A 576,716-nucleotide genomic window follows, 5' to 3' on the forward strand; every position below is an offset into this window, starting at 1 on the left:
CTGAATCCACTCAATTTTTTTTAAATGGCTGTCTTACAGATTTCCCTGGCCTCTGTTTTGTTCGTAAGAACACTTCTCTCAGGGGATTGCTTCTCTTTTAGACCTTCTGGTGACCCAAACTTGTAGAACATAATTCCTGAGACTGGGGTGAGATGAAAGATCTACTTTTCTGAGCACCTTTGCACTGTGGATGGCACTCCCTCCAGCTGCAGTGAAGGAAGAATGCCAAGGCTGACTAAAAATGTGATTCTATAGGAATTTCACTGATAAATATTTCATCCATGAAAATCTCCATGTACACCAAAACTTACTGAGTGTTAGCACATGGACATGTTATTCATACTGGTTTGCTGAATTGTATATTCAGTAGGTTCAACTTACTCACTAAACAAAATGGTAGCAAAAATCCTCTCTGCCTCCCTGAATTTTATTATAATTATTGAATCTCTAAGTGACATTTCCTTCCCCTCCCCAAGTCATTCTGGATGTCATTTGTTCAAGAAATTTTTCAATTGCTAAATTATAATATTAATATAATTTCCTTCCCTCCCACCACCATGAGTTTCAACAAGGATTGAGAAGCTTAAGGATAAAGGTATTTTTCAGAAATAAAAATAAAACCAGACAAACAGTTCTTTGTGGAATAAACTCTATTAGATATTACATATCTACGGCAGAACGTTTAAAAAAAATCACAATGAGGAGCAACGAGTTTGTGCAAAGAAAAAAAACCCTATTTCCAAATGAAAAAAAATGCAAAGGCATCATAAACTGTTAGCCAGATGGTTCAGTTGTCTTTTCAGACAGTCACCTAAAAGTTTGCTTATAAATTAATTTTATTATGAGGCTTTGCAATCTTGGCATCTGCCACATTGTGATGCAGCATCACACCATAGATATTGGGAGTCTTTCAATAGCCCTGTCAGTTACAGGACTGCCCATTGAAAACTGGGATAACACGGTTTCTGTAGTGGATGGACCAGATTCATCCACTGTGGTGCACATAGGTGTAAATTATTCCTCCCTGTGCCAGCTGATCCCTCTGTGTCCCAACAAGATTTTCCCAATGGAGGCCCGTAGTGGCACTGCCACCTGCCCTCCCTTAGGATTTGTACTGGGGGAAGGGACAGCAATAATTGTGGCAGGGGCTCCTTTTCCAGTGGCCACTCTGAAGGTGATGCACTGAGTCAGCATATGCCCTAGATGTCTAGGCCATGCTTTCTTCTAGGCAATCACCATCCATTTTCTGGAGTATGCTAGCAATTTACACAGAGGGATGATCTGGAGAAGGAGGGGAAGACAGAGGGACTTTCCCCCTCCCACACCCTTCCACGGTAGACTTTTTTGCAGCCAGGCCCTGTACTTTGTTTTTTCACAGTGGAAGCCAGTATAAATCCCAGTTGAATCCAGTCCTATATGAACATACATATGAAAGAATCATATAATGGTGAACAGTTGAATAATAAACAGATATCAACTTAATTTTACATCAACAGGAAGACTAGTCAACCTGAGAAGGGACTGCTGCTCACTGTGTATGAAGCCAATGTGCGATATATACTGCCATATTTACACGTGGAATGTCTTCCAAGGAAATACCTGACAGCCTCTCAGTTATACCCACACATTTCAGGAGTATGCCAGTTTTTCCCTTTTAAACAAAGATTCATACAGGGAGTTTTACTTCCTGACCCAGAAAAAGATCATGTTTGCCACTGACAAGCCACTCAAAAAGCAGGAATTTGTGTATGTGAATTTAGTAGCTCAGAGGTAAGCAAGTTTTCCCTGTACTCACTCCTAGCCAACTGGGGCACGCTTATTTGCATAGGAAATTTGATTTGTTAATATAGTACCAGATGTCAATATTGTTCATCTCCGAGAAAACAAATAAACAGTATAAACTGGCTAATTTACCACATAACTATTTTTAATAGGTGGGGACAAGATAGGGGAGGTAATATCTTTTATTGGACCAACTTCAACTGAAGACAAGCTCCGTGTATAAGCTCAACAGCTTGTCTCTCCCACCAACAGATGGTGGTCTAATGAAAGATATGACTTCACTCACTTTTTCCCGCCCCAAAAATGATCAGATCATTATATGGAAAACGAAGAACTTCCACAATCCCACTTCACGCTTCAAAGCATAAGGCAAATACTAACTGCCAGTGATTAGAAAGAAACTTTCCCTAGGGGCAAGAGATTACATAATTGTCCATTGTGGGATTTGTTGCACCTTTCCCTGAAGCAGCTGGTACTGGCTGCTATTGGAAAAAAGGATATCAGACCACATAAGAACATAAGAAAGGCCGTACCGGGTCAGACCAAAGGTCCATCTAGCCCAGTATCTGTCTACCGACAGTGGCCAATGCCAGGTGCCCCTGAGGGAGTGAATCTAACAAGCAATGATCAAGTGATCTCTCTCCTGCCATCCATCTCCATCCTCTGACGAACAGAGGCTAGGGACATTTTAAACATTCTTATAGTCCAGCCTTCACAACCTCCTCAGGTAAAGAGTTTCCCAAGTTTGACTGTGCGCGTGAAGAAAAACTTCCTTTTATTTGTTTAAACCCTGCCCCTATTAATTTCATTTGGTGACCCTAGTTCTTGTATTATGGGAATAAGTAAATAACTTTTCCTTATCCACTTTCTCAACATCACTCATGATTTCTAGTGCTAGAATATCTTTTGAGAGGAGGACACACCACATCACACACAGTATCGAGGGTGTGGGCGTACCATGGATTTATATAAGGGCAATAATATATTCTCAGTCTTATTCTCTATCCCTTTTTAATGATTCCTAACATCCTGTTTGCTTTTTGACCGCCTCTGCACACTGCGTGGACATCTTCAGAGAACTATCAAGATCTTTTTCCTGACTCGTTGTAGCTAAATTAGCCCCCATCATGTTGTATGTATAGTTGGTTATTTTTTCCAATGTGCATTACTTTACATTTATCCACATTAAATTTCATTTGCCATTTTCTTAACTATCTTGAGTAGTTTAGTATCATCTGCAAACTTTGCCATCTCACTGTTTACCCCTTTCTCCAGATCATTTATGAATAAATTGAATAGGATTGGTCCCAGGACTGACCCTTGGGGAACACCACTAGTTACCAGTTCTCAATCCATGAAAGGACCTTTCCTTTTATCCCATGACAGCTTTTCGTAAGAGCCCTTTGGTGAGACCTTTGTCAAGGCTTTCTGAAATCTAAGTACACTATATCCACGGATCCCCCTTGTCCACATGTTTGTTGACCCCTTCAAAGAACTCTAATAGATTAGTAAGACATGATTTCCCTTTACAGAAACCATGTTGACTATTGCTCAAGAGTTTATGTTTTTCTATGTGTCTGACAATTTTATTCGTTACTATTGTTTCAACTAATTTGCCCGGTACGTTTAGACTTACTTCTCTGTTGTTGCAGGATCACCCTAGAGCCCTTTTTAAATATTGGCGTTACATTACAGCACAGATGTACATAGATGTTACATGTTCCTGTGAAAAAGATGGTTCACCCAAACAGCTGATTTGGGTAGATGATATAAGGGATATTGGAGAAAGAGAAATTGAAAGACCACCTCCTGCCATGTCATAAGCAATACTTCTGAAAATTGTCCCACAGCAAAATAAAGTCAACAAAAACACTTGTGGCATTTTTAGGCGAGGCAATGGGATTAGAGCAAAAAAAAATTGGACAATATAGCAAGTGAACCTCTAATGCAATTTCAAGACTCCATAACTTTAACTCTTGTTTTCTGATTTTTTTAATCAAACTTCTCAAAAACCTCTACCCAGAAATAAAGATGTGCCATGTGAAATTTCAGGAAGAATACTGTTTTAGAGGAAAGTTGAGATAAGGGTTGAAAACTGATCTGATGATGGAAAGCTAGGTTCATCTATAACTATGGAGCAGCTACTGCCACTCCAGAATACATATCTTCCAGAGTTGCTGCATGGGATTTCCATTCCTTTAAGGAATATAAATTCTTTTAAATTTAAAATCCCATGTAAATTACATATTGTATTAATTGTTGCATGTATAAGGAAAACAATTGTATATTCTACACTCTGGAGCAGATTCTCAGCTCAGGTAGATTCTCTTAGCTCACCTGATTTCAGTGGAGTTATGATAATTTATATCAGCTGAGTGTCTGCCTCTCTGTTTAGATACCAGATGTCACCTAGAAACTATGACTGATGCTCTAAAATATAGCAGATTAGATAAAGATAAGGATAATGCCAGTGAGTGACAGAAAATGAACACAATTTTTTCGGATTTTGATAGATTCCTGAGATTTTGAGGACACAAAGTTCCAAATGCTAATCCAACTCTGGCATATGTCCTGTACCATATGAGGAAATGCTTATATTCAGTGAAGACTTTGCTGCCCCTTTAGAATGGTTCTTGCTGTTAATGGCAATGGAAAGAACATCCCACCTGTGCAAACACAGGCTATTTTCAGAGCCAGGAAAATGCATTTAACTTCAGTTGTGACATCACAGGTCTGTTCTGCTTGATCTCAGAGGGACATAGTGATACCTAGCACTTTTCATCTTCCATACGCTGAACTGTCATAACAATGTGAGGGAGAACAATTACTCCCATTTTACAGGTAGCAAAACTGTAGCGGAGAGGTTAAGTGACTAGCCCAAAGCCAGAGACATTGTTGCTGTCAGAGCAAGGGTCAGAGCTCAGAAGTTCCTGGCTTTCAGTCCCACATTCACACTAGACCATGCCTATTTCTCAAGTTATTTCTTTTTATCTTCCTTTGTGGCTTATATTGAAAACTGTTCGTTCACAGGTTGAAAATGTATTTGTTCCTCAACCCCTTAAGAGGTTGGGATAACAAAATGAAGCTGGAATCTCTTTTCAGCTTTGGTGAATCTAAATGAGCCATCACTACCCCCCTGCTTATGGCAAAACTGTATCAAAGGCCTGAGATTGAAGAAACACTCTTTCCATTAACTAACCAACCTCTGGAAAAAACAGAACAAATCTTGAAGTACACTATCATACTATTAATCCCAGGATCTCCACTTGCTATAGTCCGATAGCTCTGGCTCTTTATGACCTTCTGTTCACTCTATGAGAGTCCACAGGCTTTTCAACTAATAATGTGAAGGCTAGAGCCATAATAAAGTTCCAGAGTCCTTTCACAAAGCCAAATAAAGTGGGAATGAGAGAAGGAAGGAACCTACCACCCCCTAGATGTTTCCACACAGACTGTCAATGAGGGGCTCCATTCCCCTTTGGTATTTTCATTTGAGGATTTATTTCATGAAATCTCAAAAGTTCAGGATTCATGCAGACTTTTTGCTGCATTTGAAAGGAAAGAGAGGAGAAGATGAATTATTTCTTTTGGCTTAATTTAAACTTCTCTAGCATCAGACTTCTATACAGTAGTTGACTTCATTAAATCATACTTAAGGTGGCTTGTATACCACACATACATATACCTGCACAATCAGCTGTTTGTGCATAACCCCCCCCACACACACACACCCATACAATCAGCTGTTTGGGTGTATACCTACACACAGCTGTACAATCTGCTGTTTGCGTATTTCAGCCTCTTATCTAACATCAGTGGATTTAACACTAAAGTGTGAGGATATCATTTCCATGGTAACATGCACTGTGCTACAAAGCAGTTTCCAGTGGTTACAAGATATAGGAGTATTGTGTCAGGGAGTATTGTTATGTCAGCAGCTAATTAGTTTGGTACCTATAGTAAGCAGTAAATGATGTCTTTGTTTTTCAGTACGGTTTAATATCTTTGTGGTAAACAGCCATTTTGTTCCTCTCTTGGCAATCATCGTATAGACAGTCATAGAGCTATCGATATAAGAGAAATTTCTCAAGTGGCTCAGGAAGATTCAGCTTGTGGACTACATAAAGACATGAGCGACCCAGACACTTCCTGATACACAGCCGACACAGCTGGGCAAGGCTGGCAGGACCTGGAAAAGAAGGAAAAACCCGTAAACCCAAAACCTGTTAACATGAAGGCCAATGGGGGCTGCGGGAAGCAGCAGCCAGCACATCCCTCAGCCAGTGCGGCTTCCCACAGCCCCCATTGGCCTGGAACGGTGAACCACGGCCAGTGGGAGCCGCGATTGGCTGAACCTAACGCTGCAAGTAAACAAACTGTCCCAGCCCGCCAGCAGATTTCCCTGACGGGCCGCGTGGTAAAGGCTGCCGATCCCTGCACTATGTCAATATATACCAGCTGAGGATCTGACCCAAGGCTGGAATGCAATGCTCCTTATAAACTCTTTTGAAGTTGCTCATAACTTTCTTAAACAAATTCCCCATGGGAGGAAGTTTTCTAAGCTGTGTGATCATCTGGGGACTTCAATTTGAGTGACATATGCTGGAGGTCACATGCTGCCAGTACTAAAACATCCTTGGGATTTATAAATAGTATATATGACAATTTCCTAACTCAAAAAGTGTTGCATCCAACATAGGGAAATTCTATTTTAGACCTCATTTTGACAGATACAGAAGAACTGATCACAGAATTAAAAATTACTGGTAACTTAGTTACAGGAAATCATGACATGATCACATTCATAATTTGCAAACAATAAAGTCCACACCAGTGATATTTATAATTGGTGCTTTGAAAAGGCCAATTTCACAAAGCTGAAAACAATTAGAAGCCAAATCAACTGGGAGGAATAACTCAATAAAAAAAATGTGAATCATAATTGGGAATTGTTTAAGAATACTTTACTAGCTGCTCAAAAAGTCACAATTGAGGAAGAAGGCTGTATTGGTTAAAAAACTGTCCTAGTTTAGTGGGGAAGAAAAGGCAGTTAAAAAAATAAAACAATAATATATAACAAATGGAAGAAAAGGGAAGCTGACAGTCATTACTATAAATCAAAAGTTGGGAATTGTAGAAAATGCATAGGGGAAGCAAAGGGACACAAGGAGAAATCTATGACCACCAGAGTTAAGGACAATACGAAGGAGTTTTGTAAGTACAGGTATATTAGAAACAAAAAGAATCCTAACAATGGTAATGGTCCATTACTAGATGGTAGAATTATCACAATAAGAAGGCAGAAAAGGCATAAATGCTGGATAAATATCTGTTCTGTATTTGGGAAAAAACAGATAATATAGGCATAGCATGTGATATCATTCTTTCCATTCCACTAGTATCTCAGGAGGATGTTAAACAGCAGCTAATAAACTTGGACATTTTTAAATCCGCAGGTCCAGATAACTTGCGTCCAAGATTTTGCTGGACAATTAATACTGATTTTCAGTAAATCTTGGAACACCACGGAGTTCCAGAAGACTGGAAGAAAGCTAAAGTTGTGCCAATATTTAGAAACAGTAAACTGGATGACCCAGGTAGTTATGGGCCTGTCAGTCTGACATTACTTCTGGGCAAGATAATGGAGCAGCTGATATGACACCTGATTAATAAATTAAAGGAGGGTAATATAGTTAATGCCAATCAACACGGAATTATGGAAAATATATCCTGTCAAACTAACTTGATATCTTTTTTATGACATTACAAGTAATAGTGTTAATGTAAAAGATTTCTGTAAGGCATTTGACTTAGTATCACATGAAATTCTGATTGAAAAACTTGAAAGATACAAAATTAACATGGCACATGTTCAATGGATTAAAAAGCTGGCTAATAGAGAGGACTCAAAATGTAATTGTAAATGGAGAATCATCATCAAATGGGTGTATTTCTAGTGGTCCCATAGGGATCGGTTCTTGGCCATATGCAATTAACATTTTTATTAATGACTGGGAAAAAAACATAAAATCATCCCTGATAAAGTTTTCAGATGACACAAAAACTAGGGGCGTGGTTAATAATGAAGAGGATAAGCCACTGATACAGAGCAATCTGGATTTCTTGGTAGGCTGGGCACAAGCAACAATGTGTGTTTTAATAGATATACATTTATGAACAAAGAATGTAGCCATACTTTACATGCTGGGAGACTCTAACCTGGGAAGCAGTGACTGAAAAAGATTTGAGAACTGTGATGGATAATCAGCTGAACAAGAGTTCCCAGTCTGTCGCTGTGGCCAAAAGGGCTAATCTGATCTTTGGATGCAGAGGAATCTCTCATAGGAGAAGAGAGGTTATTTTACCTCTGTATTTGGCACTGGTGTGACCGCTGCTGGAATCCTGTGTCCAGTTCTGGGGTCCACAATTCAAGAAAGATGCTGATAAATTGGAGAAGGTGAAGAGAAAAGCCACAAGAATGATTAAAGGATTAGAAAACATGCTTTATAGCAGGGGCAGGCAAACCTTTTGGCTGAGGGCCGCATCGGATTTCATAAATTGTTTGGAGGGCCAGTTAGGGGATGGGATCGTGGCCCGGCCCCCACCTCCCATCTGCCCTCTCCCCAGGACTCCTGCCCCATCCAACCCCCTGTTCCCTGACAGCCCCTCTGGGACCCCAGCCCCATCCACACACACCCAGTCTGTGTCCACTGACCGCCCCGGGACCCCTGCTGCCCCATACAACCCCTCCTTTCATTCCTGACAGCCATCCCAGGACCCTGCCCCATCCAACCACCCCTTCTCCCTGTCCCCTGACTGCCCCCTGAACTCCTGCCCTTGACTGCCCCCTACCGCCCCATCCAACTCCCATCCTTCCTGACTGCCCCCCGGGACCCCTGCCCCCATTCAACCCCCTGTTCCCCCCCGACCGCCCCGACCCCTATCCACACCCCCACCCCCTGACCACCCCCTCAAACTCCCCTGCCCTCTATCCACCCCTCCCACCCGCTCCCTGCCCCCTTACCACGCTGTCTGGAGCATCGGTGGCTGGCAGTGCTACAGCCGCGCCACCAAGCTGGAGCCGGGCCTTGCCGCTGCCACCACCACCACCCAGCACAGAGACCGGGTCAGGCCAGGTTCTGCAGCTGCGCTGCCCCAGGAGCTCACAGCCCCGCCACCCAGAGCACTGTGCCGGCGACAGAGCGAACGAGCTGAGGCTGCGGGGTAGGGGAGACAGCAGGGGAGGGGCCAGGCGCTAGCCTCCTGGGCCAGGAGCTCGGGGGCTGGGCAGGATGGTCCCATGGGCTGGATGTGGCCCACGGGCCATAGTTTGCCCACCTCTGCTTTATAGTGATAGAATCAAGAAGTTCAATCTAGTAAGCCTAATGAAAGGAAGGTTAAGGGGTGATTTCATCACAGTCTATAAGTACCTACACGGGGAACAAATATTTAACAATGGGCTCTTCAATTTAGCAGAGAAAGGTAAAACACGATTCAGTGGATGGAAGTTGAAGCTAGACAAATACAGACTGGAAATAAGGTGTGCACTTTTAACCGTGAGAGTAATTAACCCTTGGAACAACTTACAAAGGGTCATGGTGGTTTCTCCATCAATGGCATTTTTTAAATCAAGATTAGATGTTTTTCTAAAAGATCTGCTGTAGGAATTATTTTAGGGAAGTTCTATGGCCCACGGGAGATCGGACTAACTGGTCACAATGGTCCCTGCTGGTCTAGGAATCTACTAAATGCTTGTGCAAACTCCCTTCAGATATTTTTAAGCTGTGGTCATAACAAAACAAACAACTTGCATTATCACATTAGAAATGTTGTCCATGGGTAATTCAGTAATGCTTGAATGGATTTGGTTCAAACTTGAGCTGTTTTATTGGTTTAGCAATTCTGAAGCTATGAGTGCTAAAAGCATTTTCATGTGTGCACAATAACACTTTTTTCTGATTCCTGGTTTGAGCTAAATCTTAAAACCATGAAGGTGTGCATGAGTATTAGATTTTTAGCTAATATAGTCATGTGCCTTGCTTAGCTAATAGCAGAAGGCACAGAAGTCTGGTGAGAATAAACATAATAAGGAGTGCTTGGTGCTCAGATGCCCTGGTAATGTGGGCTGGCTGTACTTAGTCAGGTGTTTGCATGTACAGCCAGGGGCAGCTCTACCTTTTTGGCCGCCCCAAGCAGTCATGCGCGGGAGGCGCCCCGGAGCCGCGGAAGCAGCGGACCTCCCGCGGGCATGACTGCAGAGGGACCGCTGGTCCCGCGTGGCTCGGCTGGACCTCCCGCGGCTGCGGACGGTTCGCGGGTCCGGCGGCTCCGCTTGAGCTGCCGCAGTCATGCCTGCGGGAGGTCCAGCCGAGCCGCGGGACGAGCGCCCCCTCCGCAGTCATGCCTGTGGCAGGTCCGGTCCTCCCGGGGCTCCGGTGGACCTCCCGCAGGCATGACTGCGGCAGGTCCGCCGGCCCAGCCTGCCGCCTCCCCCGGCTGCAGGGGACGGGCCGCTCCTCGGCTCGCAGCGGCAGGATGAGCTGGGGCCCCAGACCCAGCCTTTTGCCGCCCCCTAGATTTTGCCGCCCTAGGCACCAGCTTGTTTTGCTGGTGCCTAGAGCCGCCCCTGTGTACAGCACATGTACACAATAGCATGTTCAAATATATATTTGTGTGCCTGAACACCCATATGCACCCAATACCTGTTTTTATGGGTACGCAAATGTAACCCTCTAATGAGTGTGTGTTACAGGTCCCGCTTTCTGCCTGATCCCAGAGTATATGAGTGTTACCGCCCCAGCTAGATAGTGTTGGCACTTTAGGTCAAAGTGTAGTAGCTTACGCTGTTAGCTCCGGAGACCCCTGGAGTGTTAACCCAAGATGGTGGCTGTCACATGCAGGGCCGCCCAGAGGATTCAGAGGGCCTGAGGCAAAGCAATTTCAGGGGCCCCTTCCATAAAAAAAAAGTTGCAATATTATAGAATACTATATTCTCGTGGGGGCCCCTGCAGGGCCCGGGGCAAATTACCCCACTTGCCCCCACCCTCTCTGGGCAGCCCTGGTCATGTAAATTTTTTGCAAGCACAACTTAGACACCTATGTTTAATAATATGGCTCCAAATCTTCCAAAGGTGCTTCATGGAATGAAACTATTACAAAGATAAATTTGTGGTCCTAAACAAGCTGGCAGTGTCCCATTAAAAAAATTAACAGGCAGAAAAGCAGGGAAGAAACATGTAGGAAAAAAACAGCTCATATAAATGGCACTTGAGATGAAGAGGGAAGCAGCTCTGTAGGCAAACAAAGCAAGAAAGAAAATCTCTCACATTAAAAGTTGTCATTACATAATGGCGAAGAAGGAAAAAAGGGTAAAGGAAAATATCTAAATATATGCAGCAGAAAACAGGCAGTAGAAAGAAGATTGCTCAAAAGAAGTTTTTGTGGTGCTTCCATTTGAAAAGAGGATTCTAGGGGAAACGTTTGGGTGGTGAAGTAAAGGTGCAATGAAGTGTTTGAAAGCAAAAGAGAGATAGGACGTTTGGATTATTTCCAGGTCTGGAATTTATTCATCTTTCAAAAGTGGAGAGCCAAGACTAAATTAATTAAAATGTTCTACAGACCACCCGATTGCAAGGAAGAACAGGATGAATAGCTGACAGTGGAAATTAAAGGATTTGTGGGGAAATTAATAGCAATGAGAGACCTTTCTTCCCAGACATAAACTGTGATAGATTTAATGGAAAAGACAAATTGAGCAGTAGATTTATGAATATTGTACTTGTTCATGCAGCCTATAAATCAAGCCATATAGATAACTCTTAATTTAGCTCAGAGAAACGCAGATATTATGACAAAAGATATAAATGTTGCAAACCATATATGTAAAAGTGCTGTGACCAGGTTTATAATCAGGTTTAAACTGTGACAGGTTTGGATGACTAATAGAAGCTCTGGGTGGAAACCAATCCAATAATGGAATGGGAGGGAAGGATATTAAGTGGGAAATTACATTTTATGAGTGGGATAAAGTCACTTCTGTGCAGTGAGCCAGAACAAAGCCCAAGCACTTAAGTGGTCAAAATTGGACTTCAGTGGGACTTAAGCAATGGATAGGCCTTTTGCTGGCCCTCTGAGTACAGTGAATTTCATCCAGTCTAAGTAAGGTGGATGTATTTGTTTATTGATGATAAATGCATTAAGGGCCAGGATCACTTGTGGAGTTACACTGGCCTGAGCCAGAGTAAACCCTTACCTGGGTCTCAGTATTGGAAACCCTGACAAGGAAGAGACCAGAGCAGTGCAAAGGAGCCACAGTCTGATTTTCACTGTGCTGGAAGAGGTTGGAAGGGGCCAGCAGGGTCCCAAAAGTAGACAGTGCTAGCTAAGCAAAATGCATAAAAAGCTCTCGTAAACACCACTTCCCTTCCCTTGAGGTGACTCTCCCACGTGATGCACTGGGCCTAGCTAGTGAAGGAAGGTGTATTTTACACGTCCCTGCATGAAAACACTAGTGAGAGTAGAGAAAGAAACCAATGTGGATACAGCAAGGAATGCAAAGATCAATCTAAGAGAATAAAAAGGCCTTTGAGTGGCTTATAACATGAGCTACTAGGGACAATGGGAAAATGTGCTGGATGGACCTATAGAGGCATAAAAAATAAACAGGAAAGGTGAGTGAGGTAAAGACATGGCTTACAACAACACTGCATACAAATGACAAGAAAGGCAGAGCAGAGCATGAAGAGTGCACAAGAATTAAAGAAAACTGCTTTTCAATTGTATAAGGAATCCAAGACTGTTAAATCCTCTAAGGGTATGTCCATACTACCCTCCCGGGTCGGCGGGTGGCGATCAACTTCTCGGAGTTCGATATATCGCGTCTCATCTAGACGTGATATATCGAACTCCGAACGCGCTCCTATCGACTCCGGAACTCCACCACCGCGAATGGCGGTGGCGGAGTCGACGGGGGAGCCGCGGACTTCGATCCCGCGCTGTGAGGACGGGTAAGTACTTCGAACTAAGGTACTTCGAGTTCAGCTACGCTATTCACATAGCTGAACTTGCGTACCTTAGTTCGAACCACCCCGTAGTGTAGATCAGGCCTAAGATACTTCATATAGTGATAGGAGTGATACCTGTTGGGTTAAGCACATCTCTGAAGTTTCAGATTAGCTTCTAAATGATGTGATCTTTAGCCATTGAAATCAATAGAAATTAAGTTCCTCATTCATAGAAAAGTCACCTTGTTACAGGATGAAATGCTGTAGAGATACAGAAGCACGACGATGTTCTAATCTTATTGATTCTTAAAGGACCCAATTCTCATTGACACTAAGGCCTGGTCTACACTCGGGGGAGAGGGGGGTGCGAGCTAAGTCGTTCAAAGTTACGCAACTTCAGTTATGAAAATAGCATAGCTGAAGTCGATGTACTTAGAGCTACTTACTGCGGTGTCTTCACTGCAGTAGGTCGACTGCTGCCATTTCCCCATCGACTCCGCCTACACTTCTCATTCTGATGGAGTACCAGAGTCGACGAGAGAGCGGTCGGCAGTCAATTTATCGCGTCTTCACTAGACACGATAAATCGACCCCCGCTGAATCAATTGCTCCAGAGGTAAATGTAGACATGCCCTAAGCCTTTTATTCCAGTGGTTCTCAACCAAGCATATGCGTACCCCTGGGAGTACACAAAGGTCTTCCAGGGCAGTAGTTCTCAAAGCCGGTCTGCCGCTTGTTCAGGGAAAGCCCCTGGTGGGCCGGGCCAGTTTGTTTACCTGCCGTGTCCACAGGTTTGGCCGATCACGGCTCCCACTAGCCACAGTTTGCCGCTTGAGGCCAATCGGGGCGGCGGAAAGGGCAGCCAGCCAGGGGCGTAGCCAGGTGGAGGGAGCAGGAGGAGCGGAAAAAAAAAGGTGCCACCCGCTGCAGCGCTTTTACTGACGGGGTGGTGCTCCAGGTCTTCGGCGGTACTTTGATGGCGGGACTTTCACTTGCTCCATGGGTCTTCGGCGGCATTTCAGCAATGAAGCTTTAGTGCCGCCGAAGACACCCAGAGCTAGTGAAGGGCCCGCCACCAAAGTACTGCCGAATACCCAGAGCGCCGCCTCGTCAGTAAAAGCGCCGCAACAAGTGGCGCCTTTTTTTCGCTCCCAGGTGAGTAAAATTAAAAAGGTGCCACTTGTGCTCGGTGAGGGAGCAGCCGCTGCCCCACTCCCCCTCTAGCTACGCTACTGCGGCCAGCACGTCCCTCAGCCCGCGCCGCTTCCTGCAGCCCCCATTGGCCTGGAGCGGCGAACTGCGGCCAGTGGGAACCGCTATCGGCCGAACCTGTGGATGCAGCAAGTAAACAAACCATCCCAGCCCACCAAGGGCTTTCCCTGAACAAGCAGCAGACTGGCTTTGAGAACCACTGTTCCAGGGGGTACATCAACTCATCTAGATATTTTTCTAGTTTTACAGCAGGTTACACAAAAAGCAGTAGTGAAGTCAGTTCATAGACTCATATACTGCTCTATATACTATATATACAGTAACATAACTTGTGCATACGAACTGTATTAGACATGCATTTTATGTCATTTACTGATGCATGTAAGCATGTTAATGAGATTGAAGTTGTCATGGTGTGATTGCGATGTAAAAATTGATAGATTTTTAAAATGAGGAGCTGGAAGTAGCAGTAGTGGCAAAATTTTAAGAAACTGAAAATAACTGAAAAAAAATAATCAGTTCTGCGAGGAATATATTGCTTTTGGATTCACATCTTCAACAGAGATCCACCTCAAGCTTCATGTTTCCTTTGAGGGAAACTCTATCAAATAACAGTATGAAGTCGGCACATTTGCAACAACATGTGAAGACAAAACACGCTGTGCATACGGGAAGCCAGTAGAATGTTTTCAAAGAAAGCTCTGAGTTCCAGACTTGACAGCTTAAAATGAAAAAAGCTTCAACTATTTCTACAAGAGCACTCAGAGTTTCATATGCTGTCTCCCTTCTCGTAGCAAAATCAAAGAAGTGTACACAATTGCAGGAGATCTGATTCTGCCTGCCACTGTGGCACTTGCAGAAAACATACTTCATAATAAAAACCAGCTGATACGCTCAAGAAAGTACCCTTATCAAATGACACCATGTGTTGCAGAATTGAAGAAATGGCTGAGGATATTGTCTCTCAACTTGTAGAGAAATTTAAAATGGCAAAAACCTTCGCCCTTCAGCTTGATGAGTCCATGGATATTAGTGAAGAAGCTCAGCTGATTGTGTATGTTTGATACCCTGAAACAACTGATATCAACGAGCACATGCTGTTTTGCAGAAGTATAAAGGCAAACTCAACCGCAGAGGACATTTTTAAATGAATTGACTTTTTTTTTCTGAACATAATTTGAGTTGGAATGTATGCAAATTCGTCTGCACTGATGGGGCTGGTGCAATGACCGAGAGAGTGAACAGACCTGTAGCTAGTATCAGGAAAGAAAATCTTTCCTTGCAGTGGGTGCACTGTATCCAGGGCTGGCTCCAGCTTTTTTGCTGCCCCAAGGGGCGAAGCGAAAAAAAGAAAAAGAAAAAAAAAGATAAAGCCGTGATCGGCAGCACTTCAGCGGCAGCTCAGCTGCACCGCTTCATTCTTCGGTGGCAATTCGGCGACAGGTCCTTCACTCCGAGAGGGACTGAGGGACCTGCCGCTGAATTGCCACCGAAGACCCTGACTTGCCGTCCTTTTCAATTGGCCGCCCCAAGCACCTGCTTCCTTCACTGGTGCCTAGAGCCAGCCCTGAGTGTATCATACACAGAGAGGTACTTGCTTCAAAAAAGATTGAGTTCTGAACTTCAAGAAGTTTTAAATGAGTCTGTCAACTTAATCAAGTCCAGGCTGACCAATGCTCACCTGTTTTGCATTCTTTGTGAAGAGATGGGGTCAGAACATCAGCAACTGTTGCTTCACACAGGTTCACTGGCTTTCAAGAGGGGAAAGTACTTGACAGATTGTTTGAATTACACACAGAAGTTCACACATTTCTTTCTGATGTTTCATCCCTTCTTACCCCTGTGTTTGACAATACTGTGTGGCTAGCTCAACTTGCCTACCTCGCAGATATATTTAGCAAGCTGAATGATCTAACTTTGCCCATGCAAGGCCATGACAGTAATGTTCTCAATCTCTATGATAAAGTGAATGCTTTTATCAAGAAAACTGAATTTTGGAAGTCCAAATGTGGAAAAAAAGACTTCACCTGTTTTCCACTGCTTCATGTGTATGTCACTGATATTTGCACAGGGGAAATCGAGCAGAGCAAACTTAAAGAACTAATAGATCATTTAGCCCATGTGATGGGGCGCCTGCCCCACACTGGGCTCTAAGGAGTTAATAGAGCCCTAGGGAGGCTGCGCAGGAGGCAGCCAATCAGAGAAGGGCTGAAGGAAGCAGCCAATCAGGGCCAAGCAGGCACATATGAAAAGGGAGCTGCAGGGCAGAGGAAGGAAGTTCTTTGCTGGGAGACCAGGGAGGAAGGACTGTGTCTCTGGAGGGCTGAGAGAACTGCCAGCACCCTGGACAGAACAGTGCTGCTAGCAGGACTGGGGGAATGAGCAACAGATCCTGGCTGGCTGCTGGAGTTTGCAGGGGGAGGCCGTGAGGCAAGGGCAAAGGGGATGCTGGGGCCATGTGGAATTGACCAGACAATTCGCTGCAGTAGTCACTAAGATATACTATATACTAAGAGAAGTGGCTGAACAGTGGCCTGCAGGTCCCCTGGAAGGGGGGAGGAGGGGGCACAGTGTGTGGCATGGCCTGAGGGCTGTGTCACTGAAGAGGATGTTGCAGTCCTTGGAGAGACATGGGTCCTATAGCAGGAGTGATGGTGGCGAGGCACCACCCAAAGAAGGCGTATGACCATGCAGAGCTAATTCCCAAGACAACCAGCAGGAGGCGCCACAGTGGTGAGTAAATCCTGTTACAGCCCACTTGACATCTGAATTCAAGTCATATTTCCCCAACACTCAACACAACTCAGCTCAACTTGACTGGGTAAGAAACCCATTCATTTTGTCAGATGTTAGCAGCAGTAACCTCTCTGCCAGTCAGCAAGAAAATCTTCTTGAGCTGTTATCAGAGCGTGGCCTGCAAATGAAATGTAACGTCTCCACACAAACCCAGTTCTGGTGTTTAGTACAGAAATTACACTGACCTTGGGAACCAGGCTTTGGATGATCTGTGACCTTTTGGGTCAAAATATCTTTGTGAAGTCTCATTTTCTGCTCTGACTGCCATCAAGACAAAAAGTAAGAATAGACTCAATGTGGAGAAAAACCTAATTGTTGCTGTCACTTCACTGCCTCCCAGAATGACAAGGCTAACAAGTGAAAAATAGCCTTACGTACAATATTTATATTCCAATCAATTTATTTGATAATTTTATGGTACAAATGAGAAAGGAAGCAGTTTTTCAGTAATAGTGTGCTGTGACACTTGTATTTTTATGTCTGAGTTTGTAAGCAAGTAGTTTTAAGTGAGGTGAAACTTGGGAGTACACAAGACAAATCAGACTCCTGAAAAGGGTATAGTAGTCTGGAAAGGTGGAGAAGCTTATATGCTTCACGAATGGTGTGGAATGGAATGGAATGCTAACTGTATTATACTGTTCAGACACTAGGTGGTAGACTACCATTAGATACATCAAGAACTAAAGCAAAATCTTACTTGACAAAAACCATGTGGGGCAGAAATGTTGGGGATTTGGCTGTATTTGTCTCAGTCAACCCTCTTAAGAAAGGGACTCGTTCCTTTAGCTATTGATGTAGCTATTCACGAATGCATCTGTCCTCCTGCAAGTTTCAGGCATTTTGTATTCCAGTTATACTGATTCCTGTACCTTTTTTCATTTTTCCTTTTGTCAGGCAAGCTGGAGGTGCAAAAAATGTAGTTGGGCTTTTCTAACACTAAGCACCCCTCTGTTCATACCCTATACACTATTGTAATAATCTTTGTACAGAATATGCCTTGTAAGGTATCATTTGAAAAAGAATCATGAACTGACCATTAATATTCTTGCATGATGTATGTATGCAGAGGCTATTAAAAGTTATGGATATATGCTGGAATTATGACTAAAGTGTGTTTAAACTAGGGAAATCAGAGGATGTTGGTAAACAGGTTGCTTTAGACAATGGAATGTGTATTTGATTTGCTGACCTGTTGGCTCTTTCCACAAAGACAAAGAAGGTCCATTTTTACATATTAGGTAAGCACAGCTATTAAGCTAACAAGTCATTCATCATCATTCATGCAACCGGGGTATGGAACACAACACATCCATAGTCTCTTCTATCCTGGGCCATTTCGCCTAGCTGGTTCAGGTATAGCCCATTTTTTTGCTATCAACCTGAAGGTCCCACTGCAGTGCAAGTGGGGGAAGAAAAAGCAGAGAGCTTCCTTCACCAACAGACTCCACCTTGCCTTCCTCACTGCTTGAATACACTTTACTTTGAGAGGGAACCTTCAGAAGAACCAATTTCAAATGTTTACTGGTCTATAAAGACAGTGGAGCTGAACCCCAATTGATAAGCAATTGAATCAATTGTATATGATGTTACTGTACTATGAGAGCGAGGTCTTTTCTGAAAGCTAATGCACACTGGTGATTAATACCACTGTTCAGTGTATGTTTTAACACCACATGAGGAAATATGGATACTTAGTGATATTATCTCTTAAAGTCTCTGGCAAAACAGGTTCCACTCTGGACAGGAGAAAAGGCAGCTATTACCTGTCTGCTATGTAAATTAAGCATGGTGCAATCAAAACAATGGAAGCTTCCTTTACATACAGGGGGATAGCAGGACCACAGGAAGGGAAAAAGAGCGTGAAATCATCCTGTCTCTTGAAACAAGTTCACTGAACTTTGGAAGCTATAAGCAAGGACGGAAGCCATCTTTGGCATCCATCATTAGGCAGACATAAGGGGATAGAACAGGAGTACTTGTGGCACCTTAGAGACTAACAAATTTATTTGAGCATGAGCTTTCGTGGGCTACTTCATTGGGTGCATAGACTGGAACATACAGCAAGAAGATATGTATACATACAGAGAACATGAAAAGGTGGAAGTAGCCATACCAACTGTAAGAGGCCAATCAATTGAGATGAGCTATCATCAGCAGGAGAAAAAAAACCTTTGAAGTGATAATCGAGATGACCAATAGAAGATGTGAGGATACTTAACATGGGGAAATAGATTCAATTAGTGTAATGGCCCAACCATTCCCAGTCTCTGGTTGGGCCATTACACTAATTGGGAACTTCAAGACAGATATTTTACAATCTCACTGGAAGCGGGGAAAATACATGAGGATTAGTCAAAAGCTATTAGTGGACCAACATTTAGGAAGGGGTCTAATAAAGATTTTGAATTCTACAGGTTGCTAGGTCTCTATCCTATTAAATTGGTAGGGTCCAAATAGCTTTCCTCAGATGAAAACATGCTGTAAAACCGTAAGGCTAAAGGAAAGAATAATTCAGCTCAGCATGTGTTTCAGAGCTGTTCGTTATACAGAGCCTTAGCTGTGCATTTCCCTTTAGAAAACAAGTAGAGATGCAGTTTCTACCCTCCAGAGTTAGATGTACATATGAAGGTAAAAAACAGCATGGCAAGAATTCTACATGAGAGGAAGGTGCAAGATGAGATGGCTAAAATGTTGGCACACGTCTAGTACAAAGTTTCTTCCAAATAGATTTTTAAATGGTACTAGAAATACTCTCAGAGAGGCATTGATCTAACAGAATGCTTCCTGACGCCTCATGAAACAGCAGTAATATGAGAAGCTGAATAGCCAACTGGGTTTAAGTTCCACTTTCTCACTGTAACCAAGTTATACACATTCATGGAGCTGTTTATGCAGGGAGCTGCACAATGAGACTCAGTAACATCCAGGTTGATGTATACATTTCATTTGGGATTTCTGGTTTGTGGGCAAAATAGTTGTTAGCTTGCTCTCTCAAATATGGTTCATAATAACAGTAGTAAATAAAAATACTTGGCACTTAGATATATATAGCACTTCTTAGTCATAGCTTTCTAAGCACTTTACAAAGGCAGATAAGGACTATCCTTATTCAATAGATGGGAAACTGAGGCACATAAAAATGGAGTGACTTGCCTGCCATCACATAGGCAGTCAGTGGCAAAGCTAGGAACAGAACTGAGATCTCTGGTCTCTCATTCCTGTGCCCTGTCTTGAAACATCCTGGAGAATCTCAGAGAACTAACAGAGGGAGCAGCTGTATGTGGAAAAGCAAGATGAACATGAAAAAAATACTTATGAAAAGGAAATAAAAATTGTCCAGTTAAAAAAAGGAAGAGCCATTACCTTCCCAAAGCAAGAGGGCCTGTTCCACTTTACTGTTGGGGGCTGCCAGATCAAGGGCACATTTGAATTCAGCATTTCTGCGTATCAAGCTAGCACCATAGTCCATTAACAAGTTGACTGCTTCTGCGCCGGATTTCCTAACTGCAGCATGGAGTGGAGTGTCTAATCGTTTACCCAAGTCAACACTGGCTCCTTAAAAGAACACACAGAGAGATAAGAATAGACCAGGGTTAGGATTAGGAGGAAGCAGGGAAACACATGACTGGCTGAGTCTAAAATTTCTATCACACACTTTGGTTTCCATCATTAGCATCAATAAATGAAGTGCACCTGATGGCACACAGGACTCGCTATCTTCTCTTGATTACAGCAGTGCTCAATATCCAGAAGTCACATGGCTACTATATTAGCATCAAGAGTAGCAATAAGATGAGGAGGATGGAGAATTAACAGGAGTTGAGCCAATGCTGAACTTTTTGACTACCCAATGAGCAGGTGTTTAAAATCTAAAGTTGCTTCCATCTGATTAATTCAAATGGCCAGAAAAGCATGTTTTTAACATTTAATTAAAATAACTTTGGAAGGTCCAGGAGTAAAATGCTTATCCTGGGCTGACAGTAGCACCCAAATTGGGCCAGAGCCTTAGCTGGTGTCAATCAGCATAGCTGCATTGGCTAAAACAAGCCATACCACCTGAGGTGCTGCCCTGCTGCGTGTGGGATCTTCATGATCACTAAAGGGATTATTCTTTTGAGTGGTTGGTTAGCTGATCTGCTCCCCCTGCATGTGGTGAGCAGTGGATGAGTGAATGCTTAGTATGCTTGGCTATTTATTTTATAATAATCAAAAGGAGTTGATGCAGGTCACAGGGCAAACAATATACCAAGACAGTTCTTTGTAGCTCCTCTCATCATCTTCGAATGACAGAATCCCCATTTTTATCCCAATCTCAAAATTCTTGGTCCTCCAAGGAGTCATGAGGAATTAAATGCTAATAGCAGGAGCGGGGAGGGATTAAAGAGAAACAATAGGTGGGGGCTTCAAATATGTTCAGCTTCCCCTCCTCTGCCCCCAGAGCACCTAGTTCGAGAAGCTTCTTGACACAGTCTGTCCTCTGATACATGCAGGCCACATAAAGGGGTGTTCCGTGCTGCGAATCTTCTTGGTCAATGTCAACGTCATTGGCCACAAGAATTTCCATACACTCCCTGTGACCTGGATAACACAGAAGAGAGGTCATCTCAACTCAGTGCCTCTCTGCAGGATGACCGACAAACACACACTATATAGATAACAGAATAGAATACACAGAACTCTATATAGAATAGTATGGAATAAACCAAACACACATTTATCCCTATGGCCCAGATACTTCAGATGCAGATGAATTTCCCACAATTATTTAGGGAGGAAAACCAAAGCCAGATCTATTTATAGTTAGCTGTACTCAAACCCTTAAAATTACCTCTCTTTACTGCTTCATGAATAGGTGAAGCAAGGTGATTCTCTAGCTGTGGCGTGGCTCCAAATTCAAGCAGCATGTTCACACAAGCTGCACTGCCACTACAGCAGGCATTAAAGAGAGGAGTGATTCCATCAGTAGTGACTGCATTGACCTGAAACAGCAAAACAGACAGACAATAATCTGTTTTAAAAGGGACACACTTCCATTGGAAACCACCCGCATCTCAACGCTAAATACAGCGTAAGAAGAAGACTCTGATTGTATTTAATGTCAGAGCCCGTCTTAGTCACCAAATTCAGAGTGACACGCTGTAGGAGAGACTATTACCCATCAAGTGCCACCCTGCTTCTCAGGGTGGCAGCAACAACAGGACTCTGACACTGAAAATTGTACAAGCTCCTACGTAGAGCTGGCTGGAAACTAGGGATTTTTCCCATGGAAAATTTAGACTTTTCATTTAATCCCCCCAAATCTTTGAACACCCAACCCCAACACAGTTGCAGTTTTCTGATCAAATCAAAATCTTGGAAGGAAAGCAAATACTTTGTGAACATTTTTATTTAGTCAAACAGACCTTCTAGCCCCCCGTCTGTTTCCTGCTCTCTCTGGTTTAGAAGTCATGCAGATTATTAGATTTCACTGTCAGTACTGTTGCGTGATTCCCAGTTTGTCACAGAGATAAGTGCAGCTCTGCTGAATAAACTGCCTGCGAGAGATTTGTTGCAGAATGTGGATCTAGTCACTAGTACGCTGTATGATAGCACCAGGGGCGGCTCTAGGAATTTGGCGGCCCCAAGCACGGCGGCATGCCGCAGGGGGCGCGTTGCCGGTCGCTGGTCCCGCAGCTCGGGGGACCTCTTGCAGACGTGCCTGAGGAGGGTCCGCTGGTCCCACGGCTCCGGTGGAGCGTCCGCAGTCATGCCTGCGGGAGGTCCACAGGAGCCACGGGACCAGCGGACCCTCTGCAGGCATGACTGCGGAAGGTCCGCCGGAGCCGCCTGCCGCCCTCCCGGCAAAATGCCGCCCCAAGCGCGCGCTTGGTGCGCTGGGGTCTGGAGCCGGCCCTGGATAGCACATGGGGGCCTTCACTACAGTTTGCTACAGAATGAGAATTGGAGATCTCAGCTGTCCTTATGGAATATGATGAACAGTTTTATTGCCCTCCCCTTATAACAGAGCAGACAGTTTCGCAATGACCCCTGTTTCCAACTCAGTCTCCTTTCAAGCTCTAGTTCTACAGCGGAATTAGGGCTGCCTAAAAATTTTCTGTGGCAGGTTTTTTTTTTACTAATGGAAAAGTGTGGGGTTTTTTAAACTAAAAAATATATAACTTAATAGTCAGGTATGCAGCCCTCTAGGAAAAGCTGTGTCACATTCTATTGCCTTTCTGCGGTGCTGTGATCATTTAATTTCCTTCCCTACTGAACCATTAACTCTGGAACAACCTTCCCAAAATTCTTTTCTCTGTTACCAGATAAGTGGGTACCCAGTGGAGAGGAGAAGCAGAGGGGCTGCTTCTTTGCTAGTGTTTTTGCTGGAATTTCGATGTCTGATTGTCTGAGTTGGCAGTCCAGTATAAAATGCTACCAATCAATTCCCAGTTACTGGAGCAGCTTCAACAACGTCTATAAGAGGAGATTATGCAGCTGTGCGAATGGGTGCACAGTTTAGCTTTTTTCCAAGATGCTCAATATATCTGTTTGAACTGCATATATTTTAAAAAGAAAAAGGCAATTTTCCAGCTCTCCTCCAGACTGCCCACCTCCTATTTTGGAAACAGTACAGAATGGGGGCTTGTTTGGCTTCTGGGGAAAGGGAGGGCCTGGCGAAAGATGAGGGCTAGAAGGAACACAGGCACAGTCTTGAAGGGACCAGTACATCTGAAGGAAGAGACGTCCATCATGTTGGGTTCCTAAGTCCTACCAGACTGGTTCCCCATTTGTGGTGCAGGGGTATTTGCCCAATGTGGTAAAATGGAGTCTAATGTGTTTTGAATGGCACCTCACCCCGCTGCAGAGCTCTACACCCAGGGTATGGGCTCAATGGCAGAACCAGGTCTACAATGGGGAACAATCATTGTGCTAGAAAACTTGTTAACTACCATGATGTTAAACATGACTTAGCACTTAATGTAAATGAGGACAAGTCATGTTTAAACACCTGTTAAAACCATAGACCAGCTAATATGTTTTCATCATGACTGTCCTTGTCCACACTAAGGGCAAAGTCGTACTGCAAGTTAAAATGAGTTAGTGAATCCATTTCTAACATGATGCTTTCCCCCAGCGTAGACAAAGCCTTGCTGTGCAGCTCCTACATTTTGATGGGTAGCCAATTTGTCTTGCAAAAACACTAGCAAAGCCTCTCCACTGGGTACTGACTTATCTGGTAATAGAGGAAGGAATTCTGGGAAGGTTGTTCCAGAGTAAATGGCTCTCTAGTGAAGGAAATGAAAAAGATCACAGTGCTGAAGAAAGGCAACAGAATGGGACACAGCTTCTTGTGCCCGTGACTATTAATTTATGTAAAGAAAAAGCCACTGACTGAGACTGTATGTAGCAATGAAGAATGGGAAAAGTTGAATAAGGATAACTTATTGACAGTGACAATTGATAGTTCAGATTTATGACTTTCTAGGTGCTAAAAAGATATGTGATCAATATACTTCAATTTTTTTTTAAAACTGGGTAATTTCAAAAACAACCTGAAACTAAGTAATATGAAGATCAAGGTTTGTTTTTCCTGTCTGGGGGCTTAAAAATTAATGTACAGTATAGTTATTCTATAATCATATTCTTCTCTGCTAATGAATACATCCATTGTTGGACTGCACTTTTTTGATTTCTTGCCACTCCACACAGAAATTGTTCAGCATCGTAATCAGGGGAACCTGTAAGCAGACCCAATATAATAAATTCCCATATATTTCATTATATTCTCATATTTCATTTTTAAAGATATTTTTATATTAGGTCCAATGTGGAGAAAAGCTGCTCTTTTATTAGACAAAATGTTTCATTTCTTAAGCCTCTTTATGTATAAATCACAAACTATCTCAAAAAACTTGGAGCAATTCCAGTGACCATTCTGGTAAGCGAAGCATAACATCATCGTAACAGTTAGTTTGGTCTAATTTTCCTAATTTTTTCCCCACTGATCACAGTGAAGTTTCACAGAAGAAAAACAAAGAGGAATATGTTTGCGATCAAAACAGCCATCAAGCTGTAAAAAGGTGGGGTCCTTCAGGAAAAAAACTACCACTACAGAAATGTAAGTAATTTACTATTAGTGAAAGCAAAATATAGTCCCCTTTTGTGGCCAGAATTTCCCTGTCTCTCTGACACACACACACACGCGCGCACACACACACAGAGTGAGAAGAATCCAATAGATGTGTCTTTCTTGGGAGTCCCTCCTAATGCCAGTTGTGTCACCATGGTGCTGATCACTTCACAGGGAAGTGTTGGCCTCGTTTATATGCCCCTACTCACTTGAGCGCCGTTCTCCAGTAAGACTTTCGCACAAGCGACATGGCCACCCAGGCAGGCCTCATGGAGAGCAGAAACCCGATCTATGGTTACAATGTTCACATTGAATCCCTAGAAATCAGAGCAAAGATGTGAAAAACAAACAAACACCAAGCAATGCAAACATCATTCCTGGAGTTCATTCCAGGGGGGAGTTACATAGTGGTCATTTCAAATCTACAGTCCTTGCTCTGGCTAAATTCCTACCGAAGTCAATGAGAGTTGCCCTGGAATACGCATGGCTCAGACAATCACTCTGATACTGCAGCTCTTGCATCCATCCCCATTGGAAGGGATTTAAAGCAAAAGGTAAAGAAACTAAGTGACACTTATCTGTGTTGCTTCATAATTCATGGTAAATTGCAGGAGAGACACTGTACATCAGCCTTTAGTGACTGAGATTAATTTCCCTATTCCCAGATATGAAAAGATGCCTGTGATATGTCATAAGCTACATTTTTTTATCCGCAAAATGAGCACTCTGACCAGGAGTGTGATTTGTTTCCTGAGTCACGTGGCACTGGTTCTTCTCCCTGGTTGTTTATGAACCTGATTAAACAGGAGTAGAGAATACTGAATAGCAAATACGCTTGATAAGTGTTCCATTAACAGCTGTATGAACTGAAACCAGCCACACAAACATTCACAAGGGGAAAAGCAGCGCCAATATGGCTGGATCCAAACATGGCTGGGACTTGGTTGTACGTTTTCTAGACTATGGCTCCATCAAATGACAAGTAAGACTTCAAGCACAAGTACATTGGAAATCAGTTCTACTGGAAAATAATTCAAACTCTGACATTCCAAATGCAGTATCTGTAAGTATATCAGCCTAGGTTCCAGATGCTTCCCGCCCCGCCACCCTCAGGCAATTCACAAGATGGTGGTGGTGTTTTTTTTCTTTGTAGCAGCAAATATTACCCATGGGAATAAATATTTCTGGGCAATTCAGTGCTGTGAAGGTAGCCAGCCACAACCCACTGATACGATGAGCATTAAAAACAGTCGCAATACCCTCTAGCTCAACAATTTAAGCTAGAAGAAGTGAATATTTTTAAATAAACAATTCTCTTAAAATTAAAAGCTTTGCTGGCTCATGTCCATATGAGGGAAACATGTAAGAGAATTAACATGAAGCCCAATATTCCTTTTGCCCCTGACGTGACCTTCCTAAGATTACTCCATTTTATAGCTTTATAGTAGCAGTGCATTCACTGCACAATATTCCCCCGCCCCTTCCCGCTATAGAAGGAAAGGTGCTGTACAAATCCTTTATGTGAAGAAAAGAAACGGAGGCAGTGATACAGCAGTACAGCAATATACCGGAGTTAGATATATATGCCTAACACATGAAACACAGTAATCCAGTGAAAGAAAGAATAACTCATCTATTGAAAACTGGAGTAATCCATTTCATCAGTAAAAAAATGCTTAAACTAAGAACTAGTAGCCCTGACTTTAGATAATGGTGTCCAGCACTTCCCATTAGAAGAACCAGTTGCTCATAACTTTGCCAAACTTCTTTGAAAATCCAGCCACTTATTTAGGTGCCTCAACAAGAACTGGGTGGGAGCTGAACTCTTGAAAATCTGCCCCTTAGTTTCCCAGCCTGACGGGTAGGAGTTTTTAAAGCACCTAAGTGATTTAGTTGCACAAGTTCCATTGACTTTCCATGGCACTTGTGGTCCTAGATCAGTAAGATCATCTTTGAAACCACTTTTTAAAATAAAAAGTGTTTGGATTTCTTTTAAAGTAAAGATACCTGTTTAATTTGAGCATAAAGGCGAACAGTATAGGCAGCTTGACAACAGTGAGCAATGCCTATTCTATAGCATGTGCAGCTTTACCCCATAATTCATCTTGCTGCTGTGGATCAACTCCATCCTGCTCCCTGCAATGGTTATTCCCTTGACTTTAGCTTTACCAACTGGGAGTCCAGTCCTGCATTGCTGAAATCAGTGGCTTCAAAGCGTGCTGAATCAGACTGTAGAAGCAACCATAGATTTAAAAAAAAAGTAATGCTGTGATTTTAGTTATAACTCTTGTTCTCCTTTCCTTCCATCATCCCTATTCTGTTATAACTTGCAATACCTATGCTTAGGTTGTAAAGTTCTGCAAATCAGGTACTGTGACTTTTCTATATTCTGCAAAGTACCAAGAACACTTCAAGTACTACAAGTATTATGATGCACCAGGGACTAGGCAATGCGGATTCTGTTCTATTCAGGTTCTGGCACTTCACCTATCTCTGTAGTATTTGCATAGCTTCCAATGACGCATCAAGCCATGTGCTTAGCATCAGTCATGGGCTGTTCTTTCTTCATTCCTCCCCTCAGGGAGAAAATTGTGTTCATTTTAAACTACGTGCTATGTGAAATTGCTGCTTGTTTTAAAGAAGTGCCATTAAGTAAATCCGTATTTCGGCATTTCTAAGGGAACAAAAATCATGTTCACAGCTGCAGTTCAACAGCACTTCTTCAATATAGTACCATATGATCATCATGACAACCTGAAAACTAGAGCCAGAAAGAGAGATCTGAACAAGTGAGCCATATTCCTTATCACTTGCACCCTTCATTTCCTCCTCCACAATGTACTTTTCCCTCCCAACTATACATATAAAATGATATGGTCTAAATTAGCTGTTACCATTCAAGAAAGCAATCTTGGAGTCATTGTGGATAGTTCTCTGAAAACATCCACTCAATGTGCAGCGGCAGTCAAAAAAGCTAACAGAATAATGGGAATCATTAGGAAAGGGATAGATAATAAGACAGAAAATATCATACTGCCTCTATATAAATCCATGGTATGCCCACATCTTGAATACTGCATGCAGACGTGGTCACCCCATCTCAAAAAAGATATATTGGAATTGGAAAAGATGCAGAAAAGAGCAACAAAAATGATTAGGGGTATGGAACAGCTTCCACTGAAGGAGAGATTAATAAAACTGGGACTTTTCAGCTTAGAAAAGAGACGACTAAGGGGGGATATGATAGATGTCTATGAAATCATGCCTGGTGTGGAGAAAGCAAATAAGAGTGTTATTTACTCCTTCTTATAACACAAGAACTAGGGGTCACCAAATGAAATTGATCGGCAGCAGGTTTAAAACACACACAAGGAAGTATTTCTTCACACAACGCACAGTCAACCTGTGGAACTATTTGCCAGAGGATGTTGTGAAGGCCAAGACTATAACAGGGTTCAAAAAATAACTTGATAAGTTCCTGGAAGATAGGTCCATCAGTGGCTATTAGCCAGGATAGACAGTGATGGCGTCCTCAGCCTCTGTTTGCCAAAAGCTGGGAATGGGCGACAGGGGATGGATCACTTGATAATTACGTGTTCTGTTCATTCACCCTGGGGCACCTGGCACTGGCCACTGTCAGAAGACAGGATACTGGGCTAGATGGACCTTTAGTCTGACCCAGTATGGCAGCGCTTATGGGCTGTTCTATGGAGTAGTCTGTATTAAATTAAGGCCATCTTTTGTCCTTGACAGTTGGTAGCATCCCCTATTTTCTACTTGCCATAGAAATCACAGAGAGATGTCTTGTAACATATCAGAGGCCTGAAATACATTAGCTCACAGGCAGGATCTGGCTCCCTAAAAGTATTTATATGACTCATATGACAAATTCCAATTCCTCAGAATTGAACCGTTCATTGAAACAAAAGTTTTGAGACTTTATGGCAGTGAAAAAACCCTTCCAAATATGAATTGAGTGTAACTGATGCAGAGTTATCTTCCTAAATCTATAGACATCCCGAAAGAACAGCTCTAAGCCATGTGAACTCCTTCAGCAAAACCAAGAGCTAACTCTAAGCCTTATGGTGAGAATTTACAAAATAGTTTTTCAAATATCTTAAGCTTGCAATTTGCACAGTCACCACAAGAGAGTGCCTGTGCACATATGCATATAAATTGAATAAATGCATGTAAATGACCAAACAAAAAACAGAAAAAGCAATGACCCTGAAGGCATCTTGCATCATTTTTCTCAGTGTGGGATGCTGAATGAAATTACTTTAGTTAATGTATTAAGAGTTTAGTTACTGCATCATGGTCATGTTTTACCCTTCATCTTTGTAAATACCACTATTGTTTTATTGTGGATCAATGGTGGGATATGGCCCTAACTTTGTTGGCCTGGCCCATAAACCATAATTCAAAATGTCTTATGGCCCTCGCCACAGGAAGAGTTTGACAACCCCCTGATAAATAAAGACTGAAGAGAGGAATCTTGAGCACGAGTGGCTGACATCACACTTTGGTAATGCCTACACTTTGAGCAAGGGGTGATTCCTGGCTTGTGTAGACATTCTCACGCTAGCTTGATGCAAGATAGTGCAAGTATAAACAGTATAGCTGCAGTAGCACAGGCAGAGTACATATCCATGGGGTTCAAGCTGGTTTGTACTTGGCTCAGCTAAGCCAGGCCACTGCTACCACTTCCCATGCTACACTGCTATTTATACGAAGACTAGTTCTCTTCAAGCTACCATGAGTATATGGTAGTGAGCAGGGAATCACAGCACCTGGAATGCAGACACAGCCTTTGACTCTGATAGATCATAATACAAAGAATTTTTGAAACCTACTGCTATGCAGAAAAAGAGAATTTTCTCTTCTTCCACTACAACATCCACTAAGTCCCAAAGAACAGCACAATTAATCCAAGTCATGACCAAGACAGTGAACATTGGCTGCCTTTTCTAAAAGATTTTAAATGTTTCCCACTGCTTGGACTCCTACATCTGTGTTATGACAAAATAGACTGTGCTTGGACTCAATGGACCATCTCCTTGGTAGCAGATCATTTTCAGGAAGGAAGAACCAATGTGTTATCCTTCCAGGTTGCATTTTGGCTAATTGTTCTCCTAGAGTTTCTAACTATAATCTGCTCCTTTGACCTTACACACTATCCCCTTCCTCCTCTTGTTCTTCTTGATCCTTCTTTCCTCCCCACTTTCACTCCTCTAGATCTGTGGCTTCAGTGGGTGTGGAGGGCATATAGCACCTCACAGGACTGGGCCCCCACCTTGTAAGCTTCTCTGTGGCAGGGGAACACATCCGGCTCTGCTTGATAAGGCGACATGCACATTTGCAGCCTTACAGAAGTGTAATACCTGCTCATTAATACCTGAGAAATAATATTGGTATCTTTATGTTCAAGTCCTATGAAGTATTGTTTGCCTTTTAAAAGGAACCCAAAGATCATGTTTGCTTATTATAATTCAGTGTGATCTGTGGCCTTTGTTTTGAGTTTATCCCCAACATTTAATATGACAAAGTGTGTCCAGTATATCTTTGTATTTAGAACCCTAACTCTAGATCTTTGAGCGCCCACTGTAATCTATCACATCAGTCGCGGATAAGATCTAACCAAAAAAATCCTGAGGCCCAACCTTTTATTTATTTTTGGTTTCTTACCTGCGCGATCAATGTTTTCAAAGATAGCAGGCGCCCTTGGAATGCAGCGTCATGAAGAGGAGATCGATCTGCCCATGAACCTAAAACAGCCCAAGAGTTCATTCAAAGGCATTGCAAAGGCACAGAGACACCAAGATACAAACAGTTCCAAAAAAACCGCAAGAGAAATTATTACCCACATCCCCCCTTGTCTGCCTGTGAGGACTGATCAAGCTGTGTCGGTGTGTGAAATGTACCCTTGGCCTGAAACCAACAAAGTGAGATTGCCTACGAAAATTCCTTTCAGTGGGAACTGCTGCATACCCGGCTTTTCTGAAAATTAGGCCACGTATTTAGAAACGTAAGTAAAGCCTTATGGGAGGGATCTTTAAAAACACCTAAGTGAGTTAGGAGCACAATGTCATTGAGACGCTCTGGGACAATTTTAAAAATTCCGCACCTTTTTTTAGGTTTTTTTGTTTTTTGTTTGTTTGTTTTAGGTTATCCTGGCCACAGGCTTTACTGGGTAACTTACATTTTGTCACAAATTGCTCTGTGGGTTTGTTTTCACTTAGTTATGAGATGTATTGCATGCAAACACTGGTTTAGCTTTGGACATGTCCATCAAGCCAATTCTAATATGTCCCCAGCAATTTTTTTCTCTTAAACTAATACATCTAATCAGGGGCGGCTCTACCTTTTTGGCCGCCCCAAGCAGTCATGCGCGGGAGGCGCCCCGGAGCCGCGGGAGCAGCGGACCTCCCGCGGGCATGACTGCAGAGGGACCGCTGGTCCCGCATGGCTCGGCTGGACCTCCCGCGGCTGCGGACGGTTCGCGGGTCCGGCGGCTCCGCTTGAGCTGCCGCAGTCATGCCTGCGGGAGGTCCAGCCGAGCCGCGGGACGAGCGCCCCCTCCGCAGTCATGCCTGCGGCAGGTCCGGTCCTCCCGGGGCTCCAGTGGACCTCCCGCAGGCATGACTGCGGCAGGTCCGCCGGCCCAGCCTGCCGCCCCCCCCGGGCCACTCCTCTGCTCGCAGCGGCAGGATGAGCTGGGGCCCCAGCCTTTTCCCGCCCCCTAGATTTTGCCGCCCTAGGCACCAGCTTGTTTTGCTGGTGCCTAGAGCCGCCCCTGCATCTAATATGTACTATAAATGTGTCTCCCTTTCCCTCTTATGCACATTAGCAGATAATAGTATTTTTTTTCTCTTCCTCACTTGATGATTTCAGAGGAACATGAAAAAATACAGTCTGCCAGGTGCTTGATTCCTGCTTTTCGACATCATTTTGAACGATTACAACAAACTCCACAATGCTGGCTAGTTTGTCGTGTGTGTGTGTGTGTGTGTGTGTGTGTGTGTGTGTGTGTGTGTGTGTGTGTGTGTGTGTGTGTGTGTGTGATACATATTCAGCCAAACATATCATTAAGAAAGTTATTTAGCTAGAGTGATTCAGGCAGAGAGATTTTACTAGCCATAGTTTAGCATCTAAAACCAAACTGCCTCACAATTAGAGCTGGCAGAAATCTCAGATTTGTGGGAAATTTGGACATTTTGAAATTTGGTTTCAGTCCAATTCCCACCAAAAACAATTTTTTCCCATATTTCCCAATCTAGCCGCTGCCTGCCCACCCAGAGCTGTCTCTCTTCTCATCTGCTCTGCATTTCTATCAGGTAGCTTCCCCCTCCATACTGCCTGAGCCCGGCAGAAGGCCCCTAAGGGTATGTCTACACTGCAATTAGACACCTGTGGCTGGCCTGTGCCAGCTGACTCAGGCTTGCAGGGCTCGAGCTAAGGGGCTGTTATGTTGCAGTGTAGACGCTGGGCTTGGGCTGTAGCCTGAGCTCTGGGACCCTCCCACCTCACAGGTCCCTGAGCTCGGGCACCAACCTGAGCCCAAATATCTACACTGCATTAAATAGCCCCTAAGCTAAGCCTGAGCCCTGTGAGCCCAAGTCAGGTGGCACAAGCCAGCCATAGATTTTTAATTGCAGAGTAGACATACCCATTGAGCATAGAAGAGACAAGCTCCATACCAGTCCCAACCGAGTCTGCAGCAGCACAGGGCTATAACTGCAAGGAAAGTCCTGCTTAGCCCTGGCCTGGAGCACACCCAGGGCACACAGAATCTTTGCAGTTTTTTAACTAATAAGCTCTAGAAAGTCTTCTGAGCGTATAAGAACTGTGATTTTTCAAAGGCTACAACAGGCCAAATTTGGGCAGATATTCACAGGAATGGCAAAAGGATACAAAGGACCATCCTGCCAGATTACAAGTCCTTGCTCCAAAGTGTGGGTGCAGCCCAAATAAAAGGCCAGCTGAATTTTTGAATGCAGGCAGAACAATGGATTTTTCCCTAGCCTTGTTCTGAGAAAATTCTGAAACATTTTGGCTGAAAGTTATCTATGTATATATACACATATTCTATTCAGCCTGAGGCAGACACCTGACATGGAAAATTTCAGTCTGAACAGTTAAAACTTTGGCAAAGTTATATAATGGGAAGCATCCAGCAACCTTAATAATAGACTGTGCTTCCACCCCCACCTCTAACTAATCTCCTTCACACACACCATGCTGCATATACAAACATTTCACACACATATATACGGTGTCTATATTTACACACTTCATGTTGCACACTTCTCACCATGAGAATGCACACACACATGCCAGCTACAGCAACATACCTCCCTGAAACATGTGGCAAATGTAGTTCCCATAAGGGGCATCTCTTAACTCCCCGGTTACCAAAGGCATGTTTGAAATTGCATGTCCTTTCCAAATTTCTACAGATAATTTAAGCTGCCCTGCTGCTGCTTCTCTCCACATTGCTTTACTTTAGGCCGTGACACTGCATCTGTAATCCAACCTAGTGCGCAGGAAAAAACATCACATGACCTTGTGTTTTGAAAGATTATCCTTGATGGATAGTTGCAAATGGCAACTTGCAGATAAAAATATATTGTAGTCCTGGTAACCTTGTAAGCACTTAGATAAAGAATCTCTATATGGGGGGTGGAGAAGCCAATTATCAACTATTTCACTACATTTAAATTAAGGCATATGTAATAAGTACTTTGTCAATAAATTAACAGCACTCTTTTCTAATAAACCGTAAGATAATTCTAACACATTGCAGAGATGGGGATAAATATCTATTTATTCTGCTTTATACGAGCTTGGTAAGAAGTTGCAATTTGCTGTAGCTTCACTTTGGCCCAGATTCTGATACTCTTACAATGAGTTGGCATCTTACACTGCAAATAGTTCCACTCGCTTCCACAGGAGCACTCACAGAGTAAGGCACTATACATCGTGAATCAGAGACTAGCCCCTAATAAGAATGATGTCACTAAATACTGTCTCTTTAGATTTAATTAGAAAATCAATTACTGATTAGCAGCTATTTTTAAGGCCCTTACACGCTCTAATTAGAAGTGTTACTTTTGTGTTAATGCACTATTGTGGCAAATGTGTTTTAAGTCTGTAGAAGAACTACTTGGAAAGAAACAAATAGGAAAATGATTCTTTGGAGGCCCATTATGTATAGTAATTTCCATACTTTTGGTTGCACAGGAATCTTAGCTATGCTTTTTTTTTATGGTCTGGTTCAAAAGAACAGGGACGCTAGACTTAGATCCAGTCAGGCATTAATTACACCCTTCCTGGTATCTTCCTTCAGAAAACCCACAAGCTAAACCTCTTCCCTAAATGCTCTCTGGTTGTAAACTATGATACATAGTAAAACCCCTTGCCACTCACACAGTTGACTCTGACAAGTGCTTTGCTTTCTAAAGCAAACGTCTTTATTTACTTTACTATTATTCTACACTTACTATACTTAAACAAGTGTTGGTCACAGTCAAGCTGGCTAACTGTTAGAGAGTCTCATATTTTGCACGCCTAGAACATGCCAACCCACATTGTTTTTGCAAAGACTTCAGAAGTGGAAAGTATTTGTGGCCAGAACAAAACATCCATTTTACACATTTATCAATCACCTCCTCATCCTATAGCAACACAGTAATTAAAATCTAATTTCTCAAGGCATAAAACATTTTACCTGGTGCTATTCCATAGATCTCTTCTGCTATCCTGGCAGCCTCTTTTCTGTTGCCTTTAACAATATAGAAGTGGGTCAGCAAAGCCAAAGAAATCTTAATTAAAAGCTTGAAGCAAAATAAAGCAAAGATTGCAAAATAGATGTTGTTAAAAGCATGGAGTATAGAATTGCCCTCCATTTTGGCTTGATCTTTGTAGTTTCCCAGGTCTGCTAAGTTTCACCAGGCTATAATTGGTATCATATGACATCTATTTTCAACCCTCCAGCACTTGCTGTTTCTCACTTAGGAAAAATACATTCCATTTTTATTCTGGGGCAACCATTGATGTTGAATAACAATGCTGGGTATTAAATCATTTCATGGTTTTATTGGGCTGTAATTATATTTCAAGTACTGATATTTTTCCATTTCTGGATGACTGAAAACACTATGTGAATATTCACAATAATTATCATAACACACACTGAAGAAACTGAAACAATGTTTTTCATAATGTATAGGTGTAATATTTGAAAATTAGAGATGTTACCTCTCTGCGATTGGGTTGACTTTTCTTTTCCTGAGAGGCATGTGGCTCCGATACAGACCAAAGAACTTTGGCAGTATGGATTTAGTTGAACACACAATCCTCCCGTTATTTAAGTTCCTCTTAAAAACCACATCTCCCACAAGTCCAAGAAATGAGTTTATGATGCAAAAACCCCAAGCCATTAAGCCAACCAAACCTCCCCTTCACGATATCCCAGTGCTTCCCAATTTATGTGTCTGTGGTAGGGTCCAATCCTGCAAAGGGATCTGCATGGGCAGGCAGGACTTTATGCTGGCTCAGAGTCCCAATCAATCTCCTTGGGGGTAGGGGAATATGTGTGTGTGTACTCTACATCCCCACACACTTTGTCAGCACTAAACAAATAAATAACATCTGGGGGCAGGGAATAGTCTAGAAACGAGAAAGGAACCAACTCACTCCTTCCCGCAAGTTCATCTGCAGCCCAAATGCAGAGAAAGACTGTAGCCTTCGGTGAACTTTGACCTCAAGGGTCATACCAGCTGTGGAGAAAGACCTCGCTTCTTAAAGATACCTCATGGTTAGACATGTGGAACAAAATATTATAGTGAATTATTTCCCGGACAACTTCAAGTGCAGTTATTTGGTTTCCCCCTTGTCCTCCCAACCCTCCAGCATTCCATCTATTCCCATGTAACTCTTCAGCACCTCAGTCTCTCAGCTACCATTGGAATAAATACAGGTACTTGCCCGTTGGTGTTCAGATCCCAGTGACTAGCACCTCGTACAATGACTGCTTAGACAGACTGATAAAAGGGGAGGAGAAAAGAAAAACTGTTTGGTGAAAGAAAAAGCACAATTCACATGAATCAGTCTGTCACCTTTCAAGCTAACTGCGATACTGTAAAGAAGTTTAATATATGTGCCACATTTTAATAAGAAAGGAAGTGTTTATGCACACCACATCCTTTCCCACTCACAAGTGCATAACTACTGCAATTGTTCACCTGGATAAGTAAAATAATGGATTTTTAGCTGATTGAATGCAATTTAGCAAATGAAAATAAGGGGAAGAGCCAGTATCATGTGACCAGCTAGCTCTCCACAGACCAGTGTCTGAGAACTGCTGCAACAGAGAAAAGAAACAATTACTTACTGTAACTGTGGTTCTTCGAGATGTGATGCAGATGCGTATTCCACTTAGGTAGGTGCACACCCAGCGCACCGGAGCCAGAGAATATTCCTAGCAGTACATGTAGAGAGGCGGCACCCACACCTCCTGGCTATAGCCCCTCCCCAGGCTATATGAGATGGCTCTGCCTCAACGGCCCTCAGTTCCTTCACACCAAACACCCAGTCAGAGACCGAATTCTGATGTAGAAGGGACAGAAGGTGGGTCAGTGTGCCACTGCACCCCATATTCTTCATAATTGTATGATTGTGATATGATTATAACATAATTATGATGCATCTAGTATAAGATGTGTCATGTAAGGTGTCATGGAAAAGTTATGATTTGTTGAATATGATTATCCTATTTGTGTGCATGTATAATTTTTGTATCTGAAGTTATGAATATTAACTATGTATCTGTATTTCAAATGTGTTTACTCTGGGTGACACCCACAACTAGCCTTTTAGGTACAACAATGAAGAAGCCAGACAGTGCTGATGGCCCATCAGCAAAGACAATGGACTAGGGGAGAGCTTAGCCTTCTTGTGAACATTTCAGTCAGCTTGTAAGTACTGGCTGCTATGACTCTGCAAGGGCATGTGACCAGACCACATGATCCTGAGCTCCATTTGGGTACCTGTATTTTTCCACAAGCTGGTCTGAGAACTGTGTTTTGAAACAAAGGGTTCTCGCCCTATGGTAAAGCTATTCAAGGTTGGGTGTGACATCATCTAGGGGCCTCATTCCCAACACAAGAGAACTCCTGAAAACACCTGAGGAACAAAGACTGAACTGGGGAAGTGCTGGTCCCAGGCTAAAAGGATTTCTAGCCTGTGTATGGAAAGCTGGTGGACTGCTTGTATCATCAGCCAGGCTGAGAAATTGCTCATTCATATCCAATCTATTAGTTTGTGTTTTGTTTATTTTCCAGGTAATCTGCTTTGATCTGTTTGCTATCACTTATAATCAATTAAATCTATCTTTTGTAGTTAATAAACTTGTTTTTCCCTTCTCTGAACCAGTGTGCCTTTGACTGAAGTGTCTGGGGAAAATCTCATCTTAGTTAACACACACTTGTTGCATATTCTTCTCCACATTAAAGGAGGGGCAAACTATTTATGAATTTACATTGTATAAGTTCCTGTACAGTGCAAGATGGTATAATTTTGGATTTATACTCCAGAGGGGGGTCCATGCCTGGGGAGCTGTAGGTTACCTTGACTGTAGCCTCTCTATTTTTGCTTCATGCAGTGGCTGGCCAGAGCCTTCATGCAACTGCAGCTGGGTGTGTCCCTGCCTGTGTGAATGCTAGGGGGAGCGGTCTACAGCTTGTCACAGCAGCACAGTGTGAGAGGGAGCCCAGGCTGGTACATCACAGGGCTCAGTAGTACCCCAGTTCTAGGTGACATTCCGGGGGAAACCCGTCACAGTCAGGAATGCATGTCTGCATCATATCTCAAGAACCAGTTATAGTAAGTAACCATTTCTTCTTCCAGTAGATGCAGCTATGTATTCCACTAGGGTGACTCACAAGCAGTATCTAAAGGGGGTGGGGCTCAGAGTCTACTTAAACAAGGACTGCAGGTCTGCCTTCCCAAAGTTTGTATCTGCTCTGGATGCTGCAGTAATGGCATAATGGTTCAGAAACAAATGTAATCAACAGCCACATGCAGCCCTGCAAATGTCCAAGAATGAGACATCACTTAAGAATGCCATTGACATAGCTTGCGCTCTCATAGAATGAGCCTGCATCTGTTGAGGGGGCATAGTCAAAGCTATTTTGTATGCAGCCTTGATACAGGAAATTATCCATGTAGAGACCATCTGTGAAGGGATCACCTGTCCCTTCAGACGATCTGCATATGACACAAACAGATGAGGTGAAGCATGAAAGGGTTTAGTACTGTCCAGATAGAAGGCTCATCATCATCTGACATCTATTGTGTGAAGGCACTGCTCCTCCAGAAATGAATGTGGTTTAGGAAAGAACACAAGCAAATATACCACCTGGTTCAAATGAAACTGAGAAACCACTTTAGCCACAAAGTTTGGGTGTGGCCGCAACTTCACTGTGTTTTTGGAGAGTTGTATGTAAGGAGGCTCTGCCATCAAAGCCTGCAACTCACAGACTCTCCTTGCTGATGTTATCACCACCAGGAATGCAGTTTTTTGATAGAATAGAGGAAAGAGACAAGATGCCAAAGGCTTGAACGGAGGTCCCATCAGAGCCACTAAGACTGTATTAAGCTCCCACAACAGCACAGGGTCCCGCACCAGTGGATGGAGACAAAGAAGCCCTTTTAAGAATCTTACTACCATCGCATTGGAAAATCCTTCCATGAATAGGAGGATGAAACACTGATATTGCTGCCAGATGCACCTTCAAGGAGCTAAGCTAAGGCCTCACAACTGAAGGTGCAGCAAATACTACAAGATATCCTGGACAGAAGCCAGCATTGGCTGAACTTCATGGGCCAACAAGCACATTGAAAACCACTTCCATTTTGCTGAATGTGCCATTCTGGTAGAGGGCTTTTTTGTGTTGAGTAGAACTTGTCAAACAGCTGCCAAACACCACACATCCTCCTCATTCAACCACAGAACAGCCAAACAGTGAAGTGAAATGCAGGGACCTGAGCACAGGATGCAAAGCGTGACCATGATCCTGTGTCAGCAGGTCGGGCTGGAGAAAAAGAGGTACGGGAGGCTGAACTGACAACATGAGAAGTCAGAAAACCTGCACTGCCTAGACCATGCCAGGGCAATGAGGATGAGCTTGGCCTGATTTGCTTTCATCTCAAAGATGGCCTGTGGAATTGAAGTCTTTAAACCACTATTTGAGGACTTCAATAGCTCAGACATAGGTTAGGGGTTTGATAAAGGAGTGGGTGGGTGAGATTCTGTGGTCTGTGTTGTGCAGGAGGTCAGACTAGATGATTATAATGGTCCCTTCTGACCTTAAAGTCTATGAAATCTATGAAATCAATGAATAATTGGGCTTGTAGGAAAAGTGCATAGTTGCCAGCTGAGGTGGAAAGCGTTGGACAATGAGCCTGAACTGAGGCTCTCTCTATCACAGAACAGATGGCATTTCAGATTATACTTCGTAGCAAACAGGTGAATCGTCAGGATGACCCAAGCTGCGAAGATAACTCACAAAGCACTGGGTTTCAGAGACCACTCATGACTCAGGGAAAAATTCCTACTGAGATGCTCTATGAGAGTATTCTGGACCCCAGGCAAGTAATAGGCTATCAGAGTGATACTCTCCTTGATACAGAACTGCCACAGCTCGATTGCCTCTTGGCAGAGCATCCTGGAGTGGTCACATAATACATCGTGGTGGTATTGTCAGTAAATATGTGAACCACTAAGCCTCTGATAGACTAACAGACGTTTTGCAGCATGAGCTGCAAAACGTCTGTTAGTCTATAAGGTGCCACAGGACTCTTTGCTGCTTCTACAGAACCAGACTAACACGGCTACCCCTCTGATACTTAAGCCTCTGATGCGGTCTCAAAAAGTGAAGTGAAGCTTCCTGCTCCAACCAAAGACCCTGAACTTCCAGCAACCCCAGATGTGCTCCCCAACCCATCAGGGAGGCATCAGTGACAACCGTCCTAGTTGGTAAAGGCCAGATGAAGGGAACGCCCTGACATACCGTACATTCCTCTGAACCATCCACCGCTGCAAGGAGTCCAGGATCAATGCAGGGAGGCACAGAAAACTGTCCCGGGGTGAAGTATTGGAAGATAAACTGTCCTGAGACACATTTGAAGAGTGCAAAGACACAACCTTATGAACCAAACCACTTGCAAGCATGTGGACATGTGGCCCAAGAGCCTTAGGCACATTTGAACTGTCATGGAAGGCTGAGACTACAGATTGAGACAAAGCCGGTGAATCATCTGAAAACAGTCAGTTGGTAAAAACAGTCTTGAACTTGTAGAGTCTGTTAAGGCCCCAAAGAACTCAATTTTCTGAGCTGGGACAAGTGTTGATCTCCCAGTGTTTAGGACAGTGTTTCTCAAACAGGGGTCACCGCTTGTGCAGGGAAAGCCCCTGGCGGGCCAGACCAGTTTGTTTACCTGCCCCGTCTGCAGGTCCGGCCGATCATGGCTCCCACCGGCAGCAGATGGCTCCCACCGGCAGCAGATCGCTGCTCTAGGCCAATGGGAGCTGCTGGAAGTGGCAGCCAGTAAGTCCCTTAGCCCGTGCTGCTTCCAGCAGCTCCCATTGGCCCGGAGCAGCGATCCACGGCCAGTGGGAGCCGCGATCAGCCAGACCTACGGATGGGGCAGGTAAACAAACCGGCCCGGCCCACCAGGGGCTTTCCCTACACAAGCAGCGACCCCTGTTTGAGAAACCCTGGTTTAGGATGAGTTCCAGACAGTCAAGTAAGTGCAGTGTAATGTGTATTTGAAAGAGAATTTCTTTTCTGGACCTGTTCCTTAGTAACCAGTTGTCCAAATACAAGAAGTCATGGATTCCCTTCTTCCCAAGGTACACCATCACCAAGACCGTACATTTGGTAAAAATCCAGGGGACAGAAACCAAAAGGAAGGACACAATGTACTGTAAATGGTGATTCTGCGTGATGAACCCTCAGTGCCAAAACATGCCCCGTGGCCTGCTTGAGAAGGTGCTGCTTTAGGCAAAGGTGTATAGCCACCTGTTTCATGAATATTTACAGATCAAATGCCACTCTTTGACATGAGCCTCACCGAAGCAGAGCAAGCACCTTGTAAGAGGGTCATTGTTGGGGGTCACAATGTTTTAACCCTGGTGAGGGCAACACCAGGGAAAACAATTAAACTAACTAGCTAATACTGTTACTAAGGGTACTAACTATATACAACTAAGTCAAAGGGGAATTGTGAGGTTAAGAACCACACAGAGCTCCGACTCCAGCCAAGGGTAGTAAGAAGGAACTGAAGGAGGCTTGGGGCAGTGCCACCTCATAAAACCAGGGGAGGAGCTATGGCCATGAGACACGAGTGTTGCCTCCTACGGATATTGCTAGGGCATGCACACACCTAAGTGGAACACACAGCTGCATCTACTCCAAGAACAATTTCAGTGCTTTCTTCTCCCCTCCTCTGCCTGGACAAATAGGAAGTCCATTCCTGTGCAATGCTGGACAATGTGAATGTAAGAGGATGCAAACATTGCTAACTTCCAACAAAGGAAGGTTAATAGAGAATAGCATTGCTCATTGGAGAAAAATAGTATTTTCAGCTAAAAAAAAAAGTTTATTCTGCAAGGGGAAAAATTATCCCTATGCACAGAGTCTAGCCACCTGACTGAGGATTTAACCCCAAACTGAACAAGAAATGTTGTTAAAACTTGGCAGAAAACTCACCTAATTCAGGATTTCAGCTACAGGACTCATCAACTACTGCCTGCATAGTCACAGACAAGGAAGACAGCTAAATAGTTGTGTGTCATAAGCTACTGGTGCCGGCCCAAAGGGGCAACAGTGGGGTTTGTTGCCCGGTGTGCGTTGCACTAATTAACACACCAGGGTGGAGAAGCAAACCAAGTTTATTTGAGCTCAAATAATGTGCAAGGGAGAAAAAACCATCTCAAATCCTGCACACCCGCATGCAGGCGGGGTCCCAGTATTTATACCCCTTTTGTTTCTTTTTATCTGTACTTTTCCCACCGTGGGGGCTACTTTCTCATGCAACTTTCTCATGCATATAACCTTGATTACAGCATCTGCTTTCCGCCTATCTTATCTAGTATTGGCTGCATCTAGTACCAACCGGCCTTGCAGCTGCCAGTAGTCAGCACATAATACAAGAGGTTACAAAAGTTTAGTAAGGCTAACAGAAGCACTTCACATAGGGGTACTTTGGTTCACATAGGCCCAGAGCCATCCTCCCGAGTTACCTAGATTTATGCCTAGTGACACCAACACTACTAGTGCACATGTTGACAGGTGGTAAATGAAGAGCAGGGTTTTTTTTAAATCAAACCTCAAACACTAGTTTCTTAACTTCTCAAAGATGTGGGGAGTGGAGGCAGGGGAGAATGGCTAAGCTTCAACAGCAATTCATTTTCAATAGAGTAAGGGAGGGCAAACTTTTTGGCCTGAGGGCCGCATTGGGTTTCAGAAATTGTATGGAGGGCCGGTTAGTGGAGGGGGTCATGGCCTGACCCCCACCCCTTATCTGCCCCCCCCCCCGACCCCAGCCCTATCCACACACACCCCCGCTCCCTGTCCTCTGACCGTCCCCAGAACCCCTGCCTGCCCCCTGCAACCCCTCCTCTCATTCCTGACTGCCCCTTGGGGACCCCTGCCTCCATTCAATCCCCCTGTTCTTCGCCCTCTGACCAGCCTGACACCTATCCACACCCTTACCCCGACCACCTCCCCAGACTCCCCTGCCCGCTATCCAATCCCCCCCCCCCACTCCCTGCCCCCTTACCACGCTGCCTGGAGCACCGGTGGCTGGCCAGGCTCTGCAGTTGCGCTGCCCCAGAAGCTCGCAGCCCTACCACCCAGAGCATTGTGCCGGCGGCGGAGCAAAATGAGGCTGCGGGGGAGAGGGAACAGCAGGGGAGGGGCCAGGGTAGCATCCCGGGCCAGGAGCTCAGGGGCCAGGCAGGAGGGGCCCACGAGCCGTACTTTGCCCACCTCTGCAATAGAGGGTCTTTTAATCTTAGCTGACACTGGGGAGTAACCTAGTTGAGCTCTTGTATAAACAAAAATGGGTCAGAAGATAGGAAAGAGCCCCTAGAAGATTAGGAATGAACTGCTGTACCTTAGGTCTTGCCAACCCTCGAGCTGCAGATGTACATTTCTTACAAGCTGAATTTGTAGGTGCCTGAAGCTAAAATTATTTCAGATACATTTAAAAAGCTTAGCACACATGGCAGACACACCCAGAGAGGTGCTTATCCCATGCTAGTTCTCATGCAAATAGAAGACATACACAGCCAGTGCCCATTCCTGACCTGCAGATTTACACTGGTGTGAGAATAAAGTAGGAACCTGAAGGATCCAATATCCACATCTGTTAACTTACACATTTTGCTTGTAACTTGAAGAATATTTTAGCATGATGCTAGTTTCAGCTGTATAACAAAACAATTTCAGGTTTTTTTTTCTTACACACCTGTGTTTACATTGATGATGCACAGATTAGAAAACAGGAAAGCCATGCAAGTCAATTCACTATTGCTTTGAATCCTGCAGGGAGTTGCATGCAAGAAACAAATTCCCTGAGCAGCTCCCGTGTAAATACAATGTATGCTAAAATAACATTTCTACTTAAAAATCCACTAAAACTCACTGGGCCGAGACAGAGTCTTCTTGTAGCGCTGTCCTCCTTTCCCCTTTGTTATTTTTCTGGCATAGATTTTCTATGTTATGAGCCTTAAGGGCCCGATTTAACACACGTATACATGCTTAAATTTATACACAAGTGTAGTCCCACGGGACTTGGTCACAAATGTTTGCAAGGTCAGGGACTTGGCCTGTAACGTATTTGTGATAGGGCTCATGTCTTCTCTATGTTCTGGAAAGGACCTAGAACAACTTAGGGGAACAGAAAACCAATAAATAACTTTCCAGCTGAAACATACTTACGTTCTTTACTATAACACACACACACAGCATGCACACCTGGCATATCAAGTAGAAAGCATATATTGGGGGCTGGACAGTCGTTGGTGTTCTATGCTTATGTATATAGCATTCCCCCCCCCCTTTGAAATTCTACTGTTTTATTTAAGGGAAAGGGGACATTTAGTAAAGTTGGTAAGTCAGTATTTTTTTGGGACAAACTTAAATCCTTATAAGTCCAGGCATGGATAAAAGGTGAAACGGTAGCCAAACAGATCAATAAATACCAAAAGGAAAATAAATTTATATTATAAAATATTTATACAGAAAGCCTTGACCACAAAAATGATTAAACATTACAATTTGATATACCTTTATAGATCTATCTAGACTCTTAAAAAAGCATTTGAATATCATACAGTAAGGAGGCATTCATATTCACTTGATACTTGTTCTGATTTTAACAGGTTATTTTACATTATCAACATGCTGTTATGTATGTTCACAGTGTCTGTACAGAGTGTCTAGGCACAAGAGGCAAGGTCTCACATGCTATGGAATGCAAATCAGTTTAAGGTTTCCATCATCTTTGAAATAAAGAAGTAGGTCAAACCACTCAAGTTTTCAAGATGACCCACTCCATCAAGAAGAGGGAAATGTCTTCTGTAATCCTTTATTCAAAAGGTCTCTTTCAGACTTTGCTCCATTTAAGACACATTATTTCTTCAGTTGGTTTGATTCACTGTTTGGTAACACTTAATGGATATTATTTGTAAAAGTGGAAAATACATTTCACAATTGTATCTTCAGATTTTTTAAAAAGTATTATTTGTTTACTATTATACTAGCATTTACCCATGAACTCTGCAGGGCTTTCTGTACTTTGTTCCTCAAGTATTCCATGCCTCTGTCAGTCCCACAAATATTCTATTCTATGTTTCAGAGTAGCAGCCGTATTAGTCTGTATCAGCAAAAAGAACAGGAGTACTTGTGGCACCTTAGAGACTAACAAATTTATTTCAGCATAAGCTTTCGTGGGCTACAGCTCATGTATTCGGATGCACTCTTCCTCCTCTCCTTTTCCCATTGTTGCCCACTGCTGTCTTCTGAATCACTCACTGACTGTGAAAGGAGTGACTTCACCCTGCCCACTTTTACTCATCTAACTTGCATACTTGTCTAGTGCAGGTACTCCATAGGGAAGGTACCGTGACCAGATAAATAGCTTGATAAAGGACTTAAAAAAGGAGGTGTTGGTTAAAGGAGTGGAACTGGTGGGGGTGGGGGTGTGTGTGTCTGTCTCTCTCTCTCTCTCTCTGAGAGGGGCTCCTATGACTGGTACGGCAGGGAGCCAACCCCTTTCTTATAGCTAACCTTAACCCTCATTCAAGCGGGGGGAGAGATGGTAAAGTCCCATCAATGGGTTGGCTGGGGGCCCTGGATGGGGGGGGGGGGGAAGAGTGGAGCTAGAGGAAGTCCCCAGGTAGATACTGAATGAATATGGGGTTATCTGCACTGTAGACTTATCTGCTGGGTAGTCCTGGACATCTAATAATAAAGTTGCAGCCTAATTAAAACCATATCAAGTGTCTCTTGTCCTTCTTTTGGTATAGCCAGACAATGACTCCATCCTGCCCACTTTTAGTCATCTAACTTGCACACTGCAATTTTAGGCCCCAGATCTGCAAACATTTATGTATATGGAGTAACTTTATGTAGGAGAGTAATCCTACTGAGTTCAGTGGAACTATTCATGGATACACTGACGAGGTCAAAGACCTGGTATTTGAAAAGAGGAAATTGGTAGAGTGATCAGGCAAACTACAGATATTATAAACTACACTGTTTGAGATACAGTACATTTGTAGTTAAGTCAGTCAGATTAAACTTCATTTGCAACAAGCCAAAACCCTTTTCTTTTATACGTCATTTACCATAGAACATTCTAGTTACAATGCTAGAATAGTGAGCAGCAGCATCAGTGCAGTAAGTTTCCATATACGTTGCTAGTGTCTGGGTATGCATGTTATAACTAAAAATATCAGTGCTTTATTGCAAGGTACAGAAGACTTGGGTAACCTGTAAATTATACAAGACTATAAGAAGGACTTATTGTATTAGTCAGAAGCATGTAATACTCTGGCACAAGAAAGAATATCATATATAATTCTCCTTCTACTCCACATTTGAGTTTTGTATAATTTATGAGTTCTGTATGCTTTACATGAGTTCCTATATGCTTTTGGCAATCAAAACAGAAAAGTTCCAAAAGAAAACTGAAATCAACATAACATTTCAAAAATACTTATTGCAAAACTAAGTTGAAATGGTATCAGTGATTTTTTAGAAGTTGTTTTTTTACAAAAAATAAATAGTGCACCAGATTTTAAAAGTTATGAAATTCTCCTTAGTAAAGTGTTACCTACAACTTTACCCACTTTATCAATCTCTGTAGTAGTACTATATTTAATCTCTACTTTTTTCTTAACATTTAAAAAATGTTCAAATGTATGTTTACTGTATGTTAAATATCTAGAGCTGAGCATTTTTTCTAACAGAAGAAGCTAAATCTTAGACTTTGTAAACAGTGTGCCTCTCATAATCCCATCAGTGCTTCATTAAAATACTGTTAAACAGATTTAGTTTTAAAAAAAAGTTGTCAACTTTGCACCCCAACACAGCAAAATAAACTTAAATTTTAGAAGATGTTTGTACAAAACATTGACTGGTTGCATGTTCAAAATTATTCTGCAAAGTTCTGAAAACATAGCTTTGCATATTGCACATCCAGAATACAATTATATCACGGAGAGTTTCATTATGCACAGGTTCGTTAAACCTCTTCAGTTTAAAACAATGCTATAGCAAGAAATTAATCCAGTGCATACAACAGATAATGTCCTGAGAGAGTTACTTTACAGGAATGTGAAATATCATCTCTTCTCTTCTTATGTGTTCAAAGTTGTTTTCTGATTGATATAGGTGTAGACTACTTAGATTAGGGCTAGCGAACCAATGACTGCAAGGGACCACATTTCTCACCTCACAGGGAGTATGCAAATCTATTGGCCAGATCCACTAACTTTTTCCAGAAAGAGATTTAACTTGCTGGATTCATTTAAGAATATCTTTGGTGCAGTCTAGGTGTCATAACATTTAACATTTTCTCTTCTGAAGATGAATTCAAATGCAACTGATGTCAAAAATGAAAAAAAAAAAAGTAGTTTTTGTCTAGCCCTTGGTGGATGTTTATCTACATCTCTCATACAAACAGAAGTTACCATACACTTTGGCACGGTCTACTGGAGAAGTTGGCAAGCCTGAGCTATTCTTGGAAGCTTGTGTCTTTGCATTATGCTGGTTTCTAAAAAATAATATAATTCCCTCACTTTCATGAGTACTTTAAAAACAAACAAAATACAATGTGACTTTTACATGTCAGAGTGAAATAGGCAGTATTTAGCATTTTCTAAAATATCAAAAAAAATTCTATAATGGAGTTTTGATAGCTCAGAGAGATACTGATCACATTTAGGCAGAACATTGAAGAACCCTTTCAAAATTAGGTTTGTGCAGCCAGAAGTGTCTGACTAGGGGACACAGTTGGGTAGGACAAGAGCTGGCTAGCAATACATCAAATGTTGAAAGTCTACACGGTAATGTGCTTGTTTTTACAGAAGTGATTTCACATATCACTTTTCAGTTTTTGATTGATTTGCGTAGGTATTTTTATTTTGCCAATTCTTCACAGGTCTCCAATACATCAATACAAATATCAGGAGTTGGCAAAAACCATCTAAAGCTAGTTAATTTTGTGTTTTGCCACCCCAGGTGCCATGAAAAATTCATGCTCATTCTCTGTATAATACACTAATAGCAGATGAAATCTAGTATTCTTGTCTCTCTGAAGGTAGTTTTACACCTGAGCTGTGCATATTACCACTTTCCTCCCTACTTTAAGTGCAAAAGAATTATGTCCATAAACTGCATATGTTTAAATCTTTCCCCAAAACTAATTGGCACAATCCTAACTTGAGGTAGCACATTTTACCAAGTTTCTTTCCAACAATTTAGGAAAGCTTATAAGAGTTTAAAAACAGCAAATACTAAAACCTTTTAGACAGCAATGCCCTTCCTCCTCACTTAAAACATTTTTAACAGTTTGAAATCTCTTCTCTCTCACTTCCTTTTTTACTAGAAAAATACTGTTGAGTCCATGCTCCACTAGGACCTGTGGCATCTACTGCAACATCAATAAGGGAATCTGGAGTCATCCATCTCAGAAATACCAGGAAAAGGAAGCTTAATACAGCAAAAAGAGCAAAAATACACCCAGTCACTGAGCCACAGTGAGATATCAGTCTGTCAAGCCGCTTGTCCATTGGTAATACCACTTCATCTGCAACTCTGTCATACACCTGAAAAAGGGGAATGAGGAAAGAGTTAAAATTTTGCCGAGTCATCTTTATGATGTATTATCTCTGAAGATTAGGCAAAACTGTGTTTTACTATGTATTGCACATAATAATGATCCTGTTCCAAACTTAGATGGGAGTGTCCAACAAAAATAGTTTCTTACATATAAAAGACTGTCCTTTTAAAAAAAAAAAACCCAATGAGAATAGCTAAAGAGGTGGAAAAACTTCCACAGGAAGACAGATTTAAAAGATTGGAACATTATTGTGTGTAACTTGATAATGAATGGCACAGAGGAGTGAAAGATCACACATTACTAATCAGCCTCTCATGATAGAAGAACAAGGAGATAGTCAAACAGAAAGGCAGCAAATTTAAAACTGATGAAAAGGAAATACTTTCCCCAACTTAATTAAATTACCTTGCAGAACTCATCATCACAAGAGATCACTAAGGGCAAGAGCTCAGTGGGATTCAAAAAGGATCAGACACTTAGCTATTTAAGGAGGATTTCCAGTTAGAAAAAACTAACTTTCCATGAAAGTCAACCAATCCAGACTCAAACTCTATTCACTCACACTTCATCATGATGATAAATAATGAAAAGCATATTACTTTCCCTGCCCACAAAAATATGTGGGAATCCTGGAATGCTGAACACTGTGAGTCCATTTTATCAGAAATTCTATTTTTCTTTATGAGAGGAAGTCTGAAGCTCTTTTGCTATCCTTACATTAAAGGTAAAGGGGGTGTGCATGTGTGTGTATACATGTAAAATTAGAAGCCTATACACACACACACACACACAGGAACAAACCATAGTGATTTAACGACTTGATTTGCAGCACAAAGATTCTTTGTTCATCCATGCAAATCAGGTAGGGCTGTCTAAATTCTAATCTTTGTACCTGCAGCTAGCGAGTAAGTGGGACACACTCTAGAGCTTTCTTGATAAAAATAACTTTGTAAGAGTTACTAATACAATAATAGAATAGGCTTGAAAATATATAAGCGACAACTTTCTTTTTAGTGAGTACTATTATTCAAAACTGCTATTTAGAGAATGGTGCTATACTAAAAAGGCAGCACTATAAATATCTACAACATATAGATAATGGAAGTTTTCAAATAGCCCCAAAGCCATGCCTTTGAACCGCAACTATCATGCGGCAGTTATTTCAGAGAAAAAGTGAAGTTAGTTCTGCAAATAACCAGTATTGTTTCATGGTTGAAAAATGTGACTCTTCTACTCATCCCAACATTTTCCTAGTTTGTTTAGAATCCAGTTTCTTTGAGCTCTTCCCTAAAAAGTAAACCAAACTAACCTCTATAATCACACTTCAAAGAGTAGTTGTTTTTTAAAAGGTTACATACAACCCTTTTAATCTCCTATTCCACTACTGCAGTGGTCCCCAACCTTTTTGGCTGGCGGGCACCAGCTGAAGGACCACTTTGGCGGTGGAGCACCCGCCGAAATGCTGCCGAATTTCAGCGGCTACGCCTCTCGATGACGTCACTTGTCGATGGCAAGCGGTATCATCGAGAGGCGTCCCCGCCGAAATTCGAGAGCGACGCCTCTCAATGACATCACTTGTCGACGGCAAGCGGCGTCATCAAGAGGCGTCCCCGCCAAAATGCCGCTGAAATTCGACGGCATTTCGGCGGGTGCTCTCCCGGGGGGTCAGGACGCAGGCGCATTAAGATGCCCCAGCGAGCGCCATGGTGCCCGCAGGCACCGCGTTGAGGACCACTGAACTATTGATTAAAAGACTATATTCTTACAGTAGCTGCAACATTAATATTCCTTATGCAACAACGGTTAGCCAACATAGCTGACATCAACAGCAATACTGGAGTAATGTGCAATAAGAATGTTTCAGCATGACAAGGTATTCTTAAAGTGCAAGTTAAAACACTGAAAACAGTGAAGTTTAAAACGAAATGGATAGAGAAATACAATCTTATGGGTGTGTTTGTTTTTTAAAATATCATTATCCTACAGGACACTGATAAAACCAAGTTGACATTAAGTTGCATGTTATTTTATCTCTTACCAACCCCTTTGAGGCCAAAATCAGTTTTTCTAGAAGTGTCAGCTGGAGGTGCTTGCTGCAACAAGTTATAACTGCATTATCTATAACAGGTAAAGTTTGTCACTAATGTAAAAAAAGTACTAACATGTAAAGTACAGGTCTACTCTGATAAGTGGCTGTGAAAACATGGCAACTTCTTACTCAACGTATCCTTAACTTCTGTGTGTCCAATTGTATCTGAAGATGTTAAGATCTTATTTTAATCACTAAGTTTTACTTCTGTTAATCTGGCAGAGCCAGAGACAGACAGATTCTATTCCTTTTTGTGCATCAGACTTGTTCAGTACCTTTTTTAATTCCAAGGTCAAGCAGTTACATGTGTACAAACCAACTGAAAACAATGGGGTTACACAGACATAACTGACGGCATTATCTGCACTTCTGAATCTTTATTGTTGGTAACGGTGCATAACAAGGAAAGAATCCAGTTTGATTTTCTAGTGGTAGTGTGAATTTACAGGGCTAGTAGTTGGCGGAGAAAACATTCACTTTCTATTTGTTAAACCATGCACATTTGATATGGGTATCATTGAAATAATACACAGAATTTCACAACGCTACTTGTATAGAGTCACTTTTCGAGTAAAATCACACTTTAAGACAGTCAGAAGTAGAGGTCTACGTACTTTTTCAGTTCTCTCTGCAACATTCCTCCATGTATAGAATGTCTTTACTTTGTTATGGATAGTTTCTGGGGTTGGTAGTGTTCCTGACCTGATCTGGGCAACAGCTTTTTCCAGACCATCACACAAAGATTTCACTGAGGGCTCACATAAAATGATAAGATTTTCTGGTAGCACCTCAGGGATTCCACCAACTCTTGTACTCACAACCTTTGGAGGCAACAAAACAATTAAGTAGTTTGCATGCTGCATAACATAACTCACTAAAATACAACTAGACTGGTAATAAGACAAAATTGCTCAACAGGAGTACTTTAGATCAAAACAAAGGATCCAACCTTGCAGGTGCCTTCCAAGCACAACATCAAATGACTTCAAAAAGAGTTTAATCTGCATGATAACTACAGGTCTTGGCCCTAGAAGAGGTGTTAGTGCAGTAGCTTAGCTGTGGGATGTTCAGAATCAATATTTGGATAGAAAAAGGGACCTCACATGGAGAAGCAGAAAGTATTATGTACAACAGAAATTTTCAAAGAAGGGAATTATCTTTCCCTAAGGTGCTTGTCACAATATACAAACTATTATGTATAATCAGGCTTGGATTCCCTCCCCACTGCCTCTTTCGTGCCCCCCCCCTCACCTCCACCATCCCCAAGGGGAAAAGGCCAGTAGGCAAATTTGAGAGGGGCAGGGGGTTGTTTTATCTCCCACACACACTTTTGAGCTTCTGTGTCACTAACATTTACAAGAACATAACATATCTGAAAGTTTTGGAATACTAATTTTAATCTAAAAAAAAAAAAGCAAGGAAGTAGAACACAAACTCTTGGCAGTTCTATTATTATTAGGCAGTAATAAAAAAGTTTAGAACTCACCCCAAGCAGCAAGTGGAAAGGGAATGGATACTGGGACTTGTGACTGGAGAGGGGGGTGAGGCTAGCAGGCAGAATCTACTATCATGGATCTCTGGAGAGGATTCCAGTCCCCATCATTTAAATTTCTCTATGCCCAAGACAGCCTCTATATTTTAAAAGGTACGTGGGAATGGAATGTCTGACAGCATGACTCTGCTCAGTTGCTATTTTAACCCTTACAACACTAACATGGATTCATAACACTCACAAAAGTATACAAGCCAGCAAGGGATTCTACCAAGAATGTCCCAGTCTTTGATCTCTTTTCCTCTTTCCTCTTAATGTGAAATCTCTACATAGAATAAATACTTCCTCAGCTGACTTAAGAAATGGATGCCAGCTCTTGAGTCAGCCAAAGAACAGTGTTAAGAACAATGGCTCAATCAAGGCTACATGAATTAATCAAAAGATCGGTCATATTCACCAAACATTTTTCTTCAAATACCTATTGCTGATGGAAGGTAGAGGCAAAAGTCTAATAGATATATTGTCCATGGACAGAGAGTTAACTGGCCAAAAACACTTTCAAAAATACATACAGAACAGCATTTTGAAGAGGCAGCTTGGTTATTTCAGAGAACTGGGAGTTAGGAGACCTGTATGCTATTCCCAACTCTACATGAACGTCCTCTGGGAGCTAAGCAAATCAGTTAACCTCTCTTCGTCTCAGTTTCCAGCGGATGTGTAAATGTGGATTAATATTTGCCCACCTTGGTAGACTGCTTATAGATCCTCAGATGAAATACACCGTTATAAGTATATATTATGAAAATAAGCATTGTAAAAATATGTATGCATGCATTCTATACAGCAAAGATTCTTTTACCTGTAAACCACAACTGGCTGCTTCCACAATCGCCATACAGAAGGCTTCAGTGAGAGAAGTATTGAGAAAAATGTGTCCCTGGACCAACACGTTTCTAACATCCTGGTGTTCCAAAGCCCCTAAAAGACGCACTCTGCCCATAGTTAAAGAAAAAGATAAACACTGGTTTCACATACTGTAATAATGCTACAAAACATTACACAAATATTTTGGAACATACAGTTAACGGTGTGTACATAGTACTGTATTAAAGCAGAGTGGACACTATCTTATTCCAATTTCTTTAAAGCTTAATTTTTTAATCAAAGCTCTGTATTTAGCTTGAAAAGAAAAACCAACTGTTTGAAAAAACTGAGTTTTTATGGCAATTGCCTTTAAAATATTTCTACCATGTTTTCTAGTTTAAGAAGGGAAGTTTTGTGTTATTTGGTTAATATTCCAAATGTATCAGTCTCCCGTGTTCAAACAAGTGCAGCAAACAGGGAAGTTCTACAGGGAGAGTGAGAGGCTCTCTTTCTTGGTATGTTTCTATATTCAATACCATGACTACCAGCAATGGAAAAGTGGCTGTAACCTGCAACAGATGTGCCATGATTTCTTTCCTGCCTGAAGCAAAAGAGACTTTGTTTGGGGTGGAAGTTAGTGGTTGTGCTGAAGATAAGACCCTTGGTTTGAAAGAATAGATATTGACACTGCATATCTGAGAGGCTGAGTACCTGGACAACCAGACTCTGAACGTATCATCATCCCAGGTTCAAGAAGGATTTGATGACCAAGGAACCAGAAAGAGCGGAAACCAGACAGTACTGGCAGCTTGTAACCGCCAGAGGGCAAGAGAACAAAGCGGCATTCTACACTGCTGGAGGAAAAAGAAGATGGACAGACTGTGACCAATTGAGCAAGGACCACAGGAATTCCATACAGCTAGAAATAGCCAATCATTACCAGATTCTTAGTATGGACATGGTAAAAAGTGTGTCTGAAGATCCAGCAAGTCAGATGGAATGGAGAGCACACAGGACATACCTGAGCATGGCTGCTCACTCCAACCCATAAGAAAATCCCCCATGCTCACAAAGATCTCCAAACATGCAAAGAAGACAGATGATCTTTGTTGGGGATTCTATGCTACAGAATGGAAAGAACATTCTGCAAGGGACAGGCAGACAACAGGATGGCATGTGGTCTTCCCAGAGCCAAGACACAAGATGTGACTGCAAGATTAGACAGGCTTCTGCAGTTGACAGGCAAGACTCCACTAGTGATGGTGCATATCTACGCTACTGACACTGCTTCATGTGATAACTCAGATTATAAATGACTTTAGAGAACTTAGAAAGGTGCTGAAGGCGAGGAAGGAAGTCCTCTGAGTGAAGGAAGACAGCAAACAAAAGCTTCTAGAAGCAAACCGCTGGCTAGGTAAGTGTTATAAAGTACAGGGTTTTGGTTTTGTGGAAAACTGGATCACCTTCTATGGGGAGAGGGCGCCATGGAATTTGTATGGCCTCCATCGTCTAGGGGACTGGCTGACTAGACTAGTCAGGAAGGTGTTAAACTAATAACAAAAAGGTAGGGTGAAAAGGGAGAACAAATGAGAACTCATTTAGCACAAAATCAAGATATCAAGAATAAAATTAATCAAGGTAAATACAGAGTTCCATGAATGCTAGGAACTTAGCTCATAGGCAAGAGGAATTGGAAGTGATCATTTATGAGCATAAATTTGACCTGGTTGGTGTTATTGAAACCTGATGGGAAGATCTGCATGATTGAAATGTTAAAGTCCCCGGTTATAATGTATTCAGGATAGATCATGTGGGCAAGAGAGGAGGGAAGATTTTTCTTCCTAAAAAATATGCACTCAACAACTACTGGACCTGACACAGGAATTAATTCAGGGGAAGTTCAATGGCCTGTGTTAAGCAGAAGGCCAGAATATATGAGTCACGATAGACCTTTCTAGCTATTATAAAAAAAACAAACAAACAAAAAAAACCCCTATGAGACTATAAAAATTCTGTCCCACATGAAATGCAACCAGGAAATAGTCTGAAAATATTTTTCTGGACGTTATAAAATCACACTAAAGAAATCAAAATGGCTTCTTCTGGGTAATTATCAGACAGATATTTGAAGTCTGTAATACATAACAGGGATATACACATCTCTAGTAAAAGTATTTAGGAAAGCATGTCCTGCACATGTGCAGTAGATTTAAAAAGAGAAACGAAATACTGATCGCTTTTTCATATCTGTTGGCCAACCAGTAACTTTTCAGCACAACATCTAATCAATTCTAAAAATTCAGGGAGTGTTCTAGGCATCAGTGGGAGGAACCCTTTAGATTTGGGGGGAAATAGGAAAACCAGAAGAGAGACATGTTGACACCCTGAATTATTTCTCCCTCAGAGAGAAAAGAAATAATAAAGGGGGGAGGAGGGAGGGCACACACAGAACCTCTGGCATGGGAATGGTGGACCCAGGTAGGAAGGCACACAGAGCCCCAGCCATGAGGGAAGGTGTGCCAGGTTGTAGGGAGTTCCCTGCCTTGAGGGGGGAGGGGGGATTTGAAGGGAGGGTCTGAAAGAGGGGGATGGAACGGTGGCACACGGGGGGGGGAGGGGCGGAAGAAGAGCATTGGAGGAATGAAAGGAGCCTCTGGGTGTGCAGTGAGCTGAACCCACAGAAACAATGAACTGTGCAACCCTCTACTATAGTTTTCATATATTCAGGTAGGCTTTTTTTAAACCCACTAAATTTTTGGCTGGAAAATGAAAAGTTATTTTTAGTTTAAGTGTGTAAATTTGAATATACCAAAACATCAATAATAAGTGCAGTGTAAATAATTAAGTAGAAAACAGTATTTTAATCCAGTGAGGATTTCATTTCTGTTTGTTTCTATTGGTTGGTATTATATGCAGAAACAATGAACAGGCAACCCATATTGTTGTCCAATAGAAAAACAAGCTCTTCTCATCCCCCCGCCCCCACCAAAAAAAAGAGGAAACAACTCACACCAATATTTGCTATGGAAACAGATCCTACCTCTATTAATTTATCATTTTATTATGATAGCGCCTAGAAGTGCCAATCAGGGACCCACTGTGTTTATGTGTGTGTACAATGCCAAGCAGATAATCCCTGCTCCGTAGAGCCTACAGTCAAAGTATAAAATGAGACAACAGGTGGGTACACAGATGGGGGAAGCACAATAAAACAGTTCTGTTCAGCTTGATAAGCAGCAGTGGCAGCAAACCAGCTGCCTAACCACTGACACCTTATTTCACTGTATGATACTGCTTGCGATGGCTAGGACTCTAATGCTGATCCTGCAACTGGATTTGTGTGGACAGATCTTTATGCCTGTGCAGAGTCCACTGAACTCACTGGGGCTTGGCACAGATCTGCCTGCACAAACCAACTAGCAGAATCAGGGTGTAAATTTGCAAGAGTCTGCTTATTCTCATTTAATCTGTGTCCCTACCCACTTCCCTCCACCCCCTCATTGTTTCAGCATATTCTTTTTTATATTTACATTGTAACCACAGACACACAGAACAAACCTGTCATGTAGTTGGTATCTTTCCCGTACCTCTTCCAAAACTATTCGCTTTGGTCCTTCTCCTCCAACTAAGAAATGTAAATCTGGATATTTCTGACAAAGTTCAGGAATTATACCACTAAGCAAATCTATACCTAAAATACAAAATGTAGAGCAGTTATTATTGTATTTGAGAGTTTAGAGCTTATCTTTCTGATGCCATCCATTCCTGTAACACTATTCACATGTCAAAATCAGAGATCTCTGAAAGACGGTTGCATCACTGGCTATTAAAATATCAAAACTGATGAACTAGCAGAATGCAAGAGTGTAAGAAGTGTTTAAATTACATAACCTCTTTGCTTATTTTAAGCATAACATTTTCAACTTTACAGAAAATTACTGCACAAGGCATCAAAACCCCAAGTGCTACAACTGAGATATGAACACAGTTTGCTAAAAAGCTGAAGACTCAATCCTGCAACTCTAGTCACATGAGTAGACCCAATGAAGTAAATGGGTGAGATTCTCACCCCAGCTCCAACCTCTTTTACCAGTAAAGGGACCCTAAAAGCCTCAGTTCTGGTCAGATAACTCCCTTGGTGCAGGAACTGAGGAGGACAGCTGCAGGTTTTCCCTCTGAGGACCCCCTTGCAAGTCCTGGTACAAGGTGGATGGCTGGGAACAGGAAGGGCACATCAGGGGCCAGGGGCGGCTCTACAAAGTAGGCTGCCCCAAGCAGCGCGGAGCGCTGCGCCGCCCTTCCCCAGTCCCGCGGCGGGTCCCCTCTTCCCACGGCTCCGGCTTCCTGGGGAGGGCGTCATTTGGCTCCCCAGGAAGCCGCCCCAAGCGGGCGCTTGGCCCGCTGGTGCCTAGAGCCGCCCCTGTCAGGGGCAGGACCTAAGCATGCAATGTTGTGGAGATTCTGGGCCACTCAGGACCTCTTTATAAAGTAAGTACTGGACCCCAAATCAACTAGCAAAAGGAATCTAAAAGCAGAAATAAAGAATGAAACTAAAACTACAGTTTTATTATTCTAATGTTTTAATTAGCATTGGGTTAAAACTGGTCGTACGGATATGATATTTAAAAAAAAAGACTCAGTACTTAAATTTAGAGATAGGTGATTTACATTAAAAGAAGTATCTCAGTCCAAATTGTATGCCCTACATCTGTGATCTGACTGAGCCGCACTTCTATGAAGCCATTGTGAGGGGGAGGCCAAACTAGTACAGAGGCACAGGAAATCCACATGAATGTCCCTGGCTTCCCAAGGATCCCCCAGGTTTAGCTAAAGACCCTGCGCCATTTTCTGCAAGGGAGGGGAACAAATCCTGATAAGGTGACAATGAAGAAACGTCAGGCTGGAATCCTTATGGAGCAAATCTCCACAAGTCCCTCCCATCTATTTTTTAAGAAAGAAAGAAAGGAACTAGGCCATTAACATCACATTGAATTCTTGTGATGGCCATATTGTTTTAATGGCTCAAATAGTGCCTCATATTGTTCCTTCCCCCACCTTCCAACAAAAAAAACTCATGGTAACAGTAAAAATATTTATGAATTCCATTAAGAATATTTTTCATTAGCTTAACTATTTTAGTTATATGTATGTATATTAGCCTGAATTAGTATGTTGTATGTATATTACTCTGAATGATAAAGAGTGAGTGATCAGAATATTAACAGTTACTCAGCAACACTACGGTATTCCAATATGCTGTATTTGACACAGCATTTTTAAAACCTGAACTAAAAATTTAGAACCTTTAGGTTTACTGTATCAAGAAATTTCTTCCTTCTTTCTACAATTATAATAAACAAAAGCAATTGAAAACAAAAACCTATGATAAACATTAAAATTCTGTTAATTTCTCCTCTTCAAGGGCATACTGTCAATTAAAAATTATGTAGTAAACAGATTTCCTTACCTCTGTTACCAGCCCCACCTACGCTTACGGAAAGTGAAAAAAATTAAAATTTTCACAGTTCATGTCAGTGATGCTCAGACCTCAGTGGTTCAGGAACCAAATTAGCAATCAACATTACTCAAAAGAGCTAATGTGAATTCATTGTTTCTTTTATTATAGGAATATATATTCATATTTAAACAGTATGATAAATCATATATATATTATTCTCACAGCAAAATGACTGACCATTATTATTTTATCAACTACAATTGGTTAATAACATAGTGGAGCATCCCGATTGGTTAATAATGAAGTCACACAATGTTTTAATATCACGTGCTGCAAACAAGAGACACATTAAAGAGCCACTTTTAGCTCACGAGCCTCAGTCTGAGTATCACTGGTTTATATTCTTTGTTTACGCCTTCCATTTCTACCTACTGGGGCAATTAAAATCAAATGAGTCAATTTTCACTTATTAAACAGCTTCACTTTCAGGTTTTTAAGATTACGATGCTTATTTGCTTAAATATCAGCTCATTGCTACAATTAAAGAGGAAAAAGGGAAAACTTTTTTTTTTTAAACCGGTCAGGATTTGTTATAGGAGTGGGACCTAGCTAGTTTCATATAGTTATTTAATTTAAAAAGGGACATTGTCAGGACAAACATACATTTACTACGTGCAGGGACAGCACTGTGCCTGCCAAGAGTTCTACTGATTTCAATGGGGTTCTGTGTGAGCGCAGCAAGTGCTCATTTCCACTGACTGTAGAAATGGGACCTTACTGTAGAGTCTGTACAAGTCCAAAATTTAAATGAATCTGACTGAAGTGTACATATATTCAAAATCTAAGACCAAAGAATTTTAAAAAAAATATCAGCGGACGTAGGTTTAATTTTTCTTTCAACAAGAACATTCCCCTGTACCCCAGTACCAGCCTCCCATGGAAGTCTGGCTTGGCTGGATTTGCTGCAAGGAGGCATGGAAACAGACAGTGAACACAGATGTTGAAGGCCCAGTCTTGGGGTCTTAAAGGCCATGGGCCTCCCCCTGTGGAACTGTGTGGGTCTTTGGGGCACACTACATAGGTCACTTCCAGGGGACTGGAGACAGGCTGCAGGCATAGCGCAGACCCTGTGACTCCATGACAACTGCTGAGTACCCTCAGTCACTTGGTGACTCACAGGGCTGGCTGTCCAGGGCCAGCTTCTGTTCCAATGAAGTCAATAGGAGTTAAGCCCCTTAGGATCAGGCCCTTAGACTTAATACATGGAAGTGGAAAGAGGGAAATGAGTGAAACAACTGTTTCAGATTCAACGCATTTTCCTTTGGTCACAGATATGGCATCTGTATTCAGTTGCTTAAATACTGAACATTTCTTACCACCCATTTAAAAAAAATGAGAAAAAAAATTATTTGAAAAGCAACTTACAGTTTGGACCTCATTACCTTTTCTGTAAACAAGCCTGCTGACAACAACTACTGTTATCATACTATCATCCCTCCTACTTGGGTCTGGAGTGAAGTCGGTGGGATCAACAGCATTAGGGATGACAGATACGATCTCAGGATTCAGTGCGGCTCTTAGTACAGTGTTTTCCTTGCTAGTGTACGAGACACAAATGATGTGGTTTGTATCACACAGTGACACAGTTAGAAGTTTGTTTGTAAGCACCGAACTGACATCAGCAAATCCAAAGAGAGAATGGTCTGTAAAAACTGTCTGTAGACCCATTGTCTTGGCATGGAAGAGTGCATCATGAGCCATGGAAGAAAACGAACTATGGGAATGGACTATGGTGACTCTCTCCCGCACAAATATGTACCTGAGCAGAGGCAGACTGTGGAAGAGCGTTGTTGCTGTAGACTGATTGTACATGACCTTCAAAGGTAAATAATAAACTTTCAGACCATTGGCGAGGTAACGAATGCCTTTTCGGTTTCCATATGCATGGGTGACAATTATAACTTTGTGCCCTCTTTCAATCAGGCACTGTGACAGCTGGTAGATGTGACTTTCCACTCCTCCCATATTTGGATAAAAAAAATCAGATACCATGCATATACTATGTGTTCGAATTCCAGTTGCTAGGGCTTTTACGCAGTTAATGGAGGAAGCTGGAGAGAGAGAGTGTCCATGGCCTCCTATTCTTCTGCAAGCCATACTTAGAAAAAGTTCAGAAATCAGTCCTTCTGGTAGCCAGCCAGTTTGTAGATTTGGGCCTGCTCATTACCTAAGATGGTGAAAAAAAAATTATTGCCAAATACATAAAGAAGCAGGGCTTAAGACTGTCACTTCTACAAGGACCTTCATGCTACAGCAATATTAGCATTTTAGTTTCTGTAGGGCTGGCGCTAGCTTTTGGGAAGCTCTATGCCAGGGGTGGGCAAACTTTTTGGGCAGAGGGCCACATCTGGATAGGGAAATTGTATGCAGGGCCGGGGCAGGGGGTTGGGGTGCGGGAGGGAGTGTGGAGTGTGGGAGGGGGCTCAGGGAAGGGGGCTGGGGTGCAGGTGGGTGGGGGCACAGGGCAGGGGGTTGGGGTGCACAGGGGTGCAGGGTGCAGCAGGGAGCTCAGGGCAGGGAGTTGGGGTGCAGAAAGGGTGCGAGGTGCAGGCAGGGAGTTGGGGGATGGGTACAGGAGGGGTTCGGGCTCCAGGGTGGCAGCAATCCGCACCAGGGCCAGGGCAGGCTCCCTGCTTGCCTGCCCTGTCCCCGGCCCCATGCCGCTCCAGGAAGTGCTGCAACCCCTGGGACAGGGGGAACAGAGGGCTCTGCGTGCGCTGCCCTTGCCGCGCCTCCAGGTACCTCCCCCAATGCTCCCATTGGCCGTGGTTCCCCATTCCCGGCCAATGGGAGCTGCGGGGGCAGTGCCTGGAGGCAAGGGAAACGCAAGGAGCCCTCTGCCTCCCCTTCTCCCCTCCTCCCCCCGGGGACCACAGGGACGTGGTGCCACCAGCGACACAGGCCGGATCTGAAGCCCTGAGGGGCCAAATCCGGCCCGTGGGCTGTAGTTTGCCCACCTCTGCTCTATGCCATCCACCTATAATAGAAGCCACCCTCCTTCCCAGCCACATCCTGCCTTTGGTAACTACCTCCCTCATTAATCTGTAAGGCTCCATGGCCTCTTGTGACTCTGTCTGCTCGTCCCATGGACCATCAAGCAAGGAGATAGAGGTGTTCTTTGGCTCCAAGTGGCAGGAAAACAGAACCCCAGATCTTTTCTGCAGTTTTCTGTGACCAAACAGGACAGTGGATAGGAATTGGGGATGATACCAGACTGATGGGCCACTTATATAGTTACCACAAAACTCTGCTTAGCAATAAAAGCTGAAGAACTACATGCAATACTTTAGTACTGAATTACAATCTCATACCAACAGAGCACTTACCAATGTGCCTTAGACATTGTTAATAAAAAACCAATAAAAGTGCTTAATTTTATAAAAGCCACTATTACAGCAGCAGCATGTTCCACATTCTTTTAAGCAATACCACATTTTATAAACTGTATATTGGCCTTTCATTAACATAATGCTAGTGAGTACAGTATACTATATACCAGTATATATGTTACACACACACAGATTAACAGTCCTATTAAGAAAAGAGGATCATTATCACACCATCTTGAAGTAAAAACTCAGACTTGTCCTTTCATCTCATGTCTTGGCATTCACTCTTTACACTCTGTATTAAGAAGAGTCCCTCCCACCTCATAAGCATATGTTATCTTTTCTATATATTAGCAGTTTTTAAGCTCTTTAAGCCAGGCCTTAATTATTGTAAAATACCATACACTTGTTTTCACAATGCAGGGATAATTACTATATTGACCATAAAAATTCTGGTCGGTTTTCTGAGTTTCTGACCCACATATTAATATAATTGGCTCCTGTCATGTAAAGGAGTCCACACACATGTTACTCTTTAACTTCACAGGGACTCCATACAGGTGTCCACACTTGCAGGTTCCTTTGCAGGACTAGGGCTATATTTTGTTCTTCCATAACAATTTTTAAAGAAATCTAACCATCATCATATGATTTTACTACATGTCCATAAAACGAAGTGAGGCAACTCCTACCTAAAATAGTTTTTGAAGGCCACACGGGACCACCTGATCTTCTAGTCCCGTGGTTCTCAACCTGTGGTCCACAGACTATGTCTAAGGTTTCCAAAGGGATCTGCACCTGCATTTAACATATTTTAGGGGTCCACAAATGAAAAAAGGTTGAAAGCCACTGATCTAGTCTGGACTACTGTATCTCACAGACCACAAAACTTAACACAGCTATACCTGCATCATGCCCAATAAGTTGTTTTTTATGAAAGTACATCTTCCAGACACGGGGTCCAGGTCTTGGTTTACAAATGCTGCACTTTCAATAGGTTTATGCAGTGTAGTTGCAGCCATGTCAGTCCCAGGATATTAGAGGGACAAGGTAGATGAGATAATATATTTTATTGGACCAAATCCTGTTGGTGAGAGACACAAGCTTTTGAGCTATACCACAAAAACAATGATATACCTGAATACATCGATGATATTTTCATCTTCTGGAGAGATGACAAACTCCCTCAGACTGCCACCACAACTTCAACAACCACCACTCATCCATTAAACTCTCTCTGGAACACTCCCACACAGTATCAACTTCTTGGACACCAAAATCAGCTTCAGTAGAACCCTACAGACAACTACATACAAGAAACCTATGGATCCCCACATCTACTTTCACAGATCCAGTAAACACCCCAAACACAGCAAGAAACTTATCTACAGCCAGGCACTCAGATACTGCAGAATATGCTCTGAGAAGAAGGTCTGAGATACACACCTTAACACACTCAAAAACACCTTTACCAAACACAGACATTCAACTAGAGAACTAGATTGCAACATTAAACGGGCTACCCAAATACCCCAAAAGAACCTGCTTTAATACAAAAATAAACCCCTTTCCAACTGCACACCCCTAGTTGTTACCTACTACCCCACACTGGAACCTATATGGGGTATCAGCAAACAATTACAACCCATACTCAATGAGCATCCCACCCTGAAAAATATTTCCCAAACCCCCTCTTCTGGCCTTCAAACAATCCCAACATCTCCAAGCTTATCATCAGAAGAAGAAAGCTCCCCACAGACCAGATACACCAACTCAAAGTGGCACCAAACCCTGCCACTATAACAGATGCAAACCTGCAGACTTATTTCTATTGCTACAATGATCAATACCCCCATAACACACCTTTCAAATTCTATGAGTCCTACACATGCCTATCACAACGTGTGGTGTACCTCATCCAGTGCACTAAATGTCCCAATAGCAACTATATGGGTGAAACCAACCACTATGCTCTCAATTGAACTCACACAGGAAAATAAAAGACAAAAACACTGTATTACACTTTTCACAAAGTGCTCACTCTACATTTGACTCATCTTGAGCCCTCATCCTCAAAGGAAGCCGACACCACACCTTCAAAAGATGAGCCTAAGAACTTAACTTCATAACTTTGCTAGACGCTAAAAAACATGGATTGGATGAGGACAATGGATTTATGGATTATCACAACAATCTGTAACCCATTAACTCCTCCTTTTTGTCCTACAACTACAGGGGCATTAACAGGCTACTTCATTGGAAATGGTCTCTTAAAATATACGCTATCTATGCTAAACTACCTCTTCAGCCTTGTATTTAGCTATAACACTGAGTGCCTTTCCCAGACCTAAAGAAGAGCTCTGTGCAGCTGAAAAGCTTCTCTCTCTCACCAATAGAAAATGGTCCTACAAAAGATATTGCTTCAGCCTCCCTATACTTTCATTACAACAAAACAGCACATGTTTGTGTGAGCACTGTGCAGGAGCCAGGAAGGCACAAACACTTGACATCGAGTTCCCACCCTTATTGGCAACTTTGGAGCCCATGAACCACTAACGTTAATGACCTTGAGCCTCTACCGCATTGTAAGACAATCATCACATTAAGAGGCTCTGCGGGACGGAAACCTACCATGGCGCTGCAAACACCGTTGCACAAGCAGTAGCCTGCAGCCGCCACGCGTGTCTGGGTTACGGGGGGGCTGGAACCCCGCCGCGCACGGCGCTGTACTTACACTACACCGGGAGAGACGAGCCCTCCTGCCGAGCGCGGCCAGGGGACGGGGCTGCCACACAAGGGGACGGATCGTGGCCCGGGCTGCAGGGTCTGGTTGTCACCGGGGGGGGCAGTGACAGCAGCTCCTCCCCGGCCCAGCCGGGCGCTGCAGCCAGCGGGGCCCGGGGGCTGCGGGCCGGGGGGGGGGGGGGGGGTCGGAGCAGCCCCCGCGCAGCCGAGCACGTCACAGGGGGCGGGGCCGCCCCACAGGCCGGGCGGGGGCGGGGCAGACCAGGGGACCCGCGCCCCGGCCCTGCGCGGGGGGGCCCAAGGGAGGGAGCGGGGCAGAGTCACTCACCGACCTGCCGCCGGCCGGATCCACCCATTTCCGGGAAGGCGGGAGCGGCGGCCACTCGCTGGCCCCGCCCCGCCCCGCCCCCGTCGCCTAGACAACAGCCCCGCCCCCGCTCTGCCCCAGCGCCCGAGCAGCCAACCAATGGAGCGGGCAGCTTCAAGTCACGCGGGACAGAGCAGCCAATCGGATGCCCCAGCTCGGTTCAGCCCTGGAACGCTGAGAGGGGAAGGGGCGGAACGTGGCGTCCTTGACGTTCTGTGGCGCTCCGTGCCCGGACTTCCCTTTAACCCCTTCGTCGTGCGAACGCGGGAGCGCTCCCCGCCCGGGCCTGCGGCTGTGGCGTGGGGGGCCGGGGGCTGTGATCCCGCCCGCCCGCCATTCTGAGCCGGCAGCCAGGCGCCTCTTGAAGCTTTTCTGGGCAGCTAGAAGCTTGCTGAGCTGTGGGACTCTAACGCACTCACCTGACTCCGGGAGCCGGGGCTCTAAGAAACGCACCGTGAATCGCAAGACTCATAATATTTTATTTATTATCGGAAACTAATGTGTGTTTCTGATGTCCCATAGCACTCGCCCTGGAGTCTGCTGCTACCAACCAGGCCACACCACCACCACACATGGCAAGAATCTCTACTGCTCTTTGCCAAGAGTGCTGACTTGTGGAGTCCCTCAGGGCTCAGTCCTGTTTGTATTCAAATATCTATGTGCATATCTTTGATAGCATAGCAAGATGACACAGGCTGCAATGCCAATATGTCGCTGACCTGCAGATAGCTGTATCCTTCCAGCAGAAGACACCATTGGGTCACAGATAGCATAGTGGTTGGCTGAATGAAAACTAGCTGTCTTACATTCAGGAAAGACCAAAGTAATGCTAGTAGAAGGAGGTAATCGCTTAAAGGTTCTGTTCAGCACCTACACCTCATCGTACCTCTGGCATTGTTGGTATGCAGCCTTGGGATCATGCTGGTCCTGGAGAATCACCAGCTATCAAGAAAACTCCTAATATTTTAAAGATGTTGATTGGCCACAGTAGTTTATATGTTTGTCACCTGTTGTCTGGAGTACTGCAGTTCTTTATATCTCAGCCTGAGAAAATTCACAGTGAAATGACATCTGGCATACAATGCAGCACCCAAAGTGAAATGGGCTGAAGACTGTATATTACTGTATCAGAGGGGTAGCCGTGTTAGTCTGGATCTGTAAAAGCAACAAAGAATCCTGTGGCACCTTATAGACTAACAGACGTTTTGCAGCATGAGCTTTCGTGGGTGAATACCCACTTCTTCGGATGCATCCGAAGAGTTACAAAATCTTCAGGGGATAGGCCCATGTTCTTTCAGAGACCTCTTTTTATTCAGGAACCTGCCATAGCAGCTATGAGCTTTGGGCCCACTATATTTATCTGATAGGAGGTAGAGCCTTTGCCACAGCTGATCCAAAACACTGGACTGTCCTTTCAAAAGAAGTCAGGAAGAGTATTCTGGCTAAGTTTTCCTGCCTGTATCCCTCGATGTTTACTGATAATTTGGAACCTAGATTGCCCATTAGAAATGCTTAGCTATAGAACCAGTCACTCCTTCTGCCTCCAGATACCAGCAACCCCATTCCACTCCCAGCTACTACAAAATAGCCCAGAAATATGTACACATATTGAAGTTGGGGTCCCAAAAAGCCAATTATAAGGGTGTCAAAAAACTAAAACAGTAGTGCAACTCATATATTAAAAAATATAAAAAGCAAGTCTGAGGCCCTATAAAAAAAATTTCTCTAAAAAAAAAAAATCCCTTGCCATACCTGTTTCCTCACCCCCTATCCACTCCACAAGTATGGCGCACTTCCCACTTGTCCATAACCATATTGTTGGATTGTTCAGTTCTAAAAAAAGTGCCCTAACCTGAAAGCTGTGTTTTTCCTGTTATGTGTGCAATTAATAGGATGCATGCACAGGGCTGGGAAACATCAAGTTTAAAACAACAACAAAGGGATTATTTCTCCCTTGCCCTGGTTCTTGAAGGTAGCACAGTGGGTTTGTTGTTCTTTTTAGGAGTGCTCCCTAAGGCAGTCCAGAGGTTGTGTTAGGGAAGATGGAGAAGACTAAAGAACATAAGAACATAAGAACATAAGAAAGGCCGTACCGGGTCAGACCAAAGGTCCATCTAGCCCAGTATCTGTCTACCGACAGTGGCCAATGCCAGGTGCCCCTGAGGGAGTGAACCTAACAGGCAATGATCAAATGATCTCTCTCCTGCCATCCATCTCCATCCTCTGACGAACAGAGGCTAGGGACACCATTCTTACCCATCCTGGCTAATAGCCATTTATGGACTTAGCCACCATGAATTTATCCAGTCCCCTTTTAAACATTGTTATAGTCCTAGCCTTCACAACCTCCTCAGGTAAGGAGTTCCACAAGTTGACTGTGCGCTGCGTGAAGAAGAACTTCCTTTTATTTGTTTTAAACCTGCTGCCTATTAATTTCATTTGGTGACCCCTAGTTCTTGTATTATGTGAATAAGTAAATAACTTTTCCTTATCCACTTTCTCAACATCACTCATGATTTTATATACCTCTATCATGTCCCCCCTTAGTCTTCTCTTTTCCAAACTGAAGAGTCCTAGCCTCTTTAATCTTTCCTCATATGGGACCTTCTCTAAACCCCTAATCATTTTAGTTGCTCTTTTCTGAACCTTTTCTAGTGCTAGAATATCTTTTTTGAGGTGAGGAGACCACATCTGTACACAGTATTCGAGATGTGGGCGTACCATGGATTTATATAAGGGCAATAATATATTCTCAGTCTTATTCTCTATCCCCTTTTTAATGATTCCTAACATCCTGTTTGCTTTTTTGACCGCCTCTGCACACTGCGTGGACATCTTCAGAGAACTATCCACGATAACTCCAAGATCTTTTTCCTGACTCGTTGTAGCTAAATTAGCCCCCATCATGTTGTATGTATAGTTGGGGTTATTTTTTCCAATGTGCATTACTTTACATTTATCCACATTAAATTTCATTTGCCATTTTGTTGCCCAATCACTTAGTTTTGTGAGATCTTTTTGAAGTTCTTCACAATCTGCTTTGGTCTTAACTATCTTGAGTAGTTTAGTATCATCTGCAAACTTTGCCACCTCACTGTTTACCCCTTTCTCCAGATCATTTATGAATAAATTGAATAGGATTGGTCCTAGGACTGACCCTTGGGGAACACCACTAGTTACCCCTCTCCATTCTGAGAATTTACCATTAATTCCTACCCTTTGTTCCCTGTCCTTTAACCAGTTCTCAATCCATGAAAGGACCTTTCCTTTTATCCCATGACAGCTTAATTTACGTAAGAGCCTTTGGTGAGGGACCTTGTCAAAAAGCAACTCGTGATTCAGTTCTGGATGTCATGTTGCCTCAAAGGGATCACTTCAGGGCTCTTGAAAGTGAAGAATTACTAGTATTGGTTTATACCAAGTGTAGCTCAGGCTAGCAGCTTACACCCTTTCTTTCTCTCCCACAGCTTTGTCACTTCCTCCATCCTGATGTGTAACATCACCACTAGTACATGCTTGTCTTGAGCAAAAACTGACAGTTTTCTGGTGGATTTTTTATATTTCTAAACTGGAGCTCTACAGGCTTTGCGTAGTTCTTTTAACGACCAGAATACATTTTTAAAATTAAATATATAAAATCTATATATACTATTATATATAATTTGTTTAATTCTGTATGCACACACATATGCACATTTAACAAACAAAAGACAAATGTTTAAACCATACATATTATTTCATTTTAAAATAAGTGTAATTTACCAAGTGATGATGTTCCTGACATCTATATTACATCACTGTAGCAAACAAGCACCGATAAAGAATCATATGAAACCAAATGGAGTTGTGATGGGCTGTACGTACTGTGCTTAGTTTGGCATCAAAGAAAAATTTCTTCCTTGGACTGAAGAAAGCTGATGGGCTCTGCCCTATAGAGATTGGCTTAGGCCCCAATTCTGTAAACACTTAAATGCACATGCTTGACTTTACCACTGTGAATAGTCACACAATGGAGTATTGGGGCCTTAAATGCCAGGTATAGAGAAAGATTGTTAGGTGAAGCTGAGCAGGAAGTAGCAAAGAGCAACCACGAGCCATATGAGGAAAAAAGGTTTTTTTGGTCTGTGATAGCTTTGCCTCTGCTCTGAGGTGAAGAGATAATTGATATTTTGTGCCTCTACTCTGAAGTGAAGGGTAAACTGTTCTTGGTTTTTGTTTTGTGTCTCTGGCTGGAGGTATTCTTTAGTAATTGAGAGTGGAGATTTTTGGCATTTCTGCCTGAGATGACGTGGAGAGAGGAAACTCCACTTTAGCAATTTTTGAAAGTGTAAGAATAATAGGTTCCTGTAACACTCTAGACCAGGGATAGGCAATCTTTGGCATGCGGCCCGCCAGGGTAAGCACTCTGGCGGGCTGGGCCGGTTTGTTTACCTGCCGCGTCCGCAGGTTCGGCCGATCGCGGCTCCCACTGGCCGCTGTTCGCTGCTCCAGGCCAATGGGGGCTGCGGAAAGTGGCGGCCAGCACATCCCTGGGCCTGCGCCACTTCCTGCACCCCGGATTGGCCTGGAGCAGAGAACCGTGGCCAATGGGAGCCGCGGTCAGCTGAACCTGCGGACACGGCAGGTAAACAAACTGGCCCGGCCTGCCAGAGTGCTTACCCTGGCGGGCCGTGTGCCAAAGGTTGCCGATCCCTGCTCTAGACTGACTGGTACTGCATTATTTCTGTAGATCAGTGATACTTGGACTAAGGCTCGCAAGCCACAAGTGGCTCTTTAATATGTCTCCTGCGAATTTTTGCAGCACATGATATTAACGATCAAGATGCTTTTACTATGTTATTAACCAAGTGTAGTTCATAAAATAATAATACTTGGTCAGTCATTTTGCTGTGAGAATTTTAGAGAGAGAGAGAGAGAGTAAAGGAAACAATGAATTCACACTACTGTGGTTCTTTTGGGTAATGTTGATCACTAATTTCTTTCCTGAACCATTGTGGTCTGAGTATCAGTGCTATAGATGGAGAGCCAGCCAGATACTTGACACAGCCCAACAATTGGTTAAGAAGGATAATGATATTATATCCAAACCCTTGTTTTTCCTTAAAATCCCACCTATAAATCTTCTGACTTCGTAGATAATAAAATCTCATGGACACCGGCCGACAAGACTGTATGTTGGTGTAAGATTTTAAATAAACAACCAAAGGGTTAAGCAGCACAATCCATGTATAAAATGACACATATAAACAGTAAAAAAAATACTTATTTTCTCTTATTTGAAATTCCCTCTCAGAGTCCTGAAAATAAGTTATCTTTCCATGTTGCAAACTCAGATCCCAGCCCAGCTCCTTGCCATCCAGTGTTTCTAATGCAGCTGAATTTACTAATTTTTTTTATCCATGGAATTAGAGATGGAAACTACTTATTGGGTGACCTTGTCTAGCTTCCTGCCAGTGCAGGATTGGACCCCCACCGTGTGCTGTCAGTTGTTTTGTGCAGTCCTGTTTTAAGCGACTCAAGACAGGAGTCGTTCATCATTTCCATTAAGAGACCATTCCAAAATCTAAAGGCCCAGTCCTACAGTCCTCCCACATGAAGACTTCAGGATCAGACCCTGATAATTTGCCTTGTTATGTAATTTCACCCAGTATTCAGCCTACATTTTTCTTTGCTCAATTTTCTTCACTGGAGCTTTTAGAGCACCCTAATAATGGCTTTGTGTGAATTAACATGCAGAGAGGGTACAGATCTAAACCTCCATCTCCCTAGTCCTGGAGCTGAACCCAAACTGGACAGGTTGGACATGTGTTTTTCCCTATTTGTGCATCAACAATGTTAGCACAGATCCAGGAAGGCCAATCTTACAAAATAATTATGTTTGTGATAAATCAGATTTTGAATTTAAATAACCAAAATTAGGCATCATCTCTTTAGAAAAATAATCTTTATAATTAATGCCATAAAATCAGTACAAAATAAATTGCAAAAACTCTAAGATGGTTCTCACATTAAAATGTTAACAAAAGCGGTTTGTTAGTATAAATTAGGGAAAATGCTGTTAGAACAATAGATGGAGCTAGAGGAGCCTTAAAATTTACTGATCCAAGTGTGTTGTGAATCAAGGCACTGCCTGCCTAGGTCTGAATGCAGTTGTGTAAACCCAGCAGCCGTGTGAAAGGACTCTGTGACAATGTGATATGTTATAATTATTTCCTTCAACTATCTAACTGAAAGTGCAAAGATTATTAAATTCATTATTACTACTACTACATGCATTTGAGGTACCCATTACTGTAGCATCTTGGGTGCCTTCTACAGGGCTTGGACTAAGAGCAGACTGCATTTCCCATCTCAAAGGATGTATTTATACTGTACTGTATCATGAACTATGTAAACTTAAAGGGCAGACGTAAAAATTGTAGCCAGTTGGTTAAAAGCTAACCTACTTTATAAAGAATGATCAAGAATGAGTACTCAACTGTAACTTTAATTAAAAAATCAATATAAAGTGAAACAAGTATTTTTTAAAAAGGATACACAGGATAATCCCAGATTGGAGAGAGACTGTGTGGATTTAAAGATCTTTTGATAATAGTGCATTTATAATCTGATTAAAGAAACTGTTAGGGGGAGGGATAGCTCCGTGGTTTGAGCATTGGCCTGCTAAACCCAGGGTTGTGAGCTCAATCCTTAAGCAAGGCCACTTAGGGATCTGGGGCAAAAATTGATCCTGCTAGTGAAGGCAGGGGGCTGGACTCAATGATCTTTCAAGGTCCCTTCCAGTTCTAGGAGATTGGTATGTCTTCAATTATTTATTTGTTACAGTTCATTAAATGGGTAACATCTAGCAAACAAATCTTTCATAGTTCTTATTAATTTGGTGAGCTCCACTTTGTAATATAGTATTTATATAATTTCTTTTTTGCCTCAAGAATAGAGTTAGACAAATACTGCACAGTTATGTTTGAACATCCATTCCAATTCTGAATAGCTGCTCATGTCAACAGGGTCCATATCCCTTTTAATTAACTTCCTTGGGACTACTCTCAATAGTAATGCACTATGCTCGCCAGTAAGGTTCATTCATAACAAGCAAGTAATTCTTTATCAGGAAAGTAAGAAAAGTAAAGTCCTCCATGAAATCCACTAGGGATGTTGCCATGCAGATATATTTTTCCAGGGGAGTAAATTAATTTAGGTACAAAAGTGATGGGTAGAAACCTTAGATAGATACTTTACCCTGCAACAGTGTCCATGGATTCAGATAAATGGAATGTGATGGGTTAATCAGTTTAGTCTTCATCACATTCTCACCTGGGCTTGTGAAATAACTGCAAATAAACCAAACATTAGGATTAGTGTCTTCATAAAGAAAGAATCACCACTGTAACCAAACACTCCAGGACAGGAAACTACATGAAACACTTTCTGGTCTGTTGCTATCATGTCACCCAACCTTAGATTATTTCTCAACAACCGAATATCACATTTAAAAAAAATCTAACAATGTAGAATCAAGGAGTCATTGCCTATCCAATTATAAACATTTTAAAGTATGCTAGATTTTGCTCTTCAGAAACCTTGCAACACTTGCTGTTCTGCAGAGGCTCAATGCTCTCAGCCCCCCAAGGAGCAGGGGGCACCTTGCATTGCTTTCCAAGGAAAAATGCTGGCAGGGTCTTGAAAAAACAGATTCCAGGCTTCCACTACTAGAGGGAGGGGTCATCCCAATGAAGGGCCTTTAAGAATTAGGGGCATTGTAAAATATGGTAAGAATAAAACAAAAAAAAGGATATTGTCAGATGGGGTGCCAAGCCCTGCCACCATCCATCATAGTTCACTGACGGGGAACAGTTTCCTTTTAAACTTAATATAAACCAGATTATTTCCCCCTGAGTTAAAACCTCTTGTTGATGTTTTCTGTAACTATTGATCTGAGAGGCTGACCGAGTTAAAATGGATGACAGGACATCATTTGTACATCCTGGTTTGTTTATCATTCAGTGTAGAACAGATTATGTAAGTAACATAGATTCACTTGCCTTCTTACCCACTTGTAGTTACAGATGTGGTAATTCACAGCTAGGATCCAAAATCTATATGGATTACCAGTTGATAGCATCTATTATGTTTTGCAGTTGAAAGACAAGTCCCATTGCCTGGAGAAGATAAACCAAACCCACTCCTGAAGGTTTAATTCTCCTTTTGTTTACACTAATGTAGCCACCTCCGTGTAATTATTGATTTAAACAAAGTTCCTCTTGATTTACACCAGTGGAAGAGGGAAGAGAAGCAGATCTTCTGCACGGAAACACCATCATTTTAATTTTTTTGTTTGAAAGGGATGGACAAATAGGCTTCTAGTCTAATTCATGAGTCCTTACATTCAGATGATCTTCAGCTTTCTGAATCAGACTAATATCCACATACAATAGTAGCCTGGAACCACCATCTCTGCTGCCACAGTATCTTCCTGCCCATTCCTCTCTCTAGCCTTCAAGGTATATTGTACTGGACACCGGCCCTGGACACCTCCTTCAGAGGAAGTTGTGGAGTGTGAGTAGGCCTGTGTTGATGGTGGTGGTCAGCATTAAGTTAGGTGAGGAACCCTCACAAGCCTGAGGTGGAGGAGATGATGTACAGACCGTGCCCATCCTGCGCCTCATGTTCTTCTACTTGCAAATCCCAAGCTCTACATGGTCTGCGGAACGGGCCAGGGAACAAATACTACAGAGCTGGAGATCCACAAGTGGAGGGGGCATGAGAGTCAGGGATAGATACTGCAATATTGTTTAGAAAACAATAATCTTTTAATGATCTCTCAGCTTTCTATTGCATATTCCATGTGCTGCAGGCCCTTCTACAAGTATACAGAATATGGATTGGTTTGAAATAAGTAGGTTATTTATCCTTACCAGATTTGTTTGGCGTTCTTCATTGTCACCTCCTCAGGTAGGCAGAACACATGCCTCTGTCCCTCCAGAATTTAAATACATTTTTCTTTAGTGGACAATACTTTTCTGACTGTTTCAAAGGTGGGGGCTGCATCAGTGTTGAAGCTTTATTATGTTTCTCATTCAGTCCAAGAAAAACACATGGAAGATGTGAAAGGGTTAATCAGTAATAACTGGTGTTCTAATCAAACTTCATATTGGCTTTCTGAGGAATTAGCCATTATTATTTAAATGTATTGAATCTTAATGTACATATTAGTGTATAGAGGAGAACTTAAAAGGCCAGAATCCAGATGTAGACAGTTCTGATTATGTAAAAATTATGACATACTATAACAAGAAAGTTTAGAATTCTTACTCTGGTTATGAGATCTGTAGATCAGGTCCATATGTTTGAAAAGCAATGCAGGCTGAACACAGTAATAAAAGGCATGTCACATTTCAGACAGAGATGTTCCTCTGTTCAAGCATCCTTTTTGCAGTTGAGGTCTTTTAGTCATAGGTCAAGAGCTAATGACATCAATCAAAATACAGATCTGCCATCGGTTTTACATGCCTCACTTAAGTCTTCTGCATTGTTATTTTAAATCTCTATTATGAAATCTGTAAAACATTTTATGATATATTGGTATGAAAGTTGATACATAAAAAGCATTTATTTTTTATGTTACATTAAAGATTTCAAAATGGATCATTTCCGGTATCTGTCAAATAAAATATCCTCAAAGGGTTTGGGTAAATCCTCATCAAACTCTTGTCATTACATATCTGCTTGTGTTTCCATCTGCAACAAAGGATCCTGTCAGTGTTTTGCTTTTAGTCTCTGTTTTCCACATGGAGGATTTATGGTCTTTTCCATGGTGTTTGCAACACCCGGACTGTCTTGAGGCTGTAATAATCAAGAACATCCCACAGAACTGGCATTTGCAGTGTTATGCTTAAACTCTTCAGCTTTTCCACATGCTGCTCTTATGTGGCATGTTATGAATAGCCAGCACATGCTCCAGTTTTGTTTTTTCACTCTTCGTGTAGGATAGCATTATGGAAAAGGACAGCTTCCAGCAGCACAAACACTGACACAGGTCTTGGCGGCAGAAGATCTGCCAGGGCAGGAATTTATTGTAGAAGAAATAAGCTGCCATCTCCCTTGTGCTGGAAGGACAGGCTGTGGTGACAAGGGATGTAGGAGGATGGAGGTGCTGATTCGGTGCGTCTTCCATCAGCAGGGTTCCCATTAAATCTACCCTTCTGCACCATAGAAACCCAAGGGAGGCCAGTGCTGGCACATGGTGCCCTTTCAGGTGAATCTCCATCAAGCCATCAGGGGCCTAGCAGATTTAGGGATTTTTTGCATTCCTGCACCAGCTGTAGGGAATCTGGCCAATGGTATACATGAGAGACAGGAAAGAAGCTTTGGTAATGTTAACTTTGATACTATGTATTATGAAGGAATGGGGAGGGGGGACAAGAAGGCAGCCCTGATCCTGCAGAGACTCATGCAAGTGCTTAACTTTGCCCACTGGGAGTAGTCCCATGGAAGTCAATGGAATGACTCAGAATTGCTAAAATAAAGCACACGCATAAGTCTTTGCAGGATCATGGCCTTCATTTTTGTATTATTTTTAAGAGTATCATTCCTTGCGATTACATAATAGCAAACCTAATGTTAACAAGGCCTCTTCCTTGTCAGTTAGGCCTAGACTTGTATTGCCTGACTTTTAAACAACCGTTTAGCTGCGCAAACAATGCTATACTAACAAAGTTTTGTGCATTTAGATCCTGGCCCACAATGGGAGGCAGCGTTGTGTTCAGGAAGTGCAGTTTCTCTGACAGCTCCGTGACATATCGGGGAAATGTACAAGCTGCAATAACTATTGGATCGGTGCAGCATACTCTGCCAGCAAGTCCAACCCAGGGGCTGGATTTTGAGCAAACTGGAGGGGTGGCATTCTTCTATTGCCTCGAGGAACCTGCAGAAGGGGCCAGGACAACCTGTCCGATAACAAATATGTGTATGAACTTGAAGTCTATCAGGGAGAAGAGAGTACGCCAGGAGAATCCACAAGTGCACCAGCAATAGCCAGATGATAGGGCCTGGGAGTAACTGTTTAGAATATTTGTCTAGGGCCAAGTCCAATATCCCTTACTCAAATAAAAGTCCCACTAAAGCAGTGGCGCTAGAACATTTTTAATAGTGGGGGTGCTGAAAGCCAGCCCCCCTACCACCACTATCCACCCTCATCCCCCAGAGCTAAGGCCGGGACTCCAAGTGTGCAGGGCCATCTGCCGGGTTCCTTGGGGTGCTGCAGCACCCTCGCACCGCTAGTTCCCACACCTGTGCACTAAAGTTAAGGGGAAATTTTCCCAATTACTGAGTAAATACGGCAGGATTTGGTCCTTTGCTTTTTAAAGAAACCCAAATGTTAATCCTGTCTAAATCCAGAAACTAATGCTCAGCCCACACCTTGCAAAGATTTGTTTCTTTTCCTTATGTTATGTCCAGCAGTCCAGTTTTGTTTCCACTGTTCCTCCTGAGCGTCCATCTTCTGAAAATAACATACGGAAACATAGAATTTAGAACTGGAAAAGACCTGTTAGGTCATTTAATCTATCCCGCTGCCAATGTAGGATTGTTCCTTACAGTATTTTCTCCAGACTTGTCCAGTCCAGGTTTAAATGACTCATATGACTGGGCTTCCCAGCCTTTTCCCACACTTGACCTGCATAATGCTTCATTGCTCAGGTCGTATGTGGGTGAAGTGAATTCCCTCCTAAAGAAGATACCCTCTATTTCCATAGCATCACAGCCGAAAAGTAAAACAAGCCCTCAACAGAATTTGACTTCCCAAAAATCTCTGGGGGTATTTTGGTAGCTGTGTGAGTGTAACCTCTGTAGGGCACCAACACCCCACAGCAGGAGCCAAAAAAAACCAAAACTGAAACCCATCACCTGTGTGGGAAATGGAATCCTTTATTCAAACTACTGTGACAACCAGATTTACCATGGGCCCTTACTCCAAGCTAGGTGTGGACTGGGGTCAGTTCCAGTGGGGACAAACCCAATGAAGCCATAGCTTGACCCTTTTGTGGGGTGCGTTTGTTTGCTTTTGTTTTGTCTGCATTTGTTTGAGATGACATAGGATAATAAGCCGCTTGAATAACTGAAGTATTTATTTTCTTATATACATTTAAATATGGCACATCTGACAGTAGTTGTACGATAAACTCAAAATGATAATCAAAGCTGGACAGTAGATCAAATCATTCAGTGCTGAGCATATTAGAAGCCAAATCCTGTACACTGAAGCTTTGAAGAATATTTCACCAAAGAGATGCACTAGCTAAGGATTCAGAGACTATTTAGTTCAAATTCATGGACTACTGGATGGTGACGTTCACTCCACTACACATATACCAGTCTCATCCTCCATATAACAGTGTTGAGTTGGCTCTTTAAACTCTTCCTTTCCTACAGCTGGTAATCTTTCTACTGTAGTTATCCATTAGAAGACAGCTATCAATGACCCAGAGGGTCCACTAATAGTTAGTGATTAATCTAATAAATAAATGCAGACTGGATTCATTCTTCTGCGATTAATGTGGAAGATGTCCCATGTTTACTAATGATTTAAAAGTCAGTGACAGCTACTTTGCAAAGCAGTGTGTTTTTGGGAGAGAGGAGGAAAGCTAGATCAAGGATTTTCTTTGCTTTGAGACCCATGAGAGCTTCTCTTCTCCTTTGGACAACGGCAATGCTTTGTACACACTGGCTTTGCAGTTGAACACGTTCTGGGTTGGAATGGGCACTTGTCCTCACAGCTGTTTCATAAAGAGAGAGAGAGAGAGAGAAGCATGATAATGTGATAGCTCTCCACTTGTATATTCTTCAACATTTTCAGCATCTTAGCATATTTACCCAAAATGTAATGCCCTTGGCATGGGAGGAGATGGGGAAGGCGTGGAATGGATAGGTCCAGTAGGTCCACATGAAAGGGGAAACCTAGATAAAGAGAGGCATCTGCGTGGAGGATTTCCCTTTTCACACCATTCTGCTGACATCCCTTCTCTTTAACAACGTCTTGCCATTGCCTGAATTTCCCAGCAGTTGCACAGTAGCAGCCCTAGAGTGCCCCCAAGTTAATGTTGCTTTAAAGAGTAATTTCTAATCAGATTCCGAAGTGGAAACTCAAGGGCCCACCAGATGGCAACGCTGAAGAGAGTAGCTGTTTCCTTGCTTCATGCCCTCTTGAGCTCCAGATCCTGTAGAGTCCTCACGTCACAGAGCTCCAAAAGAGACTCCCAGGAGAGGGAGCAATACTGTGGAGCTAGCAGTTCCCCCGCCTCCTTCTGAGCCCCCTGCAGAGCAGTGAAGGGGTCACTCTAGTTCAGTGTCTTTTAAATTATGTGAATGCAGTGCTCCCAAACGGGAACGGTGCTGAAGTGATATCTCTGCAGATGAAGCACTCTACTTATCCACAGGACAGGACAGATACAACACAGACAATGCAGGCTTCCCCGCACAGCCTCAAGGTACCTCAGCCCTGACCTAGTGAGTCTATCTCTATGCATGAAAGGATAGTTAATTTCCCACCCCCATTAAGTCCTTGAGTACTCTGCTGAGGTGGTGAGAAAATATGCTCATTTAATGGTAGGCATTAGGTGATGATGTTTTTTGTCACATGGACACCTGTTCACTATGAACTATACTGAGACAATTAACTTATTTCCCAAAGGCCACTGTACAGCAGTCAGATGGTAATGACTGTCAGTCACAAGGGACATGGACTGAATCTGAACCATCTGGAAATGAAAGGCTCCAAATCCCACCACAAATCTTCTGGGACATACGCTGTCTTCAGATAAGATAGTTAAAGAAATAGTTCCCCAGATATTAGAAACAAATATGTCTCTGTGCATGAAGGGTGCTTAGAAACTACATAACAAATATTAGCAACTCCTCTTTTCACTTAAGTAGCACCTATTGTCCAGGGTCTCAAAGTGTTTTAGCTAAACAAACCTCACACCTTCTATGAGGTAAATATTGTAAGTATTATTTCCATTTTACTGATAGGTTAAGTGACTTGCCCTGGGTCACACAGTGAGTAACTGGGAGAGTCGAGAATACAACCCAGGGTCTTAACTCCCTGTCCTCGAGTTTCATCAATAAATGACATTATATCAATAGATTGGGACTGCAAAGAAAACTGGCAAACACGTTAAAAAACAACTACCCCCAAAACTACAAAAGTGGATTGTATTTTCCACGTTCATATGTATTGCTTAATTGAAAAAGAACATGGTTTTCAGGTGGCTCAGCTATGTTAAGAGGTATGAAATTGAAAGGAAAAGAACACTTACCTGCAGGTTTCTGCATGAAATATCTTGTGTTTCTGAGAGCAGCTCTCCTGGCTCTCTCTACACAAATAGCAGCTGCAGTTCTCTTTATTTTGGAAAAAATCAGTGGGACATTTCCATCTACAGATACACTCACAATTATCTTCATCAAATTCCATCTGTGGTCCACACTTAGCCAGCTCAGCAAGAGGAGGGAGTCCTGTAACAACAGACACATCTTTTGGCAATAAGGTCTGTATGCCAAGATTCTGCTTTAGATTATATGATTGTATGTGTGGAACTTCCATTGAAATCACCAGGATTTATGCATGTGTACATGAAGGAGGAATCTCATCTGGTCCTTAGAATTTCTGTTATGAGTTAATATGCTGGATGAGACCACCACCAAACTGAAGAGAAGATCGGGATGATTTCCCCGCCTCTGATGGAGCTATACTGCTAAATCACCCTTGTAAGAGACAACCTCCCCTGGGATGCGTACAAAAAATATTTGCAAGGAGCTTTTTATTTTTGGAATACAGCAGATTACACCAAATGGCAGGTATTTTAAAAAAAAAATCATGTATCCCATACTAGGTACAAACAACATACACACAACATTGTGCTTCTCAATCAATGTACTCGTATATTTTTTCAGAAACAAAGTATAAACAATTCTAGCAAGGTACAGCCTAGTCTATGTCTGTTTGCTAAGCAGCACACATTCCCTTCTTGGTTAATATGGTTAGGGCAGTGAGAAAACATTTTGTTTCAATGATAAAAGCAGAAAATAAATGACTGTGTTCCTCAATACCTCATCCCTTCTCTGCAAACATGCACATCCTGGCATACCATCAGATTTATCATGACAAAAGGTGAACATTTTTATGAGATCTCTTAGTAAAGTGTTGGCAGCACACCCCGGTTAAAGGTCATAGCATACAATGTGTCAATGGAATTTTATAAATAGGTCTTGGATTTAACCTATGGAATGTGAAATTTAACCTATGACTATGACCTCTGGAATCTGAGCTCTGACCTCAATGGCCAGAAAAGATATACCATACTCATTATTTGAGGGAAGCCTCCATCATTGTTAACGTAATACCAGAAATTAACAGCCAAACATAAAAAGCAAATACAATTTAAAGATACTAAAATCTGCATAGGTTCTAGTGAAATGCTCCCCACCACCCTCCTTGGGTGATGAGCCTTGGCAGATATTAATTGGTGTAGATTGTTCAATTCTCTCTTTGCTTTAGCCTCAAGGTCTTATTTAAAATTAATTTGTCTAAGCTACTGTCAAACTGCAGCAAATGATTGTTCATTATTGCAAATGTTTGTCTTACACCAGTAAAAGGCATAATACAGTTGTTATTATAAGTCACTCTATTTATCTTGTTGTTAGCCCATAGCACGAATGGCTTGATGTTAGGTGCAATTTGAGTTTGCCTGGTGCCCTCTAACCCCCACACTTTGGTCTTCCTATAAAGTATCAATTACTTAGCACTGATAAAGCCAGGATACCATAGTTGATGGACTAATGATCTGATCCAGGGTGACAAACCTGTGTCCCAATAAAATTGGTTTCTTGTCTATTAATGCTAAGAGAGCATACTAGACAGAAAGAGTTTATGGAGCTATTCAGTTTTAGTTTAGGTCACGGGCCTAGGAATGCAAATGCTTGCCAAATTGCCTTTATTACTGGTTTGTATTCTTTAATTTCTTGAATGTAAGATCATCTAGAAAGGCAAGATTTTCTTCTGTATCCATGTAGTCCAGGTATATTAGATTCCCATTATTGCCCATCTGAATATAAATATTGTATGGTATTTAGGGAGATTTTTAATACCTCTCAATATGTTCAAAATTCTTTAGATTTATAGCAGGTTGTTTCTTTCCCCCCAAGGAAAGTTTTCAGTTGATGGATTCAACTCTTCTCCACCAAGAAAAGAGGAAGGAGACAATAGCTGATAATGACCTTATGCTTTTATACAAGTTGGATGCTTTCTTGGAAGTCACTTCTATATATCATTTCTACTAAGGTTATTCTGTTAAGTTTGTATCCAGTAGCCTAACGGAGAGCCTTACTCTCACAAGTAGCCCCATTGGCATCATATAGTGTGTCCTGGCCTTGCCTGCATGCATAACTCTCTCCACGCAGTGGGTGAGGACCGAGGAGAGAGGGAGGGAGTCACAGCTCAACCCTGAGTGCCAACTTGCCAGCCAGGGAACTAGCTGGGCACAAGGGGAAAGAGAGCAAAGAGCCCTGTAAAAGGCTCGAGTGAAACATTCCCTCCTTCCCCCACATATGAGGGGAGCACAGGAAGCATTATGCCTCAGAGCGGTGTCTCTGAAGCACATTTCCTCTCAAGTGCAATTTATGACGAATCTAGCCTATAAGAATCAATCATGTGAGGAATGGTTTGCAGGATCAAACTCTAGAATCACTGCAGGCAGAAGCCCACACTTGGCACATTTTTATTCATACAACCCTACTGATTTCAGTCAGGTTTTCATGTGTGCACTATGTATGAGGGTAGAACGTAGCCCCGAATTTGAGTGGCAATATCTTTGCCAATTTATTTTAAATCCAGAAAAACAAGAACATTTCTTGAATACAGGCGAATAGATGTGGATACTGAGTTGAAAGCCCCCTAAACAAACAACTAAGTCATCTGTGTATAATGAAAATGTAGAGTGACTGGCAGCTACATTAATTCCTTCCAGTATATTGCTATTCCTTATTCCCATTGCTAATATGAAAAGGCAAAAATCCTCAGAAGAAAATGAGATGAGGGAACACCATTTGTGTGCGTGTTTACGTAACTAGAGTATTCTATAATAAGGCAATGCAGTCTATTGATTTAGAATCAAAGAGAAATCTCAGTGAGAAAAAGGAGAGAACCTTATCAACCCCCTTCTGATAGAGACGGTAGCTGCAAAATGTCAGCCAATGATACTACTTTTACCTTCCCTTCTGCCAGGATGTTCTTTATCTACCACGCATTCACATTTGTTGCTGTCCCATATCAAGCCACTGTGACAAAGTTTGTTGGTAAAAGGGCAACTAGAAGGAAAAACAACATGGTCAGTTATTTTAAAAAAGCTTCACAAGAATTAATGTAGCTACTGAAAAAGACTAGTCAGCTAGTTTGCTCAAGACAATTATTTACTGCCAGACCCGTCAACTGTATTATGTGAATTAATGGCAATAGCAGTGCTTAATTTATGCCAGGGCTTGCTAGGGCTGAACCTCGGCACCTCTAGGCCTGGCAGTTCTTAGCCCGGGTGCCTCTGGGCTTGCCATGTTATGAAAGAAAAAAAATTGCTGGAGCCCCGGCACCTCTTTCATTACAAATTAAGCACTGTGTCATATTATCCTAGATAAGAACACTGTGGCAGTCTGCACTGATGTCCCAATTCAATGATGCACAAGTTAGGAACGTGCCTAACTTTAAGAATACGAGTAGGTACATTATCTGCGATGGGATTACCCAAGTGCTTCTAGTTCGGTACTTGCTGAATTGTGGCCTCAATCTGGCTGCCAAATATGTGCGGACTAAACCTTTTTACAGCAGGTTTGGGTTTGGCTCTATAAGTTTGAAGAATACCCAGGATATTTGGAAACTAGTGGGAAAGCAAAAGATGGAAGAAAACCAGTAGCGAATGACTTAAAACAAAAGAGCTTCCTAGTTAATGCAGTATACTCTGTAATATTTTGTAAAGACAGAGAGCCTTACCCATCCTCCTCTGGGTACTGGACAGATCTTCGTATGATGGCATATTGGTGATGCTGAGCAGTTGATAAGCATCTGCAACCTGTGTGGTTGGCAATTTTGACTGGCACTGGCTCTGGCACACTTGTCAAAGGCACTGAAATCTCAAAGAGCTAGAAGAATGAAATATGCTGTTCAGTATCTATTATACACCTATCATTATTTCTTAAAATCTTTTTAATGCCAGCTTCCTACTCACTGCCATTTCCCCCCCTCACCCTCCCTCTTTTCTGCTGGTAGCCACCACAGGTCTGACGTAAGTTAACCAAAAGGGAAAATTAAGCAGTGCCCACGGAGCTAGGAACTGGTCAGCATAGTCGACCCAGGGCTAACAAAATGATATATTGTAAATATCATTTACTGAGCAATTAACAGTATGTTTCATGAATGAAGCTGAAAAACAAGTAGATGACTGGAATTTGTTTTCACATACATTAGCAATGTAACCTCAATCACTTATATAGAGACTCATTTATCTTGTCTGTCTCAACTTCCAGCGGATGTTTCACCATGAAGCCTACAGTTTTTCTGTAAAGAAATGAAGAGCTCAGGGGACAATTCTGTTCTCAGTAACACCGATGTAAGTCAAAACTTCATTGATGTTAGTAGAATGATTCTGGATTTCCATGGTTGTATCTGGGAACAGAATGTACCCAAAGCTTTTGAAAATAGCTATTTTGAAGGAAGTTAAAGGATTGCTACACTCTGCAGAATTGAATAAACTTTAGTTTTTTAACAAACTTACAAACTATTGCTCCAAGCATAACTACATGAATAAATAAATGATTTCTAGCCTAACCCAGACCTCTGAGATGGTCAGACATCTGTAGTATACATACCACAGCTCATAAGAGCGCTCTCCTCCTGATGTGAAATGGAACTGATTAACAAACATCTACATAGAAGGTACTGGGCCTGATTCACCATTGCGTTACTCCAGTTTTATTCCAGCACAACTCCACTGAAATCAGAGGAATTACACTGATACACAACTGGAATAACACAGAGGTGGGTCAAGACCACTGGTTTTAGAATGCTTGTTCCAGGAATATTTTAACTTTCTCTCTAAACAATTGTCCACGAATCTTGTACCAGTGCAAAAACTTTTCATAAATAGAATTTAATGTATCTCTATGAAGGCATGAAATTTTAACAACTGTAAATTAACAGTGCTGCCTGCAAAATTCAGGTTATTTGCTGCCTGTTGCTACTTAGCAGTATCTGCCTATTGATTTAAGCCTATATTTTCAGAAGCAATTTCTGATTTTGGGCACTGAAAACCTAAGGCATTTGTAACGAGGGCACCTCATGTTCAAAGAGCAACTGCACAGCACTTGGGAAAATCAAGCTCCTTTAAGGCATGTGAAGCAGGACACCCAAACGATGAGACACCTAAAATCACTAGTCAGTTTTCTTTTGTCACTGGCCACAATTTTCAAAATTTAGAACTTATCTCTGAGGCACTACACATCAGAATTTCCTACTGAATCCATTAGGTCAGTGGTGTTGGGAGTCTCCGTGAGCCACTAGCATCAGGAAATCCCAGGTCTCAGCTATAGAATAAAGAAGAATTAAACTAATTAACGCAACACGAGATCATAGTCCATTCACGTGACCTCATTCTCCACTGCTGTGCACCAGGTTTCGTCATGTATACTTGTGTAAAGTGATTATAAAATGGCACTAAATCATCATTCGCCAGGCCTTATTCATTCTGTATCAATACAAATGTATGCTTATCATTATGACTGTAGAGAATAGCTGTATCCTCAGGTATCTCCATAACTGGCTTTCAGAGGCCCAGCATCCTCTTCCCTCACTTTGTTTCAGAGCCAGTGACAGGCTAGAAGGAAGACAAATTGTTTCAATTACCGTTTTTGAAACATAAGTTGTGCTTGTGTTCATACAGCCCAGGCTCTCCTCATTGCAGCAACCTCCACACCGGAACACATTCACACAGGGAGGCTTAAAGAACTTGTTGGTGGTTGTACCTAGCTCTTTGGCAACTTCCACGCAGGTCTCCCTTGGCACACACTGAGTTTTTTGCCATTCCTCATCTATGACTGTAGAAAGCACAAGCATTATGAACAGTATTGAAAAAATAATAATAACTGCATTCAATTAAAAAGATACAAGAAGCAGGTCTGGGATGGAATCCTGGCCCTACTGAAGTTAATGGCAAAACTCCCATTGAATTCGATAGGGACAGGATCTCATCAATTGGCAAAGACATTAAAAAATTACCAGTGAATTTGAGTGCCTCCATTTTTGGATACCCAGCATGAGTCACTTTAAAGGAACCTGATTTTCCGAGGGAGGTGCTCAGCGCTTTCTTAAAATCAGGCTCCATCAAGATCTCTCAAATTGGACACCCAAAATCACCAGTCACTTTTGAACATCTTGGCCCTAGGATCCATTTATTTGCCATTGTTCAATAAGGACTTTGGGGCATGGATTCTGATTTTCATTATAGCAGTGTAAACCTGGAGTAACTGCACTAGAGTCGCTAGAATTACTCCATTTGATACCAGTGTATCGAGATCAGAATCTGACTTTGAGCTTCCTGTTAAGGTAGAAAATTAATTTAATTGTGTGCACATCATCATTCAATATGTCACTTGCATAACAGAAATACTCTTCAAGCACATATATTCTCCCACTATTAATCACTTTGAAAAACTGAGGTGTTGTTGTAGGGAGACTAGGTCAGAGAAGTGCATTTTACATTTTGTTCTGCAAGCACTGAGGTTTGCAGTCATTCTGATCTCTTCCATGCATATTCATGGAGCTCAGGGAAGATGAATATGAAGACCAAAACCTGGAATTTGCCCTGGTAGTTCACGGGGAACCAGTAAAGAGAGACAAGCAATGGGGTGATGAGCAATGGGGATCTATGTCTTTGGCCTAGTCTTCACACAATACCACAACATTAAAACAAAACACACCATAGACAGAGATCAGTCCCTGATGACTGGGAGAGGGGAAGAGAAATATAAGTTTATGTGAATGATTTTAGTAGGTGCTCAGTCAGATTCTGTGGTGATTCAGGGCATATTAGAACATTAATAGAGTGGGACTTGGAATAATTCTGCCTTAGAAGATGGGGAAGAAGACCTAACAGGATTTTTCTACCACAAATTTCAATTATTGGAATTTAAATGATTTTCTCACCTGGATCTGGTGAGGATATTTGGCAGTTCTGTATCTGGAGTTAGATGTTTAAAGGGAAAGGGAAAAGAAAGCTAACAACTCCTTCAGATGGCACAAGTAAAGGTCATCTGTAGACTATTGCTTCATCTATTTATACTTGCTACTCTTTTGAGACGGTGACTGTTTTTCTAACCTTATTAGCTGAGCAGTTATATTACTTTTAGGTGTTGATAAGTGGTCAGGAAATGATATTTTTTCACTAATGTATTCTGCTTTTTTTGGTCTCCTTCCTCTGAAACATCAGAGATTGCTACAAATGGAGATTGGACACAGGATTGGGTGGATTTGTGCTCAGAGTTCTCTCTCTCTGGTGTTTGGCTGATGAGTCTTGCTCACATGCTCAGAGTTGGACTCACTGTCATACTCAGGGTCAGGAAGGAATTTTCCACCAGGTCAGATTGGCTGAGATCATGTGTGGGGGTGGGTGGGTTCACCGCCTTCTGCAGCATACGGTGTTGGTTGCTTGCTTGGTTCGTGTAGGCATATCTCACTAAATCAATTCCCTGCCATTGCAGAGGCCTCAGGTTTTGGTGCAATTTGGTCCCTCCTGCCCTCTGCCTGTGGCACACAATAGTTAAGTTGATTGAGGGTTGTAGTATTTTGGTCTAATTCTAGTTGTTGGGTTTAGTATGTGGGTGCTGGGTGGCGGTTGGTGGCCTGCGATATACAGAAGGTCAGACTGGATGATTTGATGGCCTCTTCTGCCCTTAAATTCTGACTCTGTGACTCTAAATCCCATTCAATTACTTGCAAGCTAATTTAGTGTGGGCATTTTTGTCTGTATCTTTGGGCTCCAGCTCAGAGATGCAAATTAAGGTCTGGCTAACACAGCCAAGTCTTAGTTTAGCTAAAATGAATAAGCAAAAGATGTGGAAGTGTCAGCAAAGATGTGAAAGAGGGACTGCAAATATCCTAGAAGTCATATGGGAATAGGATCACTGTTTTCTGGCTTCCACACAAGGACGTTAATATTCTGGCTGTAGTCACATCATATCAAGTTCAAGACTGTACAATAAAAGGAACAGATCTTTTACACCTTGTTACTTCACAGCTTGTATAATAAAGGTCTGTCATACAATATCTATTCACGTCATCAAGGAACAATCACTATCTCTTTGTTTTAGTTTAATGAATTTAGATTAGATCTTGATTCTCTCATTTGAAGGGAGTCGTATTTTAATTCATTCTAAGTGAGGGTCTAGATTATGACTACCTACATCTCATTCGGGTATTAAGTCTATTGTTTTAGCACCTACTTCCTCTCTCCAGAGAGATTTTCTCAGACTCTTAAAGAAAATCAAGGCAGTACCTCCTTGCTAGGTAGCTCCCACCCATACAGAGTGGTGGCAACCTCTCTGCTGATGAGATGCCTTATATCAGAACACAGCTCATAAAAGTAGGAATTCCAGTGCTTTCTGTAAGGCTCATTTGTCTCTGCCTGCAGGCAAATTCCAGGATTTAGCATTTTGCTGTTGGCAGTCCCTTCAGCCAGCCTTTCCACGCCATTCCTGCATGTTTACTGCTCCTCTTGTTTTGTTGACTGGCAAATCCATATTTCATTTATCTTTTCTTTGGCTTGTGTACAGAGAGCACTAAACCAGCTCTGACCATAAACCAGGGAGACGTATGCAGGCTGTTGCCTAACACGTTCCTTCATATGATGTCTCTTTCCTCGTTCACCATTTCCCCTCTGAAGCTGGTCTATTCTAAGAATGCCTGTTTATTTAACTCCTAGTCACACACGCGCTTGGTGATCCTGAAAATCATAGATTCTTAGGGTTGGAAGGGACCTCAGGAGGCCACCTAGTCCAACCCCCTGCTCAAAGCAGGACCAATCCCCAACTAAATCCCCCAATCCCTAAATGGCCCCCTCAAGGATTGAACTCACAACCGTAGGTTTAGCAGGCCAATGCTCAAACCACTGATGAAGTTGATGACTCATGCACAACCGCACACTTACCTCTCAGTGTCTCAATGTCATAGAAAGCAGCAGCAAATCTGGTGGAGCGATGGGATGCAGATCGGGAATCTAAATGGGAGAGGCTTTTGAGTTTTAGTCTGCATTTCCACAGCTTCCAGTCCTCAGCGTGAGTGATTCGAAGCAGCTCTTCCAGACTGGCTGCGTTCCTTATCAGCTGTTCTGACCGTTCCAATGCTGACAGAGATGCCCTCTATGATGAAAGAGGAACATCGGAAGGGCAGTGCACTTGCAATATGTACAGAATGCAATATACAAGAACCACACTTTAAAAAAACAGCATTATACTTACAGTGAGACAGCTCCAGGAGACATTGTGCTTGCCTGCGTCACAACGCCCGCTGGAGCTCCTGCTGGAATGATATAACTCTTTTCCACCCCCAAGGCAGACCTGTACCTATAAGGCCCAATCCAGCTTGTTGCCTGATGCCAGTATTAATAAAATACACCCATTTGTGAGAGGGTGTCATGTTCCAGGACTCTACATAGAAATGCAGAGGTTTTCTGCTGACTCAGTCTGATGTAAAGATTAGTGCCCTGACTACAGCATTATTTCTGCTGACCCTGTAGAACAGATGACTCCAGGTAGCTCTAACCAATGTGAAGATAAAGGGTTTTGCATGTCTCTGAAGAACTGTGGAACCAGGGGTAAGGCCATAGACAGGGAGAAAGGGGAGGCAGGCTCTGCAGGAAGACATCCTAGGAACAAGCCAAACTCAGAAGAAAGCTTCGATTGAGGTTCATGGTTTGTTAAAGGCTAACCGCAGGAAGAGAGATGAATTTTGGACATTAACCCAGGGCGTGCACAGTGCTGAGAGCCAGGTGGAGAGTCTGCCTGTTCACAAGAATCTTACCTGTTTTCCGGTATTAATTATTGGCCAAATCCTGCAGACCTGACTCAAGCAAAACTATTGTAGTCACTGAGAGTATTGTTCACAAGTCAATTTACAGCTGTGGCTTCAGCATATTAATTGTGAGCATTCCTTACTGGAAGCGTACAGTATTTCTCTGAGTATGTATGCACATGTGTATTGTGCTGTGATGGGGCTCATGGTAATATTTTTTTGCACATGATGAAGTGCTGCCCTCCGTGGGATCTTATCTCATCAATTCTCATAAACAAAACTTCAATTCTTATAAGTAAAAGAACATCGAGGAAACCCCAATATATGAAATTGGTGATTGAGGAGGTAATAGTCCAAGATCTGTACCGATATTAAGCCAGTGCTCCATATACAGTCAGGGGGACACCATGCTGCATGAGGAGCAGTCTTCTGGACAAGATGTAAAACCAACAGCCTGACTACATATGTTGTTAATTATCAAAACATCCGAGGCATTTTTATTTTTATTTATTTATTTATTTTCAAGAGTATAGACGTTAGCTCGGATGTTCTGGCCAACTTTGTTTTTGGGTAATTACTTTCCACCTACCTAAAATTTCCTGCTTAGGTCACTTGAAATAAGTTATTCACTCCTATCCTAAACCTATATGTAGCGTTACTCTGTACTCTGGCCTGCGGTCATGTTTCACTTTACAGGCTGCTGTGTTTCACTGGTGAGTAAAGTGATTTCTGCTGTAGTTTACATTTAGTGAAGCGTGAAAAGTGCTTTAACCTTTCTGGAAATCCAGCCCAAAAGTGTTATATAAATGTGAATCATTACCACAAATACTGAACTGCAATGCCATTCTAGTTCTGCTGATCTAGGAAAGCTGAAAGAAAAGCTGAGAAAATAATTTGTAATAAATAATTAATTGTAAGAATTTTGCCTATTTTTTTCCATTTGCAAATTGTCTGCTCAATCCCACAGACACTAAGAGTGTAGGACCAATAATGAAGCAGTTAACGAGTAAGTAGCTCAAGTGCAGTAGAACGGAATAGAATGGCAAACACCCTCAAACAGTACCATGATGTCCTTTATTAGTGTAATAAGACATTCCAGCCCAATCAACAGTGTCTGGGACTTTTAAACCAGATTTAAATTAAAGGGAACTTGTAAAATGAGACTATGATATTATGCAAATTCAAAGAGATAGCTCTGTACTGTACATGAAGGCCAGTGGTTTGAGGAGGAATTTTTTGTTTGTTCTTTGGGGGAGGGGAGGGTGTTTAAGAGTTTACTAAGGGATTTCCTAAAAATTACTATTCAGGCAAAAAAGTCTGACAACACTAAGAACACAATAAAGAGAAAAGCATGAACACATCTGCATGATCACTGTGAATCTATGCCCCGTCTAGGCTAGAAAGCCATACCACTTTGATTATACCTGTATAACTCTCTTCACTATTCCAAGCCCCTCAGTTTTATAGTGCAGCTGAGCCAGCTGTGTACCTGCACAAGGAATAGTTCCACGTCTTTTCATATATTAGCTTCTTTTGGGGGTGGGAAAGATTTTATAGTTATTGTCTTCTCCCCAGTAATCCCAATCCTAATCTATGGCGCCCTGGAGCACTTTACTGCGAAGTCAACAGCTGCTGAGATAAACTATTGCTCCCTTAGGAGCACTGCTTAGCCTGCTCAGAGTTTGTATCTGATCAATGGTATGGAGAGGGAATTATGCGGGGGGCGGGGCAGGGTGATGTGAAGCCTTTGCCCTCTAGCATCTTGTATTCCATAACCATTTCCACTTTGCTTACTGACAGAGATCGCCCATCATCCTCAAAGGCCCCCACCTCATGCACAACTGTCCCTCCAGTTGAAAAGACTCTCTCCAGACTAGGGCCCTGATTCCGCAAAGCACTTAAGCACGTGCGTATCTTTCAGCACATGCTTAAATCCATCCCTATTCAGAAAAGCACTTACGCCTGTGTTTAGCTTTAAGGGAGTTAAGGATATGTTTCAACTTCACTGGGACTGCTCACACCTTAAGCTAGTGCTTAAGTACTTTGCCAGATCACTTTGCCGGATCACAAACAGAGTGTTCAGGACCTTGAAGGCCATCATCCCTCAAACCATAGGATAGATTGAACTTGCCTTCTTAAGGCTGTCACAAGAAGGGATAAGGCTGTGTAGCATTGAGAGGAAGACTTCAGGTAATGTTTAACTAGCCATTTCACAGTCCTACCAAAAATGCAGCAGCCTAGATTCTTTGGAGGTTGGGGAGGTTTTCTGAGTTGGGTCCCCCACTCTGAGTCAAGGGGAACAAGAGCCAGAAAAGTTCAGTTGAGAGAGTGTAATGTGGAAATCTTAGTTCTATTGGCAGGGATATTGTAATAGACTGTGTTTCTCCTATTTCCAGTCAGATCACATTGTGTATACATAGTTTTTCATAATTTAAGAGCATTCAAAAATAAAAACTTTTTAAAAGAGTGTGAAAATGCAGCAAACCTGTTAATTATCCATAGCCTGTGAACTCTGAGACTCAAGGGATTCTATAGGATTATGCACTGTTTCTTGTGGCAGAGCGGCAATGAATATTGTTTGATACCAAAATCATCCTAGAACACGTCTCATCAAAGAAATTGTTCTAAAAATGACCCTGTACTGTGAAAACATGAAAACGCTAAAGCACCATATGGTTGCCTGGTACTGTAAAACATGCAGAAAAGGACATGATCATGCCTGCTTATTGCTACAAATCTACAGCAGACAACACATATTACACACACACACACACACACACAGGCCGGAAAGCCTTATCTTAAAACAGTGCAGCTGTGCCGGTTTTAGACATGACAAATCATGGAAAGGCTTCCCAGAAGATGTGTGCATTAGCATTTCCCAAGCCCACCTCCTGCTTGTTGTTCAAATGTCTTTTCCTCCCTCCACCACAGCCTCCCTTTGGGGACAAAGGTTTAAAGTTGATTGAAACAGAAGGGCAGCGAGCATCGCACAGCCAAGGAAGAGGGGGAGCGGTTTGAGGAGTGCTGCTTATCTAGGGCCTGATCCTGCACCATTAAAGTCAATGGGAGCTTTACGATTGACTTCGGTGAGCATAGGATCAAGTCCCAAAAGCACGGAAAAGGAAGGGAGCTCCCCTCTGCTTCAGCAGATGACGGGAGCTGCCTTTTCTCGGCTATCTCTGACTTCAAGCAATGTGCAGAGGGCACCTCCCACTCACCTCTCACTGCCCTGATCCCATCCCTTCTGCACTCTTTCCACGTTCCAGACATGGCTTCTTCCGCTGGTCTGTGCCAGACAGCCCATCTCTACCTTCTTTCACTTCAATTCGGTCTGCAACCACCTCCTGTCTTCCCTCTCCATCTCACACTGTTCTGCTCCTCACTGTGCTTTCTAGTTCGGTGTCAGAGACTCCTTCTGCCAAGGCTCTACCTTTGGAAATAAGTCTGGTGAGGTCTGATCAGACGTACTTGTGGTCAGGTAGTTCAGTCTCAGGAGGGTTGGTCAGGCTGGAGGATTTTGGTGATGAAGGATCTCTCACTCACTGTCTTCCCCTTTCCTTAAGCTCATCCAGAAGGATGTGGAAATATCTGTCATTTCCACTGTTGTTATTATTTGTATTGTGACAGTACCTAGTCATGGACTGGGATGCCATTGTGCGAGGCACTGTACACACAGCTAATAAAACCACTATCCGTGCCTCAAAAAGCTTACCATCTACAATGCTTTGGGAGAGTCATGAGAAACTAGTCATGATAGACTCATACACATGACCCTAAAGTGAACAAAATCACGTTTCAAGCTATTTCATGGTGAATCTGACAAGCTTTACAATGTTCAAATACCGAAAAGCACACACTACAAATGACAAAACACAAATGCTATGGCCTGCAGTAAGAGGTTCTACAGGAAGACACAAATAACAAATATCAAACCAAAGTCTTATGTTTACATAACTGATCCCAGGCTCTTTGGTTTAAAACCATTTGTAATATTATTTTTGAACTGTAAGAATGGATTCCATAACAGAAGGTAATAATCATATTTGTGCTAGTGTCAAGTTGTATGTTTTTCCATAACACTGAACTCTCAGATTTTCCAAAGCTATCCTTCAACAATAAGAGGAAAATCTGTTTTTCTGCACTGAGCTATGAACAATCTCACGACATCAAGAAACAATTCCTCAGGTCAACTTTGGGATGTTTAGATACTTATAACTTTTGTATTTCCAGAAGAAGCCATAAAGAGCTAACATCTATCATCTCTCTAATAATTTGAGACGTGTGCAGAACCCTAAAACCCCCTAAAATAGGTAACACTGGAATGGAAAAGAAGATGGTGCGAGCAAAGGCCTTTCCAACTTGATTTACAAAGGCAAGGCCAGGTACTCAGCGAGTAAAAATTAGGCATAGCTCCACTGAATTCAATAAAGTGCTGATATACATCAGATGAGGATCTGGCCCACAGACCATACAGTATATCTATAAAGTGCAAACTCAGCCCTGTCCTGAGATTGGGCTTTACTAACAAAACAATCCACAGTCAGATGACACAAATATCAGTAACACCTTCTCCCTAGCTCCTAGGTTTCCTTCCCAAGGATTGCTCAGCCCACACTCTACATCTTAACTCTCTGTAGAGCCATCTGCACCAGTAAGTCAGCAGGACCCACCTAACACTTTCCCAGGAGGATCAACATCTGCTAAGAGGGTGGGGATGCTTAAGATTAATGAACTGCTGGCCTGTTATAGATGGATTTTGCACTTTTGATTTGTTTGGACTTTGGACCATTCAGCATCTCATGCAGGAATTTTGCACAACTGGAAAAAGATGAGTGCAAAGTAATAAGAAAAGAAAGACATACTCAGGTCTTAAATTCATGTGAGGAACTGTAAAAGAAACAAGCGTATCTGCAAATCAAAAGCCACTTTCTTCAAGGACTGCAACAATTAGCTTCTTCACTTAGGGAAATATATCCATTGTGAAGCCTAGCCAGTGCAGAATGAGAGACAGAAAGCTTGACTAAAAACCAAGGTTGCATTTTCATTAATTTGATGATGGTCCCACTTGTACCTTTCACTCTATATCAGTGTTTCTCAAACTGGGGTCGCCACTTGTGTAGGGAAAGCCCCTGGCGGGCCGGGCCGGTTTGTTTACCTGCCCCATCCGCAGGTCCGGCCGATAGCGGCTCCCACTGGCCGCGGATCACTGCTCCAGGCCAATGGGAGCTACTGGAAGCGGCGCGGGCTGAGGGACTTACTGGCTGCCATTACAACCCAAGAAAGGCCTCATGAAAACCTTATTTAACTGATAAAATCATCTCCCCCAAAGTCCTACCCACACCACCTTCACACCTAAGCAAACGTTCCAGTGCTTTCCAGACTCACAGACATGGATGCTGTTGTAATGAGCACTCCACAAATAGCAATGGAAAGCTTAGCTATGACTCCTATGTCTCAGGCCAGGGAAAGGGAGACCTCAATAATATTGCCTTGTTTAAGGGAGCACTGATACAGCTTCTCAGTGGCTAAGCTATATAGAGATGCCAACTGCTGTATCTTGACAAGGAGAGAGTCTGCATAACACAGAGTGGAGATCTTGTTAATACCATGTTACAAACATTTTAAAATAAGTTTGAAATAAATCTCTTTTTTTAACATTAATTCGTTTATCCTGGGAGAGTGCTACTCACAATGTACCATGAGCGTCTGGACAATTTCAGCTTACAGCTGTCATTTGAAAATGTAAAAGGGACAAAAAATCTGGATGTGAATTTCTTCGTCCTGGTAAGTAAGTAGGAGTACTGTTACATTCATGAGAGGTCATGAGGAAGGTGGTGAGATGAAATAATCATAATCTTTTTATCTAGAGTTATCTGTTGTATAGCTTCCAATGTTGCTTGGATGCTATCCAACTATGGTTGATCCAGCTTTTAAAATAATTTGTGTATTAATCACCACAGCACTGAAATGGCCAGTTACTTTGGTGTCGCATGTCTTTGTGTGGTGTATCTGAAAATAACCTAGTTTCTATTCATATTTATTCCTGCATGTATCTGCACAGAAAATGCATTAGTCAATAGCCATTATGGGCCCAGTTTGCAGAGACATGGAACACCCATAGCTCCCATCAACCTCCACTGGAATTATGGATACTTGGTACCCCTGGTTACTAGAGCCTATGAGATGATGTGGCCACACACCTCCTGTGCTACTTCTGTGTCGAGCTGTGCAAAGAATCAATTTTTCAGTTCAGTGGCTAACCTGAAACATTTTAAAAAAATTGAATTTGTTTCGGGTTGAGCCAGAGTGAAATTTGTTTGGTGAAACAAAATGTCCCCAAAGTGTTTGTTTTCCATTAACTGAAATATTTTCTTTTGATTTTGAGGTTTTTAAAATGTTTTTACATTTAAAAAATTAAATTGTGGGAGATTCCAAAATGAAACATTTTTCTGGAATTAAACATCAAAATGGTTCCTTCCAGAATGAAACAAACCATTTCAACATTTCTGATTTTTTTTTATACCCAGCTAAAACAATTTGCCAAAACTGACCCAAATCTGCAAATTGTTTAGGATGACGCAATCTGAAAATTTTCAGCAAAAAAATATTTTGCACAAAAAGTTTTGCCCAGTTCCACTTGTAGAATTACTTGGGTATTACTTGGCTAATAGCAAACCTCCTTCCCTCCCAGCCTACCCCATCACCAGCTTATGTCAAGCCACCAAAAAGACCCATATATTATGTGGAGACTCCTCTGATTTGCCATCCACTCTTGGGTTTAAGCCGTGGTGGCAGGCTTGTGTGGGCTCTGCAGCGGCATGAACGCCACTCGAGGAATTCCAATATCATCATCATTACTATTATTATTATTGCACAGTCTAGGAGCCCTAATCATGGATCAGGACCTCATTGTGCTAGGTGCTGTACAAACACAGAACAAGACAGCCTCTATCCCAAAGAGCTTACAATCTAAGTAAAAGACAAGAGACAATGGATAGATACAGACAGGCAGCTGGGGAAGTACAAGGAAATGAGACAATATTGTTCAGCATGATAGGCAGTAGTCTGGGAAACCAGCAGCTGAATCATCCGGTGTTTTGGTAGACTTATTGTGAAACAGTGACTTTCACATTTGCAGTGCTCTATACACCTTTACCTCGATATAACGCTGTCCTCGGGAGCCAAAAAATCTTACCGCATTATAAGTGAAACCGCGTTATATCGAACTTACTTTGATCCACTGGAGTGCGCAGCCCCGCCCACCCCGGAGCGCTGCTTTACCGTGTTATATCCAAATACATGTTATATCGGGTCGCCTTATATTGGGGTAGAGGTGTACTAAAATTATGAGAGAAAACCTTGAGCAGCTTGAAAACATCAGACTTGCAAGAGTAAATCAAAGCCTCAATAACAACCAACTGCGGTACCCAATAAAATCCTGTATCAAGAGTCCAGCTTTACCATATGTCTAATAAACTAGGATCTGGCTTGCAGTAATTATGACATCACCAGCAATGGTATGTCATTTCTGAGTAGCATTATGGAAATTCTCTATTTCTCGACATTCCATCTGAACAATATTTCTGAATTTATATCAGCTATGAAATCATGACACATGAATTCCCATCTGTAACACTATCCACTGTGAAGTACTTGCCTATAAGTATGTTATAAATTATAAATTAGCAAAGTACTTGATTTGCACATTGCACATGATAATCATTAGCTACAGTAATGTGCAAATCAAGCATTTTGCTAATTATCAACGTGATCCTAAACAAGTAATTACATTTTTGGCTTCCTAGTAATAGAGTTCCAATTTTAACATTGCTGTCTTGTATGAAATGGGCTGATCCTGAACTTGATGGCCTCTTGCTTTGTTATAGGAAGCCGGCTTAATACTCAGACAGTAAAGTTCCATGACCTCATTCTAGCTTTAAGTGGTCATTATTTGGCTGTTGAATATTGCGCACCTGTATGGCGGACAGCTCACTTACCAAATCTCTGGACGTGCAACTTCATGCCATGATGGATTAAAATGAACAGTCGTTCAATAGTTTCCCAGTGTGACACGTGTGCTCCTACCCAAAATCGGAAGAGGCACACACATAGCTCATGAGTACAGGCAAGCCACAGCCAACTTGAACTTACCAATTCAGGACTACCTCCTGAAAAGACACACCTGAAATCTTGCAAGGTTTTTGGGGATTGGGCTACAGTTCTTAAAGCATCCTCCTTCCATCCTGAGGCACACTGGAAAGAGTTCTGGGATAATGCTAATGGCCCAAACTAACATCTGATTGCCAACCCCACTAAAAAACTCTTAGGCTTCAACCTACCCTGGAAACAATGGTCCGCATTGAACCATTTCAGAACTTTGCACAGCAGACGCTGTCGTCTCTTACAGCTCTGCAAGATAAGAGACAATGCACAATGTGACAGTGCATGCCAGTCGCAAACTACGGATCACATTGTAAATCAGTGTCCGCTTTGATTGTTTGCTGGTGGCATGTCAGACTTATGCCAAACCACTTCTGAAGCTACTCACTGGTTCACTAATCTGGACTTAAGTAATTTGAACATTGCTACTCACCTCTCTTGCCTTGGGATAGGAAATTTGCCTCTAACACTTTAGAAAAAAAGTGTAAGCTATCCTATTGTATTGGGATTTCCCTATCATTCAGACCATATAGTTTGTTGTCATTATTACAGTAGGGCCCATAAAGTGATGAGCTGGAGGGGCTCACAAAAGCCGCTTGTTGACAGAGCCAGTTTGGGGGCCCTGTAAAGGAGAATTTTATCTTTACTTTGTTAAAAGGCAGTCTCTAGCTCTTTCCCTTGCAAAGATAACCTTGAAATGTAAATGTGTTGTGCACAAATGGAGAGCTAGGATTGATAAGAATATGCAGCTGGGCTCAATTTCTGCAGCAGGAAGTTGGAAAAGACTTAAAGATTCCCCCTCCGCCCTCCGTACACATTGGTTATGTAAATTGTGTCAGTTATGTTTGGGGTATATCCCAAAATCTTTAGCGTGGCCCTCTGCATAGTGATGTGATAATCATGGACAGACAGCAGCAATTGTTTCACAACACGCGCCAAAATGCTAAGGCTGTTAAAGTATTCAGCCCTCTCCGAATATGCTCTTTACCGCCATGACCTCTTGCATCTTCCCCCTGTAGCTATAGGGCCACATAGGCAATGCATTGTTAATCCCTGCAGCTCCAAGCCAGCTGCTCCAGCAATGCATGAGGAAGAGGAGAAGACATGGCCAAGTTGCTGCTACACCAAGTGGGAGTCCTGCAGCCCAACTCTCTCCCTACTAGTGCCTGCCTATCCAGCTGTCAACCAAAGTTTGAAGAGCTCATACTGGGAGGGAGCCTGGAGCTCTGTTCTCCCAAGCGCTAGCCTAGGCGAGATCCATCGGCTACTCACAACAGCTAGGGGAGATCTCCCGCGTTCATTGGACACCTGCCTGCATCAAGAAGTAAAAAGGGTCCATTTCTCCAACTGACCACACCCTACCCACAAAAGGGACCTCCTCTCCACCCATCCAGCCCTTCTACAGTCAGAGAGCAGGACAACCTGCCTGCCAACACTGCTGTAAAAGAAGCTGCAGGATAACATGTCTGCACCACCAGCATGTTGTGAGGAAGAGCACTGGAGCATGGTGGGTTGTGAGGTACTGGGGCCTAGGGTAGGGATGGAAGGATTGAGGTGGGGGAGTCTGTAATGGGTGGATTTCTGGGAGTAAAAAATATGTAAAATGAATCAAGTTTTGTCTGGAGTTTGTGTAAGGGAGGAGGGGATTGATGGATTTGTGTTAGGGGGAGTATTCTACCCAGGGAATGTCACATGTATTACCGACAGAGGGGGAATATTTCACGGAGCTCCTCATTAAAATCTTGGCAGCACATTCTTGGACCACTACCTAAAACTTCAGAGACAGGGAAACATGCTTATCATGTTCCAACTGTGTGATCCCATGCATGAGGAAAAGTTCCTTCCAATCTCCCATATCCTAGTAACTCACTCCGTGAAATAGGAGGTTTAATTAATCTTCTGCTTCTTAATCTTCACATTCATAGCCACAAAATGGTCATAAAATGGCTACTGGCTTAGCTGAATGTGATGTGTTTTCACAGCAAAACTATATTAGTTACACTGTGATTTCAAGGAAGCAGCTGTTCTATAGTTTGATTGATTTCGTTCACTGGAATTGCATCCTTTGTAAAGCTACAGCAAATGCAGATCGGACTTCTAGCACTTTAACAGCATGCTTATACTATCAAAGCCCTCAGAGACATATGCAAAGTAATGTGCTTTGGTTCCTACCTCAGGGTTTCACTCTGGGCCTTTGAACTGGATGAACTCAAAAACTCAAAGGAAGCAAAAAACAACAACAACAACAAAAAAAACCCTGCAGATTTTAAGGTAAAGCCATAAATAAACTCAGGTCAATTCAATTTTTTGTCACGCTTGCTGCAGTTAAGTGCTGCTAATATTTTATCAAAAGGCATCTCACAAATATATTCCCCGCCTCCCCCGTTAGCCAGTAGTAGCTTTTGTAGTAAAAGACGGGGAGGTGAGTGTATGCTTGCGGAAAGGAGTCGGGGAGGGTTTAGAGAGTCAGTTTGCTCTCCCATTTAAACAACATTACTTCTCAGAATCAGGTTGCAAGGTTTATGAATGATAGCAAGCTCTCAATGAGTTTGGAGTTTGTAACATAAACATTTCACACTGCTCTAATACAGATCTCTTGGTTTTCTTACTGAAGTGCAGAGTCAGCCAAGAGAACACAAACCACACACCCTTCTGGAGGCTAATCACAGAGACAGCAGTCCCACAGATAAATATGAAATTAACAAGAATGGGCCTGATGGAGCAGTGCAGCACTGTTCCTATACTCTAGCTAGACTGGTGCAAACGAGCCATAGGACAACCTCAATCTCTCCCCTTGGAAGGTCCACTGCTATGGGGAGCTTCACCACCACAGGCCTGGCTGCAGGGACCATTCCAAGGCAGAGGTAGCATGTGGCAGGCATGGAGCTATGCTCCAGCAATTCTTTGCCCTTTCAGTGGCCTTCAGGATGGCTCCAGGGACTGTACCTGAACAGGGAAGATGCCAACTGCATTCCATCCATCCTTGGCTGGTGGCTGATTTGGGGCCCATGTTTTCATCTCAATTATTATTGTTGTTTTTAACGTATGTATGCTGCCCACAGCCCCCTCCTCTTAGTGTTCAGTCCAGATCCTTGTGGGGCTAAGGAGCTGCACAGGCAGGAGGAGAGCTGCTGCAGCCAGACCACCTTCTGCTTATACTGGGGGAGCCAGAGAAAAAGACTGGAGGGAGACTCCTAAAGCTCCTGGATGGGAAACCACTGACAAGCTCAGTGAGAAGAAGACGGGGGAGGAGAAGCAAGAAGGGCAGCTACTGGGAGGCAGGGAAAGGAAAGAAGCAGGGCCGGAGGTAGTGAGGACCTGCCCTGTCTTAGCCCACAATAGTTGAGGTAGTGGATTCCATATCCCTTCTCACGCACACGCATGCTTCCCCATGCAAAATCCAATATCTTGGGATGTGAAGGGGCATCAGTGAATTCCATCTTAAATGCACTGGGATTGTCTAAGTCAGTCAGTACGAGCCAAATGGTACCATCTGCTTTGTAGCTCTTTATTAAAACATTCTTTGGACCATTGTTTGTATAAATACCATATTCACCCATACTTTCCCGTGATGCTGTAATATTTTCTTTCCAAATTGAAATTAGGCTTGGAACAGTACAGAATTCCACTCCAGACACTGATTAGTAATATTGTATCACAGAGAATATTAGGAGCTAGTTTAATACTGTGACAGGACACACATGTCAAGAAATGTTCTATTACAGGGGTATATGAATGTTTCCAGGGAGTTGCCATTTGAGTTTGGTAACTGTCCATTATTTGCAAGGCCCAGGGCTTTGGACAATGATTCTGGACTGTCCCAGACATGGAGAAGCGAGCTAGAGAATCTGACTATGCACTATTCATTGCAAATATTCTTTTAATGCTGTGGAGCTTTCTGTTGTTTTGTCCTTTCGTCAGTATCCGGTTCTGACCTGCGTTGCTTTAATCAATGACTTAGAACGGTGACTAGCCAATCAAAGAAGCAGGATTTCTAAATGTCACTGTATAATGCAGAGCAACTGCCATCATTGACTGAAATTATGTTACCTCTCCCTCATGCATACAATTTCCTGGAACTGTAATTTTTCTTAAGTAATATTTCCCTAGCTGGTCAGTCAAGTATCCAAAGGAAAAGGCTTCTGAATCATGTTCCTAATTCAAATTAAAGGGCTTGACCAATTGTGCGCATCACTCTCCACTGGCAGCACTACAAAGAGCACACCGGCAAGATGCAAACGTCTTGCGCTTGAACAGGAGCCAAACTTAACTCTTAAGTTCCATGCAAACAGCACTGTTGCAGTCAGTGGTGCTGCAGGCGTGTCATTAGGCGCAGCATGAAACCCACAGCTAGAAAAGTGCCTGTGGCTGAAATACAGCCACCTGCAAAACAAGCCCTGGAATCGTCCCTTTCCAAACCTCAGTGTGATGCCCATTCAGTCTTGCAAAATGTCATCCATTCCATAGCATGCCTCCAGCTGGCTACCTGATGCAGTTCTGTTTAGATCCCAAGGACCCTAGATGGCGTTGTATCACCAGCTGAGGAGACAGAAGTCATACACTAGAAATCATATTTTGTGGGGGGGAAGAGGGAGGGGGGAAGAATAGGCACGTAAATGCAGCTCAACAAGTAGAATAATCTGAACATGAGCAAACTAGTATGCTGTGTTTGTTTGCTCTGCTGACTATATACACAGAAAACCGTGACTACTTTGCATAGTTATCATGAAAGTCCAAATTCTGCCTGGCCCCTCACGCAGGTGCACAATGTTTGGTGGGGGGAATGTCGCAAGGACCTTTCTCCTCTGCCCTGCCCCTGCAGTCTGTGCAAGGGCTAGGCACAGTACCCCTAAGGGGATGGGGAGGAGACAGGGCAGATCCATAGTAGCCCCAGAGGGAGGGGCACAGTGCAAGGGGAGTAAGGATGTAGTACCACATGTGCAGGGCCATCCCTGTGGGGTGCGGGGCCCAGGACAAATCAGCCTTCCTGCTAGTCTCCTCGCCATCCACTCAGCGCACCTGACCACTGCTCGCCTCCTCACCCCCAACCCCACTGTTCACCTGCCACTTGCCTCCTCACCCGCCTGCCTGCCACTCACCTCCCCGCTAATCTCCTGGCCATCCATCCAGCGCGCCCACCCCATCCCTCCACCCGCTGGTCTCCCCCTCGCCATCCGCCTGCCTGTCACCTCCTCGTTCACCTCCTCACCCCGCTCGCCTGCCTGCCTCCTGCCTCACCTCCCCACCTGCCTCCTCACCTGAATATCAGGACAAATGGCGTCCCGACTGTACATCAGTTGGGACGCAGGACAAAGGGCTAAATATCGGGACGGTCCCGATTTTATTGAAGCGTGGGGCCCCCCAAAGTGCCCCGATTCTCCCTACCCAAGGGACGGCTTTGCATGTGTGCTTTCATTGTGTGCCAGCGAGCTCTGAGAGGTATCCTGCCTCCTTGGAGCAGAACGCCTCCTACTGCTCACCTGTGGCAGTCGGGCACCCCTCCACTCTGTACTATGGCTGTGCCTTCAGGGCAAGAGTTAGCCCTAAGGGACTGAAAACAATGTTTATTTTAAAGCCCCTTTTGATATAGCAGTGGTCAGCTTTTATAAGTGCACTCACTTGCTATATCAAGAGGTTTTAAAATAAACATAGTCCCCAGTCACTTCACTATAACAACACAACTGCTATGTGAGGTTTTTTATGATAATGATTTTTAAAAAGCCTCAATAAAACCAAATCTAGATTTAAAGCAGTGCATAAGAATACGCTGCTTCAAGTGGATGGTGAGTGGTCAATACTGTGCGTGTGGGTAAACACTACTCAGGCCTCATCCACTCTGGGGATTGCAGCTAGCCACTGGAGTACCTGCACCAGTACAAAACCACTACTGCAGACAGGCAAATCTGCTACAAGCCCCAATTTGCACCAGAGTAGCTTACCCCATTTTCAAGCAGGCTAGCCTTGTTTCTGATTTGTTTGTCAATGCTAGGAGTTTGCACCAGTGCAACAACACTGATGACTGGTTGCTGGTGGTACAGCTGAAGCAAATCTCTCATGTAGACAAGGCATGAGTAAGGGATGCAGAGGAAGACCATCAATAAGTAAATGTTTGCTATATCCAAGTTACTTGCTTATTTTTATTTCACTGTGATCACCAACCAGCAGAATGGTGACCCCCCACGATTGTCTGAAAATGTCTTCCACTCCCCGTCTACCATAGCTTCTCCCCACCAGTTTTATAGCCTTCCAGTTGTGGGCCAAGATTGATGTCCCTGTTTAGTTAGCTGTTGTCTTTAGTTCAAACAGCTAATGATTGATTGAAAGCATCTGCCAGCCTGTGTTTGATTACCCTAAACAGCTCATCGTATTAAGAGAGGTCTGCTGAATCTCCAGACATTACATTTCCTACTGAGACTGTGCAGTCAGGAGGATTTGTCCTGCTGTTTCTCATGAACAAGAGTTGTGCTATCTAAGGTAACAGCATTATTAGTTTCCTTTCTAAATGGATAAGAAAAGAGTCAAGGACTGATGCAGTGTGGGATGGCAATAAAACAGAATTCTGCTTTAATCTTCCTGTGTTGCTTTGAAAGTTGATGAGCGATAGAAGCCAGGAACAAACCAGCTTTCTCCATGATTTACTGGAGGGAAATCGTACTCTTCAGGGGGAGCATAGAAACATTGTGCAGGTTTTGTAAGACATTGCTCATAGTGACTATCAACTTCAGTCACCGTAAATCAACATCAGCAAAGGTACAGCAAAAGCAAGAACTGTTGTTGAAAGCCACTGTTTCATACTGGTAGTTTCAAACAGTTTGCCAACTGTTATAGAAAGTGAGGTGAAAGGAATACTGAAGAGATGCCTAGTTAAAAGCAGGGAATGTTTTCCAGCAGCCTTGAAACTCCCTTTCTATTGGTCACTGTGTGCTAGGCTCTGCTTCCAGGTGTTGTAGCCTCCACAAGGAAAGAGTCAGATGTGATAGGAAATTCACTGACTCATCTTTTTATGAAAGGTGGGCAAAATCTTCTGCAGAACACAGCCACTGACCACAGCTGGCACTTGAGAAGGAGCTAGGATGCTGTGTTTTAGATTTGCAAAATCTCAATTGGATTTTGGTTTTTCAGGGTGTTGCATCCTACAAGCTCATCTTTAAGCAGGTCAGCCTCAGAATTTAATGTCACACACACTTACTCCACAGCTTCCAATTTCCTGACCTCAACAGCAGGGTTATAGATGGCACTGCACTGATGCATAGTTTTTGTCTGAAAAACAATGCCAGTGTGGTCATTAAGGGACAGAGCATGACCGGCTTTTAGAAAGGAAAAGTAGAACCTCCCTCCTCCCTGGGCACCCTGAATGAAGATCATTTACATTCACACTCCCTGTGATCGCAGAGGCATAAGGCCTGCTCTAGCTATGTACCCCTGGAGATGAATATCATATTGAAGACAGACCCACGCCCCCTTTCTCCACATTGTGCAGCAGAGCAAGCTGGGTGGACTGGTGAGGGCCATGCCACAGGAATGGATGTACCAGTTGTGGTCTGGAGGCAGTTTCTACCTCTGGTAAGCCTCCTGTGGGAATCCCAGTCTGATGGGCCTCCGGAAGACTGTTGGACTGCAAACAGCCTCTACAGATTTAACTGCATGAGTATGGGTTGCCTAGAAAAGGGGTGGTTTTAACTGTGTGTGGATGCATGAGTAATTAGAGAAGGTACAGTGGTTTTCATGGGGCTGGGGAATATCTAGGATCCCTTATCTTGAAGTCAAGTTTAGCAAAGGAGTTCCAGTCCAATGGTCTTCCTCAGGTCTGTAAGCCCAGAGCTCCTCCCTAATAACTACAGGAGGTCTGCCAGAGGGAGCAGACTTCGGCAGGAGAGGTGGGCTGTGGATCGGACAACTTAGGCTGCATCTCTCCGTTTCAAAGAAGGGTTAGCAGAGGGTGAAAAGGGGCAGGGAAAGTTGAAGGCCAAGTTTCAGAGATGAGGAACTTGCAGCTCCATTACAAAGACAGCTGTAGTGTTGGAGAACAGAAGTAGCTGACAGTTCGGAGCAGTTCCATTGGCTTTTCTGGTGGAGATCAGTTGGGTTATGATGAATAAAAGGAATCGCTCTTTTAGTATTTAATTTTAAAGTTCTGGAAAAAGTGGCCTATGCCTGTGATACTTAAAAATAGAGAATTTCTGGGAGAGAGATAGGAAAAGATGGTTGGGGTTGTTTAGCCAGCAGATTCCTAAAAATAAGAGACTGTCAGGATAAAATTTCAACAAGGGAACATTTCTTAATGTTTTCTCTGCAAAAATTAATAAACAGTCTTCAAAAAGTGACATGGAAAATGCAATTGCTGTCTGAAGAGCCAGTGTGCCAAATTTTGCAGCCTGGGTCCAATCATTAAAGTGTGAATTAGAAGGATTTCCAATTTTGTGCCAATCGCAACACGACCTTTGCTGTAGAGTCACTACTGATGCCTGCCATTATTTTAGATGGGGCTGGCAGCATTATCTATTATGAAGGATGCCCCACACTTCCCATTAGAAGACTTTGTTTTCAGTTGCTCATAACTTTACCAAACTTTAACTGTTCAGGATGAATTTTTTTCCTGGCAAATGTCTGCCTCTGGCTGAATTTTGTTTTTGGAAAGTTTCAGCCAAAATGCTTCAGCCATTTCCATGAATGAGTTTACAGAAAAATACACCATTTAGTTCATGTTAAAAAACTGGTGGCCTTTAATTTAGAAGCTCCCGCTCCCCCCCAGGCTGTGGAGCAGTTACTTGAAGTTTGATAAGCAGATGGCCTTTGTGTCAGGAATGTGCCTTTTGCCATTCGCATGAAAATCCACCCAAATTATCAGCCTTTGAAAAAGCACAGCTCTCACATGTTCTGTAGAGATGATTTCGAGTTTAGCAGCTGAAATCTCTAAAGGTTCCATCTGCACTGAGCATGCTCCAGCCCAGGGTGAGCAGGACTTCCCCTGTAATTGCAGCTAAGGGTGGCTGGGCCAGGCACAGGCCCCAAAACCGAAAGGAGGGAGTCTGTCTCTTTGGTGCATGCAATGCCCCATCTTCTGGGCTCAGGCAGTGTGGAGAAGGACATTGCCTAATTTGAATGCACAAGGATCCAGAGCCAGACCTGAGGGTGGGTGGGGAGGAGATTGGGATAAGGGGCCGAAGGTGGAGGCAGGAAGACTGGCACTGGAGGCTGGCAGGAAGGGAGATGGTGGCTTGGACGGGGAGCCAGAGAGGGAAATGGGAGGGCGGGGGGAGATGTTGAAGCTGGGGCAGGGAACTGGGATCAGAGACAGAGCTGGGGGGTAAGGAGGGCTGGAACTGTCAAGACTGGGATTGAGAACTACTGGGCAGGGGAGACATATCTAGCAAGGAGCCAGGGTGTGAGGGGATAACTGAGACAGGCTGGGCAAAGAGAGCTGGACAAGGAGCCCGGTGAGGTGGGGACATTGAGACTGGAGGAGGAGCCCAGGATGAGATTGGGAGCCAGTGGGAATTGGGAAGATGGGCAGGGGAATCAGTGAGTAGATGATGGGGAGAGAAACAGCTTAGATGGAGATGCTGGGAGGGGAGGAACTGGGACCGGTGGGGCAAGGAGATTGGGACTGGGTGTGGGGAGGGGGCAGATGGTTGCTCAGAGGGGAAAACTGGGACTGGTTGGGCAAGGATACCTGGAGTGGGGTGAGGAGCTACAGAACTGAATACCAGTTAGATGAGGAGAATGGGTCTGGCATGAGGAGCCGGGAGTAGTGAAGAGACTGGGCAGGGCAGAAGGGCTCAAGCTTGGGGTGAGGCCTGTAGGATTCCCAACACTGTATTTAAAAAATAAGGGACTATTCTCTTAGCATCCCCACCCCACCCCTTCTCCTGATAGTATTATCTTCATCAATAATAATTAATAAGCAGCACTCATCTACATTCACCAGGCATATTTCTATCTGCTTTTTGCAGCACTCAGCAAGTCCCGGTCTTGTTGTACAGAGATGAAAAAATAATGGACGTCCCTTGTAATAAGGGAATATTGGCAATCCTAGGCGGGGAGAGGGAGGAATGGGCAGAAGGGTCTGTGCCCACTAGAGACTCTACCCTACGGAGTCTGGAATGCAACCCAAAATTCCTGGGGTTCTCAACATTCCTCTGCAGTCAGCAAATATCTGTGAAACCTACTGGCAAAGTGTGTATCTCATCCCCCCCTCTAGCACTGGGCCACACAGAGGAGACACCTACCATTGCTATTAGTTACTCTCTTACCTCAAATGGCAGAGGTCTGTGGTGGATCTAAAGATTCCAACCCTGCTGATGAACTATGTGGATGGCAATATGATGCCACATGATGTTATTTTTTGAGGGGGGGGGTTAATTTGGGAAATTCCACACATATTTTGTATGTAAAATATTATTTAGGGTTGCAGAGTCAAGCACGCAAAAATCAATCTTAATTCTGGCATTTTCTGACTTTTGCATGCTTGACTTTGCAACCCAACTAATGTTCCTTAACGGCACGTGAGTGTAATTTTTAATATACTACACACATCTCTATTCTGCAGTTGTTACTCAATCACAGCTCTCATTGACGTAAAAGAGCTTTAGAAGTTTATGGTATAAATTGCTATATATTTTCTGTGTTCTGCAACTAAAGTAATGTTCGTAGCATCCTTGGTTACATATTCAACCCTCTGGGGTGACAGAGCTGCTATTTGCAAGCAGGAGAAATACTTAACAGCTAAATAGCACCAGATAAGTCACAATATGATCCTACATAGCTATATTTCCTCGCCACATGGCCTCTTAGGTCCATTTACTCCCTTCTGTACGGCATAACAGAAGAGATGATCTTACCCAAGAGGAGCAACTGGGCAGTGGTTAAACTACCAGGGGAAGAGGCCAGACAATAGTAGAAGTGCTGTAGATCGGAGTCTTGCAAAATTCAGGCAGTTAGACTAGATTAATCAAATAGCATTTTCTCTCCCTAATGGCTAGGAATCTATGGATTACGTTAAACATCATTACATTAAAGAGTTGTATTTTTAGGAAATTCATCTGAAGTAAATGTCAAAATAATATCAAAATCTTGATATCAAGAAGTAAAATATCTAAAAACTTAAATGTGCTTAAAACTCAACCACTAATCTCTCTCTCCACAAAAAAGAGAAGAATATTTCAAGTATGAGAAAGCAGAGAAATTAACTTTGGTTTTTATCATGTGGTGAAGTCTGCTTGAAACACAGATCTTTTTTTAGAGTGACCTACACCACACCTTCATGTTAGTGCTGGAGCGTAACTGGTCTTATACTGCAGTAATATGTTATGGCCAAACTGTGACTAATTGACAGTGCAGCCAAATGTCAACCATTACAGCTGTACATATGTTGAAAAGACTGCATGACAGTGGCATCATAATACATACAGTGTGCAGAAAAGCTATTAAGAATATCATAGCTAAATAAACCATTGTATTTATTCTTGGGGGAGCGTATACTGTTACAAAATTCAGTGAAAGACTTTTTACTCACATAACTATTGGACTACCAATATACTGAATTAGCACTCTGTGCTGTATCTGCAGACAGAGTTCTCATCATATCTTTTACTTCTGTTGTGCACCCACTCACATATAGGTTTAGTCATCTCCATGGAAGAAACCAATGATTTGTCAATCAAGGTGCAAAGGAAATGAACAAACTGATTATACTAGTCTTCACTGTTTCAAATTACAGACTGTTCACGATGTAAATTAAAACTTCATACCAGGAGGATGCAGAGGGACTAGTCATTTGTCATTCTCAAACACATATCATGCACTAATGCTAATTGTCATTCTTGTAGTGGATCTCTGCGTTTGTGTGTGCAACCCAGCCTCTTGGAACAGAGGTCAAAATTCAGTGTGTTTTATGGACTAGTATGTGGTCATTGCTTAGCAAAGGAAGACGTTCTCTGAAGTAAGAACAAGAGTAACTGGTGGTGTTTTTTTAACTTAATGTCACAAGGACTTGCTAGTGTCTCAGGAGCACACTGGATTAACTGTGACTTGGAAATCCTACAAACTAGGAATCTTATTTGACTCATGGTTTCCTTTAGAAATTACTGTCTGGGGGGTATTTATATTTTCTCAAAAAGTCAGATCTGAAAAGTCCCACATTCATGAGGATGCTTCGTCTTAATTTTCAATGTACAAATCCCATTCAGAAGAAAACTGAATCTCTGGTCAATATGCTGTATTATTATCTGTCACTGCATAGGTTAAAAATCCGGATAAAGTCTTTTAACAACAGTGAAAAGAGACATTAATTGGTGGCAAATTACTGAACAAGTGCTTCAGAGGAAATCTTACTATACCTTGTAAGTAATTCCCTAGATAATATACTAATGCAAAATGATAAGGAGCATCTATTTTTAAAAAAAAATCTAAATTTTCTGACTTTCAAGTTAATTTTTTATTTTTAAAACCGATATTAAAGGATTTATTTAAGGCAGAAACTTTGTAAGGCAAATTTAAAAGGGCAAAACTATCAAACAATGATTATGGATTAACTATTTAGTACAGAATACTGGTTCCTCTCTGCTCACTTGATATCGGTGTAACTGAACAACAATAATTCACACCACCAAATAGGTAAACAAACAAAAATCATTTAGACACTACCACCACTTCATGCAAAGCAATTCATGTATTCTCAGACAAATTGAGATTTGCTGTATTAGTAAATTAAAGCCCACCTACCTTCACAGGTCCATACTCATAATCAGATCCCTGCAGGAAATGCAGAAAAGACACCATGAAAATATTCAAGGTTGCCCACGGTTTGTACATTCTGATGTTTAAGATCCACAGATTACTACGCAGTTGATATCATACAGCTGGAAGGCTCTGTTTTGAAATGCATTTCTTGCAACAATTAAAAAAAAAAAGCTTCCAAAATTTCAGTTGTAAATCCAAACAGAATATGCACGTGAGAAAGTAAATAACTGTTGTCTCATCCAACACAATTATAATTCACCTAGACAATGTCATTTCGTAGAATGTTCTTTAGATACATTTGAAAAAAGTTTTTAAGGGTTTGCTTGGTTTTATCGGATACTCTCACAAGTAACCAGGTACAGATTCACATTAACGTTATTAACTGATCTCCCATCTGGACTCACAAAGGGACTCAATTCATTTGTGGTCCAGAAAATATAAAAATATGCTATACTCCGTGCTCTGTGTTACAGCTGCCTTTTAAGATGGTAGTATAACGGCCAATGTTTTGAGCTACAGAGAGCTGTAATCCAACTCTGTATTAAAACTTTTTTCACAACCTTTGTGGAAGCTTGCAGAAGCATGTGTCTTAAATCTGATACAGACTTTGGCAGAAACAGAGTCAAACTTTGGCTCTAATCCCATTCTGTCCCTACCAATAGCATCGCAGTTTTTAAACTAACTGATGCAATCTAGACTGCCATTATTTTAAAAAGATTACCTGAAACATGAAACTTCAGCACACGTTCTTCCACAGCACACGCACTACAATAGCTACTTCCCCCCCTTTTTTTTTTTAAAAGGGGAGACGACCACATACTCTTTTATATCTTCTGGGCTGTAAGATCTGCTTAATGGAGTGCCACAAAGGAAAGTAAATAGTTTAAATAAATAATTTTATTTAAAGAGACCTTATGAAGCAATAGATTTAAAATGAAAGTCTTTATTGCAGCAAAAGAGAAATATATTTTTGTACACCAAAACAAAATCACTTAATGCATTTCCACACACATATACATATATATGCAAAAATGTAGCATTAACCCTCAAAAAACATTATTCACACATACACACCTTGGTAATTAGGTATACTAAATATACGCTACTGGCCTGATCCAGTAATTTTTATTCATATGAGTAGTTCCACTGAAGGCAACAGGACTACTCATGTGTAAGGGTTTGCAGGATTAGACCCTAATGATGTAAATATGAAACACCCAGCTACACTCTTAACATTGCAGATCATTGGTTTCCTATCTTTGACTTCCAGGTGGCAGCTCTCTCAAATCCATTTTTTGCATTTCTGTAATCATCAATTGCTTGTATAATTTCTTCCTGAGTATTCATCACAAATGGCCCTAGGATAGAAAATAATTTTAATCCAATATTTTCAGCTGTGATCTGTTACTTATTTTTGAAACACACATTGTTATATTATTTGTGGCTTTAGTCTTTTGCCACCTGTTTTCTGAATGCAACATTCTACCCCTGCCAACCAGTTTGTCCCCAGTGATTGTGGCTTGACCTTGCTGTATTGCTTCATTCAGGGGTGGCATGGAGTTCCCTTCCCCAGGCAGGATGTGCTGAGTCTTCTGCTCTCTGTGTCTTCCCCTTCCCCTCACCCCTCCCTCCATTTGCAAGGGGAATCATAGGGTTTCAACAGGTCCTTTGCCAAAGGGGGAATTTTACCCTGTACAAATAGTGCCTTTCCCCACTACATTATAATCAGTTAATTAACTATTCATTTTAATTCAAATACTATTTAATCTAAAAATATTTTAAACTTAAATGCCTCATTTAACATTTGGCTTCTCTGCTCTCCTTCCCACACTTCTATCCATCCCAAGTACAGCACATGACCCTGTTTGATTTACTGTAAACTTCCCTTCGGAGGCACTACTTCAGTGTGCTCTAGTGTGGGGAGGCAGTGTGTCCTAGTGGCCAGAGCACTGGACTGGGACTTGGAAAATATGGGATCTCTTCCCAGCTTGGCAACCTGGGCAAGTCACTTCACCTCTCTGTGCTTCAGTTTCCCCATCTGTAAAATGGGGATAAAGATAGTGATGTCCTTGGTAAAGCGTTTTGAGATCTACTGATGAAAAGTGCCATATTAACAGCTAGGTATTACTAGTAGTGCAGAAATTCTCAACAGTATCTCTGGAAGTTCTATGGCCTGTGTTACAGAGGAGGTCAGGGGAGACGATCACAGTGCTCCCTTTTGGCCACAGATACCATCATATTTACAAAATGAAGTCAAATGCTGCAGGTGCAGACAGTTATATTTAAACTCCTCTTTAAGAACTTGACCCAAAGCCCACGTAAGTCAAGAGAAGATCTCCTGTTGACTTTAATGGGATGTGAATCAAATTTTAAAGTTTTTAATGAAGGCAGAGACAAAGCAAAGAGAGTCAACAGACATGTGGAGAAACTCTAACTTAACTGACTTTCTAGGAAACAGCTTGCTCATACTATCTGCACCCATGGTTCCCAACTTTCCCCCTGCCCACCGCACCATGTCCTGACTCAGATGTCTTTCGTTTTCCAGTACACAACCGTCACCCATCATGTTAGTATCTGAGCACTTCCGTCCCCTCCCCCACAAAAAAAAATCAGTAGCAATAATGAAGTCCCTAATGGATTTCATGAGAGTTTTTTCAAGGTTCATGTTATTTTTAAAATGTTTCAAACAAACATGGATGGAAAACATGCTAAAAGTGAAAAGTATAGTACTTTAAAAATATAGTACATTATATTTTTAGAATACAGAAATACAAAGAATACACCTTGAGTCCAATAGCATTATCTCATATACAAACAAACTGGCTGGGGAACATGGGAGGCACTGACTTTCATTTTCAATCACTGTATTTGTGATGGAGAGGAACATAACAGGCTCCAAAAGGTGGCAGGTATGGGAGATGGTGCACATCCTTGGAATTCTTTCTTCTAGTTTACAAGACAAAACCATCAACCAGCCAACCAGTGGTTTGTTTACTAGAAATGCTTACCATGTTGTACCACGGATTCCTTAATCGGTTCCCCAGCGACTAAGACAAAATGGCTTATTACAGGACCCTAAATTGATAAACGGAATGCATTAAATAGCAACATATATTTAGGTTATGTTATTATAGATCAGGGGTAGGCAACCTATGGTACATGTGCCAAAGGCGGCACGTGCGCTGATTTTCAGTGGCACTCACACTGCCCGGGTCCTGGCCACTGGTCCGGGGGGCTCTGCATTTTAATTTAATTTTAAATGAAGCTTCTTAAACATTTTAAAACCTTATTTACTTTACATACAACAATAGTTTAGTTATATATTATAGACTTATAGAAAGAGACCTTCTAAAAACGTTAAAATGTATTACTGGCACACGAAACCTTAAATTAGAGTGAATAAATGAAGACTCGGCACATCACTTCTGAAAGGTTGCTGACCCCTGTTATAGATTATATTTAGACAGACATTTTATAGACTGTCACAGGCTGGCTGGCCCTTTATGGGGAGATAGGCTCAGCCTCGCCTGTCACAGATAAGCCTCTGCAATTGATCCTGACTGGCTGGGGAGCAGGTGGCTCAATTCATTTATCAGACTCAGCTGGGGAAGAGCTGGGTGATGGGGGAGTGGGGAAACTCAGCTGGAAGAGAGCTACAGTGGGGAGGAGTCTCCTGTGACTGGCCCTGGAAGGAGAGGGTGGCATGGCTGGAGGAGGCTGGGAAACGCCAACCTCCTGGCAGATGGCCTGGGAATAAATATCCAGTCTGGGGAGAACCAGACTAGGGGAAGGACTCCAGAGAAGAAATCCTGAGGGCCAGTGGCTCAAGTCGGGGCTGGGCCTTCAGGAGAAGCTCAGCACTGTAGGAATGGGCATGGTGAAAGGTAGCCCAGAAGCAGCAGAAGACCCTTGGGGGAGGGGAGGGATAGCTCAGTGATTTGAGCACTGGCCTGCTAAACCCAGGGTTGTGAACCCCATCCTTGGTGGGGGGGCATTTAGGGATCTGAGGCAAAAATCTGTCTGAGGATTGGTCTTGCTTTGAGCAGGGGGTTGGACTAGATGAGGTCCCTTCCAACCCTAATATTCTATGCTCTTTGGACTGGATACAACTACTTGACAGGGCCTCCCTGAGGGGAGGTAGGTCCACTGCAGAATGGTTCTTGAGAATAAGAGGGAAACAGAATATCAGGGTTGGAAGGGACCTCAGAAGGTCATCTAATCCAACCCCCCTCCTCAAAGGAGGACCAATCCCCAGACAGATTTTTACCCTAGTTCCCTAAATGGCACCCTCAAGGATTGAACTCACAACCCTGGGTTTAGCAGGCCAATGCTCAAACTACTGAGCTATCCCTCCTGCACTGTACCGCAGTAGGCCTCATGGGAGCACAAGGAGGGAAGTAGTGGCATACAGCCAAAACAAGGAACAGATAGTTTTCCTCTGGTATCAAATTCTTTCTGTGTAGTATCTGCTCACATGTATATTTTAGTGTGAAAATTCAGGTGAGAAAATAAATTCCTTTCAGGTATTTAACAACAGATTATACCCAAGGACGGTTCCAGACCAACATCTCCACATGCCAAACAAAACAAAAAGAGAAGCACTGGAAACAAAAATCATCTTAATCCAGAGACATGTAGCAAAACATTACAACATGATTCTGTGAAGCCTGCTCACTGTAGTCCATCAAAACGAATGGGACTACTCACATGAAAAGGGATTTGTGGGATCAGGCCCTAGATTATCACCAATTAAACTGGTAGTTTCAGGCTGCAACAGTAAAATATGAGCTCAATAGAAGCAGTTAATTAACCCTGACCTCAAAATAACATATGACTTCATCACATTTTTTGCATTTGAAACCATTAGTTATAGGATTTCTGCATCAATTCACGTTTCTGCACTATGCAAAGTTCAGGAAGCTAACATAATTCCCAGCTAAAATCATTAAGTAAGTATTTGTAAGTTGATCCTGTGAGGGGATCTACACATTCCCTATAACTAATCCACACACAGAAGACCTTTTGTTCTCCTTACAATTACAAGGAAAAAGAAAAATTGGGTCATTATCTCAAGTGTCTCAAATAAGGATCTAATTTAGCTTTAATAAGATATTTATGACACAGCAATTAAATACTGATTTTAGGTTTATCAATGAACAGACACACATTATTAAACTTCTAAAAGATGGTTTTAGTAAAAAACTGTTGTTAATATCATGACTGTTGCAACCAGAAACTTCACTCTCTAGACATACTAGCACAGTGTTTTGGAATGTAAAGCTAAGTGCTGAGTTTGATCTGAATATATATATTTTTATTATTAATGATCAAACAACTAATTTAGGCCCTGATCCTACAAGTTACTCTAGGCTGGTGGACCCCTGAATGCAGGCAGAGAAATGGGGCACTGTGCTAACACAGGATTCTATCTGTACCAAGTGCTTTTCAGGATCAGGGCCTTAGATATCTGCAGGATGATTGTTCAGCTTTAGCACATACGAATGACAATAATCATGAATTCACTGCTCAGTGCTATAGATAGTTGCATAATCTGGCCCTAAGGCCTAGCCCAGAACAGAGGGCAGTGCAAGGCCCATACAGCCCAACAGGAAGATCCAGGAGGAGAGCTGGTAGGGAAAAAAATGCAGAAATAAATCATCAAAATGTAGAATACTTTGAAATTTTTCAAACAGCTCTCTCTATGGGAGACACTGTGCCCAAATCTCCTGGAGACAACAACTGCTGTGCCACCCCTTATTTCATATTTATTACAGTAGCACCCAGAGAGATTTTCCTGAGGATCAGGGCCCTGTTGCGCTAGGCGCTGTACATACACATCCAAGGAGATTGTCCCTATGCTAAAGAGGGTGCAATATCCCATCTGTAGCAAGCGAGAGCTACTGGCTGCTGTGGAGGAGTGGTATTCCATAACCTTGCCTCCTCTCTGCCCTTTTGATGCAACTCACACCCTTAAAGGCAGTAGCCCACAGAGCCACTGATCAGGACAGAAATGGCTATAATTAGGGCCCTACCAAATTCACAGTCTACATGGTCAATTTCATGGTCAGAGGATTTTAAATCATAAATTTCATTATTTCAGTTATTTAAATCTGAAATTTCACAGTGTTGCAACTGTAGGGTACTGACCCAAAAGAGTATGGAGGGGCGGCGTCGCAAGGTTATTGTAGGGGGATTGTGGTATTGCCACCCTTACTTCCACGCTGCTGCTGGCTGCAGTGCTGCCTTCAGAGCTGGGTGGCTGGAGAGCGGCAGCTGCTGGCTGGGAGCCCAGCTCTGAAGGCAGCGTCACCACCAGCAGCAGCAGCACAGAAGTAAGGATGGCATGGTATGCTATTGCCACCCTTACTTCTGTGCTGCTGCCTGCAGAGCTGGGCCCTCGGCTAGCAGCCGCCACTCACTGGCCGCCCCTTGCCACCCTTACTTCTATGCTACTGCTGGCAGTGCTGCCTTCAGAGCTGGATGCCTGGCCAGTAGCTGCTGCTTTCCGGCCAGCCAGCTCTGAAGGCAGTGCAGAAGTGAGTATGGCAATACCATGACCCACCTACAATAACCTTGGAACCCCGCTGCTGCCCCCTTTTTGGTCGGGACCCCCAGTCTGAGAAACACTGGTCTCCCCTGTAAAATGTGTATAGCATAGAGTAAAAATACACAAAAGACCAGATTTCACGGTCCATGACAAGTTTTTTGTGGCCGTGAATTTGGTAGGGCCCTAGCTATAATTGTGGCTTCCTGCAACCCAGGAGATAAAAGAGAATGGAAGCTCTTTATACTCTCTTCCCTTTGCATGCCTGTGCATGGGCTGACTACCGTGTGGCCCTTAGCATGTGTTTATATGACATGTAGTCAGAACACAGCTGAAATGGTTACCAAACAATAACTACAAAATGGTGAAATGAATTCACAATTCTTTTGTTTTTCTTGTTATTTCAAAAATGCCCTCAAATGTTATAAAATAGAATAAAACCCCCTCGCTTTTCACTGTAAAAAAATCTAAGAGGAAATCTAACATAAAAAAGAGGGGAAGAGAAAAATATAAAATATGGGGATGAAAGAGTTAAGGTACTGGACAATAGGGAAAAAAAGGAGGAGAGGCAGGTTTCTGATGGAGTGAATTCCACATCCAATGCCCACTATAGCAAAGACCTGGTCACATGCTGGAATCTGATACTCTGCTGTGGTCCTTAGAGGGCAAGTGGTGTCAGAATGTAATTACCTGTCCAGATGAAGGTTATGGAGGAGGTAACAAATATAGCCACTAAAGGTGTAAAAACCAAGATGAACAATTCCAAGTCAACTTGATACTTCATAAGCAGTCAATGTACAATAAGCAAGGAAAGTGTAATATGATCCCAGTGCCCTGGAGCAGTGAACAAATGTGTTGCTGCATACTGAAGAGACTGCAAGCAAAAGAGATGAACTGTTGGATGCTTTGCAAGGAGGAAATTACAATAATAGAACCTCATTCTCTTAAAGGCACGTATTGCTGTTGCAAAATTGTCATGGGACACAAGGGTGTAGACTGCACCAATTGCACAACTGAATAAACACTTTTGGACCATTCCAAACATATGATTTGTCAAGGAAAGACAAGACTGCAAGTCACATCAACATCCTTAACCCTGCTCACTATCTACAAGTGATTCCCCTTAATCAGCAAGCAAGAGAATCCACATGGCTACTCCTACCCATGACTTCTGTATTGCTATTGCTACAGACAAGGTAGATTTATTTGGCATTTAACTTACTCCTCAGTCAGAACAATGTTAAATATTTCAGCAGGGAATAATATCAACAAAGTTGATATACTATCTTAGGGTGACCAGATGTCCCGATTTTATAGGGACAGTCCCGATTTTTGGGTCTTTTTCTTATATAGGCTCCTATTATCCCCAACCCCCATTCCGATTTTTCACACTTGCTGTCTGGTCACCCTATACGATCTGCGGGGTTTTTAATGCAGTCATTTGCTTACAGATTACACTAAAATTCTACAGTGAGTAGGGTGACCAGTTGTCCTGATTGTATAGGGACAGTCCCGATATTTGGGGCTTTGTCTTACATAGGCGCCTATTATTTCCCACCCACCATCCTGAATTTTCACACTTGCTGTCTGGTCACCCTAACAGTGAGGTAATCAAAGTGGCTACTGATTGAGAGCTCACAGGATATCAAAGAAATCTGACTGAACATTCCTCATCTATAGTAGCCTCATGCAACTGAACAGCTTTGGTAACAGATTGTACCATGGCTGCATGTTGGGATGGAGGTCAGATTATATCCAAGTGGCAATTACATTTCTTTGAAGATGATGTACTTTATAACAGAAACAGAAGATGTAAGACTGGTTTCCCCATGTGCATTTTAGACTCAGGCCAAACCCTAAGCAGTTAGTGGGACCACATGCATGAGTAAGGTAAAGAGAATTCAGCCCATCATGGTGGCATGCAGAATGCCCCCCCCCCCCACCCAATATCTGTGAACTTATCATAGTTACATAAAATGTAAGTGAAATGTTGGCATTTTTGGAGTTTTAATCAGATCTCTTGTGCTATAAAATTTCTGGTGATAAGTGACACAAAATACCTTGTTTCCATTTGACTGGCAAATAGGGTTGTCAGGTGTCCGGTTTTCAAGAGGAAAGTCTGGTTGTAAAGGGGACCTGACAGTGTCTGGTCAGATCTATTGACCGGACACCCAAAGTCCAGTTACTGTGGGCCGGGGAGGTGGGGAGGCACCGAGTCATCACCTGCGCCAACCCCTACTCAGACAGGGCCACCTCCTACCTGCATCAGGCAGCTGCAGTTCCCAACCCCAGCTCCACAGGTGAGTCCCTCCTGACCCACGCCGGGGGCAGGGGAGAGACGTGGGGCAAGGGTGAGGCCTAGGGGGAAGCGGCAGGGAAGGGGTGGGGCCTCAGCGGAAAGGGGTGGTGAAGGGTATCTGGTTTTTAAATATTACAAAGTTGGCAACCATACTGGCAAAGTCCTAGGGGCTGTCTCTCAGTTGTGCTAAAGGTTCTCTCACGTCGCTCTGTCAGAGAGTAAAGCGGCCTTAGAGTGAGCAGAAATGGCTCCCTGAGGCTCAGTTCCCAGCCTCTGATGGAGAGTGTGGCCTAGATGTACTATGATAATTTTCTACTTCCCAGCACCCAAAGGAGACCATGAGAAGTAGAGTGTAAACTGGAGCTGCCCTTGGCCTAACTTACACCAGGGTTCAGACAAGATTCCGCCTGGCCCTAGCATATAAGGAGTGCAAGGTGGCTTAAAGCTGCTTTTATTCTCCCTATATATCCCCCCTTCCATCCTTGCACAAAATGCAGAAACTGAGTAACTGATGCCTGGATCCACCAAGGGACTTAGGCACTTAGAAAAATCACAGAGCAAACTGTGATCCACAAAGCTGAGTTAGTTGTCTAGGCTTCCTACACAATGAATGGGGAGAGAGAGGTGCCTTAGAATGTGATCCACAAAGCCAGCACGCTAGGCAGGGAGCCGCTTCAGCTAGCCAGTGGGAAAGATGGATGAGAGGGGTGTGTGCTAAGCTCTGTCCCTCTCACAGAGTTAGGTGCCTATGTCTGGGCTGCAGGGAGGCGCTTATCTCTGCTTGTGAACCAAGAGCCAAGGGAAGACAGGCATTCCTCCACTAACAAACATGCAGGGCCTATCCAGTAGGTGTGCTCAGAGGCTGCCTAACTCCACCCCAAACAGCCAGGGAGTGGGGGAGGAGGAGGAGCTGGTTCAAGTCCCCCTGTCCCTGTCTGATGAGGAGAACAGGAGTCTGCCATCTCTCAAGGGAGTTCCCTAACCACTAGGCTACAGGGTATTCTGATGTGGGTTTCCCTGAATCTCTCCTATTGTAGTTATTCCACTTTAACTGAATAATTAAATATTAATGGTGCCAGAGAGTAAGAATGACTATCGCCTAGTGGTTAGAGCACTCACTTGAGAGGCAACAGATCCCTGTACAAATCCCTTCTCCATCTCAGGCAGAGGGGGAACCTGAACTTGTGGTCTCCCCCATCCCACATGAGTGCTCTCACCACAGGCTAAGTTTATAAATGAGCTCCCCCTCCGCCCAGGCCATTTTGTATGGAGTTAGTTGGCCTCTGAGCAGACCCAATAGATCTGGCCTCACAGGTTAGATAGGCAAAGGCGTGCCTATCTTCCTCCAGTTCATGGGCTGCTTTCTGGCTTAAGCAGGGGATAGGTGCCCAGGCACCTAGAGTAGAGACAGCAGTGCCTACACCCAGAATCAGACATAGGCCCCTAGGGAACTTTTACCACAAAAACTTAGGCATTGAGCAAGATTAGACACCTGCAGAGTTAGGCAGCAGCGGGGTGGGAGTTTTGTGGATCAGAGTGGTGCCTAAAAACAGGACTTAGGTTCCTAAGTACCTTTGAAGATATAGACCTGAGTAAGATCTCAACATGGAGGCTCCGGAATAAAGACAACCTCCCTCCATACTCCATAATGTAATCTTCTCAAAGAAAGATAGTAGGTATAATGGAGATAACAGGTAGGGGAACTCTGGGTGAACTGAGCTAAACCATGGGGTTTGAGTTGGATATATAGACAGCAGGCCGAAATTAGGACAGGATGACAACCTTATTTTTCTGAAACGTTTGGCCTATTGCTGCTCCTAAGATACCCTCTACTGACATATCCTTATTCCTCAGTGCAGTATAGGCATGTGCAATAATGGCTCCATAGTGACTAGAAGGACCATAATTCACTTGGGAATATAAACTATGAAAGTCTAGATGGAATGATATATGACAGCAAAGCCGTGAGAGTTATCATGGCCCCACCAGGCCTCATCTCCATTCCAGGGTCATCAATTACAGTAACACACTAACTTGAAAGGAAAACCCATCAGATACAAGTGGAAGTTTGGGGATGAAATATTGGTTATTTACACTAACATTTACTGCATTTTAACATTTACAAATCTCAGGTCAATAAAAGGGTAAATCAGTTCCCTGACATCAGCAAGGGAAAATTAATGGTCTGTCCCCTGTGGTTGTTTACACAGAAGTTAATGTGTATATACAGAGTGTATATTTAAATTTCATATCTGGCTCTAATAGGATGATTTTTTCCACTCTTAAGATTTCATTTGGCACACTCCTAACCTTTATTTGATCTTGTAACCATCAATAAAGTTTACTGAAGATTCCAGTTAAACCCTCACATTGCATTTCCTCTTTAAAAAGTCACTGCAAAAGGACTGGCTGATTCACAGGAATTGGTAATGTGCTTTTAACATCTGGGTTACCAGTTCAAATCCAGGGCTCTCTGTCTAGGCATTTATATTGTGCTAATGGCACTGAAGCCTAGTCAGTAATTGCTAGTCACCATCATCCGGAAGCTGGTCAGTGGCCTATATAAAAGAGCAGGTAACCTTAAATCCACGTCCTTATTGGACATGAGTCGTGGACACAAAAAACAGTGTCACCAGTTGGCAGCCCTGTCAGGAAGTCTCAGTGAAAGAACAAATACTGAGTGGGCATGGAGAATGAGTTCTCCATTCATTCTCCCTTGAGTCTGTTGCCCTTATACACAACACAAAGCTATTTTTTGTCTGGATAGGTACCCATGATTTCCGTCCTCTGACCCCTTGAGGTACTCCCTCTAGGACTGCCTTCAGACACTGGTGGCACAGGGAAGCTAGTGCTACTCATGCTGGATGTGTTTGGTGAATCTATCAAAAACCTCAGTCTCCAAGGCTGTCACTCTGCCCCTTTTCATGACCAACGCCATGTTGTTTTATTTACACCTTGCAATGCACTTAGAGCCTGGGACCGATGGAGTAAATACATGTGAATGCATAAATAAATCTCTCTATCTCCTTCAAAATTCCTGTCCTTGAGTTTTAGAAGAAGGTCCCCTCCAAGCAGAGAGAGAGCCTTCACTCACCCACCAGCCTGTGTCTGAGCACAAGCAACTCCGGATTCCATGTGTATCACTTCCCATTCTCAGTTTCTGCCACACACACCACCCACACCATGATTCTTCTCAGTGTGAGCGAGGAGTGGGACCGAACCCAAGGTGGAGTCAGAACATAGCAAGAAGGCAGGATGATATCAATAGGGTATAGATGGGGCTGATTAAGATTCACATTCGGCCAGGTTCTCAACTGGTCCTGCTTCCCAGCACCCACAACTCATTTCACCACCACCCCCTACTCACCAGAGGCTCTCCAAAAGCCAGAGAAATGCTCATTTGGGGATTATAACTTGCTGGCAGTATTCTTGCCAGCAAGTTAAAGAAGTATGGATTGGATACATGGACTCTAAGGTGGATAGAAAGCTGGCTAGATCATCGGGCTCAATGGGTAGTGATCAACGGCTCGATGTCTAGTTGGCAGCCGGTATCAAGCGGAGTGCTCCAGGGGTCGGTCCTGGGGCTGGTTTTGTTCAATATCTTCATTAATGATCTGGATGATGGGATGGATTGCACCCTCAGCAAGTTTGCAGATGATACTAAACTCGGGGGAGAGGTAGATACACTGGAGGGTAGGGATAGGGTCCAGAGTGACCTAGGCAAATTGGAGGATTGGGCCAAAAGACATCTGATTAGGTTCAGCAAGGACAAGTGCTGAGTCCTGCACATAGGATGGAAGAATCCCATGCACTGCTACAGACTAGAGACCGAGTGGCTAAGCAGCAGTTCTGCAGAAAAGGACCTGGGGATTACAGTGGACGAGAAGCTGGATATGAGTCAACAGTGTGCCCTTGTTGCCAAGAAGGCTAATGGCATATTGGGCTGCATTAGTAGAAACATTGCCAGCAGATCGAGGGAAGTGATTATTCCCCTCTACTCGTCACTGGTGAGGCTACATCTGGAGTATTGTGTCCAATTTTGGGACCTCCACTACAGAAAGGATGTGGACAAATTGGAGAGTCCAGCGGAGGGCAACAAAAATGATAAGGGGGCTGGGGCAAATGACTTACAAGGAGAGGATGAGGGAACTGGGCTTACTTAGTTTGCAGAAGAGAAGAAGGAGGGGGGATTTGATAGCAGCCTTCAACTATCTGAAGGGAAGTTCCAAAGAGAATGGAGCTAGGCTGTTCTCAGTGGTACCAGATGACAGAACAAGAAGCAATGGTCTCAAGTTGCAGTGGAGAAGGTCTAGGTTGGATATTAGGAAAAACTATTTCACTAGGAGGGTGGTGAAGCACTGGAATGGGTTACCTAGGGAGGTGGTGGAATCTCCTTCCTTAGAGGGTTTTTAAGGCCCTGCTTGACAAAGCCCTGGTTGGGATGATTTAGTTGGGGTTATAATAATAAAATAACAATACTAATAATAATTGGAGATATAGCTATCTCCTAGAACTGGAAGGGACCTTGAAAGGTCATCGAGTCCAGTCCCCTGCCTTCACTAGCAGGACCAAGTACTGCTTTGAGCAGGGGGTTGGATTAGATGACGTCCTGAGGTCTCTTCCTAATCTTCTATGATTCTATGATTAGCTGGGGTTTTTTTAGGGTTAATGAAATTGAGCTTTGCCTTCTTTGGGAAAGGGGATACTTCACTTTGACCCAGTTAGAATGTTCAGAATTATGAAAGAGATTATAAAGGAGCTGAAACAAACAACTGGCCTCACTGAAGTCAATGGCAAAGCTCCCCAGTTAGGATTTCATCTCTAGTCTAGATGTCTTTCCGGTGCAAGGGGGGAATTGATGTACGGTGAAAAAATAAGAAAACAGTTTTAAGACCAGTTATGAAAATGACATGCATTCTGGGATGCCTGGCCTCTTCTTGGTCCTAATATTTCTTATGGTATGTTTGCACATTCTGTGCATTAAAAGACTGGGGGAGGTGTGGTGGAAATACCAATCAAAGAAATAAAGTTAATAATTCTCATCCAAAATCTTTTCCCGAATTGAGTTATAAGCTCCAATCATGAGGACAGGATAAGGATTACCTTGTTTTCTAACTGAACACCGTCACCATCGTCCAACACCGCTGTATGATGGGGCTCGATTTTCTGTTGGGCATCATCAGATCCTTTGAATAGACCAGATATGTAAAAAGACAATGCATGACACAATCAAAGCTGCAAATTATGAATGATTAGTCATCCTTTCTGCTGAGAGCTATTTTACTTAAGAACACGCATGCTTTTCTTTAATTCATCTTCCTCTAACACTTCCACTCTGTCTTTCACACATACCCATTGTCCACCCCAGTTGTCTTTTACTTTTAATTTCCTTTCTGCAGCAGATGAACAAAGGCCTTTTCTCCCCCTCTGTCAAGTCCATTATGTGCATCCTCTGATACACCATGGCCATAGGGATCAGAGTACTATCCAGTTGAGAGAAGAAGTGTGATGGATGCATCAGATACACTAATATGTGAGTTCTCAACCTAGGGATTGCAAACAGGCTTGGGAGGTGATGGCCGCCCTCCTTTTCTTTATGTCTATATGTGAGGGGAGAGAGAAGAGTCCCTAACCTTTTTTCTGTTGTAATATGGTGTTGTTGGATAGAAAATATTGGGACCTATACCAGTGTTAACACACATGTTAATAAAAGGGATCAAAAAAGAGACATGAAGGAGGGGAGTGTCTGGAATTTTAATAGTCATATTCCTACGAAAGCTTTTTGGTACATATGCAAATAGGATTTTTATTGATTTTAAGAGTACATTTAACCCTCAGTGTAGCAGTCCCTCACAGGGCCCTATCTACCACTTAGGCAGGGATGAAAGTAAGCCAGTATGGGCCGGTACAGCATACTGGTAAAAAGTGGCCGCCAGTACCGGCCCGTACGCAGCTGACTTAGGACCCTGCTTAAAGCGCTGCCACGCTGACATGGCAGTTCAAAAGGAGCAGCTGCTCCAGGGCTGGCGATTTAAAAGGGTCCCAGGGCTCTGGCCACCGCTGCTGCTTCCGCGGCAGTGGCTGGAGCCCCGGGCCCTTTGAATCGCCACTGAAGCCCCAGGTGGCGTGGGCCAGGCAGTGTGGAAGAGCTGGCAGGGGGACGCTGACCCCCAGCCCTGCCCCTTCTTCCCAAGGCCCCACCCCTTCCAGGGGATAGAGCGGGTCCCCGTACCGGTAAGTCTTCGGCTTTACTTTCATCCCTGCACTTAGGCCTCAATTACACCTTTAATATTGGTCGTAAGAGGGATCTAAGTGGTGAATAGGACCTTACGTGGGGCCTCTTCACCTTGAAAGACTATTAGTCACAGATACACAGGATGTGATCTGGCTTTTCTGGTTGATATGAATACTTCCCCCACCCCCACCCTTATCTCAAACTCTTGTCCCTACCTGATTTGTGGAATTTGTAGTTAGTTGTAAGCTGCAGGGTGGGAACAATTTACAAAACTAACACCTTGAATTATGGTAGGAGTAAGAAATGACTTTATTTTCTTGAACTGACATTTCTAAGTATCAGAGGGGTAGCCGTGTTAGTCTGGTTCTGTAAAAGCAGCAAAGAATCCTGTGGCACCTTATAGACTAACAGACGTTTTGCAGCATGAGCTTTCGTGGGTGAATACCCACTTCTTCGGATGCAATCTTGCATCCGACGAAGTGGGTATTCACCCACGAAAGCTCATGCTGCAAAACGTCTGTTAGTCTATAAGGTGCCACAGGATTCTTTGCTGCTTTGACATTTCTAAGCACTTCAACATGGGGAGGGCTTTAAAAATGGACAAATGAAATTGTACTGAACCTTTTTCAGACAAACAACATTTGTATATTGGAATTAATGTAATTCTTGTAGGCTTGGTTAACTGGTACAAAATCATGAAGAAATTGGAAAAGGATGTGTCACCATGTGTCACATGGAAGGACAGAGATGAAATTCCTTAAAAGCTATCAAGCAACGCTGAGAGGGCAGCTGTACAAGAATAGTGAATATGCTCATCTGCGTTCCTTTGTGTGCACACTGTCGTCTGATATTCAAGGAGTGCTAGACTTCTGGAACCAATTTGTTCCTTATACACAGGAAGAACACTAAAGCATTCATTGTGAAAACTGAATTGGACTTTGCAATGCAATAAAATAAAGTCTAAAGTGGCCCATATTCTGAACATAGCATCAGCATCCTTTTAAGAATGACCTATTAGACTTCCTAGGTGATTTCTCTTCTACTGTTCTTCCAGGGAATCAGAATTTAGACTTAACTAGCACAAGTCTGCCAAGGAACTGCACGTCTGACTTTATATGGGATTATTGCTCCTTCTCACTCATTTTCATAGTGCACGGATGGGAGCCATAAAGTTGTGATTTGAAGGATCATTTAAAATGAAGTACAGACATAGATGTAATCCATATGTTTTGTTCCTGTTCTAACAATTTCTGGCTTTATAGTTGAATGGTAGAACCTTGACTAAATTTTATAACATCTTACTTTTATTTTCCAATATTGCAAAAAAAGACTAAGTGTAAAATGTTTGCAAAAGGGCTGCCAAGTAGCAGAAAAGAGGATAGTTCCTATGTTCACAGGTGATTTCCCCGGTATTTTATTAATATAATTATTATTCTTTAATAAAACAAAGTAAGTTTCAAAAGAAAAACATGTTTTTAAAATGGCTGTCAGTTATAAATACAGCCAAATCTGATAAATATTTTCCATCACTGACCTTGGCCAAGAATGCTAAATCTAACAGTGCTGTACACAAAAGGCCCACTGAAAAACTGCTGCAAGTGTTGTTAGATTTGGCTGTCTAAACATTTGTAAAAGGAAAGGAAAAGCAACCTTAAAAAACCAGGTTCTGCATTTACATTGTAGTATTTTCAGAGTGTGACTATCTCAGCTACTGTTTATGTATTCCCCAATGGGTTTATTTCTTTTTTTTCTGGAGCTAAGAATTAAAAGAGTCCACAATTTCTAGTATTATAAGGTATATTACCCAAACCAACTGAATGAAAATATTCAGCTAGAATCACCACATGACATGCAATCAAACTTTATACTGCTATCAAGTCTTATTCTTTTTCTTTTGGTTGCCAATGTAGAGCAAGGTTGTGACTTGCCCTAAGCACACCTGCAAAAGGGAGTGGAGAGGTGATGTAAGACACTCCTGCCCACCCCTGCATGAGCAACACATCTGGAAGGTTACAACACAGGGGATAGCTGTCTCCATGACGCTATTCCCCTTTTTGCACATGTGAGCAAGAGCATGGAATGGGGGGGGTCCTCGACTCCATACACATATTGCACCAGCCAACAATGTAGCTGAGCTGGCACACAGGGAGAAGTAATCTGTGCCTGAGGCCTGACATGGATACCTCCCCTTGTCCTCCGAGCAAGAGGGGCAGCCAGGAACCAGACTGGGACACTCATTCAGTCTGGCTCCTGGTCCGCTCCTGGCGCAGTGTAACTACATGCTGCCCTTTGCATAGGCCTGGGGAAAAGCCCAAAGTTAGCCTACTGTTAACAGTTACACCCATCATAAGCACATCGCAAAACCGTATCAGAGGGTGTATTTAAGAGGTCAGTGTTGTATGAGAAGGGGGATGTCCACCTCCACATGCCAGAAGCCTGGGCTGGAGACAGAAAAGACAGGAGAGTGTGCCCAGCCTGGAATGCTGACCAGCCCTCAGAAATGCTGAGAATAGTCTAGAACAGGCTGTGTCTCAGGACTGTTAGTTATGTTGCAAAGATCTGTAACTCTACAGTGCTTACCTAAAAGTGATTGTGGTTAAGAAATTCCTTTGCTAAGCCTGTATCCCTTGCTTGCCTGCTATGTTGTCTCTGAAAGAAGGCTAGCGTGCCCACAGCAAGGTGGAACTCTGAGGCACTGTGAATAAGCAACTGGGGGCTTGGAAGGTTTGAGACAGTGATTTGGTGGTTTATTGTGGCCGGGTTGTAGAGCCCCATGTCCCAGGGAAGGGTGTCAGGCAAAGGTTTTTCACCCAAGAGTGTGCCTTAGAGACCCAGAGCTGGGAACGGTGACCTGCTCTTCCCAGACCAAGTTGGCCTAGAAGCATATGGGATCCAGCAGCTGGAATCGCTCACAAAATATTGAAGGAGAGAGGGCCTACTTACGGGAGGCAGTGTGGCTTAGTGGACAGACCAGTAGGCTAGGACTCAGGAAACATGGGTGCTCTTGCAAAGTGATCTTGGGCAAGTCATAGCATCTCTCTGTACCTCAGTTTCCCCATTTGTAAAATGTGGTTAATAATATTGCTCTCCTTTGTAAAATGCTTCAAAAGCTACTAATGAAAACTACTATATAAGAGCTAGAGATCATCAACTGATTAGTCTTTGTTTAAAAAAAATTAAAGAGATGGAATGTTACACTAGTCATATTCCTTGATTTGCTTGAGACAATGTCTATGTCATTTTGCTATAAAGCCCATTTTAATGAGCACAGCATACAAGTTGCCTTTTATGGGTGGATGCCTGCACCTGTGTGGAGCCCCATGAGGACTCTGTGAAGGCATAGGAGTCAGCCTACATAGAACAGCTTGCCAGACAGGGGCCATAGTCAGTTTTATTATATTATCAAACAGATCTGAAAAAAATATTGAAAATTTATAATCTCTTAATGTAAATGTGTCCTTTGGGCTACTTTTCATTAAAACCTGATGGTATAAATGGCACATGTATTGATACCCAGTGGAAGTGCATAGTATAAATGATTGCACTAACACAGGGGTGGCCAACCTGAGCCTGAGAAGGAGCCAGAATTTACCAATGTACATTGCCAAAGAGCCACAGTAATATGTCAGCAGCCCACCATCAGCTCCCTGACCCTGCTCCCAGCACCTCCCATCCACCAGCAGCCCTGCCAATCAGCACCTCCCCCTCAGCAGTTTTGTGGCATGCAGGAGGTGCAAGGTCACTGCAGGTTCAGGGGAAAGACATAGGGCCTGTGGCAGAGCCAGTCACATTGGAAAGTTGGTGCCTATGGAAGGAGCTGCATATTATCTTCTGAAGAACTGCATGCAGCTCCTGAGCCAGAGGTTGGCCACCCTTGCTCTAACAGATCACTGTGCTAAACCACATACCTTTAAATATGGAGAGATACCTATCTCATAGAGCTAGAAGGGACCCTGCAAGGTCATTGAGTCCAGCTCTCTGCCTTCACTAGGCAGGACCTAGTACTGATTTTGCCCCAGATTCCGGGTGGCCCCTTCAAGGATTGAACTCACAGCCCTGGGTTTAGCAGGCCAATGTTCAAACCACTGAGCTATCCCCATCCCTTTGTTATTTTTGATTTTTTAAGTATGGGTTCTAAATTATTTGTAGGTCTGATCTTCCTTTTTTCCTGTAGAACAGTAATTTTTAATAAGTTAAATCCTCCCTATCAACAACTGAAATAAGAGTTTAATGGGAAACTTACCAACATACAGATTGCCAGACAGAGTGTAAATAAAAGATGTCCATCCTGAAATATAATCAAGCAATATTAAAGGTTAGCATACATAATGTTAATGTACTCATATTTAACACTGCATGGAATTATACTGATACTGTATGCTCCGTTCTCCATGATACGTTCCACAGTGGCTCTCGTAATTACATACGATAGCTTTATTCCTATTTAACAGGACACCAGCAATTTAAAAGCTCACATTTTCATCTGAAAATTTTGTATCTGGTATCATTATAAGTAATACCTAAGATTACTATAACTGGAAACAATTAGATATTTTTTCCTATTGTTTCATTTTGTGTGGTCACTTTTACTATTTCCCCTGTATAATTATGTAGTTTCTCTTGTTATTTGTGTGAAAATAACCAGGAAATAACCAGGAAAACCTGTTCAAAAACAAAAAATAGGTGGAAGTTCTCCAACATGATTCATTTTGGAAAAAATTCCCATGTGTCCCTTATGGGGCACATTTTTATCCCTCATGTTGATTTAGGCTTCTGTAAAATTGTTTCAGAGGGGTAGCCGTGTTAGTCTGTATTAGCAGAAACAACAAGGGTTTGTTAGTCTCTAAGGTGCCACAGGGACTCCTCATTCTTTTTGTAAAATTGTTGTTTGCAGTGGCATTGTAGTCATGTTGGTTCCAGGATATTAGAGAGACGAGGTGGGTGAGGGACAGTATCTTTTACTGGATCAAGTTCTGTTGGTGGGAGAGACAAGCTTTTGAGCCACACAGAACTCTTCTTCAGGCAGAATAAAAGATGTTACCTCACCCCACCTTGTCTGTATAAAACTGAGCAGTTCTAACACTTGTGGGCGGCACAAAGAATTCAGCACATCACAGTACTACTTTATATACACTCTGGATTTATTTTTCTCTTCCTCTTATATACAATCTGAGAGACTCCATCCTTGTAGAAATGTTTTAAATAGCTTTACTACATGACCAGACAGGCCACTGACTAATTACGGAATTCACAAAATACCCCCTCCGGATCTTTTACTTCATCTGATTGTAAACATTTTAACTCCCTGTCCCTTTCCGCCAAATTGAAATTAGGTCTTCTAAACTTTCCTGCCAGTGCCCTCAGATTTTAGGCATTTTTGCCTGTCTTAAATCATTTTCAGTACGTCTGTTCTCCACCTTTTGTTTTGGCTGCATAAAGTCTCTGAGAAAATACCACAAATTCCATGCAAATCTCCTTGGAGGGAAAAGCACTTAAGTCTGCCTTCTTTTTTCTTTCATAAGAGATATTTATTGATTTCCTTTCCTGGCTCTGAAATTTAAATTCCAGAATCGTATCCACTTTTATTCCTTTCCTCACAGTAATTCTGTATTAGCCTCAGAGCTTTCTCAGTTTTCTCTATCAGTAACACATTTTCCTTACCTACTGTAACAGTTTAGTATTGTATTGGACCCTTTTTCTTTGTGCAATTCTTTCTTTAAACACCTGGGGCCGGATCCTCGGCTGGTGTGGTGTCAGCAATTTATACCATCTGAGGATTTGACCCACTAATTTCTTCAAGGAGTTCCTTGCTAACTTTCCTCATTTCTCTTCTGTAAGATGAAATGCTGAATTTACCCCTAGTAAATATTTTCCCTATAATCCACACCAACCCTCTCCTGCATCAATTTCTGTCATTTGGTATAACATTTTTACCACATATTTTAGTTTAGAAGCCTCTTTCTATTATTAACTGCACTTGATTGATAATCACACCTTCACCATGCAAGCCACAGGGGAGAGTAATTAAATTTAAGGATGCCATTCTTGTTCTGTAATAATCTTTCTTTAATGTTACTGGAGGAAATAATTAAATTTAATAGAAGCTGTAGTTTCTCATTTGAGATATATAGTATTCTCACTGGTTGATTGTATTAGGTCCTACTTATTCACATACTTGGTAATGTCCAAAATTCAGTAATTTGCATAGGTTGCCTAGTGATTAGCGTGAGTTAAAAAGGTATATGATTTTCAATTAATGATCAGATTTGTAAGTATAGTGGTTAATGTCTGCTATGTGTTGTCCTATATTTGGCTTTGTGCAACGCAGCCAAGTTAATATTGCTACTGAAACATTAACCTTCATATTTTTAGATTTTTTTCCTATTTGGTTTTAGCTTTGCAATGGTAACGTTGCAATAACAAGGATTTTGCAAATAATTACCGGTATATTTAAATTCAATAATTACCAACAACCAAATGAACACGGTGCTACTTTTTCTGGTCTGCAATTACATATGGCACAGGTCAGAAGTAATGCTAGTGACGTTGATAAGAGTTACTTGTATCCTTGTACTGGGAGAATCAGGCAATCTGTTAAGTTTTCCAAAAGAAAATAACCCCCCACCCCGCCATCAATTTTTCTTTTAAAAATCCCAATCAGGGCCGGCTCCAGGCATCAGCACAGGAAGCAGGTGCTTGGGGCTGCCAATGGAAAGGGGCGGCACATCCGGGGTCTTTGGCGGCGGGTCCCTCAGTCCCTCTCAGAGGGAAAGACCGGCCGCCGAATTGCCGCCGAAGAATGAAGCAGCGCAGTAGAGCTACTGCCAAAGTGCTGCCGATCACGGGGTTTTTTTTCTTCTTCACTCGGGGCGGCAAAAAAGCTGGAGCCGCCCCGATCCCAATGAATGAATACACTTACATCACCGCTCTCTCAAATATGTACCGTGCAAAAAGCTGTTTGGTACAGTGGTTAAGGCATGTCACAGAGTCAAAAGACCAAGGTGATAGTCCTGGTTTTACCACTAACTTGCTGTATGACCTTGGGTAAGTTACTGCACTGCCTCATGCCTCAGTTTCCCTATTTTGTAAAGTACTTGGAAATCTAAAACTTGTATATACAAGCTATTAAAATGTAGTTCTCATCTATGCTGGAGATTTGTTATAGCTGTAGGAAAGGATAGTCTAAATACATGCCCCTCTGAAATACTTTCTGGATTTTCCTTCCAAGTCTTTATTTTTTTTTTCTAAATTTAAAGAATACATCTAATAGTACTTGTATGTCAACTACTGCAGAGAATAACTGTAACAATCTACATTCTCCCAACTCTCTGGGCATGAGGCCCAGAACATGCAGATAGTTGGGCCCTGTTTATCAGTCTGTCATTAGCCTGGAAAAACATGATATATAAACTTTTGCTGTAAGGTCACCAGCTTTCTCCATAAATAGAAACATATGGAAAGATGGGTTAAGCATAGAGTCTTGAGACCCTTAGAGAACAGGTAGCTGCAACACAGCACTTAGTTAGCATTATTATAATCCTGTTGTTTCAGGAAGGTGTTTAATTTTGTTTCAATCTGCCAATATACTCTCTCCCTGCACTTCCCAGGCTTAAAAGTTCTGCTAAAACTTCTACTGCCCCAGTCCTTTTCCCAGTAAACTCAATATGAGTTTTACTACTGATTTCACTGGAAACATGGGCAGGCCAAAAGACTCACATTATTAGAATAAAAATGAGAAAGATGACATAAGGCACCATAATGGAGTTTCTCCGATAGTGATTGTATTGATCTGGGAAACAGCAACATAGTGTATAACATTCTGGATATTTGGGGCTTTAAATTCTCCATTTCTACACTAAGCTTAGGGACAGCGTGTACTTTTAGATTTGCAATATGCTCCTCTTGTAGCTTAAAATAATTCAATGATGAATTTGTACACGTACGTCCATCTTCACAGCTGAAGACAGCATTTGACCCTGTGTGTAAGTTGCAAAACGTCATCATGTCATTGTGCTGGTGGTTCACTCACACTGCCAGTTTAGATCAGGCTGTCCTCAGGCACAACCTCCACCATCCTCTTTGCAACTTTGCAATCTTTGTAGGGGAAGGTGGCACCAGCTTGTCAAGTGAAGAGTCAGTCTGAGTTTGCAAGACAAGTTGTATCAATGAGAAGATCATTTCAAGACACTCCTCAGCAGACAACTCCCTACTGTGCATCTTCTGACTGAAATGGGTCAGGAAGTTCCGATACAGCCACCTTTTTTCAACCAACAAGAGACCTGGATCGCAGTCCATAAGTTGAAATGTGGGAAGCCACAAGGGGTTTGTAATGTCATCCCTGAGTTGCTGAAGACAGGTGAGAGTATTGTTGTACTACGGCTGCACAGGCTCTTCCAGACCATCTGGTGCACTGATATCATCCGAGATGACTGGAAAGGGACAATAAGGGTGAATTTAGCAACCCTAGAGGTATTAGGCTGTTGTTGTTACCATCCATGTTAATGTTTCAAATCAATGATACACTTCATGGCAGAGACCGGGACATTTAGTGTGGCTCTGGACTTGATCATTCCACTATCAACCAGATCTTTCCCTTGAGACAGCTTTTTAAGAAGTGGCTGAATTTAATAAGCTGTGCACAGTACTGTTTATAGACTTCCATCAGGCCTTGGATTCAGTGCAATGAGCAAGCTTGTGAAAGCCATGAGGTGACTTGGCATCTCTGGGAAGATAGTGTCATTGATTGAAGAGCTCTACAATGGAACAGAAAGCTGCGTTCGAGTTTGGGAAGGCTGCATTGAGTCACCTTCATTGTTCAATATCAGCACTGACTGGCTGACGGATAAGCTCGAGGAGGCAGTAGGCATTGAGAAAAACACCATTTTCCTTTGAGACCTCAAATATACCGATTGCCTTGTTGGCTCAGTTTGGTGAACCACTGCAGCTGATGGCTGATCTGCTTGGGAAAGAAGCTGAGTGCACTGATCTGGTTATCAATCCAGACCAAATTAAGTCCCTGGCCATTACCATCAAGCAGCCTCCAGCTCCAGATTACAACCAGCCAAGTATTAACCTGTGGGTTTATTACACTGAGGAGGCGGCAGCTGGCAAATACACGGGCAGTATCATAGACAGTTCCGGAGGAGGCTCAAAAAATGCAGACACTTCTCTAGCAGCAGCCACCACCATGTTCCGGGCCCTTCAGCGGCCTCTGTTTGGGCTGTCAATGACATCGAATTTGCTATGAGCTGCGGCTCTCTAGGACTACAGTTACACCGGCAGCACTGGACAGCCATAAAACGTGGGTGCTGAGGAAGGATGAAGAGTGGCGGATTGGTGGGTTTGATTCTCACTATCTTTGCCATACTTGTGGCAGGACAAGATCAGCAATGAAGATATCCACAGCCAAATCCATCAGCCACCTTTGTCAGCAGCTTTCTTGGCACGGTCTTATATTAGGATAGAGGCCTCCTGAATTAGGAAGTGTGTTTACCAACGAATGCTGCTACATGTCTGGCGATCATGTGTTCACCAGAAACTTCAGTGGCATGATAAGATTGCTCATGGCAGACATAGCTAGAGATCAATCTGGGTGGTGCTCGAACTGCAAGGAGGCTATGTCCTGTTGGGATCTGCTATGAGATTATGATGATGATGATCACAGACTGCAAAAACATTAGATTTAAAATTAAATAGTGAAATCACTGTATATAAAACGTGGCTTGTTTTCCAACCCTACACAAACCCTATCTCACAATTTCAAGATAGCCTTCTAAAATCCCTCTCACTCCATTCATTTCACTTCCCAACTTCCCATCTTTCCAGCAGAAGACTTGAAAAAACTCTGGATTTTCAGAAATTCTCACACTGTTATTCTAGCACTGGTGCAGCTTTACAGTGCTGGCAACAGTGAGAGCGCTAGGGTAGATTAGCCACTAGCTTTCCCACCACTGGAAGATTGGCAGTGAATCTACACAAAGCAGCTTTTCTGAGCTGGAAAGCACTTCATACTCATCCCAGTCCTCTCAAAAAAGTCACAAATGACCATACCCAGTGTTGTCACAGACATTTTTAACTAATTTCTTCCCCTCCACAATTTTTTACTCTGAAGAACAGACTGGACTAATATAGTTGAGACACTAATACAATGTACGTGACATCACAATCCATCTGTCAAAGACAGAGTGAATTCTGTGACATTGCTAGGGACTGGCACAGGAAAAAAGCCAGTTATGAAGGAGAATATACATGTAAGTCAGTATTCAGCAGTGTGAGGAAAGAAATGAAGATAAACTAAATCCTCTTGTATCGATGTTTGGGTATATAAGGGAAATGTGCTTCAGCATGACAAAGGCTCTCCAGGGTGCAATTGTGCAACCCTTTATTACATTTTATCTGTATTGTCTGTGGTGTTAGAAGCACTTTAACTAACTTTCTAATATTATGCCAGAAGATTAAATATGTTATGACTATAATGTCCATGAAACATCTGTAGTATAAACCAAAAGTCTATTTTTGATGCTCTGTGTCTTCTTAATTCTCAAGTATCTTTCATATCTTTTCTCTGTGCATTCCAAATCCCTAATTCCTTCCTTTTATCCATCCCCTTCTGTTCGTTCTGTATCACTTTTTTTTTTTTAATAAAATACACTGCTGGGAAAAGGGAGGGTGTATTTCAATATCCTTCTATCTCCTTCAAGTCTCACATTTTTAAATGATAGAAAATGCATGTTTTGGGAAACACTAAAGACCTTTCAGAGTAACATCTCCAGCCCAAGTTAGCTCCCACACCAAGATCTGACTCTTCACTAACATTGCCCAAGATTATGGCTTGCAACCGCTAAATCCATCAATCTACCTTCTCCTCCATTTGCCCCGAGTCTATTCCACTTCTTCCATGCTTACCTTGCTAATCAGTTTTGGCTCTTATACGATCTGTTCCCCTGTTGTTTTCGGCCTATCCCCCATATGTATTAAGCGCTCTAGATCAGTTTAGTACTCTGTGTATGGTATTACATCACTAAATTGCACTGCTTCCTCTCCAAAGTTTTACTCTTAGAGAGGCACTGTCAAGTTAAAAATATCCTACTTATGTGACAAACACCACTTTAGATTATGAAAAGTGGAAGAACTGGACGTAACTATTTTACCTGCTACTGCTTGGTAATTTTGCATTTTTCTCACACTGGACACTGAAAATAAACTAGTTACTTTCACTTGCATGCAATTTTTGTCATTTTCAATTTTAAGTTTTCATTATTTCATCTCATGTTGTGATGTCTGGGTTACAGACAGAAAAGAGGAATGTGTGGTTCAGAAAAAACTCTTCTCACTGGAATTAAAAATAGCCATGATAACATTTCCATGGGTTTTAGATTTTGTAAATAATAGTTTTTACAAAACCTTAAATTTGGGATAAAAATGTGACCTGACACTATCTATTTAATAATACTTAGCACATACATAGTCTACCATATCTTCAAAGCACTGTGCAAACCCTGACAAGTGTTCACATCATCCTTGTGAGGTAAGTGAATAATACTGGCTCTGATCCAGCACTCCCTGAAGTCAATGGAATGGCTCACATTGGCTTTGACTACAGAGCTGGGGGGGGGAAATGGTTTCTTCATCTTGTAAAGTTTGAGATTTTGAAATTTCTTCCCATCCCAGACCAGGACGAGAAGTTAAAATCTCAAAAATGTTTGTGAACTGATAATATGAAAAAACTTTGATTGGGTCAATTGAAACATTGTGTTTCAATAATTTCAAAACATTTCTGATCTTACTCTTTACATTTTAAAACCTTTTTGAAATATAAATAAGTAAGAATTTCAAAATGAAAAGTTCCAAAATAGGAATTTTTTTTTCATTTTTTTTCCACAGGGGAGATTCATCAATGAACAGTTTCAGTTTTGATGAAGGAGCGTTTTCCACCAAAAAAACATTTTGTCAGAATATACCCAATGAGCTCTACTCAACAGGAGACAGATCAGGCCCATTCTCCCCAATGTGTTGCATCTTCCCCCAAGTGAGGTGGAAGAGCAACCCCTCCACAGGAAGACAGTCCCATGGATCCCCAGCAAGTGATGCCAGGGGGCTCCTGCCCCCACCACAAGGACCCAGTGGGAGGGAAGGACCCTAATCTCCCAAGGAGAGGTAAGAATAAGCAGGGAGGCCCGGATCCTGCCTAAGCACCTTGCAGGAGAAAGAAGACGCTATCTCAACAGGGGAAGGACTGGGAAGGAACCACAGGAGGACAGGGAGCAGGTGAGGTCATATTGGCCCCTGCCACCATCCTCAGCAAGAGGATGGCCCTCAATGGGAGTTGTGCCTGCCTTTCTGTGGCAAGAACTGGCCTCAGTATTTCATAAAATGCCACGCTGCACCTGATATGCCGTTCTCCCACACAACTGATGCACAGCTCTGCACACAAGGGAAACCATGCTCCTGCACAAATGTATAGCAAAAACATTTACTGAAGTGCTTCTCTCTCTCTTAGTCCACACCGCCTACGGAGGTCCATCACCATCATAAAAGAGACACACATATGACAAGTGTTTCAACGTTTACAATGCAACATGAGCAACCCTCAGACAATAAGAAAAAAGGTACTGTGAAGCTGCAATATATAAAACAATTACAATGAGAATTCTTTTTGAAGAAATATCAAAGAAAAGAAATTAACCAGCCAAGACTTGCAAGTTGTTTTATTGGTAGATTGTCTTTTTTGGGGTGAGCCATGGTATGTTGCCATAAGCTGATTTCCTCCCTGCCCAGTGCACAGTATTAGATTTGACATTTTGTACTGGGAATTTGGTAACAGACAGAGAGAGAGAAAAGCTTGATGAGACGGCAATGCTCAATTTGATTATGCTTATCTACAGACGTGCTCTGAAACATCCATGTTGTAGCAGGCATGTAACTCAATTTACAAAGATGATGAAAAGAACTGGTTTTATAGCAAACAGAATACTGCTTAATTATGCACCACACCTTCACGCACACAGAGGGCTTCAGTTCAGCAGTGCACGTAAGCATGGGCTTAAGTCCCATTAAGCGAATGAGACAGAAGCAGGTATTTAAATACGTTACTAAATGGACCCAGAGTCCTAATTATAGGAGCCATTCCACAGCCAGGGACAGCCACGCCTCCTCCCACACCTGACATGCCTCCAAGAAGGGGGCAAACCAGAGCCAGTGGAAGCCACGATCGGCCGAACCTGCCGACGCGGCAGGTAAACAAACTGGCCCGGCCCACCAGGGTGCTTACCCTGGCAAGCCGCGTGCCAGAGGTTGCCGACCCCTGCTATATATATATATTTTGAGATGAGATGTCAGGCCAAACTAGTCACATTTACTATTTGTATGGTACATTATGTGACAGACCCAGGCCAGTGGGGTACAGGAGTCTGGTAGAGGGCAAATATACTGGTCACTGGATGAGTAGTTTTCTGTTCCCTGAGTGACCAGAGCAGGGGCTGCACTAGAGTAATCAGGAACCTGCTAGAACCAATTAAGACAGACAGGCTGATTAGAACACCTGCAGCCAATCAAGGCAGGCTAATCAGGGCACCTGGGTTTAAAAAGGAGCTCACTTCAGTTTGTGGTGGGGGTGTGAGGAGCTGGGAGCAAGAGGCACAAGGAGCTGAGAGTGAGAAGGTGTGCGGCTGGAGGACTAAGGAGAACAAGCGTTATCAGACACCACGAGGAAGGTCCTGTACGGAGGTACTGTGTTTGGAGGAGGCCGTGGGGAAGTAGCCCAGGGAGTTGTAGCTGTCATGCAGCTGTTACAGGAGGCACTCTAGACAGCTGCAATCCACAGGGCCCTGGGCTGGAACCCGGAGTAGAGGGTGGGCCTGGGTTCCCCCCAAACCTCCCAACTTCTGATCAGACACACAGGAGAACTTGACCCAGACTGTGGGTTCCACCAAGGGGAAGATCACTGAGGTGAGCAAATCTGCCAATAAGCGCAGGACCCACCAAGGTAGAGGAGGAACTTTGTCACAATGAGTAATGTATCTGATGAAATCTGTGACAAATGCACATACAGGTAATTTGTTTTTCTCTATGTGTAGCATGTTCCAAAATCCTGAGATCATGTCCTCCCTCTCCCTCGCCGATAAATGTAAGACAGGGAACAACTCTACATTGTTTTACTAAAAGTAAAATCAATTTGTTATGCAAATACTTTACAACAGTTACAGCGATGAACAACATTGAATTCTTTTTTCTCGAGCTAACAAGCAAAAATGTGTTGCAAATGTGAAGGAATTTGGTAATGATGGAGAGTTTGCAAATTATGAGCCCAATCCTGCCAACCTTTACACAGATGAGTAGCCCTACTGAAGTCACTGGGACTGTTCATGAGAGTAAGGGTTACCACATGAACAAGGGTTGCAGGATTGGGCCCTAGAGTCTTTGCAAGAATGTAATGGTCAAAATTTTACTGACTTGCTTCAGCTGCTATTGTAAAAATACTGTGCATAAATATCTGTTTTCTAAGCAAGCAAAGTAACTGACCTGCTGCTTAACTCTTAGATGCAGGGCCGGCATTTCTTTTCTTTAAGCTTTTCTTTTCTTTTCTTTTTGCTGCTTGGGGCAGCAAAAACCCTGGAGCCGGCCCTGCTTAGATGTGTCTAGTCTGAAGGGATCACTAAGATGACCAAAAAAAAAATTGGAAATAGGGTGCATTAATAGCCACTATAGAATGAAGTAGATGTACATGCAAATCCCATATTGTTACTGTTTCCATGCTTCTTTACAGTTGATTTGGAGGGAAATCCTCCAAATTGTATTGGTATTTGCTATACAACCAGGGGCGGCTCTAGCTTTTTTGCCGCCCCAAACACGGCAGGCAGGCTGCCTTTGGTGGCGCGCCTGCAGGAGGTCCCCGGTCCCGCGGATTCGGCGGCTTGCCTGCGGGAGGTCCGCCGGTCCCGCGGCTTCGGCGTACCCACCGTTGAATTGCCGCTGAATCCGCAGGACCGGCGGACCTCCCTCAGGCAAGCCGCTGAAGGCAGCCTGACTGCCGCCCTTGCAGGGACCGGCAGGGCGCCCCCGCAGCTTACCGCCCCAGGCACACACTTGGAGAGCTGGTGCTTGGAGCTGCCGCTGTATACAACAGAGTGTAATCTATTAATTATCAAATCTATAAAGACTATATTAAAACTGTACATACAAGGAAATAGTGAGAGAACAATGTTTGAAATACCACAGCTAAACTGTGTGGCTCAAATTGTCTGTGCTTTAAAAGTATTCCACCATTGGTCAAACTGGTTCTCTGCTATCAAATTAGTAAAATGGCTGATTCTTGAAGATATTTGAAGTGGCTTCTCATGGGCCAATACAGAGAGTTAACAAATTAACTTTAGGTTGTTTATTAGTTTGGTTTGGTTTTAATCTTCTTAATGTTTCCCAACTGAAGTGCATTTAGTGACGAGCCTATCCAATGACTGGGACTGGTGAGCACAGTCCACCAAAGTAATGGAAGGCCCACCCCCATAGTGAGGGAAGGACCACTGAACCCAGCTTTACAATCCCAGAGAGTGGAGGGACTATTTATTCACAGACAAGGCATAGTACAGGCAACTATGTGCAAATTCTCTCACCAATAGCTTCAACCTTAATGCAGTGAAACCACCGTCAAGGGTAAGAGAGCAGTTTAGTCCTCTTGCTGCTTTACTTTGAAATCTCCCCAGTGACAACAGCAATAAAGATACTACAGTGCCAACTGTGATGTGAACCCCTTACCCCAAATCTTAGAGCACCAATCCTTTTACTCAAACTCACTAAACAGGTGAGGATGTTAATAATTTTTAGTCACTGCCAACTTGTGGATCCAAACCAGGCGCATCCTTTTCTCCAAACCAGTCTCCCAAAATCACATTAATTGGACTAGTTTTATTATGGACTGAGTTATTAATGGCTTTCAGACCCTAGAATTTGGGCTAATAATCCAGTATTATACTTTAGATACAGGGGAGGCTCTTCAGCCCTTGGATACATGGATGACACATCAATGAGAATTATGCCCCTGTATTCAAGGGCAGCATTTGGCCACGGGTAACTAACTGCCATGTTGAAACTTTTATACTCAGAGGATACAGAATACTCCATAAGGAGAACATTTTACCCATAATGATACAAAGATACAGAGATTCATACTCAACCCATTACAGGAGAAGTGGCTTCAATTTCTTTGTTAAACCAGTCAATGAAATCTTTCCTACCTTTGGGAACTGGCTGAATGTGCTTGGCTCCTTTGTCCAGCTTGAAGTCCAGATATAATGTTGGTGTGCGGGTATATACCTTTGACTGGGGAAGAAGTAGAGAGAAAAAGGTCATTTCTATAAATGGAATATACCTTTATATCAGGGGTTCTCAGACTTTTATACTGGTGACAACTTTCACACAGCAACACTCTGAGTGCTACCCCCCTTATACATTAAAAACACTTTATTATATATTTAACACCATTATAAATGCTGGCAGCAAAGCAGGGTTTGGGGTGGAGGCTGTCAGCTCGCGACCCCCCATGTAATAACCTCACGACCCCCTGAGGGGTCCCGACCCCCAGTTTGAGAACCCCTGCTTTATAGAACATAATGATTTTCACATAATAAATAGCATGTCATTAAATGAATAACTGAGTTTGCTGTTATTTAACAAAACAAAAAAGTGAGTTACACACTCTATAAAATATTTGAGGATCATTTCAGCACTACAATTATTTAACTGTATTTTGTAGCATCTTTCATACGAAGCATGTTCCAAAATACTTTTCACAGTTAAATAGTTCTATGACAAAGTTAAATAATAAATACATTATGGAAAAATGAGAGAGATCAAGAGGTACAGACAAAGGGGAAAAGCTGTATTTCCAGCTGAGATATGAAATGTTTGAAAGTGTGAATGAGGTGGTGAGTTACAAATCGGCTCTTCCATATAGCAAGACCTGCAGAAAAGTGGCCCTTACACCCAAAAATGGTGAGATTGCATGGAGGTAATGAGACTGGGTGCTAACAGAATGGGGGAGTGAGTTTGCAAATTATTTCCAGTTCTACAGTCTCACGTTGGAGTCTGGTTTTGAAGTTTTTTTGTTGAAAAATTGCCACTTTTAGGTCTGTTATTGAGTGACCAGGGAGACTGAAGTGTTCTCCTACTGGTTTTTGAATGTTATGATTCCAGACAGCCCCGCAACCTGAAGCAAATACTCACCAGCAACTACACACCAAAAACACTAACCCAGGAACCAATCTCTGCAACAAACCCCGGTGCCAACTCTGTCCACATATCTATTCGAGGGACACCATCCTAGGACCTAACCACATCAGCCACACCATCAGGGGCTCGTTCACCTGCACATCTACTAATGTGATATATGCCATCATGTGCCAGCAATGCCCCTCTGCCGTGTACATTGGCCAAACCAGACAGTCTCTACACAAAAGAATAAATGGACACAAATCTGACATCAGGAATTATAACATTAAAAAAACAGTAGGAGAACACTTCAGTCTCTCTGGTCACTCAATTGGAATTAATTTGCAAACTGGACACCATCAAATTAAGCCTGAATAAAGACTGAGAGTGGTTGGGTCATTACAAAACCTAATTTCCCCCATACTAATTTTCCCCTACTGTTACTCACACCTTCTTGTCAACTGTTTGAAATGGGCCACTCGCATTACTACTACAAAAGTGATTTTTCCTCCCTTGGTATCCTGCTGTTAATTGAATTGTCTCGTTAGACTGACCTCACACTTGGTAAGGCAACTCCCATCTTTTCATGTGCTGTGTATTCATACCTGCTACTGTATTTTCCACTCCATGCATCTAATGAAGTGATTCTAGCCCAAGAAAGCTTATGCCAAAATAAAGTAGCTTTTTCCTCTATTTGGTATGATAGTCACAGTACATTTCTTCAGAAAAACAGGGTTTGGGCTAAGCAGAAGAGAAATGCATAGATGTCTAGAGACATGACTGACTTTCAGGTAACCAAAAGCTGGATAAATAGGTTTATATACATGCATTCTTATCGTTTACATAATATTGAAGAAAATCAAGATAATTTTTTTTAAATCTAGGTATTTTTTAAGCACTAGCATAACCCCCACATCAACAAAATACATTTGTACTTTGGAGACTGCAGGCGAACATGAGTGCACACCCATATTGGCTATCAATTGTCTAACAGTGAAAGATGCCAGTGTTCTAATGATTACGTTTCCTTGTTTTGTATAAAAAGGCTCCTCAGAGAAGTCGGCAACAACGATGAAATCTCACACGTGCAACAGATGTTAATAGAACAGAAGCAAATAAAACTAATAAATATATCCACCAGGACTATTACTGCAATAAAATACTTTTTCCAGTGGGGAGTTACTTGGCCTATCGTTATTTAGAAGTTTTTTTAATTAAGAGGCACTTCCAGACTTGCAAGAAAAAAGCCCTCAAAAGAAAAGAGCTCTCAACCGTGTGTATGCCAAATAATTAAGCCCTCCAATATGTACAGCCTTCCCTCCTAGGAGACAAGTGATAAAGCAATCTCAGAACCTTCTAAGTTATTATATAATCATTAAGATGTACTTATATCTTATATAAACAACTGGATGACAAATATACAGGAGCAACTGATAAGTCACTATAGCAAGGCACCATTGTTTATAAAGTTGTTTAGCTGGAATAATTTGGTTAAGATGTCAGAATGTATCTAGGAAAAGGCAGTCCATGCCAAAATGCTGACAGCCATTTTCTCCTGATTTTGCAGTCACCTTCCAATGGAGTGTTGCTAGATTTGATCGCCTTGCAGTCTTGGCAGAATGTTTCCCTCAAAATAGTTAACAATGCAGGGCCCATCCCTGGAAACATTTACTGCTAAGCTAGTGTCCTTTTAGAAAAGTTCTGTTGAATTTAATAGGAAAAAAAACCCTTGCTACAGGGTTTTGAATCATCCTATAGAATTTAATAGAGAAATCTATCACTGCTATAGAATTCTACAAGTTCAAAAAAAAACCTAGAAACACTATCATTCTCTATTAAATTCTATAGCCAGAGTAGTTTTTATTGGACTCCATTAGATTTCTATATAAATACATTGGTTTCATCGCTTCAAAATTCTATAGGACATTTTTAGAAGGATGCTCAGTGTCATTAGCCCTACAGATGTTGATGGACATTATAAAATTTTACCATGAAGTGTGAAGAGTTGAGTTTGCTGGCACAATGCTGACCACATCCGACTGGCCAATATAAACTAGAGCAAATTGTGTTCAGCATCATGTCAGCTAACAGATTAACTACAAGTTGACACAAGGTTTGAACACAATTTTCCCTCATCTACACTGACTGACAATCAGTACTGCAGCAGCCAATTTAAGATTTAATATTTTTGACCACAAAATTTTTTGAAATGTAGACATATCATATGGAACTACTGTGGAAATGAGCACTACACTTGACAGTAAATGTTTGCAGGAGATTATCACTGGAACGGGGACTATGTCTTCTGTTTTCACAGGGAAGAGCACACTCTAAGGAATCTGTGAACGAACAATAGTGAAATGTGAAGACAGGGTGCAATGGACAGTTTTTACACAGCTCTGCCACAATCCATCTAGGTCGCTGAGTAACAACAAGATAGCCATTTTCACAAAATATTTTTTCAAGCTACAGCAGTGTTCATTTGACTTAGAATGCAGAATACTAAAAATTCTGCATTTTATGAGGTGACTTTTTGTAGAGCTTGCCTTTTATGCACACTAACAAGGACTCAGGTTAGAACAAAACAAATGGAGTTTGTAATGAACAACAATGGCCTCTAAAGTTATTGATACCAGATTTAGTACCATCAGCATGCCACAAACGGTTCCAAAGAGGTGGGTGAGTTTTGTCTCATTGTTTACACACACACAAAGTAACATTTTCAAGATGATTTCAGTGCCCTTTGAGCTCTAGTTTGAAAAGGGTAGTTTTATTGTTATGTTGGAACAGGGAGAATGTTGACATTAAGCATTCTCTCTTCCTTTAATCCATCCTAGGGGGAGAGGGGAGGATTTGTAAACAGGAGGCCTTTTCTTTTGTTTACCTAAAGTTAGACCAAGCAGAGCCTGCCACTAGCAAGTGATCACTTTCACCTTCATTGTAATGAACAGAATGGGCCCAGTCTTTTGGCTTTGAAACTGCACCAGGAGATCTCAGTGCAGCCTCTTCCATCTTTTAATTTAAGCAGCTTCTGAGAACCCTTTAAAGAAATATTCCCATTTGTGCCGCTAGCTTGTGAGCACCTTAGAGCAGTGATGATGTTCCTTGTATGGCACACTTGTAAAGTACTGTGCACACTTTACAGTGCTACATAAATGGATAATAAATAAGATGTCTCATTGCAGGTGTAAAGCACAGTGAAGAAGATCAAAGCTGTACATGAATACATAAACTCAGTACTTAACACTTAAATAAGTCAACAATAGAGGAAAGGGTTAGGAACTATTAGACAAATCTGAGGTGGAGAAGTGTTAAAAGAGGAGGTTGGAATTTTACAGAGATTTTATATTGTTCATGACAAAATCATTTAATGTTTTCTGTGGGAGAACACTGACAACCGTTAAAGTAGTACAGCCTTATCCATCATCTCCAAAATATAACAGACATGCTCGTGGATATTATATCCTGCACATGTACACTAGACTGGTTTAAACTATCTGCATCTTTGTGGGTTAACTCATATTGTTAAAATACCCAATACCCAAAGGGCTTTGTTTTATGTATGGATTAGTGAACTGCAAAACCATCCTTTAAAAAATAAAATCTGCTTCTAAAGTTACAGCACAAAAAAGGCCACAGAATTAGTAAATTTGCCTCCTTTTGTTCTTCTGTAAAGGCACCAATATTATTGGCCATGTTGCATTACTCTTCTGTGTCTTCAAATTGCAGGTAGCCTTTAACCTTACCCGCCAACTTCATACAAGAGCGAGTTTCCATAGACATGGGCCAGACCATTTCCCACTGTGAAAAAGCCCACTAACAGGTAGATTCCTAAAGATGCCTCCAGATCATTTCCTCAGGGATGGGGAAAAGGTGTGGCGCTCTCACCTCTAAACAAAAGGCAGGGGGGTTGGCCTAAAGAGTGTCTGGCTCTCAGGGGATCTGCCTATGTAATCAAAGGACAGAGCTATCCATGCAGGGACTTCTGAAGTCACTCACCATGGTAGAGCTGTACTGACAGGCTTCCCCTGTTTGCAGCTGCCTTGGGAGCCCTCCCCTAAAGGAAGGTTCCACAGAGTGGAAGGCTCCATACAAAAAGCTAATTCAGCCTCAGAATTCGTTTGACAGTGGATTTCCTAGTGGTTCCCATGGGAAATAGGGAGAGGTGATGCAAATAGTAAACCCATTTCCATCTTCCCCTTCCAGTCTCTCCTTGCTCACGAACCACTAACCCCACAGAGAGCTCTTCGCAGGGCTTCGGGACAGAATATGTTGCCTTGGAGTTGATACTTTCCCCTTCCACACACCCAAGGGAACAGTCTAGCTGTAAGTTATGCACATCCTGAAGATGATTTATAAAGGACCCTTAACTATGCAGTGCTACCAGACATGTACAAATATCTCCACCACTTCCTAAGTGCCTAAGATATATGATCATAAAGCCAAATCCTGTCTTTGTTCATTTTCTTGTAATCCTTGCTCAGATAAACTCTTCTGGCTTCAATGGAAAATTCCATGACCAAGCAGTGAGTAAGAAGTTCAGAATTTGGCCTTTAGTTAGCAGTGGCCCATTCTAATCATATGCAGAGTCTCCATACTAAACCCAAAAAACAAAAAACACTGTATAATTAATCAATACTTACAAATTTCCTTTTAAAACCAAAGATTAGCCACACTGCATAGTCTTCAAAGACTTCCCAATCACAAGTCTGTAATTTTTATCACCCTGAACATTCTTTCCTTCCTTCCTCAGGTTTTATTTGTAAACGTTTTCTTAATTATGAGAAGAAATCATTGCCACATGTAAGCTGCATAGCCTAATGAAATCATGGTTGCACCAATGAGGCGACACTGCATTTTCTAATACAAGCGTGACAGACAAAAGTACACAAAGTCCTCCATCAATTCGCTTTCTACATATCAGAGCTGATTTACTGGACCTTTTTAACTCAGGCACTTTATTGCCATACTCAAACAAAACAAATAAAATACGACGAAATGAAGTGGAGTTTGCATACCAACAAAGTTATAAATTCTATCAACAGGTGGCTTCAAATGCTTCCGTAAGTATTTTATAGTATCATTTTAAAAGACATTTTTTATTTAATGTTTTTCAGGGGACACACTTTTTAAATTCACTATGGCGCATTTCCAATTGTGATTCAATTCCTGATCAGATTACAATTTGTAACTGAGGTATGAAAATCCCACATCTTCATCTCATAATTAGTGGTCCTATCTCCTCTTTTCTCCTAGAATAGTTGTTTCCTGTCAGATGAATGCAGAAATCACATGGATTCTGTTTGCATTTGTGATTAGGTGCACACTGATGACATACCATCAGGATACTGTATTAGAATCGGAGCTACTCCCAATTCATGGAACTTTATGAATTGTATGAGCAAATAGTGACTTTTGTGGAGGCTCTGCCCAGATTCCCTCAATTTTTCCTCCTCTTAAAGGCTCTGCATTGGATTAACGTGTCCTTCTGACCAGTGACAGACAGATCTCATCCAAAGCCAGTCAATACTGCTTCTAGGGGTGTTGCTGTTATATAAGTAACCTACATGCTAACATTCATCTACATTTATCTTTTAGGGATGCTGCACATTATTGTAACCATAATTTTCCATACCCATAAACCCCGTTGTCTGTTGTTAATCCTTGTAACTTTATATGTAATTGTAGACCTTGATACAGCAACTGAATCTGAGTGGACAGACCTTTGCATCTGTTGTAGAGCCCCTTTTAATTCAATGAGGGTCCACTGAACAGATCCAAATGCAGGACTAGGGCCCCAGGTTGTAAATTCTTTTGAGTAGCAAGCACATTTTTTATGTCTGTAAAGCTCCTAGTGCATCTTGGACAACTATATCTACATAATAAATTATTCAGTAAAGAAAAAATATTCATCAGGGAGAGCACATTAGGTATGTAATGTAATAGACATGGTGAGGGAAGAAAAAAATCTATTTGGTTTATAACAGCAATAACAACCTCAGAGTCAATCATTTCCTGGCAGTTAATTACCAGATGGGTTAAAGGCCTCCTCCAGATGGTCACTAGCCGCCAGGAAATACCCCACCCATCAGTCATTATTGCTTAAAAAAATTAGGATACTGATCTGCATTAGTCATATTCACATCATATTACTATGAACTGAGGGTACAAATGCAATGGAAAAACTTTGTCTGAAAAGGGAATACAAAAAAAATGTGAAAACATGAATGGTATGGAAATAGATCTGTGTTTCACTTGTTGCACAGAGCTGTACTATTGTCACAACCAGATGAATGTAATGCTTATGGAAAGTGTTGAACTGACAGCCAGCAATGTAAGGTTCCCCACACTAATCCACTTATGTGCCTCCACACTCTCCTGAGGGGACCACCTGAAGGGGTGAGAGGTTAGTCTCCATGCCAAATCAATTCCTGCCTTCCCTGCTGAGACTGCTAACAAAGAATGTGATTGTTGTGATTAGGTTACCTGACCGATATTAAAAGGACTAAGACTAAATTCCAAGACATCAAAGCACAACAGTTTAGTTTTCGTTCTCCATGGCTTGGAAAAAAAAATAGCCTCTAAATGAGTTTTTTTCCATCTCCAAGCAATAATGAATGAATGAATGAACATGAATACCTGAAAAAGCAGCAAAGAGTCTTGTGGCACCTTATAGACTAACAGATGTTTTGGAGCATGAGCTTTCGTGGGTGAATACCCACTTCGTCGGATGCATGCACCCACGAAAGCTCATGCTCCAAAACGTCTGTTAGTCTATAAGGTGCCACAAGACTCTTTGCTGCTTTTACAGATCCAGACTAACACGGCTACCCCTCTGATACATGAATACCTGAAGCAGTTTGGACCACAGATTCAGGTTGAACACCTATGTAATATTTCTGTATGAAACGTTAATAGTACCAAGAGAGAAATCAAAGGCATAAACAAAAGCTTTTATTTCAACTGTTTGCTTTGTAATCAAATGTTGTCAATAAAGACTAAATAAGTATTTCATAAATAATGAGAGTCCAAGTTATCAGAGAACCTCGGAGTTGTAGGTTAGATCGTTCAAATCCAATATCATACTAATCCTTTATCGTTTCAAAGTATATGAACAAAGGGATATTCAATTAAAGTGAAAGGTGAAAAGTTTAAAACTGATAAGAGAAAACAATTTAAGAAAATGACCATTAGCCACTTCTTCTTGCATCCGAAGAAGTGGGTATTCACCCACGAAAGCTCATGCTGCAAAACGTCTGTTAGTCTATAAGGTGCCACAGGATTCTTTGTTGCTTTTACAGATCCAGACTAACACGGCTACCCCTCTGATACTCGACATTAGCCTATTGAATCTACAGTTACAAGATCTCACTGAGGCCAAAGGACAACCAATTCAAAAAAAGGGGAGGGAGAGACCTAGAAATTAATATGAATAGTGAGCACATCCAGTTTCTAGACTGAATTTTTAAAATAAGGGATATAACTCTCCTGATTCTGGGTATAAACCAACCCATCCACTGACAGGGCTAGGAAGGAACTTCTCACCACCATAATCCCACATGTTGGTCACCATTAGATTGGGACTTCTGCAACACGTTCTGCAGGGGGAAAACCTTAAACCTAAGTTTCTGAAAGCTGAAGCTACTGATGCTAAATCTTGCCTGCTGCTAAGTGGAGTATCTTGCTCTGTGCATAGGATACTGGTGTTTCATGACCTGCATTGGCTGTCTGTTGAAGTTTAAGAGGTTGACACTGGCCTAGGACTTACCTACTTCGGAGATCACCTTTTTCCCACAGCGATCCCACAGTCCCAGGCTGCGCTCCAGGGGGATCCCGTCACAAATGGTACCATTATTTACATACACAGGGCAACATACGCAACTTAAAAATATAATTAAAAATTGCAAAATTATAAAAATGGCAACGAATGGCCTTGCATCAAGAATAAAGCTGAAAACACTAACTGTTCAAATTTCTTCTTCATGTCACAGAAGAGCATTTGAAAGCCTCCAGCAAAAGAGTGTTCTTACTGCTAGCCTCTATGGATATGTCTACACAGCAATTAAATACCCACAGCTGGACCACGTCAGCTGCTTAGGGCTTGCAGGGCTCGGGCTGCAGGGCCTGATTGTAGATGTTCAGACTTGCGCTGGAGCTCGAGCTCTGGGACCCTGCAAGGTGGGAGCAGAGCTGTCCCTAGGGTACGGCAAATCGGGGCAACCACCCTGGGTCCTGCACTTTAGGGGGCCCTTCACTTTGTGAGGAGGCAGGCAGGGAGGTGAAGTGTGAGTGGGCAGGGGCGAGAACCCCCTTATCAACCTCCCCCTCCCTCCAGCTCCTCCTGACCGCCAGCAGGCCCCACCAATCAGCGCCTCCTCCTCTCTCCCAGTGCCTATCACTGATCAGCTGTTTTGCTGTGTCTGGAGGCGCTGGGGGGGAGGGGAAAGGAGCGAGAGCTCAGCACACTTGGGGGAGGGGCGGAACTAGGTTGGGAAGAGGCGGGGCGGGAGCAGATGAGGCGGGGCTAGGAAAAGGCGGGGTGGGGTGGGGCCAGGGGTAGAGTGGGACGTGATAGAAACTCAGTGCCTATGTCCCAGGCCCCACACCCCTTAGGACTGACCCTGGGTGGCAGAGTCCCAGAGCCCATGCTCCAGCCCAAGCCCAAACAGCTAAACTGTAATTTTTAGCCCTGCAAACCTGAGTCAGCTGACCTGGGCCAGATGTGGCCATGCCATGGGTCTTTTATACCCGTGCCGACGTACCCTCTGACTCCCTCACACAAAGGACTTTAAGGGCCTATGATATTGGTCTCACATACTGTGAAAGTGACAGTTTCACTACAACCAGTGGGGCTAGGGGCAGTGAGACAGATGGATTGCTGTACAGCCTTTGTGAGACTGATAAGGCTGTTGCATGCAGATGTGTAGATACCTCCCTACCTATCCACAGACGTGGCATGCTTTTAAGATGATTGTGGGGCCAGACAGATGTGTGCCTTATGACATCCCTGGCCCTATTTGTGATGTCATTTAAACAAGAAAGAAAGAAAGAAAGATACTGACTGAGATGATCATTCATTTTATAAGAGAGAAAAAAATAAACACTACCATGTGGACCTGCTGAATTCTTGCCAGAGGGCATTAAATGTCAACAAGTCCAGTATATTTTCTAGTTAAAATAAACTTTAAATTCAAAATGATTAACCCTGATGACAGTGGTTACCCCTTTTCTGTATATTGTTGTGTTGGACACACCAGTCACTGAAATCAAATCATTCAACTCTGCTACATGCTAGAGAGTGTAAACTCAGAAACTGAAACTATGCCTGGCAGCCAGCCTTCTATATCAGAATCCACTTTGGACAGATCTGCTCTTCTCTCTCCAAGGATGAGGTAATCTAATAAAAATGCACATCCTGCCCAGAAGAATTTCAAAAGCAATATTTCCTATCATTTATTTCTGATTGTGCATAATCCTTAACACTAATAATGAGAACATTGAACAAACAAACTACCAGGAGTGAAATGTAAGTACCCATGTTACAATTACTGTTTGTCAAAGGGGTCCAAAGCCATACCAGATTTCACGCTTTATTTGCAGGCTGGGCAACAGCTGTTTATCTTGTATTGGTTCAAAGACTTCCATTGAGCACAGACCTGAGAGGACTGAGTGGGTCTTTCTTTACCCTGTGTGCTTTTTTTAAAAAATGAAGTCTTTTGTCCATTGTCCGTATCTAGATAGAAAAAACCTCAATGTGAATGTGGTGGTTCAACTGCAGGCCACTAACTCCTGTATAGAGCAATGTCAGGCCCCAGTCCTGCATCGGGATCTGCTAGTGTGGACCCCTGCTTCCATGGGACATCATACTAGTGGCAGGGGGTCTGCTGTTGAAAATCCTGATGTAAGGTTGAGGACCTTAATCTCTTACCCACATTGAGTGATACTGGTCTGAGAGGATGGTAGTTTAAATGGGACTGAAATATTTACGTAGGAGGATGGAGTGTTCTGTTCTTCTCTCAGAAAAACTCCAACATTCCCCGCCCAGTCCCCCTTCCAAGACACAGAAGGGAAAGAGATTATCAGCTATTTAACTAATGCAGTCACATCCACACAGGTTGATCCTTGTGTCCATGCAGGGACCCAGGGCCACACACAAGCACAAGGATTCTCCCGCAAAGATCTGACTGCAGGGTCAGGGCCTAAATGTGTCTTCCTGCTCCTGCTGTGAAACACAGATCATAACAGTAAAGCTACACAGTGTTTGCAATGCACCTACATCAAAGTTGTCATTGCAGCCTTACATTTTGAATTTCTCCATTTAGGATTATATTGTTCATCCTAAATGGGCCATTAACATAGGACCCAATTATTCTCCCACACTAACTCCCTCAAAGAGTACATTTAACCCAATTTTGTTTGCATTTAATAGCAATTAGATTTTTTTTAAATATACGAAAAACATAAAAGACAAAGATTGTAATTTCTTTGGGACAGGGACCATCTTTTCATTATATATGTGCACATAGTGATTAGCACAACAGGGCACCAAGACCTGTTGGGGCAGTGGTAGGCAACCTGTGGCCCGTCAGGGTAATCCGCTGGCGGGCCCTGAGACAGTTTGTTTACATTTGCACAGCTGCTCGCAGTTCCCTTAGGCCACAGTTCACTGTTCCCGGCCAATGGAAGCTGCAGGAAGTGGCTCGAACCGCAGGGATGTGCTGCCGCCACCTAAAATAGATCATTTTGGTAACTTCTGTTTAATGAATTTGGTAGGGTTAGTCTTGTTCTCAGTGAACAAAGTATCCACATCAAACAAGCCACAACCCCAGCTAGCATACACATTGACCATCTCAACAAAGAGGTCAAGAAACCTGAACTATTCTCTTACCCCCACGCTATGTTGTTTCTCCAGATAATGGTTGAGTCACACTGCCAGGGCAGTAGAGAGAGGATTACGTTCTATTTACTATATTTTTAAAGTCCATAGAACTATGATACCTAAGATGTCTTTATATAGAACTAGAAATTGACTGATTATAACATTATTAACAGGTAATGTAACACCTATTTCAAAGTGTGTTGGGGTCCGCTGGCTCTTCCTAAAGTTTACTCTGGATACACACAGATAAAACAACACAGGTGCCTCATACTCAACCTACAAAACAGGCAAAATGGGATAAACTATGGCAGCCACACATGACTGATGTCAGCAGTCTAACAAGTGTGCTTAGGGCGATGAGATTATGTATTGGCTATCAGGATCAGTGGAATGTGTCAGTGTCAGGGAGTTACCTGTCAGTTTGATGATCAATTAATAAATCTGAATTCAAAGCTTCCATTCAGTTCACACTCTAAATATGGGGCATGTTTGCAATGATCTCACTGACCTTGAATTCAATTTGGACAACAGAGAGCGCCACATGCAGCTTTATAAACCAAGTCAGAACAACAGCGACCCACAAACACTAACATTCTCCCACACTGAAAAATTACCTCAATTTTCTTGGAAACAAACAGTTCCAACATCACTGTCTGCATGTGCCAAGTTGTTACAAGCTCCAAGACACATTCTCCAGACCAGGAGAATCCAGCAATGCTGACACAGAGTAACAATGTCTAGCTTTGGTTGGAGATACCACAAAAAAATAGTGGCAAAACAAGAGGCATGCTATGCAGTAACGTACAGCTCTGGAGCATGCTTTGCTATTTCCTTTGTTGCCTCACTAATATACATAACCCCCACTTATTTCATTTATTTCCTTCCTCCCCCCTCCCCGCCCCTGATCTCCAGCATAGCAGCTCCTGAGTGACAAACAGCCACAGGCATACACCACAGTCAGTCCTCTGTGAGTGTGTGTGTGCATGGAGGAAGGTAAGGACTGGGTCAGGTGACAGGATGAATGCCATCCCAGGATACAGGACATACGGTAGTGACCATGCTGAAGGGATGGTGTAAACCCATATTAAGCTTGCAAGGATTAGATTTTTACCAGTAAATGTCAGTAAACGTTGATTTTGCTGTGCACACACACTGACAAAAAATATCTCCATTGATAATCCAAGTTTACAGATAGGCAAAGTAAGAAAAATGCTGCTTGAAGAGATCTTAGAGTCAAAGTCCAATTATTTAGATTTTTGAATTCGGTTTGTTACCTGAACTAGCAAATGAACAGTAAAAACAGCTATGAGCTGTTGATTTAAGGATATTTACTTTGTATCTTTTGACATGTGATGTTGACAATTTGTGTTTAAATGGTTCATAAGGCTTTAACCTTTTGAATCTCAACATCTACTGTCATTTAAAAATTGTCTGATGCCCTCATAATTTCCTGCAACTGTGAAAATTTAAATTGATAAAAATAAAATAAAAATTCTTAAAATACGTAATTTTAAACAACTGTGAACATTAAAATAGATAAAAATCTAAATAATGGTTAAAATAATCAACATCATCCATCAAAATTATAAAAGAATAAAAGTAGAATTCTGCCAAGCCTATCTATATTGCATGTTTGTAGCCCAAGCTGAAAAAAAGAACAACAGTTTAAGAACCCTCCACATGAATCTTAACAGGGATTCTGCATTTTAAAATATTGGGGCGCTTATGTGGTCCAATCTGTGGTATCCTGAGGCTGGTAGATCAAGCTAATGCCTTTTGCTAGACAGAGGGTGAGGATGAAAGTTTCTGTCTCTTTTTGGTATTGCATGAATAGATTTGGTCTGACTACCTAGTACAGAACCACAAGTATTAAAAAAAAAAAAATCAGTCAGACCTCCCAGAATTATGAGACTGGCCTAAAAATCATGAGATTGAAAAACTAGTAAGATTTTTATTTTAAATTTCCCTTCTGGTTTCTGAGCCACAATTTTCAAGATTTTTTCTACAACCATGGAGGTGAGAAATTTCCTTTAAAAATAAATAAAAGCTGATATTTTCATATAATAATCTGACTCCAGGAGCTAGGGCCTTGAGTGAATGACCAACTATCACAACACTCACAAATAAAATTAAAGGAGTTGACAAAACTGACTTCATGTGGGAGGGAGTTGGAGAAAGCAGTATTCTTCCCCTTAAGGGGCCTGCTTATTTTAAATGCATATAATCGGGACATGCTCATAGATTCTAAGTCAGAAGGGACCGTTATGATCATGACCTCCTCTATAACACAGGTCATAGAACGTCCCCAGAATAATTCTTAGAGCGTATCTTTTAGAAAACCATTCAATCTTGATTTAAAAAGTCTCAGTGGTAGAGAATCCACCACAACTCTTGGTAAATTGTTCCAAGGGTTAAATATACTCTCATCTTTAAAAATTCATGTCTTATTTCCAGACTGAATTTGTCTAGCTTCAACTTCCAGCCATTGGATCGTATTATACCTTTCTCTGCTAGACTGAAGAGCTCATTATTACATCTTGACACCTTATAGAAAATGACCTATGAAAGAAGAGGAGATCAGGACTATTAATTCGGAGCCTTCCTCTCTTGTCCAATTTACAGAGTACTGGGATAGGAACAAGAGCAATTGGGAAAAGGTGGAACTAAAAAGTGCCCTCTCATAATGTCATGTATGCTTGAAAGGGATATAGAAATTGTCATATTGGATCAGACCTGTAGTTCATCTAGTTTAGTATCCATGTCAGACTTCAGTTATACTACTTTTGCCCCCTTTTTGTAAACAGACATTTGCTTCATCTGGCAGTGAAAACCATCAAACCCCAAGGTATCTCATTATTTTGGCCATATTTGCACTACTTCACACAGATGAAACATATTTACACGAATGGCAGAAGGAAAATACTCACCTATGTGAAAAGTGGAGGCCTCCGCTGTGAATACGGTTTCTGTCATATTACTTAGAGTGAGGTCTTGATTATATATGCCATATGTACACCTACACCTTCCATCTTTATTTACTTATGCTCACTGTTTTTTCATGATTGCTTTTTGACTGAAATACACGACTAGTGGTTGAAGGAAATGCAATAAATATCATTCTTGGATTACAGCAAAGCATTTCATACTGTGGGCTTGCCTACATGGAGAGGTAATGTGCTCTATGGAAGAGTGATTTCTAAAGCACACATGTTGCACATTAATTGGTCTGTGTAGACCTTGCCAGTGCACACTAATGGTTCCTAGTGTGCTTTAATTTACTTTTAGTGAGCACCAGCAGGGTCTACATATACCAATTAATAAACAACACATTAGTGCATTTTAGAAATCACATCCCCATAGAGTGTGTTACCCCACTCTGTAGACAAGCCCTGTGTCTTACAAAATCTTACAAAATTAATGTGAATTGGCTAGGATAGGAACAGTCATGTGGTTTGAAAACCTGTCAACAGGAAAGAAAGGGTTATGATAAATGACAATGGTACAGAGTTATGGGGAGATAGCTAATAGGTGGTGCAGGGATCAGTGTTAAATCTGGTTTTATGTAATGTGTAAATTTATGATCTGGAAAAGTGAGGAAAGTGAGGAAATAGTAGGGTGACCAGATGTCCCGATATTTACTTGTTTGTCCCACGTCCCGACCGAGTCCCGATATTTTGCACTCTGGCGCACAGGCAGAGGGGGCTCATGCCCCCAACTCTGCCCTAGCCCCACCCTGACTCCGCCCCCTCCCTGCCCCATTGGATCCCTCCCCAAATCCCACCCTGGCCCCGCCTCTTCCCTAAGCACGCCACATTCCTCCTCCTCCCCCCTCCTTCCCAGGCTTGTGCGAATCAGCTGTATGGCGGCGCAAGTGCTGGGAGGGAGGGGGGAGAAGCAGGACGTGGCAGCCCTCTCAGGGGAGGCAGAGGTGAGCTGTTGTGGTGGGGGGCGGGGTGGGGAGCTGCTGGTGGGTGCTCAGCCCCCACCAATTTTTCCTATGCTCCAGCAGCTTTTTTTTTTTTTTTTGCTCCGCCGTCGACCCCCCCTGACCCCACCCCGTGTCCCGATATTTCATGTCTCTCATCTGGTCACCCTGGGAAATAGCACATTTATGAAGTTTGCCGATGCTACTCCTGTGAGAAGTTGCAAACAGCACTCAGGACAGAAAAATCATACAAAGGGACTTAGATCAGAAGGATGGGAAAACAACATCTTGGAAAAATACAGCCTAATATATATTGGGGAACCCTATATATAAATACAACCCTAATATATTGTGGGGAAAATAATCTGAAAAACTCACACACTATAAGAAGGAGAAATGTGGGACAAACGAGTACTAGTGAATGACAGATTAGACATTAGCAATGCCATATGGCACCAAAGGCGGACAATGCAATTCTGGGTACAGAGATCACCTATTGAAGGTGATTGTCTCTCTCTGAACCCCTTATGCCACATTTACACCTGGAATACCATGCTCAGTTCTGGATCCCACATTATCATACAGATATTGGCAAATATAAAGGTGTTCAGAGAACAAAAAATATCAACAGGGGAGGAGGGACAGAGCTTGAAGGAAAGATTAAGAGACCTAAGTATGTATAGCTTAGCTAGGCAATTGCTAAGGGGGGGAGAGATGATGATGATGATCTACAAAGATTTGATGGTGGGAGATTAATTATTTCATTGTTATCAACTTTTGTGATATTTGGTACTTTCCTTAAAGCCCCAGCTCCTGGACTCATGTGATTATGAGAATCTCAGCATTCCTTATAAATCAATCAACCAACCAACCAAAGCACCTAGCTCCCATATTTGTGGAGACAAACTTGAAAACGTAACCTAAATACATTCTAAAGGCTCAGGAGCCAGAAGGCAATTAAAATTTATTATTTAATTTAAATCTCATGATTTGTAAGGCCTACTCATGATTTCTGAATCTAAGGATTGGCAATATTTTTATTTAGTGTCTTAATGGGGTGCATGAACTAGAAGTAATGGGATGATATCATAAATAGGAAAAGTTAGCAAAATAATAGGAAATACTTCCTAACAGTGAGGTGTACTGAATAATCTTTTAAGGAAAATGTGATGGGGTGGCCTGCCCTTAAGGGCCATAGTGCCTAGTGGTCTCCGTACTCCACCTGGCATGGCCCTTTAAGGTTTTGGAGGGGTTCATTATATATAGCGAGAGATCAGAGGGTATGTCTACACTGCAATTAAAAACCCACGGCTGACCCATGCCAGCTGACTTGGGCTCTAGGACCCTGCGAGGTGGGAGAGTCCCAGAGCACAAGTTGTGGCCTGAGCCCAGACATCTACACTGCTATTAAACAGCCACGCAGCCCAAGCCCTGTGAGCCCAAGTCAGCTGGTACAGGCCAGCCACGGGTTTTTAATTGCAGCATAGACATACCCTAAGGGTCCTGGGAATGATGCTTGGGGAAGGGATCCTGGCACTGCCCCTTTAAGGGCCCGAAGCCTTGCAGAGGGGCAGGGCAAGGCTCCCCTCTCGCCCAGTCAAATGGGAAGGAGTTGAGAGAAAGGGACCACCAGCATAAAGACAGCCTCTTCCCTTCCAGCAGACTGACACTGACAGGAGAAGGCTGGCCCTGCTGAACCCTCCAGACTGGAAGGCTAATGGAGAGGGTGTTCAGCTGGCAAAAGCCTTGCCGCTGTTTATTCCAAGGCAAGAGCCCTGAGAGACAAACCGCAGCCCAGAGAGAGGGCTGAGGGGGAATTCTTCTTTGGAGGAAGGAAATAGTGACTGCTCTAAAGGTGAGAGACAGCAATACAGCTCAGCTGCTGCACAGAAGGGCTAGGAGCAGTCTTTGAGAAAGGACCTTCATAACTGGCTAGGGAGAAGCTGTGAGGAACCACAGATCTAAGCTGGGATAGAGTCCAGAGACCCTGGTGAAGACGTCAGCAAGCAGGGTGAAGGTAGGAGCAGCTCCAAGAAGTGATGGAAGGATTGAAGAAACACTCCTTATCTGCTCAAAACAGAGTCCCTGGGCTGGAACCCAGAGGAGAAAGCAGGCTTCTCTGCTGTGCCCCTCGACCAAAAAGGGGGTACATAAGAGTGAGAGTAAGAGAGGCCAAGAATGACAAGTTCCAGATAGATGTCAGAAAATGGGCTTGAAGGACATCAGCTTTTGAGTTTCCTATTTTTGCACTTTTCTGTTTACCCCAGTAGGAGAATGGACTCAGTAGTGACCTGGATGGAGGGCTAGGCCATGGAAAATGACAGATCGCTGTGGAACAAGAATGGCTAACGGGGGCAGTAGGCTGAAAAAACCTCTGCAACACTGTGCCTGAACACATGGAGGTGCTCTGGAGGCGAGAGGCTTGTCTACAGGAAGTAGTACGTAGCACTTTTTAAACTAGCCTGGTCAAGACACTAGAAAACAGAAGATAGAGAACAGTCCTTTACTGGCAAGGAGAACTTCTGGAGTACTTAATAGTCTTTCCCATCTCTGACATTCTGCAACAGGATGTGGCCATGCAAACACAGGCACAGCCAGTGTAGCCCTTTAAGGCAAGGAATTCTGAAGATTTAGTTCTGGGTCACAACTGTTCGTGAAAGCAAGGCAGGAAATAAAAGGCATGAATTGTTCTTTAGATATGGAGAGATCAGGGATGAGGAAAGAGCTGGTGTGAGACTCTTCAGAATGTCTGTCAGAGGAGCAATAGCCAAAGGTCCAGAGTGGGACATTACTGCAAGCCCGGCAGCTCATGCTAGATGCCCAAATCCAAGCCCGCCGGACTCCTTGGGTCTGAGGTCAGCCAGCCACCTGCCAGGCAGCAACATCCATACTGCTTTTTTATGTGCTAGCTTGAGCAGAACTAGCAGGAGTCTATCAACCCACCTTGGGAATCACCCCTCCCAGCTGCAGTGTAGGTATTCTCTCTTTGTACAGCACCGAGCACACTGGGGCTCCTAGGTGCGATGGTAATACAAATAAATAATAATAAGCAACAAGTTTTAAACATACACAGCTAAATAAAAGATTCTGCCTTGCACCTGAAACTTCTGCCACAAGTATTTAATCTATCAGATCAGATACTGAACAACGCAAGCCTCGCTATCACTTTGTGCAAAACACAGCATAGCAGAGGTTTTCAACATAATTGTTATGAGGTGGAAGTTTAGTTAAGAGTCCATCATCTTATGGGACATAAGCAATAAATTATCATAGAATCATAGGACTGGAAGAGACCTAGTCCAGTCCTCTGCACTCCTGGCAGGACTAAGTATTATCTAGACCATCCCTGACAGGTGTTTGTCTAACCTGCTCTTAAAAAATCTCCAATGATGGAGATTCCACAACCTCCCTAGGCAATTTATTCCAGTGCTTAATCACCCTGACAGGAAGTTTTCCCTAATGTCCAACCTAAACCACCCTTGCTGTAATTCAAGCCTGTTGCTTCTTGTCCTATCCTCAGAGGTTAAGAAGAACAATTATTTTTCCTCCTCCTTGTAACAGTGTTTTATGTACTTGAAAACTGTTATCATGTCCCCTCTCAGTCTTCTCTTTTCCAGACTAAACAAACCAAATTTTTTCAATCTTCCCTCATAGGTCATGTTTTCTAGACCTTTAATCATTTTTCTTGCTCTTCTCTGGACTTTCTCCAATTTGTCCACATCTTTTCTGAAATGTGGCACCCAGAACTGGACAAATACTCCAGTTGAGGCCTAATCAGAGTGGAGTACAGCAGAATTACTTCTCATATCTTGCTTACAACACTCCTACTAATACATCCCAGAATGATGTTTGCTTTTTTTGCAACAGTGTTACACCATTGATTCATATTTAGTTTGTTATCCACTATGACTCCCAGACCCCTTTCCGCAGTACTCCTTCCTAGACAGTCATTTCCCATTTTGTAATTGTGCAACTGATTGTTCCTTCCTAAGTGGAGTACTTTGCATTTGTTCTTATTGAATTTCATCCTATTTACTTCAGACATTTCTCCATCCACAAGGCTTGTTACTCTGTCAAAGAAAGCTATCAGGTTGGTTTGACACCGTTTGTTCTTGACAAATCCATGCTGACAGTTACTTATCAACTTATTATCTTCTAGAAGTTTGCAGACTGAGTGCTTAATTATTTGCTCCATAATCTTTCTGGGTGCAGAACTTAAGCTGCCTGGCCTGTAATTCCCCAGGTTGTCCTTATTTCCCTTTTTATAGATTGGCACTATATTTGCTCTTTTCCAGTCTTCTGGAATCTCTCCTGTCTTCCATGACTTTTCAAAGATAATCACTAATGGCTCAGATATCTCCTTAGTCAGCTCTTTGAGTATTCTAGGATTCATTTCATCAGGCCCTGGTGACTTGAAGACATCTGATTTGTCTAAGTAATTTTTAACTTGTTCTTTTCCTATTTTAGCCTCTGATCCTACCTCATTTTCACTGGCATTCACTATGTTAGCTCTCCAATCACCACCAACCTTCTTGGTGAAAACTGAAACAAAGAAGTAATTAAGCACCTCTGCCATTTCCACATTTTCTGTTATTAGCTCCCTCCCTCCTCATTGAGTAACTGGCTTGCCCTATACTTGGCCTTCCTCTTGTTTCTAATGTATTTTTAGAATGTTTTATTGTTACCCCTTATGTCTCTAGCTAGTGTGATCTCGTTTTGTGCCTTGGCCTTTCTAATTTTGTCCCTACATACTTGTGTTATTTGTGTATATTCATCCCCAGTAATTTGACCTAGTTTCCACTTTTTGTAGGACTCTTTTTTGATTTTTAGATCATTGAAGATCTCCTGGTTAAGCCAGGGTGGTCTCTTGCCACACTTCCTATCTTTCCTATGCAGTAGGATAGTTTGCTCTCATGCCCTTAATAATGTCTCTTTGAAAAACTCCCAACTGTCTTCAATTGTTTTTCCCCTTAGACTTGCTTCCCATGGCACCTTACCTACCAATTCCCTGAGTTTGCTAAAGTCTGCCTTGATATCCATTGGCTGTTCTCCCTCCTACCATTCGTTAGAATCCTGAACTCTACCATTTCATGATCACTTTCACTCGAGCTACTTTCCACTTTCAAATTCTTAACCAGTTACTCCCTATTTGTCAAAATCAAATCTAGAACAGCCACTCCTCTAGTAGCATCTCTACCTCCACCAAACACTAATTCTCAGTGCAGGTGACATGAACTCTTTTTGTTCTACAATTTTGCTCATCTGAACCTCTCCTTCAGAAAGAACGCCATACCCTAACATGAAGACATCACACAGTGTGCTATATGCTGTAGAGTTACGGCCGTCCAACTTCCTGACAGATGAAAGGAGATGTGACTAGGTCAGTCCATCAGGGTGCTTAGCAATGGTATGGGAAAAGAGCCTGCTGCGCAAGCGACAAACCTTCGCACAGTGGCTACAGGTCCACTCGCCGGATGAAAGTTGAAGCATACTCTGCTTCCTGGCTCACCTGCAAGATCAGCCTGGTCTGTTTGATGGCTCTCTGCAGTGACTGCACCAGTCTTAGCCCAGCTTCTCCAAACTGAACAATTTTGGGAAGGATTTTCCCCTCTTGTTAGTGAGAATGCTGAATTCCTTGAGACCTTGCTTCACCTTGTTGATGTATCGGAGCTTTGTCTTTCCTCTGCATCTCAGGCAGTTCTTAAGTTGACTGTACAGCACAGCCTTTGGCAGACAGTCTTGAGGCATGTGGTCCACATGCTCCAACCAGTGAAGCCTGTGAATGTCCAGCGTAGTTTGCATAGACTGTAGGCCGGCTGTCTCAAGGATCTCGTTATTGGTGATCCGTTTGTCCCAAGTAACTCCAAGCATTTTTCTAAGACCGCGGAGGTGGAAACTGTTGAATCTCTGCTCCTGCTTGTAGTACGTTACCCAGCTTTCGCAAACGTAAAGGAGGGTACTCAGGACACAAGCCTGATAAACAGCCACCTCTGTGTTCAGGTTTAGCAACTTGTTGCTCCAAATACATGAGGTAAGTTTGCCAAAGGTAATAGAAGCTTTGCCGATTCTAGCATCGAGTTCCCTATCAAGGTTCAGTGAGCTGGTAAGAATTGAGCAGAGATAGCAGAAGTGATCCAGGTTGTCCAGAGCTTCATTAGGTGACTGCCTACAACATGCATGTATTAATATATACATAAGCTCAGAAGAAAAACAACATACTCTGAGTTATCTATGGGCATTTTAGCTCATTTCAAATGGGGTATAGTGGGGACTGTCCCTTTGTTTCTATGTGCCGTGTACAAAGGAATTGTCATACTGGATCAGACCCAAAATCTACCTAGTCCAGTATCCTGTCTCCAGCAATAGCCAGCAGCACTAGGCACTTCATAGGATAGTGTAAGAACCCCACATCAGAAAGATGTTGGATAATTGGCCTCCCACGTTATGTCTTATCCTGATCTTTAATAGTTACTGACTGGCTTTAGCCCCGTACCATGAGCTCTGCAAGCAACAAAATATCCTTTCCAAAATTTTTGTTAGCAATAAACATAACTCTGGATATTCTTATTATCTCTATACAATTTCCAGTCCTGCTTTGAATCTTGTTATTTCTTGGCATCAACAACTTCCTGTGGCAATGAGTCCCACAACCTAATTACACATTGCATAAAAAGTATTTCCTTTTGTCAGTTTGGAATTTACCACCTTCCAGTTTCATTGAATTTCTCTTTGTTCTTGTGTTCTGACAGGGAGAACAGAAGCATCTGATCTTCCTTTTCTACATCATTCTATTTTGAAAAAAAGGAGTTTCCCCACTTTAACAGTTTCATATCTGCATAGCATGGAAGTCTTGCAGAACAGATTTCATTCTTATGGTCTACATGTAAAAAGAGAGAGTTAGGGAGGCATCCAAAATGAGTTGTGCATAGTTTCCGTTAGATTGTGCCCCCTACACAACAGATGCTACCTCTCCAGAGTGAGAAGAGAATATCTGTAGCTATACCTGAACAGATGCTGTTATTACAAGGTAAACACCAATGTAGGGTGTGTGTGTGTGTGTGTGTGTGTGTGTGTGTGTGTATTTTGCTTTTTAATGTGATAGATTTCAGGTTCTCAGACTGATTTCCTAAATGCAGATCATCCAGGGACACTCCCAGCTGCTGGACTTGCTCCTGCATCAAAATACAGAGTTTTTGGCAGGCAAAAGTTGACACTCTGTCCAACATTCTGAGTGTAGCAATAGACACAGTGCCTGCAATATATTGTCTTAGTCACCATTCTTCTATTCTCATGACTATTTGTGAGATGATTTTTAAGCATAGCACTGAATTTTGGCTAGAAGACAGTTGGCTATTTGGAAGTCTGAGACAGTCCAGTTGATTTTTCACTCTTAAGGGACTTGATGTTGTCGAAAGGTTTATTACTCCTTCAGATATTGTCAGTATAGATCCCTCACACTTAGCAGTACTAATGTGCTCAGCTCTGAAATTCAGAAACTTCTGCAAGGCAGTGGCTGCACACATACCCCCATGCAGGACTCACTGTTTGGTGTAAGGTAATACTATGCAAAGAGCAACAGCCCCAACCCCACCACAGTTTCTTTTGGCCATAGCAACTGAAGGAATCAAAATCATCAGGGCTTCTCTTCCTTCTCCTTTGTAGCTGACTCTTCTCCCATCTTAACCATGAATTTAGACTGAGAACTTTTAATTGGTGTGTTTACAAGCTGTAAAAACTATCCTGATGATGCCACAGCACAACTGGTTGCTGGTGTATTTGTTTAGTAAACATCCTATTGTGCAATCAGGTCAATCCAGTCCATTCTACACCCTTTGTTTTAGTTGACAGGCTATTATTCTATGAGGGCAGACCTCAAGTATGTGGGTTCTAAACACTATGGCTGGAAAAAGCAGATGTTTTATAGAGGAGTATATGTGCATGGCCTATATCATCTGCCCATGGGAGGAGACTCTAGAAAATTCCACCATGATTTGAAAGCCTGCCCCTCCATCAACCTCAGCCTGGACCTATCTACACGGGAGGTACTTCCTAGACACCACGGTGCAAATAAGTGGTGGTCTCTTTAACACCACCCTATAGATAAAAGAGGCTCCACGAACTACTTATGCCTCCAGCTTCCATCCGGGCACACCACAACATCCATTGTCTATGTGTCCTCTACCTGGCTGAGCATCTGCTCTAACCCCGCAGACACAATCTCCACAAGAAATCCAGTCAGAGCTCTTCATGTGCGCTATGTCAAAGCATGAGTCAGAAAATAAGTGGTCTTTCTTTATAGCATAAGATAAATTCTTCCATTTGGAAGAAAAGTCCCCAGCTTCATCAGGGATCTGTACTGCATCATCTGACACAATATTATCCACACTTTCCACACTTTCACAGGCCTTGGGTGGCAGGCCAGTCCTCGCCCACAGACAACCTGCCAACCTGAAGCATATTCTCACCAGCAACTGCACACCGCACCATAGCAACTCTAGTTCAGGAACCAACCCATGCAACAAACCTCGATGCCAACTCTGCCCACATATCTACACCAGCAACACCATCACAGGACCTAACCAGATCAGCCACACCATCACTGGTTCATTCACCTGCACGTCCACCAATGTAATATATGCCATCATATGCCAGCAATGCCCCTCTGCTATGTACATCGGCCAAACTGGACAGTCTCTAAGGAAAAGGATAAATGGACACAAATCAGACATTAGGAATGGCAATATACAAAAACCTGTAGGAGAACACTTCAACCTCCCTGGCCACACAATAGCAGATTTTAAGGTGGCCATCCTCCAGCAAAAAAACTTTAGGACCAGACTCCAGAGAGAAACTGCTGAGCTCCAATTCATTTGCAAATTTAACACCATCAGTTTAGGACTAAACAAAGACTGTGAATGGCTTGCCAATTACAGAACCAGTTTCTCCTCCCTTGGTTTTCACACCTCAGCTGCTGGAACAGGGCCCCATCCTCCCTGATTGATCTAACCTCGTTATCTCTAGCCTGCTTCTTGCTTGCTTATATATACACACCTGCCCCTGGAAATTTCCACTGCTTGCATCCGAAGAAGTGGGTATTCACCCACGAAAGCTCATGCTGCAAAACATCTGTTAGTCTATAAGGTGCCACAGGATTCTTTGCTGCTTCTACAGAACCAGACTAACACGGCTACCCCTCTGATACTTGACATCTTAACCATGAATTTAGACTGAGAACTTTTAATTGGTGTGTTTTGTAAAAACTAAATAATATAGCAGTTTTCTGGTGTATTTGTTTAGTAAACATCCTATTGTGCAATCAGGTCAATCCAGTCCATTCTACACCCTTTGTTTTAGTTGACAGGCTATTATTCTATGAGGGCAGACCTCAAGTATGTGGGTTCTAAACACTATGGCTGGAAAAAGCAGATGTTTTATAGAGGAGTATATGTGCATGGCCTATATTGCCTGGGGAGATGACCATGCTCTGAAAGCCTGCTCCATCTGAGCAGTGTAGTCTCTTTTAGCCTCTCTATAGAAAAAAGAGGCTCCACGAACTACTTAGCAGTGGCAAAAGCACACCTCAGACATCCAAGTGTCTATGTGTCCTCTACCTGGCTGAGCATCTTCTAAAGACACAATCTCCACAAGAAATCCAGTCAGAGCTCTTCACGTGCGCTATGTCAAAGCACGAGTCAGAAAATAAGTGGTCTTTCTTTATAGCATAAGATAAATTCTTCCATTTGGAAGAAAACCAGCTTCATTTCTGTACTGCATCTCTGACACAATATTATGCACAATGTTTGTAGACCAGTTCCATCTTCTGTTTCTCTGGTGGTGAGGTCCTACTGTAAATTCATATTTCTGTAGCACCAGATACAAATGTGGAGCACCAGATGTGTGTTTATTCTCATTATTATCCATTATATTGATAATGATGCTGTAGTGAGTCAAATATTTTTATTTTGGTGTAAGAGTATATTTGATCCCATCCTAGTAGGTGGGAATGTAATTCTTGGGTAACTATGGGCTGGCCTTCACTACGGGGAGATCAACACTGCCGCAATCAATGCAGCAGAGATCGATATAGCAGGTCTAGTGAAGACCCGATAAATCGATGGCAGAGTGCTCTCCGGTTGACCCCAGGACTCCTGCTCCCCGAGAAGACTAAGGGAAATCAACCAGAGAGTGTTTCCCATTGATGCAACGCAGTGAAGACACCGGGGTAGATCGACCTAAGTTACTCACATAGCTGGAGTAGCATAACTTAGGTCGACGTAGCCCCATAGTGAAGACAAGCCCTCTGTCAAGGACTTGCACCCTGAATAAGCAAGAGCACAGGCAAGATCAACGTTACTAAGATTTTGGACAACTGAGCTGTGTGCAATCTGCAGCACTGTTTGTATTGCAATTTTGAGTTACAAATGAAGTTGCATCACTTCATGTTTGTAGTTGTGTGATCCAAGCTCCTGGGGAACAGTTTGACTTGGAAGTATGGATATTTTAAGAGTATCTACTTCTTAAAATAAAGGGGCCTGTGAAATAAATAAAATACCAGTTTGTAGAAAATATAGTAGTAGATGTTCACAATGAATGCCTTTTGGGGACCCATAGTAGCAGGCTATCTTATGCAAATTCACTCCCCAAAAGCCTATTTCCTCGCTCATTGATGTTCACTGAGAGAAGGCAACAGAAATTCCATACTTTATGGTACCATGTATATTCTCTGTGTCTCAAGAGCAGCCTTAACAGAAACGGAGTACCTGCACCAAGTTATATTTGTGTAACAGAAAAGTTAACTCATTCCTGCTCAGTGTTCCACATAGGCATTGTGCCTATCATGAAAACAAACAAAATTGATGGCAAGAAAAAACGCAACAAGATGATTATGCCTTGCTGAGCATTCCTGAAGCTGTTTACTTTTTCCCCATTGTGACATTTTGTACCTTGGGGGAGTGTCCTGTAACCTTCATATTCCTCATTTTTATATAATCGTGATCTTACATATGAAGCATGCCTTGTAACGTATCAGGGGAAAGGTTATGATGTGCTGAAAGTCATTTATCTATCCATATATGTATATCGTTAATGCATATGAAGTTATGAGAATTGTGTTATACGGTTGTCACTAAAACATGCTGTAAGTTGGGGAATCAGCCAGATACTAGCTCTCCAGAGGCAACAGCAAAGAAAGTAACCAATACCTGGGCAGGGCATCAAACAAACCATCAATCACCATTGTCCAGCAAGGGAGTTACAATTCAATGACTCACTAGCATGAGGCCACACCAAGGGAATTACTCAACCTTGCCTGGAGACTCAACAATACCCCCCAGACATGCCTGGACTTGTGCTCCCCAAGCACATGGGACTAAGAGTAAAAAACAGAACACTGTGACCACATGCTGGGCCTTTCTCCTTCCCCACCTATGCGGCAAACAACAAAGACACTCAGAAGAAGACTGAAGACTCCAACAGAGGAGACTGGCCCAGGTTTAAGGGATGCACCTATATATTAAGGACTGCAGTATCCAGTGAGGTGAGAAAAACTGCTTAATCTAAATTGGGGTGGGCAAACTATGGCCTGGGCGCCACATCTGGCTCTCCAGACATTTTAATCTGGCCCTCAAGCTCCTGCTAGAGAGCGGGGTCTGAGGCTTGCTCCACTCCAGCTGGGGAGCAGGGTCGGGGGCTTGCCCCGTTCTGCTCGGCTCCCAGAAGCAGTGGCATGTCCCCCCTCCAGCTCCTGTGCATAGGGGCAGCATAGGGGAACCACGGCCAATGGGAGCTGCAGGGGCGGTGCCTGCAGACAGGGCAGCACACAGAGCCGCCTGGCTGTGCCTCCACGTAGGAGCCGGAGTGGGCACATGCCACTGCTTCTGAGAGCTGCTTGAGATAAGCGCTGCCCGAAGCCTTCACCCCCGACCCCATCCTGCACCCCAACCTCCTGCCCCAGCCCTGATCCCCCTCCTGCCCTCCAAACCCCTCAGTCCCAGCCTGGAGCACCCTTCTGCACCCCCAACCCCTCATCCCCAGCCCCACCTCAGAGCCTGCACCCCCAGCTGGAGCCTTCACCCCAACCCCCTGCCCCAGCCAGGAGACCCCTCACACATTCTGAATACCTCATATCTGACTCCACCCCAGAGCCTGCACCTCCAGCCTGAGCCCTCCCTCCCTGCCCCCGCACCCGAACACCCAATTTCGTGAGCATTCATGGCCCACCATACAATTTCCATACCAGATGTGGCCCTCGGGCCAAAAAGTTTGCCCACCCCTTATCTAGATGTTGCCCAGTCTAATAGGGTTGAAAGTTTAGACTGCATGCTTATATTTTACTTTATTTTGGTAACTAACTCTGACTTTTTGCCTATCACTTAATATCACTTAAAATCTATCTTCTGTAGTCAATACATTTGTTTTACTGCTTATCTTTACCAGTGGGTTTGTATGAAGTGTTTGGCAAATCTGCTCAAGTTTTGCAAAGGCTGGTGTATGTCCACTTTTCATTGATGAAGTGATGAACCAATTAATAAATCTGCACTGATTGTCTTGAGCAGTGCAAGATGGTATATTCCTGGAGTACAGTGCTGGGAGCTGGCAGAGGGGGAGGATTGGGATGGTGCCTTTCTCTGGGTGATTCATGAGTGGCTCTGGGAGCATTTATGCAATCTACTGGGTGTTGAGCTCCACATGCGGTTGTGCTAAGTGATAACAGCACCTGGAGGGGTTTGCTGCTGGTCACTAGCAAGGCATTGTGAGAGACAGCCCAGGCTGGAGAGAGTTCAGGGGGCACATCGGTCCCACACTGCACCTCGGGGATCCCATCATACCTATCTCTTCATTTAAATGTCTGCAGCTACAGATGGAACCAGTTACTTCACACTTCCTTAGTTAGGAAATGACCAGCCATACCCGCTGGTAACAGGGAACTAGGAATCATTCTTTTAAGAGATGCAAGTATGGACTTCCTCAAAGAGTTGTCCAAGACAAACTATTCCTGTTGTGCGTGTGGACTGTTCTCTCCCAATATAAAATGATGTAGTGCCAAAGCGTACTAGGTGATTTACAGTCAAGTAGGGTAAAACAACAAGTTTTCTGAACCCAAAAGGTTACAATCTAAGGGCCAAATTCCACCCTGCTTACACCACCCATGCAGCCTCATTGCATTAAGGGTTGGATAATTAGGCAGAGCATTCCTGTAGAGCCCTGACAGCAAAGACAACAAGATCAAACTTGATGCAGTAGAAAGGAGGGAGGTGATGCAAGGATTCAAACAGGACTGATGTGATCACTCCAGCTCGGTGATCACTTGGCCGTCCCATGTGAGACCCAGATTTCAATGGGCATCAAGCTTGAACTGCCCCTAGTTGCGGATAGAAAATATACAAGCACTTCTGAAAGAGACAACTGTCTGCTGCCCTGCTTCTACAAGGTAACGGTCAGTTTAATGAGAGCAGTGGAATGTAGAGACAAAATGGAGTGGTCAAGGTTCACCTTGGAAAGGGAGGGGATGGGCTCACAAGCATTATGTGTGAGCAGTTGGCCCCAGCCTAGCCAGCTGTGTGGTTTGTTTTTTCTTTGTAACCTTGTCTGATTAAAAGATCACGTTGATTCAGTGCAAAGACAAAAGCTCAGTCTTCCTTTACAAGGCACATTCCAGTAGATTACAAAGGCATGTCTCCTCTTAGTAACATTATATATATGAGGACACTGGCTCAATTTTTGTCATATGCTGCTAGATTTATGAGCAATTTAACTAGCTTATAAAATACCTAATAAAAAGACTGGTTCAAATACCAAGATTATGAACCTTCATTGTTTGCCATGAAAATAACCAAGATTTAATTATATTAATTTTCCTGGTTTTAGTAAATATGAGTTGAAAGCAGAACTTGAAATGTGAAACAATAATATTTCATTGGTTACTTGGCATCCATTCCATAAGACGTCTACTTGCAGCTGAAAGAAAAGCAGAGGGAATAGACACTTCATAATCACATAGACTTAACAAATAAGTTGAGTTTGATATTTCAAATTGCCCTAATAATATCTAGAAATTGCTCTGGTACCAGTTCTTATCTGGCCACTGTTTGCAAAAACTTGCTTTTTGCAGTACAAATTTAAGTGTTTTATAGGTTTCCTGCTGCTGCATGTAATTTCCATTACTAGGAATTACAAGTACACACAAAGATCTGTCAAAAGGAATTTACAGTTCTAAAGTCCCCAAATTCTACTTTAACTGAACATTAGCTTTACTTCATGCACAATAGAGATATTTATTGTGAAGTGTCAGCAGGGAAAATGTTATGAATAGTTTTAGGGCTTGATTCTCCACCGTTTGCCTCTTGTGCAGAATGGCTGTAAAATGTTAGCATGTTGATTCAGAAATGTGACATGACCATACAAAGGGCAAGGCAGTGGGTAATCAGGCCCTAGGCAATACATATTCAGCCAACATTCAGTTAGTTATAAAAAGAAGGTTGAAATACAGCTGGACCCCAGTGAGTACAGAGACTATGGGAACTGGTTTTGCCTTTTGCAAAGGTGAGAGTAGAGACGGCTTGAAGCTTTATGATTTCCAAAGAGACAATGTCTGTTTTGGCGCTGGAAATGTGGGGCAGTGTGCTCAGAAGAGCCATTTGCTACCTGCTCCTCACAGTGCAGCCACCCAGGCACTCTGGGTGGTTCGGGTCATGGACCCAAGCAGACATGCTCATCCTGGGCCTGATTCCCCAATGCCTTGCGTAATCATTTGCATCTGGACTAGTGGGTGTGAAATGCTGCTATTCTGATCTGATGCATTTCACACCCACTTTGCACAGATGTCAATGATTACACAAAGTGTAAGGCAGTATAGAACCAGGCCCTCAGGGTCCACTACTGTTGCTGGCACCACTAGCCAGCCTGCTCACTACACCACTTGTGCATCCCAACAGAAGGCATTTGCCCCCAACATGGTAGAACACACGATTAGAGAAGTGAGATCCCTGTGCCCTCCTCACACACTACTGCACCTGAACAGTTAAGTACCTGCCTTTCCCAACCTCCTTTGATTCCAACAAGAGCAAACCTTGCTAACAGGATATGTTGCTTCAGATGAACTGCCAACCTGTTGCAGAGACATTATTTAGATCTTCATATACTTTTTAAGGGCCTGAAGTTGCAACCCTTATATTGAATAGCCCTACTCATGCAAGTGGTCCCATTGAATTAAAAGGGACTATGCATGTGAGTAAGGGCTGCGACAACATCTCTTTTCTTAGGGCCTGTTAACTGACAGTTAACTGTATCCCTCCAAAAGGCCAAGGAACATTCTGTCTAGCACATGCACACAGACTTTGCTCTTTTTGAGAGGAGAACTGTTATATGCATGATTTATAGAACATTACATAAGGGAATAACTTGTAATGCAGCATTTTCTTACAAGAAACATATCTTACCAAACAAAAAAGACAAGATGGAACAATTACCATATAACTGCAACCTTCAAAGAATGTTTCTAAAACTTACAGGATCTCTCCTTTCGCAACAAACGTGAACTGACAAAACATTTGATGTTTAAACTTGTCAGCAAATATATGATGAATAGTTAACGCTTCAAATGTACATATTACTTGTACATAGGCACCAGTTGTACCAATGATCACAGTTTACCTTTACACCCAGTGCCTCTCCTGAAATGACGGACACAGTCACACCATTCTCGGAGGGTTTGGGGATGTCTTTGTTTTTCAGTTCTTGGTATTGGGGTTCCACCATTTTCTCTGAACTTCTCAAATTGACCCAGAGTTGCAGAGCATGTGCTGGTTCCTCTGAGCAGAGCATCTCTGCATGAAGAATACCCCGCCCTGCTGTCATCCACTAGAAAAATGGTATAGAAGGAACAGAACACACAACATGGACATTAAATTTTAGAAAATGGAGAAAAGAAAACACACTTGAATTTCATTACATGGGAGAAGTTAATATGACTAAGCTTTTGTCTGGTTAGAAGATGGATTAGATAAACAATAACCTTTCCTAACATTTGGTTTATCTATTGATTTCAAATGTTGAAGTGCAGCATTAAAACAATATAACGTATTTGTGAATCTATTTTAGCAGAGATTTTAAAAAGCTAAAATATGAAGTTTCCCACAGTAACATGGTGTGGTTGGAATTTATCTAAGCATATGACAACAGAGTGCAATATAGTGGCTGAGTTTAAAAGCATCCAGTTACAACTTCTCTTATAACAGAAAGAGGGGTAGTGTTCCTCAACTGCAGGCTCTTCACAAATTCAAATGAAAAGGCAGAAGTAGTCACTGTTTAGGATTAAGATGTCAATGATTCCTTTCTGCCCACTTTCCCATACCTGTAAATCTCCTGGGTTCAATTTACCAGCATGTCCGCAAAAATCTTCATGGGCTATAGAGCCACCATCTAACAGGTAAGTTACCTTGGAAGAATGAGAGACAGATTAAATTGTTATGCAAAAGCTCCCTTTTATTTGTTTTGTTTTTAACAGATAGAGAGCATTCATAAGAAAACAGGTGAGAGTACAACAGAATCAGTCTATTCCACTGTAGCAGAAACCAGAAAGTTCTAGTAGCCCAATATTGACTCACATGGCCACACAATTTGATGTCAAAATTACCCATGTTGAAAAGGATTACGGTTTTAGGATCAGCACTGCACCTTTTTGTTCTCAGCCTCTCACTCATTCCTCTTCTTCTTCCATTTCTCTTTATGGACCTCTCCCACCATCATGTTTTCCTTTTCTCCCTTTTGTTTTTCTTTCAGCATTCCTCTTTTTGGTCTCAATTCCAACAAAAAGGGAAACTGCAGAAGAAACTAATCAAGGCTCTATTTCTGCATAGTAGTGTTTTTGCTGTGATGGCAATAAGGAAAAAATAAAACCAACTAAGATTATCATCACTGCCAGGGCCGGCTCTGGTTTTTCTGCCGCCCCAAGAAAAAAAAAGGGGGGGGGCCGCCAGAGCGGCAAAGCAGGGGGAAAAAAACAAAACAAAAAACATGGGGCGGCCGGAGCGGCAAAGCAAAGGGAAAAACAAAACAAAAAAACCCCTCAGGGGGCTGGAGTCAGGGTGCAGGGGGACTCCCTGTGCTGCAGAGTGCGCGCCCGGTCTAATGGGGAGTGGGGGAGGGAGCTGGGGGGAGAAAGAGAAGGGGGGCGGCCAGGGCTTCAGCGGGGCACTCACCCCGCGGCTCCGACCACCACGCCGCCTGCCGGGAGGGCTCTGCTCCGCTCCGGTTGGCTGGGAGGGAAGGACGCGGGCTGCCCTGCCAAGTTTGCTGTAGGGCGCTCCCCTCCTCCACCCCCTACAGGGTGGCCGGATCGGGGAACCAAAAAAAACAAACCAAACAACAAAACCTGCCGTGCCGCCCTAGGATTGGGCAGAATGCTGACCCGTAGAATCTGCCTCCCCAAGCACGAGCTTGCTCGGCTGGTGCCTGGAGCCGGCCCTGATCACTGCAGACAGTGCAAAAGTGCAAGCCTTGGTCAGTTTCATCTGCAAAGACAGACATATCAAGGTGTAAGTGGAGGAATGGTCTCGCTATTGTGAGGAACTTTTCTGGCTTATACACTATCCCAGTGAAATAGACTAGCAAAGGATCTGAGTCCTCACTCCCACTTCCTTTACCCAGAGGCCTGCCTGACCTTGAGGGCTCCCCTTCCACTCTCCTGAGTGGCAGAGTCCTCGTAACCCTGATAAGGTTGAGCCCAGAATTCCTAAGGGGCTTGGTCCCCAACGTTGTCGTGGCCACTTAGGCCAGGGGCTAGGGCAGGGGTTGGCAACCTTTCAGAAGTGGTGTGCTGAGTCTTCATTTATTCACTCTGATTTAAGGTATTGCATGCCGGTAAAACATTTTAACGTTTTTAGAAGGTCTCTCTCTATAAGTCTATAATATATAACTAAACTATTGTTGTATGTAAAGTAAACAAGCTTTTTAAAATGTTTAAGAAGCTTCATTTAAAATTAAATTAAAATGCAGATTTTATCAATTTAGTGCAGTGGTTCTTAACCTGGGGTGCAAGATGCCCTTTCTGGGGGTGTGAGACATGCGAGATTTTTTTAGAAGGTAAATCATCAAAAACACAAATTAAGCACAGGCACATAAGTACAACTACATTGTTTAATCAAACCTACGTATTTATTAACATTATACATGCTTTAACGATTACTGTAATATACAAACAAAGTTTTTAAGTTTTCAAGTTTTTAAGCTAATTGTAGTGTAATTTTTTTATAATGGCTGCTGAGTGCTGGGACCAGACCAGGAGCAGAGCCCTGGGCTGGCTGCCAGTACCCCAGGCTGGCAGGAGGGCTGAGCAGGGCCGGAGGCCCAGACCCTGGTTGGCAAGGGGCTGGGTGGCTGGAACCCCAGACCAGCAGCGAGGTGAGCGGGGCCGGCGGCTGGTATCCCAGGCTGGCAGCAGGCTGAGCAGGGCTGATGGCCAGGACCCTGGCTGGCAAGGGGCCGGTGGCTGGAACTCCAGATCGGCGGTGGGCTGAGCCGCTCAACCCGCTGCTGGTCTGGGGTTCCGTGCACCGGCTCCTGCCAGCCGGGGTCCTGGCCGCCAGCCCTGCTCCATTCACCCAGGCCAGCAGTGGGCTGAGCAGGCCCAGGGGCCGGGACCCTGGCTGGCAGGGGGCCGGCAGCTAGAACCCCAGACCAGCAGCGGGATGAGTGGATCAGCCCGTTGCCGGTCAGGGGTTTCGTCCGCCAGCTCCTGCCAGCTGGGGTCCCGTCCACTGGCCCCGCTCAGCCACTGCCGGGGGTTCCGTTCACCCAGGCTGGCAGCGGGCTGAGCGGGGCCAGTGGCAGGGACCCTGGCTGGCAGCAGTGTGCCAGTAAAAAGCTACTCGCGTGCCGACCCCTGGGCTAGGGTGTCCCCACTCTGGGGTGCTCTCTGCGCTGGATGCTTCCCTGACCCACTGATCGTTACATACAGTTCAAAGCAAATACAATTTATTAAACAGCAATCAATTTTTAAAAAAATAAGGAAAAAATGGGAAAGATTAAAAGAAAACATGTCACCCCGCTCTGTGGCACGGGGACGTCACAACCAGCATCTCTGGAATGTAGGGAAAGTTCACAGTCTGCTCCTCACACATCCCAGGCCTCCTTTCAGGCCCTGGCTGTGCTGCAGGGATGCCGCGAGTCAGACACTTGCTCTGGCAGTGGCCACACGTCTTCAGGCTCTAGGTGGTAGGATCCTTCTTCCCAGTATCAGCTCCTCTGTTGGAGTTACAATCTGCCCCCCTCAGTCTGGCCTGCAAGGGGTATTGGCTGGGGGCATCTCCTTGTGCTGGGCCCACTGCCCAGGGTCCTCCCTTGCTCTCCCCAGCTGCTCATCACACCTAGCTCCAGACTGCTCCAGCCCCAGCTCCAGCTCCATTCTGCCTCAGCACTGCTGCTACTGCTCTGCCTCCAGCCCCCGAGCTGCTTTTTCGGGCCCCTCTGGCTCTGGTTGCTACAGCTCTCCTCCCAGCACAGATCTGCTCTCTGGGCTGCTTCTGTGGCTCTGCTCCCAGCATTGACCTGCTTCCTGGATGCTTTTCTGGTTCTCTCTGGCTGGCAGAGCTCTGCTCCCCAGCTCAGCTCAGGTCCCTTCTCTCTTCTTAGCTCATCCCCACTCTGTCTCTGGCAGCTCCAGCTCTCACAGAGGATGGGACACCCCTGGCCTCCTGACTCCCTCATTAGCCTGCCTGCCCTTTCAATCAGGCTGACCTGGAGCATTGGCCTCTCCCCATTCCCTCTGGGGACCATCAGTCTCAGGGTCCTGATTTCCCATCAACCCTTCCCCTTTCTTTTGGTACTGGAAGCTAGCCAACCAAAAAAACCCCACTGAGTGTTAGTAAGGGGCCAACAGTCCCCTTACAGGGGAAAGGAAGTCAGTTTAATGATATCCTTGAAGACGACCCAATTCTAGCCTCTGATCTTTACACTGGCTCTGCAGCTATAAAAGGACTGTAAAATAAAGCCAGCTGAAACGGCCACTGGGAAATTCCCAGTCAGCCACATCACATGTAGGGGCTGCTCAGGGGCATGGCCACAAAGAGGTTTCATGGTCTAAGCACCAATGTACTACAGCTCTTCTCCGCTGCCAGAACAACCACTTGGGGCCAAAGCAGCTGGGCATAAGTTATAACATATCACTTGTTCTTGCTCACCTCAGGAATCAACCCAATACCAGGCTGGCCCCAGAATCTGGGACCACAAATGTACCGTGCATCTATCTTTGTCTCACCCTCCCACACAAGCTGAGCCATAGCTCAAGTGGAGCAAAACAAAGCCAAAACAAATTATGGATCATCGGCAATAGAGCCAAGAGTGGAGGAAGGGAAGGAGTACAATTACATGTGGGGGGGAAATAAAAATAAGGCTAAATATAAAGCAAAGATATAAAATGTGCCACACATTTAGACTTCCAGACTAAATAGCTTGTTAAACCAAATTTGATCCTTCACATTGAGGACAGACAGACATCAACAGACAGCTATTATCAAAGAGCTTCTGCTCCTTACTCCAAGCCAAATTCTGGTATTGCCAATGTATTGTCAGACCTCCAAAAATCATGAGATTTAAAAAATAATTTAAAAACATACTTGTCATATGCTTTTGGATGTTTGCAGTGTTGTGGTAGTCGTGTGCATCCCACGACATCAGAGAGGACAAGGCATGTGTCTCTCATCAACAGAAGCTGATCCAATAAAAGGTATTACCTCACCCACCTTGTCTCTCTGGTATGCCTTTTGAGTCTCTCTAGAAAGCCCTCTTGTTCCCAGGGCATGTGTAATCATTTCAGGTTCACAATTAAATCTAAAATGCACATGGAAAATACACACCTCCCTGCTGACTGCTTGGAGGAGGACTCTGCTTACTCTTTCAAAATACTGGGGGTAGCGGAGTAGCTTTTCTATCCCTGTCCATCTCCTCCCCATGTAGTTATCCTCTGCACCCTCCTGAGCCTCTTCTTTAGTCTCCCTCTCATCCCATACATTTTCATGAGCCCCCTTAGGCTTCCTCCTCTCCCCTCTCCCCTCTCCCTCTACATTGTTCCCTCAGTCTCTCCATTCACCTCTTCAGTCTTGTGCTCCACACAATCCCTTGTATTCGCACACTGGGTTCTGTCAGGCCACATCTGTAGATTTCTCCTTGGGATATCATAGTTTCAACCCCCTTTAAAAACAATGAGAATGGGGCCCATCTCTATTAGACAGCCTCATGTCTACATGCCAGGACTGTATGAAAATGGCAGCCATCTTTCCTTGGTTTCAGCCCCATTGGAAAAGATGGACATTTTGAATCAGGAAAAATTCATAAGCTGGAAGGCAGAAATACAGAGATCAAGTGACATTCAAAATCTCTAAATATCACAAGACTGTGGGCAACAGTAGATTCAGAGGTGGATTAAGCAGGGCAAGTCATTGGAGTCGATACAGATGTGCGTCCTCATGTCAAGGCTGAACTTTGCTTGCAGAACATAACCAAAGAGCTGGGATTTATTTATGCGGGGATCAGAGGATGGAGGAAAGGGGTAGAGACTTTTTCCAAGTGAAGGTGGTCTTGTCTGCAGGCACAAAGCAGGTATTATTGTCACCTGGTCAAAAAGCACCCTGAGCTGTGCAGCTATGAATCTGTTTATATTTTAGAGAACGACGCTATACTATTTTTGTACAATGTGAGTTTGCTTCAAATTCCTGAAAAATCTCATTTTTAAAGAGAACAAATTAATCGTTAGACATTGTATCCACACTAATCTTCCTCCTCATCTCATGTACCGTCTCTGCCTTTCTTCAAACAACCTAAAGCCTAAAAGCTTCTGAAATTTATCCTGCATATATTACGAGTTTCTGAAGCGCCTATTTCAATTACAGAGACATTGCTAACATTTTTAAGTCTCTAGAGCTAAGTCCTTGTGGTTTATGATGTTTGTACTGTACTATGCATCCACTGAATTACAATCTTCTTGGGAGTTCTGTGCACTGCTTTATGTTCAATATGAGTAGTGTTCATCTTGTACTCAAGAATTGCATAGTAAGAACCAATTTTTTTTTTCAATTGACAGCTATTCTTCCAATTAAAAACTATTTTCCTGACTGTCAATGGTTTTTCCTCTCTATTTTAAAAAGACATTGTCAAATGCTGTAATAGTACATTTTTACTCTGGTTTAGTGCCATACTAGAAGGTTTAGTTCAACAGTTCTCTGCTCGTTTTTCACCTTTTTATTTACTAAAGGTTGATGGCTGTCCTTCCACTCCACTTAAGGAGGATTATTTCCTCAGGACTTTTTAGTTAATGTGAGCTTCCTCTAGTGCCTGGCTGGCTTACTCATACCTGCATCGTCATGCATTAGGTATTTCTTTCAAGACATAAGGAAAGCTAATTTTTAAATCAAAGGGCCGGTTCATCACTATGTTACTCTAATTTGATGTTGACGTAAACTCCATGGAAGTCAGTGCAGTTACAACAGCATGGCACTGGTATTGAATCAGGCTATTTAGACTCTGATGGACAACATCAGATGCCATATGCCAAGGAGTGGAGCTACAAGGGATGGTACAGAGGTACAGAGCCTCTGTGCCTCCAACTGATTCCTGGTGTCTGTAGCCTAAAAGAAAAAGGCCACTTGTTTAGTACCTGCATGAAATATTGGCAGCTATATAGAGACCCCAGCACAAACTTTTGGACTCCTTCTCTCTTTCAGCAGAAGGCTCAAGGTGACGGAGTTAAGAATCAATTCCTCTAAAGAGTTACCTCACCGATCCGCCCCAAAATCCTATTGTTGGCGTTCTGTATAGTGGCATGATGAGAGTGGACAAGAGCTAGTTACAGCTGAGAGAGTGGGCAAGATAGTGTGAAAAGCTATTTTGCAGTCCCCCAAAGAGTGGTAATTAACCCTTATGGGTTTTAGGCAACTTTGACTGTAAAACTTAAGATGCAGGGCCTAACTAGGATTAATTTAAACAAGGTCTTTGCACTTGTTTTGCCCTGGTTTATGGAGTTCATGGTCAATCCATGATTTAAAAATATCAGTCTAAACTGGGTTGAAAGTAGTTGCTTTAAACTGCATTTACTCTCTTCTTGAAAAGAGACTGGAAGCAGCACCAAGTCCTATCCTAAGGATTTTAAGTGTCCAATAAAGTTGGCTGCAATTTTTCTTCTTGCAACAGTATTTATTTTTGAATAGTAGCATTACCACAATGTATATAATCTTACAAGAGCGCTTACTAGCATGAAACAGTCAAATAATTTTTACATGCAAATTCTATCTGACAATAGTCAAATTTAACACAAATGGGATAAGAATGTCTGCAGTAACTCAGACATTCAGCACTCTGCCCACAATAGCATTTGTAATCTTCGTTTTCACTTTGAGACTCTGCCAGATGGAAGGGAAAAAAACATTTAATAGTAAGTAACCAAAGAATGAAGAGCCCTTTTTGCCAACAGCACATAAGAGCATGAGCCCGTCAACAAAAAATATTGAGGCTTTTAAGCTTGTTTGAAACAAAACACTTATCAGAGGAATAGAGAGGAAGGAAAAAAAGTCACATTCTTGAAGTCCAACACATATGCACATTTCAACACTCATGGCAAAGAGTTCCCCCTCTCCCTCTGAAAGGAGGGAGACATAACTGAGATGAGGTTACTTATTTGGTTTTTTTGATGTGTTAGACTCCAACGAAGTTGCATGGCACTAGTACCCCTCAGACATAATTACTATCCTTCAAAACAGTCATAGACTATCATGTGGAGGGAGGGATAGCTCCATGGTTTGAGCATTGGCCTGCTAAACCCAGGGTTGTGAGTTCAATTCCTGGGGCAAAATCAGTACTTGGTCCTGCTAGTGAAGACAGGGGGCTGGACTCAATGACCTTTCAGGATTCTTTCCAGCTCTATGAGATAGGTATATCTCCATATGTGGTTAAAGGTTTGGCATGGCTACATAAGCTTTTAACTAACAGAAAAACCTTTCCTATAAGATATTCATGAAAATAAAATGAATACCCATTAAGTATTAATAACCATTAATACCACCAAGAGTCAGCTCTTATATATCACAACAATCAGAATGGTTTCAAAATATGACTCAAGTCAAGTCAGGAAAAAAAACCCAGAATAAATTAGGAGCCATTCCCACATATCTCAATACCCAACTTTTAATTCCAAAAATACCACTGATGGAAATAAACAGCATAAAGATGTACTAGGATATTTTGGACCAAGTTCATCATTATTTCAATGTGCTTACACTTAGAAAGACTGTGGTACAATCTCTGTTACTATGTGTTATGAGATAAATTAACTTACGATATAGAAAATTACTTAGTCACATCAGATAATGATTCACCCCAATATCCTGCTGCGGACCACTTAGCAAAAGCCCCTTTCATGGAGCAACATCCTTCTCAAATCCCTGCCCAATCTCCCACTATTTGGTTCACAAAGCTTCTCCTTTTGCTGATCATCGGGAGTGACTTGGGTTAGCCACAAATTAAGGTTTCAGAACCACTGGTTAAATACATTAAGCATGCTCAGAGACTGTGGAACAGTGCATACTGTCATCTGCCAATCCCTTTCCCTGTTCCGTCTGAACTACGTGAGCAGAGCAGTGGACCACGAGGATGCAGGGAGTGAGTTTCTTCAGCTTGGATTGTGCCACACTGCTTCTTCTCTCTACTCCGAGAAAGAGAATGGATGAAGAGATTTCAGAGACCAGCCAGAATTGACCATGCCATGTGCTCTGAGGGTTTGACCCCTGGAATTCAAGGGCCCTCAAAGCCTGAGGCAGCTGAGCTGCTCACTGCATATTAACAACTCATGATTTTATTGCAAATATCACAATATTTGCTCTTTTTCTTGCGGCCCCCAGCTCCTGATGTCATGAGAATCGTAGTTTTCATTTAAAATAAAAGTACATTTTTAGCCCTTGTTCACTATCATCCATTATATTGATAATGATGCTGTAGTGAGTCAAATATTTTTATTTTGGTGTAAGAGTATATTTGATCCCATCCTAGTAGGTGGAAATGTAATTCTTGGGTAACTATGGGATGGCCTTCACTATAGGGAGATCAACACTGCTGCAATCGATGCAGCAGAGATCGATATAGTGGGTCTAGTGAAGACCCGAAGACTCAATGAAAAATGAAAAAAAATGAAAGGCAAATACAGAGTCAAAAATTTGTTGTCTTCTAAGATCTCATGAAGTTTAAAATAATCCCATTATTCTAGTGGGCTGACTAATGATTCCTGAATGTTTGAGGTTGACAAGACTGCACTCAGCATTTGACTAGGGCTGGCCCTTCCCTCAGTTTATGCATGGCTTTTGTCTAATAGATGTATCTCTAAGGGTATGTCTACACTACAAAATTAGGTTGATTTAATATAAGTTGATTTTCTTAGAAATCAATTTGATACAGTCAATTGTGTGCGTCCCCACTTAAGACCATTAAGTCAGCGGAGTCTGTCCACAGTACCGAGGCTAGCATTGACTTTCAGAGCATTGCACTGTGGGTAGCTATCCCACAGTCCTCGCAGTCTCCGCTGCCCACTAGAATTCTGAGTTGAGCTCGCAATGCATGATGGGGCAAAAACATTGTCGCAGGTGGTTCTGGGTACATGTCGTCAGGCCTCCCCCTCCCCATGAAAGCAATGGCAAAAAATCGTTTCTAGCCTTTTTTCCTGGGTTACCCGTGCAGACGACATACCACAGCAAGAATGGAGCCTGCTCAGCTCACTGTTACTGTACATCTCCTGGGTTCTGCTGGCAGATGCGGTACTGCAGTGCTACACAGCAGCAGCTCATTGCCTTTGCAAGTTAGCAAAGACGGGTAGCAGCCGTATTGTACTGTCTGCTGCTGTCTCCTGGTCCCTCCTGGCCGGCCTTGGTGAGGTCGATTGGGGGTTCCTGGGCAGACATGGGTGCTCCTGGCCAGCCTCGGTGCAGTTGGTTGGGGGCACCTGGGCAGACATGGGTGCTCCTGGCCGGCCTCAGTGAGGTCGGTTGGGGGCACCTGGACATAAATGGGAGTGACGCCAGGTCATTTCCTTCTTTAAGTTTCGTCTAATGGAGATTCAGTCCTGCCTGGAATATCAGGCAAGCCTACCAAAGAACCAGAGAGGCAAACGGTCGTTCCGGGTCAGAGCCCCAGACATCTCGCTTCTATGATGAGCTGCATGCCATTCTAGGGGGTGCCCCTACAACTACCCCACCCCTGTGCTTCCCTCCTCCCCCACCCCTCCCGGGCTACCTTGGCAGTTATCCCCCCATTTGTGTGATGAATTAATAAAGAATGCATGAATTTGAAACAATGACTTTATTGCCTCTGCAAGCAGAGATCAAAGAGGGGAGGGGAGTGCAGCTGGCTTACAGGGAAGCAGAGTGAACCAAGGGGCAGGTCTTCATCAAGGAGAAACAAACAGAACTTTCACACCGTAGCCTGGCCAGTCATGAAACTGGTTTTCAAAGCTTCTCTGATGCGCAGCACGCCCTGCTGTGCTCTTCTAACCGCCCTGGTGTCTGGCTGTGCATAATCATTTTGTCTTTTAGAATGGAGTTCTGATAGCACGGATTCATCTCCCCATACGGTGGTCAGATCCAGTACCTCTCGTTCGGTCCATGCTGGACTCCATGGTCACCAGTGCTGATGAGTTCTGCATGGTCACCTGTGCTGATCAGCTCGCTACGCTGGGCAAACAGGAAATGAAATTCAAAAGTTTGCAGGGCTTTTCCTGTCTACCTGGCCAGTGCATCTGAGTTAAGAGTGCTGTCCAGAGCTATCACAATGGAGTGCTCTGGGATAGCTGCTGGAGGCCAATACCGTCGAATTGAGTCCACACTACCCCAAATTCAACCCAGCAGGGTCGATTTTAGTGCTAATCCCCTCGTCGGGGAGGAGTACTGAAATCGATTTTAAGAGCCCTTTAAGTCGACAAAAATGGCTTCGTTGTGTGGAAGGGAAAATCGATCTAATGCTGCTAAATTCGACCTAAATTCGTAGTGTAGACCAGGGCTAGGTCTGTGTAAAGTGAGTGTAAATCCAAATGGTAGTGTTTTTACCCTGACACTGCACAGATATAGGCTGTGCAAAGTAGCCATTGTGATATGGCTGCAAGGTAATGGAGAATCAAACCCAATGATTTTTCCACTCTTGTATTGAGCAAAAATGGTCAGACTTTAGAACTCTTTACTTAAAAATATAAAAGGGGAGAAAGATCCAAATCATAAGTTGAAGGTTAGCTTCTTGGCAGGTCTATAATTACCTTAAACTTGTTTGTTAAAATGATAGTCTAACTAAGGGCTAGTCTACACGGCCACACTACATTGGTGCAGCTGCACCACTGTAGCGCATCTGGTGAAGACACGCTATGCCGATGCATAATTACTCCACCTCAATGAGAGGTGGAAGCTATGTCAGCAAGAGAGCGTCATAGTGAACTGTGGACACCGCTTTAAGTTGATGTAACTTCTGTCGCTCAGGGGAGTGGGTTTTTTCACACCCCTGAGCGATGTAAGTTACATCAACTTAAGCAATATTGTAGACAAGCCCTGAGTCTACTACAAACAGGATTTATATTTGGCTGATCTCCATTTATTTTGTATTTAATTAGTTTAATTAAAGAGATGGAAAGTTTTTCTTAATATCTAACCCAAATCTCCCTTGCTGCAGATAAAGCCCATTATTTCTTGTCCCACCTTCAATGGACATGAAGAAAAATCGTTCACCATCCTCTTTTAAACAGCTCATAACACAGTGAAGACTGTTATCAAGCCCTCCCTCAGTCTTCTTTTCTCAAGACGAAACATGCCCAGTGTTTTTAAGCTTTCCTGATAGGTCAGGTTGTCTAACCGTTTAATCATTTTGTTGCTATGCTCTGAATTCTCGCTGTTTTGTCCACACCTTTTTAAAGTGTGGTGCCCAGAAGTGGACAAAGTACTCCAGCTGAGGCCTTACATATGACACTTCTAATAACATTGTGGGGTGTATTCACAGTCTTTTTTCACAACTGCATCACATTGTTGATTCATATTCAATCTCTGAACCACTATAGCCCACAGACCCTTTCCAGCACTACTACCACCTAGCCAGTTATTTCCTATTTTGTAACCGTACATTTGATTTTTCATTCCTAAAGTTCAGTACTTATCTTTACTGAATTTCATCTTGTTGAGTTCAGACCAATTCTCCAATTTGGCAAGGTCATTCTCAATTCTAATCCTGTCCTCCAAAGTGCTTGCAACCTCTCCCAGCTTGGTGTCATCCACAGATTTTATAAGCATACTTTTCACTCCTTTATCCAAGTCATTAATGAACATATTGAATAGTACCAGATCCAGGGCTGACCCCTGTGGTACCACACTAAATACATCCTTCCTATTTGACAGCAAACCATTGCTAAGTACTCTTTGAGCAGAGTCTTTCAACTAGTTGCACACCTACCTTATAGCAATTTCACCTCAATCACCATTCCCTAGTTTGCTTATGAGAATGTTACGTGTGACCATGTCAAAAGCCTTACTAAAATCAAGATTTATCACACCTACTGCTTCTCTCCTATTGACTAAGCCAGTAACTGTGTCGTCTTCTAATGAAAGCAATATATGAGGCCTAGTTATTATTGTGTGCAATAGAGAAAATACCTCAGGAAACCTCTTAAAAAGATGTTCACATTAAAACATACCTAACTGCTTCGCTGAACCAAACGTAATGTAACTTAGTCTCAATTCACAAACAAAATCAGAGTCCAAATAATCCAGCCAGTAAGATGTCAGGGTTTGGGGGTTTCAAAAAAAAACTCAACCAGTGATGTGCAGAACTCAAAGGTTTCAGTTTGCAGAAGATTCAGCAAGCATTATTGTTTCTGTTTTGCATGTGTTTGCACCCAATGAGTCTCATTGTGAGTTGCATCCTAAACTGGCTGCACAGCCCATGGAAACGGAGGCCCATATATTACACAAACACAGTGAGACAGAATCATGGAACCATCAACACCAACATATGGCTGTAAATAAACAAAGAGGAATAAGTTCATCTACTTAAGACATTTACAATACTCCACTAAGTATCTGGCAGCCCTGCACAGAACGGACATTGAGATGTTCCAGCGGCAGTCAACAAGAATGATAATAAGGCTAGATTATTAACTTGAGCAGAGAGGCTGCAAAAACTCAGATATTGTATACTAAAGGTTAAGCTTTTAAAGTACTCAATGTGGAAGCTTCATAGACCAACACAGCAAAAACTAAGCACTAAGCTAACAAAACATTAAGCGTGAGCTGGACAGTTACTGCACTTTGCAGGAGAATAATACGAGTTCCTTAAATGATACCTTATTGGCTGTGACTCTTTGGGGCATGAATTGCGCCTGCCTCTATGTTTGCACAGCACTTCGCATAAAGGAGCCCATAGCCCATAAATAATAGTAATAATAATTTTCACCATTTATAAAGGGAATACCAAAGCCAAAGCTATACTTATTAAACAGAAAACACACTCAAGTGTTTATAATTAATTTTTGATTTCACAAATGTTACCATGTAATCTGCTGGGAGGCAGAAAGGTGGGACAAGGCTCTCTTTGTTCCTTCCTGATCTCCCCAGGAGCAGAAAATGCTGCTAAAGTGCACCCACAACGTGGCCCACATATTTTTCTAGAATATTGTTTCCTACGGTGTATGTGGCTATGTAAGTGAGCTTTGTTTTCTGTGAACTGCACTTTTAAGTATTTATTGGTCTGCTGCCATGTCTAGTGTCAAGATGTTAGAGGAAGCACACTGCTTTTCCCCAGAGACTTGTTTCTTTCCTTGTTCTCCTTTTATTTTTATATTATAGGGGAATTCAGACTGAAAATAACCATATGTGATTATGCAAGTCTCTCTGCTACAACTCTCAGAATTCCTCATTGACAGGTCAACCACAAACATGGCAGCCTCAAATACCAAAATACTCCAAGGGCAAAGAGTTTCTTAGCCCAAGATATAATTACTGAGGCAACAAGCTGTACCCTCCTGAGGATGAAGATATAGTGAAGTGTTCTCTCTCTTTGCTTGCACCGAATATACTTATTATTATTAATACTTATTATTATTGCGGAGAAACTAAATGGATTCTTTGCTTCAGTCTTCACGGCTGAGGATGTTAGGGAGATTCCCAAACCTGAGCTGGCTTTTGTAGGTGACAAATCTGAGGAACTGTCACAGATTGAAGTGTCACTAGAGGAGGTTTTGGAATTAATTGATAAACTCAACATTAACAAGTCACCGGGACCAGATGGCATTCACCCAAGAGTTCTGAAAGAACTCAAATGTGAAGTTGCGGAACTATTAACCAAGGTTTGTAACCTGTCATTTAAATCGGCTTCGGTACCCAATGACTGGAAGTTAGCTAATGTAACGCCAATATTTAAAAAGGGCTCTAGGGGTGATCCTGGCAATTACAGACCGGTAAGTCTAACGTCGGTACCGGGCAAATTAGTTGAAACAATAGTAAAGAATAAAATTGTCAGACACATAGAAAAACATAAACTCTTGAGCAATAGTCAACATGGTTTCTGTAAAGGGAAATCGTGTCTTACTAATCTATTAGAGTTCTTTGAAGGGGTCAACAAACATGTGGACAAGGGGATCCGTGGACATAGTGTACTTAGATTTCCAGAAAGCCTTTGACAAGGTCCTCACCAAAGGCTCTTACGTAAATTAAGCTATCATGGGATAAAAGGGAAGGTCCTTTCATGGATTGAGAACTGGTTAAAGGACAGGGAACAAAGGGTAGGAATTAATGATAAATTCTCAGAATGGAGAGGGGTAACTAGTGGTGTTCCCCAAGGGTCAGTCCTAGGACCAATCCTATTCAATTTATTCATAAATGATCTGGAGAAAGGGGTAAACAGTGAGGTGTCAAAGTTTGCAGATGATACTAAACTACTCAAGATAGTTAAGACCAAAGCAGATTGTGAAGAACTTCAAAAAGATCTCACAAAACTAAGTGATTGGGCAACAAAATGGCAAATGAAATTTAATGTGGATAAATGTAAAGTAATGCACATTGGAAAAAATAACCCCAACTATACATACAACATGATGGGGGCTAATTTAGCTACAACGAGTCAGGAAAAGATCTTGGAGTTATCATGGAGAGTTCTCTGAAGATGTCCACGCAGTGTGCAGAGGCTGTCAAAAAAGCAAACAGGATGTTAGGAATCATTAAAAAGGGGATAGAGAATAAGACTGAGAATATATTATTGCCCTTATATAAATCCATGGTATGCCCACATCTCGAATACTGTGTACAGATGTGGTCTCCTCACCTCAAAAAAGATATTCTAGCACTAGAAAAGGTTCAGAAAAGAGCAACTAAAATGATTAGGGGTTTAGAGGAAAGATTAAAGAGGCTAGGACTCTTCAGTTTGGAAAAGAGGAGACTAAGGGGGGACATGATAGAGGTATATAAAATCATGAGTGATGTTGAGAAAGTGGATAAGGAAAAGTTATTTACTTATTCCCATAATACAAGAACTAGGGGTCACCAAATGAAATTAATAGGCAGCAGGTTTAAAACAAATAAAAGGAAGTTCTTCTTCACGCAGCGCACAGTCAACTTGTGGAACTCCTTACCTGAGGAGGTTGTGAAGGCTAGGACTATAACAATGTTTAAAAGGGGACTGGATAAATTCATGGTGGCTAAGTCCATAAATGGCTATTAGCCAGTATGGGTAAGAATGGTGTCCCTAGCCTCTGTTCGTCAGAGGATGGAGATGGATGGCAAGAGAGAGATCACTTGATCATTGCCTGTTAGGTTCACTCCCTCAGGGGCACCTGGCATTGGCCACTGTCGGTAGACAGATACTGGGCTAGATGGACCTTTGGTCTGACCCGGTACGGCCTTTCTTATGTTCTTATGTTCTCTGTTCGTATAGGCTTCTACCATCCGAGCACCCATACGCCAACAAACTAACTTCTAACCCCCTCCTTATCCTGACAAGCTTGTTGTGGGCATTTGGTTGAGTTCTCTTGACAACAACAAATCAGAATGCAGGGGCAAAATAAAAACATTTCAATATATTCAGCATGACAGTACAGTAATAGGCATATCTTGGGGCGAGGGGGGGGGGGAGGGAGACTCTGGCCTAGGCATTTTTTAAACCAATGGCCCTAGTCTCCCATCACATGAGAAATTCATTCTTTCACCAGAGAATCAAACACTTGGATATAGTTCTCACCTCACAATATCAAGCACCCTCAAGCTATTAAGTGGTTGTACTGCCTCTCCTTACTGCAACTGGAACAGGAAATTGTCTTTCAGCAACAGTGAGAATATCTGGTAATGAGGTAGCTGAGTAGAGCTGGATGATAAATGATTTTCCCATCCCATGACTATTTTTGAGAATTCAAAAAATTTTCCCATCCCAAATTGGGACGGAAGTCACAAAGTTTTCCAATTTGCATCAATCCAAATGTTCCACTGTGATTCTGACTTTTTTTTTAAGCTTTGTCAATCATAATTAGCTTAAATTTCAAAATAAAAAGCTATTTCAAAAGTGAAAACCCAAATTCTTCCTTTCTAAAATATCAAAATTTGAAAAAAAATTCCCCAGAAGCTTTTCAAGTCAGGAGAATCATCAAAACTGACCCTGTTTTGTGAACAATTTCCGTTTTAATCAATCAGCATTTTTTTTATGAAAAACATTTTATTGAAAAATTCCCAACCAGCTCTATAGCAGAGCTGAATGCAAGTGGCTTCCAAACCACACTTTTCTCTGTAATGATTCTAAGCTGACAGTAGTTATAAGTGAGACCACAATTTGAAACACTTTCAGTGACATTATTTCATCAGCCAAAGTCTGTATTCGTTTCCTTGAGTTTCTCTCTGCAATTTTAAATGAACTTATACTTTCAGGATCTATTTACAAGCACAGTCGTTTGGGGGTGGGGAGGGGAAGGGGCGGGAATTACCAGTTCTGACAATCATTTGTATTATATTTAAGTGAACATTTTTATGTTATAAATACTATTTCTTCTTTACATTTCAAGTTACAGATTCATACCTTGTTCTACTAGAACAAAATAGTAGTTTGCATTAAAAAAAATTGTTTTATTGTTATATTGACCTTACAGTGATATATTTATGTTCATAAAATATGATGGTGTGATGATATCAGCACTATACTATAATGTTTCCTTTTAAGTTTAATCCCATGTTTTATGTATTATAATAAAATGGGCAATGAAATAAGCAGTACCTTACCATTATAATTAAACCTTAGAAGAATAGCTGCTGCATTAAGCCAATGGAATAAATAAATACTTTATCCCAAGTGTGTCACATACAAGGACACTGGAACTCAGATTTTTCTTGTTCTTTCATCTTTCTATTAGTGGAGTCAGAAGGCAGATACTTGTCTAATGGACACTGGCTCAGGTCCTTGGTGTTATAAAGTCAATGGAATGCCTATTGGTTTCAATAGCCATTGGATCATACCGTTAAAGCATAAATTAAGAATTTCTTAAACAGGAATTTTTATGAGTACTTTCCACCCACCAGTAAATACTCATGAAATAAATTCTTACTTCATTCAGCATACTGATTTTTTCTGCTGCCACACAATGCCATCTGCCGGTTCTCATGAGAAATAAAGTTTGATGGACTCAGCCCACTGACACTATGTTAGCTGTACATATTAAATCTTCCTGCTGTAAGTTCATGATTGTTATAAATAACCAATCAAATGACAGTTGGAGTTCCGCTTGAAGACTCGCCTCTAAGTCAACTCTCAATTCTCATTTAAAAAAAAATTCTAGCACTCAAGCTTAAGGAGAAAAGCTTGTAAGTAGGACCTGAGTACACCCTAAAGATGCAAAAACCAGAAGACAAAAAGAGACCACAAAAATTCCTCTTTAAAATATTATTCTTTCGGGCCTTACTCATGATTTTTTTAATATTTGGGATTGGCCATACTGTTTACTGTTAGTTCCTATCCTGTGCATAAATTATCATTGCTTATGGAATAGTCACTTCTCTACATTGGATTAAAGCCAATATATTTTTATGTCTTCCTTAAAAAAAAAGGCACCTCTGAATATTATAGTGATCAAAAGCAAAGTGAAGATGGCCACTCTTCACCCTCCAGTCTTGAACAGTAAAGGACAGTTTTACCCCGGTGGCTCAGGGCGTACCTTTATATACAGTCCATTAAGGGTTCAATTCACCTATATGTGGAAGGCCTTCACCATCCTATGCACCATTTTAAATCCCCTTTAAACCTTCTTGGGTGTCTGGTTGGTGGATCTTGCCCACATGCTCAGGGTCAAACTGATCGCCATATTTGGGGTTGGGAAGGAATTTCTCCAGGTCAGATTGGCAAGGAACCCAGCAGATTTTTGCCTTCTTCTGCAACATGGGGCTTGGGTCACTTGCAGGTTTAAATTAGTGAATTCTCTGTAACTTGAAGTCTTTAAACCATGATTTGAGGACTTCAGTAACTCAGCCAAAGGTTAGGGGTCTATTACAGGAGTGGGTGGGTGAGGTTCTGTGGCATGTTCAGATTCATGAGGTACAATTTCCCTTTTCAAAAGCTGTGTTGACTCTTCCCCAACATATCCTATTCTTCTAGGCGTCTGATAATTCTGTTCTTTACTACGGTTTCAACCAGTTTGCCTGGTACTGAAGTCAGCCTTACCAGCCTGTAATTGCCAGAATCCACTCTGGAGCCTTTTTTAAAAATTGGCGTTACATTAGCAATCCACCAGTCATCGGGTACAGAGACTGATTTAAGCAATAGGTTACATACCACAGATCTGCAATTTCATATTTGAGTTTCTTCAGAACTCTTGGGTGCATAGCACCTGGTAAATGACCAGTTCTAAATAAATTAAGTGTCATGCACACTTTAATATTACATACACTTTAATATTTGTATTTTATCATCTTGAAGCTTTGTCAAGAATCACTCTCTTTACTCGGTTCAGCAAGTTTATTATTGTGCAAAAACATGAAAAACTTATTGTCTAGGTTTCTGTCCAACAAAAGAAAGTTTACTTGTTTTTATATGCTGTGTGAAAAACCTTCTGGCACTCAGTAGCCTGAATGCTAGTTAATCTGAGGAGGGGAAAATAAGCACAGTTTTAAAAAAAAAGGAAAATTGTGTAGTGAGTTTAAACTGCCACATCTATTGTATGTTTTGTGCTTGCTCTTATGTGTAATGTAAATATTTCTAACAGTCAGCAATATAGAAAGAATACATAGCGAGTCCAACTAGTTCATTTTCACTGGAAGTGTATGCCAATGAGCTTAAAAAAGTCAAGTTCTAAGTGGAATCCACGGATTTCTCAATCACTTTTGCACAAGTATACCACACAGTTAACCAGCTTATTAATCATTAGAGAAGATACTGAATCTAGGATGAATTTTGGTATGGCAAATGGTGATATTCTTTAAATATTAATGTGAGTTGCACTGCTAACTCCCTGCATACCACAATGCAAAAATGTACCACTCTGCATTTGCTCGCATTTCCATGTTAATTGATCTTGTATTCCTGAGATACTGAGGTCCTCCCTCACTCTGAGTAGTGTTTTATTCCAAAAGTAGTCTAACTGACTTCAGTGGGATTGCTCTTGCTGTAAAACACGGTTCAATGCAACTAGGGTATTGCAAGCTGGCCCTGAGGTTTTCTGTAACCTCCATGGCTATTTTGTTTGATATTCTGTGCTAAATTTCTCCCCACAGACAATGGAGCCCCTTTTCTTTAAAATGCATAAAAAGTACTGTAATTCCAAAAACATTTTGTTAAAATGCTAGTATTTTGAATCACCACAACCTTACTTCTCAAATGCAAATATAATATTGCACATGCAGTTTGCATGGTTAAACTAGGCCTAAGGCTTACTAGCAAACACTACGAGGGCTTTAATGAAATGAAGAACTCTGTCCAGGAGGGATTCCATATGCCGGACCTACCTCACATGGAAAACTTTTCCCTTCAAAACTGAATTACTATTATCCACATCCATACGTACAAACTCATTGCAGCTCAGAAGTGCATTTGGGACATGATTGCTTTCCGTTCCGGGAAGAGGACTCTGAAGTCCCAGTTTTAGGAGTCTCTCAGTAGAAGACCTTCAGCTATGGAACTCACCTCCTCTTACTGGAGAGTACAGCTTGCTGCCCTTCAAGGATGAGGGTAAGATACATCTGTTTAATTAGCATTGGTTTTAGAGTGCTGTGATGAGATGGGCGCTAGCCAATTAATTTTGTCATTACACCATCATAAAAAAGTATGTTTTGGCCTGTGTAGCTCCTGCCCTGAGGGGTTTAAAAAGCAGCCCTGGAGAGGGTTGCAGCTCTAAAAGCTGGGCTGATTGGGGAAGCAGCCGCAGCTGGGCCATGCCCCTATCAGGCCACAGCTGGCCTGTATAAAAAGGTTGTGAGCCAGGAGCCCAAAAAGTCTCCTCCCTCTGCCTGTAGAGGGACAAGGACCTGGCTACAAGGAGCTAGAGACAGGGTACCTACGAGGAGCAGGGCCGGGGAAAGGCAGAGGAGCTGGGGAGCTCCAGCCTGGAAAGCCCCAGGCTGTGGCCTAGCATTGGGCTAATAGATACTGGGGGTTGCAGTGGGCAGCCCAGGGGTAGGCCAAGGCAGCAGGTCCAAACCCTCCTTGCCAGTGATGAGGAAGCTGATACTGCAGTCTGCCCCAGGGCACGGGGGCCAGGGGTGAGCTGGAGCCGGTTCGCACGAACCGGTTGTTAAATTTAGAAGCTGTTTTAGAACCTCTTGTTAACTGGCTTCCCTGCAAGGGAAGCTTTGATGGGCTCTGGCCGGGAAGCCTGTAATTCCTCCTCCCGGCCGCCGGGGGCGCTGCGCTGCGGGAGCCATGTGAGCTGCCTCCTGGCCCTGTTGCTGCTGCTTCTCCTTGGACCTCTGGCCCTGGGGCTCCTGCTGCTGCCTGGTGAGTCCCCGGCTGCCTCCTGCTGCTCCCAGCCCCCCCCCCCCGTGTGAGTACCTGCCCCCCTCCCCCGCTCCCCCTGCCCACAGCCACCCCCTGCCTGCAGCCGCCCCCTGCCACAGCCACCCCCTGCCCACAGCCGCCCGCAGCCAGCGCCTGCCACACCCCCTGCCTGCAGCCGCCCCCTGCCCACAGCCGCCCGCAGCCACCCCCTGCCCGCAGTCACCTGCCCACAGCCAGCCCCTGTTGCAGCCAGCCCGTGTCACACTCCCTGCCTCCAGCTAGCCCTGCCCCATGCCCCTGTCTGCAGCCAGCCCCATGTCCACTGGTGCCCTGCAGTTCTCAGGGCAGTAACCCTGCACACCTGTTTCAATGAGGGGGGACAGGGAGCAGCTGGGACCCACACGTGCACACCCTAGGGTGACAAGACAGCAAGTGTGAAAAACTGGGACAGGGGGTGAGAGGTAATAGGAGCCTATATAAGAAAAAGACCCCAAAATTGAGACTGTCCCTATAAAATTGGGACATCTGGTCACCCTAGCACACCCCAAGGGAGTGGCGGGGACCCACACATGTGAAAAGGAGCTCATTTCTAGTTCAGCCCCATCTTTTTAAAAAAGAACTTTAGGTACGGTTAACATACATCTGTATTTTCCTGGACATGTCAGGCTTTTCAGTTCTTAAATTGCTTTTCAGTTCTTAAAAAATTCCTCCCAGGAAAATACGGACGTATGTTAACCCTATTGGTACAAAAAATACATGCTGTGGCACATCCCTTAAATCAGAACTTTTTATAGGGAACCGGTTGTTAAGATTTTAGCAGCTCATCACTGGCGGGGGCTAGACAATGACTGGCAGTAGCCATATACTGAGGTGAGGTGGGGATAGTGGGTGGGGATTCCCCGGGGAGGGGAGACTCTGAGAGAAAGGGGTTACTGCCAGGGGGCAGCACCCTAGGCAAAAGGGGCACCGGGTCCAGGGAGGGACACAGAGGGCCAACAGCAAGCGGTAAAGTGGATCACCGGCCTGCAGAGGGCGCTCCGGGCTAGAAACTGAGCTAATTCCCTGAGAGACCAGCAGGAGGTGCCGCAGGGGTGAGTCCGCACCCTTACAGCCACCCAGTAGAGATTGTAGTGTTCTTATCATGCTATTCAAGATGTCCAGCTCCTATGGTGACAGATGACATGTAAATAACTGCAAAATAATAGTTTGCAAAGGGGTAGCAATGGGTGGGCTGAGTATTGTTTCAAGAATAGCCAACATCTCCAAGCAAGACCAACTGTTACTGTCTGCCTGCAAACTGCAAAGGAACAAACCAGAAGTAGTTTGAGGAAAGATGCATTCAGTTTCTGTGTGGTTTTAAGTACAGCATAAAAAGGAGATGATGTTAGGAAATAGAGAAGTAATGTTAGAGTTTAACTGGCAGTTAAAATCTCTGTCTCTCATACACTTTGGCATATATTAATCAACAGTATTTTATTGCAGCATCTAATTTTATCAGGAAGAAACCTGCATCATAAACCTCACCACCTTCCGCTGTAACTGCAAGGTGCCCTTCTTTGATCTGCCTTCTCTAACTTAGGCCTGGTCTACACTAGGCGTTTAAACCGGTTTTAGGAGCGTAAAACCGATTTAACGCCACACCCGTCCACACTGAGAGGCCCTTTATATCGGTATAAAGGGCTCTTTAAACGGGTTTCTGTACTCCTCCCTAACGAGAGGAGTAGCGCTAGTATCGGAATTACCATATCGGATTAGGGTTAGTGTGGCCGCAGATCGACGGTATTGGCCTCCGGGCGGTATCCCACAGTGCACCACTGACCGCTCTGGACAGCAATCTGAACTCGGATGCAGTGGCCAGGTAGACAGGAAAAGCCCCGCGAACTTTTGAATATCATCTCCTGTTTGCCCAGCGTGGAGCTCCGATCAGCACGGGTGGCGATGCAGTTAAAAATCAAAATAAAGAAAGAGCTCCCGCATGGACCATGCGGATGTGATCGCTGTAAGGGCAGGCAAATCTGTTCTATCAGCGCTCCGTTACAGAAGACGAAATTCAAAATAATTTTTAAAAAAATCTCCAGACAGACGCCATAGCTCAGCGCACTGCTGCGTGACAAACGTAACGGAAAGCCAAAGAATCAAATGAACGCTCATGGACTGGAGGACTCAAGCTATCCCACAGTTCCTGCAGTCTCCGAAAAGTATTTGCATTCTTGGCTGAGTTCCAAATGCTTCTAGGGTCAAACACAGTGTCCGCGGTGGGTCAGGGCATAGCTCGGCAATTTACGCACCCCCCCCCACCCACCCCCAGAAGTGAAAGGGAAAACAATCCTCTCTTGACTCTTTAACATGTCACCCTATCTTTACTGAATGCTGCAGATAGACCCGATGCTGCAGCACTCAACACCAACATCCTTGCTCCCCCCCACCATGGGTGGCTGATGGTGCAATACGACTGGTACCCGTCCTCATCATCAGCCTATTGGCACATGGGGCAGTGCAAAAGGACTGGTAACCATGCAGACTAGCATCGGTGAGGTCTATCAAGGGTGCCTGGCCCTAATTTTTCATGGTAGATGGTGCAGTATGGCTGATAACCATCGTCGTCATAGCAACAGGGGGCTGAGCTCTGTCAGCCCCCACACTTCATGTGTAAAAAAAAAGATTCAATTGCCCCTGGACTAGCAGAGGGATGCTGGGCTCCTCTGCTCCACACTCCTTACTGTCCTGTCTGGACTATCATAGCAGCTGGAGGCTGCCTTCCACTCATTTCTCACTAACAAGTCAGTGTGTCTTATTCCTGCATTCTTTATTACTTCATCACACAAGTGGGGGGACAATGCTACAGTAGCCCAGGAAGGCTGGGGGAAGAACAGAATCAACAGGTGGGGTTGTTGCAGGAGCACCCCCTGTGAATAGCATACAGCTCATAATTTCTGCAGGATCTGACACAGAGCAGCTGTGCTCTCTGATACAGTGGTTCTCTAGTACACTTGCCCATATTCTAGGCAGGACTGATTCTATTTTTAGATACCAAAAAGGAGGGATTGACTCTGGGAGTCATTCCCAATTTTGGCTTTTGCGCCCCTGGCTAAGAGCAGCCAGGGGCACTTATGACAGCAGCAAATGGTGCAAAACGACTGGTAGCCATGCTCATCTTTTTACCAATTTATGGATTGGTAGATGGTGCAGTATGGCTGGTAACCATCTCTGCTGTCATGCAAAAGCAAAAGCATGCTGCTGTGTAGCGCTGCTGAATCGCCTCTGTCAGTGGCATCTAGTATACATACGGTGACAGTCACAAAAGGCAAAACAGGCTCCATGATTGCCATGCTATGGCATCTGCCAGGGCAATCCAGGGAAAAAAGGCGCGAAATGCTTGTCTGCCGTTGCTTTCCCAGAGGAAGGAGTGACTGACGACATTTACCCAGAACCACCCGCGACAATGATTTTTGCCCCATCAGGCACTGGGATCTCAACCCGGAAATTCCAAGGGGCGGGGGAGGCTGCGGGAACTATGGGATAGCTACGGAATAGCTACCCACAGTGCAACGCTCCAGAAGTCGATGCTAGCCTCGGACCATGGACGCACACCACCGATTTAATGTGTTTAGTGTGGCCGCGCGCACTTGATTTTATACAATCTGTTTTACAAAACCGGTTTATGCAAATTCGGAATAGTCCCGTAGTGTAGACGTACCCTCAACACACACAGCAGCATGCACATTTAAAAAACAAACGCACATAAAAATAACCCTACCAAAACAAACAGGACATGTAATTCACCTCCCGGGGAGAGGAAGAGAAAACAAATCACACGTAACAGATATCAGTCATGTCACTTCATGTATTACTGGAAGGTACCCAGATACTAAGATGATGAGGGCAGTATAAGAACCTATAATGAACAGAAAGGTATGAATAGATTACTTCTGGGGGCATTCTGCGCCAAAAAAAAAAAATCTGCACACAATATTTTAAAATTCTGCAACTTTTATTTGTCAATAAGTAAATGCAGAGGCTCCAGCATGGCAGTGGGCAACACAGGCCACTGGCTGCACGAAGGTGGGAGATCACCCTGCAGCCCCCCACTCCCGGGACACAGACTCAGCAGTGAGGCTGCACCTGACCCTAATATAGCACATAGCCTGTCCCAGAAACACCCTGGAACTCTGCCCCTCTGAGCCAGGTGCACCAGAGGGGCTCAGTGTAGGCTCGTTGGGAGGGTTCCAGATACAGGAGCAATGGGACTCTACAGGGGCTTCAAGAGAATGCCTGGCAATGGACTGTAACTTCAGGCAAGGCTGGACCGGAGAGGCTCATGCTCGAAAACAGCCCTCTGGCAAACTGACGGTTCCCATGGAGATTAACAGGGTATGGGTCCCCACGCTCATAGACTTGGGATGTAGTCAAAGTCATCTGGCAAGACTTCATCACCACCCCAAATCCACAGAGAGGAGTCATCCAATTACAGTGTATTGACAGGGATGTGAAGCCCTACCCAGCACTTGGGTCATCGTGGACAGCGAGATCAGAATCATGATGGTAGGCCTAGCCTACCCAGTCATCAGCAGCTGTGATTGGAAGGGATTCACAAGGGTTCTACACACTACAAACTCTGAGCCAGGCAAACCAGATCCCATGTTTGAGGGGGGACCCCCTCGAGGAAATGGGGGAGACATCTAGTAATCCCGACACTGACTCTGAGGGAGCCCAGGACACCAAGCTCGACAGCCCTGATGAGAAGGCAGACCCTGTTCATCAACATGGGGAGGATCCACCAAACTTGGGAGCCAACTTTGGCCAGGACTAGCGAGAAGACTCTAAGCTCAGTTGAGCGTACAAGCAACTGGCCAGCATAAATGGAAGGGTCACAGAGCCCCGATCAGCAACAGAGTACCCCCAGTTTGAGCCAAAAGAGGACTGCTTATACTGGGTTTGACTGTGACCCGCAAAGTCAAGAGGCCCAGACCCAATTGCTTGTGCCCTGGTGCCACAAGCGAGCTGTCATGAGGTTCACTCATGATGTCCCTGCTGCTGGGCACTGGGCCTTGAAAAGATGTTGGTCCAAATTTTGGCCCATTATTTTTGGCCAGGAATTCACCGGGAAGTCAAAGACTTTTGCAGCTTCTCTCCAGACTCCCAGCTTATCACTCCACAGTGAGCACCGAAAGCCACACTACTCCCACTATGCATGGTGGGGGTACTCTTTGAGAGGATAACTGTGGAGCTGGTGGAACCCCTCAAGAGAAGTTTCAGATACATTTTGGTGATCCTGGACTCTGCTACGCACTTCCCTGAAGCAATCCCCCTGCATAATATCACAGCCCAGACCATTACTGTGGAGATATTCAAGGTCTTTGCTCAGGTGGACCTCCCACAAGAAATCTGGACAGACCAGGGCACAAACGTCACATCAAAGTTGCTTAAGTAAGTCCGCAACCTGTTGGGCATTGAGATGATTCAGACCTCCGTTTATCACTCTCAGATGGATGGCTTAGTCAAACGTTTAAACAGAACCCTCAAGGACATGCTTTGGAGATTTTCCCTGACAGAGCTTCTGCTACTCACAATCTGGGAAGTTCACCAATCATCAACCAAGTTTTCTCCATTTGAGCTGCTTTATTGGAGGCAGCCACGGGGAGTCCTGCACCTGGTGTGTGAGAGCTGGGAGCAAGCACCTTCCCCATTATAAGGTCTCCCGTGCAGTACATCCTCTGACTGCACCCAACTTGAAAAGGTGGGGATCTTAGCATGCAAGAATCTTCACAACACACAGAAGTCACAGGAGCAGGCATACAACCAGGGAGCCAAGAAATGGCCTTTGAACCAGGGGACAAGGTTCTCCTGTTACTCTCCTCTGAGGAGTCAAAACTGCTCACCCAAATGGCTGGGGCCTCATGAAGTGATCCGCCGGGTGAGGCTATTAACTATGAAATCCAGCAGCTGGACAAGAGGAAGAAATTACAAATATACCACGTGAACATCTGGCAGGATCAGAAGGGGTTGCTGACTGCCCCGTATAGCCCTGAGGCAGAGTTGAGCTCAGCTAACCCCATCCCTTCTCCCTTGCAGGAAGTAAGGGTATGTCTACACTACGGGATTATTCCGATTTTATAGAAACCGGTTTTTTTAAAACAGACTGTATAAAGTCGAGTGCACGCGGCCACACTAAGCACATTAATTCGGTGGTGTGCGTCCATGTACCAAGGCTAGCGTCGATTTCTGGAGCGTTGCACTGTGGGTAGCTATCCCGTAGCTATCCCATAGTTCCCGCAGTCTCCCCCGCCCATTGGAATTCTGGGTTGAGATCCGAATGCATGATGGGGCCAAAACAGTGTCGCGGGTGATTCTGGGTAAATGTCTTCACTCAATCCTTCCTCCGTGAAAGCAACGGCAGACAATCATTTCGCGCCCTTTTTCCCTGGATTGCCCTGGCAGACGCCATAGCACGGCAACCATGGAGCCTGTTTAGCCTTTTGTCACTGTCACCGTATGTGTACTGGATGCTGCTGACAGACGCGGTACTGCAGTGCTACACAGCAGCATTCATTTGCCTTTGCAAGGTAGCAGAGATGGTTACCAGCCCTATATCACCGTCTGCAATTGGAAATTGGCGATGACAGTTATCAATCCTTTTGTACCGTCTGCAATTGGAAATTGGCGATGATGGTTATCAATCCTTTTGTACCGTCTGCTGCTGTCATGGGTGCTCCTGGATGGCCTCGCTGAGGTCGGCCGGGGGTGCATGGACAAAAATGGGAATGACTCCCCAGGTCATTCCCTTCTTTATGTTTTGTCTAAAAATAGAGTCAGTCCTGCCTAGAATATGGGGCAAGTCTACTAGAGAACCAGAGAGCACAGCCGCTCCGGGTCAGAGCCCCAGATATCCCGCAGAAATGATGAGCTGCATGCCATTCTAGGGGGTGCCCCTGCAACAACCCCACCCGTTGCTTCCCTCTTCTCACACCCCTCCTGGGCTACTGTGGCAGTGTCCCCCCATTTGTGTGATGAAGTAATAAAGAATGCAGGAATAAGAAACACTGACTTTTTAGTGAGATAAAATGAAGGGGAGGCAGCCTCCAGCTGCTATGATAGTCCAGGAAGTACAGAGTCTTCATTAGACATGAAAGAGGGTGGAGGGGAAGGAGCTCAGCCCCCAGTTGCTATGATGAGGACGGTTTTCAATCCTTTTGCACCATCTGCCGGGAATGACCAGGAGTCATTCCCATTTTTGCCCAGGCGCCCCCGGCCGACCTCACTGAGGCCAGCCAGGAGCACTCACGGTATGATGATGACGGTTTCCAAGCCTTTTGTACTATCTGCCATCAGGAAAGGAAAGGGAGCGGATGCTGCTATTGAGCGCTGCAGCACCGCGTCTACCAGCAGCATGCAGTAGACATATGGTGACATTGAAAAAAGGTGAGAAACTATTTGTTTCCCTTTTCTTTCATGGGGGGGGGGGGGAGAGGTGAGGGGGGTAAATTGACGACATATACCCTGAACCACCCGGGACAATGTTTCTGACCCTTCAGGCACTGGGAGCTCAGCCAAGAATGCAAATGCTTTTCGGAGACTGCGGGGACTGTGGGATAGCTGGAGTCCTCAGTCCCCCCTCCCTCCCTCCATGAGCATCCATTTGATTCTTTGGCTTTCCGTTACGCTTGTCACGCAGCACTGTGTTGAGTCCCTGCTGTGGCCTCTGTCTGGAGATTTTTTCAAATGCTTTGGCATTTCGACTTCTTGAATGGAGCTCTGATAGAACAGATTTGTCTCCCCATAAAGCGATCAGGTCCAGTATCTCCCATATAGTCCATGCTGATCAGCACTCCATGCTGGGCAAACAGGAAATGAAATTCAAAAGTTCGTGGGGCTTTTCCCGTCTACCTGGCCAGCGCATCCGACTCCAGATTGCTGTCCAGAGCGGTCACAATGGTGCACTGTGGGATAGCTCCCGGAGGCCAATACCGTCGAATTGCGGCCACACTAACCCTATTCCGAAATGGCAATACCGATTTATGCGCTACTCCCCTCGTCGGGGAGGAGTACAGATATCAATATTACGAGCCCTTTATATCGAAATAAAGGGCTTCGTTGTGTGGACGGATGCAGGGTTAATTCGGTTTAACGCTGCTAAATTCGGTATAAACGCGTAGTGTAGACCAGGCCTATAAGAACAGGGCCCTGGAGCTCAGCTTGCGCCAGACCAGGGCAGGAGCCAGATGTCCTTCCCAGGGAGCCAAACTGTCCACGGAGCCCGTGACCAGCTGTGGTGGGCGACAACTCTCCTGAGCTGGCCTGGAGTCAAGGCAAGCCACTGACCCAGGAGACTCAGGAATCCAAAGAGGAAGCAGAGAGTGAGCCATTCGACAAGGAGACTGGGAACCAGGCCCCAGTGGCCGCAGAGCAACCCAACCAGATGCCAGTAAGAAGCAGCCCAGGGAAACGAGACTTTGGTCCTGCTGAGTTGCCAGAGGTGAGGCAGTAACCCCACATTTCCCTGCCAATGAAGCAACAGGATCACCCATTGCTTCAAGGATCCTAGGCTGGGTCCCGGTGGTGCAGGGTGGGCCCAGGTCCCCTTGCTCACACTCATGGCTGAAGGCCAGAGCCAGTGACTGTTTGTTTGCTCAGCCCACACCCAGGAGGCCTGAGCTAGTGACTGTTTGCTCAGCCCTCATCTAAGAGGCCTGAGCTACTGACTGTTTATTTACTCAGCCCACACCCATGAGACCTGAATTATTGACTGCCAGTTCATTCAGCCCACACCCATGAGGCCTGAGCTGTTGCTCATTTAGTTGCCCCACTGCAAGCCAGAACTCCCGAGCAACAGATCTGGCATAGGCACTTAGTCCCCGACGCTACCAGGGGAAGGGAGTGGGGCCCTGATCCCGAGAAGTGGGAACCTTACAACATTGCAGTGACCAGTGTGGACGCAGCTTTCATTTCACTGCACCTTGTTGCTACACATGGAGTACCTGTACTCTATACACCACTATCCATGTAGACACAGCCACAGATGCAATAACAGGTCCCTGAGTTATAATGACACTAGCAGGTTCAAATTTAAAAACACATACATCAGAAGATCACCTAAAATTACTCACTGTCTCAAAACCCCGATGGGGGTGATCAGGAAAGCCAGCTGGTTTACCTCCTTTGAATTCATCAAGCAACAAAAAAGGATCCACATTTTTTAACTGAAATAAATCAAATTTAGGCTGTTTAGACAAAGATTTTGCATCAACTTCTACTTTACATGCTGCACACAAAACATAACATTGTCAGAAATACTGAACCTCAAAATATCCTTTGATTCTTAAACAAATTCCCTTACAGCCCAGCATTCAAAATTTAAGTTACACAAATATAGGTGCAAATGAAATTATAGAAGCTATATCATTTTTCAGTGCTCGTTATCTTTATTTCCTGTGTTTGTTTTTGAAATGTACTAATCAAAACAGTTTCATAGCATGAATACCCAGTAGTTTAAAAATAACTATAGAACTATTTACAGATTGGTTCCAGTCCAATGAGAGCTCCTCCCCCAGAGTAAAGATTCTCACTAATGATCCACTTGAGTGAATAAACAGAACTTGAAGCATGCCTGGAAGGTCAGCAGACAGATTCTGATGGATGCAGTGAATTCCAGAGCCCTGAACTCTGGGTAACACCATACCACAAGCCCCCTTGTTATTTGTCAACTTGAGTGCATCAATTGATCTCAACTGCTGTAGCCAGTGATGAGCTGCTAAAATCTTAACAACTGGTTCCCTATAAAAAGTTCTGATTTAAGGGATGTGCCACAGCATGTATTTTTTGTACCAATAGGGTTACCATACGTCTGTATTTTCCTGGGACGAATTTTTTAAGAACTGAAAAGCGATTTAAGAACTGAAAAGCCTGACATGTCCAGGAAAATACAGATGTATGTTAACCGTACCTAAAGTTCTTTTTTAAAAAGATGGGGCTGAACTAGAAATGAGCTCCTTTTCACATGTGTGGGTCCCCGCCACTCCCTTGGGGTGTGCTAGGGTGACCAGATGTCCCAATTTTATAGGGACAGTCTCAATTTTGGGGTCTTTTTCTTATATAGGCTCCTATTACCCCTCACCCCCTGTCCCAGTTTTTCACACTTGCTGTCTTGTCACCCTAGGGTGTGCACGTGTGGGTCCCAGCTGCTCCCTGCCCCCCCTCATTGAAACAGGTGTGCAGGGTTACTGCCCTGAGAACTGCAGGGCACCAGTGGACATAGGGCTGGCTGCAGACAGGGACATGGGGCAGGGCTAGCTGGAGGCAGGGAGTGTGACACGGGCTGGCTGCAACAGGGGCTGGCTGTGGGCAGGTGACTGCGGGCAGGGGGTGGCTGCGGGCGGCTGTGGGCAGGGGGTGGCTGCGGGCGGCTGTGGGCAGGGGGTGTGGCAGAGGCTGGCTGCTGTGGGCAGAGGCTGGCTGCGGGCGGCTGTGGGCAGGGGGCAGCTGTGGCAGGGGGCAGCTGCGGGCGGCTGCGGGCAGGGACTGGGGCTGTGGGCAGGGGGAGCGGGGGAGGGGGGCAGGTACTCACACGGGGGGAGCAGGAGGCAGCCGGGGACTCACCAGGCAGCAGCAGGAGCCCCAGGGCCAGAGGTCCAAGGAGCAGCAGCAGCAACAGGGCCAGGAGGCAGCCCACCTGGCTCCCGCAGCGCAGCGCCCCCCGGCGGCCGGGAGGAGGAATTACAGGCTTCCCAGCCAGAGCCCATCAAAGCTTCCCTTGCAGGGAAGCCAATTAACAAGAGGTTCTAAAACAGCTTCTAAATTTAACAACCGGTTCGTGCGAACTGGCTCCAGCTCACCTGTGGCTGTAGCACCACAGAAGGATAAAGAGGCAGGCTCTAAGACAGTAAGCACTCAAACTACACAGAGCTTTATTGGGAACAACCAAAGTCAACACTATGAACTGTACCCAGAAGCAAACCTGAATCCAGTGCAAGCTATGGAGAGCACAAATATAATGTGCTCCCTACATGAAGCTTCAAGAAGCAAGCATTCTGCAACAGCAGTTTTCCCCATAGCTTTTAGGGGTAGCATCATCTAGTGTTCATTGTATTAATCCAGCCTCTGAGCCTAAGACACAGATAACTGGTAAGATCTATATGTGAAAGAGCAGCAAAGAGTCCTGTGGCACCTTATAGACTAACAGACCTATTGGAGCATGAGCTTTCATGGGTGAATACCCACTTTGTCTGATGCAAGATGTGAAAGAGAAGGCCACAGTTTGCAAGACAATGCCGTGGCACAACTGCCACTCTTATCTAATACCAGCCATGGTCCCCGCAACAGGACCCCCAGTTCTCCTACTATATTGACAAAAGTTTGAAAATCTCCAACTTAAAAAGTAAATGAGGCAGGTATCAACTCACCTGTTTCCCCTAGAGCAGGGATCGGCAACCTCTGGTATGCGGCTTGCCAGGGTAAGCTGAGGAATGTGCTGGCCGTGGCTTCCTGCCGCCCCCATTGGCCTGGAGTGGCAAACTGAGGCCAGTGGGAGCCGTGATCGGCCAAACCTGCGGACACAGCAGGTAAACAAACCATCCCGTCCCAAGCCACGTGCCAGAGGTTGCCAACCCCTGCCCTATAGGCTTTCACAACATCACCTCCATCATCTCTGGTTGAGCATCACCAGCTTCCTCTTATCCAAGCCCCAAAATCATATCACAACCAGAGCATCAGGAAAGCCCTGACACAGGACTGGGGACTTACTATTATATTAGTGGATGGTGCTATTTTTTCCTGCTGCTGTATGAAGCTAATGCATTATGGATGGGTTTTGCTTTTTGTATATCCACCATCAAACATTCCAACCAGGAAATGATCATCATTCAGCACCACATCAAATCTCTTTTGGAGGCGAGAAAGTATAGAGCATACCTCAGGCCTGCCAATGCTTCTCCGAACACGTGCCCCAACCCCTTCTGCCTGCTCAATGCTGAGTACAGTTTTGATAACTTTCCTCAGAGTTACCATCCTTCTGAAAGAAGATGCAGTTTTCAAGACTTCAAAAATCTGCATAGGGAATAGATAAGATTTTTAAAAGTTGTCAATGTTATCTCTTGGAAAGTAAAAAATCAAAAGTGCCCTAACACACAAACAGAGCAGCTAACAGCTCAAAACATTAACTGCAAATGAAGACAGAAAATTGGCAAAAGACTATGAGATTTTGGTTTTACGTTAAATCCGCAAACAACCAACATGTCGCCTGTAGCAAAAGCCAAAACAGCAGATGGGGGTTTTCATTTACTTAAGCTAAATAGTTCATTTTTCCACCAAAGGAAAGTTGCACCTCATGCCTCAGATACCCCCACAGCGGTACAGTACCTTACTGCTCCCTATCTGGTGCAGGACTGCAATGCCTTCAAACCACAGATTGCTTTTCATTTAACTCCCTCTGCTCTGCACTTCACAGTAACTAACTCAGCATGAGTCAGCACAATCATCCCATTGCCTAGCAAAGGAGATGGGTGAGTCACATGCTGTGTGGGGGGGGGCAGCCTGGGGCGGGGCAGGACAGTGCAAGGGAGGTCCTATATGCTACAGTCTGGCTGTAGGGCTTTTATGATGCTAATACTTCAGGAGTATTGATATCTCAGCCAGCACGCACAACCACACCGGCTCATGGCGCTCAGTGAGAGTCACAGACCAACAAAAAGAACAGGAGTACTTATGGCACCTTAGAGACTAACAAATGTATTTGAGCATAAGCTTTCATGGGCTAAAACCCACTTCATGGATGTGTAGAATGGCACATATAGTAAGGAGATATATATATACACATACAGAACATGAATATGTATACAGTATATTATCAGTATATATTATATATATCAGACTATGTATATATATCTCCTTACTATATGGTCCATTCTGTTGCATCTTAGTCACTTCCACCTTAATTGAATTGACTTGTTAGCATTGCCTCCCCCCCCCACACACTTGGTAAGGCAACTCCCATCTTTACATGTGGTATAATATATATTCTGCTTATTGTATTTTTCACTCCACGCATCCGATGAAGTGAGCTGTAGCCCACGAAAGCTTATGCCCAAATACATTCGTTAGTCTCTAAGGTGCCACAGGGTCTCCTGTTCTTTTTGCTGATACAGACTAACGCAGCTGCTACTCTGAACGCAGACACTCAACTAGTCACAGAGATCAACAAACACAGTGACAGGATCCCACCCACACACACTGAGATGACACAACACGAGATCACTCTCTCTCTCTCTCTCTCACACACCCACACCCACACCCCACACCATCCCAGGTGACGCATGCACCCCGAGGAGAGGCTCCCCCGCCCGCTCGCTGGAGTGATGGCTCCGCCCCCGGGGAACGAACGGAGCGAGCGCTCCGCCTCCTCTCCCAATTCGAGAGAGAGGCGGGGGAGTGAACGCAGCTGCCTATTGGCTGCGGCGCGGGGGAGGCAGGGGCGGGGCTTCAGGCCGTCCACGCGCCTAGCGGGGCCGGGTTCCAGAGTCCTGGCGAGGCGGGGAGCGCCCGGCGGGGCTCCTCGGGCTGCACGTGCCGCGCGGTGCCCTCCCCCCCCCACCTACGCGGCGTCACGGCCGGGTCCCGCGCAGCCCGCTCCCAGGCGCACCCCGCTGCGGCTCTGGCGCCGGGGCCTCATTTACCCGGGAAGCCACTCGCCCGGCGGCAGGGCCGAGGCGGGGTCTGCTCCGCTCCCCAAGCTGAGCTCCGTCTGCTTGTCCGAAAGAGCAGGCGGGAGAAAATTGCAAAACCAGCAATAAAGCCCCGCGCCAAACCAAACGACAGCGAAGAGAACCAGAACCTGGTAATCAAAGCCAACGAGCTGTGACATCGTGCACGCCTGCATGCTAGCGTAATAAAGCTGCTTCGTTCAAAGTGTGGCTCGTAAGGTGCCAGTTGAAAACTCATAATTTGCTGGTAACTATTGTGCTGGTAAAATATGTCTGGCAACATTGCATGTAATGGTGCAAGGTTCCCGTGTATGATGTTATTAACACACCTTACAAACCACATAGTTGGGACCAGGGGCGGCTCTAGAAATTAGGCTGCCCGCCCGTGCCGCGCCTTCCTCGGTCCTCGGTCCCGTCCTTCCGCCAGCGGTTCGGCTCGCGCCCCAGGAGCGGTCCACCCAGGACGGGGGCGCCTCCCGGCCCCGCGGGCGCGGCCGGTGCGGGGCCGCGGGTCGCGCGGCGCGAGCTGCCGCAGTCGTGCCTGCTGCGGAGGAGCAGCCGAGCCAGCGGACGCCCCCCCTCCGCAGTCATGCTGGCGCAGGTCGTCCGTCGCGGCGTCGTCCTCCCTCCGCAGGCATGACTGCGGCAGGTCCACCGGCCCAGCCTGCCGCCCCCTAGATTTGGCCGCCCTAGGCAACAGCTTGGTTTGCTGGTGCCTAGAGCCGCCCCTGGTTGGGACCCTACCAAATTCAAGGTCCATTTTGGTCAGTTTCATGGTCATAGGATTTTTTTAAATTGTAAATTTTATGTTTTCAGATATTTAAATCTGAAATGTCATTGTGTTGTAACCCTGGGGATCCTGACCCAAAAAGCATCATGGGGGTTGCAGGGCTATTGCCACCCTTACTTCTGCGCTGCTGATGGCAGCAGTGTTGCCTTCAAAGCTGGGCAGCCAGAGAGTGGGGCTGGTGGCCAGGCATCCGTCTCTAAAGGCAGCGCCACCACTGGCAGCAGCACAGAAGTGAGGGTCACATGAGTGGGGGAAGCAGGGCCAGCCTTATGAGCAGGCAAGTGGGTGACTGCCCATGGTCAGGGGGGTGCTTTGGTCCCCTGCACACGCAGACCCAACCTAAGGCCCCTTTAATCCCTGAGCGCAGGGCCTGGAGCCAGGGAGGGGCCAGGCTCAGGAGGGATGGGATATCCTCTTCTGCATTGGCTGCTCCCTGGGGGCTGGGCAAGACCTGTCTCCAGGAACCTCCCCTGGCTACAGGAAGGTCTACACACACACACACCCGATGGCTTCATGCACCTACGTCCCCCATGAAAGCTAGAGCCTGGCACACAGTAGGAGCCCCCAGCTGTGGTGCCCCCCCAGCCTTGCTCCTCCTCTACAATAGCTAGATTTCACAGCGGAGACCAAATTGCATGGTCTCTGATGCGTTTTTCATGGCCATGAATTTGGTAGGGCCCTTCCCAGAGCTCTGCCCAGGCAGAAATTGGCAAACAGGCCTGTTCTAGTCAAAGAAATGTGTGTGCACCTTAATTTGCATTTAAGTAGTTAACAGAGTCATCAAGCAGGAAAGGAAGGCAAAGGAAATTCAAACAGGTAAAAAAAAAAAAAACCCAGCAGAGACCATCCTTTCATGTAGACTCAGTGGAGGAGGGGGCCTGACCTGAGAGTTTGGTCAGTAATCTGCTGGAATATGTGGTGGAAATTTTGTTTGAATCTAATATAGTTTGTTATAGTAGGCATTAGTAAACATCTTTATTCTTGTAGTTATTTCTGATTTTTATGCCTCACTACTTGTACTCACTTAAAATCTATTTCTTTGTAGTTAGTAAACTTGTTTTACTGTTTTATCTAATCCAGAGTGTTTACATTGAAGTGTCTGAATAATTGTTTGAAATAATGAATTGGCATATTATTCCCTTAAAGAAATGATGTACTTAAAATATTTATACTGTCTAGGAGAGGGCTGGGCAGCACAAGACATGCTGTTCTGGGGGGAAATCTGGGGTTGGGGGTGTGTTGGGGTCACCATGCAATATAATCCAGGCTGGTGAGAGCCAGAGGGTAACCCAAGTGTGGCTGGTAGGCTGCAGTTCCACACAGACTCTCAGGGTGTGGCTTGTATGCTGGAAGGCTGTTTGTGATTGGCCCAGGTGGGAGCTAGTTCAGTAAGGCACCCAAGATTGCAGGGCAGGGGTGACACAGCCTCCCACTGATCTGTACTGTACCCTGATATGTCACACAAGCTGAAATCAAAATTGGAAATATCAGCCTAACTGTGTATTTCTGTTCCCTGCCCAGGTGCTGTTACTCCTAGAGGCAACACAACCAATCCCAAATTCTAAAGTAGAAGCTATTTTGTGCTCTTAATCTACTACTAGGACAGTGTTTCATAACCAGTGGGTTACACAAAGGTAGTCAGGGTATCTCAAGGCATTGGAAATTATATCACAATCTAAAACAAAGAGAGTATCACTCCCTTCCCTCTGCACACCCTCCCCTTTCAAGGTGAAGCAATCCCCTGCCATCTCTCCAAATATACACAGAGGCCTGATCTACAGTAGAAAATTAGGTTGGCATAACTGTGTTGCTCGGGGTTGTGAAACATCCGCACCCCTGAATGGAGTAGGTAAGCCGACCTACCCTGATATTCTATGATTCTATAATTCCCCCTGTAGACAGCACTAGGTTGACGGAAGAATTCTGTAGCCTTTGAACTGTAGACAAGCCCACATAAATCAATTATATAGGCTTATCCTTGTTATCATTGATGCGTTTTTTAACTCTTACTTTTACAGTAAATGTTATAGGAGTGGGAGGATTGCAAAAGATCTGACTTAGCAAAAGGGGCCACCATCATGGAAAGTTAACAATTACTGCACTGAGACAATGTGGTCTAGTAAACAGAGCAGAAGGTTGGCACTCAGAACATCTGCATGCTGTTCCTGGCTCTTCCACTGGCCTGCTGGGTGACCTGTGGCAAGTCACTTCACCTCTTTGCTTAGATAATGATACCTAAGGGAAGTGTTATGGAACAGCTAGATATTACTAATTTCCATTCAGAGCAATTGGAGCGACATCATTCAAATTGCAGGCAGTAAGGGGCTCATAGTGTTTTCCATATCCTTATTTATTTATTTTACATGAGAGCAAAAAAGAAGTAAAAGTAAATATAACATTTTATATAAAAAACATGTTTTAAGATGTTACGAACCAGTGATAATTAAAACAAGAAAATAACCATTTCAAATAAATACCATGTTGTGTTTATGTTCAAACTTTCCTGTTTGTCGTCTTCCTTTTTTCCTATGTCTACTCCATAATTTTTCAAGTGAAAGGTTACAGCGTGACAAAAAACAAAACAAGAACTCTGGTAAAACACCAAAAAATCCTATCATTTCACTCACGGACTAAAAAGAAATAAAGGGCAGGGAAGGGACAAATGAAATTTCAAAAACTCAATTTTTTAAAGGAATCTTTGTGGTATGGTGAGTGGTGTCATTCTTTGCCTATATTTGCCACTGAGAATAAATCTCTAATGGAGCCGGCAATGTGTCAGGCAAGTACAATGGAGCACTACCTGTTATTACCAGGAAGCAGCCCCTCGCATTATTTGGTAACTGTTTAATGTTGAACTAGCCTGTAATATCTATTTACTAGTTAGTAAATTTAAAAAACAAATGTTTTGCTTTAGGACATATGGCAACCACTGACTGATAGGAATTGGATGGGCAAGTTATTCCATATTTGTCCGCTACAGAGTTTCTCACACCTCTAACATGATACTGGTTTTCAACATGCAGGATACTGAACTGGATGAACCACTGGTCTGACCCAGTATGTCATTTCCTACGTAAAAATATACCCTAGCTAGAGTCCGTAACTTTATAAGTTTTACAACATGTTTATTTCCATATAATCACAGAAAAAAATGTTATAATTTGTATTGTATATAGAAGTAGTTAAATTAAAGGTACTCTGCACAGAATTGTGCAAAAGTAAATTTATGGAACATGAGATTCTAATGCTTAAAGGAGACTTTATATTGAGACAAATCTGGCAGTGCTTACTCATTTCTTACTCAGGGCCCAGACGTGGCATGTCCTATTAAATCAATGGTAGTTTTGCCAATTACTTCAATGAGAGCACAATCAGGCCGTGAATGAGCTCCTGGCCCTTCCTTTTTTGGATCAGATGTTATGTCCACAACCAGTTTTATTAGCAGTGGCCTCTGCTTACTGTTTCAGCTGATGTGGTTCTTAGTTATCATTATGTCATGTCCTGTGTGAATTAAAATCACAGTCTTACATAACTAATATGATCATTAAATTCTGGGAATTGGGCAGTTGTCCAGATATATTCAGCCCACAGATATTGCAAGAGTTCTACACAGATCTCCCTGGGTAATTCCAAGACAAAGGGCCTGTAAATAATGCAGCTATTTAAAAAACTATAACCTAAATCAGGACCTCCCCAGATGCCACATTTGAGGGCTAATTTTCTATTTGCAGAAAACTGAATGCCCTTGCCCCGTGCCTGCCCCACCCCTTCTTCAAGGCCCCACTCCCACTCACTCCAACCCCCTCCTTCCGTTGCTCACTCTCCCCCACCCTCGCTCACACATTTTCACTGGGCTGGGGAAGAGGGTTGGGGCACAGGAGAGGGTTTGGGGTGCGGGCTCTGGGGGGGCTGAGCTGGGGCTGGGGGTTGGAATATGGGGCAGGGCTCTGGGCTGGTAGAGTGGGGCCAGAAATGAGGGCTGCAGGAGGGGGCTCCAGGCTGGGCAGAGAGTTGGGGTGTGGGAGTGGGTGAGGGCTCTAGCTGGGGGGGTGGACTTTGAGGTGGGGCAGTAGATGAGGGGTTTGGGATGCAGGAGGGGGCTCTGGGCTGGGACCCAGGGGTTTGGAGTGCAGGAGGGGGCTCCAGGCTGGGGCAAGGGGTTGGAGTGCAGGAGGGGGTGAAGGCTTCGGCTGAGAAAATGCAGGCTCCAGGGTGAGGTCATAATTGAGGGGTTCAGGATGCTGGTGGGGGCTCTGGGCTGGGGCAGGGGATTAGGATGCAGTGGGGGTGAGGGCTCTGGGGGTGCAGGCTCTGGGATGGGGCTGGGGATGAGGGGCTTGGGGTGTAGAAGGGGGCTCAGAGCAGGGGTAGGGGGTTGGGGTGCAGGCTCCGGGAGGGAGTTTGGGTGCTGGGGCAGGGGGTTGGGCTCCAGGTGGCGCTCACCTCAGGCACCCCCCGGGAAATGGTGACATGTCCCTGTGGCTCCTAGGTGCACCCCACACCCCAAAACCCCTCCCATGCCCCGGTCTGCTTGGGGCCGGCCAGACTTTTAACAGCCTAATCAGTGGTGCTGACCAGAGCCGCCAGGGTCCCTTTTCAACTGGGCGTTCTGGTTGAAAACTGGATGCGTGGCAACTCTACCCCCAAACTGAGTGGTACTGTGACCTGGTACACACTCAGGTTTGGCCTGGCCATCCCTCAGTCATGACAGTGGGGCAACCAGAACAAATTTGTTGGAGTGGTGTTGCCACCTAGTGCATGGGTGTAGCAGGGTGCTGCTGCAAAGGCACCTAATTAGCCCCTGCTCAGCCAGCCCCAATCAGGGGAAATAGATTGGGGCTGGGGAGAAGTCTGGTGCCTGGCCTCAGGAACTGGCTGCACCTGTGGGCCTGCAGGTTGAAGAGCCATAAAGGCTGGCTGGCAGCCAGAGCAAGTAGGGAATGGCCAGAGAAAGGGCAGTCTTCAGGCTGGGGGAGACTCCCTGTAAAAGAGGAGACAGTAAGACCTGTAAGGCTCTGTAAATAGCACCACTGGTGGTGGGAACTTTGTGTGAATAAAAGCCATAGGTGCTGCATCAAGAAAAGGCTCACAGTGCTTTATTGGAACAGCAAAGAGCTCAGCAGGGGGGGCCGAGGAAAGGACCCGGTTACAATGGGGTTAGAGGTTTGTTACAGGAGTGGGTGGGTGAGATTCTGTGGCCTGCATTGTGCAGCAGGTCAGACTAGATGATCATAATGATCCCTTCTGACCTTAAAGTCTGAGTCTATGGGGTCACAGTGCCACTCAGGTTTGGTATGTGACTCTGTGCCTCAGATCACAATACCCAGAATGGGGGAGTGGGAGCCAGGCCCAGCACTGCAGGACAGGAGCTGCAGTTGCAGGTTGGGTGCATGGCAGGCTCTCTCCCCAGTCTCCTCCCTGCTCTTGCCCCATGGCTTCCCTTCAGTGTTTTTGTAACCTTGGGGATTTGGAAGGGGGGGCCCCTCAGTTTCAGATTTTGCCCCAGGCCTCAAAAGAACTCTGTGCAGGCCACACCCAAATACTATATCAGTATCCCCTATTAGGGATCACAGTGCATGTGAGAATCTCATTAAACTTTAATGGATCAGCTAAAAAATTGAATTGTGCAAAATGTATGCTAATATATAGACAAACAAACAGATATGTGTTCTGCTGGAGTGGATGGGATTTTGAAAATCTGCTAAGGAAATGCATACGATTTTTAAATGTTGTCAATACAATATTTTGGAAAGCAAAGAAACAAAAAATACATAAGCACCTATACACACAAGCTCACAAACAGCAGTTAACAGCACAACTGCAAATGAAGATAGAAAATTGGCAACAGATTACGAGGTTGTGGTTTGCTTTAAATCAGGAGACAACCAGCATGTCCCCTGTAGCAAAAACCAAAATAGCAGATGGGAGGCTGTTATTTTTTGAATTTTTTGAAGCTAACGAGTTTCTCTTTTCCACCAAAGGAAAGTTGCACCACATGCCTAGGCTAACCTAGCTCCCTGCTCCCACCTATAAAACACTCTATCTTGCAATTCCCTATCTGTGCAAGCCTGCAAATTAAGATTGCTTCTCATTTAACCCCCCTCTGCACGTCAGAGTTAACCAACTCAGTATGATTCAATACAATCATCCCCAGTCTAGGTAGTGTGTGACTCTTGTGTTTGGGGAGGCTGGGCATCGGTACCAGAAGCTCCCTAGAAGTGGTGTGGGGGGTGCCTAGCCCCCTTCTCTGTCCCAAGGCTTCACTCCCGCTCAGCCTTCTCCTCTGAAGGCCTTGCCTGCGTTCCACCCCTGCTCCATGAGCCCCCCACCTGCTGCTTGCTCCTCTCTGCCTCGTCACCACAGGCCTCACTCCTCTCCACCCCGAGCCCCCCCGCCTGCCACTCGCTCCTCTCTGCCTGCCCCTCACCCCAAGGCGGGCAAAGGGGTCTCGGGGGAAGAGGCGGATCAGAGGTGGGAAGAGGTGGAGTGAGGGTGAGGCCATGGTTTGGGCACCTGTGGCCCCCACTTCTTGGGAGCTTCTGGAGGCAGCACTCCAAAGGTGGAGGGTGGGCACCCTTCCAAAGGGAAGTGTGCCACATCTGCCATTTCTTGCCCCATTTAGCTTCTTATACCTGCTGCCCATGATCCCGTCTCCTAGCAAACAAGAAACAAAGGATGGGTGGGTTACATACACTAGGAGGGGAAGCTTCCAGTAGTGCAGGGCTGGGAAAATGCTATATACTACAGAGGTTTGGAGGCTTTTATCATATTAATAGTACTGAGTCTGTTAGCAGAATCAAACCAGGGATCTCTGAAGCTTAGTGCATGAGCCTCTACTGCATGAGCTAAAAGCCATGTGGTTCTTAGCTAAGGCTGTAGCAGACTCAGTAATCTCTAGATGGTCTAGGTGATGCTAGAGGGAGAAAGAGTGCCACATCAAACAGGCATGGCACACACAATCACACAGGCTTATTCCACTCATAGACAACAACTATACACAGGGATCAATAAACTGACACAATCACAGTCAGACATGCACACAGATGATACAATCGCAGAGATCTCAGTCACACACAGAGATGTACAATCACAATCACACACAGATGACACAATCACAGAGACCACAATTGTGCACACACAGACACAGATGATGTAATCCCAGATGACACACGCACTGTGCACTTTCTCACGCTACCTGCAGAGGGCAGAATCCCCTGCACTGTAAACCCCACCCCCAACACTCCTCCTGCCCGCTAAAGGATGGACGGTCTCATCTCCCAGCTGAGGGGGGGATCATACGCCACTTGAGTCTCAGGGATATAACACAGCCTCCACAGCAGCACTCTTGGTGCCAGCCTGGTGCCCACTCCCCAAGCTGAGACACATTCAGCCAAGCCAGCTCCCAGCCATGGAAGGCAGCATCACAGCTAGATCCTGGGCAACCCCCTGCCAAGTACACTCTTCTGCAGATTGTGCACAAGGGCTGGGGCCTCATTTACCCAGGGAAACCACTCACCAAACTCTGGGCTACCTCCAGGCCCGGCGTTGTCTCCTTTACAATGCAGGTAGCCCGGCATGGAACATGCTGGCACATGCCTTCCTCTATCACCTCCCATACAACTGGCAGCTCATTTATCTCCACCCAAGAGGTGTCCCCCAAGACCTCTCTGAGTGGTCAGTTTGCTGCCCAGACCTCCTCGGGACTTGCAAGCTAGTTTCCACGACCAGGTCCATGGCGGCTAGGGTGACCAGAAAGCAAGTGGGAAAAATTGGAACAGAGGGTGGGGGGACAATAAGCACCTATACAGTAACTCCTCACATAAAGTTGTCCCAGGTAATGTTGTGACGTTGTGACGTTGCCAGGGCCGGCTCCAGGCTCCAGCACGCCAAGCGCGTGCTTGGGGCGGCATGCCGCAGGGGGCGCTCCGTCGGTCGCTGGGAGGGCGGCAGGTGGCTCCGGTGGACCTCCCGCAGGTGTGCCTGCAGATGCTCCACCGGAGCCGCGGGACCAGCAGACCCTCCACAGGCACGTCTGCGGGAGGTCCACCAGAGCCGTGGGACCGGTGACCGCCAGAGCGCCCCCGCGGCATGCCGCCCTGCTTGGGGCGGCGAAATTGCTAGAGCCGCCCCTGGATGTTGCTGATTACTTAGAGAACATGCTCGTTTAAAGTTGTGCAATGCTCCCTTATAATGTTGTTTGGCAGCTGCCTGCTTTGGCCACTGCTTGCAGAAAGAGCAGCCCGTTGGAGCTAGCTGGTGGGGGCTTGGAACCAGGGTGGACCGGCAGCCCCCCTATCAGCTCCTGACTCCCCTAAGTTCCCTGTGCGGCAGCCGCCCAGCAGGCTAGCAATTGCCAGCAGTTCAGCTGTTCCCCACCACCACCACCACTGCCATGTGCTGATCCTGCCCTCTGCCTTGGAGCTGCTCCTGGGAGCCTCCTTTTTCTTGTGCAGGGAGGAGAGGGGAAAGAGGGGGGCTAATATCAGGGTGTCCCCCTCCCCCTCGCTCCTGCCCCCTGCTTACCCCATTTCCATAGAGCGGGGGTGGGGAGGACAGGACAGGGCGGCTCAGGATGCAGGGAGCTGCTGTCTCAACTTCCTGGTCTACTTAAAAAGGCAATGTACGTAGAGTGGTTCAGCATATTTAAAGGGGCAATGCGCATCTCTTTGTCTTTCTCTCTCTCTCTCACACACACACACACACACACACACACACACACACACACACACACACACACACACACACACACACACACACACACACACACACACACACACACACACACACACACACGGTGTGTGTCGCTGTCTCTGTCTGCCATGCTGTCTCCCCTCTCTCCATTCATGCTGCCTTGTAGAGTATAAGGCTACATTAACAACGAGTTAACCCTTGAGGGCTCAGCCAAGTTCTAGTTCATCATTTAGCAGTAAGGCATTCCCTGGGAAATATCCCACCCTCTGACTCTATCACCTCAACCAAGCTTCACAATCATCATTGCTGTGTACAGTATTAAACTGTTTGTTTAAAACTTATACTGTGTATACATATATATAATATAGTCTTTTGTCTGGTGAAAAGAAATTCCCTGGAACCTAACTCCCTCTCTCCATTTACATTAATTCTTATGGGAAAATTGGATTCGCTTAACATCGTTTTGCTTAAAGTCGCATTTTTCAGGAACATAACTACGTTAAGCGAGGAGTTACTGTGTAAGAAAAAGACCTAAATATTGGGACTGTCCCCATAAAATCGGGACCATCTGGTCACCATAGTGGTGGCCATCGAGGGGAAGGATCTCCTCACAGAACTCCTGTTACACAAACCTCATCTCCATGTGCAGGTGGCAGAGTCCCCCTTTATGTGAGACCTCCTGGATTACGATCAAAGGGACTGTCTGGACCCTGTGGTGCTCGGCCTGTGCATGGGGCAGCCCATCCAGTGTGCCCCCCGTCATGTGCTCCAAGAAATAAGTGCAGTCTTGCCTCCTGTTTCTCTCATTTTCCTTGAGTGGGTTCTGTAGGAGGCTGCTCTCCACCCACTCCTCACCCCTGACCCTCTTTAACTCATCATGAGGCCCTTGCCCTGTGAGCCTTCTTTGCCACCCCCGACACGCCACTTAAGCCAGCTGCATGACATCCAGCCTGTCCACCTCTGAACCATGCCCAGAGAATATCTGTAGGCACTCGTGCTTCTCTTCCATCCACTTGCTCACCCTCATGTCCCAAGTGGCAGGATCTGCTGCCACCTAAGCAGGGCAAGGCACTCCAGTGGGCCAGTCTGTACTCCACTCTCGTTCCATGGCTGGCTGGAGATATTAGCTGGTGGCTCATTCATTGAGCCATAAGCGTGAGTGTGTACCTCATGTGGTTCACAAACTCCCTGACACCTGTCCTTCTGTGGAGAGAGGGACACCCTGGTGGATATCTATATAGGGTACATCAAGTTGCAGCCCCTTTTCTGGCTACACTTTCCCTCACTCCTCTTGATCAATGCACTCCCCATCCATAGCCGCACAAAGTGGAGGAACCTCCTCGTCAACCTCTTCCTGGCGCTGGCCAAGGTTGCCATCCATCATATCAGGAGGAGAAAGGTGGAGACAGAGGTGTTCCACGACTGCGGGGCCCTATCCAATCCCTTGTACGATCATGCCTCCAGAAGAGTTCCTCTGGGAAGCATCCACTGACTCCCTAGACACCCTTGAGTAGCAGTGGGTGCTATCGAGGGTTTCTGCTCGGTGTCCCCTGCCAGATCCCTAATTTTCAATCTTTGACCCCACTCCCACTCCTATTTTTTCATTCACTGTCCCCAGTAAATCAATTGTTGCTTGGGCTCAATGGATCCTCCCCCTTAATTGAGGGGAGTGTCTTTAGTTTTGGGCAGGCCTAGACCCACCTGTCCTCAGTTTTTCAAATATTACCCAATACTGGGCAGGGCAAAGGCTATTTCTCATCTTCTAGAGTGAGCCTCTCATTTTGTTTTTCAGAAAGAGCAGAGGGGAAAAATATGAAGCCAATTACATGGTCCCCAACAAAACAAAACAAGGAGAAAGGAAAGAAAAACTGAAACTGGCAACAAAAACAAAACAAGCCTAATCAAAAACAGAAATGTCAGCCTCACTTTGTCTATTTCTGTTCCCTGTCCGGTGCTGCTACTCCTAGAGGGAACACAGTTGATCCCAAATTCTAAAGTAGAAGTATTTTGTGCTCTTGCTCTGCTAGGACAGCGTTTCACAGCCAGAGGGTCACACAAAAGGTAGTCAGGGCAGTGGAAGGCCTTGGAAGTTATACAGTTTGAAGTTGCAAAACCTAAAGCAAAGAAAGTACAGTAACTCCTTGCTTAACATTGTAGTTATGTTCCTGAAAAATGCAACTTTAAGCAAAACAATGTTAAGTGAATCCAGTTTCCTCATAAGAATTAATGTAAATGGAGGAGGGGAGGTTCCAGGGAAATTTTTTTCACCACACAAAAAACTATATATATATAAACACATAGTATAAGTTTTAAACAATCAGTTTAATACTGTACACAGCAATGATGATTGTGAAGCTTGGTTGAGGTGGTGAAGTAAGAGGTTGGAAGAGGGTGGGATACTTCCCAGGGAATATCTTCCTGCTAAATGATGAACTAGCATTTGGCTGAGCCCTCAAGGGTTAACACATTGTTTATGTAGCCTCACACTCTACAAGACAGCACGAATGGAGGGAGGGGAGAGAGCATGTCAGACAGAGACACACACCCTGTGTGTGGGCTAGAGATGCGCATTGCCCTTTAAGTACCCTGACACCACTCTAAGTACATTACCTTTTTAAGTACATTAGGAAGTTGAGACAGCAGCTGTGGCCAGCAAGCTCCCTCCATCCTGAGCCCTGTCGTGTCCCCATCCTGCTCTATATAGAGAAGGGGTAAGTGGGGTGCAGGCGCAGGAGGAGGGGGACACCCTAACATTAGCCCCCTTCTTCCCCCCCTCCCTGCACAGCAAGCAGGAGGCTCCTGGGAGCAGCTCCAAGGCAGAGGGCAGGAGCAGCACATGGCAGTGGGGGGAGGGACAGCTGCACTGCCTGGCAATCAATAGCCCGCTGGGCAGCTGCCACACAGGGAACTTAGGGGAGCGGGGAGCTGATAGGGGGGCTTCCGGTCCACCTTGGTTCCAAGCCCCCACTAGCTAGTTCCAACGGGTGCTCTTTCTGCAAGCAAAGCAGGTGGATGCCAAATGACGTTATAAGGGAGCATTGCGCAACTTTAAACAAGCATGTTCTCTAATTGATCAGCAACATAATAACGAAACAATGTTAACTGTCACGACTTTAAGTCAGGAGTTATTGTATCACTCTCCTACCCCCTGCACACCCTTCCCCTTCAAGGTAAAGCAATCTATAGCCACCTCCAGGGCTGGCTCCAGACCCCAGCGCGCCAAGCGCGCACTTGGGGCGGTGTCCCAGCGGGAGGGCGGCAGGCGGCTCCGGTGGACCTCCCGCAGACGTGCCTGCGGAGGGGCCGCTGGTCCTGCGGCTCCGGTGGAGCATCCACAGGCGTGCCTGCGGGAGGTCCACTGGAGCCACGGGACCGGCGACCGCCAGAGCGCCCCCTGTGGTGTGCCGCCCTGCTTGGGGCGGCAGAAATCCTAGAGCCGCCCCTGGCCACCTCTCCAAATATACACACAAAATACATTATATAGGCCTACCATTATGATCACTGATACATTTTTTTATTCTTACTTCTATAGTAAATGTAATTGGGGGGAGGAAGATGTTTGCAAAAGTTCTGACTTAGCAAAAGGGGTCACCATCATGGAAAAGTTAACAATTACTTCACTGAGACAATGTGGCCCAGTGAACAGAGCAGTGGGTTGACACTCAGAAGATCTGCATGCTATTCCTGGCTCTTCCACTGGCCTGCCAGGTGACCTGGGCAAGTCACATCACGTCAGCTCTAATGGGAAGTACTATGGTATGGAACAGCTAGGTATTACTAATGTCTATTGAGATCAGCTGGAGCTGGAGTTATAAGTGCAGTCTGAAGGCAGTAAGTGGCCCACAGTATGTCGTTTTCCATATCCTTATTTATTTTTTTCACATTAGAAAAAAAGAGGTAAGAGTTAATATAAAAATCTATACAAAAAGGATGCTCTTAGGATATTACAAACCAGTGAAAATTAAAGCAAGAAAATAACCGTTTCACATAAATACCTCATTCTGCTCATGTTCAAACTTTCCTGTGTTTTGACCTATAAGTAACTCAAACCATACACAGTAAATACAAACAATTATCTTCTCCACATCTGTTCATCAAACATTCCAAAACAACACAGGAATCCCACCATTAAGTATGGAAAGTGCTAGACCTATTGCAATATGTTTAAGTTTTCTTTTTTATCTTCAATCTTGTTTTTAAAAAAATCTTAAGTGGCATTTTTGGCATAACTGTAACCATTGTCATTTCTTTCCAATGTGAAAGAATTTAGCAGTATTCTGTGTAATCTCACTGAAGTCATTACAAACTGATACTAATTATTAGTGATTTCTTCAAATACTAATCTTACTTTCCATTTATTCTTTTAATTTCAAAATTGGTATCAATATTGTCTTCCTTTATTTACAGATTTTATAAAAGGGCTTATTATTAAAGATGGTCTGAGGGCATTACGGGCCTGATTTCAATTTTAACATTAAACTGAAGGTCCTATGCAGTAGTCTCGTGACTTCAGAGATTTTTTTTCTTCTTCTTCCCTTTTTCACTCTTTAATTTTTGTAAGTGAAAAGTTACAGGCTAGCAAAAAAAAAAGCCCTAAACTGTGGATGTTATTAATTTCACTTCACTCTTCACTCGTTGGCTAAAAGGGAATAGAAGGGGAGAGAAGGGAAAATTCAAAATTCCAAAACATTTTTAAAGCATATTTATGGTATGGTGTGTGGTTTACTTCTTAGCCTGAATTCCCAATGCAAAAGCTGAGAGGAAAAATCTCTGATGGAGCCAGCAACATGTCAGGCAAGTACAGTCGAGCACAATCCATTGTTTCCAGGAAGTAGCCTCTTGCGTTACATGATTACTGACCAAAGAGAAGGCCTCAAATTCAATGGAAGCTGTGTTATGTTTTTCCTGGACTCATGGGGGCCACTTAATTGCACCAGCCATCACACTGTTGGAGGCCAAGGTATGCACTTAATTTTGTATGGTGCTGAAATATAGGGATGGAATGATACCATGGGACTGGAAGTGATTCTAAACAAATTTCTTAGGAAGATCCTCAGTCTTCCAAATAATAGCCCAGCTGCTCTTCTGAGAGCCAAGACAGGCATGGACTCTATTCTGTCCAAATGGCAACATTCATTTTTGGCTTCATGGTCACAGTATACACTCACAGCGATTGCCAAGGCTATGCTTAGAGGCACAGCTCTGTTGGACTTTTTCATGTAAATTTCCTTGGTTAGAGTATATTCAAAAGTCTTTGCATTCACTAGGTTTCTCAAAATCAGAAATGATTAAAGTTTTAAAAATGTGAAATCCATAATGAAGTCAAGAAGAGAAGATATGAATAAGCACTTGTTTCTATTTAAAATGTCACCTTGGTTCCGCCTTGTTCACAAGACTCCTAGATATGCCAGATATTTAGAGTTTGTGTAACAACATGCTAAGATGGGCCCTTACAGCTCTTCCTTTTCAGTCCATGCAGACAGTTTAAATAGAAGGCCAATATACCAAGAAAAGTAACTGCCTCTATCCAGGAGGTTTGGGCAGGTGGAAGACCTACTCCATTATTTATTATATTGCAATTTGTATTGTCATTTGAAGTCAAAATGGCTTTTTTTGGTTTTTGTCCCAGTTGCCTTTTACTACGACCTTTCAGAAAATAGAATATTGGTTAGGAACTGACAACGTATCTCTGATCCCAGAGGTTGCTCTATTTGCATGGGCAGACACTAAAATAAGGAAAAGGCAAGCATCATGGTGGTCAGACATGGTTTAATGGTGCATGTTCTTTTTAATCATAGAATCGTAGGCCTGGAAGGGACCACGAGAGATTATCTAGTTTTCCCCTCCTCATTTAGTAATAGGCCTACCCTGTCCTTGGTCTTTCTCTTGCTTCTAATGTATCTGTAGAATGTTTTCTTGTTACTCTTTATGTCTCTAGCTAGTTTAATCTTGTTTTGTGCTTTAGCCTTTCTAATTTTGTCCCTACATACTTGTGTTATTTGTTTATGTTCATCATTTATAATTTGAACTAGTTTCCACTTCTTGTCAGGCTGTTTTTTGAGTTTCAGATCCTTGTTAAGCCAGGGTGGTCTCTTGCCATACCTCCTATCTTTCCTACACAGTGGGATAGTTTGCTCTTGTGCCCTTAATAATGTCTCTTTGAAAACTGCCAACTCTCTTGAACTGTTTTTTCCTTAGACTTGCGTCCCATGGGATCTTATATACCAACTCCCTGCATTTGCTAAAGTCTGCCTTCTTGAAATCCATTGTCTTTATTGTGCTGTTTTCCCTCCTACCATTCCTTAGAATCATAAACTCTACCATCTCATGATCACTATCACCTAAGCTGCCTTCCACTTTCAAATTCTCAACCAGTTCCTCCCTATTTGTCAAAATCAAATCTAGAACAGCCTCTCCTCTAGTAGCTTTCTCCACTTTCTGAAATAAAAAATTGTCTCCAGTACATTCCAAGAACTTGTTGGATAATCTGTGCCCTGTTGTGTTATTTTCCCAACAGATGTCTGGGTAGTTGAAGCCCCCCATCACCACCACGTCCTGTGCTTTGGATAATATTGTTAGATGTTTAAAAAAAAGCCTCATCCACCTCTTCTTCCTGGTTAGGTGGTCTGTAATAGACCCCCTACCATGATAACACCCTTGTTTTTTACTCTTTTATCCTACACAGAGCCTTTAAACAAGTATATCTCCTATTTCCATCTCAACCTCAGTCCAAGTGTGTACATTTTTAACATATAAGGCAACACTTCCTCCTTTTTTTCCTGGCCCATCCTTCCTATACTAGCTGTACCCTTTTATACCAATATTCCAGTCATGTGTATTATTCCAACAAGTCTCTGTGATGCCAGCTGTGTCATAGCTGTGTTAATAACTAGCATTTCAAGTTCTTCCTCTTATTCCCCATACTTCTCCCATTAGTATACAGACATAAAATATACTGATCTGATTTCCCCTCTATGTTCTTTCTTGTCTCCCCTTATCCCTGCTATAACAGCCCATGCTTCCCCCCCACACACCCCGCTCACAGCTTCCAACCCTTTTCATGAGACTAGACAGCAAAAACACGCTAGCTGCTCTTCCTTTTATAATACACTAGCATAATGTTGCAGTATCTTGATTACAGACACTACAGGGAATTGTTCAGAGGCCATAAACCCCCTTGACTTAAATGTATCAAGGCTAAAAATGGAATTGTGCAAAATATATGCTAACACAGAAAACACAGCTATATGTGTTCTGACAGAATGGGTGTGACGAGTGGCATGCAAATATCCTTTTTCTGATAAACACTCCAGGTTTAATAAGGACGTGATGGAGAGTAAGTCAGCAGGACACTTCCCTTTGGAGCACCAAGCAAACAAAAGACAAAGGACATAATTCCTCTTGTAAGTGCAACACCCATGTAAGTAACCTTAAACCCAAATAGTTTTAAAAACCAAAGGGTCTCACTCCTCTTTCACTTGCTATTGCATAATTCATAACAGGATTAATACATATTAATAATCATCTTATTATATTTTCACTTTTTTACATTTCTTTACCTGAATGGTTCTGTTTCATATCCATATGTTTCTTTCAGTACAAAGAAAGAAATTAGAAATTACCAGTCCAGGAAACACCGTGATCAATTATGCTTTTTCTCATCTGTGATATGAAGGATTGTGTGTTTGTTGCTATAATTACTTTCTTCCTGTGTCTCTGATATGATACATTTGTGCTTAATATAGCTTCAATTCCTTGCCAGACAGTGCAAGACTTTAAAGGGAGAAATTCCCAGGCAACAGAAGAACGGAAAATGTCTTAGTTGGAGCTACAGTTTTATCTTAAATTTTAATTTCCTATAACATGTTTATTTTTGTCTGAGTAGAAAAACTAATCACTCATAGCTGTTTATAAAATATAAAATACACTCTTCATAACAGCTTGTTAGAACATGCAATAAATATATCTTAAATTCATTTTATAACATGCTTAACAATCCATTAGTAAAGGACATAGCTGCCTTTGTTAATCTTTTAACAACTATTATTATTAAAATGACTATTTCCAATTTTTAGGGCAATAAAATGGAGCAGGAATCAATTCTAGAGGAGCTTCTTTTAAAGAAGTCGCAACAGAAGAAAAAAATTTCACCAATTAATTACAAAGAACGACTGTTTGTTCTCACAAAAACAAACCTCTCTTACTATGACTATGACAAAGAGGTGAGAAATCATTTTCTTAACTACAGAGGTACATATTTTTCTAAAGTAAGTTTATGCCTCTGAATTTTCTTCCTCACTGTGCTTTGATTATATATCATATAGTAGGGGTAATGATATATTTTGTTCCAAGTGGGATTTAAAAATGGTACGGGACCAAAATCTGGCCTTGATTCAGGATAGCACTTAAGAATGTGTTTAAGTCCACCCCTATTCAGGACAGAACTTAATCATGCTTAATCTTAGGCGTATGCTTAAATCTCATCAAAGTCAATGGGACTTAGGCACATGCCTAAAGTTAAGCACATGCCTTGAATAGGGATGTTTTCCTGAATCAGGGTCTCTGTGGTGAGTTATATATCTGGCATTGGTTTGGAAGTCATTTATACAGGAGATAGCTCAGTGCAGAATTTGGCCCATAACTAATATAAACTAAAAGGCTAAAGAATGATTGTATTTTAAAAAGTTATGTATCAAAAAATGATCAGTACTTTCAGCACAGTGGCCTCTTTTGTGCATTCAGATATAACTCTGAAGCGACTAAAATACATTATTACCATCTGCACTCCTGATAGCTCATTTGGATAACTCCTGTGAGTTACAACTCCTTGTCTGAATAAGGGTGGCAGGATCAGTGCCAGTATCTTAACAAAATAATGTAATACAAAATCAGACTCCCATTTCCCATTAGAGACTTTTGCATTTTATATCCTCCATCTCTGCTTTTGCATTGTAATACCGAAGTTCATGTATCAGATATAGGGGCCCATCCTGTTGTCTTTGAACCTTCACTTCAAAGGGAGTTTTGTCAATGTATGGTTTGCAGGATAAGATACAATGGAGGGTTCTCAATGTCTTTTCCAAACAGTTTAACAAAAGTGAAACTCTACCTTACCCAATCTGAAGTGTGCAATTACACACAGCTTAGATAGTGTGGTTTTATAAGACTTGTCGTGACCATAAAGTATTTTTGATTTGAGGACAATAGTCTTGTATTTAGAATGATGAGTAGTCCTGCTTTGGCATTTATTCGTAGAAAAAAGGAAGCAAAAAAGGATCAATTGACATTAAGAAAATTCGATGTGTTGAGACAGTGAATCAGGAGGAACAGGCACCTTTGGAGAGACAATATCCATTTCAGGTAAGATCACGAAATACAAAACTGATCTTTAGTATGGTAAACCATTATTTTTAGGACAAATAAGGGCTTGTGTCACTGCTGACTGTTAGAAAAACTTACAGCAGGTTAGAAATGAATCCTTGTTACTATAAACCTGACCCAAAGACCATCAAAATCAACAGGAGTCTTTTCAATGACTTCAGCGGAATTTGAATCAGGACCTGTCTGTTTGTGCATTCATGTGTGTATAATAGTTTATTTATTTTGGTGTGATCCTATACACACACAAGAATGGTGCATTTATTTGAATATTAAATATGTTTATTTTGTTGTGCATTACTGATCACAATTCATTTTCTCTTTTTAACCTTCCCCACCTGACCTTTCACTTTAGTAGCAAAAAGAAGTGAAGAATTTGGCCTTTTGATATTGAAACTATAGGATGACCATTTAAATGCACAAGTGTCCAGAAATTCATAGTTACAGTTCCCTCAGCAATTGTACCTCATCCAAATTGCACATCTCTATTAAACCTTATCTTTATCAACATATACAGTAATACCAATACTACATATGTGCATGGAAGCAAAGTCATATATGCTGCAAAAGCCATAGCTTTGACTTTGCTGTTTTTTTGTACTGTATGTGTTAATTCTCATTCCAAAGCCTATGCCAGAGCAGAGAGTCCTGGAGGCAGAGAGTCCATGAGAAGAATATACAATAGCGCAAAGCAGCTGCAACTTCCCTTTCTGCCGAGGGTAGGGTGCTATAGTCTAAAATGGGCAACAGTGCCTTGGAAAGGGTACATGACCTGGGCAGCAGAGGAGTTCATTAATTAACTGCCACCCAACAATTGCTACCCCTAGGGGCAGGACCGGCTCGACAGTTTTCGCCTCCCCAAGCAGCGCACCGAATTGCCGCCGCGGGCGGCGGGGGCAGTCCGTGCGCCCTTAGGGTGGCAGGCATGTTTCCGCCGCGGCGGTGGCAATTCGGCGGCAGCTTCTATGTTTAGCTGAAGCTGCCGCGGACAGCTAAATATAGAAGCTGCTGCCAAACTGCCGCCACTGCAGAAATGCACGTGCCGCCCTAAGGGCACACGGAATGCCCCCGCCGTCCGTGGCGGCAATTCGGCACACTGCTGGGGGCAAAACAACAGGGACTGCTGCCCCCTGCAGATTGCTGCCCCAAGCACCAGCTTGGAATGCTGGTGCCTGGAGCCGGCCCTGCCTAGGGGTAACCCCAAGAGAGGGCAGCAGTGTTATCACTGTCTGACTTACCTCAGATTGAATACCCCCAACCCTCATTAAATAGTATTTTTATATTAAATTAGTTTGTTACTCTCATGAGCACCTAATACACTCAAATATGGGGGAGAGAGGGTGAGGAAGGAATGAAAGGTACATACTGTACTTCCCAGTTCTAATGAGAATGTGCAAGTTACTGAATTTAGGGTTTTATTGTTCTCCTACTAATGCCAAAGGGAGTTTTGCCATTGGAAGCAGGATTGGTTCAGGCCCACAATGCAAGCTCACTTTCATGTGAAATGGGAGTATAACTATTTAACTCTGTTCTGGCTCATCACTGTCCTGGGCTTAGGGTGGCCAACCATCCAGGATTGGCCTGGAGTCTCCAGGAATTAAAGATTAAGCTTTAATTAAAAATTATGTCATGTGATCAAATCTCCAGGAATACATCGAACTAACATTGGCAACCGTGCCTGGGCTGCATGCATTTTGGTGTGAACAGGCCTGCAGAGCTTGATCCTTGGGTTCCTAAGTCCTTTACTTTGTTTCTTTGTTACTCTAGGTCTTTATTTAAAAAAAAAAAAGCTAATGAACTTTGAGAACAGGATAACTAGAATGAATTGTTTCCCGGCCTCTTTAGATTGTATACAAGGATGGCCTTCTCTACGTCTTTGCAGCAAATGAAGAGAGCCGAAACCAGTGGTTGAAAGCTTTACATAAAGGTAACATTTGTTTTTGCCATCTTGTGAAGCAACTTTTTTTTAACATGTGGGGGAAAGATTGGATTTTCAGAGAAATCATCTGAATAAGGGGAATAGATTAATCTAGTTTCTCATTTTAATGCAATGGTTTTGTCAGCCATTTTCAGCCTCAGTCTCACTCCTCCATGCAACAGGACTGGAGTGGATGAGAACATTTCAAAAATTTCAGTGAAAAATGGTGGGAGGAAAAAATTCACATTTCCCTGCTGGCATTTCCCCACCAGCTCTAGTCTTTACTTAGTTTGTTCTGATTCTTTCCATGGTCTTTAACTGAGCAAGGCTCCGTCCATGCAATAAGTAGTGTGTAGGCAGAGTGCTGGGCCCCGTAAACCACAATGAAGTCAATAGGACTCCTTAGGGGAGGGGGAGTCCATCCACATACTACACATTGCAGTAGCGCCCATTAAAGTCAATAGGAGTCTTCACATTTACTTTAATGGACTTTGGGTCAGGTCCTGTTTATCCCCCCAGTTGTCCCTTGTGGGCCCAAGGGTGGAGGTGACTTTGAGTGTGTGGCTCTTTCTTTGCCTACATGGAAGTGAAGATATATTAACTACCACTGCAACATTGTCCCTGGACGATCTGGGCGGAAGTGGGTGGCTCCAATAGGTTACGTACATTGTTTCTTCTAGAAACCAGGGACAGATTCTTTTGAATAATTCTTCTGAAGAAAAATTTGGTTTTGAAAGCCAGCAGGGATGCAGACTGGCAAGGGAATAAGGAAGAACCACAAGAAACCAGTAGGCAGTTTGGAGGCATAAAGACGTCCCCATTTATGGCCCTGACCTCTGGCAGATTGAGTTTTTGGCAGCTGAATCCTCTGCTCATTCCATTCACCCAAAAGAATTATGTGATGGAAACTCCAGGATTTGTCTCTACATGGGGCTTATTGTCCCCTAAATTGTCTTTTTCCTGATGGGAGAAAGATCTGACCTTAGGACCTCAGGATTTGGTCCAATATTCTCAGCTGAACATGTTAATAAGAGTGCTATTCAAACAAGATATGTTTTTTAAAGAGAGCAGCAAAGAATCCTGTGGCACCTTATAGACTAACAGACGTTTTAGAGCATGAGCTTTCATGGGTGAATACCCACTTCATTGGATGCAATTAGTGGAAATTTCGAGGGGCAGGTATATATATGCAAGCAAGAAGCAAGCTAGAGATAACGAGGTTAGTTCAGTCAGGGAGGATGAGGCCCTGTTCTAGCAGTTGAGGTGTGAAAACCAAGGGAGGAGAAACTGGTTTTGTACAGAAAACTGGTTTTGTGCAGAAACTACAAAACCAGTTTCTCCTCTCTGGGTTTTCACACCTCAACTGCTAGAACAGGGCCTTATCCTCCCTGATTGAACTAACCTCATTATCTCTAGCTTCCTTCTTGCTTGCATATATATACCTGCCCCTGGAAATTTCCATTACTTGCATCCGACGAAGTGGGTATTCACCCACGAAAGCTCATGCTCTAAAAAGTCTGTTAGTCTATAAGGTGCCACAGGATTCTTTGCTGCTTTTACAGATCCAGATTAACACGGCTACCCCTCCGATACTTTTTAAAGAGAGTATGTGAGGAATACCACTTGTTCAGTGAAATATTGCCTAAATCTTGTGACGTGCATTATAGCAAAGTGATTACAATTTTCTAAGGAACTTTTAAAATAAAGTTTAGCTGTAAAAACAAGGAACAAAATTCTGTGGCCAAGATTTTGAACAATCATGCATCAGCTCCCATGCTTCTGGGGGCGCAGCATTTTTGAAAACCAGGCTATAAATTCAGGTGCCAAACCAGGGATTTAGGAGCCTAACTTTAAGCAATCATTTATAAACTCTTGCCCTACACTTTTAAAATTATTTGTTTCATTATCTTTTAAAACAAATACTACAACTCTGATTAAAAAAACTACAGTGTCACTATTGCCAGTTATACTGTTTTGGGCCTTTTCTAAAAAATACTGGATTATTTTTTATATACAAGTAACAAATGTTTATTTAAGAGGTTTGATAAATAGAAAGTGTTGCATTTTAACTGGACATTCCTTTAACTGGTCAGTTTTGTACTGAAATTTGCCATTTGGTGTATTGAACACCTATAGTTTGTCTAGTTTATTTCTAAAATATGAATTAGAAATGAAATCACTCTTCATATTTTTGATATATAAAATATTTTATTAGATTTTTGAACACAGTTAAATGAGCTTTAGGATAGTCTAGCAAAGTCTTTAAGTCTTTATAAAATGCACATCTCCTCCATGATCTTGATTCACATTTACTGAATTCTTTTATTGTATCAGTTTGTATTACTTACTGAAAATATGCTACCAGCAAACCTTTTAAAGTTCTTTTCTTTTCTTCTTCCCCGCCTGTGCTCTCCAGAGATTAAAGACAATCCTGATTTACTAAAAAAGTATCACAAAGAATTCTTTACCAATGGGAAGTTTCTCTGCTGCAACCAGGCATGTAAAGCAGCCCCTGGATGTACCATCTGGGAGAAATGTAATGAGCCATTTTGTTTGTATTTGCTTTTTGATATGTTAGTCTTAATGGTGCTTTTCATGATATTGGTAAATCTACAAGGATAATTGTAGTCAATGGTGGTAAATATAAAAATCTGGTCAATTATTCCTCTTGATGTTTGTTCTTAACTTATTTTAACAGCATTGCAATTGTACTATGTAGTTTGATAATATGGCTAGGAGAAAATAGTATAGTATGTGAAATACCCATGCTGAAATCATGATAATTTTTTACTGTACCTCCGAAATGCACCAAATAGAAATCCGTTCTCCTTACTCCTTTGACTTAGTATGCTGAATTGTTGTTGCTGTTGTTATGGGAGTGGGAGAAAAAAATATCATTATGGCTGCGTCCAAACAGCCAAATAATCTACTAGCAACATTTGGGTGTCAGTTATAAAGAATTTAACTTCAAAATTAATCCAAAGTAAAACTGATTTTTTTTCATTATATTCATATTTATGGTGGCTACTTTTCTAAACAATGCTATATTCTCCCCCACAAGTCTATTTTTTGTACTCTGTGGAATGTAGGATGACCAGATGTCCCAATTTTATAGGGACAGTCCTGATATTTGGGGCTTTTTCTTATATGGGTATCTATTACTCCCCACACTCTGTCCCGATTTTTCATACTTGCTGTCTGGTCACAGTAGTGGAAGGTGTATTTATAAGAAATAGGATTACAATAAGAATAGGGGAATTAAAAGAATAGCTGAAAAATCATTTTAATTTTATAAAATGTACTGTGCTGAGGAGCAAGTTTAGTTAGGGAAAATTGCCAGTCAAATTACTCCACAAAATGGTTCTAGGGAGCAGTTGTTCCAAATAAAGCACATTCCAGAACCTCAGAGAGCATTTGTGCATTTCTTTCCTGTGCATCATTTAAAAACAAACGTTGTTTCTGAGTAACAGACTCCTGCAGTATGTTGGAACAATGTATTTACTGAATGAAGGAGTATTTTATATACTTAATTTTGTTTTGTTTAAATATACATTTTTAAAATACTGGACTGGAAATTAATCACAATTACTTAGCTCATTTATTAGTCACCATAAAGAACCTGAGGAGTTAATTTTCAAAATGGATGCATGCCAGGATCTACATATTGGTAAGCACCTTGCCCGTCCCCCGTCCCCCACCCTTCCCACACACACACATTATTACATGCACATTGGATAGTTGAGGCTTACATTTTTTTGAAAGTGGACACTTGTTTTGGGTGCCTTCGGTTTGGGAGCCTCGCTTGAGATATCGAAAGCCTGATTTTTCAGCGGTGCTGAACTCTTGCAGTTCCCATTGACATCGAGAGTGCTCAGAACCCTCTGATAATCAGGTCCCAGTTGTTTCAAGATGGGTAATGTTTCAAAATGACAGGCAACCCATAATTAAGGGACACATTTGAAAATGGAAGCCTAAACACCTAAGAATCCAATTTACATGTGTGAGATTCCAAGTAAAAATATAGAGGCCCCTTTTGAAAATGTAGCTGCACTATTTAGTAGTAACATCAGTGTCCTATGTATGGACACAGTGGAGGAACACTAAACAATGCCCTACTATTTTAAAGAGTTGCCAGTTGTTGTTTTTTTGTCATTTGAATGGCCTTATATAACTTCCAAACCAAATATTATATATGCAAATAATGCTATAAAACCCACACACTGCCACAAGTAACTGTTTGGTTGCCACTGGACTTCTACACACAGTAGTAGGTAGAAAAAGAAAACCTTCCAAAAAATAGGGTCACCATGTATCAAATACTTTGTTTCTGTCTGAAATACTACAGAATGCAAGAGGGTGTTGTGTCTACTCTAAATTTGCTTCAGAAAAACATCTATTGTTGATGATGCAGCTGCACTAGTGATAGCAACAGCATGAGAGGGCTAGAGGAGGGACAATCCCAGGCAGCCTCCAACATAGTAACTATCACATTACCTAAAGCATTTTAACCCAATGTGGAGGTAAAACATTGGTAATCACCAGGGCTGTGTGTCTCCTCTAGTAATCCCACCACTGCTGCCTCTAGTGGAGCTACGTAAGTGGAAAAACCTATTGCACGCATGGCCTTGGAGTCATGCAGTAAATTGCTTGTGATATTTTTTCTTTCCCCCAGTTACAGATATAAGTCTGCCTAGCAGAACCAGCTCTATGAAACCGCTGCCTCCTGTCCCTGGGAAACTGGTAGGTGACAAACTTTTAGTATCTGCCTACAATGAACTCTGCTTATGGGGGCAAATCTACTCCCTAGCATCCAGCCCAAATAAATGATGGAGAGATCCATTGGGGAAGGATTGGGGAACCTTCTCCCCCAGCCAGCTGTTCAACAGAAGCTACTCCAATCTAATCATTGAGTAACATCAATGTCCTTAGTGGCCACCAGCACAACCCGGGGAAGGACAGGACGGTACACCTAGCAGTCTTCCAGTTCCACCCTTTCTCCACTCATTCCTCACCCTGCCCACACTCACCTCTGGGCTGTCGCGCAGGAGTGCCTGCAAAGCTGGGAAAGTCTCAGATAGTTTCAATGCATTGCAGTGTGTAGATGTCAGTTTGGGCCATAGCAAACCTCTGCTTCTTGTAAAGTTGTTTGAACAGATTTGCTTTTGTGTGCCTGTTTCCATTAAAGTCAATGGCAATTTTACCCCACAGGCTTCAGTGAGAGCAGGCCTGGGCCCAGAATTGTTTATCTCGAGCCCAAATCCTTCCCATTCCAGCAAGTGCAGAGGGCCTCCTACAGAGTGGAAATGCTGCAATTCCCCTGTATTGGGGAGAGGGCAGGATTACATGTGTCTATACAGGAATTGTGCAGCCTCTGCCAGCCACAGATTCCACCTCCATGGAGGATCCTGTTATAGTCATGTACAGAGGCATGTTAGAGGGAAGGGGGGTGGTTGTCAGAGACAGGAGTCATGATGGGGATGGAGGATCTGCTACTACACTGATTTTCTGGTCCTTGCCTCCCTGTGGAGCACAAGATCCATGGAGGTCACTCCAGAACTTAGGGCCAGGCAGTGACTGCAGTGCCGCTTCACTGTTGTTCCATGGCCGGGGATTGGGGTTATCTCCACTGAATGCTTCTGTGTCCAGACAAGTCACTCAGGCTTGGAACTAGGGAGAGGGCTTGGGACTAAGAGCTCAATTATATGTCATACATCTAAGAGGTGGCTCAAAGTACTGCCAATGTCAGGGATTCAAAATTCTTCTTTCAGCTCCCCCTCCCCGCCAAATAAAAAAATCACAACATTGGCTTTAAAATAATGAGATTTTTCAAAAAATAAATTTGGGGTTCTTTTTATTTACCTTCTGGCTTTTTAATCTCTAGGATACACTCAGGTCACAGTTTCCAGCTTTTCTCTGCAACCACAAGTGCTAAAAACTTTTTTTTAAATGAAAGCTGAGATTCTCACATAATAACATGACTCCAGCAGCAGGGGATTTAAGAAACATACCAAATATCACAAGACTCATGATAAAATCATAAGAATTGGCAATGCTGGGTTAAGTATGTTTGTGTGAGTAGGGACTTGGAAAGCATTTATAACTGAGCAAACGGGCTTTTGACACTGGTTCTGATAATGAAGTTTGAGGAAAGTGAGACTGTGAATAAACAAGTTTCAAATGCTGTGGGCCATCGTCCCTGACTCCTGTCAAAGGATTCTGTTTATCTAAAGAGATTATCAGTCATGCAAATCAGCCACTGGACATGTTGACTCATATTAGGACTTCCCTGCTGATTATCAAGGAGCTGTTTTGAAAGGGAAATTTAAAAAGCAGGGAGGGCTTGTCAGAGACAAAGCAACTTTATTTCCTGGCCCCAGTCACAAGGCACAGGTCAGGACTACAAACGTTATCAAATGACAGGGAGCAGCATCTACTTAGTCCAGCAACTACTAGTGCAAGCCCCCAACACAACTTTGAATAACTTTCTCCTTTTTGCCTTTGCCCCTTTTACCACCTATTCAAATTGCTCAACATACCCAACATCATAATCTCCTAACCCTCCTTCCAAGTCTCTGTTGGATCATGCTCCTCCCCTCACCCTCCCTCCAAATCTCTGGGGACTCTGTCCCCCTCTTCCCTGTCCAGGTTATTCTGGGTGCTGTCCTTCTCCCCATGTCCTGGGTCTCTGGAGTCCCTTTTCCTCAGACCAACATCATATCTCTGCACTCTTATGCTGGGGCCTGACAGAAGAGGCTACTCCAGGAGCAAATATGGGAGCTGGGGACCATCAACTGGATTAATGGGCATGAATGTGCCTTCACAGGAGCCGCCAGACAGTTTCCTGACTCTTTGGGAGCAGCAGTTATTTCCTGCCATGAGAGGCAGCTTTTCGTGTCTGTTAGTCCCCTGCATCCTATTTGTAGCCTTTGCTTTTTCTCTCCTGCCCCTTCACGCCTCCTAGCCAGTGGGCAGGGACAGATCCACTGGCCAGTCCTAGCCCTCACTCCAGTCATTCCCTTACCCCCTTCCTGCATCCCTGAGGTTGCAGCCATAGCCATTGAGGAGTTTCACTATTAATTACTCTGTGACCTTAGTGTGAGGATTGTAGCCTGCCTCTCTCTCTCTCTCTCTCTCTCTCTCTCTCACACACACACACACATGCACGCACACATGCACGCACACACACACAATCCCTCTGGGGAAAATTGAACTTATCCACAGTGCTGCTCTCCACATCAAATCCAAGCTGGTAACCAAAAGTGGCAGGCACATAGGTGCCTAAGTCTCACTGAAAGTCAATGGGACTTGGCTCCTAAGTGACTTGGGCATTCTGAAAATGTTATCTTTAGGCCTCAATCCTACTGCTATTAAAGTCAACAGCAAAACTCCTACTGATGTCACTGAAAGGCGACTAGGGCTCAGGCTGGTATATTACTTGCAAATCTATATGTTTGTGATGGCCAGGCCTTCCAAGACTGGAACTGTGACTTACAGGAATTTTTTAAAACAAAAATTCAGGGCTTTTATAATCCCAGCCAGCCCACCACTAAGCCAGGACTCCTCTGGGAATTTTTACAAGCTTAGATCTATATATGCCCCCTGTATTTGACTGAGAGTTTTTAATTATTTTAAGCTGCTTGTTATTGCCTAGTTTTAAACAATTATTTGACTTTTTCATAATTCCATATGACAGACAAGTTAATATTAAGCAAAATAAGTGTGTGCCATGACTTTCCTCTTTTAAACTAACATTTGCATTTCCTGCTGTGGCAAAGCCCTGACTCTTCCCATTTTATTCCATGAAAAATAATCAGCCTTGATTATCTGAAATATCCATTTCTTCTATGCCGTGTTTAGAAAAGGAAGTAACAGACACCGCTGTGCAGTAACAGTTGGCTAATACTGATTTCATTTTTAATGGTGACTGTTATACTTGTTATTGATCTAGGGCACATTTTTAAAAAATGCAACGTGCTATTGTATAATATTGCCATGACTTCACTGCTATTTTAACCCAAGTCAGCTAACCTGAGTTAGGAACACACCTATTTTTGCAGTGTAGATGTACCCCATGTATAAATATCAGTTAATCCTATTACCATTCCCTTTTATGTAAATTCATCCTCTTGCTGAGCCACCTGCAACATATAACCTTTGCAGTTTGAGCAATGCCCTTACCTCTTCTGGTGTAATTTTAACCCACTGGGCTGAATCCTGTTCTCAGCTATAGTACAAAACCATGCTCCCTGGGTCTTGTAACATAAGGTTGGTGCTGTTGCTAATTTTACAAAACAAACAACTCCACATATATTAGAGCAGGACCAAGCCTTGAATATTATTGTAACAGAGTTTGGTTTGTATTTCATTATTTATATTGGACTACAGCTGTTGGAATGTATTACAAAACAAATGAAGGAAAAAATACTTCAGCACACCATGTATTTCTAGTTAGCTTGCATTAATTTCTTTGCAGTCACAGAGCTCATTGAAGATGCAACTGCAATATAAATGCTAAAAATGATTTTCTACTGCAATTCACTTCACTGTAGTTTTATTTCCTCTGCCTTCAAAAGCTGAAGCATGACAATCAGCCTCCAGTTCTAGCACCTGGTAAATCCTCGCTGAAGATCACTGTGGCAGAGTATGACTATGAAGCCAAAGGAAACGCTGATATCCAGCTTGTCAGGAACAGCAAGTATTATGTTCTGAAAGAAGAGGATCCTGACTGGTGGCAAGTAAGGGACATGGAAGGGTAAGTTTACTTTGCACACTCAATCGAGAATATTTGTTCAGTAATGACCCTCATTCCACATTACACCCATCCTTAAACAACCCTGCTGGCACTGGTGCGTTCCAGGATCCAATTAAGAACTACCCTGGTGGCTTTTTAAATTTGCTCGAGCTGATCTCATGAGCCTTAATTTTCTCTACATTCCTCCATATTTTTCTCCTCTTACCTTGCTCCTAGCTCCTCTCTGACTCTCGGCACAGTCTTATATAGTTGACATTTAGAGCATCTCTCTGATGCATGTGTATTTAACATGTTGGTATGGAATTAGAGAAACATAAAGCCACCTCGGGATTTATCATTTTCATTTCAAAGGCTCACAAAAAGTCCACTACTTGCAAACCGTATAACAATATGTACAAAGAAGGGGGGTTGCTTTCCTTAAGGTTGTTCAAAAATCTGTCCTGCCCCATCTTTCCTTCCATCTCACCTACTTCCACTCTTCTCTGTGAAATAACTAGAATTTTAGTTACCAGATCAGGCAAGAGTGACAATAATCACTGAGCAGCCTATTATCTGAACAGTCTCTAGTGGTTTTTATTTTGGTATGTACCTGCAATAGCAGTGGCAGCTTTAGAGTCAATGGAGACTATTAGGAAAGAAGCACTTTTTGCCTTTGGGGTGTCCACATGGTGGGGTGAGGGTTTGGAAGGGGTAACCCAAAGCTTTTTGTTGCACATCAGGTAACTTGCAGGATGTGAGTTGCACCAACAGTGTGCATGTGGAATGACTGTTCCATTTTCAGTTCACATCATGTGAACACGTGGCAGCAGTTTGCTGCGAAGTGAGGGCATAGCATTCTCCAGAGGTGTCCCATGGAATGTATTTCCAGGGGCTATGTCTGTGCTTCACTGCTGAGCAGCATGAATCCTGGGATTGTTTTTGCTGTGAATTGTGGAAAGCCAGGCAGGTTCAATTTTATTTAAAAGAATGACGTTTTCACTGTCTCCGCCCCACACTTCCTTTCTGGGTGGGCTCGCAACATTTCCCAAATACTGTTGTCCAGCACGGACCCCACAATGCTCCACACTGCCATGGTGATAAGCATGAGTATGCACAGGCTGCTTGGGCTACGTTACAGCACTCAGAGCCGGACAAACGCCCGTTGCACCACCCAAGCGAATGGCCACTAGAATGATCCGAGGAATGGAAGGCCTTTCGTATGAAAGGAGACTTGAGGAGCTCGGTTTGTTTTCCTTAACCAAAAGAAGGATGAGAGGAGATATGATTACACTCTTTAAATATATCAGAGGGATAAATACCAGGGAAGGAGAAGAATTATTTCAGCTCAGTGCTAATGTGGACACGAGGACGAACGGATATAAACTGTCAGTCAGGAAATTCAGGCTTGAAATTAGACGAAGGTTTCTAACCATCAGGGGAGTGCAATACTGGAACAGTCTACCGAGGGAAACAGTGGGGGCGAAGGACCTCCATGACTTTAAGATTAAGCTAGATAAGTTTATGGAGGGGATGGTATGATAGGATAACGGGCTTAGTCAATAGGTCAATTATGTGCCTGGTATGATGTAACCTTTTCCAGAGGGTTTGGCTGGAGAGTCTTGCCCGCATGCTCGGGGTTCAGCTGACCGCCATATTTGGGGTCGGGAAGGAATTTTCCTCCAGGGAAGATTGGCAATGGCCCTGGAGGTTTTTCGCCTTCCTCCGAAGCATGGGGCAGGGTTCACTTGCTAAGGAGTGGGTGGATCGGCTTATGTGGCCTGCATCTTGCAGGAGGTCAGACTAGATGATCATAATGGTCCCTTCTGATCTTGAATTCTATGATTCTATGATTCTATGACGTGGGAGCTGGAGAATATCCTATGGCATCAGCAACAGCTCCTCCAGCAATAAGGGGATACTCTACAGCTGTGGCAGCAGGACAAGGTAGAAGAACAGGAGGATGCCATTGGAACAAGAGGGCGAGTTCCTGGATCACCTACACAGCATTCAGTGCCACTACTGGGCTCAGGAAACCAGTGTGGATTGGTGGGAGAGGATCGTTCTGCAGAGCCAGGGTGTCCAGCAGTGGCCATAGAACTTCTGGATGGGGAACCTTTTTTGAGATCTGCGTGGAACTGACCCTAGAGCTGCAGCAACAGTGTGCCAACATGCTGTGCCACACTGGTGGAGAAGCAGGTCATCGTTGCCATCTGGAAATTGGCCAGCCCAGACTGTTACTGGTCTGTAGCCAGCCAATTCAGTGCAAGGAGGTCAACCATTGGGAACATTCTCTGCTAGGCCATTGATAAGATGCTGTCTAACCAGGTCATGAAGCTGGATAATGCTCAGGAGATTATTGATGGCTTTGCATGCATGCGGTTCCCAAACTGTATAGGGGCAAATGATGGGACCCATGTGCCTATCTTTTGCCCCCCTCCCCTGCCAGGCTGCAGAATTTATAAACAGAAGAGGGTATTTCTCCATGCTGCACCAAGGACAAGTTGACTCCCATGGCAGGATGACAGAAATAAACGTGGGGTGCTCTGGAAGCATCCACAATGCTAGCGTCTTCTGGAACTCAGTTCCATTTAGATTAATGGAGAAAAGCCTGTTCCCCCTCAGAAGCACTGTGGACATTAATAACATGGAAGTTGGGCTGGTTATTCTGGGAGACCTGACTTACCCCCTGATGCCCTGGCTAATGAAGCCATACACTGGTTGCTGCGACAGAAGGAGGTAATTATTGCCTCAATAATTGCAGAATGGGAGTCAAGTGTACATTCGGTCATTTGAAAGGCAGATGGTGCCATTTATGGAATAGGTTGGAAGCTGCAGAAACTTTTTTTCCAAGCATTCTAACTGCACATCACGCTTCTGTGCAATATTTGTGAGAGCAAGGGTGGGGGAACCTTGCTGATGGGTGGGAGGCTGATGTTAAGAGAGACTTGCTTGAAGGTTTGAGCAGCCAGTAGGGCATCCCCTAGAAAACACTAACAGCCAGGAGAATGCTGCCAGGGATGCCTGTTTTCATATTTTGAGTCTTGTGCCTGAACATGGCAGCCTGTGGGGGTTGTGCTGGGACACAGACATTGCGAGCACTGAGGGACTGTGTGTAGGTGGTTGAAGTGTAGCGTTCCCTGTATACTTATGTAAAACCCTATGAATTATTTCAGCTTTATTTAAAGGATTTTCTGTGTTAAATGCAATGATGGCTCATAACGGATGCATTGTGAACTGTTTTTATTACAAAACAACAACAAAAACAAATAATAAGGTTTTAATGAAACCAATGGAAAAATAATGTATTTGTATTTAACTAACCAATCTACTAGCTAACCAACTGTACACAAACCTTTAATTAATGCAACAGTGCGAGAATACACCTTGCCTCTGGGTTCTGGGGTTCAGTGCCATGGCTCAAAGTTGTCAGAGGTGTCACAGAGCTCCCAGGAGTCAGTGTTCTCAGTGCCTGAGGTTGGATCTGAGAAGTGAATGGGAGCTGCCATCAGCCCTGCTGTGGGGATCTGGAGGTTAGGCATTGCTGCTGGTCCCAGTATCCAGCCTTTTCCAGGGTCCCAAATTATGGGCCTGGCCTAGCAGGAGCATGTTTTGCAGATGGCATTCTGGCTCAGGATAGCATCCATGAGCTGCCTCTGCATCTCTCTGTGTTTGTCCATGTGCTCCTTGGCCATGGCAATGTTGACCTTAGCCACAGACATGCTTTCTCTGGTCTCTGTTCTTGGCCACTGTCACTACCTCCTGGGAGAGCTGCATTTCTTTCTCCCACTCAGTCCTCATGTACTGCCTCCACCTCTCAGCCAGTCTGGTATTCCTTTGTGACTCAGCCATGAGTTCTGCTAATGTCTCATTGCGAGTCTTCCTTTTTCTCTCCTTCAGGTTGACCAGCCTCTCAGCAATATATAGAGGCCTTGATGGTCTGGCTGTTGCAGGTGTCGTGGGAGTAGGGGGCAAAAAACAGCTGTGTACTGTTTATATCCCAGACAAGTCATGATAGCTTCTTTGTATATGTGACTTTTCCTCCTTGAGACGCTTCCCATTCTTGGGGGAACCTGAGAGATAGGCAGTGGTTTGCATGGAGAGAAGGTACGGGCTGCATTTGGATTTCAGTGTCCTGTATCTGCTTTCAGGCTGTTGATAGGGGAGGGGTGGTCGGAGCTATGTTCCAGGTTTGCTTTTGCAGATTTGTTTGTGTGCTGGAGGGGTTTCTATAGTGTCCGATGTGCAAAGGGAGGGCTATGGGAAGCATGAGGGGGCAAGCTAGATTGTAATCCTCTCTACATCCCTGTTAGGCTGCCCTGACTTTCAGTGACATTATGCTGAAGAGCGTGACTAGGAGGCACAGAAGGGCCGTATTCAAAAAGGCAAAAGGCAGACCAGCGAGATACACTGTGAAGTTATTCATCAGGATGGACCCCCCAGAAGTGCTGCAGGAGTGGAAGGGGCTTGCAAGCTATGCTGGCGGGAGGGGGCTGGGCATGTGACTATTCTGTATAACATGCTCAACAAAATTCAGCAATTTCTCAGTCTTAAATTCTGCTATACCTCCCCTGCAGACATGGAGACAGCGCAGACAAAACCAGAAGGGCCCTGCTATGGTTGTCCACTAAGCTGCTTGTTACAGGATATTTGTACCTCAGCCTGGTCCGCCCATGCAATTTGCACTCCTACCTAACATGAACTATGAAAACTAATCCCGGTTATTTTCCTGTAACCATTGTCTCAACAAATGGTGGGATTTTGCACAAATGAATGCTTTCGGTATTCAACTCTGCCATGGGAAGGAGCACAGGGGGTCGGAATATGCGCCATTTTGAAACAGCAAAAGGGGGTGGGGGGAGGGTCCTAACTCACATCTACCAACAATAATAATAAATTCTAAGGACAGGTACTAACATGCTGAAGTTCCTTTCAAGGGATCCATCTGATTCTTCGGTCCCAGCCTGGGTTTCTGGCTGGGACTCTGGCTCCGGCAATACAAGGCAGGAGTCAGAGTCCATTGTAGCACGTCAGGATTGGGGCTGGCTTTCCTGCTGGCCATCGTCAGCATCCTGAGTTCCCAAAAGATCCTGGCTTTCCAGGGCAGCTCCTCTCCGGCATCCTTCTGCTCATTCTCCAACTGATTGAGCCGGTCATCCTCGGTGGAATGCAGCAGGCTCCAAATAGTGCCTGGGAAAGGTCATATTATAATCGTGTAGAATCCTGCCCAGTTGATAAAAAAATGGACAAGTCACGTGTCCCCTGCCGGATTGTCTCTTTTTATCCCTTATTTCAATGTATTTTCTCCTGAGATGCTTGCTGTATCCAGCACTGGTTGGCAACCCACTCACGCCTCCTCACAGACATCTGCTTTGCAGTCTCCACAAAAAACTCCTTATTCCTCTATCTGGCCACAAAGAGCTTCCTGAACCAACACTTCTCCCCCAGATGGTGATGAAATCTAGGGTCTTGGCTGAGATCCAAGGGGCTGCACGAGGCATGGTGTGGGTTTCTGGAGCACTATCGCAGTGGTATCACCTGAATGGTACACTGGGATCCAGGAGCAAACAGCAAAATCTGGCTCTGTACCAGCTTTTAAAAGGAGGAAGGGACATCCTGTAAACTTGCAGGGAGTGCACACAAGTAAACAGACAGGTCAGTAATGGTCAACCTGCAAAGCACGATGGAATTGCCAATGGAAGCATGCAAAAAGTGGTGCGCAGCAATTGCATGCACACAAACAAAAGACCAAACTAATACAATTTGAAGTGAACCTAGTCCACTGGGCAGGATAACTCCAGAACTCCTGATAGATGAGGAATTAATACACAGTGATTGGTTGCACCATGCGTACACAAGTGTTTTCAAACCAGATTAACTTGATTTAATCTGGATTAAAACCTCCATGTAGACAAGCCCTTAGTGTTTTATCACAATGACTGGGCACCCTATCTATAGATTTTCTTGGTTATATCTCTTGTGGTCCACAAAGGGAGGAATCTCCTTCAGCAAATTAAAGGAAGGTATTTTCTCATTAATCTCTAGCTGGGACCAATACCTATGTTCATCTGAGAGAGGTCCCAGACAGACTGAAGAGAGTTTGGACTGAGTGGAGTTGGCTGGTCCACTAACTCATTGATTCAAGTACAATTTGTAAATAAAGAAAGAAACAAAGAAAGAACATTAGCTTCTAACACACAGTCCCCAGCTTGATATTCAGTCACACTGTACAAAGTCCCATGGAATCAAAGAAAGTAGAAGGCCAGCAACAAATTAGTATGTGTGAGGGACTACTTATCTTAATGGACAGAGCGCAGAGTGCCTGACTGCTTGGTTGATGACTAAGTGGTGTATGTATACACCTGATGCAATCAGCTCCAGTCTCTCACAGCTCAAACACAGCATCCTGAGCTGAAGGGAAGGAGCAGAGAGAGAGAAAGAGAATTATTCATAGTGTTTCCCTTTGACTTGTGTGGCTAATCGGAGTCAGGCCCTTGGAGGGCCGTTGCTATTAGAATGAGAAACTGAAAGTATGAGTCAGGTATGTTTTTGGTATAATCTCTTTTATTTACAGAAACAAACAAAGGACCCACATTGTCCTTTTTCTGTTAACACAGCAGAAACAGACAGCAGGCAGTTCCCTTACTTAGCAATCTTCCACTCCATTGAGTTCTCTGCCCAAGAAGCCCAGTCTCTCTGCTTTAGTCACGGTCACATTCACTGCTACTGTCCTATCTTTCTGTCCCTCCAACAGTCACAGCTTGCAACTGATACGGTTGCTCTGTGTTTCCAACCAGAAAAGCCCCTCAGTCAGTTCAGCTCTGCCCTGCCATGCTGTCTAGTGCCTCAGGTGGCCTCTTCACAGCCCTAGCTGCTTTACTCCATAAAGGTGCTTGACTGAGTTGACCCTGAAAGAGAGTGCTTGGTACAGCCATTGACTTTTTGAGGTCTGGAATTGGTTTTGGATCAGAGAACCCTATGCTGGCAGCCATTAGTACATCAAGACATTATTGAGCTGCCCTACCTACAAACTGCCTGCTCCACTCCTCCTACTGAGAAAGCTGATCTCTACAATGGAAGTTATTTCAATGGCTGTGACAGGTTTTAATGTATTAAAAAGTAATTTCCTACAACAACAAAATTCCCCATGCATTCCTCTATGTGGCATATAAACACTAGGACTATTTTAAAATATTTTAAACATGAAAATCTCTCTGACACTATAAAAAGTTAGTGAGTAAGTTTGTTTAATCCCATTTCCTATTTGAAAAGATCAAATTTAAGATGGACTTATGCAAGATAACTGAATTGTGAAATGTTTAATTTGCAGGCATGAAGGCTTCGCACCAAGTCCCTATCTGAAAGAGATCTCCCTAGATGATGATGAACCTGGGTAAATCAACATCCGGCCACTCAGTGCTTAAATTTTCACCCCACCATTTTAGAAAAGACCAGGCCACATTTCCAGAATGTTTCACTGGTTTATGATCTATTCTATGGCTTTCTGAGTACCTTGCATAAAGTGTCATGAAAGATATCGGATAGACTAGATCTTCATCTCCTTGTTGTATATACATTTAATGCAAAAAAATTATGCATGAAATACCAGCCCCACTGACATCAATGGAAGTTTTGCCATTGACTTCAATAGGGCCAGGATTTCACCTACGTATCCTTACTTCACTATTAAGGCCCCAACCTTGCAAACATTTACATATGTAAGTAACGTTGTGCATGTGAGTAGTCCCATAACATGATTTTAAGTGAAGCCTCCAGATCAGACCCTTTTTTTTTAAGTACCTTTGGCCCTGATCTTGCAAACACTTACGTTGTGCATAAAATTAAGCACTTGCCTGAGTATTTGCAGGAAGCATTTAAGTAATCCCATAGACTGTAAAGAGATTTGTCTGAGTAAGCGGTGCTGGATCAGGCCTACAAGGTTTTTTTTTAAAAATGTAATTGTATAATTTCCTATAATTTCCTGAATGCTGTAGAATGCAGTAAAAATCAGAATCCTAAATTGTTGGTTTGTTGTTGGGGTTAGGAAGTGGAGGGGGGCAGGTATTTGTTTTGTTGTAACTTGTTTTGGCATGTGCTGTTTTAATTCTGTCCCTGATGTTAAGAACATTTATTGGAGGATTTTGAGCTTTTGTGGTTTTGGAGGATTTCTGTGTAAGCTTCAATGAGGCAATTACAATCTCCTCATAATAACTGCAGCAGAGAGGTTCAGCCCCTCTGCTTAGCAGGACAGGCAGAGAGAGTGTTTAACTCTCCAAGCTCGCTAGGTATTATCACAAAGCGGGAGGAGCCATGTTAGGCTCTCCTCAGAAGTCATAGTGAATGGCCTCTGAGCAGGCTCCTGATTTTTCAATTGATAATTTTTAAAACTCAAGTTAAAATTTCCTTGCACAGCTAGCCAAGGCATCACTACTTATAAAGGACTTTCTACCCGCAACACGTTCATTTGCAACATTCAGCTGCAGCTCTAAAACTGAGGTTAGACTATTGTACCATGGGAAAGTGTGTATTTTTTTTCACCCTCACCAAACCAAAAAAGAAATGGAAAGAAAATGAAATATATCCTCAGATTTGCCTAAAGGGGGGAAAAATCCACTTTGGGCCAAGCCTAGCATTAGTTCAGTGTGAATATATTTAATATGGGTTTTTACTTGAGGAAGATCTGCATATTTACATGATTTCAATGGGGTGTTTCATCTTTGTAGGGGAAACTCCAGTGGAAGTGACCATTCATCAGAAGACGAGGAGAGCATCACTAAGCATGAGTGAGTATGTGGAGTGTTTTCATCTGTAAATCTTAAGCTCTTTGGGACAAGGACCATCTTACCATTAGCTGTCTGCACAGTGCCTAGCATGGTGGAGCCCTTATCCTCCTCTCAACCCTTCTGTGATACAAATCATCCTTATTATTAATAATCTTCCATAGGCTTCCAATGGAATGACTCTGGTTTCACCCAACAAAGTCGCAGATGGGGACGCTTGTAGAAAAGCCTGTCTGATACCCTGATAAAAGGGTGTGCTCACAAAAGACTGACACCTGTGATGAGGCTGAGGGGAGTTTCTCTTGAAAACATGTTTGAAGTAGCTGTCTCCTTCTTTTGGGAGCTTGCAGCTCGTTAGCATATTATGTAAGATAAAGCCTGACCAGCACAAAGAGGTTTGAATGTTGAAGGAGTTACACACAGTTGATGCTTTTCAATTGAAAGTCCCCCCAGGGTGGGGATGCATGCAGGGTTCTCCATGTCAGAGTTGTCAAAAAAGAAAGTATCCTCACTCTCTGAAGGCCGCATAGCAGGGTGCCCTGCTGGCCCCAAATAAGCCAGGGTGAAGAGGGCTAGAGGAGTGGGGTATTTACATGGATTCAGTGACCCAAAGCCCCTGCACAGGGAACGTGGAGAGGCAGCAGCCACCCCAGATGCTTAATTTTAATGATCCAAGATTTTATTAAAAACAGTGGTCAGGAACTTTGTCTTTGAAAATGGACAATTCTTAACATGCTAGTGGCATCTCAAGAGACAAATCTTCATGGCTAGAGGGAGGCCCCCTGGCAGGCACAGTTTGCTCACACTTTATCCACAATAATGCATCTAAATGGGTATTTAGACATCTAAACATATAAGGGTGGGCAGTTACTTCATTCTCTCGAAATGTGGCCCTCAGAGTCCTGTGATCTGTTGTTGATAATGTAATTTTATAGGGGAATAAACATCTGGGAATCTCAGTGTCTAGGAGGCTAATTCAGAAGATATTTATTTATTTTTAGGTTATCTTTGTCTACTTCCAGCTATCTCAAGATCACACTTATTACCTTAGATATCACATGTAACTTGCAAATGTATATCAGGGAGGAAGGATGGTCCAGTGGTTAGGGAACTAGCCTAGGACACTCATGTGTGACTTTGAGCAAGTCATTTAGTCTCTCTGTGCCTCCGTTTCCCATCTGAAGAATGGGGATAATAGCACTGCTCTGCCTCACTGGGGTGTTGCGAGGATAAACGCATTAAAGACTGTGAGGTGCTCAGTTACTACTACTACTAATGGGGGCTATGTAAGATAGATACTTTTCCTTTTTAAAAGCAGATTTGAAAATGATGCATCTTGTAAGGGTTTTTCATTGGTCTACTTTGCCAAACCGTTATTCAGAAATCATGCTGTAAACAATATTTCTTGCTGCAGTTGGTATGCTGGTGATATCTCCAGGGCCCAGGCAGAGCAACTGCTACGACAGAAGGTACTGGGAATATCTTTATTAACTACGTTTAAACCTCTCTCTAAATCTATTGTTATCGTTGCTGCTTCTCACCTCTAGAGGGTGCTGATGCTCTTTAAATAACTTTAGTATTACAGTGAGAGTGGTAGAAACTGAAATACTGGTAGGTATTAATTTAGTATGAAGATATAGGAGTAATTAGGTTGTGGGTGAATGTAAGGGCCCTAGAGGTGACTACATAATGGCACTAATCTAAACTAGGCAAAGCGCAGGCAGAGCCCTCCCCCCAAAACTTTGCCAATGGCTTTCACTCCTGACACAATACTCTACATTGCTATTTCAAATGTTGGTCTTCTTGGAGCACAGACAGCCAGTCAGAGAATACTGTGCGGGGATTCTATGACATGCACAAATGGAGACGACTGGACAATGGCATTGTCATATTCCTTTCCATCGGAGACATGACATGTCAGCATCTAGTACACTTACCTATTACATCTCCTAGCTCCTGTGACACTCACTCCTTGAGTACTGCCTGTCCCATTGGTGCTCAGCCAGTTGCAGTTCATACCATGCTCCACGGATCCATGGCCCAATTTTCCTTCCCAGCTGCCTGCACCAGAGGTTCAGAAAGGAAGTATAATCCTGGCAAATCACTGTGTATTTCTAGGAAGACGGGGAGGGAGGGGGGCAGTAGAAGGATTAGTCACCTATGGCCCTATCAGGGGCTGAATAGTCCCAAATCCCATTGATCTGAATGGGACATAAGGTTGCGCAGCATCTTGCAGCATTGAATCTTAGACCACAGTTGGACTTATATGTGTCTTGTTCCAGCCACACAGCAACCAAATTCCAGCACAAGACTAATGTCGCTCCTACATGTACTGCTAGGAAAGTCCTAATGGAAACCAGAATCTCAGCACCTACCTGGGAAACCACCCTCAAAAGCACAAACCTATAGTGCAAAGTTGGGGGATGGGGAAGAGGAGAAAAGTAGGATTTAGCTGCCACTCACACTCAGAAATAGCCTGAAAATGAATATGTACTGAAAATCTCTCTAGCTGTTTAGTCACCCAGATATACGGAGGCAGTGGAAAACGGATGTGAGTTTAAGGCATTCTGGAAATGCATCAAGGCAAAGTTACAAAATATTTCTCAAATAGTGGGAGTTTCTTGTGATGTTTTCCTTCCTTTTTTGTTTATTATTATTAGGAGAAAGAAGGTGCTTTTATGGTTCGAAATTCAAGCCGAATGGGCAAGTACACCGTGTCCGTATTCAGCAAGGCTCTTGAGTGAGTATTCAAAGGATTGCCTTTGTTTCCATTGTCCACTCCATGGGTTTGTTCCTGAGGGAGTCATTCAATACCAAGGTTACTTCACCAGATCTGGACTGAACTTTGGGCAAGTTTGGAAACAGGCTTCTAAACAGTATTATCCCTCTAAATCCATCCGTGCCTTAACCTTCTTTTTGGTTCCTTTTTCTGGTCCCTTTTGCTGAGTCCGGTGCTATCGTGACAGAAGGCACCACAAAGAGGTGTGCTCATTGCAGGGGAGAGAGAGAGTAGGGGAGAGCTGGTAGATATATTGTTTCATTGCCAGCTGAACAGGGAGCATCTCCAAGGACAGGCTGTCTGGGAGATTAATGTAATGTCTGGAAGGAGAGGGAAACTGAAGAGAGAGAGAAATGGGGAAGGGGAGAAGAAACCAAGCTTGGGAGAGGCAGGAAAAAGGAAGGAGTGGTTAGAAATGGAACTGCAAACATTCAGAAAAATTGCCTTAGTGGATCAAACCACTGGTCCTTCTAGTCAAATGTCCTTTAATCAGAGGTGTCCAATACCAGATGCATCAGAGGAAGATATAATACCCTGATTCCCCACCACCATTGTTTGCATTAAATAACATTTAGACACAATAAATCTTGCATCTTGGCAGGGGGGTAGACTAGATGACCCTAAGCCTATGGTTCTATGATTTTCATGGGGGAAGTTTTTTCATATCCCCAGGCAGTTAAGTGTCCTGCAGTGGGGCAGCCGATATCCCTTATAAATATGACCAGCATTTTGAATGCTACATATTGGAAGCTACGGAAATATTGAAAATTTGTAACAAGTAATTTTGTAAAGGGACTGCTCCGTGCAACAAAAGTAACACTTCACTCACAGGACTGCAAGCTGGGGAACTTGCTGCTTTATTCAACTGCACCACAATAGAGTGGGAACACACAGAACAGAAAGTAAAGGAGGGCTGGAGCATCACTCAAGCCCATAATATTCTGGGTGGCCCAATTAAGTTTATCATGACCACTTTACTACAGTAAGTATTTAGATACCATTTATTAAGCAAAGAGTCCCCTTAACTAAATGACAACTGATAGCAGCAAAGAAAAAAATATCATTAAAGTTGTAACTGGTGCATTATGAGTTTGGTGACTACCTGTCTAATTAACTAAATAAGGCTTGGACTTTATTGAGTCCATTTACCAAGGCTCTTACATAAAGAATACTTTGTGCTATTTTTCAGAGATAAAAAAGGAACGGTCAAACATTACCACGTGCACACAAACTACGAAAACAAATATTATCTGGCTGAAAATTACTGTTTTGATTCAGTTCCCCAGCTTATTCACTATCATCAGCATAACTCAGCAGGTAAACCACTTCTGTCTCTTCTTGCCCCTTCTGCTGATCCTGAATGTGTTTTTCTCCTGTCATAGATAGATTTAGAGAGACTCAGGTTGTTGGGTTTCTAGTATTTATGGTGAATCTCTTGCCATACTGAATGGTCTAAATACTAAGAATAGATTTATCCCCCTTTTAGGTGTCAATCTTGAGAATTTGTTCATGGTGGTGGGGTTAGTTGCCTAGGATTTTTATTATTATTTAAGAGAGCTGCATGTACTGTGATCGTTAACTGGCTTTCTTTGTAGGTATGATTACAAGGCTTCGGCATGCTGTGACTACGAAAGCAAATAAGGTCCCATCGACAGCATCCTTAGGAAATGGTATGGAGATGATTTTCCCTTTTAAAACTATTGTCACTGTTTGCCACCTGTCACAGTGCTGGTTGAGCTCCCCCTGCTGGACACTCACGAGACTGCTTTGAGGGGATCTCAATGCTGAATCCTCAAATCCTCTAAGCCTCTAAAGCAGTGGTCTCCAAACTTTTTTGATCATGCACCCCATCAGTAAAAATATTTGAGCATGCACCCCCTGCCGCGCTGACTCTACCATTGTTGCCAAAGTGGAAAAAAAAGCACCCCAAGGATCCTCTTGCGCACCCCACTTGGAGACCACTTCTCTAGAGTGGTGGTACTCAACCCGCAGGCTGCTTGCAGCCCAATCAGCATACAGCAGTGGCCCATGTGACATGCTCAGGGCCATATATATATATATATATATATATATATATATATATATATATATATATATATATATATATATATATATATAGTAGTAGTAGTAGTATATATACTGTGTGAATATGGCCCACCTGACACAGAGAGAGCTGCATATGTGGCCCACAATGGTAAATAGGTTGAGAACCACTGCTCTAGAGTCTAAATGGAGTCCAGGGACTGCCCCTGGCTTGGGGGGCCCTAGGAACACTCTTGGGATGAAGATCCTCTGTTTAGCACTCGCTTCTGAGAGCTGAGACCTTGTGGTCCAACTGCCTAGTCTCTGCAACCGGGAGTGACCCTCACAATTCCCCACCACAGCTTATGCACAGCACTTCTCAGAACTCCAGCCTTGTGAGCACCCTAGGTAAACAGGTTAACCCCTCAGGGACATGGGGTAGGTGCCGTACATAACTCTCACAGACAGATTTTCCACAAGATTCTAAACCACTACTTCTCTTTACTTCTGAGAGAACGGACAAGAGGGTATAGATCATTTAGAAAACACTGAACATTCTGAATGCAATGCCCCGCTAACTCACTTCTCCCTTGGGGTCCATCAGAATTCAGGTGGCCAGGGGTCCCCACTTCCCCATCAGGCTCCTGCGGCAGCGTCCCTCTGTGCGAGCTGGTGAAAATGGCTGAAGTCCCCCAGGAGAACTGCTCCTGCCCTTTTATAACCTTCCATTCCTTCTGTCCTGTGACTCCTGGATCAGGCTCCACAGATGATCTCAGACCCATACCAGATGACTTTGTGGCCAGGTTATCTCTCCCCTGACAGACTAGATTTTCTGGGTGGGACTCTGCCTATTGCCTAGGGCACTTGTATTTGAATAGAGGGCCACCTAGATTTCACAACCCTCTATTGCCAGTCCTGTGTCACCCCCCATGGAATTTCTGTCCAAGATGAGGTAAAAGGACAACAGAGAAGACAAAAGGCTGCACATTCCAAATAGAGTTTGATAAAGATGCATGGAGAGAGTTCATAATCTCACTCAGAATTCCTTATGTTGTACAGATGGGTCCCACACATCGTCACACTGACAGGGTATAATTTGTCAGTAAAAATAAATCATTAGGATTTTCCTTACTTCCAATCTTGACCTTATAGAAGGCTGCAGAAGCTTTACACTCGCTGGTTGGCAGCCACCTAGATTTATCGCTGTGTCAGAGGTAATGCAGAACCACCCTGCAACACACAGAGTTTAGAGAGAGATTGTTCTTTGGTGATCAGTCCCTCCCCTAGCTCCTTTGTATGGGGAGTGCACAGGTGCATTATTCTTAAAGCTAGTTTAGTCACCACCCACCAGTGCATGCAGCCTATTCCCAAGGCTGCTGTGTGTGTGGATGTTGGAAGGCCATGGGAACCACATTCCCCAATTCCCTCTGGGGTCAAGTGACTGGCTCCTTGTGCACTCCCTCCATCTGCACACCCATGCCACAGCCATCTCAGTCTGGCCCTTTCTTATTCTATTCTAGCACATTATGTGGTGGGATTGCATTTGTTTGCAAAGCCAACTGAAAAACAGCCTGGTGATATTTCGATTGTTTGACCCAAAAGTCCTTCATAAGTCACACAAACTTTGTCTGGTTTTGCGAACTAACATACCTCAGCTGTGGTGTCGAATGGCACTCTGGGGTTGTGCTACATTTCTGATGCCACTCACATACAAAACCCATAGACTTCATGTGGCACACTTTCATGCACTGCAAAAGAAAACAGATGGACACCTTTAGGACCCCGGGACTGAATATGTCAGGCTGGTAGCTAAAAGGGATTGCTTCTGTCTGTCTAGGGATCTGGGAGCTGAAACGAGAGGAAATCGTCCTGCTCAAGGAATTAGGAAGTGGCCAGTTTGGAGTGGTACAGCTGGGAAAATGGAAGGGAAAGTACGATGTTGCCATTAAGATGATTAAAGAAGGATCAATGTCAGAAGATGAATTCATAGAGGAAGCTCACACCATGATGTAAGCTGCACTTTGCTTAATGAAATAACATTGTAAATAAAGCTCTTCCACAAGTCATCTCACTAATATAGAATAGTCACTGAAAAAAGAAGTTCCTCTTCAAACTAAAACCATGAGTACCACAGGCAGCTTTAGGCATGGGCTGAGTATGTGGCCACCTAGGGCATCACATTTAAAGAGGCATCAAAAGAATAGTAGAGAGATTGCTGGGGTTACCAGTAACCAGTATTATACTGCTCTTCAGCGTCACTGACTGCTGAGCTTCTGCATGTGTGATTTAAACAAGTACTTTATTATTGAAACGCCTCCTTCAACAGGCATGGATGGAATTATCTATTTCTGTCATCAGAAGCAGGTAGGAATGACATACACACAAGTAGATGGGACGTATTAGACTGATTAATGCATCTGCAGTATATTTCCCCTTAGCAATGGGGAGGTAACCACCCCAGTCGCCACAGTGAGATACCAGTTTGCAAGTAGTTTTATTCAGGGCCATTTTAGGTATGTCACAACATAAGGAAATGTGCTGTGTTCCTGTCAGTTGGCTAGCTGAAATGGTTATAATAGCTGATTCTACTTTGCTACATTCTCTTAGTAGGAACGTAGCCACCTCTTGAATGCTTTCTCATGGTCTAGAGTGGCTCTGTCGTGCCCTGCCTCAGTTTCCCCACTTGGACTCCTCAAGAATTCAAAACAGGCTTCTCTTTGTTCAGTGGTACCCCTCTGTAGAGGTTTTACTGGTTTTACTAGCAAAAAGTTCAAAATGAGGCTTCCCCAGACTTAAACTGGGAACAACCCATCCTCCCTGAGGTACTGTCTCAGAACTCCCCTGGTGTCTCAGGTTCTTCCCTGCTTCAGCAGGCCACTCCCAGCCCTTCCAAGCTGGAGCAACTCCCCTAATTGCATGATCTTCCCTGCAGGAACCTTTCTCACTCTCTGCCACAGCTGTCCCTTCTTGTTTCCTGCCTTCCTCCAGCTCTTTACAGAGATCAGCTGCCCTTTATCTGGCCCATTTCGAGGGGCTATTAATAAGGCACAAGTGGGCTGGAATAGTTCCCTCTTAAAGGGCCCAGTCCATTCTGTGACATGAAATCCTAAAATCTCAGGTGCCAATACACTAACGCAGCTTTCTTCATGTGTGCCAGTGGGTCTCAGAAGTCTGCACTATTGGAACCTAAAAAAGTCAGTTTCACCATTAGTGATTATTTGTGCAATTGTTTCATGCTAGCATGGAGAAAGAAATTAAACCTCTGCTTGAAAGGGAAATTTTTAAGTCTGAGATTTCATTGATCAAACCCAAACTTGTGACAGGATTTACTAAGTAGGCTAGAACTCTTATTAATTATTATTTGTTTGTATGGCTCCAAAAGTTCCTTTACAAATGTCAAGGTAATGATAAGGAATAAAAGCTCACAAAATAGAGTAACATATTTATGTCTTAATATTTTGTTTCAGGAAACTTAATCATCCCAAACTTGTTAAGCTCTATGGAGTTTGCACAGAGACATATCCCATCTATATAGTGGCAGAATATATGGCTAATGGCTGCTTGCTTAACTACTTGAGGAGTCACGGAAAGGAACTGCAACCCTCTCAGCTGCTGGAAATATGTTATGACATTTGTGAAGCTATGAGTTTCTTAGAGAGTCAGCAGTTCATTCATCGAGATTTGGTAAGCTCTAGCCACGTAGGATAGGTAGGAAGAGGAGAGTTAGGACCTGATTCTACGTTCTGTTACTCCTGTTTTATACCAGTGTAACTCACACTGGCACAAAACAAGGGTAACAGTGTGAACATGTAGGCCACTGGAATAGAACGTTCTGTTTAGTGGTGTTTTGTTACCATTATAAGAAGAGCTGCTGTGTCAAGAACTTGAACCTTTCAGATTTTGTTGTAATCAGCCAGTATTTTACCCACTTAGGTCTTGTTCCTTCTATTACGCACCCTGGTTTCATAGTGATCTAGCTCTACTTTATGCTAGTATAACTGAGAGCAGAATCAGGACCTTGGTATCCAGGCCCACAGTTTGTGCAGGAACGTGTGTTCAAGAACACTGGCAGACAGGTTTGGGTTGGAGTAGATTGGTTATTGTGTGAGATCACTGAAAGAGAACTATCCCTCGCTCCTGGAGACTCATGTTCCAGACTCAGTCTTGACATTGTGTGTTCTAACTGTAGCCATTGGAAAATGCGTGAGACTCTACACTATGGAGAGAGCTACATTTTCAAAGGGGCCTCAGCCCAACATCTCCAGCTTCAACCATCATTTTTTAAATATTCGTTTTAGTGTTTGCAGTTATTTATTTGTGTACACGAATCGAGTAACTGGACATGTAACTAACCAGTTTGCACATTCAAATCAGAAATCCAGGATGCCAAGCAGTTTATCTGTACAAAATTCAAGTTATAAATATAAAGGCAATGTCTGAAAATTTGCTACTGACTGTTACAAACCATAGAGAGCCAAGAATAAAAATCGAACTTGGCTTTAGGAGGTGAACCATATCCCTGGGATTAACAGCCCTCCCGGCAGAGATGATAGCCTTAGGTAAATGCTCACATAAATAAGTCTGTGCAGATCGGGGCTCTTACTGGCCTATTCATTGCCCATACTGCTTAAATTATCTCTCAATAATCCATTCTCCTTATAATGTCAGCATTCTCCTATCATACATATGTTGTTCTTGTTTTTGATGTACTAGCAACTTTTGATGTGGTGTTATCTAGTAGCTAGAACACTGGTCTGGGGTTCAGGAGACTTGCATTCAATTCTTGGCTCTGCCATTGGTTTGCTGGGCGACTTCCCCTCCCCATGCCTCAGTTTCCCCATCAGTAGAATGGGGATAACGATACTGATTTCCTTTGTAAAGCACTTTGATATCTATGGATGACAAGTGCTATCGAAGAGCTCAGTATTATTATTGTTACAAATTAAAAATATAGTGCATCATTTTTTAATCAAAGAACTTCATGAATATAAGTGATCAGGGCATAGGCAGTGTGACCTAGTAGTCACATTTAGGCCGTGGTCTGCATGTGAGGAACAGTGGTCACCGAGCAGGAGTTTCATGAATCACAAGAGCCAGGTTCAGTAAGCAAGAGTTGGGGTCAGAGTCAAACCAGGGTCAGAGAGCGGAAGTCAGAGATAGCACCAGGCTGGAATCAGGAGGCAGAAATCAGAGTCAGAGTCAGGCTGGAATAAGGGATCAGGAGACAAGGCAAAGTCTGTGTGGTTGTCCAGACAACTTCCTGGGGCAACCTCTGAGGCTAAGTAGGGGCACTTGGCAAATCAGAGGGCAGCAGGTACTTGGGTGGTACTTCCTGCAGCACTCACTCTCCACAGTCCCCCCTGACTGTAGCTGTCCCAGGCTCTACAGACCCAGGTTCTGGCCCAAGGACCCTTACGAAGGAATTCTGAAGGACAGAAATACTATTTGAAAATAACCAAACTCTTATTTCACTTGGATTTTGGTCACTCAGTCTGTTTTCTTGTTTTCCCACTAAAGGCTGCTAGGAACTGCTTGGTTGATAGTGATCTCACTGTGAAGGTGTCTGACTTCGGGATGACTAGGTAAGCTACAGACTGACTCTTCAACCACTGTAGTGCAATAATATCAATCCTGAATGCTTTATTGGTGTTAGTCAGCCGGTGTGGCCATGAAACCAACAGTGAATGGACTGGTTATTAGCAAAGTTAACCACAGGGACTATCTAGTTCTCTTTAGTCCAACTGAGTTAATGATTGTAACCCATTCTGGGGCTTTCAATGAAATGAAAAATAGAAGGTGCAGACTCTTGGCATCGCTAAAGGTTAGAGGGCAAATGTATGCACATCATCGTTTCATGCTGGTGAAAGAAATCTCAACAATATTCTCTGTGTACAATATTCCCTTTGTGAGAGATTCACGATTTTGGATTTCTGATCCCTCTAGCAATGACATGAGAAAGAGTCCCTTGGTAACTTGATTGCAGCAACATACCTCATAGCTTGAGGTTAGAGTTTCTATCAGGTCACCTCTGGAGACCTGGGTTTCTGGCCAGGCTTTGCTCACGGGCTTGTTGGAGAGTTCTTGCGGGGCATTCCAGGCAGAAGCAGTAAGCAGTGTTTCACTAGCTATTTGTCATAGCCTGAAGACTGGCTCTTCCCTTGCAGGTATGTTCTGGATGACCTGTATATAAGTTCATTAGGAACTACGTTTCCAGTGAAGTGGTCGGCACCAGAAGTTTTTCATTATACCAAGTTTAGCAGCAAGTCGGATGTATGGGCCTTTGGTACGTATGGGATTTGACCTTTCATATTGGAGAGGCTTAATAAGATCAAAAAAGTGCAAACTTGACTGCATATTTGAAAAGCCAAAAAAAAATGACTGACAGACTTTAACAACTACTGTGCAAAAGTCTAGGATAGGTATTTACTACCTATAGCGTGTATATTCTGCTTAATATTGCCATGCAATAACAATAGACCAAGCTGCTGTAATCTTAATGGCTTCTTTGTGGGTGCACAGACTAGAATTTGGCCCACTACCCAGATGTTGTGCAATATGTGTGTAGTGCAATGCCCGGGGTGGGTCGCTGGAGCAGAGACCGAACCAGAGCCCTCTAGCTCTAAAATCCCCAGCCTCTGGTGCCTGAGCTAAAAGACCTGTTCAGTTAGTTCAAAGGTTGTAGCAGATTCATAAATCGCAAGCGCAACCTCTAGCATGGGTGAGCACACGACACTGTGTAATCATGGGATACATGTGCTGGCAAGAAGCTAGCATGGAACTTAGAACATGATGCAAACCTGTTTCCAGCCAGGAGAGCTCAAACAGCTGAACTTCTCATGGCAACCTGGCACTGAGCTGTGGTGAACAAGGCAGAAGAAAGGTTTTCCAAATTCTTCTTCCTCTCAGCTTTGTCTCCCGCTAGTCACCCTATCCCATTAAAAGAAAGACTGCAATGCTGAAAATGTTTTGCTTGTGCCCTATACTACTATGTTATACAGTATACAGAGGGCATCATAATTTCTTTTTATAAATGATAGCTTTTCCTGTTTGCTTTTACATTGTGGGCAAAATCCTGGCTCCACTGAAGTCTTGTGACAATTTTGATGTTGACTTCGGGGGGGGAGACAGTATTTCACCCTAGAAATACAAGGCCAGATTCTCTTCTCTTCCATAGCCGTTTTACAGTGATCCATTACCCAAGTGTAAGCAAGAGAAGAATCAGGCCCATCATTTCTTGATTGCCCTGTTTTTGCCTGATGACTGTTTGGAGGGCTAAAAAACAGGAGCAATAGTCATATTCCAATAGCTGACTGCTGAACAGAAGTTATGTTGATTTTTAGGTATTTTAGGAGAACTCCAGGGAAAGCTGGAATACAGATTTCATTCTGTTATGCTCTTTCTATCCCACTGCAATTTGCCAGTCTTCAAAAGAGTCCTCAAGCAGCTACAAAGTAGTCAAGGCCTGCTAATTCTGATGTAAAAACTAATCAGAAAAAAATACTTTTGAAAAAACTCTTTGTGTACAGTATTATACGTAATAAAGAAACAATGAAATACTTTTTTTTCCACTTTGGAATTGGCATGAGTTTCATGTAAGTTTAATTAGCCTGAAAGAAAGTTTACTGCAAAATTGACACAAAACGTCAGGTACTAATGACAGTTACATTAACTGATGTCTAGAGCTTGCAGGTTTTATTGACAGGTATGAAAGGTATACAATTAAGGCTAAGATTTAGTACAGGTATTTTTAGTAAAAGTCATGGCCAGGTCATGGGCAATAAACAAAAAATCACCGCCTGTGACCTGGCCATGACTTTTACTATAAATACTCCTGAGTGACTAAAACTTAGCAGCTCCTGGGGCCCAGGGTACCACTGCTCTGGGGGCCCCCAGGACACTGATGCTCTGGGAGGGTGGGGGGGGGTCAGTGGCTGGCCCCTGCTCTGGTGGCAGGGGCTGACTGTCTTGCACTGCTCCAAGGCCACTGGGGACTGCTGCTCTGACAGTCTCTGGGGCAGCCTCTGGGACAGCTGCTCCTCCGTGACCACTGCTGTTGCAAGGCCCCAGGGCTCCTCCAGCAGCAGCCGGTGCGGCTGCCCCAGGGCACGCCACAGCAGCTGGCTCCGGGGTCAGCTACTCGGGCAGCCCAGGGATCTGCCAGCCTGGCAGCTGCAGCTGCAGAAGTCACAGAAAGTCATGGAATCCATGACATCTGTGATCTCTGTGACAGACTCGCAGCCTTATATATAAGCATTGTAAGTCCTTTGGGAATCTTATTTAAGTCTTCTAACACTAAAGGACTAAATGTCCCAGTCCCTTAAAAACATCTGTAAAATCACATGAGAAAATCATCTACAAAATGCCCTTAGTACTTATTCTATATTTTGTAAAGTTGACATAGGACAAATCTTAAATTGCCATGTCTTGGGCATTATCACTGAATAACACCATCAAACATTAGTATCATTCAACATCACCTTCCATTGCAACAGTATGTTGTTTGCAATTGAGTACAGCATCACTAACACTAATACCGTTCATCATACCCTGGTTACAAGTCAGCCCCATACATTTGCTAGAAAAACATTTTTTGCTAGAAGTCTCATCTGTTATTACCGTTCTATTAGATGAGTATTGCTTAAGTGTCTTGATCTGGAATGGTTTTTTCATTAAATTTCTTGTCTTTCAACCCTGGAAATTTCTGCAGGGATCTTAATGTGGGAGGTGTTCACTTTGGGAAAGCAACCCTATGAACTGTATGATAACATACAAGTGATTGAGAAGGTTTCTGAGGGATATCGGCTTTACCGACCACAACTGGCCTCAGAGACCGTCTACCAGTTAATGTACAGCTGCTGGCATGAGGTATGTACCTAGGTCCATATGCACTGGAGATATCTAAAACAATTGATGAGCTTCATGATGGGCAGCTGAAAAAAAAAGCAATACAGGAAACTATTTCTGTTAAAGAACATCAGTTGTAGAGAAAAACTAGCTTCCATAAAGCCCTCTACTACAGTAATCCAGAGAAAGGGCCCATAATTAACAAGAGGACAAGTGTGGAAAATTAAGCAAGATTTTCCTTTTGAGGAAGGTGTACCATTCATTTATGAAGATAGCTTTAAAATATGCCTCAAAGTAGATGAAGATTTAGAGTTTGTGATTCATCATAATGTCTCTATGCCTGAAATTCTAAACATAAGAGCACTGTCAAGGTTTGTAGGTCAAACATTGATCATTCTGTATCCATATTTAAGTTTCTCTTAAAGATCAATGCTGCCATGCTGCCTACAGTGACTCTAGTACAAAAAAATTCCCAATTTATTGTTCTTCTTCCCGCCTCCGTTTACCTGTCTTTAAACTGTGATATGTCCCTTCTTGAGTGTCTAGAAACTGCCTGGCACATTATTGGTGCTACTATAAAATGGTGATTGTTTGTTTTTATATGACTCACACCAAACATGACAAAAATAAGTTCTACTTGAACAAAAATTTTAAAGAGAAAGAAAAAAGAAAGCAATAGCAATAGAAGAAAGATTTAAAGCATACAGTGCTTGGAATCATAAATTGCTTTGCCACATAAATGCCATTACCTCTCCATAATTCTACATGTTTGAGCTAAGAAAAATGAATGTGTTACAGTAACTGTTATATTTTCACTGTTAAGTAACCACATAAGTTGTTTTTTGTTTTCATATAGCTGCCAGAAAAGCGCCCCACATTTCAGCAACTCCTATCAATTATTGAGCCACTCAGAGAAGATGACAAGTCTTGAAGACAAGTCCTTATCATGTGGCTTTGAATATTGGTTGACATATCACCAGTCTACTTTGTGGGAGCTAATACTCTTGTATGAATTCTGAAATCTGGCTGACTCCAGCAGTATTACACTGGTTTTTCATTGTCTTTTAATTCGCAGTGCTTTGACAACATAGAGTAAAGAAGAAAACTCTTGTGATGTTGTGGTGACTTGGTATTGTCTGAAAGAAGAGTGTAGAAGTATATTACTGATGCTATTAGTATGACCCCCCAACCCCAGTACTTCACAAGCAGAGAAATATGCAGTACTAATGTAAACTCTTTCAAGGTTTGTTGTGGTGGGTTTATTTCACATCACAACTGGATTTTATTCATCTTTATTTGGAAAATGTAAACGTGGGTAATATAAGCTTAATAGGTTTTCTCATTATCATATCAGATCCCAGGGTATTTTCTGGTATATAAACCTGAGGTTGGTATTATGGGTCAAATTCATACCTGGTGCAAGTGGCTGCAACTCCAGTGGCATTAGTGTAAACTTCAATGACGTGGATGCTATTGCCAGTAAACAGCATATCAGTTTGGTCACTAGGGCCTGATCCAGCTTCCCTGAGGTGAAGGAGAGTCTTTCCATTGACTAGTGCACATTGGATTGGGCCCTAATGACACAGGTTTAATTCATTGTTCATTCTAAACTAGATCTGTGTGGCATTTGAAATACAATGATGGGCTCTGTTGGCAGGGATACGTTCTTATTCCCTGTTTAACCCCTGATAATGCACAACCATCCTTGTCTGGAATTCCATGAGCCTTAAACAGGCTGGTCTATTGAAACATCAGTATGGGAGCTGCAAGACCAGATACCTGAGGAAGACATCACCATTTGAAATGTTATTAATATAATGGCATGACCAAAAATTTCACACTTGAGTGCTTGAAATTTGACTCCTAAATCCATATTTGGACACTTAACTAGAAGGCCCCTAATTTTCAAAGGTGCTCATCAACTGTAGCTCCCTCTGACTGCAATGGCAGCTGGCACTGCTTAGCACCTCTGAACTTACTTCTATGTAAGCGCTTAAATATAGATTTAGGAGCCTAACCTTAGACACCCAGGTTTGCAAATTTTGGCTTATTTTCTTCTAAGTACATGTTGAAAAATTGTGAATAGTGTTTGATTCATAGTAATGGTAACAGTAATTGTTTTGGCTCTACAGGGAGAAGAGTACATTGAACTTTATGTATTCGACTGCTCCAGTGTTTGTCTTGCCATGTTTCTGGTATTTTTAAAGGAGTAGAAATAACATGTATAGCAGAACTGTTTATTTTTAAAAGTCAGGCTGAAATATTAATGCAGAGGATGCTTTGGCACCTGGAGTACAGTGGTAAACAGGTACATTAGAGGGAATTATGTTCATTTACAAAAATTCCTGTCTGACGTATGAGGAACTGGCCAGTTATGTCTGCATAGCATTTCTAACAGGTTTTTCCCCCTTTTCTCCATAATGCCCAATACAGAACGGGAAGTGTAAGGGAAATGTTGCTTAAGACGGATGAAAATAGTTGATTTTAACCGATCCTTCGTTATAGGCCTTTCCCTTGTTTTCAGTTACATTTTAGATTGCTTTATAAAATTGCTTGATTTGTTTTGAAGCCTAGTACATATAAGAGCCATTCGTGAACTGTTTTCCATATGTCCTTGGCCTATGTTTGATGTTGGTCTTTCTCTCGTTAGCGTCAAGTTTTATGGATATAAACATAGTTGCCGCTTCTCTCTGAACTTGATCGTGTTCAGACGAGGCTTTAGTTAGTGCTTTGGCTGAAGCTCCAAACCTGTGTGAGGCAGCATTGTTTGTTTGAGTCTGACAAACCAAAGTGGAGTGCTGCAAAGTTGATTTGGCTAATGTCTGTATCAGAATCCTGTGACTTTCTATCACTATGTTGTAAATTCACAGCTAAATGGAAACATCACACATCTCAATGCACAACGTTACCAGAATTTATGAGACTTCTTCCTACATCTAGATGAGACATTTGGAACTTTAACTCTAAAGTGAATACATTTGTCGTAGCTGCAACTTATGAACGGATGCTGAGACTGTGTTATTTTTAGCCCACATCTCTTATTTAGCATTGGTGATTGGATTATTTCACGGCATTTTGTGACATTACAGCATGAAGGGAACACAGCAAGCTTAGTTGTTTTCCTGTTTGCATAAAAGTTGTTTGTTGGTCCAAGTGAAAAATAAATCAAGTTACACAGAAGGGTGGGAAGATGCAAAACACATACAGTTGTCAAAAGGAGAATTGAGACCCTAGCAAAAGTAGATGACAGAGTCCACTATTAAATATTGTGAAAGATGCACAAGTTATATGAAATTAATTACTAGTGGGTGTATGCGAGCATATGCGTGCACAGTTTTGTTCTAGTAGCAAGACACTGTCAGCTGTATTAATGACATCTAACTTGAGGCAGCATTTTAACTGCGTCATGTACGCTGTTGCACTGAAACATTCATAAAATAGAAAAAAATACTTGGTGTTCTATGATTTCATTATTAGAACAAGTCAAAGTCTACTAGAGCAGCAGTTGTCAACCAGGTATCTGGGGAGCCCTGGGGGGGCCACAAGCAGGACCGGCATTAGACTCACTGGGGCCTACGGCAGAAAGCCAAAGCCCTCTCACGCAGGGCTGAAGCCCAGGGACCCTCTAATTTTTTACATCCAGAATGAATTTTGTTATGTGCACCAATATGAAAGTGATATGTGACACATCACCTCCATATTGGTGCACATAACAAAATTCATGTGGTGGAGGTGGGGCCAAGGGGTTTGAAGTGGAGAGGGGCTCAGGGCTGGGGAAGAGGATTTGGGGGGCTCTGGGGTGGGTCTGGGGAAGAGGCATTCAGGTTGCAGGAGGGGGCTCAAGGCTGGGCAGGTGGTTGGGTGCAGGGGGGAGGGCTCTGGCTAGGGGTGAAGGCTCTGGGGTGGGGATGAAGGGTTTGGGGTGCAGGAGGGGGCTCAGGGCTGGGGCAGAGGATTGGAGTGCTGGGGGCTGCGGGCTGGGGATGAGGGGTTTGGGGTGCAGGAGAGGACTCAGGGCTGGGGCAGAGTGTTGGGGTGCGGGCTCTGGGGTTGGGCCAGGGATGAGGGGTCTGGGGTGCAGGCTGCCCAGGGGCTACAGTGGGGAGAGAGGACTCCCCTCAACCCTCTCTCTGTCACCTTAGAAGCTCAGGGCTGGAGGAGAGGTGCATCTCCCTGGCTACAGCAGCTCCAGTTGGGCTGGGCCGAGGGAGGGGTTCCTCTTCCCCGGCCGCGGCAAGTCAGGAGCAAGCAACTCCGCACTGAGGCCAGTCTGAGGAGTGGGGCGCCTCTCTCCCAGCCACGGCAGCTCCACACTGGGGCAGGCGCCAGGGGAGGGTCATCTCTCCCCACGGCGGCAGGTCCACGCTGAGGTAAGCGGGGAGAGGTGTCTCTCCTCGCCACAGCCCTAAGCCCCAAGCCCCTGCATGGGGCTTAATAGGCAGCTATGCGGCCACACAACTTAGAGGGAACTTAGCCAGGGACCTGCACCCCGCCACCCCGGAGTGGAGCTGAAGCCTGAGCAACTTAGCTTTGCGGTGCTCCCTGTGGTGTGGGGCCGCAGGCAATTACCCGGCTTGCTACCCCCTAACGCCAGGCCTGGCTTTCATATGCAGAAAAACAGTTTTGTGGCACAGGTGAGCCATGACGTTTTTATAGCATGTTGGGAGGGTCGGGGGGATGTGCTCAGAAAGAAAAAGGTTACGAACCCCTGTACTAGATTACAGGCCAAATCCTGGTCCCACATCAATGGAAAATTCCCATTAATTGATATGGAAGTGAGGCAGGAAACAGCCACTTTGAGCACATCTCTGCTCTCTCCTAAATTTGGCTTGATTCCCTTACAGAGCTGCAAAACGATATATCACACCATCAGCCATTTAATATCATCCTGGTAGGACATAGGATTGCCAACTTTCTAACTGCACAAAACTGAACACTCTTGCCCTGCCCCTACCCTGCTCCTTCTCTGAGGCTCCAGCCCCCCTCCACCCTCACTCACTTTCCTTGGGCTCGGGGTTGGGGCACAGGCTCACCTCGGGCAGCTCCTGATCAGCATTGCAGCACGGGCGCTAAGGCAGGCTGGTTAAGAGTGACGAGTCCTGTGGCACCTTATAGACTAACAGAAGTATTGGAGCATGAGCTTTCGTGGGTGAATACCCACTTCGTTGGACGCATGCCTCTGATGAAGTGGGTGTTCACCCACAAAAGCTTATGCTCCAATACTTCTGTTAGTCTATAAGGTGCCACAGGACTCTTTGTCGCAAGTTATACAATAGGTTTTCTTTTCAGCTGGAAGCATAACCCAAAAAGCTATTTTAGGGGGGGACATTTGCTGTTTGGCCTCAACACCATACTTACTAGGCCAACCAACTCGGCAAATTACATATGCCACAACATTTTAACAAAGTTCAAGTTTCTGTTTATCTTCTTTCAGTTTCTGTTTTGGGTTTAGTATGGAGTCAGGTACTTTGAAGGTGCAAAAACTCATGTCATTTCAAACTGCATCCCCCAAAGCTGAGGTTCCTCAGCTGCTCAGTGTGTGTCCACTGACTAAGAGGTCTTTTTTTCAGCTCACTCTCCTGATAAGTTCTGATTTTTCTTCTTGTTGGACAGCTTCATCGTCATCCGGAGGAAGCACTTTCTTTTTCAGTTCTTCTTATATATCTGCTCATGGTCTAGAAACAGCTAAGTTAAAAACCTTTGGCAATAGCGTATAGAGCAAACACAGAGAAATTGCAAATAGTTGGTTGACGGATAGCAGCATGCGTGGCAGTGTGATATGATAAATATATTTCAAGAAAGGGCTACACACAATGTACCTCTTGTGTATTTGTACATCACCGATTGAACACAGAGATGGCAAACAAGTCATTTACTTGCCTTAGGCTGCACATGGGCAACTGCTTGAAAATATCAGAATCCATAATGTTTAATGACATCTGAATTATTTTGGTCTTTCCAATGCATTGTTGTTAAAGCTAAAATGAAAACAAAAACTTAAATAGAGAATTTGCATTATTTTCTAAAATGATGTTTGTTGATTTTCATGTTTTACGAAAGCTGGATTGACTTCTCCATCCTCAGGTTCAGGGTTGATGGGGTTGGTTTGTACTAATTCATCTGTGCCTGCTTTTCTTCTCCTATAAGCAAAAAGAATCTGTTAATATAGAGCTGAGCCTCTGTTTTGATCAAGTACTTTTGGATTCTAACAAGAGACTATTGTAAAAAAAATATTGTATTTCATGTGACTCATTTTGCAAAAACGAATTACACTGGGCCTATTGACTTTCATGGGAACACGAGGCAGTACATCATATGGCATCATATGGTAGAAGTACCATTGAACAAATAAGTTGTAAATCAATGAACCAATCTTTGTTGTATTGGTTTCAGATCAAAATTATGGTTCAAATAATTCTTATGAAAAAAAAAGACATGCAAAGCATATTGTAGGTCAGTTCCTCCAGTGCATTAGGGTGGCTTGGAACCCAAATAAACAATTTAGGCTTGCTGAAAACCCATCTTCAGGACTAGCTTCAATAATGTTGAGTTGCCAGGCCTTCCACTGCTGGCATATATTATTTAAAATATTACTTACTTTCTTCGGTCTCTCTGCCCAGTGGTGATCAAGATAATGACTCCAATCACAACCATGCCCATGACCACCCCAAACAGTATTAGCCAGACAGTAACAGGTGGTTCATAAGGTGGTGCCAGTGTTGGAAGAATACCCTCAAACTCCAGAGTATTGTCATCCAGTTTGAAAGCCTCATTGATTCGTCCCCGAGACATTCTGCCATCAAGAGCACAATCAAACAGAGGAATGAATTAAACACAAACAAATCAAATATTTTTGGATTCCTTATAATCATCTAGGTATTCTAAACTTCCGTTGAACTCTGCTTGAAGATGCTGCTTCAGTACTGGAGTGATAAACTATTTTTCTTTCTGGCATGATACTGCAGGCATACAGCAGCAAGACATGCTAGATTTGCTCCTGCTACAAAGACAGTAACTGAATGCCTGAATTTCTGTAGTAACCAGACCTGACATATTCAGATTTGTTACTGTACACAATAGTATCCCCAATCCTAATAGCCAAACCAAAACAAGACAAGAAACCCTTTGACCCCACTGTCTACTTGCATCTTCTCTCTCTCTCTCTCCTTCCCTTTACCTCTAAGTTCCTTGGATGCCCAGCATACAACCACAGCCTTGACTTCCCCTTCTCTGTTTCCCTCTTGGATCCCCTGCAATCTGCATTTTGCCTTCTTCGCTCCATCAAAAATGCTCTCGCCAAAGTCTCCAGGGGCCTTTTCCTGGCCATGTCTAAGGTACTTTTCTGCATCTTGATCTTCCTTGATCTTTCAGTTGCTTTTGACAAAGTTTGCAAGAAACCATAACTTCTTTGGCCATATTCTCTCCTAGTTTTCCAACCTCTCTGACCACCCATCAGCACCTCCCCTTTGGTTTTTAGTTCTCCCCAGCAAGTTCCTAGGGGATTTGTCCTTTGTCCACTCTTCTTTTCTCTCTCTGTATCATCCACAACCTTATTATTCACACAGCTTAATTTATTGTCTCTGTGGTAGTATCACAAATTTACTTCTCCATCCTTGATCTCTTCTGTACAGTCTCCCAGACCTGGCTTTCTTTCTAACATATCATCCTGAAGGTCCTGCTAAAAATAGCACCTGAACTTACACTAGTTAGGTTAAAATTACATGGGTCATCTATCTTCAAGTTCAGAGCATAAGCTAGTCACCAGCTTCGGTTGGAGAAATGTACCTTCTCCATGGCACAGTACAGTGCAACTCAATGTATTCTAGGAGTTTCACAACTTTTCTGTGTCGCCTTATATTGGCTGCTTTGAAAACAACATCATATTAGACCGGCTATTTATCTTTTTTCATATGACAATTTCTCTCATCCTAATTTTCCCTTATTTTAGTTTTGAGTCACACTTTCTTATAACACCTCCCTCAGTCATTTGAGTATTTATATGGCTCCAACCCTCTTTCATGTTATTTCCTCTAAGAGCAAAATTTCACCTGATGGCTGTTTCCACCTCAGATTTGGGAACGATGTCAGAGGTATTATCAGGCATAATGACAGTAAAATAGAAGGAGATTCTTTGTGTTTCAGCCTCTATGTGGATATCTGTGCTCCTGGTGGGAAATATATTTTAAAAAAAGTTTCAGGATTAAAGAGATACCCCCAAATAAAAATCACATGAATGAAAATCTTGCATCCACGATACCTACAAACAACACCTAGCAGCACAACTTAAGGGTCCATTGCTTGAAAGAGGTATTTTTGTCAACACTTGAGCTTTCAGTTTTGTGTTACTAGATACAGATGCATTGCCCCAGGATTGAGGCACCCAGTGGCATAATCCCTTAAAGCAGCAGTTCTCAACCAGGGGTCCGAGGCCCCCTGGGGGGCCACGAGCAGCTTTCAGGGGATCCACCAACAAGGCCGGCATTAGACTCACTGGGGCTCAGGGCAAAAAACCAAAGTCCAGCCCTGCTGCCCAAGCCCAAGCAGTGCAACCACTAGGCAAACTAGGCGGTCGCCTAGGGTGCCAAGTGGTTGGGGACGCCCAGGGCCGAGACAGGGCCTGCCAGACCTATTAGCACAACACTGAAACTGTTAAAGAGCCATTCAAAGGGTAATGAAGCCATTTAACAGGCATTTGCCAACCAGATCGTATAAATCTTTCGCCTTTTACTCAGAACATGTTACTCTACAGGACCTTAGTTTAAAATTTGCTTTAAAAATATTTCATTAGTGAGTTGGTGAAGATTATAAAAATCACATCTCTAAAAAATCCTTGCTTAGATTTTTAGATGCACAATCATCTTTAGCCTTAAATGCTTGGATATTCAGACATATGGGTTTTAAAATAAATTCTTCAAAAGACCACCCTTACCTAAAATACACATTTTAATTATCATAGTAAAAAAACATACTTCCAAAGTCTTCCTGTCCTTTCTGTCCATCCATTTCTCCCTTCATGCCCCCCGACCCTCCTTGAAGAGAGCCCTTAAAGGGACAACAGCCTTTTGCTACCAGATAGCTGGACAAAGACTTTCTCTTTCTTTACTTCTGACTATCTGATGAACTAGTTTTAAGAGAACGCTCCAGCAAAATCAGTACCTTAGTAAGATATACAATCATTTGTTATGCCTAAAATCTTTGGAAACATATTTTTTAAAGTTGGTGGAATTTCATAAACATGTGTATTGTTATGGAGATCACACACAATAAATTAGTGTTCCCTTTTTCTAAAAGCAATGAACATTGTTATGATCACACTAAACCACGGTGACTGATTCATTTAAAATAATGTCTGTTTCAGTGAGTTAAATATGTAGTTATCTGGATTAAGAAAATGTAAAACAGAGAAGAGCTGCATCATGTATTCCATAATATTTAATGTTGTATTCAGCAAGACAGCTGACTCGCCCTTACTACAAAGTTTTTGCAGATAAATGCCTGACAAACTTCAGGGCATATCAAAAACCTGTGGCCGACATTTTTTATTCTCAAGTTGTGAGCTTTTAATTAGGTACCTTCTGCACGCCCATTCTGCGTGAGGGAGAGGGTACAGGGGTCTCTGCGGGAAACTGTGATTCTCTGCCACTGTGAGGCGGGCTGGGCGCCTTGTTATTCTTTCTGCCTTGTCCTTCTGCCCCCAACCCCCCGGGGCTGCAAGCTCAGGCTGCTGTGGGGCATAGGGGAACCAGTTTAATAATACTGCATAGGGCCCCATAAATCCTAAAGAAGGCCCTGGAGGTGCCAAAAAGCGGTGTCCTGGCTCGGCAGGGAGAAGCCACCTTCCAGAGGAACCAAAGAGCTAGAGCGTTGGCCTGTGGGGGCGGCGAGCCCCAGCCATGGAGGAGCTGGCATGGCGCAGGAGGGCAGCAGCCCTGCAAAGGCAGCGGTGCCACTAGTGGGGAACAGCCACACCCCCCCGCCCCTCCTGCCCAGGCTATGGACTGGCACCCCCCTAACCCCCCCGGGGCTCCTGCAGGCTGCAGCAGATGCATGTGGGCGCCGGCCCCCAAGCGCCCCCCAGCTCCCCACTCGGGCTCTGCGGCTCCCGGGCATGTGAGCCGCTGCCGGGGCGCGGGGCCCGGAGCCTGCTCTGGGAGGGGCAGCGGTGGCGGTGGCTCACACTGCCGGGAGTCGCAGAGTCCAAGCATGGCGAGGGGGGAGCCGGCGGGGTGCACAGGGGCCTCTGCCCACATGCATCTGCTGCAGGAGCCCCCAGGAGGGGGGGCGCTAGGCCGCAGCCTGGGCAGGAGGGGCGGGGGCCTGGCTGCTCCCTGCTAGCGGCACTGTTGCCTTTGCCGGGCTGCTGCCCCCCTGCGCCACGCCAGCTCCTCCATGGCTGGGGCTCACCGCCACCGCAAGTGGCTCGCTCTGGCTTTCCAGTGCCTCCAGAAGGCGGCTCCTCCCTGCCGAGCTGCTGCAGCCCGCCAAGCCCGGCAAAGCCGGTGAGTGGACTCGGGGCAGGGGCTGCCAGGGTGGGGCAGGGAGGGCTCACAGGGGGGCTGTGCACCCTCCAGGGGAGTTCAGGGGGTGGGGAGGGGGGAACCTGGTCTAGGGAGCGGCCTGGGGTCTATAAAGGCTCATTGGGATTTGCCCCTCAATGAACTGATGTTACGGGGGGAGGAGGAGGGTTCAGTGCAAGGTGGAAGTTTTGCCTAGGGTGCAAAATATCCTTGCACCGGCCCTGCCTGAAGGTGAAGCCTGAGCAGCTTAGCTTTGCGGGACACCCTGTGGTTTGTGGCCCCAGGCAATTGCCTTGTTTGCTATCCCCTAATGTCGGCCCTGGCTTTTATATGCAGAAAAACAGCCTGTTGTGGCACAGGTGGGCCGTTGAGTGTTTATAGCATGTTGGGGGGGCCTCAGAAAGAAAAAGGTTGAGAACCCCTGCCTTAAAGCACCTGGCCAAGCACAGAACAGAAGGGTTGCCCAGCTCAGCTTCTTGCACTTTGAACTAGAGAATAAAAACTAGCATTTGGTTGCACCTAGGCCCTGCTGAGAATTTAGCTTAGACATAACGGTGATTGAGGTGCTATAAATGTGATCAAATATATTAGGCAGATAGCCTCAGAAAATCATCCAAAGAGGCCTATCTAAAAATCATTCAAAGAGACTTAGCAAGAATAATACTTTTTTTGTAAAAATATCTATTTCTGTTCATAGCCTATGTTAGTAAATGACTGTCTATTTTTAAATGAAATTAGATTAGGGTAGCATTTATTTATTGTGGGAGACGTTTCAACTCATTCAGATCAATTGACTCACATTTTGTGGGTCCAAAATCCCTTGGCTATTCAGCATCATGTATCTGATATGAATATTGTTGCCTAGTATTTTATATAATTTCAGTTTTTAGTTTTAATGGAATGTCTCTCCTCTAGGGAAGGTATCTCTATTGCTCTGTTCTTTGGCTATCATAGCCATATTCCCAGGTTAGCATTTGGGCAGCTGTTCTCATGATAAAATCTCACCATTAGTAAGTGGTAAACTACAGTGTTCTACCGCATCCAAAAATAAAATATCATCTAACTGTTGCACGGGTGATGTTTTACTTTCTGTCAAAAGTTCTGAAGATTAAACAGCATGAGGCAAAGCAAGTGGCTCCCCTGTTATGACCAGCCAATGCCCTCATGTCCTTTAGTATGAAACCACCAGACCTCCTCCAGCTACATTACACAGAAATCACAATCAATTCCACCAATACATATCCCTGCTGAACCAAAAGCAGTACTGTATGCTCACCGCATGCATAGTCAAACAAAATAACTCACTGGAATGGGACAGTCTGGTTCTTGACCTCTGAGAAATACTTCCTCATGGCATAGGCAATTGATGACTGGAACAAATATAATTCATTTTCATCCCATTTGTACTACAATATAAAAAACAGACCTTCAATAGAGATTATAATTATGCTGAAAATTACAGCGCATTAAGCAATTACTTTGAAAATACTGCTTCAGTTGTAGTAATTATAATTACAGCTAGACAAATTTTTTTTGCCAGAAAATGCAGCTTCAGATTGATCAAAACATTTTGTAACTTGGTGCTGAATCTGCCGAATTGTTTTAGTTGAAAACCAAACATACCCCTGCCAAAAAAAAACCACAAAAAAATTCTTTCATTTTAATATTTCAGAACAACTTTTCTTTTCAAAATGTGTTGACTTGGATCACGCCCCAGTCATGGCTCAGGGCTCCATTGAGCTAGGAGCGGTACAGAAGGTAACAAAGAAGACATTCCCTACCCCATAGAGCTCATAGACATTCTACTAGGCAGCACATGAGAGGTGGACAAACATTGCGGGAGAATGAGGTAACAAAACGAGCAGAACAATGGAAGTCTTGGCTCACCACTTACTTATGTACAAAGGTACTTTACATGCCCAAAGTGACTTACAAATATCTGATTAATCTTAATAACTCCCTTTGAGATAGATAAGTGATTGATTCCCCATTTTACAAATGGGGAAAATGATACCTATGGAGTGTCGTGAAGAAGCTCCCAGAGGGTACATCTACACTGCAACAAAAGCCCTGTGGTATGGCCGCAGCTGAGCTAGGTCAGCTGACTCGAGCTCGCAGGGCTCAAAGTGTGGGGCTATGAAACTGCAATGAAGATGTTCAGACTTGGGTTGGAGCCAGGGCCTTGAGACCTTGGGACAGGGGAGTGTATCAGACGCGAGACTCCAGCCCAACCCTGAATGTTTACATGGCAACTTTTAGCCCGGCAGCCTGAGCCCTGCAAGTCTGATTCAGCTGACCCAGGTCTGAAAGGGGGTGCCACAGGTTTTTTATCTCAATATAAACATACCCTGAGTGAGTCAATTGCTGAGCCAAGCCCAGAATGCAGGGGGTTCTGGATTCCAGTCCTATATCTAGTCCACAGCTGATGCTGTTCCTCTGAACCTGACCATCTTTTAATGTGTTGTCATCTATCTGAAGTTCTGTCATTTTAGGTTATTTATCACCTAAGGCTATTTTGTGTCCCGACTGAATCCCACAAATAGCACGAGGAACGTCTGTCCCATTTCAACACAAGGGTTCATAATAGCTGAAAAGATTATTTTTTTTGCTTAAAATAATGAGAGGCCAAATCCTAGCTCTTGTGGATTCTTTACCCAGGAGTAATGCCACTAGAGTTATTGGGACTTTTGTCTGGGAAAGGACTTTCTGATTTAGACACTGGTTTCTATTCTATAATTTTATACATAAACAAGTCATTTAGTAGGAGACTGAGGTTTTTTTGTCTTTGTATTTTTCTTGTTAAGAATTCTTTGTAGCGATGTTTCTGCATAAGGTATGTATTGATTTTTGTGCCCCAAACCAGACAAGTATTTCAAAAACGGCAGAGCGTATGTCATATTTCATAGCAAACTACACGATAAGTCAGATAATTAACTCCAGTGGAACACAGAAACAGAGAGTGGTGCATCAAGTTAAATATCTCACCTCTGGCAGGTGCCCCTCCCTGTGCAGGTGGAAAAACCCAGCAATAACTGAGAATGTATCCTACGCAGTTGTGCAATGGTGTACGTGGAAGGAAAGTTCATTTTTGACCTGTAGCAATCAGTTTATAACTTGAAGCCAGAGCTTTGATTACACTTATATCTTGGCATGCATGCCCATAAATGTTATTATTGGTAATATTATCCAGCCCTGATATGAGGCTCATGGCCATGGTATAAAACTCTAGATACCCCTTATATAATAGCAATTTAAAAAATACAGCTACATTTTTTAACTCTCTGATCTCCTGCTGCAGTGAATTTCATAAAAGGAGGACACATTGGGCCATATCTTCAGCTGGTATATGTCAGCCTAGCTCCATGGAAGTGAATGGTGGATTCAGCTAGAACAGAAGGAAATGCTGCTTCTAAACTCAGACACCGTCAGTAGACCAATTCCTCAGCAAGTATAGTGTAGCACGGCTCCACTGACTTGAATCTACATTACTTCCAGGAACAGGCTCAGTGCTCAGCAGCCAGAGGGACAATGTTCTGATCCAAAGTCCGTTGAAGCCAATGAAGTCTTTGCACTGACTTCAGTGAGCTACAGATCAGGCCCTACGGGACAATAAAGGTGGCTTAAAGCCACTATTGCCCACAAACACCTCCTTCTGAGGTGTGCTGAGCATGCAAAGATAGTACCCCAGGATTTGGCCCTTAGTATTAATGAAAGAGATAGCTCCTGTATGGGCTATCTCTGCTCTGGTATATTGTACATTCATTATTTAGCTGATACTACACACATTGGTGCCTTTACTTAAGCATTCATAGGAGTTAGCATTGTTTTCTCCTGTAGCTACCACCACAGTCCATCACAGCGGTGGCTCCAGGGACCAGCGCTCCAAGCGCATGCCTGAGGCAGCAAGCCGTGGGGGGCACCCTGCTGGTCCCATGGATTCAGCGGAAATTCAGTGGTGGGTACACCGAAGCCGCGGGACTGGCAGAGCTCCTGCAGGCAAGCCGCCGAATCTGCAGGACCAGGGACCTCCTGCAGGCGTGCCGCCGAAGGCAGCCTGCCCGCCACACTTGGGGCAGCAAAAAAGCTAGAGCTAGTCCATCATGCCACTGAGTTTGCTTTTTTCTAATTTTCCTTTCATCCTTTGCCCCTTTATACTCTACAATATCTATTTCCACCCCCTAAAAGAACCCAGTGTATTAACAGAGTTTGATTCCACAACCACCGCTTTTCATATCTGGCAATAGAGCTGGTTGGAAAATTTTTGTTGAAATGGTTTTCCATTGCAAAATGCTGTTTCAACTAAACTGATTTCTTTTCATGAAATTGTATCAATTTCAACATTTCATTTAGAAATTAAAAAAAAATTGAAAATGGCAAAATGTCCTGTTTTGACATTTTCAGAACAAAAAGGTTTAATTTGTAATTCAAAATGACCTTGTTTTGAAATTTACTTTATTTATATAAAAATTTAAAAAATAAAAAAGGGCCAGAATCAAAACCACCACATTTCAGATTTATCCAAACAAAACATTTTGATTGACTGAAAATAAATTATTTTTCAAATTTTGTTTTGCAAAAAATGTCAAAATTTTGGTTTTCAGGATGAATGTTTAGGAAATCTTAAAAATTTTCACAGTATGGAAAAATCTGTTTCCTGATGAGTTCTATTTAGCAGTTCCTTTAGCTTTTTAATTATCTATCTTGTTTCTATAAAATCTATTTTATGATGTTTTCATTCAGAAAAGTATTCAAACAAAGATCTCATGTGCTATGTAAGAGAAAATGTAAGTTTGGTCTCTAATTTTAGAAGAAATTTCCATTTTAAAATACATTTAGTTGTCTACAAGCTGCTGACCTACCAGTTTGTGTTTCAGCTTTTTATGGTGTGATCGCACAGAAGATGCTGACAGAGTGGTTCTGGTTAACATTTAAAAAGGAGTCAATTTTTAAAAAAGAGACAGATCCTCATATTAAATGGTTTATGAAATATTTTGTCTGCAGTTGGCAGAAATTAATTGAGTTCAAAAGGACTGGTCCTGGCAGTCTTTTAAATATATTTTTTTCTCTCTCAGACACTCTAGTAAAGTAACGTCACAGCTAGAGCAAAGCTGCAAGTGTCTCTACCTCATCAATGTCGCCTGAGACATCAGTACATTCTAAACAGATGCTTAGGTGCAATAGATTTAAGTTATATGTGCTGTTCCAAACAAGCTGCTTCTTTAACATAAGCTGTAGTAAACAGACAATGAAGTTCATTCTCAATTTATAAAAGCAGCAGAGTCCTGTGGCACCTTATAGACTAACAGACGTATTGGAGCAGGAGCTTTCGTGGGTGCATCCGACGAAGTGAGTATTCACTCACGAAAGCTCATGCTCCAATACGTCTGTTAGTCTATAAGGTGCCACAGGACTCTTTGCTGCTTTTACAGATCCAGACTAACATGGCTACCCCTCTGATACTTGATTCTCAATTTACTTTTTTCACAAAATCCACTGTGCCTCAGTTAACTTTGTAGTATTTCCGTAACTGAAAGGGAATGCCTCAATCTTTCCTGGACTTGTAACAGCACCAGTGTGTCAGGTGTAATACAATATAGCTGCTGCCATATTTAGAAAGGATTCAGAAGTCAGGCTTGTCAGGCGAGAAGAAGCAGAGCTTTTACACTGCACAACAGCTGGCTAAGGCTGTTCAGGCTCCTAGAACCCTATTGAACCAGACCCTCGGCTAGTGTAAGTCAGAGTAGCTCCACTGACTTCAGCTGAGCTACACTAAATTACCCTGGCTGTGGGATTGGACCATGGAGCACACAAGGGAGATGGCTAGAGGCTTAACCCAGGCGTTAGCATGGGGCCTGAAGCTGTGCTCAGTGACATAAAGCAGTGATGTCACTGACTTTGATGGGCACAGGATTAGGCCCATAGTCACTCTCAGGCTCACATTACACTATTTCCATTGCACAGTCAATCCCAGACTTGATACAGGACGCCTTCTCTGACAGCTGTGACCATGAGATGCTCTAATACAGGCAGTTTGCTGTGTACTTAGCCCCACTTCTAAGCACCTGTAAGATACTGTGAAGTTGTTCCTTCATTCAGAAAAAATATACATTACTTCATGTTTGAATCAGAGGGGCCCCTCCCCCAACAGGGGGAGGGGCATCTCAGTGGTTTGAGCATTGGCCTGCTAAACCCACGGCTGTGAGTTCAATCCTTAAGAGGGCCATTTAGGGATCTGGGCAAAAATCTGTCAGGGAAAGTACTTAGCCCTGCTGTGAAGGCAGGGGACTGGACTCAATGGCCTTTCAAGGTCCCTTCTAGCTCTATAAGATACATATACACCACTACCTCAATATAACACCACCTGATATAACACAGTAAAGCAGTGCTCTGGGGGGCTGCACACTCCAATGGATCAAAGCAAGTTCAATACAACACAGTAAGATTTTTTGGCTCCCAAGGACAGCATTATATCAAGGTAGAGGTGTATCTCCATATTAGCCTAATGTTCTTGATTGCTGCAAATTAGTACTTATTAGGCCAAATTCACTTGCACACTCTCTAGCTATTTTGTGCTGCTCTGGTGATGCAAAACAGTGGTAAACCCAGCATAGCCAACCAGTTAAACGGGAATTTGGGTTGCTTTGCAATGTCTGGGCAGTACAAAGCAGCTGAATTGTATTGCTGAATGTGTCCCATTGTGAGCTGCGGCAAGTCCTATGTAGGAATCTTCCCAACATGCCTACACACTAGTTAGCACATGTTACCAAGATCCCTTGCTGAACTACAAGGTTGCAGAATCATTTTACTTGTGTAGAAGGAGTGTCAGCACAGAAATGTATTTAGTGGACAATGTTTATGTGCTTGTTTTATAGCTTGGGACCATATCTTACAGTCATTCAAATTAAGTACTGTAAATGATTGTTTTACAGCCACTCAGTTGCACAACACAAGAACATGATGACAAAAACCAGGAATAAAATGGTGTTAAGTTAACCATTAACTATAATGGCTAATAAAAGTGTTGCAATATGGGAGCCTTTTTGTGATGTTTCTGAATGACATCTAATTCAACTCAGGGGGACAGGAAGCAAAAAAAAAGTTTCCTGGGGCCTGCATGCAAGAGAGTGACAGAACTGAAAGAGTGTGGGTTTGTGTGAGAAATAAAAACACATTTGTGTAACCTCCCTAGACCAATAGGTTCCTGAATTTCATCTGAATTTCAAATTTGAGTGTTTGGATACATAAGGAATAAGCACCTGCCTGATGACCCAATTTTACTTGGAAAAATGCTTATGCTTTGACAGCAATGACAACCTTTCACAGGAAGGAAGGGTTTGTGCACTGTTCCACTGAGAGTAACATGAAGAAGGAAATCTAGAATAAGGAGCAAATCTGCAGCCAAATGCCCAGCCTTGGCAGATTGGCTGAGTTAGCAGTGAGCCAGTCCTCCAGCACGATGTTAAGGGAAGTACCATCTTTTGCTTACTAGCTACTGCACTCCAGAAACATAACAGTCAGGACATTTGGGCATCTGAGCTGGAGCATAGACAGGGAGGAGGGTGTGAGGAGGTTTGCAAGGTTTATCGGGGCCTGAAAAAAAGACATAAAAAATGCAAACAAATTGCTAGAAAGAGCAGTCATATTGTTTGTAATAGAAAGCATCCAATCCTCCTGTATAGAATTCAGCTAGATAGTTCCATGTTGAGCTATGATTTGTTAAACAAAACATGAAATAGCAACAGAATGATTACACTGATCTGGATTTACTCACTGCATTGTTCCCAAGTGCTGATTTCAGACTGATCCTCACTTTGATTGCATTGCTAGAATCTGATTTAAAAAGAAAAGAAGCATTGCGTCAGAACTGCAAAGTCTTTTCCATAAAGCTACTATGTAGCAAGTGAGACGACCAGGGCCGGTGCAACCCATTAGGTGACTAGGCGGTCGCCTAGGGCACTAGCATTTGGGGGGCGATATTTCGGGTCCTTCGGCGGCAACTGCGGCGTCTGGATCTTCAGCTGCCCCGGTCGCCGCCGGCATTTAGGCAGAGGGACCTGGGGCAGGGGGGCGCGGGGAGGGCCGCCTGCAGCAAGTAAGGGGAGGCGCGGCACGCAGGGGAACCGCTCCCCGCCCCAGCTCACCTCTGCTCTGCCTCCTCCCCTGAGCACGCCGCCCCACTCTGCTTCTCTCCCTCCCAGGCTTGCAGCACCAAACAGCTGATTGGCGCTGCAAAGCTGGGAGGCGGGAGAAGTGGAGCGGCGACGGCGTGCTCAGGGAGGAGGTGGAGCAGAGGTGAGCTGGGGGGGAGCTGCCGCACGGCTCCCTGGGCTGGAGGGAGCTGCCGTGGGGTGGGGGTGCCTCAGGGCGGAGCGGGGGAGCTGCCACGAAGTGGGGGCACCTCAGGGCGGCAGGGGGTGCGGAGAGCTACCACAGGGCTCGGGGTGGGGGCACAAGGTGGAAGTTTCACCTAGGGTGCGAAACATCCTTGCACCCGCCCTGGAGATGATGAGGTGATTTTGTTTTACTGATAGTTTTTACCCTCCTTAGGCTAATAAGAGTATCAGACACAACACTGTTCTCAGCCACTAGGATATGCTGCATTCTCCCATCCTGACTGGCTACAGGTGTGTGTCTCACGTGTGCTTCAGCATTTGATGTAGTGATGCGGGGCTGAATAAAGCATTTTACTCCTCCTCCCACTTCTTGGGCACCCTTTTTGATATGGCCAGCAATGGAGAGCCAGAGAGAGATGACATTTAACATTTCAAACTGGTTTGCCCACCCTGAGCCTGATCTAGGGTGACCAGACAGCAAGTGTGAAAAATCGGGACATGGGGTGGGGGGTAATAGGTGCCTGTATAAGACAATGTCCCAAATATCGGGACTGTCCCTATAAAATCGGGACATCTGGTCACACTAGCCTGATTGCTGTTCCAGCTCTCATGACCGAAAGTCTAGATGAGTTCTCACCAGCCCGGCAGATGTGAAGAATGCTCAGTAGTCTCAAGCAAGGGTTATAACTGAAGAGCTGATACTGATCAGTACCTACAAACCCAAACCACTATTCTCCCTTCATTCTGTTTATCCATCCTGAGTTTTTGGCACTGCCGGTGTAAAAAAGCTTTTTAAAGTGCCCTTTGTCAATAATTCATTATCAGGGTCAAGTGCTCAGTTTCTGGGAATCAGGTAAAGCTGTGACAGGTGGTTGATGGCCACCGTGATCCCTGAGTATGCTGACTCTCCAGCTTTGGGAGTGATGAAGTCAATGCACTTTTGCATGAGCAACTCTTACTGCTGGGTCCCAGGGCAGTAGAATATGCCTGTTGCCTCTCCCAGCTGCCAGATTCAACAACTGCGGAAAGAGAAAGGGGGCATAGGTTGAGGAGCAGTTGTATTGTCAAGCACTCTGAATTGCATATAAAACCATTACGCACATGGAGTCCAGAATGTGTTCCAACCAACAGATCTGCCACTATTGTTCTTTATCAGCCACTGGTGCAAGGGTTCAAAGTAGTGGAGCAAGGGTGTCGCATTCATCTTCTTTTCTCCTGTTATACTTTCTAGTGCCTGGGTCCAGGGCTGTGATCTCCCTAAGACAAGCATGTCCCTGGGTATGGAAGGATCAAAAATTATTGCTAGGTTCCATCTGTGCACAGATTATATGTACACATGCATATTAATACAAATAAATTCCCTTCTCATTGATAGGAGACTAAACCCCTATGAGTCAGATCCTCAGATGGTATAAGTCTGCATAACTCCAGTGGAATTACATGAGGAAACAGACTTTAATGTAGAGCCAAGTTTATCCCTAGTGTAACCCCATTGGCTTCAGTAACTTAAGTGGCTTTACAGCCAGGATGAATTTGGCCCTGTTATGTTCAATCTCCTTTTATATAACAAATTGTGTGCTTTGTTACCGCAGTTTGTGACCAGCTGCCGTGGAATTGGTAATGTCACATGTGTAAAGAGGACCTGTATGGCTAGCAGCCTTGCAAAGTGCCTCCTGGAACTGGAACTGATAAATGGTCCTTGTGTAATATCTAAAAGAAAAGAAAAAAAGAACAAAAGCCATACTTTGTGTTACCCAGCTCACACTGGAGCAGCAAATAGCCTTGCCCTTTGGAATGGGCCGCAATTTAGATCACCCCTCCTGCTAGTGACACTGGGCACTTTGGAGAGAAAGACAAAACACTAATGACGGGCTGGGCCTAACATCCTGATAATGTTCAAATGCCAAAATCAAACACAGCATAAAAGCCGAGATGTGCTCTCTGTTACAATGGGCCCTAGCTGGAGTAAGTGGGGTTGCAGAGACTCTGATTCTCCACTCCAGCTGAGCACAGCTGGGATTGATTGGATGGAGGACCCCCAGGGAGCCAGCTGCAGCTCTCTGAGTCAGGGCTGTACATTAGGGGCATCCCTAATGTATGTCACTGGCTCTAGCTACTGATCCTTCAGGGGCCTGTTCCTCTGGTTCTTTAGGAACCTGACTCCAGTGAAGGACTTCCAAGGTGCTCCCTCCTTCCCCTTATGGGGAGGGTCGGAGAGGCAGCTGGCATAGGAAACAACAGAGCCATCTCCACCAACATTACACTGCTGTGCAGAAAGTTTCTCTGCACAGCAAGGAATTGCTACTGGGCATCTCCAGTCACATTGCAGCGTGTGAGAATCCGGCCCTACAAATGTAACTAGTCTGCGGGCCTGATCCAAAGCCCATTGAAGTCAGTGGAAAGATTCCCATTGACTTCAGGAGGCCTTAAGGCCAGGGCCTAACCAAAAGAAGAATTTGGCCTTAACATTCTAATGAAGTATTTAGCACACAGTTGCTTGTCATCTAGGAGTTAAGTGATGATGATAAGGATACCTTATGAAAGAGTAATCATTGGCCACATGGAACAGAGCAGCAGGGTCACAGTACGTTTCATCATGAGGCAGTGGTTCAACCACACCCACTATTGCTCGCCTGTGGATAGGGGGAGAGAAAAATAGAGGCATTTCCATTACTAGTTCTTGAGAAAAAAATATACTGACCTTTCCACATAACAGCTGCTGTTTGTAGCAGTCATCACTGTTGGCATCTCCCTTACCTTCCAAATACAGACATAACAAAGCTAAATAAACTAGGCTCCTAAACTGCTATTGATCGTGCATGGAACTACTGTGCATGGGACTATTGGACCTAAACATTTAACCTTGACTGGAAACTCAAATGTAAGAAGTGAGTGAAAATGTCACAATAATCTATGACTTTTTGCCAGTTTGAAAATTAACCATGGTAAACAGTTTTTTTATGATAAATGTTATGAAAAAAATGCAAGAAAACCAGGCAGAGCAACTAGACTAGTCCAAACAAAAAGAGGTGACTGATATCACTCAAGGACTATTGAAATGATGCTTTGTAAAAACAGAAGAGGTGTTGTCTGAAATTAATGAGCTAAAATTGATGTGGTGGATATTTGGCCTAATTGGTGGACAAAATAAAAGGGGATGAACTATGCTGCTCACTTTTCTCCTTGGGGGGTTTCTTAAAAAAAGACTTTGAAAAAAAATTCACCTCCTTTTCCACCTTGTATCCCAGTCTGCTCTCATCTTCTCTGACCCCATGATAGAAGGAGCTGACCAGACTTTCTTCCTGAGAGGAAGGCCACTAGGCTTTGCAAATGTTCAAAGAACTTTGTTTTTCACTTGTGAGTCCTGGAAATCATATCATGACATCCAGGCCTCAGCACATCAGTGTGGATACTTAATTGCCAGAATTGCAAAGGCACATAAGATCCTGTTCTGTTCCATTCCTCTTGTGTTGTTTTCCCCCTCTCCCCCTTCCTCCTATCCTATCTCTTAGTCTTTGTTTTTTCATCAGATCCTGAAATCAACTGCATTGCATCAGCACAGTGGGATGAGCTGACCACAATCCTGTCCTGTTTAAGGAGAAAAGACCCAACCAGATTATGTCCCTGACCGGAATGTGAACCACAGTCCAAGCAACAGGTACCCTGAATGGCCTGCCAGACAAAGCATCCATTCGTGACACACCAGCCTTCCAGTGTTCCAAAGACATCAACAAAAGCCATATTTCCCTCACCTTCTCTGTCCCATCTCTCCTCTACCTTGTGTCTGTGTGTTTGTTAGAAACAGGACGCATTCTACCCAACATGACTGAAAGTGAAATTAACCCTTTTCTTTTCATCAAAGAAAGTTTGTTCTACAAATAGAAGACTCTGATAGTTTGCCTCCAAATGGAGTGAAACTTTAAAGGTTTGAGTTAAATTTGCATATCACTCAATGTCATTTTCAGTATAACTACTTGTTTTAATTTATTCTTCTTCCATGTGTTTCAACTTTAGAATGAATGCTTTTGGGTGTTTGCTAAGGAACTAAGTAAAACCAAGGCTTCTGTAAAAAAAACTCCAAACTCCAAACCTAAGTATCTATGTTTTAATGTTGGACTGTGAAAGAGTTTATAACATGGCTAACTTTTTTTTACCTTTGAGATCAATACCACAGAACTCACAGTGATGTCAATGGTGGCACTGCTTCAAAATGAATAGCAGGATATGGCCCTTTGACATAAAAGGTTAAAAAACCAAAGGATTTATGTTAGGATGGGGTAGGAAAGGTAAAATCATTGTTGTAAAATATTCCACAATCAATTGGCTTCACACACCACTCATCTGTTGCATAGCCCATTGAACCAAAGACACCATGATGAGGTGTCTACCCCATGCAAGGCCTGAATAGAGAGAAAGACCAATTAGCCTTGTGACAAGATGCACCTGGGGGAGAGTCAGGGTTGAAAACCTCTAATTGATGATGAAGCCCAGGCTAAACTGCTATAAAACCTGGAAGGAGAAAGTAAGAGGTGGGCTGCAGTAGGGAAGGCTATTAGTCACCTTTTGCGCTTAGAGGGGAAAAGGAGGAAACTGGGGATGAATTGAAGCCCTGGGATTCAGGCCCTGAGGGAAGGGCATATCCAAGGGAGGGCTGAAAAGGAGCCTGACAGGGATGAAGTAGGAAGCAGCCCAGGGAAACAGCAGCAAGGTTTTGGATAGTGCAGAATTTGGCTGCTGGTTGTAGGGTCTCTGGGCTGGAACCCGGCACAATGGGCAGGCCTGGGTTCCCCTACCAGCTACTGGGGACGTGGCACAGGGTGGGCAGTGGAGAAGAGGACTGCCTAGGATAGTCATCCAATGAGACGTTGATCTCCCAGAAGAGGAGGATTATAGTGACCTGACCATAGGGCCAAGCCATGAAAAAGGAATACCCTGGGTGATAAAGAGAGAGTAATCTGATGAAAGAGAGAGAGAGAGAGAGAGAGATAAAGAGAGAGAGAGAGAGACACCATGCGGTGCAAAACGGAAGGAGATGGGCATACCCAAAAGAGGGTGGAAAAGGAGCCTGACAGAAACAAAGTGGGAAGCAGCCCAGGGAAAGAACAGCAAGGTTTTGGACAGTGCCAACCTTGGCCACTGGTTGTAGGATCCCTGCCTGGTACCCGGGCTAATGGGCAGGCCTGGGTTCCCTCCTAGCCACTGGAGAAGTGGCACAGACAGGGCAGTGGAGCAGAAGACGGCTTAGGACAGCCATCCAATGGGACTTTGATACCCCAGAAGAGGAGGACTATAGTGACCTGGCCAAAGGACCAAGCTATGAAGAGGGAGCACCTGGAATGGTGAAAAGGAAGTAACCTGACTCCAGAAAAAGAGTGTGAGTGATACCACAGGGTGAGACACCAAACGAGAGAGCATCAGACTGGTCATGAGCTACATGTTCCACAGCGGTGAGTTGTGAACCCTGTGACAGACACCCATTACATTGAATGGGCTTGGGAGCAGGTCCCAGAAAGTGCATTAGTGATATTGAGCAAGATCCTATTAGATAGGTGAATACCATTATTAGCTCCATTTTACACGTGGGGTAACTGTGAAACACTGAGAAGTTAAAAGGTCTGTGACAGATGGGATTAGAAAGCAGGTCTCTTGCCTGCTGTGCCTTTGGAGTGGAGATGAAATATAGCTTCTTTTTTTCCTCCTGAAGAGCTGATTTCCCAAACTGTACCATGGAGACAGACCTATTTCAGCATACCCAAATCTCTGAAACTGCAGACATTTAGTCCATACAGGTATATGAAGACCAAGAACATCATCTACCAGTGGATAGCATTTCAGTGCCACTCTGACAGATCTGTTTACTTTTGCTAAATAATTTGGCATTCCCCTCCACTTCCCTGATGTCTCTCGTACTCCTGAAAATGAAAACTGAATGATCCCTTAAACCCTCTTTCCCAAAAGTTCTTCTTCCTGTTTCCCCACACTTACTTCATCTCCCACCACTTCTTCATCCACTCATCTTTTGGAATGTCACCTCTAAATACCATCCATCGCCACTTCTCTAGCATGTAAGTAAAAGGCATTGTTCCAACAATAGTGAGGGCTTGTTTGAGTAGGAAGTTGATATCCGTTTCTGAAAAAAGAGCACAATGTAACTGTTAAGGTGATGATGAATACATGACCAGGCTACTAATGTTGCTTCCTTCACCATACATAGCTAATGAGTACATCTGCTTAGAAAATTTTAGTGAAACACAAAAAAAACAAAGAAACCCAGGAAGATATTGTTATGCAAATTTGTACATTTTTTTCTCTTTTTGCTCCAGTTCTACTTTCTAAACATTCATAATCCCTGTGGCTTTTGTTGCAACATTATTTTGTTGTATTTATTTAGTTGAGACGGGCCTGGGCTCAAGAGTTCGGATCCAAATCCTAATCTAAATTTTGGAGGATTTTGGATTGAGGGATTTGATTTAGGCTCATCTTCATCATCTAATATTCAACTGGACAAGTCAGACAAATCAACTGTGAAGAAGTTGGACAAAGCAGCCCTTTACATTTTGATATAGATTTGCATAGCTTTATGTAAACAAAGTACAAGGACCACCACTAACCTTACTGTGCTGTGAAGATTTCCTCAATAATTATTCAATTACGAAGGTAGTGAAGAACTACCAATTCTAAATTCTTGCAGTAGCATCAAATTATAAATAACTGCTTCCTGGTTCAGGAAGTCATTTTGGAAATGAACATACTGTGATATGTAACTGAGATGGAATTCTCAAAAGCATCTAAGTAACTCATTCGTTTTACAAACTTACTCATACTCTGCTACAAAATATGGCATGAATACATTTTTATTAGTTACCATTGTCTTCCTGAAAAGTAGATTCTAGAAGGTCAAGTGATTTCAAATGCTTTGGAGTAGCTGCCGACAGTGACATGATTTCTCCTACTGCTTCATGAAATCCTTCATTAGCTCCACTTCTTAGCAGATAAGAGAGGTTGGAATATGCCATATCATACTCTATATGCCCCATCTCATGATGTGCCGTCAAGAAGTCATCCATATTCACTTTAGTGCACATCTTGATCCTGCATTCCAATGCAAATCATTTAAATTAAATAAAGACACTGGCAGAGTTATACCATTTGCTTGGTACCAGATGCAAAACAGCTTAGATAACTCACTTACTAACCCCCTGGTGTATTTCATGTTCATCGTTTTCTAAAACATTCACTTTTGGGTCTGTTCTATGTTTGATCCCTTCCTAAAGGTGATTTTTGGGGAAAGTTTTAAGTAAAATTCTTTTGGCTATTATTAAATTCTGCAGAGGTAAAAAGAATATTGCCATGCGTTTTGTATGCAGAGAAGTAAAAAATGGCTGAACTCTGAAAGCTGGCACATTAACAGTGCTTATTAAGGAAAATATCTGTTGCCAAGTTTACACAGTTGGTTGGATAATACAGTAAGAAATTAACAAAAATTGGCTATGCATATAGAACTCTTTTTAGCCTGAGTGTTTAGACACGTAGAGACACACGTTGAACACATTCATTTTTTGTCAATATGTATTATTAACACTTCTGCTGCTACATGGAGATTTAAGGCTTTATTGCACCCTTTTGACTAGCTGGACTGTGCAAACTGAACACAGCCCTGAGTGAGGTGTGGCACAGAATTACATCAACACTGGGGGAGAAAGGTAGCTTATCTCTGAAGCTACAGAGGCCATGACATGAAGGACATGGCCAAGTCACAGAAAGTTGGTTTTGGAACCAAAATCTTTACACTCAGGTTTCCTTTCTCTGCTAAGCCTCTGTATAATCCACTTGAACACAGCTCCTTCCAAGCAAATTAATTACCCTTTCTGTGTCTCTATTTCCTGCTGTAGATGGTACTTTGTACCCACCTACGGCAGCAGTTTTCTATCTCTTGATCTCAGAACACTTTATAGGGATGGATAAGCACCATTTGCCACATTTTACAGTTGGGGTAGCTAAGACACGATTTGCCTGGGGACCATTATGATCTGTGAATAAGACATAAGGCATAGCAGGCAAGAGACCTGCTTTCTAATCTCCTCTCTGCCACAGACTCTGTCATTTAACTCCTGTTTGTTATCCCCTGTGCGAAATAGAGATGATGATGATGATGATTTCTGCTCACCTCATGTGGGTATTGAGGCCTCACTATTTAATGTTTATAAAGTGTCATTTAAGGACAAAGTACATACAGCATATAGTGACATCCGTGTGCTAAATGGGGGAAGCATGTGATGAGCTGAATGTATCATGCATCTTGGACCACCTCCCCTGGACTCTGCTCATTAATCCATCTCACCCAAAGCTACTCCTGATGTTTCACACCTCTAAGCACCTTCATACAACTGCTATTTCATAAAACCCCACCAGACAAATTATTCTCTTTACCCTCAAATGTGGCTTCCCTTCACTGCCACCAAATTACATTGGTAGATGGTCCAGGACTAGAAATTTTCACCCCTATATCAATGACTTCTAGTTAGAAAGTGTTTTCAACTTATCTAACCCAAATCTCTCTTGTTACAAACTAAGCCAATTACTGTTCGTCCTAACCTTATTAGACCTGGAGAACAAGAGATCACTGCCTTTTTCATAACAGCCTTTTACATCTTTGAAGAGAAATGTGAAGATTCTATGAGCACCCATAGGAAAGAGTTACAAACGTTACAGTACCTATAATCCTTTTTTCCCATATCCCAAGCTGTAGGATGGCAAACAACCTTTCTGCCATCGTTAGGCTCTGTAATCATAGAATTGTTCCAGAAGCCTTCAGTCATTCCATAGAGGCCAACAGAGATGAAAAAATCCTCAGCAGCCTTAAATATTTTTGTTGCATCCCAATTCTGAAACAGACAATGAGAATTCACTTATAATATTAGCCAATCATTCTATGGCTAGATATTTCTCACAGTCCAGTAGAACAGATTCTATTCTGAAAAGTGACTCTGAAAAACAGCATCACAGTCCCCATACTTATTATATCTCAATGACTTCAAATCAAAGTCTTACAGTTTGCAAGTAAGTGGGTAGCTTACTGCCAGTCCTGAAAATCACTACGGGAGCTGAGTCAAGCTGGCTTATGGATCACCATCAATAATCAGGTTTCTGCAGTCAAAACTAGTCTATTGATAATGCATGAGCCAGAACAGAAAAGCATTAACAGGAGTGAAAAGTAGTAAAAACGTAGTTTTGTCAGAAATGTACACAGATATAGGGTCCAATTCTCCCCTCTCAGTGGTGTAAGTCAGGAGTAACTTGTTGAAGGCAGTGGAGTGGCAGTGTTGTAAAACCAGGTGAAAGGGAAATTGGATCTGTAACTCAGAATACAGACAGACAACAGAGCTGAGTAAAAAAGGGTTTGATTTTAGAGTCCCTTATCTGATCGTAACTGTACTTGAAAATTAGTTTAAAAACCTTTATTTGAATTTCATTCTGCAATTTTACTTATTCTAAGTAGGGGGAGCTCTTTATTAGCCTGACTTTGAGTAAAGCCATAAAGTCACAGGCTTTAAAATTAAGGGGAGTAGGAAAGTCCAGTGAGGGTGTTAGCTTGAGACACAGATGATCTAGATTCAATTCCCTTCTCTGCTATAGACATCTGGGTGACATTGGGCAAGTCACTTAGGGCTTGTCTACATGGGAGAAGGGGGGGTGGAAAGCTCACAGGAGCTGGCGTGCACTAGCTCTTCTGCACTAATTCCCAGTGCGGATACTCTTACTGCGTACTAAAACTGCCTTTGTGCACATTAGCTTAATGCACTTTGCAAGTGTACTAAGCTAAGCCACCTGAGGGCACTCTCAGGCCATGTCTACACTACAAAGTTAAGTCGACATATTTATGTAAGTCGATATCGAGCCTCCAAATTAAGCAAATCGATCTTGCATGTCCACACCATGCTCATTGAAGAAGTGGGTATTCACCCACGAAAGCTCATGCTGCAGAACGTCTGTTAGTCTATAAGGTGCCACAGGATTCTTTGTTGCTTTTACATGCTCATTGTGTCAGTGGAGTGTGTCCTCACTAGCAGTGTGCAGTAAGAGTCCACCTGAGGAGTTAGTGAGGAGTTGCAAATCCACACCTAGCTTACTGCACACTAGGCTTCACTGTGTAGAGAAACCCCTAGTCTCCCTGTGCCTAAATTCCCCACCTGTAAAAAGGGGATAACAGAACTTCCCTGCCTCACCAGGAGTGTTGTGAGGATCAATCCATTAAAGATTGGGTTCAGGTACTCCGGCAATGGGGCCATATTAGTGGAGCTTCCTATCCAGGAAGTGGGTATATTTAGGATAAATAGTTAAATGTTAAAGATGAAGCTCTCCTGATTCTTTTTGTAAAATGAATGAAATTCAGGCAAATCTACAAACATTTGACTAAACATCACAGAACATTATTATTGGTGTTGCTATTACGCCTCGAGGCCCCAGTCAGGTTCAGGGCTCTATGGTGCTAGGCACTGTACAACACAGAAGAGACAGACACTGTCCTTCCAGCTTACAGTCAAAAGACACAAGGCTGGCAGAGTCGGGGAAAAGGATACAACATACAAGCAGATTGACCAGGGCAAACATCTTGTTAGTGCAATGATTTCTTAGGTGGGATTTTATTTTCTGGGATTTTTATACACAAACCATATCTTGTGGAACAGATGCAGAAGAGGGAAAGGGAGTTGGAGCTGAGACTAGACAGTGGAAGAGGATGGAAAGAGAGAGAGATAGGGAAGGGAATAGTGAGGGAGAGGGGAACAGATGGGAAGTGAATGGATAAACACAGGGGAAGAGTAAAGGAAACAATAAAGGGAGTGTTGTAAATAATTCTGTGCCTGAAGCATGACTATACCTGAGGCCAGCCCTGGTTTCCAGGGGGATGGCTGAAGTATTCCATTTAATATACTACCAAAACCCGTCATTTAAAGAACCATAAGTATCACAGCAAAACCATATTTGCAACGCAGCCAATTGCTGCTTGACATCTTGTTAGAAGTCTTACCTTTTTAACCATTTCAGAAGTTACATCAATGTTTGGTTTGTCTGGATAGGGGACTGTCAAGCCATACAAATTAGTCCAAAATCTACCCCACATGTCACCTTCAACAGAGAAGGGAAAGTTACAAATTAATTAAATAGCATCCCATCTGCCATGCTCAAAGTCATCACCAGAGTGTTGGGTTTGTATCATAACAGGCGTAAGGATTTTCACACATGTAAGCTAAGGCCTGATGCAAAGCCCATTGGAATTAATGGGAGTCCTTACATTAACGTTAATGGGCTTTGCATCAGGCACATCATCATCATTATTAATTATTATTATTATTATTATGTTAGCTCCTAGGTGCCCCAGTCATGAATGTAGAAAGACAGAACAAAATGGTTCCTGTTCCAATAGCTTAAAATCTAAGTATGAGACAACAGATGGATAGACATAGACAGGATATATTTAATATAATGATATCACAAGTAGAATATTTTAGAAAATATGTAAAAAAAATAGTTTTATTTGCCATACCAAAATTATTTCAACCTCAAAGGTGCTAATTTCTTCAATGAAAAGCAAACATCATCATTCCCTGAGATAAACTACCTCTTACCATACAGCTTTGGGACCATTCAAAACTGAAACAACTGACCATCCCCTGCATTTCTATGTGTAATGCTACGGTTGATTATTTTCCTTAACTGCTATTCATATATGGCTAAATGTATATATTACATTAATGCAACATAAAGGTGGCACAGTTAAAATAAGAATGTCACAGTTAAGGTCAAGATTTTCAAAAAATACACTCCTAAAATTAAGTTCCTAAGAGTTTAGTAGTTTAGCTTTTAAGAGACGCAATTCTGAGAATCTTGACCTAATTTCCTTTAATGATGTTAAGTTGGCTACATTATAGAGTGCCACTTTGGGGAGGCAATATGGTCTAATGGAAAGGGCACCAGACTGGAAAATAGGGAACCTAGGTTCTAGCCCTACCTCTGCCTCTCACTAGCTGTATGAGCTTTGGCAGATTGCTTCAATTCTCTATGCCTCTGTTTCCCCTCCCACCCTTTCTCTGTCTTGTCTATCTAGATTGCAATCTCTGCAGGGCAGGGACTGTCTCTCTCACTGTGTGTTTGTACACCACCTAGTGCAATGGGGCCCAAAATTATATCAAGAATCTGGAGTCACATGCAGTTTAATGTCTTAATATTCATGTCTTAAATGGCGCTGTCCTGCTCCCACAGCAGTAAGTGTCTATGAAATCAAGCTTGTATAATACAGTTGTTTTTTCATACCGAGTAAATGAGCAGGAAGACATCCTGTTGAACTGATGCGGTCTGATCCATAGACATTCTCCAGCCTGTACCTCACATAAGCATGTAGCTCCCGATATAAAGGTTTTATCTGGAAAAAAAATGGGGCTAGATCACAGAGCCATTAATTTGTCTAAGCCACCATCTGGAAATGCAGAGCCTTTAAGATTCAACCAACTGGATATTGCTTATTGTATTATCATGCACCTGCCCAATGTCCTAGGTGTATGCACACAATGTCATGTGAATACATTCTGAAATTTGCAATCCAGTTGTCATCTTGTCCCACAATATTGATATCAGGCAATGAAGTTCGAGAATGAGTTTGGTGACTTTTACGGGGTCCTTTGTAAAGACCATCCTGACCTCATTGTGGCACTGGGGTGTTCCCAGAGGAACTAGCTGGCTAACAGGACTCTGGCAACCATATTCCCATCATTAAGTTGCATATGAGAGCTTGGAGACAAAATGCTACTGTAATCCAGCTTTCCCTCAGTAAGGCCCTAATAGCACTGCACAGATACAAGGGAGGGAGGCATATCTATCCCTAAGCCATGGAGCCACTCACTGGATGTCACTACAGTTCCATGGCAGAATGCCCTCTGTGGAGATTCACATAACCCCCACACAGGAGCAGGATGGAAGAAGCTGCATAACATGTAGTCACACCCCTCATTCTCCTACCTCCTGCACACTGCTGTACCTTTTGCATCAGTTCCACTGCAAAGGGTACCTTCTGTGGTTGTGATGGAGGAAGCTAAATTTGCCCCTAAAAGACTAGATAAATATATAGGCTTTGTAACAAATTCAGGCCCTGTTGGAGCACGGGGAGAAGAGAATTCCAAAAAAGAGTCCAGGTTCATATGAAACCTGCAAGTTCCAGGTTTGCTTTGAAGTCTTTAAGTTTATGAGAATGAGAATCTCCAGGTGAAACTGAAAGGACTGTGAAAGCAATAAATGTTATGAACAAAACCTCCTGATTATGGTTTGTGGAGCCTACATTACCCAATGCCAGTGGGCTGGGCAGAGTTGTACTATTTCCCTATAGTACAGCAGTTTAAGTCACAAAACTTTCACAAATTACTAACCTGTGTAGAAATGACAAAATGAAACTACAGAACAGTGGTTAAGAAAACTCCCACAACTTGACACTGAATCACTACCTGCTCAAATGTTGTTTCCACATCTTCAATCAGCTGATTACGGCTGTAGGCATATTCTATGGAATCATCTACTTCATAATTTCCTCTCCAATAATCTCCATAGTCAGAATACTCTGTAAAACAAAGGCATGCTCATACTGAGACCAGAGTCCAGCCTGAAATTTAAATAGTCTCTCCCTATAAGGGAAGAGATGAAGTTCCTAGTATTGGAACTGAAGGCATGTGTCCTCTGAGATGGTGGGAGGGAGGAAGCCACCCCATGGAAAAGCTCTGGTCCACTGCAGTTTAGATAGTCCTGGTCTCCAGGGACAGCAGAAACAGAAATTGCAGCAACTGTTTGTAGGTCTATCTGTGATTCATACTAATCAGAGAGGCAGAATGAAGAGACAGATTAGGCTGGAGTTCCTCATTAGATTAGGGGTCAATGGAGAATGAAGACTTGGGTTCAGGTTCAGTGACAATGAAATCTCACAAATCTTTCTCATAAAACATATGCAGGGCAGGCTGCCTCCAAACTAGACGTAGTAAAAAAGCCCTTTCTAGTTTTGATTCTACCTCAAGAGTACAACTACAGGGGCAAACTCAGATTCTGGGATTCAAATTCAACCTCCCTTAGGGTGACCAGACAGCAAGTGTGAAAAATCGGGGTGGGGGTGGGGGGTAATAGGAGCCTATATAAGAAAAAGACCCAAAAATCAGGACTGTCCCTATAAAATCAGGACATCTGGTCACCCTAACCTCCCCTCCATGAAACTTGATGGGGAGGGGATGGTTTATGTTTAAAACCCACTGTCTGGGCCCTCTCTAATATTGGGGGAGCGGACAGAGAGGCCTCTAGTTAAAGTTGCCTTGGCACTTTTCATTACAACCTTCCCTTTTCATTTGCTTGTAACTTTGACAAACTTTTACCATTTGGATTTACATATTCCATGCTTTGGCACTGCCTCTGGTTAGATTTTTTTGAGGAAGTATAAAATACAGGAAAGTAGATAGGTAGAGGTATGGTTGCGTGTGGAGAGAGATGATTGGAATTGGAAAAGTTTCAGAAAAGGACAACAAAAATGATTAGAGGTATGGAACAGCTTCCATATGAAGAGAGATTAATAAAACTGGGAATTTTCAGCTTGGAAAAGAGACGACTAAGGTGGGATATGATAGAGGTCTTTAAAATTGTGACTGGTGTGGAGAAAGTAAATAAGAAAATGTTATTTACTCCTTCTCATAACACAAGAACTAGGGGGCACCAAATGAAATTAATAGGCAGCAGGTTTAAAACAAACAAAAGGAAGTATTTCTTCACAGAACACACAGTCAACCTTTGGAACTCTTTGCCAGAGGATGTTGTGAAGGCCAAGACTATAACAGGGTTCAAAAAAGAACTAGATAAATTCATGGAGGATAGGTCCATCAATGGCTATTAGCCAGAATTGGCAGAGATGGTGTCCCTTGCCTCTCTTTGCCAGAATGTGGGAATGAGCGACAGGGGATGGATCATTTGATGATTACCTGTTTTGTTCATTCCCTCTGGGACAGTTGGCATTGGCCACTGTCGGAAGACAGGATACTGGGCTAGATGGTCCTTTGGTCTGACCCACTATGGCCATTCTTATGTTCTTATGATGTAGCTACACCCTGCTAGGTGTTATTTATATGCTATGGTATGATCTATCATAGAAGCTCTCAGGATAAAAACAATAAATCCAGGCTGCTGTTTCTTGAGAGGATGATCCTCTCTGATTGGTGGGAAGAAGATCTCCTCTGAAAAGCATTACACTGCATAATCTTTTGTGCCTTAAATTAAAAATTCCTTCAAATGCTCAGATAATAGCTGCATCTGCACCTCAGCTAGGCGAATTATTGGCCTGCATCCTCCACCTATTGCCTTGTCTGCCAACATAATCCTAGAAAATCTGATCATTCATGGAACATAATATATAAAAATCTAACACCACGTATGTTCTCCCATCTGATACAACTCAATGGATACAAAAAGACATAACCACGTCCACAGTTATCCACTCAGCTGTGACTGAGAGGCCGTGAAATACAGTGCAGCCCAGTGATGGGCAATGTTTTAATTTTAGGTAGTGAAAGATAATGTGGTGTTATAGGAGTGAGATAAAATGCCGACAAAGACCTCGTCATTATGGTGTAAGAGTGGTGAAATGTATCTGGTCTGATCACTGGCTTGATTCTCCACTGCCTTGCACCTTGTACAGTTAGTCTCATAGGCTGGGCTGTCAGAGTGCAAAGGACCTCCTGGCTCATCGAGTCCAGTCCCTGCTACTGCAGGCAATGCCATCATGTAATCCCATTCATAACATTATCAAGATCCATCTTAAAATCTAGTCAGGTTGTTTGCCCCCACTACTCCTTTTGGGAGGCTGTTCCAGAACTTCACTCCTCCAATGGTTAGAAACCTTTTTCTAATTTCCAGCCTAAATTTATTCATAGCCAGTTTATACCTACTTGTTCTTGTGCCAACATTGTCCTTTAACTTAAACAGCTTTTCAACCCTCCCAGGTGTTTACTGCCCTGATGCATTTTCAGACAGAAATCCTCTCCTCTCCTCAGCCTTTGTTTTTCCAGCCTAAACAAACAAAGCTTTTTTTGTCGCCCCCCCATGAGATAGGCTCTCAGCCCCAAGACAGATCCTGAAATAACTTCACTAGTAACTGTCCTTCAGGCTGGTAGCTCTCCTTTCAGTACAACCTGTTGACTCCTGTTTAGCCAGTTCCTAGTTATTTTATCAGAAATACCAAATTAGTCTGACATGATCTACCTTTGGTAAACCCATGTTGCATTTTATCCCTTTTTCTGTTTACCTCCATTATCTAGTATCCCTGATTTGAGAGCATTAAGCTCTGGGTTTTGCTACCACTTCAGAGATGGTAATTTCCATTTTTGTATACTCAGTCCCATTGGCCATCCTACCATTGTTCTACTTTATCATCCTTATGGAAAACTGAGCTGTGAGTTGTTGGGCCACACATAGATTATCCTTAGCCTCAATCCCATCCTCAAAGCATAGTGGCCTCACTTCTTGTCCTGTTCTTTTATTTATACAGTTAAAGAACTTTTTACTAATTGTTTTAATTTCCTTTGCATGATCTAACTCAGCTTGACTTTTTGACAGTTCTCTCTTTATCCTTACACTTCCTGACCTCTGAGAAAGCTTTCTTTGCTGATCAGTCCCATCTTCCATTCTTTGTAGGCTCTCTAATTACCACGAATATCCTTTCTGAGGTGGCTATTCATCTTGTTAGGTCTGCAGCCCTTTGTTACTAGTTATTTCCCCTTGCTTGGGATGCAAATTCCACATAGTTTTTGCACCGTTGACTTAAAGAAATTCCAAGCTGCCTCTGCTTTTAAGTCCCTGAGCCAGAGGTGGGCAAACTATGGCCTGCGGGCCACATCCGGCCTGTCCCCTGAGCTCCCGGCCAGGGAGGCTAGCTCCCAACCTCTCCCCTGCAGCCACGTGGGGAGCGCTTTGGCCTGCTGCTCCTGCCGGGCCGGATGGCTTGTGCCCACTCATCTCCCAGGCTTTCCTGAGAGGCATGGTAAGGGGGTAGGGAGTGGGGGAGTTGGATAAGGGGAAGGGGGGATTGGGGGACAGTTAGGGATGGGGGGTCCTGGGGGCAGTCAGAGGACAGGGAGCAGGGGGCGGTTGGATGGGGTGGAGGTTTGGGGGGGTGCGGTCAGGGGATGGGGAACGGGGGGGTTGAATAAGCATGAAAGTCCCAGGGGGGCCTGTCAGGGGGCAGGGGTCGGAGCAGTCAGGGGATGGGGTGAGGTTGGATAGGAGGTGGCGTCCTGGGGGGGCAGTCCCAGGAGGGGGAAGTCAGGGGACAAGGAGCGGGGCGGGGGGTTTGGATGGGTTGGGGGTTCTGAGAGGGGCAGTCAGGGGGCGGGAAATTGGAGAGGGTGGATAGGGGGCAGGGGCCAGGCTGTTTGGGGAGGCACAGCCTTCCCTACCTGGCCCTCCATACAGTTTTGCAACCCTGATGTGGCCCTCGAGCCAAAAAGTTTGCCCACCCCTGCCCTGAGCTCTTCTGTCCAGTTGACTTCACTAACTAGCTCCCGTAATTTCTCAAAGTGCGCCTGTTTGAAATAAAAAACCTTAAGGTATGTCTATACTACAGAGACTATACCAGCATAGGTATATCACTGGAGCTATGCCAGCATGGCTCCCTGGTGTAGACACAGCCTACACTGACACAAGGGTTTTTTCTGTTGGTGGTAGGCAGAACCACCCTGAATGACAGGAACTATGTCAACCAAAGCGTTCTTCCATTGACACAGCTGTGTCTATACTGGGGGATTGGGTTGGCATAGCTACGTTGGTCAGGGGTGTGAATTTTTCACACCGTGACAGGACATATCTATGTTAATCAACTTTTAAGTTTAGACCAGGCCTTTGCAGATTACACATGTATAAAGTGAGTGCAAAGTGTGTGCACAAGGCTACCCACCAGTGCGCGGAAGATCCTGGCTTTGCTTGGACACAAATGACTGCACAAGGTATGAAAGGCTGTGGAGAATCAGGCCCTCTGTACTTCTGAAGGACAAAATAATTGCAATTGTAACTTACTATTAAGTCTTGCAGCTTCATTTTCCAACTCAACATAACGTTCATATAATGGTCTCATCTCCTTGCCAACTTCAGCTCTCCAGCCTTGCCACGCCCACAATCTCTCAGAGTAATCAGTGCTGCTAGCCATAATAGCATCTAGACCTGTCATCATTTTAAAAAAAGAACCAGAGCCATAAATAAAAGATGAATTCTTTAAGTATTTGTCATTCTACATTAAAAAACAAACAAACAGGAAAACAAGGAACAATGAAAATAGCTGAATGCACATTTTGGGTAAAACCAGTGATGCTGTAGCTGAAAGTTTTGGTTTATTGAAGTAAATATTTTATTTGTTTCCATTTCATCTTTTCTGCCCTGGCTTTTCTGCCCTGAGATATGTGGCCAGTTTGTGATTCAGTTAAAACAAGTGTGACTCCAGATTAATTTCACTGAAGTTAGTGCAGTTTTCTGGACTTACACCAATGTAATAGAAATCAGAATCTGGCTTGAAGTCTGCCAATAGAACTTCTATCTCTTTTGATAGAATTTGACAAAACTCCCCCAGTATGGCAGAACCCCCAAGTGATGTAACGCTAGCATAGACTACTCTGCAACTTTAGAAGCTGCAGCCAAGTTTTGGCCACACAAACCTACATCATTTGAAATGGGGCATGTAATTTTGAGCAAGCCAGATGGAGGACCATGAACTCTGCAGCTCATGCTATTTCACTAAATTATTTCGATGTGTGAAAAGTCACAGCAAAATTGTACTTGGAGATAAAAACCACACCACCACCACCAACAACTTTATAAAACAAAAGCATTTGGAGAACGCAGATCTATTAAAACTAAAATTTGATCTTTCACAATTAAAAACCTCCTCTCTGCTTTGTTCCACTCTTCTTGAAACCTGTTAACGTAAAAGGCACAGGACAGACATTGTTTATACTGTACCTGGCTCCAGCGGCAAGCAGTTAAATGGATAATCAGGTTTACACACGGTCCCAGTGCTGTAGATGGTGCTCATTTTACTTAAAATAGTTGTCAGCTGCAATTTAAATACAAAAAAGCCCATTAAAAAAGAAAACACAATAAATACAAAATAACTATTGCATAACTGTTAGTCCTTAAAATCTCAGTACAGCAGCCTATCCCTACCAGCAAGGCAGTTTAACATGTGCTTAAGCCCTGTACCTGAGTAAAAATTAATTTAAGCATGCGCTTAAATGCTTTGCTAAATTGGAGCCTACTTGGACAAGACAGATAATGTAACATCTTTTGAGTGGATATTAAGTGATTCCACAAAACCCTTCAAATACATCATCATCATCATAAAGATTAACAATACATTTTATGTATATGGCATCCATGCCAAGGGTTTCTAGGTAAGTATACAGTACATGCGTTTTAATGGAGGGGAAAAGGGCCTTTTTCCAGATCAGACAGGTTGATTGTTGGTTGTATTTTTTAATTATACATAAGGTAGATTGTGTTAATCTGTTTGCGGTGGATTTACACAAGTTAATTTTTATGTCTTGGTTCAGCTGAAGGCCAAATGCATCTCAAATTATATTGAGCTCTATCTCAGCCTCAACAGTGGTGCTACAGAGCATTCTCTTTTCACTTACCTATCATTAACTTATTTCTTTCTCTCTCAGCTATCCTCAACTTTTCCAGTGTCGAGTAAAGCATATTCTCTCATTGAGGACTATATATCTACTGTCACATGTCCTAGCAAATGCCCCTCACACTCACTCACGAGGATTCCACAGCTTCTTCTGCTCTCCATCCCCTAGGGCGTGTTAAGCTTCTGGAGCCTTAGCAGATTGCAGCACTGTTTCCTTCCTAGTCCTGGTTGTCACAATTCCTGGTCACCAACCCTCACTCTGTTACCCCTTCTCAGAACCCCAGCTCTTCATCCCACCTGCCCTTGTCCTCCAGAATCAGCACTGACCCTCAAGATACCCCAGTTACTCAAGCACACCCTCTCTCGCAACTCCACCCCAAAGTGTGAAGCTTCTGGTTACAGTTTAACTCTTTCAGGGGAACACAGCAGTTGTGAAGCAGTCAACACACACACACAAACTTTGCACACAGTCCAACACCTTAATGCTCTTTTATACTTAATCATGTAAAGCAGAGGAGAATACAGATCACACAAAACAGTTAAGCCTAAAGGCATACCCCTTCCTATAACACATTTCCCTTGGGAGTCCTTGGGGACCATCTGGTTCCAGGAAGGCAGGCAGGGTGATTTCTGTCTCCTGAAGGCTGTTACATGATTGGTAGTCTCTCTCTCCTGGAGCCCTTTACCTAGCTTCTGTGACCTTCCTCTTTCATGCCCCATGTTTCCTTTTCCTGTCTCTTGAACCATTGGTTGATTTCTTATTTAAACTTTTCCCTGTCACTTGATTGCCTTTGTTCTTCTCTTGGTAACTTTCCACTGCTTCTACTTTATCACAACCCTCATCAGAGGAGTCAGCTAAACTGGTTTCCTAAGGCTGCCACTCATCCATTGTCCCAGATGATTGCATCTGAACAGAATCACTGAGCCTTAGGCCTGGTCTACACTACAAAGTTAGGTGAACATAAGTCACCTTGTGTTAACCTATATGTGTATGTGTCTCAGATTTGTCTCCAGCCAACGTAAGTGCCCCACTACGGCAATACAGTAAAACCACCTCACCGAATGGCATGAAATCATGGTTCACCTGCTGAGGTCAACACAGGGTGAGTGTAGACACTGTCTGACCAGTGTCAACCCTAACAGTCCTCCACCAGCTGTTTCATAATGCCCAATTCCCTCTAACAGTGACGGCTCTGGACACAATTGTAAACTCCTCTGCCTAAAGGTCACAGAGACTGGAGGACTTCCCCCCTTTGAAATCTCCAACATATTTTTGAAATCTCTTTTCCTCATTGCCCCCCATAGTGAGCACATCTAGCAGCTCTCCCTTGGTAAGCACCTTCTATTATTTCTGTCTGCTACAGGCCCTGTCAGCAATAGTGGATCCACATACATATAGGCACAAATGGTATCACAGTTTTTCATAATACAACTTCATAATATCAACCAGAATTCATAAGCTGTACAGACATAGCCCCACTTCACAACCTGCTCGCTTTGATATTTTGTACCAGAGCTATTCTGAGCTATCCAAGAGGAAAAAAAATATGTTTGAGCAATTTCTGTAAACATGAAAAATGATTGTGGGGGGGGAGGCGGTGTCACAATCAGAAAATTTAAAAATACACAAATTGAGTTCTGTCAAACAGTACAGAAAGTTGCCTTTGAGCTGAGAACCAGCATGAACAATTTCAGCCCAGTAAGTCTTTCTTGTGGAAAGCTATAGGTGCCTAAAAATAGAGGATAAAGATGGAAATGCCTTATCACTCACAACCATAACGCCATTGCAACACTACAATTATACAAAATATATGCCTGAACCATTTCGAATTACTCACAGACAATCTGCCCTTCTCTGAACACAGGAATTGCCAGACTGGATCAGACCCAAGTTCCATCCTGTCTCTGACAAGGGCCTCAGAGGTTGCTTCAGAGGAAGATGTAAGAACCCCGCAGTAGACAGATGTAGGATAATCTGCCTCCACATTAGGTCTCATCTTGATCTCCAATAGTTAGAGACTGGCTTAAGCCCTGAAGCACAAGGTTCAATATCCCTTCTGATATGTGTATAGCCATTAGTCATAACTCTGGATACTCGATATCCATATAAATGCCCAGTACCATTTTGAATCTTGCTAGATTTTTGGCCTCAACCACTTTCTGTGGTAATTACACAGCTGAACAATTATTTCCTCATCTTAGTTGTAAATTTGCCACCTTTGAATTTCATTGAATGCCTTTTTGTTTGTGTTTCTACTTATTCCCCAAGATCCTGACCCTACAAAGCACATAAGCGTGTATATAATTTTTCTTATGTGAGCAGTCCCATCGACTATGCTATACAGACACATGCGTGTTGCTTAATTGTATGTAACATATGCTGAAGGATATGGGTATTCAATGAGTTCATGTAATGTTCTAAACGTGTAGATATTTAATGCACGATATAAACTAGCAATAAATTAAATGTGCGCATACGTAATATTAGCTAATAAAAGATATATGATTCACAACAAGACAATACTGTTGGGATTTAATATGTTGCTGGGATAAATAAAGACTAGGAATAATATTATAAGCACTGCCAGAGACATTTTGAAATGTATTTCAACTCTTGGGACAGTCTACATACATTTAGCAACTTACTTCACTGTATTTTTCCCCAGATAGGACTGATGTTCCTTTGTCCTGAAGAGACTGAAGTTGGAGTTTGACAATAGGATCCGTAATTTTATCTATTGCAAACTTGCTGGCATTGTTGGATGCTTCATCATAGAATGCAGACCATTTCGCTCCTGCTTCATTCTAAAACAGAGTCATTAAAGTCTGAATTACTCATTTATAAGAAATCCAGCAAGATAATAATTCTTCATTCCTTGCATGAAGAATTAGTTTTGTGGATTTTGCTAGTTCTGTCCTTAGCTTTGGAAATATTTCTACTATACAATGAAAACAACTAGGGAACATTTTGGATTCAGTCTGTTCACAGATTTAGAGCTTTTCAAATTATTTGTATTTGGAAAATTAGTAACCAAGTAGCCAAGAGTCTCCCCTCAAAACAAACAAACCAGTTTTTAATGGATTCAGAACCATCAAGCTGTGCACAGAGCTGGTCTATGTAACTATACATACTTATTACTGCTCCCCAGGGCCGCCCAGAGGATTCCGGGGGCCTGGGATCTTCGGCGGCGGGGGGCCCTTCCATTCCGGGACCCGCCGCTGAAGTGCCCCAAAGACCCGCGGCGGGGGCCACCCCGCCACCAAATTACCGCCGAAGCGGGACCCGCTGCCGAAGTGCAGCCCGGTCTTCGGCGGTAATTTGGCGGCGGGGGGCCCCCACCACGGGTCTTCGGGGCACTTCGGCAGCGGGTCCCGGAACGGAAGGGCCCCCCGCCGCCGAATTACCGCCGAAGACCGAGCTGCACTTCGGCGGCGGGTCCCGCTTCAGCGGTAATTCGCCAGTGGGGGGTCCTTCCGCCCTGGAGCAGAAGGACCCCCCACCAACAAAGACCGGGAGCGGAAGAAGCTCCTGGGCCCGGCCCCGCAAGAGTTTTCCGGGCCCCCCAGAGCGAGTAAAGGACCCCGCTCCAGGAGCCCCAAAAAACTCTCGTGGGGGCCCCTATGGGGCCCGGGGCAAATTGCCCCTCTTGCCCCCCCTTTGGGCGGCCCTGCTGCTCCCCTCATCCTCCTTCCCTCCTGTATTTGTTGCATGCAGGTGTTACATGCTGTCTTAACTTAGACCAGGGATGGGCAAACTTTTTGGCCTGAGGGCCACATCTCGGTATGAAAATTGTATGGAGGGCTGGCTGGGGCAGGGGATTGGGGCGCACGGGGAGGGGGGGATGAGGGCTCCGGCTGGGGGTGCAGACTCTGGGGTGAGGCTGAGGATGAGGGATTTAGGGTGCAGGAGGGGGCTTCAGGCTGGGATCAAAGAGTTTGGAGGGCAATCAGGGTTGGGGCAGGCGGTTGGGCTGCAGAGGGGGTGGGGACTCAGGGGTGCAGGATCCGGGCAGCCCTTACCTGAAGTGGCTCATGGAAACAGTGGCATAGCCTGCCTCCGGCTCCCATGCGGAGACGGGGCCACACTGCGTTGCCTCGTCCACAGGCACCTCCCCCGCAGCTCCCATTGGCCGTGGTTCCTGGAACCCCCTGGCTGCCCCTGCTTCCAGGAGCCGCGCGGAATGGAGCAAGGCAAGCCCTTGACCCCGCTCCCCGGCTGGAGCACCAGAGCGGGGAAAGCATTGCTCCCCACCCCATTCCCCGGTGAGAGCTCGAGGGCCGGATTAAAAGATCCAATGGGCAGATATGGCCTGTGGGCAGGGGCGGCTCTAGGAATTCCACTTCCCCAAGCAAGGCGGCGTGCTGTGGGGCGCACTCTGGCGGTCGCCGGTCCTGCAGCTCCGGGGGACCTCCTGCAGACGTGCCTGCGGAGGGTCCGCTGGTCCCGCGGCTCTGGTGGACCTCCCACAGGTGTGCCTGCGGATGCTCCACCAGAGCCGCGGGACCAGCGGACCCTCCGCAGGCATTTCTGCGAGAGGTCCACCGGAGCTGCAGGACCAGTGGACCCTCCACAGTCATGCCTGCGGGAGGTCCGCCGGAGCCACCTGCCGCCCTCCTGGCAAAATGCCAGCCCAAGCGCGCGCTTGGCACACTGGGGTCTGGAGCCAGCCCTGCCTGTGGGCCATAGTTTGCCCACTCCTGAGTTAGACTGTAAGCTCTTTGGGGTACGGGGCTTGCCTACCTATGCATTTGAACAGTCCATAGCTCAAGAATCATGATCCTGACTGAGTCCTTTGGGTGCTGCCACAATAGAAGTAATAAATCATAACTGCCATGTCACTGCTAGCAATTCATGTGATAATACAAATATTTAATCTTCCCAAGTTACAATAATTAGTGCTTACTGATTGGACACAGAAAACCACACTCTCCCAAATGCAGTTTAGGATCCTAAACTGTACATGCAGAATATGAACCCACAGCATGCAACTGCTTGCACCTACTCTGTGTGTCTATACTCTGCAAGACAAGCTGGCTCACAGATGCAGTGCAACCCTTAGCACTTAACATTATTTGGATTTCGGCAGTCACTAGAAGAGCCAGCTTTCATTTCCACCTTTTGTTATGGACAATGAGCACAATGAGACCCTGGCATGCAGGTTTGGTTTGGAATCTTAGGATATTTCTAATCTCCCTTCTGTATGTTCCAGGACATTTAAGGGACATTGCACCTATGGTTATCACAGTTCCTTGCTAATGACTCATCAGAAGATAAGAATTACCACCCAGCATGTATACATTCAGAGCTATGTATGACTATCTTGGAAATGTCTTTTTTTTCCCTTTATTCTTTGGGAATGAGCAAAAATGGGCATCATTTTCTTTCTAACACTTCAGTCATGATGTTTGATACCCAGCCAGAGTCAAATTTATTAGTAAGCAAATGTATTTTTTACATTGTTTGATCCCAGTGGGGATGACTAAGCAGGTTGGGGGTTAGGCGGAGAAGAGGCATTTTCTGTCCAATGAAAAGAGCCAGCTGGGGGGAGTTGGGGTGCCAGCCGGTACCTCTCCCGGAGACAGGCTGGTTGAGTGCCTGGGCTGTCCCGTCCATTTGGAGAACTGGGTGAGGAGTGGGCAAAATGGTTGTGTGATTACAGAGGGGTGACCACATTCTATGAAAAAAGTGGGTTTGAGGAAGCCACTGGGAGCACCTTTCATTAACTCTGTCCCTTTAAGCAGACAGGGGGAAGGGATAGCTCAGTGGTTTGTGCATTGGCCTGCTTAAACCCAGGATTGTGAGTTCAATTCTTGAGGGGGCCACCTCGGGATCTAGGGCAAAATCAGTACTTGGTCCTGCTAGTGAAAGCAGGGGGCTGGACTCAATGACCTTTCAAAGTCCCTTCCAGTTCTAGGAGATTGGTATATCTCCAATTATTACCTTTATTAGGTGCCATACCAGTGTCACTGCTGGCATCACAATAATGCATGCACAAGGGACAACCAGAGGCACCATCATACTTGCATTCATTACTGGTATCACACTGAGCAATATTATCCTATTGCTTAAAGCTGCTAAATGGAGCTTCAATTTTATGTGTTTTGGAATGTGTCAGAACTATGATTAGCCAGGAGGATTTCATCCTGCAATCAGAGACTATATTTTGATTAAGAAATGTTACACTTAAGCCATGTTTTCATTAACTAGTAAGACTCCACTGGATGTGGTGATTCTGGGTTATACCTTTGTTCAAAATTAGGTCTGTTGAGATTACACTGCATCATCACATGCTGAAACGTTTATTTAGAAATGAGTTTGCTTTAAAATATAGCTACAAAAGTCACCACAATATTTTCCATTGATTTTCAAGATTCCAAGGATAGTAGATGCTTTCTAATATGGCTGCAGCACGGAATCCTCAGTGACCAATCAGATTACGGTTGAATGCTGTCACAGTATATAATATCAGTCTAGAGGGGCAGGTGGTTGTACTGGATAGCTAGAGGCTGAGAAGAGGCTGGATAGTTAGAGACTGAGAGACAGTGAATCTTATTGTGAGGTAGGGCAAGCACAACTGTCACTGTCCTGCCTGTGGCTACGTACTAGCTTCTGCTAGTCCAAACATCAGGCCTTGGGAATCTGGAAATCTATGTCTTCATTAAATTTTCCTCACAGTACAATTCTACCTATTCCACTGGTGATTGCTAAGGATGCTAATCTATGAGAATAGCAACAGTGTTTTGAGGCAGACAATCATCCACCATCAAATAGATTTAGGTCACCAACTCATTTCACATAACCCACCAAATGACCATCAGAAATTTTTCAGTAACTACTGAACTAAAATCCAAAATTGAACCCATCCCGCGTTCCTTATCCATTAGCAATTCCTATATATCAATCTACAGCAACACAGTAAAATATCATGTCGTTATAATATAATTTCTAATATAATAGCAAACATTCCTAGACAGTGTTGAGTACCCACCATCTTTCTGGCATTCTCTTCTGTGATGTTGGTGTTATAGTCCCAGGAGGCAAGTGAACTTGCATAAGATAGATCTTCTGCTCGTACATTGAATTGAGACAAAAAGTTGCTGGCCTCTTGTGTTGTATCCTGTGATGTAGCAACAGCAGTGAGACTGCAAAGAAGCCATAGATGGACCAACATACTTCCTTCTGAGCCAAGATCCACTAATTGAGGTAGGTTCCCTCAAATAAGCTTCCTAATCAGCTGCTGTCTCATCAGCCTTTGCACATAGGTGTGTGCTAGGGGAAAGAGGGAGAATCCAATTTGCTGGATCTTTTATCGTTTTTATCCAGTGAAGGACAGAAATGAAAATAGCTTTAAAAAGGCAAATAAACAAAAGTTAATCATTAACTTTGGAGAAACATAATTACTAGTAGCATTTTATGGTCTTCTTATAAAAAGGCTTTTAGTTTTAGTTAATATTTCCCCACTCTGCTGTCAATGATACAGGTGGTTATTATCTATAATCTCACAGTGTCAGAGGAAGTCCAAGATCTGCAAATCCTTTAACAGATTGATGATAATCTACAAAAACAGTTAGCAAATTCAGTGAGACACTACCTGACCGTATGCCTTGGGAAGAAAGAAATTCAGTGTAGGACTGGTGTAATGTTGCTGCTTGGCCTCTTAGGGCAGAGGTGGGCAAACTACAGCCCGTGGGCCACATCCAGCCCGCAGGACCATCCTGCCCGGCCCCTGAGCTCCCTGCTGGGGAGGCTGGTCCCTGACCCCTTCCCCGCTATCCTCTCTCTGGCGCAGCCATGCCGCCGCGTGGGCAGCGCTCTGCAAGCTCCTGCCAGGGAGTGCGGTAGCATATCTGGTTCTGGCCAGGCAGCGCAGCTGCCAGACATGCTGCTCTGAGCGGCATGGTAAGGGGGCTGGGAGGTTGCATAAGGGGTGGGAGGTCCCCGGGGGCAGTCAGGGGACAGGGAGCAGGGGGGAGTTGGATGGGGCGGAGGTTCTGGAGGGGGGACCGGGGACGGAGGGGTCGGATAAGCGTGGGAGACCCGGGGGGGCCTGTCAGGGGTCAGGGGTGTGGATAGGGGTCAGGGGATGGGGAATGGGGATAGGCATGGGGTCCAGGGGCCTGTCAAGGGCGGGGTGTGGACAGGGGTCAGAGCAGTCAGGGGACTGGGAGTAGGAGGAGTTGGATGGGGGTGAGGTCCTGGGGGTGGTTAGGGGTGGGAGATCCCGGGGGTGGTGGTTAGGGGACAAGGAGCAGGGGGGGGGGGTTGGATGAGTCAGGAGTTCTGAGGGGGCAGTCAGGGGGCAGGAAGTGGGAGGTGGTGGATAGGGGTGGAGGCCAGTCTGTTTGGGGAGGCACAGCCTTCCCTACCTGGCCCTTCATACAGTTTTGCAATCCCAATGTGGCCCTCGGGCCAAAATGTTTGCCCACCCCTGTCTTAGGGTATGTCTACAGAGCAAAGAAACCCCCCCAGCTGGCCCATGTCAGCTGATGCAAGCTCACGGGGCTCAGGCTGTGGGACTGCTTCATTGCTGTGTAGACTTCCGGGCTTGGGCTGAAGACCCTACTGGGTGGGAAGGTCCCAGAGCTCAAGCTACAGCCCAAGCCTAGACATTTACACAGCAGTGAAACAGCCCTGTAGCCTGAGCCCTATGAGCCTGAGTCAGCTGGCACAGTCCAGCCATGGGTTTTAATTTGCTGTGTAGACATACCTGTAGGCCCAGATCCTCAATGGTATTTAGGTGCCTAACTCCTGCTGAAATTAATGGGAGTTAAGCACCTAACTTGCTCATGTGCTTTTGAAAATCCCACTAAGTACCTATCTGCATCTTTAGGCACCTAAATACCTTTGAAAACCTGGCCCTTAGGAGCTAAAAAGTCAATGGGACTTAGGCTTCTATGTGCCTGAGTCACTTTTGAAAATGATACTTAGGCTCCTAAGTCTCGTAGGCATTGCAGTGCCTTCTTGTCTATTTGGGAACAGCTTAGCACAGTGTGGGCGCTACCAGAAACAAAGAAGAAAAAGAATAAGATTTCATTGTTGTTATTTTATTATTTGTTAGGGCAGTGCCTAGAGAAAGGCCATTTGTGACGGAATTAGGAAGGATAATCCTGGGACGTTCTAAGTGATAATATCTTAGGGTTTCCAAGGTAGCTTACCAAGAGGCAGCTCAAGTCTCTTTTAGCTGAGGATCAATGTAATGTGCCACATGCAGAACATTATATATACATTTTGCACCTTGCTCCTTATCTATCAGGTAGAGTTGGTCTGAATTATATCACAAAATGACTTCATTATGAAATCTTTCAAACTTTCTGACCTTTTATAGGATACTAAAAAGTGCACCAGTAAGTGAAAATATTTCATAATGTAGACTATTATTTGCAATGTAGACAGGAATTCCACTTTGCACATTCTACAGTATTTTCACAGAGGGTAAACCTTTGTTGTGATATGAATTAGTAGAGGTTTAAAGTTAAGCTTTGCCTACATTAGAGAAATTTGGCCTGACCACCATATTGTGACCACCCAAGATGCCTGTCTCAGCATCAGCTTCTTCTGCGGCATTGTTATTTACCAGCAATTCTCAGGAGAAGGATTCCTATGGCTGTGCTGCCAGCTGTCCAGAGGCAGTTGTGGGGGAACTGGTGACCATCTGGGACAACAAGGAGATCCAGTCATAGTTGAAATCTGTAATTCAGAACACCCAATCTGTCACCTGGTTCCAAATCCCTTGCTGACCAAAGGCATCACTCAGTTGAGTGAATAATGCAGGAAAATGTATTTTCCTCAGTGTATTCTGGGAAGTTTTTTTCTCTCCTCCTCTGGAACACGAGGGATGGCCATGGCTGGAGATGGGACACTGGGCAGGGTGGGCCAGGGCTCTGAGGTGGCACCGAGCATTCTCTCTCTCAGGTGCTTGGCTGCGTGGTTCTTGCTGACATGCTCAGGATCTAACTCGGGTGGGCAAACTTTTTGGCCCGAGGACCACATCGAGGAACAGAAATTGTATGGAGGGCCATGAACGCTCACAAAATTGGGGTTGGGGTGTGGGCTCATGGTTGGGGATAAGGAGTTTGGGGTCTCGGAGGGTGCTTGGGGCTGGGACTGAGGGGTTCGGAGGGTGGGAGGGGGATCAGGGCTGGGGAAGGGGTGCAGGTTCTGGCTGGGGGTGTGGGCTCTGGGGTGGGGCTGGGGATGAGAGGTTTGGGGTGCAAGAGGGTGCTCCGGGTTGGGATCGAGGGGTTTGGAGAGCGGGAGGGGGATCAGGGCTGGGGCAAGGGGTTGGGGCATGGGAAGAGGCTCAGGGGGTGCAGGCTCTGAGCGGCACTTACCTCAAGCAGTTCCTGGAAGCAGTGGCATGTCTCTTCTCCAACTCCTACACAAAGGCATTTGCTCGCTGCCCCATCCACAGGCACCGCCCCTGCAGTTTCCATTGGAGCACATAGTAGCCAGAGTGGGGCCATGCCACGGCTTCCAGGAGCTGCATGGTGCAGCCATGCCGCGGCTTCCAGGAGCTGCATGGTGGGACTGAGCTGCGTGGTGCAGCCCCAAACCAGTGCCCCCCTGGCCAGAGCATCAGAGTGGGGTTGAGCTGCTGGTGCCACCCCTGCCCCGGCTGGAGCGCCAGAGCAGGGCCGAGCTGTCTGGTGCGGCTCACGGGCCGATTTAAAGCAGCTCACAGGCCGGGTCTGGCCCGCGGGCCATAGTTTACCCATCCATGGTCTAACTGATCACCATAGGTGGGGTCAGGAAGGAATTTTCCCTCAGGTCAGATTGTGGTGTTTATTGCCTTCCTCTGCAGCATGTGGGTGTGAGTGACTTGCCAGCATTATCTGGGTGTATCTCATGTAATCATTTCCCTGCTTGTGGAACATAATAGTCTATTCTACAGTGGGCTGTAATACTTCAGTCTAATTTCCATTGTTGGATTTAGTGTGCGGGTGTTGGGTGCGGTTGATGGCCTGCGATACACAGGAGGTCAGACTAGATGATCTGGTGGTCCCTTCTGGCCTTGAACTCTATGATTCTATAATATGGCCTGAGACACTAATAGCATGTCTATGGTGAATCGGACAGATTTCTTGGTGATTGCTCTTCAACTTAATTTGGGATGGTGCTCAAGAGTAAAAACGCAGCTTGACCTGCTCCAGTGAAGAACAGCAAGGGAAGAGAGAGAATACTAACTTGGAGGCCGCAACAGAGATAAGGACATAGAGTGTGTGATACCTGAGACCATGCTGAGATCCCACACCCTCTTTAGAGAGTTTCAAGCTCTGGAGATGGCAAAGGAGACAGCATCCAAGCAATTTGGGAGGAAGAGGAGAAGCCATTGGGTGAGAAGAGTTTCTCTACACAACGTGTATTGTTATATGGAGAAATCAGAGCTGATTTTGCTGGCCCTGGGTAAGGGGGGAACATAGTGAACATGTCATAATTGTTGTGAAATGTGCAGATGAAGCCTCATATAACAGCAGAAATCTCTTGCCCTTCCAGATCTGCCAGTTCCCCCCTCACCTTCCCTGCCTGGGCTGCTACAGCATCATGCAGGGCCGGCTCCAGACCCCAGCGCGCCAAGCGCGTGCTTGGGGCGGCATTTTGCCGGCAAGGTGGCAGGCGGCTCTGGCGGACCTTCCGCAGTCATGCCTGCGGGAGGTCCACTGGAACCGCGGGACCACTGGACCTCCCGCAGGCATGACTGCGGAGGGTTCACTGGTCCCGCGGCTCGGGTGGACCTCCCGCAGGCATGCCAGCGGATGCTCCACCCGAGCCGCGGGACCAGCAGAACCTCCGCAGCCACGACTGCAAGAGGTTCCCCGAAGCCGCGGGACCGGCGACCGCCAGAGCGCGCCCCGCGGCGTGCCGCCCTGCTTGGGGTGGCGGGATTCCTAGAGCCACCCCTGGACAGCATCAGTGGCAGTTCCTGGCTCCTCCCTTGCAAACCCTATTTAGTTCTCTGAGAGTCTGACTTGTCTCACAGCCCCCTCAGTAGCTGCGTGTTGTGGTCAGCTGCATGGCTGCTGTTGCCATTCTTAGGGAAGTGTCCGGCTTGGTGCTTACAGCACTGGCTGAGCTGTACCATGTAACTTGACTCGTGCTGGCCATCAGGCAGAGAATTTTACTTTGTATGTATCAAACAGCACCTAAATATAAACAAAATATGAGATTCTGATTTCAGTCAGCTACTTATTGGGCATGATGGCCCAGGTATTACATTGTAGCTGTCAGGCCATACTCCAAACCAGAGCATCAGTCCAGCTATCTGCTCGATATCTCTGCAATCACTCTTCATTCTGTCTTTCTGCTTAATGCATTAATACGCATTATTAGCTACTGAACTGCTCTACTGCTACCACAGGCTAGGGTAGGGAACATGGAATAATGAGGGAACGAGAGGTCTCAGTACAGTTTCTAATGGGCATGTGTCCACACATCATAGTTTGCAATATCATTTAGATACAATATCATAGAGAATGTTAATTCAAAGTTCAAAATTCCTGTTGGTCCATAACTTATAAGAGCTACATACTGCACTATGTGGCAATCAGAAACCAAACGGACAGACAGTACTAATACAAATTCATAAAATAATAGCACGAGGTAAACATTTTTCATCTTCACTTTCCAAAGGATTTTTTTTCTTTTTAATTATTATTAAATCAGAGTGAAGAAAATGAGACAGTAAACCGTCAGTGTCAGCCCCAAGGAGTCATGCACGAGGTAACAAAACCCACCTAACATGGCACATAAAACAGGAAAAGGCAATTGTGAGGGAGAGGAGAGAGAAAGAGCAGAAAAACTGAACTTTCCTCTCATGCATTCTTGAGACAAATCCAGTTCCTAGTGAAGTCAACAGGAAGTTTGCCATTGACTTTAATGGAAGGTTTTGCCCTCATTGAAAAGGGGGAATTTTCACTTGCCATAAAACCTTAGTCTAAAATGCATATATATTTATATGGCTACAGAACATTCAATTATGAAACTAAAAATATTATCATTTTTATATGTGCATCCACAAGGTGTGAAAGCATTTCATGTATTTATACAAGTGAACATATCTGCACCATGTATAGGCACGTGTGACACTAATAATCACTCAGTCACTGTACCTGTTCCATGTTATTTGAAAGCTACCAAGTTCAATCATTTAAAATAAACAGGTGTATGTAACTGCTTAATCATTAACTAATGATGTTCATTAGTAATTAGTTATTAGTTCATTAGCATAACTGTTAGTTTTGAAAGTTGGAACATAATTAAACTGCACAAGTCCCTTATCACCTGTTTCTTTTAAAGAAAACAAAAATACTAGAAACAAATTAGAGCAGTTCGTAGAATGCTGAGCAACAACTGTTCCCAGCTAATGGGCTGGGGACAGCTGGTTGATACATGCCCTAAGTAAACTTGGCTCATTTAAAACAGTTTACTTCATAAGCAACAGGTTTATTGCAGTGAAGAACTGACCAAAAAATCCTAGCTTTTTTGTTTTTATTCTTCATAGTGCTCCTGTCCCAAGGTTCTAAGTGTATATTCTTTCTGATACTATGGGTGGGAGTTTTTACCACTCAAGATATGAACGTGACACTAAGGTGGCTGGCAAATGGTTTTCCCATCCGAAGAAAAATGTCAAGATTTCAAAATATTATCCCATTCTGAATTGGGACAAAAAGTCAAATATCTGAAAAATTGTTGTGAATGAACTGAAATTTTTTTGGCACAGGCCAGTTGAAACATGTTGTTTGATTTTGACCTTTTTATACAACATTGTTTACTATAATTAACTTACATTTCTAAATGAAAAGTAGTTCTGAACAAAAAAAATCCAGACCTTTTCATTTTGAAAATGTCACAATGTCCGAAAATTTTTTCAAAACAAGACATTTGTTGAAACTGATCCATTCCCACGAACAGTTTCCTAGAGCCCCAAATGCAGATCTCTCCCTCTTCCTTTGCCTGTAACAATATAAGAGAGAGAAGACATAAATGCAAGATTTTTTCCCTCAAATTATAGAGCAAACAATGATGCTTAAAAAGAAATATCCATGAAAGTGCTTCTTCATGAAGTCCAACAAGTAACAAGGAAGTTTCTTTTCCCTACTCAGGGCCGCCCAGAGGGAGGGGGCAACTGGGGCAATTTGCCCCAGGCCCTGGGCTCCGCATGGGCCCCCACGAGAATGGCTGAGGCTCCCTCCCCGGTCCTGGCCCGACCCAACCCGACCCTGCCTCCGCCCCTCTCCCGGAACCTCAGCGCACTCAGGAAAGTCCCTGAACAGCGGTGCAGTGTGTCTCCGGCGGGGCCTGAGCTCCGCCCTGCTCAGAGCCGCATGGTAAGGGGGGCGGGGCTGCGAGCTCCAGGCTGAGCGGAGGGAGCTCAGGCCCCGCTGGAGCTCACAGCCCTGCCCCCTGACCACGTGGCTCTGAGTGGGTTGGAGCTCAGGCCCCGCCGGAGGCACGGGGGTGCTGCACTGTTCAGGGACGCTCCTGGATGTGCTGAGGCTCTGGGAGAGGGGCGGAGGTGGGGGTGAGGAGCCAGGGCCGGGAGCGGCGGTTGGATAAGGGGCAGGGAGTTGAGGGGGCAGAGGTTGGGGGGGCGGTCAGGGGACAGGGAATAGGGGGGGTTGGATTGTGGGCATTCTGGAGGTTTGTCAGGACTCAGTGGATGCGGTACGGGCAGTCAGAGGATAGGGAGCAGGGGTGGGGTCCCGGGGTGGTGGTTGAGGGGGTTCTCTGGGGGACGGTGAGGGGACAAGGAGCAGGACGGGTTGGGGATTCTGAGGGGGGCGGGCAGTCAGGGGGACAGGAAGTGGGTGGGGGTCGGCTAGGGGGCAGGACCAGGCTGTTTGGGAGGCACAGCCTTTGCTACCCTAAAGCTCATTCAGCAATTTGAGGCTTGCAGAAGAGCCAAGCTGTTAGCTTTCCATTAGGGCTACCATCCCTTTCACTTCTCAAATGCCAAATTATAGTCTATATTTAATTTTAGTGCCATATGGAGATTTATGTCAGGGGAGGGTAGCTTCATTTAAACTAGCCACTGGGGGAGGGATCACATGAGAAGAGCAATATCCTACACCACCTACCTCCTTCCCAACCCTACCAAGGGAGACCCCCCTCCCCTGCATTCCCTGAGGCTTCAGAAGGGTTAATTCAGTGGTTCTCAAACTTTTGTACTGGTGACCCCTTTCACATAGCAAACCTCTGAGTGCAAACACCCCCCCCTTATAAATTGAAAACACTTTTTTATATATTTAACACTATTATAAATGCTGGAGGCACAGCGGGGTTTGAGGTGGAGGCTGAGAGCTCATGACCTCCAGTAATAACCTCGTGATCCCCCTGAGGGCTCCCGAACCCCAGTTTGAGAACCTCTGGGTTAATTTAATTTTAGCACCTTGTGTCCATTCACATACATTTTGAGCATTTCAGTTTTCACAACATAGGCTCATCTCAGATTCTGGACAAGCTCAAATGTTCAGTTTGTGGAGTATGTACATAAGCTATACTAAAGACAAACCCACAGTAACCGTCTCCAGTTTGTGATGGACCCCATGGAGCCAGTGTCTGGGAAACAGATAAATGCATGGAGGTTACGTCCATTAATGGCTATTAGCCAGGATGGGTAAGGAATGGTGTCCCTAGCCTCTGTATGTCAGAGGGTGGAGATGGATGGCAGGAGAGAGATCACTTGATCATTACCTGTTAGGTTCACTCCCTCTGGGGCACTTAGCATTGGCCATTGTCGGTAGACAGGATACTGGGCTGGATGGACCTTTGGTTTGACCCAGTATGGCTGTTCTTATGTTCAAAGCTAAATGAACCCAAAGTTATGGAGGCAGATATGAGTCAAGGAAGCCAGCAGAGTATCAGAAACCTGGAAAAAATATCTGACTGGATGGGCTCAGGCATTTGGTCACAAGCTGAGGTGGTTCAAAAGTTTTGGATTTTTTTTTAAGCAGAATTTTTTTTATTGTTTCTTTAAGCAATCAAACACAGCAAGCAGCAAATATTTGGTCACACACTTCTGAAACCCCAAACTATATTCAGGTTTTGACAGACTAATTTCAGCTTTTCAATTAAAAAAACCACAACAAATTTTGAAGGAAAGCAGATATTGTCCATGATTTTTTTCTGCTTTTTAAAAACCCCTAGTTTTCGATCCAAAAAAAGTTTTGACAGAAAATATTTGTCCAACCCTTTTAATGAGCTTTAGTGCCTTTTAGCACTAGCTGATGCTGAGAACCAGTGATACCTTGTAAAGAAGTTTTCTCAAAACTGGGTTTGTGCCGAGATGCAGAAGGTTTATTTTTCCCAGGGCCGCCCATGTGGGGGAAGCAAGGAATCTTAAACCAAGAATAACTTTTAGTGGTTGTTACGAATGAGACGAGCCCATTTGCTTTATATCCCACAGGCGATTCACTCACAGCTCCTACAGGCAACCAAATGTACTCTCTGTCTTCACCTTACATAACTGCTAAGGAGACTCATGCCAAGCTACTGGTAATTAATCTCACTGCTGAAGATCCAATTCAGGAAAAGGTTTGTGTTTAACCATTTGCCACCAATAACAGGCTACCTCACATACGATATTCAGAAGAGAACCACTTTCAAAGTGCTGGCCTGTGCTGAAGGCTCAGACAAATCCCCATTAAAGTTGTGTGTGGTGTAGAAAGCCTTGCCAAGGCCCCTTTGCACTTTAAGTGAATTTCACCCACACTGTAGAACTTCCTTTTTTCATCTGCACTTCCCATTTGCCATTGTGCTATTAAGCCATTCCCCCAAAGGGCCACACTGCAGAAATCTTACCACAATTTCTGAAGAAATGTCACAGTTCCAGCCATTCAGCGCAGATCACACTGCAGTTCACCCCTAGCAATACAGAGTATGGCACCTATGAAGGTAGCCAGCCACCTACATAGGCAATAAAATAATACTGGTCTTCCTTAAATAAGTCAGTGCCTGAGTTAAGGACCTCAGGATGGGGGCCAGTAATAATATTCTGTACTTCTACTGCACCTTCCATCCAAAGATCTCAAAGTGATGTTCTAACAGTGATGGACTAAACCTTGCAATATCCTTGTGACGCAGGGGAATACAATTATCCCCATGTTACAAATGGAAAATCTGAGACACAGGGAGATTATTAAAAGCAGCAAAGAGGCCTGTGGCACCTTATAGACTAACAGAAGTTTTGGAGCATGAGCTTTCGTGGGTGAATACCCACTTCATCGGATGATTATTATTCATTTCCATTTTTTAATTTTATTAATCCATTGCCCAAACTTGTGCTAGGAATCTCACAGCACATAGAGAGGACACAATCGCTGCCCAGAAGAGCTTACAGTCTAAATTGATGGGACATACAACAGATGTGGGAAGCGGGCAGAGATGTAAGTAAAACTGAGACCATCCTAGGCATATGTCTTGTTAGCTCTATGATTTTATTTTTATCAATTGCCTCCTTCCTCCCTTCCCTCTTCTTGAGTCTCAATGCCCCATTTTCCTTGTTACACATGTTGTTCCCACTGTTCTCTACCCTGGTCCCTGCTCACCCCATACCTGAGATTCAAGGATGAGGGGGAGAAACCAAAAAGGAAAACACAGTCAATGAAGGTGGGGTTGGGCTCCTGGGGGCAGGGATCCACATAGCCAGTCCAGACTCTAGAGACTTTGCCAGCTCTTTTCACTTTACACATGCTCCTGTTGTAGGTAAAGAGTTTGAAAATATGCTGTGAAACAATAATGCTTAAATAATGGTTTAAATGTTGTCTTGAAGTGAGAAATGATAATTGTAGTGACACTGGCCAAACTGTATCCTCAAGTGCATTATTGTATTTTCCAAAGGAGTTGCGAGGACGGACAGGATGTAGAAGAAAGTAAGCAGATGTTTATGCAGTCGTGTAGATACAGTTCCTCACCTCAACACACTCATATCCTCTTTTAACAATATATATAATTCTTCTCTGCTTAGGGCCCAATTCTATTCCATTGAAGTCAATGGGACCTTTACTATGGATTTCAATGGGAGCAGGATAATGTCCTTCATACTAATTTCTACCATGGATTATGTGTGAATGGCGCTCCTTAAAGCTGTCTAAGGGCAGAATTTAGGGCTTGATCCTCTGAGGTGCCCTCAGCTCCCATTCTGGTCAATGGGAGATTCACGGGTATGAATAGGCCATCAGCAGGGACCATTATGACCATCCAGTCAGATCTCCTGCATAACACAGGCTATGGAATTTCACAGTGATGTCTGAATCAAGCCCAATAACTGGTGGTCAAAGTAGAGCATATCTTTTAGACAGAAATCCAGTCATGATTTAAAGAGTCCAAGTGAATCAGAATTTACCACATCCCTTGGAAATTGTTCTATTTTCACTGTTAAAATTTGGGGGGAAGCTTTCCAAAGGCTCCAAGAGCAGTTAAGTGCCTCGTTCCCATGGATTTTCAATGAGAGTTGGGCATCTAACTTCCTTTTGTGCCTTAGAAAATATCCTCAAGGCATCTCATTTTCCAGCTCAAACTTTGCTGACTTTCATTTCTAGCCTTTGGATCCTGTGCCCTTGATTACTAGGTAAAAGGGGCTTCTAGTACTAGATCTCTTCTCCCTGTTTAATACTTACAGGCTGTAATGAAGTCACCACTGAACCTTCTCTTCCATAAGCTATAAAGGCTGTCAGCACCTTGCTGTATCAGACACTTAACCTTTTGCTTTTTCACAGTAAATAAAAATACCACATATGAATTCCTATTCAAACCAAAGACACTGCATTTCTGCATGCAGAGTCTGTTTGCAAAGACATATTCATATCCAACTCAAGACTAGCGCCCATGAAAAGTGACAGTGACAAATGCTCTCTTATGGAACACACACAAATAATTTGGGTCACATTTATTACAGGGAAAGAAAAGAGAGGGTTATTCACCCTGTGCAGTAACTGAAGTTCTTGGAGATGTGTGTCCCCAGGGGTGCTCCATTGTAGGTGCAGCAGCACCCCTTGCGCCTGGGATCAGAGATCATCACCAGCAGTGCCCGTCAGACCCGCATATCCGCACCTCCCGCCTTTCGTGCTGTGAGAGGGATATATATATTGTGCTGTGCGGTCCAACTGCCCCAAGTTCCTTCTCTGGCACAGAGCTTATGTTTTTGGCTCTGAAGCAGAGGGGAGCATGTCGAGTAATGGAGCACCAATAGGGGGACACATCTCCAAGAACCTCAGTTACTGCACAGAGTGAGTAATTCTCTTTTTCTTTGAGTGATGTCCCTGTGGGTGCTCTACTGCAGGTGACTATAAAGCAGTGTCCCTAGTTGGCAGGCTAGGGCTTTGGAGCGACATGTATTGCTAAGGAGAGGACAGCCTGCCCTAGGAGAGTGTCTGTTGAGGCGTCGTGCGTAATAGCATAGTGCCGGGTGAAAGTGTCTGTCGGTGCCCATGTGACAGCCTTACCCATATCATCAATGGGGACATTATTAAGAAGGACAATTGAGGTAGATAACGAATATGTGGAATGTGTTCTGACTGAGGTAGGACGTTGTCTATCGTCGACGTCATAAGATAAACCTATACACTGTGAGATCCACTTAGAGAAGTGTTGTTTAGATATGGCAGTCCTTTGGATCTTTTGGTGGTGGAGAAGAATAATTGTGGAGATTTCTGGAAGGGTTTACTCCTGTCCAAGTAGAAGGCTAATGTGTGCCTTATGTCTAGGGCAGGGATCGGGAATCTTTGGCACGTGGCCCACCAGGGAAATCCGCTGGTGGGCTAGGACAGTTTGTTTACCTGCAGTATCTGCAGGTTCGGCTGATCACAGCTTCCACTGGCCACGGTTCGCCGTTCCAAGCCAATGGGGGCTGCGGGAAGTGATGCAGGCCAAGGGATGTGCTTGGCCACCGCTTTCTGCAGCCCCCATTGGCCTGCAACGGCAAACCATGGCCAGTGGGAGCCACGACTGGCTGAACCTGCGGACGCTACGGGTAAACAAACCTTTCCAGCCTGCCAATGGATTTCCCTTACAGGCCGCGTGCCAATGGTTGCTGATCCCTGATCTAGGGTGTAAAGAGCTGTCTCCTGTTTATTACTCTGAGGCTTCGGGAAGAAGCAAGGGAGGTGTATCGGTTGATTGAGATGAAAAGATGTTGGGACCTCAGGAAAGAATCTTGGGTGCGGGCATAGTGTAACTTTACCTTTATAAAACATTGTGTATGGTGGATGAGAGTCATGATTTCGTCCACCTGTCTAGCAGAGGTGATGGAGACCATTTTCATTTATAGGCATATGTAAGAACAGGTTGCCATTGGTTCAAATGAGGGCTTAGTCAGAGAATGTAGGACTAGCCTGGGGTCCCAGGCCAGAGTCGGGTCTCGGATATGGGGATAGAGACATTTAATACCCCTCAAGAAGCACTTTGTGAGCAGGTGTGCAAAGGAGTGGCCGTCAAAAGAGGAGTGAAAGGTAGTGATTGCTGCCAGTTGTATCCTAATAGAGCTATTGGCCCATCCTGACTGTGTAAGGTGTAGAATGTAGCCAAGAATAAGTGGCAGCAGCGTGTGTGCTGCGTCAACCTAATATGAGGCACACTAGCAGTGAAATCTAGTCCATTATTCAATGTAAGTATGTCTGATTATGTCACGCCTACTATTCAAATGTATCCGTTTGACAGTGTCTGCGCAGATTATTTCCGGACCCTGGAACCACAGAGGAGCCAGGCTTTGAGTGGTGCATCTATTGATTGGGATGGAAAATGTGTCCTATGAGAGGAGCCATGGTGTTAGGTGGAGAGAGATTGGTCGGCATACCATCATGCATAGAAGGTAAGTATACCAGACCTGTAGTGGCCATGCTGGAGCTATTAGTATGACATGAGCTCGGTCCTCCTCTATTTTTCAAAGTACTCAGAATAGGAAGGGAAAAGGAGGGAAGATATTAAGGAGTGGTGTGTCCCATGTTATGAGGAATATATTTCCCAGCAATCCATGCCCTAGTCCCGTTCTGGATTAGAATTGAGGGCAACAGGTGTTGTGTTGAGTGGCAAAAAGATCTATGGTGGGAAGGCCCCATCATCTGAATGTGGGTTGAAGTGCTCGCATATCCAGCGCCCACTCATGATCGTGTGACAATGTTCTGCTCAATGCATCCATGGTGGTGTTCTGGTGTTCCAGGAGGTATGTGGCTGAAATGGAGATGTTGTTTAGGATATACCAGTTCTACAATTTGATCGTCTCCGAGCATAAGGAGTGGGACCTCGCTCCACACTGCCTGTTGATGTAATACATGCAGGTGAGATTGTCTGTCATCACTCTTATGTTATTATGTTTGAGAAGGAAATATCGGCAGGCACTGAAGACCACTCATAGCTCTATGACATTGATGTGTAAGGTGGATTCAGTGGATGAACATCTACTCTGCACTGAGTGTTTGTGTAGATGCACCCTCCCACCCCCCAACTAATTAGGTGGGCATTGTTGGCTAGGATCATAGTTGGTGATGGTTGTAGGAAAGGAACTCCAACACAGACGTTGCTGGGCTGTGTCCACCACAGCAGTTAGTCTTTGACTTGCCTCATCACAGATAAGCTTGTGAATGCTGTGCTCGTGGGGGAGGTATACAGTACGGAGGCATGCTTGAAGACATAGCAAGTGCAGTCTTGCGAGCGTGACCTCAAACGTGGCTGCTGCCATGTGGCCTAGAAGCCGGAGGCATATTTGTGCAGAGATCTGGGGGCAGATACATGGTGCAGATACCAGATCCATTATAGCTGAGAATCTGAGAGATGATAGGAAGGCTCTGGCTTGTATGACATATAACTGCACATCAGTGAATTCCAGCTGTTGTACTTGCATTAGGGTGGACTTTTCTAGGTTCACGAGGAGACCTAGCTTCATGAACAGGTCTGTTGTTAAGTGGGTGGCTCTGAGAGCATAGATTTTGGATGAGGCCACAAAGAGACAGTCATCCAAGTATGGAAAAATGATAATTCCTCTTTTCCTTAGTAGGTTTCAACTACCGCGAGGACCTTGGAGAACACCTGAAGTGCTGTGGATAGTCTGAAGGACAGTACTTTGTACTGACAGTGGTCAGTGCTCATGACAAACCAGAGGAATCAGCTGTGGGCAAGATGTATAGAATATGAAAGTATGCATCTTGGATGTTGAGTGTAGTTTCATGCTGGGATAATAGTGGAGAGGGTAATCATCTTGAAACATTGCAGCTTGATGAATCTGTTTAGATTGCGAAGGTCTAGGATATGATGCCAGCCACTGGGCTTCTTCTGAATCAGAAAAGAGTGGGAGTAGAAACCCTTTCTCGTGTGTTGTGGAGGGACCTGTTCTATGGCTCCCAGTTGTAGAAAGTGATTTGTTTCTTCCCATAGAAAGGGCTTATGAGAGGGGTCCCTGAAGAGGGAAGGAGGGCAGGGTGGAATAAGAAGGGAAAGGAGTATCCTTCCTTGACTATCTCTAGAACCCACTTACCCGAGGGGATGAGATGCCAAGATGGGAAAAATTGAGCTAGTCGGTCACCAAACTATTGGAACGTCAGAGATGGTGGGGATGACTGGAACAAGGGAAGTCTTTTTGGGGCCTCGATCACACCTTCAAAATTTTTGCTTTGGTGACAGTACATGAGAGGTAGCCCCTTGAGAAGTGGGCTGTCTACGTTTAGACAGAGACCTTTGTCAATGCATTGGGTACTGTAGTGCCATTGAGAGGTATACTGTTGAGTTTGGGATTGCGGTGGAAGTTGGTACTTCCCCGAGTGTCTCTTTGGTGCTGGTGTGCATATCCTGAGAGAACAAAATGTAGCTCGGGTGTCTTTAAGGGAGTACAAAGAGTCATCTGTATGCTCAGAGAACAGTTCTAGCCTTTGAACGGTAAGTCCTCTACTGTGTACCTCCTTAGGAAAGCCCGAGAGATGGAGCCATGATGCATGCCTCATGACCATAGCAGTGCAATGGATCGAGCAGCAGTGTCTGCAGAGTCTAATGACGCTTGTAGGGCTCTACAGGCTAGGAGGTGTCACTCCGATATCAAGGACTGGAATTTCTCCTTTTTGGTCTCTGGTAGATCATAGCAAAGTTCCTCCCATTTGGAGTAATTCAGATAATTATACATGGCCATGAGAGCTTCATAATTTGAAATCCTAAACTGGAGTGTGGCTGAAGAGTATGTCTTGCATCCAAATAGGTCCAGGAATTTCCAATCTCTGTCTGGATGACTAGAGTGAGATTGGTACTGACGGCTTCTCTCCTGCACCTCATTGACCAATGAAAAATTTGGGGTGGGGTGCGAAAATAAAAATTCAATATTCTTTGCTGGAACATATTTTCTGTTGGCGTGTTTGCAGGTTGAAAGGATGGAAGCCAGGTTCTGCCACAGAACCTTTGCAGATTCAAGACAAGCCTCATTGATTGGTAGTGCAATCTTTGAGGAAGAGGATGCGTGGAGGATATCCAGCAGTTTATACTGCTGGTCTTTGACATCCTCCAAAGGGATATATAGGGAGTCCGCAATCCTATGGAATAGACCTTGAAAGTGCCTGAAGTTGTCGGCAGATATAGGGGATAGAGGCATAATTGCCTCGTCAGGTAAGGGGGAGGAAAAATATAAAGTTAGGGGAGTCTCCTCTTCCTACTCTTCCTCCTGAGTTGGTATCAGTGGTGGTTTGACTTCCTGAGGGTGAGAGACCAGTGGAGAAGGGAGAGTTGTATGTCTCTGGCTTTGCTCTCTGGGATGGTTCCCAAATTGTGCCCTGTACCTGGACCAAGGGTCCCAATATGGTCAGTTTGGTGGGAATGGCACATGTGGCTGCATCCATGGTGACCCTGCCAGGATTGGGGGCAAGAGGTAGTCACATATAGTGAGGATAAGCCAGAGCAATTTTTCCTGTAGTCAAGGGAACAATGGAGCCCTCGTCCTCCTTCTCCTCTTCCTCCTCCTCACTGGGGAAGGGAGGTGCTGTCCTCGGCAGAGAGAGGGAGGAACATCGTGAGTCCAGAGAGGAGGGTAGAAATGTGGGGGAAGTTCTGTCGAAGAAGCAGAGACTCGGGAGTGTCAGATACCAGAGGTCTTTAGGGTATCTGAAGTCTTGTGGAAGGGGAAGGAGCATCATCAGTGCGGTTGTAATGCATGGTGATGGAGAGAGAGTGCATGTCTCTGAAGTATTCAGAAGATGGCACCAGAGATTTGGCCAGTGCCAGTGACGTGGCCAGTACCGAAGACATGCCTGGTGCTGAAGATTTTGGTGTTGATGATTTGGTCGGTGCTGGTGACTTGGCTGGTGCCAACTATTTTGATGGTGCCAAGGACTTACTCGGTGCCAACAGCTTCGTCAGTGCCAGAAATGGCATTGGTGCCAGAGCTCCTGCAAGCGGGCTGTCTCGGTCCCCAGAGCTGGGAAATGGTGCCGAGGGCTGAAGGTGCACGTCAAGATCATTAAACCATTTCTTTGAGCCAGTACCAGAGGTATTTGGATGAGCCCTGGAGCGATGTCCCCTGTGGGATGAGGTTGAAGCCACTGACCTAGCCAGGGATGGTGTTCTGGAGAGCTGAGCCTCAGAGTGTGAGGAGAAGGAAGCCTATTTCTTGTCATCTGCATGATCACGGATGACTTTCTCTTCACAGGGCATGGAGAGTGGGGGTCGGCAGACAATCTGGGAGAGCATTAAGGCTTCTCTGGGGAAGAGTCCAGGCCCAGGTCCAATCCTGGATGTAGCGATTTCTCCATGAGGAGAAGTTTCAATTTAATATCCCTATTCTTTCTAGCTCTGGGTTTCAGGCCAAGGCAGTGAGAACACTTGAGGGACATGTCCCTCTCCCAGATAGTGGATACACCATGGGTGGATGTCCACTATCGAGAAGGCGGTCCCAGATGAATGCACCTCTTATACTTGGGAGAGCTGGGCATAAGGGTGAAGGAAAAAGGGCTTCCCGTCTGGAAGGTGGGAAGTGGGAAAAATGGAAACCTAAGCTATGAGAATAATTGTAAAGATAAAGTTAAAAAAAAAAAAAAATTTATAGATAGAAGTTGAAAGAAGAAGAGGAAAATACTAACTACTCTATCCGGTAAGGAACTATCTATGAGGAGCAGTGGGCTCTGCCAGCGGCTTCCATCCCAGACCAAAGGTAGTAGAGAAGGAACTGGGCTGTCTGTCTAGCCAAACAAACAGTCACACAGACAGCCCAGTTCCTTCTCTACTACCTTTGGTCTGGGATGGAAGCCACTAGCAGACATATATATATATATGTCCTGTGCACAGTATGAGAGAGACAAGATGTACACGTGCAGTCCTACAGGCACTTCTGGTGAAGATCTTGAATACCAGGCGCAGGAGACACTGCCACATCTACAACGGAGCACCAATAAGGACATCACTTTAAGAAGAACAATGAACTAGTCATAATGTTGTCTTTAAATAATCCTTAATAACTAAACATCTGATGTAAGACAGCTTTCAACCTCATTCCATCACACACTTCTTGAAAATGGTTAATGAACAATTGAGTGGATGTCCTCACATTTGTTTTAGCTTTGTAATACAGATGTGTGTGTTTGTGTTTTATCAAGGAAAGTTTCTCTGAAGGGAAAATAACTGACAAGTCATATTTTTCATGCCTTAATGTTTGACATTCATCAGTCATGACTAGATAAAGTTAGCACAATCTCTCTCAAAGAAGCCAGAAAGAAACTGTGACATTTCATAGTGGTGTGAACTGTTCATCATCTGCTGCATAGACTCCATTAATCTGGCCTGCTTTTAAATCCAGTATATCGCACGGAATCCCATTTTCTGTTGTCACTGGTGTGTCACATTTGTCTTCTAAATCTTCCGTCTCTGCAGACTCATGGTTATTTCTAAAAAGGAATAACAAAATTACATTACTGCAATCAAAGTGTACCAATCAACAAAGACTGGACATAAGAAAAATAGTTTAGCATGCACTTTTCTTAAGAAGTTTACAACACACTATATACAAAGAGGCATAGTCTGGTCATCTGAAGATAGGAATGGGAGTCAGAAATTCCTAAGTAAATTCTAATATCACTTTCACACTGGCTCCCTTCTGTTGCCTCACTTAACTTCTATACCTCAGTTTCCCCTTCTGTAAAATGGCTTGGAAGAGGTTGCAAAATAGAAAAGGAAAACAAAGAATAAAAAACACATTCATATACTTAATAGATTTCAAGGCTATAAGGGGCCACCATGATCATTTAGTCTGACCTACTGCATAATACAGGCCATAGATTTCACTCAATGATTCCTGCATCTAGCCCAACAACTTGTGGTTGAACTAGAACAGATCTTGGCATCCAGCTGTGACTTAAAGACACATATTAGATGTTAGAGAATATATGCACCACATTTCTTGGTAATCTATTTCCAGTGGTAAGTTTCTCTAGAACAAATGTTCTAAATTTGTATCTTATGTCCAGTTCAAACTTCACTGGCTTTAACTTCCAGCCATTGGATCTTTGGCTGCTAGATTAAATAGCAATATGTCTTGCATACTTTCACTTGTCCAGACTCAAACTCTGATACCAACCATACTAAAATAGCTGCTGAAGAAAATGATCTAAACTGACAAACTGTAAGCAAATTTAGTCAACAATGACTGTATAGTTCCTTTAATTTCCAGATTTATTTTGACCTTGAGACCTGCTGATTCATAGCTGAAGAACCTGCTGTACTTTACAGACTGCAGCACCAGCAACTTAGAATGATAAGAAACTCACAGGGTAGCTACAGTATTTCTTCCAATCCCATAACACAGTGTGACAACCTGACTCAGTACTTATACATCAGCAATATTAACAATAATAAAACTTTACTGGCCTGCGAGAGATACTTGGACTTTAGAGACCTGCTAAAAATAAATGAGAGTGGGTAATAAACTCCTCTCCTCCCACTTGTGACATGCTTCTGGGGTTGTCTCTCCTAGCTTGGAAATGAGACAAGTCTATTAGCAGAGAAGGAGATGAAGTGCTGCCATGGTGATAGAGCTAACACATTGGAAACCAGGCTTATGAAGGATTGGAGAGAGAGTCTGTTCCGTATGGGCCTGATCCAGCTCCCACTGAGATCAGTGCCAAAACTGCCACTGATTTCAACAGAGAGGAAAATTGAGCCCTATAATGAGAGGACCTGAAGCTAGAGCTAGATGGTTCTTGGAGTTGTATGTGGGGGCAGTAGATCTTGAATGTTACTCACCAAGGGCCTGATTGAGAAAAGCATCCTTATTCGGGACAGCACTGAAGCATGTGCTTAACTTCAATGAGACTTAATAAGTCCTACTGAAGTTAAACACATGCTTACATGCTGTCCTGAACAGGGATTGATTTAAACACATGCTTACATGCTTTACTGAATCAGGGTCTAAACTTTCTTACATTGCTCACTCTGTAAGGGCCTGATCCAAAGTCCATTGAAGTAAAAAGAGCCAGATTTTCAAATACTCAACACATATAAGGGGGGCTAGATTTTTGAAAGCACTCAAAAGGAAGCAACTCCCAGTGTGACACCCAACAAGCTGAGCTCCTTTGAAAATCTGGTCCCAAGTGCCTGTCTCTTCCCTTGGGAAGCAAAGTGGCCCAGACCTTCCCTGTAACCCTTAAATCCTCCCAGCAATGGACAGGAACGAACAAATTTGTTTTCCCTCATATTCAACTCCCTTCAACCACTGTTGGCTTGGAAGTATGATAGAATGCAAACATGAGCTGAGTTTCTGTTTTGCTGAGAAAAGATGGTAGTGAAAAGACGACAAGGTGACCAGAGAGAAAAAGAATCTAATGAAAATATAACGGCTAGAGATGGAGCAGAGAATGGGCAGGATGAAAAACAAATTTAGAGAGGCTGACAGGAGGAAGAGAGAAAGGAAAAGAAAAATATTCTAAACAAATCAAATTAAATAGTATATACCTTATATAGGGAGCCTTCCTGTGCCAGCCTACTTATTTTTGAGAAGGAGGAAGGAGATGGTGGTGTGTCTTTTGTCCCTAATATACAGCACAGGCTTCCCATTAACTAGAGAATCATGATTACTTCTTATTATCATTATTAATTTGTATTACAGTAGGGCCTTGAGGCCCAAACGGGGATCATGGCCCCACTGTGCTAGTCACTGCTCACATGCACAGTATGAGACAGTCCCTGCCTTGAAGAATTTACAGTCTAAGTAGACAAGGCAGTCAGAGGATGAGATACAGGAAGTATTATGATCCTAGATGTACAGAAAGGGTAATTTCTGTAAGGGTAATAGAGAGATTAAGGCTCAGATCCTCAAAAGGATTTAGGTGTTTAACTCCCATTGATTTCAGGGGAGTTGACTGATGCCTAAGATTATACAGGAAGTTTGTGGCAGAGCTAAGAACTGGACCCAGATCTTCTGAATCTCATGTCAGTGCCTTAACCACAAGAACAGCATTCATTCACTGGCTGGGTTTTGTTCTTGTTGTCTAAAACAGGGATTGGATTAGATGGGGAAGAGTTTCACAAATTCATACCAGTCTTCTGAATCCAAAAAAATAATTTGAAAGCCTCACCAAACCTCCAACTCCATAGGGTTCACTCAACACTACCAGTAAATGTTATTTTTACCCAGTTGTTTCAACCTCTTTGCCTAAAATGAGGCACTTTTATACTGGGGCAATTTCTGCCACATCTCAGTCTTCACACATAAATCCATTTACATTGGATTATTCATCAGGTTTTGTTGTTTGTTTGGTTTTTCCACTGGACATTTACTAATTTTTAAGCTATCCAGCTGTCAACAAGAGTTTGTACTATCCCAATCTATCCCCGATTCCTGTTTGAGCCTGCAGTGAAATCATAATGCTTGTGACAACATATCAATGTCCATGATGATCAAAGTCAAATAAAGGATGTTCTTTTCACTGTATGATCAAGCAGGAGAGTTTCAGATGAGCTTAGAGATGTCCTTATCTAAGTACAACTATCTGAAATAACAGCAAATAGGAACAGAATGGGAGCCAGGGGTCAAAACCAAGGCTCCACCCACTCCCTTCCCCTCTCTATCCCCATGAACTCTCTGGCTCACAGCAGTAAGTATCAAGTAAGTAACCCTTACTATGACTGCTATGGCTACTATGCACTCAACATTATGACTGGTGCGGCAATATAAACAGGGTAGTAAGGAGAGGGGAGACAACGACTTCTTACTCTACTTCATAGCCGTGATAATCTAGTCTCATGGCGAGTCCAATCTGGAATTGACCATGTGAGATGCTGAACTCCTAGAACTCCATGAAGTGAATGGGAGCTGAGGCTATACACTGACTTACAGGATCAAGCCCTTTTAAAATTTCAGACAAATAGCCCCTTCGGTCATTGGTCTGCCCTGCGCGTGGCTCCTGAATCTGCACAAATCAGGAGCAGTGTTTTAAATCTGCCAGTCTTAAAAATCAATAGCCACAATCATTGCCAGCCTTTTCCCCCTCACATGCCTTATCTCTGACAGGAGACCGACCTGCAGCGTGGGGCTGGCAGCAAATAAACTCCTTGTAAAGCAATCGTCTTTATTAACAAGGCCTCCAAGATCACATTCTTACCTTGAGTTAACAACTCCACAGTCCAAAATAACAACACCTGCCCTTTGAAAGGATAGATCTCCTCAGCTGGGGAGAAAAGACTGCTATTGTTTCGTTGTAAACAATGTGAACTGCAGAGTGATCCAACTCTAACTCTTCTAGTGCACATAATACACTAACAATTGGTTAAAACAAAAGCACAGCTTACTTTTTGCGTTGCCGGATTCCTGACACAACAAGGAGAAGAATTCCAACCACAACGAGGCAAAGAACAACACCGAACACGATAAGCCAGACAGGCACAGCGGGTTCAATGGGTGGTGATAAAGTGGAGGAAATTTTCAAGAACTGCAGTGTGTTGTCTGTCAGTAGGAAAGCACCGTTGATTCTGTTTCTGTTCATCCTTTAAAAAAATACAAAACAAAACACAAATGGTAAACACATTTATAAATGAAAAGACAATGAGGAAAATATAGCCCTGATGTAGGCAGTACAACTCTGGCAGGGCTGAATGTGGCCCAATATGAAGTTTTTTGGCTGCATACATTGCATAGCCACTGTCACTGATCTCTGTATATCCTGTGCAGGGTGTTAGCCATAATACTCCCATATGCAACTGTCTGAAAGCTTAGGGGATAAGGACAAGACTTTATATTATCACTGTTTATGTATTTATTATATTATGAATTGTTTCTACTTTGGGTCATGCATAGACTCTCATGAGATGGAATATGTACAAAACAAATGGAATTGTCACTAAAACAAATTTTATTATTATAACCATTAATTAGTATAATTATCATCAAAGGAGGAATCTTGCACTTGTGAGATGTTGATTTTGATTCATAACACTGAATAGATTTTGCATGTCCACTTTAGATTCAGAATACTGTAAGCAAAAGTAGTGAGTACTAAGCACAGGAGTTCTCATTCCGTAGAAAATTTTGTTTCTTATCTCTAACCTACTGATAGGAATTTAAACATTTTTAAAAGCATATACTATTCTTTAGTAGGTGAGAGACAACAGTTAAAAACCAAACATGCATCCAATTTCTGTGGCAAACAGTGCCTAAAAAAGACTTACTGTAAATCAGCTTATGCTACCGAATGTATCAAAGAACAACAGAAATGAATTTTAAAAGGTACATTCCAACACTCTTAGCAAGTTTCAGTGAATAAATAACCTCCTTCGCCCACTAATGCACTGAAGTTGTTGCTGGGTATCTCTGTAGGAAATAGTTTAATCTGCTCAGAAGCTTAAAGTTAATCTTTCCAAAAGAACGCATACTCATTCATCGGGAATTAGGTATTACGCCTTTGCAAAGATAACATGATTTTTAAAGACAAAGTGCAGTATATTTAAAAACAATGGATCTATTTTTCTTTTGATGCTTGGGAAACATATGTGGGTAACTCTATTTATGGGAGTTACCCTTGCAAAGCCCTTGTGAATACATCGTAAACTGTTGAGGTCTGATAACCTATTTTTCTTCTTTTCCTGTGCAGCTCCATATTATTGTTTTTCTAGTTTTAGAGCATGATTTTTAATGGAAAAGTGGGATAAGTTATGCTACACTGTATTGTGTGCAAATGGTGCTCATCTACTACAGTGACAGGCTTCTCACAAAGACCTAAGATAAAAAGAATGTGAGCACTGGATTATTTGCTTGGGCTGACAGTGCAATATGAAACTGGAACATTCAGCACTAAAAGCATGAGCCTCTGGTACTGGAACTAAAAGTACAAAATCTCCTGTCTGGGAGCTGTACCAGACTCTGTGGATCAGCCATTAGAGGGGCATGTGCAATGCACATTGAACAGTGGGCTACACTCAGAGTTGTCTAGACATCATGAGAACCCTAGGGTGACCAGGTGTCCCAATTTTAAAGGGACAGTCCCGATATTTGAGGCTTTTTTTTATATGGGCTCCTATTACCCCCACCCCCTTTCCCGATTTTTCACACTTGCTGTCTGGTCACCCTAGAGAAATCAACCTCCCAAAGGCTCACACATTACAAGAGTTCAAAAAGATCATTCTCCCTCAGCCATATATAACTCCATTTAATCTCACATGCATGTAGGAAGAAGAGTACAGACCGCATTGTGTTTAACTATAAATTAATTCATGTCATTAAAAGACACAGAGTGCTAGTTCATACGGCCTGAGACACAGGTCCACATTAAGAAAGCATCTTTGGTTACCAAGGAAGAGTCAGAGGGAGGGGCAGTTACTTTACCTTACGGCTGCCTCTACTTCACTTCCAGGAACAGTTGTCATATTTCTGGCGGAGTCTGTGACCACAAACCAAAACGACACCCTCTCTGTCATATTGCAAAGCAGCACATTGGAAATTCTGTGAACATTTAAAACAAAATGAAGTCATTGTAAAATAAGTAAGTACATATTGAAGTGATGCATGTTATCACTGCATTTCGCAGTGTTTTAGTCTAAGGAGAAAAATCTTTTAGAAAAGGAAATGATTAGCTTCTTCTAATCTGACTGAGAAAGAAATACTGGTCATATTTTCTATCCTCCAATACAGTAACAAAACAACAACAAAATCACTGTATTTATAGAGGCTTTATTTTATTTTTAAAAACATTTTCTAGCCATATCATCACTGTTATCTCACCACTAGGAAATGTGTTATCACTGTTTAAATATATAGTTGAAATTTAAAGAGTGAATTTGTAAGGCCAGCTTAGCGGGGCAGGGACCATATTTTTGTTCTGTGTTTGTACAACACCCACCACAATGGGGTCCTGATCCAAGACTGGGGCTCCTAGGGGCTAAGGTAATAATAATAATAATAATGTACAACTAGGACTATGACATCAGGAGCAGTTGCCATAAGGAGGTGCACATTGTACTTCCCTGCCCCAGTATGGTCCCTTGTATCTCAGGGAGGACTGTGGACAGAAGAAATTTTATTTCCACTTGGAACTCCATAGGCGCTCCTGGTGCAGGAGATGCCTTCGGGAGTGCTGTATCAATGCTGCCCTGGCCATACCCACTTTCCAACCAGTGTCACTCATCTTTCTGGGGCTGTGTTCATTCCCTGTGCCTCCAATGGAAGAAGGGAGGCTGTGGACTCTGTCTGACTGCAGCCTCCTCTACAGACTTTGAAGTTCTCTGAGAGGGTTTATGCCAGAAAAAGCCAGCCTAGCGCTGCAAATGAATCTAGCTCCCTAGTCACTTGCTGTAGTGGGAGCTGAGTGGATTGTGGAGGCAATGGGCTAGGTTTACTAGGGACTGTTAAACCTCAAATCATTCTAGCACTGACCCATAGCATTTAGGTTATGTTCAGCTACATTAACTTTCTAGAGACGTTCATGTGGATGTGAAGCAGTTATTGGAAGCTTTGTATGCAATCAGATTTTCATGAGTTGCTACATAAAATTGAGTCTGAAAATGTCTTTAAAATGTAGCTTTTTTATACTTATATACTTATCAGTAATTCATAATGAAAATACCACTAGAAATACATGAAGGATTAAAATCCGATAGTAATTTAAAGTATATCTGATAGTGGCTGACTTTGTATTCTGAAAATAAAGGTGGCCCTAGACTGCTGAGACTCAAGTATCTGAACAGATTTTAGGTGACATTTGTGTAAGCAGCTGTTCTGAGCAAATGGCACTTGCAGATCAAACTCAAGAGTAAGGGCCCAGATTTACTTCCAATGAATTTCCTGGGCTGGTTAACACCAGCATAGCGCTGGCAAGTCTCCACACACAAGTGCTCTGGCAGTTCCCCACTGGGAGGATGGCACTACCAGCCCTCACGTGGAGTGAATCCCTATGGCCATGTACGCAGTAATTATAATGCCCAGTATTTATTATTATTTTGCCATTGGTTCCTCCTCATTTTTATGGCTTAGCCCATCCTTCTTAAAAAACAAGTTTTAACATTGCTTCCCCTCTGATTTTCTAGTGGGATATATTTCCTTCTGCAAACAGCTACCCACAGCAGAGTACTGTAAATGTTCTATAGTGACATCTGCTGGCTAATCAGAAACATAATTAAATGATTTCCACCTCTATTTATATCATTAACAGGCAAATGCAATTATTAATATTTTTCATATTCGAGCAGCAAGACTCATGAAAACAGGTACATTTTACTTCCTTTGAGCTCCCTGTTATGTATAAAATCCTAATCATCCAGAACTTGGCTCCACTGCCACTCTTCATCAACAGAATCTGAGAGTAGCAAATCCTTCTAGGCTTTGAAAAGAATGAAGTTGTTGTTCGTGGGAGTTTCAAGTAGGCTGAGTAAATACCAAGATGGACTACAGTGCAACACATACCAGTTCACATATCTTTTCACACACGCAAAGTTCCTCTCATATAGATCATTTCCCATTCCCATGTGTGATAATTCATACTGTGCTGTAACATTATATCAATACGTAGCTAACAGTCAGAATCTGTTCAGACTGCAAAACTTGGCTTCGTTATGTAAATTACCATTATGTAAATTTGTAAACATATGTCATGATGTGAATTTTTTTTTTATTTATTGCAACTTTTTATTAAGGTAACGTTACAATAAAACTGCCTTCTGTGTTAGAAATAGTTAGCAAGTGTCAATATTCTGCCATGGAGATGATAGATGAATCTTAACGTTAGAATGACATACTGGACCAGATCTAAAGACCCACAGTATGTGCACTGGCAAATCTCACCAGTTTGCTTTTTTTTAAAATATACAATAAATTATTATTATGTGTATTCTTGTAGCACCTAAGAGCCTTAGTCACGGACCAGGACCCCATTGTGCTAGGAACAGACACAGAACAAAAGACATGCCCTGCCCTAAGAGCTTACAATCTAAGTAATAGTTTCCCTCCAGATCAGTGAGCAGACGGGACAAAAACTGAGTTGGTATCAGTGGTGGTTTGACTTCCTGAGGGTGAGAGACCAGCGGAGAAGGGAGAGTTCTTTGTCTCTGGCTTTGCTCTCTGGGACGGTTCCCAAATTGTGCCCTGTACCTGGCCCAAGGGTCCCAATATGTAAGTTTCTTAGTCAGGGGGGTGAAGTAACTTCTCTTCTGGGAGAGCTACCAGATTGTCAAGGAATACAAGAAAGGGGCAGGGAGCCAAAAGGCAGTGCAGAGGCACAGAGCTTCTGTGCAGACCCTGTCCTCTACTGGATCATAGGAGAACCACAGAATTTGGGTTCTTCTAATCCCCTTGCTCTGACATTTTCAAGGCAGCAGACCCTTCTCCTCCCTTTAGAACCTTCTGGATGGACACTATGAGGATTTTTCTGTGAAGAGTAACCAGCAGGGCCAAAATACTCATCTTGACATAATCAGTTCAAATCTGAGAACACACGAACACTTGTTATTCCATTTCTAAATGGTCAAAATATTTTAAATACGGATGTGATCCTTGTGTGGATGATAGAGAACAAAGTTTGGTTTTGTGTGGCAGGTCAATGAAAGATACTGCAGATTTTTAAATATAGGTGTGATAAAAGATACAGCAACAACTGATTCTCCTGTTTGATTGAAAGTAAATGTTCTCACATTCTTTATGTGCTAAAGATTAACTTGTCTCCAACACAAAAGAGATGAACATTATTTCAAACAAGTCACAGATTAGGGAAACCAGGGTTACCAACACAAATTACAGAGGATCAATTTTTAACACTGTGCGATCAAAGGTTGGTTTATGTAGTTCATGAATGTCTATATTTCAAAGTGAATTACAAGGCCCTATTAAGAAGGAAATCGAGGATTTGTGCCTCTGTTGGAAAAGTTAAACTTTTCGATAAACATTCATTTTCTGTCTATTATTATAGAGTACTCAAATGGATAGCGTGATTTTTCTGTCTCACACAACTTTGTCAATTTAATATGTGTTAAGCACAAATCAGTGATTTAGTTTCAAAATTCTAGTTTAATAACTTTTAGGTTGAAATTTGAATTTAATGGGAACCTGCTCTGACATCCTGACATAAAGTAAAGTCTAAACAGGGCTTAATAGTAACACAGGGGCAGAGATGGGCACCTACTGCTGGCTTATTGCCATTTACTATGCCAAAAGTTTATCCTTTTTTATCCTTCCTCCAAGGATCTAGCAAGGGGTCACTTTCAATCCTAGCAGGTAGGGTGTTCTGATTATGCTGGATCCACCCACTATTCATCTCTCATGTCCTTGAAGAGTATGAATCAGGTGTGAGGGTTAATGAAGCCCTGAAACTGCTGTAGGAGCTATGGAGCATCTCATGCTGCTCAGTGACCTTGTGGCAATTATACTTTCCCCTCCCAGATCATCCCCCTCTGTGCACAGCCAATATACTTGCAAGGAGAACAAGGATTTGGATGTCATGCAAAAACATAATCCTTCAACCATTCTCTGTTCCTCTGATTTCATAAATCTTTGATCAATTGTGTACAATGTCTCATATTTGTTTAAATCTAGACCATAACATGCCTCAGTGGTAATCAGCTAGTTTTTCTTTTATGATACTGAGTGACTCATGGTGAATCTTCTACAACCCCTAATGAAAATTCATTGATATTTTGCCAGTAAAATCACTGAAACTGTAAAATGGAATTTAAACAGGTTATGTAATCATATAATTTACTGGCACAAAAGTTACATTGCTATATTAAAAGAACCCTACCCGATAAAGAAAGTGGAAACATTCTCTGACTTCAACACAACATTTTAATTGGTCTAATATGACATATTACAGTACATTGATTCTCCTTTAACAATGTAGCACCAAAGAATTATTCCTTTACCAATGACACACAAAACCTCACCTCCAAGCAAGCAACACCACTGGCACAAAATGTCACACACCGGGGTGTCGGCAATACAACCTAGTGATCGGAACAAGAGCAGAACCAAAGGACAGAGTTGGCGGTATGGTCAGGAGACAGGCCAATGGCCAGAGCCAGAACAGAAGCAAAAGGTAGAACTGGGGAGGTGGTTAGGAGACAAGACAGTGGTCGGGGCCAGTTCTGAGGAATGGAGGGACCAGGACTGGAACAGAGCAGACAAGGTTTGGAGCAAGGGCTGGTGCAGGAAGCAGGTGCACAGCTGCGGGCGTGGAACACATTGTTCAGCCACTGTGCTGTTGTTGCTACAAGGCTTAAATGGTGATCTATTGGCCCTTCTGTCCAAAAAGGGAGCACAGACACGTAGTGAGGGTTTTATTGGGCCCAGCCAAGCTCATTGGATTGCTAGAGGCCACACCTGGAGCCAGCTGAGGACCTGACACGAAAGTATAGATTATAATACTTTCTGTGGGCCTTGATTCTTTTTTTCAGCTACACTGGTATAAATGAGCAATAATTCAATTGAAGTGAATATGGAATTTAATAGAGAATGACAACTGTTCTACCAAGTATATAAATTAATCCATAGGACTCCATAGCAGAAATTCAATTCTGTATTAAAATTGATAGGTAGGTTTAAAAATGTCTATGGAAAAGATGTTTTTTTCACAAGGGGAATTATTTTGGTGTCAAACTGGCCTAAGTGAAAGGAGAAACTGTCATAGTATTTCCCTATAGACAAGCTAGAGGGGCATATTGAGTGGGGTCCTGCAGGGATCAGTTCTGGGTCCAGTTCTGTTCAATATCTTCATCAATGGTTTAGATAATGGCATAGAGAGTACACTTATAATGTTTGTGGACGATACCAAGCTGGGAGGGGTTGCAAGTGCTTTGGAGGATCGGATTAAATCTCAAAATGATCTGAACAAACTGGAGAAATGGTCTGAAGTAAATAGGACACATGCAAAGTACTCCACTGGGAAGGAACAGTCAGTTGCACATATACAAAATGGGAAATGGCTGCCTAGGAAGGAGTACTGCAGAAAGAGATCTGAGGGATCACAAGCTAAATATGAGTCAACAGTGTAACACTGTTGCAAAAAAAAAAAAAAAAGAAAAAAGAAAAAAAGAAAACATCATTCTGAGATGTATTAGCAGGAACATTGTGTGCAAGATATAAGAAGTAATTCTTCCACTCTGGTGTGCGCTGATTAGGTCTCAACTGGAGTACTGTGCCCAGTTCTGGGTGCCACATTTCAGGAAAGATTTGGACAAATTGGAGAAAGTGCAGAGAAGAGCAACAAAAATTATTAAAAGTCTAGAAAACGTGACCTATGAGGAAAGATTGAAAAAATTGGGTTTGTTTAGTCTGGAAGAAGCCTGAGGGGAGACATGGTAACAGTTTTCAAGTACATAAAAGGTTGTTACAAGGAGGAGGGAGAAAAATTGTTCTTCTTAACCTCTGAAGGTAGGACAAGAAGCAATGGGCTTAAATTGAAGCAAGGGCAGTTTAGGTTGGACATTAGGAAAAATTTCCTAACTGTCAGAGTGGTTAAGCATTGGAATAAATTGCCTAGAGAGATTCTGGAATCTCCGTCATTGGAGATTTTAAAAAGCAGGTTAGACAAACATCTGTCTGGGATGGTCTAGATAATACTTAGCGCTGCCTTGAGTACAGAGGACTGGACTAGAAGACCTATTGAGGTCCTTTCCAGTCCTACACTTCTATGATACTATTTGAGCAGTAGGTTCTGTAAATTCCCAAGGCAGATAACCTAGTTAATATTAAAACATAAGACCATTTGGTATCAGCATCATAATTTTTCTGCTTCCAAGTCAACTTACTATTATTTCTATTGCTATTAGCATGGCATGCAAGTAGCAGTGATGTCAGCAGGGATAGAGCTTAAGTGCCTCTCCCTTGTTTTTTCCCCAGGTGGGTGAAATTGCCACAAATTTGAAGAAAAAAATTATGAAAACAGGGTTTGTATCAAAAAGAAGTAAGAAGTGAATCTTCATGGACCAAAAGTCTCATAAGCTGGAAAAACGAACAATCTTGAAAAAGCTTTACAGGTCACTTTTAATGATTTGTTTACTTCACCTCATTTTCTCTGAGTAGCATTCATGTTGTTTGTAATGATGTAAAATAACAGAAGCATGCTGTCACCAGACTTGTTCCTGTGGAACCTGAGAAAAGCAATGGTGGTACATACCAAATATGGCTCTCTAGCTTAAAGGACAGCTTCTTACAAACCAGAATGAAATGGTAATGAACCAACATCTCAATTATGGATGGGGTTGTTCTATTTAAAACCCGGTACTGTAGCTGCAATCAAATATCATATGACTCAGATTAGCTAATCTCTTTGCAAATATGGAAAACGCTTCATCAGACTCAGTGCCAGCCAGGGCCAGTTTTTCTTAAAAGTAAATCTAAAGCCTGGTCTCAGTAATGTACTAGAACTGCAGACATTTCTGTTTATATTCATAAACAAAAAATATAGGATACCAAAATATCTTTATATTGTTTTCGTCTCTAAGGAGGAGGTGAGCATATTAAAGACATAGGAACTACCATACTGACACTGACCAAAGACCTATCTTGTCTAGTAGCCTGTCTTATGATAGTAGCCAATACCAGAAATTTGAGAGGAAGTTATAATACTCAATAACATGAGGGAGATTTTCTCCTGACTCCAGCTGGTAATCAGCTTATGCCCTGAAGTGTGAAATCTGAAGCTTTTTCCTGATAGAGTGTAAGGTAATTAGGAAGTTGTACTCTTAGGGACAGATAACCCTCCAAATTCTGATAAGTGTGTCATTGTATATCACTCTTGTTTTCTTTTCTCACAAGCATCTCTGTATCTTCTTGCATGCTGGCCTTTTTGCCATCTTGTCTATGAGGTGCAAAGGGGAGCATAGGTAACCAATGACAAAAAAGGAAACTGAGCCTCTATCATCATGCCTACCTGAGAAATAACACTGCATTTCTCACTACTGTCACCCTTGTCCTTTCTTTCCCCTTCCTACAACTCTTGGCTGTTCAGAACCTTCACTTATGGTGTCATGTTACATTTAAGGCCAAATTCTCTGCTGGTTTAGTAGGTGCAGCTCCACTGAAGCTAACTAACTAATTTACAGCAACAGAGAATTTGGCCCATAGATTGTACACTGCTTGGGGCAGAGATCATAAGCTGCCTAGCACATATCAGGATGGCAAAAATAAATAATAAATAATAATAATAATAATAATAATAATAATGGCATTGCAGTATGCTGGTTCTACATAGTGTTAATTTCTATAACTTCTCTATGTCAAAATAGGTTCCATCATAAGCAATATTGTAAACATGTATATTGGAGGACTGAGTATGCACTTACTGAGTTGTTTCTTTGTTGGAATATCTTCTCATTGCAAAAGCCACCATTGCCTTGAACAGATATTCTTCACTTGCATCCCAGGCATACTGTAAGGAAAGATAGAAAATTAACAGTTCTAGCATTAGTACCGGCAGGGAGGGGGGTTGCATGGAGCACTGACCCTGAAACAGTCTATCATTCAAAAAGAAATAAACCTTCCTGATAAATATGAAAATAACTTCTTGAATACTGTTTGTTGTGCATAAAGTACAATACACAGAACTTTATAACTTTTCAAAAATCTGAATGGACTGAATGCTTACGAAAGTTGCCAGGCTGACAGCACTAGAGATCTAATTTTACTCTTTATCAAAGACTAGGAATACCAACAGACGCTTCCCCAAGCTCCACCAAAGTGCCTGGACCCCATCCTGGCCAGATCACCTCTATGAACAAAAGTGAAGTCTACACTCCATGCCCATTCAGTCCTTGGCCTGAACAGGCAGAGAGAGTAGACTTCAGTGTCATTCCTAGAGGTGGTCTGAACAGTACAGGGCACAGGCACCTTGGTTAAGTTTGGGGACGAAGTGCTAGTTGTGATGTTGGTTTCTGAGATATGGACATCTGTACATCATGAAAACAACTCATTTCACACAGGCTATTGAACAGTAATCAGACAGTACCAACTTTCAGTGAAAACAGACCAAGGCTAGATAGTGTCATAGAAATGAAGGACCATTGTCTATACCTCTTTTACACTGAATACATTACTATCTGTATATACAGTTTTCCAAATATCAGGATATATGTATATATATGCTCTTGTTATATTCTACCAAATTAATCTTTGGCACAGGTAGGTATAATTATAAATTAAGTTGAATGGAGTTGCACCTGCTTACATAAGGGCTAAGTTTAACCCATTGTCTTGACACCTGACAGAAAACTGCGCTTAACATCATTCATGTTTTAAGAGCTAAAAACTGAAAGCTTCTAAAAACATTCCTATCTCTGAGTGCATATTAAACATTATTACAATTATTGCTTATTGAAACTATAGAATGAAGAGGCTTAAAGTGCAGTTAAACTTCACAAAAAGGCTTTGTAAAAAAAAATTGTGTGGGTCCATGTTTATTATTCCTAAATAACTTCATATTGTATTTGTTCAGTTTGCTAGTACAATGATTTTTTCCTCTAACTGCCCACTTCTGCATATCTGTTCTAAGATCTGAATGTCAAGCTGTGTTATTTTTGTTCACAAATTATCAACAGGTTATAAAGATTCTGCAACTGGAACATAGGGACAGAGTCTCAGCTCGTGTAAAGCAGCATACCTCCACTGACTTCCATGGAACTATGCCCAACTTACACCGGCTGTGAATCTGAGCCTTCTTTATTAATTATTGATTGTGTGTCAGACAGAAAAGAATTCCGCTAACCCTTCCATGGATGTATTGGTAAAGGGTAAAAAGTAGTAAAAATTAACTTTGAGTAAGAAGATGTCATTTTACATAGTCAATTTGCTGATCATAACTGCACTTTGAAAGGATTGCAGAATTAAAGTTAAAGCAAAGAAAATGTTAGGACAGATTAGATATTCAGCTAAAGGAAAACATATTTTAACCACTGGGCATGTTATTTTACATTTCAATATAGCCACAAAGTAACCACACGTACATTTCTAGACAGTGGGTGAAATCCTAGCCCCATTACATTCAATGGCATACCTCCCAGCATTTCCAGAGGTGTTGGACAGGTCTTGCCCCAGGAGCGGGTGTCAGGCGCTGCCCTGGGTAGTGGGAGGCCCTGGCTGGAGGGAGTTGAGTGCTGCCCCCAGTAGGGGGGAGGCCTGGGGAGTTGCAGGACAAGCCTACCCTGCATTCACCCCACAGCAGCGGCTCCTGTCCCACAGGTGTGGACCTGGCTCCCTGGACTCTAATGGGGTAGTGGCTATGCCAAATTTGAGTGGCATTGCAACGGGTGCCATGCTGCCCTTCACCAAGGAGGCAGGCAGGCTGAACCTGAACAGCAGTGTGACTGGTTTATGCCAGGACTCAGGTGGCAATGCCCGGAGTGGGGAGCTGGGCCCAGGCAGCCCCTTGGGACAAGAGCCACTTTATCCATGACAGGAGGCTTCGGGGTCAAAGTGGGACAATCCCAGGAAACCTAGGACTGTTGGGAGATATGTAGTGGGAGGTTTGCTATTTACTTCAATGGGGCCAGGATTTCAGCAAGGTTTTCTATATGCAGACAGAGAAATATACTAGCATGACACAACACACATATATATTTTCATTCACAACTCCATACAGGATAACAGATCTTCGCAGGAGTAATAGCAGACCAATGTGGTGAACGTAACATCCCTGAAAAGCAGCTTTCAGAATCTGTTCTGGAAATACTGCTTTGCCTTCAGTGTATGATCGGTCAGTGGCTTCTATTATGATGATATTATAATGCTTTGCACTGGATGTTTTAGTGGTTGAGGCCAGAACACTGACAAACTTGCACAGACTGGTCACTGAAAAGGTGTTTTGGGTCCGATGGGCATTGATGGCATTTTCTAAAAGGGATATAAGCAGTAACTGAGGGCCAGCAATACCTAGTTGAGAGTGGTGAACAAAGAGGCAGGGTCGGAACATGGTTAAGGGCATGTCTGCTAGTATTTTCAAAAGGCCTCACTGGGATTCCATTCACTTACACAAGTCCTGCTGGTCTAGACATGCCTTGGGAATGACAATCTTAACACTCACCACACACATCCCTTGGAGTAGGCTGATGTCAGTGCAAAAGTCTCAAGTGCACTGCTATAGCCTGGTTACAAAAAGCATCAAATACACTGCAGATTATTGCTGTGCACAGAGAGGGAGAAAAGAGAGACGCACTCAGCCTGCTTCAGTAAGTACAAATGCCACCAAAATATAGGCTTCATCCATTTCTTTGGTCTAGTCTTCTCCTCTCCTGATGAGGAAATATGTTTTCACAATTTCAGGTTGTTCAGGAAGCTTCAACAATTCCAGTGGTCTTTTATTTTTTGTATTTAATTCTAATCAATCACAAGGATTGAATCTATTGCCATTTCTATGACAGGTTGATTTAACCTCCTTCCATCAGTTGGCTGGAAATTAATAATTTGTTGGAACGATAATATTGGAGGTCAGAGACTGCTTTCTACACCTAATGTGTAGCTTTCAGTATAAAATGAGCTTATCAAAAATCCATGTTATAATTGTCCCAGCAGAGTAGATACTTAGCTCTGCTGCACAACTGGCAACTGTATTTTTTTCTTTGAGTAGGCAATTTCAGTACAAACATAAATAATAATATAGATCCAAACATAATGGTGAAAATGACCAATTTTGATTTTTAAACCCTGACAGCCACATGAGCAGGAGGAGGAAGGATACCTCTGTGCAGGGATTTCACTCCTGCACATAAACGAGGATGTGAGCCACATGCATGATACTGTCCTCACTTCTCTTGGGGCCTCCCTTGGGAGTTGGGATCCACACAGGAGAAGAGGCAGGGACTAGGCAGGCTATATGGACTATGGTATAAACTATTCATCACCAGATGAGGAGATCTTACATAGACCATTTGAGATAAGACTGAACTTGGACATGAAATCTGTAACAACTCGGAACTTGGGTAATGTTCAGATACAGATCCACATCTGAATTTTAGCATTTGGGCCCATCTCTAATGTCTAGGACAGTGGTTCTCAACCAGGGGTACATGTTTTCACTACTGAACTCAGTACAAACTAAAATTTCATACAATGAGTTGTTTATACTGCTCTATATAGTATACACTGAAATGTAAGTACAATATTTATGACTGATTCATGGGTGCATGGCTAAGTCATATAAATGGCTTAGCCATGATATGATGATAAGTCCCTAGCCCCTGTTCGTCAGAGGGGAGAGAGATGGAGATGGAGAGAGAGAGATCATTTCATTGCCTGTTGGGTTAGGTTCTCTCAGGGCACCTGGCATTGGCCACTGTCGGTAGACAGATACTGGGCTAGATGGACCTTTGGTCTGACCCGGTACGGCCTTTCTTATGTTCTTATGTTCCAATTTGTATTATAATTATATGGTAAAAATGAGAAAGTCAGCATTTTTTCAGTAATCGTGTGCTGTGACACTTTTGTATTTTTATGTCTGATTTTGTAAGCAATAGTTTTTAAGTGAGGTGAAACTTGGGGCTACGCAAGACAAATCAGACTCCTGAAAGGGCTACAGTAGTCTGGAAAGGTTGAGAGCTGCTAGTCTAGGAAACAAGAATGGTGTTAACTTACTGTGGTGATGTGTGCCAATATAGGAACATAGAATGACAAAATGATAGTCTGAACAAAGGACTCTCTCCCAAGGCCTAAACTTTCTTCCTACAGAACTGATGAAGATGTGAGACAGCAACAATAAAAAGACTGAGACTTAAAAATAAAAGATATAGTATAAAAGAACATTGAATGTAGATGAGGACCATACACCTATTTTTCATCATTTTAAGGACATCCGTATTCAAACAACATAGCACTATTTACAGTGCTAAAAGAAAGGATCTTCCTCTCATTTGTTCATGGAATTACTGATTGACTCACCACACACACTATTGCATTTTTTCAGGACAGCTCCAAGAGGAAAAAATCCCTGTTATATTCATCATTATACCTGTTTTCCCTGCTCTCAAGACAGCCAAAATAGATGACTATGTAAGCTCTATTGCATGCTAACATAGGTAATAGACACAGTGCAGCATTACCGAATACATTTATTTTTAAATAGCTGAGTACAGATTTGGCTTGTTTACATACTATTTATGCACATATTGCATTGCTTTGTACAAAAGATATTCTGAACACTTCACTTGCAATTCAGAAAGCAATGGCACACTATCAGTGAAACAGAACTGCAATATTTAAAACTACAGGTTCTGTGCTGATCAGAGAGCTATTGCACATATCATCTTCTATATCTGTAAAGTAGCAGAGCTATACAGAGCATCCCACAGCCATTCAGAAGGCAGTGGGATGCTTTAGCAGTCTGACTCTATGGGTCAAACTGAGCCTAGCCATAAGAAGGCACAACAATCATTGACTTTAACACATATTATATTTATTTACACCACGGCCAATACGGTCCTATTAATTTAACTCTACCACTTTAAATATCTATGTGACTGACAGTCATCAAAAGGATTCGAGTAGTGCCAGAGTTCTCAGATTATTTCATCATGTTAAAACCATTTTAATGGATTATCTTGCAGATCACCTCCCCTTCACTGTGTGATGAAATAACATCTTGTGTGTCAGTTACAGCAATTGCTTACATGGAAAAGAAATATTAGTAAAGCATTTATTGTATTTTCAGCTCCCTTTTAGTGTGATTTAGTAGCTAGAAATACAGAGGATATACAGTACCATGTGATCAGAGGCGCTCTGGGATCACCAATGGTCTAGACTGATGGTTTTCAACCAGAGGTACATGTATCCCTGGGGGTACAGAGAGGTTTTCCAAGGGGGTACAGGAAGTTATCTAGATATTTGCCTAGTTTTACAACAGGCTACATAAAAAGCACTGGCGAAGTCAGTGCAAACTAAAATTTCATATGAGTTGTTTATACTGTTCTATATACACTATACACTGAAATGTAAATACAATATTTATATTCCAATTGATTTATTTTTAAATTATATGGCAAAAATGAGAAAGTAAGCAATTTTTCAGTAATATTGTGCTGAGACACTCGTATTTTTATGTCTAAGTTTGTAAGCAAGTAGTTTTTAAGCAACGTGAAACTTGGGAGTACACAAGACAAATCAGACTCCTGAAAGGGGTATAGTAGTCTGGAAAGGTTGAGAGCCACTGGTCCAGAAAAAACAGTTTAGGAAACCCAGTAGAAACCTATAATGATCTGAACTAAAGAAAGTAAAAGTATTAATATTATTATATGTATATTACAGTAGCACCAACAGGCCAGCCAGGTCTGGGCTCCATTGTGTGAGGTGCTGTATAAAAATAGTAAATGATGGTCCTTGCACCAAAGAATTAACAGTCTCATTCTTGAACATGATAAAGAATGGTGTCTGTCTTTACTACTATTACGAAATAGGTGAAAATCATTGATTACATTATTCTCTATTATTTGTTAGCTCTACTGACCTATATGTTAACCCACTGGATGTATACATCTTTATGGGTGATCTTGCCATCCAAGATTTAAAATGCCAGTACTGCTTATAGTCTTGTATCACTGTATATTGCACATTCATCTGAAAATGAATAAAAGAGATTTAAGTAGCAGAGCATCTATTCAATGATGCAATAGGAGACTAAATATTATCCATCTGAAACTTATGTGATTGTAGTCTCTCTCCTCCATGTTGAAACTGGAAAGATAGCGTTGTGCCCAAATAATTAAGACTGAATTAATTTTAGAGTATATTGATATCTATTTGAATTTAATTTATTTGCAGACGGCATTAGAAGTGCTGTAAAACGGTAACCATTCGTTGTGCATCTAGAGAAGCGATTATTGACCATCTGTTGATACTTTTGTGTGTCAACAAACTATTCTCAGCAGGTTGTTCATGTAAAAATTATCCTAAATTAGATTGTTGCAGGTCTTAGCTTTATTCAAACCTCTCATACTGTGTGAAATAAACTACAGTTTATTCTGTGTAAAACAACTAGAGGAATACTTTATTATAACAAAAGCCAGAATAAGGGGTACCTTTTTGGGCTACTGCTTCAGGTTTTAGGTGCTTTGTGATGCAGAACTTATTGAAATACTAAAGAGTAGAGTAACAGAAAAAAAATGTATTTGACTATAGTCAGAGAGATGATATTGTTAAAGGAGAAAACACTGTGAACTGTCACTTTCATTCTTGGCTCAGAATGGAAACAGTTGTAATCAAGGTGAGTGTCAGGTACAATTTCATCGTATTTTCTGCTGCAGGATTATGTTATTTTAAATATATTTTTAAAACAATCCAACTTAATCTGTTTTTATTAAAGTTTCTTAGCCAAGGAAAGCTGATTTAAATATTGATTTTCAAAGACAAATACTTTAACATATATCCTGAGGATCTATTCTCTATTTGTTCTGGCTGTTGTACTTTCTATCACAATCAAGTCCCTGCTCACACAGATTTAAATTATTTGACATTTCAGTTTTATTTGGAAATAGCTTCCTGTGTCATAAAAAGAGCTTGAGTATCTGCAACAAATACCTTTTACAACATGTTACTGTGGCAGTTTATTTCCCAGGCTTCTAGCATAACTGGGTTCTTGTCTTCCAATAAAGAAAAAGATCAAGACATTTCATATCTAATTCAATGCTGAACCCTGTAACATACAGGAGATATACCGTAAGTATTCAAAACTGGGAATGAATTGATGGGTTCTGTCCACTAATCTGAAAGTCTGAAATAAAATCAAAACTAAGGAAGATCTAAGTCTTTTCCTGCTTATCTGCCACAACTTGCTTGCCTTTACATTTAGCATTCTCAAGCAGAGCAGCTTTAGCCAAACTAGGAGAGACAGAATTTGTATTTACATAGCACTTTTCATATTGAAGGTACAATATCTCAAAGTCCTTTCCAAAATAATGTACATGGAACATTCTCGTTATGAAGAGGTATGCTTTACACTTACTGTTTTAAAGGACACTTGTTTTAGACTAATGCTATCCTAACCTCAAGAAACTAATACCTGAATTATGACTTGATGGGCAGTTTATTACAGTGAGGATGTCAGTGAAAATTGTCCCCTCAGAGATTTTACCATTTAAATTAGCTCTACTTAGTCAGTTATTCAGTCAGAAAGAATACATGAAGATACTTTACTTACTGCATTATCTCCCAAAGCTGTTTTGATACTAAGCCGTACTTTGAAAGCATTCTGTGCATCTGACACAAAGAAAAAGAAAAACATAAAAATAATCTTGGAAAATTTGTTTTTAAATCATTTACTTTTCCAACTGTATTACAGATCAGAGCATAGTCTTAAAAACTTCTAAATGTATCTTAGCTTATTACATGATTAGAAGACGTCAATGCTGTTAGTGTGAACAAGCCTGGACACAGTGGATTCTCAATGTGGTTTTAACCATGATCTCTTCAGAATAGAATAAGATTGGCTTTAGCAAGCTATTCACAAACTCACAAAAGAGGTGAAGGTTCCAAGTATACACCTTCAAACTCTATAAGAAGTGTTACAAAAATAAGTCTAAGCAGCCAGCTTTGAAAGTGTCCACCAAGTTGAGACATTTAACTGATAAAGGATGAGGCTCAACTGCAAAACTTACCTGGCCTGCAGAGCTCAGAATGAACAATGGTAACCAAGGAGAAAGCAAGCAGCAAAACTCCTAACATCCTTTCAGAGTGGAAAACTTGTGGCAAAAAGAAAAAAGTCACCACAGTAAAGCAGTCTTAAACTTTCAGTGACCCAGGATTAAAGCATCAGCAGAAAAAATGAGCAACTAAGTAAAAGGTTTAATAATTAACCCCATTATTTTAGCAAAAACTGTAATTGGAAAGAACCATTTTCTATTTACTTTTTTCTCTTTAGTAAAGAGAGAGATAAGACACATTTAATTATCTTCCTCCAAGCTATTTCCTAAAACAATCAGAAAATGTCATATGCTAGCCATAGCTATACTTTCTGGTCTTTTGGTCATGATCTCCAACATATACCAAAAATGTCTGAGATCATACAGTACTTAATTAAAAGCCAACCTGCAGGTCTAGTAGCTGTGTGATGTGCTGTCACTCATAGGATGTGAAGTTGCATTGTGCTGCCATTGTGCAATGTTGACAAGTATTGAGGGAAACTGCAACCAAGTTTAGCTATAAGGTTCAATTTGCATCACAAATGGCCTTACCATAAAAACATAAGAATGGCCATACTGGGTCAGACCAATGGTCCATCTATCCCAGTATCCTGTCTTCTGACAGTGGCCAGTGCCAAGTGCTTCAGAAGGAATGGACAGAACAGGCAATCATCTAGTGATCAACTCCCAGCTTCTAGCCGTCAGAGGCTACGGACACCCTGACCATCATGACTAATAGCCATTGAAGGACCTATCCTCCATGAACTTTAGTTCTTTTTTGAACCCCATTATATTTTTGACCTTCACAACATCCTCTGGCAATGAGTTCACCGGGTTGACTCTGTGTTGTGTGAAGAAGCACATCCTTTTGTTTGTTGTAAACTTGCTGCCTATTAATTTCATTGGGACACTCCTGGTTCTTCTGTTATGTGAAGAGGTGAATAACATTCAATCATTTTTGTTGCCCTTCTCCGTAACTTTTCCAATTCTAATGCATCTTTTTTGAGATGTGGCAACCAGAACTGCATGCAGTATTCAAGATGTGGGCATACCAGGGATTAATATAGTGACATATTTTCTGTATTATTATCTATTCTTTTCCTAATGGTTCCTCACATCCTGTTAGCTTTATTGAATTTCTTGAACACTGGTTCCAGTACAGATCCCTGGGAAACACCACTATTTACCTCTCACTGCTCTGAAAACTGACAATTTATTCCTACCCTTTTTTTCCTGTCCTTTAACCAGTTACTGATCAATGAAATGACCTTCCTCTCATCCCATGACTGCTTACTTTGCTTAAGAGCCTTTGGTGAGGCACCTTGTCAAAGGCTGTCTGAAAGTCCAAGTATACTATATTTCCTGGATCATCCTTGTCCACATGTTTGTTGACCCCCTCAAAGAATTCTAATAGATTGATGAGGCATGATTTCCCTTTACAAAAGCCGTGTTGAATCTTCCCCAACAAATCATGTTTATCTATGTGTCTGAATAATTATGTTATTTACTATAGTTTCAACCAATTTGCCTGGTACTGAAGTTAGGCTTACCAGTCTGTAATTTTCAGGATTGCCGCTGGTGCCTTTTTTAAGAATTGGTTTCATTTTAGCTGTCCGCCTGTCATCTGATGCAGAAACGGATTTAAATGATGGGTTACATACCACACTTAATAGTTCTGCAATTTCATATTTGAGTTCCTTCAGAATCTTCGGGTATCGTTTGGTTCTGGTGACTTATTACTGTTTAATTTATCAATTTGTTGAAGCATGAAGGGATATACAAATATTTAGCATATCTGGTACATAAATATCTTGCAATGCCGGCTACAACAGTGCCATGCAAACACCTGTTCTCACATTCAGGTGACATTGTAAATAAGAAGTGGGCAGCATTATCTCCTGTAAATATAAACAAACTTGTTTGTCTTAGTGATTGGCTGAACAAGTGGTAGGACTGTGTGGACTTGTAGGCTCTAAAATTTTACATTGTTTTGTTTTTTAAGTGCAGTTAGGTAAAAAAAAAAAGAAATCTATACCTAGAAGTTTCACTTTCAGGATTAAGAGATTGCACTACAGTGCTTGTATGAGGTTAGTTAATTTGTTTTGCATTAATTGCATGCATTGATTGTGATTAATTGACAGCCCTACTTAAAACATTTCATGCTGATAATTTTTGAGTCTTTGTCTAGTTGCGCCTCAAATTCTTTTTAGGCCTGCCTAATTATACTTTTACACTTGAACTGCTCCTTCCTATTTTCCTCAGTAGAATTTAACTTCCAATTTTTAAAGGATGCCTTTTTGCCTCTTACCACTTCTTTTTCTCTGTTGTTTAGCCATGGTGGCACTTTTTTGGTCTTCTTCCTGTGTTTTTTTAATTGGGTTATTCATGTAATTTGAGCCTCTATTATGGTGTTTTTTAAAAGTTTCCACTACTTTATTCCATGAGAAGGAATAATGTGGCCGAAAGGATGGCCTTGCCCAAAAGACCTCTTTCCACTCTCACAAAAGAAGCAAGACCACATACAATAAATTACAGATCATATTACTTTCACACAGACAAGTTATGAATTGTGAAGCTTCGGTCAGCACAACAGCTTAGCACTAGCGTAGAGCAATCACCATGCAGGAGATCTAGCTGATGAAGTCTTTAGGATTCTTGCTGCTGCCTAGTTCGGGCACCTTGCTGAACTGACATGCTCAGGTTCTGGAATTTGGAGGTGAAATGCAGGATTACATCTGATACCACCCTGAACTGAAAAAAGCTCAAGGATGAGAACTGCCTTCCTAACTATTAGAAGACCACTGCAATGGTAACTGAAGTAAGAGAAAAAGAGAAATTGCAGGATTTAAATAGGAGAGTATGTATTCATGTTGAATATGTAAATATTCATATTATATATGTATGAAAATATTATTGCTATATAACTTTCTACATTTTTCCAGGATGTCAAAGAAAGAAATAGGGGATAGATGTGGAATATTTTAATGTGTTACTTCAAACATTTATGTAATCTCTACAAACCAGGGAATAAGCCATCCCTTTGCATTCTCTCTGTGGCTGTTCCGATTAATGCTGGGAGCTGGTTCAGCACCCAGTAGACCCCAGAACTGGGAATGGCAAAATGATGGCTTAGCGCTGTTTTTGCATTGCTCCCTCAGCACTAAGGATTAAGCCCTGAAACTGTGAGTTCAATGTCTCTCTCAGGAGTTATTAGTAAGGAAAATGTTTACTTCATCACGGTACTGAAATATTGATTATTTTACTGATAGGATACTTGGATTTCCAGATAATTAAGAACTGTCTCATCTACTAATTTAATCTTCTTCTTGGAAATAGCTACCTGCTGCAAAAAAATTGCTTTCCCAATTTCTGAAGCTGTTTACTATTCCCAGACAGCTAATTTTGAGTACACACTTATTGATTCTGTTGTCTGCTCAGATGCATATTTGTGCATATGAAAACAAAGAAACTGGTGTATTCGTTTTTAATGATGGTTCAGACTAACAGGATTTATGCATGTGCATCAAAAGGAGAGCACACAAATATTTTCAAAGATTTTCAATGTCACAGTTCAGGGCAACTACACCTGTATTTCCCGCTCCGTGGTCTACCAAAGGCATCCACTCTAGGTTCCTGGCTCCTCAGCCGTCACCTCTCTTGGGCAGAGACCAGCATCTCTCTCCCTCTGTGACATTACCCAGGGTACAATCTGGACTGATGAACAGCTGTGTCCCCTCAATTCTCCAACCTGGGGTGCCTTTTACACCGCTTCTCTGTGAGAGCTACCACACCTGGTCTACTCAAACACAGCCTCCAGCACGTAAGTTACCCCCAGTTATATTGTATGAGTGTGATAGCCAGCCACTCATTAATTACGCTGCAGAGCAACACCAGCAAATTTGCAGTCCCACACTTTCCCCAGAAATGTCTCTTGTATTGCCCAGTACCCTCCTGGACAATACAAGCTCATATAAAGTTTGTTGTTTTATTAATAGAAAATAGAGGTGAAAGTAAGCCTGCGGGCAGCCCAGAGCCCTTTGAATCCCGGCCGCGGCTCCGGCGGCTGGGCTGGGGCGGGGATTTAAAGGGCTCAAAGCTCCCCGCGGCTGCGGGCAGCCCTGAGCCCTTTGAATCCCGCTGTGGTGCCGGCGGCAGGGCTGGGGCCGGGATTTAAAGGGCTCCGGGCTTCTCTCAGCGGCAGGAGCTCTGGGCCCTTTAAATCCCTGCCTCAGCCCCACAAAGCTTGGGGTTCCCCCTGGCGGCCAGAGCCCCGGGCCCTTTAATTTGCCCCTGAGCCCCGGGAGGGCTCCCAGCCACCTCTGCAGCTGGGAGCCCCTGGTTGATTTAAAGGCTCTGGGTCTCCCAGCCACAGCTGGTTCCCCAGGGCCTTTAAATCTTGAGAGGCCATGCCTCTTCCGGATGAGGCCATGCCTCTTCTGGATGAGGCAACGCCCCCCTCAGGACTCCGGCAGTACTGGTAAGTCCTGTGAGTTACTTTCACCCCGATAGAAAATGATATGCACAAATCCTGTTATCCCAAATGAAGTTTACTCAACACGTCAATCCAAACATACTGACTTAGATGAATCAGTAAAACAAGTTTATTAACTACAGAAAGATATTACTTGTAGTCACTTAAAATCTGAGGCATAAAAGTCAGAACGCTTACAAGAAAATAAAAGTAAAGCGAAACTAACACTTAATTTATTAAGCTAAGTGAATTCACAGCAAATGTCTCTTTCATTGCATGTTACAGCGGACTTACTGGCTGAATCTCTTTCAGTCAGGATCCTTCCCCCAGTTCGATGCTGTTTCCTTTGTTCTTCAAGTGTTAAGTGCCATAGAAAGACAAGGAGGAATCATATGGAGTGTCTCCTCTCTCCTCTTATAATTCTCTCTCTTCTTCAAGAATCATCTCTAGCTGATGTTCAGGAGACAGAAAGTCTGTGTGGACTGGAAACCCCATCTGTTTCTTTGTCAAGATGTAGATTTTCACCCACATCCTCTTTCCTGCCAAAGAATAACCACTTAACCCGGTGATGGTCCATTTGATTTTGTTGACACCTGGCTTAGGCGTTGGCTAGCCTTTTGTCTCTGATAAACTTGTTTATGGCTGCTCCCCTCAGACATGGAACATATCTTAGTAATACCATATGGAGGAATCTTATAGCTTTACATTCAGTGTTGCCAAACATATTTTACCAGGACAATAATGATCAGAAAATTATGAGTTTTCAAATGATACCTCACAAGGCAAAATGTGAACAAAATTTATCAGTCCTGTGAAAGGGGTGAATATGGGGTTACAGACTGTCACCCTCCTGACCAGATCTTTTTTCCAGGCTGCACATTTCCCTGCCTACATTGTGATATCTTCAGCAAATCAGACTGCCTAAATAGGCCAGTGTCTATGTGTTCCTTTCTTTCCCAAGGCACAAGAGCTGTAACTGACACACATTATAAGTTACTACACAGCCCTTTCTAAGCAAGCACATTTATTTAACACTGTTTCCCCTCACAGAGATGCCCAACATCATTTTCATGAAGTGGTGGCAGCTCCCAGGACCACAAATCAGACTGATTTTTTTGTTTTGCCTTATCTGCCTGTTTATACATTTGCAAGTTTCCAGTGACTCTGACATCAGGCATTCTTGTTTTCAGTCTTCCATTGAACAAAATGTCAGCAGATGACAGCCCATGCTTTATTGGTGCCCATTCTGTAATTAAACAGTGTTAAATCTGTGTCAGAATCTGTCTTTGCATCCCTTTTCAGTAGGTGCTTTATTATTTTGACATCATTTTCCATCAATCAGTTGGACTGGGAATAATGGGAACTATTAGTTACATATCCAAGCCTGTACTTCACTGCAAACTACTTAAACTCATGTCCACAAAACTGTGGCTCCCTGACAGACATTACTATGCCAGGTATACCTTGTCTAGCAAAAACAGATTTGATACATAGAATCACCTGTTTAGTTGCAATATTTTATAGGAAAGCTGTTTCAGGGAAGGGTGAATAAACAGTCCAGAACAACTGCTTTTTTGGGGGGCGGGGCTGGAAAAGTGTTAAATCTGGTCTTTCAGTAGTCTCTCTCTGAGATGTTTGTTCTAGATCCCAATCCCAATCTGACCTCTTAATAAGGACCCAGTCCCCTGTGGTGGGTTAGGTTCTCACTCTGGTCACGAAGGGATTAGAGAGCTCTCTGGGAACAATCAGCCTCAACCTGTTGCACCAATGGGGCCTGTTGCACCAGGATACGGGAGGCACCTTAAAAGGGAGGATCCCAGCCCAGTGCAGGTGGCACTTAGAAGCAGGGGCATGCACAGAAATTTAAATTTGACTGCTTTGGGAGGGGCACGTTAAGCGCCCACATATCATATACATTAAACCCTATTGACACATGCACATACATTATATGCATAGAAATACATAGCAGTACTCTCACCATTTCAATGAAAATCCACATACTGTGGAGCCATCTAAATAAATGTACCCACAAGTACTTGGCTGCGGCAGGGTCAGACAGCTCCTCTGGCCCCGAAGCCGCAGCACAGAGAGAGAGAGAGAGAGCGCTCCTCTGGCCATGGGGCCAGAGCTGTGCCCCCACAGAACCCCAGGGCTGGAGGAGCTGTAAGCTCCCATCACGGCCCCGGGGCTGGAGGAGCTCTCTGACCCTGCCACAGCTAGGGTTACCACCTGGCTGGTATTTGACCGGACAATGTTTTTTTATGGATTTGCCAGTTGCCAGAAAAATAATTTAATCTGCTGTTGTTTTTTTTTATTAACATGGATCTAAAGATTTGCATTACTATCACAATACACTGGGGTATCTAGTGTTAAAAGTTTCTGCATACAGCTAAAGATGCTGCAGTGTTCCTAGTTCTGCAGTTTAAGGGATAACAGATCAAAACTGTTGAAAATACAGCAGCTATCTACCCACCAACACACAAGTGCACTGCGCATGTGTGAGAGAGGGGTTTGAGTCACGTGTGAGTGAGGAGAATGGATGGTTGCGGAGTTGCCTTGTGATTGGGGGTTAGGGTTGCAGCAGGCTTGCCTTGTTGGGGGGAGGGATGCCAGGTTTTTTGCATTTCAGATGTGGTAACCCTAGCTGCAACCCTAAGGCCGGAAGAGTTCTGTGCCCCTGCAGATTATTAGGGGGCTGTGCCCCTGCTTGACCCCTTTGTGCACACCCCTGCTTGGAGGGAAGGAGAGCTAGAGTTCCCTAGCCCCACAGAGCACAGCTGCTTACCCAAAAAGCTGCTGAAGAGCCTCTGCCATCTGAGCGCTCTGGAGAGGTTGAGGGACCATCTTCACTTTACTTTTCATTTGAGCCCAGAATGCTCAAATTGGGGCTCTCAGACTGCAGGGGTTAGGAACCCAGCCACCTTCACAGCAAATGCAGAGAAAAGTGAGGTGAGCCCAACTCTTTTGTGGCTGCAGAATTACTTTGTTTGCCTTTTTATTTGTCTGGACTGTGGTCATGCTCGGAAGTGGGGCAGCCGGCTCCCTAAGACGTACAGCCAGGAAACTGTATCCTGCACACCAAACAGGCGCAACAGCAACCTCTTCAGCTGGAAAGAACGGGAGAGGTGCCCACCCTCATCCCATGAAGGTGCCCCAGAGACCATCAGGATGAAATACCTCAGGATCAGATATTGTCAAAAATAAGGCTCCCTTCTGATGATATTCCTTGTTTCTGGAACCCATCACATATGTACGTACGTACGCACGCACACACTGAAGCACTGTTTAAACCAGTTGTTTTCCAACCCAGAAAGACATACAACGCTTATAAAGTTGATACAATAGTCTCTATAAATGTTCTATTTTGATATTGTTGGAACAAAATGCTTTGATTTTTCATTTTTAAATTACTTTTTTCAAATTTATTATAATTGTTTTAGAAAACAGAAATCAAAATGAAACATTTTGATTTTGTTGAAACAAAAAACATTTTGATCAATCCAAGAAAAAAAAATCCTCCGATTTCAAATGAAGCCAAATTTTGAAATCCTTCTAAATGGAATGTCATCATCCAGCTAGCTCTAAGACATACCAGTAAAAATGCTAGAAAAGGAGATTTAGGGTATCACAAGTTCATGTCTTTTTATGCTACAAGCTGAGCATATCAGCATAACTGTAAAAGGCACCCACTGTTTTGTAATTCTCCTTCATATGTTCTCAATGAGAAATTAAAATGCATGTACAAGTCTTTTCCCTTCTGGTTTCATGTGTAAATCTGCTAGCACGTGTGTACTCATATGTTTACATATCGTTCATTTGTCAGAACATTCACATAACATTTTTAGATGCACATATGATGTGACTAAAAACATTCTGAAAATTCAACATAAGTTTTGAAACTGTTCGTCTTTTGTAATGACTTTACGAGAGAAAATCCTTTTTAGCCATCTTTCAATTACAAGAGATGAATTTCTTAGAAATATCATTGAACTAGTGCAAATAATTTAGTATGAATCATAGAACTGGAAGGGACCATCTAGCCCAGTCCCCTGCACTCATGGCAGGATTAAGTATTATCTAGACCTGACAGGTGTTTGTCTAACTTGCTCTCAAAAATCTCCAATGCTGGAGATTCCACAACCTCCCTAAAAATGAATATGACTGACCGGTTCAAAATACAAGATAACTGATATTTCTAAATAGTAGAATCCTCAAAAATATCTATACAATCTATAAAGTATATACATAAAAGTATACCTTCATTTTGATTTTTAAGCATGTCGAGGCAAGGCTGAGATATTCATTCAAGTACGTACATGACTCTGATTTGCAATTATCTCCTGTGACAATTAAAGTAGATTTAGCAAGGTACTATTCTGCTTCCTCCCCACATTTAAATATCTTTGAAATGGAAAGTCCCAAGAAACAAGTATTTATTGATATCTGTGTGTAGTGTTGTTGGAGCCATGTTGTTTTTCTAATATCCTGAGACCAAAGTGGGTGAGGTAATATCTTTGAGTGGACCAGCTTCTGTTGGTGAGAGAGAACATAAGAACATAAGAAAGGCCGTACCGGGTCAGACCAAAGGTCCATCTAGCCCAGTATCTGTCTACCGACAGTGGCCAATGCCAGGTGCCCCTGAGGGAGTGAACCTAACAGGCAATGATCAAGTGATCTCTCTCCTGCCATCCATCTCCATCCTCTGACGAACAGAGGCTAGGGACACCATTCTTACCCATCCTGGTTAATAGCCATTTATGGACTTAGCCACCATGAATTTATCCAGTCCCCTTTTAAACATTGTTATAGTCCTAGCCTTCACAACCTCCTCAGGTAAGGAGTTCCACAAGTTGACTGTGCGCTGCGTGAAGAAGAACTTCCTTTTATTTGTTTTAAACCTGCTGCCTATTAATTTCATTTGGTGACCCCTAGTTCTTGTATTATGGGAATAAGTAAATAACTTTTCCTTATCCACTTTCTCAACATCACTCATGATTTTATATACCTCTATCATGTCCCCCCTTAGTCTCCTCTTTTCCAAACTGAAGAGTCCTAGCCTCTTTAATCTTTCCTCATATGGGACCCTCTCTAAACCCCTAATCATTTTAGTTGCTCTTTTCTGAACCTTTTCTAGTGCTAGAATATCTTTTCGAGGTGAGGAGACCACATCGGGACACAGTATTCGAGATGTGGGCGTACCATGGATTTATAGAAGGGCAATAATATATTCTCAGTCTGATTCTCTATCCCCCTTTTAATTATTCCTAACATCCTGTTTGCTTTTTTGACCGCCTCTGCACACTGCGTGACATCTTCAGAGAACTATCCACGATAACTCCAAGATCTTTTCCTGACTCGTTGTAGCTAAATTAGCCCCCATCATGTTGTATGTATAGTTGGGGTTATTTTTTCCAATGTGCATTACTTTACATTTATCCACATTAAATTTCATTTGCCATTTTGTTGCCCAATCACTTAGTTTTGTGAGATCTTTTGAAGTTCTTCACAATCTCCTTTGGTCTTAACTATCTTGAGTAGTTTAGTGTCATCTGCAAACTTTGCCACCTCACTGTTTACCCCTTTCTCCAGATCATTTATGAATAAATTGAATAGGATTGGTCCTAGGACTGACCCTTGGGGAACACCACTAGTTACCCCTCTCCATTCTGAGAATTTACCATTAATTCCTACCCTTTGTTCCCTGTCCTTTAACCAGTTCTCAATCCATGAAAGGACCTTCCCTTTTATCCCATGACAGCTTAATTTACGTAAGAGCCTTTGGTGAGGGACCTTGTCAAAGGCTTTCTGGAAATCTAAGTACACTATGTCTACCGGATCCCCCTTGTCCACATGTTTGTTGACCTCTTCAAAGAACTCTAATAGATTAGTAAGACACGATTTCCCTTTACAGAAACCATGTTGACTATTGCTCAAGAGTTTATGTTTTTCTATGTGTCTGACAATTTTATTCTTTACTATTGTTTACTATTGACTAAAAGCTTGTCCCTCTCACCAACATAAGTCAGTCCAATAAAAGATATTACCTCACCCCGCCTTCTCTCTTTATTGATAGCTGTCATATAAGTTAATTAACAGCCATAGCTGTGCTTAATCCTGTTTTTTTCTGTTTGACCAACTAACTTGTTTCTGAGAAAGTTAATCACTACCACTCGGGACTAAAAATTAACTCTTACGTGCAAAGTATCAATGTGCTACTATCAGCATTTAATCACTCACGGAAATGTAACTACAGGCAGTATGGACCTAACCCTATAAGGTGCCTAGCAGTTCCCACGGAGTTCAGTGGGTTCATAGGGCACTCAGCACCTCTTGAAGTACTCAGTAACGTGCCGGATCCGATTCCAAGTGAACATGGGGTCCCCCAAGGGATAGGTCAATGTTGGATGATATAGGGCTCAATCCAACTCCTATTAAATTCAATGAAAAACTCCCATTATTCAGACAGAAGTTGGATTGGACCCATAGTGACTATCATATTAAAATAAAGGAAATGTAATTAAATATACCCTGTATCTTTTCTTTGTGCTCGTAGAAGTGTGCCGTTAGAGTGATATCTGTCATTCACATCTGCATCTATTTAAGCCGCTCTATATCCATTGTATCTGCAAATGAAGGAAGGAGTGGCCCATTTTCAATTAATTTATTATTTATTTTAATATATTTTTCAACAAATAAATTCTGTAGCGAGAAATTACCACGTTCCCTTGAAATCTGCACTCTGCTGTGAAAAAGAGCAGCATTAAGGACTGGCCTCAATGGGACTAGCACTAAGGATGAAAAAAAAGTGGGGTAGTGACTTCCTGTACATTTGCTGAAGCTGCTCTTCTTCTTTTCCCTGTCACATTTAGTTTTTATAACTTAGCTAAAATGGCTGATCTCTAATCTGAAATCCATGTTTCAGGAATATTCATATGAACTGCCAAAGCAAATCAAAATGGGTACAAACATGGCAAATAAAAATTTATTTTCTAAGTCAACAAAAGTCACACTATTTACCCAGATTTCATTTCTCATCTATCCTCCCCATCCTACTTCCCCCAACTAAAAAAAAAAAAATGACAAGTCTCATGGCTACAACAGGAGTGAGATCCTGGCTTTACTGAAGTTAATGGCAAAACTTCCATTGACTTTAGTAGAACCAGGATTTCATCCCAGATGTCCTCAAATATGCCTGAGGCCTATTTCAAAATGTATTTGTACAAATAAAATGTAGAGACACAGGGCTTTGGGCATGTGAACACAAAAGTGCAATTCTGTATATACCAGTTCACGTGGGCCAACCCATAAATGTGTGCCCCGACAGGTGATTTCTCTACTACGTTGTTCAGAGGTAGTATATGGCACTATCTGTATTGTTATTCATGCACAAATTCATAACAGAACATGTTGTGAAAATGAAATATGATTTTGACTAAAACATTTCCCTACTCTGTTATTTTGCACTGTACAGTATAATCAATGTGTGCTGAAATCTATGCTGTATGTTACTGTTTTGTATATACCATACATAGACACAACAAAACCTTATAGCATGTTAGCTTGAATTTTAATCAACATTTCTATAGTGCATAATCATTGGACGAACAGAACAATAATCTCTGAAGCGCCATTGTTTAGCATTACTATATAAAGCAGTATTTATATTAACATTATCTCATTTGTCATGGGAGAACACCTTAACCACATTCAAAATCAGTTCTGTGAAGTGACATATTAAAATGTTGCATCATAAATATCAGATACCACAGTGATTACTATGGAAAAAGAACCAAAACAGAATTTGAAGCAGACTAGAATGTTTGTTACAATACACTTATATTGCAGAGGAATATTTTGCTATATTTAACAAATACCTGAGTAAATATAGGCGTGCACATAGAAGGCAATATAATCTCTGAAATACAGTAACAACCTGTATCAACCAGCTACATCAAGTTGTTACTAACAAATAAGGATAAACCTTTAAATATTTGTCTCTATTAACCTTTTTTTTTTTTTTTTTTTTTTTGCGCGCCATGGATGCTAGCTACAAGGAACAATGTCATATGCTCAGGGCCAGCTCCAGACCCCAGCACACCAAGCGTGCGCTTGGGGCAGCGTCCCACGGGAGGGCGGCAGGTGGCTCCGGTGGACCTCCCGCAGGCATGCCCGCGGCTCCAGTGGAGTATCCGCAGGCGTGCCTGCGGGAGGTCCACCGGAGCCGCGGGACTAGCGGACCCTCCGCAGACACGTCTGCAGGAGGTCCACGGGAGCCGCGGGACCGGCGACTGCCATAGCGCCCCCCGCGGAGTGCCGCCGTGCTTGGGGCGGCGGAAATCCTAGAGCCACTCCTGCATATGCTTATGTATACTATGGATCTGGAATGCATTACAGCATGGCAAAAATATGTTCATGTGTATTTACTGTTGCAACTTTGGAGCTGTGGAGTGTTGGTAGAGGAAGAAAGGGTAGAGTTACTTTTTACGGAAGTCAATGTAAAAGAATTATCCCTAGAAATATACTTTTGAGTCTGAATCGTAAAGCAAGCTGGAGAGGTGACTTCTGCAGACTACTGGAAGCTTGCTGCTAAAACGAACTATGTATAGTGGAACCTATGCTCTGTAAAATATGGATGATGAATTCTTAGTGATTGGAAAGCTTGATTATTTTAGCTACATGAATGGAACATGCTGAACTAGAAGTTATATTTGTCCATTTTTGCACCAATAAATACTTCAATATCACCATATTATTTGGATTGTATGGAACGAGTTTTGGGGAGTATTTAACACAAAGGATGGACAATCTCTCTCTCTCTCTAAAATAAAACATATAAGGGGGTAAACTAAATGGTGAAATGAGACTAAATTATAAATGTAATTATTATACAGACATTGCAAGGATGGATGACTGCTTTTTCACTGGGCAGTTGTCCTTACTGCTAGCTACTTGAGACTAATCAATTACTTGTTTTTTGTGGGAAAAAATTACACTATTATATTTTCCCCAATAAAATAATATACATTCACAGAGAGCACTGTGCAGAATATCATCTTTTTAACCAGCTAAGTATGTTATGAAGTGTTAGGAGTGATTCTTCCCCAAGATTATAGTGGATGTTCATAATAAACTAATGGATGCTGAAATTCACCACTAAAAGGAATGGAGGAGGAAATCTGCAATATTGCCTTGTGAACAGTGCAAAGGAGGATGGTTCACAACTATGCCTGATAGTCTCTTGTTGAGGGATTTCAGTTAAGAGATTTATCATACTGACTACTATTGTAACTAGGGTGACCAGATGTCCCGATTTTATAGGGACAGTCCTGATTTTTGGGTCTTTTTCTTATATAGGCTCCTATTGCCCCCTACCCCCTGTGCCGATTTTTCATACTTGCTGTCTGATCACCCTAATTGTAACTCACTAACTAAACAGGAGATACCAGAATTGAGAAATACACTGCATTAGGTCTTTTACAACTTTTCTGAGAGTCTATGGAGTTGATTAGTTCTCAAAAGCACACTACTGCCATCTGCTGCATCTAATGAGCAACAAACTTATAATTTAGATTTAGCTGTGTTTAGATTCTGTTTGGGAGAACAGAATAACAAAGATGCTGGATGCTGTTGGGTGCTTGCTTTTTTGAAAGACACACTAAAATCTAAAATGTGGTTTGCTAACAAAAGGTACACAATGAGTATCCACTCACCAAATGTGTAGCAGAATACCTCATTGTTGTATATGGCAGGTGGCTACTTTGCATAACTTTAGAAATTTAGATTATAATTCAGTCCTGATGAGAGGATCATTGTCTGCAGATTACCTATTCGGGCCCAGGCTATACAAAGGAAAGGTTGAACTATTAATGATAGTTCTAGTTCTGAGACAGTTACGAACTTGTAACCATAGGGAAAACCCAGTTGTGGGGTTTGAGGACTGGAGCCTACCAGAGCCTGAGGTTGGAGTTGGGGTGATCTGTGGCAAGCTTTTAAGCATGTGTGTAGGTTCTTTTATTGTTTTCAATAGGTTTTCTCTGTAATTATTTCACTTCAAGAATAACTGTGGTTTAGAGATAGCGGTATGGTAACTTGTAACTGCTTTCAATTACAGCTATTGATAGCCTTCAAAAAGAAAGCAAAGCACAGATGCTAATCTGTTTAGGCAGGGTCTTGCTGGGAATATCACAGTGTAGGTAGGGAACTGTGCAGCCTGGAAAAACCCAGAATCAGGAGGGAGAGACACGGGTCTCTACTTAAGAAAGTTGACAGCTGAGGAGCCAGGAGCCTAAAGTGAGTGCTCTTGCTGGACCGGGGGTAGAGTGGGGGTGGGAAGAGGGAGAAATACAAGTGCAGTTGCCCTGAACTGTGACAAAGAAAATAGTGGATAGCATAGCCATTTAGTATGAATTTATATAACCTATCACTGGATGCTTCATTGCTAGCAGCTGAGGAAGGTAATTTTGTGCTATAGCTATGGGAATATCAGGAGCACGCATCCACATGTTGATGTATCACAATAGTTTATATCTGAATATTAATCTACACTGTGCAGTGTTAATGGATATTCCAAACACAGGCAAATGAAATTGATTCATTACTGCAGAAGGGGATTTGAATTCGGAGCTTTTCCAAATGCATCTGATCTCCAACATGTGCAACTACAGATCTGGCAACTTGCATATTTAGCTCTTGTATATCTGTGTAATGGGTTCTACATGGAACCTCTGATTTCTGCCATCGGGTGAGATGCTGCAGAGATACTGACCAGAATACACAGATTGCTTAGTTGTTGGATTTGGTGATGTATCAGTTTGTTTTTGTCTCAACTGAAATAGCTCTGGCTTTTTTTAAACATGTTCTTTGACTTTTGAGTGGCTACTTCCCAAGAGGACAGCTATATATTTTTATTGTGATCCTAGAGGCACCAAGATTTGCATTGTGTTGACCCTGTATACACACGTGAGTAACTATGACTACTAGTACTTGTATCAATTGCAAGGATGATAAATGTGCTTAACTTCTAAGATGGTTAGAGCAGGGGTGGCCAACCTGTAGCTCCAGAACCACATGTGGCTCTTCAGAAGTTAATATGCAGCTTCTTGTATAGGCACTGACTCTGGGGCTGGAGCTACCAGCGCCAACTATCCAATGTGCTGGGTGGGGGGTGCTCACTGCTCAACCCCTGGCTCTGCCACAGGCCCTGCCCCCACTCCATCCCTTCCCACCCCCTCCCCTGCCCTCACTCCCACCCCTATCCCCAGAGCCTCCTGCATGCCATGAAACAGCTGCTCTGGAGGTGTGGGGAAGGAACTGATCAGCAGGGCTGCTAACACATTACTGTGGCTCTTTGGCAATGCACATTGATAAATTCTGGCTCCTTCTCAGGCTCAGATTGGCCATCCCTGTGTTAGATTAACAAAGGGGATCTCAGAGAGAGTTTCAGCATCCTCATCCACGGGGATGAGGCAATCAGGCCAATGGTTAGAAGTCATTGAGACCAGATGGGCCTAACTGCTCAAAAATGGAACAGCTGTCATAGACAGGTCCTGCTGAATGTTCCTGCTGACTAGGAGAACAAAAAAAAGTTTAAACAATGCAGAAAGAGAACCAGAATGAGAGACCCTCAGACAAGCAGGGGTGAAGAACAGTAGGGTATGCTGACTGGGGACCAGGTGTGTCACCAGACGATCTGGACTTGTTAAGTTACAGGAACAGAATAGTATCAATTTACAAGATAGCTTATTTAACTTACCTTGTAGCAAAGCATATGGTTAGATTAAACTAAATACACAAGGAGACTTGTTTTAAAATACCTTTTTCCCTTCTAATGCCTTATTCCAACTACTACTATTTTTTTTAAAGAATGCTGCAGGTCTACATTACTAGTCAAAAGTTCCTGAAGGGAGGAAATGCAGGTGCCCCAGTCAGACCTGCAGAGCAATATGTGATTGGTGTACACAGAGTAGTCTGTATCTGGGTCCGGGTCCAACTGTTTAAGAAGATTCCACCCCAAAAGAGGTAAGGACAAGAGACTCAAGACTTGAGATGGGTGCCCTCAGCAATGCAAAAAGGGCCAAAGGTGTAGCTAGTGCCATAATTATAACAAAACACACACACAGGCAGAATCTCCTGCTTTGCCTCCTTTCTTTCAATGCTATTTAGCTAATATTTAGAAAACCACAAACTCAGTATAAACGTTCTGTTCCAAGAAGGAAAAATGTAGCAGCCTTAGAAGCTTCCAGGCATCCTGACCAGGCTCCAGTCCAAGCTTTGGATTTCCTGACCGTGCCCAGATCCTGCACCCAGACTTGTGTAGAAGCATGTAGTTCCAGACCGTCTTACCAATAAATATCACCTCTTTCCCCCACGACCTAGAGAGACACTTCAAATGCCGTGTCTGCCACCCTGCACAGAGCACACCTGTCCAGCACTACAGAATTGCTCTGGGATAGTCTGGACAGAGGCTGCCCTGCTGGAAATGTTCTGGGTGTGGAAACCCTCCTCTTGTGTGTGTGTGAGAGAGAATGTGGGGTGAGAGTTGTTAGCACCGGTATAGGCCAACCCCGGGATAGCCAGGCACTGAAGCGGGAAATGCACACGGAGCAGACAATGACCAGAGGTCAGTCACACACAAGGGTGTTGCCGGCTCAAAGGGCCCGAGGAGGAGCAACAGCAGGGGTTTGTTGCCCAGTGTGCGTCGCACTAATTAACACACCAGGGTGAAGAAGCAAACCAAGTTTATTTGAGCCCAAATAAGGTGCCAGGGAGAAAAAGCATTCTCAAATCCTGCACACCCGCGCGCAGGCGGGGTCCCAGTATTTATATCTTAAGCTGTTTGTGTAAGCCTTTTGTTTTGTTTTCCCCCTCACCCCTCCTTTCCCAACAGCAGTTACTTTAAACATTACATTATAGCGTGTTAGAAAAGTTCTTATCCGCCTGTTTATTTGTTGGCCTTGTTAGCTCAGGCACATGAAGACTTCTCCCCCTTATCACTACTTTTGCTAGTTTAAGCAGGACTGCAGCTGTCTGCTAGAAAATCTGACTCTCACATATTCTGCTTTTAGGCTGTTAGCATGTAGGTTGGTTAAAGTTTCCAAAATGGAGTTACTGTGGCTCACTTAGACCCAGAGCAGGGGCCTCATTGACACTTGTGGTCTTCCACTCCCCCCAAGTTAGCTAGATTTATGCCTCGTGACACCAACAGGGGCAAGGCCGTAACCCGGACCGAGGCCCCAGGGCCCCCATCACACGCACAGGTTTGAGCTCCATGGCCGCAGCGCACGGCCCTGAGCTCGGCCTGTTTCCCGCAGCTCGGCCCCGGCCCTGCCCGCGAGTCAGGGCGGCAGCAGCGACCCGGCTCCCGGCTCGCTCCAGCGCTGCCTGCGCGCACCGGGGGGGGGGGCAGGAGCGGGCGCGCGCGAGCGCAGGGAGCCAACGGTCTGGGCAAGCAAAGAGAAAGGGGGGGGGCGAGTGGCCGTGACGTGCCAGGGCCTCGCATCCCTCCGGACCAGCCTGTGCCCGCGCGGCCACCCGATCCCCAGGGGTATTTCTGGCCCTTTGTGACATGCCGAGCGCGCGGAGGGGCTCATAGGTCCCCGAGGGAAGAGGCGCGCGCATGAGCACACCACACCCCGTCCCTTAGCTCCGCCCCAGCCCGCGAGCCAGCGCGCGTATGTAACGGACGCTTCCCCTCCGCATGCGCACGTTTGTCCCTGCGCGTGCGTCGTTTTACTCACCAGTCCCTGCTTCCGCCCGACCCCGGGAAACGGAAGGAAGGCGCCGCTTTATCCTCTTCCGGTTTCGTATCATGTGACGTCCCTCGTCCCTCCACAACATGGCGGCCCCCATGTTGCTCCCCGCGGCGGCTCCGGAGAAGCTGGGGTGAGTCTGGGGGCGCTGCTGTGACGCCCCCTCGCCCTGCCTGACGCTGGCGTCAGACGGGGCCGCTCCCCGGTGCCGGCGGGAGATCCCACCCCCCGCGCTGCCGTTAGCAACAACCGTGAGCCCCCCCCTTCCCCCCCCCCAGGGTCGGCAGCGACATGAACACGACGCGCTGCGCCTGGCTCGTCTGTGTCGTGCCGTTAGTCAGCGCCCCTCCCCACCCCCCCCGTAGATGTGTTATGGGGGAGGAAGCAGCAACACTTCTGGATCCTGCCTGAATATTTGGGGCAAGAAAGACAGAAGTCAAAGATGATTCTTCTCTCTCCACAAGGCCCCATTACAGGCCTGAATGAGAGCAAGGCTGGAGATGGTGGTAACAGCGGCAGGAAATTGGAGAAGCGGGGAGGCTTTCAGAAGGAGATTATCATGAGTTCAGTTTTGGTTGCAGTAAATTTATCTTGATGGAGAGCCACATTGATGCAGAGCTGTCAGAGGCAGGCTGAGATGTACTATTGGCTAGAAATTAGAATTGGAAAGGTAGATCTGAGAATTATCTGTAGTATTTATACACCCAGACAATATTTAGAGGCGGAAGAGGGCAAGTAAAGAGTTTTAAGGGCTCCACAGACAACAGAAGAGAGGAGGAAGGGGACCTACCATAAGAGATGCCCGAAGAATAATTGGGGAGATGTGAAAATAAGTGGAGGAAGGTGGAGTCAAAAACTGTCAGTGCCAGCCTCATCTCCCCCATGTCATAAGCCAAAGAAGAATGTGATAGTGTGTGTGATCAGCATAATCATGTCAAAAGCAGCAGAGAGCTTGAGGATGAGGTGCTCATTCTTTTAGCCCAACTATGATTATTATTAAGGCTGTGAGTTTGTCACGGTTTCTGTGGCCTCTGTGATTTCTGCAGGGGCAGGCCGCTGCTGGGCAGTCTTAAGTCATTGACCCCTGCCCTTCTGCCCCCAGCAGCAGAAGTTTGGATTGGGAACTGGGATTTGGGGCACAGGAGGGGATGAGGGCTCTGGGCAGCGCTTACCTCTGGGGGGTTCCCCAGAAGCGGTGACATCCTTTGGTTCATAGGGGGAGGTGCAGCCAGAGGAATCTGTGCACTGCCTCCATCTGCAGGCACCACCCCCACAACTCCCATTGGCTATGGTTCCCAGCTAATAGGAGCTGCGGAGCCAGTGCTTGGGGAGGAGGCAGCATGCAGAACTGTGTGGCCACACTTCTGCCTAGCAGCTGAGGGATGTTGCCACTTCTGGTGCGGCGCAGAGCCGGGTAGGGAGCCTGCCAGCCCTGCCAACCCCACCTTTCCCCCAGTACCAGCACATGTCCAGTCACACCCCAAGCACCTGTGGTGCTCCTGTGTCCCCCCCCCTCCCCAAGATTTAGTCTTTCCTTGTATCCATAACATATGCAACAATTTATCCAAAATGACTAGATTGGAAAATTTAAATCAGTGTATTTAAGATTTAGTCAGGGATATATAGTACAAGTCACGGGCTGTGAATTTTTGTTTACTGCCTGTGACCTATCCATGACTTTTACTAAAAATATCGAGACTAAAATGTAGCCTTAATTATTACTACTGGCCAGACAGAGTTCTGAAGACAAGTTTGGGTGCTTTTTTTTTTTAAACTAGTGTCTGAAACTTGTATAGAAATACTGCTTCTGTGACTATTTGGTGTTATTTAGTATATTTGATTTTATGACTTTTGTGTTGATGAGACCCTTGAAATTTTTAACTATGCGACAAAAATGTGCTGATGACCTTTCATAATACAAGTGATGTACTTTACCATCTTTAGCCATAAAAAATACAAAGCTATTCTGAAGAAAGAAAAACGAAAGAAAAAGAGACAAGCACTTGCCAGATTAAGAGATTCAGGTAATAGATAAGTCTTTTTTGTTGCTACTTTGTTAGGATGTACCAGTTATTTTTTCTTGTCATAAAGAAAAAGAAAGGAACGTTAAAATGTGAGCCATATTATTTGAAGGACCAGAAGACACAATTTTAATGATGCTCCAGAAGAATGAGATTTATAAAATAAAAATTTCCTTTAGGCGATCTGAGCATGTGGTGCATTATTACCCACATACAGTGTCAGATGACGTAAAACAATATGTACTAAATATTTTTGAAGGTTCTTAAAGGTTTTTTAAATAAATCTTAAGTTTAAATCTACAAGAGTAAAGGAAAGCGTGTACACTAACACATGAATATCTCTGAAGAAATGGCATTTTTGATGTTTACTAATTTAAAAAAACCCAAAAACTAGTGTAGCCCTAATTTGAAGGTTTATATTATAGCATTTCTGTTTATATATAGTGGTGAAGGCCAGGAGAAAGGTTATATTTAGCTTTATGTACAGGGACATGTTACTTTTTCGTCAGAAATCACAGAAAAAAGTGAACCACTGCCTGAAGAGGAGGAACTGGAAGAAGAAAAACAACTTGAGGCTGAAAGGTAAATAATCTAGAGTTTAAAATAATATCTGCAGTTGAAAAATCGTCGTTTAGTCTTTTATTTAATTTCATGTTGAAATCTCTGACAATTATATTTCATAAATCAAAATCTATTTTTATCCAAATTATGTAGTGTACAGTCAAATTTCTCTGAAAAATTAACTGTGGATCCAACTGAGTTTCCCCTGCTCAGCAATTTCAGATAAACTGGACTTCCTTGTATCCATAACATATGCAACAATTTATCCAAAATCACTAAATTGGAAAATTTAAATAGGTGCATTTTGCCTAGTTTTAGCTCCAAGGATAAGCAGCAAACATATGGCTGACTATTATAGCCCGCAAACACGTGGCTGAACATAATATAATATGTTCTAGTCCTGTCCAGAATTAATGTTAATCTATTTGGAAGCATATCCCAAGAAACTCGTAATCTGGCAACAGAATAAAAACGTAAGTATAACTCTAAAATTCTGTTCAATTCTCCTACATTTTTCCAAAATCAAAATGGCACTTTGGTATCAAAAGAATGTAAATAAGCACCTTTTGGGGGAAATGTAATGTTAAGGAAAAAAAATTGTAATATTTTGCTATGTTAAATAGTTATAACTATGTTTAATAAGCCTGCAACCATGGCACCTGAAATATAAACAAAAGTATGTCTACAAACTACTGATGAACACTGGACTTCTCTTGCTAAGTAGCATCTCATTTTATTGGTAGGCAAAAACTACATGAGGAATGGTTGCTGAGAGAAGAAAAGGCTCAAGAAGACTTCAGGCTCAAGAAAGAAAAGGAAGAGGCCATGAGAAGACTTCAGGAGGAAGAGGAGGTGAAGTATAAATTGAGAACAGCATTTAACTGTAATATACTGCTCATCATTTGGGGGAAATATTAATGTCTTTCTGTTGCATAGCAGCTACACAATGCTTAGAAGTCTAGTATGTTTATTTTTTTCAGTTTTGATCTTAAAAAACATACAAATCATTCCTCACCAAAGGATATCTATCCAATGCTATGGCCACCCTTGACATAAATCTAAAAACTCAATTCTGGAAAGGTTACAATATATAGAGCATGGTTGATGGCAGGATGGATAAAATTCAATTAATTTTTTAAAATTTAAAAATCAGATTTACAAAATAAATAAATACAGGTTTAGTGTTACAAATTGTGCTGACTTAAAATTTAAATTTGAAATGACAATATGAAATATGTTAAGACCTATTTGTGATGGGTTGGACCTCCTGGGATGTCACCTGGTGTGCTGGGCCATCACTGAGTCAGACTATTCTGCCAGCCTGGGCCCCCTTTTACCTGGTCTTGCTGGGCTAGGCTCCCCAGCCTTTTCCAGCCCAGCACACCTGCCGGGCCACACCCAGCTGCACAGAGAGACAGAGATCTGCTCTGGGAAGGCTCAGCTTAAGGGACTTGCCACAGTATCCAGATGTTCACCCGTCTTTCCGTCGTGTGTGTCGTCCCCCCCGTCCCCTCCCCCCCCCGCTGGAGTTCAAACCCAAAATTATATGAAATTTGCTTCTTCCCTTAATGTGGAGGAGGGTCTGCTCAACTCCCCCCCCCCTTCAGAAATCACATAAACTGGATTATATTGTAAAACAGAAATAAATTTATTAACTATAACAGGTGTATTTTAAATAGTTAAGGAGGTAGCAGATAGAACAAGGCAGATTACTAAGAAAATAAAACAGAGCACACAAACTAAGCTTAATACACTAAAGAAACTGGTTACATGTAAGTTCTCACCCTAAATATGGTTCTAATAATCTTCACAGGTCAGACGCCCTTCCAGCCTAGGTACAGTTCTTTCCCTCAGTTCAGTCTTAGTTGTTTCCAGTAGTCATCTTGGGTGGGGTAGCAGGGGAGAACTGATGACCTGGCTTACCTCACTCCCCACCCTTAAATAGGATTTGCATAAGGCAGGAGTCCTTTGTTTCCTAGTTTGACCCCCCCTCCCTAGCTTCTCCTGAAAAAGTACAGAATTCAAGATGGGTTCCAGCATCAGGTGACATGGTCACATGCCTCTGTAGGGCCCCTGAAGCCGTTCTTCACAGGCTGACCCACATGTTCATAGGAAGACTAAGCTCTTTTACAGTCTGTTGTCTCTTGCTGATGGGCCATCAGCACTGTCTGGCTTTTTCATTGTTGTACCTGAAGTATTAGCTGGGGTATCACCCAAAATAGCATAGTTGAAATACAGATACATAGTCAATATTCCTAACTTCAGATACAGAACTGATACAGGCATACAAATTGGATAATCACATTCAGTAAATAACCTTTTCCAATAATATCTCACATGAGCCATCATGCATAAAGTATATTTCAATTATGTCATGTTCATATCATAAGCATATTTTCATAAAGAATATGGAATGACCCATCACACTAGTTTTATTATAATCTATTAAAATAATTTACATTAAATAAAAATATTTAAGCAATACATGCTTGCTGCCAAGTTTTGAAGAAAGTCAACCAGTGAACTGGTGGAAGTCACTGGCTGAGCACCTGGAATCAGAGTTTGCTGAAGCGCTGAGCCAGCTTTTGATAGCAGTAGCTCTTCTGCAGATGCATAGACAATACTGTTTTCATCTCAGTTTATTCAGCAAATTCAATTACATTATTGTAGTTCATTCAGAGTTAAGAAACCAATGGGGAGTTGAAAAAGCATATTTTCTTCTACCAGTCTCGATGTAAGAGGATAAGATCGACTAGTTCTAAAATCTTGAAGGACTTGGTGATCAGTTCAATTCACTCTTTTACTCCTTTGGTATTCACCGCTTCTTGTCAACTGTTGAGAATAGGCCAATTCCACCTTAATTGAGTTGGCCTCGTTAGCACTGACCCTCCACTTGGTAAGGCAGCTCCCATGTTTTCATGTGCTGTAATATTTATACTGCTCACTGTATTTTTCACTCCATGCATCTGATGAAGTGGGTTTTAGCCCAAAAAAGCTTATGCCCAAATAAATTTGTTAGTCTCTAAGGTGCCACAAGGACTCCTCATTGTTTTTGCTAATACAGACTAACACGGCTACCACTCTGAAATCTTTACAGATTGTTTCCTTTGTTTAATAAATCAGTTTAGATACAAAACATGTTTTAATTAACCTTTTTCTTATGTATCCCAGTGCATTGCAGGTAGTGTTATTTAATAACAAAAATTTTAAAATGCTGTCTTTGTGCATGTTTAATTGAATTCAAATATCCATCCAAATAAAGCCCGACACAGATTGCAGGTACAAAATTATCTAGTAAATAAGAAATGCATCACTTACGATTTTTTACCATATAAAAAATTTAAACATTAAGAATCTAAATAAATGTAAGTTAAGCTGTATAATTGCTTAAATGTATATAGATATATATTGTGTATCCTGGTTTGCAAAAAGTACCAAATTTAGTGGAAAGGCTACATTTAGTTGCAAATCAACAAGTTATAATGATTACCAAACAATGAGAATCAACACTTCTTTAGGAAAATAATTAAGATGTATAAATGCAAAACAGGATTAAAATTAAAGATTTAAATCAGGGTTTATTGCTTGGTGATTTAAAACCTAATTAAAATCGACAATTTAAGTTGCTTTGATATAAATCAGTCCACCCTGGGTGATGGTTTTGGATTTACCTATAGTTTTCTCATTCACATACATATGTGTATGTATTGTATTTTTGAAAGAATATTCTTTTAATCACTTACCAAGAAAAATGAACAGTTTATCTTTCTTCTCGTAAAGAGAAAGATAAAAGAAGAATGGGAAGAACAGCAAAGGAAGGAGAGAGAAGAGGAGGAGCAGAAGCAACAGGAGAAGAGAGAAAGAGAGGTGATGCCTGCACTAGGAGGATAAACACACTGCATATCCTCTTACAGTACCAGATGTAACAGTCTTGACTTTATGCATCTGTTTATTAGCGTTAGAAAATGGGGAATGGAAATAATTGATGGGTGTTTTTCTGAGACCTGGAAATAGACCCTCTGTATTTTATTTTAATGAAGCCTTATATTGGGGATAAAAACTAAACAAAAATAGCCTCAGTCCTTCAGTTTGTGTAGCAACATATGGCTTCTTGTATTACACTTCCCCTGTAATTATTTGCATTGGGAAAATATGAAGGTATATTGCTGGCACCCGTTCTCTCATGTGCACTTAACATGTGACATGTTAAAGATAACTCTTAACATAGTATTGTATGTTTTCCCTATCAGACAGCTGATCAACCTTAATGTAATCATTTTAAAAAATTTCCTTACATTGATCTGGAATTACATTGCTGCTGTTCCTTAACAGTGTTCTTACTCAAAAGATTTTACAGGTCCTCTTTACCTGACTCATTCATCAGGATGTATCTTTTTCATAACTTGTTGGGTGGGGAAGAACACAATATTGAAAAGTGTTAACAGCTGTATAATTAATTTAACCAAAAAAAGTTATTTGGTAGAGTATCTGCTTAGAATTTAGAGAGATTGTAGCTGTCCTCCTGGATTTCCTCCTACAAAGGTCCAAAGTCAGGTCATCAGGGGAAGGATGATCACAACTTTCTGGAGTTCATCCATCTCATTTCAACTTCTCCAGAGCAGCAAGAGATGAAAACTGATCTGATCCTACTCAGTTTCATTCAGAGCTGCTTCACCAGAAACAAAGATGTGATTCAGCCCACTGCCATCTTCAAGTAGCTGCAGCAGGAGAGGAGAGAGAACAAGTAGTTTTCCCTCCTGCTTTTAATAATGGAAGGTAGCACTGAGGCTACTGTACATAATACCTTAACTCCTCGCTTAACGTTGGAATTATGTTCCTGAAAAATGTTACTTTAAACTAATCCAATTTCCCCATAAGAATTATTATACATGCGGGGGGGGAGGGTGAGGTTAGGTTCCAGGGAAGTTTTTTTCGCCAGACAAAAGACATTATATAAATATACTGTATACGTTTTAAAATAATTTTAAACAAACAATTTAATACCGTACTCACCAATGATTGTGAAGCTTGGTTGAGGCAGGGGCGTAGCAGGGTCGGGGTGAGGAGGCATGCCCTGCTCTGCCCACCTGGCGCGCCTGTCGGGGGTCGGGACATGGGGGCTTGCCCACTCCCCGGGTGGAGCAGGGCAAGCCCCTGTGCCCCAACCCCGTTCCTCGCAGGAGCGCTGGGCGGGTAGGCAGAGCGGGGCAAGCCAAACAACCTTATAATGGAACATTGCACAACTTTAATGAGTATGTTCTCTAATAGATCAGCAACGTAATAACAAAACGTTAACCGGGATGACTTTAAGTGGGGAGTTACTGTACTTCTCCAGTAGAAGCAAAAGAGTAACACTGACAGGAATTGTCAATCTCTCTCAGGAACTACTGAAGAAGTGATATGGGTGGCGGCAGCCACCAAGACACAGATATGATCATCTAGATCAGGGGTTCTCAAAACGGGGGGTCAGGACCCCTCATGGGGTCGTGAGGTTATTACACAGGGGGTCGCAAGCTATCAGCCCCCACCCCAGACCCCGCTTTGCATCCAACATTTATAATGGTGTTAAATATATTTTAAAGTGTTCTTAATTTATAAGGGGGGGTCGCACTCAGAGGCTTGCTGTGTGAAAGGGGTCACCAGTACAAAAGTTTGAGAATCACTGATCTAGATAAAGTAAAATGGGGGTGAATGGTAGAAGTGGACAGTAGACTAGGAGAATAGAAGACTGATCCAAATGGAATGAAAGAGTGGAGACTGTAAAGGAAGGAAAGGGCGGTTGGACTTGGTTCAGCAGTCAGCACTTATCCAGCTGGGGCAGAATGATGTCCCTCATTACCTGGGTAAACAGGAGCTGGGAATATTGTGCTGTCTGGCTGCAAAAGCAGTTCCATCCACCACTCCCCCTCTCCCTCCACTTAACAGAAAGTTGCTATGATGCATGTCTTCTGTGTATGATTCTAGATGTTCAAACCAAGATGAAGGTATGGGGAGAACCTCAAACATGGTGGGGTGGACTGAAGTGGAGAGAAGAGAAAACAATAGAAAGATTAAAATGAGAACTAAAGGGGAAGAGAGTGGTAGAAATATGGTGTTAGTTGTGAATTCCTGGAATCCAGTAGACAGTGTAGAAGAGCACTACCGAGCTGACAGAATAAATGTCATGCTTAAACTAAAGGGAGTGCATATTTGTTGCTTCTGGCCATCGGAAATTTGTGAATTGTTAGCTAAAACTGGTTCCTGAATTCTTCGTGGTCACCTGATGGTGGTCCACAGACAATTACGTGGTCAAATGGTCCTGACTCTGCACTTTATTTCAGCTGCTAAATTGCATTAAAATCAATATAAATACATTACATACTCTCCTAAAATTGCTCTTCAGTGTAAACGATTGCTGTAATTGCCCAGGAACTATATATGATCAACACTCAGAAGGGAAGTGGTCCACATGATTGTGACTGGGAGGGGAGTTGAGTCCATGAGCCATTCATTATTAATACGTGGTTCAGTCCATAAAAAAGCTTGAGAACACCAGAGCTAAAATAAAATCCAAAACTTTTTTGCTATAAATGTTACTGAGTGGGCAGTGTGTATGCAAAGAGACCTATGACTAGGAAAATCCAAAGCTAACTTATTAAAAATGCATTTTAAACTTAAGTGGTCACTTCTCTTGGCTTGTCCTGAATTCCATTTTGTATTTATGCTCACTTATCAAGCAAACTGTTAGTGCCACAGATATGTTTAGGTGTGCAAAGTAACATATAGTTCAGTGGCAGCAAAAGTGGAGAAAGAAAACTACTAGTTTCAAAAGTAACTTTGTGAAATGCTCTAGCATTTAGATATTAGAAAACACGCATCTACATTGAAGTCTTCTCAGATGTATCCTTTAACATTATAGGTGGTCTGACTTATTGCAAAGCAAAAAATAAATTTTCAGTGTTTTTAAAAACAAACCACCACACTTCTTTACCGTGTATAGTCATTAAATATTGCAAATTAGGTTCTTAACTAAAGAAACCAGATGAGTTACCTCCCTTCAGGGTTTTCACTAGTCCTGTGTTTGCACCATTTATAGGAAGCTGTGCAGAAGATGCTGGATCAAGCTGAAAGTCAGGTATGTTCAGTCTCTTTTCAATAAAGAACTGAAAGATGACTATTGACTACCATCTGACGTTTGTCTTCTGGAATGATATTCATCTCTTCTGAAGAGAAGCTAATGGCCTTGTATAATTTAATATGTAATGATTTTCATTAGCCATAAACAATGTATTTACTATCTGGAACATATAATTAAGCACATTTGTGGCTCCTTGGTAGCAGTGCAGCTTTGCGTGCTTGTGTCTGTTCAGGAGAGCCAGGTCTAAAATGACTTTGGGATTCTGCTTTCTGGGCCACTGAAGACTTGATATGATGGTATGTTTTCTTTGAATAAAAGCACTGCAGCAGGAGAGAGTACTGATTCTGAAATAAAGAGGGAACAGTTAGGTACCTGGAAGAGTGCAGATCTCGAATTGGTAAAAAGTATTAAAATCTGCAGAATGTTCTTAAATTAGATCTCAGTGCCTGAATTCAGTCTCTCCATTTCTTTAAAAGAAAACAACTCATTTTATCTCACCCAGGCAGTAAAGGTTTCTAAAGATTCTTGCACTGAATGGACTCTTGCACCTATCTGAAAAGTAAACTTAATTATAGTTACCCATTTCAGAGTTGATTGATATTAGCCACGTTGGAATAGTGTTGGATTCTCCATTATATTTAGACTGAGCAAGGGAACTAAACTTCTAATTGACAAAATCTGGATGGAAAACTGCTTTGACTGTTTTTACTAGGGCTCTAAATCCACCTTTGGCACTTCTGGGAGAGAAACAAAGGGAACATGTAGTATACTGGAGTTTGAAATTGAAAGAGACAAGGTTTCAGTTGGTGAGTTCTACCACTGCTGAAGCCACAAATGTCATTCTGCTCCTGCCCTCTCCCAAATGGTGCTATCACCAGTAGAAGTGCCAACTGTACATAATCATAGCTTTCAGTTTGTTTAATGTGAGAAGCGCTACTTCAACACTTTTCCAAACTGCTTTGCTTAGTAAAGTGGGTGTAACATTCACCTTTTTAAGGGTGCTTCCAACTTTTCTTCTAGTCAACAAACATTTGCGATTTGGTAATCTCATACTGCATTTTAGGAGTCCCAGGCCAGTGGCTTGAGTACAGAACTAGAAATGAGGAATTCCTGCGTTTTAATCCCAGTCATAGCTCTGGTAGATTTTTTTTGTGGCCCTGAGCCAAGTTACTTTAAGTTTAGTACTTCATTTTTCTTATCTGCATAAAAATTGATACTTGTTTACCTACTTCCCTGGGCTGTTGTAAGGATAAATTAATGGACCCAACCCTCAGTTCCTGCCAGAAAGCATTCAGCCCAGTTCAGGAAAGGGGATGCATAAGTGTCTTTAGCCACTGTTACACTCTCCCAGTCCTGGAGTTGCTTTGCTGTCAGGTAGGTCTCTTCCCCGAGGATCCCCCTATGCTAGAATGGTGGGCTACCCTAATGCAAGAAAGAATATTTGTAATTCTCTTTGAGGGTGTAAGTCCAGTGTAAGGACTGAGTATTGTCATTGTTTGTAAAAACTTAATGTATCCTGGACTCTGGCAAATGGAAAATTTCCATTTGTGATCTTAAGTTCATTTTGTGTAGAGTTTCCAAGGAAGAGCTGTCCATCTTTGGATAGATTAGAGGCACTTGGATGACCATAGAGAGCAGTATTTAAAATACTTGGTTCAAAGTCACCTGGGTTTCAAAGGAGATAACATTGAGTTACATAAGTATTGAATTTGACTCCTTGCTGTCACATTTATTTATATATTTATTTTACTGTGTTCCGCTCATTAAGGTAATGATATGTTAATGGTATTTTTAAACAGCTGGAAAATGGCGCTACCTGGCATAACCCAGAACCCCCAGAGAACATAGGAACGGAGAAAGATAGAGCTAATTGCCCATTTTATATCAAAACAGGATCCTGCAGATTTGGAGACAGGTAACTGGTCAAATGTTGGGAATATAACATGGTTTAAAGGGGTTAGGTCCTTTGGGATTTCTTACAGGTTTGTGACCAGATTTATCTCCTCACTATTGCTTGATGGGTTTCCTGTAGACTTATTAGATAGGATTCTGTTCTCAGTTATACAGCTGTGAATTGAGAGTAAAAGCAGTGCACAGTCAGAATTGGGTTATCCATTTTTTATTAGAACATCAAACTGCTAATAGTCAGATCAAAACTGGGACCAGACTGACTGTTTCAGCAGAAGCATTTGCAGTGGTAGACCATTATGCCATCAGAGTATATCCAGTTTCCTGTTATTATTGGTGCAGCTCCAAAAGAATATATCCAGTCAGATGTCTTAATTAATTTGCATACACTGCGCCTAAAACAGCTACAAAAGCAAGGTAGTGTACATCTGCATGACTGGATGTGTCAAGTGACTTTCCAGTATCTCATTATTTGTACAGTACACATGATCATTGCACATCGTCCATTTAATTTAGTATGCTTTCTCAAAAAGTGCTCTAATCTTACTTATTGCCTCTGAAAACTTAATAAGCCCTAATGTGTTCCCATGACTTGAATCACGTGTGTTGCCTTTCTTTGGCATTTTTCTGTGATGAAATATATAAAATGAATGGTACAGAAGGTCAGTAGGGTACTCTTACCATCTTGCAATAACAGAAGGGGTCATACCATCAAATTGAAAGGAAACAAAATTAAACGTGAAATGAAGCCTTTTTGTATAATTCATAAATAAGCAGTGGAAGTGTACATGTTGAAGTTAGACTCGTGTCAAAAATGAAAACATTTATAGTAGATAGGATCTGAATATATGTCAATCAGTAATTGCTTGGAGATAGGAAGAAACTCTCTTTCTGTCGACAGCCTATTCCATAGTTGTCTGTTACAGGGCTTGCACCTTTCACTATAGTATTTGCTCTTTGCCGCTGTCAGACTTGATACTGAGCTAGATTGACCATTGGTCTGATCCAGTATAACAGAATCCCGTTTAACTGATCTAATTGGGACCGGGGCCAGATTGGATAATCAGAAAGTGGGATAATCTGGAGAATGAGAGAGTTCAATGCTGCAGCACTAGCTAGCAGCACTTCTGGCCCTGGAGTCTTGGTTGTTTGGTTAATGCGGTGAGCAGGAAAATGGAGGGTTAGATAAACGAGGTTCTACGTTACTATATCATGAACAAACCTACTAGCTTTATAGTAACATGGTTTCTATATTTTCCAATTTTAGTTTCCTATCATATAAGGTTTGTTTGTATAGAGTTTTAATAAATGTGGTAGTTTAACTGCATTATATTTAAGTTGTATCCTCCAAAGTGTGCTTCCAAGAAGGAACTAGCACATTTTGGACAGAGCTTTTTGACTCAGTTACCCTGGGTGAACAAGGGAGTATTTGAAGCAGAGATCCTAAAGCATAGTGAAACCCTTCTCATTCAGAAGCAAGTCAGGGAGATTACTCACTGAGCTTCAGGCTGTTATGGTGAACACTGTATTGCAGCATCTGAAGGCCACTTATGGCCACCAATATGATGTGATGTAGGTTAAAATAGAACTTCTGTGCAGAGCTGTCACTTGTAAAATGTGGTACTTCCATAGCTGCAGATGTTCACAACCTGAGGCCTAATTTTTCTTCCCCTTCCCAATTGGATGAGAGTAATTTCATTTACTTCAATAAGAGTTATTTAATTTTGTGGAGAAGAAAGGAGGGGCTCTTACAGAAGTAAGACTTTAAAATGTCTTGCAAGACTCTTCAAAAATTGAACAGATATTTCAAAATAGCAGCATTTGAATAAATGCCTTTCATCGTTTTTTAAATTTCTAACTGATGATTTTTTGTGTGTTTGTGAACACTGATGGCATTTGTATATGGCAGGATGCTTTAAAACTATCAGGAAACTTGTCTTGAATGAGCTGCTTTACACCTTGAAATATGCTGATTCCCATAATTACACTAATGAAGCTCCTTTTTAGAATATTTTCTTGCAATTCAGAGCTGTTAGTGGGTCTAGAAATAGCAAATGTTTGCAGCTTTAGCAGTGTAGCCTTTGCTTAAAGTGAGGTGTTTTTTTCTTTACCATAAATTATATAGGTGTTCCCGCAAACATAACTACCCAACATCTAGTCAGACGCTTCTGATCAGAGGTATGTTTGTTACATTTGGGATGGAGCAGTGTAGAAGAGATGACTATGATACAGATGCGAGTCTTGAATACAGTGAGGAGGAAACCTACCAGCAGTTCTTAGACTTCTATGAAGATGTACTGCCTGAGTTCAAGAATGTGGGAAAGGTTATTCAATTCAAGGTATGCATATGAGCCCAATGATAATCATCACCTCTCATTGTTCCTTTGCCAGTTTTGACTACTGTAAATCTCAATTGTAGAATATGCCATAGCTAAGTTTAATGTACAGTTTCTCAATTTAAACTGCATATTTCTGATGGTACCTGTAAACTAATCTGTGTCATCACAGAGGATTGTATTTCTTCAAGTTACAGGTGAAATCCCTCCCAAAACTTATTCTGGGACAAACTCACAACATATCTATAAAATTACCTTTTGAAACAATCTTCTTATTTCTCAGCCCCCATCTTAGTAAGCTTTCGAGCAGTCCAGCAGATTTTCAGATCATTTTCAAGGCTGGAAAATGTTACCAACCACCTACTAGCCCAAGGACTAAGCCTTTTAGGCCAAGTAAAGGTAGCTGTGCTGTCATGGCAGTGCGTCCCTCACCTTCCCCCCGTCCCCTTACAAGCTATGTCTATGGCAATTTAATGGAGTAAAATGGTTATATGCTTGATTTATTTAGAACACAGTTCACTTTCTGTTTAATTCACTTTTAAAAAATGTAACTTGCTACTACGGCTTGGTGAAGAGCAGAAAAATATTTGTTTGACAAATTGAACTAGTATGAAAGTAAAATATTTGAATAGTACATGACCAGTTAGAAATGGTACAATTTGTTGTAGAAACTGCAGCTTTGACCAAACACCAGCTTTTTATAGTTGCTGCAAGTTTGAGCAGGGTTGGACCTCCTGCACCAGGTTGCAGGGCAACTCAATCAAATTTGGCCCGGCTGCCCCTTCATCGTGAGCAGGTGGGGGCGGAGGCCAATGAGAAGGATGGGGACAGGGATCCATGTGGGTTGAGGCCAGGCTTCCCAGGAGGCTTGTCCTGCTCACCACCCAAGCTCTGTGGTGAGGGCTGCTGCCTCCACTCGGCCCTGCTTTTTGCCTCCACCAAGTGATGTGAGCTAGGTCTGCCAAGAAGGTGCTTCTGTGTGATCTTGAGGACTTCACTTTCTGTGGCTGCCCAGCTGCATCAGAGGATGGGCTTGGGGAGGCCTAAGTGAATGGGGCCGGGCTGGGACTTGTGCCTCCCACAGGCACAGGGCTTGGGACAGCGGAGCCCCAGAAGTTGCAGCCCCCCACAGGCCTTCAGAGGTCTCTGTGCCTGAGGCCAACTCTCCACACCAAAACCGCAACTTTAATCAATTCTGGCTACAACCTTTGAACCAAAAAAAACCACAATTTTCTTTTCTGACAGCCTTAATTCTGATCTATTCCAAGAAAAAGAAATATCTTCTCATGACCAGTCCTGATTGTTTTCCATTTTTATCCTTCCACCCTCTTTCCTTTTGTTGGACTCTCTACCTTTCCTTTCCCCAAAAATATTTTTCTCTTGTTGTACAATACACTTGTCCATTGTTGGGAATTGTATTACAAAACAAAATTCCCACCTGAATGCTGTGAATTGCATTGTTGATAATGAGACTTGGGGGATCAAAAAGCAAAGCAATACACTGATTTTTTTTTTTTATGGGATTTCATTACACAGTAGTATATACAGGAGTTGAGTTAGCTGGTGATCTGGCCAAAGTTGGAAGATCTGAAACACACGTTGGAATGACAATAGTTGAGGATATTGATGCCTTATCAAGGAAAATATTTGCTGAAATAAATGGTTGAAAGACAAGATCTTCTGATACCAAAGGATTTCAGAAAATAACATCCACTATTGTGAGAGTAAGGACACTGTAGGAATGAACATCAGCAGACACAGGACCAAGATATATGCACTCTGCAAGATGTTTCAGGAGCAGGCTTTCACAACCACCTATGTCTTTGAATGTAATATTGTACAGATTTGACACCTTGCATCAAGCCCTTACAAAGAACCATGTAGGAGTCACCTAATTCCTTCTCCAATTTCATGCCTGACATAATTATTGTGAGACAAGACAACAACAAATTCCCACCAGTCCAGGTATAGACAGTGCTCCTAATGCCAATCTCAGTTATACCGCCATGGCAATTAAACCTGCTTTTCATCAGGTTTAACTAACATGGTGATAAACACTTGAAGCTGAAGAGCCTTGTCAACACTAAAGCTACCATCGGCTAACTTGCACTGGTAGAAGCAGCAAAGAATCCTGTGGCACCTTATAGACTAACAGACGTTTTGCAGCATGAGCTTTCGTGGGTGAATACCCACTTCTTCGGATGCAAGAGTCTTGCATCCGAAGAAGTGGGTATTCACCCACGAAAGCTCATGCTGCAAAACGTCTGTTAGTCTATAAGGTGCCACAGGATTCTTTGCTGCTTTTACAGATCCAGACTAACACGGCTACCCCTCTGATACTTGCACTGGTAGGTATTTTTATAAAATTCCCTAGTGTGCACACGGCTTATTTCTTGCATGTCAATGGTGTGATCTGTGGCACACTATTGGTAAAAGCTTGCCTGCATTATGCTGCTGTGGGGCCTTTCTATATCTAATGCAGGGGTCGGCAACCTTTCAGAAGTGGTGTGCTGAGTCTTCATTTATTCACTCTAATTTAAGGTTTCATGTGCCAGTAAGTTTTAGAAGGTCTCTTTCTATAAGTCCATAATATATAACTAAACTATTGTCATATGTAAAGTAAATAAGGTTTTTAAAATGTTTTAAGAAGCTTCATTTAAAATTAAATTAAAATGCAGAGCGCCCTGGACTGGCGGCCAGGACCCGGGCAGTGTGAGTGCCACTGAAAATCAGCTTGCGTGTCACCTTCGGCACACGTGCCATAGGTTGCCTATGCCAGATCTAATGGCTTGAGTTATTTTACAGTGTCTGAGCCAGAAATGTTGGCTGTATCACTACTTACTAATAAGCTAATACCACATTCTCTATATTCAAGTATTTCACTTATATCTGTCTGAAAATTCCTATCCTAAGCATTTTCAACCTGGGTAACTTAAGTCTGATCAGTAAATTAAATCTGAAATAACGTGCCTTTATGTAAAATTTCACAAAGATTAGAAAAATCTATTTGTGCAACAAAACCATGCTAGCAAAAGAGCTTTTAAATCACTTTCAGTGGAATAAACCAACTTTTTGGAACAGTACAGGAAAGAAAACAGCAGCAGGGGCTAAATATTTAAGAGCTATTTGCGTAGTAGCCTTTTTTCTCCTGTCTTAAACTGAGCTCTTTATTCCTAGTCAGATTGAGATGGTTTTATGTGAAATTAGGAATTAGTGCTTAGTGCCCACTGCAGAGCTGGAGTATCTCATATTTAAAAGAGTGGCGACCCCCAACACTTTTTTACACTCCTGGCGATTTCATTCTTGCTGTTGCTCCCATGACCTCCCAAAATAGCAAACTTTTCCAGTGTCAGCATTGCTTGTCTGATGAAATACGTGTCGTGGCTATATTTTCATACCTGATTTTTCACCTCTGTTGTTTTTCTGTCTCCTTATTCAATCTCCCCTTTGTCTTGTCAGTTTTTCCTTTCCTATAAGTGCTGTTTGTGTCTAATGATGAGCATTAGGAGTTCCAGCAGCACTTCTACCATTTATTACTACTAACTATCTTTAGCTATTAAAAGTCCAGCTGGTGTTGACTGCTGTTGTAATATTGGTGATGCCTTCTTACAGTCCAGCTGGAGAGAACGCCATGTAATCAGGAGGATTAATCATGTGGTGACACATCAGTGTTGCCTATCCAGGGTGCCATTCTAGAGAATAAAACACAACCTGATTAACAGAGCATGAGGTGTAGTATGAGGAGGGGTGTGTGTGGGTGTGTTCAACTAAACGCTGTCAGCTATAGGGGAAAAGAAAACTCCTATGTTTAACATCAAAGCAAACCATTTTAAATGTTGTTCACACATACCACAAAAAAAAAAATAATTTAAACAAACTTCTATTTAATCAGAACTAAGTGTTCAGTTTTATTAAACCTGTATGTGAAAACCAGGCCAGAAGAATTGATAAATAAAATACTTTCACGTTCTTGTCACCCTAGATATGAGCCAAATTGGGGTGAGTATAATTCCATCAGGAATGAGCTACGTGGATCTCTCAGTATTTCAGAAGCCTTAATCTAACATTTCATCTCCTCTTAGGTCAGCTGCAACTTTGAGCCTCACCTGCGGGGAAATGTATATGTTCAGTACCAGTCGTAAGTGCTTTGCAGTTACCTCTTTATGACGCTTGACAGTTAAATACTCATAGATCATAAGCAGTACCCAAATAACAACATTTTACTTTTTCCTGTTGGGTTCTAAAAGGTTTAATTCCATATTTCCATTTTACTTAAATTTGAATGTCACTTAAACCCTATTTTATCTAAGTGATTCATCCCCACACTGCAGTAAGAGTCCAAATTTGGTAGAGAACAGAATTTAAAGGATTGTATGATATCCCCACTAATGCTACATGCTGCCTTATCTTTAAATTAAAGGGAGCGAGACTGTCAAGAAGCCCTTACTCTATTCAATGGACGATGGTATGCAGGACGACAGCTTCAGTGTGAATTTTGCCCAGTGACAAGGTGGAAAACTGCTATATGTGGTATGTCAGGGATAAACCTTTATAAAAGGGAAAGTCTCTCATTACTGAAAGGCTTATTAGAGAACTGAAAGATTAAGCAGTGATGTCTTACAGGCTTTCAAATCAGAGAGATCCACATAAAGTTACAGTACAGAAACCTTTTGAGGTGCAAGGCGACAAACTGAATACGTGCACTAACTCGACTACACAAGCTTTGGGCCGGAAGTGTATATGGTGTCCAACTGATATTGCTGGGGGGGATTTAGGAAACTGACTGTAGTTAGGATGCAGTAACACCCTCAACCTTTAGGAAGAGTGCTTTGGGATAACAGATGATTGTAAAATAGGCAGGATGTCTGGTTTTATATCTCATTCAAAACCAGCAACCTAACTGATTCTGAAACGTTAAAACATAGCTTCTTCATTATGATCAGTGATAACTATATTTAGCTGACTCTTACCCCAGTCTTGCTACAATCCAAAATGTATTTATCTTGAACAGAAATTTCTTACCTCCAGGATAGCACTTAGGCTATAAGGGGCCAGTCCATGCAGCTTAATGGCTGGTTTACTCATGCCTTTACCTAAAATCCTTGAGATTTAACTAACACCCATCCTGCCCAATTTACATAACTAGGAAAGTTAAGTTATAGAATTACTAGCTCACTTTAGCATAAGACATACTAGAATGTTTAAAAGCTAAAACTAATATCAGGATGGATGTGTCTCATGCGTAAGATTAAAGTATAATCTTTTGAAAAGAATTGAAGTGTGTTTTTCCTTTGTAGATGAGGCTGATGGGCGTGGTATAAATATCTATAGTGGAAAAAGCCAAAAGATTAAGTGCAACAAATCTTTTAAAATACATATTTAGTTAAAATGGCTGACATTACATTAAAAACAACAGAATTGTTGCCTTTATATAATATTGCCAATAACCTTTTTTAAAAAATAAAAATATCTGTTGCAGGTTTATTTGAAAGACAGAAATGCCCAAGAGGGAAACACTGCAACTTTCTGCACGTATTCAGAAATCCACACAATGAGTTTTGGGAGGCCAATAGAGACATACATATTTCTCCTGAACGGACCAATCAGTCAGCTAAAAACTCTGAAAGGAGAAACAGAACAGGCCATCACGAGGACTATTACAGCAAGTCAAGAAGACGGAGCAGCCCCAGCCCAGATCATTCTTACAAAAGAAATGGAGAATCAGAGAGGAAAAAAAGTAGCCACAAGAGCAAAAAAAGACGGCGGTCTAGCAGGTCAAGAAGTTGGGAACGAAGGCAGTCACATAGTAGAGGGAAGAAGAGGAGAGGTCGTAGTCGCAGCAGAAGCCGGAGTTGTACACGTGGTCGTAGCAGAAGCCGAAGTAGAAGCTCCTCTCGGTCCAGGAGTCGGGGCAAAAAGAGGTCAAATAGCAGAGGAAGAAGTAATGAACCCCTCCCAAAAAAGTGAGAATTCTTTGAGGAGTTGCCACTTGAGCAACTGTAGTGTTACCAAAGATACCATGTGTGCAGTAGATGGCTATGTACCAAGAATAATGTTGTACTGCATTAGGGTATATCTTGTATTAAAATGAGTATGACCCAAGCAGGACTTAAGAGTTTAAGAAAAATGGAACAGATTTAATTATTTAAATTTACCACAGGGTCATGGGAATTCAATATTTTGTGTAAATCCTTCCTGTTGGACTAGACAACTGAATGTATCCTATGATCAGCTGGAGATCAGGGATCAAATTCTCCCCACCGTGGAAGAAAGCTCCCTGTGTTGCTGCTTGCACACAGTGCTTGCGCAGCAAGAATATGGGGGTGAAATTAAGATTCTGAATGTCACTTTGCCTCGCCTGCTAGTGACACCAAGCCAATTCTGCATGTATGAACAGCACGGAGGTGGTCCTGCTGAGGGGAAAGAGAGGTACAAGCCCGGAGAATAAAAATACCAAGAGGGAGTGAGTGTACAGGTGATTGGTTAAGTAGTAGCCCACTTGATATTCAATACTGTGTTCCTTGAGCTAGTTGTAGAGATCATGTGTTTGGTTCAGCCAGTTAGCTGGGGCACAAATCAAGGCGGCAGTGTTAAGGCATGGTAATCTAAAGTGGGTTGTTGTTTTTTTTAAGTGAAGTAAGGGCTAAAGATTACTACAGGGATACTATAAACGAGGGGTCGGCAACCTTTCAAAAGCGGTGTACCGAGTCTTCATTTATTCACTCTAATTTAAGGTTTCGTGTGCCAGTAATACATTTTTAACATTTTTAGAAGGTCTCTTTCTATAAGTCTGTAATATATAACTAAACTATTGTCGTATGTAAAGTAAATAAGGTTTTTAAAATGTTTAAGAAGCTTCATTTAAAATTAAATTAAAATGCAGAGCCCCCCAGACTGGTGGCCAGGACCCAGCAGTGTGAGTGCCACTGAAAATCAGCTCACGTGCTGCCTTTGGCACGCGTGCCATAGGTTGCCTACCCCGCTATAAACCAAAACACAGGAGCTGTTAACTAAGGAACAGAGTGACTGAAGAAATGAATAAAGTATGTATAGGAGAGTAATTAATACTTATAGTGCTGTCAGGACTTACATAAGAATGGCCATACTGTGTCAGACCAACGGTCCATCCAGCCCAGTATCCTGTCTACCAACAGTGGCCTATGCCAGGTGTCCCAGAGGGAGTGAACCTAACAGGTAATGATCAAGTGATCTCTCTCCTGCCATCCAGCTCCACCCTCTGACAAACAGAGGCCAGGGACACTATTCCTCACCCATCCTGGCCAATAGCCATGAATGGACTTAACCTCCATGAATGTATCTAGTTCTCTTTTAAACCCTGTCATAGTCCTAGCCTTCACAACCTCCTCAGGCAAGGAGTTCCACAGGTTGACTGTGCGCTGTGTGAAGAATTTCCTTGTATTTGTTTTAAACCTGCCCATTAATTTCATTTGGTGGCCCCTAGTTCTTCTATTATGGGAACAAGTAAATAACTTGTCCTTATACACTTTCTCCACACCACTCATGATTTTGTATACCTCTATCATATCCTCCCTTAGTCTCCTCTTTTTTCCAAACTGAAGAGTCCTAGCCTCTTTTATCTCTCCTCATATGGGACCTGTTCCAAACCCCTAATCATTTTAGTTGCCCTTTTCTGAACTTTTTCTAATGCTAGTAATATCTTTTTTGAGATGAGACCACATCTGTACTCAGTATTCAAGATGTGGGCGTACCATGGATTTATATAAGGGCAATAAGATATTTCCCATCTTATTCTCTATCTCTTTTTGAATGATTTCTAACATCCTGTTTGCTTTTTTGACTGCCGCTGCACACTGCGTGGACATCTTCAGAGAACGATCCACGATGACTCCAAGATCTCTTTCCTGATTAGTTGTAGCTAAATTAGCCCCCATCATATTGTATGTATAGTTGGGGTTATTTTTTCCAATGTGCATTACTTTACATTTATCCACATTAAATTTCATTTGCCATTTTGTTGCCCAATCACTTAGTTTTGTGAGAGCTTTTTGAAGTTCTTCACAGTCTGCTTTGGTCTTAACTATCTTGAACAGTTTAGTATCATCTACAAACTTTGCCACCTCACTGTTTACCCCTTTCTCCAGATCATTTATGAATAAGTTGAATAGGATTGGTCCTAGGACTGACCTTTGGGGAACACCACTAGTTACCCCTCTCCATTCTGAAAATGTCCCATTTATTCCTACCCTTTGTTCCCTGTCTTTTAACCAGTTCTCAGTCCATTAAAGAATCTTCCCTCTTATCCCATGACAATTTACATAAGAGCCTTTTGGTGAAGGACCTTGTCAAAGGCTTTCTGGAAATCTAAGTACAGTATGTCCACTGGATCCCCCTTGTCCACATGTTTGTTGACCCCTTCAAAGGATCACCTCTAGAGCCCTTTTTAAATATTGACATTACATTAGCTATCTTCCAGTCATTGTGTACAGAAGCTGATTTAAAGGAGAGGTTACAAACTATACTTAATAGTTCTGCAATTTCACATCTGAGTTCTTTCAGAACTCTTGGGTGAATGCCATCTGGTCCCGGTGACTTGTTACTGTTAGGTTTTTCAGTTAATTCCAAAACTTTCTCTAGTGACACTTCAATCTGTGACAATTCCTCAGATTTGTCACCTACAAAGGATGGCTCAGGTTTGGGAATCTCCCTAACATCCTCAGCTGTGAAGACTGAAGCAAAGAATTAAATTAGTTTCTTCGCAATGACTTTATCGTCTTTAAGCGCTCCTTTTGTATCTCGATCGTCCAGGGCCCCCACTGGTTGTTTAGCAGGCTTCCTGCTTCTGATGTCCTTAAAAAACATTTTATTACCTTTTGAGATTTTTTGGCTAGCTATTCTTCAAACTCCTTTTTGGCACTTATTACACTCTTGCACTTAAGTTGGCAGTGTTTATGCTCCTTTCTATTTACCTCACTAGGATTTGACTTCCACTTTTTAAAAGATGCCTTTTTCATCTCTCGCTGCTTCTTTTACATGGTGGTTAAGCTACGGCGGCTCTTTTTTAGTTCTTTTTACTGTGTTTTTTAATTTGGGGTATACATTTAAGTTGGGCCTGTATTCTGATGTCTTTGAAAAGTGTCCATGCAGCTTTCAGGGAATTCACTCTAGTCACTGTACCTTTTAATTTCTGTTTAACTAACCTCATTTTTGCATAGTTCCCCTTTCTGAAATTAAATGCCACAGTGTTGGGCTGTTGAGGTGTTCTTCCCATCACAGGAATGTTAAATGTTGTTATGGTCACTGTTTCCAAGTGGTACTGTTATAGTTACCTCTTTGACCAGATCTTGCGTTCCACTTAGGACTAAATTGAGAATTGCCTCTCCCCTTGTGGGTTCCTGTACCGGCTGCTCCAAGAAGCAGTCATTTAATGTATTGAAAAACTTTGTCTTTGCATTTTGTCCTGAGGTGACATGTACCCAGTCAATATGGGGATAATTGAAATCCCCCACTATTATCAAGTTGTTTATTTTGATAGCCTCTCTAATCTCCCTTAGCATTTCATTGTCACTATCACTGTCCTGGTCAGGTGGTCGGTAATAGATCCCTACTATTATATTCTTATTAGAGTATGTAATTACTATCCAGAGAGATTCTATGGAACATGTGGATTCATTTAAGATTTTTACTTCATTTGATTCTACATTTTCTTTCACTAGGGTGACCAGACAGCAAGTGTGAAAAATCAGGATGGGGGGGGGGGGGAGAGATAATAGGATCCTATATAAGAAAAAGACCCAAAGATCAGGACTGTCCCTATAAAATTGGGACATCTGGTCACCCTATCTTTCACATAGTGCTACTCTCCCTGTTCCCCCCCAGGAATGACTTCCTCATTCCAATTCCTTATACACTTTCCTATGTGGAGCATGCAAAGCAGTAATAAAATAACTTCTAGAAATCAAGGTTCATCTTGATAGTTGGGGTGCTATTAGTGTTTAAAATCTGTGTTTGCATTCCAAATAGATCCTTGAAACCCTTACAATCGTGGGGTATAAATTAGATACAATACTTAAGGAGAGATTTTTCAAAGGGCAATTAGGTGCCTAACTCCCATTGATTTTTTCAAGAGGAGCTGGGAGCCTATCTGGTTCTTGATACTATCCCCCATAATGCAGATACTTCTTTATAGCCACACTATTAAATAGAAAAGGAAATATTTATTCCAGCCTTGACTTGAGGGTGCAGCTTCTTCTAAAGCTTTGATCATGCCAATGGTTAATATCAATAGTACATTCAGCTGCTGCTAACTCTTGTATTTTTCCTCCACATTTAAGCTGTCTGGGTATGCATTCAGCACCGAAACTAGACTGCCCACAAGTCTGCTGCTACAGCTTTGAGGTATTAGCAGTCATTTTCCAACTGCTTTCATACCTCATGCTTCAGTACTACTGTTTCCCATAACACTTAAGTGAGGTCTGAGTGTGAGAAGGCTTCAGAATCAAACAGTCATGTGCATGGCTTTTTGTAATTACACTACAGCTTAGTGAGTGATTATTTTTATTTGAAATCAAAACCAAAGGTTTTTTTTTTAAATGTAAGCTTAAAGTTTGCAAGGGAAATAGCAAAAGGGGCTCAATAAGGAACTAAATTCAGAGGATGGATTTTCTGTGATGTGTATTTCTACTGCCATTACAGCTCATGAAGACTTTACAAAATGCAGTAGTACTGGCATAGCTCCTATCATGTGGTATCCTGAAGGAATATGACAGTAGCACTGAAGGGCCCCAGTGTGCTAGCTACAGTGCAAATACAGAGACAGTCCTTGCTCGTTGGAGCTTACAATCTAAGACAGAGCCTCCCCTCCCCCGAATAAGGGCATTTGAAGCAGTCTATAGTGAGTTTGCTTGGGGACAAGATCCCACCCCAAAGTGAGACATAATTCTGGTAGAGTCTACTTTAAACAGGGCTCCTGTACTGTTGCTGCATTTCTTCAGAGCATGTCACTAATTTCATGGCTATACTTCAGAGAAAAGCTGAAACTTACTGAGCCAGATGCAGGGTAGTGGAAAATCAGGCCCTTCATCTCTTCTGGCCCTCTTGGTTCTCCAGTTCATAGCAGTAGGCAGGGCCGGCTCTGACTTTTTTGCCTCCCCAAGCAAACAAAAAAACAACTTGCAAGGCAGCTGCAGCACCAAAGCAAAAAAAACAAAAACAAAAAAAACCGTGCAGGGCTTCCGGAGCAGCAGAGCAAAAAAAACCCGTGCAGGGTGGCCAGAGCGCGAGTGCAGGGGGACTCCCAGTGTTGCAGACGTGCCCCAGGCAGGGGCAGAGAAGGGGGGCGGCCAGGGCTTCCGCCGTGCTGCCTGCTGGGAGGGCTCCGCTCCAGTCAGCGGGGAGGGAAGGACATGGGCTTCCCTGCCAGGCTTGCTACAGACCTGGCACCAGCTGGGGCAGATGGAGGGTGCAGCCCACTCCCAGCAGGGCGCTCCCCTCCTCCGCCCCCTACAGGGCAGCCAGAGCGGTGAACCAAAAAGAAAAAAACCTGTGGGGTGGCCAAAGCAGCAAAGCAAAAAAAAAAAAAAAGAGGGAATGCCGCCCCTTAGAATCTGCCGCCCCAAGCACAAGCTTGCTTGGCTGGTGCCAGCCCTGGCAGGAGCAGGACATGTTTAAAACATTTTTGGTAATCTTTCAGCTCTAACTTTTGCCTTTCATGCTTAAAGGGAAGAGTCATTTTCTCAGCACAGATGATGACCATCCTGTGCATTACCACAATTATTGTATTATAGGCTACACAGTTGTTCAACAGTAAGAGACACCTGTCTCAGTGCTATGTCATTCATTGTACTCTGCCTCAACGAATAAAAACTGGAACTATACTGCATGTCAGCAGCTCTCAGAAGCAAAGCTCTTAGTTCTATATCTTGTTCAGCCAATCACTCAGACAAACAAGTTTGTTTACATTTGCAGGAGATAATGCTGCTCACTTCTTGTTCACGTCATCTTAAAGTGAGAACAGGCGTTCGCATGGCACTGTTGTAGCCGGTGTTGCAAGATATTTACATGACAGATGCGCTAAGATTCATATGTCCCTTCATGTTTCAACCACCATTCCAGATGACATGTCTTTTAAATCTTCTGAAAGCAGGCTCCACACCTCATCCCTCTCAGATTTTGGAAGGCACTTCAGATTCTTAAACTTTGGGTCAAGTGCTGTAGCTATCTTTAGCAATTTAACATTGGTACCTTCCTTGTGTTCTGTCAAATCTGCTGTAAAAGTGTTCTTAAAATGAACATGTGCCGAGTCATCATCTGAGACTACTCCAACATGAAATATATGGCAGAATGCAGGTAAAACAGAAACGGAGACATACAATTCTCCCCCAAGAAGTAAAGTCACAAATTTAATTATTTTTTTAATGATCATCATCAGCATGGAAGCATGTTCTCTGGCATGGTGGCTGAAGCATGAAGGGGCATATGAATGTTTAGCATATCTGGCATGTAAATACCTTGTAATGCCAGCTACAAGAGTCCCATGCGAATGCCTGTTGTCACTTTCTGGTGACATTGTAAATAAGAAGTGGGCAGCATTATCTCCAATAAGTGTAAACAAACTTGTTTGTCTTAGAGATTGGCCAAACAAGAAGGCGGCCTGAGTAGACTTGTAGGCTCTAAAGTTTTGCATTGTTTTGTTTTGGAATGGAATGCAGTTATGTAACAAAACAAAAAAAATCTACATTTGTAAATTGCACTTTCACAATAAAGAGATTGCACTACAGTACTTGTATGAGATTAACTGAAAAATACTATCAGTTTTACAGTGCAAATATTTGTAATAAAAATAATAAAGTGAGCAGTGTACACTTTGTATTCTACGTTGTAACTGAAATCAATATATTTGAAAATGTAGAAAAACATCCAAAATATTTAATAGATTTCAATTGGTATTCTATTGTTTACCAGTGCAATTAAAACTGCCATTAATTTGAGTTAATTGCATGAGTTAACTATGATTAATCAACAGCCCTAGAAATAAAGATGCAGTTTTTAAACAAGGAGGGTAATTAACCATTGCATAAGTTAGCACAAGAACAACATAAGAACGGCCGTACTGGGTCAGACCAAAGGTCCATCTAGCCCAGTATCCTGTCTACCAACAGTGACCAATGCCAGGTGCCCTGGAGGGAGTGAACCTAACAGGCAATGATCAAGTGATCTCTCTCCTGCCATCCATCTCCACCCTCTGACAAACAGAGGCTAGTGTAGATCATCACTAGCATTTTTAATCAATACTGGATTCTTCTGACACATACTCTAGTTAAAGCAGGAATCAATGCAGGAAAGTGGCATGGCTTGTGTTGTACAGGTCAGGCTAGATGATAATGGTCTCTCAGGGCCTTATCTATGAACCTCTTCAGTGTCCCTTCTTATAAAGTATGGAGTCCGTATGCCCCTCACCCTTGTTCCAGCTTCACAGGATATGAATGGGAAGGAAAGCAAGTAGAGAACACATTGGTAGAGGAGGGGGACAAGTGGCTAAAGCAACTATTTTTGGGGGAGAGGGTAGCTTTGAGGGAAGAAGAGGAGGTAGGGTGCAAGGGTGGTATGTTCAAGTTCTCTAGTTAGCCACAGAAGTGGCAGCACTAGTTCATGATACCCTGGACAGAGAAGTCTGACACAACCTTGTACAGATGCTGGTTTATCACTTCACTGAAATATGAATACAAAACAGAACATCCTCCTGCTTTATAAGACAAGTAAAATCAAGCAGGTAGAACAAAAAACTTTTACAGTCCTGGTACCAAATGAGATCAAAAGATGGAGTCCAAACTGCCAGGAAAACTAGATTTCCATGGCAGCTGGCCCATAGAGGAAAATTTTGCAGCACGGCAGAATTAGCAGAACCCTGCTTATAAATCAGAGAAGTGATGTTAGCTTGAGGTTGATATATACCCCTAAATGCTGTTTCACAGTCTATCCTTCAACACTTGGAAAAATATTCTGCGAGGCATTCAGCTTGAAAATTCTGTTAGCGTCCAATGCTCAGTATTCCAAGCACAGCACAAACTGTATGGCAATAGCTGGAGTAGAAAAGGACGATTACGTAGAGAAACTTACTCTTGCACTTAAGCTTGTTTTCATCTTATCCTTGGCGGAAACCCTTTAAAGTGAAGGTACTAATGATTTTCCAAACTTCTTTCTTCCTTCAGGTAAAGCCAAGTGGAATTCAGACAAGAATCTTAGTGCTCACTTTTTGAAAAATGAGTGACAACTTCTCCCAGTTAGAGAAACACTTTCACTGAAATTAGGACTGTGTATGCTGTACTGAACTGCCCTTTATTATAGTCAAGAAACTGAATGCTAAGTTTGTATTATCCAAAACACCTTCAGTTAGTGTGTTTTTGGCTTTAATTCTCAAGTGAAATAGCACTATAGCTAAACTGAATATTCATTCAGATGAAGTTTCTTTACAGTAAAGTGTTTAATGTGATTAAGCTTTCAATTACCTGCTAACTTATTGTTTTCTGTAAAAGTGTTAATAGCTGTAAATAAATGGAATCGTGAGTATACATTACACTTTTTTAATAAAGTTTGTTGCAAATCAAGTGAGGTAATGTTTAATTGTGCATTATTTTTTCCTATCACTAAAATATTTACCTATCCTCTCCTTCCCCCTGCAAAAATATTAAACCTTTGATTATATATAAGCAAACAGCAATGGTGTAAAAATGAACATTTATTACAATTAAATTAATGTGATACTAAGACAGTGGTCACAGGTTTTGACACAATCACAACAAAGCTTAATCCAGCCTAGCACATACAAGTGACAGCGTAAACCTTAGAAACATGTTTGTTTAAACACACATAAAACTGCTTTCAGATTGACATTTTAAATGAAGGAAATTCATTCACTTCAACAGCACAAACAGACAACCATCCCATACCAGTTGTATCTCATCTTTTTTTGCATATTCTACATGAGTGAAATGCATAACAGGGCTCTTGTGTACCTTATACAAACATGATATTCTAGTGACTTGAGAGGCCTGTGTTCTGTACATGACATGAGTGGATATGAATACTGTAAATGTGTGGTACTGCTTACGTCAAGTGAGCGAACTGAAATGTTATGGAGCCTATGGTCAGTTCCCATTTAACAGCAAGCTTAGAAAAACACTCACCTTGTGATCACTGCAGATACACACAGTAGAACTTTGCTACTCCACACATAATTTGCAGGAAAAAATGGCACTAACTTCTCAGCAACAGAACAGAGTTCTGTACAGAGATCTCATAAGACTAAACACTTTAAGGTGTAGACTATATTGCAAAACACCTATAACTGTCAAAATAAATGAACAAAGTACATTTTGTGGTCTATTACCCTTGATTATTTGTTCATTTACATGCTGAAACTCACTCAGTAATTTTCAATAGGACTTCAGTGTAAATTAAGTTAGTGGTACTGAATACAAACACTTGTGTTTGCTTAAGCTTAGTAATTTCACAATGGATGTCACCTGCATGTACGGTGACAGGACATTAATGTACATCAATGAAGCAGGTTAAAAGATTTTTAAAATGCTTATGCCCCCATTGAGCATACCATAAAATACCAGTAAATGCAAAGCCTTGTTTCTAGGGTTCAAAATAAAAACTTTGAAATTGTTATATGCAGTGTTGTAGCCATATCTGTCTCAGAATATTAGAGACACAAGGTGGATGAGGTGATATCTTTTATTGGACAAACTGTGTTGATGAGAGAGAGAGAAGCTTTTGATCTTACAGGGAGCTCTTCTTCCAGTTTGAGAAATGTACTGAAAAGTCACAGCTAAACACAATGTGGAACAGACAGCATAAGCAGTTAACACACATTTCAATGGACCATTCAAGGTGAAATGGTCCTTAGAACTGGAAGGGTGTTTATAACAACACCCTTCCAGTTCTAAGGGAGGAAGAAATATGGGGAGACGCAGCTTGGGCAGGGGGGTTGTTAGTGGATATAGATTGTTGTTATAAACCATAAATTCAGAGTGTCTGTTCAGTCCATGATTTTTAGTGTCTAGCAGAGTTATGAATTTTAAGCTCCCAGGCTCACCTTTTGAAAGTGTTGTGCAGGTTTCCTTTGAGGATGAGGACTGACAGGTCAGCTATAGCGTGATCGCTTTGAGAAAAGTTTTCACCCATGTTGTCACTGGATTTATGGTTTATTACAACAATCTATAACCCACTAAACATCATCAGCGCTGGAACTGGAGGGGGAGGGGGGGCGCTATGGTCTTCCCACTTTTTGAAAGTGGATGGGCCTGTCCTGTCCACTTTTTGCCACAGTCCCTGCCCCTCCTCTTGGGCCCAAGACCCTGCCCCCTGAGCAAGGGCCAGCAGCTGGAGCCCAGCGGGGGAGCCTGGGCAGCAGGGGGTGCTGCACCACTGATTCTCCACCCTTCACCTGCCCAGGGCGGGCGGCCAAAGAGAAGCCCTGGGCCCCTCATCCAGGGCAGATGAAAGGTCCACAGCCCCTCACAGCTGACTGGCTGTGTGGCTCTTCCCACAGCTGGGCTGCAGCTCTGAGGCCCTATCCCTTGGCTGGTAAAAGCCACGCGGGCAGTGTGGGGGGCCATGCGCCCTCCACCTACCCTGGGCAGGGAGCCCGCAGGGCAGGGACACAGACCATGAGCTGCTCTAGGGGTCCCCCAAACCCCAGCAGGTGGAGAGTCCATGGCTCCCAACCTGCTCCAGCTTCCAGTCTGGCAGGGGGCAGGGCCTCAGGCAGAGCTACAGGGGGGCAGGAGCCCTGCCCCTCCCCCCCACACTTTTGGGAGGGTTCTGCCAGGACTGACTAACAACCCTCCCCCAGATACCTTCTCCCCCTTCTGTTTCCCCCTATGACTGGAGGGGTGTTAATGGGCCACTTTGCCTTGAATGGTCCCTTGAAATATGTGTTAACTACTTATGCTAAACAATCTGTTTCACCTGGTATTTAGCTGTGACCCTCAGAGTACATTTCTCAGACCTGACATGTAGTAAGCTCAAAAGCTTCTCTCTCTCTCACCAACAGAAGTTGGTCCAATAAAAGATATTACCACACCACCTTCTCTCCCTAAATTTTAAATTGCACATTTTTAACTTTCCCTTTAAGTTATCCCCTCCTCTCCATGATGTCAAGTGCTACCCCAGCATATTTTACATTATCTACTCATCTGAATAGGCAGAAGGGCAAAGTACATAATCTAGGTATAAGTCTACAGTGGTTAAGCAATAATACTGATGTTAAAAACAGGATGGTTCCAATATGCAGGCTGTAAAAAATAATTTGTATTCCCTTTATAATACATTAACTCATGTATTTTTGTGTAAAATCTTTGTATTGAATACTTCCATTTCTATCAAATGGTCTGGTTGCAGCTTTGTTGCTAAAAAATGAAGCCAGCTTAACAGCTCATACCAGTTTGATATCCAGATCATACTAGGGTTCTTTGGTGTAATGAAAAAAATTCCATAGTAAACAGTTAATTCCCAGTCTTTCTGTATTAACTGAAAAAAGCAGATTTTTCACAAATGTTGGCATAAAATGTAGATGAACAAATAAGTATTTGGTTGCATAAAACCAAGTTCCACATTGTTACATTTCACATTTAAAGTTGTCACATGTACTTTCCTTTCTGTTAAACATGACAATGTACTGAAGCTGATTCATTTGTTTCCTTAAGTCACGGTTGCTAATTAAACAGTGTAATTACTGAAGTCGTCACCTATGATTTTCTCAAATGCACCAAAGAGAGGTCTTGAATTGAAATCCCTTTCTTTTATCCTTTTTGGAGGTTTTACAATTTTGTTCCCTTTTTTTAAACTTTAAATGGGATATTTTCTTGTAGGCCTGAATGAAGCAATTTAGCAAAACAGTAATACTGACAAACAGCATCTTACACCATTAGCTAAACATTAAAATGATGGCAGTGGACATTTACAGTATGTGAAACACCAGGAGACTTCAGAGGAGATTTATGTGAGTCCAATTTCTTCAAGTACACTACGTGGGGTCTCTGCTTCCTGTGGAGGGAAAATTTGAGACAGTGGTAAACAGATCCTGTGCTCCTAGCAAACAAGCTCATATGTGGAAAGTTAATATGGAAAGTGCTTACTTTAAAAAAATCATAAGGGAAAATGTGAGGGTTTATATGTATGACATCAGATGCATTTCTAAAAGGACTATTAAGAAGTTTGCCATGGTTTATAGGGATGGCTTGTAAGCTTTATGACCCCTTAACGCTAAAAAGAAAATAAATCAGATGTTCCATGATGGAACAAGCCACAACTTAGTAAAACAGACATGAATTTTTTAAAAATCTGTAATGGATTTGACATCATTTCATTTTGTGATATTTTATGGAGAGCTCCAAAAATCCCTCACGTAAAAATGAAATGGCTGATGTACTGTACAGATACAATATCCTTTAAATCCTTTAAAATTCCTAAGTTTTGGAAGCAACAGGTCCTAGTCAGGCAAAATCAACAGTATTAATTCTCAAAATAGCCCTCCCAGCTAGAGACACTATTGTATACTGGACAAAAACTACTTGAGAAGGATGAAATGGCCAATCTTTAAGAGAAGGGAAGCCCAAGATTTGGGGCTCTAGTATTCTAGGCCAGGTATAAACTTCTGGAACCAGTTCTTTCCTAAAGGTACTGCACTAAATTTTCAATGAAGACCTTTTCCCTCTACCAAATAAAGCAAATAAGTGTTTAATATATTTTTTATATACAGTAATTCCTCACTTAACGTTGTAGTTATGTTTCTGAAAATGCAACTAAGTGAAACAATATTAAACTAATCCAATTTCCCCATAAGATTTAATGTAAGTGGTGGGGGGGTTAGGTTCCAAGGAATTTTTTGGAGGGGCAGACAAAAGACATTATATACTGTACAGTGCTGTACTATGGTTGGGAAGTGCCCCTGGCTTACCCCACACAGGCACAGCCTGCTGCAGGCAAGGACAATAGGAAGCACTTTCGCAGCAGCAGTGGCAGTTTCCCTGGAGAAGAACAGGTGCCGACTTTGCGAGGGGATGCTCCAGGCCCACCTCTTCCTGTCCCTACTCCACTCCAGGCCCACCTCTTCCAACCCCCACTCCACCTCCTCTCCGGAGCAGCTGCATCCCCGCTCCTGCCCCTCCCTCCCAGAAAGTCCTAAGCGCCGCCAAACAGCTGTTTAGCTGTGGGGGAAGGAAGAGGGAGGAGCTGGAGAAGAGGAACTTGTGCAATGCTCCTTTGTAAAGTCACTGCTCTTACAAACACTGGACAGAGCAGGCAAGCAAACGACATTATAAGGGAGCATTGCACAACTTTAAACAAGCATGTTCCCTAATTGAGCAGTGACAACGTTAAGAGGGCGGACATTAAGTGAGGAGTTACTGTACTAAAGTCTATATCCGACTTTCATTTAGGGAATTTGAAGAGTTATTTTTATGCAACTGGAAGAAGATCTAGCCAATTAGAAAGATTGTGCTGTCCATTTCCACAATTACTAGCAACATCATCATAGTCAATGAAAATAGACACTGTCTTTAAAATTACACTGGTTTTGGTTTCATAAAGCACCCAGAGAATGAAAAACAAAAACAAACTTACTTTAGCATCCTAAGACAAGGCATGTCATGAAGCAAGAAAAAGAAAGATTACAATTAAGCAGCAAATCCTCAGAGACTTTAGTTTTACAGAATATTTAGATCCATTTTAAAAGTGTCAGTTTACTAGTCTTGTACCTATTTGACTCAAGTGGTTTAGTATTGTAACACTAACACTTCAGAAATGAGTAATTTAATCTCTATATGCGTCACATGTAGAATGATCAAGTTTTTAATCTTCAGATTAACGCATGTGTATATACTGATTTAAATATTAAGACAGTTCCACTTCACTTGAAACAGGTATCTTTGTACTTTGAAAGGACACTGTTGAGTAGCTTAAGCCCAACATTTGGCCCAAGAGGTCCATTCTACCCTCAATGTATACACAATTCCATCAATAATGCTGGAAATTAAGTACGAAAAGGAGACGAAAAATCACTCAACGCTATTACAATCTGATTAGACAAAATTCTGTGGATTTTTTCAATCCACCCACTTTTCAATAAAATTAAAAATTCCCCCTTTCTAATAAAGCCAAGGACATAAAATCTCACTTCCACCCATGTGACACCCGCAGATGTGTTTTCCCACTGAAGCAGTATTTAAAATATTCCCAGACCCGTACTGACATGGAAGCTGGTGTGAAACAGCCTTGGCATACTATCAATTATAAAAATGTTAAAAATACTTATGCAAATTTCTACTCCATAATGGGGGGAGGGGGAGAAGAGATTCTAAAACGAAATATCAAAACTGGTGAGAAAATAAATAGCATTTTCATGCTCTGAGAATATTACAGAACAAAAACAATTTGAAAAGTATATTAAAATAATGAGCTGAGTGTCTTTTTAAGTATCTATTTCCCTGTGCACCAATTTTAAGCATTTATTATAATAAATGAGGGTTGAACTTTATTCCTATGGTTGGATTAAGAGAAACAGAACTGTTAAATTCTCATGCAAGCTTGTGGGAGCTTGATGACCAAATTTATCCTGTTTATTTTAATGCAATTTTTCAACATCTGTCAGGGATAGTCTAAGTTTATTTGGTCCTGCCTCAGGGCAGGGTGCTGGACTTGATATCTGCTAGGTCCCTTGCAGCCCTACATTTCTGTGATTCTAACTTTTAATTATAATGGATTTGAAAACTTATAACTACAGAGGTGAAATTGATTATTTCCTAAATGACCAAAAAATACTTCTTTCACAATAAACTACATGGTAACTATTGATTAATGTTGCCACTTCAATTTTTGTACACTAAGGAACTTTTCTGCCACTGTATATTCAAATTCCCAATAAAATGATCCTGTGTAGTTAAGCACATTGCTTCACTCATGACTCAAATAAAATTCAATGGCATTTGATTGGATATTGCGTTATTAAAAATCTAGAACTAGACCTCACGAGTAAATCATGATGTATGCTTATTGTACAATAGCGATAAGTTATAGTCTTGTGACAGATACATTTTATCCTGAATTCTTACCAACTGCCTTCATCATTCCAATTTAGGATGCCTTGATATTTTTAAACATTTTGTTATGAACTTTAGAAATCAATTTAAGACTTAAATACAACATGGACAAGATCTATGCCATATTTAGTTCTATTTGTGTTTTTCAGATTTAGAAATCATTTGTATACATTTTTATCTAGCTGTTATGGAATGTTTTTTACATTTTATAAGGCATCTGCAATACAGAATTTAACAGAGGTAACAAATACACATTTGAAATACCAGAACCAAGAGTTGAGAAAAAAGCCATTCACATGAGACAGAAATGCATGCAATACTTTATTTCAGACATGCCAGGAAAGCCAATTCATTATCTAGTCATTTAAAAGCAAGCAGCTGTATACAAATAACAAGAGAAACAGCATCTCGTTACAGCTCAGTGCATAGCATTATAAGCCAATAGTCATGAGAGAATGCAGATTAAAGTAGCATTAACCAACTGCACATGTTCACACAAACTGTTAATGTCTTACAAAAAAGAGTAACAAACTTGGGAGTGGAAAACCACCCGTATGATCTAGTTTTCTATAACATCCCAGAATGCTGCAAATTAAATCCAAAAATTCCCCTTTTATGTTCCCAATTTTTTTAAAGTCAGATAGACATTTAAAATGTAGTGCATTACCATATATGAAATACTTCTGAAATGTTAAAGTGTTTGTTGTCGATTTATTTAACCACTTCCTTTCTATTTAAATTATTATAATCTTTGCCTTAAAGATAAAACAGCTCTATATAATGTAACAACATTCACTTTTAGTGGACAATATAGGGTGAAGTATGTGTCTTCATCTTGGATCTGCATATACTCAGGATAGTTATTTTAATAGAAATCTTTAAAGTAGCAGCCTTCCTTTTGTGATTCAATACATCTTATTTCAAATTACAAATACTGATTAATGAACATTAAGATTTTAATATGGTATTAATGACTGAATATTAAAAGCAAAAAGTTGAAACTTTGTGAAGTATTAGGTTGCAAAGGAATGTACTTGGGTAACAATTTTAATCATTACTACTATAAAAGGAGGACAAGTGCTCAAGTGTATTCAACCTTTAAACACAGATCAGAATGTTAGAACTCTGAGATTTTGTGATATTACAAAAACATTATCTATCTTAAATGCCAACGATCAGGCATAAAAATTTCTCCCCGCTACCTCTATATATAAACAGTAAATCACCACTGTCCCAACAAATACTTACAAAAGAAATTAAAAGTAAAGGTAGAGGAAAATGCATTTTACTTTTGCATTTTTCATTAGAGATGTATACAGTATTACAACTATACATAAAGCTAATACATATGTATGTATATATTCTATACACACTTTAAAAAGATAAGCCTTACACTATTCCATGGGCTCACTAGTTTCTCTCTATACACTTTTGATGTATACTACAATTTTATATGTATTTTTAAGTAACACCACAGCTAAAATATTTAAAAGATTAAGTAATGTTACAGTATGTACTTATTCAAGCTGAATGACTTTCACACAAATGTTAAACATAAGACTTGGAACTGTTCACACAATAAGAGATCATATGCTGACAAGAACAAGTTATATCAAGATGAGACATGAGAATACACAAACAAAAGGAGAGAAGGAAAGTACAACAGCAAAGATAATGGTTGTGGTATAGTCTACTGTGTTCAAGATGACTGATTTCACCAAGCTGAGGATAATGTTCTGCCATGAATAAGTCAGGTCTATCTCCTCTCTGAAATGCTGCATGCATGATGAATGAAGTCATTTAGTACACTGGGACATTAAAGTATTCATGACGTGGCTACAAAAAGAAATGTATACATTCTTACACATAATACACAGCTGGACAGATACACAATAAATATTCTTGCCAAAAGGTTCTTACAATACTATCTCTAATACAGAACTACACACTAGCCTTGTCTCCACTAGCCCTTTGGGGGAAATATTTTACCATTGTACTACCATTAATGCTCCTTCACTGGTAATATAATGCTGGGAGCATTAAGACAGGGCACAGGCATTTACATTTCTATATCATCTAGACCTAATATAAGCAGATCCAGAAGACATGGGTTACAACATGTTGGAGAGCTATCTGCATTAGCTCTTCCACCACTGCTACCAGTAGCAGCACTGTCCCAGTGAAATTTCCAAAAATGCTTCATGTAGACACAGCACTGTCATCATTACTTCAAGTGGGGTTGTTGGGGTTTTTTTGAGAAGAGGTGGCCTTTTTTTTTTCCCCCCTTTATATAAGCACCACAAATTTCATTCATAGATTGATGACTGCCTTCCAAACTGTTAGGACAGCTCCTTTATGAATACTACATCCATGTAACAATATGCTACTAAAATGTTTGTGTTTGGATATTGAAAGCTTTATAAACTTATCTGATCTTCTACTGTGCATTACATGTGGAAAGGACCCATATAAACTACCTTAATCCAGATTATGGCTGGTGCTACCAAACAGTTTATCTGCACCAGTTCCAGCCAACAGACTTGCCCACACAAGGGCTCTGCATACTAATACCAGTGCATTTGAAACGATGATAGTGCAGATAAGAATTTTATCAGAAAATTCTGTAGTGTGCACCCTGTCTCTGAAGGTACAAATATTTTAATCAGCAGATACTCAAAAAGGAACTGTATTTCAACAAAATTTACCAAAATGATGGTGTGGTATGTTTTTCCTTACAGTTATCATCTACAGCAGAGTACAAATTGTTAATAGAAGTTAAAGGAATATTCTACAAGTATTAGAATTCCATTTGTACTTCCAAGAGGTTCAGCCGCAACAATTCATTTTTCTGTGGTTTTAAAGTATGTGTATGTCTCATGAAGAGGGGCTAGTACTATCGAGATTCCCTCCTCTCAAAAAGGCACTTTTGTTTAATGATTGCAAGGCTTCCCTAACTCAGTGTCGTGAACAAAAACTTTTCACAGATTAAATCTTACTATTTCACTGAAAATACTCTCGATTATTAACATTACAGTTTGCTCTTGGAGGCATTATGAATATGAAACATTAGAACATTAGAAAAACTGCTTCAGTTGCAGTATATTGTTAAAACCCACACAGCATTCACAACACATGTTCACTTTTTGCAATGCATTATGATGTTTTGAGGACACTTGGGTCAGAATTTCAAGTACTGAAGGGATTTAGGAACAGAAGTCCCACTGAAAGTTGACAGGACATTTACTTTTCAGGCCGTCAGGCATTTTTTGAAAATTGCCCTGTCAGTTACTACCCTTTACTGTATGCCAATTAAAGACATTATTTCACTTTCTGTTCCAGAAGTCACCAAGAAAATAAATCTCAATACAAGCAAAATTCTTAAAAAGGGACGGAAATACTGACAAGAAAAACTTCCACACTTGCTAATTTTATCTGTAACAGCCCCCCATATAGCTGGTCTTTAAATATCTTAAATTCATTTTAATGTCAAATGTTTCAACAAATAACAAAAAATAAAAATGTATAATTCCCAATTTCCATGGACACCATTCTTGAGGAAGTATCGTTACTCCGCAATGTTTGCGACCCAAACATTGCAGCATACCAATTATTTAGAAATTGAATATAAACAAGTGAATTTTACTAATTCAGCACTTCTAAAACTATGGTACATATACCATTGGTAGGAGAGCAACAACCAAGTGGTATGTGGGTTGGTTTAAACTTCTAATGGATTCTGATTCAGATATTAACTGCGCTGATAAAATCAGTAAAAATGGTGTGGCATGATAGTTTTCAAACTTCAAGACCTCTCTCATTGCCCAACCCAAAACAGATGTAAACTAATAAATAGTGAAGAGAAAGTTTCAGTCCTGGTCTACACTAGAAAATCACGCTGGTTTACCTATGTCAGAGAGGCACATGAAAAATCCACACCCTTAAGTGTTGTTAAACAAATCTAAGTCCTTGCGTAGACAGTGCTAGGTAGAAGGAAGAATTATTCTGTTGACCTAGTTACTGCCTCTCGAGGATGTGGATTATCTATGCTGATGGAAGGGGTTCTCCCATCAGCATAGGTACTGTCTGCACCAAAGTGCTACAGTGGTGCAGCTGAGTTCTTGAAGCATATTCTAGCACTGGCCCCTGGTGCTGCGGCCTTTGGGAAAGGAGGCATAGGCGCTAGCTCTACACCTGAGATCTCTTCCACGCAAGGGGTATTCCCTACAGAGTACTTACAGAAAGTTTCAGTTTCCCTTGTGCTGACTGAGTGGTGCAAGTTAATGGACTGGGGAAGCACTGCAAGATAGTAGACTGCCTATTTGAATATTTTGTTAACGAGTCTACAGAAATTGCTTTTTAACAATGGTATATTAATTTTAACTTTACTGTGTCTCTTTAGTAAGTACATTTAAATTATCTGCCCCTAGTTTAGATTTGGGAAAGGTATGTGGAACATCCATAAATAATGTATATCATTTTCTCCTCCAGGGTATAGCTGGAAGGGGTCTTGGGCTCCCCTCCCCTAGTCCAGCACCTGCCATTATTCCACCTGGCTGGGCTATCCCTCATCTCACAGGCACTTGACAGCTCCTTCTGGTCAGGGAGAAGGAAGATTTACTGGACCCAACAAGACCTCATTTCCTTAACTCTCCTCTGAAGAGCTCACCAATTAATTTAAGATCTTTCCAGAACAGTGCCAACTTCTCTCCAGCACAGGGGGTCACCGAATATAAGGGCTCATAATTCAATTTCTTGCAGGATTGGTACATGACAAATAAGAATGCCCTAATTCTTCACTTGATGGTTTATCCAGTTGCTACCTTGCTGTTTTTTGTACTTTCAAATTAGATTTATTTTTATTCTTGCCTCAGTGCCAATATGGAATAAGCCTTAGGTTAGCATAGAGGAAACAAAAGTTAAGGGCTTCCTAATGCTGTATTCCAGTTGACTACTTAAAAAAACAGTTACCTTTTCCGTAACTGGCGTTCAAGAGGTGTTGCTCATATCTATTCTGTAATAGGTGTGCATGCTCGCCATGTGCACCGGTGCTGGAAGTTTTTCCCCTAGCAGTACCCATAGGGGGGGAGCACCCCCTGCGACCTCTGGAGTAGCACCTGCCTGGCCCAGTATAAGGGGAGCTGCATGCTCCCCCCATCCTCAGTTCCTTCTTGCCAGACAATTCCAACAGAGGGGAAGGAGGGTGGGATGTGGAACAGACATCAGCAACACATCTCAAAGAACACCAGTTACAGAAAAGGTAACTGTTTTTTCTTCTTCGAGTGATTGCTCATGTGTATTCCACAAAAAGTGATTCCAAGTGATTGGAGGTGGGTAGGAGTTCACAAGTTCCCAGGACGAAGGACAGCCCTGCCGAACCGGCGTCATCCCTGGCTTGGGAGACGATTGCATAGTGCGAGGTGAACGTGTGAACAGACAACCATGAAGCGGCCCTACAAATATCCTGGATGGGGACGTGGGCCACGAAGGCAGCTGACGAGGCCTGTGCCCTGGTTGAGTGTGCTCTCACAATGGGTGGCGGGGGAATGCCCACCAGCTCATAACAGGAACAGATACACGAAGTAATCCAGTTGGAAAGCCACTGAGTGGAAATCGGCTGGCCCCTCGCACGCTCAGTCGAGGCGACAAACAGTTGTGAGGACTTTGTGAACGGCTTAGTCCGCTCGAGGTAGAAAGCCAGAGCCCGCCGCACATAGAGCGTGTGGAGGCGACGTTCCTCACTGGATGTGTGAGGCTTGGGAAAGAGGACCGGTAGAAAAATGTCCTGACCTATGTGGTAGGCGGAAACCACTTTTAGGAGAAACGCGGGGTGTGGGCAGACTGGACCTTGTCCTTATGAAAGGCCATGTACAGCGGTTTGGAGGTCAGGGCCCTGAGCTCTGAGACTCGCCTGGCTGACATGATAGCGACCAGGAAGGCCACCTTCCACGAGAGGTGAGATGAGGAGCACGTGGCCAGTGGTTCAAACGGGGGCCCCATGAGATGAGCCAACACCAAGTTTAGGTCCCACTGTGGAACCGGGGGTCTAGAATACAGGAAAACTGGCCAGTCATAACATGGGAAAACACTGTGTGTCCTTGCACCGGCAGATGGAAGACCGATATGGCTGCCAGGTGCACCTTGACGGACGAGGGCGCCAGGCCCTGGGCCCTCAGGTGGAGGAGGTAATCAAGGATAAGCTGGATCAGGGCAGTCACCAGGGAGACACCCTGGTCTGCCACCCACTTAGAAAACTAGGACCACTTCACCAAATAAGCATGGCAAGTGGAGGGCCGTCTACTTCGAAGGAGGATACGCTGAACTTGCTCTGAGCACATGCTTTCCTCTCCACCTAACCATTGAGCAGCCACACTGTAAGATGAAGAGCTGCTAGGTTGGGATGGAGGAGGCAGCCCTGGTCCTGTGAGAGCAAGTTCGGGCGGAGCGGCAATGGCCATGGTGGAGCTACCGCCAGGCCCATGAGGGTCCCATACCAATACTGCTTGGGCCACGCCAGGGCAATCAGGAGGACTCGGGCCTCGTCCGACTTTATCTTCTCCAGGACTCCGCTGATTAGAGGGAACAGGGGGGAAGGCATAGAGAAGCCAGCCTGACCAAGACAGGAGAAAGGCATTGGAGATAGTGCCCCCCTCCCCAGGGCCCCCCGGAGCAGAACCGGGGGCATCACCAGTTCTGCCGAGTTGCAAATAGGTCCACCTGGGGAGTTCCCCACCTTCGGAAGAGCTGGTGGGCCACTTCCAGGTGGAGGGACCACATCTGTTGCGAAGAGAAGTGCCTGCTCAAGCAATCCACCCTCTTGTTGCAGGCGCCTGGTAAGTGGAAGGCCTTCAGGTGGATGTTGTGGGCAATATAGAAGTCCCACAGCCTGCGGGCTTCAATGCAGAGGGCAGAGGAGTGGGCCCCGCCTTGCCTGTTGATATAGAACATTGAGTCCGTATGGTCCGTGAGGACCCTAACTACCTTGCCCTCCAGGTACGAGCGGAAGGCCATACACACCAGCTGCACCGCTCTGAGCTCCTTGACATTTGTGTGTAGGGTCAGGTCCTAAGCCGACCACAGGCCTTGGGTCTGAAAGCTCCCCACATGGGCCCCCCAACCCAGGTCCGATGTATCGGATACCAGCTCCAGCAACGGGGCCCTGTCTCTAAATGGGACCCCTTGGAGCATGTTGTTCGGGGTGGACCATCATTGCAGGGAGGTAATCACAGTGTCCGTAGCCTGGGAGAAATTCAAAGCCAACCAGAGTTGGAGAGGCTCATTCTGAGTCTGGCGTGACAGACCATGTACATGCACGCTGACATATGACCCAAGAGCTGCAGGCAAACCCTGACTGTTGTCACCAGGAACCTTGTGACCGAGTCAATGAGACCTTTCAGGGTCTCGAACCTGTCTGTTGGGAGGGAGGCCCTGGCCGACACTGCATCCAGGAGCGCCCTGATAAACTCTATGAGTTGGACTGGGACTAACATGGACTTGGTGTTATTTACCAGTAGGCCCAAGGTGGTGCACGTGGACAGGAAAAGCGCCATGTGATCCCTCACCTGGCGCCGGGAGGTGCCCTTGACAAACCAATCGTCCAGATAGGGAAATATCTGTACCCACCGCCATCTGAGGTAGGCTGCCACCACTGACATGCATTTTGTAAACACTCTGGGGGCAGTCGACAATCCAAATGGTAGGACTGTAAATTGGTAATGATTCTGACCCACCACAAAACGGAGGAAGCTCTTGTGACCCTCGAATATGTGGATGTGGAAGTACGCATCCTGTAGATCGAGGGCAGCGCATCAGTCCCCGGGATCCAGGGAGGAGATGATGGAAACCAGGGAGACCATGTGGAACTTGAGCGTCACCATGTGCTGGTTCAGACCCCATAGGTTCAGTATGGGCCTGAGACCCTCTTTGGACTTCGGATAAGGAAATAATGGGAGTAGTACCCCATGCCCATGAACTCCTCGGGTACTGCCTCTATTGCTCCTAGTCCTAGGAGCCTCCCCACCTCCTGCTTGAGCAGAGCTTCAAGTGAGGGGTCCCCCAGGAGGGACGGGGGTGGGGGGTGGTTGGGCGGGGAGGAGGTAATCTGGAGGGTGTAACCCCGGGAGATGGTGATGAGGACCCTTCGGTCTGAAGAGAGCAGAGACCATTCTGGAAGGAACGCACACAACCGGTTGGAGAAGGGAAACTTTATTGGGGTTAGATCCCTGATGAGGACTGGCAGGTTGCCCCCAAACATTCCATCAAAATCGCCTTTTCCCCGCCTGCTTGCCCTTGGAGGGGGGTCCAGGCTGGGGGGCAGGCCAAGACTGCCTGTGAGGGCGTCTCATAGTCCCGTTGCTTCTTATGGGCGGCCTCATACTTCAGGAGGGCGGCTAGGGTCGGAGTTTGATGCGGCTTCAACTTAGGTTCTGCCAGAGCTAGGACATAGAGACAGGTTCTGGAGGGTCATGTGGGAGTCCTTCATGCCATGCAGCCTTGCATCTGTTTCCTTTGCAAACAGAGCTTTCCCATCAAAGAGAAAGTTACTCACCTTGCAGTAACTGAGGTTCTTCGAGATGTGTGTCCCTGTGGGTGCTCCACTCTAAGTGACGGTGCGTCCCGGCACTGTCGATCGGAGATTTTTGGTAGCAGTGCCTGGTTGGGGCGCACGCACCCAGATGGTATCTCCCGTCTAGTTGGAATCTTCCTGAGTGCGTGCGCCCCACACCCTCCTCAGTTCCTTCTCTACCGTGGAGAGTCATCTTAGTACTCCAAAGTAGAGGGGAGGAGGGCGGGGAGTGGAGCACAGGGACACACATCTCGAAGAACCTCAGTTACTGCAAGGTGAGTAACTTTCTCTTCTTCTTCGAGTGCTGTCCTAGGGGTGCTCCACTCTAGGTGAATGTGTAGCAGTACCCACTACGGTTGGTGGGACTTTGGAGATACGGTAGGGAGTACTGAAGATAGTACTGTATGACCTACTATTGTGTCTGCCGTGGTGTCTTGCGTTAGAGCATAGTGTTTTGCAAACATGTGTTCAGATGACCATGTAGCCGCTTTGCAGATATCAGGAATGGGAACGTTGTGTAAGAAGGCAATGGATGCCGACATGGCTCTAGTGGAATGAGTTCTAATGTCATCGGGCGGGTGAAGATTCTTCGCACGGTAACAGGATCTGATGCAGTCAGAGATCCACTTGGACAGACGTTGTTTAGAGACAGCCATACCGTTTGATTTTTTCAGTAATGGAAAGAGTCATGGAGACTTGCGAAATGGTTTAGCCTGTCTAAATAAAAGGCAATTGCTCGCCTGACATCGAGAGTATGCAGGGTTGCCTCTTGTGGAGTCTTGTGAGGTTCAGAATAGAAAGTAGATAAGTATATAGGTTGGTTGAGGTGGAAGGTAGATACCACTTTAGGAAGAAATTTAGGATGTGGTCTCAAAGTGACTTTGTCTTTGGAGAAGATTGTGTAGGGAGAGTGGGCCATCAGGGCACTTATTTCACCTACTCTCCTTGCCGATGTTATGGCAACTAAGAAAGCCACCTTCATGGACATATGGAGATGAGAGGAGGTAGCCAAGGGCTCGAATGGAGGTTTCATGAGAGCGTGTAGAACGAGGTTAAGATTCCATGAAGCAGCTATTGGGTGAATTTCAGGGTAGAGGTTTTGCAGGCCTGTGAGAAATCGTTTTATGGTTGGGTGAGTAAAGAGTGAATAACCTGCTAAGAGGTCATGGAAGGTGGTAAGTGCCACCAGGTGCACTTTGGTAGAGCTGAGCGAATGTCCATCTTGTTTTAGTTCCAAGAGGTAGTCTAGAATGATAGGGAGGGTCACCATATTGGGCGCTAAATGATTACGTGAGCACCAGAGGGCGAAACGCTTCCACTTCTGCAGGTAGGTTTTATGAGTGGAGTCTTTCCTACTGTGCAGGAAGACATATCGGACTTGCTCAGAACAGGCTAGTTCATGGGTTTGGAACCATGAAGGAACCACGCTGTGAGGTGGAGCTTGAGGAGCTCAGGGTAAAGAGCCAGTCTATTGTCTGGAAAAGGAGATCTGGCCTGTTGGGGAGAGCCTGTGGGTGACGGGAGGACATGCAGAGTAGGTAGGGATACCACGTCTGTCTCAGCCAAGCCGGGGCAATAAGTATGACCCGGTCCTTGTGGTCCACAATCTTCCGAAGAACCCTGTGTAGCAGAGGGATTGGTGGAAGGCGTACAGGAGAGAGAGCTGTTCCATGGGATGAGGAATGCGTCTCCTGGGGATGCAGTTCTGAGTCCCACTCTGGAGCAAAACTGGGGACATTTTCGGTTCTGGGTTGTGGCAGAGAGGTCTACTGACGGGGTGCCCCAGAGGGAGAAGAACTGTTGAAGTATTGTGGGGTGCAGTTCCCATTCGTGTTCTGTCGAGAAGTGCCTGCCGAGTGCGTCGGCAGTAGTGTTGTGGCAGTCTGGCAGGTAGGAAGCGGTGATCTGTATTTGACGTTATATACACCAATTCCATAGGCGGATGGCTTCCATGCAAAGAGAATGTGAGCGTGCTCCCCCTTGTCTGTTGATGTAGTACATACATGCTATGTTGTCTGTTAAGACTCGCAGGTATTTGCTCTTTATGAGGGGAAGAAAATGAAGGCATGCTCATCTCACAGCTCTGAGCAATAAGAGATTTATGTGTAGGTGCGACTCATGCAGACCACTGGCCTTGTGCCTTGTGTCCCCCTAAATGCGCTCCGCAACCAATTAGGGAAGCGTCCATGGTGAGCACGAGTGCTGGGGATCAGTTCTGGAAGGAAACCTTAGTGCAGAGGTTCTCTGGTCTTGTCCACCACTGTAGGGAAGCTAGAACGTTGGGAGGCGGAGTTAACAGCATCCCTAAGGTGTGTCTGTTGGGTTTGAAATTGGAACTGAGCCAGCCCTGAAGACATCTCATGTGCAGCCTGGCGTACTGGACTATGAAAGTGGTGGCTGCCATATGACCAAGGAGCTGTAGGCAGAGTCTTGCCTGTGTCCTTGGATGAATAGAGAGCGTGCGTTTGAGCGGCGTGATATCTGTGATATGGGAGCAAGGCTCTGCTCTGGATTGAGTTGAGATGAGCTCCGAGGAACTCAATCTGTTGTGTAGGTGTCAGAGTGGATTTTGGGGCGTTTATTTGGAGGCCTAGGCTGTGAAAGAGAGCGATAGTGAAAGTGTAGCTTGGAGTGTCTCGCCATAGGAGTTGCCCTTGATGAGGCAATCGTCCAGGTAGGAGAACAGCGTGACCCCATGTTTGTGGAGGTGAGCCACGAGCACAGCTAGAGTTTAGGAAAAAACTCCTGGCGCTGTGGAGAGGCTGAAAGGAAGAACTCTGTATTGGAAATGGTCATGACCGATTGTGAAGCTTAGAAAGCATCTGTGAGCTGGATGAATTGATATATGAAAAGAGACGTCCTGTGGGTCGAGGGCTGTAAACCAGTCCCCTTGATCCAGTGCAGGAATTAAATGTGCCCAGTGTGACCCTTTTGAATTTTTGTATCCTCGCGAATTTGTTCAGTTGGCGTAAGTCTAGTATAGGCCTCCAGCCCCCAGTCTTTTTCTGGGTCAGGAAGAAATGGGAGTAGAAATCTTTCCCTGGATGTTGCATTGGCACAGGCTCCACTGTGCCTAGCTGTAGAAGGTAAGCCACTTCTGCACGAAGCAGGTGCTCATGAGAGGGGTCTCTGAAGAGGGACGGGGAAGGGGAGGAGGATAGGATATGAATGGGCTAGAGTAACCGGACTGAACTATCTCGAGGACTCAGCGGTCCTGTGTAATTTGCTGACAGGCATGTTGGAAACTCTGGAGGCGGTGGCGAAATGGGCAAATAGGCTGTGGAATCAAGGAGTGGTCGCACAGACCCTGGACCAACCTTTTAAAATTGTTGTTTATTCCCAGATGGATGGGAAGTGGTTGCTTGAGCTTGATTTTGTCTGCGCTTAGGGGGTCTAGCGCGATTCCTATTTATGTGGTAAGGTTTGGGTTGAGGCCGACAAGATTGTTGTGTATGTAGTCTTTGGTAGGGTTGCTATCTTTGACCCCTGGGAAGAGATGGGTGAATGCCCAGGGTGCGCAGTGTAGCTCTAGAAACTTTCATTGTATGAAGTAGTTCATCAGGTTTTTCTTTGTTTGTTTTTAAGAAAACAGTTTATATTTATCAAAGGGGAGGTCCTCCACTTTGTTCTGCAGGTCTTTAGGGATGCCAGATGCAGAAAGCCATGAAGATCTGCGCATAACCACAGCCGGTGCAGTTGTACGGGCTGCTGTGTCTGTCGTGTCTAAAGAGGCTTGTAGGGCTGTTCTGGAAATCAATTGGCACTCGCTCAGAATTGATTTAAGCCCGCTGTCCTGTCCTCTGGAATGTAAGAGGCGAATTCAAAAGTTTATTGTAGTTATCAAAGTCATGCCTGGCAAGGAGTGCAAGGTAGTTTGCGATCCAGAATTGTAGAGTGGAGGATGTGTAAACCTTGCGACACAAGACGTCAAGGCGTTTAAGGTCCTTGTCTTGCGGGGTGAACTGATATTGTGGCTGTTTCATTCTTTGTGCGACTGCACCAATGACGAAAGAGTTCAGTTGTGAGAAAATAGGAAGTCAGCGTCCTTAGCCGGAACATAGTATCTATGTTCGGCTTTTCTGCAGGTTGGTAATAAAGAAGCTGGAGTTTGCAGAGAGCGTCAGCTGGTTCCAAGAGTGCCTCATTTATAGGGAGCGAAGTAGGGAAACTGAGGCTGGTGGCTGCGGACTTAGGCTGAGGTGGAAAAGGCTCCAGTGGGGGAGGAGAGGGAGGTGCGGAGAACTCTGCTTGCCACTGTAGATCAGGTTCGCTCTCAGTGAAGGTAGCCAGTTCAGGTGGTGGGAGTGCGCTGTGTCATGTTAAGAAGCAAAAGTGAAAGTGTGAGCAGTGAAGTGGATCGGTTGGAGGTGCCCTGCAGGAGGTCTGCTGGTGGTGCAGGGGCGGAAGGCAGGCTTGGTGCCGACGTTCTTCCTGGCACCGGGGCAGAGCACGCGGTCGGAACCGCGGCTTTTTTTTTTTCTCCCTTCTTTCTTCTTCTTCCGCCCTGAGACTTGCGGTGCCGACGGCTTTGTCGGCACCAGGGCAGAGCGCATAGCTGGCTCCGCGGCTATTTTTAGCGCTGAGGCTTGCGGTGCCAACGTCCCTGTCGGCACCGGGGCAGAGTGCGCAGCCAGCTTCGCGGCTATTTTTAGCCCTGAGGCTTGCGGTGCCGACGTCCTTGTTGGCACCGGGGCAGAGTGCGCAGCTGGCTTCGCGGCTGTTTTTTAGCGCTGAGGCGCTTGGTGCTGCGGAATCCTTCTGTGTCCGGGAGGTTGAATTTCCGCCTCTACGGTCTGTGGGAGCCGTTGTTGAGGCATGATCCGGGGCTGAGGCGCCTACCTTTGGCACTGTCAGCACAGAGTGTAGGGATCTCGCAGGAGACCCCTTACCCTTGTTAGAGTCTCTCCTATGAGACTGCTCTGCTTCTTGCCTCCGCTCCAGGGAGGGTGAAGCAACGCTTCCCACCGGTTCCGATCTGGCTGGGGAGGATGTGGGAGTGGGTTTAACCTTCCCCATCTCCGAAAGTGGCTGCGGGGATTTTTCCATGAGAAGCATTTTAAGCCGCAGGTCTCTGTCGTGCCGAGCCCTCGACTCGAGGCTCATACAGTGGAGGCACTTGGCGGGGATGTAGGCTTCCGCGAGGCACTTCACACAATGTGAGTGCCCATCCAACCTTGGTATGGAGTCCTGCCAGAAAACACACCTCTTGAATCCTGAAGCCCCTGGCATTGTAAATTAGAAATGGCAGAGGAGAGTGTCTCAGTGAGAGACAAGTCTGAAGTGATTTTTTTTTTTAAACTAAGTAACTAACTATGTAACTATACTAAAGGAAGGGAAACAACTGGGAAGTAATTAATAATTATTTCTATGTTCTTTGTTACTGTTTCCTATAGATACCAGGGAAGAGAAGGCAGCACTGCTCCGAGTCCCGTCTTCAGCCGAGGACGGTTGAGAAGGAACTGAGGAGGGTGTGGGGCGCACGCACTCAGGAAGATTCCAACTAGACAGGAGATACCGTCTGGGTGCGTGCGCCCCAACCAGGCACTGCTACCGAAAATGTCCGATCGACAGCGTCGGGACGCACCGTCACCTGGAATGGAGCACCCACAGGGACAGCACTCGAAAAAGAACGGGAGATTCTGCATGGAAGATGGCTCCTGCTCTCCAGCGAGGTGCAATGACGCCCCTCTCATGGACACCACGGAGGCCATTGTGCATGCAACAGTGTCTGCAGCATCCAAGGCAGCCTGCAGGGAAGCCCAAGCTGCCGTTGCCCCTTCCTCCACCAGCGCCCTGAACTCCTCCTTACTGCGCTCCGGGAGGGAGACCCCAAATTTAGGCAGGGAGCCCCACAGATTAAATTCGTACTGACCGAAGAGGGCCTGATGGTTTGCCACTCATCACTGGAAGCTCAAAGACTAATAAATTTTTCTTCCGAAAGAGTCCAGCCTCTGAGAATCTTTGTTCTTTGGGGTCGGAACTGGCTGACCCTGTTGTTCCCTGTGGTTGACCGAATCAACCACCAGGGAGTTGGGCACCGGGTGGGTATATAGGTACTCATGTCCTTTAGTGGGTACAAAGGACTTACATTCTGCCTTTTTTGACATAGGGGCCAACAAGGCCGGTGTTTGTGTAGGGATATTAAAGAAGGTACTAACAGTGATTCCCCCCAAGTGACAGTGACCCCCCAGTTTCACCAAATACAAAAATCTTTTAGTTCTTCTGTTAAAACTTGTAAGCTAATGTCTGCAGAAACCATTGATCGTATCTGTCCTGTGAAAGATACTACATTACTATGTAAAACTTACAAACAAGTTAATTGATTTTGTTCTTGAAGTAAACACTATGCTAGCCTTAAGCTGTAATTGATACAATGTAAACAAACAGACCCCCACCCTCTGTGATTACAGGGCCGGGAGTCTCATAGGAATTAACACACACCCTGAAAGTGGTGGAGACAGTAAATTAAAATATGGTTAAGATATGGAATGTATGTTGATGAATGCTTGATGTCAAGTGGACCACCAGACAACCCCCGGAGGGTAAACTGGGATCCACCCCATCACCTGGAAGGATGAGAACCACAAATGGACAGTGTGAAGCCACCAGGAATGTGCCATCTGCTGATTGAGTCAGCCACAGCAGGATGAAACAGCTCCCATAGACTAACATAGGAATTAATTCCTATAAGAATGAACTCCGAAGACTGAGGACTTTTAGTCTCTGGTTCTGCTGCCAACCTCCAGGAGCATCAGGTGCATCTGACACAGACTCGGCTCCATCCTCATGACCAAGATACCTGGCCAGTAACTTGGCATGAGCAACTTCTAGGCTGGTAACTATAACACCTATACAGAACTTGAATGAATGACTGTGTGCAAATATGTGTGTGTGTGTAAGGAATAAGTAGTAATAGGAATTAGTCAAACAACGTTATTTACTTTTGTCTTTTGCTTTATTAATATATTTACAATAAATGTGGCATCTTTGCATTATCCTTCTGAATAAGATCCTGCTGGTTTTTATTATATTGGTAAAACATTTGCCACAGGGCATTTGAAATTTTAGCCACCCCTTCATTGAGCGGCAAGGCCACCCTACCCAGTGCTGATGGGTACAACACATTGAACAAGGAGTCCGAGGGCTCCTTCATCTCCTCTGCCTGGAGGTGGAGGATTTCTGCCACCCTCTTTAAGAGCTCTTGGTGGCTCCTGAAGTCCTCCTGCGGGACGGAGGGAGGCGGGGCTGCAATCGCCTCCTCCGGGTGCGGCGAAGAGATGCTTTGGGTGTCAGCTGGCACTGGGGGATCCACCACCTGGTAGGACTCCAGGCACAGTACCAAGGACAAGCATCCCACCGACTCCTTTGTCGAGGGTCTGGAGAGAGAGGCCAATAGTGCTTCCGAAGCTCTGGCCACCAAGCGAGCTCCCACTGGGGGCTACGCCGGAGGCCACAGTGCCCACTGGTACCACTGGGCCAGCCACGATGCTCGATGCCACTGCAACTGCTGTGGCACCGGCTGCCCGGGTTGGCCGGTCTGGCCCGAAGGACGGCTACAAATGGAGACCGGGCTGGTGTAGGATCCGCTGCTGTCTCTTGACTGGGAGAAATGGCAGTGCCAGGATCTGCGACAATCACGGGACCGCAATCTCGATGTGGAGGACTGGTACCAACGGTAATGGCTGGTCCGCGAACGGCCTCGACAGGCGGACCCTCGACAGCGAGGCGACGGCAATTGACCCCCGAGGCTGCAGTGCCTTGGCGGAGACTTGGAGGAGGAGCCCGAGCGGGAACGGCATCGATGACCGTGCCATGACTGACTGCGGTACCCTCCCCGGGACGAGAACCGACGACAACGTCCGCCGCAGCCCCATAGATATCCGCTCTGTGAGGAGGATCAGTGCCGCAAGTCTCGTCCGGACGGAACCCAGCCCAAGAGTCTGGTCGGTGTTAAGGGCAATCCACGTGGACTCTGTCCCGAGTGGACCCTGGGCGGTGATCAGCATCGGGAACATTCCCTCGACGGAGACCGGTACTAAGCCGGGGGTGATTGCAGAGATCCCAGCGGAGGCTTGCCTCTGGCGCATGGGGCCAACATCAGCGGCGCTCCGGGCACCGGCATAGACAAGACGTCCCGGGCCCCTGGAGGGCTTCGAGTGTGGACGGCATCCAGACATCTGGAGAGGCCTGTTCCGAAGGGGCTGGGCTACTCTTCTCTATGTGAGTTGGAGGCCTAGGGCCTGGTGAGGATCAAGAACTGCCCGACATGGGCCTAGCCTCTGTTCCAGACTTCCCTTGGTGCCGCTGCGAAGAGGGAGTCTTCTTGGCCTTCTTGGCATGCCCCGAGGACGGGGAGTGGCAGATCGCTGCGTACCAACACCGCGGTGCACGGTACCAGCTCAGAGCAGCATGCCAGGGTCAGGGTCAGCGCCGACTCCATCAGAATGGCTCGGAGACTAACATCACTTTCTCTTTTGGTCTGAGGCTTAAACGATTTTCAAATCTTGCACCTCGCTGATATGGGTTTCTCCTAAGCATGCCCTGGTCCAGGCTCACTGATTAACTAAACTAACTAACTACAGGTAACTAAACAAACGAACAGTTCTGGGGATGAGCTACAGCAACGCTGGAGCAGAGCAGTTCTAACGCACCTTCACTGGCGGCAAGAAGGAACTGAGGGTGGGGGGAGGGCGCAGCTCCACTTATACCGCACTGGGCAGTGCAGGCGCCACTCCAGAGGTTACAGAGGGCGCTCCCCGCTACAGGTACTGCTAGGGGAAAATCTGCCGGCACCAGTGCACGTGGCGAGCACGCAGACCTATTGTGGAATACACATGAGCAATCACTCGAAGAACCCTACTCTGTTCTGAAAAGCAAATATTTGCTGAAATGCATTGGTCCCTGAAGGGAATAAAAGTCTCTGAACAGGAATCTATTTCAGTGAGTCTTGCTGGACATAGCTCACAGTGAGAGAAACAGGAATGCTGGAGCCCAGAAGCACAGTTTTGGAGTCACTGAGGCTATGTGGCCTATCCTTGTGGCAGAGTGTGACCCTTTGGGGGTCTAGCACACTGAACATATCCTTCCTTGGGACTGTCTAAATGTTAGGGAATGGCACAGATCCTGTAAATTCATGACATATGGAATTATGAATTTTCTACACATGGGCACTAGCATGGCTGATGGATCTGCAGCTTCTCAGCTTGGCCCCATGGCAAAAGAAGAAACATTGAAAGAGCCATTTAAAAAGGGGTGCTGCTCTGAAGCAGGGGACTTGACCATCACCACGTGTAAGCCAGATGTGCAGGAAGGCCTCTGCTCAGCTTGAACACTGACAAGTTTCAGACTCTCAGAAGGAACTAGATCAGGCCCAGGAAGGATGTATCACAGGCCTGTTCTCAAAGACCTGTAACTCAAATACTTTACGAGTAGAGTAACTGTGGTTAAGAAATCCCTTGGCTAAACCGATGTTCCTTGCTTCCACGCCACATTGTCCCTGAAGGTGTTAAATCAGAATCTTGAGTAGCCACTGCCTAGGTAGAACTCTAAGCAACTGGGGGCTCAGAAAGTCTGAGACATTGGTTTCAGGGCCTAGGTGGCTGCACTGTGGAGTCCCATGTCCCAAGGTCTGAGTCTGGGAGTGCAACCTAGAGACCCAGAGCTAGAAATAATTAGTAGACTCTACCCAGACCCTGTGGGCTTAGAAGCACATGGAACCCAGCAGTTAGGTCTACTCACAATAGACTTGTATTCGTACAGTTGCAGCACAACTGTCCAGGTTGTGACATCAACCACCCACCTCTGAAAATCACTAGTCATTTAACTCAAACTTTGCCTGACATGAGCTTGGTTTCAGATTGCTCTTTCTCAAATATTTATTTGGAAATTAATGCATCATGAGTACTACTTCAAATGACACAGTCTTTCTTAAGGGAAGGATGTTCAAAGGAACCTAAGCGAATAAGGCTCCTCTGAAAATCCAAGTCTGTCACTAAGGATTTGTATACATTAGGAAAGTGGTTCACATGAGATTCATGTTAGCTAAAATATCTAGCTAACCCCAACCTAACTTTAATCTTTTCCCAAGCATAGATATACAGGTTAACAACTTTTGCCTCAATTTAGCTAGTTGATGTTCATACTACTAAACTGAGGCAATATTGTGTCTAGATCAGGGAAAAGTTGATATTAGCTCTCTAAGTATGTATGCAGTAAATGATGATGAATACACTATCACTGTAGTATCTGAACACCTTCTACATAAAATCAATAGCAATAGTGAAATCCCTAGTGGACTTCATAGAGAGTCTCTTACTGCTCCATTTTGGGGATCAACATTCTGTGTAGCGTAGAGAATGATTTTTAAGGTTGGGTTTTGTTTTGCTGGTCGGGGTTTAGAGGTAGGAGAGAGAAATGCATTAAACTGTGAGCGGAAATGTGTTGACTAATCTCAGGCTAAACTGGACCACTTTTCCTAGTCTAAACAAATACAAAACTGGAGCAACAAATCAGTAGTCAGTATAGAATTGGTAATAACTGTACTCCATTTTTCAGGAGTATTTTTGGTCCAAGAAGCAAACTATCTTGGGGAAAACAGTGAGAAATTTTAATTAACATTGAAATCTTCATTAACAACTGTCAATTGGAAGAGATATCAAGACAAAATGCATTCGAAGATAGACTAATGATTCCACTCACACACTATTTAGGAAATATTATCAGGTTTACAGATCCTAGCCATGTAAATATAAGAAACAAAACAATAATTACTACAACAGTAAGATTTTGTTTAAAGGGACATTTATACAGGAATCCATCAGATCTTAGATCAATTTAACAAACAGAGGTTGAGTCACCAGGAAATATTTCATAAGAGATTTCTCTATACAAAGCTGCTACTGTTCACTCTCTTTGCAGTTCCATCGTTAGGCAATTGAAGCATTATTTTGCAAGAATATAAAAATTTTACACAGGCACACAGTGAAGTAAAACTGTCATCTCCCTAGTCTTCACTTCACCAGCCAAGGAAAGCGTGAGACACAGCAATAGTGACCCCTCTCCTCCTCCTCCACTCTCAACTGGGGAAGCAAAACTACCAGCTGAATCTTCATTCACTTTAATCAGACTTCGATGGGTCTCTTTCTTCCCCCTCACCCACTCTCACCTCTTCCCTGATCTGGTTGGAACAAAGGTGATAGTCCCTTTAGAATGCAACACCTCACATCTGCCAGTTAATTGATAAATGGTGTATTCCAAAGGATTTACACAAGCTTTACAGTTAGGGAAGTAAACATCCACTATATCACACTAAAGCTTTCCAAAAATTTTATTCCTCATCATCATAGATACCCCCACTGTGACTGTTATGAGATACAACTTTTAGATAATGTTTTCACCTCTTAGCTCATAGAGGGTAAAAATCACACTCAGAGTGGAAATTGTCACAATCATAACTAAGTCATGACCATTACTCTAACATTTGCAAATGCTCCTCTCAGATATGCAAGCACAACTTCTATTGAATTTAATGGGAGCTATATGCATCTAATGGGATTTGTGTACATATTTACTGCATACATATAAACTCAAATTCATCTAGTGCACATCACCTGGATGGGTCACTACAAAAAGTAATTTTCCCTCTGCTGATACTCACCCCTTCTTGTCAACTGTTGGAAATGGGCCACCTCGATTGCATTGGCCTCGTTAGCACTACAAAAGTAATTTCCCCTCCCTTGGTATTCACCCCTTCTTGTCAATTGTTGAGAACAGGCCACTTCCACCTTAATTGAATTGGCTCGTTAGCATTGACCCCCCACTTGGTAAGGCAACTCCCATCTTTTCATGTGCTATAATATATATTCTGCTTACTGTATTTTTCACTCCATGCATCTGATGAAGTGGGTTTTAGCCCACGAAAGCTTATGGCCAAATAAATTTGTTAGTCTAAGGTGCCACAAGGACTCCTCGTTGTTTTTCCTATCACTATTTCCCTTATGTTTTTGACTATTCATTATAACTGTAGCCTCATCTTAGTCAAATTTAAGTTCTTCATGGCAGAGACTGTCTCTTAACATGTGACTGCACAGACCTAGCACAGTGGGGTCCTGATAGGGGCATATGCATACTACTGTAACACACTGAGTAAAAACAACAAAAGAGTAAAAACCCTGCATCTATACTACAGAATATGCTCTCTCACACACCCCTCAAGAACACGGATTACATTCCACTTACTGACACTCAGAATATGCAGTGTCCCAGTTACAACATGTATGAATATGCATCACACCCTAGAAACACTGCATGAAGTAGCCAAACAGGACAACAAATTATATAGGTTCCTCAAAAGCCCATAGTCTAACTGCCCAATATAGACTGGAACAGAACATTTTTGTAAGTATCCACTTTAGAAAAACATAACAAATCAGGGAACACTGAAGTTTTACAATCACAGAATTAACACTAGCCAAGCCATAAGGGTCACATCCTTATACAGGACTTCTGTTATAGTGGAGAGATGGGAAAGTACAAAAAGAAATAGAAACCTGATAGTGATGTTTGGCGGACCAAGTTCTCCTAGCAATACTTACAAAGGTTGTTGGTTGTGCTCAGTGAATGTATTACAAGACTCACTTCTTATAGTTTTATTTCAAACAAACAAGTGACTCTCTTGTCACATCAGTATTTTAGTAATACTCAGCACTTGCCACACTGTAGCCCCAAACTACCTCTAGGAATTCCCATCCATCCCAGATAACCAGGATCTAGCCAAGACCCATTTCCTATTGAGCAATATAATATGGGAAAAACAGTGTGGTCACACAACCCTTGAGTACCCGTGTCCTAGATGAATGTCCTTCAAATATAAATTTAATATGCATCTTCTATATCATTATAAATAACTACTCTCCTATGATGTGTAGGACTATATAAAGGCCACACTGGAGGTTGTTTTAATAAGATGTAGTAAGTGCCAATAATTCTAATAAAGGCTCCAATCCCATATGGCAATTAACTGCATGAAAAAAAGTGCTGTAAGGCTTTCAGATGGAGCTCTACCCAACTAAGTTTCAAAAATATTCCCAGCAAACAAATGCATTGTTATGAATGTTTATTCTCTATTTCCCTTAAACCAGCCTGTCAGGGTTCCCTCCCCACTCTGAACTCTAAGGTACAGCCGTGGGGACCCACATGAAAGACCCCCTAAGTTTATTTCTACCAGCTTAGGTTAAAAGCTCCCCAAAGCACAAATTCTCCCTTGTACCTTGGATTAGGTAATGCTGCCACCACCAAGTGATTAGACAAAACTCAGGGAAAGGACCACTTGGAGTTCCTACTACCCCCTAATATTCCCCCAAGCCCTAAAACCCCCTTTCCTGGGGAGGCCTGAGAATAAACAAGATGAGCACAAACCAACCTTGGGTTTTTTTAGACCACTAAAAAAAAAAAAAACCCACAGATTAAAAACAGAACTTTATTAGAAAGAAAATAGTTAAAAGAAGCACCTCTGTAAAATTAGAATGGAAGATAATCTCACAGGGCAGTCAGATTCAAAACACAGAGGATTTCCCTCTGGGCGAAACTTTGAAGTTACCAAAAGAAAACCAGGAATACACCTCCCTCTCAGCACAGAGAAAAATCACAAGCCAAAATAAAAGTAAGCTAATGCATTCCCTTGTTAGTATTACTAATCCTAATGAGTTGGATTGCTTGCTTTCTTGATCTGTCTCCTGCAAGCACACAGAACAAACAAACAGACAAAACAAAGCTTCCCCGCCCCAGATTTGAAAGTATCTTGTCTCCTTATTGGTCGTTTTGGTCAGGTGCCAGCTAGGTTACCTGAGCTTCTTAACCCTTTACGGGTAAAAGGATTTTGTGCCTCTGGCCAGGAGGGATTTTATAGTACTGTATACAGCAAGGTTGTTACCCTTCCCTTTATATTTATGACAGCCTATCAATTATTTTATTGAATTAATCCAAGTTTGTTTTTATGTGCCCTAAGTCTTCATCCTACACAATTTATCAAGTACCCTTCCCTCTTCCCACACACTATACAACACTGAACTCCCTCACACTTCCAAAAAAGTAAAAAGACTCCCTTCCTCCAAATAAATTCCAAGTGAAAGTAATTAATAATGTTAAATCTAGGTAAGTAATAATCTATGAGGTCCACAAGATTTTTACTGTTAAAACACAAATGCCAACAATTGTGTTTAACTGACATGATTTTGAATGCAATTTAGTGGTCACAGAACAAACTAATAGCATTGTAGTCAGCTGACATGAACCTGAACGTTTTGTCCTTGTCTACCTTGACTATTAACCTGCATTCAGCATCATGTAAACTATAATTGCTGGCAATCATGTTCATGTAAAATAACATTTTGTAGTGCAATCCAGCCCATTTGAGGTCAAAACTTTACCAGCATTCTTGGATGCCAACACAGGAGTCATCAAATGAACAGCAAGCAAAATTTTATTTAAAAGGCAAAAAAAAAAAAGACATCATATAAAGAAAGTTTAACTATTAAAATAATTATGTATCATATACATAAACCAGAATTATGACTCTAATCATAAAAGGCAAGCTAAGCATCTGAACTCATTCTTTGCAAAATGTATTTTCTTAAAGATGAAATTTCCTTTTATTACTTGCAAAATCTGTGTACATTTACATTCAACTGGTCTAATGAATTAAGTCTTACTCTTAATACATCTGAAACTACACTTGAAATAAAACATTCCCTGTTGCATTTGTACACAATAAAAGCTGATATATTTAACTACATTTATGTAATAACTGATTTACACAGTAAGACCTTGACTAATAGGTCTTCAAAGTGACTCTTTTTGTGTGCACGCTTTTTGAAGACAGTCTTACCTTTTCTTTGTAACACTGCCACAATGCATTCCTCTCTTAGGGGCCTGCACAAAAATATGTTGCAATGCACTATATATGCAAATAAGTTTGTTCTCTCATGCAGCATCACCCAGTATTAGATATAGTCAATTGCAGCAGCACTCATTCTATACAGGGCCCCATGTCATTTGCCTACTAGAGGTAAGAGAGCATTTTCCAGTAAACATATGTTTAAGTGGGTTGCTTACAAGTAAAGCCAAACATCTGTGTAGTAATTAGTTTTGGTATACCACTTCTCTAAACTCCATTAACCCACTTAATTACCAACACCAAAACAAAGCTCATAAAAAAAATCACTTCAAATTGATGCTGTTAGTATAAAAATGAAAATAAAACAGAACACCCAAAGCACTCTCCAAATACCATCATGCAAATGGTGCAGAAGGTTAAACCCATCACCCATAATTTCTGTGTATATCCTTTACTCATCAGGCAAGGACTTCATTACACGTGCAACAGTCTCTGCATAGCACCCATTTAATCCATGCCACCAAAATGGTAAATCTGGTAGTTACCAATTTAGAGGGGGGTCAAAAGGGCTAAAGCCTTAGACTGCTCTTAATCATAAGATATCCTCAGACAAACCTCCCCAGTCTTCATTCTGGCTCTACAAACACAAAATCAAGCAGCAGTGAAAATTTCATAGTTACTACTTTAATGAATTATTTGTAGATGGATTTGTCTAGATACACTAAGAAAAATATTCTGAACTCCACACAAAAAATAAAATCAGTTACCTATAACACTAGTGTACTTCAGCTGCTATTGATTTTCACGAAAATCAATTTCATTAGATTAACTAAAGTCCACTGCTAGAAAAAACGGAACTAGCAAAAAGGAAGAACATCTGTTTGAGGATCCCAGTAAGTTGCATTGCAAGAAAAAGCTCACTATGGTTTGATTTTGATAATTTTTTAAACAGAAGCATGAAGGATAGAGGAGTTTTAAACCTTAAAAAAAAAAAAAAGGAGTTTACTGAAAGTTGTTTAGAAACCCACATTTATAATTAACCACCACCCAGGAACCCAACTGAGCTTTTTCTTACAAGAACAGTAATATCAATTGTTCACTACTTATAACCATAAGATTTATAAAATATCAGTAGGAAGCCACAGCAATTTTGTGTATATATTTAATCCCTGTGGTTGTATTTCACACAGAAAACTGATTTTTTAACCATTAATACCGCTCTATAATTAGAGTAAAATTGGTGTTTTATGCCTGTATAAAGCAAAAGTTACATCACTTATAAGTTCACTTATTAGCTACCATACTCTCTCTGTTGCAGTTTAGAGCAAGTATTTTAATACAAAATTCACTCAACCACATTTTTACATCACTTCTCCTCTGGTTACCATTATCAACAATTGAGTTCTGTATGGTAATAATTCATAGCAATTATTTTCAGGTAGCATTACTATATGCAAAATGTTAAAAACAGATGGATTAAGTACAAATGTCAGTGGATTATCAAATTTATTTAGATTACTGATTTTAAAAAAATATTCTTTCTATAGTCAATCATACAGATTCTCTGGCATACATCTAAAAAAATCTCTACAATTATTTGTTACGAACCTTAAAATTCAGCACTAGAATTTATATCTTGGTCAAAATTTCTTCTTTTGTGTAGAGACAGACATGACATAGAAGCTATTGCTAAAAGGGCACCAACAATGTGCTTGGTACTGTACAAGACAGAAAGACAGACCCTAACACAAGGAATTTACAGTATAAGACACAGAACAGGACACAATCTGAGGGCAGATGCATTGTTAAGTTAATATATTTTTTCCTAGTGTTTTGAAGCCTCATAAAACACATCACGAACAAAGAGGGTGAGAACACTACATAGCAAGCTGTTCCATGCAACTGGAAAGCCTCTGAACATATGAAACATATGTATTTCTCTCTTCAGCACTGTGTTGATTCAAGGAAAGTATAAAATATACTGAAATGGAGATTATAAAAAAGTTTCTAAATAGGAAACACAGGATTTGAGAGACAAGATGTAGTAGCCAGGGCTGGCTCCAGCTTTTTTGCCATCCCAAGCGACGAAGAGGGGGTGGGGGGAAATTTAAAAAAAAAAAAAAAAAAAAAAAAAAAAAAAGATAGGCCCCGATCAGCGGCACTTCGGCAGCAGCTCAACCGCGCCACTTCATTTTTCTGCGGCAATTCAGCGGTGGGTCCTTCGCTCAGAGAGGGACTGTGGGACCCGCCGCCGAAGACCCAGACATGCCACCCCAAGCACCTGCTTCCTTCGCTGGTGCCTGGAGCCAGCCCTGGAAGTAGCAGCTTTATTGTAAAGCAGAGAGAGTTCTCCAATTGTTCCGTGAACTTACTGCGCATATTGACAAAAAACCCCAATAGCTAAAATCCTCTAAGTATGATACATGCAATGGCAATGCAAGCTTCTTCACATTGCCTTGTCACAGCATGCCTCAAGCCTGTTCTGGAATAGAGCATCTCTGGGGATAAACTGGTAGTTTAGATTGCAGAGATACTGATTCCTTGGCATGTCTGCAAAGATTGTTGATAATTTCAAGATAGTAGTTTTGTAATGTGGATGCTGTTCACTAGACCTCACATTCACAGAGGCTACTGAACAGCTATCAGACGGTAAGGACTCCCAATTAGTATTAATGAGTCTGAGAGCCTCTAAATAGGAAGCATCATCATTGGGATTTCTTGTAGTACTTTGAACACAGCTAGCTGATCTAGAAAACTAAATCTAGCACTAGTGAGGAAGAAATTTTCCAGCTGGCATATGTGACATTAAGAAATTATTTTGCTTTTATTTTTAAATATATGAAGCTTTTGAGGACACAGCTCCTTTTTATAACATCCTTCATAAAAAGACATTTAAATTTTGAAGTCCCCTATCCAATTCCATGTGAAGAAAACTGAAGAAAAAAAGAGGGGGAGAGGTATTGTTACACAGCTGAACAAATTTTTGGGGAGGCAGAATTGGTGAAATGAGGAGATTTTAGGAATCTACGGAACTGCCTGAAAACCTGCTGCAGGAGACATTAAGTGAAAATTCTCTGCAATCATGTTTCCTAACTAAAAAACTTATTTTCTATTTAGAGAAATTCACATTGCAGCTTTTAATCTACCGTGGTTCCGATTCCTTCAAAGACAAGAGAAAGAGTTTGTTGGTTGTTCATGAAGAAAGCATGGTTAGTGGCATTAAAAGCTGATTTTTATAATATAGATTCCACACTAAACTAGCAACACCAACTTAGCCTGCCACTATTCTAACAAATTCAGAACTTGATCTCTATTGTTTTAAGTAATACTAACCAACAGGGTGATGTTCCAATATTCCTACAGTTTGCAAATATGCACACTTTTGTAATTTATTTATCACAAAGTCAGCTCTACCTTTTTAAAAAAGCTTTTACGCAAATCCAACTACAAGCAGAACAGTCAAACATCCAGCCAATCATAAAACAAATACCATATATATATACTCGTTCATAAGCCAAATATTTTTGATAAAAGAAATGACGCATCAAAAAGCAGGGGTCGGCTTATAAATGGGTCTACACCAAAATTTGATGATTTTAAACTCTATGGAATCATTGAATAGAATATTAATATTTTCATTTTGTTTACCTGGAGCATCTGCAAGCATGGAGCCCCTCAGCTCCCTGTAGCCGTGGTTCGCCATTCCCAGCCAATGGGAGCTGTGGGAAGTGGCGCGTCATTTCCCGCAGCTCCCATTGGCTGGGAACGGCAAACCGCAGACACTGGGAGCTGAGGGGCTCTGTGCTTGCAGATGCTCCAGGTAAACAAAACATCCCAATCCACCAGCGGCTTACCCTGACGGGCCGGGAGCCAAAGTCTGCCAACCCCTGAAATACAGGGTCGGCTTATGAAAGGGTCATACAGTTTTTGCTATTTTTACGTAACCATCTTGGGGAAGTTGGCTTATAAACGAATGGGCTAATGAACGAGTATATATGGTAATATAAAAACAGAATATAAAGATTATAAATCACTGCATTATATCTGAGCATAAAGTATGAAGAGTTAAGTAATTATAAAACAGACACATATGAAGAATATATGATAATGTGGCATGGTTTAGAAGTTTTATTGGCATAATTTTGGGATGGCCATATTTCTGCAATTCATTGCAAATAAGTGCTGATCAAACCTCGATACCACACTACCATGTATCCCATACATGCCATGTTACCAAAGAAATTATCTTAGAAGTGTTTTATTTATAAATTTTGTAAAACCCAATGACAGCACACAGTATAACTGAACGACAATTAGTTCTACCCACATGACAAAATTTGACTAAACATGAATTGTTCATAAAAGTGATATCCATTGTTTTAGCAATCTCTTCTTGGCCCATGGGGGACAGATATTTAAAAATATGAACATTTACTTCCATCATAAGTAACTAATCGGGTAGGAAAGAATATAATAATTTATGTCTATTCAAGTTATAAGTTTGAAAACAAACATTTAAATAATTGACTTAATTTGGGTTAAAGCTGTTGCATTTTGCTTTTGAATTCAATTTTTTTTAACAAGTTACCCAAATCTCAGCTTTTGCACAGCTTGTTTCTTGTTTTATTTCACGGTTAGAGCCTACAGAGCCTTCTATCCCAGAGGATTCCCAAGTGCCTCACAAAAAAAAACACAGTTCTCCCCCCACCCTAGCACTGAGATGCAGCCACATGTTGCACTAAAAGATGCAAAAAAGCAAGTGAGACTTCAGGGGAAAGTTAAGTAGGATGAATGTAGTTTCCCAAATTGTACCCAAGTATTTTATTTATATGTAGGCTTTTCTACAGCATTTATCACCATAGTATCTGAGCACCTCACAAACATTAATGAATACATCTTCGCAAAACGTATAATCAGATAGGCACAAAGAGATTAAACGTCTTGCTCAAGATCACAGGAAATCTATGGCACAGCCACAATAGAACCCAAATCTCATGACCCAAACATGTCTCAAAACAATTCCATAGGCACGAGATATCTTTCTTGTATCTGGCCAGGACACCAGGGCTAACACCTCAATACTAGGATGATGTCTGCCATGGGGAAAAGTCATTAATGAGACTTAAGATGGCTGAGGAGTCCAAGTCGTGTTTCACAGGTTTTTCCCACATATGTGGCAAGTGGTTGCTTGGAAAGAACGCAACTGCTGGCCTGGATGCCGTACCCTTTCCTTCCTCCTCTGCTGTTTCTCAGCCTCTTGAGCAAGGCAATTCTCTTCAAAACAGGATGAGACTTGAGGTATGATACAACACCACTACAGCTCTTCCTAATTAGTGGGCTCAATGCCTCCCTTCTTAATATATACTTTCAGGCTGTCTTTGTAGGTTTCCTCTGTCCTCCACGTCTCCTCTTACTATGACTAAGTAAGAAAAGAGGAATTGCTTTGGAAGATGAGTATCAGCCATCCATACACAAGACCAGCCCAGAAAAGTTGATGTTTCATAATCTTTGCCTCAACACTGGTGATGTTAGCTGCAGAGAGAATGCTGGTATTGGTACAATGGTCTTCCTATACAATATAGAGAATCTACCTAAATCAGCGCTGTTGGTACCACTCCAGATGCTTAATATGGCTTTGGTATGTCATCCATGTCTCGATCCCTAAAGAAGAGTGGGGATGACTATTGCATTGTAGACCAGGATCTTAGATTCCATCCACAGATCTGTCAGGAAAGACAACAGAGCAACTTTCCAAAGGATATGCTGGCACAACGGATCCCATGTTCAATCTCCACATCAAGATTGGCTGTCTGGAAAAGGTGGCTACCAATGTAAGGGAAATGCTCAACATTTTCCAGGGGTTCACCACCAATGACAATTTGTGGGAGAACAGGGGCAACTTGTTCTGGGGCAAGATGGAGGAGTACCTTACTCTTCCTAATGTTGAGGGAAAGTCCCAAGCTATGATAGGCGTCTGAGAAGAAATCTAGGGTGGATTGCAAGTCAGCCTCAATGTGCGTGAGGATAGCACAGTCATCAGCATACTGAAGGTCAGTAGCAGTCCTGGTGACTTTAGTTTTAGAATGAAGACGTCACAGATTGAAGAGCTGACCATCCATGCGATACTCAATCCCAATTCCAGAAGAAAGGCAATTACAAAGAAGAATCAAGATTATGGCAAGATAGATGGAAAAAGGGTTGGGGCAATAATACAGCCCTGCTGTGGCTGGCTGGCTGGCTGGCTAACTCTACTGTTGCTTAATATGCCTTAGCATCTCCAACAAGTACAGCTGATCAGGACTTATTTCACATCTCATTCTGAAGACTACACCTCCAAAATGCAGAGCTGCATTCTTCACCTCCTCACATGTTGGGACAATGCTCCAGCATTACGTTTAGGGGAAGACTGCTGACTACTTAATCAACACCACCACTACCTACATCTCCCTGGGACTTTAAGTTCTCCCAACCAATATATAGATTTCCATTGCTGCCCAATCTTCAGACACTTCATTAACTGAATGCCTCCCATTGACACACACAATATTGCATTCCCACCAGTGTTCCTACAATATAGCTTACCGTATATACTCGTTCATAAGCCGAATTTTTTTAGTAAAAAAGGGAAGCACCAGAGAAGGGGGTTCGCTTATGAACGGGTATAGAGAGGGAGAGGTGGGACACAGCCCCTCCCCCCAACAGAGGGGGCAAGGAGAGGCACCACAGCCAGAAGGGAAGAGGCGGGGCCAGTATCTCTCTGCTTCTGGCCACACTGCTCTCCCCCAGCCTCCGAAGGAAATACAGCTCCGGGGCTGGCAGGCTGCAGCCATGCTGCTCGGCACCATCCCCCAAGAGCAGGCTGTGGCCACGCCGTCTGGCCCACCGGAGCACACTGCAGCCGTGCCACCCAGCCCAGCCCGCTGGAGCATGCTGTGGCCACGCCACCGGGTCTAGCCCGCCGGAGCAGGCTGTGGCCATGCTGCCCAGCCTGCCGGAGCAGCTCCAACCAGGCCAGAGACATCCTCCCCTGACCTTCCCCAGATAAGGTGGGAAGGGATGGGATGAGGAGAATGTGGGGGTCCCAGGCTAAGGATGAGGTCATGTGGGAGGTGGTCACAGGGGCTACACCCCTGGCCCCCAGCTTCTCCCCCCCAAAATAAATTTCCCCACCAGTTGCTGTTCCAGCCCATCAGGGTAAGCAACTGGTGCACTGACACACTTTGTTTACTTAGGTTTACCTCTGTGCCTGCCACCGCTTAAGGTACACAAACCATCTCAGCCCACCAATGGCTTATCCTGATGGCCTGGGAGCCAAAGTTTGCTGACCCCTGAATTATAGGGTTGGCTTATGAATAAGTCATAAAAATTTTCCATTTTTACTTATCCATCTTGGGGGGGGGTGGGGGGGGGGTCAGCTTATAAATGAACTGGCTTATGGTCGAGTATATACGGTAATTTATAATACACAAATAAAATGTTCAGTGAAAAAGAAATCCTCGCATGAAATTAAGCATATATATAAATTTTCTAAAGGATCGAGGCCTAGATGTATGATGGTGAGATGTGTCCCATACAGAACTCTCACTGATGTCAGTGGGAGTTATGTATGAAGAACACATTTCCCAATAATACTGTCATGATATGCAGGCTTGCATTAATTAGTCAAGACTCTGCTATTCTCATTAATTCTTTTGCTTTTGTGGAATATGAGCAATTGCAGAAACACCAAATCTGACAACAGTTAGGACTCTGGTATTTCATTGCTTTATACTTTAGGATTCTGTTCATAACTATAAGGGCTAGAAACATTTTTAAATGAAAGATCAGATTCTGCAGAAACTGAATGTGAAGTCACCACATTCACACTGAAAGTGCTCCACTCACCAGTGGCTGAGTTTTTCAGCCTCTGTTTACTTAGATACAGTAAAACTATCTTAAGCAATCACTCAAGGGGGACAAACAAAAGCAGCTGCTTACAGAGATGGTCTTCTAATAGAGATGGTGAGAAATTATGTTCTCACCCACTTCTGGAGATCCCTTATACAGGTTTAAATGTTTGGGGATTTTTATTTTTAAAAATTGCTATTGCTAGCATTATTTATATGCACAACTGTTATATACTACTAAAGGCATATTACAGCCTTTAGAACCATACCCAATCCTACAGTCTACATAACTGCTCTTTCAAACTGACAGTTTCCAGTTTCCTCTGATGGGAAATTCTCATGGCGGTTCCAAAATAGCCTCCACTTCTATACATAAGTTGCCTTTCTAAGCGGGAAAGCAGGTTTTTAATACAAAAAAAGGGGGGGGGGAATTTACCTTCAAAAAAGCAGACAGAGGAATAACAGATTGAAAATACACTTATTCTTCCTCATATACAAGGAGAAGAGGTCACTAACTGAAATTAGGATGCAAGATGAAAAATACAGCTAATTGTTGGTTTTAACGAAGCACATACTTTAGTAATATTTAGTAAAGGATTAGACAATTACATGAATACAAATATGGAAACAAAAAGTAACCAATTGTGATTTACCACCAGACCTTTTGGCCATACTGTTGGAATTTCCACTGAACACAAACATCAATATTTACAGTGAAATATCCAAAGTGTTCTGCTGAAGACCACTGGAGGAATAAATAACCTCCAATGATAATATGTAGGTAGAACAAGATTTGGGAAATTTTAGTGAAAGAAAAAACTCACCTACAAAAAAAAAAATATTTCAAAACTATTTTGAAATGTGGTTACTAGAAAAGAAGTCAGCAGAAAAAAAATCTCACCAGCTGGCAAGCCTTTAACAGTTATGTTCTTTGTTTAGTAAACACTGATAACTGTTTTGTTTAATGAGATTAATTCTTTATGTATTTTTAAATATATATAATAGTATCTGTAACTATACTTGTATTGGGACTATTATGTAGGTTTGCACAGTATTAGTCGGAGACAGTATCTCATACTAATGGCCATCATTGACTTACTGAATTCCTATATTCCTAAGTGAAAAACTGATACTTTATTATTGTTCTGTACTATACTCAGAAATGCAAGGTGGGTGAGGCAATATCTTTTATTGGACCAACTTTTGAGCTTCACGAGCTCATCTTCAGGTCTGGAAAAGGTAACCTGAGTATCACAGCTAAATACAAGGTGGGATAGATTGTTAAGAATAAGGGGTTAACACACATTGCAAAAGAAACTTCTTAAAATGAAATAGGCAATTAACCTTTTTCAAACCTGAAAGAGAGGTCTGTTGTCTCTTCCACCAACAGAAGTTGGTCCAATTAAAGACATAAGCTTACCAATCTTGTCTCTCAAATCCAGTGATCACCATGTTACAACAATACGAACTATATTGTTTGTGTTATTTATTTGTTACAATGTCAAGTATTATTAAAAACAATTAACAGTTTTAACTGGAATTAAACAATCATGAAATTGGCCACATGACCTTTACTCAGCCACAAAAATATGATGCATAAGGAAAAGTAAAATTACTTTTCAGCTGTTCAGTATGAGATACACAAATAAGCACAAATGCCATAGCATTTTATGCTTAGGGAAGAAAAAAGTCACCACAGTTGAGCTATGACCTCAAAAGCAAAATGTTGTCTTTTAACAAAAGTATGCCTCAGTAACTGTTTTGAGTTACTAAATAGACTGGTAACTGCAATAAAACAGCCAGTGGACTATCAAATAAGGCCCTGATTCAGCAAAGCATTTAAACACTTCCTTAACTTGAAGTGAACCACAATGCTTAAGTGTTCTGCTAAACCAGGGTTTACTTAAGATTGTGCTTAAATGCTTTGCTGAATTGATGCTTACATCAGAAAACAACAAAGAAAATATAAAATGAAAAAAGCAATATCCACACACAAGAAAACAGTGCATACATTGATTAGATATTGCTACAGATCTTCTGGAATACTGTACTAATTTCAATGCCAACCTGAGAAAAAAATAGAGGGAAGTGGCATGGAAAACTGGCTCTGTAAATATGATGACAGTGCAACGTGATTAATATCACATCAAGACCTGAACATTTTTATTTCGCAGTTCTATAATATGACAAAAAATGTATTCTTCTCAAATGGAAATGCATGTGCCCCCCCTGCACCTCCACACAGAGAACGTCAAACTACCGTCAGGGTTGCAGCTCTTCTAAAGATGAGGGTGAGCTGTGTATCACTGATAACTTTAGTGGCCAGCACCAGATACAAAAACACTCAATGCGTTATCAGTGTGAAGGGAGTTAAGAAGAACACTAAAGAAAAATGAGCATCAAGTACACATGAAACCACAGCATGTAAGTCTCCAAAATCAGTTCATTAGTGAGATGAGTGCTAACTGAACTGAGGATGGAAATTACATTAGTATAACTATGTCGCTCTTGGGTGTGAAAAATCCACACCTGAGCAATGCACTTAAACCGACCCATCCCCTGGTGTACACAGCAACAGTCGATGGGAGAAATCTCCCATCAACTTCACTACTGCCTCTCAGGGAGGTGGAGTACCTACGCTGATGAGAGAAGCCCTCCTGTCTTCACTGAAGGACTACAGAGGCACAACTGCAGCATTTTAAGTGTAGACAAGCCTTGAGTGTTTGTAAGCGACTATAACAGCACTGAAAGGTTAAGTACATGGTACTCTAAAAGGTGCTCTACAGTATAAAGCATATCCTGGAAAACTGCCAGGGAAATACAAACAGACAAGCCTATAAGAGGCCAATTCACTCTTCAAACAACTCTTGCCTTTGCATGTTTTCCTTTTAATATTACTCACAACAGCCATTGCTTCCTCCCACTTAAGATCTGTAAAATGATGTTCCTTTGTGTGATATACATTTCTGAAGACCTGGTCATCATCAAAATGCATTAGAAACACTAACTAGTTAATGATACATACATTAAATGTATTAACAGTACTTAATTTTTTTTTAAATGACTGTCAAGTAACAATCCATTTAGGGCTCAAAGAAAATCTTTAGCTTTGTGATAAATTGTGCATATGAGGAGTGGATCTGGGGAGAAAAAAGCATACTGACGTTTGAAAAAACGTGGGACTGGTAGAATTGAAGAATGTATTCTATTCTTGTGGACTTTTTCTGAACTATTCAGAGAAACAGAAATTTACTGAAATAAAAAGATCCTCCAATGGTGACACGAACTCAACATTTCAGTATTCTTCATCGTCAGACTCTGGACTCACTTTGCATCAACTATTATGGAAGGAAAGATTCTACACTAAAATATATAATTTTGTGCTAAACTTCTTTAAAATCCTCAAGTCCTTAAACTGAACTCCCACCAAAGTAAAAAAGGCAGCCACATAAAGAGTGCCATTTTATATTTAATTGACATAATTAATCTATCAAACTGACAAAAAACTCAAATTTCCACCACCACATGGTAAAATAAACTTAAAAAGCAAAAAGGATACAGATTGTTGTTACTTAACCCAGAGATCATAAAAGAAATCAGAAGACTGGGGGGGTGGGGGGTGGAGAGACTGTTTCAAAGAAGCAAAGTCCACATTTAAAAAGAAAATGGAGGGAAGGAGACAATTTCCCATTGTAAAAAAATTTTAAAGAGACAATTTTTTTTATTTTGCATTATTTATTTTTAGTGTCAAACTAATCTACGGGTAGTAGAATGAAATGAAAGGTAAATTTTAGGCAGAATATCAGGAATTATTTCTGACAGTAGGATACAATAAAACAGCCTCCTAAAGGAAGTCTCATTGCTTGTAATTTTTAAAACTAGACTGGACAAAATGCTGCAAAATGCTAACATTGTAGGGAACAAATCATCCATTTGCAGGGAGACCAATTATTTACTAGGTCACTTTCTCATTTGTAACTTCTGCAATTCTTTGATTCTAGGAAAGCAAAAGCTTTAGATGAAAAATCCCATGGAACATTTTCTGCATGCCATAACAATATATGGCATTCGTAGAGTACCAAACAGCTAAAATTTCAGTAGGCCTGTAATATCCACCTCATTAGGAAATTCCCCTCTTACCACAATAAAGAAGTGATGAGAGGAAGGTTTCAGAGCATTCTTTGAAAGCAGGAATAATTAAGCTTCCCAAACCAAAAAAGGATACATCACACAGTTTATTAGCATCTCTATCTACAAATATGAGTCTTAGCTGGTATGTCATCCTCGTACTTTCACCTCAAGTAATAGGATTACAAAATGCAACTAAACTATAATAGTGGAGAAAAAAGGATGGGATGATTTTTCAATCCTATAATTTAGCAATAAGATGTTCCTGGGCCAATAGCAAGGATGTCAGAAGGAGAACCTCAGAAATATGGAATGCTCACATGACAGATCAACAGAAACAGATCTCTCAAGACAAAATAATAACCCATTAAAATGTTCATAGGACAAAGCTCGAATACTATTTTGCATATATATAGCATCGTCTACCAGTGCCCTCTAAACATTTTAGAAGCCTTAAACTTTAACATGCACATGAGCTGGGCAAGTTGTACATCCCCGTCACAAACTGGTGCACAGAGAAGTTAAAGTGACTTTCCCAAGATCTCACTAGGTATCATTGGCAGGGTCTGAACTGCTAGTTCAATGTTATAACCTTGAGACCATAGTTAGTAAATAATGAAATACAAAGAGGCTGTTTAGCAGGGTGGTCACCCACTCCTGCCCTGAAGGGCTTGAAATCAGCCCTGGGAGAGGGCTGCCTCAGCAGATTGGGGAAACAGCCACAGCTGTGGCCACTCCCCAATCAGGCCACAGCTGGCCTGTATAAAAAGGCCAGTGGGCCAGAAGTACAGACAGATTCTCTCTGCCTTCAGATAGAGAGAGAGGCCTGGCTGCTGGGAAGCTGAGGGTGCCTAGACTAAGGCAAGGCTGGGGAAAGGCCAGAGGGGCTAGGGAACTCCAGGCTGGCAACTCCACAGCTGCAGGGCCTTGTCCAAGGCCCTGGAGAGGCACTGGGTTCCAAAGAGGAGCAGCAGGTCCAGACCCAACCTTGCTTAAGATGAGGGGCTTATACTGCAGTCTGCCTCAGGGAGCAGGGGCTAACTGGTGACTGGCAGTAGCCTATGACTGAGGTGAGGTGAGGATAGGGGTTCCCCGTGGAGGGGAGACCCTGAGACTGAGGGGTGTATGGCCAGAGGGCAGCACCCAGACAACGAGGCACCAGGTCCGGGAGGGACATGGGGGCCAAACTAAAGTGGGACACTGGCCTCCAGAGGGCACTCAACAGCTGGAGAAGAGCTAATTCCCAACGACCAACAGGAGGCACCGCAGGGGTGAAGCACACATCACTACAGGCTGGTAGAGACAATTAAATTTACTTTATTACTAGGGATTTTGCGGTATAATTAAAAAAAATTGCTTTCCAAACTCTGGGTTTAAGATCTGAGTTCGTACTTTAACAGTTCTCCGAAGTCAGAAATTAACAGTGGAAATATTTTTATTTCAATAACTGAATAATGGATGAAGTTTTGAATGCCTTTTCTACTTCATTCTATATATTTCTATGACTACTAACTATTATTCTATAATGCATTTCTATTTTAATATAAATTAACTACAACATTAAGACATAATGCCTTTAGAATAGTTATTAACTATACCTGAAAGAGGCTCAAAGAAGAGAGTCTAGCTTCTGGATTTGAGCAGTGAAACAGTAAAGAAGCACACATGCATCAGGTATGACAAAACTAGTGTTAATTATCAAGATGACTGAAGTGTAACAAAGATAAATCTAAGGAAGAGATATGGATAAATTAAAAAGAGCAACATCTATAAATATTAGGTATATGCATGAAAAGAGCAGCTTGCAATTCTAGCAAAACACATACAACATAGGGACAATCTCTAAATAAATCTAAAGCTTTAAAAATAAGCTTTAAATGTGTGTGTACTGAATACAAGGTGAAAAGAATAAACAAGGTGAAAGATAATACTATGGTAGTACATATGCTACACAAACAGAAAAACTAACAGGAGATTACATACTAAGCATGCTAAAAAGCGCTTTCTACCATATTAGAAAAGTGAGAGCCTTCATTAGCCAGAGCACAGCATGCTGGTGCTTAGGCAGGAGAAGTACCATTTGCTTACCTCCTGTAACAGATCTGCCTGCTCAATGGCTTTAAGAACGTTTTTCTTGGAGGTCTCCTGAACTTCCCCTCCCAACAGGAACTCATCCAGGATAAAATAAGCCTTTTCAAAATTGAAGATGATATCAAGTTCACACACCTGAAAAGCACAGTAAGTGTTGTGATGGGAGGGTAGCACTGCCTCATTAAGGTTGCCCGACACTTCCTATTAGATTCTTCTTTCACTTGCTCATAACTTTGTCAAACTAACTGTTTGGGCTGAAAATTTTAACTTCAGGCATTTTCCTAAGGCTGAATTTTTTTGTGGAGAAGTTCAGCCAAAATGGTTCCGCCACTTCTGAGAATGAGACTAGTGAGAAATACATCTTGCCCATATTAAAAAATTTTGGGGACCATTTCTCTGACAAGCTCTGGTACTCCCATGCTTTGGAGCAGGGACTTGAAATTTGTCAGGAGGGAGGCCTGTGTGTCAGGGATGTGCCTTTCACTGTCCCCATGAGAACCCACCCAAACTGGGTCAAAATCACAAGCATCTGAAAAAACACAGTTCACATCTGCTAGTAGAGATTTGCCTGAATTTCACAGGTAACTATGATTCTATCTGCACTGAGTATGCTCTAGCCTGGGGCTGCAGGGGGCTACACAGAATTTTTTGTGAAATTGTAGCTGAAGGAAAGTAGATTGGGGTAGAGCCTTGGGAGAGAGGGGAACAGGACATAACACCCTTGTCAGGTGGGGGGTGGTTGTGTGAAGATACGTTAGTTACCAGGCTGGTTTGGCAGAACAAGTGATGTAAGATTTGCCATATTATTTATTTTTATATATATAAAAATATAATCTATTCATGTACAGCAGCAAACATATCACTTTTAAAAAAATATCTTGTACACTAAGCAATAAGATGATGCACTTACTATATTAATAAAAATACATAATGGAATTTTGTAAAAAACTGAAACCAAAATCAGAGTCACTAACTTACACTGCCAAAATACTTGTCAAGTAGTTCCACATAACGATGAATTATTTCCAGGGTTATCAGTTCATTGTCCTGATCTTCAATAGCACAGCAGAAGTAAAGGCTTGCATATCTGGAACAAAATCATCATCATTATTATTAAAAACACCAGCCTCCATGTCAGTTAAATTAGTGCTCATGAAAGGTGACAGTTTCCAGGACTGAGAACAAAGATCTGTGTATCCTCAGAAGTAACAGATTAGAGGCAGCAGCACTGCAAGCTTGCCCACATAGTATGACTGCTGTTCCTTAAAAAGAACTGGGAGGGACCACCTCCATGGATCAAATAATATTTCAATTTCTATGGCCTTTTTAACCATTGGCTTCTCTCACATCAAACTGAGCTTGTTAGAAAATTTAAAAGGCTTTTTCAATTTTTTTTAGCTTTATTTCTATTGAATCAGGTTTGACAAAAAACAGTAACTCAGAGGATTTTTTAATGCATTACAAAACAAATTATGTCTTTTATACACAGTTGTTGGGTAAATCACTTTCTATTGACTTGGTTTTTAAAAAGAGTACAGAAAGCACCCAATAGATAAGATCTGAAAATCTAAATTATAAATAACACGTTAAATAAAACATTAAAATTAAAACATCAGTCTGGAAAGAGAAAAATACCTGTGTTTTTCTAGCACAACAGTTTGAAGCTTACTCTAATTACTAGCACTCATAGCAAATCTGTCTGAATACTTCTATTCTGTTACTCAAGGCACATGACTTTCTCCACATTCATTTTAATGTCAGCTGATTATTGCTATGTTAAGCTGAATTGTTTCCCTTCCAATGCTCAAGGATAATTTGCATCTCATGACAATAGCAGACCTTCATTTCAAGTTAAATGAGTAATAAGCTCTTAAAAGGACAGGCCTGAAATATGATTAAAACAAACAATTTGACCTGTTTCAGACAAAACAGCTTTTGTGTTACTAAACAAAATAAAAACAAATGAACTCCCACTCCATAACACTTGGTCATAATACAGTGTCCACAACTAAATACAGATTTTTAAAACTACACCCAACACTCTGAGTCTGTTTTAATACACCAAATTACTTTTCAACAATACAAGAGATTATATCACCTGGACCTTTTTCTTAGAAGATGGTTTTGTCCTTCATAACCATATTTAAAGGCAAATTTAAAGTTAGAAACCCTGCCTGTGTAGAATTTTCAACTAGGTTAATGCATTTTCAAGTTCTACAACATGCAGTTTGGAGGGGGGCATTTAAATATATTTAAGTACAAAAGCTTCTAACACCAATTGGAAGCAAAGGTACCTATGATGATATGCTGGCTGGGAAGAGAGCATTGTCCTTCAAAACATTCAGCAATAATCAAAACAGGAGCAAGCCTGACTTCTTGCAGAAACACACTCCCATATCCAGGCTATGAACAGCAAGCACCTACACCAGATTCAACCACAACTGTAAGGGCCACATCTGTCATCTTCTGAAGGAGTAAACAAAGGCACATGCCCTCGTCAGGCCCCAATCCTTGAAGGCAGTCATACTGGTTCTCCAGCTTGGACCTCAAAATATCCAAAACAAGCCGAGATGGGCAAGCTAAATCTCTTGTCAAGTCTAGAGTGGGTCTTCTGGAGATGAGAATGTGCAAGAGTTTATTTCTGTGTTTTTTCTCACTGACATATGTGAAAATATATTTTCCTCTTAGAACCCTTCATTCAGAGGATGTCTTGCCAATACAAACCATGATGAAGGGCTACAGCCTTGGTCAAAACATTTCAGCTTTCTTGATTTGTGTACATTGGGTATTTCGGGTGATGTATATATGGTACAAGCTATAAGCTTACCAAATTTTTATTTGAGTTTGTATTGATCTCACAACAAAAGGATGTCAATGAGGCCCTGGGACTTAAGCAGTATATGTTTACTGCCAAAGTTTTAAAGAAAGTCAAATGACTGAACTGGTAGACATAGTTGGCAACACACCTGCAACTCAAGTTTGTTGAATTAATAAATCAACTTATAAATCATAAATAATAAATCAGCAGTAGCCTCTTTTGCAGATGCAGAGTGAATAATTTATTTTCAGGTTAACTAGTTTAAGTTCAATGATTAGTTAATTCAAAGTTAAAAAGCACTCAAAAAGCTGAAAAGCAGTAAAGCTTGTTTTCTCTTCCAAACTATGAACAAAAACTAAATGCGAGAGGATGAGATCTGCTATTTCTAAAATCCTGAAGGACACAGTGACAGAAACAACTAGTTCAATTCACTAACTGCAGGTAACACTTTGTTTAATAAATCAGTTACTTTTAAGCAGTTTTGATTTTTTTTGTTTTTTAATGTATCCAGCATATTTAAGGTAGCTTTAGTTTACCTATTAAAATCTTTAAAATTTTGCTTGCATTTTAATTGCATTTGAGTTCCTATCCAAAGAGCTCAAAACAAACAAGTAAAAAATTAATCTTGCAAATAAGAAACGCATTATTCATTTACTAACATAATACAAAATGAAAAAATTAAGCATCTGCATAAATGTAAGCTATATAACTGCTTAAATAAATGTGTGTAGATATAGCGTTTCCTCCTCAGGCCTTGGCTACACTGGCGCTTTACAGCACTACAACTTTCTTGTTCAGGGGTGTGAAAAAACACCCCCTGGAGCGCAGCAAGTTACAGCGCTGTAAAGCGCCAGTGTAAACAGTGCACCAGCACTGAGAGCGCGGCTCCCAGCGCTGTAAGCTAATCCTCATGGGGAGGTGGAGTACCTGCAGCGCTGGGAGGGCTCTCTCCCAGCACTGGCGCCGCGACCACACTCGCACTTCAAAGCACTGTACAGCTGCAAATGTAGCCATACCCTAAGTTTGCAAAAAGCAGCACCAAATTTAGTGTAAAGGCTGTATTTAGTTGCAAATTAACATGTTTTAAGTATTGTCAATCAGTTAAACAACCTCTCTTTAGAAGTACAAAGGCAAAACAATTAAAACTGATTGCTTAAAATTCGCTTTGATTTAAATGAACCTACTACCTTGCTCTGTAGTATCTGAAATTCTAACAATTAGGTAGTTCTAGAAGAAATAAGTATAAAGCATGCATTTCAGCAATTTAGATTATGAAATAAGAAAAACATGAAGAACTAGCAACACGAAACTAAAAAATGTTAAATGTTTTGTGTTTTATTAACAAGTCATGGTTTCTACCCAATGTGAGTCAAACTGTCCACAAACTATGGGATAGAAGACGACAGACCTTGGTAGAGGATTGGCTCGGGATTCTCTGTAGCATCCTCAAACTTGCAACCAAGATGGAGCACCTCTTGCTAAGGAAGATTGTGACCCCTGCCAAGGTTTGTCAGTTTCTGTAGATTGTCTGGTTCTCTTTTGGTTTACCTGCTCAGGACAAAGACCACCAGAACTCCCTGACTATAAAGGATTGTTTCCAAGGCTGCTCTTGGACTGCTGGGCCACCAGAGCTTGCTCCTATTCCTTCTGGGTTGCAACATTATCTTTGGAGAATGCACTTTCTCCAAGCCTAAAGGCACTTATACCTATCACACTAAGTGGTTTTTATCATTACTTAAATCCAGTCATTTTAGTGGTGTTCCCTCAGCTGTGTGAGGACCATGACTACACAAACTTGAAGAAAAACAAGAAAATAAAACAAAAGAAAAATTAAATTACTTTCCCTGACATCAACTAACTTGCATTTTTTTTAAACTCCTTTTATTAAAATTAGCTTTTAGTAGGATGCATTTGTTTCCTTCATCTCACTGGAATGTCAATTACAGTAATGTGTGGAGAAAAGCAATTTCACAGCTGTTTTGTATTACATTCAAAAGGTCGGCAGAATCAAACCATTACTGCTACACAACCTTAGCATTTTGCAAGTAAACAGGTACGAAGAGATTTCTGACTAAGAAAATTAGACCATACTTTCACCCATAGAAAACTGATCTTGATTTCTCAAAGTGAAAAAATACTTTTGTACAGACAGCAAAAATCTTTTCTTATTCATATCTGGTGCCTTTGAGACCAAATTAATTTGTAACCAAATTATAGTTATCCACGGCTTGAGGTAAACATATTTATAGAATTTAGTCATTCTAAATAGCCATTAAATCATACATTATTTTTCATATTTGTATTCATCCTTTTAGTTAGACTGCTGAACACAGACCCGGAAAGAATGATTCTTTCTTAAATTAAAGAAAATCTAACCTCTGTTCTTCAGCACATTTCTAAACGCACGAGTGGCTCTTTACAGGTGGATGCTTCCTACTAGGTTATCAAATTAGATTTAAAAAAAAAAAAGCTCAAAACTAGCCTGTTTTCATCATCAGTAAGGGAGAAAACATTTCACTTTCATTATTTTCTTTGCTATTCATTACATCTTTTTTGATGTCTAGTAATTACAAGCTTAATGAGGCAGAACCACCTTTTGTAGACAATCTTCAGGTCTCTCCACTCCAGGAAGCTGCACATTTTTGGTTTACGGGCCAGCACTGTCTGAACAAGTTCCCTCGTGATTTTCTTTTTCTCTTTGTCAGACAACGGGACATACCACTTCTGAAGTCTCAGCTTCCCCTGACGACTAAAAAGCAGCATAAACTGCATCTGTTGAATTAACAAATAAAACTGTACTGAATCTGTCCTTCAGTTGTATCAAATGCAAACATTTTAAAATTAGTTTTGTTTTATTAGTTGAAAAATGTTCTAAAGTAGGAAAAGAAATGAGAAGCATCAATGACAGCCATCCAAAAGCTAGTATATCTACAAGATATTTTTAAAGGTGTAACCACTGTCTTAATTAAGGCATGTTCTACACTAGAGAAATGAAGTACGGCCGATAATATGTCCACGAGTTAAACAGCGGGCTGCACAAGATTAACATGTAGACAAAGAAACAGTGTTCAGGAATTTCAGAAAGGGAGGTTACCACTACCAGATGCTGAACACACAGTCTATGCTTCCAGATGTACTAGTGCTGAGCATAGTTTACTCACACCTTTTGCTGATACTCATTGTTATCAACATAGCTGTTCTACTGTAGACAAATTAAGAAACTGCACCCTCAGTCCCTTAATGCCAAAACCCGTGATTTCTGATCCCAAATTCACTGCCAACTGGATTATAGGTATTGCATTAAGAATACTTTTTTCACCTACATTAATTTATTCCAGAGTAAGTCAAAGCACTTTAAAGACACGGATTAAGTTTCCTAACTCCCTGGGAGGTGCCAAGCCTTTTCCCCATTGTACAGGTGGGGAAACGGGAATAAAGATGAAGAGGTGACCAAGCGCTGCTGCCCCCCCCCCAGTGATATGACTATTGTGGCTGAGAAAGCACCTATGTTAAGCACCTTTTCCTGCGCACTTTTTTTTCCGGGGGGGGGGGGGGCTCAAATGTCCACTGCACTTGAAGAGCGAGCGGGAGCACCAGCGAAGCCCAGTTAGCCCTTCGGGCGGGTCTGCTTCGCCAAGGGTCCTCAGCCCAGACCCGGCTCTGCCTCCCCCCACGAAGGGCTCCGGCAGTTGGCCGCCTCGCCAGCACCGCGGGGCGGGAGAGCAGGCAGGATTCTCGGGATCCGCCGGCTCCTCGCGGGCGGCGGCCGGGAAACCCACCCGAGGCCGGGCAGCGCCAGCCAGGGAGCCGCCGGGGGCAGAGCGCTGCTGCTGCTGCTGCCGCCACACACGCCCCGGCCGGACATCCCGCCCCCGCCTCTCCGTGCTCGGAGTCCGTTCCCCGGGGCGCAGAGCAGCCGTTTAACCGTCGCGCACACGGCGGAGCGGGGGGGGGGGGCGCAGTCCCAGGTCCCCCCGGGGTCCCGTTAAATCACGGCGGCCGCACGCGTTTGCGCAGCGGAGGGAGAGGCGCGGAGCCCGGTAACCCCGGGGAGGGTCTATACCCCGGAAACTCTCCCCGAGCAGCTCCCCCTCCCCCGGCCGGCGCGGAGCCGCTTACCGTGCCCGCAGGAGGAGGCGGCGGCAGCAGCGGGCAGGGGAGCCGCCGGGAGGCTCCGGCTCGAGCTCTTGGCGCGCGCGCAGCTGGGCGAGAAACAACCGCCCCAGGGCCCGAGCCGGGAGGGGGGGGCCGGGCGTGGCGAGCGGCTTCGAGAGGGCGGGGCAGGAGCGAGAGGAGGCGCCGCTTTTCTGCCAACAAAACTTTATTAGCTCCGCGAACACAGGCGGCGCAGAGGCTGCGCGCGCCCGGTGGCAGGGAGGGGGGTGAATAGGTTGGAACAGTCAATCCGCGAGCTGGACATATAAGCAGCGCGTGTGGTCGCCTAGCATCAGCCAATCAGCGGGCCAGGCACACTGGCAAAGGGGGGGGAGTAATGAAAGGAGCCAATCAGCATGACAGACTCACAATCGGGGCGAAGTAGGGATTACGGCAGCCAACCAGAAAATCAAACACAGGGAGCGTTTTTTTACAGGAGCCAGTCACCGAGGCAGATACAGATCGGAAAATGGCCTCAGTCAATCAGCAGCCTGGAGATACACCCCTCCAACCCACCCACAAAGCCGGAAGTGACTGAGAGCTAGCGGTGCTCATTGCGCATGCGCACCTGCTAGCGCTCTCTAGCGCGTCCCAGGGCCGTTCCCTAAAGCGCGGCGCGCCCCGAGGGAGACACACGTGTTAGTGGCCGTGGGGCGGGGAGTGAGACACGTGCTTCCTCTGCCCCAAGCCAGCGTTTTTCAGCGGCTGTATCAGGGGGTCGGTGGTTTCCAGTTGTTCCCCTGGGGGCGGGCGCAGTCGCTGAAGAGGGGATATAGTTATTACCACCCTCGTGGTACAAGGTTTAGTTGTAGAGAACAAAGACTTCCTTGGTGAGCAGCTGAGTCTAACGCCTTGCACTTTTAATTAAAATGCACACACTAGTGTGAATGCCACGTTAAAGTTGGGAGATCATCTACTCATAAAGTCAGAAATTTCCAAGAGTTACAGTTGTCCCTACAACTATATACCATCCACGCTATGCATCTTGTATATTTTATAGTGCAAGTGCCTTCATTTTAGTCTCCTTCCTTGAGTCACAACACGGCCTTCCCCTTTGTATCCCTGTCTAAAACGCAGTCCCTATATGTTTTATCCCTAGTTTTTTCTCTCCAGAAATATTAATTAAATTCCTTTAATCTTGGAGATAATATATTCCACTGAAATCAATGGGGTGCTGTTTTTTTTTGTTTTGGTTTTTAACAAATAGCTACAGTGAGTCTACAAAACGAAATACATTGTCTCCATGTGCAAAATTGCTGAATTTAGACTTGCATAATTTTAAACTTACTCAACAGATTTTCTTAAAAGTCACCTTTTTTTTTTGAGTGTCAATGAGCTTTACAAAGTAATCCCAAGGTCCTCTGGTCAGAGGTTTGAATTATGCCAGAGTGCAAAATTTCTGATTAGAGTATATGGAGGAACTATTTTTTCTACACTCACATAGGTCAAACAGCTCAAATTATTTTTCTCACTCCCCTTTTTATGCACCTTTGGGCTGAGAGCCTACATGAAAAATTTCAGTATAGAAGAAATGTGAGAAAGCAAAAATGGGGATGATAGAATAGAGGATGGAATTAGTCTTAAACTATAGTCTACAGTCAATGTTACATGTATCTACTGCCCTTCTAAAGCATCTTCTATCCAAGCAACTCAAAGTGCTTTAAGAAACAACTTAAATTTCAACACTCCAATGGCATTAATAATTATTTTTCCCCAGTATTAAATGGAGAAAGTCAGCCACACAAAGGTGTGAATAATTTGGACAACAGTAAATTATTAGCAGAACTAGGTATTAGAATCCAATTTTATGCTCTAACCAGTACACATTGTGAGGCTGCTAAAAAGAAAAGCTCTTTGGCCCAAAAAATGGCTGTTGCTCACGCTCAATTGGCTAAGGGCATCTGCCTGGAAGTAAAGCACTTGATTTATGTACAGTATTAATGTTTAAATGAAACCTGTCACCCCTTTTAATAAACAATAGCTTCAATCACTTTGGAAAGTGTCAGTTTTTATATAGCTTTTTACTATTAACATACTTTATTTTAATAAATTACATGCTTTTGGAGAGAAAACATTTGTAGCAGCAGAACTGTTACTGAAAACACTATTTAGAAATGTTTCCTGCCATTTCAAAAGATGTTTTAATCAAAATTACTTGAGGAAAATTGCAAATATACTACTTTTTCCTTTTATAGCCCAGGTGGCAATTGTAAGACTAGAACCTAACGTAGAGAGAGGGCGGATTGGGTGGAACTAAACTGAATGGAAAAGTTGATTACAGGCTTGAAGATTAAACCAAAGAAGAGAGAGGTCAACATCCACAAAGGGACCTAGGCATTGCAATGCCAGCATCACAATGTCTAACTTTTAGATGTCTAGAAAATCATTGGAGCAACACTGGGATCAACAAAGCCAGAGTTAGACACCTAGACTCCCTATACAATGAATAGGGAGAGATAGACACCCAAAAATGCAATCCACAAAAGAAAGTGTAATGCTGACAGACCTTGGTGGGTAGGATCAAACCAGGGACTTCTGGAGTGCATGAGCCTCTATTGCAGGGATGGCCAACCTGAGCCAGAATTTACCAATGTGCATTACCAAAGAGCCATCAGCAGCCCCCACACCAGCTCCCCTGCTCCCAGTGTCTCCTGCCCACCGGCAGCCCCGCAAATCAGCGCCTCCCCCTGCCTCCCTGCACCCCCCGATCAGCTGTTCTGTGGCATGCAAGAGGCTCTAGGGGGAGGAGGGAGGAGCAAGGGCACGGCAGGCTCAGGGGAGGGGGCGGGAAGGGGTGGAGTGGGGTCAGGGCCTGTGGCAGAGCCAGGGGTTGAGCAGTGAGCACCCCCCAGCACACTGGAAAGTTGGCATCTGTAGCTCCAGCCCTGGAGTCGGTGCCTATACAAGGAGCCGCATATTAACTTCTGAAGAGCCGCATTCAACTCCAGAGCCTCAGGTTGGCCACCCCTGCTCTACTGCATGAGCTAAAAGCTGACTGACTGTTAGCTAAGGCTGTAGAGCAGACTCATTTTATCTCTCTCTCTCTCTAAGTGGTCTTGGTGCCACCAGATGGGACAGAACACCACACCCAGAAGGTGTGGGGTTACATTCTTCCCCTAGCTGAGGAAGCACGTCCCAAGCTTCAGAAACTTCCCAGTTGAAATCCCGGACCAGCCCCCACCCACTTGTAACACCAACAGACCCCGGTTGTCGGTGGGTGAGACCAAACGGGATCTCTGGAGTATAGTGCATGAGCCTTTACTGCATGAGCTAAAAGCTGACTGACTGTTAGCTAATGCTGTAGAGCAGACTCATTTTATCTCTCTCTCAGTGGTCTCGGTGCCACTGGATGGGACAGAACATCACACCTAGAAGGTGTGTGGGTTACACAAGCATGCTAGACAGGAAGCTGTCTACACTTACCAGTGGGAGATACTGAAGAGAGCAGTGTGTCCTAAGCCTTCTAAGGAGTTTGGTGCCTAAATCCAGGCTGCAGGGAGTGTCCCTATCTCTGTTTGCAATCCAGAGCTAGGAACTCCTCTTCTGGAGTCAGGCAGTTTAGGTACCTAAATTGTTTCTGGTGAGAATGAGTGAGACACCTGCTCATTCCACACAAGATAGTCAAAAGAGGGAGTGGTGACCTTATAACTTTTAACCTATTGATTAAAGCACTCACCTGAGAGGTGGGAGATACAGGTTCAATTCCCCCTTCTGCTTGATGGAGGCACGTGCTCAAACCATTAAGTTATGGGCTATGCTGATATGAGATTTACTGAATCTTACCTGCTGAAGCTGTTTCACAGTCATCTTGTATAAATAATGGAGTCATTGGAGCAGGGGGACTGAACTCTGCATCATCCACCTCCTGAGTGGGTGCTCTAACCACCAGCTATACAGTCATTCTCAACTCTGGCCTTATGACTGAGTTGTTATTCAAAGTGGAACAGCTTCAACGGGAGAGATTGAGAGAGTCCTGTGGTGCTGGCAGACCAGATGCCAGCTCATGCCAAGGTCCCTAAGCCTCAGTGAACACTGACAAATGCATAGCTGGAAACCGTCCTGGCTCACCTGTTTATTAGCATTGTTAAAATAGATGTTAAGTTGATAAGAATGTATTTAGTGTGATAAGAATGTGTTTAGACCTGATGAAATGCTTGTAGGATGCTGCATGTATTGATCTTACTTATAACATCTTTAGCACGTAGTATGAAGTTATACTGAGTGTTTGCATTGTAAACCTCTGCAATTGTGTAACTCACCAAACAGGAAAGAAGCATTAATGAATGTGAAGTGGTTTCACAAGAAGGCCTTTTGAAACCAAATGTGCCATTGTGAAATATCAAAGGACAAAGAATTTGTTCGTTGCCCTTCCCTCCCCCCCCACCCCCATCCCATACTCATGAAGAGGAAACAGGCACTAACACTTGTCCTATTAATTTGAACTCTAGGGGAAGGGAATAAAAACACTAACCAGAAAGTACTTTATCACTGTGCTGCTTGGAATTTGGAACATAAGCAAGAGTTCCCCAAATTTACTCCTGGGGGAATTCTGCACAATTGCACATGCATAGGTCTCCCGCAGATTTTTTTTCTCCACAGAAAATACCTTTTGCTTGAGAGGCAGTGCACCACCAGGGCTGCTGTGGTGCCAGAACAGAGGGTAGCTGATTCAGCCAGCCGTGGTGAGAGAGGAGAGGCTGTGTTCCTCATGGTGCCCTGCCCGTGGGGCCAGATAATGAGGCATGGGATATGGGGGGACAGACAGCAGGGCATACAGGGCTGCTGGGGCAGTCACATAAACTGGGGTTCAGAAGGGCTAGTGGAGGGGACAGACTGGGTCAGGGGCTGAATGGGAATGGGGGTGCAGGGCAACATGGGAATGGGGAAGGGATAGCTGAGAAGGTGTGAATGGGAATGGGGGTGCAGGGCAACATGGGAATGGGGGTGCAGGGACACATGGAGAAAGGGGCGAGGGGATGGATGAGTGGGGGCACAGGGACATATGGGGAGGAAGGAGGAAGGGTGGCTGAGTGGGGCTTCAGGGACACGTGGGGATGGGGGGTTGGGAGAGGGCACTGACCATGGGGAATGGGGCACATGTACCTGACTGAATGGGAGATGCTAAGGGTCAGCCAGGAATCCCCAATTCCCTAACAATCTTCCCCCTCCCCCAAGAAAAAAACCTGTTCCATCCTTCTCCCACCCACACCCAACAACCTTCCAGGTTCACTCCCAAGGCCCTTCCCAGCAATTTCTTCCCTCTCTCTCAGGTCCTCCAATACCCCTTACTTCCCCAAGCCTTTGCACTGCTTCTGAGGGGTGCAGGAAATACATTTCTGTATTGTAGTTTAAATGAATTATTACTCAAAGTTCTGTATTAATATACCTAGTAAGGAATCTATTTGTTAAAAAAAAAATCCTGAATCTTTTTTGTAGTCTGCATTGTTACAGACATACTTGCTGACAAGTATTTTGAAATAAATTATCAAAATAATTGAAACTGGTGTGATTATATTGTGTTATTTTGACAAAATAAGCAGAATTTTAAAATATTGTGTGCAGAATTTTCAATTTTTTGGCACAGAATTCCTCCAGGAGTACAAGTTGCTTTTTGGGTTAGCCTTAAAGTACATATAGAGCTTGCATATATAGCAGCTATTATCACCTTTTGGAATCTAAGATTTAGGGCAGGTCTACAGATCTAACTAACATTGCTCAGGGATGTGAAAAAGATACTCCCTTGTTTGACACAAGTTACAGCGATCTAAGTGCGGTCAACACCGGTGCTATGTCAGTGGGAGATGCTCTCCTGTTGACATAGTTTCTACCTCTTGTGGAGGTGTAGTAATTATGCTGATGGGAGAGCGCTTTCCCATTGACATACAGTGTCTTCACCAGACAGGCTACAGCAGCACAGCTGCACCAGTGTAGCGCTTCTAGTGTAGACCTGCCCTAAATCATTTGTGTATGTATGTTTACCTGCTTTAACCTCGTAAATAACTCTAATTTCTTTTTCCTAGTTAATAAATCTTTAGCTAGTTTATTACAGGGTTGGCCAAAGTGTTGTCTTTGGAGAGAGATCTAGGGTATAATTGACCTGGGATAAGTGACTGGTTGTAACCTGAATATTATTGTGATTTTTTGTTTAAGGGACTATCTATCAGAAAGATAGGCTTGCTTGGGTGGCAAGATGTAGAGCAGAGTACCCAGAGGGACTGTCTGTGACTCCATGGTAAGGCTGTTTTAGTGCTTTAGGGGTTCACACTTGTTCCTGGGTTGGTGATATCTAATTATAGAACACACAACCAATTCAGGGTTTGTGCCCTGATTTGTAACAGTCTGCCCTGAGGTGGGCAACCACGTTTGTGAACCACAGACTAGACCCTGGGTCACCCACTGCCTGAGTGGTTGCTCTAACCACCAGTTATACAGTCATTCTCACCCCCTGGCCCAGTAAGTCATTATTCCAAGTGGAAGAACTTTAACAGGAGAGAATCAAGGAGCCCCCATGTCAGAATATCCCATAGCTAGGGTTTTACCAAATTCACATCCATGAAGAACACATCATGGACCATGAAGTCTGGTCTCCCACCGTGAAATCTGGTCTTTTGTGTGCTTTTACCCTATACTATACAGATTTCACAGCGTTTCTCAAATTGGGGCTCCTGACCCAAAAGGGAGTTGCAGGAAGGGTCACAAGGGTCACAAGGAAGGGTCACAAGGGTGGCAATATTGTGGGCGGTCACAATATTGCCACCCTTACTTCTGCGCTGCCTTCAGAGCTTGGCGGCCAGAGAGCAGTGGCTGTTGGCCAGGAGCCCAGCTCTGAAGGCAGCGCCCCACCAGCAGCAGCACAGAAGTAAGGGTGGCAATATCATACCATGCCACCCTTACTTCTGCGCTGCTGCATTCACAGCTGGGTGGCCAGACAGTGGCGGCATCTGGCTGAGGGCCCAGCTCTGCAGGCAGCAGCACAGAAATAAGGGTGGCAATACCCATACCATGCCATCCTTACTTCTGTGCTGCTGCTGGCAGTGGGTCTGCCTTCAGAGATGGGCTCCCATCCAGCAGCCACCACTCAGCTCTGAAGGCAGTGCTACCGGTGGCAGCTGTGCAGAAGTAAGGGTTGCAGTACTGCAACTCTTCCTACAAGAATCTTGTAACCCCTCCACAACTCCTTTTTGGGTCAGGATCCCTACAATTACAACACCATGAAATTTCACATTTAAATAGTTGAAATCATGAAATTAACAATTTTTAAAATCCTATGACCATGAAATTGACCAAAATGGCCCATGAATTAGCGCAGCCTTGTGAGAGCTACCTGTTCACATCCTTTCTCCTCTGCAAGCAGAAGGGGAAATTGAACCTGGGTCTCCCACATCCCAGGTGATGTGCTAACCATTGGGCTAAAAGTTATGTTACTTCCTGCTCTCCCCCCACAGATTAGTTTTTGAACAAGGTTTGATCTCTTAGCATGCTCTGAGCATGACTATCAGATCAGGCAAATAGGCATTCCTCCGCCTATCTTCCTGTGGTTTGTGGATCATGCTGGGGCTTAGGCAGCAGATGGGTGTGAAGAGGCCTAGAGAGAAGCAGCAGTGCACATGCCAAGAAGCAGAAACATAGATACCTGGGGAACTTTTACCTGGAAAATTTAGGTACCGAAAGAGTCTAGATAACAACAGGGTTAGGCAGCAGCCTAACAGGATTATGTGGATTGCAGTAGACTCTAGCATGATTCCTGGGACTTAGGTGCCTAAAGCTGGGGTTTTGGTGACTAAGTAACTTTGTGGATTTAGGCCAAAGAAACTATCTAAGGCACATGTCTCCAAAATATGTAAATGTTTATTTTGCATTCATCAGGTCCTCATTTGAACATGTCTTTCCATGTGTCCAGGATTTATTTATTTTTGGTGAGTAAAAGAAAGAGGGAAGTTATATACCAATTTGTTAAATCACCCAGTACATCCTTTTGCCAGTACAGGATTATTCCCTACCATACATTTTATAATATTTTGGCCATTCTAGTTTTAGAAGTCCTGCAGAATAGTGTTTAACTCCTTTCTTTGGGAGACTGTGCTAGTCTAATTCATCTCATTGTTCAGGAAAATGTCCTGATATTGAGCCTAAATTGTCTCTTTCCTACATTAAATCCCATTACTTCTTTTACTGTCTATAAACTACATAATTCCTCTCCATCCTTGCCATATATACCCTTCAAATATTTGTATTTTCTCCTTAGTCATTGCTTAAGCAAGCAATACAGTTTTCTCACTTTTGATCTTTCCTCTGAAATCATCAATCCAACTCCTTGGTCAATTTTGTTGCTTTTCTTTGAACACCTTCCAATGTATTAGCATCTTCTGGTAATACAGAGTTCAGAAGTGAACACACTATTCCAGTGTCACACCAGAGCCATATAAAGAAAATATATTATCTGTCTGCTCAGTGACTTACTGCAAGGTCCTGGCCCTACAAACACTTAAGCACATGCTTTATCTCAAGCACTTTAGTAGTTCATTGAGTATTATTCACAAGCTTAAAATTATGCACACATTTTAGTGTTACTAAGATCAGGCCCAAAATTTAATTGACTTTTTTAGCTCCCATATCACACTCCAATTAATGTCAGATTTGCTGTCCAGTCTGTTCATGATCTCTTCCAATGGTACTACCCCTGCTTTCTCTCACCCACTGGATGTCTGTTCCTTTGACTATATTAGCTTGCATTTTTCAAGATGAATCTTTTTTTTTTCTATTTCCTGTCTTTACTTCTCTTCTCTTTAGGTCTCATTGTATTATTTCTCTATCTTGACTGATATTTGCAAACCCTCCCAATTTAGTATCACCTGCAAGATTTCCTAATGAGTTGCTGACACCCACTTCTAATTAATAATAAAGATATTAATTAAGATCAGGCCTAATACTGATCCCTGTAATAACCAGCTGATCACTCTTTCCATAACTCAGTAATTATTTTGTATAATTACTTATATAGCAGCGTGCTAGGACTTTTGTAGAATTAAAGCCCAGGTTCTGCCTCCAAAAGCTCACAATCTAATTTTAGACATGGCACAATGAGTCTTCCTTTCACTTTGCTCATTTATCATTACCCTTTGTTTACCATCTTTTAGAATATGTCTGCAGTGCAGCTGGGAGTGTGCTGGGTAGACAGATATGCTAGCTCTGCTCAAGCTAGCGCGCTAAAAATAACAGCGTAGCAGGGGTAGCAAAGGCAGCAGCTTGGGATTAGTCACTTGAGTACGTTCCCAGGGGGTGGATTTGTACTCAGGTAGCTAGCCCGAGCTGCCACCCCCCTGACTATATACCTCTTAGACCCCTAGCAGTGCTAGCACATGTCTGTCTATGTGTGATGGGAGACACACTGCCAGCTGCAGTGTAGACATAGACATAGCCAGCTTTAACAAGATGGATTTTTAAAAATGAGTTCAGAACCTCTCGTATTTTTAAGACATTAGTTTTATCCCCCTCTTTTATTAATGGGCCTGTTTTCTCCATAGTATTTATTTTTGTAACCCTAATATACTTGTAAAAGTCCCTTTTCCTCTTGTAAAACACAAAGCAAGCCTTCAGGGGTTGAAGGTTGCAGACGACTGGGCAGGAAGTAAAAAGAATATATATGAAGTTACAAGAGTTGGCAACACTTATGGCCCCCTCCAACGAAGCTAGTAAGGACTAAACAGGCTGCATCTTCCAGCTCCATAAAACAATAATGGCCACACTTTTATAAACAATCCAAAATGTACAATCAACAAAAAACATTGGCTCTCTCCTTCTCATTTTGCATTATTATGTAACATTTGCATCTGGTACCATAAGTGTACATGGTCCTTCACACAGAGAAGGATGACAACTGGGGTCCCAGGGCCAGGGGATTTTTCATCCAGCATGATGTGATGCAGAGAAAGAAGATAACAGGCCATGGAGAGGGAGGAAGGGGGCTTGCACAAATTAAAGATGAAGTTGCTTGTTTTGCAAGGTATGCTTTATGTCAATGTTTTTTTAATTAGTTAGAATTTATTAGATTGGACTGGGAATGTGGGTCTTGTATAAAAATTAGTAAGGAAAACAACCAACATCCTGGTATCTGGCACTTTATTGCTGTTGCAATGCCAAGTCTGAGGTCCCTAATAGCATTTTGTTGTGTTTTGTTCTTGGGAACAGGAATGATTGGTAAACAAAGAGACTTTTATAACCTGAGTTGCTCATTAGTTCCAAAGAAATGATTGCTTATTAAATTTTAATGGCTTTATTGCAGCAAAAAACCACAACAACCCAGCACTTAGAAGAGTAATGGTTCTCTTCCCTCCTCCTTCAGCACAGAATGCTCACAGCCTTGGGACTAGCCATAGACAGAGAGTACTTCTGAGAAACCCTCTGACCATTATTGCTGTCCACTTGGTATAAAGAAATGAATCTATCCAAGTTCAACTAGTTCCTCTCTCCTTGGAAGGAAGTTCTAAGGTGGGACCTTAGAACAGCGTAAGGGCTGTAGGTCAGGAACGAGGAGCATACCTGACCCATGTGGGGAAGTTTGTGTGTTGCTCTGGCTCCATTGTTCTAGCCCTGGACAGCATCAACATTTCCTCAATTCCTACCAAACTGATTATTTAAAAAGTCCTTGTCAAATACATATTTGGGGCTACATGGTACGTATTCACTACTGTAGTGACTAGCACCATGCAGGTGCTCCTCCTGTGAAACAGAAGAAAGTAGAATAACCCATGATACTACCCATTTTATATCATGCCCCTTACATGCCATGTGCTTCAGAAACACTTTAGATAACTATTGTTAGGCAATGTAGCTAGAGTACTGCACTTGAACTCAGATCTGCTGTCTGGTTTTTTTGCTGAATGACCTTGGGCAAATCACTTCATCTCTCTGTACCTTTGCTTCACCCTTTGTCTGATTTCTCTATTTAGACTGTAAGCTTTTCAGGGCAGGGACCATCTCTGTTTGTGTTTGCCTACTGCCTAGTACAATAGGGACACTATTTTGGTTGGGGCCGCTAGGTGCAACTGTAATACAAATTAAGAATAGAATCTTACTTTTCTAGTTATGGTTTTAATAAGTGAAATACAGTTTTTTCAATAAGAAATAGAGATTAATATGCAGGGTAGTTTTCTCAACTCTTAATAAAAACAGCCTAAAAATAGCATCTTGGAATACACAACTATTCCAGTTGATGCACATTTATAATTGTATATGTCTCAATGGAGGAGTAGCATGTAGCCATTTTATATTCTTTTTTGGGCATGATTTTAAAAACATTGGAAAGGTATCCCCATGGACACAAATATAATTTAGGTGCAGTTTGTGCCTACCTGAGATTAGAAGGATCTGTTTGTTATGCTACAGCCAGTTATAAAACAAATGATCCAGGTTCAATATAATGTGAACTGAAAACATGCCAGAGGGAGCCAGCTGTCACTACATTAAAAAGTCATTTTTTTCAGACAACACAGATTTAAACCAATCAGTTTAGAAACATATTTCTTTGCCCAGCCAGATTTGTGTAACACTAAGGGTTTGTCTGCTGCAGGGAGAAACAAAAAAAGCTGCTTTCCCTGAGATGTTTTGTCAGAAACTTTTAATTTGGATGAACAAAGATGGTGCTAAACTATCAAACAACGATAACAATATTAGCAGCATTTGAGCTACACAATTAATTCTTTCTACATATTTTTTATGTTTAAAATGAGAACATAAATACAAAAATGCCTTTGAGCATACTCAAGCCAGGGTGCCTCCACAGAGGTCCTTCTGGCTCCCATAGTTGAGGAAGTGGTAATCCCTTGGGGACATCTATTCCAAATTTTTGACCAAGAAACTATCATCTTCTCCCATGACTGTCAGTTAGAGAGAACAGACATCCAAAACTACTCTGACGTTCTGTGGCTGAATACTCTATTCAATGCAATACAGGCAGCAAAAAGTGGTTGTTGGAAGGGGGCAATCACAGGAAAAAACCTAGACACCAGGTATTATGATTTTTCTTTAAACAAAATTTCCCACCATTTAGTCCAAAAAAGGGCCACCATCGGTTAGGGAACAGAGAGTCCCAAGAATGAGGGGTACTGAGACATAGAAGGCATTTATATAAGTTATGCAATTAATGGCAATGGAACAGGTTTGTTCATTAAAAGCGTTCTGCAACATGCTGACCATTATGCTAAAAATGTCAGTCATGAATATTTTTGGCTGATGGGCTCTTGCAAAGTAAAATGGACTATGTGCTTTGCCTTTCATTGTTATTAAATGATCCAGATCGCAGTGTTGCCAACTTGTGCAATTAATGCAAGTCTCATGACATTTGTTGCCTTTCTTAAAGCAAATGATGGAGGCAAATGATTTTGTAAGAATCATTAAAAAATAAAAGCTACATTTCAAGGCCATAGGGTTGCAGAGAAAAAACCTTGAAATGTGACCTGAGTGAACTGTAAAAGCCCAGAAATTAAAAGGCAAATTAAAAGGAAATTTATTCTTTTTTTAAATCACATTATTTTTAAAGCCAATCTCATGCTTTTTTGGGTCTAACTCATGGTTTCTGAACACTCAGGGTTGACAATATTGTCCATGGAAATTTTCCTTCTTTCAAACCAGTGTAGGTTCCACAATTTAGTCTTTGGAGAGGCAGGTGCCAGCAGAGCACTGGTATGTTACATTAAAGCACAAAAGAGATTATTACTCCCCCTACCCATTGTGGAAGTTACATCATTAATGGTAATATATATTGGTATATCTTAAAAGTATACATTATTAACACTTCTAATGAAAGCAGCAAAATGCATTGTTGCTAGAGCCTATAGTTCTGCTTCTTGCAGATAGAGATATTGTTATATGAAAGCTGATGTGTCAGAGCTCTTCCATAAAGTGGCAAGGCACTGGATCCTTCCCATATCACTCCAGTGGAAAGATTCACAGTGAAAATCTATTTGTCTACCATTGGGGGTGTCTTTCTCTCTTAGAACCTGACCAGAGTGTGACCTCTTGTGCACCTTCCTTTGGCTCTGAAAGTGTTCAGGCAGTTTCTTCTGGGAAGTGCTGAGCTAGTCAGGCAGTCTCTTCCTAAACCTGTATAAACAAATTCCTTTTTTAACCTAAATCTGGGTCTGTGCTGGGTCTACTCTCACAACATATCTGCTTTTAATTACACTGCCAGTCACCAAGTTGTGAAATACCCTATTTTATAAAGTGTGTTAATGAGGATTTATCAAACATACATGAAAAGCAGAAGAAAAAGAAGGAATAAAAACAACCTTGCTGCCTTTCCCTCAATAGCTTGTTTTTTTCACACATCATCTGAACTTGCTTCAATTATATTTTAGCTCAATTTAAGATTCCCTCTTTTATTATGTAAAAGCAACAAAGAATCCTGTGGCACCTTATAGACTAACAGACGTTCTGCAGCATGAGCTTTCGTGGGTGAATACCCACTTCTTCAGATGCAAGTGGTGGAAATTTCCAGGGGCAGGTTTATATATGCAAGCAAGAAGCAAGCTAGAGATAACGAGGTTAGTTCAATCAGGGAGGATGAGGCCCTGTTCTAGCAGTTGAGGTGTGAAAACCAAGGGAGGAGAAACTGGTTCTGTAGTTGGCAAGCCATTCACAGTCTTTGTTTAATCCTGAGCTGATGGTGTCAAATTTGCAGATGAACTGGAGCTCAGCAGTTTCTCTTTGAAGTCTGGTCCTGAAGTTTTTTTGCTGCAGGATGGCCACCTTAAGATCTGCTATTGTGTGGCCAGGGAGGTTGAAGTGTTCTCCTACAGGTTTTTGTGTATTGCCATTCCTAATATCTGATTTGTGTCCATTTATCCTTTTCCTTAGAGACTGTCCAGTTTGGCCGATGTACATAGCAGAGGGGCATTGCTGGCATATGATGGCATATATTACATTGGTGGACGTGCAGGTGAATGAACCGGTGATGGTGTGGCTGATCTGGTTAGGTCCTGTGATGGTGTTACTGGTGTAGATATGTGGGCAGAGTTGGCATCGAGGTTTGTTGCATGGGTTGGTTCCTGAGCTAGAGTTACTATGGTGCGGTGTGCAGTTACTGGTGAGAATATGCTTCAGGTTGGCAGGTTGTCTGTGGGCGAGGACTGGCCTGCCACCCAAGGCCTGTGAAAGTGTGGGATCATTCTCCAGGATGGGTTGTAGATCCCTGATGATGCGCTGGAGGGGTTTTAGCTGGGGACTGTATGTGATGGCCAGTGGAGTCCTGTTGGTTTCTTTCTTGGGTTTGTCTTGCAGTAGGAGGCTTCTGGGTACACGTCTGGCTCTGTTGATCTGTCTCCTTATTTCCTCGTGCGGGTACTGTAGTTTTGAGAATGCTTGGTGGAGATTTTGTAGGTGTTGGTCTCTGTCTGTGGGGTTAGAGCAGATGCGGTTGTACCTCAGTGCTTGGCTGTAGACAATGGATCTTGTGGTGTGCCCGGGATGGAAGCTGGAGGCATGAAGGTAGGCATAGCGGTCGGTAGGTTTTCGGTATAGGGTGGTGTTAATGTGTCCATCAATTATTTGCACCGTAGTGTCTAGGAAGTGGACCTCCCGTGTAGATTGGTCCAGGCTGAGGTTGATGGTGGGGTGGAAGCTGTTGAAATCGTGGTGGAATTTTGATGCACAGCTACTGACCACAGCACCTATGAAGCAGAGTACTGAAGCATATGTATAACTTTATGCTTAGCGCTTAGCAATGCTATTGAAACCAGTGCAACTCAAATGCTTAAAGTTAGGCACATGCCTAAATATCTTGCTGAATGGAGGCATCTGACCCCAAGCAGACTGTGTAGGCTAAGGCAGATTGTGATGTGAGTGATACTCTGGCCCTAGATTGACTTGCAGGACTGAACTAATGAGAGATTGATCTGTTGCTTGCCACATGCTAACATTGGAACAGGACAATCAATTCCAAATTAAATATTTACAGAATATTAATAGATAAGAGAGGTTCAAAGCAAACATTCTTCATCTGTTTCCATTTTCAAACAGCTATTTGTTCATTACATTGTCTCTCTCACTTATGATGATATCATAACTGACTTTTTCTTCTATGTCCACTTTGTCCTCAAAAGCAGTGTCTCCCAGATGCATACAGGGACTGGATCTTTCTCTTTAAATTTAAATTTATGAGTTAATTTAGTGTTCGCGGAAGTAAGGAGCTGATATGGCTTGAGTAACTTCAAAGGAAAGTTCCCAAGCCTATCACTCCCATATGGCAACTGATCTAACTCTGAGGGTGAACATGTGAGGTATGAGGCCTCTAGTCTGGTAAAATTAAAATAATATGAGGTCACCAGTTCTATTTATGTATTTTCTTTAGCCAAGACAGTTGTCAAATGTAAGTGTGCCACAGGCATCCATACTGAAATCCAAATTCACCTGAAGGATGGACTTATATTTAGATTACTCGGTTTGTGTATTACTTGAAAATAAAAGGGTATAAAAGGAGACATATATAGGCTAATTTGGTTTATCTTCTAAACATACTACCTTACAAAGAGAGTCAGAAGAGGGACTCTTTCTAGCTACAGTAGGTATTTATACACTCCCTGTTACTGTAGGATAGGCTCTGTATTTGGGGGAGAGAGAAATCCTCCCCAAACTATTTGTTATGCACAAAACCAGCACTGAGAGGAGACATCACTGAGGAGAAGCTGCTGATTGTGTTCAGAATATTCTTGCTTTCTGGGCTGTGAAAGAGAATGGTGTTTTCCTTGTTTTATAACTGTAAGCAGAGTCAGAAGGAGCTCTACCCTGACATCTGGTGGTGAGTTGTGGAAAAGGACTTCAGGGGCTGATCTCGTTTGCATGGGCACACCCACCCTGCCTAGCATGAAGGGACTGCTTGCCCAAATGGTCACTTTGGCTGCTGTGGGACCCCCCAGTCTCTTTGTTATTGGGCAGGAGTAATAAAGTGTTGTTATCCTGGTTATGGAATCAAGGACAGTAGAACTGTACTTGGCATTTTATGATGGAGGAGCTCGCCCTCACCTAAGTAGCACTCGCTAGGCAAGGGACATGGGTTCTAAAGCCCTGTGAACTAAGAGAGAAGGGTTTTTGGAGAATCTTAAATACTTTGATTCTTTATGTTTCCCAACTGTATAGTAGCAGAGCTAGTTTTGACTTCATTAGGAGTCTTGTTACATATTGCAAAATTGAAATCATGGATTCCTAGGTCTAAGTATTAGACAAACTTTGGGTTTGAGTATGCAAGCACTGGGGGCTCCTTACTAACAGCTGAGTTTACTAAAGAGCTGAAGTTACTAAAATCTGAAATCACTGAGAGCTGTGTTAAGAGTGTGGGTGGGGTGCTGAAGATATATTGGTGAGTGGCTAGCAGGATGGCTAGCGGAGAGAAGCGGCCAGCAGGGCAGCTGATAGTGAAGACTGCAGCAGAACCCTGCGGAGAGGCATAGCCAGTGGCTGGCCACCCGAGCAGTGGACCATGTAAGGTGCCCTTATGCCTCCCCCCACTCCCACCCAGGCTGGGAGGTAAACTCTGCAGATGAACTTCTACACTCTGGGGTCTGCACTGACCAAGAACAGAAAATGTGAGTGTGGTGACTGTTGGGTTGCTGGACTTAAGACCCTGAGGGGAAAAGGACACTGCCCAACTTACTTTCATTCATTCATGCCCGTCACCCCAACCGGGGTATGGGCCGCCAACAACAGATCTCCATAGTCTTCTATCCTGGGCCATTCTCTCTAGCTGGTTCCAGGTATAGCCCATTTTTTTGCTATCAACCTGAAGGTCGCGTCGCCAGGTATTTCTTGGGCGGCCTCTTTTCCGCTTGCCTTGGGGGTTCTAATGCCTAGTAGGGTCAGGTTGTTGCTCCTCATCTCTGCTGCAACCTGCGCCGTCTTTCCTGACTCGTACATGGTCCTCACGTTCCATGTGCCGATGGTAATCCTCCTGGCTGCAAGAAGGGTGATCGGCTTAGTGGCTTCCTCGCGGCTTTCACCACCCAGCGTCATGCATCTTCGAGTTGAAGACCCTTCTTTTTCCAGGCTAAAAGTCTCTGTTAACTCTATTGTTGGCATTTCTGTAGCAAGCTGATTTTTACAGGGTGGAGTTGCTAGCCCCACGCCCAACCCTCCTCCTTTACCCTGACTTGGGACAGGCAGATGGCCCCAAAGGACCTCTCTGGTGGAGTTCCAACTTACTTGGGGTGGGTCTTTTGCTCATGGTTTGTGTTATGAATCTTGTTTGTGGTGTTTCCCCAACATAATGTCTCATTGTTTCCCTCCTTTATTAAAAGGCTTTTGCTACACTCAGACTCCGTGCTTGCAAGAGGGGAAGTATTGCCTCCTAGAGGGGTCGGGGGTGGTGGTGGTGGTATGTAATTTTCCCAGGTCACTGGGTGGGGGCTCGAGCCGGTTTTGCATTGTGTTATTGAAATGGAATCCCTAGAAACTGAACCTGGCCCTTGTTGTTGCCAACTCTGATAGGCAGAAGGATTACATAACTGCATCTCTTTCTTTTTCTCACTGCTTCACTCTTTGACAAATTATACCACTTGTTTCTGGTAAGGCACGCGGGAGTGGGCTGGAGGAGGAGAGTCACTGTATAAACGGTGTTGTTTGTTACAGCTTTTTAGTTTGCTGCTTTGAAGCAGACGTATTGATGAAATGCTGGCAACCATCTGTTGCCAACACTCGTAAATAAATAGAAGCTGATTTAAATACTCCCTTTTCTGTTGCTCTGTTTCAGGCAGAGGGCTCTTTTTGAGTATGTTGCAGGTTTTTATTTTATCTACTTCTGACTACATGGATATTTCTGTGGTGATTGCACATAGAGGTCTTTGACACACCTTATTTCAGTTGCTCTCAAGAGTGTATAATCTATTCATTCTGTGACAAAAACTTGTCATTTTTTTTTCATTTTTGTGGGGTGAATTATAAGATATCTCTACCAGAAATGTGTCAAAGTGGGATTAAACTCCACCAATTACAAATAATTATTATATTTATTTTGTATTATTGTAGCACCTAAGAGTCCTGGTTATGTGCCAGGATCCCATTGTGCTAGGCAAGTTATAAAAATAGTGGTTGACATTTTAAAAGGTTTGCATCCTAAGGACTTTTTTTCTTACTTGATAGGTTACCAAACTTTTTTTGTGGACTGGACCACATTTTAAAACGGAGATTACACATTTTAATACATCTCCCTTGCATTCACTCTCTCATGGACACTTTCCTTCCCAACTGTGACAGTGTAACCTCACTTGCATCTACAACGATTTCTTACAGGGAAAAATAACATTAGGAAAGCAGTATTAGATATCAAACACTAGATATCAGATGGTAGTATTAGATATCAGACAGTAGTGCTTCAAGCACCTATCCTAAGAAGTGTTACTTGTGATCCCTGATACCATCTTGCACCATAATAGCCTAGGGAAATAAAACTCTTGGATCTGGTTTGCCATCTGTTAGCCCTATGTCCACAACAAACACTGCCTCTAAGTGTTCAATGAAAAACCCATGTCTAGGGGAAAAGATTAAATGAAGAAATAAATGAGTGTCTGACTGCCAGGTTTTCCTGCTAAAATGCTGTTAACTTTTGAAACTTTATTAGTAAACCTTTGATTACCCTTAGAATACAACAAGGACTAGACACATTTCAGATAAATACTTTTTTGTTATTTTTCTGCTAGGCATAATATTGAGAACAGTTATTGCATCTTATTTAGCATTATACACTAAACATTTTAATGTAACTATAACATTTTTTCTGAGGAACTTTAATATATAAAAATAAAAAATGCAAACTCTCTTTTTCCACCAGGTATCCTGATCTATGAGAGAGAAATACAAAGCATGGCTGTATTACTTTGCACTGACTGCTGAGGATGACATTTCTTCCAGATGACTGCAGTGCTTATGGAAGCTGCCAAGATAGATTAAAATCATTCATGAATCTGTAATAAGAGTCTTAGGTTCAACTCAGCAAGTAGTCTGCAGGGAAAGGGGTCATTGCCAAAGGATTGATCCTTCTTAACAGCCTACTTCGCAGTTTTGAAGTACTGGCTCCCATATTTGACCAAATAATTGAGTCTGTTTCTGACTTTCTTCCACTAATGATGCATTGGTCAAGGCCTAGTAGCACAGGGCAGAATCATGCAGTCAGATGGGGGAATGCAGTCTTCTTAATGGGACTTGGAGCATGAGCTTTCGTGGGTGAATACCCACTTCGTCAGATGCATGTAATGGAAATTTCCAGAGGCAGGTATAAATATGCAGGCAGTCTGGAGATAACGAGGTTAGTTCAATCAGGGAGGATGAGGCCCTCTTCTAGCAGTTGAGGTGTGAACACCAAGGGAGGAGAAACTGCTTTTGTAGTTGCTTAGCCATTCACAGTCTTTGTTTAATCCTGAGCTGATGGTGTCAAATTTGCAAATGAACTGAAGCTCAGCAGTTTCTCTTTGAAGTCTGGTCCTGAAGTTTTTTTTGCTGTAAGATGGCTACCTTTACCTCAACATCTAGAAGAGGGCCTCACCCTCCCTGATTGAGCTAACCTCGTTATCTCCAGACTGATTCTTGCCTGCATATTTATACCTGCCTCTGGAAATTTCCATTACATGCATCTGATGAAGTGGGTATTCACCCATGAAAGCTTATGCTCCAATACATCTGTTAGTCTTTAAGGTGCCACAGGACTCTTTGTTGTTTTTTCAGATCCAGACTAACACGGCTACCCCTCTGATACTTAATGGGACTTGCTTCCTACCAAGTTTGATAGGCTAGTGCGTGGATGGCAACGAAAGGAGAGTTTTGACTGTGATAAGGCAGGCAGTGAAATGGAAAGAATTCCTAAGTTCTCTTCCATTCTTTAAAGCTCTCTAATAGCAAGGAAGCCCAGGTGAATGTTTTCTCACCTGATGGTCAATTTTCCCTGGTAAAGGAGATACCATGGCTAGTGTGCAGTTGCTTTGTGCCAGGGCAGTGGGAGGTTATTAGAAAACTGAGCTCTATTATGCAGTAATATTGGCTGCTACAGGTCTAGAAGGGACTATGCAGATAGTCATTTTGAGAGCTTGATGAAAGAAGTTCTAGTGGATTAAATTCAGTCCCAGGCAGAAGCCAGCACAAAGTCTGTGCACCATCTAAATTCCATTTAAGACTTCAAGATAAGGAGCACTTGGTTCAAACGCCTTGTGCTGCCCCACTGCATAAGGGTAAATTTTACTCTCTGTGAATAGTCCAATCAGAAAGAAAAACTGAAAATTGAAGTCATTGTGTGGTGTGTCTCCTTTGTATATTAGTGGAGAGAAAAGTGGCAAATCATTTTATGAATTTTCTAAAAACAGTTTAAATAAGGGAATGTTGGACTAAGTCACACAGAAGGATTTGAAATGGAAGCCTAGTGCAATCCTGGAGGATCATTTTGGAAGACTAGAAGATGTAGGAGACTGGTTATAGGATATGGAGCATTTCAGATCTGAGCTGCCAATTCAAATTCAGCCCAGAGTAGCAATGACAAAAAGTTGTTACCCCCTGATGGATTTTAGAGGCATGTGTGAAATGAGTCTGTTTCTAGTCCAGGTCACATCCCAAAACCACCTTCCACCATTGGTGTCCTTATTGCCAATCTCAGAATAGGCTTGAAAATAGAACTGACCTCTTGCTCCTAACAGTGGTTCTTCCAGATGTGACATGAGCTACACTGACATGTCAGCATTGAAAAGCTGGCATCATGTTTCATGTACTCTGTGGAGAGGGAACTTTACTGTTTGGGACTGTCAAACTGGCACCTTTCACTGGCACTAAGTTTATACACACAAATACAAGATGGCAAACTCTTCAGGGCAGGGACTGTGCCTGCCTACATGTCTGGACAGCAGTGAATTCAAGGGTCCTTCATCCTTACTAGGGACTCTGGGCTTGGGCACTACTGCAATACTAATAATGAATAACTAATAATAAAAACAATACCTATATCATACAATGGGGCTAATCCTGCTGACTAGACCAGAATAGGGACATTTGCTAGCTGTCTCAGGTGTGTATTTCTGATAAAATGGCAACTGTGTTGTGCAGCAGGCTCAGACTAGTAAGTTTTGAGAGTAAGTGGGAGCCCCTGGGAAACATTGACTGGTAGCTGCTGTAACAGGGGAGACAGGGTGACCAGACATCCTAATATTAGGGGCTTTGTCTTATATAAGCAACTATATCCCTCCCTAAAAAGTATCCCTATTTTTCACACTTGCCACCCTAATGGGAGAGCTACATCAAACTCTAATAACATTATATATACCCCAAAAATAGTATATGTGAAAACTGACATGTCAGCTTAAACTGAAAGCAGTTTCAACCTCTTCCTCTGTTTCTGAAACTCCAACATCAGGAGTGAAACTGTATCTTTGGTCCCCACTGTATTGTTGCTTCTGCCCTACCCATATAGATGGTGACTTTGCAACGTGTATCCCACAGCTCTCTCATCACTGGATCGCCAATTAAATCTCTCTGGAGTAAACCTGTGGGACAAAGCTGTGCCTAATTGATAGATTGGGATGGGCTGAGGAGAGCCCAAAGGCTAATTAGCCCAGAAAGTGGAAAAGGCACAAGGAGGAAGTATTCAGGTGAGAGGAGAGAGACTAGCAGGTTTTTGACAGTCACAGCCAGGAAAGATCGCTTAGGGGGAAAGATATCTTCTGTCTCACTGCTCCTTAGCAGTGTGAGTTAAGGATCGTAGGCTTGTAAATACAGAGCTGTACACATTTGTAAAGCTGGTAGGAAGAATGCAGTAAATAAATTGCACAATATGTTTGACCAGAAGATTGTCTCCAACCTGTTTGTGTCTAGAAAAGAGACAGGAGCAGGATGATGCCCTGTCACACCCACTTGTAGAGATTTGCTGTTAGTAGAAGACAGATCATCTTTAGGGGGAATGCAGATGTCCAGAACCTTCCAACAACCTGCTGTGTTACATTCACACTTAAGGGTGAGGGAGATGAAGACTCAAGGTGAGTATTGCAAACCAGTGAATCAACAGATATCAGCCTACTAGTTTGCACTGAAGTGTATTTCACCCTTGTCAAGGAAGATGGCTACATATAAAAAGAGATGCATGGCAATGAAGATAACACTGTAATTTATGGCCTCAGTGTATGCTTATTTCTGGCTCAGCTGAAAATAATAGCATTCCATATGAAGCATATTGGTACATTAATAACTTGGCCAACAGTCAGATAGTAGCTAAGTGAAGATAATTGTATATATTACAACATCCTTTTTTCAATCTTAAGAGGCAAAATCTAATAGTAATTACTCAGAGAGCTAGCAACTCCGTTCTTACTGCCTTCATAATGACTGCATGGTTATTCAGGCAATGGGAATGTTGTCTGATATTGTGCACCAAGAAGATAAACTTACAGTAAAATGAGTTTCACACACACAACCAGTATCTAGCATAGTCCAGAGCAGCAAAAAGACAATATGCATCTGTCAAGTATACCGCCCTCTTTTTGGGGAAGGTGAGCCTAGCTAAAAGAAATTATGTGGCACAAATCAAACAAAACTAGATTATACTTTGAACACATTAAAATTGTATCATCAATAAAATCCTCTGTTAAGGGGATCAGAGGAAACCCTCTGGGGAAAGGAGTCTCCAGACAACATTTCTGCAAGGGAAAATGTTTTGGAGGATTCCTCTCAAGGCGGGTAGGGGAAGCCCTGCTAAATAAAATGCCTTTTGGTAGAATGATTCTGGGGAGTTCCTCTTTTGAGAAACCCCTCCTCTAGCACAGTGTCTCCTGAGCTTACAAAGTACAGCGTTTATAATGTTAACCTGTGGGCTGTCTGGGCTCTGTTTAACTAACAATTCCTATGGCTAGTTAATCTAGCCATTTACGTTCAATCCAACAGGATCCCTTATAAAACTCTCTTAGGGCCTGGTCCAATGGTACCTTATTGTCCCTTTGCACCAGCTTGAGGCAGAATGGCTCCTGATGCTCCCCCTGGGGCAGTGCACTCAGGCTCTCCTTATCCTGGGTTCAGTATTGTAAACTATCGAAGGATATTCTCAGATGTGAAAAGTATAGTATAGTCATTGTAGTTACTGAGATTACGCTAAGTGTCAGTAATGTCACCCTAGGTGTGTTCTAATGTGGAATCGCATCTAGGATGGTCTCTATAACAATATCATTTGGGCAGTTCTCTAACAGCAATAGTTGTCCAATGGGTAATTGTTCTGCTTAAATTGCACGTCATTACTGTCCTACTGCAAACAATGGAGAACCTGTTTTAAATGGAACAGATAAAAATGTTTAAGAATTGACGGTATGAAAGGAAAGGGCTGTTTTGATTATTTTCCCCTGATATTTTCTAACCACGGAACTACTCTTCTTATGTTGCACATATTGTGACTATTCAGCCCAAAAACAGATGTATCTTTTTGGAAACATTATCCACCTTCCATTAGTAATAATGGGAGTTGCACACATCATTCACTGTATTTTTTGGAACAAGAAGTCCCTTATGCAGCTAAAAAAGGGCCCTTGCTTGGGAAAACTATGATGCAGCACTTCTCCAAGCTGCATTTGAAGAAGGCTGCAGCCATAGCACCCTGTGCTTTAGTTTCTTAGATCTCAGAAGCTAATTACAGCATGAAATATGTCCAGTACTTCAATGAGAGTACTTCAGCAAAACAGAGCTGTTACAGGAACCAATGCTGATGATGCAGTAGGTGAACCAATACCCCAGGATTTTATTGGGGACTAAGTTGCTGACTTTCTGATGAGCTATTAAATTGAGTTCCTGACCTCTGATGATCATTAAAGATCTCATGTAACATTCTGAAAAAGTAGACCCATTAATCCTGTTTTTGTTCCAGTTTGGATGATTACAGCCTGCGTGGCTAAATTCTCCCTGAAGTTTCACTTGGATGCAGTATACTTGCTGTCCTAGACTGTTGTGCGGTATGCTACTGGGGAAAAAAAAAGTCGGGACTGCAGTTCAGTGGTGGTGAAGTGATGCCAACTGGAGCATTTAGCCTGAGCCAGGGGCAGTGGAGACCTGCACCATTACAGGAGTAGTGTGAGGAAGGACTTACTCATGGAGGCACAATCCTTCCCCAAGTGGCCCAGTGTGCAGGGGAGTACACAGGCTGTACCATCCTTTAGGTTGGTGCAATCTGCTTCCCCACACTCCCACCAAGTCCAGACAGGTGTTGCAACAGTACCTTTCATGATAGAGAAGAGACAGCATTCAGGTGTAGTAAACACAAAGAGGATTCTTTATTGATTCAGCACGACACACATTATATAAACCTTATAGTTCCCAAGCTGGCAGACCAACACAGCCCATGCTGTACAGAGTCACCACACAGAATCTGCCTAAATCTTAGCCCAGATTAAATAATCATGGAATCGCACTACCACATTTAGTCCATAGTTAATAATGTGCTTTGGGATCCTCGAGGTGCTGTATAACTATAATAGGAATATAACGACTAGAGGCCTTATATTTTAAACAGTGTTTGCTTTAAAGTGCATATAAGTCCCCAAATATTTATCACAATATTGGAGCCGGTCAAACAAATTTCTCTCAGAACACTTTTCCATCAGAAAACATACCAAAACATTCTGAGCGAATGTGTCGCTTCTGTCAAAACTTATGATGGAAACCAGGCTAGCCACCCTGGTTTCCTGCCAGCCAAGGCTCTCTGACTCCCCAGGCAGCCTGTTCCCTGAGGGAGCTCGGTATCACTGAGAGGAAACTGCTTAGGGAACCACTTACCCAACTCCTTGGCAGCTGCCTCCTGGGCTACCTGATCCCTGGGGAGCCAAGTAGCATGCGGAGGCAGCTGTGTGGGGAGTTGGGCAGGTAGGAGCAAGATGGAAAAAATCTGTTTTGCTTCTCCTGAAACAAAGTTTTGCATGGCCGAAAAAAAATTCAAAATTTTGATTTTCTTCATCCCTAACAAAGACAAAAAGTCTTCCCAATTTTTTTTTTAATTTCCCAGGAGGGAAATTCCATTTTTTTGGTCAAGTCTAATCAAGATAGACTTTAATAAAAACAGCTGATCTTCCCTATTACATCAATTCAAAAGCCAGTCAAACCTGGTACCACAATAATGTAATTACAAAACAGTAAATTGATCTCTAGTTCTACTTTTACATTTCACTGCCAGTTAATGCCTGGAAATTTTGCACATAAATCTGCCTAATTCATTTTATATTGGATCTGAAGATACTTTTTCAGTCATTGAGAATTATATAGTACTAAAATATTAGGAAGTCATTGCCAACTTTTTACTTTAAAGCAATCCATTACCACAAAGTTAGCAAATAGCTTCTAATGATCAAAATGCCTAAAAATCCTCAAAGTGCCCTCATTATGTTAATGGTGTGTTCAGATTGCAATTTCAGTTTTTGTAACGTGGCAATTAAAAACATTAGGACACTATTGCCCAGGGCCGCCCAGAGGATTCAGGGGGCCTGGAGCAGGGCTGGGTCTTTGGCAGCAATTCAGCGGCAGGTCCCTCTCGGAGGGAAAGACCCGCCGCTGAAGAATGAAGTGACAGCGATAGAGCAGTCTAAGTGCCGCCGATTGTGACTTTTTCCCCCCCCCCGGCGCTTGTACTCACCGGGAGGCGCTCCGAGTCTTTGGCAGCACTTCAGCGGCGGGTCCTTCACTCGCTCTGAGTCTTCCGCTGCCCTGAAGGACCCGCTGCCAAAGACCCAGAGCGGGTGAAGGGCCCACCGCGGAAGTGCTGCCGAAAACCCAGAGCGGCTCGCAGGGCCCCTGCGGGGCCCGGGGCATGGGGCAAATTGCCCCACTTGCCCCCCACTCTGGGCGGCCCTGCTATTGACATTAAAACAATCTCCATTGCTTTGACTTTAGTTATATTTATATTGGTAATTGCCTAGTTCTCTTTCAAAAATATATTTCCCCTTGCTAAACATTTTGTGATAGTGAGATGCCATCTTGTGGCTAGATTTGAGAAATAAGTGACTTAATTGTCAGTTTCTGAGCTGCTTTAACTTGTTATGGTAACACAATCTAAACATACAGAGGATTCTTTTTCCTTTTTTTTTTATTGGATTGCTTACAGTTTAAAAAAGAAACAATAAATTATGTGATATGGAACTATCTGGCTCAACACCACTGGGAAGCCCTTTCCAATGCTCTTTAGATCTTGTAAGGAGAACAAGTACTTCAAAGATCAGCCTCACTCCTTTTTGAAAGCCTCCTTTTTAATACTTGTCCCAACATTATATTAAGATGGGTCTAACTTACTCAAAATTCAGTGACCAGCAAGGTTGCTTGTACGGGGTTATTAATAACCGTGTAGTAAAATTTTTAATTAGTTCCCAATCCAGAATCATTGTCAATGCAAAATACTTCTGATCATTTACAAATTCTGACAAAACCTTAGTACATGTTGTGACACTGCACCCCATATTCTTCCTAGTGATATTATATGATATGGTTGCAGCATAATTATGATGCATTTTATGCAAGATAAGTCATATGAGGTGTCATTGGAAAAGTAATGATATGCTGAATATGATTATCCTAGTTGTATGCGTGTATCATTTTTGTATCTGAAGTTATGAATATTGACTATGTATTAGGGATGTAAAATATTAACCCGTTAACTGGTAAGCGTTAGTCTTACTGGTTAACCTGCCTTAACCATTAACCCTCCAGGCGGGCCAGCTAGCCAACCCTAGCAGCCCTGCACCAGCCAGCTGGCCGACTGACCCCAGCAGCTCTGTGCCATCCAGCCTGCCAACCCCAGCAGCCCTGCACCGGCCGGCCAGAGCGGCCCCAGCCTCAGCCACGCCGGCCAGCCATAGTGGCCCCAGCCTGAGCTGCACCAGCTGGAGTGGTCCCAGCCCCTCTCCCTTTAATCAGTTAACATTTAAATGATATAATTTTAATCATTTAAAGGGTTAACTTTCTAAATAATATTTACATCCCTACTATGTGTCTGTATTTCAAATGTAGTTACACCTGGGTAACACCCACTAGACAAGATACTTTCAGTCTAGATAGTGGGTGGGGAAGGGCCTATTCGGGACAATTGGCCATTAGGAAAAAACAATAGGCCTTAGGAGAAGCTTATCTCCCACCTGGGGAGCCATTCTGAGAAGCTACAGACAGCCTCCAAGTAATGGCTGCTATGACTCTGGCTGCTATGACTCTATAAGGACGTGTGACCAGACCACATGTCTCTGGACTCCATCTTGGGATGTCAGTATTTTTCCACAGGCTGGTCTGAGAACCAAGCTTTGGAAACAAAGAGTTCCCGCCATATGCAAAAACTATATCAGGCAGGGAGTGACATCATCTGGGGTTTTTCACTCCCCATAAGACTCCTGGAATCTCCTGAGGAACAAAGACTGAATTGGGAGAAGTGCTGGACCCAGGCTAAAGAGATTTCTAGCCTGTGAATGAAATACATGGGGATTCCAAGCTGTAAAGCAAATGCAACTTGCCCCTTAAGAATCTGCAGCCTGCTTGTATTTTTGTTTATTTGCTAGGTAATCTGCTTCGATCTGTTTGCTATCACTTATAATCACTTAAAATCTATCTTTTGTAGTTAGTAAACTTGTTTTTGCATTATCTAAACCAGTGAGTTGGAGTGAAGTGTATGGGAATCTTAGCTCAAAGGGCAAAGACTATTGCATACATATTCCTCTCTGGAGGGAGGGGAGGGCCTTAGCTTGAGCTTATGCTGTACAGCAGCGCGTGCAGCGATAGATTTTTTTTTATACTCACTAGGAGGGGCATGCCTGCATGGGAGGGGAGTTGCCTTTTTTGCCTTCTTCTATTGTTGGTTCATTGCAGGGGCTGGACAGAGAGCCTGCATGTAACTGAAGCTGGATGTGTATGAATGCTGGTGAAAGTGCAGGCTGGAGGGCTTTGCACAGGGTGACCAGATGTCCCGATTTTATAGGGATAGTCCCAATTTTGGGGTCTTTATCTTATATAGGTTCCTATTACCCCTCACCCCCTGTCCTGATTTTTCACATTTGTGGTCTGGTCATCCTAGCTTTGCAGCTTGTCACAGCAGTACCCTGCGAGAGGGAGCCCAGGCTAGTGGGACCAGGGGCTCAGTGGTACCCCAGTTCCAGGTGGCACCTTGTGGGGGAACATGAGCGGCGAACAGCAGAGGCTAACAGAGGGAGTTTGCCTGGGTAGAGCCCACTGAGGCTTTCATCTCGTGGGCTTCTGTGAGTTGTTGCAACAGCTGAGGAAGCTCTTAGAAGCAAGAAATTATGGACGGTGAGCATTCAGCTGTTGTAACTTGCACAGGTTGTGCCATGTTTGTCTTTCTTCCACAGGACAGAAGCGACTTTGTCTGTACAAAGTGCAAGCTTGTCTCCATATTGGAAGAGAAGGTTCGAGGTCTGGAGCAACAAGTATCGACTCTGCGGTGCATACGTGAAAATGAAGATTTCCTGGACAGACATCAGGATATGCTTCTATGGGCACAACGTCCTGAAGAATCGGAGCAGGCTGTGCAGAGGAGAGAGAGGGACGGTGAAGAAATTTGGCAGCCTGTGACCTCCAGAAGAAGAAAGAGGAGCGTCCATGTACCAGCTATGGAGATACAGATCAGCAACCGTTTTCATGTTCTTTCCACAGGCACTAATGCGGAGAGTGGAGTAGATGGTACATCTGAGAGAAGGGAGCAGAAGGAGACTCCACCGATTAGAAGGCATGAGATGCACTGTCCTAGGGAGGGGAGTTCCACGACCACTGCTCCCAAGAGAAGGAGGAGGGTGGTGGTGGTGGTTGGGGACTCCCTCCTCAGGGGGACTGAGTCATCTATCTGCCGCCCCGACCGAGAAAACCGAGAGGTCTTCTGCTTGCCAGGAGCTAGGACTGACGATGTGATGGAGAGACTGCCAAGACTCATCAAGCCCTCGGATCGTTACCCCGTCCTGCTTCTCCACGTGGGCACCAATGATACTGCCAAGAATGACCTTGAGCAGATCACTGCAGACTACGTGGTTCTGGGAAGAAGGATAAAGGAGTTTGAGGTGCAAGTGGTGGTCTCATCCATCCTCCCTCTGCAGGGAAAAGGCCTGGGTAGGGATCGTCGAATTGTGGAAGTCAACGAATGGCTATGCAGGTGGTGTCGGAGAGAAGATTTTGGATTCTTCAATCATGGGATGGTGTTCCAAGAAGGAGGAGTGCTAGGCAGAGACGGGCTCCACCTAACGAAGAGAGGGAAGAGCATCTTTGCAAGCAGGCTGGCTAACCTAGTGAGGAGGGCTTTAAACTAGGTTCACCGGGGGAAGGAGACCAAAGCCCTGAGGTAAGTGGGGAAATGGGATACTGGGAGGAAGCACAAGCAGGAGAGTGCAAGAGGGGTGGACTCCTGTCTCAGACCGAGAAAGCGGGACAATCAGCGAGTTATCTTAAGTGCCTATACACAAATGCAAGAAGCATGGGAAACAAGCAGGGAGAACTGGAAGTCCTGACACAGTCAAGGAACTATGATGTGATTGGAATAACAGAGACTTGGTGGGATAACTCACATGACTGGCGTACTGTAATGAATGGATATAAACTGTTCAGGAAGGAAGGCAGGGCAGAAAAGGTGGGGGAGTTGCATTGTATGTAAGAGAGCAGTATGACTGCTCAGAGCTCAGGTATGAAACTGCAGAAAAACCTGAGAGTCTCCGGATTAAGTTTAGAAGTGTGAGCAACAAGGGTGATGTCGTGGTGGGAGTCTGCTATAGACCACCAGACCAGGGGGATGAGGTGGACAAGGCTTTCTTCTGGCAACTAACAGAAGTTACTAGATTGCAGGCCCTGGTTCTCATGGGAGACTTTAATCACCCTGATATCTGCTGGGAGAGCAATACAGCAGTGCACAGACAATCCAGGAAGTTTTTGGAAAGTGTAAGGGACAATTTCCTGGTCCAAGTGCTGGAGGAACCAACTAAGGGCGGAGCTCTTCTTGACCTGCTGCTCACAAACAGAGAAGAGTTAGTAAGGGAAGCAAAAGTGGATGGGAACCAGAGAGGCAGTGACCATGAGATGGTCGAGTTCAGGATCCTGACACAAGGAAGAAAGGAGAGCAGCAGAATACAGACCCTGGACTTCAGAAAAGCAGACTTCGACTCCCTTAGGGAGCTGATGGGCAGGATCCCCTGGGAAAATAACATGAGAGGGAAAGGAGTCCAGGAGAGCTGGCTGTGTGTTAAAGAATCCTTTTTCAGGTTGCAGGAAAAAAACATCCCCATGTGTAGGAAGAACAGTAAATATGGCAGGCGACCAGCTTGGCTTAACAGTGTAATCCTTGCTGATCTTAAACACAAAAAAAGAAGCTTACAGGAAGTGGAAGCTTGGACAAATGACCAGGGAGGAGTATAAAAATATTGCTCAGGCATGCAGGAATGAAATCAGGAAGGCCAAATTACACTTGGAGTTGCAGCTAGCAAGAGATGTTAAGAGTAACAAGAAGGGTTTCTTCAGGTATGTTAGCAACAAGAAGAAAGTCAAGGAAAGTGTGGGCCCCTTACTGAATGAGGGAGGCAACCTAGTGACAGAGGATATGGAAAAAGCTAATGTACTCAATGCTTTTTTTGCCTCTGTTTTCACAAACAAGGTCAGCTCCCAGAATGCTGCACTGGCCAGCACAGTATGGGGAGAAGGTGACTAGCCCTCTGTGGAGAAAGAAGTGGTTCGGGACTATTTAAAAAAACTGGATGAGCACAAGTCCATGGGGCCGGATGCGCTGCATCCGAGGGTGCTAAAGGAGTTGGCAGATGTGATTGCAGAGCCATTGGCCATTATCTTTGAAAACTCATGGCGAACGGGGGAGGTCCTGGATGACTGGAAAAAGGCTACTGTAGTGCCCATCTTTAAAAAAGGGAAGAAGGAGGATCCGGGGAACTACAGGCCAGTCAGCCACACCTCAGTCCCTGGAAAAATCATGGAGCAGGTCCTCAAGGAATCAATTCTGAAGCACTTAAAGGAGAGGAAAGTGATCAGGAACAGCCAGCATGGATTCACCAAGGGCAAGTCATACCTGACTAACCTAATTGCCTTCTATGAGGAGATAACTGGGTCTGTGGATGAGGGGAAAGCAGTGGATGTGTTATTCCTTGATTTTAGCAAAGCTTTTGACACCGTCTCCCACAGTATTCTTTCCAGCAAGTTAAAGAAGTGTGGGCTGGATGATTGGACTATAAGGTGGAGAGAAAGCTGGCTAGATCGTCGGGCTCAACGGGTAGTGTTCAACGGCTCCATGTCTAGTTGGCAGCCGGTTTCAAGTGGAGTGCTCCAAGGGTCGATCCTGGGGCCTGTTTTGTTCAATATCTTCATTAATGATCTGGAGGATGGCGTGGACTGCACTCTCAGCAAGTTTGCAGATGACACTAAACTTGGAGGAGTGGTAGATACGCTGGAGGGTAGGGATAGGATACAGAGGGACCTAGACAAATTAGAGGACTGGGCCAAAAGAAACCTGATGAGGTTCAACAAGGACAAGTGCAGAGTCCTGCACTTAGGACGGAAGAATCCCATGCACTGCTACAGACTAGGGACCGAATGGCTAGCAAGCAGTTCTGCAGAAAAGGACCTAGGGGTTACAGTGGACGAGAAGCTGGATATGAGTCAACAGTGTGCCCTTGTTGCCAAGAAGGCTAATGGCATTTTGGGCTGTATAAGTAGGGGCATTGCCAGCAGATCGAGGGATGTGATCATTCCCTTCTATTCGACATTGGTGAGGCCTCATCTGGAGTACTGTGTCCAGTTTTGGGCCCCACACTACAAGAAGGATGTGGAAAAATTGGAAAGATTCCAGCAGAGGGCAACAAAAATGATTAGGGGACTGGAGCACATGACTTATGAGGAGAGGCTGAGGGAACTGGGATTGTTTAGTCTTCAGAAGAGAAGGATGAGGGGGGATTTGATAGCTGCTTTCAGCTACTTGAAAGGGGGTTCCAAAGAGGATGGATCTAGACTGTTCTCAATGGTACCTGATGACAGAACAAGGAGTCATGGTCTCAAGTTTCAGTGGGGGAGGTTTAGGTTGGATATTATGAAAAGCTTTTTCACTCAGAGAGTGGTGAAGCACTGGAATGGGTTACTTAGGGAGGTGGTGGAATCTCCTTCCTTAGAGGTTTTTAAGGTCAGGCTTGACAAAGCCCTGGCTGGGATGATTTAGTGGGGATTGGTCCTGCTTTGAGCAGGGGTTGGACTAGATGACCTCCTGAGGTCCCTTCCAACCCTGATATTCTATGATTCTATGTTGCACGTCTTGGTAAATGACTACTGCAGAACTGACACAAATTAATTGCAGTTATTGTAAAATATGGGGACAGTGGTAACATGATAACAGAATGACTTAATCACATAAAAGTAGGAGAACTCTTGTCACCACAGTAAATCTATTCTTTGGTTGTATAGGCAGTGTTTTTGTCTGCAGTTGTTTGTATATAAAGCAGCACTTTAACAAGCTGTAAATATGTGGATGGCAGAATCTAGTTCTTTCAATAAACAGTGAACTAAAATGGAGTCATAAAAGAAAGATGAGACTCCCATTTTTAAAAATTAACGGCTTTTATTTTTTATATTTAAATCACCCACATAGTTTAAATGTCATCTTTATTCATTCCTTAGGCATCTATTGTAAAAATGGTAATCACGTAAACTCACCTAGTAATACTGTAGATGTAACATGTAATTGCATAGGACTCAAAATATAACACTTGCGTCCCATGAGATCTTACCTACCAACTCCCTGAGTTTGCTAAAGTCTGCCTTGAAATCCATTGTCTTTATTTTGCTGTTTTCCCTCCTACCGTTCCTTAGAATCATGAACTCTATCATTTCACGATCACTTTCACCCAAGCTGCCTTCCACTTTCAAATTTTCAACCAGTTCCTCCCTATTTGTCAAAATCAAATCTAGAAGAGCCTGTACACCCTAGTAGCTTTCTCCACCTTCTGAAATAAAAAATTGTCTCCAATACATTCCAAGAACTTGTTGGATAATCTGTGCCCTGTTGTGTTATTTTACCAACAGCTGTCTGAGCAGTTGAAGTCCCCCATCACCACCAAGTCCTGTGCTTTGGATGATTTTGTTAGTTGTTTAAAAAAAGCCTCATCCACCTCTTTTTCCTGGTTAGGTAGTCTGTAGTAGACCCTTATCATCACACATGGCTATATTCACCCTTCTTTCTTCCCCTATCTGGAATGCACGTGGAGCCCAGGCCGGGCAGAGGAGCCTGTGCCTCCAGTGGCCACCTACTGGCCAAGTAGGGCAAGGCAGGGAAGCTGATTGGCTGCTTTGTCACTGAAGATCCATCTCAGACTTTCAAATGCTGTCCTGCTCTACAGGTTATCACCAGGGGAGCTGGGCTGCAGGCATGCTGTGGGTCTGACCAGATTGCCTTTTTGGAGTTCAGGAAGGAATTTTTCCAACAGGAGAAAGATTGTCAAGATGTCATGTGTCTTCCCCCACCCCCTTCTTCTAACAGCAAAAGAAGGTTGCTTGATGGAATGATAAGGACAGAGATAGCAACAACAAAAAAGGAGTATAATAACAAACAACTGTTGTTGCAGCCAGTGTGGGGAAAATGTTTTGGAGACCACCTGTTGGGGTAAATCCATGCACAGGAGGCAGCTGGCATGGAACTCAGCAGCTGGAGAGGTTGAGAAGGTCATAACCTTGCTGAGACTGAGACACCCTTCATCTGTACCCCTGTCTGCCCTGGTGGGAAGAGTAAGTAGCTGAACTGAAGCTTGCCTTTCCTTCAAAAAGGTTGGGCTAAGGCAGCTGACTCTCCTTTCATGTAGGTGTCTGGCTTAAGGCTAGTTGACACCAGTCTAAACCCAATTAATGCCTGGTAGTTTGAGGGAGCAGTTGTCCCACAACATTACTCTGTTTAAAAGTTAACAAAGTTGTAGCCTAATGTGAGGGGACTTACAAACCCCATGCTCAGGCCAAGGCAGGAGAGAGGCTGGAGCCGTACTGGGTCAGGAAAGCTCTGCCCCTCAGGCACTGCTGAGCATGCTTGTGGGGAAAAGAGCAGTAGAGAGCGAGCTCCGGTAGCCTAGGCAGGGGGAGGAGAGAGAGAAACTGTTTCTTGGAGGCGTGGTGCCCTGAGATGATGATGATGACGACAGCAGCGACTCTTACCGAGAAGATCTGTCTGTAGTTGTTTGTTTCTCCCCCTCCTTTGAGACATCACTCCAGGGATAGGGAGGACCATGTGCAGGACACCATAGGGTTGCCTGCATCAGCCCTGAGACTCTGGGGTTTGGAGCAAAGGACTGTAAATGAACAGTGGCCACACCCCAAACTGAAGCACTGGGTACGGTATGTTGTGGCCCAGGGGAAGGTGAGCAGGAGATGGGCCAAGTACCTTCCTGTGCTCTCCCACTGGGACCCAGTGAAGGGGGAGAGCCCCTACCCATTCAGGGGGTACCGGACACATTGAACTAAAAGAGAGACTAGAGCAGCAGTCCCTGGCATAGGTGCTGGAACTAGGGGTGCAGGGGCTGCTACCACACCACCTGGCTTGAAGTGGTTTCCATCATATACAGGGTTTAGAATTTGGTTCAATGGCTTTCAGCACCCCCACTATGCGAATTGTTCCAGCACCCCTGGTCCCTGGCCACTAGGTCTGCTGACTGAATAGATAACCCCACTACACCAGTCTTTAATGCAGAGGTCCCCAGACTGTGGGACATGCCCCCATAGGGGGGTACATACTAACGTTTGGAGGGGGGCACAGCAGGGCACGGGTCAGCCCCATGAGTGGCAGGGAGGGAGCACCACTCAGCCGTGCTCCACTCCCAGCCAGGGCTGCCCAGAGGGGGGACAAGTGGGGCAATTTGCCTCAGGCCTCGGGCCCCGCAGGAGCCCCACGAGAGTTTTTCGAGGGCCCTGGAGTGGGGTCCTTCACTTGATCCATGAGCCCCAGAAAACTCTTGCGGGGCCCGGGTCCCCGGAGCTTCTTCTGCTCCGGGTCTTCAACGGCGGATCTTCCTCCCCGGGGTGGAAGGACCCCCCACCTCCGAATTACCGCCGAAGTGGGAACCGCCACTGAAGTGCCAGGTCTTCGGTGGTAATTCGGCGGCAGGGGGCCCCTGCCGCGGGTCTTTGGGGCACTTCAGCGGCGGGTCCCGGAGCAGAAGGACCCCCCCGCCGCTGAATTACTGCTGAAGCGGGAGCTCCCTGCCGCCAAAGACCCCAGGCCCCCTGAATCCTCTGGGCGGCCATGCTCCCAGCTCTGCTCCGACCTCGGTCCCTGCCCACGGCTTGGCCATGGCTCCACATCCAGCCCCAGTCCTGCCCCCAGCTGCAGCCTCAGCAACAGCCCTTACACCTGTCCATGTCTCTCCCCCCCACCCCCCCGGGATCTGTGGCCCTGCTCCTGGCTCTGGGGGGGGGGGGGCGGGGCACAGGCAGGGGTAAGGAGGGTCGCAACCCTGAAAAGTTTGGGGACCACTGCTTTAACGCCATTCCTGTGTCCATCTACATTCTTCTGTTTAAACTAATCAAGAGCAATTGTCTATTCATGTGTAGAAAATACACACATCAATCACACTGGAGACTCATTAGCTATGCACTAATAGCTCTGTCATAGCTCATTACTCTTATTTACTCTCTTCCTGAAGTGATTCATAAGGGTAGAAGTTATCTAGTTTATTAACTAAAATGTCCTCTGTTCTTTGAATTGAAATAGCTAGTGACCAATGACGTTTCAGATTCCATCATTACATTCCCTAATAATTTCTTTAACAAACTGCTGTTGAAGCAATGTTGCTAAGTCTAATTGGTTTTTGCTTAGGGTTCTCAGTCCATTTCTAATCTACTGAACAAAGCCTCAGAGACTGACTGGGAAGACATGAAGAAATAGTTCATTATGTCTCAATTAACAGAAGACAATCCCTGCATATAACGTTTTTGATTTCCTGCTGCTCTTACTCAGTCAAACTATCAAAGAGTATAAAATGCAATTTATTAAAATATACAATTGGTGTATGGGATTTTTAACACAGGCAAAGAATGTCGGATCAGCTAAGTTGTTAACAATTGGCGTAGTCTGATTAAGGCAACTTGTTTCTTCCTCCTAAATTAATGTCTTGATTATTAATTTTTTTGATAGACGTCAGTGGGTGGGAGGGCTGCCATTAACATGTTAAAAACCAAAGTCACATGTCATCAGTGGGGGTGGAGCCACAGCCTGCAACAGGAGGTGAAATGTGTAAGCTAAGCTTTTGTATAACTAAAGGGCTCTGCACCAAGCAATGCAACTCACAAGGGGAAGGGGGCTGTGATGGGGCATTGGCCCCACACTGGCCTCTAAGGAGTTAATAGAGCCCTAGGAAGGCTACGCAGAAAGCAGCCAATAGGAGAGGGGCTGAGAGAAGCAGCCAATCAGGGCTTGGAAGGCCCATATAAGAAGAGCTGCAGGGCAGAGCAGGCAGAAAGAAAGAAAGAAAGAAAGAAGTGAGCACCCTGGACAGAGCACTACTGCTAGCATGGACCAGGGGAGCTAGAGAGAGCTCCTGACTGGCTGCTGGGATTTGCAGGCAGAGACCCTGAGGCAAGGGCAAAGAGGGGGCTGGGGTCGTGGCTAGGCAATTGGCTACAGTTGCCACTGGGAAGTGGCGGGACAGTTGGACTGCAGCACTCACCTCCGGAAGAGGGGAGCACAGATCTTGACACAGCCAGAGGGCTGTGTCATGAAAAGGATGCCACAGTCCTTGGAGTGATGTGGGTCCAGGAGCAGAACTGAGAGTAGGCTAAGCACCATCAGGAGAGAGCTTACCGACCTGTGGCGCTAATCCCCAGGACAACCAGCAGGAGGCGCCAGCATGGCGAGTGGAGCCCTGTTACAGGGTCTCTGTCCCCAGCCCAGAAGTGGCAGCAGCAGAGGGAGCGAAGGTTTCAAGTGATGTCACTTGCAGAGGAACAGGCTATCCCTCTCTCTCCTGGAATCAGCCATCAATGCAATTTTTAACAACAAATTAAAATGCAAAGTTAGCTTGTTGAAATCAGCTAGATCTTATAGGCCACACTATAGGTGCTATGTCTGTCTAGCACAGCTCCAAAAGCAGCTGAAGATCTGTCTACTACCCTCCCCTGGCAACGTACCCAGAGGAAGGTGATAGTGCAAACACAGTTTACCTCACCTATGGGTGTTTTGTCCCTTGGTACAACTACAGAATGCACCAACAAGTATGAGTCATACCTATAAGGAAAAACATGAAACATACTGCCTAATTGATGCAAGACCCTGATTAGTATTAGTTATTCATATTTTAGGGTTGGTTTGGATAAGGAGGATAGTGGCTTGGGGAGCAGGGGGTATCTCCTGGAGGAGAGCAGGGATCTACTAGGCCTTGTAGATATCCCTAGGTTTGTTGGTACAGGTGGTTTAACAAAAACAAGGCCTAGAAGTAAACAGATAGCAACAGCAATTTAGTGTTGGTTGTCTTACATTTTAAAATTAGATAGGGGCCCAAAGCAAAAGCTCATATTTAAACAACCCATAACGTTAGTGAAATTCAGATCCAACAGCAAGCTTTGTGGCTTGGGCTTGTCTCTAGCTAAAATAGAAAAATGGATAGTAAATTGTGACTAAAAAGTATAGCCACAGGGAGGGATAGGAAAAAACAACCGTTTTTAGCTAACTAGGTTAGTTCAGATGATTGGATAGGAGTAAGGGATGTATCAAGATGGCTACCTTCAATGCACATCAGGGACAGGTCCAGTACCCAGTTGGAATTCAACTGGTAAATCAGAAAAGAATTCAAAGCTATTAAAATCAGTCCACTGATGCAAAACAGCAATAAACCTGGTTTAGGTAGCTGGTTGGACTAGGTTTTCAACTCTTATTTTGCCAAAGCAGAACAAAGCAACTAGAGCATATAACTGAATCTGGCTCAATGTTTTGAAAAATGAATGACTATCTGACAGCCATCTGTTGACTTGTCCTATCCCCTCTGCTGAGTCTCTGAACTGACTTGCTTACAGTCATAACTGATCAGTCTGGGAGGTTTGGCATATGCCTCCATTTCAAATTTGCTTAGAGCATAATGAATGATAAGTAGATGACAGTTCTGTGTCTGACAGTAATCTAGCAAAATCTGACTGAAAATTGTGCACATCCACAGTCTCCCATGGCAAATCCACATTAGAAAATCCCAGGGTTGTGAGTTCAATCCTTGAGGGGGGGCCACTTAGGGATCTGGGGCAAAAAATTGGTCCTGCTAGTGAAGGCAGGGGGCTGGACTTGATGACCTTTCAAGGTCCCTTCCAGTTCTAGGAGATTGGTATATCTCCAATTATTACTTAAATGAGGAAAGCATGTGGAGAAACAGTCACCCTGATGCTTGTTAAGGGATCTTGTCAAGGGTTATTGGGCAACACGGTGTCTATAGAATAGCAATCCAACCTTAAACAGCGTAGAGAACAATGGACTGATGGAAGAAGGCACAACCTAGCGGAAACCTTGGAAAATCGATTTCCAGGGGAGTAGAGAATTCATGCTGCCCTGAGTGAATAATTCAGCTCAGAATTTTTGCTTTGGGCAACTCATAAAATTACCAAAACCTTGTATATAGAATGGCATTTATGAAAGTTGTATCCATTAATTCAACATTGCATAGCTCACGCACAGCCCTGGCTTATTCTGCCCAGTATTTCTTCTCACTTTATGAGTCAAGATTGATGGGGCTTTTATGTGACATGGAGAACACCAATTGCTGTTCTCAGAAAACTCCTTTCAAGAGCAAATTCACGTAAAATCACAATAGGAGCTCTAGAGTAACAACAAAGTTTCTGCACAGTTCCTGCAGCTAAAAGCAATTTCCTATTTATTCTGAGCTATGCTATGTATATTTCTGGATAAAGGTTTTATAAAGGCCATTATATCTACTTTTCAGTTTTAAATGAATGTCTGCAACGTGTTAATCTTTTATATGTGCATCCATTATTTTTAATGTACAGCAGATTGAGACATTTACTTCAAGCTGGGCATTGTTTGTATAATTCTAAAGGTAGCAAAATCAGCCAAGTGCTGGAATCTAGTATGTACAAATTTAACATAGAACTAACACACAGAATCATGCATGACACCCAGGAACAGTACAACCCAGTTGGAATTGTATTGTATAAACATGCATGTACACATATACAGGTATGCAAAAACCCTGGTATTTGATTTTAAGGAGAGCTTACGCCTACCCAGTCTGCAAATATCAACAGGAAGCTTATATTAAATGTCAACCCCTAGTACCACTGACTAGTACTAAGGTGCTCAGATGCTAAGGTAATGGGGACTGTGACGGTGTGAACTGGCCCTGCACTGGAGCAGAAGGCATTAAGGGCGCTCTCTTAGCAGCAGAAGCCATGCCCCCTCAACCCTACTGGGCATGCTCCAACTGCTGCAGCAGTATAAAAGGGAGCAGCCTAACTCAGTCCGGGTGGACTGCTTTGGAGGAAGGATGCGCCTCACCAGCTCCAGCTGAGGAGCAGCCAGGTACCTAGACAAGGGAGTGATACAAGTCAGCTCTGTGTTCTTGGGGAACCAGGGCGCAGTATCCAGCCTGTCTGACTCATGAAGGATACCCCTGCCCCCAGCCTCTGCTTGAACCAAAACTGATCAGAGAGAAGACTTACAGAAAGCAATAAAAGGTGTGGGAGACACACCTAAACCCCTCCTGACAAGAGTGATAGGATTAAGGTAACTCCCCTAGCCTCATCTGCATCAAAGATGGGACAGGGAGGCGTCTCCATTAGCATACAGAATGGAGAACAGAGATTCTAAGGTAAGAACCACACTGAACTCTGGGACCAGAAAAGCAGGGAAGCACTGCATGATGGGGGATTTCTGCTCCAGATGTTAATGAACCTATGCCTGCACACACCCAGCTCAGCAGTTACCAGACCAATTCTAGTAATGAATCCTTGATATCCAAAATACTGAAGCTGCCTAATTGCATTGTGAGCTCCCTGGAAGGAACACAGCCCATAGCCAGGAATGATCAGTTCCTATTGTCTAGCCTAAAGAAAACCCTTGAGTCATCAGTTTACCCATAAACAAATCTAGTGTTCTCCCTTGCACCATTGTTTCCATACAAAAAATCCTACCCACGCTCAAGTAAGTGTTCTGATGCCTGATCCAAACTCTGCATCAGTTCCACTGGGAATTGATCTTCTCCTGACTGATCATGCTGGGGGCTTTGCCTGTATTCAGCACTCAGGACCCTGAGCTACCACCATCACCTGGGAAACCTGACCAGTTCAAACTTGGAGTGGTGAGACCCCAGCTCTCTCTCTCTCTCTGTTTTCTTTTCTGACTCAGGTATAACTTTCTAACCCTGACTTATTTGATCAGGTATAGTTGTCTATATATGACTTTTGTGATCTTTAATAATGTAACTATTATGTTTGTTTAGGCTCTCCTTGTGTGGTTATCACTATTATTCAATAAATAACTTTTATGGTTAAGCTGGTTGCTTCCCTCTCTCTCTCTCTCTGTGAACTTTACTCTTTTGTGTTTTTTGCTTCCTCATTTATTCTGAAGCAATGCTCCTCTTTAGCTAATACCTAAGCTAAAGATCTCTGTAGTGCCCAAAAATACCGTGGGGTTTGCTCATCAAGTGGGTTACTACCAGTACAATTGTAACGTGAAAGTGGGGCATAAGAGGGTGGCAGCTTGGAAGTGCTGCTTGACCCAGACTACTGAGCCCGGGGGCATATAAGGGTGGCAGCCTGAAAGCACTGTTCGACCCAGACTGCTCAGGCTTACTCTATTCCGGTGCGTACCTTTGGCATATAAGGGTGGTAGTTTGAAAGTGCTGCTTGACCCAGTTCGCTGAGTCCAGGGACATATAAGGGGTCAGCTTGAGAGTGCTGATTGACCTGGTCCACTCACACTTGCTCTGTTAATGTGTGTGTGTGTGTTCATCTGGTTCTGGGGCTGGAGGAACCCAGCCCTAGTGAACCCAGGTCCTGTAAGATAGCTCCATAGGGAGGGAACTTGCAGAAGGGAGAAGTAGAGCTCCATATGAAAACACAAGTGACACAAGCAGTACATTGATAGAATTACAGACCGCGTCCCAGAAGAGTAACTCTAATAAATGAGCGTACCCCAAAGTAACGGGCACATCTGGTAACAGGAGCAGCAGATGCTGAGGCCCAGACAAGCCCCCAGCCCCCTGCAGATGCCCTAGAGAGACTGCAATCATCACCCAAGGCACTCTGAGACCCCGAAGGCACCTTGACTTCACCTACAGGAGCCATGGTAGGAAGCAGCCCAGGGAGGGACTAGTCAGTGTCCCTGAAGCAGTGGGAGTGTTGCAGGTGGATCCCCCACCAGCTTTCTGACAAACCCCATTGCCATTACCAGGGCCCTAGGCTGGGACCTGGTGGAGCAGGGAGGGCCTGGGTCCTCCTACCCAGCTGCCTCCCTTTTGGGAGGGGGAAGCCCACCAAACCCCTTTTCCATTGACTCTGGACAGTGGGCCATACTTCCCTTCAGACAAGGGGGTGTCCCATCAACTCTGGCCATTTGACTATGCAGCCTTGTGGCTGAGCACAACCATATTGACTTAACCGTGGGGCTACCATGCCCTTACCCCTTCCCCCAGGGTAATGCAGGGAGTTGGTACTGGCTTTGCAATGTGTTGGAGTATGTGGGTGTTGTATCCTTGGGGCAGCCAGTGTAGGAAGCAATCACTTGAGGCCAGAGAGCAGACAGCTAACCAAAACCTCCATTTTATTTACAGAGACAGAGAGCTCACTCAGCCGGTTGAAACCGGCTGAGCTATCCCTTAATAGTCTAACTCAGTTGCCATAGTAACAAAACCCATGACAACCAAATACACAACATATTCCTCCCCCCCTAATAAGAACATCCCCTAAATAAAACACACACTAAACTAGAGAAGGAGGGTAGACTGCCTCCATTCCCGGCTAAACCCTGGGGATTATTTTGCCCCATAACCGTGGGTTCGCCCTAACTAAAGATCCAGCCGATGAGGAGGCCTTCTGTCTCTAGGTGGATTACGGCGAACTTCTGGTGTTGTTGCACCCGAAAGTACTAGGGGCTCAGGGTCCGCAGCACGAATAGGTGAGGAGGTGGTATCAGCTCGTGCTGGGCAAAGGGGTATCTCAGCTGCCGGCAGTAATGGAGGACAACAGTCAGGAACAGGTGACTCATGATTCGGTGTCTCACCAGGAGGGTGAAGTCAGACCCTCAACTGCAGATGGGTCCTGAAGACTGGCATGACCTGGCAACAGCTGATCTACATGTCGCCGCCAGGTAAGATTCTCTGCAGTCCGGACTGTATAGGAAACAGGTCCTGTTTGAGTGATGACTGTGGCCGGGACCCATTTAGCTCTGGAAGTATAATTCCGAGCCAAAACTGGCTGCCCTGGGCTAAAGGTTCGGTCTTTTGCTCTGGGTGCCCATCTGATGACTTGATATTGCTGCTGATGTTGCACAGTTTGTCTGAGTTCAGAAGGTTTCAGCAGATCAAAGCAAGTGCGCAGCTGTCGTCCCATCATTAGAAAGGCTGGGGAAGCCTGGGTCGTAGCATGAGGTGTGTTTCTATAGGAAAGTAAGAAGGTATCCAGACGCTTTTGAATGGAGTGTTGTCCCTTTGCTGATTTCAAAGCGTTTTTCATTGTCTGCACAAATCTTTCAGCTAATCCGTTGGTGGACGGATGATATGGTGCTGACGTGATGTGGTGTATCCCATTTGCCTTCATAAAATTTTGAAACTCCTGAGAGACGAACTGCGGTCCGTTGTCGCTCACAAGTTGTTCTGGCAGACCAAAACGACTAAAGAGTCCTCGTAGTTTTTGGATAGTACTCTCTGCAGTAGTGGACTGCATTATAAAGACTTCTGGCCATTTAGAATGGGCATCTACTGCCACCAAGAACATGCTTCCTTCAAGGGGGCCAGCAAAGTCAACGTGAATACGTTGCCACGGGTTTTCAGGCCAGTCCCATGGGTGTAGGGGTGCCCACTGGGGTGCATTTCTTACACCCTGACATGACATACAAGCTTTTGCCTTCTCTTCAATAGCACTGTCCAATCTAGGCCACCAAAAATAGCTTCGTGCAATTTCCTTCATGTGCACTATTCCACAGTGACCGGAATGTAGCTGTTCTAACATCTGTGATCTCAGGGGTGGTGGAATAATGACACGCCTCCCCCACAACAAACAACCAGATTGGACCGATAACTCCGTCCGCCTGGACATGTAGGGAACAAGGTCGGGTGAGACCGGAGAGGTTTGTCGAGATTTTCCATGCATCACCAGGTCCATAACTTGGGATAATACTGGGTCAACGCGGGTTGCCTTCTTTATCTGAGCAGCAGTGATGGGTGTATTCTCTACCTGTTCAAAGTAGAAGATTTCCTTTTGGGCACTATCTTGATGTTTGACCGGTAAAGGCAACCTTGAGAGACCATCTGCATTGCCGTGCAGTGGATTTCGATATTTGATTTCATATGTGTGTGCAGAAAGTATCAATGCCCAACGTTGCATACGACTAGCAGCTAATGGGGGAATGCCTGTGTAGGGTCCAAAATTGATGTCAGAGGTCGATGGTCTGTAAGAAGAGTAAACTTTCGCCCAAACAGGTACTGATGAAACTTCCTAATTCCAAAAACAATTCCTAATGCCTCACGTTCGATTTGGGCGTAGTTAGTTTCTGCTTTGCTTAGAGTGCGTGAAGCAAAAGCAATAGGTCTTTCTTCTCCCGAAGGCATAATGTGTGACACGACCGCTCCCACTCCATAAGGGGAAGCATCGCAGGCCAATTGCAGGGGTAAGGATGGATCAAAGTGCGTTAGAACTTCAGAATTTAACAATGCATCCTTAGCTTTGTTAAATGCAACATCACAGGCTTCAGTCCACTTCCAGGCCTTGTTCTGCCCAAGGAGCTCATGAAGTGGTTTTAGCAGTGTGGCTAACTGTGAGATGAACTTTCCATAATAGTTCAGGAGTCCTAGAAATGAGCGTAGCTGGCTTACATTTCGAGGTGGGGGAGCCTCCACAATAGCTTTAACTTTTGCAGGGGCCTTATGAAGACCTGCAGAATCGATGATGTGTCCCAAATATTCAACAGAGGGCTTGAAGAATTCACACTTGTCTTTGCAAACTCGTAGGCCATACTCTTCCAGTCTTTGTAGGGTAGCCTCTAAATTCTTTAAGTGATCCTCTTCATTTCTTCCAGTGACCAGGATATCATCCAGATAGCACTGAACTCCTGACAAGCCACACAAGATCTGGTCCATAGCCCTCTGGAACAGGGCGGGAGCCGATGTGATTCCGAAGGGTAGGCGACAGTATCGATAAAGCCCCTTATGAGTCACAATAGTCAACAGCTCTTGGGACTTTTCATCGACGTGCATCTGTAAATATGCTTGACTCAGATCAATCTTACTGAACTTTTGTCCCCCAGCCAGGCCTGCGAAGAGGTCATCGATGCGGGGAAGCGGGTATTGCTCTGCACACAACACTGGGTTGACAGTGACTTTAAAATCACCGCAAATCCGGAGAGAGCCATCTTTCTTCACTATTGGAACGATAGGAGTGGCCCATGAGCTATGGGTAACTGGTATTAGGACTCCATTGGTGACCAGGCGCTCCAGGTCTGCTTCAACTTTTGGCCTGATGGCATATGGCACAGTTCGGGCTTTCAGATATTTTGGTGGACTGCCAGGTTTAATGTTCAATGTCACAGTGATTCCCTTCATACTTCCCAAATCATCTCCAAAAACAGCAGCATGTTTCCTTAGTATAGGGTTAGACTGGTTTCTTCTTTAGTCATCCGGTGCACTTCTGCCCAGTTCAGCTGAATCTTCCCAAGCCAAGACCTACCCATTAAGGCTGGGTAGTCACCTCTCACCACAAACAGTGGCAATTTAGCCGCCTGTCCATTGAGCTCCACCTTAACATCAATAGTGCCCAACATGGGCACAGCTTCACCTGTATACGTCTTCAGAACAGTTTTTGTTGCCTTAAGCGGAAGATGCTGTAGCTTTTCCTTATACACAGTCTCCGGAACCAGCGAGACAGCTGCACCGGTGTCTAGTTCCATGCGTATAGGTTTGCCCTCCAATAAGGGGGTTACCCAGTATTCATGTGAGCCCGCTGCCAAAGACAAAACATGCAGTGGCACTTCCTCTTGTGAGGAGGTGTCACCTTGATCATCCTGGGTCTGCTCTAGGGTATGCAAGGTTCCTCTTTTTGTCGGCCAGACCACAGGCCTCTTTTTCTTTTGTTTACAGGCATACTCAATGTGTCCCTTTTTGCCACAGTGTCGACACACCAGGTCCTTACACCAGCATTCTGATGCCTGGTGACCCAGCTTACCACAGCGGTAACATTCTTGACTCTGCACCGTTTTGTGGGTCAGTTCTTGTGACACTTTTTGCACCCTAGGGGATGCACCGATGTATTGTGCCTCCCTTGTAGCCAGTTCCATGGAGACAGCAATATGAACAGCCTTCTGTAATGTAAGCTGAGCCTCTGTCAGTAGGCGCTTCCGTATAGCTTCATTGCAGAGGCCACACACTAACCTGTCACGCAGGGCATCATTTAACATCTCTTTAAATTCACAGTGTTCTGCTAGCTTTTTTAAAATGGCTACAAATTGTACAACTGTTTCATCTTCCTTTTGGTCTCTTTTGTGGAACCTATATCTTTCAGCAATTACCAGTGGTTTTGGGGAGAAATGAGACCCCAGGATTTCCACAATGTCACTGTAAGATTTAGTCTCAGGCTTAACAGGGTGTAGTAAGCTGCGTAGCAGAGAGTAGGTTTTAGCCCCTACAACAGTTAAGAATATTGGCACCTTCTTCGCTTCTGTAATGTCATTTGCAATACCAAAAAGCTCAAAACGCTCAGTATACACATGCCACTGCTCTGTATTCTCATCAAAAGGCTCCAGGGGCCTGGTCAGAGTAGCCATGATTTTTAGTTTCACTTTCACAGTCAGTGCAACAAGCAGCTTTTTTTCTTTGTTTGGTCTTTACCTTGACTTCTACTTCCTTCTGTTACTGGAGCAGCACCAGGATCCCATCCTCGTCGCCAGTGTTGTATCCTTGGGGCAGCCGGTGTAGGAAGCAATCACTTGAGGCCAGACAGCTAACCAAAACCTCCATTTTATTTACAGAGACAGAGAGCTCACTCAGCCGGTTGAAACCGGCTGAGCTATCCCTTAATAGTCTAACTCAGTTGCCATAGTAACAAAACCCATGACAACCAAATACACAACAGTGGGCAGTGGTTGAGACCTGCTAAAAGGCTCCCAAGCAATGGGGTCTTTATTTGGTGATTTATTTGGGAATCTGCTCAGTCCTGACTTCCTTTAATTAAGATATGTAATTTGTGATCGTACTAATATTTGCACATCTTTTTTTCCCTTTAAAATATTGTTCAGGCTGTGGCCTTCATCAGGGCTGGGACTGCCAATAACAAAACTGACCTGGGACTGACAAGGCTACAATTAGACTGCGTACAAAAATATTATAGCTATTTTGAAGAGGCAGCACTTTTGGTATGTACCAGCAGAGGGCAGTAAAGGCACTAGCCATCTTCATAGAGATGCTGGCTGTACAGCACTCTGAAGTCTGAGTAGAAAGAACTTTCCATTTGTTCATTATTTTTACAAATTTGGCTGGGAAACATTTAATAAATGACAGTGGCAAAGAGCCTTGACTATTCTATGCAAAGAACATTAAATAGTACTGTAGTGCCATGGTGATCCTTCTAAGCCTTTGTTATAAATACTAGTTTACTAGGAATGGATTGAAAACCATAAACTATGAAGTATTTGACTGAAGGCACTCTCACATATTGTCTGTGCATTACAAGAAAAATGTTCATATACATTCCTAGAAAAGCTAATTGTTACCCTAATGTACATTATCTTTCTTCCCTTTCAATAACAGCAAATGAGATAAGAACTGGGCAAAGAAAGGTAGGAACTGAAGCTGAATAAAGCTCTTGAATTTGCAACTGCTGAGATACAAAAATCTTAATGACCATTGTCTATTTGTCCTTAATATTTGGATGCCTTCCCCCAATATGGATTATCTTCAGTTTCTTTTATTACAGTACAGTAATGCCAAGGGATGGTCAGCCAATCTTTAATTTCAAGCTCAAATTTGATTAGGGCTTTATTTGTTGATTGAACCTTTGCTGAAATGAAAAACCATGGCTGTCTTAATGAAGCTGGATACATCAGTTGCCATCAATTATAAAATTCAGCTTTTAGTCACTCGGGGCTACTTGAAGGCAGTTACACCAATATAGGCAATCTTGCATAAACAGGCAGAAATACAGTTGTTTACACTCTGGGCCTTAGCGTCCCTATTGGTTAACTCTGTCTTGGAAAAATATAAATTAGGTTCAAGGCCAATATCCTGGGATGCCTAAACAGTGGGGAAGTAATTATATTCTGTGCTTCTGTAGTGAAAATATCTGCATCCATAAGTTTATTAGTTGATTTAGAGCAGGTTTTACTTCAGTGATCCATATTCTAATAGAGCAGTGGTGTTTTTCAGCAGATGTCTCTAACCTTATCAGGCCTTCACTTAGGGTGTTGCAAGTTGAACAGCTGTAATACATTATGCACTGCAGAACTCTGCATTGCCCCTCAACATTTTTTTGTATGACTTTGCAATTGTAGCTGTTAGATTTGTGTATTCAGACTGTCATCAGTTCTTATGAATGTTTTTAATTTAAATTTGTGTTTATTTTGCCAAGGTTCTAGGCACCCCACTACCTGTTACAAAAACATAAATGGAATTAAACAGCAGCTACCCCCAATAATTAATAGAACAGAACCCTATACCGATCACACAACTCCCTACCTGACCTCCATCATGAAGATCTAACTCCCATCAAGCCCCCACCCTTCCCAGAAGCCAATGCACCTTGGAGAGTGTCCTGAGGGTCAGCATAAGGGAGAAAAACTTATTCCCTAGGTGAAGCCCTTTGACAGAAAACACTTTCCCTCCACCCCATCCCCCTTTTTAAATTGAGGGTATCCAGTTCCAGCACTTCTGCTGATCGGCACTCTGGTAGTAGGGCAATCTTAAAGTAGGAGGGTACCAAATTACTTCAATTGTGCTGAATTACATATTAGTCTAGTTCTTGCTTTGGAATTATATGTGGGAAATTAAGAGTAAATGAGGCTTAGTTAAACAAAGCTAACTTTCTGTGGTGCTCTATAATAATGCAAGCACCTGCCGTTATGCTTTAATAAGAGTTTTGCTGTCCCGCGTACAGTGGCCTTCACAACTATGATGTGATACAAATAACATGTCTTGCCAAGGCCATTAATCAACAAAGACGTGACCATATTGGATCAGACCGTTAGTTACCGTATTTTCCGCACCATAAGGCGCACCGGATTATAAGGCACAGTCTCAATTACGGGATCTATTTCTGTACTTAACCCATACATAAGGCGCACCGTATTATAAGGCGCATGCTAAAACATATGGTCTACAAAAAAAGGTAACGGTGTTCATAGTAAAAAGGTAACGGAAGCAAAACAGTGAGTTTAGTTGAACTTTATTCTACTATTTAACAATACACTCACATTATTTTTTAATCAATCTTCTCCCACAAATCCATCAAAGTCCTCATCTTCTGTGTCTGAATTGAACAGCTGGGCAATTTTGCCATCAAACATGCTGGGTTCTCTCTCATCATTGTCGGAGTCAGTCTCGTTGCCAGGTGGCTGTTCAGCAATGATGCCGGCTTTCACGAAAACTCGGACAACAGTTAAAGCAGATACCTTAGCCCAGGCATCCACAATCCATTCACATATGGTGGCGTAACTCGCCCGGCGCTGCCTCCCAGTGTTAGTAAAGGTGTGTTCGCCGTCTGTCATCCATCGCTCCCATGCCGTTTGCAACTTCACTTTGAACGCCCTGTTTACACCAATGTCCAGCGGTTGGAGTTCTTTTGTTAATCCTCCTGGAATGATGGCAAGCTCCGAATTCATTTGCTTCACTTGGTTTTTCACAGTAGCGGTAAGATGGGAACGCATGGAGTCGCAGATCAACAGGGACGGTGATGCGTGGAAAAAACCATCCAGTCTCTTTACATACACCTCTCTCAGCCACTCTCTCATTTTCTCCTCATCCATCCAGCCCTTTTGATTGGCCTTAACGATGATTCCAGCTGGAAACTTTTCTTTTGGCAGCGTCTTCCTCTTAAAAATGACCATAGGTGGTAGTTTCTGTCCATTACCGTGGCAACCAAGAACAACAGTGAAAGCCGACTTCTCATGCCCCGTGGTGCGTATCGATACCGTGCTGGTCCCCTTTTTCTCCACAGTATGGTTCACGGGGATGTCAAAAGCGAGGGGGACCTCGTCCATGTTGGTGATGTGGTTGGGCTGGATCTTTTTGTCGGTAATCTTGTTACTGCAGTAGGTGCGGAAGATGGCCAGCTTTTCTTTGTAATCCGCCGGCAGTTGCTGCGCCACGGTAGTTCTTGCGCGGATGGAGAGATGACGCCTTTTCATAAAACGAAAGCACCAAGACGGACCTCCTTGAAAGTGTTCGATCTTCATGTCTTGTGCTATCGTTGTTGCCTTCAGTCGAATGGTGACTGTAGAGACGCTTCTCCCGGCTGTTCTTTGTTCAATAATCCATTGTTCAAGTTGGTCTTCTAACTGTGGCCACCTCGATTTGTTCCCGCGGAAACTCTGTTTCGTCTTCTTAACTTGGCGCAGTTCATTTTCTTGCTTCCTCCACTTCCGAACCATAGATTCATTGATGTTGAATTCTTTCGCAGCTGCTCTATTCCCATTTACAACCGCGTAACTGATAGCCTGTAGTTTGAATTGTGCCTCGTAAGCATGTCTCTTCACTGGTGCCATTTTCGGGGGTCCTTAGACAAACAAATGTCTAAGGAGGAGTGGAGAAGGTAAACGTACGTACTGTACGTATTACGTAATGTTCTCTGATTGGTTTATCGCTGCCAGCGTACGTAGTTTACGTATTACGTCCCTGTGTCAGCGAAAAATGGTCCGACAGTCAATCAAGCAAAGCGCTTACCAAAGTCGCACAACAACATTTTTACAGATTTTGGAACTCAGTGCACACATAAGGCGCACTGGATTATAAGACGCACGGCCAATTTTTGAGAAAATTTAAGGCTCTTAGGTGCGCCTTATAGTGCGGAAAATACGGTAATCTAACTCACTATACGTCTAACAATGGCTGGTACTTTTACACCACAGAACATAAGTGTGTGTGTGTGTGTGCATAACGAGCCAATCTGATTAGACCGTGTTGTCTATGGAGGGCAGGTGGAAGAAAACTTCTTCCTGACACCAACAGTAAATCAGTTTCTATTCAGAAGCTTGAGATTTATTAGCTATCTTACCTTGCTAAGCAACAAATGGGGGAAGGATTGCCCTCCTAGAATCCTCTCACTGTGGGTCTTTGCTTCCCAAATGGAAAAGAGGCCCAGAGAGCCATAGGTGCAGGAACTAGGGGTGGTGGGGGTGCTGGCCCCATGCCCAGGCCTCCATCCCCAGCCACCAGCCCTAGGTCCTGACCGCTGGTCCTGCCTCCTGGCCACTGGCCCCATGCCTGGGGCTCCATGCCAGGGGCCCTGTTCCTCGTGCTCCATGCCTGGGACTCTGCTCCCTGGCCCCGGGCTCGGGTCCCAGCCATTGGTCTGGCACCCAGGGCTTGGGTCCCAGTGGCCGGCCCCACATCCTGGTCACTGGCCACACACTGGGGCTGTACTCTTGGGGCACTGGTCCAGCTCACTGGCCCCATGCCCGGGCCCCCGCACCCATCCCCCCACTTACAGGGACCCAGCCACTGGCCCCATGGCTGGGGCTCTGCTACTGGCCCCACATGCAGGGTCCCAGCTGTAGGTCCCATGCCCGGGGCTCCATTCCTGGCCCCGTGCCCGCCCCCAGCCTTTGCCTCCTTATCCCTGTCTGGATCTCCCCCTCCCGGAGACATGGCACTGCTTCCTGCCCTAGCTGGGGGGAGGGGCACAGATAGGGGTAAGGAGGCTGGTTTTCAGCAGCACCACTATTAAAAGGGTTCCAGCGCCACTGCCGAGACCTGCATATGAGTCTGGAATTAGCTGGGGAAGGGAGTGTAATCCCTTCACTCTGCTCTGAAAAGGAAAGGATCCAAGCTGTGTTTGTGTTCAGCCATCTGAGGGCTTCACTCTCATTCCGTCTCAGAGAGAAAAGCACAGACTTTGTTTTAGTGAGGAGGAAGAGGAGGAGTAAGTAGTCTTGGGATGGCAGCCCTGTCTCGGTAGCAAGTGCAGACTGCTGCTTTGTATTCGGGGACCAAGACTAGAACCCCGATGTTCAGGGCCAGTTGTAGTTTCTCTATTCTTCTAGCACTGATGTCCTGCTAGAAAATCTGAGATAGCCAGCTTTGTCCTAGTTGCTTACTGAGATACTGTATAATAAGTTACCAAATAAAGAGAACAACAACATTCTAGAAGAATATTCAAGGCCATGTGAATTGCTATTATGTGAATAGTTAAACACGAAGTAGTATGACATCTTATTCTCAGAAGAGTTGCTGGAATGCTATAGACATTAAAATTTCTTGCCAGAAAGGGCACATGAAAACATCACATTTTATAGCATACATTACTTTTTGTAAACTTGGCCTTCAGGATTCAGCACTGATGAAGCAAAAATATAACTGGGACCAGGGCTTAAGTAGGACTAGCTGACCCAATGCTCACTTGTCCTTGCCAAACTGGACTGACACATCATGTTAACAATGTATTAGCTAACTCAGCTCTACACCATTGTGTTCTAACATGATAAAATGTAGCGAAGAGAAAGCCAGAGAGGTGAGATATAGTCATTGTCTTCAATCTACCTCTATTCTCCTGAATAGTCCTGTGTTCAGTGGTGTATACGCATTTCTTTTGGACCACTTTTACTCATTGTTAGGAAAAAATGTAGACTGTGTATTCTGTGACTATTTTGATATTGTCATTCTTTTGAAATATTTATTACACAAACAAAAGGCTGATAACGGCATTTTCTTACAGTTCCAATAATTAGGTATTTTTAGAGATGCCCATCACTGTAGTGTCTAAGGGCCAGATGTTCAAGGTACTTGGGCCTGGTCTACACTACAGAGTTAGGCCGACACAAGGCAGCTTACATCAATCTAACTCTGTAAGCATCTACACTAAAATGTTGCTCCCACCGATGTAACTCGTCCGCTATGCTGACTTAATAACTCCACCTCCATGAGATGCATAGTGCTTAGCTTGGCGTAGTTAGGTTGACACAGTATCAGTGTAGACACCGCATTACTTACGTTGAATTTAGTAACCTCCAAGAGGTTTTCCACAATGCCCTATTGTGACCACTCTGGTCATCATTTTGAACTCTGCTGCCCTGCGACTAGGTATGCAGATACAGGCCCCTCCTCTTTTAAAGCCCTGCACATTTTTGAAATTCCATTTCCTGTTTGGTTGGTGTGGAGAGCTCACTTAGCAACTGCCCAGCTGACCATACTGGCTCCACACAGCAAACACACTCCTGCCTGGAGTACACAGAAGGTAGTGGATCTCCTGGGTCTGTGAGGATAAGAGGCTCTACAGGCTCTGAACCAGCCATAGAAATGTCAACATATATGAGCAGATCCCTTGGAGCATGGGGGAGAAACGTTACAACAGGGACATGCAGCAGTACCACATGAAAATCAAGGAGCTGTGGCAGGCATACCAGAAGGCAAGGGAGGCAAATAGTTGCTCTGGTGCAGAGCCAGAGGCATGCTGCTTGTACAAGGAGCTGCATACTGTCCTTGGGGGAAACTCCACCACCACCACCAAGAGACCTGTGGCTACTTTGGGGAAGTTGGAGTCACAGGCCCCCACAGTGCACAGTGAGGAGGAAGTGTTGAACAAGGAAGAGGAGGAGGAGGAGGAGGAGGAGTATGGGGGACAGGCAACCAGGGGAACCAATGGCATAGCAAGCCAGGACTTCTTTCTGAGCCACTCCCAGCAGTCCAGCACTGACAAGTCTGATGCAGAGGAAGGAATCTCTGGTTAGTATGCAGGTTGCTTTGATATTGCAGGGACACATCTGTTTGTTTACTATTTTTTAATCATGCTAGAAGAGGCAGTGAAATAACCAATGAAGGTACAGTTGCTATCTGCTTCTTATTGCTCTGTGCAGCTAGGCAGAAGGGGTCCTGCGGAATAGTTTGTTTATATGCACCAGGATGTCCTGTGAATTCTCCATAGAGATTTCAAGGAAACTTTCCTGGAGGCAGTCTGCCCAGTCCTCTGCTAAAGGTTTCTGGGGAAGGCTGCCTTAGTCTTCTCACCGTGGTAGGACACTTTCCCATGCCAGTCAACAATTACTTCAGCAGGCATCATTACAGAACACAGGCTAGCAGCATACAGATCTGGTCTGCTGCCAGATGCATACAGGAGCTGTTTCCTTTCAGGCTCCACTACCCTCAGGAGAGAGATATCAGCTAAAATCACCACAGCCAGGGGCGGCTCTAGGCACCAGCAAAACAAGCTGGTGCCTAGGGCGGCGAAGTCTAGGGGGCGGCAGGCTGGGCCGGCGGACCTGCCGCAGTCATGCCTGCGGGAGGTCCACCGAGCCCCGGGACGACCGGACCTGCCGCAGGCATGACTGCGGAGGGGGCGCTCGTCCCGCGGCTCGGCTGGACCTCCCGCAGGCATGACTGCGGCAGCTCAAGCGGAGCTGGGGGAGCCGCGAACCGTCCGCAGCCGCGGGGGGTCCAGCCGAGCCACACGGGACCAGCGGACCCTCTGCAGTCATGCCCGCGGGAGGTCCGCTACTCCCGCGGCTCCGGGGCGCCTCCCGCGCATGACTGCTTGGGGCGGCCAAAACGGTAGAGCCGCCCCTGACCACAGCCTGTGGAAAATGGTGCTAGTATTCAATTAAATTGCCCTATCTGCAAATACTGATGCCAATGTGCTCCCCCTCATTGTCCCAAATAGCCCCCTTCCCCCAGGGCCGTACTCACCATTGCTGGGACTGCCGCCGTGCTCTATGAATCCTGAGGAGAAGTGAGAATGTAATGCTTGTAACTTGTGTGGATCAAGGGGAGTGAAAACACTCATAATAGTACCTCTGTGCATTGTGTCTTGTGCAGTTTTTCTCTTTTGTTTATTCACCCACCTCAGGAAGTTAGAAATGTGGCCTTGAGGATCCTTCCATCCACCCCAGAGGAGAAGCCACATAAGGAGAAGCAAGAGAATATGGGAGGACATGTTCCAAGAGATTCTGCAGACCTCTGGTGCTGCAGATAACGAGCAGAGGACTTGGAGGAGCACTCTTTCAGCAGAATGGAAAGGGATGCAAGTGTTCAGGGCCATTAATTGTGTCTTGCTGCAAAGGACTGTGACTCCTGGCAACCTGCAGGACATTCTGAATGATTTTACAGCAATGGGGTTCCTGTACTGCAGTGGGGTGATAGATGGCATTCATATCCCTCTTTTGGCACCAGACCACCTTGCCATGGAGTACCTCAACAAAACTGAAAGAGCTATGGTATTGCAAGCACTGGTGGATCACCAGGGATGTTTTACCAACATCAACATGGGGTGGTCATGGAAGATGCATGATGCATGCATCTTTAAAACCACAGGTCTGTTCAGAAAGATGCAAGCAGGGACTTTCTTTCCAAATGAGCGGATTACCATTAGGTATGTTGAAATGCCAATAGTGATCCTGCGAGACCCAATTTATCCCTTACTCCCCTGGCTTATGAAGCCACACACCAGCCATTTCGAGAGCAGCAAGGAGCGCTTAAAATAGAGGCTCAGCAGGTGCAGAATGACTATTGAATGTACCTTTGGCTGTCTGAAAGGACACTGGTGCTGTCTATTCACACGATTAGACTTTAGTGAAAAAATATCTGTTATTACAGCTGCCTGCTGTGCGTGTCATAATATCTGTGAAGCAAAGGGGCAAAGTTTCTGCGGGGTCGAGTGTGGTGGCGAAATGCCTGGCTGCTGATTTTAAGCAGCCAGATACCAGGGCAATAAGAGCAGCTCAACAGGGAGATATACTGCTCAAGGAGGCTTTGAAAGACCATTTCAGTAATGAGCCACAGTAATGTGTGTTGTTGTTATAGTGTGCTCTGCTTGGCATTATTTTTTAGTACCTCAGTATGAACCATACAATGAGTGCTGTGTGTAAGGTAATATAACATTGCAAGTGAGAAATTGCAAGGGGGAAAGTGGGGGACATAACATACCTGGACTTTAGTAAGACTTTTGACACAGTCCCACATGACAAGGTGAAGAAATGGGGGCTTGGCGGAACTACCATTAAGTGGATACATAATTGATTAAACAACCGTAAACAAAGAGTAGCTATTAATGAAATGATGTCAGATTGGAAGGAGGTCTCAAGTGGGTTTGCACAGAGATCTGTCCTGGGTCCAATGTTATTTAACATCTTCATTATTAACCTGAATGTAGTAACAGAGAGCATGCAGATGACACAAAGCAGGGGGTGGGGATTGCAACACTGTGAAGGAAAGAGCTAAAATTTATCAAGGAATCTTGATAAATTGGAGAGCTACAAAATGAAATCCCACAAAGACAAATGTAAGTTGCTTCACTTGGGGAAGAAAAACCAAATGTACAAATACAGAATGGAGGATAACTGGCTTGGCAGCAGCACTGCTGAGAAGGCCTGAGGGTTGTGGTGGATTACAACCCCAACATGAGTCAGCAATGCAATGCTGTTGCAAAAAAAGCAAATGCAATTTTAGGTAGCTTTAACAGAGGCAAGTCACAGGAGGTGAAAGTACTGTTCTACTCAGCTCAGGTTAGGCCTCAGTTGGAATACCGTGTCCAATTTTGGTCACCAATGTACAGAAAAGATGTAGAGAAACTGGAAAGGATCCAGAGACAAGTGACAAAGATTATCAAAGGGATGCCCAGTAATGGATAACTGTGCGGATCTCTCCCCTTCTTCTCATGGCCCAGTAAACCTCTGGAATGTGTTCTTTGAAAACTAATCCCAGACAAAGTTTCTTTGCCCTGCTGCTGGGGTGTAACATCATTTTGTCTTTTCTCCTGCTTGATAGCTTTGTTTACCTTATATGTAAATTTGCCTTCATTGTTGCTGCCTGATGGCCAGGCTGGTCAGAAAAGCAAATACGCATTCGTTCATCTAGGGTGGACTGGGCTTATTCATTGCTCGCCAAACACATTTTAAGAACATATTTCTAGCACTTAGTTATAATTCTTTGTACACACCCAATTTGTACAAAGATTTCCAGGACCACAGTGTTATCAGTTTGTATATAATATCTCACATGACTCCTTTTTAGTTACAGATTATGAAACCAGTGTGTTAGCTGTTGTGAGTATGCCAGGCCTGACAAGAGTTGCTGACAGAGTAATGAAGCACCAATGGGCCTCTGTGTCACATTGTGACAACACTTCTTGGTATGTGGTGCCCAGCCACATGATTGGTGAATGCAAAGCAAATGTTTGTGCTCAAATTCAAGTTTTTCCATGGGCAATTTTATTTTTTGGGGTGCCTCTGGGTATGAATGAGGGAAATACCACAGTACCTGGCTTGCTGGTTTTGTAGGTTTTGCATGCATTCAAAGAGAATTGTATGACAAAGACTGGCCAGAGGAGGGCAACAAAACCTCAAACAACCGGCATTCTACAAGGGAAAGTTCCTTCAAAACTCAAAAGGTTTAATAAAAAATAAATAATTCCTCAACAAAAGGAACTTCTAGTGTTTACAAGTCTAAATCAATAGCAAATACCCCAAACTCCTTGTTGGAGATGAATGAAAGTGATAGACTTAATCATTTTTAATTAAAATGCCAATTTTAGGAGACAGAAGCAGAAAGGAGATGGGGAAATGCCTTTAAGAGATAGGAAAGAATTTTCCATGCTTTAACAACCTGATTGATTAACATCTGACAGTCCATGAGGGTGCTATTTTCTGAAAAATTATAAATATTTTGAGATCAAAAGGAATAATTACTCAGAGTACTACTAATAAAAGTCTCTTACTGTACTGATAGTGTCAAAAAGATTAATTTTTGGAAGAGTCTAAGTATCGCTCATATGTATTTTTCCACATCGCTCTCAAAAAGTCTCAACTTTATAGTCCAAAAGGAAGTTCATTTGAAATTACTTTTTAGGAGCTAGATCAAGGCTGATTGTAGGGGGCATTGTGTAGCTGTATGATTTTATCACCAGAAGGAGGAAGGACCAAGTATAGTTTAGTTCCAACTCACAGGGATTGCTAAATTTTCTCTACATGCTGTGCATGGGGTCAGGAAGCTTTTATTGCACACCCTGCCTCCTGACACATTTGCGCAGGGGCAGATCATAATCCATCCCAAAGAATGGCAACCTGTATCAGGGTGAAATTCCCCAGAGCAGAAAGCCCCCACAAATCCCTACATATGATTTAGATCCCTTTTTAGGGGTTTAAATGGTGCCGATGGACTTGCACATACCTCCTGTACTGGTGTGAATTTTAAAAAAATATAACAAAATAACACCTTTGTTATGTTTTAACGGCTAGGACTTCTCTCTCTGTTTTTTTCACTTTTGCATACAAGAAATTGAATAGCTCATTTCCTTTTAAATTCATAAAGATATGATTTGATCATTTTTTATCCAAGCTAAGGCATTAGATGTATTTACAGTGATTTAGAAGGGGGCTCTAAAAATATGTAACACAAATAAGTTTAAAAAAAATCTGAAATGTGGTGAAAAGTGAATCTAAAAATCAATATCTTGGCTGCCCCATATCTTATCCTTATGGGTCTTCTGAGTCTTTTCTCCTAAGACAAGAATAAGTGTTCCTGTGAGTATCGCAGAGGCCATATATCTGTGGAAACTTATTCTGAATTCCATTCTCTTGTGCAACAAGGCTCTCATTATGCTGCTCTATCACGAATGGGTTCATTTGTGTGCAGGAGGAGTGCTCTTGATGCTCTGCCCCTCCCAGGAGCACAAGGACAGCATTTCTGACAGGCCTCTTTTTGGGAGTGGAGGGGTTCCTTATATGCTCTGCCTCCAGGGCAGCTGCATATGGGTCTCTCAGAATCTGGTCAGTACTGATTTTTTGTGTGTGCTAAATCAGGATGAGTCCTGTGTGACAAAAGATTCTACTCACTCAGATACCAAGAACTACATCTTGGCCCCGTGCTCTTCAGTGTCTACATAAGACTATTCAGGTAGGTGCTGAGACCCCGCAGATTCTGCTGCCAATAACATGCTGATGATACTAAGTTGTGTACTGATCTTTCCTTTTCAACTGATGCAACCAACACCTTTGTAAAAATGTCACAGTGCCTAGAGGAGACCAGCCCTGAGATGTTTGCACTTGACCCAGGCAAGACCAAATAATCCTGATCAGAAGGAAGAAACACACTTGAAGGATGGGCTGGTCACTACCTTTCCCCTCCAAAAAAAAGTGCTTGCCTCCTCCTCCCCCATTATCTGAGTGATGTGACCCTTCAGGGTCCTCTTGAGCACTGCATTTAACCTAAAAATCAGTGGTGGTAAATAACCTTCCTTTATCCATAGTTTGCTAGGAAACTTCATCCCTTCCTCCCAGATGAGGATCTGGCCACAGCAATCCATTCATTCATTGCCACCATACTGGATGACCATGACTTACTGTATATGGGACTGAAGATGGAAGATATTCAAAGGTTCCAGCAAGTGCAAAAGGCCGTAGCTCATCTCCTCAATGGGACAGGCCACTGTAAGCATGTCACTCCTATACTTCCTCTGGCTCCCTGTCCATTTCCATTGTCAAAGCCTGATCCTGATCTTCAATGCATTTGGGATCAGCTACATCAGTGACCACATCTCCATTCATGACCCACAAAGCTATGTTCTTTTGTGACAATGCAGTTCGCAAAGCCTAAAATCAAGAGCATGAAAACTATATAAGGTCTTATTCCAGGAGGTCCAACTGTGAAACAAGCTTCCAAAGGAAATAAGACTGATCCAGAGTCTGATAATCTTCAGAGCATGTTGCAAAACCGTCCCCATTGACAAAAATTTCTCATAACGTGGTAAATGAAGAGGGGTAGAAAGAAAGAAAAAACAGAAATATTATGTGCCAAATGACAAGCATTTCTTTTCCAGAGAAGAGCAGAAGAATTCATGAGGTCCACTAGGGAGCTTGCCATATAGAGCTTATGTTCCCAGGAAGTGCTTTGATACCACATTATGATTGCTGAAGAAAAGGTATAGATAGATGGTATCTGCTGAACTAGAATTGGACTTGAACTGTAATTGTGTTTCTCTTCCTCCATCAGAAGGCTGCATCAGCCCCCACTTGGGCCCACCAACACCACCCCATGCATCTCATAGAAGCCACAGAAGAACAATATAAAGTGCTTTTTCCCACCATTGGCAAAGCATTCTTCTTCTCCACACTCCCAGCTTATGCCAGTCCTAGGATCTCATGAGTCAAAGTTGGATTCCATGTATGGCAACACACTACCACTAGACTGCTCTTGTACTTTCCAACAGCCACCAATTTATGCCTTACTTTCTTTTTCCATCCAAGAAACAGAAACACATAAAAATATATTGGGCATGAAACGAGGAGGGAATAAAAAAGATTTACTGATGTCTATTGTAAGAATTAGGCTTAGCAATGTATTTATTTAAGATAGCAAGGTACCCTACCAAGCTTGGGGCACCATGGATGGAAGTGTTCTCAACCTCTGTGGGAGGGATTGGGTTATCTTGCTCAATAGAGACACTTCTAGCTTATGAAGAACAACATGGGCTGGCTCTGAAGGGAATTCTATCCAGTTCTTTACTGAAAAGTGTGACTGTAATCTAGGGTTGGAGGATGTGGTTAAAGCAAATGAAACATGAGGAAACTAAGAGGTCTGAACCGATACTGACTTTGGCTATGTGTGACAAGCTACACCCCGGGAGAGCACCCTGTAACCCCCATATTCATCATTTGTATATATTTCATTTAAAGCATGCCATGTCAGGTATCATGCTGAAACCCACTGTTCCATCTAAATATGTACATCATTAATGCATATGACGTTATTAGAATTGTGTTGTATGGTTGTCACTAAAATATGCTGTGAGTTTGGGAAGTGCCCAGATACTAGTTCCCCAAAGACAATAACCCTGAGGATAACCAACGCTTGGGCGGGTGTCGAAGTGCTTGGTAAATCTGCTCAAGTCACAAGACTGGTATATGTCCATTTTCCATTGATGAAATGGTGAACCAGTTAATGACCTTGCATTGCTCAAGAAAGGGTCCTGAGCAGTGCAAGACGGTATATTCCTAGGTTACAAGGCTGGGAGCTGGGGGGATTGGGTGGGTACCTTTCTCTGTGTGATTCGTGAGTGGCTCTGAGAGCATTCATGCCACCTAGCTGGGTGTGGGGATCCAAATACAGGTTCACTGGGTGGTAACAGCATCTAGAGGGGTTTGCTGCTTGCTACCAGTAAGGCCTTGTGAGACAGAACCCAGGATAGTGATAAAAGGGGGCACAGCAGTCCCACAGTCCCAGATTGCACCCTAGGGCTCCCGTCACACTATGTTATGATTGATTGATCATTTAAATACACTATTTTTGTTACACAAATTCAATTAGCCTCATCAACACCCAGGAACTCTCTGATCGGGCTTCTACCCCACAAAAGTGGCAAAAGGGTTAAGTTGGGCCTGAAAGACCCACCAGTCTCACCTGGATGCACGTGGAGAGTGGTCCAGCAGTTTTTCTCATCCCACTGGATATTGCAGTCAATCATATACAGATTTCACCCTTTGATATCTGGGCCGGTCCCCTCAGCTGGAATCTTCAGAGTGTCCTTGTTGCTTGCAGTGTAGGTGGCTAAAGGAGAAAGGCAAAGCATGGACCTTCTCTGTTCTGTTTTATTCTGAGTCCCATGTGCTTGGGGAACACACAAGTCCAGGCAAGTCTGGTGGGCATTACTGTGTCTCTAGGCAAGGTTGAGCAATTCCCCGGGTGGCTTCATGCAGGTGAGTCATTGAACTGTAGGTCCCTTGCTGGACAATGTCTGTTGATGGGTTGTTTAACACCCTGCCCAGGTGTTGGTTACTTTCCTTGCTGTTGCCTCTGGAGAGCTAATATCTGGCTGATTCCCCAATTTACAGCATGTTTTAGTGACAACCATATAACACAATTCTCATAACTTCATATGCATTAATGATGTACATATATGGATAGAGAAATGACTTTCAGGGGATCATAACCTTTCCCCTGATACATTACAAGGAATGCTTTATATGTAAGATCACAAGTATATACAGATGAGGAATATAGGGATTACAAAACACTTGTCTACAATGTCATCAGCCCCTCTCTTTGTCCTCCCATAGGTCCACGCCCATGGGCCACAATCTTTAGGGGGCTTGGCACAGATGCAAATGTCCAAACTCATGGTTCTCCATTGGAGACTTTGGCCCCTGTGGATTTGACTCCAGCGTTGGGGGCCATAGTCTTTGTTTGCTAGTCCTCTAACATGTCTCAAAGTCATGACCTAGCCCCTGTCTTTCATTTTCACTTCTTCTCATCTCTGTTTCCCTCTCCTGGGTCAAATTCAACCCTGAGCCAACAGAAGTGGTACTACTAGGGTGGCGTTCAAGTATCAACAGGTGGGGCTTAGTCACAAATAGCGAATGTAATAAAAATGTCCTGCCTCATCAGACCACTTAACCCAAAGCACCAAAGTAAAAAGATTTCTCATCTTAAAATGGGGTGAAGTGTTTACATTCCCCAAGTATTATTATTAATTAATAATTATTTGTATCTCAGTAGTGCCTAGCAGCCCCAACTCAGACTGGGCCTCCATTGTGTGTGTTACTGCATATGCACATAGTAAGTGCTAGTCCCTGAACTGGCACAGAGAGGGAAGTAAGCAGTTTATTTCCCCCCTGAAGCACGGGGAGGGAGAGAGACCATATGGTGATGCTCAGAATCAGAAATGGTTCCTGGCTTGCTTCAGAGGCGTCACAATGATGTACTCCCTTTACTTGGGCTGGGTTGGAAGGTGCTGCTCCACCCCTCAGTTACTTGCATTAGGTCACACAAAGTCTGTGGAGAGCTGGGAACTCAACCCAGATTCCTGAGTCCCAGCCTAGTACCTTATGCCCCAAACCATCTTTCTGTCTTGCTGATAGACACTTTGGAAATGTGACAGATGATAAACAGGCATGTTGACAAGGTGTAGTTTGCAGAGGAAGAAAGAATAGCATCCAACTCCCACCCCTCCCCAAGATGTCCACTCTCCTACCTGTTTCTCTGCTCTTGTTTATATTCCCTTTTGTCAGAAAAGTTACTTGTTCAGCTCCTCCCCAGATATCCCACAGTGTCACTAACCTATGACGACTGTGGGCAGCAAGGTGATTGCAATGAGATCCTGGAAGGTTTTTGCATCCTGGCCAAATCCTGTGTAGGAGCCATTCAACATGTTACAGTACACCCGTCTTGTAAAATTCTACTCCTTCCCAGGGTAGCTTTGCTCTCCCGTACAAGAGAAGTAAATCTGCTAATGAGTTGTGGAGAGGTGGCAATAGAAACTTAATGACAATCTAGGTCAAGGACAGAGAGGAAAAGATGAAGTGGGAGCAGCACAGTCATTGTCAGTAGTCACAGATAAACCATTTTGGGAGACATATATATTTAGGGCTAGATCGTGAGCTGCCCCTTGGACTCTCATTGACTCCAATGAGTTTTGATTGGGGGCTATAAAGACCCTCTTGCACCTGCAGACATATGGAACCATAGAAATTAGAGTTTGGGGGGGAAACAGCTATTAAATCTATAGGAAAATGCATGGGTGCACATGAGGGAAGAGGGGCTATTGATGTGTGTGATCTTTTTCTTTTATTTAAAATATTTGTACTGTCTGAAAATATATACTTTAATAATAGTTTCTTTACAGTACTTCGTATATACACACCTGGGAAGGTTTGGACAATTCTTCTCTTGAATATAAAATAGTCAAATTTTAAAAGGCTGTCTCCTCTCCTTCCCTTAAAAAGAAACACCAGAAAGCTCCAAAGACAGCAAAATTACAGTCACATAGTAAACATGACAGTACGCACTTAGTGTTTAAATTTTCAAAGCACTTAACAAATATTAACAAATTAATCTAAAAACTCTCAGTCCATCCCGTGGAAGTGAATACTGAGGGAAATGTGTTAACTAAAGATTAAATGAAATCAAGAGATCTTCCTGCTGCCAGGGCTGCCCAGATTGGGGGGCAAGTGGGGCAATTTGCCCCAGGCCCCGCAGGTGCCCCACGAGCCCTGGCCCAGCGGCGGTCCGGGTCTTCGGCGGCATTTCAGTGGCGGGGGGCCCTTCAGTGCTGCCAAAGATGTGGAGCGACTGAAGGGTCCCCCGCCACCGAAATGCCGCCGAAGATTATTCTGTAAAGGAATTTATACAGGATGCCATCCTTTCTAGCTGCCAGGGACAGGGAAGAAATTTGAGAATTGGTTGGAGAGCTAGTCCTGCTATTCCTTCCCTAAAGTCTGCTATTATCTGAAACAAAAATGTCCCCATTAGATTGTGAACATTTAAAAATATACATTAGGATGAAGAAACTTGACTAACATAAAATACTTTACTAACAGTAATTTAGAGCATTGTTCCTTCACATGCACAGTATGCAACAGTGGGACTACTCTTGTAGCAAAATGCTACTAAATATGTCCATGCTCATAAGGCATATTTTTGTATTTTTCACTCTTTTCATCACCAAATGGCGGTGTGAATATATCCTGAGAAATATGCTCCAAGATGGAGTTTTGGAGTCACATGGACAAGTCATATGTCTATGCATGACTCAGTTTTTACAGTCAGTAGCCATTGCTTACCTGCTACCTTGAACATCCTCATGTAGACTTCTTATGTGGATTGGAGCCTTCCAAGATCCATTCTCCCTTAAGTGCTTCTTGACTGGCACTTAATTTGCACATTCCTTTCTGGACAAGATGACCAAATGCTTTACAAAGGCTACTTAAAAATCAAGCCAGTACACAGCCAATATTCATAATTTCGCATACAAAAATTATACATGCATACAAATAGGATGAATAGATTCAGTAGATCATAACCTTTACAGAGATATGTTAAATGGCATATGTGGCATAAAACATATTATAGTTATGTCATATATACATTCATAAGCATATTTCCATAAAGCCTTATGTGGGGCACCGTCAAAATGGTTATTTTCTAATTATAGCAAAATGTATATTCCTGCAAAATACAAATACTAGCAATATACAAACAGCGACTACACTGCAGTCCAGGCTTACACCATACTACAATGCTGTACACCATTGTGCAAAATGACTTGCCACTAAAGTAAACCAAAGGGACCATCTTTGGTACAGGGATGCCTAAACTAAAGAAATGCAATCTCTGACCATTAGAGCTGGTTGAAAAAAAATCAAAATTTTACATCAGAATTTCAAATTTTGCCCTAAAAAAGTAATTTCCACAAAACTTCAGCCCATTTTTCATCCCACTCTACTGACGACAATGGATGCATTTTGCTCACAGGAGGTTTCCTGGGTGAACTCAGTAGGGTCAAAGAGCATTGTAGACATGGGACTTAATTATACTACGTTCCAGGCCAAAAACAAGAGAGCAAACTTAAAAATAGAAGGTCCAGATCCTCAAAGGTATTCAGGCAGCTTTCAGTGGGAATTATGCACCTGATTACCTTTGAGGATCGGGGCCAGAAGTGATTAATATAAAAAACCACATTACTGCAAACAAGAAAGTTAAGTATTGGTGATGTGGCAGAAAGTTTAGTTACAGACTATACATAGAATCATAGAATCATAGAATATCAGGGTTGGGAGGGACCTCAGGAGGTCATCTAGTCCAACCCCCTGCTCAAAGCAGGACCAATCCCCAACTAAATCATCCTAGCCAGGGCTTTGTCAAGCCTGTCATATCCAGCTTCTCATCCACTGTAACCCTTAGGTCCTTTTTTGCAGAACTGCTTTCTAGCCATTCGGTCCCTAGTCTGTAAAAGTGAATGGGATTCTTCCATCCTAAGTGCAGGGCTCTGCACTTGTCCTTGTTGAACCTCATCAGGTTTCTTTTGGCCCAATCGTCTAGGTCCCTCTGTATCCTATTCCTACCCTCCAGCATATCTACCACTCCTCTCAGTTTAGTGTCATCTGCAAACTTGCTAAGAGTGCAGTCCATGCCATCCTCCAGATCATTAATGAAGATATTGAACAAAACTGGCCCCAGGACCGACCCTTGGGGTACTCTGCTTGATACCAGCTGCCAACTAGATATAGAGCCATTGATCACTACCCGTTGAGCCCGACGATCTAGCCAGCTTTCTATCCACCTTATAGTCCATTCATCCAGCCCATACTTCTTTAACTTGCTGGCAAGAATACTGTGGGAGACCGTATCAAAACTTTGCTAAAGTCAAGGAATAACACGTCCACTGCTTTCCCCTCATCCACAGACCCAGTTATCTCCTCACAGAAGGCAATTAGATTAGTCAGGCATGACTTGCCCTTGGTGGAGCCATGCTGACTGTTCCTGATCACTTTCCTCTCCTCTAAGTGTTTCAGAATTGATTCCTTGCTTGAGGACCTGCTCCATGATTTTTCCAGGGACTGAGGTGCAGGGCAGGCTTTAGGCCTATTCCACCAATTCCCCCAAATCAGGCCCCGCGCCTAAGAAGGCCCCGCGCCCAGTGAGAATCCCTTCCCTGGCTAGCGGCGCCTTTTTAATTGTTACTCACCTGGCGGCGCTCTGGGTCTTCCGTGGCATTTCGGCGGCGGGTCCTTCGCTTGCTCTGGGTCTTCGGCAGCACTTCGGCGGCAGGTCCTTCAGTGCCGCCAAAAACCTGGAGAGAGTGAAGGACCCGCCGCCGAAGTGCCGCCGAAGATTCGGAGCACCGCCTGGTGCGTACAAGTCCCACATGTTTTTTTACATGTTTTTTTTTTTTTTTTAGTCATCCCTGCCGGGGCCCTGTTGAAACTGTTCGAATTGGGCCCCGCACTTCCTAAAGCTGGCCCTGCTGAGGTGAGGCTGACTGCCCTGTAGTTCCCTGGATCCTTCTTCTTCCCTTTCTTAAAGATGGGCACTACAGTAGCCTTTTTCCAGTCATCCGGGACCTCCCCTGATCACTATGAGTTTTCAAAAATAATGGCCAATGGTTCTGCAGTCACATCTGCCAACTCCTTTAGCACCCTTGGATGTAGCGCATTTGACCCCATGGATTTGTGCTCATCCACCTTTTCTAAATTGTCCCGAACCACTTCTTTCTCCACAGGGGGCTGGTCGCCTCCTTCCCATGCTGTGCTGCCCAGTGCAGCAGTCTGGGAGCTGACCTTGTTTGTGAAGACATAGGCAAAAAAAACATTGAGTACATTTGCTTTTTCCACATCCTCTGTCACTAGGTTGCCTCCTTCATTCAGTAAAGGGCCCACACTTTCCTTGACTTTCTTCTTGTTGCTAACGTACCTGAAGAAACCCTTCGTGTTATTCTTAACATCTCTTGCTAGCTGCAATCCCAAGTGTGATTTGGCCTTCCTGATTTCACTCCTGCATGCCTGAGCAATATTTTTATACTCCTCCCTGGTCATTTGTCCAGGCTTCCACTTCTTGTAAGCTTCTTTTTTTGTATTTAAAATCAGCAAGGATTTCACTGTTAAGCCAAGCTGCTATTTATTATTCTTTCTACACATCGGGATGGTTTGTTCCTGAAACCTCAACAAGGATTCTTTAAAATACAGCCAGCTCTCCTGGACTCCTTTCCCCCTCATGTTATTCTCCCAGGGGATCCTGCCCATCAGTTCCCTGAGGGAGTCAAAGTCTGCTTTTCTGAGGTCCAGGGTCCGTATTCTGCTGCTCTCCTTTCTTCCTTGTGTCAGGATCTTGAACTCGACCATCTCATGGTCACTGCCTCCCAGGTTCCCATCCACTTTTGCTTCCCCTACTAATTCTTCCTGGTTTGTGAGCAGCAGGTCAAGAAGAGCTCTGCCCCTAGCTGGTTCCTCCAGCACTTGCACCAGGAAATTATCCCCTACCCTTTCCAAAAACTTCCTGGATTGTCTGTGCACTGCTGTATTGCTCTCCCAGCAGATATCAGGGTGATTAAAGTCTCCCATGAGAACCAGGGCCTGCGATCTAGTAACTTCTGTTAGTTGCTGGAAGAAAGCCTCGTCTACCTCATCCCCCTGGTCTGGTGGTCTATAGCAGACTCCCACCATGACATCACCCTTGTTGCTCACACTTCTAAACTTAATCCAGAGACTCTCAGATTTTTCTGCAGTTTCATACTGGAGCTCTGAGCAGTCATACTTACCAAAACCTGTAGCTATTTCTGTTTAAAATCTTACCAAGACTCCTTGTGAGTCAGAAGGTTATGGCATCGGCATCAGCAAGCATGTCTTCCCTATTCAAACGTATTTAGACACCCTGGTCCCTTCAACCCCCACCTCCTTCTCCTTCATGCTGTTCTGTAGGTGGGGTTTTAAATCACCCCTCCCTTTAAGTGCTTCCCTCCAGAGCAGGTTTCAGAGTGGTAGCGGTGTTAGTCTGTATCAGCAAAAAGAACGTTACTCACACCTTCTTGTCAACTGTTGGAAATGGGCCATCCTGATTATCACTACAACATTTTTTTTCTCCTGCTGATAATAGCCCACCTTAACTGATTACTCTCATTATAGTTAGTATGGCAACACCCATTTTTTCATGTTCTCTGTGTATATATATCTTCCTACTGTATTTGCCACTGCATGCATCTGATGAAGTGGGGTTTAGCCCATGAAAGCTTACGCTCAAATAAATTTGTTAGTCTCTAAGGTGCCACAAGTACTTCTGTTCTTTTTCCCTCCAGAGCAGTTTCATTAGTTTCAGATGCAGTTTCTCCACCCCTTTGAACAACCCTGAATGTTGATGGTTCTTCAATATATTAACCTCTGGATAATTAAGGTCTCTGGCCTCACCACTTGAATTGGAATGATTTGCTTTTAGTGTACTAAGCCATTAAACCTTAGGCAGTTGAAACGTAACCTTTTTCCACCTAGCATCAGACATATGGGTTTCCAGTATTATAAGGAGTAACAGAAAACAAATTAAAAAAATGTAATATAAGCAGAGCAATTGTGGTTAGCGCTATTAATTGTCGGGGGTGAGAGGTTAAAATATGCACACAGTGTAATCTGTCAACGGTGAAAATCTCATCTTTTTACATCAGCTGCACAGATGTTTAGTACTAATCTTATACTGATTCGCTCACTGCAAAATCCATGTGGTGAGTCCTTGTCTGGCTTGCTGGAGGAAAAGAGGTTCTTGCTCGCTTTTAGGGGGCTTTCCCTCCTACAATAGGTAGCAGAGGGGGACGGGGTAAAGTTTACTGGGATGAAGCTGGGGAAGAAGAGAAGAGCAGGAAGCAGCTGGGCCAGGTCTGCGGTCTGGGGGAGGGCACAGCCCTTCCTGCTGCCTAGAAGAGAGTGTGTGTCTGGGGAGGAGGGGCGAACGGGGTATTTATATCCCATGCAGCCATGGAAAAGCCTTCTTTTATCTGGATTGGGCTGGCAGCACACAGCCACCCACAATGCTTGCAAAAGGACCAGGTTTCCTCATGACCCACTGAGGTCATTATGCTAGTCACCCTTTGCTTTGGGGGCTGAGAAGGAATTTTCCCCTCAATGCTCAATTAGCTGAAGTAGTGTGGGATTTTTTGGCTTCCTAACAGCAGGACTGGGATGCAGTGGGGTGGAGTGGTGGATTTAGGTTATAATGTTGCAAGTGAGTATACAAAATGTGTGACGTATTTCCAGTACAGGTCCTCGTTGTGGAAGGGATATGGTTATCAGATAAAAGGGATTGGGAAAAGATTTGAAGGACAGCATCCCTTAAGGGAGGTGAGAGAGGGTTTTGGGGGGCTCCTACATCTCATACCACAGAGGGCTCCCCCATTTTTTTCTAGCTCCCTGGAGGGAGCTGAGGAAGGAAAGTTCAGGGCTCCTACATCTTCTACAATGGAGAGCAGCCCCACTCCTTTCATAGCCCCCTTTTGCCCCACCTGAGAGGAGGGTGGCAGGGTCCCAGGCTGGGGATTATGTGGAAATGATTAAAGGAAATGGTGACCTGCACTGAGCAGTTTGTTGCCAGTTACTCCAAGATTTTAGGTGAATAAAGTTGCAGCCTCATTTAAACCACGTCCGTTGCCTCTTGCCTTTCTTTCAGCATGGCTGGACAATGTCTTCCTATGGATTTTCCATTACGTCTCTTGCCAGTTCTCAAGTGCTGCTTTATTTAAAATCCATAAAATAATCTAGCCTGTTTTCAAGAACCTGTTTCTGTTGGTGCAAGGTACTTGAAATACAGTTGCTTGGAGAACAGCCTTAAAATGGCACTGAACATCTATACCCCTTGCTGTTACCTTTTATCATTTTGAATCATTTTATTCAAGGCGAACAGCAACTATACACATATTGTAAATAAAACAGACTGGGAAACCTTTTCCTGGGTCTGTATCCACTCACATTTTAAGTCCAGATCTTTCTTAACTGGCTGGAGACCAAGGCACTGCCCACATATTCAAGAGCTTTTCTCTTAGGTTTGAGTGTTGCTTCACTGAATTATTTTTACTAATGCATAACCTCACAAAGCTTTGGCCCAGTCTTACGACATGGGATGTTCTGTTCAGGACACACAGAACTGCATCAGCAAGAGCGAGCTCTGCTGGAGATGAGCCTGGCAGCTCCTTGCCACCCCAGTCTGTCTGCTTCACCAGGTAACTCCTCAAGACTCTGCCAGTCTGAACATTGCCTTGAAGGTAACAATTAGTGAACCCCAGATCCTGAGTTTCCCAGAGACGTTTCTGTGTAGGGTCCAGTCCTTCTCACTGACCACTTACAGAAATTATTAAGTTTGATGCCTCCAAAGAGACAGAGCACACACCAACCAGTTAGTTTAGCTGAGGACTCACACTTGCTACAATAACAACACGGAGTCCTTGTTGCCTTACCAAGTGGGGGGTCAGTGCTGGCCTCATTAGCACTGACCCCCCACTTGGCAAGGCAACTCCCATCTTTTCATGTGCTGTATATTTATACCTGCCTACTGTATTTTTCACTCCTTGCATCTGATGAAGTGGGTTTTAGCCCATGAAAGCTTATGCCCAAATAAATGTGTTGGTCTCTAAGGTCCCACAAGGACTCCTCCTAGTTTTTGCTGATACAGACTAACACAGCTTCCACTCTGAAACTTGCTACAATATAGCTGCACTGAGATGGTTTCTAGTCAACAAAGAACTAGTTTATTAACAAAGAACAGAGATTTAATTGATACTAAGCACAAGTAAAAGAGACAGGTATGGTTACTGTCATAGGTCTCACCCCCACTTGGAGCTGTTGGGTTCCAATGTGGGGACCTGCATGAATTTATCTAAACTAAAATCCTAGTTTAGATCTAGTAAAAGCTGCCACCACCCAATCAGGAAACGTGGATTGGGACACAGTCCTTCCCCAAAATCCTTGGGGATCCCAAGAGCCCCAAATCCATGGAGTTCTTACACCCAGGAGAAATAAACCATTCCCCCCCCTGTTTCCTCCCCCCTCCCTTTTCCTAGGAGAGATACCGGGATTTAAATACAGAGGGATACCTCCCCCTCCCCTTTCCCTGAGAATCCACCCAAAGAAAGATCAACCAAGTCCTTAATAGAAAAGAATTTATTAAAGAATAAAAAAAAAAGTCACTGTCTCTGTAACCAAGATGGAACAATACAGGGTCTAAACTTATCAATCTCTGGAGAGAATCCCCCTCCCCCTTTCTTTCTCAGTGAAAGCAAAGTAACAGCAAACAGGAATAAAGAATTTCCTTTAGCAAACACACAACTGCAAATATAGAAAGCAACTCAAAAGACTAATCCGCCTTTCTAATTAATACTCACTATTAAATAGTAGGAACTACTCCAGGAGAACTTGGAGACATGACTGACCTCTCTTAGATCCAAAGAGAGCTCTAACACTTACACAAAGAACACAGACAAAGGCTTCCCTCCACAGAGATTTGAAATTATCTTGTTTCTGATTGGTCCTCTGGTCATGTGGTCATCAGGTACTGCATGTTAACCCTTTACAGGTAAAAGAGACCTTAACCCTTAACTATCTGTTTATGACAGTTACAAACACAACACTCTTTCTAATGCCTAAAACTTAATTTTAGCAAGTTAAAACCTTTGCCTGAAAAGTTTTCTTACTTACATCAAGTTACCAATATCTCTAGTCTTCCCAGCTGGGGGATCCAGCTTTCGCAAACTCAGAGGGTGCTGTGCCCTATGTCCCCTAAGTGGTGGATACCAAGAAATTCTTTTTGCTTCCCTTTATATTTTGTTCATCTTAAGAGTCAGGAAGACTTCCTGCGGCTGCAAATTCTATCCTCTTGTATGCTCACCAAGCTGCTGCTTATTAGCTTGATTGCTATGTTTACCTTCTATTTCAATGTACCTTCATTGTTCTCTGGCTTACAAAGCTTGACCCAGAAAGGTAACTCCACGTTCTGTTGTCTACGACAGGCTGGTTTCTCTCTACAACATGCTTTAGGAACATATTTCCAGCACACACACTCAAGTCTTTATGCACCATGTGTAATAATGTCCATAACCAGAGTGTCGCCAGCTTTCATAAAGTAACTTACTTGATGCACTTTTTATAGCACAATAAAACTGTATACAATTCAGTTGCCTATTCTTTGGGGTCCAGCCCCACCCCTGTGGTACCCTTGGGGTGTCTGGACCCTGATTGTCACATAGGGATAATGAGTGTGTCAAGCCTGATGAGATACAGTAAAGTTGGCCTTCTGCCAGCTGGCATTGAGGGGTTCTTAGGGTCACACACCTAATGCTTGTTTTGAATGGTTTCTCTGCATTAGTGTATCATTTACTAGCAGTGAACAAAATTCTATAATTTTGAGAGGAAAAATAAAGAGAAATCCCTGAAGCACCAAGCTAATGTAATAGGAAATGAGACAACTCTTAAGTACCACTTACTGATACCATGCAGGTTACTATGATAGGGAGCGAGAGTATAGGTCAGGAGTGGTTACATTTTTCCTTCAATGTAGCCGGAGGTGAATAATGCTGCAAGCTGTATTGAATATCGAACAAGAGAAGAAAAAGGACACTTTTCTAATGGATTGTTTTTCTTATGTAGGAGAAAAACCCATGAAAAATCTTTAAATGGACTCCGTCCTTCAAGTACAGCACCATCTCCATCATTTACCTTAGTTCACATAAAAAAACAGCTTAGTAAATTTTTATAAAACATCTTTAAAAAGCTTTGTGCAATTAATGCCTGGCTTTGGATTAATGGTTAGCAGGCTGCTATGTTGTAATGCTACTTACCAGGCCATCATAGATGTCTTATCATTACCCCCATCTGTTAGTTGTATCCACCTGTTGTCTCTGGTCTTATACTTAGATTGTCAGCTCTTTAGGACAGGGATTATGCTGTTTAACACAGTGGGGCTAGGGCTGTTATGTGCTATTTCAGTACAAATCATAATAATAGCCCTTTGTGTGACAGGCAGCTATCCATCAGGGTACCCTCTTGTGGCACAGCATGGCCCTGCAAATGTGTTGCCCTCTATTCCCCTTGTCTGGCTCTTGCAAGAAGTCACACAGTTGTGTTGATATTTATCTCAAAGGCCTTAAGAGTTAAAGGTATTTATAAACTCTTTCACTGTCCACCATTAAACAGTGATCAGATTGGGGTTATATTTCTACAGAGGCTTTGGTTTTACTCAGTTATTTGGCAAACATCCAAAAGCATTAATTCAAATTGAAAATTTATTGATTAAACACAAGAAAGAACAAGAAATTTAAACAAGTATTCATACTGACACTGTGGTTGAGTGATTTTGGCAAAACAAACTTAATTAAAACCTTTAAAATCCCTCTCCTTTTGGAGGCAAAATATCTCTCTCTTACTTTCAGAACAAGATTTCTTTGCTGAAAAGGAAAAAGTTAATTTTACTCTCAATTCTGATGTGGAAAGGCATTCTCTTAGGCCTGGTCTACACTGCTCTACACAATACCATAGCTGAAGTCAAAGTATCTTATTCCGACTTACCTCTCGTCCTCACCGCACGGGATCGACGTCCGCAGCTCCCCGTGTCGACTCCGCTACCGCCACTCACTCCGGTGGAGTTCCGGAGTCGACGGGAGTGCATTCGGGGATCGATATATTGCGTCTAGATGAGATGTGATATATCGATCCCCGAAAAATCGATTGCTACCCGCCGATACGGCGAGTAGTCTGGACGTACCCAGAGCCTGTTCTTATCAGACAGAAAGACACAAAGTGGAGGAGAGACAGGATAGAAAAAATGGGTGAAATATGGCTTTTGTTGATGTTTTGGAACACTGGACGGCTGGTTAGTTACAAGTGGATGGCTGGCAAGTTGGTTATGACACCTACTGCTCAGACTGGTTCATGCGCTGATCCGGGATGTCATCTATTTGGATCCATTCTTCTTGTACAAGGCAAGTTTGGATGAATGCAGTATAGCTGATTTTAGGATTTGATGAAAAGCCGAGAGAATCAGAGATAGGATAGGAGGTGTAGCCTTTTATTTATAGTGAATTTCGTAATGTGGTATTACATCACCGTGGGTTCGGCTCTGGCGGCTACAGTTTCAGCACAGTGAAAGTCACCTCTGCTGCTTGCTTCAGAGTTAGTCTCTAGGAACAGATAGAGACCAAAGATAGTGACTACACATACATTAACAACTACTAGGTCTAGTCTATTTTACAAGTTTTATTAAAGTTACAATTACAGTTCTGATTACCCAAGCATGTAGAAATTCTATACAGACCTATGCACAAGTTACAAATATAGTTATACTCACATCCTTAACAATAATGTTAGAGTCTGATGTGTCTCTCATGGCTTGATCATCAGTAGAGGGATGGTTCCTCCTGGAGTCTCCCATAGGGAGCTCAATTTTCCTGTTCTGGGCATCCCCTTTTTATAATGTGATTCTGTCTATACCTACATTCTGTGCATGTCTATAAAAGTGTCAACCCTCTTTTCTCTTATTCATCTGTGTCCCCTGGAAACTTAAAGATCTCCAATTTTCTATAGGCTCCGTAATTTTCTATAGGCTCTCATTAGCATTGATGCACAACTTGTATCCTGTGGTTAAGACACATGTTGGAGACAAGTGTGCCTTTATAGTATTTTTATGCTCTAACATTAATCTTCTGGGTAATTTTGTGCAATATTACCACTTGGTACCTCTTTTCCCATAATCTTAGGGCATCAGGTTATTTTCCGGTCACTTATGTCATCATTTCTTGTCTCCAAGGTCTAAAATAGTTAAACTAAAGCAGTGGTGGGCAACCGGTGTCCCACAGGCCGCACGTGGCCTGTCAGGGTAATCCGCTGGCCACGCGGGCCACAGGGACATGCTGGCTGCCACTTCCTGCAGCTCCCATTGAATGGGAGTGGCGAACCATGGCCACTGGGAGCTGCGGGCGGCCATGAAAATGTAAACAAACTGTCTGGTGGCCCGCCAGCGGATTACCCTGACGGGCCGCGTGCGGCCCGCGGGCTGCAGGTTGCCCACCACGTAGCTAAAGTCTTGTAGGCCTCAACCCACAGGTTCTTGCGTTTCAGCTTGTCTTACTCGTGTTTAATACTTGGGTCTGCTAAATACTGATCAATCTGATACTTTTATAGTCCTACAAATTAACTCTAATTAACATACAATGACTATATATGATATAACATATTGATCATAACATCATACAATAAATGAATAATAACTCAAATCATTGGCTACATTTCCCCCCATTGATAGAGTGAATATTATCTCATTATCAATTGACAATTAAATAATAAGAGCCCTGTCACATACATATTGCATGACAGTATCCAGCAATGATTAATACAATAGTACACAGAATGAGACTACTATAGACAATAATACATTCCTTCTAGGGGGTCGATAGGTTGGGCTTCTTGGATGAGAGCGATAATGATTAGTGTTAGGTATAAACTGTTTCCTGACTGTAGTTGGTGAAAATGGTGAAGAGCATGAAGTGACACATGCTCCTTCATTTGGGTTCCTGTGATTGTTATAGCATGGATTTTGACTTTGGGGACATTGTAGTATGGCCCCTCTTAGATCTGATTGATTTATTTTATTATACAACCCTCCTGAGTTAGCTTGTCTGCCTTGTGCCATACCTTGCAGGCCTTTTACTTTAACTTTACTCTCATCCATGAGGCTCCTTGAACAGTTGCTATAAGGAGGATGAGTTCTCTTGGAACTTTTCTGTTGGGTTTCAGTATAACTATAAACTTTAGACAACAAGTCCAAAATGTCTGGAAGGGTACTTTTGGGGTGTACATGCATCATTATTTTCCCTTGAACTGTTGATAAAGAATCGTTAATTAACAAATCAATATACTGAGGATCTGTTTCCTTTGCAGGCATTCCATTAGATTTCCTGCACACAGTCTATTATGAAATGCATTTGGGGATTCTCCCTTCCTGTGTCTCATGTTAGCTATCAGAGTGACCCCGACTGTCCTGGGTGCATATTTCATTCTAACAGACGTACAGTGTCCTTAAATGATCTTTCTCCTTCTCGAAATTCTGGTGGTAATGTATTCCACAAAGTTCTGTCTACAGTTAACTGTAAAATCTTAACCAAGTCCTCTTTATCTAATGGAAATAATTTTACTATTGTTTCCAAATGTGCCGCATGTGCAGCAACTGGATCTCCTTTTTTTCATTGGTCCTATCATTTTTGCAATGGCATTTAGTGTTTTTACCTTTGTTACCGTTGCTTTTGGAAAGACATAACTACTTAAACCTGAAGGTTCCATTTTAGAAGTTGATTCTTTTTCCTCCTTTACCATTATAATGGGGATTTCCTTTCCCTCTTTTTTCAAAGAAACCGATGTCTCCCATGTTTGGGCAACATCTATGGTGGATAATTTAGGTGGGGAGTTTTGCTTTAACCTTTTGCATTTTCATTTGGTCGGGTTAGGTGCCTGCACCTTCTGAATGTTTGGCATTGGTAGTTTTTCTGTGTGGATTCTGTTTTTGACCAAACCTCTTGGTATAAAGTGGGGATATAGGAAGGCGAATAAAATATGCCACTTGTTCTTGTCATTATTGCTTCTGACTCAATTGGCTTAAAGGTATTTTGTTCATTTTGTTGGAGTCACAAATTGTAGCGACTTTTGTCTTTCATGGGAGGCATTAATACTTAAGTTCCCTGGGTTTCTTGTAATAAGTGGCACAATTGTGAATGGGAATGAAACATGTCCTGACTTTTCCTTTCCTGGTAAACTTTGTGTAACAAACCTTTCCTTTCTTCACTGCTGATAGCCTCTTCAAATCCTCCCTGTGCTCCCCCAAAGTGTCTGTGTCAGTGTCTGTGTCTGACACTTCCTCTTTTCCACCAGAGTGTTTATTCTGTTCTTCCTGTCTGCTGTTAGCTCTCGACTGGGTAGATGGGGGTGAGGGTCTATGACCTAATGCTGGCTGTTCTTTCCCAGTTTCTACCATGGCTACCAGGATATAGGAAATTAGGTTATCTGGTATTATATTAGCAACATCTACAGGTGGCAACTGCATGTGTGTACATACATCTTTCTCACTCTATCTTTGGGCCGCCTTGGATTTCCTGTCCAATCTGACCTTCTATATTTACTACCCGATAATACATGTTTTCTGGAATATTGCATTTGCAGGTTTCTTCTAACACCTCAATTCTCTAAACTAATTCTGCTATTTTTACTTCTTGCCCAAAATAACATTTCTGGCCCATTGTTTCTTGGGCTCTCCATATTGTAATCTCATGACCAGCTCTTTGTAATTGCTGCTTGAAGAGTCAGTTCTTTTGCAAGACCATCTCTCTAATAAATAAGCACTGAATTTATTTCCAGTGTTTGAATAAGCAGCAAAGAGTCCTGTGGCACCTTATAGACTAACGGACGTATTGGAGCATGAGCTTTCTTAGGTGAATACCCACTTTGTCGGCTGCATGTGTTTGAATAAACTCTCTTAACTTCTCATTAATCCTTTTTCCTCGGATAAGGCATGTTGTGCCTGATCCAACTGCTCTATTTTCCTTCTCAATTTTCTCTCTAAAGTGTCACATACAATATATACACAGTCCATAGTTTCCTTCACCTCCTGAGGTTTTATCTTTAATTTTTCTTTCTCAGAAATGAAACACCTTTGGTTCCATGGATCTGTGTGATCTATGGGGGTTTGATAATTCAGCATTTTTGCTGATCCTTCACCATAGGTTTCAATAGTCCTGCATAAAGGTCTCGAGGGTTGTCTGTGGGGCCATTAGGGTGACTGCCTGAATTAGCACCTGACCTTGTTCAATGACTCTCTTAAGAGTGCTCTATTAGGAGTTAGGAAGGCATCCCTCCCTTAATTGCTTCCTAATTTAAATAAATATTATATAGGGCATTATCCCTGCTGAGACATGCCTGTGGTGCTTCCTTCCCCTTCAGCTGTTAACAGCTGGAGTACACTGAAAGGAGAGGCGGTGACCAAGGTAACGCAACAAAGTTTTACTTGATCCTCCATCAGTGGTGCAGTCCAGAGGAGTCCAACAATTGGGGAGTTTATTAATAAAGTTTGGGGAGTTTATTAATGATGGTGAACCATCTTACTCAATCTGCCATGCCTGATAGAGTTTCTACCCATATGTGAGTGCTGAGTCCCTTACATACAACTGCTATTTATTTATTTGGTGCCTCTCTATGATAATCTTCCCCTTAAATATTGCTCTCAATAAAACATCTTAATCATGTTCAATACTTGCAGTATGAATAAGAATATACTTCCCTTTTCAATTTTCCTGAGCTCAGTTATTACATCACATAGACAGACAAGCAAAACCACACAATCCAATAGCATCTTACTCATGTCTAGTACTTGGTTCCTCTAAATACTGATCAATCTGATACTTTTATAATCCTACAAATTAACTCTAACATACAATGAACATATATGATATAACATATTGATTAATCATAACATCACACAAGAAATGAATAACTAAAATAATTGACTACAGAGTAAAGAGGGAGGATAGAAAGTAACACAACAAGGGAAGGGAAAACAATACAGGGTCTTATGTGCCTTAAGATCTATGGGCCATATTTTCTTAATAATATTTAGCTGTTTATAGCTCTTTTAATCAGTGGACCTCAAAGCGGTTTACAATCATTAATGAATTTATCCTCCTACCACTACTGGGGAAAGAGGGATAATAGCACTGCCCTACTTTACAGATGGGGAACTGAGGCACAGGGTGGCTAAGAGGCACCTGGGAGATCCAAGATCACACAGGAACTCAGTTGGAGAGCAGGGAATTGAACCTAAGTATCCCAACTCGTAGGATAGCCCCATAGCTTCTGGATCATCCTTCTTCCCATAAGTGGTTATCTAATTTGCACGTATAAAATGCAAGCACACATTCTATATATGTATTTATTCTTTGGGTAATTTCATCAATACATATCTTGCAGTTACCTCAGATGGCATGCAAAGATAGAGATTGTTACATGCAAATAGGGGTTTTGTGGGTGCCGCCGCTGTGCATACAAATTTTGTGCGCACACTGTCAGTGTCCACTCTTGTACCAGCACACTATACCATCCCACGTATTCCAGTCAGAACTCAGAGATGGGTTCTCCTGCAGTTTGGCGGTTTTGCCCACCAAGATGTAGCTTTAAAAGGTCCTGGTTAAACATGTGAGGCATATGTATGATAACACAATGGGATTCTTGTGCCTGCTCCCATTTGTGTGTGAAGGTTTTCAGCTTGTTGTAAAATAGTCTTCTGGGGATTAATTTAATCTTATTTTAATAAATCTATGGGGAAAATAAATATGCATGCTGGGCCAGAAATAGAAGAATTCTTGATTCCCTGCTGTTAGTTGGGCTTAGCCTGAGGATGTGAAGATGGTTGTTCTATTGCCACCTCCCTTTGAATTCCCACCATGGAGGAAGCAGCTTTAGATCACAACCTAGGACTCAAAGGGGCCCTACCAATGCGGACTGAGGAGGTGTTTGCTTCCTGGATGGAATTCCCCCCTATGTAGAGGGCCAACATAAGGGCCACCCTATTTTTGGCTGAAGTGGAAGCCAAGTGGTTACTAGGTCTTGTGTAGGGTGACCAGATGTCCCATTTTTAAAGGGACAGTCCCATTTTTGGGGGACTTTTTCTTATATAGGCACCTATTACCCCCCACCCCCTGTTCCGTTTATTCACAGTTGCTATCTGGTAACCCTAGTCTTGTGTGGACACCATATAGGGGTGAATTTCAAGCAATGAGGACATTACCTGGCTGTCTTAGCCAGGCCTTGCCTATCACCATCCACTTCTTGTACAATGATGGCCTCTAGCAGAGGGACGGGAGTAGCTGCTTTTCAGAGCTACAACCTTCCCCTTGGTGGACTATCCACTCTCAGGGACTTCCATCAGGCTCCATGTCAGCTGTAGCTGGTGCAGATCACAAGATGAATGTGTGTAGATGCAGCTCTGAACAGGAACCTCCTCCTGGAAAGGACCTTAACCAAAAGACTGAACTGCATTGGCAAAGTTGATGCTGTGAGGATTTAGGGGCTCAAGGTCTAATCTAAGGCCCATTGGGAAAGACTCCCATTGTCTTCAATAGGTTTTGGAACAGACCCTCAATACACATTTGTTGGCAGCACCAAGTTAGTGTGGTTGCCTTAGAGGGGAGCAGGAGCAAAGTGAGCCAGTGTGGATAATTAGGGTGCTAGAACACATGAGAGTGGTAAGTATCTAATTGACAAGAGGAGGCAAAGAGCTTTCTATCAGAAAAAGAATGGTTGAAAAAGTGTGCTATTGTCCCCCTCTCTTTAAGGTAGAGTGGCTATTTGTGCTATTCCGTGTGGATGGGTAGAGTAGCTATAGAAATCCATTTATGATTGTTTGATTGGCTAATCATACATTCACTAGTCTCCTGCCTAACCTATGTCTTAAATCCTATAATTTGGTTTGTCAGGTACTGCTTTGTGGTGTATGTTACACTGTACTAAAATAATTAGCATCATGCACTTGAAACAAAAATTACAATTGGTGCACATAAAATGTTCGGAGATCTTTGTGTTCTGTCACCACAGCCCATCCCATCACTCTTGGCAGTGCGATATATTTATGTGGAAAAAGAAAACATCAAAAACCAGGCAGGCAGTCTCTGAGATACCCCCTACTAAGTGTAATAACTCTTTTTCATTTTAAAAAATTCTATTTCTGACTATAGTCGTTTTCTCAAATTACGTTTTTTCAGTCAATTGCCAGACCAGTGAGTCATTTTCCTAGTCACATTTTAGACATTAACCACAAGCAAGGAGGCTTGTCAAATGTTTTTTGAAAAATCAAACTACATAATGTCTACTTTGACAATGAGAAATCCAAAATAATTTCCCATTGATCAGAGGCACAACCTTTCCTTCTTACAGTCCCATTAGTATCCTCATTCATCAGAAGAGGAGACAGTACAGAGGAAGTCATTTGGCAAGAAAGCTGTAGTTGTATTAGATGCTGCTGTATCCCAGGCTTTTACTCCACTACTGTGTCACCCCAAACCATTGTTTCAAGGGGAGAGTGTAACGTGTCTTAAAAAAAGACAACTTCTTCTCGTACAGTAGTAATGGAAAGGCAGAGGATATTGGAGCTACCATTGTCACAAGGTGAATGTCTTTCCCTTGGGCAAGAGCATGTCTTTAGGAACAATCCTCAGTAAGGGTCAGTGATGAAACTTCACCACTCCAGAAGTAGCTCTGGGAGGCATTGTGCCTCAGAGGCAAGAAACCAGTATTGCCAAACAATGAGGTGGAGTGACTGGTTGAGGCTATAAAACCATGCCATGAAGAACCCCAATTTTCTGTTATTTTTATAAACCTTATTATGGGGGGAAATGACCACCTCCATCACTTGGTTTTGAATAAATAACCCTGTTGCTACCCCTTTGCAAGTTTGGCATTTTTCTTGGCCTCCTAGAGTACACTTACCCTGCAGCTGGGATTGTGCTTCCCAACTCCGGTAGACAGACCCACCCAAACCCATGGGTATGTACTCCGGTGGCTAGCCCGAGCCACTGCCTATGCTACCCTTGGCTACACTACTATTTTTAGCACACTAGCTTGAGAAGAACTAGCATATCTATCTACCCAAGGTGGGAAGCATGCTTCCAGCTGCAGTATAGATGTACCCCAAATGGCAGCAGTAATCTCGGCTGAAGGAAGTATGTAGGGAACTCAAAGGAAAGACCCTTCTCTGAGCTCAAACACAAGCTAATATTTCTCCCAAATGGTACACTTCACCACCGTGCAGAAGGCCAGCACCAGGGTTATGCACCACCTGAATTCTACTTAAGTATTCAAAATAAGGTTTAAGTGGGACTTAAGTTGTATATAGGCCTAGTTCGGGTTTGCTGCACAGGAGTTAGTTTTGCCTAAAGAGCTCAATTATGCAGGAGTATTCATCTCTCTGTAGCTAATACATCTATATTAGAATTGTGACCATGGTCACTGGAGGGTAAGGGGCATCATTTAGCGGGGAAGGAGGAGTCCTGCACCACCCCACCCCACCTCAAGTTTCATACCAGAGGTCTGCTTACAACACATGCTCCACCCCCAAATGGAGCTCTTAACTGCAACACAGCTTGAGTTTGATATGTGATGAGTTCTGTGCTGCTCCCAGCTTCTGCCCTTGGGGCAAGGAGTTTATTTTTAAACAGAGGCAAGGTGATTAAGGTAACAAAAGGCTTGTCATTAAATTAAATTAAATTAAATTAAATTAAATTAAATTAAATTAAATTAAGGATCTTAGATGATCCTGAAAGCATTGCCAAGCACCCCAGTTAAAAAATAGGAAACAAAGAGTAGGAATAAATGGTCAGTTTTCAGAATGGAGAGAGGTAAATAGTGGTGTCTCCCAGGGGTCTGAACTGGGACCAGTAATGTTCAGCATATTCATAAATGATCTGGAAAAAGGGGTAAATGGTGAAGTGGCAACATTTGTAGATGATACAAAATTACTCAAGATTGCAGTCAGCTTTTGACTTAACTAAGAGTTACAAAGAGATCTCACAAAACTGGGTGACTGGGCAACAAAATAACAGATGAAATTCAATATTGATAAATGCAAAGTAATGCACATGGAAAAATATAATCCCAACTATACATAGAAATTGATGGGGTTGAAATTAGCTGTTACCCATCAAGAAAGAGATCCTGGAGTCATTGTAGATAGTTCTCTGAAAACATCTGGTCAATGTGCAGTGGCAATCAAAAAAGCTAACAGAATATTGGGAATTATGAAAGGGATAGATAATAAGACAGAAAATATCATACTGCCTCTATATAAATCCATGGTATGCCCACATATTGAATGCTGCATGCAGATCTGGTCACCCCATCTCAAAAAAGATATATTGGGTTTGGAAAAGGTACAGAAAAGGGCGACAGAAATGATTTGGGGTATGGGACAGCTTCCATGTAACGAGAGATTAAAAAGACTGAGACATCAGTTTGGAAAAGAGATGACTAAGGGGGATATGATAGATGTCTATAAAATCATGACTGGTGTGGAGAAAGTAAATAAGGAAGTGTTATTTACTCCTTCACGTAGCACAAGAACTAGGGGGTCACCCAATTAAATCAATAGGCAGCAGATTTAAAACAAACAAAAGAAAGTATTTCTTCACAATCATCCTGTGGAATTCATTGGCAAGGGATGTTGTGAAGGCCAAAATTATAACAGGGTTCAAAAAAGAACCAGATAAGTTCATGGTGGTTAAGTCGTCGTAGGGCTATTAGCCAGGATGGGCAGAGATGCAACATCATGTTTTGCATGCCTCTGTTTTCCAGAAGCTGGGAATGGATGACGGGGGATGGATCACTTGATGATTACCTGTTCTGTTCATTCCCTCTGAAGCACCTGGTATGGCCACTGTTGTAAGACAGGACACTAGGCTAGATGGACCATTTGTCTTACTGAGTATGGCCATTATGATATTCTTATATATAACCCAGATGTATCTACCCCCTGCTGTAACACACTAGACCCCAAACCCCTCCCAGAACGGAGATAGAGACTCCGTCAGGACTCCTGGGTTCTCTTTCCGCAGAGCTTTTCAAATGCCTAAGTAGCCCCTGGAATCACAGTTAAAGTTGCCCCCTACAACAAAATCTGAATTGGCCCCCCTGTGGAGGGGCCACACTGAGATTGCCCTGTCAGGGCAAAATGTAAAGAATGGGGTAAACGATCACCAAAACTGGTGGTTATTCTAATAATTAGGTTCACCAAGCTAACAACTAAACAGCTTCTACAATACCTTACTGGTTACCCAGGAGCCCAGAAATACAACTTCCCTTAAGCAATCCAGCCCTGGACTCCCACCCAGACAGTCAAATCAAATATGGTGAAGATTATTTAAAATCTAATTCACCATATATAAAGTTCTACCAATCCCAAGAGATCAGACACATTACCCACCAGGTCAATTAATGTTTCAGACTTTACTCAAATACATGCTGACAGCCAATTCTTATTAATTAAAGATTTATTAAAAAAGAAAAGAGTTATTGATGTTAAAGATCATTATACATACAGATATGAATGAAGTTCTTGGGTCACAGAGTGGTAGCCGTGTTAGTCTGTATCAGCAAAAACAGTGAGGACTACTTGTGGCATTTTAGAGACTAACAAATTGATTTGGGCATAAGCTTTCGTGGGCTAGAACACACTTCATCAGTGCATGGAGTGGAAAATACAGTAGGAAGCTATATATATATATATATATATATATATATATATATATATATATATATATATATATATATATATATATATATATATAAAATACATGAAAAGATGGGGGTTGCTTTACTAATTCTAATGAGACAATTCAATTAAAGTGGGCTATTATCAACAGGAGGAAGAATCACTTCTGTAGTGGTAATCAGGGTGGCCCATTTCAAACAGTTGACAAGAAGGTGTGAGTAACAGTAGGGGAAAATTAACATGGGGAAATTAGTTTTTAGTTCTTGTAATGACCCATCCACTCCCAGTCTTTGTTCAGGCCTAATTTGATGGTGTCCAGTTTGAAAATTAATTCCAGTTCTGCAGTTTCTCATTGGAGTCTGTTTTTGAAGGTTTTTTTTGTTGAAGAATGGCCACTTTTAAGTCCGAAATTGAGTGTCCAGGAAGGTTGAAGTGTTCTCCGACTGGTTTTTGAATGTTATAATTCTTGACATCTGATTTGTGTCCATTTATTCTTTTGTGAAGAGACTGTCCAGTTGGCCAATGTACATGGCAGAGGGGCATTTCTGGCATATGATGGCATATATCTGCATCTGATGAAGTGGTTTCTAGCCCACGAAAGCTTATGCCCAAATAAATTTGTTAGTCTCTAAGGTGCCACAAGTACTCCTCGTTGTTCTTGGATCAGTATCATAGTAGAGATAGTGAGCTGCTGAGTTGCAAAAAGTTCTTTCAGAATCAATTCCATAGGTTATAATTCAGTAGACAGTCTCTATATAGAGTTTGTTCAAATTCCTCCATGAGAATTAGCAGGGTAATCCAGAAACCTCAGTCTTGCAACTCAAGCTTCCCCTGACCAAGTTTAAGCAGATCTGAGATAACAGGATTGGGGCCCTAAAGTTTTTGTAGATTTCTGCCACGCTGCGATAGCCTCTTGACAGTAGTCAACATAGCAGGCATTCATTGGATAAAGAATATACATTGTGGCTTTTAAGTCAATTTTATTTCCTATGTATACATCGGTAATTAGTTGTATTGAGTAGTATAGGTAATTATTCATTCGAGCAGTTCATAGATAGTTTACTACAAACTTCAAAGAGAAATAAAGGCTGATATTATTACTCCACATGTTTCATCTAATGTTAATATTCCCTTTGGATCTGTGAATCAATGGAATATAGTAACAGAAAGAGCGGAAGTTTAGCATTTAAGAGCTAATCTGGTTACATTGTTAACATCTAACAAGATATAGGTAAACATAGGCAAACACAATCAGTATCTACTTCTAATTCTCTAACAATTGCAGGTTTACATTTCAGAGCTCTAATCTATCTAACATGGCTTTGTTAGCTGTTTATAATGAATGGCCCTAATTATCATTTATATACTATTCTAATATGTCTTTAAAGGTTGAATTTGGGTCACTTAGCATGCCAGTTGCTTAACCCTTTATGGCTCAGTTTCACACAAATATGTGTTCTTTATTAATTTAATCACCTATCACCTTCCAGCTGACTTGCTTCTTTGCATTGTTTGTTCTGTGCATATTTTTTACCCCTGCTGTCTGCAGAAAAATCTCTGCAAGTGACACAGGACTATTTATAAGACAGAATGTAAAGTTTCCAGACCTGCTAGTTAGAAAAATAGAACAGGAATAGGCTAGCCATTCCCAGCAGTTTATGATGTCAGGCCACTTGCTCATTTATATTCCTGTGTGCCTCATAAAATGTTATATTTTTATTGCAAATGCTTTCCTGAGCCAATGAAAGTGAAGTCAGTAGTTCTAATAGTTTATTTTATATTCTGTATTTAGACTGGAAGAGTAAATATAGGCAGTTCCATTATTCAGTTTTAAGTGCTGGTACTAATGTTTTAAAAACTATATATTACAGTATCTTTTAGTGGCCAATTCATTCCACAGCAAAACACCTTTCGTGAGCTTCACTATATATCATAATGAAGAATGATGAATGCAGAAACTGCTTATCTAACTGTTATATGCAACTACTATTACATGCAACACTTTCTTTTACAATGGAGTAGGTCTTTTAGATCTAGCCCAATAAGGTTTGCCTGGACAGTTTTTACTGGTAATATTTAAAATAACGAACTCTACCAAAATACCAGCAATCCCTACATTTTCAGTGTTGTGCAGAGTGTTAGCTGCATTATGTCTATTGGCTTTAACTGAGTCTTTGTGGCTAAAACTCTGCGCAACTCTTTGAAAAACTATAGCAATGAATTTCATGCTGTACAATCTGAAGACCTGTCCCAGACTGGTCCTCAGATGGTACAGCATGAAATTCATTGCTATAGTTTTTCAAAGAGTTGTGCAGAGTTTTAGCCACAAAGAAGACTCAGTTAAAGCCAATGGACATAATGGACAAATGTCATGAGACTGAGCCAATCATGGGACTGAGCCAATTTGACCTTGATATTTTACTTAACATTTTAGAAATCATCATTATTTCTAGCAGTATTCACACACACATTTGTAAACTAGCGAGCCTGCCCTGTACCCAAGGGTGCTTTATTATCTGCAGGTTATTTGAAGAGAAGCTATTGATGGCTTTTCCATCTGACAACTTCCACAGTTATACTCCCAAGCAGCAATTAAATACCATCTCCTGATGGAAATGAGGGCAGGTTTTATCAAACGATGCAGCAGAACAGATTCTGATAGCCATGGTTCAGGGAATGTAAAAACACAATTTGTTCTTCCATGCAGACATGTCTTGAATGATAACACTGCTCTACAGGCAAAATGCTTCTGAAATAAATGTAGTCAAACTTTACTAATTCTGGGTCATGAGAACGAAAATGATGCTTAAAATTGTTGATTGGCTCTAGTTTTCAAGGTATGCTATTGGGTCAGTATATACGACCTTTGACTTGGGAATAGCAGAGGATAAGTGAGTTATAAAGGGAAGGGATCTCAATTTAAACCAGAAATGACTAAAATACATCTTTGACCGGATCTATGAATAAATCTATGACCGGGTTTGGACAGTACTTGCTTTTTAGGCAAAACAATGAATGATGCAATCTGAAGCTGGTATTGCGTCATACATGATATGAATTGCATCATGTTATTCCTAGAAGTCATGGATGATGCAATCATAATGAAGCTTATATCACTCTGCTGAACAAATTGCCCTATATCAGCTCTAGAAATCATACAGTGTCGTGCTCTCTTATTTGTCAGTGTTTGATTTTGCAAAGGGACACGTTTCTGTTTAGCCAAAGTGAGCAGAGATGCCTCGTACTTGTGTGAACAGTGCAGATAACTTCTGCTATGTTTGTGGTGAAGTGACTTTTGCATCACAAAAGTGCAGTATAACCACTATGGTTAAGAAAGCCTATCACCTTTATTTTGGCTGCAAAACTGGAGATCAGGACAAGAGATGGGCCCCACACATATGCTGCAACACTTGTGCAACAAATCTTCGTCAATGGTTGAACAGGAAAAGGAAATCTATGCCTTTTGCAGTGCCAATGATTTGGAGAGAGCCAACAGATCATACCAGCAATTGTTACTTCTGCATGGTGCCTCCAGTTGGGAAAGGTGTATCAAAGAAGAAAAAGTGGACTGTGCATTATCCAAACATTCCATCAGCTATACGCCCAGTACCCCACGGAGAAGGACTGCTGGTTCCTGTTGCACCAGAATCATTCTCACTTGAGTCAGACGAGGAAGAGGAAGAGGATGAAACTTCTGGTCCTGAACCATCAATGTCACAGGACCCACATTTTATCCCATTCTCCTCCTCTGAACCACACCTCATAACACAAGGTGAACTGAATGACCTTGTCAGGGATTTGGAACTACCCAAGAGTAAGGCAGAGCTGTTGGGCTCCAGACTACAGCAGTGGAATCTCCTGGCAGGTGATGTTAGGATTTCCATGTTCCGTGACCGTCAAAAGGATCTTGTCCCATTCTTCTTCATGGAAGGTGATCTTGTAGCCTGCAACAACATTGATGGTGTGATGGCAGCCCTCAACATCGTTCATGATCCAGATGAGTGGAGACTGTTCATTGATTCATCGAAGACGAGTCTTAAAGCTGTTTTACTGCATAATGGTAATGTTTTGCCATCAATTCCAGTTGGTCATGCAGTCCATATGAAGGAAACCTATGACAACATGAAACAACTTTTGAGGTGCATAAACTATGACCAACATCAGTGGCAGCTTTGTGGCGATTTGAAGGTTGTTGCTCTCTTGCTTGGTCTGCAGACTGGATACACAAAGTACTGCTGTTTTCTCTGCGAATGGGATAGTCGTGCAAGAGATTCCCACTACATCAAGAAAGATTGGCCACTCCGACAGTCATTGGAGCCTGGGAGGAAAAGTGTTCAGCATCCACCACATGTTGAATCAAGGAAGATTTTGTCCACCCTTACACATCAAGCTGGGTCTGATGAAGAACTTTGTCAAGGCCATTGACAAAACACAAGCAGCTTTCAAGTACCTCCGTGAAAAATTTCTAAGGTTAAGTGAAGCTAAGATAAAGGAAGGTGTCTTTGTTGGTCCTCAGATTCGTGAACTTCTTCGAGATGATGCATTTGACCATGCACTGCGTGGCAAGGAAAAGACGGCATGGAAAGCCTTCCAGTTAGTGGCAATAAATTTTCTCGGAAACAACAAGGCAGACAACTACAGGTTGTTGGTGGAAAACCTCCTCAAGGCATACAAAAGCCTTGGTTGCAACATGTCACTAAAGATACATTTTTTGCACTCTCATCTAGATTTTTTTCCACCGAACTGCGGAGCAGTGAGCGACGAGCATGGTGAGCGATTTCACCAGGACATTGCAACAATGGAGAAACGCTATCAGGGCAAATGGAGCCCATCAATGCTTGCAGACTATTGCTGGACAGTGACAAGAGATGCTCCATTTAATGAATACAAGAGACAAGCCAAGAAGCGCCAAGTAGACACTGAATAGGACTAAACTACGTACATAATATTTTTTTGCCTTTTGTTTCATAATAAATTTTAGTTATATAACCCTTTTGCTGATTTTTAAAGTGTTACATAAACAGGACAGGTGAAATATTATCATGTAAAGCAACCATAAACACATGAAAAGACCTAGGTTTACAATTTATGATTAAAACTCTACTATCTACACAATATACATAGACATAAAATGTAAAAACTTAAATAACTTAGAAACAGTAGCCAATCAGTTGTTTTAATTGTCATATTTGAATTCAGCACATCAAAATACATAATAAATAGCACATTTTATCTCTGAAGCAGACGACTTCTCAAAAATTGTAGACCAGTGTAATCATTTGTATCACTATAAACACCAGTAAGAACTGGTTGAATAGAAAATATATGAATCATTTAATGAAAAATGTCAACATTTGCAATTAATATTATGCACAAAAATATAATTCATCCACTTCTAAGACTGGTTTTGGAGTTGTTTCACTATTTCTTAGGTTTTTAGAATACATTAGACTGAAAATCAGCATAGTTCAATTCTTTCTCTATACCAGACCAAGCAGACTAGGAAATGAAAGATGGAAACTCTGAATTTTAACCCCAGCTCTTCCACAAACAGCATGCCCAAAATTGTCAAAAATATTCACTAATTTTGCGGGCCTCAGTTTTTGTGTGACCAGCCTGAAACAAAATAGGCCTAGCCAAAAGCCCACTGAAGTCAATAGGAATCTTTTCATTGACCACAATGGACTTTGGATCAGACTCTTATTTAGGTTCCCGAACATGAATTTAAGTGCATAAATTTAGGCACCCAAGTGTGAAAATTTTGGACTTCCCCTCTGTTTTTCAATTTCACTATCTGTTAAACAGGGATAATAATATTAACCTATCTCACAAGGGTTTGGGAGGAAACATTAGTCCGTAGATGTAATACTAAAGCATTAGGAAGGGTAAATTTCATAATTATTAGAGTTTACCTCTTCAGTCACTTTTTAGTTGCAGATCAATGAAACATTGATTTTGCAGAGTTTTCCCCTATGGTATATTACAAGCAATGATTCGATTTGGTCATGGAGGTCACAGATTCTGTGACTTTAACAGATCTCCATGACTTCTTCAGCTTCATCTTCGGCCCCACTTGGGCTGGGGCTGGGGCTGTCAGCCCCCTATAGTGGGGCTCCGGCTTCTGTGATTTTTTTGTTCATTGCTTGTGACTTTTACTAAAAATACCCATGAAAAATCTTAACCTTAATTATAAGTGATTTACTCAGTCTACTCTTAAATGACACACAATCAGAATGTCCCTTGGGCAATTTAAGCTCAACAAATCTCCAAGTTGCTGAGTGCTTCCCATGCCCTGTAGAGCAGTGGTTCTCAAAGCCAGTCTGCCGCTTGTTCAGGGAAAGCCCCTGGTGGGCCTGGCCAGTTTGTTTACCTGCCGCATCCACAAGTTCGGCTGATCACAGCTCCCACTGGACGCGGTTCACCACTCCAGGCCAATGGGGGCTGTGGGAAGGGCAGCCAGCAGAACCCTCGGCCTGCGCTGCTTCTCGCAGCCCCCATTGGCCTGGAGTGGCGAATTGTGGCCAGTGGGAGCCGTGATCAGCCAAACCTGCGGACACAGCAGGTAAACAAACCAACCTGGCCCACCAGGGGCTTTCCCTGAACAAGCAGCGGACCGGCTTTGAGAACCACTGTTGTAGAGTGCTCTCAATTCCCCTTGAATTCAACACTGAGAAGGAGGTTTTACCAACTCACTGGACTGGCCTCTGGTTTCTAAAGCGCCAAAAAAAGAAATCCACCTCAAGCATTTTAACATGCTCACATTCTCAAGGAATTCTGCACATTGTAATATGGCAAGAAGCTCTTGGATTTAATTGGTTTTGTTGATTATATGTTGTTGCTATATATATAGAGGTGATAGCATTTTAAAATATTAACAGCAAACTAGGCAGATGACTTATGTACAGAAAAATTTAATTAGCACACTGGATGCACAGCTTGCTGTATTGTAGCTGACAGGGTCTATTGTATTTCTCAATGAGGTTTGCAGGCACATTAACATCAGTGGTTAAAATAAACCAACTACAAAAGGTTATGAAATTCAAGATATGACTGTTCTATTAAAATCTATTTGCTTTTTAATACAATAAATGTCATGTTGAAAGCATGTACCTAAAAGTGTCCTAGCTTTTATGAGATTTTCCGAAGTACATCTTTGTGATAAAACTTTCACTTCAGAGTCATTTTAGCACATATCCAAATTGTTTGTATTAGTATTCTCAGTCTTGTCTATATTATTTAAAGGTGACTGCAGTACTCTGAAAGTACAACTGATTTTTTGGATTGCTGGCAATTCCAAAAAAAAAATAATAAAAAATTAAATTTGGGTCAAACCAAATAAAAAAATTGCAGAGACTACTGGTGAACTGAAGAAATCCTTTTCTGGTCAAACCAACCATGTTTCATGTGACCTGGAATGGATTTTTTACAATAGCCATTTCACATTTAACCTTTAGGCCACTGATTAGAGCACTCATCTGGGATGAGGAAGACCCAGGCTCAATAACCCTCTCTGCAGGGGGTAGAGAAATTATTTTAATTTGGGTCTCCTATGTTATGTTGCCAGAGTATTCCCAAGCCACCAGCCTATTGGATATTCTAGGGCAGGGCTCTCTCAATCTCTCCTGTTGAAGGTGTTCCATTTTTTATAAATAGCCACTGGAGCAAGAACTTGAGTTTACTACATCCTATGTGAGTGCCCTTACCACTACACTATACAATCCTTCTCGCTCTTTCCCTGGCCCAATGACTATTAATTGTCACTCATAATGGCAATTTGTAGTCATAATGACAATGTAAGGGAGGCTCCTTACTCCTCTGATCTCGAATACGTTGAGTCCACCAAAACTGCATTTTTTGGGCAAATAAACTATTTGTTTGAAAAATTTTGCCCAGCTCTAGTAATGATATGAATGAGAATCTAATTAACAGACATCACCTTTCTGCTCAGTCAATCACAGCTGTGCAAGATCAGCATGTGCTTACACAGACAGAGTGGAGGATTGAAACGTCTCTCCCTAGCCTATTAATACAAGTAATTTATCTAAAGTACTGAAAATAAAATAATCAATAAACCTAACCACATGTTGTACTGTAGCAATGGATACACATTACTAGATAGTTGAGCCATATTTACCATGATGCTGAATCTGTGCTACCATTTGCTATTATCTACACAGGGCAGGAGTCAGGAAACCCTAGCCCATGAAAATGTATTCAGGAAAACTTACCAAATATCTAGAATTATATGTATCATAGGCATTGGACTCTCATTGTTAATAGGATTTATGTGCCTAGACCCCTATGTGCCTGGAACACTTGGTGAACAGAATATAAATTTGTCAAAACTGGAAAAGTACTTTAAAATTTTTATTTTTTTAAAAAAACCGCCAATAGTACAAGAGTGAGAACCATCAGAGCATTGCATGTAATCTGATATTATATATACAGAAAGCAAAATAAAGGTTCTGTGGCAGGGTACTTCCTTTGCTTTGTTGGCTTCAATATTTCTCCCTTGTACAGTACGGGGCCTGGAGCAAATCAGTCTCACTCCAGAGGGGTTTTTTTCACTGTAGTTTTATTTTCCCTATTTACATAGTTGGCCCAAGAAGTTCTCTTAAGCAAAACCACCCCCTTCTCCACAAACAAATAGAGGCGAGACCACCTTCCGCCCAGGGGAAACCTTTTCTTCCTGCTGCCACTACCTCTACTGCAGCTTGTCTCTCTTGCTCTCTTACCAGAAGAGGAGTTTTTAAAGGTCCCTGGAAACCCTTTCCTGGCCTCAGGTGTCTCTAATTAACCTGAAGTAACCTTTTTTCAGCTCATAGGGACCAAAGCCTTCACCATTCTAGGGTTAATATCGCCTTTAACTAATGATCACTAAATAAAATGATGTAACCGTATCTATCTACAATCTGAAAGGATCATACAGCCACAACATAACCATCCAGCTGGTCGCAGGGGAAGGAACTGAGGCAGTGGAGTGTCACGCTCCTTTTAAAACCTTGCCCTGGAATGTGCAGAGTTCAGTTAGCGGGTGGGGGCAAGGATGACACATGGACTCTCCAACAGTTTCTGCTAGTAGAATTTTACTTTCAGGTTGCACTGGTCGAGCATCCATGAGTGTGAATATGCAGAGTCCATCTTGAAGAACTTTGGTTACAGGTAAGTCACCTTCATTTGTTACACATATAATCAGAGGAGGCTAGTCTGTCATCTTGTATCATGTTTTTAATTTTGGTTAATCATTTTTTCTATCCAGATTGTCTTATGCATGTAGTTGACCTTGTTCTGGAAGCGCAGGTTATCCCATAGTGGTACAAGATGAGAATTAATACCAGTAGATGCCGTAACTGTCTTAATGCATTGCAGTATGCCTCATGTAGATGCAAAGATTGGATTTTTCCTTAAGGGTGTAGGTAGGGTCTTCAGGTATAGAAAAGAAGAGAGGGAATCAAATGGCATAGCTAAGCTTTTTTCAATCTCAGAACAACCCAGTATGGATAGAGGTCCATTGAAGTGGAGCCACCTTGCAACAGGACGCATTTGGAATGCTAGATAACATAGATACAAATCTGGCAATCTCATCCCTGAAGTTGCCCAGAAATTTGTAAGAGTCTTGTGTGACAAATGAGGCAAAGATAGGAACCCTAACCCGAGGGCAGGGATCCCTGCCCATGGGAATGCTAACCCTAACTACAAGGGCCCTATCCTATATAAATTGCATGAAAAGTGCATGGGAGAGGCTTTGAAAGACAATAGGCTAATGATGTAAGTCAATCTTGGGCAGATATTCAATTTGGCTACTTCTGTTTTCTCTGGTAAAGATAGAGGGAGGAGATGCCATCTCTACAGCCTTGGAAATTTGTTGTAATATTTAAGAACATAAGAAAGGCCGTACCGGGTCAGACCAAAGGTCCATCTAGCCCAGTATCTGTCTACCGACAGTGGCCAATGCCAGGTGCCCAACAGGCAGTGATCAAGTGATCTCTCTCCTGCCATCCATTTCCATCCTCTGACGAACAGAGGCTAGGGACACCATTCTTACCCATCCTGGCTAATAGCCATTTATGGACTTAGCCACCATGAATTTATCCAGTCCTCTTTTAAACATTGTTATAGTCCTAGCCTTCACAACCTCCTCAGGTAAGGAGTTCCACAAGTTGATGAAGAAGAACTTCCTTTATTTGTTTTAAACCTGCTGCCTATTAATTTCATTTGGTGACCCCTAGTTCTTGTATTATGGGAATAAATAAATAACTTTTCCTTATCCACTTTCTCAACATCACTCATGATTTTATATACCTCTATCATGTCCCCCCTTAGTCTCCTCTTTTCCAAACTGAAAAGTTCTAGCCTCTTTAATCTTTCCTCATATGGGACCCTCTCTAAACCCCTAATCATTTTAGTTGCTCTTTTCTGAACCTTTTCTAGTGCTAGAATATCTTTTTTGAGGTGAGGAGACCACATCTGTACACAGTATTCGAGATGATGGATTTATATAAGGGCAATAATATATTCTCAGTCTTATTCTCTATCCCCTTTTAATGATTCCTAACATCCTGTTTGCTTTTACATCTTCAGAGAACTATCCACGATAACTCCAAGATCTTTTTCTTGACTCATTGTAGCTAAATTAGCCCCCATCATGTTGTATGTATAGTTGGGGTTATTTTTTCCAATGTGCATTACTTTACATTTATCCACATTAAATTTCATTTGCCATTTTGTTGCCCAATCACTTAGTTTTGTGAGATCTTTTTGAAGTTCTTCACAATCTGCTTTGGTCTTAACTATCTTGAGTAGTTTAGTATCATCTGCAAACTTTGCCACCTCACTGTTTACCCCTTTCTCCAGATCATTTATGAATAAATTGAATAGGATTGGTCCTAGGACTGACCCTTGGGGAACACCACTAGTTACCCCTCTCCATTCTGAGAATTTACCATTAATTCCTACCCTTTGTTCCCTGTCCTTTAACCAGTTCTCAATCCATGAAAGGACCTTTCCTTTTATCCTTTATTCCTTTTATAGAAGCAATTTTGGGAAGAACGGGACAAATAACACAAAAATAAGTGACGTTTTTGTGTATTTGAAATGGAAAGTGCTGAAACAGAGAAGGACCTGGTCTTTTGGATACACCCATTGTTTGGAATTCACCAGAATTTTTTAACGTGGACAAAACAAGATATTATTCCCTAGTCTTGTTCTCAGAAATGGCTGAAGCGCTTTGGCTGAAATTTCCCCCCAACAACATTCTGCCTGAAGCAGACACCCGGCATGGAAAATGTCAAGCCAAACAGATAAAGTTTTGTAAAGTTTACTGAAATTAGGATTTTACGCGGAAGTGTTGGGCAACCTTAATAAAAAGCAGCACTACCTGCCCCACCTAAAATTAATTATGTGTCTCACACACAGTAACTGTGTGAAAATCATAATGTACGGTTCAAAATAAGGAACCAGTGAAATGAAGCATTTGCTCCCTCTCCAAAGTACTACTTAATGTCTTTTCACAGGTACGATATATCACTAAAATTAAACAATTTCACTAAGTGATTCATCCAGTTCATTCGTGTGTGTAACAGGCTGGCTTGCCTTTAGACTGGAGTGCCTGGGGCTAAGCCAGCCATGATTACATGATGAGCCCCACCTGAGGGGAATCAAGAGATCCCAAGTTAAAAAGCAGCAGGAAGCTACAGGGGGGAATGGAAAGCATAATTAAGACAGCAAGAAGCAGGAGAATGCTCTCCAGAAAGTGAGGCGGGGGAGGGACCCTGCCCAAGGAGGAGACTGACTGCAGACCCTCAAAGAGGAGGGGGCTGCATTAGTTTATGTTTTGTTTTGAAAGACTTTGTGTTGGACCTCTGGGACAGGGGCACTGAACTGGATTTGGGGCCTGGAGGGCCACTGTGCACCTGATGCCTAAATAAATGGGATCCCTTGTCGGGACTGAATAACTTTATGAACTGTGAGTTCTTAAAGGGCTCCTGAAGAAATAGGTTGGCCACAGACAGCATGCCGTAGCATGACCTCTGTTAGGAGTTGCTTGAAAGGCAGTAAAAGGCCACACACTGTGCCAGTGCAGGATGTATTCCCTACACTTTCTAGTGTTTTATCCAGTCTAATTTTAAAAGTTCCATATAATAAGATTTACACCACATCCCTTGGGAGGATTACAGATGACTAAATAACTCACTGTCTGGAAGCTTTTCTTGATATTCAGCCTAATTTTTCTCTCTAAATTTCAGTTCATTGTTCCTACTTTATACCTGTAATTGCCATATTTCCCTAAATAATTACTACTCATTCTTGTTTTCAATAACAGTTTGTAATTACTGTTTGGGGACTCCGTGTATGATATAATTGAAAAATTAAAAAAAATCAATGATGAAAACATTGTGAATGAAAATTTTAATATTTCAATAAGTAAGAAACTCTCACAGATCAAAACCATATATGAAAAAAAGTTACTTGCCTAACATGTTTCGTGACAGTTGGTAAAGCTATCAGTATCCTGAAACAAAGATGCTTTTATATTGTTCAAAACATAAAATATTTTAATAACTAAAGAACGTGAAAAAAACAAACCATAAAATTTCAGAACCATTATGTTATACCCCTACCATAGGAACAATAACATTAGCCCAAAGGCCCCTACTCATAGGAACCTTAACCCTAGGGTGGTGACGCCTACCCATAAGAACTCTAACCCTGGGTCCAAGTTCCCTAACCATAGGAACCTAAACCTAGCCCAAACTCACCTACCCATAGGAACCCTAAACCTAGGGTGAGGATGCCTACCCATAGGAACCCTAACACAAGGGCAGTGATGCCTACACATAAGAATCCTAACCCTAGGCCCAAGTACCCTACCTATAGGAACCTTAACTCTAGGCCTGGGAGCCCTACCCATAGGAACCCTAACTCTAGGATGGGGAGCCCTCACCATAGGAACCCTAACCCTATCTCCAATGCGCCTACCCATAGGAACCCTAACACTGGGGTAGGGGGCCCTACCCATAGGAACCCTAAACCTAACTCCAAAGGCCCTACCAATAGGAACCCTACCCTTAGGGCGGGGGACCATACCCACAGGAACCCTAATGATAGGGTCGGGGGACCCTACCCATAGGAGCCCTAACCATAACTCCAAAGGCCGTGGAGCTAGTGTTAGGGTTCCTGTGGGTTTGGGACTTGGGGATAGGTATTAGGGTTCCTGTGGGTAGGCATCCTCACCCTAGGGTCAGGATTCCTATTGCTAGGGGACTTGGGGCTAGTGTTAAGGCTTCTATGTGTAGGGGACTTGGAGCTAGAGTTAGGGTTCCTATGGGTAGGGGACTTGTGGCTAGGGTTAGGGATTCTATCGGTAGGGGACTTGTGGCTAGGGTTAGGGTTCCTATGGGTAGGGGACTTGTGGCTAGGGTTAGGGTTTCTATTGGTAGGGGACTTGTGGCTAGGATTAGGGATTCTATCGGTAGGGAACTTGTGGCTAGGGTTAGGGTTCCTATGGGTAAGGGACTTGTGGCTAGGGTTAGGGTTTCTATCGGTAGGGGACTTGTGGCTAGGGTTAGGGTTTCTATGGGTAGGTATCCCAGCCCTAGGTTTAGGGTTCCTTGGGGCCAGAGTTAGGGCTTCTATGTGTAGGGGACTTGGGTTTAGGGATAGGGTTCCTCTGGGTAGGTATCCACACCCTAGGGTTAGAGTTCTATGAGTACGGATCCCCTGCTTAGGGTTAGGGTTCCTATGTGTAGGGGACTTGGGTCTATGGTTATTGTTCCTATGGATACGCTCCCTGCCCCAGGGTTAGGGTTCCTATGGGCAGGACTCCCTGCCTGAGTTTTAGGGTTTCTATGGGTAATGGACTTTGGGCTAGGGTTAGGGTTCTGATGGGTAGGGGACTTGGGGCTAGGGTTCCTATAGGGAGGCTCTTTGGGCTATGGTTAGGTTTCCTTTGGGTAGGGCTCCCCCTTCTGGTGTTAGGATTCCTATGGGTAGAACTTCAAGGGTTAGGGTTTCCATGGCTAGGGGACTTGTAGTTATGGTTAGGGTTCTGATGGGTAGGGCTCCCCACCCTAGGGTTAATGTTCCTATGTGTAGCGGACTGGGGCTAGGGTTACTATGGGTAGTAACTATGGGTAGTGCTCCCCCCTGTACAGTCAGGGTTCCTATGGGTATGACTCTCCGCCTTAAGTTTACAGTTCCTGTGGGTAAAATAACATTACTTTCTACTTCTAAATCACCTTCCAGACAATGATCTAAAAGCACTTTACAGAAAGAAATTAATTTTGCTTCACATTCTAGTTCAAATCCTCTTACTTTTATTGGAACCATCTGCCAGGGGTAAATGATATTTGATAATCTCAATCAGCCATTACATTCTTCTAATAGTTAGTATGAGGGTAGCAGGAGTACAGTGTATTTTGGTTTCTGTGACTGGTATATGACTTGCCTATAACAAAAGTACAGCTTTAAATTTTTTTTGCAATTCTATAGAAAATAGTAAGTTAACATATCCATTTGAAGATCATAGCACTTTATAAGCAAAAATGAATAAAGTTCACAAAGGCCCCTGTGAAGTAGGTAGCTATTATTATCCCCATTTTACAGATGAGAAAACTAAGGGACAGGAAGGCTAATGGCTATATCCACAATAGGACTTGCACACCTTACTGCCACTTTACTGCCCAAATCAACATTTAGGCACCAATGAGATCCTCAAAATCCCTGCTCAGCTGCCACCTAACTCTGTAGGTGCCTAAAGTCCCTGTAAGCCTACATTTCCACTGCTAAAGTGCCCTAGATGCCTAAAAATTGGCCAGAGAGCATGCACACAGCTGCCTTACTCTAGGTGCCTGGGCACCTAGGTCACAGCTAAGCCCCAGCGGGATCCTCAAAATATGAGTTCCTCCACCTATCTCCTGTGCGGAGCCCAATACAATAGGCATGCTCAGAGGCCCCTCTAACAGATTGAGCCTTGCACAAAATGGAGGAGGAGATGGTGGTTATACTATCCTGCCCTCAGACCTTTTATCCCTGTGGTTAGTACGCTCAGCCAGGCTGTGGGAGACCCAGGTTCAATTCTCCATTCTACCTGTTGTGGCAAAGGGACTTGAGCTTGCATTCCCCACACCCCATCCAACAGAATGCACTAATTACAGGGCTATGGGATATTCTGGGGTAAGTGGTTCTCAAACTCTCCTGTCGAAGCTATTCCACTGTGTGTTAAATAGTCATTGCAGCCTGGATCTCCCACATTCAAGTGAGTGGCCTAACCACAGGGCTATTGAGTCAATCCTCAAGCTCTGTCTGGTACAATGACTATTTAATTAGTTATCCAAAGTGGACCAGCTTCAATAGAAGAGATTAAGAGAGCCCTATCCCAGAGCTCAGTGGTTAGGGCATTCCCACTATAAAGAAACCTAAGTTCAAATCCGTTTGCTGTGTCAGGCAGAAGTGGGACATGAACAGTGTATCTCATGTCCCGAGTGAGTGCTCTAACCACTGAGCTAAAAGTTATAACGGAGCATCACTTCCTCCTGTAGCAACAGCAGTATTTTGTGTGAGAAAGGGCTTAGGTGCCTACCACTAGGAGAGGGTTCACAGCTCTGAACCTCAAGTGGAGACAGGCACCTAACTCCCCTTGAGGGGCAGAGCTTAGATTGCACCCCTCTCCTCTGCATTCCCTACTAGCTAGTTTAGGCAGCTCCCCACTGAGCTTGCTGGCTTTTGTGGATCCCATCAAAGATACTTAGCTCTACCCACGCATTGTATAGGGAGCCTACAGGCCTAACGGAGGGCTGTAACTTCCACTGGGTTGGCAAGGTGCCTAAAAATGAGGTGCTGCCGTGCTGAGTGTTGCAACATCTAAGTGCCTTTGTGAATCTAGCCCTAAATTACTTGCTCTAAGTCACAAAGTAGAAGTCTGTGGGTGGTGTAGTTATGCCCAATTAATGTTGAAAATCAAGCCCAAAACATGTAGCAAATTGTGTTTCTAAAATATTATTGTGACAGACTGACAATATCCTATAATATCTGAAACAAACCTTATGGAATGAAGATAAACGTGAATTAAGTTAAACCTGATTGAACTAGGATTAATATCTTTGAGGTATATTGTATTAAAATGCAATTGTGTATGTTATGGCATTGTATGTACCTTCTCTAGTAGGTGGCAGCTGCTAATGCACATCCTCTGTTATCTGCTCTTTGAAGCCCCCGCCCCCCGGAGAGGTACACATATACTGGTTCAAACTGGATTCTTCAGGAATCAGCAGACAAAGAAAGGACTTTTGAATATGTTGCCCGGTTTTAAACTGACTGAGGGCCTTCTTCCTAATCTAGCAAACGGACAGGACCTCTGGTCCATGGAGGGTCCCAATCCTTAGGGAAGGGTTGGAAGGACTGGACCTACTGAGGCCCCATAAGACTGGATCCTTGGTCTGAGTTGAAGCTGTGATGAACTTACAACCACATGGAAACCCTTTTGATGGGAGTTTGAAGGGCTTTACCCGACAGAATCCATGTAAGGATTGGAGTGAGTTCTTATTAGCATATGACAGGTTCTTATAATATTTTTAATGTATTCTCTGTAGTGTTTTTACCTCAAAAGTATAATAGGTTGGCAAGGGAAGAACTGTGTGTTACTTATAACTGTTGACAATCACTCTGTTATCAGTCTCTGATGAGAAAGCAAGCAGGTGTCTTTGGTCAACCTGTCTCTGCTGGGAATAACACAGTGAAGGCAGGGATCTGTGCAGCCTGGAAATAGCCCAATCAGAAAGGAGTGAGATGTGGGTCTCCACCCAAGAGAGGCAGCACCTGGGGAGCTGGAAGCCTGAGGGTGGATGCCCTGGCTGGGCCACTGAGGGGAAATACAGGTGCAGTTGCCTTGTACTATGACAACATTGTAGCCCATGATTCTAAACCCTAATCTCTAGCAGGCAGGCAAACTACATTATATACATGACATTTCCTACACACCCAAAAATCTAATATCATAAAAATCTATCCAACCCTTATTTAGTGTGCTCATAGCAATTTATATGCCCCAAGCATCAGAATGCAGTTTTAGGCTGAATTATTCCCAATTTTTCGTTAATGCTAAGTACCTGTATTCAGGTTTTTCAATGAAAAACAAATGTGACCAGATAAGGCATTATTTATTGTTTTAACACAGGGTTTCTCAAACAGGGGTCACCGCTTGTGTAGGGAAAGCCCCTGGCAGGCCGGTCCAGTTTATTTATCTGCCCTGTCCACAGGTCCAGCCGATTGCGGCTCCCACTGGTCGCGAATCGCTGCTCCAGGCCAATGGGAGCTGCTGGAAGCTGCGGACAGTAAGTCCCTCAGCCGCGCCACTTCCAGCAGCTCCCATTGGCCCGGAGCAGCGAACCGCGGCCACTGGGAGCCGCGATCGGCTGGACCAGAGGAGGGGACAGGTAAACACACCAGCCCGGCCCGCCAGGGGCTTTCCCTACACAAGCGGTGACCCCTGTTTGAGAAACCCTGTTTTAACGTAAGTACAGAGATAAAAATCACCTGCTGGATTCCTAGTTCTGTATGTAAGAATAGCTTGCAAATCCTCAGACTGGAAAAAAATGAAAAAATCCATTCAATTTGGAAAGTAAGGTTATGAACAGCCCACTCATCTTTCCCACCACATTTTCTCACATTAAATAAGGAGAGCAGTTAGTAATTTTCACAATGAATCGGCACAGCATTGTTTCATACAGTGCTCTTTTGCATTCATTGAGGAAAAAAGTAGCATTTGGTATACAACATCCTGCCAATTTTACCCGTATGATAGTCTGGTGATAATACCCAGACTATAATATAAAAAGTAGGGATTCTGTTTAGTCAAAATCAAGTCATCTTAAGACCTGATCCTCAGCAGGTGTAAACTGGTATAGCTCAGCTTGAGCTGGTAACCTGACATGCCAGCTCTTCACTGGTATTTATCTGATCTTTCAATATTTGTCCTCAAGGAAACTTGCACAACACCTTCAAAAGACAAGCCTGGGAACTTAAATTCAAAACTCTGCTACACACTAAAACCCAAGGACCCAACAGGGACCCTGGTTTTGTGGCTCATTACAACAATTGGTAATACACCACATTGCCTGCTATACTTAATTGCCCACTTCAAACCCTTCATGCAGAACAATCTAGCCTCCAATTGCCCATTTCATTTCAAGTGAGTGCGTCCAGCATGGGGGACCCCTTCTGCTTAACAATCTGTCCCAACTTGGATTCAGCTCAGAGACTCTGCAGCCTTCCTCAGAACAGAAGAGCTCTTTGTAGCTCGAGAGCTTTTACTTTCCACCAACAGAAGTTGGTCCAATGAAAGATATCACCTCACCTACCTTATCCCTCTTTTTAACCCAAGTTAGTTAGCACAGGTTAAGAGTTAAGAACACACCTTTTTTGCAGGACAGAGATACTCTAAATGAGGATCAAATTTTTCCACTCTCCTCTTGTTTTGGTTCTTTAAATTTTTGTAACTATGCCCCTTGTTCTTTGTATTGGTACTACAACATCACCGAAAAAGGAAGGACACAGTGCAAGTACTGCCTTATCAGTTGACATAAGCCACCACTGTTTACTTGTGACGGTAGACAAGGACATGGGAATTCAGGTCTGTGAGCTTCCAAATTAGAAGGGTCAGGTAGGAGGCATGTACCTCAAGGATCCTGACATTCTTCCACATGGGCAGACAGATTGGCTAAAAATCCCCATTATTTTTGTATGATATCTTCTAGAAAAGCCACAGTCTGACTGAGTACATTTTCACAGCACTCTGTCCGAAAGAGTTTGTCCCATGTCCATCTACTGCATGGAGGACACATGGACTAGATGTGTCTATATTTTCCATAGAGGCCCCAGCTTGCAATATCAGTAGTGATCCCTTTGGTGGCCTATTACAGAAATGGCCTCAATGGGAGGGAGCTGGGCCTGATGGCCCCATACTGGACACTCTGGCGCTGGCAGTGTCTGTGCTGTGTGCATTTCCCTCCTGCTTTCTTTCCTTTAACCCCTCTGTCATGATGACTGGGGGGCAGCTGGGACAAATTAGAGTGAGTGTTGCTGTGACCCCAAGTCACAGTGCCTGAAGTAGGGAGCTCAGCCCAGCTCTTTGGGACAGGAGCTGCTGCTCTGGGGTGATTTTTTGGGGTCTTATGTTGTTTTTATCCTTTGTTTTTCATGTTATTGTGTTATTTTTCATTTGTGAAAAACATGGGGCTTTACCTTTCCCAGTTAGTGAATTGCTCTGGGGCTTAGGCGAGGGATAGGCATGTGGATGCCTAGAGTGAGGCAGCAGTGCACACACGCAGAGGCAGAAACATAGGCCCCTAGGGAACTTTCACTCTGAAAACTTAGGTGCTGAGTGAGCTTAGGCACCTACAGGGTTCCATGGGAGTTCTGTGGATCACAGTGCAGCCTAAACCCAGGACTTTGGCACCTAACTACCCTTGTGCTCAGAGCCTTAGTCACTCTGTGCCTCAGTTCCTCTTCTGGAAAATGGGCACAATAACAGGCCCTATCTCACAGAGGTTTTGTAGGATAAACTGATTTATATGTTTGAGACGCTCAGATAATATGTCAATGAGGACCATACTAGGCTTTAGATAGATATTTCCCCTCTTGGCTAGATTTCTGCAGTGTGCTCTTATCACGGTTACTTTTTAAGAGAATCCAGAAACTTCAGCTGGTGCAGAACACACACTGTTCCTCCAAAGAGGGGTGGTTCATTGTGGGCACATTATGTACTAATGTAACTTCTACCTATTTGCATCTGGGTGCATATATCTTTTATGGTCTCAGAGCTAGTTTCCTCTCTTCCTAGGTCCCATCCCAGTGGTTAAGATTTGCTGAGGATGAAGGCAGGGCATTCTCAGGAGTGAGCTTCCACCTCCTGGCAAATTCATTCCCTTTGGTGAACCTGTGGAGCCTGAGTTTGGGAAGACTGCAAGGCCAGGTTGCATACTGAGACATTTGAGTAGACATCATTTATCAATGTAAGTTTTCTCTGAATCTGTTCTATTTCATGCTTGTTTTAAAGTTGTTAGCATGGTATCTGGCCAAGTGCAATATCAGATAAAAAATAAATACATAAAATGTGGACAAACCAGCATCTACTCAGGCTTGCAGTTATACAGCCATCTTGCACAAAGCCAAAGGCAGGGCATCAGGAGCTACATCTGGGTTTTGCTATTAGTGGTTGTGAAAAGTTGTAGCCAGCTATGTTGTTATAGATATATAGGCATATGCTAAATAAGGTATAGGTATGGATTAAGGCACTGATGCAAAAGCCTACAGGTCTGAAGTCTACAAAGACAGTCTCTTAGCCAAATTAACTAAAACCCATGTAATACAGATATTACAAGTGAGATTCATGCATACTGCAATTTACAAGCATCCCACAGAGTCTAAACACTAAAATACATTCTTATAACACTAATACCTATTTTGAGCAAAACTAATACACAAGTGAACTGCTCTGGTCTCCAGCTATGAGTCTGTCAGTTCTTAGCTAATGCCTGCAGCCTGGGCAAAAGCTGGCATCTGGCCTGCCAGCCTCACACATCTTCTCATTAAAGATGAGCTGAATGATTAAAGATGAGGATGGAATCATATTTCAAGGACAGAAAGCTGTTGTCCCCACCTCATTACATAAGGATGTCATGCAAAAAAAATACATGCCTCACCCTTGGGCATTGACAGCTGTCTTAGATGGGCCTGAGAGTATGCTTATTGGCTTGGAGCAAACACAGAGCTCCATTTCTTGATAGGAGGGTGTGACACTTGCCAGTCATGTGAAACTGCCATTATAAGGAGACTGCTGCCCAGCTGACTATGAGAAAAGGTGGGAGTGGACTTATTTATCAGTGAAAAGCAGTACTTCATTACAGTGGACTAATATTCAAATTGTGGGGAAGTCAATGCCCCTCCTGATACAAGGCAAACTGAAGGCCCACTTTGTGAGATATGGGCATTGCAGACATTGTGGTCACCAACCATGGACCTTGATTTGCCTCAGAAGAATTCAAGGAATTTGCATATACATGGGAGTTTGACCCCTTCCTATAAGGACCAGGGCATGGGCAGTCATGCCTAGTGGTCAAAGTCAAGACAAGGGTCAAAGACAGAGTCAGAGCAGAGGAACAGGGACCTAAAGCCAGTCAGTCAGTCAGCCCAGCCACTACCAGACAACCTCGTTGGCCTCCTTTTGGCTTAAGTAGTGTGTCCAAGCCAATCCGTGAGGTCACACATCTCCCCCAATTGGAAAATTCATAGGCAGAGCTCTTGGGGAGCTAGAGTTCCACTTTGCTGACAGGTGGCAGCTGCAGTTTGAGCACTGCCTGGGGACACACAGGCCTGGGGTTGAGATCTGCCATCCCTCATGCTCCCAGCATACCCAAGAGTAATGATAAGGTGGAATCAGCTGTGAAAACTGGCTGGCTGCTTCTGCTTGTTCAAACCCCTTGTTAGCGTTTTTGGCACACAGAAATGCCCCATCAGAGGGGTACCAAAACAGGCCCAGGGTGCAAACTCCCTCGAGGGTTCCTTTCCCAGAGAGCATAGACACTTCACTTCTGAGTGCCCTATCTGTCTTTAAAGTTCCTCTGCTCCTTACCTGACCACACTCTCTCCAGATGTAGCCAGTAGGCTCACTCAGATTCCCCAGCTGTTCATTAACCCCCTCCACTCCTCTTTTCAGGCTGACCTTCCCAGATTAATCACAGTCTAGGCCATTTATCCTGGTCACAGACCAGTTCCCCCTTAAAGGGACCAGTCACCCTGTGACAGGACATGACAAGATTGCTTTGCATTCAAGAATTGTCCATTGCCAAAAGGCAGGAGGTTCTGTGACCAGGGGGTTGAGGCTTGTGACGGAGCGATTCTGGCGGGACCCAACTGAGAGTGCCAAATCAGGACCAATTGCTTAAACAGGGCAGTTACAGCCCCAAACCAGCCAGACAAAAAGGACTTTGGTCTCACCCCACTGGCTAACCACAAGTCACACAAGCAATTTCCTTAGACACTCCAGTCTCCCAGTATCACCACCAGTGCACTCGTCCTGGGGATAAATGGTTATGAAAACCAACACCCCAATAAAAGAAAAAGGTTCCCTCGATCCCAAAGGACCAAGCCCCAGACCCAGGTCAATATACACATCAGATCTTACCCACAAATCACGCTGTTGCCAATCCTTTAGAATCTAAAATCTAAAAGTTTATTTACAAAGGGAAAAAGGTAGAGATGAGAGGTAGAATTGGTTAAATGCAATCAATTACATACAGTAATGGCAAAGTTCTTAGTTCAGGCTTGCAGCAGTGCTGGAGTAAACTGCAGGTTTAGATTAAGTCTCTGGAGAGCATCCCCCACTGGGATGGGTCCTTCAGTCCCTTGTGTAAAGCTTCAGTTTGTGGCAAAGTCCCTCCAGAGGTCAGAAGCAGGATTGAAGACAAGATGGAGATGAGGCATTAGGCTTATATAGACTTTTCCAGGTGTAAGAATCCCTGTGTCTTCACTGTGCATACTTTGCTGAGTCACAAGGCGTGTCTGCCTTCTCTCCATGGGTCCATTGTGTAGCCGATGGCCTTTAATGGGCCATCAAACAGGCTAGGCAGAGCTAACACCAGCTTGTCTGGGAGGCTTCCCCCAGAAGCACAGCACCAACTTGAAATACTGACAGCATAGAGCCAACATTCATAACTTCAACTAAAAATGATACAGACATATAGACAGCATAATTATAATCAGCAACCCATAATCTGGTCTTAGACACCTTAGATGACCCCCTTTATCTAAGATTTGGTGCCACTGCAGGACCTTGGTTGCAACCCATGTTCTATATGGTCCCAATTTATATCAATAACATCACAAGGCTGTAGGGACTTTTTGTTGGAGGAGTTTGAGTTCTTTGTGATGCCTTGAATTCAGTTTGTTATATTCACATTAACTGCATCTTTCAATTGCACTGTGGTTCTTCTGTCCATGCTGATAATTATGTTGAATAGAGCTCTGTGTTAGAGTGATTCCAAGGTGAATTCCTGCCTTCCATCAGGCTATAGCAGGGTTCCTCATCCCAGCACAAGGGGTGGGAGGTTGCAGTCTCTTACCAGAGAGGGGTGCTTCCACTGCAGTGTAATTATTTTTTCATCATCCAGCTCTGGTATCCAGTAATTATTTTGGGAAGTGATAAGATGGGAGAGGCTGGTATTAGTTACATAAATCATTGACATTTGCTATTGGATTGTTATTAAGCTGCTGGTTGAAATTCCTATTGGAGTTTGAAAGATTGTCTTTCACCAACAGAAGTTGGTCTAATAGAAGACATTACCTCACACATCTTGTCTCTTTATCTTTCTTTATTTTCTCATTCTGCATTAGTGATCTTCTTTTCAATTATTTTATTCCAATCAGTGCTCAGAAATCAAGGGTATTTTTTCATTACTCTAGTGGTTCACTTAAGAATACACCAAAATATAGTAAAGAGAGGTTATTTCCCTAGAGGAATTGATAATTGAATGGGGGACGCATTTAAGATTCATAGGAATGTTTGAGCTGTCATTTGTGTTCTGCCAGAGGTGCATATTCTTCTTGTTTTAGTGGCACTTCAATTTCAAGGTAGGTTGCCTACTTGGTTGTAAAGGTGTCAATTTATTAGAACATAGAATCCTATTAAGAAAGGGTGTATTTGTAAGAGCTTTGGGCAATTGTACTTCTAACGTGCTAACTGACAAATGAATTTTGTTTATTTACGTGTAGGTGAGAGGGAAGATCCTAACTTGTTTTATTTTCTGAAATATTTGATTTGAGGCAGAATCTTATTTTGAAAGCGAAACTGCTTCAAAGTCATATTCAAAATGTCAAGTCATGTAACTATATAGCAGTATAAATGCATGTAGATATAGTAGGAGTACTTGTGGCACCTTAAAGACTAACAAATTTATTTTAGCATGAGCTTTCGTGAGCTAAAGCTCACTTCTTCGGATGCATAGAATGGAACACACAGACAGGAGATATTTATACATACAGAGAACATGAAAAGGTGGAAGTATGCATACCAACAGGCAGAGTCTAATCAATTGAGATGAGCTATCGTTAGCAGGAGGAAAAAAAACTTTTTGAAGTGATAATTAAGATGGCCCATAGAAGGTGTGAGGAGAACTTAACATAGGGAAATAGATTCAATTGGTGTAATGACCCAACCATTCCCAGTCTTTGTTTAGACCACAGTTAATAGTATCTAGTTTGCATATTAATTCAAGTTCAGCAGTCTCTCTTTGGAGTCTGTTTTTGAAGTTTTTTTGTTGCAAAATTGCCACCTTCAAGTCTGTCACTGAGTGGGCTATCTTCGAGACACCACTGACTTCCTGAGGAAACTACAATCCATCAGTGATCTTCCAGAAAACACCATTCTGGCCACTATGGATGTGGAAGCCCTCTACACTAACATTCCACACGAAGATGGACTACAAGCTGTCAGGAACAGTATCCCCGATAATATCACGGCTAACCTGGTGGCTGAACTTTGTGACTTTGTCCTCACCCACAACTATTTCACATTTGGGGACAATATATATCTTCAAGTCAGTGGCACCGCTATGGGTACCCGCATGGCCCCTCAGTATGCCAACATCTTTATGGCTGACTTAGAACAACGCTTCCTTAACTCTCGTTCCCTAACACCCCTACTCTACTTGCGCTACATTGATGACATCTTCATCATCTGGACTCATGGAAAAGAAGCCCTCGAGGAATTCCACCGAGATTTTAACAATTTCCATCCCACCATCAACCTCAGCCTAGACCAATCCACACAAGCGGTCCATTTCCTAGACACTACTGTGCTAATAAACGATGGTCACATAAATACCACCCTATACCGGAAACCCACTGACCGCTATACTTACTTACATGCCTCCAGCTTCCATCCCGGACACACCACACGATCCATTGTCTACAGCCAAGCTCTAAGATACAACCGTATTTGCTCCAATCCCTCGGACAGAGATAAACACCTACAAGATCTCTATCAAGCATTCTTAAACCTACAATACCCACCTGCTGAAGTGAAAAAACAGATTGACAGAGCCAGAAGAGTACCCAGAAGCCACCTACTACAGGACAGGCCTAAAAAAGAAAATAACAGAACACCACTAGCCATCACCTACAGCCCCCAACTAAAACCTCTCCAGCGCATCATCAAAGATTTACAACCTATCCTTAAAGATGATCCCTCACTCTCACAGATCTTGGGAGACAGGCCAGTCCTCGCTTATAGACAGCCTCCCAACCTGAAGCAAATACTCACCAGCAACCGCACACCATACAACATAAACACTAACCCAGGAACCTATCCTTGCAATAAAGCCCGATGCCAGCTCTGTCCACATATCCATTCAAGTGACACCATCACAGGACCTAATCACATCAGACACGTCATCAGGGGCTCATACACCTGCACATCTACCAACGTGATATATGCCATCATGTGCTAGCAATGCCCCTCTGCCATGTACATTGGCCAAACCGGACAGTCTCTACGCAAAAGAATAAATGGACACAAATCTGACATCAGGAATCATAACATTCAAAAACCAGTGGGAGAACACTTCAACCTCTCTAACCACTCAGTGACAGACTTGAAGGTGGCAATTTTGCAACAAAAAAACTTCAAAAACAGACTCCAAAGAGAGACTGCTGAACTTGAATTAATATGCAAACTAGATACTATTAACTGTGGTCTAAACAAAGACTGGGAATGGTTGGGTCATTACACCAATTGAATCTATTTCCCTATGTTAAGTTCTCCTCACACCTTCTATGGGCCATCTTAATTATCACTTCAAAAGTTTTTTCCTCCTGCTAACGATAGCTCATCTCAATTGATTAGACTCTGCCTGTTGGTATGCATACTTCCACCTTTTCATGTTCTCTGTATGTATAAATATCTCCTGTCTGTGTGTTCCATTCTATGCATCCGAAGAAGTGAGCTTTAGCTCATGAAAGCTCATGCTAAAATAAATTTGTTAGTCTTTAAGGTGCCACAAGTACTCCTGTTTTTTTTGCGGATACAGACTAACACGGCTGCTACTCTGAAACCTGTAGATATAGTGGCACTGCAGTAAAAAATGCTAATGAAATGTAAATACCTGGCTGCTAAAGAATAGCGTGAGTTACATAAACTGAAGTATTTAAAAAGGAGTACTTGTGATCACCTTAAAGACTAACAAATTTTAAGGTGCCACAAGTACTCCTGTTTTTTTTGCGGATACAGACTAACACGGCTGCTACTCTGAAACCTGAAGTATTTAAGTTTGTGTCCTTTTTGTTGGCTCTTTTCTTTAGTGGTTTAGTAGGATATGATTATTGTTATATATTAATACAAAAATATGCTAGACCCTTTACACAAAAAGGCAAAGCCACACTCCCTTTCCTTATATCTGAATTGACATTGTGAGATATTGACACAACATATGAGGGAAGGAAAGGGAAAGGAAGGACAAATGTAATGAAAATAAGATCATTAAGCATTAAACTGACCAGGGCTGCCTAGAGGATTCAGGGGGCCTGGGGCAAAGCGGGGGAGCTGCGGCGCTTGTACTCACCCGGTGGCGGTCCGGGTCTTCGGTGGCATTTCGGTGGTGGGCGGACCTTCAGTCGCTCCGTGTCTTTAGCAGCACTGAAGGGTCCCCCGCCGCTGAAATGCCGTCGAAGACCCGGAGCGACTGAAGGGCCCCCTGCCACCGAAGACCCGGACCGCTGCCGGGCCAGGGCTCATGAGGTCCAGGGCAAATTGCCCCACTTGCCCCCCCCTCTCCTCGGGCGGCCCTGAAACTGACTATAGACACTGCTCTGAGCAAAGGGCAGGGCATATGCTGTACAACTCCAGAAGTAGTTTCAGAAGGCAGTATGTCCTGAAGACACTCCCCGAGGCCCAATTCCTCCTGTGCTTCCCTGTTGCACTGGGGTGAAGGGGATTAATCTGCATGGCGCCCCTGCTGGTTATCCTGGGAATTAGCTCTTGTCCAGCCCAGAGTGCCCTCTGCAGGCCGGTATCTCACCTGCCTCAGGGCCCCTGTGTCCCTCACAGACCCCGGTGCCCCTTTTCCTCTGGGTTCTTCCCCCAGCAGTAACCCACAGTCTGGGTCTCCCCTCCCAGGGGAACCCCGAATCCTCTATCTCCACCTTGCCTCAGTGGCTACTGCCAGTCATCATCTAGCCCCCGCTCACTGGGCCAAACTGCAGTCCGTAAAAGGCCACTCATCATTGTCAAGGGGGTCGGACCAGCTGCCTCTGCCTAACCCTGGGCTGCAGCCTCTGCAACCCCATTACCTGTTTTGGCCTTTTATCAAGGCCTGCAGCCTGGGGATTTGCCAGGCTGGAGCTCCCCCACTCCTCTGGCCTTTCCCCAGCCCTGCTCTGTTCTCTGTATCCTGAGCTCCCAGACAGCCAGGTCCTTCCCTCTCTACTGCTAGAGAGAGACTGACTCAGCCCCTGGCTCACAGCCCTTTTATAGGGCCAGCTGTAACCTGATTGGGGTGTGGCCCCAGCTGTGGCTGCTTCCCCAATCAGCCTAGCTTTTTCCCTCCAGTGTGGGGTAACTGCCCTGCTACATATGGATGATCTCCATGCACTCCCTATCCGTGGCCCCACAAAGTCGCGGGACCTCCTGGTCAACCTCCTCCTCGCCCTGGCAAAAATGGCCATCTACGTGACCAGGCAGAGGCGGTTGGCCAGTGGAGACTCCTGCGACTGTGGGGCCTGTTTCTGATCCTTAGTCCGTTCACGTCTCCGGGCAGAGTTCCTCTGAGCGGCGTCTGCTGGCTCCCTTGACGCCTTTGAGGAGCAGTGGGCACTGTCCGGGGTTCTCTGCTCGGTGTCCCTGTCCGGCTCCCTTCTTATGACCCTTTGACCACACTCCTGTCCCTGTTCTTTTATTAGTTGTCCCCCGCAATTAGTGGGTTTCTGACGCCCTGTGGTACCTCCCCTTAGGCTGGGGGGGGGGGGTCCATTAGCATGGGGCGGGCTTCGCCCACCCCGTTTCCTGGAAACCCAATAGATACATGTGGATGATCTCCATGCACTCCCTATCCGTGGCCCACAAAGTCGCGGGACCTCCTGGTCAACCTCCTCCTTGCCCTGGCTAAAAGGGCCATCTATGTGACCAGGGAGAGGCAGTTGGCCAATGGAGACTCCTGCGACTGTGGGGCTTGTTTCTGATCCCTAGTCCGCTCACTTCTCCGGGCAGAGTTCCTCTGGGCGGCGTCTGCTGGCTCCCTTGAGGAGCAGTGGGCGCTGTCCGGGGTTCTCTGCTCGGTGTCCCCATCAGGCTCCCTTCTTATGACCCTTTGACCTCACTCCTGTCCCTGTTCTTTTATTAGTTGTCCCCTGCAATTAGTGGGTTTCTGAGGCCCTGTGGATCCTCCCCTTAGGCTGGGGGGGATCCGTTAGCATGGGGCGGGCTTACGCCCGCCCCATTTCCCGGGAACCCAATAGATACATATGGATGATGTAAAGTGGGAATGTTACCAAAGTCAAGAGAAATTGCTGCTAGGATTACTTTTGTGTGTCTGTGTGCATGTGCTCTATTTCTTAAATAATTGTTTATTGATTTGGAACATAAAATAAATGAATCAGTGCTGCAAAGCTGAGCATATACGTCAATTAATCTCCAGTGATCTTCATTACTGAAATTCCGTTGAAGCACTATGGCTGACAAATATTTTACTCAAAACATTTCTGTAACAGTAGGGGATAACAGCTTTTAAAGAAGATAACTACTTATCTGACTATTCAGTTTGATGGTCAAGAGCCTTTGGTGTGGAGATTTAGCAATACAAATGTAACAACTTGCTTTCTTTTACTTTGGAAACATTTTAGATTGGCAGTGTAGCTAGCCTCTGTTTGCCAGAAGCTGGGAATGGGCGACATGGGATGGATCACTTGATGATTACCTGTTCTGTTCATTCACTCTTGAAGCACCTGGTATTGGCCACTGTCGGAAGACAAGATATTAGGCTAGAAGGACCATTGCTTTGACCCATTCTGGCTGTTCTTATTGGTAGGGTCTTCATCATTGTCCATTGTCAGTCCACTGTGCATAAAAGACTCTTGGCAATTTTCCTAGTTTGTTCAGGGATTGGGTTGTGCCATCTAATTGGAGCCACACGGCCAGATCTCCCCAAAAATTGTGAACAATTTCTTCTGTGCAGTTATTCTTAATTCTCTATTTTGGAAGGACAAAAGTCATGTTAGAAATAATGTGCTACCTGTTATAAACAGCATAGGTGTAATAAATTGCAACACAGAAAATAAAATTAAACAAAACCCTAATTATTCCTTGATGAAAAAACAATTTGTTGAAGTCCAGACTGCCACATAGAGTGTGAGGATTCCCTCTTCACTGCCTCAATTTCTCCTTTTCTACACAGGATTGAGGCAAAACAGTTTGTTTCAAAACAAACTGTAGAAATGGTTTGTTTTGAAAATGTCAAAAGGAACCACTTTGACTTTTTTTGAAATATTTCCCCTTATTATTCAACTTGAATTTGCAAATAGTGTCAAAACGACTGAAACTGCAACTCCAGTGTGCCTATTTTCCCAGCTGTAAAATGCAGGTAATAATGCTAGCTTTGTAAAGTGCTTTGGGATGCATGGATGAAAAGGCGCTAAAGAAGTATTTTGTGTGATGTTATGTAATTAAGGGTAGGTCTACACTTACCTGCCGGGTCAACGGGCAGCGTTCGACTTCTCGGAGTTCGAACTATTGCGTCTAATCTAGACGCGATAGTTCGAACTCCGGACGCGCTCCCGTCGACTCTGGAACTCCACCGGAGCGAGTGGCGGAGTCGAAGGGGGAGCCGCGGACTTCGTTCCCGTGGCGTCTGGACAGGTGAGTAGCCCGAACTAAGGTACTTCGACTTCAGCTACGCTATTCGCGTAGCTGAAGTCGCATACCTTAGTTCGACCCCCCACCCTTAGTGTAGACCAGGCCTTAGATTTCTATGGAAACTTATAGAAGTTTATGCAAATCTCTCTTTCTGCTTGGGAGAGGGGGAATGGAGAGTCATATGCTTTTCTAACATGTCAGGTATGTTTGAATGACTGCAGCCACTTAGAATTTCCTCAGATGCCACAGAAATAAGTTTACAGGCATTAATGATTGCTTCTGAGACAGAACTTCAAATTCAAAGTCACAGATGACTGATAGGCAAGGACATAAGTGGGAGACTATAGAGATCTTAAATATGTGTTCAGTTGCTGGGTTATTATATATGTTAATGGTGAAGGGGAAGGTGTTCTGAAATAGGCCATTTTTAGGGTTGCATTTTTAAACGGTGCAAAAGAGCATGTAGGAAAGGATAGTAGCCCCTTTCTATGGAAGTGGAATATAAATTACAATGGCAGCCTATACTGACTTCCTTACTTGCATGCAAGTACTGTTAATTTTTAACAGGATCATCTGTGATATGTGACATATGGACTGTGCATTGTGTTCTAAGCCTTGGTCATTGGAAATATTAAAATTAATTATATAAAGCTGCCAAACTTAAAGATTAAAACATGCTTTGTTAATGTCCTTCATGACCTAAATTAATTACCAGCATGATTAAAAACTTGATTAACATACTTCATTTGAATGATTACAAATTTATTAGCAAGTTAATGTTTTTTTTAATATTGTATGTATTCATTTAGAAGTCTTTCAGTGCATCCTAACTTGGTGTCATTTGACTTAACACAAGGAAAAAAATCTATCAGATCTATTTTTACAGATCATTTCATAATTGGAATAATTATATTAAGTGCATAAAAAGTTTTGTCATTTTCTTAGATTGTTTATTTGTCATATCAGAGTTCACTTTTATTATTGTAAAAAAGTTAATTTGGGAGAGAGAAAGTATATAAATTGCCACTTAGTTATGCTGGTATTTTGGGAGCTGATTCAACTCTCATTGAAGTCACAGGAGTACCTCTACTGACTATAACTGGTGTTCAGTTGAGCCATTAAAGGATTTATTTTCTTCAACAATCTCAGTGGGTTGAAGGCTAATACTGAAAGCCTTCAGCCCAAGAGAACACTTTCTCTGTAGATGAAATTTCTAAATGATCAGCTTGAAAAAGTGTTATTTAATTTATTATTGGAGACTCATCCCTCCCCTCTCAAACAGATAATAGGGACATATATTTCAAATATGACCACTTATTTTGGATGCCTCAACGTTGGGTGTCTGATCTCATCAAAGTCAGAGATGATGAGCCACCCACAAATCCACCTGAAGTATATCAATTTCTGATAAGTAAAACAAGTATAACACTACTTTTCTACCTGACATTCATTGATATCTGAGGATCTCAAATACTGTAAATAAATATTACAATTTTTAAAAGTTAAAATTTTCATATTCTTTTAGCAAATGGTACAGATATGTGCTGAATCAACGTAAGTAGAGAGTTATATATTTTAATATGCATGATCGCATCCTAGGTCTAATTCTTCTCTACGCTTACACCAGTGAAAATCAGGAGTATCTTCATCAAAGTCAATGGTGTAACGGTGTTGACTTCAGTTGAGATATTCCTGGTTTCCACTGTTGAGGAAAATCAGGCCCATAGGAAACCATGTTAATGGTTCAGGTAGAGGAATCTCTCTGGCACCTTTCTCTGCTGCTGCCCACACATAACACAAGCACAGCTTAATATACTTGTCTATCTCATTGGTTGGACCAGCCCTTTCCACCTGTGGCCTTGCTTGTGATAGCCATGTCCTTTGTCACTACACTTCTCAGAATCCTCAAATAATAATAGCACTCAAGTAAAAACAAACACTTGACATCTTCAGACTGCCAATAAGCCAATAACCAATTCATAAACTGAAAATCCAGTCAATAGTTCTTTAATTCTTCTACTACAATCAGGTTTGATAGTTACAGGTTTAGGCAAACCAACTTGCACTTAATTCCTATGTGCCATTTCAAAGGAATTTCAAGTAATGCACATAATGCAATCTTTAATCTGGAAAATGGTGATTTGCTGCCTGAACAGCTTTACTTCTGTCCAACCATAGCGGGACAACTGACCTTGAATCATGTGAATGCAGGTGAATGTTGGCCACTGAACTTTCTGCCATCTGCATAGAGCTCAGTAGCAGAGACTGGCTTGAAACTGACTTTCAAAGTTCATGCATGCAAATCCCAGTGCTAGTGCCACAAAGAAAGTATCTTAGTCAGATGTACAGTTTCTGAAGTTGCAGCATTGATCTGTTTGCCAAGATCATTCCTGCTGCTCAGGCAGCAGGAGTTGTTTTTCCCCATCATCAGATATTAACATTAGTTAGAAACCCCTTGACCCTCTCAGTATAATACAGCAGTCAATGTTCACTCCTGAATCTGTGGCACCGTGACACCTGTGGTGAAGCATCACCTTGAGAAGCTCACTTGTCGTTTTGGCAGGAAAAAATAGGAACATTGATGTCATTTTGGATGGAACCAGTTTGGGGTCTAAAAAGTTATTTAGCAAATCTGACAACTTTATTGATGATCACCAGGCTCTCAGTTGTTGTGATAACTATATTTTCACAGTCCTCCATGATAATACTTTTCTTGCTAATGTTACATTTTTCCTCCCTATGTATGCCTTCTCACCACCTGATAGCCTGAGATTGCATGACTGCAACATCACGTTAGCCATCCCCCTTTATTCCCAGAAGTGTCTCTGACACACTCCCTATGCTAGGGCCAGGATTGGGGGATAGCACATAGTCAAATAGGCCAGCTCTTTGATCACCAAGAATTCCTGTACACTGGAAGAATTTCTAATTGGCTCATTAAGTCAGTTTTCTGTCTACTGTGCACAACCAGAGTGGTGCAAAGCAGATGGTTTGGGGCCAGTATTTGGCCCTATCAGTTTCCATTCTCAGGGTAAAATCCTGACCTCACTGAAGTCAATGGCAAGACTTCCAGGGGACTAGGATTTCACTTTCAGACTTCTTTCTAGGTCTAATCAAAGATGCTATAGCTGCACTTTCATGAGTTACCCCAGCAAATCCTCAGTGCCCTGTTTTAGAATATACCAAGGGTACAGTTCAAAATTCTAGTACATTGGCAATCACTGTCACAATGTTGCATCAACGGTAGGTGGCACTTTTCAGATAATGTAAATATAGAATATATGCCTGAGCATGGAACATTGTAGTATTCTGCTGATGTGGGAGGGGCGATGTCATGATGTGTTCCCAGGTACCATTATTGTCAAAAGTATCAATGCACCATCAAAGTGAAGATGAACATAAAGAATGGGATTCTATAAACTGTCTAAGAGTAATGTGAATTCAGCATAACCATTGCATGACAAAGAAGGCATATTGACCATCTTTGATCCTATGGATAAACTGGGAAAGATTATACTAAATATATGAGACAAATGAAAACTGATAAAAAATGAAAATGAGAAAAAAGACTCAAGTTCAAATCATGAAATAAATTTATTCATATTCCAGGAAGGCTGCTCTTATCTTCCCAGTGTTTAAATGAGGGCTGTCGATTAATTGCAGTTAACTCACATGATTAACTCAAAACAAATTAATCGTGATTAAAAAAATTAATCACGATTAACCTCAGTTTTAATCACACTGTTAAACAATAGAATAGCAATTGAGATTTATTAAATATTTTTGGATGTTTTTCTAAATTTTTCAAATATATTCATTTAAATTACAACACAGAATACAAAGTGTACACAACTCACTTTATATTATTTTTTATTACAAATATTCACACTGTAAAAATGATAAAAGAAATAGTATTTTTCAATTCAGCTCATACAGGTACTGTAGTGCAATCTCTATTGTGAAAGTGCAATTTACAAATGTAGATTTTTTTTGTTATATAACTGCACTCAAAAACAAAACAAAATAAAACTTTAAAGCCTACAAGTCCACTCAGTCCTACTTCTTGTTCAGCCAATTGCTAAAAAAAACCAAGTTTGTTTACATTTATGGAAGATAATGCTGCTCACTTCTTATTTACAATGTCACCTGACTGTGAGAACAGGTGTTCACATGGCACTTTTGTAGCTGGCATTGCAAGGTATTTACATGCCAGATATGCTAAACATTCATATGCTCATTCATGTTTCAGCTACCAGTCCAGAGGACATGCTTCTATGCTGATAGTGCTCATTAAAAATAATGCATTAATTAAATTTGTGATTGAACTTCTCAGGGGAAGAATTGTATGACTCCTGCCCTGTTTTACCTGCATTCTGCATATATTTCATGTTATATCAATCTTGGATGATGACTCAGCACATGTTGTTCGTTTTAAGAACACTTTCACTGCAGATTTGACAAAACGTAAAGAAGGTACCAATGTGAGATTTCTAAAGATAGCTACAGCATTTGACCCAAGTTTTAAAAATCTGAAGTGCATTGCAAAATCTAAGAGGGAAGAGGTGTGAAGCATGCTTTCAAAAGTCTTAAAAGATCAACACTCCAATGCGGAAACTACAGAACATGAACCACCAAAAAAGAAAAGCAACCTTCTGTTGGTGGCATCTGACTCAGATGATGAAACTGAACATGCGTCGGTCCGCACTGATTTTGGATCCTTATCGAGCAGAACCCATCATCAGCATGGATGCATGTCCTCTGGAATGGTGGTCGAAGCATGATGGGACATATGAATCTTTACCACATCTGGCACGTAAATATCTTGCAACACTGACTACAAAAGTGCCATGCGAATGCCTGCTCTCACTTTCAGGTGACATTGTTAATAAGCAGCGGGCAACAATATCTCCTGCAAATGTAAACAAACTTATTTGTCTGAGCGATTGGCTGAACAAGAAGTAGGACTGAGTGGACTTGTAGGCTCTAAAGGTTTACATTGTTTCATTTTTGAGTGCAGTTATTTTTTGTACATAATTCTACATCTGTAAGTTCAACTTTCATGATAAAGAGATTGCACTACAGTACCTGTGTGAGGTGAATTGAAACATACTATTTCTTTTGGCATAAATATAAAGTGAGCACTGTACACTTTGTATTCTGTATTGTAATTGAAATCAATATATTCGAAAATGTAGAAAACATCCAAAAATATTTAAATAAATAGTATTCTCTTATTGTTTAACAGCACGACTAATCACACGATTAATCACAATTAATTTTTAATTGCTTGACAGCCCTAGTTTAAGTGTATGGCATATTTGTCCTGTTTACTGTGGAGTTTGCTGACATTTCCCAATCCGATATGTACTTAAAGGTTTGATTTGATTTTTCAGCTGAGACACTCTTTCTTTATTCAGATATCATCTCCTTAGCTAAGAAAGGAGAGCAACCTGCTTTGAGCTGATTGTTTGTTATCAGATTTCCCCTACTGTTTTTGAATGAATGTACACAGGAGATTGACGATTTGCCTTTAATTAAAATCCTTCCCACTCAGCAGGCTGCTCAAGTACTTCAGCTACTGCTGAAACTTTGAAATAAAAGCCCAGCCCCTGGGCTGCAGCCAACAAGTGCTCAAGATAGTGGTGCACTGCACTCACCTGCTGTTCTGGTACCTGCCTTCTCCACTGCCGGGTTGTGATGCTTCTTTGTGCCCCCATGATCCTAGATCTTCCCTATGCTTGGACAGTCTCCCACTGTAGATTAGAGCAGCCTGAAGTCTGTCTTGATTTGCACTGCCTGCCAATGCTTCCCAAGGTCCATTCCAGCAACTGGACCCCCCGCCACAATGTTTCTTTATTTTTCAGAGTGCTTCTGCTCCTGCAATGTTTAAAGTGCAGCGCATACTCCCTTCCTTGCCCAGCCTGTTCCGCTAAGCAATGGGAAAGGGGGCAGTTTCTGGCTTTACTTTTATTTCCTTAATTTTAACTTTTATTCAAGAATTGCACAACATAGATACCTTAGTCTGCTCTAAGCTGTTGTCTGCCACTATCCAATCTGTCCCTTGTCACTTGCAGTCCAGAGAGCAAAACAAGCTTTGGTCTCTGTGGCCACACTCCCTATCAGTCACAAAGATAGCTGCTTCATGCACCATCGGACTCTTTTGGGGATAGGTAATAGCACTAGCAGCACAAGCCAGATGCAGTCTTTGCACTGTGGAGAGCAATGTGTAAGGGGTGCAATGAATAGAAATCTGCTTACATCCCAGGGCCACCTGTGGCGGGGAGGAGGCTAAGTGGGACAATTTGCCCCAGGGCTGCCCAGAGGGAGGAGCAAGTGGGGCAATTTGCCCCAGGCCCCAGGCCCCACAGCGGCCCCCACGAGAGTTTTCAGGGGCCCCCATGAGAGTTTTCAATGGGTCTTTGGCGGCAGGTCCTTCAGTGCCACTGAACACACCCGGATTGTGTGAAGGACTCGCTGCCGAAGACCCGGAGCTTCTTCCCCTCTGGGTCTTCAGCAGCAATTCAGAGGCGGGGCTCCTTCCCTCCAGGTCTTCGGTGGCAGTTCGGTGGCAGGTCCTTCACTCGCTCCGGGACCTGCCGCCGAAGTGCCTGAAGACCTGGAGCAGAAGGACCCTCGCCGCCGAAGACCCCAGGCCCCCTGAATCCTCTGGGTGGCCCTGATTTGCCCCAGGCCCTGGGCCCTGCAGGGGCCCTGCGAGCCCTGGCCCGGCGGCGGTCTAGGTCTTTGGCGGCATTTTGGCGGTGGAAGGCCCTTCAGTGCTGCTGAAGATGTGGAGCGACTGAAGGGTCCCCCGCTGCCGAAATGCCGCTGAAGACCCGGACCGCCGCCGGGTGAGTACAAGCGCCACAGCTCCCCCGCTTTGCCCCAGGCCCCCTGAATCCTCTGGGCTGCCCTGTTACATCCTCCCACTGTATAGGGACCAAGCACACTTTCCCCCTCAGTTAGCAAATAGCCTGTCTGTTTTCTTTACACAGAACTACCAGATGAGTACAAATGAGTTTTAATTGATAGGTAACTAGTGACTCAATTTCTCTTGCATAATATATGCTAACAAGTAATTTCCTTCTTGTCAACATATATTTAAAAACTAATTCAACCAATGGTATTTTCCTCCCAATTTGAGTACATATTTAAGAGATACAAACAGGAGATCTATTACAGTTCCCAGGTTTATTATGTTTTAATATGTAAAAATTAAATAATAATGAATCGTTGCTGGAAATAACTAGAGCCTTGGTGCTACAAGACTGTGTGATCCCTGCTAACTACATCACAATCACTTTATGTGGGTAAGATTTGTATTGTTCATATAAATCTACAGTTTAGTACTGACAAGAAAAATGCATTCTCTGATCCAAATCTGCACTATAGAAAAGACCATGCTAATGCGGCTGAGGTAAAGATAGTAAAGAGAACAATTATCATTCCCTGCATTGTCAACGCATCTTTCATTTATATGCAGTTATTTATCATACTGATCCCATAATAAACTCCTATTTACTAATCCACTTTAAAATCATCTCCCATATTATTGTTTATTTTTTGTTATTAATTTTTGATTGATTTTCATAAAGAAACACAATAAAAATACAAAATGATAAATGGCTTGCAGCTTGAATATGTTACCAATTACTGCACATTTCGCAGGATGTCTTATGCAATTAGGTGCCTCTACAATTTGCCAAAGATGTAAGACCAGACACTACAAAATCAGACAATATTACACAGTTGTAACATGTTAGGGTGGGAGTAACTGTATATAAAATAAAAGACATACACAAATAGGCAAAAAAGGGAAGGAGGAGATGGGGCAGGAAGAGAGAGGGAAAAAGCAGAGAGGTCAGGTGGAGTGGAAGTCTGGCATTATTTGAGCTATCTCCACATTCTTTATCCAAACATATCAAGGAATGGAATCCAACTTTCTTCAAATGGATATAATTTCTCTCTATTTTGATAAGCTAGTCCTTCCTTCGCTGCTAATTCAGACAGGTCCAAATGCCACTGCTCTACTCTGGGCACAAGCCTATTCCTCCATTTTTATAAAATTATGTGCTTGGTCATCATTGCTGTCCTCAAGAACCAAATTCTTTGTGGTGGAGTTAAACTCAGGATATAATTTTCAGCTGAGGTTTGGTTGCTAAAGCCAAGCACTATGTTTACTTTTGTGTCCACCTCTTTCCACAGCTGCCTGGCTGTTGGACAGTCTCACAGCGTATGCATCAGGGTTCCTTTTTCTTTATTTCAGCATCAACAAACACGAGAGGACAAGGTCCCCATTTTGCACACTCTCTGTGGTGTCCATTACACATGGAATAGAATCTTTTCCTGTATCAGGTGTTGCCTGAGGACCACAGAAGCATTTTTAAGGTTCTGTAATAGTGCTGTGCCACTTGGGTTCTTTTAAGGGCTGTGATAATGCTCCTTCCCATCCTTTCACAAAACCCCAGATCAATGGAGTTCCTCATCATTAGTAAAGCATACATAGTGGACATGGGCCTGGGGAGTTTATGAAGCATTTCCAAGGTTCCCAGTAGCTCTGAGGCCTCTGGAAGGCCTAGGGCATCTGGACCAAACTGATATATTAGCAAATGCTTTAGCTGTAAGTTCTGCCACTTGCTGAGGGTGACAGGTCATATTGTTCTTTAGCATTAGAAAAGAGACACAGCCCTCATCTTCAACTAACTCGGAAATCCATATGATGCACTTGCTCAGCCAGTTCTTCCAAATTATAGGCTTTTTTCCCAATGTGTAAGTCTGGGTTATCCCAGGCATGAGAGCGAGGATGAAATTGGTACTGCTTAGCCCCGGTCCTTCACATAGCCACCACTTAGGTATCTTATTTTTCTCCATTGGACAAAAAAGAACCAAGCAGATCCACAGGGGGAATTGGCTGCATTAATACTCCTTCTTTTTTCACCCATGTGGCTGCAAGGGGGTTATCATGCCTGAACCAATTTGACATGTGACATGATAAAAGCATAACAGTAATTCTGTAGGTCTGGGAGCCCAAACCTTGGCTATAGGGAGCTGGAGATTTTTAAGTGATAGGTGTGGCCATTGAACAGGGTGCCACAGAAAGGCTCTAATAATGTTATTAAATTTTCTAAAATAAAATGGAGGGATATATACAAATAGGATGCTTAGAATACAGAAGAGCCTAGGCAGAATATTCATTGGTATTGTATTAATCCTTCCCCACAGGCCCAGGGAGAGAGGATGTCACCTCTTTGTATCACTAGTTATTTGAGAGCGTGTAGGATCTAAATTTATCTTCACTAGTTTGTTAACTTTTTTGGTACTTTTATACCTACGTACTTAATTGCATCAGTTTGCTTGTGGAAATTCCATTGAGAAAAAGTCCCACTACATAACAACCAAGAGATTTCCAATAGTTCCATTTTTCCCCAATCTATTTTATAACCAGAAATTGCTCCAAATGTTTGAGTTAGTGATAGGAGGGCTGGGATAGTGGTTTCTGATATGGCTATATACAAAAAGGCATCATGTGCATCTAACACAAATTTATATTCCATTGAACCAAGCAGTATATCTCAGATATCTGGATGAGCCTGTGTAGCTATTGCCTGCACCTATGTGTGACAGGATCAGACCAGATGGATACAGGAGAGTGTTCCTATTGGGATCCAGGAGGCCAGATCCACTGGGCCTGGAAACCAAATGATTCCGGGGGACAACTAATGAGATAACAGGGACAGAAGTGAGGTCAAAGGGTCAAAGTAAGGGAACCTGACGGGGACACCGAACAGAGAACCCCGGACAGCGCCCACTGCTCCTCGAAGACATCAAGGGAGCCAGTGGACGCCACCCAGAGGAACTCTGCCCGGATGTGTGAATGGACAGAGGATCGGAAATAGGCCCCACAGTCACAGGAGACCCCATCGGCCAACCTCCTCTCTCTGGTTTTATAGCTGTTGTTTTAGCCAGGGCTAGGAAGAGGTTGACCAGGAGGTCCCATGGCTTTGTGGGGCCACGGTTGGGAAGTGCATATATGAGAAGGTGAGGGGAAAAGTGCAGCCAGAAGCATAACAAAATATTTGTGAGGAGCTGGAATAGGGGCTGCAACCTGGCGCACTCCAAGTAAACGTGCGCCAGGGTCCCCCTCATGCCGCAGAAGGGGCAGGTGTCTGGGACAGGGGTAAACCGCGCCAAGTACACGCCTGTGCTCACGGCCCCATGAAAGAGCCGCCAACTGATATCCCCGGTGGGCCTCAGGACCAGGGCAGAGTATAGGCTGGCCCACCGGGGTTCCTCACCTTCTAGAGGTGGCAGGAGGTCCTGCCACTTTGTGTCAGGGTGGGACGCGAGGGTGAGGAAGTGAAGGGTGTGGAGCATGAGTGTGTATAGATGTTTCCTTGGCACAGTCTGGAAATGAACTGGCTGCAATTTGTGCAGCCGGCTCACAGGGAAGGGGCAGGGGGGCTGGTTGGGTCCATGGGGCAGGGGCCCAATGAAAAGGTCTGGAGGGCCTGGGGTGGAGGGTGGGCAGGATGTGCCCTCTCACAGGACCCGGTCGAGGTAGGCCCGAGCAGCAGGCAGTCCTCACCTCCTGTAGTATGCGCTGGGGATTACGAGGCCTGGAGGGCCCCATGCGCTGAGCAAGCGTCAGGGGATCCAGCCAGTCTCCCTGGTCATAGTCCAGGAGGTCTCCAACTCTGGTGACTTCTGCCAAGACCAACCTCTGGCTCACCGAGGGGGACTCCGCCACCTGCACACGGAGCTGGGGGTTGTGTAGCAGGGGCTCCGCGAGGAGATCTGCCCCCTCAGTGGCCGCCATGGACCTGGTCACTGAGAACAGCTTCCAGGTCCGGAGGAGGTCCTGGTAGAAGACCGGAAGTCTGGAGAGGTCTCACAGAAGACATCTCGGATGAAGATAAAGGAGCTGCCGGTTGTCTCGGAGGCCTTGGAAATGGTGCAGGAAGGCGTGTGCCAGTACTCTCCACGCCGGACTATCTGCACCATAAAGGAGCCTCTGCAAGGCCTGGAGGCAGAAGACATGGACCTGAGTGTGTAGACACTTCAGGCCCTGCCCTCCCTCCTCCAGGGGAAGGTGAAGGACCCCTGTAGAGACCCAGTGCAGTCCTGGCCAAAAGAACTCCAGAATCACCCTCTGGAGGTTGGCCAGGAAGCCCAGGGCTGGGACCAGGGTGTTGAGTCAGTACCAGAGTATGGACAGGACTAATTGATTAAGCACCAGTGCCCTCCCTCAGAGGGAGAGGCACTGGAGTAGTCCTGTCCATTTCCAGAGCTGCTCTGTCACCCTGCCCGTTAAACCATACCAGTTTTCCGGTGGAGATGCATGCGTGGCAGAAAGGTAAACGTCAAGATAGAGCAGTGGATCCGTGCTCCACCAGATGGCCTGAAGCGCGGGTGTGACATTATTGATATAAACTGGGACCATATAGAACATGGTTTGCAACCAAGGTCCTGTAGTGGCACCAAATCTTAGGTAAAGGGGGTCATATAAGGTGTCTAAGACCAGGTTATGGGTTGCTGGTTATGATTATGCTGTCTGTATGTCTGTGTATCATTTTGTAGTTGAAGTTATAAGTATTGGCTCTGTACTGTCTGTATTTTGTATTGTGCTCTGCTTCTGGGTGACACCGCAGACAAGTTGGTGTTAGCCCTGCCTAACCTGCTTGATGGCCCATTAAGGACCATCAGCTACACAATTGACCCATGGAGAGAATGCAGACACGCCTTGTGACTCAGCAAAGTATGCAGGGACTTGTCCATGTGACTCCAGACTCCATTTTGCTGTAATTTTCCACAGTAAGGACAAAGAGGTTCTTACACCTGGAAAAGCCTATATAAGGCTAATGCCTCATCTCCATCTTGTCTTCAGTCCTGCTTCTTACCTCTGGAGGGACTTTGCTACAAACTGAAGCTCTGCACAAAGGACTGAATGACCCATCCCAGCGGGGGATGTTCTCCAGAGACTTGATTTGAACCTGCAGTTTATTCCATCACTGCTACAAGCTGAACTAAGAACTTTGCCATTACTGTATGTAATTGATTCCATTTAACCAATTCTAGCTCTCATCTCTACCTTTTTCCCTTTATGAATAAACCTTTAGATTTTAGCTTCTAAAGGATTGACAACAGCGTGATTTGTGGGTAAGATCTGATGTGTATATTGACCTGGGTCTGGGGCTTGGTCCTTTGGGATCAAGAGAACCTTTTTCTTTTATTGGGGTGTTGGTTTTTATAACCATTCATCCCCAAGACGGGTGGCACTGGTGGTGATACTGGGAGACGGGAGTGTCTAAGGAAATTGCTCGTGTGACTTGTGGTTAGCCAGTGGGGTGAAACCGAAGTCCTTTTTGTCTGGCTGGTTTGGTTTGCCTTAGAGGTAGAAAAACCCCAGCCTGGGGCTGTGACTGCCCTGTTTGAGCAATTGGTCCTGAATTGGCACTCTCAGTTGGGTCCCGCCAGAACCGCATCGTCACAGTGGGTGGGAGGGAGCTTGCCTGCCACCTGTCCCCGACACCAGGCCAGAGTTCTTGACCCAGTTGATCTGGGTGGAGGAGGCTGCCAAGTAGATGGCCTGACAAGCCTCCACCCATGCCAAGTCGCCCAGGTCCTGTACCACGAGGAGCACGTCGTCGGCATACGCTGACAGGACCAGCCACAGCTCCGGCTCTCATAGCACCAGCCCTGTCAACCTCCTGCAGAGGAGGCAGAGGAAGGGCTCGATCACCAGAGAGTACAGCTGGCCCGAGAGGGGACCCCCTGCCATACTCCTCGCCCGAAGCTGACCGGTTCTGTCAGGGTCCTGACCAGACACTCTGCGGAAGCATACAGCACCTGGAGAAAACCCACAAACTGTGGTCCAAAGCCAAATGCTCGCAGAGTGCTAGGAGATACCCGTGGTCCACCCTGTTGAACACCTTCTCCTGATCCAGGGACAGGAGGGTGAATGACAGAACATCCCTGTACCCAAGCTCCAAGAGGCCCCAGAAGGGATACAGATTGTCGAATATGGTACAGCCCGGGACGGTGTAGGTCTGGTCTGGGTGGACCACGTCTGCCAGCACAGACCCTAGCCGCAGCGAGTTGGCCTTGGCTACGATTTTGTAGTCCGTGCTGAGGAGCGAGATGGGATGTCAATTCCGTAAGTCGCGGAGGTCCCCCTTCTTTGGCAATAAGGCAAGCATGGCTCACCTGCACGAAAGAGGGAGGACCCCCCTCTGCAAGGACTCAGCCCAGACAGTGACTAGGTCCCGGCACTCAAGAGGTGAGCAGCTCCAGCAGCTCCAAGTGGTAGTCTGGTGGCCAGGCAGGAGGGACCCTGCTCAGATGGTGACGATGGTGGTAAAGTCCACAGTGGCAACGGCTTGGGCTGGGGTCCCTCACTCTGAGGAACCCAGGGGGCTGTAGCTGGAGCAACAGCAGCAACTGAGGGTGGGGGGGGTTCATCATCCAGCCAGCAACTGGGTAGCAGAGAAGGGAGCAGGTGGTGGTGTCTGGCCCAGCCAAGGGAGCAGCTGAAGTAGTAACCGCAAGGGCTCAGGGCCCAGCAACAGCAGGAGCAGCCCCCTGCCTTCCTCCACCCTCCAGGCCAGAGGGCAGCAGAAGAGTGTTAGAAGGGAGAGATCTATTATTCCCATATGAAGTAGATCCCTTTTCCCTGGGTAAGGTAACAGGGGCAGGTCCAGAACAAGCAGGAACTTGCTGGAACCAGCTAAGGCAGGCAGGCTAATTAGGACACCTGGAGCCAATTAAGAAGAAACTGCTAGAATCAATTAGGACAGGCTGGCTAATCAGGGCACCGGAGTTTAAAAAGGACCTCACTTCAGTTTGTAGCGTGCATGCGAGGAGCTGAGAGCAAGAGGCACTAGGAGCTGAGAGTGGGAAGGCTTATTGTACCAGCATTATCAGACACCAGGAGAAAGGTCCTGTGGTGAGGATAAAGAAGGTATTGGGAGGAGGCCATGGGGAAGTAGCCCAGGGAGTTGTAGCTGTCTCACAGTTGTACCAGGAGATACTCTAGACAGTTGCAGTCCACAGGGCCCTGGGCTGGAACCCGGAGTAGAGGGTGGGCCTGGATTCCCCCCAAACCTCCCAACTTCTGATCAGACACAGGAGGAATTGACCTGGATTGTGGGTTATACCAGAGGGGAAGGTATCTGGGCTGTTCCCTGACCCATATGGTGAATCGCTGAGGTGAACAAATCTGCCAATAAGTACAGGACCCACTAAGATAGAGGAGGAACTTTATCACATAAGGCTAATATGGTTTGGAGTTATCATATTTCACTGCTATAATATCAGTATGTTGTTGAAAGTTATCAGACCCATGATGACCTCTGACTGACCTGACTTGATTTGGGTGTATGATAGAACCCAATACTTTCTCCAGTCTCACATCAAGAATTTTTGTTAAAAGATGTGACCAACTGGATTAATAGACCATCCAAACACTGAGTAAAACTTGAACAAGGCTGGAGCCCAACTATAGCTTTCATAATAATTTCGTACACGTTCAACTTAATTCAGTAACAAGAGATGTCAAATAGCTAGGCTATTTAATCAACTTTATTAATCAAAGATTATTAGTCAAAGATTAAAGCAACATAAGACAGAAAGGAAAAACAATATGTTATCACAGATCTGGGAGGCAGCAGTGCAGCTGGTCAATTTGTCTCAAAATCTGAGCACACTCTGCCTCTCTATATACTAGGGCTGAGGGTGTCACATTTATTTGCATTACTTCTTATCTATTATCTTTTATATGGTTTTGAAGACTTTGCTAGGTTTGCACAGCCCCATGCAATAGACTGCCCAAAATCTGTAACTAGTTCATTATCTTGTTTTCGCCATAGCATTGTAGACGTCAGCAAAACCTTAGAGACATCCTTTACCAGTCGTAGATTGGTGCACAGGGCATGTTTGCTAAGCATCAGCAAAATTGGTCATTTCGTCCTTGTCTCTGGAATGTCTCTATACCTAACACTGAGATTATAATACTTCACATATCCCCTTGGTTAACTTAAGTAAAAAGCATTTTGGAAAAGCTGACCATGACGAAGTTCTTGATAAGAAAACAGCCCAAATGAACAGATGGGAGAAGGATTTGGATAAAAGAAATTGATCTGGATAAGTGGGTCTCTATATGGGAATGGGGATATACATCTTCAATTTGTGCAGCTCCTAAAGAAAATGCTTATAAATGACTGTATAGATTGCTTTTGACTCCAATTAAGATCCATCATATTTTTGCTAATAGAGAAGCTCTCCAGTGGAGGAATGGGAACACACTTAGGTAAGGTAATAATTGGAGATATACCAATCTCCTAGAACTGGAAGGGACCTTGAAAGGTCATGGAGTCCTGCCCCCTGCCTTCACTAGCAGGACCAATTTTTCCCCCAGATCCCTAAGTGGCCTCCTCAAGGATTGAATTTACAACCCCTGGATTTAGCAGGCTAATGCTCAAACCACTGAGCTATCCCTCCCCCCAACTTGTGTATGTGGTTGTTGTATCCAGGAAATTATTAAAGAGATTCATCTTATAACAAAATGTTGGCTTCCTGGAGATCCCCTGACCTGCTTACTTAATGCTGCAGTAAAGGATCTACATTTTAAACAGAATGACTAGGGCCCTACCAAATTCACGGTCCATTTTGGTCAGTTTCACAGACACAGGTTTTTAAACCTTGTAAAGTTCCTGATTTCAGCTATTTAAATCTGAATTGTTGGAGTCCTGACCCAAAAAGGAGTTGTGGGGGGGGGGGGGTCACAAGGTTATTGTAGGGAGGGTTGCAGTACTGCTAACCTTACTCTTGCGCTGCTGCTGGCAGCAGTGCTGCCTTCAGAGCTGGGCAGCTGGAGAGTGGTGGCTACTGGCCAGGCACCCAGCTCTTAAGGCAGAGTAGCCTCCAGCAGCAGCGCAGAAGTAAGGATGGCATTGTATGGTATTTCCACTCTTACTTCTGCGCTGCTGCCTGTAGAGCTGGGCTGTCAGTCAGCAGTGCCACTCTCCGGCTACCCAGCTCTGAAGGCAGCACAGAAAGAAGGGGGTAATACTGCAACCCCCTTAAAATAACCTTGTGACACCCTCCCCACCTTCTTTTGGGTCAGGACCCCAATTTGAGAAACACTGGTCTCCTCCGTGAAATCTGTATAGTATAGGGTAAAAGCACATAAAAGCACTCAAATACTGAGTAGTACAACTGCAAGTATTGTGGGATGTAGCTTAGCATCAGTGAACATAACTCAGGGAAAAACAGTTCAGCTCTTGTAACTGCCAGGCATCCATATAATGTGGTATATACTACCCTGACATATATGTGTTGGCTAACAAGCTTCCCAGCCAGCAAGCCAGAAGCTTTAAGCAGCTTTAAGCAGGTTCTTAGAATATTAACCTGATCCTGAACAAATAAAATATAATGCAGTATGTTAAAATTTAATGCAGCTATGCCAAAAGAAAGAAAGAAAGAATGGAGTCTTAGGTCCAAATTCTTTCCTCAGAAACATATTCACCACTTCAATTGACTTCAGTGGAAACAGGGAAATTGGGCAATTGAGGTCTGAGGATGAAACAGAGGCTTGAACAGACTGGAAAAATAGGCTGAGAAGAGGTGGCCTAAAAGGATCTGTTTTTAAAAATGGCGCAAAGGTGGTTAACTTAGAGGAACTGCTTTGCCTGAACTTGCCATACCATGGGAGAGCTCTTTTCATTGACAGTCACCATATATAAGTGGAACTCAACAAGGAAACAGAACAGTACATTGCTTTAACCTCCTACAGACATAACTGTTTGTAATGGTTATTTCTACTTACCTTCTGAAGAGTCTGTTTATTTTCCTTTCTGTCTAAAGCCTGGTGATTCTCAGTATGGGTTTAGTACACTACATTACTTTTGTCTTTTTTTTTTTTTAACTTTGCCTATCACATAATTGTCTTATATAGAAGTGGTCACCATTGAAAAGTACGCACTAATTAACAATCACCACACCACAGTATCTCATATACCAGTGGTCCCCAAACTTTTCAGGTCACGTCTCTCTTACCCATGTCCACATCCCCCCCAACTGAGGTTGGGAGTAGGGCTGCAACTCTTGGGGAGGGGGACACAGGTGGAGTAAGGGTGCTGAGGCTGGGGACACAGCTGGGAGTGGGGCCAGGAGCAGAGTTCTGGCTGTGGGGCCAGCTGCCAGGGCTGGTAGACAAAGCTGGGGCCAGGAGTGGAGCTGGGTGGTGCTCCCTCTCCATTCCCCATGGAGGTTGGCCCAGGCCCCAGCACCTTGAACGATCTTCCGTGCCCTCCTAAGGGGCATGGCCCACAGTTCGGGGACCTCTGTCATATACTGTTTTTATTTCCTAAACTCTTTGGTACAGGGACCACAACCTCTAGCATAGTGGGTTCCTGAACCCATGGCCCTGAGATCAGGGGAGTTGTCCCATGGTTGGGGCTCTTGGGCACTACTGCAATGCACCCAAAAAAGAAAAAAAAAAGGAATAATTAGTAATACTGACAGCACAGGGGGACATTGTGGTATCTCAGATACCACTCTGAGCTTCATTACCTTTGTTTTCCTCAGCTTTATGTTCTATCTACCAATTATTTTGCATTGGTGATGCTTTTAGAAAGTAATATTTCTCTGGGTGTTGCTTACAGGTTTGAGACTTGATCGTATGCATCTATTCATGTACTTATCTCTAAGCACATGAACAATCCCATTAACTTCAAGACCATTTATCACGATAGAATGGCACTTCACATCCCGTATTTGCATACGTGATTCTTTATTAACAACTGTACTTAACCTCATTTAGCTGGTGCAGTGAACATAGTTTTCATTCAAATTAATATTTCTATTGTGCTATCCTACCGGATGTTTTGTCCACTTTAATAGTGTCAAGAATATTTGCTTCTCTAAATAATATGTAAACTGGATGAACTTGGATTGACGTTTTTGTACTAACAACTTGAAGAGCCTTTTACATTTTCTTTTGGGAACAGCTCCATTTTAACTAATGAACAGACTAATAAGACTGATTATATGTGTGAATCACTCTGAATGATGGCAACTATTCTGCATCTTTCCAAGAGCAGTTACGTATACCGCTGCTACAACAATAAAGTAAATCTTTTTTTATCAAGACTAAGAAATAAATGCTATTTTCTAGTGAAAATCACTAGTATATCATCAGCATTTGTCTGTGGTTAGATGAGTTATAAGAAGAGCTGAGCAAATAACTGATTTTTTTTTTGTAAACCAAAGACAAAACTCGATTTGGTTCAAACTGAAACTGAATTCTTTCATTTTTTCTCCCTGTATCAGGGTGGTTTGCTTCTTAAAGGCTGAAAGGCCAGGGGCTAGCCAACCATGATTATGAAAGAGACACATCTGCCTTGGGTCAAGTGATTCCCTATAAAGAACAGCAGGAAGCTTCAAAGAGAAGAGGGAAAATCTGGAGGCTATAGAGAGACTGCAGCGAGTGAGAGAGGCTCCTACAGGGAAGACCTTGAGACCAGAGGAGTTGTGCCAGCTAGGAAGGGCTGACAGTAGACTGCCAAAGCAGTACTGCCCTGAGACACCAGGGGAGTTTGGGGCTGTGCCTAGTTTAAGGCTGGAGGGAAGATATTTTTGGTGTTTAATTTTGAATTTTAAGTTAATAAACCAGACCCTAAGGAGGGCTCTTGTTGTTGGACTTGTCAAAGCCTCTTTTTTTGTGTTTGCTGAGGAATGAAGAGGGGAAACTGAGGCAAAGAGCTGCTTGCAGGGCTGTCCTGAGGCTACGAGGGCGCCCCTAGAAGGAGGCCACTCACCAAAATTTAAAAAAAAAATCATTTAAGGAGGAATGAAACATTTCATTCCACCCAAAATATTTGTTTTGTTTTGTGTTTTTGTTTTCTTTTGCGACATTTTCAGGTGTTTTTCCCTCTTATGTGTGTGTCGTTGTTTATTTACTGGATAAATTTCTACATGAAATGCCATCTCAAAAAGAAAGTTGAAATGTTGGAAATGAACCATTTCAATTTATTTTGCTTTTATTTTTCAGCTGAAGCTGTTTTCTGAACCCTACCTGAATTCACAAATAGTTTTGGTGCCCTGAAAAGAGGATTTTTAAAATCAATTTTCTGTTACAGGCACAGTTGAGTCTTTAATTATTAGCAAATTTGTGTTAACATAAATGTAATGGGGTGGCTGTTATACTCACAGGTATGCTAGGCACTTGGCGACATAGAA

At 43.2% G+C, this 576,716-nt stretch overlaps 10 protein-coding genes and 2 long non-coding RNA genes across 51 annotated transcripts; 4 read left to right on the forward strand and 8 right to left on the reverse strand.

Moving 5' to 3' along the window:
- Window positions 1-5,212: 5,212 nt before the first annotated feature.
- ASB11 (ankyrin repeat and SOCS box containing 11) lies at window positions 5,213-40,122 on the reverse strand. 6 transcript variants are annotated; one of them, XR_005590218.1, is made up of 8 exons: window positions 34,631-34,808; window positions 30,589-30,668; window positions 25,113-25,220; window positions 21,622-21,772; window positions 21,237-21,371; window positions 20,157-20,348; window positions 5,546-5,971; window positions 5,213-5,327 (listed from the first exon to the last, which is right to left on the reverse strand). XR_005590218.1 is itself a non-coding variant. In XM_039508455.1 (8 exons), the coding sequence occupies exons 1-8, from the start codon at window positions 39,979-39,981 to the stop codon at window positions 5,847-5,849; spliced, it is 852 nt and encodes a 283-aa protein (XP_039364389.1). In that variant the 5' UTR covers window positions 39,982-40,122; the 3' UTR covers window positions 5,260-5,846. The 6 variants fall into 6 exon arrangements, 5 of the variants coding, with proteins under 5 accessions (XP_039364396.1, XP_039364370.1, XP_039364389.1 ...); XM_039508455.1 differs by adding an exon at window positions 39,975-40,122 and having other exon boundaries at window positions 5,260-5,971; window positions 34,631-34,684; XM_039508436.1 differs by having other exon boundaries at window positions 5,254-5,971.
- A 4,100-nt stretch (window positions 40,123-44,222) lies between these two features.
- Window positions 44,223-64,736, reverse strand: PIGA (phosphatidylinositol glycan anchor biosynthesis class A). Of its 8 annotated transcripts, none has more exons than XM_039508391.1 (7): window positions 64,242-64,534; window positions 61,311-61,439; window positions 59,664-60,448; window positions 56,322-56,454; window positions 52,759-52,891; window positions 51,022-51,228; window positions 44,223-48,304 (listed from the first exon to the last, which is right to left on the reverse strand). In XM_039508391.1, the coding sequence occupies exons 3-7, from the start codon at window positions 60,376-60,378 to the stop codon at window positions 48,041-48,043; spliced, it is 1,452 nt and encodes a 483-aa protein (XP_039364325.1). In that variant the 5' UTR covers window positions 60,379-60,448; window positions 61,311-61,439; window positions 64,242-64,534; the 3' UTR covers window positions 44,223-48,040. The 8 variants fall into 8 exon arrangements, with proteins under 8 accessions (XP_039364325.1, XP_039364318.1, XP_039364309.1 ...); XM_039508384.1 differs by lacking the exon at window positions 64,242-64,534 and adding an exon at window positions 62,303-62,408; XM_039508375.1 differs by lacking the exon at window positions 64,242-64,534 and adding an exon at window positions 62,303-62,408 and having other exon boundaries at window positions 61,311-61,449.
- Window positions 64,737-76,792: 12,056 nt separating this feature from the next.
- On the reverse strand, window positions 76,793-110,316 carry VEGFD (vascular endothelial growth factor D). Of its 2 annotated transcripts, XM_039506581.1 has the most exons (8): window positions 109,706-110,316; window positions 87,960-88,170; window positions 84,662-84,852; window positions 82,754-82,902; window positions 81,983-82,080; window positions 79,035-79,230; window positions 77,593-77,676; window positions 76,793-77,495 (listed from the first exon to the last, which is right to left on the reverse strand). In XM_039506581.1, exons 1-8 carry the CDS (start codon window positions 109,793-109,795, stop codon window positions 77,369-77,371), a joined length of 1,146 nt encoding a protein of 381 aa, XP_039362515.1. In that variant the 5' UTR covers window positions 109,796-110,316; the 3' UTR covers window positions 76,793-77,368. The 2 variants fall into 2 exon arrangements, with proteins under 2 accessions (XP_039362515.1, XP_039362525.1); XM_039506591.1 differs by lacking the exon at window positions 77,593-77,676 and having other exon boundaries at window positions 76,806-77,495; window positions 109,706-110,312.
- Window positions 103,400-143,155, forward strand: LOC120386816. 2 transcript variants are annotated; one of them, XR_005589932.1, is made up of 4 exons: window positions 103,400-103,456; window positions 136,685-136,957; window positions 137,301-137,409; window positions 143,049-143,155. It is a non-coding gene; the product is annotated as an uncharacterized LOC120386816 (long non-coding RNA). The 2 variants fall into 2 exon arrangements; XR_005589931.1 differs by lacking the exon at window positions 103,400-103,456 and adding an exon at window positions 135,008-135,051.
- PIR (pirin) lies at window positions 110,672-216,801 on the reverse strand. 10 transcript variants are annotated; one of them, XM_039506637.1, is made up of 10 exons: window positions 216,769-216,801; window positions 205,669-205,803; window positions 202,869-202,961; window positions 173,159-173,242; window positions 172,459-172,665; window positions 141,031-141,115; window positions 129,045-129,089; window positions 123,670-123,752; window positions 112,732-112,798; window positions 110,672-111,081 (listed from the first exon to the last, which is right to left on the reverse strand). In XM_039506637.1, exons 2-10 carry the CDS (start codon window positions 205,762-205,764, stop codon window positions 110,966-110,968), a joined length of 876 nt encoding a protein of 291 aa, XP_039362571.1. In that variant the 5' UTR covers window positions 205,765-205,803; window positions 216,769-216,801; the 3' UTR covers window positions 110,672-110,965. The 10 variants fall into 10 exon arrangements, with proteins under 10 accessions (XP_039362571.1, XP_039362581.1, XP_039362552.1 ...); XM_039506647.1 differs by lacking the exon at window positions 216,769-216,801 and adding an exon at window positions 215,762-215,784; XM_039506618.1 differs by lacking the exon at window positions 216,769-216,801 and adding an exon at window positions 210,723-210,737.
- Window positions 216,802-224,311: 7,510 nt separating this feature from the next.
- BMX (BMX non-receptor tyrosine kinase) lies at window positions 224,312-262,862 on the forward strand. Its single transcript, XM_039483425.1, has 19 exons — window positions 224,312-224,356; window positions 225,012-225,158; window positions 226,192-226,296; window positions 228,160-228,241; window positions 230,649-230,768; window positions 232,905-232,972; window positions 236,806-236,984; window positions 244,291-244,353; window positions 245,684-245,743; window positions 247,155-247,209; window positions 248,401-248,480; window positions 249,709-249,836; window positions 250,115-250,189; window positions 252,379-252,550; window positions 254,009-254,225; window positions 256,059-256,123; window positions 256,706-256,824; window positions 259,249-259,406; window positions 260,242-262,862. Exons 2-19 carry the CDS (start codon window positions 225,021-225,023, stop codon window positions 260,314-260,316), a joined length of 1,959 nt encoding a protein of 652 aa, XP_039339359.1. The 5' UTR covers window positions 224,312-224,356; window positions 225,012-225,020; the 3' UTR covers window positions 260,317-262,862.
- A 2,545-nt stretch (window positions 262,863-265,407) lies between these two features.
- On the reverse strand, window positions 265,408-305,100 carry ACE2 (angiotensin converting enzyme 2). The gene is made up of 18 exons (XM_039496600.1): window positions 304,918-305,100; window positions 300,575-300,733; window positions 297,256-297,349; window positions 296,320-296,463; window positions 291,729-291,841; window positions 290,548-290,656; window positions 289,265-289,362; window positions 286,951-287,120; window positions 285,101-285,327; window positions 284,221-284,365; window positions 280,770-280,868; window positions 279,823-279,945; window positions 279,337-279,509; window positions 277,674-277,732; window positions 271,208-271,308; window positions 267,434-267,550; window positions 265,984-266,178; window positions 265,408-265,525 (listed from the first exon to the last, which is right to left on the reverse strand). The coding sequence occupies exons 1-18, from the start codon at window positions 305,098-305,100 to the stop codon at window positions 265,408-265,410; spliced, it is 2,427 nt and encodes an 808-aa protein (XP_039352534.1).
- Window positions 304,972-336,367, forward strand: LOC120375810. Its single transcript, XR_005586793.1, has 5 exons — window positions 304,972-305,132; window positions 314,332-314,459; window positions 315,213-315,310; window positions 318,582-318,732; window positions 336,193-336,367. It is a non-coding gene; the product is annotated as an uncharacterized LOC120375810 (long non-coding RNA).
- CLTRN (collectrin, amino acid transport regulator) lies at window positions 323,310-364,413 on the reverse strand. Of its 4 annotated transcripts, XM_039496649.1 has the most exons (7): window positions 364,158-364,296; window positions 356,949-357,044; window positions 345,470-345,528; window positions 337,638-337,723; window positions 329,698-329,814; window positions 327,669-327,863; window positions 323,310-323,770 (listed from the first exon to the last, which is right to left on the reverse strand). In XM_039496649.1, the coding sequence occupies exons 2-7, from the start codon at window positions 357,001-357,003 to the stop codon at window positions 323,614-323,616; spliced, it is 669 nt and encodes a 222-aa protein (XP_039352583.1). In that variant the 5' UTR covers window positions 357,004-357,044; window positions 364,158-364,296; the 3' UTR covers window positions 323,310-323,613. The 4 variants fall into 4 exon arrangements, with proteins under 4 accessions (XP_039352583.1, XP_039352578.1, XP_039352582.1 ...); XM_039496644.1 differs by lacking the exon at window positions 356,949-357,044 and having other exon boundaries at window positions 364,158-364,413; XM_039496648.1 differs by lacking the exons at window positions 356,949-357,044; window positions 364,158-364,296 and adding an exon at window positions 345,927-345,999.
- ZRSR2 (zinc finger CCCH-type, RNA binding motif and serine/arginine rich 2) lies at window positions 364,170-392,667 on the forward strand. Of its 3 annotated transcripts, none has more exons than XM_039496628.1 (12): window positions 364,170-364,302; window positions 366,114-366,193; window positions 366,700-366,772; window positions 367,495-367,603; window positions 370,532-370,618; window positions 373,827-373,865; window positions 375,668-375,783; window positions 377,902-378,115; window positions 382,195-382,250; window positions 382,533-382,642; window positions 383,592-384,075; window positions 392,302-392,667. In XM_039496628.1, the coding sequence occupies exons 1-12, from the start codon at window positions 364,256-364,258 to the stop codon at window positions 392,303-392,305; spliced, it is 1,419 nt and encodes a 472-aa protein (XP_039352562.1). In that variant the 5' UTR covers window positions 364,170-364,255; the 3' UTR covers window positions 392,306-392,667. The 3 variants fall into 3 exon arrangements, with proteins under 3 accessions (XP_039352562.1, XP_039352547.1, XP_039352557.1); XM_039496613.1 differs by lacking the exon at window positions 392,302-392,667 and adding an exon at window positions 388,426-389,439; XM_039496623.1 differs by lacking the exons at window positions 364,170-364,302; window positions 392,302-392,667 and adding exons at window positions 364,848-365,132; window positions 388,426-389,439.
- On the reverse strand, window positions 381,074-443,935 carry AP1S2 (adaptor related protein complex 1 subunit sigma 2). Of its 12 annotated transcripts, none has more exons than XM_039496668.1 (7): window positions 443,697-443,935; window positions 442,171-442,349; window positions 437,738-437,846; window positions 436,757-436,894; window positions 436,267-436,397; window positions 397,724-397,732; window positions 395,605-396,145 (listed from the first exon to the last, which is right to left on the reverse strand). In XM_039496668.1, exons 2-5 carry the CDS (start codon window positions 442,347-442,349, stop codon window positions 436,278-436,280), a joined length of 546 nt encoding a protein of 181 aa, XP_039352602.1. In that variant the 5' UTR covers window positions 443,697-443,935; the 3' UTR covers window positions 395,605-396,145; window positions 397,724-397,732; window positions 436,267-436,277. The 12 variants fall into 12 exon arrangements, with proteins under 12 accessions (XP_039352677.1, XP_039352646.1, XP_039352620.1 ...); XM_039496688.1 differs by lacking the exon at window positions 443,697-443,935 and adding an exon at window positions 443,357-443,475; XM_039496695.1 differs by lacking the exon at window positions 443,697-443,935 and adding an exon at window positions 443,095-443,128.
- A 42,292-nt stretch (window positions 443,936-486,227) lies between these two features.
- LOC120406294 (uncharacterized protein K02A2.6-like) lies at window positions 486,228-488,203 on the reverse strand (the record flags this gene model as incomplete). The annotated part of the gene is made up of 2 exons (XM_039540914.1): window positions 486,228-486,950; window positions 487,721-488,203. Coding segments are annotated over 2 exons (1,206 nt in total), but the record flags the coding sequence as incomplete, so codon positions are not given.
- Between the last annotated feature and the right edge of the window lie 88,513 nt (window positions 488,204-576,716).

Source organism: Mauremys reevesii, linkage group 1 (genome assembly GCF_016161935.1).
Source record: "Mauremys reevesii isolate NIE-2019 linkage group 1, ASM1616193v1, whole genome shotgun sequence".
Lineage (NCBI taxonomy): Eukaryota > Metazoa > Chordata > Testudines > Geoemydidae > Mauremys > Mauremys reevesii.

What these genes read in the sequence shown, in the direction of transcription:
- BMX (XM_039483425.1), top strand. Translation starts at nt 225,021, where the DNA reads ATGGAGCAGGAATCAATTCTAGAGGAGCTTCTTTTAAAGAAGTCGCAA. An exon ending in GAGAGCATCACTAAGCATGA is followed by an intron (nt 245,744 to 247,154) that starts GTGAGTATGTGG and finishes TTCTTGCTGCAG; the next exon opens with TTGGTATGCTGGTGATATCT. An exon ending in GACAGCATCCTTAGGAAATG is followed by an intron (nt 250,190 to 252,378) that starts GTATGGAGATGA and finishes CTGTCTGTCTAG; the next exon opens with GGATCTGGGAGCTGAAACGA.
- VEGFD (XM_039506581.1), bottom strand. Translation starts at nt 109,795, where the DNA reads ATGTACAAACCGTGGGCAACCTTGAATATTTTCATGGTGTCTTTTCTG. An exon ending in ACATCCTGGCAGAAGGGAAG is followed by an intron (nt 79,231 to 81,982) that starts GTAAAAGTAGTA and finishes CTGTTGTTACAG; the next exon opens with GACTCCCTCCTCTTGCTGAG. An exon ending in CCAAGGGCATTACATTTTGG is followed by an intron (nt 77,496 to 77,592) that starts GTAAATATGCTA and finishes TTTATGAAACAG; the next exon opens with CTGTGAGGACAAGTGCCCAT.
- ZRSR2 (XM_039496613.1), top strand. Translation starts at nt 364,256, where the DNA reads ATGGCGGCCCCCATGTTGCTCCCCGCGGCGGCTCCGGAGAAGCTGGG. An exon ending in AAACAACTTGAGGCTGAAAG is followed by an intron (nt 366,773 to 367,494) that starts GTAAATAATCTA and finishes TTTTATTGGTAG; the next exon opens with GCAAAAACTACATGAGGAAT. An exon ending in GACTTCAGGAGGAAGAGGAG is followed by an intron (nt 367,604 to 370,531) that starts GTGAAGTATAAA and finishes CTTCTCGTAAAG; the next exon opens with AGAAAGATAAAAGAAGAATG.
- ASB11 (XM_039508436.1), bottom strand. Translation starts at nt 34,808, where the DNA reads ATGGAGGGCAATTCTATACTCCATGCTTTTAACAACATCTATTTTGCA. An exon ending in TGAAAACATTGATCGCGCAG is followed by an intron (nt 25,221 to 30,588) that starts GTAAGAAACCAA and finishes TCTGATTTCTAG; the next exon opens with GGATTCAATGTGAACATTGT. An exon ending in TCATGAAGCAGTAAAGAGAG is followed by an intron (nt 21,372 to 21,621) that starts GTAATTTTAAGG and finishes TGTGTTATCCAG; the next exon opens with GTCACAGGGAGTGTATGGAA.
- AP1S2 (XM_039496686.1), bottom strand. Translation starts at nt 442,349, where the DNA reads ATGCAGTTTATGCTGCTTTTTAGTCGTCAGGGGAAGCTGAGACTTCAG. An exon ending in CTGAAGATTGTCTACAAAAG is followed by an intron (nt 437,847 to 442,170) that starts GTGGTTCTGCCT and finishes ATTTTGTTCCAG; the next exon opens with ATATGCAAGCCTTTACTTCT. An exon ending in AGGCAGATCTGTTACAGGAG is followed by an intron (nt 436,398 to 436,756) that starts GTAAGCAAATGG and finishes TCTCTTCCTTAG; the next exon opens with ATTTATCTTTGTTACACTTC.
- PIR (XM_039506603.1), bottom strand. Translation starts at nt 206,175, where the DNA reads ATGAAAAGCAATCTGTGGTTTGAAGGCATTGCAGTCCTGCACCAGATA. An exon ending in GAGAGGCACTGGGTGTAAAG is followed by an intron (nt 141,116 to 172,458) that starts GTAAACTGTGAT and finishes CTTCTTCCCCAG; the next exon opens with TCAAAGGTATATACCCGCAC. An exon ending in GGAATCCGTGGTACAACATG is followed by an intron (nt 111,082 to 112,731) that starts GTAAGCATTTCT and finishes TTTCTATCCTAG; the next exon opens with GGCCATTTGTGATGAATACT.
- CLTRN (XM_039496644.1), bottom strand. Translation starts at nt 364,269, where the DNA reads ATGGGGGCCGCCATGTTGTGGAGGGACGAGGGACGTCACATGATACGA. An exon ending in TCCAACAAAGAAACAACTCA is followed by an intron (nt 329,815 to 337,637) that starts GTAAGTGCATAC and finishes AAATGTTCACAG; the next exon opens with AATTTCCAATGTGCTGCTTT. An exon ending in GGAATCCGGCAACGCAAAAA is followed by an intron (nt 323,771 to 327,668) that starts GTAAGCTGTGCT and finishes ATTCCTTTTTAG; the next exon opens with AAATAACCATGAGTCTGCAG.
- ACE2 (XM_039496600.1), bottom strand. Translation starts at nt 305,100, where the DNA reads ATGTTGGTCCATCTATGGCTTCTTTGCAGTCTCACTGCTGTTGCTACA. An exon ending in CTGCTTGCCGCTGGAGCCAG is followed by an intron (nt 296,464 to 297,255) that starts GTACAGTATAAA and finishes AAATGATGACAG; the next exon opens with GTCTAGATGCTATTATGGCT. An exon ending in TCTTCCTGCTCATTTACTCG is followed by an intron (nt 289,363 to 290,547) that starts GTATGAAAAAAC and finishes TCTCTGTTGAAG; the next exon opens with GTGACATGTGGGGTAGATTT.
- PIGA (XM_039508412.1), bottom strand. Translation starts at nt 60,378, where the DNA reads ATGGCTTGCAGAAGAATAGGAGGCCATGGACACTCTCTCTCTCCAGCT. An exon ending in CAGGCTTGTTTACAGAAAAG is followed by an intron (nt 56,455 to 59,663) that starts GTAATGAGGTCC and finishes TTTGTATTTTAG; the next exon opens with GTATAGATTTGCTTAGTGGT. An exon ending in AGATACCAACTACATGACAG is followed by an intron (nt 52,892 to 56,321) that starts GTTTGTTCTGTG and finishes AACTATGGGCAG; the next exon opens with AGTGCGTCTTTTAGGGGCTT.